At 46.2% G+C, this 523706-nt stretch overlaps 6 protein-coding genes and 1 long non-coding RNA gene across 7 annotated transcripts; 2 read left to right on the top strand and 5 right to left on the bottom strand.

Annotated features, from left to right (window-relative positions):
• Positions 1–27548: 27548 nt before the first annotated feature.
• Positions 27549–34211, top strand: LOC142312334 (oocyte zinc finger protein XlCOF8.4-like). The gene is made up of 6 exons (XM_075351266.1): positions 27549–27774; positions 27904–28083; positions 28165–28288; positions 28372–28469; positions 28667–28757; positions 33298–34211. The coding sequence occupies exons 1-6, from the start codon at positions 27697–27699 to the stop codon at positions 34053–34055; spliced, it is 1329 nt and encodes a 442-aa protein (XP_075207381.1). The 5' UTR covers positions 27549–27696; the 3' UTR covers positions 34056–34211.
• A 31475-nt stretch (positions 34212–65686) lies between these two features.
• LOC142313009 (uncharacterized) lies at positions 65687–354935 on the bottom strand. The gene is made up of 29 exons (XM_075351996.1): positions 354594–354935; positions 348477–348574; positions 348189–348279; positions 337897–338812; positions 316261–316435; positions 296234–296351; positions 296053–296150; positions 292746–292836; positions 270493–271494; positions 254221–254225; positions 241925–242060; positions 241744–241841; positions 241456–241546; positions 237079–237831; positions 202661–202767; positions 198130–198180; positions 196175–196292; positions 195996–196093; positions 195708–195798; positions 190303–190946; positions 185614–185742; positions 151332–151410; positions 147508–148251; positions 85005–85673; positions 84479–84649; positions 77433–77488; positions 70855–70936; positions 69728–69844; positions 65687–66957 (listed from the first exon to the last, which is right to left on the bottom strand). Exons 1-29 carry the CDS (start codon positions 354724–354726, stop codon positions 66296–66298), a joined length of 7623 nt encoding a protein of 2540 aa, XP_075208111.1. The 5' UTR covers positions 354727–354935; the 3' UTR covers positions 65687–66295.
• Positions 101344–106561, bottom strand: LOC142312337 (uncharacterized). The gene is made up of 4 exons (XM_075351269.1): positions 106454–106561; positions 106273–106370; positions 105985–106075; positions 101344–103760 (listed from the first exon to the last, which is right to left on the bottom strand). Exons 1-4 carry the CDS (start codon positions 106536–106538, stop codon positions 102919–102921), a joined length of 1116 nt encoding a protein of 371 aa, XP_075207384.1. The 5' UTR covers positions 106539–106561; the 3' UTR covers positions 101344–102918.
• Positions 201967–202341, bottom strand: LOC142312355 (uncharacterized). Its single transcript, XR_012754363.1, has 3 exons — positions 202286–202341; positions 202123–202200; positions 201967–202040 (listed from the first exon to the last, which is right to left on the bottom strand). It is a non-coding gene; the product is annotated as an uncharacterized LOC142312355 (long non-coding RNA).
• Positions 354936–364781: 9846 nt separating the features above from the next.
• LOC142312336 (uncharacterized) lies at positions 364782–382766 on the bottom strand. The gene is made up of 4 exons (XM_075351268.1): positions 382628–382766; positions 382447–382544; positions 382159–382249; positions 364782–366165 (listed from the first exon to the last, which is right to left on the bottom strand). The coding sequence occupies exons 1-4, from the start codon at positions 382758–382760 to the stop codon at positions 365294–365296; spliced, it is 1194 nt and encodes a 397-aa protein (XP_075207383.1). The 5' UTR covers positions 382761–382766; the 3' UTR covers positions 364782–365293.
• A 26414-nt stretch (positions 382767–409180) lies between these two features.
• On the bottom strand, positions 409181–483749 carry LOC142313008 (uncharacterized). The gene is made up of 11 exons (XM_075351995.1): positions 483195–483749; positions 482990–483113; positions 482809–482906; positions 482521–482611; positions 470173–471024; positions 447368–448737; positions 446321–446731; positions 434047–434185; positions 433866–433963; positions 433578–433668; positions 409181–411700 (listed from the first exon to the last, which is right to left on the bottom strand). The coding sequence occupies exons 1-11, from the start codon at positions 483447–483449 to the stop codon at positions 410787–410789; spliced, it is 4443 nt and encodes a 1480-aa protein (XP_075208110.1). The 5' UTR covers positions 483450–483749; the 3' UTR covers positions 409181–410786.
• A 30588-nt stretch (positions 483750–514337) lies between these two features.
• LOC142313007 (uncharacterized) lies at positions 514338–515894 on the top strand. The gene is made up of 2 exons (XM_075351994.1): positions 514338–514452; positions 514651–515894. Exons 1-2 carry the CDS (start codon positions 514338–514340, stop codon positions 515718–515720), a joined length of 1185 nt encoding a protein of 394 aa, XP_075208109.1. The 3' UTR covers positions 515721–515894.
• The last annotated feature ends 7812 nt before the right edge of the window (positions 515895–523706 follow it).

The following is a 523706-nucleotide window of genomic DNA, read 5'->3' as shown; positions in this document are numbered from 1 at the left end:
GCCTCCCACACACACACACACGTGCGTCACCCCCCTCAAACCCCCCCCAAGCAGGCAGCGTCGCCCCCTGCCCAGTGCGAGCCCCCCCCAAGCATGCATCGCCCCCTGCCAGCCCCACCCCAAACGTGCAGCGTCGCCCCCTGCCCAGTGCCAGCCCCCAAACGTGCAGCTTCACCCCCTGTCCAGTGTGAGTCCCCCCAAACATGCAGAGTCACTCCCTGGCAAGTGGGAGCCGCCCAAAACGTTCCACATTGCCTCCTGCAAGCCCCCCAAACATCCAGCGTCGCCTCCTGCGTAGAGTAAGGCCCCTTACAGATTGCGTTTGCGTTTGTCCACAGGGACCTGTGGACGTAGAGAAAAACGCAATGTGTAAGGGGCCTAACCCCCACATTCTTTATGAAAGCCTCCAAAGCATCACCCCCTGCTTGGTGTTACCCTCCCATAAGCCCACTTCCTTATGTAAGCCTCCACAGCACCGTGCTGCAGCCTCAGTACATTCCCTGTGAGATATACACGAGCTGCAGCCCCCAGCACTGACAGGAGACACTGTCTGAGACCCCACTAATGAGGAAAAGCTGAATATACTCCCACCTCAGGATCAGGATCCGTCCGACTCCGCTCTGCACAGAGGAGCCGGAGCAGTGCACTGCTGCTTCCCGCCCACAGATTTGCAGCACTGAGGAGGCCCCGCCCTTTCCGGTGATGTCATGATTTCATAAAATCACTCCTCCCCCTCCAAAATTCAACTCCATTCTAGACGCTACCATATATCTAGTGTGCGACTCTGGGTGAGCCTAGAATGTACTGGCTGTGGTCCTGCCCAGGAAGGAGCTTGCATATTCTAGCTTCTTCAGTAGTAAAGCAGCTAGTATATACAGGCTGCAGTCATGATCTGGAAGGAGCCCATAGCTGACTCACTACTGAAGACACTAGAACGTACAGGCTCCTTCCAGGTGTGTATTACTAAATTATTTATTCTTTTATATAGCGCTATTAATTCCATAGTGCTTTACATACATTGGCAACACTGTCCCCATTGGGGCTCACAATCTAAATTCCCTATCAGTATGTTTTTGGAGTGTGGGAGGAAACCCACACAAACACAGGGAGAACATACAAACTCCTTGCAGATGTTGTCCTTAGTGGGACTAGAACCCAGGACCCCAGCGCTGCAAGACTGCAGTGCTAACCACTGAGCCACCGTGCCATATTACTGAGGATTTCAGATATACAGGCTCCTTCTGGACCTGACTGCAGACCGTACATTGTAATACACTCTTTACTGAAGAAACTAGAATATACGGGCTCCTTCCAGGTGTATATTATTATTATTTATTATTAGGCCATGTGCCCACGGGACGCTCGTACCTGCGGATATATTCGCAGGTACGGCCGCATGTTTCCCGCAGCTGCCCGCCGGCAGCCGCAGCTATTTTTAGCTGCGAGTTTCCAGCGGAATAGCTGCGGGAAACATGCGGAGATTCACGCGATTTACCTGCGGACGTCCCGGCCTCTATCTCCATAGCGGAGGGCCGGGATCTCCGCAAGTAAATCCGCATGAATAATTGACATGCAGTTAGGTGCGGCTGAGGGATCTCCGCAGGAGATCCCGCAGCCACGCCCCTAGCCACACCCATTTAGCAGTAAGGGTCATTCAGCAGATGCCCCGGACTGTTCATTCATATTTATAGCAGCCAGAATGTTCTTATATTTCTGTGTCACTATATGACATGTTGCTTATTTGTGCCTATCAATCCGTGTTCACACGTTGCATAAATTCTGTTTCTTTTTGTTTCTGTCTGCACCAAACTACACAATAACAATTTTCTCTGTTTTATCCATTTTTGCTGCATTTTCTCCATTATTTAATGTGTTTTTGGTTCAGATGTGAATCTGCGTTTTTAAGTGTTTTTATTGTACAGAGAAGCTTTTTCCTGCATTTTTTTAAGCTCCACATAGAAACCTCCAGAGAAACCCCCCCCCCCCCCGAAAACCGCAGAATTCAGCAGCGTCTTTTCATGGAGTCACATCCACTTTACTTGGACAATTAAACACAGAAGAATAAATGTGCAAAAAAACAGTAGAAAAAAATGCAGCATTTACACTACATGTGAATATGGACTAATTGTCCAAGCAAAGTGGATGAGACGTCCTGAAATCTCCGCCCCCGGTGCGTGGAAAGACGCCGCTGAACTGTGCGGATTTGGTGTTTCTTTCTTTATAAGCTTCAGGATTCACATCAGCAACAAACATGTATCAAATAAGGGGGACAATGTATAAAAAATACCGCAAACACGCAATAATCAGAGAACATTGTTATTGCACTCGTGGCGCGGACACCTGCAGAAAAAATGCAGCATTTACGCTATGTGTGAACACGGCCTCAGTGATCCATTTTTATTACATTTTTTATGGGTTTTAATAAAGAAAAATAATAAATTGCGCCTTTTTTTTCCCGCCATTTACCGATCCCCATAAATAATCTGATCGCTGTGTTGTTCAGGTCATAACGATTACAGGGACACCAAATATGTCCATGTTATTTGCTGATTTGTAATGTTTATTATTTAATAAAAAAAAGTGCAATAAAATTACATTATTCTATTTTTTTTAATTATTTTTAGTAACTTTATTAGAAGAAAAAAAAATCCTCTTTTCCTCCCCCTCTAGAATACAGGACATAGAGATGCTGCTCTGTACAATGGAGCTGTGTCCTGTGTAATCTGCTGTATAAGAGGCTGCATTGTAGGTTCATTTATGTGAAATCCTCCCTCTGACATCATCAATCCTAGTGGCTCAACAGCTAGAGCAGCTAGGAAAGCCAGGAGGTTGCTGGACACAAGTTTTGAACGTTGGTTGAATCCAAGGTGGTGAAGATAAAAAAAAAATAAAAAAATTGTATTTGTATTTTTTTCCTCATTTCTTTATAGTAGTTTTATGGGAACAAATGAATCTGATTCTTTCACCAACATTGAGATACAGTATTTATCTATCTATCTATCTATCTATCTATCTATCCCTCTATCTATCTATCTATCTCTATCCCTCTATCTATCTATCTATGATTCTATCTATCTATGATTCTATCTCTCTATCTATCTATCTATGATTCTATCTATCTATGATTCTATCTAACTATGATTCTATCTCTCTATCTATGATTCTATCTATCCATCTATCTATCTATGATTCTATCTATGATTCTTTATATGATTCTATCTATCTATGATTCTATCTCAATCTATCTATTATCTGTCGTGTATCTATATATCCCTCTATCATCCATCCCTCTATCATCCATCCCTCTATCATCCATCCATCCCTCCATCTCTCCATTCATCCCTCCATTCATCCTCCCATTCATCCCTCCATTCATCCCTCTATCATCCATCCATCCATCCCTCTATCCCTCCATTCATCCCTCTATCATCCATGCATCAATCCCTCCCTCTATCCCTCCATTCATCCCTACATTCATCCCTCTATCATCCATCCATCCCTCCCTCTATCCCTCCATTCATCCCTCAATTCATCCCTCTATCATCCATCCATCCCTGCCTCTATCCCTCCATTCATCCCTCTATCCCTCCATTCATCCCTCAATTCATCCCTCTATCATCCACCCATCCCTGCCTCTATCCCTCCATTCATCCCTCCAGTCATCCCTCCCTCTATCCCTCCATTCATCCCTCCATTCATCCCTCTATCATCCATCCATCCCTCCCTCTATCCCTCCATTCATCCCTCTATCCCTCCATTCATCCCTCTATCATCCATCCATCCCTCCCTCTATCCCTCCCTATATCCCTCCATTCATCCCTCCATTCATCCCTCCATTCATCCCTCCATTCATCCATCCCTCCCTCTATCCCTCCATTCATCCCTCCATTCATCCCTCCATTCATCCCTCCATTCATCCCTCTATCCCTCCATTCATCCCTCCATTCATCCCTCTATCATCCATCCCTCCCTCTATCCCTCCATTCATCCCTCTATCCCTCCATTCATCCCTCCATTCATCCCTCCATTCATCCCTCTATCCCTCCATTCATCCCTCCATTCATCCATCCCTCCCTCTATCCCTCCATTCATCCCTCCATTCATCCCTCTATCCCTCCATTCATCCCTCTATCCCTCCATTCATCCCTCCCTCTATCCCTCCATTCATCCCTCCATTCATCCCTCCATTCATCCCTCCATTCATCCCTCTATCCCTCCATTCATCCCTCCATTCATCCCTCTATCATCCATCCATCCCTCCCTCTATCCCTCCATTCATCCCTCTATCCCTCCATTCATCCCTCCATTCATCCCTCCATTCATCCCTCCATTCATCCCTCTATCCCTCCATTCATCCCTCCATTCATCCATCCCTCCCTCTATCCCTCCATTCATCCCTCCATTCATCCCTCCATTCATCCCTCTATCCCTCCATTCATCCCTCTATCCCTCCATTCATTCCTCCCTCTATCCCTCCATTCATCCCTCCATTCATCCCTCCATTCATCCATCCCTCCCTCTATCCCTCCATTCATCCCTCCATTCATCCCTCCATTCATCCCTCTATCCCTCCATTCATCCCTCCATTCATCCCTCTATCATCCATCCATCCCTCCCTCTATCCCTCCATTCATCCCTCTATCCCTCCATTCATCCCTCCATTCATCCCTCCATTCATCCCTCTATCCCTCCATTCATCCCTCCATTCATCCATCCCTCCCTCTATCCCTCCATTCATCCCTCCATTCATCCCTCCATTCATCCCTCTATCCCTCCATTCATCCCTCTATCCCTCCATTCATCCCTCCCTCTATCCCTCCATTCATCCCTCCATTCATCCCTCTATCATCTATCCCTCCCTCTATCCCTCCATTCATCCCTCCATTCATCCCTCTATCCCTCCATTCATCCCTCCATTCATCCCTCCTTCTATCCCTCCATTCATCCCTCCATCTATCCCTCTATCATCCATCCATCCCTCCCTCTATCCCTCCTTTCATCCCTCCATTCATCCCACAATTATCCATCCATCCCTGCCTCTATCCCTCCATTCATCCCTCCATTCATCCCTCCCTCTATCCCTCCATTCATCCCTCTATCATCCATCCCTCCCTCTATCCTTCCATTCATCCCTCCATTCATCCCTCTATCATCCATCCATTCCTCCCTCTATCCCTCCAGTCATCCCTCCATTCATCCCTCTATTATCCATCCATCCCTGCCTCTATCCCTCCATTCATCCCTCCCTCTATCCCTCCATTCATCCCTCTATCATCCATCCCTCCCTCTATCCCTCCATTCATCCCTCCATTCATCCCTCCATTCATCCCTCCTTCTATCCCTCCATTCATCCCTCCCTCTATCCCTCCATTCATCCCTCTATCATCCATCCATCCCTCCTTCTATCCCTCCTTTCATCCCTCTATCCCTCCATTCATCCCTCCTTCTATCCCTCCATTCATCCCTCTATCATCCATCCATCCCTCCCTCTATCCTTCCATTCATCCCTCCATTCATCCCTCTATCATCCATCCATCCCTGCCTCTATCCCTCCATTCATCCCTCTATCATCCATCCATCCCTCCCTCTATCCCTCCATTCATCCCTCCATCCATCTTTGCAGCTGAATAACCTGCTTCTGGTGTCTCACCTGCCGTATAGAGATCAAGATAACAAAATCTTCCTACTGCTTTCAATACAGGCAGTAGCTCATCGGTAAAGCTGCTGCCTTTGAAACAATGAACTCACAGTCCCAGGAGTTCGAGTCCCGGCCACCCCGAAAATCCAGAGCCGATGATAATTTAATTTAATTTATTCACTCCACTGAGGGGAGGAGCCGGGACATCAGCTGTGAGCCACGGGAGTGCGGGACAGCCCTGATAAATCGTGCAAGTCCCGCAGAATCCGGGACGGTTAGGAGGTATGAGAATGTATGGCCTCCTGTTAGGTATGTTAGTTAGGACTTATAATGAGTGAGTGTGTTGCCCCCGTGCCAGCAGCCGACGCTGCTAGGCTCCAGACCCGCTGCGTAGCTCGAGGGATCCTCCGGACGCGGGGGTCATGCGGACACGCGGAATGAAAAGAGGGACGTAGTTGTACGGCCTTGACCGTATTCAGTTCGTGATGCCACCCACGGTGTGTGTTGAAGTGGGACACTACCGCTGCTGTTGTGGGATACCCGGGGGAGATGTAATGGCAGCCGGATGTTAACCCCTCCGTGGGTAGGGATGGTTGCCCCGGGGCCCAGTGTCTCTGTGCAGGGTATGGCGATGGCAGGGGCTTGCGCGCCCAGATGGACCAGGGGATGCTTGGTTACTCACAAGCAAATGAATCACACAAGTCCTTTGGTAAACCAAGGTGCTGGTGGCCGGCCACCGCAGCCGGTTGTACTCTAGTCCCCCACCCGAGCTGGTGGTCGCCGTCTCTTCCTCTGCACTAGTTGTGGTTGTGTGTTTGGACTTCCCGGTATGGAACATGGGAGTCCGCTCCCGGCTTTCTGTGTGCCTGAGGAGCCGTGCCCGCTGACGCTGACCCGTGGGATCTATGGGCCCTGGCGGTTGCCCTATCCCTCTCTGTTGGTGGTTGTCTGCTTCTAAGACTTTGGTTGGGACAGGACCTATAATCCTGCCCTCAATCGGTTGATTAGCTAGGCCGTTGGTTCCGGTCCTGGCTTCAGGGTCCGAGTACCCCCTCTGTGCACGGTTTCCGGTCTGGTCTCCGGTGTCGTTACCGGCGGGCTCCAACCCTGCTCCGGTCCTCCTCGGATCTGCCGAGCCGTCTTCCCATCTCCTGCTGACAGAGACCACCCACCGTCTGCTACCTAGCCAAGGTACCAGGGCTCCGACCCTGGCACCGTTCAACTTGAACTTCTCCTCTGCTGGAGCTACACCTAGCTCTAGCCCACACTCCTCTCAACTTGAACTACAACTCAATCTGGACTTGAACTGAACTGTTTTCCCACCCCGGGCTGTCTAGACCCCTAGGTGGGCGTTCCCTAACCGCCTGTCTCACCCACTGTTGTGCCTGTCTTGCCCTGAGGGGGGGTGACTAGGGTTTCAGGTCAGCTGTATGTAACCTTGGTGAGGGATAGTGTTATGCGGGGGCCTAATGTGTGACTACCTGGTTTTGCCAGGGCATCACATGAGCATGCTTGCAACTGCTCGATACTTGATTAAGCATCGGGATGCTCGTTTGAGTGTCCGCCCCGCATTTTTGCGGCTTTTAGACAGTCAAACATGTTGATCACTGGCATTGCTGTGATTCGTGGGCCGCAACGCTTCATCAGGTCTTATGTAAGACCTGGTGACGTGATGCTCGGCACACCGTTTTCTGTTCGGCACACTGTTCTCTGCTCGGCCCACCGTTCTCTGCAGTGCTCGGCACACCGGTCTCTGCTCGGCACACCGGTCTCTGCTCGGCACACCGGTCTCTGCTCGGCACACCGGTCCCTGCTCGGCACACCGGTCCCTGCTCGGCACACCGGTCCCTGCTCGGCACACCGGTCCCTGCTCGGCACACCGGTCCCTGCTCGGCACACCGGTCCCTGGAATCAGTTTTGGAAGAGTTGAAGAAGGGAGAGCTGACTTTAGAGCCAGCATATAGGCAGTATTGAATTGGTACAGCAGCAACTGTATACCGCTGCTGCACCATTAAAACAAAAGTTCTTCTGAGGGCTACATACTGTCTTTTCGTTAGTAAAACTGCTGCTACCTGCATTCAGTGTAGGGATAGCTGGTGGAGGAGAGTTAGTTTAGGATTACAGGCATATAGCCAAACAGAAGACTGGAGTATTGGTCCAGCACGCTCACTGCCATTCTTTATAGGACTGCTGGGAGAAGCCTAGCCACACAGAAGAATGGAGTGGAGGTCCAGCACGCTCCCGCTGTCTTTCTAGTAGTATTTCTGAAAACACCACCTCGGAGGTCCTGGACTTCAGGTTCTCTCCTAGTTCCCTATCATTAGGATCAATTTTTCACTGTAAGGAAAATCAATCGTTCCGGCTTGTCCCAAAAGAAGAGAAGAAAATGACAGCTTGATACAGTTTATAGGGACATCTGATGATAGGTGGCCAAAACTGAACTAATCGTATTTCCTCCATCTCACCTAGACTGCCTAACTGGTCTATTACAATAAACAACATCACACTCTCCCTAGTACCCAAAGTTCGGTGCCTCAGAGTGACCCTTGACTCTGCCTTACACATCCAATCCCACACCACCTCCTGCCATCTTCAACTTAAAAATATTTCCAGAATCCGTCCTTTCCTCAATCCTCAATCTACATAAATGCTAGTGCATGCCCTCATAATCTCCCGCCTTGACTACTGCAACATCCTCCTCTGTGGCCTCCCTGCTAACACTCTCGCACCTCTCCAGTCCATCCTTAATTTTGCTGACCGAATGAGCCACCTCTCTCCTCAATACCACCCCACTTCTCCCCTCTGCAAATCTCTCCATTGGCTCCCAATCCTTCACCGAATCTAACTAACACTGACCTATAAAGCTGTCCATACTCTGTCTCCTCCGTATATCTCCGAACTAATCTCCCGCTACACTCTTAACATGTAAACTCTGGTCCTTCCAAGATCTCCTTCTCTCCTCCTCTCTCATTCGCTCCTCATGCAATCGCCTCCAAGACTTCTCCCAAGCATCTACTGTCTTCTGGAGTTCGCTGCCTCAACACATCAGACTATCTGCTACACTTGCAAGCTTCAAACAGAACTTGAAAACACATCTGTTCAGAAATGCCTATAATCTCCAATGAGCCCACTGCGTCACCACCGCCGGAGCTGCCGTCTCACCACCATGTTTGAACTGCCGCCCGACCAACACCCCATCTACTGTCTCCTCCCCAAAATCCTAAAGAATGTAAGTGTAATACTATTGTATGTTTTGAGGATTTCGATAGCGTTAGGGCAATGACAGCCAGGGACGAGTTTGTGGTACAAGATGTTTATGATATGTAACCACGGTAGATACACAACGGAAATACACAGTATAACAAACACATGAAAATACCTTTCCGAAACGGAGCGAAGGGGATTCCCGGGGCCACGCACCGGACTCCCCCAGGGAGACCACCAGAGCGAACCCCTATACAGGGACTGTCCGGCAATCAACCCCGGAAGGCCTAAATGCGCCGCAGCCGGGACACAAGGGGCAAGCGGTAAAGTCCAGAAGTGTCCGTACGGGATGAAAGTCCAGAATGGTTATGAACCGGAAGAAACCGGGCAGACGTGCTGACCAAAGACGGCAGACGGAGTCCGGGCACAGTTTGAAGAAACCGGGTGTGGTCCAGAGTCGGTAGATTTTCAGGAGGATCCAAAGGTAATCAAGTAGCAGCAGCAGCAAAGCAGGAGCACACAGCAAGCAGTATACTCAGGCACTGGACTAGGCTTAGAGGCGGCCTTTTAAGCAGCTGGACAGGAAGTAGGGCAACAGAACATAAAACTCCATGTTAACCGAGGGCAAGCTCTTTCAAAAGAGGACTGGAAAACCCGGAAACCTGACATTACCCCCCCCCCCCCCCCAGAAACGGCCTCAGGACGGGTCAGGGCCCGGCTTGTCCGGGTACCGTCGATGAAACTGAGCGATCTTCCGGGGTGCTCGAATGTTACCCACCGGTTCCCAGGAATCGTCCTCGGGGGGCGTACCCCTGCCAACGTACCAGATACTGAAGCCGACGACGATGGAGCCGGGAGTCAATAATGTCCTCAACCACGAACTGCTCCTCGCCGTCGACCATCACAGGCGGAGGAGGAGGCACGACACGACCACGAAACGTATTGGGAGAGACGGATTTGAGGAGAGAAACATGAAAGACCGGGTGTACCTTTAGATGGTGCGGTAACCGTAGCCGACAGGCCACAGGGCTCACGATCCCGGTGATCTTGAACGGACCGATGAATTTTTGTCCCAGCTTCTGCGAAGGGACACCCAATCTCAGGTTCTTGGTGGATAACCATACAGAGTCCCCTACCTTATACATGGGTGCCGGTTTCCGGTGAGCGTCTGCCGACCTCTTGTAACGCTCCTGAGCTGTAGCCACAGTGTCCTTCAGAACCTCCAGATTTTGTCGTAGCTCTGTCAATCTGTCCTCCACCGCAGGCACTGAGACCGCAACCGGTGACCTAGGCAAAATAGTCGGATGGTAACCCAAGTTAGCAAAGAAGGGCGTTACCTTAGTGGAGCTGCTCTGAGTGTTGTTATACGAGAACTCCGCCAACGGAAGCATCTTCAACCAATCGTCCTGCAGATGGCTGACATAACAGCGAAGGTATTGTTCCAGGGTTTGATTGGTCCGTTCGGTTTGCCCATTTGTCTGAGGATGGTATGCAGAAGACAAACAGACATCAATCTGGAGTGCCGTACAAAACCCCTTCCAGAACCTAGACGTGAACTGCACGCCCCGGTCAGAGATGATCTCGTCTGGTACCCCATGCAATCGGAATACGTTCTGGATAACCAGATCCACTGTCTCTGCGGCTGAGGGAAGACCGGCACACGGAATAAAGTGAGCAGCTTTAGTCAACCGATCCACCACCACTAAAATGGTATTGTGACCGCCTGAGACGGGCAACTCCACAATAAAATCCATTGAGATAGACCCCCAAGGGCGAGATGGCACGGGTAACGGTTGGAGGAGTCCTTTAGGAGCCACACGAGGGACCTTGCACCGGGCACAAACCACACATGAGTGGACATAGTCCTTCACGTCCTTTAAACAGGTAGGCCACCAGAAAAAACGGTTCAGAAACTCCTGCGTCTTCTGTACCCCCCTATGACCAGCCAACACGGAGTCATGGACCAACTTGAGAACCCGAAGTCTTACGGCCTCCGGGACATAAATGCGTCGCTCTCTCAACCACACACCATTCCGAAGAACAAGAGTTACATCATTCGGGGGGGCAGCAAGAAATACGTCACCATCATAGGCCAGCTTGATGTCCTTCCACAAGTCCTGGTCCTGGATTACTCCAACGAAATTGGCATCCGATAACACGGTCTGAGACGGGGTTCCAGGCACGGAGTCCACGGCGTGGATTCGGGACAAGGCATCGGCTTTCCCATTACGTGAACCTGGACGGTAGGCAACGACAAAATTGAACTGGTTAAGGAATAGGCTCCAACGGGCTTGCCGTGGAGACAGGCACCTGGCAGACTTAAGAAATTCCAGATTACGATGATCTGTGAGTACTATCACTTGCTGCGCGGCTCCCTGTAAGTGGTGTCTCCATTCCTTGAAAGCGGAAATAATCGCTAACAATTCCTTGTCCGCAATGTCATAGTTCCTTTCTGCAGGGGACAACCGGCGGGAAAAGAAAGCACACGGATGTAAGAGACTCTTGTCCCCAGTCCTTTGAGAAAGGATGGCCCCTAATGCGTAGTCGGAAGCGTCGACTTCCACGATAAAGGGAAGTGCGGGATTCGGATGTACCAATATAGGCGCTGAGGTAAAACAAACCTTGAGACGATGGAAGGCTTCCTGGGCCTGGGTGGACCACACAAACTTCTGTCCTTTCTTGGTTAACAGAGTGATGGGACGAACGATCTCTGAAAAATTACGGATAAAACGTCGGTAAAAGTTGGCAAAACCGACAAAGCGTTGTACCTCTTTGATGTTTCCCGGTTCCGGCCAGTCTAGAATTGCTTGTATTTTGCCAGACTCCATGTTCAGTCCCTGAGGAGAGATGACATAACCTAAGAATTGTATCTGTGAGCAATGGAATTCGCATTTCTCCAGTTTGATGTACAGGTGGTTTTCCCTCAGCCGGGTAAGTACGGTCTTGACGTGCTCCTGGTGTTCCTGTAGGGAATCAGAAAAGATCAGGATATCATCCAGATAAATCACCATGAATTGGTCCATGATATCCCTAAAAATATCGTTAACTAGATGTTGGAAAGCCGCGGGAGCGTTACAAAGTCCAAAAGGCATCACTAGGTACTCAAAATGTCCATACCGACATCGGAACGCGGTCTTCCACTCGTCTCCGGGACGTATGCGGAGTAGATTGTATGCCCCACGGAGGTCCAATTTGGTGAATATTTTTGCCTGTTGGACCCTCTCCAATAGCTCAGGAATCAATGGTAACGGATACCGGTTCCGGATGGTTATTTTATTCAGTTCCCGGTAGTCAATACAGGGTCTCAGAGTCCCCTCTTTCTTTTTCACAAAAAAGATGGGTGCCCCTGCTGGTGAGGTAGACGGACGAATAAATCCCTTAGCTAGACTTTCATCAATGTAGTTTTTTAGTGCTTCTAGCTCAGGTGCCGCCAACGGGTAGACATGACCAAACGGGATCTCCGCCCCTGGGAGTAAGTCTATGGGGCAATCATACGGTCTATGCGGGGGAAGCCGATCGGCTTTTCTTTTGTCGCATATGTCCGCAAAGTCGTTATACACCGGGGGTAGAACAGGTACCTGTACAGTGCCCTCCGCATTCGGTATTACTGGAACCGGAACAGTTGGACTAATGGTCGGAATACTCTGCGGTGGGAAGGATATTTCCTTAGTTTCCCAATCAATGACCGGATTTGTAGACCGTAGCCACGGAATACCTAAAATAATCGGAAAATGAGGAGAAGAAATTAGCATGAAAACAAGGGTCTCCTGCTGACCTGGCTTCATGACGCATTCTAGCGGTACGGTTTCCCGATCAACTGGTCCAGAGATTAACGGAGATCCGTCTACCGTCTCCATGGTAACCGGTGAGGCTCTTTGCTGAGTCCGGATACCGTGTTTCCTGGCAAAAGAGGAGTCCATGAAATTTCCCCCTGCCCCAGAATCTATCATTGCAGAGGTAGGTATTAGCTGTCCCTCCCACCGGATCTGAATGGGGAGCGAGCAATGGGTATATTTCCCTTCCGAGTCCTTCGGTGAGGTTGACATTACAGTCAAGGGAAATACCGCATCCAAGTGTCCACTTGCCTCAGAGATATCGGACTCTGCGTCCGTGTTGTCACACTCTGCCATGGCTGCCAATACCTTATTTGGGCGATTCGGACGTTTCGGGCAGTCGATCAAGAAATGGTCCGATTGACCGCAATAGAAACACAAACGCTCACGGAGCCGGTGTTCGCGACGTTCAATGGTCTCTCGCTTTTGCAGAGAGTCCACTTGCATAGGAACGTCCTCGGCCTCCCGTGGCGTCCTGAGAGCGGGTTCTCTGGAAGGAAATGCAAAGTTGTTTACACGGTTTACAGCTGCCCATTTTTCCTGTCTACGTTCCGTCAAGCGGGTATCAATACGCACACAGTGCTGGAGAAACAGTTCAAAATCCCCTGGAGATTCAGAACGAGCTAACTCGTCCTTGATGGTACCGGACAACCCCTTTCTGAAGACAGACAATAATGCATTGTTTCCCCAGTCGGTGTCTACCACTAACCTCTTAAATTCAGTGGCGTATTCAACGACAGAACGCTTTCCCTGACGTAAGGAAAGGAGAGCCGATTCAGCGGTAGCACGGCGATTCGGATCATCAAACATCTGCGCCATTGCGGTCAGAAAATCATCTAGGTGATTTAAACGGATGTCCCGGTTCTCTATCATAGGATTAGCCCAAGCCAGTGCTCGTGAGGTTAATAACATAATTATACGTAACACTTTGGACCGGTCAGAACGGTAATAATCGGCATGTACATCAAAAAACAGTATACATTGGTTCACAAATCCACGAAACTGACTACGGTCACCATTGAAACGGAATGGGGGTAACCTAGGCATACTGGCAGCTGATACGGACGTAGTGGGGCCGGCTTCCTGAGCCTCCACTCTGACTTGCAAGTCCTGTATAGCCGGACCCAGTACCTGGTGATCATGGCCCAGCTGTGCCTCCACATCTCTAAGTTTAGTCTGCACCACCTCCATCTCCTGCTGCAAGGAGTTAATCATAGAAAAGAGCTGATCTACTCCTCGTGTCTCAGTCATTGACCCAGCGAAATCCTCTTATGGCCTGAGTATAATGTAATACTATTGTATGTTTTGAGGATTTCGATAGCGTTAGGGCAATGACAGCCAGGGACGAGTTTGTGGTACAAGATGTTTATGATATGTAACCACGGTAGATACACAACGGAAATACACAGTATAACAAACACATGAAAATACCTTTCCGAAACGGAGCGAAGGGGATTCCCGGGGCCACGCACCGGACTCCCCCAGGGAGACCACCAGAGCGAACCCCTATACAGGGACTGTCCGGCAATCAACCCCGGAAGGCCTAAATGCGCCGCAGCCGGGACACAAGGGGCAAGCGGTAAAGTCCAGAAGTGTCCGTACGGGATGAAAGTCCAGAATGGTTAAGAACCGGAAGAAACCGGGCAGACGTGCTGACCAAAGACGGCAGACGGAGTCCGGGCACAGTTTGAAGAAACCGGGTGTGGTCCAGAGTCGGTAGATTTTCAGGAGGATCCAAAGGTAATCAAGTAGCAGCAGCAGCAAAGCAGGAGCACACAGCAAGCAGTATACTCAGGCACTGGACTAGGCTTAGAGGCGGCCTTTTAAGCAGCTGGACAGGAAGTAGGGCAACAGAACATAAAACTCCATGTTAACCGAGGGCAAGCTCTTTCAAAAGAGGACTGGAAAACCCGGAAACCTGACAGTAAGCCCACAAGGGTAAGGCCCTCTTCCCTCTGTACCAGTCTGTCTATTGTAATTTGTATATGTATTCTGTATGTAACGCCTTCCCATGTACAGCACCATGGAATCAATTGTGCTCTATAAATAAATATTAATAATAATTAATAATAGGTGGAGAGCGGCATCAGGATATTACAGAGTCATTGGGATATTCTGTGGCCGGATCCATACCTGGTGGATTTTCTCCCGTCAAGGGCATCTGTCAATTATAGAATGGGCCATAATTTGAAGGACCAGTTAGTCCATAGTCATCTGTCTAAGGCCCCTTTCACACGTCCGTGAAAAACACACACGTGTGTTACGTTATGTTTTTTGGGTCCGTGTTTCGTTTTATGTCCGTTTTTATGGTACGTGTGGCATCCGTGTGAATGGCGTATGCTAGCCGTGTGTGCATGTGGAATGTCCGTGTGTGCATGAGATACGTAAGTGACAAGTCCGTGTGTTGTCCGTGTGGAATGTCCGTGTGTGATGCACAATGACGTTGCTATATGCCGGCTGACAGCAGACAGACAGAGTCGCGCGATTAGAATGAACTCAGTTGAACTTCACCCGACTTTATTGTCATCCCGCGGCTCTGTCTGTGTCGCGAACTGATTAGCGGTCACCCGTTAAGGACTCACCGGTGACCGCTAATCCCTTGAGTGACTGAAGTGAGCAGCTTGATTAGCGATGCCGTCACTCAGGTTACCCGCGGCCATGTGGATCCTCCACCCGAGACCGCAACTCACCTGTGACTTCATCGCTGCCACACAGGCGACTTGCTGTCACAGTTGGAGAATCTAGCGGTGGCTGCGAGTAACCTGAGTGACATCATTGCTGATCACGCTACTCATCTCAGTTGCTGCGTGGAGCTGTCAGGAGCGGCGGTGTTCTACTGCAGCTCCTGTCACCTTCATGTAGCAGAGCTGAGAGCGTTGCGGGACCTCCGTGAATTACGCCAGAGCTGGAGGGGTTTTCGAGGCTTAATAAAGTGGTGAACGAGGGTGGTTTTTTTCTGTATTATTTCAAATAAAGGATTTTCGTTGTATGTGCTTCTTTTCTTTAACTTACAGGTTAATCATGGAAGGTATCTCAGGGAGACACCTGTCATGATTAATCTTGGACTTAGTGGCAGCTATGGGCTGCCATTAACTCCTTATTACCCCGATTGCCAATGCACCAGGGCAAATAAGGAGCCGGGTACAGTCCCGGGACTGTCGCATCTAATGGATGTGGCCATTCCGGGCGGCTGCTGGCTGATATTGTTAGTCTGGGGGGCTCCCCATAACGTGGAGCTCCCCATCCTGAGAATACCAGCCTTCAGCCGTTTGGCTTTACCCTGGCTCGTATCAAAATTGGGGGGAACCGCACGTCGTTTTTTATTAATTAATTATTTTTTTACTTCTCTATATATTCACGCCCACCAGCGGCTGTGATTGGTTGCGGTGAGACAGCTGTCACTCAGCGTGGGGGCGTGTCTCACTGCAACCAATCATAGGCGCCGGTGGGGAAAGCAGGGAATACGAGATTGATTAATGAGCGCTCTGCTCGGCACACCGGTCTCTGCTCGGCACATCGGTCTCTGCTCGGCACACCGGTCTCTGCTTGGCACACCGGTCTCTGCTCGGCACACTGGTCTCTGGAATCAGTTTTGGAAGAGTTGAAGAAGGGAGAGCTGACTTTAGAGCCATCATATAGGCAGTATTGAATTGGTATAGCAGCAACTGTATACCGCTGCTGCACCATTAAAACAAAAGTTCTTCTGAGGGCTACATACTGTCTTTTCGTTAGTAAAACTGCTGCTACCTGCATTCAGTGTAGGGATAGCTGGTGGAGGAGAGTTAGTTTAGGATTACAGGCATATAGCCAAACAGAAGAATGGAGTATTGGTTCAGCACGCTCACTGCCATTCTTTATAGGACTGCTGGGAGAAGCTTAGCCACACAGAAGAATGGAGTGGAGGTCCAGCACGCTCACTGCGATTCTTTATAGGACTGCTGGGAGAAGCCTAGTCACACAGAAGAATGGAGTATTGGTCCAGCACGCTTACTGCCATTCTTTATAGGACTGCTGGGAGAAGCCTAGCCACATAGAAGAATGGAGTATTGGTCCAGCACGCTCACTGCAATTCTTTATAGGACTGCTGGTAGAAGCCTAGCCACATAGAGGAATGGAGTGGAAGTCCAGTACGCTCACTGCGATTCTTTATAGGACTGCTGGGAGAAGCCTAGCCACACAGAAGAATGGAGTATTGGTCCAGCACGCTTACTGCCATTCTTTATAGGACTGCTGGTAGAAGCCTAGCCACACAGAAGAATGGAGTATTGGTCCAGCACGCTCACTGCGATTCTTTATAGGACTGCTGGTAGAAGCCTAGCCACATAGAGGAATGGAGTGGAAGTCCAGTACGCTCACTGCGATTCTTTATAGGACTGCTGGGAGAAGCCTAGCCACACAGAAGAATGGAGTATTGGTCCAGCACGCTTACTGCCATTCTTTATAGGACTGCTGGGAGAAGCTTAGCCACACAGAAGAATGGAGTATTGGTCCAGCACGCTCACTGCAATTCTTTATAGGACTGCTGGTAGAAGCCTAGCCACATAGAGGAATGGAGTGGAAGTCCAGTACGCTCACTGCGATTCTTTATAGGACTGCTGGGAGAAGCCTAGCCACACAGAAGAATGGAGTATTGGTCCAGCACGCTTACTGCCATTCTTTATAGGACTGCTGGGAGAAGCTTAGCCACACAGAAGAATGGAGTATTGGTCCAGCACGCTCACTGCAATTCTTTATAGGGCTGCTGGTAGAAGCCTAGCCACATAGAGGAATGGAGTGGAAGTCCAGTACGCTCACTGCGATTCTTTATAGGACTGCTGGGAGAAGCCTAGCCACACAGAGAAATGGAGTATTGGTCCAGCACACTCACTGCCATTCTTTATAGGACTGCTGGGAGAAGCCTAGCCACAAAGAAGAATGGAGTATTGGTCCAGTACGCTCACTGCGATTCTTTATAGGACTGCTGGGCGAAGCCTAGCCACACAGAAGAATGGAGTATTGGTCCAGCACGCTTACTGCCATTCTTTATAGGACTGCTGGGAGAAGCCTAGCCACACAGAAGAATGGAGTATTGGTCCAGCATGCTTACTGCCATTCTTTATAGGACTGCTGGTAGAAGCCTAGCCACACAGAAGAATGGAGTATTGGTCCAGCACGCTCACTGCGATTCTTTATAGGACTGCTGGTAGAAGCCTAGCCACATAGAGGAATGGAGTGGAAGTCCAGTACGCTCACTGCGATTCTTTATAGGACTGCTGGGAGAAGCCTAGCCACACAGAAGAATGGAGTATTGGTCCAGCACGCTTACTGCCATTCTTTATAGGACTGCTGGGAGAAGCTTAGCCACACAGAAGAATGGAGTATTGGTCCAGCACGCTCACTGCAATTCTTTATAGGGCTGCTGGTAGAAGCCTAGCCACATAGAGGAATGGAGTGGAAGTCCAGTACGCTCACTGCGATTCTTTATAGGACTGCTGGGAGAAGCCTAGCCACACAGAGAAATGGAGTATTGGTCCAGCACACTCACTGCCATTCTTTATAGGACTGCTGGGAGAAGCCTAGCCACAAAGAAGAATGGAGTATTGGTCCAGTACGCTCACTGCGATTCTTTATAGGACTGCTGGGCGAAGCCTAGCCACACAGAAGAATGGAGTATTGGTCCAGCACGCTTACTGCCATTCTTTATAGGACTGCTGGGAGAAGCCTAGCCACACAGAAGAATGGAGTATTGGTCCAGTACGCTCACTGCGATTCTTTATAGGTCTGCTGGGAGAAGCCTAGCCACACAGAAGAATGGAGTATTGGTCCAGCACGCTCACTGCTATTGCAACTAAATAAAAGTTATTCGTTCTGAAAATCACTGGTCTCGGTTGTACCAATGATTATCACATCTCTCAATTATCCTGTAGAAAGATGTGTTACCACCAAAGACCCACTTTAATTTACAGTTGTAAGTGGCTGTTCTATTTTGCACAGCGCCGCTGGTTTAGTAGTGTCTGTTCTATTTTACACAGCGCCGCTGGTTTAGTAGTGTCTGTTCTTGGTATTTCTCCTGGTGTTTCATTCACCTGCATATGACAAAACTACAAGAACAGCTGCTAGATCAGGGGTCTCAAACTCAGCTGGGTATATGGGCCGCATATAGAAAAAAAATAATTTGTGGGGCTACATTCTTTGCAGGGGGCATGTGATGTTTTAGTGGTACCATTTAATTCTCTTTACAACTTTGGATCACTGTTTTTGAACAGAGTTTGTTTGTTTCTTATAATAAACGTGCACCTTTTTGAAAAAAATACTGCTTTATTTTTAATTTTTTTTTTTAGATTTTGTCCCTTTCTTTTAAGTAATATTACAATTAGCACCACGTAGTAATTTTGGCCAATATCTTGTAGTAATTTTGTGCGCGGCGACGGCAAATTGTCTGAAATAAAGCGCTGACTGCTGCGGCCTCTGCACCGGCCGCGATTATCAAGGGGGCCACAAGAAGCAGCCTGATGGGCTGCATGCGACTGACATGTTTGAGAACTCTGCGCTAGTTGTTTAGGACAGTTAAGCAATATGCAATTTACTGGAAGGAGGCAGCCATTTCAAACGGCCCCGCCGCTCAATATGTGTGCTGATAGACCTGCCTAACATGATATTGCTGCATAGATAGGTCAGTAATTTTAACGACAGGGGTCATGAACAATCTGATATGGTTGACTGTCCTGTATCTTGCAGAGTGTGAGGTTGTGTATCATTTTCTACCTTCCAATGGCTTCATGTGATACAAGGCTCTCTGGACTGTACAAGTGAAGGAATAGACTTCAGGAACCTTCTGCTAGATTTATTCAGTAAGGCCCCCTTTACACATCCGTGTCTCTGGTACGTGTGACGTCTGTGTTCACATGTACCGGAGACACGAGCACATGTAGACCCATTAAAATCAATGGGTTTGCACACACGTGCGTGTTTTCCCATGTACCGTGTGGAGTATACGTGTGTCTGTGTGCTCCATACATAGACATGTCCATTGTTCTCCGGCAGCACAGGTGTCCCACGGACCGCACACTGATGTGATCTGTGTGACATCAGTGTGACACATACCGGAGAACCACGTGTCTGTGAAATAAGTTGAATTTCTATGCTCACTTTCTCCAACACTGCTGTCTCTGCCCCCTCTGTCACTTGCTTCTGACACCTGCTCATTATGCAAATCGCTTATTCACTGCACCGAGGACCGGAAGCAGTAGCAGACGGGAGACGTCAGCACCATGGACAGGTAAGTATAGAAATTCATGCTGTTCGTTTGCAATGCAGATGTCACACAGATAGCATACTGACAACACACGCTGAACACACGCACATATGCACCTACACAATGGACCCACGGACGTGTGAAAGAGGCCTTAGATGGAGAAAATGTCAGTGGGTTTTGGGTGCTCATTTTCCATTCCGCTGTACGTTTATGACTTTGAATTACTGAAGAACAGGGTTCATGCTCCACCACCCCCCTCCCTTGATGATCCATAAAGTTGAATGAGACAAAAGGAGTTCAAAGTATGAAACTTCAGCTTCTGTCTGGTTCGCCTTCTCACACACACAGAATATGTACTATACTTGTGTAAAAAAAAAAAAAAAAAAAGCGCAAATCTAGTTCAGTGTTTCATACTTTCCATTATTCACCCATGTGGCTCAAATAGAGGCAGGTCTAAAATACAAACCCTAGATAGAATAACAAAAGCACTACCAAAAATAGTGTGAACGGCCTATTAGTTACGCACATTGCGACCCACTCAAAATGATCACCCCCCCAGGGCGTTACTAAAAAAATAGTGCATGTTTTTAGTGTTGTATGGTGGGTGTGCTCAGATCTGCTGCTGTGATCACATCTTGTTATTGTATGGTGGGTGTGCTCAGATCTGCTGCTGTGATCACATCTTGGTATTATATGGTGGGTGTGCTCAGGTTTGTTGCTGTGGTCACATCTTGGTGTTGTATTGTGGGTGTGCTCAGATCTGCTGCTGTGATCACATCTTAGTATTGTATGGTGGGTGTGCTCAGATCTGCTGCTGGTGTCACATCTTGGTGTTGTATTGTGGGTGTGCACAGCTCTGCTGCTGTGCTCACATCTTTTGCACCAACGCAAGGATGAGTTGAATATTAGGATCAGATGCCACTTATCGGCTAGATATCTTCTTGCTACTTCAGTACTAGAACAATTAAAGCCTGCTTTACATGTTACAATTTCGCATACGATATCATAGGCGATCGTAACCGCCCCCATCGTATGTGCGGCACGTTCAATTTGTTGAATGTGCCGCACAAACGATTAACCACCGTCACACGTACTTACCCGTCCATACGACCTCGCTGTGGGCAGCGAACATCCACTTCCTGGAGTGGGAGGGACGTTCGGCATCACAGCGACGTCACGCGGCAGCCGGCCAATAGAAGCGGAGGGGCGGAGATGTGCGGGACGTAAACATCCCGCCCACCTCCTTCCTTCCGCATTGTCGGTGGGAGCCGCGGACGGAGGTAAGTTGTTCAATGTTCCTGGGGTGTCACACACTGCGATGTGTGCTGCCTTGGGAGCATTGAACAACCGCATGTTCAATTTGTGAGGAATGAACGACGTGCATGCGATGAACGGATTTTCGTTCAATCGCAATTGCACGGAGGTTTTACACACTACAATCATACTTACGATGACGGATGTGCGTCACTTTCGATGTGACCCCGCCGACACATCGTAAGATTTATTGTAAGCTACACTTTAGGCCAGACACTAACAAGTAACAAAACCTATAACTGTATTTGCAGAATTTTGACCAGGCAATTAAAATTGCCAAGAATCACTTTTTAGATACTTCCCTAGCTACTTTTTTAGCCCAGACACTAACAACTAATAAAACCTATAACTGTGTTTGCATACTTTTTACCAGGCAGTAATAGATGGTAATACTTATGTACATGCTTCACTGCAACTCTTTATCAGGTACTACAAGTACCAATCCCTATTTTGATTGTGAAATGTGCCAATATGTGGCGCACACACACACTTTTCCCTACACTGCATGTCACTGTTGTAAACTATTGCTCTCCTACCTATCTCTGCTACCTAGCATTAAACCCCTACCTAAGCTAACTGTGTAGCGGCCCCGGCGGCAGCACCTTCCCTAATATTTTACATTCACAAAATGCGCGACAACGCATCATGACCACACTTTATATGCACATGGACATGTGACTTAGGCAGCCAATCACAGACTCCCTTCTGTCTGAACCTTGTGGATGTTTTCTGCGCTGTGTTTGGCTGCAGCAAAAACCACAAATAAAGTTAAAAAAAAAAATCTAAATTACTCACCGGTAATGTTTTTTTCCAGAGCCCATGACAGCACCACCAGAGAGTCCTGTCCATCTTAGGACAGGAAACCCACTGAAATAAAAGGGCGGTACCTCTCCACCGCATCAGTTAGGTTACAGAGCAAGAGAGGAATACCACAAAATAAACAATATTAATTAAACCAACACCAGAAAAAAATGATCACTAGCACCACTTGGATATACAAGGAAAGTAATAGGAAGGGAAGCAGGGGTGCTGTCATGGGCTCTGGAAAAAAACATTACCGGTGAGTAATTTTTGATTTTTCCCTTCTCCCATGACAGCACCACCAGAGAGATTATGAAAGATCCAAGACTAGGGAGGGAACACCGCCTGCAGAACCCGCCTACCAAATGATAAATCCACCATGGAAGACAAATCCAGTCTGTAGTGTCTATAGAATGTGCAAAGGGATGACCAAGTAGCCGCTTTACAAATTGGATCAATCAGTACCTTAGCCTTTCAGCCCATGAGACTGCTCTGGTGGTATGGGCCGTAACGCCTTCAGGAACCGGAACATCGTGGCTCGTAAAGGCTAGGCTAATTACTTTCGTGACACACCTAGCCAAAGTACTTCTAGAGGCTTCTAACCCTTTCCTAACCCCTTGGAAACAAACAAACAGTGCATGAGTCCTCCTCCACCCCCTCATAGACTCTACTGAATAAGCGTATTCCTTATGTCTAGAGTATGAAGTCTTTCCTCTTTTTTATTCTTGGGGGAGGGAAAAAAGGAAGGGAGGACTATTTCCTGGGATCTATGAAAGGAGCCGGATACTATGGGCAAATAGGGAGGGTCTATTCTCAAGGTTATCCTATCCTCTGAAATGATAGTGAAAGGAGAGTTAATAGCAGCTAGAGCTTGAAGGTCGCTAATTCTCATGGCTGAGGTGACTGCGACTAAAAAGATTGTTTTTAGGGTAAGTATTTTAAGGGATGCCTGAGCTAGGGTCTCAAATGGGGGCCCTATAAGGGAATCTAATACAAAGTTCAGATCCCAAGGAGGAACCTTCAGGGAAGGAACGGGAGCTACCCTCTGGCATGATCTCAAGAACCTTTTCACCAAACGATTCCCCGCTAGATCACAGTCGTATAGGGCCGCCAAAGCCAAAACCTGGACTTTAAGGGTACTAACAGCTAACCCCAGTTCAAGACCTTTCTGTAAAAACTCTAGAATGGGATCGAGAGGCACTTCCCCAACTGGAAGCTCCCCAGAGACGGAGAGGAATTTATTCCTGACCCTACCATAGATTCTTGTGGTAATGGGCTTTTTGCTCCTCAACAGCATATTAATTAGATTCTCAGAGAATCCATGGCTTGCTAACAGGTTCCCCTCAAATTCCAGGCCGTCAAATGTAGACCTGTATGAAATGTAGAACCATTGGGCCCTGGGAGAGAAGGTCCGGGATTTCTGAAAGAACCCAGGGGTCCGAAAGAGACATCCATTTTAGCCAAAAAAAACATAGTCTCCTGGGCCAAAAGGGGTCAATGAGAATAATCTTCGCTCGGTCTTCACTGATCTTCAGGAGAACTGTCAGAATGAGTATGAGATATGAGAGGAGGCAAGGCATACAACAGGCCCGAGCCACAATGAATATGAAACACATCCACTGCCCATGGCAGGGAACAAAACCTGTGGAGTTTTTTTGGCCTGGATATGAAGGATTTTTTCTAACAGGAGACGGCACATCTGGGTCTGAGAGTCCAGAAGCAACCCCAAGAATGGCTGAACTTGTAAGGGCGGTAGCCGGGACTTTTTCAAGTTTATGAGCCATCCCAGATCTTGCAGAATCTCGGTCACCGTCTGGAGTTGGACAAAACGTCTGACTGCATTTACAAAACTGACGTGTGAACAGGTGTATAACTGAGCATGACATAAAATACAAAAAAAGACAGTTTGCACTCTGATAATGCTAAAGTATGGAAACCATGAATGTGTGAACATGGACCTGCTAAGGAAAATCTAAGAAAAATTAGATATTTAGCATATATAAATGTCCATTTGTATATCTTCCCAGTTGCCACGTCACGGCATATCTCGTAAGTGGGTACCTACACTATGCTGAAGCCTCTCTCTGGGTTAAAAACCTCCTGTGTATGGGCAAGTAGGAACTTGCTATATAGGATAAGATTACCGGTGGCAAGATTACCTCCCGCACTTGCCACCAAGTACCATCTGGAGTTGGGCACTGCAATGTTGTTGTGAGTGACCTACTACTAGGTAATTGTCCAGGTAAGGGATGATGAGCACGTCCCGCTCTCTGATGTAAGCCATCACTTCGGGTACCAGCTTGGTGAATATTCGTGGGGCCATCGACAGTCCAAAGGGGAGTGCCCTGAACTGAAAATGCCCTATCCCCCCCTGCCAAGGGAGGGTACTGCTGATGTGGTGGGTGAATGGGAACGTGGTAGTAAGCGTCTTTTATATCTAATACTCCCATGAAACAATGTGGATACAGCATCTTTATCGCTGACTTAATCGACTCCATCTTGAAGTGACGATAGATACAGTGCCTTGCGAAAGTAATTGGCCCCCTTGAATTTTTCAACCTTTTCCCACATTTCGGGCTTCAAACATAAAAATAAAAATTTTAATGTTATAGTGAAGAATCAACAACACGTGGGACACAATTGTAAAGTGGAACGAAATGTATTGCTTATTTGACACTTTTGTAAGAAATAAAACACTGAAAATTGGGTCGTGCAATATTATTCGGCCCCTTTACTTTCAGTGCAGCAAACTCACTCCAGAAGTTCATTGAGGATCTCTGAATAACCCAATGTTGTCCTAAATGACTAATGATGATAAATTTAATCCACCTGTGTGTAATCAAGTTTCCGTATAAATGCACCTGCTTTGTGATAGTCTCAGTGTTCTGTGTAAAGCACAGAGAGCATCATGAAGACCAAGGAACACAACACGCAGGTCCGTGATACTGTTGTGGAGACGTTTAAAGCCAGATTTGGTTACAAAATGATTTCCAAAACTTTAAACATCCCAAGAAGCACTGTGCATGCGATCATATTGAAATGGAAGGAGTATCATACCACTGCAAATCTACCAAGACCCAGCTGTTTCTCAAAAATGGCATCTCAAACAAGGAGAAGACTGATCAGAAATGCAGCCAAGAGGCCCATGATCACTGTGGATGAACAGCAGAGATCTACAGCTGAGGTGGGAGAGTCTGTCCATAGAACAACAATCAGTCGTTCACTGCACAAATCTTGGCTTTATGGTAGAGTGGAAAGAAGAAAGCCATTTCTCAAAGATATCCATAAAAAGTGTTGTTTAAAGTTTCCAAAAAGCCACCTGGGAGACACACCAAACAGGTTGTGGATGGCTTTGTAGGTCATGGTTAGGGTTTTGAACTGGAGTCGTTTGGCAACAGGAAGCCAGTGAAGGGATTGGCAGAGATGAGAGGTCGGGAAGTAGCGGGGGGACAGGTGGATTAGTGGGGCAGCATAGTGTAGAATAGATTGTAGGGGTGCGAGACTATTAGAAGGGAAGCCAGAGAGCAGGAGGTTGCAGTAGTAAGGCGGGAGATAATAAGGGCATGCACTAGGGTTTTTCCAGTTTCTTGGGAAAGGAATGTATGAATCCGGGAAATATTTTTGAGTTGGAGGTGGCAGGAAGTGAAGAGGGCTTGGATGTGTGGCTTGAAAGAGGGAGTAGAGCAATATTTACTGGAATTACACCTGACTGTGGAGAAGCTAACCTTCCACTGTATCCTTCTCTCGTTCTTCTTTTCTTCTCTGTCTTCTATCACCTCCACACCATCCACTCCACTTCATCCGACCCTGCAGGTCCTTTCTTTGTCCCACTCACTGTCTCACGCTTTCCCCATCTCCCATGTACCAGGAAACTGACTCCCTATATCTCCTCCTGTGCTGGGGACCGTCCTCCCCCTTTTAACCACTGCCAGCTTGTCACTCCCTCTGCATTCCCTCACAATAGGGGACCAGGGACCCAGTGACACCTAGTGGCAGCCTGCCAAATTACCCAGGAGAATATGTGGAAAATACAATACAGTAACACACAGGCATGTACAAATACAGTGTATTTCACCATACATATTCGGGGGCAGTAGGGCACTGGACACCTATTACACACACACACACACACACACACACACGGCTCCGCTTCGTACACATTCTACACACACACAACTCAGCTCTACACATGTCGTACACACAAGGCTCTGCAATATCTACACAATGTAAATCCTTCCTGCCCCCACACATAAACTTCCCCTCATCTAGCACCATGACTGTCATGACCTCAGTTGCAGGGTCAGTCTCCCCTGGGCAGAGAGATCGACATTCTCCCTGCACCTCCATTCCTGCCTCTGGGGCACAGTGTGTCACTCACCCTGCCTGCCGTGCTGAGCGTTCCCCTGCCTCCTTCTCCTCCGAGAACCTTCGTTCCCTTATCAGGTCCTCTGGGAGGACACTTAGGCAGTGCGCGCCACACTCTGCTGTAATTTTTTAAGGAACAGTACACCTGTTCCTTGTGCTGTTTCTGATTGCAGGATTGCTTCCTGCTTATAAGGCACCTGTACCCTATGGGTGGTGCCTGGGCAACATGCTCATTCCCATATGACGTTGCTAGGGTTTAGGCACTTTCTGCTGTGCGCTGCACTTACTGACTGTGCTGTGTTCTGCTCTGCAAAGATACTTCTTTCTCTTCACAGAACCTTCAGCAGCTGGTTCATTATACCTGGTCTCATCTTAAGGTCCGGATCCCTACACTACCGTTTGAACCTTTAAGGTGCTTCTGGAACTCTCCTGATTTCTACAACAGCCAGATCCGCTTCCCTAGGAAAGGTGCAGATCATTCCGGATTCCTGCTATTACTGGATCCGCTTCTCTTGGATGGTACAGAGCATTCTGGATTCTACTCTCCCATGGAGCCATCAATCTACTAAATAAGCCAGGACTCTCTATCGGACTGTCTAACCCTCCGAAGCTGTGACTGCGATAATCCCTGTATAGGGGTTCCCTCGCCAGTAGCTGCTCTGGGAGTGCTCAGTGTGAGTCGTCCCTCTGGCAAGCGGCCATTGTACTCTCTGGGGCTGTGCCGGGATAATCCCTGTATAGGGGTTCCCTCGCCAGTAGCTGCTCTGGGAGTGCTCAGTGTGAGTCGTCCCTCTGGCAAGCGGCCATTGTACTCTCTGGGGCTGTGCCGGGATAATCCCTGTATAGGGGTTCCCTTGCCGGTTGCTACTCTGGCGGTGCTCTGCGTTGTGACCTTTTGTGCCCGCTCACCATCTGCTCTGTTAACCAATTCCTCAATAAACCATCTTCTGTTCTCTCCAAGTTCTCTCTGGATCCTTGCTCTATTGGGTAATCTGCTACCACCAGACCCCCTGATGGTCCAGAGAGTCCACAATACATCTCCATGCCTCAGCTGCATAACAATCACAACCAGCACAGCAGAGTCCTGCATACGCTGAGGAGCTGATCATGTGACCCCTGACTCCTCCCCTCCATGTGACATCATCACAGGTCCTGGAAGCACAGAGCAGCCATATATCTAGTGTGCGGCTCTGCAGGAGGAGGTGTGTGGAGATTCCCCATTACTGGGCTCAGGCTCCATACACATTAGATGCTGGGGGAGAACAATCGCTCTATAGAAGAGAATTCTCCTGATTGCCCCGTGAAGGATGGATATGGACAGGGACAAGATGGCGGAGAGGATATTACACCTCACCCTAGAGATCCTCTTCCGGCTTACTGGAGAGGTGAGAGATTCTGATGACGTCACATTACATCATTCTTATCTATGGGAATAACAGATGGACAGAACTGGAGAGGTGAGGACTCTGGAAATGTCTGGAGTGAGATTTCTTACTGTGTCTCTCCATAACCAGGATTACACAGTAGTGAAGAAGACCTCTAGTGAGCGCTGTCAGGCCCCTGTGTCTGAGGGATGGGGAAGACCCCTGAGCCCAATCACGGGGCCTCCACCTCACCCCCCGATACATGAGGACATCAATGACCAGAAGATCCTAGAACTCACCTACAAGATGATTGAGCTGCTGACTGGAGAGGTGACACTGCTGGGAATGCTGGGACATTATACAGTAACGCTATGAAGGGATCGGGGGTGACGGTATCATTGTGTGTGTCAGGTTCCTATAAGGTGTCAGGACGTCTCCGTCTATTTCTCCATGGAGGAGTGGGAGTATTTAGAAGGACACAAAGATCTGTACAAGGACGTCATGATGGAGGATCCCCAGCCCCTCACATCACCAGGTAATAGACAGGACTAAATACACACGGCCTATAATTATCTGTATGTAAGGAATGAATTCAGTCCCTGTATGTGTCTCCTCCAGGTCTATCCAGTAAGAGGACAACACCAGAGAGATGTCCCCGTCCTCTTCTCCCACAGGACTGTAAACAAGAAGATCCCGATGTTCCTCAGGATCATCAGGTAGATGGAGAGAAGGTGCCATGAAATCTCCCTATGATGTGTAGACGGCTGTGAAGGTCTTGTGCTCAGTCTTGTTTTATCCTCCAGTATTATATGTGTTATACTTGTGTAATGAGAGCGGTGGAGATGGCAGGATTAGAGCTGATCATAGATGGGACTTCTCCATCTGTCTGTGACTTTTACAATATTTGTTTCAGGGTGAAGATCTGCCCCATATTAATACTACAGAGACATATGTGAGGGGTGATGAGTGGAGTAAAGAGGAGATTCCTACAGATAACCGCCCAGGTGAGTAGTGACCACTAAATGCAGAGAAGTCACAGATTCTTCTCATTCAGCAGCTGCTACAATGTGGGACTAAGAAGGAACAAAACTTATTACCAGTGATGGGAGAGTAACTAAAATGGTCGTTACTCAGTTTGAGCTGGTCAGACACTCAGACGAGCTAGACACAAGTAATAATCATAAAGGAAAGTCAATGATTGGGCAGTGCAGGTCTCTGTCCACATACAGCCACCAAAAACAGAACATTTCCAGCGGGAGGGCGGAGTTTCTTTTTAAATTTTTTGGGGTCACACTCTGTTTGAGAACGTTGTATGCCTCACACCCCCGCTGGAGTCATTCAGAGACTGTGAATGGGTCTCCCTGAGATGTCTGCACACATGCAGTGAAGCAAGCCTATGCATTGTGGTTGTTGTTTCACTGATGTAGTACCTGAGCACTCGTATGTTTAATGTAGTAACGAGCAGGGCCGAGCATACTCGCAAATCCCTATTTATTATAATAGGTGTGAAAAAATATTGCTGTACACTGGACAGGATAGATACAGAGGTGGCCATACAGCCCCCGACATGTATTCTTATGTACAGAGTATAGCAGCATTTTTCTGCACTTGGTTTTCGGATGGGGCCAGAGTCCGGCTCTGGAGGTGACAATTTACAGATAAATTTAAGAAATTCCTAAATACCACAATTGTTCCCACTACATTACGTTCATCGGCATTGATCAGGAGGCCGGGATGTCATCTATTATTTTACCTTCTATGAACATTCAGTTAGCACAACTTACTTATGGACTTGCTTATGTCTTTTTTTTTAGAAATGAGCATGTGGTCTTTTACAGAGGTCATTAATGTATTACTATGCTTCCAGCTTTGAGTTAATCGGCTATTAGAATAGTTAGACTTTTTATAGAAGTTGGGGGCAGAATTTAGATTCACCACATCCAGAAACTGGGGGGGGAAGTATGTGATTAAGAGAAAAGATAAAAAAAAGAAGCATTAATTGCTACAGATGACTGAACACGAACTTAAAAAAATAAAATCAGTGTCCAAGTTCAGGCACTTTATGTATGCTAACCACTTGGGGGGGTCAGTTACGCTCTGTGCCCTGTCCAATGGGAGCAGATTGCAGTCTCTGAATGTCTCTCACTGGGGTAAAGCATTTTCAGATGTATGTGCAAAAACAAAAACCCTGCCATCCTTGCAAATGCTCCGTTTATGGCTGGTTGTATGTGGGTTAAGAGCTGAACTGCCCAATCGGTGACTTCCAATGGGATCCCGGCTCCTGGATCAAGTTCAGGTCAAGTCCAGGTCCTGAACTGAACTTTATCTAAAGTGAACCCAAACTTCTACGAGTCTGCTCATCTTTATTAATCGTCAGTCACAGCCCCTGCTCTGCTGCTTCAATGCTTATCTCCGGGATTTCTGTACTTGACTGCAGCTCTAGTGTTCCATATACAAAATGTGAGCGCTGCAGCCCATCACTGGCCTCGCAGTATATGAGATACAATGGTCATGAGTATTATCAGGCACAACTAGACCAAGACTGGAGAAGAGTGGCAGCCTTGAAATGGCAATGGATTCAACAGTCGGGTAAGACTTATATTCATTTATCACATTCTCATTTAGACCTTCATTTTTTTTACAACTAGAGGAAATCACTTTTAAAATTTAATTTGAAATTAGAGTTTTACCTTTTCTACAAAGTCAGGGCTTCCTCATACATAATTGTACTGCTCCTCCGTTCTGCAGTAAAATGTATGTGGCTGTCAGGGATTGTGGCGGACAGATCCCCCTAACAGTACTGACTGACATGCTCATTTATAATTCTCCACTGAGGGTCTTACTACGAAATAGTGGTGGCCGATACTCTGAGACATGAACCTAGGAAGATGCTGAATTCACACTAAATTGGAAAACTGCCAGAGCGGATCCTGGTGGCTTGATATCATTATCTAGTGGTCCTTGCTACATGCTCTTTAGTTAGAATGTGAACTCTGGTAATAAAATGTCCAGGAATAAAAAGAAGCCACTATGGATAAATAAGATTGTACAAAGTATAATAAAACAAAGGGCATTTAAAATCTTGAAGGCTGAGAATACAGAAATAGCATTTCAGAAGTATAAAGATATCAATAAGAAATGTAAAAAAGAAATCAAGGAAGCAAAATTAGCTACTGAAACAAAAATTGCCAAGTACATTAAAATAAATCCCAAAATCTTTTATAAATACATTAATGCCAAAAGGAAAGTATAGTATAGGCCCCTTAAAATATAATAACAAGTTAGTTATAGAGGACAAAGAAAAGACTGAGATATTAAACAGGCACTTCTCATACGTGTTCAAAAAAGGAACTGACTGTTCCAGGGATCATTCAACAAGTCAAAAATCAAAGTTCACCACCCGATATAATTAAACACAAGAAAAAGTACGCCTGCGTCTGAGTAAATTAAACATTGACAAATCCCCCGGGCCAGATGGCATTCATCCACGAATATTGAGGGAATTAAGCTCCGTAATCAACAGACCCCTGTATCTCATCTTTTTAGACTCGCTTGTAACAGGATTGGTGTCTCAGGATTGGAGGATTGCTGATGTGCTACCGATATTTAAGAACAGTAAGAGGGTGGATCCAGGCAACTACCCTCCAGTAAGCCAGACATCAGTACTAAGTAAAGTTTTTGAGGGCATTTTAAGGGATGACTTGCAAAAATATATTGCAGAAAATAATATAATAACGGACAGACAGCATGGATTCATGAAAGATAAGTCGTGTCTAACCAACATGTTGGATTTCTATGAGGAGGTAAGCGCAAATCTGGATATTGGTAATGCAGCTGATGTGATTTATTTGGACTTTGCAAAGGCATTTGATACTGTACCACATAATAGCCTTATACCAAAGGTCCAGAAGCAAGGAATAGGGGAAACTATATGCAACTGGGTAAGGAATTGGCTAAAAGATAGGAAACAAAGAGTAGTAATAAATGGTATATTCTCTAAATGGGCTATAGTCAGCTGTGGGGTACCACAGGGATCTGTGCTAGGACCAGTTCTTTTTAATCTCTTTATTAATGACCTTGTGGATGGGATTGATAGTAAAGTGTCAGCCTTTTCTGATGACACCAAACTATGTAAGATATTAGAAACAGGCCTTGATAGTACAATATTCCAAAACGATCTGGATAAGGTGTCGGAATAGGCAGACACTTGGCAAATGAGATTTAATGTTGATAAATGTAAAGTAATACACTTAGGACGGAGTAATCCTATAGCTGGGTATACATTAAATGGAAGAAAACTCCGGACTACAGAACAGGAGAAGGACTTGAGTATTTTCATTACAAATAGGCTGAGCAGCAGCACTCAATGTCAGGCAGCAGCTGCTAAAGAAAACAAGATTTTAGGGTGTATAATAGGAGGGATTAGATCCTGTGATTCCAATGTATTGTTACCCCTCTATAAATCACTTGTAAGGCCAAATCTGGAATATGGGATCTGGTTTTGAGCTCCACATTTTAAAAAGGACATTCAGAAGTTAGTCAGTTCAAAAGCAGCTAACTAGACTACTACAAGGAATGGAAAGCCTCCCATATGATGAGAGGTTGAAAAAGTTAGATTTCTTTAGCTTATAAAAAGATGTCTCAGAGGAGATCTCATTTATATGTATAAATATATGTGTGGTCAATATGAAGTACTAGCGCATGACTTATTCCTTCCAAAAACAATACTAAGGACCAGGGGGCACTCACTGCGAGTGGAAAAAAAGCGATTACGGCAGCTAAATAGGAAAGACTTGTTTACAGTTAAAGCAGCCAGACTGTGTGGAATGCCCTATCACGAGAGGTAGTAATGTCAGATACTATGAGGCTATGTGCGCACACAGCGTTTTTTTGAGGCTGCGTTTTTGGCCGCAAAAAACACACAAAAACACGCGCCCGCGGTAGTAATATCGCACCGGTAAAAACCGCATGTGCTTTTACCGCGTTTCGGTGCATTTTTACCACGTTTCAGTGCATTTTTGGCTGCATTTTTGATCACTGCGTTTTGCTGCGTTTTTCCAATGCATTGCATGGGTGAAAAACGCAGTAAAACGCAGGAAAGAATTGACATGTCCATTTTTTTTTAGCTCAAAAACGCAGTTAAAAAAAAAAGCTGTGTGCGGACAGCAAAAATGAAAAGTCATAGACTTTGCTGGGGAAGCAAAGTCATGCAGTTTTGAGCCCAAAAACGCACTCGAAAAACGCGCAAAAATTCCGCTAAAAAAGCTCAATGCGCACATAGCCTAACAGCTTTTAAAAAAGTTCTGGATGATTTCCTCAGTTCACACAACATTGTTGGGTATAAGTGACTTAGTGACAAAATGTATAATTGGTGGAGGAAGGTTGAACTAGATGGACTATGTAACTTTTGTCACAATATCTTAGTGAATAATCAAATATTGCAATATCACTTAGAAATTTAATGGACATTTTATATAATTAAAAAATAAAACTATTTCCAATACTCTATTATTGAAAAGGTAATAAAAGTGTTATTTTTGGCAGGTGACTGTATTAGGAGATCAGAGGAACTTCTGTCATCTTCATATTTTCAATCCTATGATCTTGGTGTGACACAAGACACATATGAAGAACATTGCTTTATGCCAGCTGTATCCTCAGTGCTTCACAGCAAACATCTATCATCTGATCCTATTATACAGGTCCTATCTCCTGATTCATCACAGACTATTAAAGAAGATGAAAGTCACAGAAAGGATGTTAGCGCTACCATTGGAAATAAGACCTTTTTATGTTTTGAGTGTGGGAAATATTTTAGTTGTCAATCAACCCTTGTTCCACATAAGAGAACTCACACAGGGGAGAAACCATATGCATGTCCAGAATGTGGAAAATGTTTTGCAAAAAAATCAGCTCTTAATATACATCAGAGAACTCACACAGGAGAGAAGCCATTTTTATGTACAGAGTGTGGAAAATGTTTTGCAGAAAAATCAAAACTTATTACACATCAGAGAATTCACACAGGGGAGAAGCCATTTTCATGTTCAGTATGTGGGAAATGTTTTACAGACAAATCAGCTCTTTGTAAACATCATAGAATTCACACAGGGGAGAAGCCATATTCATGTTTGCAGTGTGGGAAAGATTTTAATCAGATATCAAGTCTTCGTTTACATCAGAGAATTCACACAGGGGAGAAGCCATATTCATGTTCAGAATGTGGGAAATGTTTTGTGCGTAAATCAGATTTGGTTAAACATCAAAAAAGTCACATAGGTAAGAAGACCTATCTATGTTGAGATTGTGGAAAAAAGATTTTCTATTAAAAGAACTCTTGTTAAACATCAAAAAGCTCACATAGCTGAAAAGCCATTTTTCATACCCATAATGTGAGAAATTATTTTTTAATTAAATTATATTTATAGAACTTAAAAGGGGACCGAAAGATATTGAAGCAGACAATGAAAAATGCCACTTGCTAGCTTGAAAGTGTGAATAATGAATTGCATTGAGCAATGTAACTGAGCCCCAACATTTTTCTTTTGGGGCTGAGTTACATTGATCAATGTGATTGCTGAATATCTCCTTTTTCCTAATATGGCAGGTATGCATTTCATTATTCACACTTTCATGTTAGCAAGTGGCATTTTTCATTGTATGCTTCAATATTTTTTGGTAAGCTTATTGCATTATACTATTATCTAAGTTTGATGTGCAGCCTTATCCTTATGTATTATGTATTTTTTTGGCTTGCACTCATAATATATATTAGTGCTAACTTCAGTTATCCTATTTAATGTCTGTCACCCTTGACACACCCTTGACACAAACGTTTCGGATTACAATGGTGAATATCACAAAATTCCTCGGAATGGTTTTAAGCTTCTCCATTTCCAGACAATTTAATTTTTAATGTTCATGATGTCTTCTTGAACACTGATATTAAAAGGCTACTGGTCATGTCTATATAAATAAGGCCACAGGGACATGTAGCATGGTATATTATTGCTTCCGTATTGCAGGTAATATGGTGCACAATTTTGTACAGCCTCTGGATTTTACCTCTGGAATTGGAGTTTTAGTTAAATTAGAGAAAATTAGAAATTAGAGAATTAGTTTTAGGAATAAAATTGTATGAGCATTTCCCACAAATCCACAATTTCCATCGTGGACCTTTACTATCAAGAAAAGTACGGTTTTGAAGGGGAACATAATAACTATTTGTTAACATGTCGCCCAAATTACGCAATCTGCGCCATGTAATCAGTGGCCAAGAGTTGAGGTTTTGTTTAAAATCCTTATCTGCCAGCAGGATTGGCCAATGTTTAGCCTAAACATCCCTGACAGAATCCCAGCCCTAGTTGAAGGTAATAATAAAGCGTGGTTTGACATGGGTCACCGTACATTTCATCACCTTACTAGAACAGAAAAACAAGGAGGAAATGAATGCTTTTGAATATAAAGAAGGGAATTTTGTTACTTACCGTAAATTCCTTTTCTTCTAGCTCTTATTGGGAGACCCAGACGATTGGGGTATAGCTACTGCCCTCCGGAGGCCACACAAAGCACTACACTAAAAAGTGCAAGGCCCCTCCCCTTCTGGCTATACCCCCCCGTGGTATCACGGGTACTCCAGTTTTAGTGCCAAAGCAAGAAGGAGGAAGCCAATAACTGGTTTAAACAAATTAACTCCGAGAAACATCGGAGAACCGAAAAAACCGTTCAACATGAACAACATGTGTACCCGCAAACAACAAAAAAATCCCGAAGGACAACAGGGCGGGTGCTGGGTCTCCCAATAAGAGCTAGAAGAAAAGGAATTTACGGTAAGTAACAAAATTCCCTTCTTCTTCAGCGCTCTATTGGGAGACCCAGACGATTGGGACGTCCAAAAGCTGTCCCTGGGTGGGTAAAGAAATACCTCATGTTAGAGCTGCAAAAAAACAGCCCTCCCCTACGGGGATGTCACTGCCGCCTGCAGGACTCTTCTACCTAAGCTGGCATCCGCCGAAGCATAGGTATGCACCTGATAATGCTTGGTGAAAGTGTGCAGACTGGACCAGGTTGCTGCCTGGCACACCTGTTGAGCCGAAGCCTGGTGTCGTAATGCCCAGGACGCACCCACGGCTCTGGTTGAGTGGGCTTTTAGCCCTGAAGGAACCGGGAGCCCCGCAGAGCGGTAGGCCTCTAGAATTGGTTCTTTGATCCATCGAGCCAGGGTGGCTTTAGAAGCCTGCAATCCCTTGCGCGGACCAGCGACAAGGACAAAAAGAGCATCGGAACGGCGCATGGGCGCCGTTCGGGAAATGTAGATTCTGAGTGCTCTCACCAGATCTAGCAAACGTAAGTCCTTTTCATACCGGTGAACCGGATGAGGGTAAAAGGAAGGCAAGGATATATCCTGATTAAGATGAAACGAGGATACGACCTTAGGGAGAAACTCCGGAATGGGGCGCAGCACTACCTTGTCCTGGTGGAACACCAGGAAAGGAGCCTTGGATGACAAAGCTGCCAGCTCAGACACTCGCCGAAGCGATGTGATCGCGACAAGAAACGCCACTTTCTGTGACAGGCGAGAAAAGGAAACGTCCTTTAGAGGCTCGAAGGGCGGCTTTTGCAGAGCAACAAGCACTCTGTTCAGATCCCATGGATCTAACGGCCGCTTGTACGGGGGCACAATATGACAGACCCCCTGTAGGAACGTGCGCACCTTAGGAAGACGTGCTAGACGCTTCTGAAAAAACACCGACAGTGCCGAGACTTGCCCTTTAAGGGAGCTGAGCGACAAGCCCTTTTCCAACCCTGATTGCAGGAAGGAAAGAAAGGTGGGCAATGCAAATGGCCAAGGGGATACTCTCTGTGCAGAGCACCAAGATAAGAAAATCTTCCACGTTCTGTGGTAGATCTTAGCAGACGTTGACTTCCTAGCTTGTCTCATTGTGGCTACGACTCCTTGAGATAATCCTGCAGACGCTAGGATCCAGGACTCAATGGCCACACAGTCAGGTTCAGGGCCGCAGAATTCTGATGGAAAAACGGCCCTTGGGACAGTAAGTCTGGTCGGTCTGGCAGTGACCACGGTCGACCGACCGTGAGATGCCACAGATCCGGATACCACGATCTCCTCGGCCAGTCTGGGGCGACGAGTATGACGCGGCTGCAATCGGATCTGATCTTGCGTAACACTCTGGGCAAGAGTGCCAGAGGTGGAAAGACGTATGGGAGCCGGAACTGCGACCAATCTTGAACCAATGCGTCTGCCGCCAGAGCTCTTTGATCGCGCGACCTCGCCATGAATGCCGGGACCTTGTTGTTGTGCCGGGACGCCATTAGGTCGACGTCCGGCACTCCCCATCGGCGACAGATTTCCTGAAACACGTCCGGGTGAAGGGACCATTCCCCTGCGTCCATGCCCTGGCGACTGAGGAAGTCTGCTTCCCAGTTTTCTACGCCGGGGATGTGAACTGCGGATATGGTGGAGGCCGTGGCTTCCACCCACATCAAAATCCGCCGGACTTCCTGGAAGGCTTGCCGACTGCGTGTCCCCCCTTGGTGGTTGATGTATGCCACCGCTGTGGAGTTGTCCGACTGAATTCGGATCTGCCTTCCTTCCAGCCACTGCTGGAAGGCTAGTAGGGCAAGATACACTGCTCTGATTTCCAGAACATTGATCTGAAGGGTGGACTCCTGCGGAGTCCACGTCCCCTGAGCCCTGTGGTGGAGAAACACTGCTCCCCACCCTGACAGACTCGCATCTGTCGTGACCACTGCCCAGGATGGGGGCAGGAAGGATCTTCCCTGAGACAATGAGGTGGGAAGGAGCCACCATTGTAGAGAGTCCTTGGCCGTCTGGGAAAGAGAGACTTTCCTGTCCAGGGACGTTGACTTCCCGTCCCATTGGCGGAGAATGTCCCATTGAAGTGGACGCAGATGAAACTGCGCAAAGGGAACTGCTTCCATGGCTGCCACCATCTTCCCGAGGAAGTGCATGAGGCGCCGTAAGGGGTGCGACTGGCCCTGAAGGAGGGATTGCACCCCTGTCTGTAGTGACCGCTGCTTGTTCAGCGGAAGCTTCACTCTCGCTGCTCGAGTATGGAACTCCATGCCAAGATACGTTAGTGACTGTGTCGGAGACAGATTCGACTTTGGAAAGTTGATGATCCATCCGAACGTCTGTAGAGTCTCCAGTGTAGCATGTAGACTGAGTTGGCATGCCTCTTGAGAGGGTGCCTTGACAAGTAGATCGTCTAGGTAAGGGATCACCGAGTGTCCCTGAGAGTGCAAGACCGCTACCACTGCCGCCATGACCTTGGTGAAAACCCGTGGGGCTGTCGCCAGACCGAATGGCAGAGCTACGAACTGAAGATGTTCGTTTCCTATCACAAAACGTAGAAAACGTTGATGTTCTGTAGCAATTGGCACGTGGAGATAAGCATCTTTGATGTCTATTGAGGCAAGGAAGTCTCCTTGAGACATTGAGGCCACGACAGAGCGGAGGGTTTCCATCCGGAACCGCCTGGCGTGCACATGTTTGTTGAGCAGCTTTAGATCCAGAACAGGACGGAACGAGCCGTCCTTTTTTGGAACCACAAAGAGATTGGAGTAAAACCCTCTCCCTTGTTCCTGAGGCGGTACAGGAACCACTACTCCTTCCGCTCTTAGGGAGTCCACCGCCTGCAGCAGGGCATCTGCTCGGTCTGGATGTGGGGAGGTTCTGAAGAACCGAGCTGGAGGACGAGAACTGAACTCGATTCTGTACCCGCGAGACAAAATGTCTGTCACCCACCGGTCTTTGACCTGTGACATCCAAATGTCGGAAAAGCGGGAGAGCCTGCCCCCGACCGGAGATGCGGAGGGGGGAGGCTGGAAGTCATGAGGTAGCCGCCTTGGAAGCGGTTCCTCCATTTGCTTTCTTGGGGCGCGCGTGAGCCCGCCAGGAATCTGAGCTTCTTTGCGTCCTCTGAGTCCCTTTGGACGAGGAGAATTGTGTCTTGCCCGAACCTCGAAAGGACTGAAACCTCTGCTGCCATTTTTTCTGCTGAGGTTTGCTTGATCTGGGCTGGGGCAAAGAAGAGTCTTTACCCTTGGACTGTTTAATGATGTCAGCCAATGGCTCGCCAAACAGTCTATCTCTAGATAAAGGCAGGCTGGTTAAACATTTTTTGGAACCAGCATCTGCTTTCCAGTCCTTTAACCACAAGGCTCTGCGCAAAACTACCGAATTGGCGGACGCCATTGAGGTGCGGCTGGTAGATTCTAGGACCGCATTGATAGCGTAAGACGCAAACGCGGACATCTGCGAGGTAAGGGACGCCACTTGCGGCACCGCTGGATGTAAGATAGCATCCACTTTTGCTAACCCTGCTGAAATAGCTTGGAGTGCCCATACGGCTGCGAATGCTGGAGCAAACGACGCGCCGATAGCTTCATAGACAGATTTTAACCAGAGGTCCATCTGTCTGTCATTGGCATCCTTAAGTGAAGCGCCATCCTCCACTGCAACTATGGATCTAGCTGCAAGTTTGGAAATCGGGGGGTCAACTTTTGGACACTGGGTCCAGCGCTTGACCACATCAGGGGGGAAAGGAAAACGTGTATCCTTAGAACGTTTAGAGAAACGCCTTTCTGGATGAGCGTCGTGTTTCTGGATTGACTCTCTGAAGTCAGAGTGATCCAAGAAAGCACTTAATTTACGCTTGGGATAGAGAAAACGAAACTTCTCCTGCTCTGCAGCTGCCTCCTCTGCAGAAGGGGCTGGGGGAGAAATATCCAACAGTCTATTGATGGCTGAGATAAGCTCGTTTACCATGGCGTCCCCATCCGGGGTATCCAGATTGAGAGGGGTTCCAGGATAAGACTCCTGATCACTCTCATCAGACGCATCACAGAGCGACTGATTGCGCTGAGACCCTGAGCAGTGTGATGACGTTGAGGGTCTTTCCCAGCGAGCCCGCTTAGGGTGGCTGGGGCTATCATCTGAGTCATAATACTCAGCCTGTGAAGCCGGGGACCCCCTTGCAGTCTGGATTAAATCCAACTGAGGGGGATTAGAGGACAGAGACCTCGCCGTTTCCATAGACTGAGCCCCAGGCATGGATTGCAAAGTTTCAAGGATTTTTGCCATAGTCACAGACATATTATCAGCAAAAACTGCAAAGTCTGTCCCTGACACCGGGGCAGGACTTACAGGCGTCTCAGCCTGGGTCACTATCTCTCCTGACTCCGGCTGGCGAAGCAGCACCGGATCTGAGCATTGCACACAATGGGGGTCCTTGGAGCCTGCTGGTAGAGCAGCCCCACATGCAGCACACGCAGTGTACACAGCCCTAGCCTTGGCAGCCTTGCGTTTTGTGGATGACATGTTGCTGCCTCCTCAGAGCGATCTGGGTATACAGCCAGGAAGCGACCTCACAGTGCAAGCAATAAGGAAATATATATATATGTCCAGTGACACAGTACACTAATACACACTGAGGCACTAGAGGGGCCAGCTGAAAAGCCGCTTACCGCCCGCTTAAGAGCGGGTGTGTGATCTCCAAAGCCCCCTAGTCCAGGTCTCCCAGAGCCTTGCGTCCTTCCTCCAGCCAGACATGCATGTAATGGCTGCCGGCGTCCTGAGAGAGGAGGGGGGGCGGGCCCTGGGCGTTCCTGACTAAGAGCGGGAAGCCTGCTTCCCTCTGTGCCTAGTGAGAGGGCTGGAGCATGTAAATCAGGCTCCAGCCCTCGTCGCTGCCGTGAAACAGAGTCTCTCCCCTACCCTGATTGACAGGGTGGGGGCGGGAACGAATCGGAGCTGCCGGCGTCCTAGGCCGCAAAAGCCGGGGACTAGATTTATAAACGCCACCGCCGTAAAAGCGCGGTCGGCGTGTCTCCGGCGAACTAAAAGTCACAGCAGCGCCGCCGGTCCAGCGGGGGTCGGCGCTGCGTTCCCACAACACAGAAAAAAATCCCCCAGTTAAACTGTAGGAACACTAGCTCTAGCGTTACGGTCCCCGGCGCACTACAACACCCAGCCAGCCCGGAGTGTGTCCGTGCCTGCCGGGGACACAGAGTACCTGTATGATGCAGGGCCTTGTCCCTGATGGTACTCCTGCTCGGCATCCACCAGGTGCTATGGGTCTGTGGATGGAGCCCGGCGTCAGAGCTTTGAGGCCGGCAGGATCCCACTTCCACAGAGCCCTACAAGGGGATGTGGAAGGAAAACAGCATGTGGGGCTCCAGCCCCTGTACCAGCAATAGGTACCTCAACCTTACAACACCATCTACGGGTGAGAAGGGAGCATGCTGGGAACCCTATATGGGCCCTCTTTTCTTCCATCCGAAATAGTCAGCAGCTACTGCTGACTAAAATCTGTGGAGCTATGCATGGAATGTCTGACCTCCTTCGCACAAAGCTTGAAAACTGGAGTACCCGTGATACCACGGGGGGGTATAGCCAGAAGGGGAGGGGCCTTGCACTTTTTAGTGTAGTGCTTTGTGTGGCCTCCGGAGGGCAGTAGCTATACCCCAATCGTCTGGGTCTCCCAATAGAGCGCTGAAGAAAATCAATTTTATTATTAAATAGTCATGATAATAATAACAATGCTATGCATCCAAAAATTGCATTGAAAGTTACAAAAGTGTACATAAAAAATACATAAGAAATAGAGTCAGGAGAGATGTTGGAAAAATTGTGTGAGGGCACACAAGGCTAGAGTCACCAAAGATCAATTAATATATAACAGGCATGTGTGCATATTGGCCATATAGGGAATCCTGTTCCCAGCTGACAAAAGGCTAAACCGGAGAGGGAGTAAAGCCTGAGTGGCTCAATAAATGCTGCAAATGAGGACTCAAGGCCAGCAATCAAAACTTACCTGTTTAAAGTGCCGAGTGCAATCACATAAAAGGAGGAATCCAAGAAACGACCCCCTATGATCGTTTCGCTATGGCTTAATCATGGGGGAGTGCTGTGTTAATCTGCAAGAACCTTTTTCTCCCCGTTATCTGGGTCACATGATTGTTGAGGCTCAATTGTCATTGGATATATGCGGTGCATGCGCACTCGCGCCGCGCGCCCCACACCTCCCACCACGGCATCAGAACCGGCACATGCTCAGGGCTGGCCATGTGTATACACGGCGTGCTGTGTGCAATGCATGGATTGTAGAGACGCCGCTGAAGGAGCAGGAGGGTGAGCGGCGAGAGAGGCACGCGCACACGAATGACAGAGAGCCAGAGGTATATCAAAAAAACAAACAAATTGACATGACATCATTTATATCAATGGGGTGACACAGAAAGACAGTGACCATATCTAGATATATAATGCCCCACAGTAGGTGATTCTTATCAAAATATGTAAAAGGTAATAACATACAATTATAATGGAAACATTTCCTAATAATAAACCACTCAAAGAAGGGGGAATCCATCTCACTGTAAAACTCATAAAAAAAATCCCACAATATTATTCATGAGCCCAAATGTACATATAGAAGAGCTATGCAGAAGACAGAAAAAGAAGAAACTGTTAAAATATAATAAAAACAAAGAGTAATAATAAAAATCCTTTTTTCCTTAAGTTTGACTAAGGAATCCTACATGATCTTGAATAGTGGCGCAGAGGAGCTACAGAAAAGAGGCAAAACTCAGGCTTTCATTTAGGCCTTTAGGGCTCATTGTACCAAGGGTCACTATCCATCTTGTTTCTCGTTGTGCCAGCATCGTACGTGTGTTCCCTCCTCTGATGCCGCTATGGATTACCTCGATGCCCCAAATATTCAAAGATTTTGCATTGCAGCCGTGGAACTGCCTAAAGTGTCGTGGCAGTGTTTTGAGAGACACCATGTCTTGCACTGTTTTTGCTGCGCCAATGTCTCTCACGTGTTCATGGACTCATGCGGAGCTCTCTTGAGGTGAGTCCAACATAGATTTTTTGGCACCCACAAACAGCATAATAGATGACATTGGAGCTTCCACATGAGATGTATTAGTTGATGTAAAAACGCTGTGTCCCATCAGATGATACAAAATCGGAACTGCGAGAGACATTAGTGCAGGCCAAACAATTGCCACATGGATATGAGCCCTTTATGGGGTGATTATGACCAAATAGACTTGGTGCATAATGACTGTGGACTAGTAGGTCTTTCAAATTTTTAGCTCGTCTTGGGGTCATCAAGGGTCCATTCGAGAGACAAGAGGATAGTGCAGTTTCTGTCATGAGGATAGGCCAGTGTTTGCGTATAATAGTACGCATGGTGTCCCATTCCGAATTAAAGGTTGATATGAACCTGACCGTATTGTTGTCTTCCCCATTGCTCCTAGTGCCAGAAGGCTGGAGTAGTTGACAGCAAGGGGTGATCTTAGCTCTATTATAGCCCTTCTTCAGGCACCTATGGCTATTCCCCTCGACAGAAACCTTGATGTTAAGTCTCCAGCCTGTTCATTAAATCCAGCATCGGTGGAACAGATCCGTCTTCCCCTGAGGTATTGCCCAATCGGTATAGCTCTTATTGCCGACCAATTATGTGCACAGGAGGTGTGTAAGAGGGAATTTACTGCAGTAGGTTTCCTATAAATATTAGTCTTCAGAAATCCCCTCTCATCCACCTCCATATTGATATCAAGAAAATCAATGTTGGTCTTACTGGTTTTGAACGTTAATTTGATATTAAAGGAGTTGTCATTAAGACACTCCATGATTGATCCGAGTTGCTCCACCGTGCCCTGCCTGTCATCGATATAGCATAGCCAGCACTGCACATGGGCAACGGCCTGCGCGTCCCCGCACGCAAACAACTCCCTCTCCTAAAAGCCAAGAAAGAGGTCCGCGCACGCGGGTGCACAAGCCGCACCCATAGTAGTGCCATGCTTCTGCAGGCAGAATTGATCTTTAAAGGTAAAGAAGTTATGGGTCAGGACAAATTGGAGCAACTCAAGGATCAAATCACATAGTTGGGCATCCAGGTTGCTATTCCTCAGGAAAAAATGGACCACCTGCACACCTGCATCATGGTTGATATAGGTGTAGAGGGATTCCACGTCAGCTGTGACTAGTATCGTATGTGTTGTGAATGTCAGTTATGCTTTTCCTGCTGTGAGGCTCCCTCTTGGGGCCAGGAATGGTTTGGTCAGAGACCGGGTGTGTTGAGCAATAGGCGTTTCCATTGCTAACTCTCTGCTTATTTAAACCCTGGTCTGATAGCAGGCTATGCCGGATGTCAGTTGTTCTTTTTACACCAGCCTGCTTCATCCTGCTCCAGACCAGATCTACCCCAGATAAGTGCTTGGCTCTTTATTTGTTGTTTGGTTCTTTTGCTCTTATCTGAGTTTGTCATTTGCTGTGGTTGTTTTCAGTTTATTTGCATGCAGGGATCTTCCCTCTCAGTTGCTTAGCAGGGAAGCTCCCTGCAGCTATGTTTGGAGTATTGCTCCTATTAGTCCATGTGTTTGTTGCTTCTTGAATTTGTAATGATTCCTGCTTTCTGGTCATTGGTATGACAAGAGCGTCTGGTATAGGACGGAGTTCAGATCTAGCGATCTGAGGGCTTTTTGTACTATCAGGTTTTTTGATTTTTGCAGGGTTTTTCTCTGGCCACCATCAGTCCCTTTCCTATCCTGTCCTTTTTAGTCAGTAGGGCCTCACCTTTTGCTAATCCTATCATCTGTCTGTGTATTGTGTTTTTCTATATCACCGTAGTCTTTGAATGTGGGGGGCTTGCTATTCTTTATCTATTTTCTGAGGCAGAGAGTTATTCATCTTTCCTTCCTTTAGGATAGCTAGTTCTCCGGCTGGGTTCGCGGTGCACAGTATGTTAGTTCACCCCTCGGCTACTTCTAGTGTTGATGGTTAGTAAGGGGATGGCGGACAGATTAGTTGCCAATGCTCTTGTCACCTTTTACCAATGATTTATGGTGGTCTTCCATGGTTCCGGATCATAACACATATGATCCACAAAGATTCCGTCAACCTGTTTTAGGACGTCAGTTGTGTCTTTGAAGTATGAGGGCAAAGTTTCAACTAAAGGTTTCAAGTAGAAATCGATAAATCTACACGTTGGATCACATAAACCCTCAATACCGGATACAATTGAACGCCCAGGTGGACAGACGGGATCTTTGTGGACTTTTGGTAGTAAATAAAAAGTTGGAACTTTGGGGAAGACAACCACCTTTTTATTGATAATTCCCTCCTCAAATGCCCTTGTAAGAATGTTCCCCAACTGGGACTGAAACAAAGTGAGAGGATTATAATCTAATTTCGTGTAGTTAACCTTCGTGTTTGTTAACCTTACTAGAACAGTTGGCCAAAAGGGAAGATCTAGCTGATTTAACTGCTCTAAGAAAGCCCTTTCTAATGTCCCTGTGGTTGTGACCTCTGTCTTTGAATCTATCCGAAATATTGTTGGATTGTCTGAAAAGATAGAATCATCAGAATAAATCTTCTTGGCCCACAAGAAATGCCCTATCGGGATTGATCTTTTTAGTTGGGGTAAATGGGAAGAGATAGTGTGCAATAGGGCATTAGTAGTGGTATGCTTGCAAAAAATGTCCATATGCAGAAAAGCAACATTAAATCTAGTGATCAGAATGTCCAAAAAGTCAATGGATAATTGACTATATTTCCAGGTAAGTTTGATGTTTTTATCTTTAATATTCGGATTCTCCAAAAACCTATTTAAGTGCGATGTGGAGCCCTGACAGATGAAAAGAATGTCATCTATATAGCATGACCACGAGATAACAGCTCAATTACAGAGTACCTCTCCTACATCCCCAGGAAAATATTTGGATATGTGGGCGCACAAATGGCCCCCATAGCAGTGCCCCAAAGCTTTAGGAAGGGGCGGTCCTTAAATACAAAAAAGTTATGTGTTAATGCAAAACATAATAACAAGAAAAGAAAAGAAATTCCCCATCAAGATTGGTTATACGTAAAAAGAATTATGCAGCAACTATCCTGTAGTCTTTGGTGTATAGAGGTTTCTTCTCCCTGTACCCTGTGACCTATTGGTGGTTTTCTATCACCTTATCACCCAAGCAACTAGAATCCAATACCCTACTACCTGCACTTTACATGTGAGTCTTGCACCCTCTCACTTGACTATGGTTTGGTAGCAATATACTAATAGTTCTAATTTATACCGATTTTAAACTATTTCATAAAGTTTTTTTAGGGGAATTTTTTCTTTGGTCTATAGTAAGTGTATAGAGGTGCAGAGGGACTCCACGTCGCAAGTGACTAGCCACATATCACAATCTAAATCATGCTAGAATACAAGTAGGAATTCTTGCACATTCATCCAGAAGAATATTTTTGAGGCCATACCAAACTTCTCTTTGTGTGCTGGGGCAAAGTCATGCTGCAACAGAAAACTGCCTTACCCAAACTGTTTCCACAAGTTTGACACCATTAAACTATGGGCACACCTTTTTTTGCATGAATGTTAATCATACATACACCCTATATGACTTTAGGTATTCTTTATTTATACAAATATTATGCTTTTTAATATTGTTTTGGTCAAATAAGGGAGACACTAGTCTACCGTGTCTACGGAATATTCCAACGCCTTGTTTTCTTGCTCATTTTCTCTTTTCTATATCCCACATTGTAAATGTCACTTTTGTTGATGTATTTATTGTAATATTTAATGAAATGACACATATTTATCATATATATGATCTGCGCATTCTCGATAATTTTTTTGGCTAACAATTGTATTCATAGTTCCTTATTATGGCATTATAAAGGGAGGAATTTTTCAATAATTTTCATTATTATTATTATAGTACTGACTGTATGGAGAGGGAAATGTGATGGAATAATTATTCTTTTCAATATAAGTTTTATTTTTCATATTAGTCAATAGTTTATTTCTGTCTTTTCTGTCAACTATGGACTTAGCTCTGTTAGGATCCAATTTTAATAGCCTCATTTTTAAGTTTAACATACACTTTTTGTGATTCGAATATATAATGTAAATTAGAAGGACAATTTGTTTTAGTTCTAATTAGTTCACATATAGGAATGTTGTTTTTAACATAACGGAAATGAAGATTTAGTATGGTATTGCTTGCAGTAGTTTTTTTTATGTTTTATAATGTTCACTGTGCAATTATTACCGTTAAGAGTAAGGTCCAATTAATTACTGGTTTGATTGAAAGCACTAGTGAAAGTAAGATAGTAAGGTTTATTATTAATATAATCCAGAAAATGTACACTTTCTTCTGCGCATTCTCAGACCAGCAATAAATCATCTATATAATGTCCGTACCAATTTTTTTTCCTAAACATTGTCAACATGAAATAAAAATTTCTCCTCCAAAGTTGACATAATATTTGCAAGTAAAATGGAAAATTTAGCTCTCATGCTCACTCCTTGCTTATTGCATAGAACATTAATAAAATTAAGCCCTTCACCATCCAGATGTTTTTTCACCTTCCTGACCAAGTCAATTTTTTTCAATTCAGGCCGGTGTCACTTTGTGAGGTTATAACTCTGGAACGCTTCAACGAATCCTAGTGATTCTGAGAGTTGTTTTTTTTCCATGTTAGTAGTGAATTCAGGACAACATTTTTTGAGTTTATTTGTGGAAAAAAATTAAATTTGGCAAAAAAAATTAAAATTATCATTCCTTTTGTAACGCATTAACCAACTTTGCATTGTAACTTTTGAATGTAATCCTGTGTTTTCTCTCTCTCTTTCTTATCTATATATATATATATATATATATATATATATATATATATATATAATTGCCTTATTCTGACTGTCTGTCTTCTTCCAAAATGACGTCATTACAGTGACAACCGTCGCCACACCGCGCGTGCTAAAGAGCCTGCGACCAACGCCTCAACAAACTGAATAGCCTGAACTACGGGCCGACAGGATGACGCCTGACACTTTTCCCCGCACCCACACGGAACCCCGACTTTCCGGTGAGTGCTGCACCCCCGGGAGCCCACACCGGGAACCCAGCGCTCAACTCCGCCCCCGCACACATTACCACACTCAGCTCCACCCCCCTCGCACTCCGCCCTCCGCATGTATACATTGAACACACACACATGAATAGTCACCTGTCCCCAGCAATGCAGTCCCCAGCACTGACGTCCTCAGCGCCATGGCCCCGCTCGGCTTCACCCCCCCGCACACATTACCCTGCTCGGCTCCGACCCCTCGCACTCTGCCCTCCGTAAATATACACTGAACACACACACACACACCTAGATAGTCACCTGTCCCCAGCCATGTAGTCCCTAGCACTGACGTCCCCAGTGCCATGGCCCCGCTCGGGCCCCCCCCACACACGGCCCCGCTCGGCTCTGCCCCACCCGCAAACATAGCCCCGCTCGGCTCCGCCTCCCGCACACATGGCCCCCGCCCGGCTCTGCCATCGCTGCTTCCGCTGTCTGCCGCCCCCGACTCCTTTCTTCCCATACAAGTGGCAAAAATTATAATATTAACATTTTCATCAATTGTGACACCAGCCATTACATTATTATTCAATCTATTAACACAAGTCCAGTAGTAAACCAAGTTGCCAGTGGGTGGCTGCCATAGGAGGGTGCATTCGGGCCCTGCACTGGCTGCAGTCAGGACCTGGAAGGAGCCCATATATCTTAAATCCTCAGTAATATACACCTGGAAGGAGCCTGTACATTCTAGTGTCTTCAGTAGTAATCAGCTAGAATGTACGGGCTTCAGTCAGGACCTGGAAGAAGCCAGTATATCTTAAATCCTCAGTAATATACACCTGGAAGGAGCCTGTACATTCTAGTGTCTTCAGTAGTGAATCAGCTAAAATACACGAGCAGCAGTCAGGACTTGGAAGAAGCCCGTATATCTTAAATCCTCAGTAAAATACACCTGGAAGGAGCCTGTACATTCTAGTGTCTTCAGTAGTAATCAGCTATAATGTACGGACAGCAGTCAGGACCTGGATGGAGCCCGTATATCTTAAATCCTCAGTAATATACACCTGGAAGGAGCCTGTACATTCTAGTGTTTTCAGTAGTGAATCAGCTAGAATGCACGAGCTGCAGTCAGGACTTGGAAGAAGCCCGGATGTTTGAAATCCTCAGTAATATACATGTGACGCCCTGGACTAGTCAGGTCATCCCAGGTAGTCCCATGCACACACACCCCTCCCCTTAGTAAGGTGACAGCAGCCAAACTACAAACCTTTGTCACCACCCTCTGGGTTTGATGTTCACACCAGGGGGGGCGGAGCCAGGTGGTTGGCTCCGCCCACTGAGGAGTTCACAGAGGCGGGAAAACAGTCTAGATTAGTCTTGACAGTGAAGTGGAGTCAAGTTCAAGGGCAGACCTGTGCTCAGGCCTGCCAAAGTCTACACCAGGTGTCTGGGTTGGAGCCCAGTCACCTCTGGCAAAGAGGCAGACGGTGGTGGCCACCTGCAGGAGCTGGGATTACAGCCGGTGGAACCGTAGGGACCGGGGACGGGCGGTGGCCCGCCGGTACCGAACCGGGGAACCGATTGGAAACCAGAGCACCAGGAGGGGTACTCAGACCCAGTACGAGGCCTAGAAACAACTAGGCTAAGTCAAATCAACTGATTGAGGACTGGACTTTAGGACCTTTCCCACACAAGACCCGACTGAAGACAACAGCCCAACGATTGGGGTAAAGCCACCGCAAAGGCATAGAGACCCAAGGGGCCAGCGTCTGCGGGCACACAGGGCTCTCCCGACACACAGCAAGCCGGGGAGCGGACTACCGTTGCTTAGGCATAAGAGTCATAACTTTCACACAAGAGAGGTGCAGGAGAAAGTGTTACGTCACCGCCGGAGTCTGCTCCAGCGACTTCTGCTCCGAACACCAGGCGACGCCGTGTTCCTGCCGTGGATGGTGCTGGTGATGGGAGAGGAGTCGATGCCAGCGGCACCGGTGGGCGCAGGCTCCGATCATCCACTGGGCTGGGTTATCTTGGAATCTGCAGTACCGCTGGCTGAAGGTGGGTGGCATGTGTCTTCCAGCTAAAGTTGCCAGCATTCAGCTACAGCCAATGGGAAGACACCACACCCTTCTTATTCCCCCTCCTGTCACATGACCACTGCCAGAGATAGTTCTGATTTCCTGGCTCCTGGTCCGCCATATTCTGTTTTGTGATTCCTGTGTACTGACTTCTGCGTGTTTGCTGACTATCCTTCTGCCTGCTGTTTTTGTACCTCGCTGCCCGATCCGGATTTGACCTCTGCTCCGTTTTCTGATTACGTCCTTCTCTGCCGATTCTGTCCCTGTTCTACTATTCCTGGTTTGACCTTGCCTGACGACTACTCTCATCAGACTGCAGCCTTCCACAGGTAGTGATCTCCAGGGCCCTGTGTAATTCCAAATCCCTGTATAGGGGTTAAAGGGTTTCAGGGTTCTGGGGGTCCTGCTTGGTGAGTGGCATCCCTCTAGTCTGTCCATTACATCCACCTTGAGTCTGTTGATCCAGGCAGGCGTTACAGAAAGGCGGAAACCACCAACCTGTTAAGGGGAAACTGCAGCCGGCTGCGGGCACCGTTCACCATCTTGTTTGGTTTACCAGAGACTTCAGCGTGTTTTCTCATAGTGAGTACAACAGTGCCTTCGGGACGCGCACCGCGCCGTTCTGCTCCGACACCCAAGCCTAAGACAAGAGGAAATAAAAAACAGCTCACCCTTTCAGGAGATTAGAATATCAGCCAGAACAGTGCACGGACTTTTGATAGTTAGACCTTGTTACCACGAGGTTCAGGGAGAGGAAGATAATCCAGCATCCAGTTCCAGAAATTTAAAACATCAATTTTTATTCAGAAAAAAGTTAAAATTCCACGCGTCTCCATTTTACACCTCCTATGATGCGTTTTTAATGCAACTATAGAACATGGAATTTTAACTTTTTACTGAATAAAAATTGATGTTTTAAATTTCTGGAACTGGATGCTGGCTTATCTTCCTCTCCTTGAACCTCGTCGTAACAAGACCTGGAAGGAGCCTGTACATTCTAGTGTCTTCAGTAGTAATCAGCTTGCATGTATGGGCTACAGTCAGGACCTGGAAGGAGCCCGTATATCTTAAATCCTCAGTAATATAAACCTGGAAGGAGCCTGTACATTCCAGTGTCTTCAGTAGTGAGTCTGTTACAATGTACAGGCTGCAGTCAGGACCTGGAAGGAGATTGTATATCTGAAATCCTCAGTAATATACACCTCGGAGCCCGCGGGTCGAACTCGGGAGTGATAGCTGCTGGAGGTGGCGCGCCAGACCGGACCGGGGGACAATGGTGTACTCACAGTTCAGTAATTTCACACAAGTCCAGTAGTAAACCAAGTTGCCAGTGAGCGGCTGCCGTGTTTGAAATCCTCAGTAATATACACCTGGTAGGAGCCTGTACATTCTAGTGTCTTCAGTAGGGAGTCTGTTACAATGTACAGGCTGCAGTCAGGACCTGGAAGGAGACCGTATATATGAAATCCTCAGTAATATACACCTGGAAGGAGCCTGTACATTCTAGTGTCTTCAGTAGTGAGTCTCTTACAATGTACGGGCTGCAGTCAGGACCTGGAAGGAGATCGTATATCGGAAATCCTCAGTAGTCTACACCTGGAAGGAGCCTGTACATTCTAGTGTCTTCAGTAGTGAATCAGCTAGAATGCACGAGCAGCAGTCAGGACTTCGAAGAAGCCCGTATATCTTAAATCCTCAGTAATATACACCTGGAAGGAGCCTGTACATTCTAGTATCTTCAGTGGTGAATCAGCTAGACTATACAGGCTGCAGTCAGGACCTGGAAAGATCCCTTATATCTGAAATACTCAGCAATATACACCTGGAAGGATCCTGTACATTCTAGTGTCTTCAGTAGTGAGTCTGTTACAATGTACAGGCTGCAGTCAGGACCTGGAAGGAGACCGTATATCTGAAATCCTCAGTAATATATGCCTGGAAGGACCCTGTACATTCTAGCGTCTTTAGTAGTGAATCAGCTAGGAATGTGTGGGCTACAGTCTGGTCCTGGAAGGAGCCCATATATCTGAAATCCTCAGTATTTAGACTGTGAGCCCTCAGGGGCAGGGTCCTCTCTCCTCCTGTACCAGTCTGTGCCTTGTATTGTTCATTATTGTACTTGTTTTCATGTATACCCTTTTCACTTGTAAAGCGCCATGGAATACATATTGCTCTATAATTATAAATAATAATAAAAATAATATACACGTGAAAGGAGCCCATACATTCTAGTGTCTTTAGTAGCGAGTCTGTTACATTGTATGGGCTGCAGTCAGGTCCTGGAAGGAGCCTGTACACTCTAGTTTCTGAAGTAGTGAATCAGCTAGAATGAACAGGCTGCAGTCAGACCCTGGAAGGAGCCCGTATATCTTAAATCCTCAGTAATATACACCTGGAAGGAACCCGTACATTCTAGTGTCTTCAGTAGTGAGTGTGTTACAATGTATGGGCTGCAGTAAGGACCTGGAAGGAGACCGTATATCTGAAATCCTCAGTGATATACACCTGGAAGGAGCCTGTACATTCTAGTGTCTTCAGTAGTGAGTGTGTTACAATGTATGGGCTGCAGTTGTGTGTACAGTAAGGTGTTAACGGAGATAATGAAGCCAGAATGAACAATGAACAAAGAGGATTCATAACATACTGAGAGAATTTATAATCATGATTTTCTCACCAGCTGGGATGTGAGATGTGGGATGTTCACTCCTGGTTCTTGCTCCAAGGTCAAAGTCGAATGTTGTATTGTTTAATCACAAGATTCTTTAAAACACGGGTCAGAAGTGAACTTCTACTCAAACAGTGAACATGCTTCATTGTCTGATTCATTTATATCTGCGCAGATCGATTTGAACTCCGTCTCTGTGACCCTGAAAAACCCCAGTTGCGGTTTTCCTTAAATTCCCAACCTTGATACAGTCAGGTCCTGGAAGGAGCCTGTACACTCTAGTTCCTTCAGTAGTGAATCAGCTAGAACGTACAGGCTCCTTCTAGATTCTGACTGCAGCCCATACATTGTACAGACTCACTACTGAGGATGCTAGAATGTACGGGCTCCTTCCTGGGCCTGACTGCAGCCCGTACATTCTAGCATCCTTTAGGCTCAACCCCACCTGCAGAGCCGCACACTAGATATATGGTAACATCTAAATCCCAGTGGCCAGAGGGAGCTCTACTGACGTCACGCCCATGTGACCAGAAAGGGGCGGGGCCTCCACCTACATTCCTCATACCAAGAAGATACATTATTCTTTTAAAGGGAACCAATCACCAGAATTTTCGTATAAAGCCTAAAGCCAGTGCTATACTTGTTACACAGGCTGATTCTCTACATACCTGTAGTGGGCAGCTTGGATGTATAGGTTTTGAAATCCAAGAAAGTGAAGTTTATAAAATGAGCAGCTGCTTGAGTGATAATTGCACTGGAGCAGATCATATATTCATAGTTATCCCCTCTCCCTGTTGGAATTAGCATAAGCATTATACAAACTATTCATTTTGTCTAGTGTGGTGAGTTCATACCCTTTAGTGATGTGTCGGTCGGGAACGATCCGACACAAAGATCTGGCTCCCTGTTGTGACTGACAAGAGCCGGATCCCCAGTGAGAGCCACTAAATTTTCTAAACGGCTCTTTTTGCCGCTGAAATCCACCCACCAGCGGATAAACCCCACCCACTCAATCTAATTGGTCCCTTCTAAGTGGGCGGGGTTTCAGCTGCGTTACTATAATCTTAAATATGTGTTCACCTGTGGTGAACACATTTAATAGGGAGCCAAGAAAGATCCGGCTCTTTTTGGTGAGCGGAGCCATGGGAACCGGATCACCAAAAAGAGCCGGACTGGCCATCACTAATACCCATGTGACCTGGTATCCAGCTTTGGTAGCTGAGGCCCCGCCCCTTCTAGTTACATGGGTGTGACCTCACACAGGTCCTGCTAGAAAATGCAAATATTTTGTATAATGCTTATGCTAATTCTAACAGGGGGAAGGGATAACTATGAATATATGATCTGCTCCAGTGCAACTGTCACTCAAGAAGCTGCTCATTTTATAAACTTCACTTTCTTGGATTTTAAAACCTATACATCAGAGTTGCCCACTACAGGTATGTAGAGAATCAGCCTGATAGCGTCAGTATATCACTGGCTTGAGCTTATATACGAAAATCCAGGGGATTGGTTCCCTTTAAGTCCACATGGGCAAAGAGTTGATTATAATAGAAGTGGGGTCTGGGTTTAAGAGCTCCAGATGGGGGGGTGCAGGGTAGGCCAAGTTCCATCTTGAATCAGTATGGTGGACGGGAGGTAACATCGCCACGCCCACCAAACAAGCTGTCACTCCCACTAACGAAGCCGGTCACGCCCACTCCAGACATTTCCAGAGTCCTCACCTCTCCAGTTCTGTCCATCTGTTATTCCCATAGATAAGAATGGTGTAATGTGACGTCATCAGAATCTCTCACCTCTCCAGTAAGCCGGAAGAGGATCTCTAGGGTGAGGTGTAATATCCTCTCCGCCATCTTGTCCCTGTCCATATCCATCCTTCACGGGGCAATCAGGAGAATTCTCTTCTATAGAGCGACTGTTCTCCCCCAGCATCTAATGTGTATGGAGCCTGAGCCCAGTAATGGGGAATCTCCACACACCTCCACCTGCAGAGCCGCACACTAGATATATGGCATTGGCCGCTCTGTGCTTCCAGGACCTGTGATGATGTCACATGGAGGGGAGGAGTCAGGGGTCACATGATCAGCGCCTCAGTGTATGCAGGACTCTGCTGTGCTGGGTGTCATGGTGCTGGATGAGGTGTAGTTTATGTGTGGGGTCAGGAGGGGTTTACAGTGTGGATGTAGCAGCCTTGTGTGTATGGAGCAGAGCCGTGTGTATGTGTGTGTGTGTGCGCGCGGAGCAGAGCCGTATGTGTACGTAGCGGAGCTGTGTGTGTACGATGTGTACGAAGCGGAGCTGTGTGTGTTCCGCAGTTTTTTGCCATCAGTCACAATTCGGCGGCTCGACGGATCCGTCAAAAAAAAGTTAGTTTGTCATCCGTTTCTTCCGTTTTTTGACGGATCACTTTTTTTAAAGGGGGTGGCTCACCAATTGAGAATGACACATGGGTTGCATTCTACATTATATATACAGATATTGGAGCATGCTCAGTTAAAAAAAAAACGGAATCCGTTGCTGGATTCCGTCATTTGACGGATTACGACGGATCCTGCGCCCATAGGCTTCAATTCTACCAAACGACGGATGGTGACGGATACGACATACACAAAAAACGTTGCTGTGGACGTCTCCCGGATCCGTCGAACGACAGATGAAATGTGAGGCCATCCGTCGCAATCCGTTGCTAATACAAGTCAATAAGAAAAAAACGGATCCCGCGGCATCAGTCGCCGGATCCATTTTTTTCAGAATTTGACGGATTGTGACTGGCCTGATAACTGATCTGTGAAAGGGGCCTAAGGGTACCGTCACACTAAACGACGTACCAGCGATTCCGACCACGATATGACCTGGTCAGGATCACTGGTACGTCGCTACAAGGTCGCTAGTGAGCTGTCAAACAGTCAGATCTTCCCAACGGCGCTCCATAACACGATATCGGCGGTCGCTGGGACCCTGTCACATAGCACGAGTCAAAACTTGATTAGTAACATAGGCGTGCATCTACATTGCCTTTTCCGCGCCCCCTTCTACTCCGATTGGTGGTCGTAACTGTGTTGTGACTGGGCAGCCTTGCCTTTAGAGACGGCAACATAATAGGTCTTCCATCCTTCTCCATCCTTGTCCATTCTACAGTCCCGATGCAGAATGGACTGTATTACGAACTGCTACTACACGCGGTCCGGGACAAGTGAATTCAGCCCTCAGAAAATGTACTGTGATCCACAAGCCAGAACAGAGGATGAAAGCGGCCAATCCGAACGCAGTAGCGATCACCAATCGGAACAGAGAGGGCATGGAAAACAACGAAGATGCACGCCTACGTGAGTTGCGAACAAGGTCGTTGGGTAAGGTGTCAAACACACCGACGCAAGCTGCCCTGCGGGAACCCGACGACCAAAAAAGTGAACCAGAACAGTGTGCAACGATCAGCGATCTCACAGCAGGGGCAAGGTCTCTACTCAGTGTCACACACAGCGAGATCACTGATGAGGTCACTGGTACGTCACAACAACCGTGACTCAGCAGCGATCTCTCTATGTGAGAAGTACCCTTAAGGCCTGAAGACTCGATCAGAGACATCCCCCCCCCTCCACTCCCCATGTTCTCATTCTTCCCCCCTCCCCATGTTCTCATTCTTCCCCCCTCCCTCCCCCCATGTTTTCATTCTTCCCCCCCTTCCCACCTTTACTCATTCTTCCCCCCTCCCCATGTTCTCATTCTTCCCCTCTCACCCATGTGCTCATTCTTCCCCCCTCCCTCCCCCCATATTCTCATTCTTCCCCCCTCCCCTCCCACATGTTCTCATTCTTCCCCCCCTCCCAATGTTCTCATTCTTCTCCCCTCCCCATGTTCTCATTCTTCCCCCCTTCCTCCCCCCATGTTCTCATTCTTCCCCCCTCCCTCCCCCCATGTTCTCATTCTTCCCCCCTCCCCTCCCACATGTTCTCATTCTTCCCCCCTCCCAATGTTCTCATTTTTCTCCCCTCCCCATGTGCTCATTCTTCCCCCCTCCCTCACCCCATGTTCTCATTCTTCCCCCTCCCTCCCCCCATGTTCTCATTCTTCCCCCCTCCCTCCCCCATGTTCTCATTCTTCCCCCCTCCCCTCCCCATGTTCTCATTCTTCCCCTCTCACCCATGTGCTCATTCTTCCCCCCTCCCTCCCTCCCTCCCCCCATGTTCTCATTCTTCCCCCCTCCCTCCCCCCATGTTCTCATTCTTCCCCCCTCCCCTCCCACATGTTCTCATTCTTCACTCCTCCTCTCCCCCATGTTGTCATTTTCCCACAGGATACAATCTGGTTTGGGGGTCGCTGTAGAGAGGTTTCATTTCTTTCTCTGTACTTGGAGTTTTTCCCCTTTTTCAGGACATTTTCTGGTACAATGAATGGTGTCATTCTTATCTCCAAGTCTTCCTGTATAATACGAGCCCTCGTACGGTCCTGCTGATGGGAAAATACCTTATTCAGGTACATTGCACCTGGAATCAGGAAACACAAATGTCAGAAAATATCCACAGAAAATGAAGAAACACAAACTCTCCTATGTGGCATCTTTTCAGCTTTATTCTTTCTGCAGCACAGATGACTCTCCTTTCTAAGGGGTACTTTGCACACTACGACATCGCAGGTGCGATGTCGGTGGGGTCAAATCGAAAGTGACGCACATTCGGTGTCGCTGTCGACATCGGCGTATGTGAATCCTTTTTACTACGATTAACGAGCGCAAAAGCGTCGAAATCGTATGATCAGTGTAGCGTCGGTCATTTCCATAATTTCGGAAGGACCGATGTTACGATGTTGTTCCTCGTTCCTGCGGCAGCGCACATCGCTGTGTGTGAAGCCACAGGAGCGAGGAACATCGCCTTACCTGCGTCCCGGCTGCAATGAGGAAGGAAGGAGGTGGGTGGGATGTTTATGTCCCGCTCATCTCCGCCCCCTGCTTCTATTGGCCGCCTGCTGTGTGACGTCACTGTGACGCCGCACGACCCGCCCCCTTAAGAAGGAGGTGGTTCGCCGGCCAGAGGGACGTCGCAGGGCAGGTAAGTGCGTGTGAAGCTGCCGTAGCGATAATGTTCGCTACGGCAGCTATCACAAGATATCGCAGCTGCGACGGGGGCGGGGACTATCGCGCTCGGCATCGCTACCATCGGCTTGCGATGTCGTAGTGTGCAAAGTACCCCTAAGGGTTTAGGATTTTCACCAACCAATAAAAGTAAGTAACATCTTAAAAACCATATTAGATGTCAATAGATTCTGCAGAAATCTTATGATGAAGTGTCTTTTTTATGTGAACATTCCCTTATTGGTGGAGAACTTAGGAATATGGCACAAGACAAATTAAATGTGATTATTTACTTTCATCTCAAGCTCAATTACATATTATGGAACTAAGATCACTAGAATCAGAATTGCTACAATCTAATGCACATGTTTGATTGATAATTTTGTTTCTGGAAATGAATACTTCTATACTTTGCAATCTCGTTCTGTAAAATTGTGTCATAATGTTATCATTAAAGAGGACCAAACTATTATAAACACATCTGCAGGTTTTTCCCTCCGCTCTCTATAAAGACACATCTGCAGGTTTTTCCCTCCGCTCTCTATAAAGACACATCTGCAGGTTTTTCCCTCCGCTCTCTATAAAGACACATCTGCAGGTGTTTTTTTCACTATCTGACATGAAATCAGAATAAATCTTTCTTGTTTTAGGCGATTAGGAACCAAAATTATTTATATTTGCCAAATACCAGAATAATGAGAGAAAATGTTTTAAGGCATTTTTATTACTTTCAGCAAAGTCAAAAGTTTACATACACTAAAGGGGGCTTTACACGCTACGATATCGTTAATGTTTCATCGTCGGGGTCACGCCGTTAGTGACGCACATCCGGCGCCATTAACGATATCGCAGTGTGTGACACTTTTGTGCGACCTAAAACGATCGCAAAAGTGGCAAAAATAGTTTGCAGTGGAGAACTCGTCCTAAAACCAAATATCGTTTATTTCTAATTAGCGATGTTGTTCCTCGTTCCTGCGGCAGCACACATCGCTGTATGTGACACCGCAGGAGCGAGGAACATCTCCTTACCTGCCTCCACCAGCTATGCGGAAGGAAGGAGGTGGGCAGGATGCTACGTCCCGCTCATCTCCACCCCTCCGCTTCTATTGGACGCCTGCCGTGTGACGCCGACCGACCCGCCCCCTTAGAAAGGAGGCGGATCGCCGGCCAGAGCAACGTCGCAGGGCAGGTAAGCCGTGTGACGGGGGAGTGCGATTTTGTGCGCGACGGGCAGCGATATGCCCGTTTTGCACAAACGAGGGGGCGGGTACGCAAGATAACGATATTGTTACCGATATCGCTCCCGTGTAAAGCCCGCTTAAGTGCTATGTCTTTAAACAATATGGAAAAAAAAAAAGCTAGGACTGAATCTGTAATCCAGGACCACCAGAAAATACTTCAGGAGAGAAAAATAGCATAAGTTCCAATGTGACACTGACGATTACATCAATAACAAAGTTGATACATGGAACAAATCCTCAACACCCTCTTCCTGGCGAAAGAACTCTGCTTCAAGGCCGTACACTGCATTGGGCTGAGAAAGCGACAATTCCACTGGGTCCCACAGTCAACCTCATTTTTTATCCCAACGGACCAAAAGAGGAAGTGGACAAGGAGATCCTCATATTACACGAGGCGCACAGATGAACACTCGGTCCCAGGTAAGAGACTCAACCTGGTGATCAACATTTCATAATACACACTGGCACCCACTGAACTGGAAGTCCTACAGAGAGGACTCTCATTTTGCCCCACTCCTCATTGGGATACTTTCCAATTGGAGAAAGACTTGCATCGACTTATCGGTATCTATGGGTTCAAATATGGTACCGGCTTACTCCAACAGTTATATGGACCACTTTGAGCAAACATACATGTACTCCAATACACAATTTTCAAAGGTGCTCGACCAACTGGCACAGGTATATAGATGATATTTTTTTCATCTGGCACGGTTTATTAGACCCCCTTACTACATTCGTTGCTGAGTTAACTGTCATCAGACCCGAATTGCAATTCACACTTTACGTCAACAAATACAAAATTTCCCTTCCTCGAAACATTAGTCATAAAAGATAAGACCAGCACCCTTACAACAGATCTCTATGCAAAACCAACTGACACCAACTCATTACTACATTATGCTTTTTGCCACCCAAGAGCCACCAAAAACAGCCTCCCTAGCTCTTAATATCAAAGGGTCTGTAGAATTGTTTCCAACACAACAATTCTCCCCCCGCGGCTCAAGGAGATGACTAATACATTTAAAAATAGAAATTATCCTCGTGCACTCCTTGAGAAAAAAGTCGAAGCGCTAGCACAGGGACAAACACAACCAGAAATTCTGTGAACAACAGAATCCCTTTTGTACATACCTACCATCCTATCATGCCTATAATTTACACTAGCATACTTAAACATTGGTCCCTCCTCACAAAACCTTACCCCAACATAGAGGCATTCATATTTCCTTCTTTGATCTGTATTAAACGAACATAAAACCTCAGGGACAATCTAGTTAGGTAGCCCCACCAAACAACCAATACAACAATTACTGAATACAAGGAAAATGGGCACTTTACCTTGTCTTGGTTGTGCTGTATGCGCAGTCATCAGATCCCAGGTCTTTCTACACCCCCACACAGTCAAGAGTTTCCCCATAAAAGGACCTGTGATTCTAATCTATCTTTATTAAATCCCCTTGTGGCCTCCTCTATGTGGAAGAGACCACCCAACATATCAGGGATAGAATAGAATTCCTTAAGTCCACAATCAGGTGTAAGAAGATATGGCTACCAGTCCCCCACCATTTTTGTATATCCAATCACACTGTATCACAACTCAGGTTCCAGGTCATTAAACAAATGTCTCAAACATTCCATGGTGGCAATCACATCCAATTATTAAAGCAGGGGTGGACATATCATTGGTGCAGCCTGTGTGGCCGCACAAGGGCCCAAGAGGTAAGTGGGCAATATTTACGTCCAAAACAGGTGGAATTGTGAATTTTAATGAGCTACAAAGTTCCCATATACTGTTCTTGCACACTTGCCCTTTTCTGTATGTGTCCACCAGTGTACTCAAGGATAGAGAATCATACTGGGTTTACACCCTCCATCCCATGGGACTGAATCGTGAGCTCGATTTATCTATGTAACGTTTTGCTTCAATGACTTCTTTCTATTTCTCATAGAATCGTTAAAGATCCAGTGCCAGCAATGGGTAAGTACACCAGCCCTATCTTCCTCACCTTACCCCTTTCCTCCACTCTTTCCCATCTTTTTGCATCTTGCCCCCCCTTTTTCCATATCATACACGCCATAGTCCACAGACACACATACAGGCCTCATTCATTATTAGACCATTCACAGTAGGAACCACTCTGTACATCACACACGTTCACAGACAGATCACCTTCTCTGTCTTGTGTACATGTCTCATATCTTCCACCATATAATCATTATCACAGGCACCATATCATATTACACTATACATCTCCATGACATGTAATTATGCATCATTCTACTTTACTCAATCATATTCATATTGTATTCTATATAACAGTCACCTATTTGATATGGTGTTATTGCATTCGCTGTATATATTGTACATATCATTACTTGTTTGCTTTATAAATGCTTTGTTTTTATGGGTTTTTTTTCTGTCCAGCGACCACATAATTAAGACTTGGGAGGGTCGAAACGTTGGGCGTGTCACACACTACCATATATTTTTTTTTCTGTTAACAAATAAACATACCTATTTTCAGCATGCAATCTTGAGAGTGCAGTGAATTTCTATTTTTTTCTGCTACAAAGGAGCGATATCCCATTTTCACCTTCACGTCATACTAAAACACTGAGTGCAAAACATCTTTTTTTTAATTATCTTTTTAAACAATATGGAACAGCCCATATAATGATGTCATGTCTTTGGAAGCTTCTGATAGGTTTATTGGCAACATCTGAATTAATTACACCTGTGGATGTATTTTAATGCACACCTGAAACACACTGCTTTTCTGTGTAGCATCATGAGAAAGTCAAAAGAAATTAGCCAAGATCTCAGGAAGAGAATTGTGGACTTGCACAAATCTGGTTCATCCTTGGGTGCAATTTCCAGATACCTGAAGGTGCCTCATTCATCTGTACAAACAATTATACGCAAGCACAAACAAGATGGGAATGTCCAGCCATCAGGAAGAAGACGGGTTCTGTATACCAGAGATGAACATTTGGTCAGACATATGCATAGCAACCCAACAACAAAAGCAAAAGACCTTGTGAAGATGCTGGCGGAGCTGGTAAGATTTTCATTATCTACAGTGAAACAGTACTGTATCAACATGGGTTGGAAGGCCACTCTGCCAGGAAAAAACCATTACTCCAAAACAAACATAAAAAAGCCAGTTTAATGTTTGCAAATGCACACAGGAACAAAATACCTTAATTTTGAAAACATGTCCTGTGGTCTGACAAAGCTGAAATTTAACTATTTGGCCATAATGACCATCGTTACATTTCAAGGAAAAAGGGAGAGGCTTTGATGCCTAAGAACACCATCGCAACTGTGGAATATGGGGGTGTCATCATTATGTTGTGGGATTGTGTTGCTGCAGGAGAGACTAGGGCACTTTCCAAAATAGATGGCATGCTGAGTAAAGAAGATTATGGGGGCTTCCATGTTACTGGCAGCACAAAGGCTCTTGAAAAGCGCTACGGCTGCCCCTCAAAAAAGAAATCCAGCAAAATCTGCACTTCCAAATTAAAATCCCCTCCTTCCTGAGCACAATTTTGCCTAAACCACCCTTGACTTCCACAAGTTGGTATTATTATATTGAGAAAGGCCAGCTTATTGTCCATGATGTGTGTTTCCAGAAGCAAGAGCTTGGCTTATCTTATGTGCACTACAATGTACTCATCACTACAAAGCCTTATTTGCAATTTTTAATTCTGAAATATTCACTGTTTGCCTCCACCAGTGTTTTCCAGAGACAAAATTGTCACTACACCAGTAGATGAATTCCAAAAGGGGTGTAATTTTCAAAATGTGGTCACTTGAGGGGGTGTCTGCTTTTCTGGCACTTAGGGGCTCTGCAAATGGAGTCTGCAAACTATTCTAGGAAAATCTGTGCTCCAAAAGTCAAATGGTGCTCCTTCGCTTCAGAGCCCTGCTGTGTGACCAAACAGTACTGTACATATGTGGTATTGTCACATTCAGGAGAAATTGGGAAACACATTATGGGGCTTTTTTTTTTTTTTAACCTTTTCCTCTTATGAAAATTGAAAATCTGGGGCCAAAACAACATTTTAGTGGTAAAAAAAAGTAATTATTTTTTTCATTGCCCAAGTTTATAACATTTTGACACACCTGTGGTGTCAATATGCTCACTGTACCCCTAGATTAATTAATTGAGGGGTGCAGTTTGTAAAATAGGTTAACTTTAGGGGGGAAGTAAGAAGTTGAAGGAAGGATCCGGCACAAAAAAACTCCTTATGGTAAAAACATCGTAGCCTTTATTTTAAACGTTAAAAAACAACATGTAGTGGAGACCCAAGATTGTATCTATAACGTTATAGATACAATCTTGGGTCTCCACTACACGTTGTTTTTTTAACGTTTAAAATAAAGGCTACGATGTTTTTACCATAAGGAGTTTTTTTGTGCCGGATCCTTCCTTCAACTTCTTACCTCTGCATTACCGGCTGGGACCTGCCGGTGGATACCGTGCACTTGCTGGATTCCACAGCCCAGGCTACAGGTGAGCTGAAAATTTCTTTTTCTCTATCCTAATTTTAGGGGGGACTCTGCTTTCCTGGCATGTCAGGGGCTCTGTCAATGTGACATGGCACCCCTAAACCATTCCAACAAAATCTGCACTACAGTATGGTGCTCCTTCCCTTCCAAGCCTTGCACTGCACCTCAAATGTAGTTTTTGACCACATTGGCTTACTCAGGAGAAATTGTGTAACAATGAGTGCAGGGTTCCACTGAATGTCCATGGACCAACGCTGGAACTCAATAATCCTCTGTCGACCGATTCCCCTGGTGCACTGGACAGATTTTAAACTCAACTAAACATATTTTATCGAGTTATCATAGATAAAACCAAGTGCAGAGAAAAATCCGTCCACAGACACAAACACAGATGACTTAGGGGACAGGGAAAAAATCCATGCATGTGGGTCCCCACTCAAGAGCGAGACCACAATTCCCATTTGCTGAGCCTCATTACCAGAGGAGTGGGGATAAACACGGAAATACGATTTGAATGCTTCTCTGAAAGAAACAAACCAGCAGCGCTCCCCAGAAAAACTTTCTAGATGGGGCAGTTTGGGTTTGGCAACCAATGCGTATTGCACTGAAATGGCAGATGGCGCTTGTTACTGTACTTCCCCCTTTATTTTCGCCACCTGGAGGGACAAGGACTGCAACTGCCTTTATAGTACAGCAACGGAGTCAATGCCAAAAATGTAAGTACTGGAAAGACTATAGTGTCATAATGATTGGGTAGAGCTGGGGCCTTTGGCTCTGAGATTAGCCCTCAGACTAGGGGGGCCCTAGCTATCCCTCATCTCAGAGTTACCTCTGAAAGTGAAGATGTCTGAGCCGCCTCCCTGACTCTGCTCTTGACCAGCCCTGATCTTATACCCCTTTCCTCCCTATACCTGGGGTGGTCCTGGACGGTAGTGTGATAAAACCAACAGTAATAGACAAACAAGGGAAACCAAAATTCTATCTCACAGCACGTTCACACAAAGGTATAAGACAATAAGAAGTGAGGAGGAAATTAAGAGCAGGGAGGAAACAAGAAGATAATGAGAGAATTGCACAACTCAAAGCACCAAGCAATATAATCACCAGCATGATTGGTACACAACACACAGACCAATACAGCAATAAACTCTATAGTGTGAAGACAGATTCCACCATCTTAAAAAGGCGAGGAGTAAATGTGATAGGTTTCCAACAACATGTGATCTTGCTAGCCTGACTTAATAAGCACACAGCTGGTTGACGACTGAGCCTGCCTGTGTAACTCAGAACTATCAGAGAAAGCATAGTGTGGAGTGTCAGAATCTGTAGAATGAACAGTGTCTGATGCCGCAATGACAATCAGCGAGTTTGAGCAAAGCTCCGTGTGACAATATGATGACCTATTGTTATCAAATTCTATAAAGAACCTGTGGGTTCAAAATGTTCACTATACCCCTGGATAAAATAGTTGCAGTGTAGTTTCCAAAATGGAGTCACTTGTGGGGGTTTCTGCTGTTTAGGTGCCCTGCAAATACGGCATGGTGCCAGCAATCAATTTCAGCTTTTGCAAACTTCAAATATTGTGCCTTCCATTCTGAGCCCTCCTGTTTGTCCAAACAGAGCTTTTTGAGTACAAGTGGGGTCCACTTTAAGTGTTACCTTTTTTTAAGTGAGAAATTTGGTACTTAAGCAACATTTTTGTGAAGAAAAAAAAAAAATTCTGTGAAGTATCTTGTGGGTTTAAAATGCTCTCTATAGCCCTGAATAAAATCCTTGAGGGGTCTAGTTGACAAAATGGGGTCACTTATGGGGGGGGGTTTCTGCTGTATACATACCTTAGGGGCCCTGCATTACGACATGTTGCCCGCAATCTATTTCACCCAAATTTCAAATAGTGCTCCCTTTTGTTCCGAACCCTTCCATTTGTCCAATCAGAATTTTTCAACTACATATGGGGTATTGCTGTGGTCACAAGAAAGTTGGCAGCAACGTTTTGATTTTACCTCTTGTAAAAGTGAGAAATTCGGTGCTAAATCAACATTTTGTCTGGGGAAAAAAAAAAGAAGAAAATTTTCAATATAATGACCTATTGTTATCAAATTTTGTGAAGTACTTGTGGGTTCAAAATGCTCACTATACCACTGGATAAAATCCTTCAGGGGGTCTAGTTTCCAAAATCGGGTAATATGTGTGGGGTTTCTGCTGTTTAGGGACCTTTAGGGACCCTGCAAATGCAACATGGTGCCCACAATTTCAGACAAATTTGTGTTCCAAAATTTAATTGGTGCCCTTTCCCTTTTGAGCCCAGCCGTTTGTCCAAACAGACTTTTCTGACCACATGTAGGGCATCAGCGCACTCATAATAAACAGGGTAACAAATTTAGGGTCCAATTTGTCATGCTATCTCTTGTAAAAGTGAAAACAATTGAGGCTAATGCAACATTTTTAGGTAAAATGTTAATTTATTTTTTCATTTCACTTTGCATTCATTCCTGTGAAGCACCTGCAGGGTCAATAAACTTCTTGAATGTGGTTTTGAGCACTTTGAGGGGTGCATTTTTTAGAATGGTGTCACTTTTGGATATTTTCTGTCACCTAGGCCTCTCAAAATCACTTCAAATTTGATGTGGTCCCTAAAACAATAGTTTTGTAAATTTTGTTGTAAAAAAACAAGTAATTGCTGATATACATTTAACCCTTCTAACTTCCTGACAAAACAAATATGTTTCAAAAGTTGTGCTGATGTAAAGTAGACATGTGGGAATTTGGGAAATGTAATTTATTAACTATTTTATGTGACATAACTCTGAATTTTTCTGCCTTTAAACCAAAGTTTGAAAAATGTGAAATTTTCGCCAAATTTCAGATTTTTTTTCATAAATAAAACAAAAAATATTGCCCTAAATTTACTCCTATCATGAAGTACAATAGGTCACGAAAAAACAGTCTTGGAAACACTGGAATCCCTGTAAGTGTTCCACAGTTAAAACCTCAAAGTGACTCTGGTCAGAATTGTAAAATTTGCCCCAGTGATTAAAGGTCAAACTTGGCTCCGTCACTAAGGGTTAACATAGATATGGCTTCTTCCCTAAGTGATTTTTTTGATGTTTAACCAAATGTGATTTACACACAAAACGTTTCTCACAGTCTGAACATGAATATGGCTTCTCCCCTGTGTGAATTCTCTGATGTAAACGAAGACTTGATATCTGACTAAAATCTTTCCCACACTGCGAACATGAATATGGCTTCTCTCCTGTGTGAGTTCTATGATGTTTACGAAGAGCTGATTTCTCTATAAAACATTTCCCACATTCTGTACAGGAAAATGGCTTTTCCCCCGTGTGAGTTCTCTGGTGTGCAACAAGTTTTGAATTTTCTGCAAAACATTTCCCACATTCTGGACATGGATATGGCTTCTCCCCTGTGTGAGTTCTCTTATGTACAACAAGGTTTGATTTACAATTAAAATATTTCCCACACTCAGAACATGAAAATGTCTTCTTTCCTGTGGTAGTTTTAACATCCCTTCTGTGACTTTTATTTTCTTCAATAGTCTGTGATAATTCCTGTTTAATAGGACCAAATGGTAGATCTTTGCTGTGAAGCACTGAGAATACAGCAGGGATGACACAATGTTCTTCATATGTGTCTTGTGGCACACCAACATCATATAATTGAGAGTCTGAAGATGATAGAAGTCCCTTTGATCTCCTAATGCAGTCACCTGTCAAGAATAACACATCACTTTCTCAATAATATATATTGACAAGCAAAAGGGTAACAATGTTTTTGACTTTTGACTACCAGGCTCCTTTTTTCCCCATCCACTATAGCTTTGAGCATGAGATGACCTTCCTTTTATAGACAATCATCTTGGCTACCTCATACATAAATTTGCAACTATTCAGCATATGATTATTTATGCAAAATCCTGTCATGTTACTGCATGATTACTGTTTTGCTCTTGGTGTTTTCCAATTTTTTTCTTCCTGTATACTACAAATTACAACCTGGTCTCACATTCCCTAATAGCTCAATGTTTTATTAGGTTGATTCCCAAGTGAAATGTAACTGGTTTGAATCGAGGAGCAGCCATGAAGAAGATTTCTCAAGAAAAGAAAATCGATAGCAGTCTTCTCAGCCAAGAGAACTGCCAAACTGCATCATGTAAGTGCCTTGACAGTTGGAAGAATACGAAATAAAGTCAGTGCTTCCATTCAAAAGATAAGAGGTGACGTTCAGGCAAAATATCGGAGTTAACAAGTCGGCTGATCACAAGATCTATCAGTTCTGGTGAGACAAACCCGGCAGTGGAGGCTGCTCGTATGCTTCATAATAGTGAGATCACAGATGTCCATGCAACCACCCCGCAATGCAAGTTATAATAGTCTGGAATGGTGGCCTGAAAAAAGGCAAAGAAGCCTTGACTTCAATATCGTCATAAGAAGACTCTGCTCGAGTTGGCAAAGAAGTACAATAAGTGGACAGTAGAAGATTGGAAATAGGTGATTTGGAGCGATGAGACGAAATTCAATAGACTAGGCTTTGATGGATGCAAATGGGTCTGGAAGAAAAAGGGGCTAACGGATTGAGAAACTGAAGGAACTGTGAAGTTAAGTGGAGGAAGCTTGATGCTATGGGGTTGTTTCACAGCCAAAGGCATTGAATACTTGACCAGGATCAATGGTGGTCTCAATGCTGAGCTATATGCGAGTATCCTACAACACGAGTTGTTTGAAAAGGACGACATATTGTTTCAGCAAGACAATGACCCGAAGCATACACTGGAGTTAAAAATTAGAGAACAATGTATGATCACTTGCTTTTTTCAGAAATAATGTAATCTACATTGATCAATATTTGAAGTTTTTTGTAAGGGGTACACACACCATGCCACGAGAACACTGTTTTACAAAAGAGCCAAAGTTTTTCAACATAAAACCTTTTATTTTGCCCAAAACGTGAGGATCATAATTAGAGAAAAACAATGACTGTAGCAAAGAGAAAGATTATCAGTAAATTTTCTGAAGGTAACAACAGTCACCAATCAGTAGGACGTGTACAGACCTTTACTTTGAATGACTTCAGCACATCTGCGGCCACAGGACCTCACTAGTCTCTCACACTGCTCTGGTGTGATTTTGGTCCACTCTTCTTCCAGTCTCTTCCACAATTCTTTGACTGTTGTGCGTTTCATGGCCATAACTTTGTCACCAAGAATTTTCCAGAGATTTTCTATTGGGTTTAGATCAGGACTCTGGGCTGTGGCCATTTCATTGTTTCAATGTTTTCTGTTTCAAGGAACTGCTTTAGCTGTTTTTCTGTGTGACAGTGGGCATTGTCCTCCATGAAAATTGCCGGCTGATTGAGTAATGAACGCAAGTAAGGAACCTCGTGTTGTTGAAAAAGGTTCTGATCCACACATGTATTCACTCTGTCATATAGCTATATGAGAGGCCCAACTCCTGCTGCAGAAAACATTCCGAAAACCATGACACTTCCTCCATCCCCTTTAACTGACTTCTTAACACACTTTGGGTTCAGTCTTTCCCCAGTTTGTCAACGAACATAATGTTTTTCATCAGAACCAAATAAATTAAACTTGCAGTCATCACTAAAATGAACTGTGGAGCACTTCTCTTCTGTCCACACAACGTGCTCCTCACTAAAAGTGAGTCTAGCCTTGTGATTCTTTCTGCTAATGAGAGGTTTGGTCACTGCAGAGTGGGCTTTCAATCCAAATGCTCTTAAACATCGTGACACTGTATGACGAGACAGATCTTCCCCTGTTCAGTGCTGAACTGCCGAGCAATTCCAGCCGCAGTGTTGAAACAATTACACATGCAGAGTCTCCGCATTATCCTGTCCTCTCTTGCATTTGTCTTTCGAGGGCGATCAGCCTTCTTAGGGGATTTGAAAGAGTTTGTGATGTTGTATATATGAATATTCTCGATATCACAGACTTGGAACAACCAACTTCTCTTTCTATGGATGATAGGGTCACCCCTATGGCCTTCATCTGGACAACCTGCTGCCGGAACATTTCACTTTGGAACGGCACACCATTTTTGCAAAGTCAGTGCAAACTGGAAAATTAGGCTGCCAGTTACATAGGAAATTAGCACCAGGTGCCAGATTAACACCAATAACTTGCAGGTATCTGAAAGTGTTCTCTAATATTGACCAGTGTTATTTCATTTATCTCATTTAAATTTTTATTATGTGCTTTTGAAAAAATTCAATTTATGAAATAAGCTTAAAATCCTGCGCGTTTCCTCATGCTAGGATCTAATCACATAGGACGACACAATGAGCATAACATTTAGGAAATTGTATGTTGTTTTCTAATTATGATCTCCAGTGTATATGTCGAGATTGGTGAAGAAAAAGCTCAATGACAATGAGGTAGAGGAGCTGAATTGTCCACACAGTCCCCAGACACCAACCTAATCCAACACTTGTTAGTAGAGTTGAAGGAAAAGTTGTATACATACCCAAGTGAGTCGACCAGCATGGACCAACATTGTGAATGTGTAGAAGAGACCTGGGATCAGATCTCGGAGACATCCTTGAATCTGATCGAGAGAATGGCCAGAAGGATTCAGACAGAGCTGAAAGACAGAGGTGGATTTACAATATACTAACAAAATAATAAAGATTTAAATTTAGAATTTTAGGAACAAAATAGTAACAATGCAGTGACATGACAAGAATTTGCATAACTCATCATATGCTAAATAGTTGCACATCAAATTATGTATGAGGTAGCCAAGATGAATGTCTATAAAATGAAGGTCGTATCACGCTCAAAGATGTAGTGGATGGAGAGATATGGAGTCTGAAGGTCAAAAGTACAAAATATTGTTACCCTTTTGCTTGTCACTATAACCTTGGAAATAGTTTTATTTTTAATTATATATATCTCAAATGTCCATTAAAATTGCAAGTTGTGTTGCAAAATTCGATTATTCAGTAAGGTACTGGTGACAAAACAGTTCACATTCTAACTGAAGACCACAGAGCAAGGACAACTAGATGATATCAGACCACCAGGATCGGCTCTAGCAGTTTCCCAATTCAGTGTTGAATTCAGTATCTTCCTAAGTTCATGTCTCAGAGTGTTCGTCACCACTATTTTGTAGTAAGACCCTCAGTTGAGAATCATAAATTAGCCTGTCAGTCAGTACCATTAGGGGGTCTGTCTGGCACAATCCCTGACAACCACATGCATTTTACTGCAGAATGAAGTAGCAGTGCATTTTTTTTATGAAGAAGCCCTGACTTTGTAGAAAGTGTAAAACAGGAAAAGCAAATTAATTTGTACATTTGTAAAGTATACTTTAGAAGAGAAATACGATGAACACGCATCCAATCCAGGAGATGAAAATTAAAATAAAAAGCCTTTATTCATAGTAATGCACTAATATAAAAGGAATAAATGATTGACTAATATAAATAATATGGAACATGGGCACATTCCCCTTGTCTAGGATGTACAGGAAACCTCTTACACCATATTTTTAGGATAATAAGTTTTGTTCCTTCTTCTTAGTCCCACATTGTAGCAGCTGCTGAATGAGAAGAATCTGTGACTTCTCTGCATTTAGTGGTCACTACTCACCTGGGCGATTATCTGTAGGAATCTCCTCCTTACTCCGCTCATCACCCCTCACATATGTCTCTGTAGTATTAATATGGGGCAGATCTTCCCCCTGAAACAAATATTGTAAAAGTCACAGACAGATGGAGAAGTCCCATCTATGATCAGCTCTAATCCTGCCATCTCCACCGCTCTCATTACACAAGTATAACACATATAATACTGGAGGATAAAACAAGACTGAGCACAAGACCTTCACAGCCGACTACACATCATAGGGAGATTTCATGGCACCTTCTCTCCATCTACCTGATGATCCTGAGGAACATCGGGATCTTCTTGTTTACAGTCCTGTGGGAGAAGAGGACGGGGACATCTCTCTGGTGTTGTCCTCTTACTGGATAGACCTGGAGGAGACACATACAGGGACTGAATTCATTCCTTACATACAGATAATTATAGGCCGTGTGTATTTAGTCCTGTCTATTACCTGGTGATGTGAGGGGCCGGGGAACCTCCATCATGACGTCCTTGTACAGATCTTTGTGTCCTTCTAAATACTCCCACTCCTCCATGGAGAAATAGACGGTGACGTCCTGACACCTTATAGGAACCTGACACATACAATGATACTGTCACCCCCGATCCCTTCATAGCGTTACTGTATAATGTCCCAGCATTCCCAGCAGTGTCACCTCTCCAGTCAGCAGCTCAATCATCTTGTAGGTGAGTTCTAGGATCTTCTGGTCATTGATGTCCTCATGTATCGGGGGGTGAGGTGGAGGCCCCGTGATTGGGCTCAGGGGTCTTCCCCATCCCTCAGACACAGGGGCCTGACAGCGCTCACTAGAGGTCTTCTTCACTACTGTGTAATCCTGGTTATGGAGAGACACAGTAAGAAATCTCACTCCAGACATTTCCAGAGCCCTCACCTCTCCAGTTCTGTCCATCTGTTATTCCCATAGATAAGAATGGTGTAATGTGACGTCATCAGAATCTCTCACCTCTCCAGTAAGCCGGAAGAGGATCTCTAGGGTGAGGTGTAATATCCTCTCCGCCATCTTGTCCCTGTCCATATCCATCCTTCACGGGGCAATCAGGAGGATTCTCTTCTATAGAGCGATTGTTCTCCCCCAGCATCTAATGTGTATGGAGCCTGAGCCCAGTATTGGGGAATCTCCACACACCTCCTCCTGCAGAGCCGCACACTAGATATATGGCTGCTCTGTGCTTCCAGGACCTGTGATGATGTCACATGGAGGGGAGGAGTCAGGGGTCACATGGTCAGCTCCTCAGTGTATGGAGGACTCTGCTGTGCTGGGTGTCATGGTGCTGGTTGAGGGGAAGTTTATGTGTGGATGTAGCAGAGCCGTGTGTGTGTGTGTGTGTGTGTAGGAGGTGTACGGAGCCATGTGTGTACGGAGCGGAGCCATGTGTGTACGAGGTGTATGAAGCAGAGCCGAGTGTGTACGAGGTGTACGGAGCGGAGCTGTGTGGGTATGACATGTGCTGATCGGACCCGTGTGTCTAAAATGTGTACGGAGCGGAGCTGTGTGTGTACAATGTACGGAGCAGAGCCGTGTGTGTACGACTGGTAGGGTGCGGAGTCGTGTTTGTATGGCGTGGAGCCAAGTGTGTGCACCGTGTGCCAAGAAGAGCCGTGTGTTTACAATGTGCCAGGCCTTTGTACTCCTGAAGATGAAGGAATGCTCCGCTCTCACCTGCACACGGTGATGTTATACGGAGGCGTCTGGACGCTCTGCACTCACAGCTTATTGTTCCTCTCTGGTGTTTTCCACACTGTAAGGCCTGAGGACTTGATCAGAGACATCACCCCCTCCCCCATGTTCTCATTCTTCACCCCTCCCCCATGCTCTCATTCTCCCCCCCTCCCCTCCCCCATGTTCTCATTCTTCCCCCCTCCCCTCTCCCATGTTCTCATTCTTCCCTCCCCCATATTCTCATTTTCCCCTCCCCCATGTTCTCATTCTCCCCTCCCCCATGTTCTCATTCTCTCCCCTCCCCTCCCCTGCCCCATGTTCTCATTCCCCTCCCCTCCCCCATGTTCTCATTCTCCCCCCCTCCCCTCCCCCATGTTCTCATTCTCCCCCCCTCCCCCATGTTCTCTCCCCTCCCCAATGTTCTCATTCTCCCCCCTCCCCTCCCCAATGTTCTCAATCTCCCCCTCCCCCATGTTCTCATTGTCAACCCCTCCCCTCCCCCATGTTCTCATTGTCAACCCCTCCCCTCCCCCATGTTCTCATTGTCCCCCCTCCCCTCCCCCATGTTCTCATTGTCCCCCCTACCCTCCTCCATGTTCTCATTCTCCCCAACTTCCGTCCCCGATGTTCTTATCCCCCCACCCTCCCCCATGTTCTCATTCTCGCCCAGAATACAATCTGGTTTGGGGGTCAGTGTAATTTCTTTCAACAACAGACGAAGTGGAGGAAAGCTTGACACGCCCAATGGAATAGGTCACCACACATCCATGGAGTGCAATGATATGAAATCCGCCAGGTGGACTATAACTTGAATAAAAGGAAAAAATATCGGCACATCCAACGTAAAATAAATTCTTTCTTTATTTTCACATGGTGTTAAAAAAGTCCATCCATATTCAGAAGACCCTGACGCGTTTCCGACGCAAAAGAGCGTCGTTAATCATAGGATAACATTTTTTAGTGAGCTCTAGACATTTATAGGCAAAGATCAACAATATAGTTAGAGACAATTAGTAACACATGATTAAAAATCACACACTAAAAACAAAAAATAGGATTGGACAAAAAGAAAGGGGAAGGGATTGTGAAACACTGTAGTATAGAGTATCTCATATAAAGTACCATTAATAATATTTCAGCAACGACATGGTGTAAGTCAAAGTATACTTTGGATCCAACCACCGTGTCTTTGTAGAAAAGGTGAACGGATGGACTCTACATGTCTGGTTCCCACCGTGAAGCATGGAGGAGGGGGTGGGATGGTGTGGGGGTGCTTTGCTGGTGACACTGTTGGGGATTTATTCAAAATTGAAGGCATACAGAACTAGCATGCCTACCACAGCATCTTGCAGCGGCGTGCTATTCCATCCGGTTTGTGTTTAGTTGGACCATCATTTATTTTTCAACAGGACAATGACCCCAAACACACCTCCAGGCTGTGTAAGGGCTATTTGACTACGAAGGAGAGTGATGGGGTGCTACGCCAGATGACCTGGTCTCCACAGTCACCAGACCTGAACCCAATCGAGATGGTTTGGGGTGAGCTGGACAGCAGAGTGAAGGCAAAAGGGCCAACAAATGCTAAGCATCTCTGGGAACTCCTTCAAGACTGTTGGAAAGCCATTTCCGGTGACTACCTCTTGAAGCTCATCAAGAGAATGCCAAGAGTGTGCAAAGTAGTAATGAAAGCAAAAGGTGGCTACTTTGAAGAACCTAGAATATAAGAGATATTTTCAGTTGTTTCACAGTTTTTTTAAGTAATTCATTCAACATGTGTTAATTCATAGTTTTGATGCCTTCAATGTGAATCTACAATTTTCAGAGTCCTGAAAATTAAGAAAACTCTTTGAATAAGAAGGTGTGTCCAAACTTTTGGTCTGTACTGTATATATATAATTATATATAATATATATATATACATATATATATATATATATATATATATATATATTATATTTTATATATAGATATTAATATATACTATATATATATTATATATATATATATATATGTATATATTTATATATATATATTTATATATATATAGCAAAATTAACCCTTATCTCTCCTGTACCGGCTGTACGGACCCGAGCCGCGCAGTCTCTTCACCTCCCAGCTCCCGGGTACTTTTCAAATGACACAGGCGCGCGCAGCGTGATGATGACGTCATCAAGGAGTGCGCGCCTGAGTCACACAGAAAAGTGCAGGGCAGGGAGCAGAGGACGGACTCCTGAGTTCCGCTCTCTACACACTGTACAGAGCTGCGGATCGCTCCCTGCCCGGCACGCTGCATGCGATGAGGGCAATCTGGCCAGGAGCCCCCAGAGCCTTGAGCAGCTACAGGTCAGCTTGCCCTCATTCCTGACAGGCCAGGAAGAGTCCCCCTGAACCTCGGGGCTCAGTGCAGCTGCATAAGCGGTATCTCCAGCACATGTGGCTAATTTGCATGCGATGCAAATTAGCCATGTGTATAGCAGCAAAAGCAGCACTGCCGGGCCCCTCTACTGTGATTGTGACTGGGGCCTGGTGAAGAGGGGGGAGGTCCCGGCTGGCCCGTGGCTTAAAAAAACTAAGTAATTGTCCCTGGCTCAGCCGGGCGCCCCCCCTCTTCACCGGGCCCAGTACACTAGGCACAGTAGTAATGCCCTGATGGCGGCTCTGTTAATATGGCTTAACCCCACTAATCCTAGTTTTCTAACCAAATGGTAAATATATAATGGGAGGAAGTACCTAAGTCAAACAATTATATGTATAGACAATGATTGAAGGCCCTTTCTGAAAAAGCGAGACGACGCGAAACGAGCGTCAAGGGGGTCCCTGCGATAATTATACACTTTATTTCTCTTATCCATGAGTGGCAGCATGAGGTCGATGGTGGATATTTTTAGAAATCTCACTTTTTTCTGATTGTATGTTTGGTTCAATCATTGTCTATACATATAATTGTTTGACTTAGGTACTTCCTCCCATTATATATTTACCATTTGGTTAGAAAACTAGGATTAGTGGGGTCAAGCCATATTAATATTAGGATTCGCTTGCTGGAATTACACATGAATAAGCCATTGTGTGGATATTGATCTTTTGTTGTCACCCTGTGGTCGGAATTGGCATTACATTCGGATTTTTATATATTATTGTAATATGATCTATTGATGTAACTGATCACTATAGGGCAGTCATGGCGAACCTTTCATAGGTCGAGTGCCCAAACTGTAGCCCTAAACCCAATTTTTTTTCCAAAGTGCCAACCAATCCTATTGTGTAAACAATTGATTTTAACCTTACCTTTGCACTCTTCTCTTCAGCAGGAGGCATCACTCTCATGCATGCTTACCACACATTGAAGCTGAGCCACTGCCATTGCCCTTTCCATACACAGGAGTTGGATTCTGCCCTTTCCAGACACAGCAGTTGGATTGATCTTTTTGAAAAAAATTGTAGCATATTAGACTGACAGAGATTTTAACATGGAATGCAATCAGATTTCACCCTGTAATCCACATCTACATTTCAAAGTCTGAACATCTTGAAATCCCAGAAAGACGTATGAGTTGCTAAACTCCCCTTTCATTATGTAGTTATGTCCCCCTTCATGGGCCACTTCCTGGTAAACATGTCCGCCATCCAGATATATATTTCCTACATTCTGCTATATTTGTCCCCATCATGGCCCCATCCTGGTAAAAGTTCCTCATCCTGGTAAATGTTCCCCCATCCCGACATGTATCCCATTCCTGGTAAATGTCCTCCATCCTGGTAAATGTACCCCATCCTGGCATGTTCCCCCCCATCCTGGTAAATGTACCCCATTCTGGCATGTTCCCCCATGCTGGTAAATGACCCCCTTCCTGGTAAATCTACCCAAAATCGGGTAAATGTTCTCCCATCCTGGTAAATGTCCCCCTTCCTGGTAAATGTACCCCATCCTGGCATGTTCCCCCATCCTGGTAAATGTACCCCCATCCTGGTAAATGTCACCCTTCTTGGCATGTTCCCCTTCCTGCTAAATGTTTCCCCCATTCTGCCATGTTCATGTACCCCCATCCTGGCATGTTTCCCACATCCTGGCATGTTTCCCCCCATCCTGGTGTAGCACCCCTGAGACTCTCAGGGCACTACAGGGAACTGCATCCTCTTGGGGATGCAGGACCTACCCCCTGGGACCTGGAGTACCAATGCTGATTATACTAAAACACAACCAAAATCTTAGTTCTTCACTCCACACTGGGCATGGAGGGTTAACCATGGAAGGGGATGGTCGCCATGGGAACGAGTCACTGGGTATAGCTAGCCTGGTGGTCAGCAGTCAGTCAGTAGTCAGTTAGAGAAAGTAGCACACAGGAGAGGTGTGCGGACGTGCCTGAGCTGGGTCTATGTAACGGTGACCCCGGGGGCACAGGAGAGAGGTCGCCAGGACGGGTACCGGAGATACCGCTGTGACCGGAGCATGAACGGGACACAGGGCCCTAGGTCAAGCGCAAGTTTTATACTGTTTGGCAGATACCTGCCCAGTGAGGACACCTTCACCGAACCAAATAATCCGGGTGCATCAGCAATAAAATAGGATCGGGGTTCGGACACTTACCTCCCCGCAGGGTCCGCACTGTTCGCCGTACGGAGAAGGAGACTGTACCCCAATAGGGACAGTCAAGGCCCCAAAACACTCCACGCTACAGGGACCCAATCAACAGAGAGTGCCGGGGACAAAGCAACCTGAGTCACTACATTGGCACTGGTCCTCCAAGGGACCTGAACCAGTAACCCCTGGGTCCACAGTGAGTAAAGACTGTTAAAGACAACCTGGTGTGGTCTCCGTTATTACCCCCGTTACATCTCCCAGGCACAATGTTTATTGACTATTACATCGAAACTTACCATATTATGGTCACTGCTGCCCAAGTGCTCCAGGACTCGTACATCTGAAATTATATCTGGTCAATTTGACAGGACAAATCCAGAAAATTATCTCTTCTGGTCAGTTGATCTACCATCTGAGAGATGTAATTGTCTTAAATTGTAGATAATAACTTGCAGCTTTTAGCACAACCCGAAGATTTTATGTCCCAAAGAATGTCTGGATAGTTGAAATCCCCCATAATAAGGATCCGATTATTATTATTATTATTATTAGCTGACTTTTTAATTTGTTGCAGCATTTCACCCTCTACCTGTTCAGGTATGTTAGGAAGCTTATAGCAAACTAATTAGCAGCATTCCATTATTGCCTTTCCCGTGTATTTACCCATATTGACTGTACATTGTTGCAGCTCCTCCCAATGTTGTCATTGAGCACAGGTCTTAAGTTAGATTTGCTAACTGTACACATGCTTCCACCTCTTTTGTCTTTCCTGTCCTTTCTTAATGTGGTGTAACCCTCTACATTTGTTACCCAGTCATGGCTCTCATCCAGTCAGGTTTCCGTAATTTCCACCACATCATAATTCGTGGATGACATAAGAGTCTCCAATTCATTAATTTTGTTCACAAGATTTCTTGCATTTGCCAGCAGATATTTAATACTATTAACACCTTTCTTACTCCTCATATCCCAACTTTCCTTGCCTGTCCCTGTCTCCGTTAAAACTGCCTTGATCCCTACTGTCTCACTCTCTCTGTCTACTATATCTATTATCTTTTTTGCACAACTACCCTCCCTCTCCCTATATGCTAGTTTAAAAGCTCCTCCATCTGTCTGACCATATATTCCCCCAGCACAGCTGCATCCTCTCCATTGAGGTGCAGGTGAGATCCCTACCGTAGAGCCTGTAGCTGACAGAGAAGTCGGTCCAGTTCTCTTTGAAAACCCAAACCCCTCCTTCCTGCACTAATGTTTAAGTCACGTATTTATCTGCGTATGATCCAGCTGTCTATCTAGTGACGCTCGTGGCACCGATAGTGTTTTTGAAAACACCACCTTGGAGGTCCTGGACTTCAGCTTCTCTCCTAATTCCCTGTAAGAATTTTTAAGGACCTTCCACCTCCCTCTAACCTTGTCAGTAGTGCCAATGTGCACCATGACCACTGGGTTTTCCCCAGCCCAACCCAGCAATCCGTCTATCCAATCCACAATATGCCAAACCCGAGCACCCTGCAGACAACACACTGTTCGGTATTCACAGTCTATGCGACAGATGACCCTGTCTGTCCACCTAATTAAAGAGAACCCTATCACCAACATCTGTCTCGCCTTTGCTGCACTCTTACTTCCTTTCTATAGCACCCATTTTCCAGTTGTGAGGAATAACATCCTGCTGTAGTGATTTTAATCCTGGCCCTGCATCCCCAATATCAGCCAAATAGGCATATTTACTAGGTTGTGCAAGGTTAGGACTAGGCTCCCTGACACTTTTCCCTTTATCCCTTCTTCTAAGTGTTATGATTAGAAAGAAAGCTCTGGTGACCTTAGCAGTGCAAAAAGACCTGGACGCCCATCGAAGACAACAGTGGTGGATGATGGCAGAATAATTTCCATGGTGAAGAGAAACCCCTTCACGACATCCAACCAAGTGAACAACACTCTCCAGGATGTTGGCGTATCAATATCCAAATCTACCATAAAGAAAAGACTCCATGTAAGAAAATACAGAGGGTGCAAGCCACTCATAAGCCTCAAGAATAAGACGGCTACATTGAACATTGCTAAAAAAAATCTTAAAAACCCAGCAGAGTTCTGGGAAAACATTCTTTGGACAACTTGTCCTTGATACGGCTGGACGGGCCCTGACCGAAGGTCACTACCAGGACCTCTTCATTCCATGCCAGCCAAGGTACGGAAGCGCAAGGCGTACTGAGCCAGAGTGTGTGTGCTATGCTTCAGAGACAAGAGGGACAAAGTAGTTGAGGTGTGACCTGGAGGGTTGAATACTGTCCAAAACATCTCCAAGAACCTTCCAGCAATGTGAATTTCCGGTCCACCATGCTCCCAAATGGTTTGCCCAGGCCAGAGATAATCCAGACAGTAAAAAAACCATAAACAATACCTTAGATATGTCAGAAAGGGAGAGATGGCATGGTTTGTAAAGTGGATCTGACATTGATTTATGGATCTGCTGCGCTCATTGGGATCCCCATCATAGCGGGATGGAAGTGGAAGCTGGAGCTTAGCCAAACATCCAGAAAGTGAGGCCTTAGGTAGATCCTTCTGGGAGAGTTGGTCAGACATGGAAGTGGATGGCAGGGTGGATATAGGAGCAGACAGACCATGTAGCTGTGTTGCTACCACGTAGATAGCCTACCTTATTGGATGTTGACACTCACTTTGAGAGCATACCTACTCATAAGGAGTTGCACAAGGGTTTTGAAATCTCTGTGTCCAGAATTGCCAATAGGGTCCATAGCCTGATCTTACTGTGATGCTGGTGGGTAATGACCCACTGTGCCACGAGGCCTGGTTTACTTCGAAGGGGCATAACTAAGCGACTACCTTGTTTTTGCTAGAGCCTCTGATGGTGAGGTTAAGCTTGGCAGCAGGTAGTCACCAGGTACCACTTTCTGGGCAGTCACTGTGCCTGCGGCAGCTGGCCAACAGGTCACAACAGTACATGGGGCACAAGCTGAGGCGTGGTCAAGCAATCCAAGGCCTATAACATATATAGCCATAGAATGTCTTTCTTAACATCTCAACAATTTGAGTAAATATATACACCAGAAATTAAAGAATCTTTAGTTCTTGAAGTCACTTTTCTTCTAAACATAATTATTTATTCTTTAACCCCTTCACGACCTATGACGTACTCATACCCCCTGGTTGGTAAGTGGTTTGGGACTATAATAATAATAATAATAATAAAAAATCTTTATTTCTATCGCTCCAACATATTCCGCAGCGCTTTACAATTCAGGAGGTTCATATACAAACAAATAACAGTTATAGAAAATACAATAATTGGAGTAAGGAAAAAAGACAAGCCTGCTCGTGAGAGCTTACAATCTACAATTAAATGGGGGGGGGGGGGGGGGCAAGGTACAAGTGCTTATTTACGATGAGAGTCCAGCCTTCTCAAGGAAATGGGGGATAGATAATGGATGCCTGGACCAGTTGGCCAGAGCCTTGAGATGCATTTAAATGTCATGGAGTTTGACATGGGGTTATGTTCTGAGAAAGCGTGGAGGGACTATGAATTTAGTTCGGCTAGGGAGTGTGATAGGCCTCCCTAAAAAGAAGGATTTTTGTGTAGTCACCGTAAAATCTCTTTCTCTGAGTCTTCATTGGGGGACACAGGACCATGGGGTGTATGCTGCTGTGACTAGGAGGCTGACACTAAGTAGACATAAAAAGAGTTAGCTCCTCCCTAGCAGTGTACACCCTGAGCCGGAGGCGGATGTACGCCAGTTTAGTGTACAAGCAGTAGTAGGAGAAACCTGAACAACCATAACTAATCAAGGTAATAACAAGAAACACGTGTAGAACACATTATCTTATATATATATATATATATATATATATATATATATATATATAAATATATATATATATATATATATATATATATATAAATACGCCGGGTACAAATCAACGTGGTCCCGTGAAGAATCAGTAACAACCGGCAAACTAAGAGCAACCCAATATCCAAACAGAGTGGGTGCTGTGTCCCCCAATGAAGACTCAGAGAAAGAATTTACGGTGAGTACACAAAAATCCTTCTTTCTCTATCGTTTCATTGGGGGACACAGGACCATGGGACGTCCAAAAGCAGTCCCTGGGTGGGTACAGGAGCAATCACACAGATCCATAACAAATCAAAACTCTTTGAGAATGCTCAGTCCAAAAGTGTACCGCTTTTTTATAAGTGTGCGACGGCCGCCTGCAACACCTTTCTCCAAGGCAGGCATCCGCTGACGCCTGGGTGTGCACCTTGTAAAACCTGGTAAAGGTATGAAGGCTGGACCACGTGGCAGCTTTGCAGACTTGTTCGGCTGACGCCTGGTGTCTGATTGCCCAAGATGCCCCAACTGCGCGGATGGAATGGGCTTTTACTCCCCTCGGAGGAGACTTGTCTCTAATCCTGTAGGCCTCTGATATGGCCGACCTGATCCATCTTGCAATGGTAGTCTTGGACGCCGGCATGCCCCTCTTGGGCCCAGTAGGCAGGACGAACAGGCTGTCCGATTTGCGGAAAGGCGCAGTTCTCGAGATGTAAGTCCTGAGAGCTCGCACTAGGTCCAGTGTATGTAGTGACGTTTCCATGGAGCGAGTGGGGGCTGGACAGAAGGATGGAAGCACGATCTCCTCATTCAGATGAAAAGGAGATACTACTTTCGGCAGGAAAGCAGGAGAAGGGCGCAGGACAACCTTGTCCTGGTGGAAAACAAGAAAAAGTGACCGGCATGAGAGACCTGCCAGCTCAGACGTTCTCCTGATTGATGTGACTGCCACCAAAAAAGTCACCTTCCAGAATAGGTGTGACATTGAGGATTCTTTTAGAGGTTCGAATGGAGCTAATTGTAGGGACCCTAGAACCAGATTGAGGTCCCATGGTTCTAGCAGGGAACGATATGGCGGTGCTAGATGGGCGACTCCTTGGATGAACGTCTTGACTTGTGGACAAGATGCTAAATTTCTCTGGAAAAGGACAGACAGAGCCGACATCTGCCCTTTGAGAGTTGCCAGCGAGAGACCCGCCTGTAAGCCTGACTGTAGGAAGGCCAGTAACACTGGGAGTGACAGAGCCAGCGGAGATGAGTTGCCATTGACCTCGCACCATTGAAGGAAGGCCTTCCAAGTGCGGTAATAGATGTTTGAAGACGAAGGCTTTCGAGCCCTGACCATAGTCTGTATCACCTGCGGGGCAAAGCCAGCCTGGGCTAGTAGCCAGGATTCAACGGCCATGCCATCATTGAGAACCCCTGAACCTTGATGGAAGAGAGGACCTTGAGACAGCAGGTCCGGACTATCTGGGAGCCGCCATGGGGTGTCTGCGATGAGCTGCGTGAGTTCTGCGAACCACGCTCACCTGGGCCATTCAGGGGCAATGAGAATCACTGGGATACCCTCTGCTTTGATTTTCTTGAGGACTCTTGGGATCAGTGGAAGTGGTGGGAAGATGAAGGATAGTCTAAACTGATTCCACGGGAGGATGAGAGCGTCGACTCCTAGCGCTCGCTGGTCATGGTAACAGGAGATGAACTGTGGAACTTGATTGTTGAACTGAGAGGCCATCAGGTCCACATCCGGAGTCCCCCATCTGTGGCAGATCTGTTCGAAAACCTCCCTGTTGAGGGACCATTCGCCCGATGCCAGACCTTGCCTGCTGAGGTAGTCAGCTGCCCAATTCTCCACGCCTGGAATATGTACTGTGGAAATCCTGGAGTGGTGAGACTCTCCCCACTGTATGATTTTCTTCACCTCTCTCATCGCCATGACGCTCCTTGTGCCGCCCTGGTGATTGATGTATGCCACTGCTGTGGCGTTGTCCGACTGGATCCTGATTGGCGATCCCTGTATGAAGGGCTGAAAATTCTGTAGGGCTTGGAGAACAGCTCTGATCTCTAAAACGTTGATAGGGAGCCGGCTCTCCTGGGAGGACCACCGACCGTGAGCCGTGTGTTGATGGAACACCGCTCCCCAGCCCAGAAGACTGGCATTGGTGGTGACTGTCTGCCAGTGTACCGGTATGAATGACATTCTTCTGGAGAGATTTGGGCCGTTGGTCCACCATAGAAGCGAGCGGCGGGGTTCCGGAGACAAATGGATTCTGTGATCCAAGGTAAATAGAGATTTGTCCCATTTGTTGAGCAGTGTTAGCTGAAGGGGACGAAGGTGAAAGCGGGCAAACGGAACCGCCTCTATTGCCGCCACCATCCGGCCGAGGACTCTCATGCCAAAACGTATGGACACCACCTTGGAGTGACGGAGGATCTGGAGGTCTCTCTGGAGGGAGACAATCTTTTCTTGCGGGAGGGACACGCGTCCTCGGATGGTATCGAACTCCATGCCTAGGAAGGCAATCCTGCGGGCCGGGGTCAGAGAGGACTTCTTCCGATTAGTGAGCCAGCCGAGTCGGGACAGAGTATCGATGGTGACCTGAACACTTAGGAGACAGTCGTCAAAAGAAGAGCCCTTGATCAACAAGTCATCCAGGTATGGAATCACCAAAACCCCTCTGTAGTGCAGGAGAGACATGGCAGCCGCCATGACCTTTGTAAATACTCGTGGTGCAGACGCGAGGCCGAAGGGTAGAGCAGTAAACTGATAATGATCTTCTGCTATTGCAAAGCGCAGGAATTTCTGGTGCTGTTGGGCAATCGGGATGTGCAGATATGCGTCCTGTATGTCCAGAGAAGTGAGGAATTCGCCGACCTCCATGGAGGCAATCACAGATCGGAGCGATTCCATGCGAAACTTCCGGGGTCTGACATATCTGTTGAGAAGTTTGAGGTCGAGAACAGGACGCACCGTGCCATCTTTCTTGGGGACAATGAAAAGATTTAAGTAGACTCCCCTGAATCGGTCCGAAGTTGGAACTGGAATTACGACCCGTGAATGGAGAAGAGAATCGATGGCGTGAAAAAAGGGGCGAGCTCGCGCGTCTGACTCGGGAGGATGGGAGAGGAAAAAGCGACCTGGTGGAATTGATGAGAACTCTATTTTGTACCCTGAGTCTAGAAGTTCTCTGACCCAGGCGTCCGTGATCAAAAGCAGCCAGACGTGTCGGAAGTGAGACAGGCGGCCCCCCACCTGATCCGCGCTGGCACGCGAAGACCACGACTCATTTAGCGGGGGTAGCGCTGTGATCTGGATGTCGACTTGGCTGGCTGGCATGGCCTAGAACCCCAGGAACGGTTTGTTTTGAAGGACAGATTCTTCCTGTTTCTCTTAGGATGTGTTGGGGAGCTGAAGCTGCGAAAGGACTGGAACCTTGGTGTTGGACGGCGACGTGGGATACGCCTTGGTCTCAGCTGTGGAAGAGAGGTGCTCTTACCTCCTGTGGCCTCGGCGATAATCTGATCCAGTCTGTCCCCAAACAGATGACCTCCTGCAAAGGGGAGGGCGGTAAGTGATTTCTTAGAGGCCGCGTCCGCATTCCAGGCTCTGAGCCAGATCGCCTGACGGATGGCCACCGTGTTGCTAGCTGCTTGCGCTGCGCAGTTGGCTGCTGACAGAGATGCGTTGATTATGTACTCACCCGCTAGAGCAATCTGTGCCGCAATGTTGAAGAACTCAGGATTGCTCGACCCAGAGCGAAGACCCCTGCGGAGAGTATTGGCCCAGGACACCATGGCCTTTGCGACCCAGACGGCGGCGAAAGTGGGTGAAAGGACCGCGCCCGTCGCTTCAAAGGCCGAACGGTCGAAACTCTCGGTGTTCCGATCCGTGGCGTCACAGAGCGATGCCCCGTGCGGGAGAGATAGTACTGTGTGTGACGACAGGAGGGTCGACCACCGGCAAGCCTGCCCATTCCTTCCTGAGTTCCTCAGGGAAGGGATAATGTAAATCAATCAACTTACCATTGTTGATTATCTTGGCCGGTTGTTGCCTGTGCTTGTGTAGAATTTCAGCAAATTCTGGGTGGTCACAGAATTGCCTGTGTGCTCGCTTGATCCGTTTGAAAAAAACATGCGAGGTCTGGGTGGCAACGGAGTCCGTCTGGAGCTTCAGCGTTTGATTTACCGCTTCGACCAGACTATCCACCATACGTCTGATGTCGTCCGTCTGATCTGAATCCATCAGCGAGGCTGCGTTCAACTCTTCTGAAAGGTCGGACGGTCCCGGGGACGAGTAGCACTCGGGCCCTGGAGGTGAGAGGGACCTCTGGAAGGAACTTGAAGAGGAGGTCCTGCGGGTCCGCTTCTGCGCTCCAGTAGTAGGGTCTGGATCAGACTGACTGTCGTCCTGAGCCGGTTGGACCAGGGTGGCATGGTCGGGCGTGGGAAGTAACTGTAACACTTGCGCGATGGTCAGTGACGCCCTTGAAAGAGAGTCCACCGACTGAGACAGAGAGGTCAACCACTCCGGGGGAGGGATCGCATTGGTGCTCGGGGTGTCCTGTACTGCTGCAGTAGCGGCAGCGACGGGGTTGCTGGCGGCGTCTGGGGCAATCTGCGTGGGCTGGGGGTCTGGGACGCAAGCCGAGCAGAGGGACGTAGCCTGGCCTTGGAAGAATTTTTCCTTGCAGGCTGTGCACGCAAAATACATTATAAAGAGGGCCTGTTTGGATCGGGATGACTTAGAATTAGGCATGGTTCTCAGGAGACTCTCACTAGTGACACTAGGGAGGAGACAGGAGATAGGAGAAAAAGAAGAGAAAAGAGAAGTAAGATGTAGACTGGTCCTAAGCAGGAGCAGCACTCACCCTGGTCCTGTGTCCTTCCCAGGTCAGCAGAGGTTTCAGAGCAGTGTGGACGGCACTAGCGGATCAGCAGAAGCTGCTGCCAACAGGCCTGCTTCCCGCCGAGGAGGTGAGCCGTTGCAGGCAAAAACGCGGGCTTTTTCTTTTTTTTTTTTTTATGCTGGGAGGTGTGCAGGGGGGCTGGCCGGCCTGTATCCGGGCAGAACTTGCGGGGGGCATGCCTGGAAGAGCACACGCGCGAACGGGGGGCGGGGCGCTCAGGCCTGAGGTAGGTCCAGACCGGGGACTCAATTAGAGGGCGGGTGCCCGGGAGCGCAGCGCTGCGGAGGGGAAAGGTCTTACCTGCGTCCTGTCGGCTTCGCTACGATTTTCGGTCCCATCCTCTGATGCTGTGCCTGGCGGTGAGTGCTATACGCCCCTGGGTGACACCAGGGGGGTACGCTGGGAAGCTGAAAACACTGCAGAGCGCTCCTGCGCTGCAGTGACCACAATCCTCTGCCTGGGCCCAGGGTGGAAAGAAACGCTGGGGAGGCATGGTGCTGCTGAACACTTCTGCGCTGCCGAGCCTGCGATCCTCTCACCGGGTCCTGGATGGGAAAGCCAGGAAGGTGCAGAGAGCCCTTGCTGCCTCCACCAGAAACACCCCTGGGATGGTACCGTAGGGGAGGACGGGGAGTGTGCCCTTAAAAAAACGCTCGACCCCAAGCAGCCCCAGGGACGGTACCGTAGAGATGGAGGGGGAGAGGGCCTGACTTCTCTAGCCTCAACACCCCTGGGGACAGTACCCGGAGGGATGGAGCAGGCGAGGGGTGCTCTCTGTTGCAGAGACTTGACCCTGCATGCAAGACAAAAATAGAGAATGAGAGGGCTGAGCGACGCCGTGTTCAAACACTAAGCAAAAATCTGGCATAGATCCGCCTCCGGCTCAGGGTGTACACTGCTAGGGAGGAGCTAAATCTTTTTATGTCTACTTAGTGTCAGCCTCCTAGTCACAGTAGCATACACCCCATGGTCCTGTGTCCCTCAATGAAACGATAGAGAAATATGCGTTTTTAGGGAGCGTCTGAAGCTGAGTACGTTGTGATTTGTCCTAGCTTCTTGGGGTAGAGCATTCCAGAGGATTGGTGCAGCTCGGGAGAAGTCTTGGAGTTGGGAGTGGGAGGTTCGAATTAGTGGGGATGTTAGTCTTTTGCAGAGCGTAGAGAACGGGTGGGGTAATAGATAGAGAGGAGGGTGGAGGTTTAGGGGGGTGCCGCACTGTGCAGAGCTTTGTGGGTGAGTACAAGCAGTTTGAGTTGGACATATGACGTATGGTTGCATCATGGCAATTGCGCAGAACACAAGAATTATTGTTGCTGGGAGCTCAGCGTATATGACAGCTGAGCCCCAGCTCTCACAGCCAAGAGTGATGCTTGCAGCACCCTGGGTTGTTGAACCCCATAAATGTTGTGATTAATAGTGATTGTTGCATTTAGGGGTTACAAGAGGGAGTGCACTCCCTCTCCCAAGTATCAGAACCCCCATGAGGGGTGATCGTGGGGGCCCAATCATTGTCATGGCAACCCGAGGTCATCGTAACAAATTCATGATGACTTCTGGGTCATCCAGCTAAAGCAAGCCTCTGAGATAATGCCCTTAGCATGATCTCAGAGGCTTGTGTCAGTGTAGCACTGATAGGTATGATGTATTGCAATGCTGATGCATTACAATACAATATACCAGTGATCAGAGCAATAAAAGTTGAAGTCCTATTTAGGGACTTAAGGCCCCGTCACACACAGAGATAAATCTTTGGCAGATCTGTGGTTGTAGTAAAATCATGGACATATTGTTCCATTTGTACACGGCCACAAACCTGGCACTGATTGTCCACATTTTCACTGCAACCACAGATCTGCCACAGATCTGCCACAGATCTGCCACAGATCTGCCACAGATCTGCCACAGATCTGCCACAGATTTATCTGTGTGTGTGACAGGGCTTTAAGTGAAAAAGTTAAAAACATTAAAAAAATTTGATTAAAAAAATCAGAAATTAACCCCATTACGACAGCCTTACGTAGATAAACGATGGCAAAAGAGGGTACTTATTCTGATCCGCTGTTTATAAACAGCAGGCAGAAAAAAGTAAATAGTGCCTACCAGCGTTGGAAAATCTCCGGGGTTTCAGCTACCGGGGGTAGCCAGGAGCCTGGAGATCTTGATTCAGCCTGTTTTTTTCCGGTCCCCGGTCATGTGATCATCAGTGTACACCGTTATAGCAATGGTCACGTTACAGTAAATGGCGGTGCCGGTAATAAATGATTCGTCTCCCACCTGCCATGATCAAACATGTCACATGGGAGATAAATCTCCTCCCCTGGCCCTCGGTGTCGCCAAAGTGTCCCCCCGACCACCTCTCCATAATCCAAGATAGCAGTGCGCACGACCAGCGCGAAGGCAGCATTCATCCTCCTCCTTTGATTTCTGTCGCATGTGTCACCCCCTATAACTCCCCGATGTTCCCCAGTGTTCTCTGTAACTTGCACAACGTTGATCCCCCGCGATTCCTCCTCCTCCTTCACAATAGATGCTGGCCACATGCACAGAGAGCAGCTCTCAGCCAGCTTTCCGCCTTCAGTAACGCTGAGCTCACGGCCGAGCGGTGGACCCAGGGAGAGTGGGTGCACCCACCACTCCTCACATGGAGGGTCTGATCTTCCAGAAAATGAGAGATACATTCACTGAGCATACCCCATATTTTGGAAGGTCCAGAATCGCCGAGGGACCTCTAAAATGTATTGCGGCAGACTGGATTTTTTCTTTTCTTTTCAATAAATTGTTGAATGAGGGAATGTGTTGGGGAGTGTTTTTTCAAATATAATTTTTTTGTCTATTTTTTTTATTACTAACAGTTAGTGATGTCGGGTATCTGATAGTCGCCATGACGTCACTAACCGCTGGGCTTGATGCCATGTGACATTACACAACTGGTATCAACCTTATATATTACCCTGTTTTTGACTGCACCAGGGCAATGGGAAAATCTGTTGCGAAGCACCAGGATCGGCGCATCTAATGGATGTGCCACTTCTGGGACGGCTGCCGCCTGCTATTTTTAAGATGGGAAGAGTCCAATAACCATGACTCTTCCCACCCTGAGAATAACAGAACCCATCTGTCAGCTTCACGTTGGCTGGCTATCCAATTTGGGGGGGACCTCACGTTTAATTAATTATAAATAATTAAAAAACAGCCAGGGATGACCTCCATTTTGAATTACCAGCCAAGGTGAAGCTGTCAGCTGTGGCCTGCAGTCTACTTTACGCTAGCTGGCTTTCAAAAATGGGGGGGACCCGACGTCCTTTATTTTAATTTATTGTTTTGGCTAATACAAGGCTAAGCACTCTTTAGTGCCACATGAACGTCACTAAAGGGTGCCAGCTTAGAATATGTAGGGGGTTGGGACATTATATATGTGTTTGACATCCATCCTAGCTTTTCAGGCTACGTGCCCACGATCAGGGTTTGCAGTGTTTTGGACGCAGAAGGTTTTCGCTCCATAATGCTGTGTTGTACAGTACAAGCACAGTGGAATGATTTCTTCAAATCCCCTAACCACTGTGATTCTTCTCTCCGCAGCATAAACTGACCTGCGGCACGGCTTCCTGAGCCTCAGCATATCAATTTATGCTGCGAAGACTAGAGTGTGCTCTGCGGGTAAAATAGAGCTGAAGTCCGCAGCACCATGAACCCGGATTGTGGCCACGGGCAGCTGCATTTTCCTGTGGACAACACTCAAATCTCCACAGGAGTGCTGGTACTGTGTACTAGACGAGGTGTCAACAGATCGTGGGTACATAGCCTAAAAGTGAGAAATTTGGCACTACAGCAACATTTTTGTGAAGTACCTGTAGATTCAAAATGTTCCCTATACCCCTGAATACAATCCTTGAGGGGTCTAGTTTCCAAAATGGGGTCACTTGTGGGGGTTTCTGCTGTATAGGTACCTTTAGGGGCCCTGGAAATGCAACATGGTGCCCACAATTTATTTAAATTGTTCCAAAATTCAAATGGTGCTCCTTCCATTCCAAGCCCTCCCAGTTGTCCAAACAGGTTTTTGACCACATATGGAGTATCCCTGCACTCATAAGAAATTGGATAACAAACTGTGGGGTCCACTTTTTGGTGTTGACTCACAAAAGTGAGAAATTTGGCGCGAAAGCAACATTTTTGTGAAAAAACAAAAATTAAAATTTTCAATTTGGCAACCAAAGGTTAAATTCTGTGAAGTACTCGTGGATCCAAAATGCTCACTATACCCCTGAATAAAAGCCTTGAGGTGACTTGTTTCCAGAATGGGGTCACTTGTGGGGGATGCTCCACTGTTTAGGCACCTTAGGGGCTCTTCAAACATGACAATAATAATAATTTCAGGCAATTTTGCAGTCAAATGGCACTCCTTCCCTTCCGAGCCCTGCCGTGTGCCCAAACAGTTGATTTCCACCACATGTAAAGTATCAGCGTACTCAGGAGAAATTGCACAACGTATTTTTTGGTGCGTTAGTTCCTGTTACACTTGTAAAAAAAATAAAAGCTACCTGGTTGAAGTAACAATTTTGTGGTAAAAATGTATTTTTTTTTATTTTCACAGCTCAACATTATAAACTTCTGTAAAGCACACGGGGGTTCAAAGTGCTCACCAAACATCTAGATAAATTCCTTGAGGGGTCTAGTTTCCAAAATGGTGTCACTTGTGGGGGGTTTCTGCTGTTTAGGTATCTTAGGGGCTCTACAAATGTGACATGCTGCCCGCAATCTATTTCTGCCTGATTTGCATTCCAAAATTCACATATTGCTCCTTCTGTTTCTGGCCCTCCCATTTGTCTAAACAGAGGTTTCTGACCACATGTGAGGTATCAGCGCACTCAGAAGAAACTGGGCAACACATTTTGGGGTCCATTTTGTTGTTATTTTCTCTAAAAGTGAATAAATTGGATCTAGAGCAACATTTTTAAGTAAAATGATCATTTTTATTTTTTTCATACCCCATCGCTTTAGTTCCTGTGAAGCACCTGAATAATAAACTTCAAGCATGTGGTTTTGAGTACTCTAAAGGGTGCAGTTTTTAGAATGGTGTCACTTTTGGGTATTTTTTGTCACCTAGGCCAATCAAAGTCACTTCAAATGTGATGTGGTGCCTAAAAATTTGATTTTGCAAATTTTGTTGACAAAATGGGAAATTGCTGATGAACTTTGAACCCTTCTAACTTCCTAACCCCAAAAAATGTAGTTTCAAAAATTGCGCTGATGTAAAGTAGACAAGTGGTAAATCTAATTCTGAGACCTACCATACACTCAAACAATAGTTTCCGACCACATACAGAGTATCCCTATACTCAGAAGACATTGCTCAACAAATTATATGGTACATTTTCTATTGTTAACATTGTAAAAATGAAAACACTTGGGGTTAAAGCAATATTTTTGTGGTAACGTTTTTTTTTCTTTTTCCCAGCTCAACGTTATAAATATCTGTGAAGCACCTGGGGTTTCAAGATACTCACCGAACATCTAGGTAAATTCCTTGAGGGGTGTAGCTTCCAAAATGGGATAATTTATGGGGGGGTTCCACTGTTTAGGTACATAAGGGGCTCTCCAAATGAGACATGGCATTCTCTAACGACTCCAGACAATTTTGCATTCAAAAAGAGAAATGGCGCCCCTTCCCTTCCAAGCCCTGTCATACGTTCAAACAGTAGTTTACCACTACATATGGGGTATCTCCAGGGCTGTATTTTGCCTTCGTGCTGCCCTAGGCACTTTAAGTGGTCGCGCCCCTTATTGACAACGTAAAACTGAGTTTTCGCACACGACATCTGTTTAAGGCAGATCTACTCTGTAAAACACTTTAAAAAGTATCAATGAGAAATGAAGGGCACTAACCCCCCCCAATGGGGATCACCACAGGCACATCAAAACATAGCATGAGTATAAAATATTCCCACCATCCTCACTTATATACTGTGACTGTCACACTGCCCCTAATATACTACACACTGCCCTCCCTTATAAATTATACCCACCACACCTTCCTCAATTATGAAATATGATCTGCACATTGTCCTCACATCATGCTGCTCCCTCCTCACAATGTCCCATGCATGCTGCCTCCTCCTCACAATGTCCCATGCATGCTGCCCCCTCCTCACAGTGTCCCATGCATGCTGCCCCCTCCTCACAGTGTCCCATGCATGCTGCCCCCTCCTCACAATGTCCCATGCATGCTGCCCCCTCCTCACAATGTCCCATGCATGCTGCCCCCTCCTCACAGTGTCCCATGCATGCTGCCCCCTCCTCACAGTGTCCCATGCATGCTGCCCCCTCCTCACAGTGTCCCATGCATGCTGCCCCCTCCTCACAGTGTCCCATGCATGCTGCCCCCTCCTCACAATGTCCCATGCATGCTGCCCCCTCCTCAAAGTGTCCCATGCATGCTGCCCCCTCCTCACAGTGCCCCATGCATGCTGCCCCCTCCTCACAGTGTCCCATGCATGCTGCGCCCTCCTCACAGTGTCCCATGCATGCTGCGCCCTCCTCACAGTGTCCCATGCATGCTGCCCCCTCCTCACAGTGTCCCATGCATGCTGCCCCCTCCTCACAGTGTCCCATGCATGCTGCCCCCTCCTCACAGTGTCCCATGCATGCTGCCCCCTCCTCACAATGTCCCATGCATGCTGCCCCCTCCTCACAATGTCCCATGCATGCTGCCCCCTCCTCACAGTGTCCCATGCATGCTGCCCCCTCCTCACAATGTCCCATGCATGCTGCCCCCTCCTCACAATGTCTCATGCATGCTGCACCCTCCTCAGTGTCCCATGCATGCTGCCCCCTCCTCACAGTGTCCCATGCATGCTGCCCCCTCCTCACAATGTCCCATGCATGCTGCCCCCTCCTCACAATGTCCCATGCATGCTGCCCCCTCCTCACAATGTCCCATGCATGCTTCCCCCTCCTCACAATGTCCCATGCATGCTGCTCCCTCCTCACAGTGTCCCATGCATGCTGCCCCCTCCTCACAGTGTCCCATGCATGCTGCCCCCTCCTCACAATGTCCCATGCATGCTGCCCCCTCCTCACAATGTCCCATGCATGCTGCCCCCTCCTCACAGTGTCCCATGCATGCTGCCCCCTCCTCACAGTGTCCCATGCATGCTGCCCCCTCCTCACAGTGTCCCATGCATGCTGCCCCCTCCTCACAGTGTCCCATGCATGCTGCCCCCTCCTCACAGTGTCCCATGCATGCTGCCCCCTCCTCACAGTGTCCCATGCATGCTTCCCCCTCCTCACAATGTCCCATGCATGCTGCCCCCTCCTCACAATGTCCCATGCATGCTGCCCCCTCCTCACAATGTCCCATGCATGCTTCCCCCTCCTCACAATGTCCCATGCATGCTGCTCCCTCCTCACAGTGTCCCATGCATGCTGCCCCCTCCTCACAATGTCCCATGCATGCTGCTCCCTCTTCACAATATCCCATGCATGCTGCCCCCTCCTCACAATGTCCCATGCATGCTTCCCCCTCCTCACAATGTCCCATGCATGCTGCTCCCTCCTCACAGTGTCCCATGCATGCTGCCCCCTCCTCACAATGTCCCATGCATGCTGCCCCCTCCTCACAATGTCCCATGCATGCTGCCCACTCCTCACAGTGTCCCATGCATGCTGCCCCCTCCTGACAGTGTCCCATGCATGCTGCCCCCTCCTCACAGTGTCCCGTGCATGCGGCCCCTCTCCATGAGCTCCTAATGCTGCCTTCCTCTTTTCCATAATGACACCTGTATGCTGCCCCATTCATCATACTAAGACCACCACACTAGCGCTTATGCTGAGACACACACACACACACACACACACACACTACCCCACTCTTGATATTGACTCCCCTACATTGTTCCACTCCATACTGAGCCCACACATGCTGCCCCTTCTCCATAATGAGCTCCCAATGCTGCCCCCCTCTTATTCTGAGTCCTTACACTCCCTCCCATCGATATTGTCATTGCACTATCCCTCAACCCTTGTCCTCTGTCTCTAGCATTGGCCCCTCTCTCCCATTCCCCTAGCAGCAGCCTCTCTCCCCCCGCCTCCAGCAGCAGCCTCTCCCCCAGCATCAGCCTCTCTCCCCCCAGCCTCCCCCAGCATCAGCCTCTCTCCCTCCAGCCTCCCTCAGCATCAGCCTCCCTGCTCCCAGCTTACCCCAGCATCAGCCTCTCTCCTCCCAGCCTCCCCCAGCATGAGCCTCCTCCACCGTCAGCCTCTCTCCTCCCAGCCTCCCCCAGCATCAGCCTCCCTCCTCCCAGCCTCCCCCAGCATCAGCCTCCCTCCTCCCAGCCTCCCAGCCCTCCTCCTCCAAGCCTCCCCCAGCATCAGCCTCCCAGCCTCCCTGAGCATCAGCCACCCTCCTCCAATATAATAATATAATAATAATATAATATTTATTCATTTATATAGCGCTATTAATTCCACAGCGCTTTACATACATTGGCAACACTGTCCCCATTGGGGCTCACAATCTATCTCAGAATCCCTGTCTGTATGTTTTTGGAGTGTGGGAGGAAACCGGAGCACCCGGAGGAAACCCACGCAAACACGGGGAGAACATACAAACTCCTTGCAGATGTTGTCCTTAGTGGGACTAGAACCCAGGACCCCAGCGCTGCAATGCTGCAGTGCTAACCACTGAGCCACCGTGCTGCCTCCCTCCAAGCCTCCCCCTCCCAGCCTCCCCCAGCATCAGCCTCTCTCCTCCCAGCATCAGCCTCCCTGCTCCCAGCTTCCCCCAGCATCAGCCTCCCTCCTCCCAGCCTCCCCCAGCATCAGCCTCCCTCTTCCCAGCCTCCCCCAGCATCAGCCTCCCTCTTCCCAGCCTCCCCCAGCATCAGCCACCCTCTTCCTAGCCTCCCTCAGCATCAGCCACCCTCCTCCTAGCCTCCCCCAGCATCAGCCTCCCTCAGCATCAGCCTCCCTTTTCCCAGCCTCCCCCAGCATCAGCCTCCCTCTTCCCAGCCTCCCCCAGCATCAGCCTCCCTCTTCCCAGCCTCCCCCAGCATCAGCCACCCTCTTCCCAGCCTCCCTCAGCATCAGCCACCCTCCTCCCAGCCTCCCCCAGCATCAGCCACCCTCCTCCCAGCCTCCCCCAGCATCAGCCACCCTCCTCCCAGCCTCCCCCAGCATCAACCACCCTCCTCACAGCCTCCCCCAGCATCAGCCTCCCGCCTCCCAGCCTCCCCCAGCATCAGCCTCCCGCCTCCCCCAGCATCAGCCTCTCTCCTCCCAGCCTCCCCCAGCATCAGCCTCCCTCCTCCCAGCTTCCCCCAGCATCAGCCTCCCTCCTCCCAGCCTCCCCTCTCCCAGCCTCCCCCAGCATCAGCCTCCCTCAGCATCAGCCTCCCTCAGCATCAGCCTCCCTCCTCATCAGCCTCCCTCCTCCAAGCCTCCCCCTCCCAGCCTCCCCCAGCATCAGTCTCCCTCCTACCAGCCTCCCCTAGCATCAGCCACCCTCCTCCCAGCCTCCCCCAGCATCAGCCACCCTCCTCCCAGCCTCCCCCAGCATCAACCACCCTCCTCACAGCCTCCCCCAGCATCAGCCTCCCAGCCTCCCCCAGCATCAGCCTCCCGCCTCCCAGCCTCCCCCAGCATCAGCCTCCCGCATCAGCCTCTCTCCTCCCAGCCTCCCCCAGCATCAGCCTCTCTCCTCCCAGCCTCCCCCAGCATCAGCCTCTCTCCTCCCAGCCTCCCTCAGCATCAGCCTCCCTCCTCCCAGCCTCCCACAGCATCAGCCTCCCTCCTCCCAGCTTCCCCCAGCATCAGCCTCCCTCCTCCCAGCCTCCCCCAGCATCAGCCTCCCTTCTCCCAGCCTCCCCCAGCATCAGCCTCCCTCAGCATCAGCCTCCCTCAGCATCAGCCTCCCTCCTCATCAGCCTCCCTCCTCCAAGCCTCCCCCTCCCCCTCCCAGCCTCCCCCAGCATCAGCCTCCCTCCTCCCAGCCTCCCTCAGCATCAGCCTCCCTCCTCCAAGCCTCACCTTCCCCCTCCCAGCCTCCCCCAGCATCAGCCTCTCTCCTCCCAGCCTCCCCCAGCCTCAGCCTCACTCCTCCCAGCCTCAGCCTCCCTCCTCCCAGCCTCAGCCTCCCTCCTCCCAACCTCCCCCAGCATCAGCCTCCCTCCTCCCAACCTCCCCCAGCATTAGCCTCCCTCCTCCCAGCCTCCCCCAGCATCAGCCTCCCGCCTCCCCCAGCATCAGCCTCTCTCCTCCCAGCCTCCCCCAGCATCAGCCTCTCTCCTCCCAGCCTCCCCCAGCATCAGCCTCTCTCCTCCCAGCCTCCCCCAGCATCAGCCTCCCTCCTCCCATCCTCCCACAGCATCAGCCTCCCTCCTCCCAGCTTCCCCCAGCATCAGCCTCCCTCCTCCCAGCCTCCCCCAGCATCAGCCTCCCTTCTCCCAGCCTCCCCCAGCATCAGCCTCCCTCAGCATCAGCCTCCCTCCTCATCAGCCTCCCTCCTCCAAGCCTCCTCCTCCCCCTCCCAGCCTCCCCCAGCATCAGCCTCCCTCCTCCCAGCCTCCCTCAGCATCAGCCTCCCTCCTCCAAGCCTCACCTTCCCCCTCCCAGCCTCCCCCAGCATCAGCCTCTCTCCTCCCAGCCTCCCCCAGCCTCAGCCTCACTCCTCCCAGCCTCCCCCAGCCTCAGCCTCAGCCTCCCTCCTCCCAGCCTCCCCCAGCCTCAGCCTCCCTCCTCCCAACCTCCCCCAGCATCAGCCTCCCTCCTCCCAACCTCCCCCAGCATTAGCCTCCCTCCTCCCAGCCTCCCCCAGCATCAGCCTCCCGCCTCCCCCAGCATCAGCCTCTCTCCTCCCAGCCTCCCCCAGCATCAGCCTCTCTCCTCCCAGCCTCCCCCAGCATCAGCCTCTCTCCTCCCAGCCTCCCCCAGCATCAGCCTCCCTCCTCCCAGCCTCCCACAGCATCAGCCTCCCTCCTCCCAGCTTCCCCCAGCATCAGCCTCCCTCCTCCCAGCCTCCCCCAGCATCAGCCTCCCTTCTCCCAGCCTCCCCCAGCATCAGCCTCCCTCAGCATCAGCCTCCCTCAGCATCAGCCTCCCTCCTCATCAGCCTCCCTCCTCATCAGCCTCCCCCAGCATCAGCCTCTCTCCTCCCAGCCTCCCCCAGCCTCAGCCTCACTCCTCCCAGCCTCCCCCAGCCTCAGCCTCCCTCCTCCCAGCCTCCCCCAGCCTCAGCCTCCCTCCTCCCAACCTCCCCCAGCATCAGCCTCCCTCCTCCCAACCTCCCCCAGCATTAGCCTCCCTCCTCCCAGCCTCCCCCAGCATCAGCCTCCCTCCTCCCAGCCTCCCCCAGCATCAGCCTCCCTCCTCCCAGCCTCCCCCAGCATCAGCCTTCCTCATCCCAGCCTCCCCCAGCATCAGCCTCCCTCCTCCCTCAGCATCAGCCTCCCTCAGCATCAGCCTCCCCCAGAATCAGCCTCTCTCCTCCCAGCCTCCCCCAGCATCTGCCTCTCTCCTCCCAGCCTCAGCCTCTCACTCTCCCCCCAGCCTCCCCCCCCAGCATCAGCCTCTCTCCTCTCAGCCTCTCTCTCCCCCCAGCCTCCCCCCCAGCCTTAGCCTCCCTCTCTTCCCAGCCTCCCCCAGCCTCAGCCTCTCACCCCCCAGCCTCCCCTTGCATGATTATAGTGGACAAAAAGAGACATCGCAACGATCATCAACTAACCTGTAAGGTGCCCATACATTTTAGGCTCTGCCTTACCTGCTCCGGTGCCCGCTGCCCTGCTCTGGCTGGCTCCTCTTCTGGCTGGCTCCAGCTTCAGACGCGTCCTCCTCCGCGCCGTGTCGTCTGCAGCATTGGACGCTGCAGCACGAGGCAGTGAGGTGATTGTCGCGCCCCGCGCGCCTCTGGCCCGGGAAGTGTAGGCGATGGAACTTCCGGGGTTAATCAGCTCACTATGCCTGGGGCCCGCCATGTATTTAAATAGACAGAAGTGCGCCTCTCCTCCCTCTCAACCCCCCCCGAACACAGCCGAGTGTAACGGAGGGAGGGACGGGGGGCGGGGATGTAAAAAAAAAAATAAATAAATGTATGGGGTTTTTTGTTTTTTTTTTGCTGCCAGAAAGTGCCGCCCCCCGCAACGTGTCGCCCTAGGCACGGGACCACGGGTGCCTAGTGGCAAATACGGCCCTGGGTATCTCTGTACTAAATCAGAAATTGTACAACAAATTATTTGGTGCAAATAATTTCTCCTTTTAGGCTTGTGAAAATGCAAAATTTTGGCTAAAAGCAACATTTGTGTGGGAAAAAAGTAAAATTTATTTTTTTTCCTCAACATTGCTTAGTTCCTATGAAGCACCTGAAAGGTTAAAAACACACGGACCAGTTTAGCAGAAGCTATAGTAGGCATAGGAAGACAGTCCCATCTTAAAAAGGCGAGGAGTAACTGTGATAGTTCTCCCACAACATGTCATCCCAGAGGTAACCAACAGGCTAGCAGAGATTAACGCTAATGAGCACACAGCTGGTCGACGCCTGAGCCTGTCTGTGCAACTCAGCAGCACCAGAGAAGGCATAGTGTGGAGTGTCAGATTCAGTAGTGTGAACAGCGTTATATCCCACCATGACACTCGGCGAGTTTAGAGACAAACACCATGTCACAGTGATTTACATTTAGAGTATGAAGCCATAAAACATTCTGTAAGTGTAATATGTAGCTGTCCCAATACCTTTGTTGATATGGTGAATATGTATATACTGTACACTGTATATATTAATATAAAATATTCGGTACACACGTGTGATTTATATTTAAAGACAACCAACCATTGGGATTTTGTTATACTGTATATAGTAAAGCCAGTACAGCAAAATACAGAAGAAAAAAAGTCCCGCACCACCAAGCGTTACCTTAAGGGTGTCACACAAGCATGAGAATCGGCTCAGGCACTCCGTGATCCCAGCTCAGAGGTGCACGTCTGGTCAGATGAAGAAATCCATATGTAGTCCATGAGAAGGGATGAGACCGCACTCTGCAAAATATGCCAAAATGATCTTTATTAAATTACAGGTGAATGGTAAAAAGCAGGAGAGGAGCTAGGTGCAGGCCGCCTCCAGGACGACGGCCGTTTCGTGTCTAATTACACTTCGACAGGTCCATATGTGCTATACTGACGCTATGATGCTGAATGTAGTGGTATGGGTGAATCAGATGATATGGATCCCCATCTGTCCCTGTGTCATACATTTTGCCCTGCCATTATTGTGTTTTTTTGAGTAGTCCTGCATTCCTAGATTTATAGTCATTGATCATGGGTGGTCTCCTGTATGCCACATATTATATGATGATTTTGTCTATGTAGATTCCACCATAGTTCTACTTGTATGGCTTTGGCATCTTTGTAATCCTGTTTAAATACTGTTGATATTATTCTCATATTTATCTTCTGCATGACTGCCACTTTATAGGGATGAACTTGGTATCATCTGTTTTAATATACAGGTGTTTGTCTTTATGTGGGTTTTTTATTGTGATTTACTAATAAAATCTGAGTTTTTTTATTACTGCCTGAAGTGAGTGCTATTCTTATATGCCAAGTGCTGTTTTCCTTGTTCTGAATAATTTACTTAACATTTCAGCATCCCCTGATATTAATTACATTGGTATTAGGAGCTGTGCGTTCTTTCCTTGTTTTGTGATATGATGCTGAATGTAAGGATGGACAGTAGAGAATGGAAAAAGGAAAAAAGGATCCAGCACGAATTCCTTCTTAAAATAAAAGTTTCTTTTCCTTTATTGGTGCAACTTAAAACCATGTGAGGACCGAAGCAGATATCAATTCATAGGAAAACTTGACGCGTTTCGGACTTAAAATTAAAACCAACAGAGTCCTTAGTCATAAGTGTCCCATGCTAGACAGAAGGCAACTAATATAGACATACTTTCAACCTGGAAACAGAGATCAAGCGGAAGTGCGGTAATTACCTGCAAAGCGGGTGTGATCACCTTTTCCGTATTAATTGGGAGCGGAGGGGGGTGATGATTACGGCTATACCGAAGGCGGGGTCTCTAATGCATTTACGATTAAATGGGATATATCCAAAAGAAGTTAAGCTATATAAATTTGAATGAATTCATCTGAAAACTATGTAGTTCCTGAAAAGCATGATAAAGGGACATTGTGAAGATGAAGGTAGTGTTTACAAGCAATAGACTCCCCATATAAATAAATATTTATTATATCTTGGGGAAAAATGGAAGTGTAGAATATACCTGTTGTAATAAAAATGTATTAGGGAAATATGTGTATAAACGGATAAACTAATAAATCATGTCATAATAATAATCGAAAATGGAAATTTATGTTGAAATAATGGCATACAAGAAAAGGTAAATAGCGAAACAGAGGATAAATATATGGATAATTTAAAAAAATTGAAAAAATGAAAAAAAATAATTGAAAAAATAATAAAAGAGAATTCACATCTTGAGCTAGTTTTTCAAAAGGAGAGGGGGGAGGGGGGACTGAGGGGGACCCATAATCATCATCATATTAGCGTCTCCAATTTTTTATTATATGAGAAAGATAATAATAATAAAGAGATGATGTGAAAATAATATATCCATATATATGCAAGGAATACATAAATTAAAAAATTAAAGTTGTATATGTCATTTATCTTTTTTCTCTGTATGCATTATTTGTGTGCATATGTCATGGGTAGATCTGTTGTTATTGATAGACACCCCAATTGTTTTCCTGCACTGAGACCCAGCCTCCATTTGCGATATATCCCACCAAGCAACCATCACTACAAACCGGCTCCGCAAAAGCTACTTTTGAAAAGACAGGATCATGTTGGCTATTTTTGTTCTGTGGGTTAATTCAAAGGGATGTAAAAATAAGTGAGTCACAAAAACACATAGACCATGAATATGATAATGACACTCGACCCATTTTCTATATATTCTGTGTATACTGGCATAAAAAAATCCATCTACATGTGCTTAAATAAATGCATAGCTCAATATTACGGTACTAAGTTCATCTATGTCATAGTCTGTCAATATCGATATCTTTGCATTGTGTAAAGTATCATATGTCCGTTATGCCTATCCCTCGCATTGTATATATACCATCTAACAGCCTGTAGAAAACGAGTCAATACCTTCGTCCCTTTTCACCAATGTCATTCCTAACTATATGTAAAAATTGATAAATGTTTGGAGATAGGGTTCAGGACAAGACAGGTGGAAAGAGGGATAAAGAAAAAAGATCCATATGAAAGTAATAGAGTTTAAAAAATGTAACGCAAGTCTGAGCGGTAATTGAGGCCGCCTGGATATCTAGTATCAAGCTTGAGAATCCATTTGGCTTCTGCATGTAACAGTGCCTGGAACCAATCACCGCCCCGGGGGGGTTTAGGGACATGTTCAATGCCTGTGATCGTAAGGGAGGAAAAATCTGCTGAATAACAGTCTATGAAGTGCCTAGTAAGACCTGACAACGAGCGTTATTTTGCTAGAGTACTGCCAAGAGTGATCGTGTCATGAGCCGGTAAAGGGGTCCTAATGTGTTCTGATATTCTGACACAAGGATCTAGAGGTACAGCCGATATAATTTTTATCGCAGTCGGTGCATGTTGCTTTGTACACTACGTGTGTGGAAGAGCAATTAATGAATGAGTTAATCTTGATGTTTTCACTATTAACTCCCATAAATGATTTAGTTTTATGCATAAAATTGCACAGACTGCAACGATGGGAGCCGCATTTGTGGGAACCCACGGTACTCAGCCAGGTTTTTTTGGGGGTATTAGTTATATACATGCTTGGTGCAACCAAATTGCCAATGGTCCGTGCTCTTTTAGCAACCACATTAACCCCCTGTGAAAGAATGGAATTAAGTGTGGTGTCTTGTTGAAGGAGGGGAATGAATCGAAGAACCGTCTCTTTAATGCGGAAAAAATCTGTGCTAAAAGGAGTGGAAAAAGTAATCCGTTCCATGCGTTTGTATTGTAATGTGCTCCGTCTGTCTCTTTCCAGGTCTGTCTCTTTCCCAGTCTGTCTCTTTCCCTGTATGTGTCTTTCCCCGTCTGCCTGTCTCTTTTTTTGTCTGTCTCTATCTCTCTGTTTCTCTCCCCATCTGTGTCTTTCTAGGTTTGTCTCTTTCCCAGGACTGTCTCTTTCCCCGTCTGTCTCTCCGTCCCTTTGTCTGTCTTTTCCTGTCTGTCTCTTTCCCTGTCTGCCTGTCTCTTTCCCCGTCTGTCTCTATCAAGGTCTGTGTCATTCCCCATCTATCTTTGTCTCTCTCCTCCTTCCCTGTCTGCCTGTCTTTGTCCCTGTCTGCATGTCTGTCTGTCTCTTTCCCCATCTATCTCTTTCCCCATCTGTCTCTTTCCAGGTCTGTCTCTTTCCAAGTCTGTCTCTTTCCCCGTTTGTCTCTGTCTGTCTCTCTCTGTCTCTTTCCCTGTCTGTCTCTCTCTATCCATCTCCCCACCAACATCTTAGTACCTCACATATAAGCTTCTTATACTATGTCTTTTTTCCTATAACAACCATTCACAGCTCCTACTAATAACCTGTAGTTCCAGGCTCCATTTACTTTAATAGAGGCATGGTTTTTTGAGAGTAACTTTAAAGCGCGGGGTTAAATTTTCCTGTCAAAACATAGTCTACGACGTTCCCTGGGTCACAAGAGGTGTCTGTGCAAAATTTCGTGATTGTAAATGCGACGGTGCGGATACACTTTTCATTTCACTTTTTCCCCATTATGTAGATAGGGGAAAAATTGATTGGTAAATTGGAATGTGCGGTGTTAAAATTTCACCTCACAACATAACCTATGACGCACTCAGGGTCCAGACGTGTGAGTGTGCAACATTTTGTGGCTGTAGCTGTGACGGTGCAGATGCCAATCCCGGATATATACATATACACACACACACACACACACACACACACACATCTTTATATATTAGATGAGCTCTTTGATGTTTAACAATAGTTGTTTTGAAGGAACAGCATTTTCCACAAATCTCAACATAGATATTGCTTCTTCCCTACATGAGTTTTTTTATGGTAAACCAAATCTGGTTTACGCACAAAACGTTTCCCACAGTCTGAGCATGAATATGGCCTCTCCCCTGTGTGAATTCTCTGATGTATATGAAGACTTGATGTCTGATTAAAATCTTTCCCACAATGCGAACACGAATACGGCTTCTCCCCTGTGTGAATTCTCTGATGTATATGAAGATTTGATGGCTGATTAAAATCTTTCCCACACTGCGAACATGAATAAGGCTTCTCCCCTGTGTGAGTTCTATGATGTTTACGAAGAGCTGCATTCACTGGAAAACATTTCCCACATTCTGAACATGAAAATGGTTTCTCCCCGGTGTGAATTCTCTGATGTATAATAAGTTTTGATTTTTCTGCAAAACATTTCCCACATTCCAAACATGAAAATGGCTTCTCGCCTGTGTGAGTTCTCTGATGTGCAAGAAGAGTTGATTTCTTTGCAAAACATTTTCCACATTCTGGACATGGATATGGCTTCTCCCCTGTGTGAGTTCTCCTATGTGGAACAAGGTTTGATTGATGCTTAAAAGATTTCCCACACTCGGAACATGAAAAGGTCTTCTTTTCTATTATACTTCTAACATCCCTTCTGCGACTTTTATTTTCTGTAATAGCCTGTGATGAATCAATAGATAGGACCTGTTTAATAGGAACAGATGGTAGATCTTTGCTGTGAAGCACCGAGGATACAGCTGAGATGAAGAACATTGCATTATTTGTGTCTTGTGGCCCACAAAGATCAGATGATTGAAAGTCTGAAGATGTCAGAAGTCCCTCTAATCTCCTATTACAGTCATCTGCCAAGAATAACACTTTTATTACTTTTTCAATAATTTAAACTTGGAAATAGTTTTTCTAATTATATAAAATGTCCATTAAAATTGTAAATCATGTTACAAAATTTGATTATTCACTAAGGTACTGGTGACAAAACAGTTCACATTCTAACCGAAGACCACGGAGCAAGAACCAGTAGATAATGATGTCAGGCCACCAGGATCGGCTCTAGCAGTTTTCCAATTCAGTGTTGAATTCAGCATCTTCCTAGGTTCATGTCTCACAGTGTCAGTCACCACTATTTTGTAGTAAGACCCTCAGTGGAGAATCATAAATGAGGCTGTCAGTCAGTATTACTAGGGGGGGCTGTCCGGCACAATCCCTGACAGCCACATGCATTTTAGAGTAGAATGGAGGAGCAGTGAGATTATATATGAGGAAGCTCTGACTTTGTAGAAAGTCTAAAACTTGAATTGCTAATTAATTTGTAAAGCGATTTTCTTGAGTTGTCAAACAAGTGGGTTAAGGGAGAAAGTGATAAATGAATATAAGCATTACTCGCTTGTTGAATCCATTGCCATTTCAAGGCTACCACTTTAGTGCTCTTCTCTGGTGTTAGTCTACTTAGCTCCTGTGATGACGAGCCCGATATTACACATGAGCATTGTAGCACATATACTGTGAGGACAGTGATGGGCTGCAGCGCTCACATGTTGTATATGGCACATTATGACTGCAGTCAAGTACAGAAAGGCCGGAGATAAGCAACAAAGCAGCAGGGGCTGTGAGTGACGATTAATAAAAATGAGCGAACCCATAAATAAAAGTTCGGGTTCGCTGGGTTCAGCCAGACTTTAGATAAAGTTCAGTATCCAGAATTGACCTGAACCTGATCTTGGAGCCCGAATCTTATTAAAAGTTAATGATTGGCCGTATTTGGGCGGAGAGCTGAACTGACCAGTCATAAACAGAACATTTCCAGGGGAGGAGGATGGGGGATCCGAAAATGTTGCTTTTACCTCCTGTCAGAGCCATTCAGAGACTGCAAGCAGCACCCAATGGGCCGAGCAACGAGCGTACCTGACGACCCTGAGTGGTTAGCATACAAACAGCACCCAAACTCGGAATTTTTTTTTTTTTGTTCAGTCATCTCTACAGAGGAATGCTTCTCTTATTTATCTTTATTCTTGATCACATACTCTCCCTCCCCCCCCCCCCCCAGTTTTGGGTGAACCTAAATTCTGCCCAAAACGTCTATGAAAAGTCTAACTATTCTACTGGGTCATTAAGTCAAAGTTGATTACATACATGAATGCATTAAGGATTCCTGTAAAAGACCACAAACCTATTTCTAAAAGAGTCAGAAGTAAATCCACTAAGTACGTCCATAAGTAAGCTCTGGTAACTGAATGATCTTAGAAGTTGAAATAATAGGTGACATACTGGCCTCCTGATCAATGCTGAGGGACGTAATGTAGTGGGGACAATTTTGATATTTAGTAATTTCCTAAATTTATCTGTAAATTATCACCTCCAGAGCTGAACTCTGGCTCAATCTGACAATCAAGTGTAGAAAAATGTTGCCATACTCCGTACAAGAGAGCGAAGCAACCGTCTCATGTAACCAACTGACAGGACACACGCAGGATACCTGTTGGGGACTGGATGACCGCCTCCGTACCTGTCCTGTTCAGTGTATAGCAACATTTTTCCACACCTATTATAATAAATAGTGATGAGCATTCATGCTTGGCACTACGCATCACATGATCGAGCATTGGGGTGCTCGGGTACTCACGAAGCTTGGCCGAGTATCGTGGGTGCTCGGATATTTCATCATTGAAACAACAACCACAATGCACAGGCTTCCTTCACTGCATGATGTGTCCAGACACCTCAGAGAGCCATTTTCAGTCTCTGAATAGCTTTCCCGGAGAATAAAACCATGTTCTCAGATGTTGTGTGACCAAAATAACCCGCCATCCTTCCAGCAGGAACTGCTCCGTTTATGGCACGCTGGCTGTGTGCAGAGACCCGAACTGCCCAATTATTGACTTTTCATAATGCTTGTTACTTGCATCAAACTCTTCTGAGCATCTGATCAGCTAAAATTGAGTAACAGGCATTTTAGTTACTCTCTTATCATTAGTAATAAGTTTTGTTCCTTCTTCTTAGTCCCACATTGTAGCAGCTGCTGAATGAGAGGAATCTGTGACTTCTCTGCATTTAGTGGTCACTACTCACCTGGGCGATTATCTGTAGGAATCTCCTCCTTACTCCGCTCATCACCCCTCACATATGTCTCTGTAGAATTAATATGGGTCAGATCTTCCCCCTGAAACAAATATTGTAAAAGTCACAGACAGATGGAGAAGTCACATCTATGATCAGCTCTAATCCTGCCATCTCCACCGCTCTCATTACACAAGGATAACACATATAATACTGGAGGATAAAACAAGACTGAGCACAAGACCTTCACAGCCGTCTACACATCATAGGGAGATTTCATGGCCCCTTCTCTCCATCTACCTGATGATCCTGAGGAACATCGGGATCTTTTTGTTTACAGTCCTGTGGGAGAAGAGGACGGGGACATCTCTCTGGTGTTGTCCTCTTACTGGATAGACCTGGAGGAGACACATACAGGGACTGAATTCATTCCTTACATACAGATAATTATAGGCCGTGTGTATTTAGTCCTGTCTATTACCTGGTGATGTGAGGGGCCGGGGATCCTCCATCATGACGTCCTTGTACAGATCTTTGTGTCCTTCTAAATACTCCCACTCCTCCATGGAGAAATAGACGGTGACGTCCTGACACCTTATAGGAACCTGACACATACAATGACACCGTCACCCCCGATCCCTTCATAGCGTTACTGTATAATGTCCCAGCATTCCCAGCAGTGTCACCTCTCCAGTCAGCAGCTCAATCATCTTGTAGGTGAGTTCTAGGATCTTCTGGTCATTGATGTCCTCATGTATCGGGGGGTGAGGTGGAGGCCCCGTGATTGGGCTCAGGGGTCTTCCCCATCCCTCAGACACAGGGTCCTGACAGCGCTCACTAGAGGTCTTCTTCACTACTGTGTAATCCTGGTTATGGAGAGACACAGTAAGAAATCTCACTCCAGACATTTCCAGAGTCCTCACCTCTCCAGTTCTGTCCATCTGTTATTCCCATAGATAAGAATGGTGTAATGTGACGTCATCAGAATCTCTCACCTCTCCAGTAAGCCGGAAGAGGATCTCTAGGGTGAGGTGTAATATCCTCTCCGCCATCTTGTCCCTGTCCATATCCATCCTTCACGGGGCAATCAGGAGAATTCTCTTCTATAGAGCGATTGTTCTCCCCCAGCATCTAATGTGTATGGAGCCTGAGCCCAGTAATGGGGAATCTCCACACACCTCCTCCTGCAGAGCCGCACACTAGATATATGGCTGCTCTGTGCTTCCAGGACCTGTGATGATGTCACATGGAGGGGAGGAGTCAGGGGGGTCACATGATCAGCTCCTCAGTGTATGCAGGACTCTGCTGTGCTGGGTGTCATGGTGCTGGATGAGGGGAAGTTTATGTGTGGGGTCAGGAGGGGTTTACAGTGTGAATGTAGCAGAGCCGTGTGTGTACGAGGTGTACGGAGCGGAGCAGTGTGTGTACGAGGTGTACGGAGCGGAGCCGTGTATGTACGAGGTGTACGGAGCGGAGCCGTATGTGTACGAGGTGTACGGAGCGGAGCAGTGTGTGTACGAGGTGTACGGAGCGGAGCCGTGTGTGTACGAGGTGTATGGAGCGGAGCCGTGTGTGTACGAGGTGTATGGAGCGGAGCCGTGTGTGTACGAGGTGTGCGGAGCTTGGCAATGTGTACGACTGGTAGGGAGTAGAGTTGAGCGAGGTTCGTGGTTCTCCAGTTCGCGGCTTGAGTGATTTTGGGGCTGTTCGAGATCGAACTAGAACTCGAGCTTTTTGCTAAAATTCGATAGTTCTAGATACGTTCGAGAACGGTTCTAGCAGCAAAAAGCAGGGCTTTTTACAGCTACAGTGTGCAGGAGCCATCACTGGCAGCCTGCCAGAAGCTGGTAACCAAGATAAACATCGGGTATCCAACCAAAGCGCTTTGGTTAGTAACCCGATGTTTATCCTAGTTACGTGCAGGAAGCCCACACTTCCCCGCTCAGCTCGCTCCGCCCCCTCCTGCCCGCGGCATGTACACATACATACACATACACACACACACACACACATGGTCCCGCTCGGCTTACCTGCGGTGATGAAGTCCCGCCATCCCGACCTCAGCGCTGTCACTGTCCTCCATGGCCGCCGCTTGTCACATCACCTCTCGCTTCCGACCCAAGACTGACTAGCGGTGACGTCACGGGCCTCTCGCGATACTTGGTGTGAAGGCGCCGGTCATTGAACTCAGTGACAGGTGCTGTAAGCAGTGCAGGAGATCAGCGCAGGTAATGTACCTCGCTGACAGCAGCACTTGTCATCCCCTGCAGTGACCTGGGCTGACCCATTGATGTTAGCTCAGGTCACTGCACTGCTCTCCCAGCCAATGGGGAACATCCTGCTCTTCATTGACTGGGACAGTGTGGATCGTCATGGCAACCCCTTGGATTACAGCAGACCTGGATTTGTTTTTCTTTGTAATAAATTGGTTAAAGAGGGAATGTGTTGGGGAGTGTTTTTTCAAATAAAAATGTGTTTGTCGTCTATTTTTTTTTATTACTGACTGGGTTGGTGATGTCGGGTATCTGATAGACACCTGACCTCACCAACCCCAGGGCTTGATGCCAGGTGACATTACACATCTGGTATTAACCCATATATTACCCCGTTTGCCACCGCACCAGGGCGCGGGATGAGCTGGGGCGAAGCACCAGGATTGGCACATCTAATGGATGCGCCACTTCTGGGGCGGCTGCGGCCTGCTATTTTTAGGCTGGGGAGAGTCCAATAACCATGGACCTCCCTAGTCTGAGAATATCAGACCCCAGCTGTCTGCTTGACCTTGGCTGGTGATCCAATTTTGGGGGGACCCCTACGTGTTTTTTTTTTAAAATTATTTATTTAATTTAAAATAACAGCATGGGGTGCCCTCAGTTTTGGATTACCAGCCAAGGTGAGGTTGCCAGCTGTGGTCTGCAGGCTGCAGCCGTCTGCTTTACCCTAGCTGGCTACAAAACTAGGGGGAACCCTACGACATTTTTTTTTTTTCATTTTTTTGGCTAAATACAAAGCTAAGCACCCCTTAGTGCCACATAAAAGCCACCAAAGGGTGCAAAATTACAAAATGCAGGAGAGTGGGACATTATGTGTCTTTCTGCCATTATAATGACAGAAAAGACTGATATGAAGTGCACAAGCACAAGAAAATCACCAGAGCACTCTACGCTGTGAAAAGCAGTAGAAAATGGCACTGGAGTGAACATGTGACCGCCTCATGTAGGATGAAGCTATGGATCCTGGGTAAATTTATGCATTTACCCTCATTCAGTTTTTTTGCAGAACACAAAAAAAACGGAAGGCACACGGATGACAAACAGATGACATACGGACCGTCTACGGAACGGAAACGGATGCCACACGGATGCACCCGTGAAAAAAACGGACTGTTTTTTGCGGACCACAAAAATGGATCGGTCGTGTTAATGTAGCCTTATTCTGATCTGCCGTTTATAAACAGCAGGCAGAAATAAGTGAATAACGCCCCCCGGCGTCAGAAAATCTCCGGGGTTTCAGGGCTAGCTGAGACCCTGGAGATCATGATTCAGGACGGTTTTTCCGGTCCCCGCTTACGTGATCACAGGTATACACCATACACCGATGATCACGTTACAGTAAATGACAGCGCCGGTAAAAAATTATTTATCTCCCATCTGGCATGAACAAACACTTCTCCACTTCTTCTCCACTTCTTCTCCACTTCTCCACTTCTTCTCCACTTCTCCACTTTTTCTCCACTTTTTCTCCACTTTTTCTCCACTTCTCCACTTTTTCTCCACTTTTTCTCCACTTTTTCTCCATTTTTTCTCCACTTTTTCTCCACTTTTTCTCCATTTTTTCTCCACTTTTTCTCCACTTTTTCTCCACTTTTTCTACATTTTTTCTCCACTTTTTCTCCACTTTTTCTCCACTTTTTCTCCACTTTTTCTACATTTTTTCTCCACTTTTTCTCCACTTTTTCTCCACTTTTTCTACATTTTTTCTCCACTTTTTCTCCACTTTTTCTCCACTTTTTCTACATTTTTTCTACATTTTTTCTCCACTTTTTCTCCACTTTTTCTACATTTTTTTCTCCACTTTTTCTCCACTTTTTCTACATTTTTTCTCCACTTTTTCTCCACTTTTTCTCCACTTTTTCTACATTTTTTCTCCACATTTTCTCCACTTTTTCTCCACTTTTTCTCCACTTTTTCTCCATTTTTTCTCCATTTTTTCTCCACTTTTTCTCCACTTTTTCTCCACTTCTTCTCCATTTTTTCTCCATTTTTTCTCCACTTTTTCTCCGTTCTTTTTCTATGGTCGGTCTACCCATTAGCTCTGCCATGCATAGTGTAGCTCTACACCTACTGCACATGTTACTTTATGATTGACATCTCTTTCGTACCAGAGCTTTCTAAGCCTACTCTGACCCCATATTTGTCATTACTATATTGACCTTGTACTGTATTATGACATTTGTATCATGTGTTTCATTTCTTGCTGTGTTGCAATTTTTTTGCTGCATCCCAATTGTACCTCTACATTGTTCGAGTTTATGTTATTGTTCTCTCACTCTTATGTGATACTGATTATTGTCATTTTTCATGATTACATGCAGATAAGTCCAATCTGACGAAGGCTCAGGCCGAAACGTCATTTGTAACTTGTTTTGGACAAAAACATATATGCTTATGAAAAAAAAAATTTCTTAATACGGACCAATAAAGAGTGATTTTGCATTACTATCCGTTGTGACTTACTGACTTAGTCTGGGAGATTTAGAGTGCCGAGGTTACTCACTAATTTTATCTATTATTACCTCTGAGCACCTATATACCAGTGAGCAGAGCTTCCTCTACAGTAGTTCTCCTGATTAGGCATGCCCTTACCTCATGAGCAGAGCATTGCAGCTTTGGTAGCAACCATTACGACATGGACTCTGCTGCTGTGGACCCGGGGAGAGTGAGTGCAGATTCATTGCACCCACACTCCTCACATGAAGGGTCCGCACTCCTAGAAAATGGGGGATATGTTCCCTGAGTGTCTCCCCCCCATATTCTAGACGGTCCAGAGTCGTCGTGGGACCCCTTTATTTTTTTTCTTACAATAAATTGGTGAAAGAGGAAATGTTTTGGGGGCTGTTTTTTCAAATAAATTTCTTTTGTCGATTTTTTGTTTTTGTTAGTACTGACAGTTTATGATGTTGGGTATCTAATAGACGCCATGACATCACAAACTGCTGGGCTTGATCTCAGGTGACTTTACAGCTAGTATCAACCCGATTTATTACCCCGTTTGCCACTGCACCAGGGCACGGGATGAGCTGGGGTGAAGCGCCAGGATTGGCGCATCTAGTGGATGTGCCACGTCTGGGGTGCCTGCGGCCTGCTATTTTTAGGCTGTGAAGGCCCAATAACTATGGACCTTCCCACCCTGAGAATACCAGACCACAGCTGTCCGCTTTACCTTGGCTGGTGATCCAATTTGGAGGGGACCCTACTTTTTTTGTGTAATTATTAATATTTATAAAATAATTATAAAAAAAGAGCCTGGGGGGACCTCCACATTGGATCCCCAACCACGGTAAAGCTGCCAGCTGTGGTTTTCAGGCTACAGACGTCTGCTTTACCCTAGCTGGCTATCAAAAATGGGGGGACCCAACATCATTTTTTTTTTTAACTATTTTTTAAATAGAAAAAATTAATGGGCTTCCCTGTATTTTGATTGCCAACCAAGGTAACGACAGGCAGATGGGGGTGGCAACCCATAGCTGTCTGCTTTATCTGCGCTGAGAATCAAAAATACCGCGGAGCGCTATGTAATTTTTTTAAAGATTTATTTTTACAGCACTGTGATGTCCAGCAATCAAAATACAGGGAAGCCCATTTTGTTTTTAGTTATTTAAATAAATAATTAAAAAAAATATATATGGGCTCCCGCTGCATTTTTTGTATTGCTAGCTAAGGGTAATCCAAGCAGCTACTGGCTGCTAACCCCCACTGCTTGGTGTTACCTTCACTGGCAATGGAAAATCCAGGGAAGCATTTTTTAATTTTTTGGCCAAAAAAACTACAAAAAAAGGACGTGAGCTTCGCCATATTTTTGTATGCTAGCCAGGTATAGCAGGCAGGTGCTGGAAGAGTTGGATACAGCGCCAGAAGATGGCGCTTCTATGAAAGTGCCATTTTCTGAGGCGGCTGAAGACTGCAATTCGCAGCAGTGGGGCCCAGAAAGCTCAGGCCAACCTGTGCTGCGTATTCCAATCCCCAGCTGCCTAGTTGTACCTGGCTGGACACAAAAATGGAGCGAAGACTACGTCATTTGTTTTCTAATTATTTCATGAAATTCATGAAATAATAAAAAAAAAGCTTCCCTTTATTTTTGGTTCCCAGCCGGGTACAAATAGGCAACTGGGGGTTGGGGGCAGCCGTACCTGCCTGCTGTACCTGGCTAGCAAAATATGGCGAAGCCCACATAATTTTTTCAGCAAAAAACTTCTGCATACAGTCTTGGATGGAGTATGCTGAGTATGCTGAGCCTTGTAGTTCTGCAGCTGCTGTGTGTCTGTATGGAGAAGAGCAGACAGCAGCTGCAGAACTACAAGGCTCAGCATACTCCATCCAGGACTGTATGCAGAAGTTTTTTGCCCACCAAAAAAATGACGTGGGCTTCGCCATATTTTTGTATGCTAGCCAGGTACAGCAGGCAGCCACGGGCTGCCTCCAACCCCCAGTTGCCTATTTGTACCCGGCTGGGAACCAAAAATATAGGGAAGCCCTTTTTTTTTTAATTATTTCACTTATTTCATGAAATAATTAAAAAACAAATGACGTGGGCTTCGCCCCATGTTTTTGTCCAGCCGGGTACAACTAGGCAGCTGGGGATTAGAATCCGCAGCACAGGTTAGCCCGAGGTTTCTGGGCGCCTCTGCTGCGAATTTCAGTCCGCAGCCGTCCCAGAAAATGGCGCTCTCATAGAAGCGCCATCATCTGGCGCTGTATCCAACTCTTCCAACAGCCCTGGAGCCGGGTGGCTTGTTGGGTAATCATGAGTTAATACTGGCTTTGTTTTACTAGCCAGTATTAAGCCAGAGATTCTTAATGTCAGGCACGTTTGACCCGGCCATTAAGAATCTCCAATAAAGGGTTAAAAAAAAGACACCACACAGAGAAAAAATACTTTAATAGAAATAAATACACAGACACATTAGAGACTCCATCTTTATTACCCCGTCAGTCCTCCACGATCCATGGTCTTCTGTCTTTCTCGTTCAACAAATGCAGCTCTGCTCCATCACTGCTGCATGGGGGAAGACGCTGCTTCCCGTGGAGCATTCAATCCGTGAAAGCTGGACGAGAAGCAGCGTGCAGCCTTCACTCCGTGAGTGATCAGTGCTGCTGGCTGTCAGCGGTAACGCTGACAGACGCGTTACCATAGCAACGGTGCTCTCGGAGCCGCGGTTAGCGGTGACGTCACCGCTAACTGCGTTGCTATGGCAACGGTGATCTCCGTTAATGACCGGCTGTGTCAGCCGGTCCCTAACGGAACGGGGAGTCGACCGTGTGCTAGAGCATGTCGCCGGTACACGGCGATACACAAATGTGCACCGTGTACCGGAGAGATGCACTCGCAGGTCCTACATGACGCGTCATAGTCATGTGACCAGTCTGTAGCCAATGAGATAATAGACTGGTCACATGGCTATTTTGACGTCATGATAGGTCCTGCATCACTGCTTGCAGTGCCGGTCACCGGGAGGATTCAGCGATCATCGGATGGAATAGCGGCAGGAGACAGAGTGCAGGAGGGATCGCGGGGACCGGTAAGTGTTATGGCAATGTTTATTAACTGTTTGTGTACATTTATCATGCATTTTTATGTGTTTGTGATTGCCTCCCATTATAGCCTATTGGTTCGAGTTCGGTTCGTCGAACGTTCGACGAGCTGAACTCGAACGGGACCCCCGTTCGGCGAACCGACCTCGAGCCGAACCGCGACCGGTTTGCTCATCTCTAGTAGGGAGCGGAGCCGTGTTTGTATGGTGTGGAGTCAAGTGTGTGCAACGTGTGCAGAGTGGAGCCGTGTGTACGATGTGTCGGGCCCTTGACCTCCTGAAGATGAAGGAATGCTCCGCTATGCCCTGCACACGGTGAATGTTATACGGAGCCGTCTGGACGATCTGGCTTATTGTTCCTCTCTGGTGTTTTCTGCACTGTTAGGCCCTGTGCGCACTTGCCGTTTTTTGCCGCGGATTTCCTGCGGTTTTGCTGTATGTTTCGCTGCATGTTATGTTCATAACATCTCTGCAGTGATTCACCAGCAAAACCTATGAGGAAAAAAAATGCTGTGCGCACTAGGCGGATTTTGACAACTGCATGTTTTGCTGCGGGATTCCCGCAGCAAAAACAATTGCATGTTACTTCTTTTCCGCACGTCGCTGTGGCATTTCACTCCATTGACTGCAATGTAATCGTGAAATCCCGCAGGGAATAACGCAGGCAGCAAATTCTGTGCGGTTCATTGCGTTTTCCTGCGTTATTCCCTGTGGTATTTTGCGGTTTACCTGCAGTAATGTACATGTAATGTACTGCCTGCGGTTTGCAGGGAAGTGATGTCATTATGACAGGAAGAGGACGCGGAGCAGAGAGTAAACACACACATCACAGACGTAGAACATACAGATCACACTCACACACAGACACAGACATATAGAATACACATACAAATCAAACGGACATATGAAAAAAAAAACATGTGGGCTCCGCTGTATTTTTACCGTCCAGCCAGGTAAGCACACAGCGGCGGCCCGGTATTCTCAGGCTGGGGAGGGTGGGGAGGGCGAGGGACAGGGTTAATGCCCCCCCCCTCTTGCAGCCGAGAATATCAGCCCGCAGCTGCCCTGGGACTGTCGCATCCATTATGCGGCAGTCCCGGAGGGTCCCTGGCTCTTCCTGTTGCCGTGATGCGGTGGCAATCAGGGTAATAATGAGTTAATGGCAGTGCATCGCCGCCACTAAGTCCAGGCTTTAATCATGCAGCGTCTATGAGACAGCTTTCATGATTAATCTGTAAGTAAAGTGAATAAACACAAACACCGAAAAATCCTTTATTTTAAATAAAACACAAAAAAGCCCCTTCTTTCTCCATTTTATTAACCCCTCCCAAACACACAGCTCCAGCGTAATCCACAGCGACTCCTCATTTCTTTCACTGCACTTCGATTTTTTTTCCGATTTCTTAGTATATTGAACCTGATTATTATAACAGCCATGCAAACCAGACCTGACAGTCGCCCTGAAGAAAAGATGGGGCACAAACATCTCTGGGTCTTCAGAACCAGAGGGGGAGGATAAACCAGGAGATATGTAGGATGCGGAGGAGGAAAACACCAGAGATCTGAGGCACAATATGGAGAATAATAACTACCAGATCAGATGTTGCTCTGTACACGTCCTACACACTTGGCTCCTGGAGTCCTAGAAAAGCGAAAGTTTATACACTGTGCACAATTATTAGGGAAGCCAGTATTTTCACCATCTCATAATTTTTCTGCATTTAAATACTAAACGGTGTGAAACGTATTAGATGATGTATATTTGTGTAATGAGGGGGATCCAGCCTAAGGATATCAATTCCCGTTATCAAGGTATGCAGAGATAATAGGCATCTTGTTTTCCTTTTTTTTTTAATCCAATCAATTTTTATTGTAGGAAGTTACATTACAAAAAAGGAGAAATTCAGGTATCATTGGCAATAATACACAAAGAAAACACCGCTGTAACATGTGGTAGTATCCTCTTTGATTATGATTCACATTTCCTGTCACACCACCACCAATCATGTCTGATGCAAGTTGCAACTTTTTTAGGTTAATCAATACCCAATACGTATAGAGTCAACCTACCAATTTACTCTTTAATCCTCAAAATGAGGGATCCAAACAACCAGAACCAGAGAGTAAGAAAGGAAGATAAGAAAAGGGAGGGGAGAGAGAGGTGGGGGAGATGGGGAGAACCATGGATGGTTGCAAGGAAGCAACCAGGGAGGGGGAGGGGGGAGGGAGGGAATTGGATGGCGTTTCGGGGTAGCCCGAGCAGTAACAACAACAGAGATTTAAACACCTTGAATATTGACATGTGGTATGGGTAAACTCCCTGCGTAACACACTCTTTGACCCTATTTGACCCATTTTTAATTATCAACAGTTTGCTTGACAGGGGATGCATATACAGAGTTTAGCCAAATCTGAAGTATTTTGTTTTTGGCGCGGATGGAGTGAGCCAGACAGAACTCGTATTGGCATTAGAGATTAATTCGGTTATATAGTTCAACTAATGTAGGCGTCTTTGGGGATTTCCAGTGCAAACTTATGCAATATCTGGCAGCTACTAGAATGTGAACTAATAAACCCCTGGATTCCCAAGAGAACTCCTCTATACCCACGTTTAGCACTGCCAGAGCCGGATTCGGATTAATAGGATTGCCTGTCAGCTCACCCATCAGGCCAAACACCTCCAACCAGAACGAGAAAACCTTGGGACAAGCCCACCAGCAGTGACCAAGAGTACCCCTTTGGAGGCAGCCCTTCCAACAATGTGGCGAATAATTTGGGAGGAACTGTGCTAAGTTGGCTGGGGACCGATACCATCGCAGGTGTACTTTTTTCAGTTGCTCCAGATGATTTATACACTTGGAATATTTTTGGATATTTGCTGATGCCGAGTGCCAGTTTGAAGGTGAGGTAGAGACACTCAACTCCACGTCCCATTTATTCATATAAGGAGATTTTTGCTCTTCGGGGGGGTTATTGAACCATTTGTATGTCGAGGAGATACCTTTGGATTTAATTATCTTTTTAAATACCAAAGCTTTTGTTGTAGGTAACAGAGGCTTTGACTTTGGAGGAAATTTAGAGGCCAGAAAATGACTAATTTGGATGTGTTGATAGAAACAGCCCTTTAAAGAGGGGTGTTCCCGTACTATTTCATTAAAGGGGTTAACACCCATATCAGAGTATAGATCCGCCAGCACTGTAATGCCCGATCCCTCCCACCTGGCCAGATTCAAAAAGGGGATTTGAGATTCCAACGACTTGAGGGAAATCTCTGAAAGAGGAATCTGAATCTTATGAATCAAGTCATTTCGCCAGACCTCCAGGCTGACATGGTGGGAACACACGGGGAGAACCGTGAACGGCTCAAATATTCTGCTTCCATCATTCTTCTGACCGAGCCCTGGCGGGACAGGAAATTTTCAATCTGAGCCCATCTATGTGAATTACCTGGACGCCACCATTCCTTTAGTGATTCAATTAGTAAGGCTTTATAATATGCCGTTATGTTTGGGGTGCCCAATCCCCCTAAGTCATATGGGGGGTATAACACTTTACCTGCGACCCTAGCCCTTTTATTACCCCAGACAAATTTGTTAGTCAACGATTGAAGTTTCATCAGGGTTTTGTGAGAAATTTTGATGGGAAGGCATCTGAGCACATACAATATTTTGGGTAAGAAAACCATTTTAAAGGACTGTATCCTGGCCATCCAGGACAATGATATTTTTTCATACCTTCCCAATTCCTTTTCTAAATTTTGGATCAGAGGTTCCAAATTTTCTTTAATTAACATCTGCGATGGTGTCAGCTTAATACCCAAATAAGGTATCCCCCTGTCGCACCATTTGAATTGAAAGGCCCCCTCCAGCGCACTCCTGGCCTCCACCGGTACATTAAACGGCAGTATCAAAGACTTTGCCGCATTAAGCTTATAATACGACACTTTAGAAAAGTTTGATAATGTGTTCACCACTGCTGGAATCGACACTGCAAGGTTAGAACAGGAAATTATCACATCATCTGCGTATAAACCAAGTTTATGTTCAAATTCCCCAACTCTTATACCAGAAATGGCTATGTTTTTTCGTATAGCTTCCGCCAGAGGTTCTACCACTAAAGCAAAAATAGCGGGAGACAATGGACACCCCTGGCGGGTGCCATTACTTATTTGAAATTTAGATGACAGAAACCCCGATGCCAACACTGACGCATTTGGGTAAGAGTAGAGGGCTAGAATGGATGACTTGATTTTCCCCAAGAACCCGAATTTTGTTAGAACTCTCTCCAGGTATCCCCAGTGCACCCTGTCAAAGGCTTTTTCAGCATCAAGAGACAGGAATGCGCTGGGTTCACCCGATATCTCCACCAGTCCAATCAAGTCAAGCATCCGTCTGGTGCCATCCTTAGATTGCCTCCCTGTCACAAACCCAACTTGGTCTGGAGCCACTAAGGTCGGGATCACTTTATGAAGTCTATCTGCCACTAGTTTGGCATAAATTTTAACATCACAATTTAGGAGTGAAATGGGCCTAAAATTACCCGGGGTGTCTGCAGGTTTCCCTGGCTTTGGTAGCGTGATAATTATCGCTTCTAAATTGTCTGGGGAAATTGACCCTTTATTTTGCCAAAAATTTAAGGTTTTTGACATAAAGGGGGACAGAGTGGATGTAAATTGTTTGTAATATTCGTATGGCAGCCCATCGGGGCCCGGGGCAGAGTTAGACTTAGTCATTTTGATGGCACCTAGGATTTCATGTGTAGTAAAGGGAAGATTAAGTTCCTCTAATTGCTCATCTGAGACCCGGGGAAGATCCAGGGTGTCTAGGAAACCCTGTATATCCACTTGAGTCGGCTGTGACGTATTGGAATCATATTTTAGATTATACAGGGCCTCATAGTATTTCGCAAATGCTTCTGCTATTTCAATGGGATGTCTAGTGATTGTTCCGTTCGGGTCCCTCAGGAATTCTATTTTAGATTGGATCTCACGTTTTTTCGTCCTTCTTGCCAATAAGGACCCTGCTCTATCCCCCATAGCATAAAATGTCGATCTATTTTTTTGAAGATTATGTTCGTATTTTTGCAGGAGTAGGGATCTTAATTGGAATCTATGGGTTACAATTTCTTTAGTCAAGTTAGGGGATGCTTTGGCTTTATTCAGGGATTCAAGGTGATGAATACGGGTTAATATATATTTAATATCTGCGTCTTTTTTCCGTTTTTGGATGGAGGCTATTTTTATGAGCTGCCCTCTGACTACTGCTTTATGAGCAGCCCACAGGGTCTCGTCAGAAATTTCCCTATTATTATTAAGTTTAAAATATTCTGTTAACACTGACTCTACTTCATCATGTACCTTCTGCCTACCAAGCAAGCTGGTATTCAGTCTCCACCTAGGGGAATTTTGAACATTAAAGCTACCCTGAACAGACAAAGAGATCGGCGCATGATCTGTCCAAGTAATTAAACCAATATCAGCTGCCACACAATTACTTATAGATTTGCTGTCGACCAAAAAAAAATCAATTCTACTGTATGAGCGATGCCTGGAAGAGAAGAATGTATAGTCTCTTTCAGATGCGTGCAAATATCTCCAGATGTCATGAAAATGGAATTCATTGATGAGATGCTTAAGTTCCTTAGCATGTGGGATGCTGGTGTTGGAGCAATCCATGGAGCGTATTACAGGTATATTAAAGTCTCCACAGATGATTTCCGCCCCTGTGGCAGTATCTTTGAATGCTTGGAAAAATTTCCTAGCAAAGGTCAATTGTGATGAATTTGGGGAGTAGACCGTTGCCAAGGTATAAGGGACGCTGTTGATATAACAAGACAAAATAATATATCTTCCATCCGCTCCATAACTGACATTTATCAATTTAAAGGCCACTGAGTTCTTTATTAAAATGGCCACTCCTCCTCTTTTTTTTGAGTCATTAGCAAAAAAGGTGTGTTGGAACCTTGGATGAAGTAGCCTTTTATTATCTGTGGAAAGAAGGTGGGTCTCCTGAATGCACGCTATATCACAGTTAGATGCCTTCACCTCTCTCCACATCATTGACCTTTTTGCTGGGGAGTTGAGTCCGTTCACATTAATAGACAATATCTTAATTCTCATATTGGAGCCACAGGGGGGTTTGAATTCCTAGGAACGCCATCAGGGATGAGAGGGGCTAGACCAGCAAGGAATTGAGAGAAATTTCCAGAAAAAATTAAGGAACATTTGTGAGAAGAGGAACAAAAACAAAAAAATTCCAACAACACCGGTTTGCCCCGAGTAGGGTGCCCGGTGTATAACCGCTCGCCATAGGCGAGAACATCAGGGGGGCTACGTGACATCCCGTGTCACAGGAGCAGGGACAGCAGGTGCCATAAGCAGGAAGGAGTCCCAGCTAAGCTACTGACCATTCAGGGTTAATCCTGTCTGGAGGGCCTCTATGATTCTCCTGCCCACCAGGGTTTGGTGGGTGGGCTATTCCCCAGTCATCCAGCAATTTGCCCAGCTGAGAAGGAGTATGACATATGTGAGTGCCTCCATCTTTGAAAATTATCATCTTCACCGGAAAACCCCACTTGTACTTGATGTCTTGATCTCTAAGGAGTTTAGAAAGGTGGGCAAATTCTCTTCTTTTATTAAGAGTTGCAGCAGAAAGATCTGGGAAGATTTTTAGTCCCATGAAAGTGTCTGGCAGGGCTGGATTTCCCCTCAGTGTGTGAAGCACAGCTTCTTTTGTTTTATAGAAATGAAGTCTAGCCAGGACATCTTTAGGCAGAGCTGGATCTATGCCTTTGGCTTTAGGGACTCTATGAATCCTGTCCACTATCAGGTCTCTGGTGTCCCATCCAGGGAGTATAAGCTGCAGAAACTTGTGGAAGTATTCCTGGAGGTCTTTATCTGCTACTGATGAGGGGATCCCTCTGATTTTTAGGTTATTTCTTCGGGATCTGTCCTCTATATCACTGATTTTAAGTTTTAGTGCCTCCACCTCCTTTTCCAAAGCTGTGTTAGCATCTATCAGATTGTTATGTGATGTTGCAAATTCAGCCATTTTAGTTTCTACATGCTTTGTGCGATCCCCTAGAGACCTGATCTCTTCCTTCAGCTCTCTTACTATTTCTCTGAGATCAGCCTGCAAGGAAGCCCTCAGCGTTTTCAGCAGAGCTTGCATTGTTTCCTCTGTCAGAGGAATGGCTGTGCAGCCTCTCAAGCAGCCTGTTTCTCCTTGTGAGGAGTGGGAAGAAGCTGAGTGGGAAGCCATCTTGCTTGGTGAGGAGAGATCCCTATCCAGGGGGAAGAAGTCTGTCAGTTTGTCTGGAGTGCCAGTTTTTTTAGGTCTCCCCTTAGGCATAGCTGGGGGCTGGGGTTACTCACACCTCCTGTAGCTGGTAATCCTGTTATCTGTGAGCTGATAAGAGCCGGTTTATCCTGCTTTCAGCACAGAGCTCTCCTTCAAGCAGCCGTCGCCATCAGCGTGCAGGCCACGCCCCCATGTACATCTTGTTTTCCTAAAGTCAAAAAAGAGATTAAATTGACTCTGAAAAGACAGAAATTGTAAAACGAGGATGCATGTACGGCCCTCAATGAGGAGAGACGAGTCTCAGTGAGCTCCACACCCCGGGCGCGATACCGCCCGATTCAAGCACCTTACCTCCGTCAAAACCAGAAAGCCATGAAGCCACAGAGCGTGAGATGCCCCGGTCCAAGAATGGGGCAGCCCAGGTGAAAAGAGCCCGCACACGCGGCAATTTTAGGCCACGCCCCCTAACCACACCCATTTCACAAATAGCCACACCCATATCCACTCCCAATCCACACCTATCCAGCAAACTGAAACTGCAGAAGCTGTCTGTGATCGCTGTGAGCCGCCACAGATCAGCAATGTGCAGAACAGGCAGGGAGTTAACTACGGGGTGTTTAGGCGGCTAAGACCCAGGAGGAGAGCTGAACAGGGTGCGCAGGCGGCTAGGACCCACTAGGAGAGCTGAACAAGGTGCGCAGGCGGCTAGGACCCAGGAGGAGAGCTGAACAGGGTGCGCAGGCAGCTAGGACCCAGGAGGAGAGCTGAACAAGGTGCGCAGGCAGCTAGGACCCAGGAGGAGAGCTGACCAGGGTGCGCAGGCAGCTAGGACCCAGGAGGAGAGCTGAACAGGGTGCGCAGGCAGCTAGGACCCAGGAGGAGAGCTGAACAGGGTGAGCAGCTAATGTTCACACATCAGTTTTTTGCCATCAGGCGCAATCCGGCAGAAACATGAAAAATCACATGTGGCGTCTGTTGCTGCCGGATGCGTTTTTTCCCCCATAGACTTTTATTAGCGCCGGATTGCATCGGATGGCCTTGCGTTCCATCCGGTTTTCGCTGGATCCGGTAAAATTTGCTTGTCCGGCGGCCGGATGGAACGCTGAGGTGAAAGTTTTTTTGTCCGGCAAAAAAACGGATTGTGCCGGATACGGCACCGTACAGCGTGTTTTATAATGGGAGCCTATGGACGCCAGATCCGGGGTCATCCGTCATATGCCGGAAGCCGGTTTCCGTTTTTTGGTTTTGGGCATGCCCAGACGGTGTGTAAATAGTCTCTCTCTTTCTCTGTCGGTCGGTCCGTCGGTCTCTCTCTCTCTCGGTCAGTCTCTCCCTCCTTTATACTCACCGATCACCGTCACGGCACTGCACGGCTGTCACACTTCTCTGGCGGGTTCTCCTCTTTTGAAAATGTCGACCTCTCATTATTCCATCTAGTATTCACTGCTTCCCCCGCCCACTGGCGCCTATGATTGGTTGCAGTCAGACACGCCCCCACGCTGAGTTAAAGTTGTCTCACTGCAACCAATCACAGCCTCCAGTGGGTGGGTCTATATAGTGCAGTAAAATAAATAATTAAAAAAAAACGGCATGCAGTCCCCCCCAATTTTGATATAGCCAAGGTAAAGCCACACAGCTGAAGGCTGATATTCTCATTATGGGGAGCTCCACGTTATGGGGAGCACCCCAACCTAAAAATATCAGCCAGCAGCCGCCCAGAATTGCCGCATCCATTAGATGCGACAGTCCCAGGACTCTACCCGGCTCATCCCGAATTGCCCTGGTGCGGTGGCAATCGAGGTAATAAGGAGTTAAATGGCAGCTTATAGCTGCCACTAAGTCCTAGGTTAATCATGGCAGGCGTCTCCATGAGATACTTTCCATGATTAACCTGTAAGTGAAAGTAAATAAACATATACACCCGAAAAAATACTTTATTTGAAATAAAAGACAAAAAAATACCCTCTTTCACCACTTCATTAAAATCCCCAAATACCCCTCCAGGTCCGACTTAATCCACACGAGGTCCCATGACGCTTTCAGCTCAGCTGACAGGGAGTGCCGTAGAACACGACCGCTCTGAGTCAGCTCCACGCAGCAACTGAAGTGAGCCGTTCTGTCACCGGAGACTTCACTCAGGTAGTGCCGGTGTGTGTGCGGGGATGATGATGAGTGTGGTAGTGCTTGTGTCTGCGGGGATGATAATGGGTGCGGTAGTGCCTGCATGTGTGCGGGGATGATGATGGGTGCGGTAGTCCTTGTTTGTGCAGTGATGATGATGGGTGCGGTAGTGCTTGTGTGTGCGGTGATGATGATGGGTGCGGTAGTGCCTGCGTGTGTGCGAGGATGATGATGGGTGCGGTAGTGCTGGGGTGTGTGCGGTGATGATGATGAGTGAGATAGTGTTGTGTGTGCGGTGATGATGATGGCTGCGGTAATGCCTGTGGGTGTGCGAGGATGATGATGGGTGCGGTAGTACTGGTGTGTGTGCGGTGATGATGATGAGTGCGGTAGTGCCTGCGTGTGTGACTAGGGGGATGACTAGGGTTTCAGGTCAGCTGTATGTAACCCTGTGAGGGAAGGTGTTATGCGAGCCTAAAGCCCGCTACACACGCTTCAATATATCTCACAATCCGTCGTTGGGGTCAAGTTGTAAGTGACGCACATCCGGCATCGTTTGTGAGGTATCTGCGTGTGACAGCTACATGCGATCAGGATTGAACGCAAAACCGTTGATCGCAAACACATCGTATCATTCTCTAGAATTGAGCGTTTTGTTGCACGAACCTAGTGAATTGTAACGTGTGACATCCCTCATACGATTTTGATGTCTGATGCTATGTGCGCAGGTGTGCGCTCTGCACCGCAGCTTAAAAAAGGTCTGCTTCAGAGCGCAGCTGAAAAGCTGCGTTCTGAAGCGCCTCACAATGTCTGTCATGCACTAATCTCTGTCAGTCCGTCACTATCTCTGTCCCTCACTCTCAGTCCATGTCAGTCTATCCCCCTCTCTCATATACTCACCAATCCCCGATCCCCGGCGCTGCACGGCATTCACACTGCTCCGGCGGCTTTTACTGTTTTGAAAAAGCCGGCCGCCCATTAAACAATTTCGTATTCCCTGCTTTCCCCGCCCACCAGCGCCTATGATTGGTTACAGTGAGACACGCCCCCACTCTGAGTGACAGGTGTCACACTGCACCCAATCACAGCAGCCGGTGGGCGTGTCTATACTGTGTAGTGAAATAAATAATTAAATAATTAAAAAAAACGGCGTGCGGTTCCCCCCATTTTTAAAACCAGCCAGATAAAGCCATACGGCTGAAGGCTGGTATTCTCAGGATGGGGAGCTCCACATTATGGGGGGCCCCCCACCCTAACAATATCAGCCAACAGCCGCCCAGAATTGCCGCATACATTATATGCGACAGTTCTGGGGCTGTACCCGGCTCTTCCCGATTTACCCTGGTGAGTTGGCAAATCGGGGTAATAAGGAGTTATTGGCAGCCCATAGCTGCCAATAAGTCCTAGATTAATCATGTCAGGCGTCTATGAGACACCCTCCATGATTAATCTGTAAGTTACAGTAAATAAACACACACCCGAAAAAATCCTTTATTAGAAATAAAAACACACACATATACCCTGGTTCACCACTTTAATCAGCCCCAAAAAGCCCTCCTTGTCCGGCGTAATCCAGGATGATCCAGCGTCGCATCCAGCGCTGCTGCATGGAGGTGACCGGAGCCGCAGCAGACACCGCCGCTCCGGTCACCTCCACACAGCAAATGAAGACAGCTGCGCGATCAGCTGCTGTCACTGAGGTTACCCGCGGCCACCGGTGGATGCAGCGGTGGCCGCGGGTAACCTCAGTGACAGCAGCTGATCGCACGGCTGTGTTCATTTGCTGTGTGGAGGTGACCGGAGCGGCTGTGTCTGCTGCGGCTCCGGTCACCTCCATGCAGCAGCGCTGGATGCGACGCTGGATCATCCTGGATTACGCCGGACAAGGAGGGCTTTTTGGGGCTGATTAAAGTGGTGAACCAGGGTATATGTGTGTGTTTTTATTTCTAATAAAGGATTTTTTTCTGGTGTGTGTTTATTTACTGTAACTTACAGATTAATCATGGAGGGTGTCTCATAGACGCCTGACATGATTAATCTAGGACTTATTGGCAGCTATGGGCTGCCAATAACTCCTTATTACCCCGATTTGCCAACGCACCAGGGCAAATCGGGAAGAGCCGGGTACAGTCCCAGAACTGTCGCATCTAATGTATGCGGCAATTCTGGGCGGCTGTTGGCTGATATTGTTAGGGTGGGGGGCTCCCCATAACGTGGAGCTCCCCATCCTGAGAATACCAGCCTTCAGCCGTATGGCATTATCTGGCTGGTTTTAAAAATGGGGGGAACCGCACGCCGTTTTTTTTAATTATTTAATTATTTATTTCACTACACAGTATAGACACGCCCACCGGCTGCTGTGATTGGGTGCAGTGTGACACCTGTCACTCAGAGTGGAGGCGTGTCTCACTGTAACCAATCATAGGCGCTGGTGGGCGGGGAAAGCAGGGAATACGAAATTGTTTAATGGGCGGCCGGCTTTTTCAAAACAGTAAAAGCCGCCGGAGCAGTGTGAATGCTGTGCAGCGCCGGGGATCGGGGATTGGTGAGTATATGAGAGAGGGCTGCTAACTTCAGTTACTCAGGAGATTAGCGGTCACCGGTGAGTCTTCACTGGTGACCGCTAATCAGGACGCGGCACAGACAGAGCCGCAGCATGACCATGAAGTCGGGTGAAGTTCACCCGAGTTCATTCTGACAGTGCGGCTCTGTCTGTGTCTGCTGTCATCTGCCATTCAGCTCTGCTACATGGCTGTCTGTGTCTGCTGTTAGCGGCCATGTAGCAGAGCCGAATGGCAGATGACATAGTAAAAACGCATCCCACATTACACACGCTTGGCAAGTCAATAAATAAAAAAAAAAAAAAAGGTGCTCAATGCATACGTCACAGAACACATGATCTAAAGGATCGCACACAAAATTGACCAATTTAACATAGACTACTAACGCTCGTGTGACAGCAAATGAACGACCAACGTGAAATCTCATAGATCCCGTATGCAACCTGGGCGTGTCACATCGCAAATGCGATTGTACAACTAATTGCAACGTGTAAAGTGGGCTTAAGTGTGTGACTACCTGGTTTTGCCATGGCGTCACATTCCCCCTTGGTTTAATACAGACCGTCTGCGGGCAGTCCGACCACCAACATTTATTTTAACTGGAACTGAAAAGTAAATCAGGGTACAAGTATACTAACATTTTTACATTTTCTTCCCTTACGGGAGGCACAGATCTTAAACTTTGCAATATTTAAAGTACCGGGCCACCTTCTGTTTGCCCCCGCCACCCAAGCAACCTGTTCCCTGGTGCCAGCACTAAGACAGGTGACACCCCTTTGCCCAAGTCCAGGAACAGTCCCCGGGTAGCACCCACTCGGGCCGGGTAAAAAGTTCCTTACCCGGCAGTCCAGGCTACGGTCCCACGGTCTGGAGGGTAGTCACCGGTTGCAATGGTGACGGGCCTTGGTCGACTCTACCACAGGACTTTCCTCCAATCGACCTCTCCGGAGACCGGGTCGGTGTCACACGAAGGTTGACGGGAATTATTTACAAAACCCAAAAGTTCTTGGTTTGGCCTGCCAGTTCACGGCCGTGGTCCATAATTAAAACACTGAGTAACTGTGGAACGATGCCAACGGGGACACATAACTGGGGTAGCCGGGAACTCGCTACCTATTCATCTTCTGGAACTGTAGATGGTGAAGGGGGGTATGGGCACAGCTTTCCCTCAACATTTACCCATTTCCGGACATTCAGGGCGAACCATCCCCTGTTTCTGCAATGCCTGGTGTACGTGACCAGCTCTCCAGGCTCCAGGTTACGATCCGGGTGTCCTGTGGGCAGGTGTGGCGCTACGTCCCTCCGGGACACCAAAATCTCGGCATCCATGCCTGGCTAGTAGATGAAGCCCAACCTGCGCTCGGAGTTAAAATGGCGGACCTGTCCAAGGTAAGTTGGACCTCGCACCCGGAAAGTGGATTGCCGGAGGTGATCCTTTTCAAGGTAGGTCCGGGACAGCACCTCCGCTTTTCTCTTTTCTCGGGCAACAATCTCCTTTTTCAATTGCCTCTGCTGCCGCTCCCAGTACGGAGCACGGTCTTCGGCTCCTCCCCCTGCTTGGCGAGGTCAGGCTCAGGGTTGGAGGAGACATCTTCCGGGCTTTGGGCTTGCTTGTAGCCAGTGCGAGTGCCGGGATGGTGGTAGACTCTTGGCCCGAGGACCCCTTTTCCGGGTCCTCGCTGACGGGTACGACGGGTACCACTGCCGTTGCTTGGGACAGCGGACCGAGCGGGGCACTAGCCACAGGTGCGGGCAGCGAGGGAGGCGACGTGGCGGACGGGGGCAGACCGAGCTCCTCAGCCTGATGGGCCGGTCCCGGTAGGACATAGGAGCGTGGGTCACTTACCGACTCCTCCAAGGCCATCTCCACTTTGCGGGACCGACCGGCTGCAGCCAGCTTCCTCATTTCGGCTGTCCATTTCTTCATCAGAAAGTTGGCCTGGGCCTGGATCCTATGGCACATCTGTTCCGTTTGGGCTTCCACCCAGTCGGCAGTCCCGGGAGCAGGTTCCTCCAAAGATGGATTGCCGGGCCGGTCAGACATTCTTCCTCTCTGGTGTCCAGGAACAAAAGATGGCAGAGTCCTGGCGTCCCTGGCCTTTATTCCTTCGGCTCACATGCCGCGGCTTCTCCGCCCACCCCCCTTGGTCTTTTGCGAGCACTCTCTTTGCTCCGCTTTTTAGTTTCGTTTTCGGCCTCAGGTCTACTTTCCGGCTGTGCTCCCAGGGGGCGGGGCTTCAACTTTGCGCCCCTTCTCGGGGAAGAAGATGCTGGGTTGTCCTTTTTCGCGCCTAAAAATGGCAGCAAAATGGCGGCTTTTTAGAATTTTTGCAGCGGCGTACCGCTGATAGTCCAGAATAAGGCACACTTCCACCAGATAAGTGGAGTTGTAAGAATCCTGTTCGTGATGCCAATTTTTGGGGTGTGCTGCCCCCACGTCAGTAGCAGCCGGGCTGCTCGGATCCAAAACCGCAGTGTGGCTCGAGGGATTCTCCGGACCCGGGGGTCACGCGGGCACTTCAAATGAAAGGGGGGTGTATTTGTATGGGATTTGCCGTAGACAGTTCGTGACGCCAACCACTGTGTGTGGTGAAGTATGGCACCACCGCTGCTGCTGTGGGACACCCGGGTCGATGGGATGGCAGCCGCCTGTTAATTCCTCCGTGGGTAGGGATGGTTGCCCCGGGACCCGGTGACTTGGTGCAGGGGACGGTGATGGCAGGGGCTGGCGCGCCTAGTCAGACCAGGGAGTTTCAGCTTACTCACAGTTAAAGAAATCAGACAAGTCCAGTGATTAACCAAGACGCTGGTGGGCAGCCGGGTGTACGCTGGACCCCCACCCGGGCTGGTGGTCTGTGTCACTTTCCTCTGCACTGTGTTGTGTTGGACTTCCTGGTGTCCAATCAGGTATTGAAGCCATCCCAGATGCCTCATTACCTCAGAGGCGACGACCAGCCCGGGAATGGCAACAAATGAGACGAGGCCGCAATCGCCATGCTGGGCCATTGGATCCTCCTGTGCAGTGACTCCATTTTAATAAGCACTACTGCATCTTTGCGTAAGATAATTTTACGGCCTCATTACTAGATGCTACAGATGGGCGACAAGCTTGGGGGTGACACGAGCTGCCCACCCAGAGTAGATCTGTCATACAGAACTAATGATGCTTATCTACCACAAATTCATGATAACGATTTCATGTTTTCTATTCTGTTACCTTCGTTGTAATTTCTATGTTAATCAGCCTAATTCCTACCATGTTTTATCCCCATGCTTTAAGGGAGCACCTCTGACGATATGGGCAAAAGTGTATATTGTCATTAGGTCTTTAGAGCATTTGATGTGTTTAAGATTTTCTTATGACTTTTAGAATATTACTAGCTGTACTACCCGGCTTCGCCCGGGTTAATAACTGTTGTTAACAAAATAGAATGTATTAACATTCCCAGGATAGAATGTATAAATAGAATGTATTAACGCCCGGGATAGTAACTGTCTCTCTGTTTCTCTCCCATTCTCTGTCTGTCTCCCCCTCTGTATATATCTCTCTGTCTCTCTCTCTATCTCTTGGTCTGTCTGTCTCTTTCCCTGTCTGTCTCTGACGGTCTCTGTCTCTTTCTCCATCTGTCTCAATCTCTTTCCCTGTCTGTATCTATCTCTTTACCTGTCTATCTATCTCTGTCACTTTCCCTGTCTGTCTTTTTCCCTGGCTGTCTCTTTCCCTCTCTTTCCCTGTTTGCCTCTTTCCCTGTCTGTCTCTTTCCCTCTTTCTCTTTCCCTGTGTCTGTCTCTTTGTCTGTCTCTTTACCTCTCTTTGTCTGTCTCTTACTTTGTCTGTCTCTTTCCCTTTCTTTCCCTGTCTGTCTGTTTCCTTGTGTCTGTCTCTGTCGCTTTGTCTGTGTCTGTCTCTTTGTCTGTGTCTGTCTCTTTGTGTCTGTCTCTTACCCTGTCTATGTCTGTTTCTTACCCTGTCTGTGTCTGCCTCTTTCCCTGTCTTTGTCTGTCTCTTTCCCTGGCTGCATTGTGACATGCCAACATTCCATATAAGGGTGTGGCTGCGCATTCTTCTGAAGTTCTGGCTGCAGTGTGGCTCCCAGCTCCATTCGCTTTAATGGAGGCAGGTTTTTTGACTAATAACTGTAAAGCGCGAGGTTAAAATTTCCCCTCAAAATATAACCTATGACGCTCTTGGGGTCCAGACGTGTGAGTGTGAAACATTTTGTGGCTGTAGCTGCGACGGTGCAGATGCCAATCCCGGACATACACACACAGCTTTATATATTAGATTTCATAATGTAGGAGGCTTTAATTCTCCCCAAAAAAGAAGACGGCCTTTCTAGATTACTTGCGCCATAAGCCTGATATCCTGTTTTTACAGGAGACTCACTTTACAACATGCCCACAACCCAAATATTTTCACCCTCAATACAATAAATTCTTTGTATCGGCCAACAACAGAAAAAATAGAGGGTCCATGATCTGCCTTCATAACTCCTTCCCATTTCAGGTAATAGGATCACATTCAAATGACGAAGGGCGCTTTGTGGCAGTCTGGGGACATTTACATTCTAAGATGGTGTGCCTAATCAGCAGTTATATTCCACCCATGATGCATGTACAAACCCTCAGGGTAATCTCCAGAATATGATGGACTTTAATCTAGTCCTAAACACGTCACTGGATATAGAAAAAAATACTCAGTAATGTGGCCTTATTTATATAGAGTATTGGCTAAACTGGGTTCACTCAAAATTTCATCCGATCTATACACCTTTTATATAATAATCCCACGGCAACCTGAAGCTCATTACCACTGCCCCACAACCAGTTAATATAAGGCTGGGTACCAGACAAGGGTGCCCTTTATCACCGGCTGTATTTGCATTAGCGATGGAACCATAGGCACAGGCCATTAGAGAACACCCAGATATAGGGGGTCATAAGATTGGAACAGACATCTATAAACTAAGCTTATTTGCCGATGATTTGTTTCTAACCATATCTAACCCACATATATCTCTCCCTAATCTCTTTACACTGTTACATAGTTTTGAGTCAATCTCTGGGCTAAGAGTGAATGTTGATAAGACAGAGGCGTTTTTGTTTTTTTTAAAATAACAATATTCAAACTAATATACTTTCAAATTTTAAATTCCAGAGACAGACCCATTATATTTCATATTTGGGAGTCAATCTCACCAGTCACAGGAGCACCCTGTTTAAATGGAACCTGAATCCTCTTATCCAGCAGATTATACAAGACTTTCACAAGTGGTCACAACCCTCCATATCCTTTCTGGGTAGAACTCATGCAATTAAGATGAATACACTTCCACGGTTTTTATATTTATTTCGATCTCTTCCACTACTCTTGCCACAAAGTATGTTTAAGCGAATACAAAAAGAGCAAGGATAGCACAACAAACTCTCTTCTGCCATAGAAGATGGTGCAGCATTTCCCTTCCCAAGTTATTTCTTTATTATAAAGCAGCCCAATTCCCACAAATTTCCATCGTCCTGATGGACAGTCGTGCACCCAGATGGGTTAGACTAGAGGACACGTTACTGGCACCTTATACTATAAGCAGTCTGATCTGGATGACAGGCCCTCTTCCCCCTGGGATGGCAAAGTCAGCTCCCTTCTCCTATAACACTGTGATGTTATGGAGGTCTACCAGCTTTCAATGTCAGTTACAAACAAACCTGTCGCCACAATTTTTTCCACAATACAATGTTCCAGCCAGGTGAAGACACGGGAAGGTTCTCGTGGTGGAAAAGTAGGAGTATCACTCGCTTAAACCATCTCGCTTCTCTCTATAATTTATACTCTAAAGCAGAATTTATATCCCAATTTTTACCACCAGGGGAAGAAACATTCAGGATTAGTGATGAGCGAGTACTAAAAAGCTCGGGTGCTCGAGGCTCGGGCCGAGCATCCCAAGATACTCGTGTACTCGGCCCGAGCACCGAGCCCAATGTTATCCTATGGGAGACCCGAGTATTTTTCTGAAATGACCCCCGGCAGCATGTAGAAACCCTAAAAATGTCACAAAAGTCTCAGAAGAGTGCTCAAATGACATGGCAACAGCATGGGGAAGACCCCTTGAAGCATTTATCACTCAAAAGTCACAGCTGTGAACAATTTTGTCCGCGTTTTACGCCATTTTTACGGACTCACCAGAAAACCTTCAAAAATGACACCAAAATGAATTTTCATGGCGGAAATGTTAAGGGCACATACCCAATAGTGAGATAGAGCTGGTGTATGTTACTTTTTGAGATTAATACATGAAAGATTTTATGTAAAACATTGTGTGGCACTCCGATGTCCAAAACGCACGTTTTGTGCTTTTTACTAGCGATGCCGGTCATTTTTTTTTTCATTCTATCTCCCGTCGGTCGGTCTCGCTCTGTTGGTCTCTCTCTGTCTTGTCTGTCCCCCTCTCACAGTCTGTCGGTCATTCTCCCCCCTCTCTCTTACTTACCGTTCCCCGATCACTGCCGCGGCGCTGCACAGCTGTGTTCACTAAACTCCGGTGGCTTTTCCTCTTTTGAAAAAGCCGGAGATTAAACAATCTCGTATTCCCTGCTTTCCTGCTTTTCGGCGCCTATGATTGGTTGCAGTGAGACACGCCCCCATGCTGAGTGACAGGTGTCTCACTGCACCCAAACACAGCAGCCGGTGTGTGTGTGTATACTGTGCAGTGAAATAAATAATTAAATAATTAAAAAAAAACGCCGTGCGGTCCCCCCAATTTTAATACCAGCCAGATAAAGCCATACGGCTGAAGGTTGGTATTCTCAGGATGGGGAGCTCCACGTTATGGGGAGCCCCCCAGCCTAACAATATCAGTCAGCAGCCGCCCAGAATTGCCGCATACATTAGATGCGACAGTTCTGGGACTGTACCCGGCTCTTCCCAATTTACCCTAGTGCGTTGGCAAATCGGGGTAATAAGGAGTTAATGGCAGCCCATAGCTGCCACTAAATGCTAGATTAATCATGTCATGCGTCTCCCCGAGATTCCTTCCATGATTAATCTGTAAATTACAGTTAAAAAACACACACACACGAAAAATCCTTTATTAGAAATGAAAAACACTAACAAAGTCCCTCATCACCAATTTATTAACCCCGACAAACCCTCCATGTCCGGCGTAATCCACAGACCTCCAGCGTCGCGTCCAGCTGTGCTGCATGAAGGTGACAGGAGCTGCAGAATACACCGCCGCTCCGGTCAGCTTCACACAGCAACTGAGGTGAGTATAGCGATCAGCTGAGCTGTCACTGAGGTTACCTGGATCCAGCGGTGGATGCAGCGGTGGCCGCGGGTAACCTCAGTGACAGCTCAGCTGATCGTGCTACTCACCGCCGCTCCGGTCAGCTCCATGCAGCAATTGAGGTGAGTATAGCGATCAGCTGCTGCCACTGAGGTTAATCGCGGCACCGCTGGATCCAGCGGTGGCCGTGAGTTACCTGACTGACAGCAGCTGATCGCGCTACTCATCTCAGTTGCTGTGTGAAGCTGACCGGAGCGGCGGTGTATTCTGCAGCTCCTGTCACCTGAATGTAGCAGAGCTGGATGCGACGCTGGAGGACTGTGGAGTACGCCGGACATGGAGGGTTTGTCGGGGTTAATAAATTGGTGATGAGGGACTTTGTTAGTGTTTTTTATTTCTAATAAAGGATTTTTCGGGTGTGTGTGTTTTTTAACTGTAATTTACAGATTAATCATGGAAGGAATCTCGGGGAGACGCCTGACATGATTAATCTAGGATTTAGTGGCAGCTATGGGCTGCCATTAACTCCTTATTACCCCGATTTGCCAACACACTAGGGTAAATCGGGAAGAGCCGGGTACAGTCCCAGAACTGTCGCATCTAATGTATGTGGCAATTCTGGGCGGCTGCTGACTGATATTGTTAGGGTTGGGGGCTCCCCATAACGTGGGGCTCCCCATCCTGAGAATACCAGCCTTCAGCTGTATGGCTTTATCTGGCTGGTATTAAAATTGGGGGGACCGCACGCCGGTTTTTTTAATTATTTATTTTACTGCACAGTATAGACACGCCCACCGGCTGCTGTGATTGGGTGCAGTGAGACACCTGTCACTCAGCGTGGGGGCGTGTCTCACTGCAACCAATCATAGGCGCCTGTGGGCGTGGAAAGCATGGAATATGAGATGGCTGTGTGCAGAGCACAGCGCGCCCGCCGGTATAAAGGCTCGGTCACGCTGTGCAGGCCGGCCAATCACTGCAATTCCACAACTAACAGGGCTGTGGCATTGCAGTGGTTTGCCAGCCAATCCCTGCATGAGGGCTGGCTCTCAAAAGAGCGCCAACATGCAGGGATGAAGACCACGAGTACAGCACGAGTATCGCGAAATTACTCGGTACCCGCCGAGTAGCCCGAGTACAGTGATACTCGTGCGAGTACCGAGTAGTAACAAGCATACTCGCTCATCACTATTCAGGATAGAACAGGTATACCATTTTGTGGGCACTTTGATGGGAGAGAGACGAACCCTGAACCCAACAGCCTTTGAAAGAGATTGTATTTTTGACCTTGGGGAAGGAGGTACAATATCAATGGTCTATAATATCTTGAATCACCCTATACCAAACATTAAAATGAAGGTGATGGATCAATGGGAAGGAGATCTGGGGTTCTCTATGACTTTGGAAAGATGGAACAAATGCTATGAAAATGTTACAAGGTGGAGCAATCAGATCTCTCTATCTGAAAAGGTATAAGGCTATGTGCGCACACTGCGTTTTTTTGACGCTGCGTTTTTGTGCGTTTTTGGCCTCTAAAAACGCACAAAAACGCACCTGCGTCGAAAGAACGCGGTAAAAAACGCACGCGTTTTGCCGTGATTTGGTGCGTTTTTTTGCTGCGTTTTTGCTCACTGCGTCCTTATGCGTTTTTTATCAGTGAACAAAAAAAAAAAGGTCTGATGTCATTTCCTTCTTCAATGTGTTCTTCATTCTCCACTAGTGTATGCAGAAGAGCAGACAGCTGCAGAACTACAAGGCTCAGCATCCTCCATCCAATAGTGTATGCAGGAGAGCAGACAGCAGCTGTCGAACTACAAGGCTCAGCATCCTCGTTCCAGGACTGTATGCAGGATTTCTTTGCCCCCCCAAACAAAAAAAATGACGTGGGCTTCGCCATATTTTTGTATGCTAGCCGGGTACAGCAGGCAGGTACGGGCTGCCCCCAACCCCCAGCTGCCTATTTGGACCCGGCTGGGAACCAAAAATATAGGGAAGCCCTTTTTTTTAAATTATTTCATGAATTTCATGAAATAATTTAAAAAAAAAATGACATGAGCTTCGCCCAATTTTTGAGTCCAGCCGGGTACAACTAGGCAGCTGGGGATTGGAATCCACAGTGCAGGGTGCCCATGCTTTCTGGGCACCCCCGCTGTGAATTGCAGTCCCGCAGCCACCCCAGAAAATGGCGCTTTCATAGAAGCGCCATCTTCTGGCGCTGTATCCAACTCTTCCAGCTGCCCTGATGCCGGGTGGCTCGCCGGGTAATAATGGGGTTAGGGCTAGCTGTATAGCTGGCCCTAAGCCCGAAATTCATGGTGTCACGCCAATATTAGACATGGCCACCATGAATTTCTAGTAAAGATAAAAAAAAAAACACAACACACAGAAAAATATTTTTATTAGAAATAAAACACAACACAATTAGTGACTCAATCTTTATTGAAATAAAGAACCCCCCCTCCGCAGTAATCCTGGGTCAGGGTCCCGCGCCGTCCAATCCGGATCCAATATCATCTGATCGGTTTGCTGGAAGGCAAAGCGATCAGATGATGTGTCAGGTTCAAGTGCTTGAATCCCATCACACATCAGCTGATTGTATAAAAGCCGATTATACAATCAGCAGATGCATCGGTGCAAAAAAAAAAAAAATAATACTCACCTATGTGCTGATTACCGGCAGCTCCTGGAGCGATGGGGCGGGAGTCTGATCCTGTGCGATCGCTGCAGCAGCTGCCGGTAATCAGGGATGAAGTCTCCTGACGCATCCGCTGATAGGTTAAACCGGCCGGGCGCACGCGTCACCGCGATACTTACGATCACCTGATGCGTCAGGTGACTGCATCAGGTGATCCATCGCCAGGTCCTGCATCCATCGGAGGTTTCCCGGCCGTCTGCACACAGCCGGAGCGGGGGTGGCGATACCGTGAGAGGAGATGGGAGCGGGCATGGCACCGGGAGGCTGCAGACAGGTGAGTATAACTTTTTTTTTTTTTTTCTACTGTTAACTTTTGTTTTCGCAGCCGCTTCCACCTCCTGCCTGTACATGGCGCCGCACGGCAGCAGACATGCACAGGACGGGAGGTGGACGCGACGGTGACGGTACCGGGAGGATTCACGCTTCTGTATATACTGACAGAAGGAATCCTCTTCCTGTACACGTCACTTTACAACCCACCTCCTGCGTTTATAGCTGCGTTTTTGGTCTTAGAAACGCACCAAAACGCAGCTATTTGCGTTTCTCATTGCGTCTTTCAACATCCCATTGAACTCAATGGATGAAAAGCGCAGTGAAAAACGCGGGAATAATTGACATGCTGCGTTTTTGTGGCACCACAAAAACGCAGCTGAAAAAAAACAGATGTGTGCGGACAGCAAAAATGAAAACTCATAGACTTTGCTGGGGAAGCAAAGTCCTGCAGTTTTGAGGCCAAAAACGCACCCGAAAAATGCGCAAAAACGCCGCGAAAAACGCACTGTGCGCACATAGCCTTAATCTGTTCCACCGTTTCTCATTACGTCCCGACATATCTGAATAACATATACCCGGGGGTCTCAGATCGCTTTTTTCTATGGTGTGATCAAAAGGGTGATATAGCTAATATCTGGTGGACCTGCCCAGTGGCAACAAATCTCTGGAAAGAGGTCACAAAATAGCTAAGTTTAGTGATTGCCCTAATATATACTCACCTGAAGTTCTATTCTTTGGTGATAAACCAGTTGTGATAACTGATAAATGTCATAAGCTAATATCGCTCATTTCATTGGCATAAAAAATTTATATAGCCAGTCAATGGAAGGCGGCAACCCTGTCTGGTAATGCAGAAGGTTAACAATATTATGCTCTACCAAAAAAATAGAAGCAATTAGAAATGATTCCTGCAAATGGTTTCATGCAATCTGGGATTCTTGGATTCAATCCCAACTCCCCAATTCCTTGGAGAACATCATATCATTGTCTATATATTATAGATGCTAAGATCTAAAGATTGTATCTTGCTTATTTTAACGGACGATATGTTGAAATATGTCCTGTAGTTAGAGGTGGCACCATATTTCCCTTCCCCTTTACTCTGTTTTTTCTCTGTTTAATCGGGCTACCAGATGGTTACATACATTTTTAAATTTGAGTAATTCAGTAATCTGGAACTAAAGTAACTAATCATATACGAGAAATGATTGATACCTTTGTTAATTGACTTAATTGTTGGAGACTACTAGATTCAAGGACAATGACATAGTATCAAGAATTGTATTACTGCACTGTATCGATTTGCTTGTTATTATCCTGAATGACTCAATAAAAGATTGTTGAAACTAAAAATTGTAAAACGTCTCACAGAGGGATGCTATTGGGCGAGATCACAGAACCATAGTCAGTGGAATTCTATTAGTCTCTTACTAATTAAGGGATGGCGGACATCTGAAATCCAGAAATACGTATATTTATTTAATTTCTTGCCAGCAAGAGAGACAGTGAGTAAAATATCCTCAAAATGTCCTAGTCAATATAATTTGGTTGGGTGTATATAGACAAGAGGTGGGTTTAGAATTACTTTCTGAGATAAGGTAACTTGTTTGTGCACGCTTAGCAGAACATCCAGACATCTACAATTTCAACAGTTTTCTAACCAACAAGATAATATTAGTTATCTCAAGTAAAAACAAGTTAAATATATTAACTAAAAACAATATATCAGCTATTGTACTAAAAATGTAGTCATAAGCAAACAAGCGTATAAAGATATATGAAATGAATATGCATAGGCATTTACGCGGAGCTTATATTATTACAATGATATTAATGAAAATAGGCATTAACATAGAAGAGAAATATTATTACAATTTATTATGACATTCCCTACTTTTGTAATTTTAACCATCATTTCTCTATGCACATCAAGGTTCTTGTTTTCCTCTTATAGCTTTCGCAGTGTTGATTATATTCGGGAGATTATGTTTGGAATCCTTATCATCAGGTTTCATAGGCTCCATTCCTTCATATATAGTTAGGTCCATATATAGTTATATACAGTATTTGGACACTGACACCAATTTATTTTTTTTACCTGTTTACTGAAACATATTCTAGTTCTATAATGGACATAAAGTCCGGACCTTTCGCTTTCATATGAGGGGATACACATTAAAATGTGATGAAGGGTTTAGGAGTTTCAGCTCCTTAGATGGGCCACCCTGGTTTTATAAGGCCCAAAAGTAATTGGACAATTGACTCTCAGGCTGTTTCATGGGCCGTGTGGTCAATTCCTTTATTTCACTCTCAATTAGGCACATAAAAGGGCTGGAGCTGATTTGAGGTGTAGTGCATTTTGAGGTTTTTGCTAAGAAGTAAATATGCGGTCAAAGCAGCTCTCCATGCAGGTGAAACAAGCCATCCTTCATCTGCGAAAACAGACAAAACCATCTGAGAAATTGCTACAATATTAAAAGTGGCTAAATCTACAGTTTGTAAATCATAATTACATAGTTACATAGTTACAGTATACAGGTTGAAAAATGACCTAGGTCCATCTAGTTCGACCTTCCTTCAGCAATTATATATTTTGTCATTAAATTAATTATAACAAACAATGTTGTGTGTACTGAGGAAATCATCCAGCCCTATTTTAATAGTTATAGTGTCTGCCATTACTACCTCTTCTGGTAGGGCATTCCACAGTCTGACTGCTCTAATTGTAAAGAACCCTTTCCTGTTTAGCTGCCGGAATCCGTTTTCTTTCACCTAAAGTGAGTGCCCTCTGGTTCTTAGTATTGTCTTTGGAAAGAATAGGTCATGTGCCATTCCTATGTATTGACCACACATGTATACATTTAAATAAGATCTCATCTGAGACATTTTTTTCCACCTCGCATCCTATGGGCGGCCTTCATTCCTTGCAATAATCTAGTTGCCCCCCTTTGATCTGACTATCTTCTTAATATCCTTTTTAAAATATGGAATCTAAAACTGGATCCCATATTCCAGATGTGGCCTTACAAGTGACTTAGAGGGGTAACAATACGTTGGGATCTAATCTCTCTTTTTATGCACCCTAAAATCTTGTTTGCTTTTGTGACGCCCCAGCAAAACCAGGTGTCACAAAGGTGTACATTCTTCTTGTTACCACCAACCCCACACTTAGGCATACACACAGCCATTAAATCCTAGACACCCCCTTATGATAATAGGGACACACCAGTGGGCGGGATCAGGTAGATGAGAACGCCCACCTAGGGGTCCTGAGGTGTCAGAGGAACAAGTGAGTTCTAAGTCAGAGTCAGAGTCTAATGGAAGTTGAAGCAGGAGTTCAAGTTTAGAAGTGAAGTGGAGCTGATAGTGCAGTGGTAGTCAGGGGCAGTGGTCCCTGGAGTACTTGGCAGGGTGGCAGACGGTGAACAGAGCCACAGGCGACGGAGATCCGGTTGCGGGAAACCTAAAGTGGACCAGGGCAGGGTTGTAGCCCGCCGGTGCCAACAGCGGGAATCTGGTCCGGAGGCTGTGCACAGTCGGGGTGCCTGGACCCTAGGGTGAGGAAGGTTGCAAGCCCCTCTCCAATTAACCAGCCGGGGACAAGGTTCCAGACATTGTCCCAATTTACTGCCCAGATAGAGTGAAACAGAAGCCCAACGTGGGGAATAGGGTGTCCACAAAAAAACCACTGAAATCCCAAGGGTCAGCGTTCGCGGGCCACAGCTCCCAACACAAATAGAACCGGGAGTGGACTTCTCCGCTCCATGCAAAGTCGTCCAAAAGAGAAGGAAACACAAAGTGCAGGAGGGAGGGATATCTGTTCATCAACCTGGGTGCGGGACCCGAATGCACCCTCCAAAGGCACCCGGCCACTGGCAACTTGGTTTACTACTGGACTTGTGTGAAATTATTGAACTATGAGTACACCACTGTCCCCCGGTCCGGCGCGCCACCTCCAGCAGCCATTACTCCCGTGTTCGACCCGCGGGCCCAGGGACTACACCTCTCCTACCCATGGAGGGGATCCCATCTTGCTGCCCCGCTCCATCAACCCCGGGTGCCCCATCACCAGGCAGCGGCGGTGCCAACATCCCTCACCGCAACCCACGGGTGACGTCACAGACACAAACAAGGTCCCTTGTACATATCCCCTTTCCGGCGGTTGTGAGGACGAGCGGCCGTGGGAGCCCGGGTCCGGTCACCACTCGAGCCGTAGCAGTAACCCGGATCCGAGCAGGGCCCAGGAGAGTGAAGCGGCGGCGGCGGCCCCCGCCCGTAACACTTTTGCAGCTGCTGCTTGACATTGCATTCTGCTGCTCAGCTTACTTGTAACCAGAATCTCCAAGTCTTTATCCTGTTCCGTAGTGCCGAGTTTACTTCCATTGAATGTATATGCAGCTATAGGATTACTCCGTACTAGGTGCATTACTTTACATTTATCAATATTAAATCTTATTTGCCAAGTGTCTGCCAATTCCGACATCTTATCCAGATCATTTTGTAATATTGTACTATCAAGACCTGTTTATAATATTCTACATAGTTTGGTGTCGTCAGCAAAGACTGACAATTTACTCTCAATAACATCCACAAGGTCATTAATAGAGAGATTAAAAAGAATCGTTCCTAGCACACATTTCTGTGGTACCCCACTGCTGACTATAGCCCATTTATAGAATGTACCATTTATGACTACTCTTTGTTTCCTATCTTTTAGCCAATTCCTTACCCAACTGCTTATAGTTTCAGGAAAAAGCAGAGGTATCCCGCTCATCTGTTGGGAGGTCCAGCATGCACAGATCAAAACACTCTGAATGTGCTGCAGTTCAAGAGGAAAAAGGAGAAGGATCCAGATTCTGGTTAGTAGTAAAATTCTTTCAAACTTTATTTCCAACTATAAAAATAGGGTACAGTACAGGTCAGGAAGCCCCAGCGTGGCAACGTGTCTCTAACGCAGCCTGCGTTTGACAAAGTTTGACCTGTACTGTACCCTATTTTTATCATTGGAAATAAAGTTAGTAAAATTCTTTCAATTATCCTGAAGCTGGATCCTCCTCCTTTTTCTGCTTATAGTTTCCCCTAGTCCCTGCTTCTGGAGCTTCAGTATAAGGCTACTATGTGGTACAGTATCAAATCCCTTTGAAAAGTCCAAATAAATCACATCAGCTGCATTACCAATATCCATATTTGCACTTACCTCCTCATAATACGCCACATGTTGGCTAGACACGACTTCTCTTTCATGAATCCATGCTGGTTATCAATTATTATATTATTCTCTCGAATATGTAATTGCATGTCATCTCTTAAAATGCCTTGAAAAACCTTGCACACATCTGATGTCAGACTTACCGGACAGTAGTTACCTTGATCCACCCTCTTACCTTTCTTAAATATCAGTATGACGTCAGTCGTTCTCCATTTCTGAGGTACCAACGGTGTTACAAAAGGGAACGAAAGTTTTCAGCTCACCCAGCAATTGGATCACCGGGTTCTACTTTCAGGGATGTTGCAAGGAGGCCGACTCAGTGTTCATAGAGGCAGGTCAGTAGGGCAGTAGAAAGGATTGCTTCGAGCATCACATCCACAAAAGATAGTTAAAATGTTCTTATTTCAAGGATTATAAACCTAACATTCCGTTAGGTGGATATCCAAGTTTAAAAAAACGTCTTATGCGTTTCGAGCCTGGGTTGGCTCTTAGTCCTAGACATATACTACCAATGTAATCAACATTAAATACAAATGAACAAACGAACATTTGTATTCGTTTGTTCATTTGTATTTAATGTTGATTACATTGGTAGTATATGTATACGGTAGTATAATATAGTTGAAATCCCCCATAATAGGGACCCAATTATTATTATCATTTGCTGCCTTTTCAATTTGTTGCAGCATTTCACCCTCTACCTGTTCAGGTATGTTAGGAGGCTTATAGTAAACTCCAATTAGCAGCTTTCCATTATTGCCCTCCCCGTGTATTTACCCATATTGACTCTACATTGTTACAGCTCCCCCCAATGTGGTCATGAAGCACAGGTCTTAAGTTAGATCATCACCAACATCTGTCTGGCCTTTGCTGCACTCTTACTTTCACTGTTTAAGTACATAAGGGGATCTCCAAACGTGACATGACATCTGCTAACAATTCCAGACAATTTTGCGCTAGAAAAGACAAATGGTGCTCCTTCCCTTCCAACAGTAGTTTTCCACCACATTTGGGGTATCCCTCTACTAAAGGAGAAATTGCACGAATTATTTGGTGCAAATTCTCGTCACCCTTGTGAAAATCCAAAATTTTAGCTAAAGCAACATTTGTGTGGGAAAAAAGTAAACTTTTAATTTTTTACTTCAACATTGCTTTAGTTCTTGTGAAGCACCTGAGAGTTAAAAAACACACAGACCACCTTTGGGATATGTACTGGACTAATAGAGAATAATGGGTCTGTATGGTCTTTATGGAAATCCTATATACTCACCTGCACTCTCTGTACTTCCTTTCCCTTTGTCTTCTTGTCTACTATTGTAATGTTTGTCTTGTTATGGTCCTTGTCTTTCTTATATTAATGAATAATAAGATATTTATCCTGATACATGGTTTTCTACTAATCGCTGACATGCTTGTGGAGCATATCCATGTTATTTTTCTTTGTATGCTTTGGAAAAATGTAATAAACATTTCAGTTATAAAAAAAAAACAAAACAAAACACACGGACCAGTTTAGCAGAAGCTATAGTAGGCATGGGAAGTCAGACTCCATCTTAAAAAGGCGAGAAATAACTGTTATACTTCTCCCACAACATGTGGTCCAAGATGTAACCAGCAGTCTAGCAGAGATTAACTCTTGTAAGCCTGATCACTAATGAGCACACAGTTGGTCAACACCTGAGCATGCCTGTACAACTCAGAAGCACCAGAGAAGGCATTGTACGGAGTGTCAAATTCAGCAGTGTGAATAGAGTTAGATTCTGCCATGACATTCGTCAAACAGTGATTTAGGGTAGGAAACCAGAAAACATTCTGTAAGTGTAATATCTAGATGTCCCAATACTTTTTTCCATATGGTGAATATGTATATTATACACTGTAAATATATTAATATAAAATATTCAGTGCACAGGTGTGTTTTATATTTCAAGAGAACCAACCATCAGGATTTTCATATACTGTATATAGTAAAGCCAGTGCTATGATGCTGAATCTAAGCATACTGTTTGTTCTGATATTCAAGATTTTATTTCAGAAATATGTACGATACGATACCATAATTTCCCACAGGATCAATAAAGTGTATCACAGCAGCACAACTTAAATAATAACATGAATTACTTAATTGACAAGACAGTAGAGTTGACAGAAGAACATTAGAACATTATACATTAGATTAGGACATACACAGTGGGTAAACTGAAAAGTAGAAGAAAAAAAGAAGGAAACATTCACCTTGATGATTTTACTCTAATGTTATTGTTGTACATTCCCATAGCAGTTGGCACAAACGATTTCCTATATTTTTCCTTCTTACACCTCAGAAGGATTAGCCGGTTACTGAAGGTGCTCTTCTGTCTCATGAATAGCTCATATAATGGATGTGCATTATTATTCATAATCGCCATACACTTTTTCAGAGTTCTTCTCTCCACTACCTCCTCAAAAGAGTCAAGATTGCAGCCAACAGCGGAGCTTGCCTTATTGATCAGCTTATTCAGCTTATTAGCATTAGAGACCCGCACACTACTACCCCAGCATATGAGTGCAAAAAAGATGGCACTTGCCACTACAGACTGGTAGAACATTTCTAACATTTTGGTGCACACATTAAAAGCCCTCAGTTTCCTTAGGAAATTGAGTTTGCTCATCCCCTTCTTGTAGGCCATCTCTGAGTGGCATCTCCAGTCCAGTTTGCTATCCAGGTGGACCCCCAAATATTTGTAACTCTCCACCTGCTCCATCTCCTGACCAGCAATAGTGATCGGTAAACATTCCATCTTTATCCTGCTATAGTTGGCCACCAACTCCTTAGTTTTCTTAACATTTAGTTGTAGATAGTTACCATGGCACCAATCCACAAAATTCAACACCACCCTTCTATATTCCTCATCACCCTGGTCCCCCCTAATACATCCAACTACCATGGAGTCATCTGAGAATTTTTGAAGGTGGCAAAAATCAGATTTATACCGAAAGTCTGATGTATACAGTGTGAATAGAAAGGGCGCTAGCACCGTTCCCTGAGGGGCACCTACACTGCTCAATAATCTGCTAGACACAACTGCTCCCATCTGTACAAACTGTGGCCGATCTGATAGGTAGTCAGTTATCCAATTTCTCATCCTCTCCTCCATCTTTATATCAGTCGTCTTTTTGTGTAGTAAGAGTGGCTGCAGGGTGTTAAATGCACTTGAGAAATCAAAAAACATCGCTCACACAGTGGTTCCATCATTCTCCAAAAATGAATGTACAATATGTAACAGAGAAAGAATAGCATCGTCCACCCCCAATCTATGCCGGTAAGCAAACTGTAGGGGATCAATAAAAGCCCTCACCCTCGGACTCAAGTGAGCAAGCACTAATCTTTTCAAGGCCTTCATAGCATGAGATGTTAAGGCTACAGGACGATAGTCATTTAGGGATGCAGGAGAAGTAGTCTTGGGTACCGGAACCAGACAGGAAGTTTTCCATAACACTGGTACCCTCTGTTATTGTAGACTCCCGTTAAATAGGTGTGTAAAGACCGTACACAGCTGGTCTGCACACACTTTAAGGACATGTGGACTGAGTCCATCTGGCCCTGCAGCTTTACCAATGTTAAGTGACTTAAACAGCCTCCTCACATCATTTTCGGAGACTCTGAAATTAGTCTGCTCATCCTCCAATATCAATGTTGCAGAATTTGCACCAGATCCATAACCTCTGTCAGTTGGCGTTACGCATGTATTGCTAAATCTATTGAAATACTCATTCATCTCATTAGCCTTGTCCAGTTCTCCTCCCCCATGCTCAGACCTCACCTTAAACCCAGTCAATAATTTCATTCCTGACCAAACCTCGTTGGAATATTGTGGGACAGTTTCTTTTCAAGTTTTATTCTGAAAACTTCCTGGGCCTCTTATTTTATACTTCAAGTCATGCTGTATCATTTTAATTTCCTCTTTGTCACCTAATTTAAATTCCTTTTATTTCCTGTTGAGCAAATGCTTCAAATCTTTTAGTATCCATGGCTTGTTATTTGCAAAACACCTAATCTTTTTAACAGGCACCAACATATCAATGCAGAAGTTGATGTAATCAGTCACTCTACCAACAACTTCATTAACATTTGTATACTCGTCCATTGTCCCTAGCAAAACATCCCAGTCTGTAAGACGAAAGCAATCCTGTAGAGCCTGTTAATTTGTTGGATTCCACTGTCTAATTGTTTTAATTGTAGCAGGCTGTTTACTAACAACAGGTTGGTAAACTTGTGACAATAGTATAAGATTGTGCTCGGATTTCCCCAAGGGCGGCAGGGCAGACAATGTATAAGCATTCTTGACATCAGCATAAAGTAATTCCAAAATAATTTTGTCACGTGTTGTACATTTAACAAATTGATAGAATTTAGGTAAAGCAGTTGAAGTTTTAGCCCGATTAAAATCCCCAAAGATTACAGTAAGCGAGTTGGGGTGCTTCACCTGAAGCCGAGCAATAACTCCTGACAGCACTTCTCCTGCAGCCTGATGGTTTGCTGATGGTGGTATGTACAACACTATTGCAATTACGAGGGAGAATTCTCTAGGAATATAGTAAGGTCTGAGGCCAACGGCTAGCAGTTCAATGTTCGGACAACAGTGGCGCTCCCTTACTGTCACATGCCCCTGATTACACCATCCGTTGTTTATGTAGAGTATAACTCCTCCACCCTTTTTTTTTGCCACTCTTCATAATGTCTCTATCTGCCCGGACCATGTGAAATCCTGGTACTGAAACACTGAGTCAGGGATCTCTCCATGTAATCAAGTTTTCGTAAAACACATCAAACTGCATTCCTTGTACTCCCTCCGAGCCCGAATTAGTGCCAGCAGTTCATCCGACTTATTTCCCAGTGATTGAACATTCCCCATGATGATGGACGGGACCACAGGTTTAAACCGTCTTTGCCTTGCCTTAAATTTTTTGCCTGCTCTGCAACCTCTGAAAGGTCTACTTACCTCACATGGGACACGTGGTCTACCCACTGCAGGAGAAGACATTAGCCTGCGCAGCACCAGAAGTCGGCCCCTTGAATAAACAACACGTTTAGGAACAGACTCTGAGACATCAATCAAATCCTTGCCCATGTTTGTCGCACAAGCCTGTCCGTAATAGATGGCATATAGTGTTCGCCTCCAGACATAGATGGCTGTACCAATTCCCAGTCATGTAGTGGTCGCCTGACAGTAGGTGCATATAATACCAGTTTTGGGTTACAATGGTGATCTCAGATACATATCTTCAGATAGCGGTGGGTAGCAGCATACATCCAAGGGAAACAGTACAGAGGATCCAAGGTTCAGAAGGAAAAAAGGTACTGGAGAAAATTTCTTAGAAGTTCCAAAACTGAGGTTCAGAAAGAAAAGGTTCACACAAAACAAAAATAATTCCAAATTAAAACTATTGCTTTTGCAATAGGCTGCCACTAGCATGGCGCCTTATAGTCATCATCCAGCAGGAGAGCAGACAGACACATCTGCTCTCTTAGGAAGCTAGCAAACACGCAACAACAAGTAAAGTTACAGAAATACACTGCTTTTTGATTGGCAGCAGTTGCTGAATAGCTACTATGTGGGTAGAGTTTTGCTATCTATTCCTGCCCCTGTCTGCTGCCTAGCCTTGTTAGATGTTAGACTGTATAGGCTGCATTTCAAACACGCCCCTATCACGTGACCGAAATGACTCAGACCTGGAAGGAGCCCATACAGTCTAGCATCTACCAAGGCCAGGCAGCAGATAGGGGCGGGAATAGATAGCTAATATGTGGGTCCAGTTTTGCTATTTAACAGCTGCTGCCAATCAAATAGCAGTGCATTTCTGTAACTTTGGATGATTTATTTCCGAAATATGTACAAGTAATCTTAGAACAAAACGTATGCAGAGATTCAGCATCATAGAGACAGTATAGTACTGGTTTTACTTTATATATGAAAACCCTGATGGTTGGTTCTCTTTAAGCTATTTGGATTCTATTTGCGTTTTTTAAGCATGAGATGTTACTTCTGTAATTCATTTATGTTTTCTTGTACAGGTTAAAAAAAAAAAAAAAAAATGCATAATGCAAGTTTTTTTTTTAAGCTTACATTTTTTTTATGGAGGAAAAATATTCCTTAAATTCAGAACATTAGTATGGCTTCTCCCTTTTTAAGTTCTACTTTTATAATAAATTTCCCACATTCCAGGTACGTAGAATGGCTTTTCACCTATGTGAACTCTTTGATGTTTAACAATAGTTGTTTTAAGAGAACAGCATTTTCCACAAATCTCAACATAGATACGGCTTCATTCCTACGTGATTTTTTTGATGGTTAACCAAATCTGGTTTACGCACAAAACGTTTCCCACAGTCTGAGCATGAATATGGCTTCTCCCCTGTGTGAATTCTCTGATGTAAACGAAGACTTGATGTCTGATTAAAATCTTTCCCACACTGCGAACATGAATATGGCTTCTCCCCTGTGTGAGTTCTATAATGTTTACGAAGAGCTGCATTCACTGGAAAACATTTCCCACATTCTGAACATGAAAATGGTTTCTCCCCTGTGTGAATTCTCAGATGTATAATAAGTTTCGATTTTTCTGCAAAACATTTCCCACATTCCGAACATGAAAATGGCTTCTCCCCTGTGTGAGTTCTTTGATGTGCAAAAAGAGTTGATTTCTTTGCAAAACATTTTCCACATTCTGGACATGGATATGGCTTCTCCCCTGTGTGAGTTCTCTTATGTGGAACAAGGTTTGATTGCCGCTTAAAAGATTTCCCACACTCAGAACATGAAAAGGTCTTCTTTTCTATTGTATAACTAACATTTCTTCTGCGACTTTTATTTTCTGTAATAACCTGAGATGAATCAGGAGATAGGACCTGTTTAATAGGATCAGATCGTAGATCTTTGCTGTGAAGCACCGAGGATACAGCTGAGATAATGCAATGTTCTTCAGGCACACAAAGATCATATGATTGAAAGTCTGAACATGCCAGAAGTCCCTCTAGTCTCCTAATACAGTCACCTGCCAAGAATAACACTTATTACTTTTTCAATAATATTAACTTGGAAATATTTTTTTTAATTATATAAAATGTTCATTAAAATTGTAAATCATGTTACAAAATTTGATTATTCACTAAGGTATTGGTGACAAAACAGTTCACATTCTAACTGAAAACCACAGCGCAAAGACCAGTAGATAATGATATTAAGCCACAAGGATAGTCTCTAGCAGTTTTCCAATTCAGTGTTGAATTCAGAATCTTCCTAGGTTCATGTCTCAAAATGTCGGTCACCACTGTTTTGTAGTAAGACCCTCAGTGGAGAATCATCAATGAGCCTGTCAGTCAGTACTATTAGGGAATCTGTCCGGCACAATCCCTCACAGCCACATGCATTTTACTGCAGAACAGAGGAGCAGTGCGATTAAGTAGGAAAAAGTTCTGACCTTGTAGAAAGTCTAAAACTTGAATTTCTAATTAATTTGTAAAGTGATTTTCTCGAGTTGTCAAACAAGTGGGTTAAGGGAGAAAGTGATAAATGAATATAAGCATTACTCACCTGTTTAATCCATTGCCATTTCAAGGCTACCACTTAAGTGCTCTTCTCCGTTCTTAGGGTACCTTCACACTTAGCGATGCAGCAGCGATCCGACCAGCGATCTGACCTGGTCAGGATCGCTGCTGCATCGCTACATGGTCGCTGGTGAGCTGTCAAACAGGCAGATCTCACCAGCGACCAGTGAACAGCCCCCAGCCAGCAGCGACGTGCAAGCGACGCTGCGCTTGCACGGAGCCGCCGTCTGGAAGCTGCGGAGACTGGTAACTAAGGTAAACATCGGGTATGGTTACCCGATGTTTACATTAGTTACCAGTGTGAGCAGGGAGCAGGGAGCCGCGCACACTGAGCGCTGGCTCCTTGCTCTCCTAGCTACAGTACACATCGGGTTAATTAACCCGATGTGTAATGCAGCTACATGTGCAGAGAGCAGGGAGCCGCGCACACTGCTTAGCGCTGGCTCCTTGCTCTCCTAGCTACAGTACACATCGGGTTAATTAACCCGATGTGTACAGCAGCTACATGTGCAGAGAGCCGGAGCCGGCAGCACAGGCAGCGTGAGAGCTGCAGAGGCTGGTAACTAAGGTAAATATCGGGTAACCACCTTGGTTACCCGATGTTTATCTTGGATACAGCTTACCTCAGCTGTCAGACGCCGGCTCCTGCTCCCTGCTTGCTTCATTTGTCGCTCTCTTGCTGTCACACACAGCGATCTGTGTGTCACAGCAGGAGAGCGGCTTTGAAGAAAACGAACCAGGGCTGTGTGTAACGAGCAGCGATCTCGCAGCAGGGGCCAGATCGCTGCTCAGTGTCACACACAGCGAGATCGCTAATGAGGTCACTGCTGCGTCACAAAAAGCGTGACTCAGCAGCGATCTCGGCAGCGAGCTCGCTGTGTGTGAAGCACCCCTTAGTCTGCTTATCTGCTGTGATGACGAGCCTGATATCCCACATGACCAATGCAGCACATATACTGTAAGGCCATTGATGGGCTAGAGCACTCACATGTTATACATAGCACATTATGACTGCAGTAAAGTACAGAAAGGCCGGAGATAAGCATTGAAGCAGCAGAAGTTGTGACTGACGATTAATAAAGATGAGCGGACTCAAAACTTCGGGTTCCCTGGGTTCAGCCAGACTTTAGATAAAGTTCAGTTCGGGACCCAGAATTGACCTGAACTTGATCTCGGAGCCCGAATCTTATTAAAAGTTAATGATTGGCCGTATTTGGGCGGGGAGCTGAACTGACCAGTCATAAACAGAACATTTCCCGGAAACGGAGGGTGGAGATTTATAATAAATATATATTTATTTTTTTTTTCACACTATATCCGAAAATGTTGCTTTTACCTCCTGTCAGAGCCATTCAGAGACTGCAAGAAGCTCCCACTGGGCCGAGCACTGAGCGTACCTGACCACCATGAGTGGTTAGCATACAAATAGCACCCAAACTAGGAACATGTTTCTCTTTTTTTTTTTTAAGTCCATGTTCAGTCATCTTTACCGAGAAATTTTTCTTTTATTTATCTTTATTCTTAATCACATGCTATCCCCGTTTCGAGAGGTGGTGAACCTAAATTCTGCACCCAACATCTATGAAAAGTCCAACTTTTCTAGTGGCCCATTAAGTCAAAGCTGGAAGCATAGTAAGACATTAGTTATCAGTGTAAAAGATCACAGGTCTATCTCTGAAAATGTAAGAAGTAAATCCACTAAGTACGTCCATAAGGAAGTTCTGGTAACTGAATATGATCTTCGAAGGTGAAATAATATGTGACATACTGGCTTCCTGATCAATGCTGTTATTTAGTCATTTCCTAAATTTATCTGTAAATAGTCACCTCCAGCCAAATCTGACAATCAACTGCAGAAAAACGTTGCCACACTCCGTAGAAGAGAGCGAGGTGACCGTCTCATGTAAGCAACTAATAGGACATATGCAGGATACCTTTTGGGGACTGGATGACTGCCTTAGTACCTGTCCTGTCCAGTGTATAGCAACATTTTTCCACACCTTTTATAATAAATAGTGATGAGTGATCATGCTTGGCACTACGCGTCACTCGATCGAGTAATGGGGTGCTTGAGCACTTGTGGAGTATGGCCAAGAAACGTGGGTGCTCGGATATTTAATCAGTGAAACAACAACCACAATATACAGGCTTGCTTCACTGCATGATGTGTGCAGACACCTTGGAGAGCCATTTGCAGTCTCTGAATAGCTCTCCCGGGGGCTAAAACCATGTTCTCGAATGTTGTGTGACCAAAATAACCCACCATCCTTCCAGCAGGAACTGCTCCGTTTATGGCTCACTGACTGTGTGCATAGACCCGAACTGCCCAATTATTGACTTTTCAGAATGCTTGTTACTCGCATCAAACTCTTCTAAACATCTGGTCAGATCAAATTGAGTAACGGGCATTTTAGTTACTCTCTTATCATTAGTAATAAGTTTTGTTCCTTCTTCTTAGTCCCACATTGTAGCAGCTGCTGAATGAGAAGAATCTGTGACTTCTCTGCATTTAGTGGTCACTACTCACCTGGGCGGTCATCTGTAGGAATCTCCTCTTTACTCCGCTCATCACCCCTCACATATGTCTCTGTAGTATTAATATGGGGCAGATCTTCACCCTGAAACAAGTATTGTAAAAGTCACAGACAGATGGAGAAGTCCCATCTATGATCAGCTCTAATCCTGCCATCTCCACCGCTCTCATTACACAAGTATAACACATATAATACTGGAGGATAAAACAAGACTGAGCACAAGACCTTCACAGCCGTCTACACATCATAGGGAGATTTCATGGCACCTTCTCTCCATCTACCTGATGATCCTGAGGAACATCGGGATCTTCTTGTTTACAGTCCTGTGGGAGAAGAGGACGGGGACATCTCTCTGGTGTTGTCCTCTTACTGGATAGACCTGGAGGAGACACATACAGGGGCTGAATTCATTCCTTACATACAGATAATTATAGGCCGTGTGTATTTAGTCCTGTCTATTACCTGGTGATGTGAGGGGCTGGGGAACCTCCATCATGACGTCCTTGTACAGATCTTTGTGTCCTTCTAAATACTCCCACTCCTCCATGGAGAAATAGACGGAGACGTCCTGACACCTTATAGGAACCTGACACATACAATGATACCGTCACCCCCGATCCCTTCATAGCGTTACTGTATAATGTCCCAGCATTCCCAGCAGTGTCACCTCTCCAGTCAGCAGCTCAATCATCTTGTAGGTGAGTTCTAGGATCTTCTGGTCATTGATGTCCTCATGTATCGGGGGGTGAGGTGGAGGCCCCGTGATTGGGCTCAGGGGTCTTCCCCATCCCTCAGACACAGGGGGCTGACAGCGCTCACTAGAGGTCTTCTTCACTACTGTGTAATCCTGGTTATGGAGAGACACAGTAATAAATCTCACTCCAGACATTTCCAGAGTCCTCACCTCTCCAGTTCTGTCCGTTATTCCCATAGATAAGAATGGTGTAATGTGACGTCATCAGAATCTCTCACCTCTCCAGTAAGCCGGAAGAGGATCTCTAGGGTGAGGTGTAATATCCTCTCCGCCATCTTGTCCCTGTCCATATCCATCCTTCACGGGGCAATCAGGAGAATTCTCTTCTATAGAGCGACTGTTCTCCCCCAGCATCTAATGTGTATGGAGCCTGAGCCCAGTAATGGGGAATCTCCACACACCTCCTCCTGCAGAGCCGCACACTAGATATATGGCTGCTCTGTGCTTCCAGGACCTGTGATGATGTCACATGGAGGGGAGGAGTCAGGGGTCACATGATCAGCTCCTCAGTGTATGCAGGACTCTGCTGTGCTGGGTGTCATGGTGCTGGATGAGGGGAAGGTTATGTGTGGGGTCAGGAGGGGTTTACAGTGTGGATGTAGCAGAGCCGTGTGTGTAAGATGTGTATGGAGCGGAGCCGTGTGTGTATAATGTGTGCAGAGCGGAGCCGTGTGTGTACGAGGTGTACGGAGCGGAGCCGTGTGTGTATAATGTGTGCAGAGCGGAGCCGTGTGTGTACGAGGTGTACGGAGCGGAGCCGTGTGTGTATAATGTGTGCAGAGCAGAGCCGTGTGTGTACGATGTGAGCAGAGCCGAGTGTGTACAATGTGTACGGCAGAGCGGTATATATGAGGTGTACGGAGCGGAGCAGTATGTGTATGACATGCACTTGTACCATACCTCCCAACCGTCCCGGATACAGCGGGACTGTACCGGCTCTCTTCCCGTCTGACTTTCTCCCCCTCCTAATGCACATGAGCAGAGCAGAGCCGAGCGCTGCTTCACTGCTCTAGCTCTGTGCTGCCGCTGTTATGGGTGGGCGGCAGCAGCATTTTCCTGGCTGCCGGCACTTTAAATCGGCACCTGCAGCTCAGCGTGCACTCACTGCTCACTGCTGGGCTGTTTGTGTACGGAAGTGCATCTGTGGACGGAGCTACCGAGCAACATGCTGAGCTCTGTCCACAGATTAATGATGGACAGTCCGGCCCTTTTTGGTGATCTGGTTCCCATGGCTCCGTTCACCAAAAAGAGCCGGATCTTTCAGATCGTTCTTGGCTCCTTATTAAATATGTGTTCACCCCAGGTGAACACATATTTAAGATTATAGTGACGTCGCCAAAGCCCCACCCACCCGCGGCTAAACCCCGCCCACTTACAAGCGGCCAATTAGATTGCGGAGTTTAGCCACGGGTGGGCGGGGTTTGACGGCGAAAAGAGCAGTTTAGATATTTTTAGTGGCTCACACTAGTGATCCGGCTCCTGTCGTTCACAGCAGGGAGCCGGATCTTTGTGTTGGATCGTTCGCGACTGACACATCACTACCACAGATAAAGAGACTGCAGGAAGAGGAGCTGCAGCACCAAGAAATGCTGTATGTGACCCCCCCACCTACCCAAAGCTGTATGTCCCAACCCCCTCCTCACCAGAGCTATATGCCTCCAGTCACCCCCCTCACCACATCTGTATGGCCCCCTCACCAAATTTGTATGCCCCCCCCACCAGATCTATATACCCCCCAGCTCTGTATGCCTCCAGCCCCCTCCCACCAGATATGTATTTCCCAGCCCCCCCTCACCAGATCTGTATGCCCCAGCCCTCTCCTCACCAGAGCTATATGCCTCTAGCCACCCCACCCCCACCAGATCTGTGTGCCCCCAGCGCCCCCATCAGAGCTGTATGTGCCCCCAGAGCTGTATAAGCCCCAACACCAGAGCTATATGCCCCTTAGTAATATCTATGCTACCAGTAATTTGTATGCCCCACAGTAAAGTGTATTTCCCCCAGTAATGTGTGTACCCCTTAGTAACATGTATGCCCCTCAGTGAAAAACACAGACGTTCTTCACTGATGTGTTAAACACGCATATGTCCCTTCATACTCCGTGATTCTCGGCACACAGTGGTTGTCCATGTGTAATCCATGATACGTGATCTGTACTCCGTGATTGCACATGGACATATACTCACCTGCCCCCGCTCCCGCTCTCCGTGGTGCTGAAGAGTTCCGCGATTCAGCATCCAGCCACCGCTGTCTCACCTCTGCAGCTACTTCCGGGTCGGCTCTGGCTGCATAAATGAATATGCATGCCATAATGAGCCAGGCAGGAAGAAGCAGAGAGCAGCTGTCAAACTCAGCATCACTGGAGAAGGTGAGTTGAAAAAGATTTTTATTTTAAATGTCCGTGTTTTTCTGGTACGTGTTTCACGGATCACACCATAGTGTGGTCCGTGGGACATCAGTGATGCCAGAAAAAAACAGACATGTTTCTGTGCGGCAATCACGGATACGCATGTATGCCGCACGGACACACGGTCAGTGAAAAATCACTGATGTGTGTGCAGACCCATTGATTATGATGGGTCTGCATAGGACAGTGATTCTGGTACGTATAAAAACTAGCACATACATACCAGAATCACTGATATCTGAAACAGGCCTAATATGTATGCCCCTCAAGTACTGTCTATGCCCCAAGACCCTCCTTTGCTGTATATACTGTAGCCCCCAGACCCTCCTGTGCTGTATATACTGTAGCCCCCAGCCCCTCCTGTGCTGTATATACTGTAGCCCCCAGCCCCTCCTGTGCTGTATAGACTGTATATATACAGTGTGTGTATATATATATATATATATAGTATAGAAAACCCCCATCCTCCCTTGTGATACATACACAGCGGTGTCAGTGTGCACTGTGCGTGGCTAGGTCTGTTAAAGTGTTGCCAAGTGATCACATGCCGAGGAGGAGCTGGACAGAGACAAGCGGGGTAGGTGAGTGCGGCTTTCCCATGTTATTACCTCCAATGTGTGTATATGTATGATGTATATATCTATGTATGTCAGTGCAGATGACTGTGTATAGATTTGTCTGTTTATATTTATTTTAGGGAATTTGTCTTCAAATATGTACCGTATATGTGCGTATGCCTGTGCTCACGGTCAGGACTCACTGTGTCCTGGAGGCAGCGCGTCCTGACTTGCGGGGCTGCACGTCTCCTCCACAGGAGACCGCAGCTGCCTGTGCCCACGATCAGGACTCACTGTGTCCTGGAGGCAGCGGGTCCTGACTTTCGGGGCTGCACGTCTCCTCCACAGGAGACCGCAGCTGCCTGTGCCCACGATCAGGTCTCACTGTGTCCTGGAGGCAGCGGGTCCTGACCTGCAGGGCTGCACGTCTCCTCCGCAGGAGAATGCAGGAGATCGCAGCTGCCTGTGCCCATGATCAGGACTCGCTGTGTCCTGGAGGCAGCGGGTCCTGATCTGCGGGGCTGCACTTCTCCGCCGCAGGAGACCACAGCTGCCTCTGCCCAAGATCAGGACTCACTGTGTCCTGAAGGCAGCGGGTCCTGACTTGCGGGGCTGCACGTCTCCTCCACAGGAGACTGCAGCTGCCTGTGCCCACAATCAGGACTCACTGTGTCCTGGAGGCAGCGGGTCCTGACCTGCGGTGCTGCACGTCACGCTCATTAAACAATCTCGTATTTCCTGCTTTCCCCGCCCACCAGTGCCTATGATTGGTTGCAGTGAGACACGCCCCCACGCTGAGTGACAGGTGTCTCACTGCACCCAATCACAGCAGCCGGTGGGCGTGTCTATACTGTGCAGTAAAATAAATAAATAATTAAAAAAAACGGCGTGCGGTCCCCCCCCAATTTCAATACCAGCCAGATAAAGCCATACGGCTGAAGGCTGGTATTCTCAGGATGCGGAGCTCCACGTTATGGGGAGCCCCCCACCCTAACAATATCAGTCAGCAGCCGCCCAGAATTGCCGCATACATTAGATGCGACAGTTCTGGGACTGTACCTGGCTCTTCCCGATTTGCCCTGGTGCTTTGGCAAATCGGGGTAATAAGGAGTTAATGGCAGCCCATAGCTGCCACTAAATCCTAGATTAATCATGTCAGGCGTCTCCCCGAGATTCCTTTCATGATTAATCTGTAAGTTACATTAAATAAACACACACACCAGAAAAAAATCCTTTATTAGAAATAAAAAACACAAACATATACCCTGGTTCAACAATTTAATCAGCCCGAAAAAGCCCTCCATGTCCGGCGGAATCCAGGATGGTCCAGCGTCGCATCCAGCTCTGCTGCATGGAGGTGACAGGAGCTGCAGAAGACACCGCCGCTCCTGTCACCTCCACGCGGCAAATGAAGAGTGCCACGCGATCAGCTGAGCTGTCACTGAGTTTACCCGCTGTCACTGGATCCAGCGGTGGCCGCGGGTAACCTCAGTGACAGCTCAGCTGATCGCGCGGCTGTCTTCAGTTGCTGCGTGGAGGTGACAGGAGCGGCGGTGTCTGCTGCAGCTCCTGTCACCTCCATGCAGCAGAGCTGGATGCGACGCTGGACCATCCTGGATTACGCCGGACATGGAGGGCTTTTTCGGGCTGATTAAATTGTTGAACCAGGGTATATGTTTGTGTTTTTTATTTGTAATAAAGGATTTTTTTCTGGTGTGTGTGTTTATTTACTGTAATTTACAGATTAATCATGAAAGGAATCTCGGGGATACGCCTGACATGATTAATCTAGGATTTAGTGGCAGCTATGGGCTGCCAATAACTCCTTATTACCCCGATTTGCCAAAGCACCAGGGCAAATCGGGAAGAGCCGGGTACAGTCCCAGAACTGTCACATCTAATGTATGCGGCAATTCTGGGCGGCTGCTGACTGATATTGTTAGGGTGGGGGGCTCCCCATAACGTGGAGCTCCCCATCCTGAGAATACCAGCCTTCAGCCGTATGGCTTTATCTGGCTGGCATTAAAATTGGGGGGGGACCGCACGCCGGTTTTTTTAATTATTTATTTATTTATTTTACTGCACAGTATAGACACGCCCACCGGCTGCTGTGATTAGGTGCAGTGAGACACCTGTCACTCAGCGTGGGGGCGTGTCTCACTGCAACCAATCATAGGCGCCGGTGGGCGGGGAAAGCAGGGAATACGAGATTGTTTAATGAGCGGCCGGCTTTTTCAAAATAGTAAAAGCCGCCGCAGCAGTGTGAACGCCGTGCAGCGCCGCGCCGGGGATCGGTGAGTATGAGAGAGGGGGGGAAACTTCAGTCACTCGGGGGATTAGCGGTCACCGGTGAATCCTTCACAGGTGACCGCTAATCAGTACTCGACACAGACAGAGCCGCGGTATGAGGATGAAGTCGGGTGAAGTTCACCCGAGTTCATTCTCATCGCGCAACTCTGTCGGCTGTCAGCCGACATTTATAAACGACATTGTGCATCACACACACGGACATTCCACACGGACATTCCACGTACACATACACGTTAATTCCACACGCACACACGGACGTTCTACACACAAACACGGCTAGCATACGCAATTCACACAGATGCCACACGGGCCATAAAAACGGACACAAAAACGGGATATGGACCCGAAAAACGGCCCGTAACACACGTGCTTGTTTTTCACGGAAGTGTGAAGGGGGCCTTAAACAATGTGATCAGCAGTACTGAAAAGGATTGGATGTGGGCGTGACAGATTGCAAAATGGGTGTGGTTAGGGGGCGTGGCTCTTTACCTGCAGCAGTTTTTGGTGCCCAATGTGCCGCCCCCCCCCCAGACACTCACCGTGCTTTGATGAATGGACAGGGAAGGGAAGCAGACGCACTCCTAGTTTAGAGGAGGAAAATAGGAAAAAATAATTATTTAATGTTAAAATGAGGGTCTGTCTTATAAGCCTAGTGCGTCTTATATTAGCTCAGGTGGTGGAGCAGCTTAAAAAGGTCACAGGAGGCAGGGTCAGCGAAGCTGCGGGCCTAGAGGAGAGGGTGTTGCGGCTCAGGAGGGTCAGTGGTCAGAGAGTTGGCGATACTGCAGGGTCGGGGTTGTCGCTGCGGCGGGGGCCATTCATCTGCTGCTGGGCTGCATGGGTGTCACTGCAGTGGAATGGCTCAGGATGGTCAGAGAACGGGGTGTCGCGGTGGTTGATACCAGTGATCTGACTGTGGGCTCCATTGAATCGCCCGTGGTTGACAAGATGGACTTCAAGAAAATGACCATGGAGGTGGCGTATGCGCAGATAAGACTCCATGGCCATTTTCTGTAAGTACATTGCGTCAATCTGCGCACGCGCCGCCTCCACTGTTATTTTCTTGAAGTCCATCGCATCAACTGTAGGCAATTCTATGAAGCCCACAGTCAGATCAATAGCACCCCCCACTGTGACACCCCATCCTCTGTCCCTCCTGTGCCGCTCCACTGCAGTGACACCCCCTCCTCCAAGCCTTCAGTATCGCTGTCCTTGCCTCCTGTGACCTTGCTCCACCACCGCTGCCCCAGTAAGCCATATCCAGATTATAAGATGCAACCCCATTTTATCGCCAGTTTTTGGGGAGAAGAAGTGCGTTTTATAATCCAGAAAATACAGTACATTTCAGGTGCTATGCTGTAGTGGCAAAGCCCCTGAGACAAAGCCCAATACTAAAACAAGATGCAACAATACACTTTCCTTAACCTTTTTCTTCCCTATATAATGCTCTCAAACTCAGCTGGGTGTATGGGTCGCATATAGAAAAAAAATAACTTGGGGGGGGGGGCACATTCTTTGCAGGACAAAGTGACATTTTTAGTGATTCCATGTTTTTTTTCTATACATCTTTTGGATCACTTTTTTTGAACATTGTTTGCTTGTTTATTATTACAAACCTGCACTTTTTTTGGGTTAAGTTTATAGATAAAAAAATATTTTTAATGGCAAAAAAAAACAAACTCATGCTTTATTTTGATATTTTTTTTTACATTGTATCGCCTTGTAATATTGTTTTACAATTAACAGGATCATATAGTAATCTTAGCTAACATCTTATAGTAATGTCCCCATCTGTGTGCCTTGTAGTAATGTCCCCAATCCCAGTAGTATTGTGCCCTCCTTGTGCCCTGTAGTATTGTGTGCAGTAGTAGAAGAAAAAGAAGAATGGCAGCACTCTGCGGTGTAACTTGATTTTTAATAGCGCTTCATGCAGATAGGTGAGACAAATACAGGGATTTAGAGGGAGGAGAGCACGAAGACGAAGGTACCGTTCCGCACCTCTAAGGCTGCTTTCACGGGTCCATACATTGTGTGCAGTAGTATTGTGCCCATCCTTGTGCCCTGTAGTATTGTGACACTGACCATCCTTGCATTATTGTGTCCAGTAGTATTGTATTCATCCTTTTAGTATTGTGCCCATCCTTGTGCCCTGTAGTATGCTTGCCATACTTGTGGTATTGTGCCTATCCCTGTGCCCTGTAGTATTGTGCCCATTTTTGTGGTATTGTGCCGATCCTTGTAGTATTGTGCCCATCCTTGTGCCCTGTAGTATTGTGCCCATCCTTGTAGTATTGTGCCCATCCTTGTGCCCTGTAGTATTGTGCTCATCCTTGTATTATTGTGTCCAGTAGTATTGTATTCATCCTTGTAGTATTGTGCCCATCCTTGTGCCCTGTAGTATTCTTCCCATCCTTGTGGTATTGTGCCCATCCTTGTAGTATTTTTCCCATCCTTGAAGTATTGTGCCCTGTACTATTGTGCCCATCCTTGTAGTATTGTACCCACCCTTGAGCCCTGTAGTATTGTGCTCATCCTTGTAGTATTGTGTCCAGTAGTATTGTGCTCATCCTTGTAGTATTGTGCCCATCCTTGTGCCCTGTAGTATTCTTCCCATCCTTGTGGTATTGTGCCCATCATTGTAGTATTTTGCCCATCCTTGAAGTATTGTGCCCTGTAGTATTGTGCCCATCCTTGTAGTATTGTACCCACCCTTGAGCCCTGTAGTATTGTGCTCATCCTTGTAGTATTGTGTCCAGTAGTATTGTGCTCATACTTGTAGTATTGTGCCCATCCCTGTGCCCTGTAGTATTGTGCCCATTTTTGTGGTATTGTGCCGATCCTTGTAGTATTGTGCCCATCCTTGTGCCCTGTAGTATTGTGCCCATCCTTGTAGTATTGTGCCCATCCTTGTGCCCTGTAGTATTGTGCTCATCCTTGTATTATTGTGTCCAGTAGTATTGTATTCATCCTTGTAGTATTGTGCCCATCCTTGTGCCCTGTAGTATTCTTCCCATCCTTGTGGTATTGTGCCCATCCTTGTAGTATTTTCCCCATCCTTGAAGTATTGTGCCCTGTAGTATTGTGCCCATCCTTGTAGTATTGTACCCACCCTTGAGCCCTGTAGTATTGTGCTCATCCTTGTAGTATTGTGTCCAGTAGTATTGTGCTCATCCTTGTAGTATTGTGCCCATCCTTGTGCCCTGTAGTATTCTTCCCATCCTTGTGGTATTGTGCCCATCCTTGTAGTATTTTGCCCATCCTTGAAGTATTGTGCCCTGTAGTATTGTGCCCATCCTCGTAGTATTGTACCCACCCTTGAGCCCTGTAGTATTGTGCTCATCCTTGTAGTATTGTGTCCAGTAGTATTGTGCTCATACTTGTAGTATTATGCCCATCCCTGTGCCCTGTAGTATTGTGCCGATCCTTGTAGTATTGTGCCCATCCTTGTGCCCTGTAGTATTGTGCCCATCCTTGTAGTATTGTGCCCATCCTTGTGCCCTGTAGTATTGTGCTCATTTTTGTGCCCTGTAGTTTTGGGCTCATCTTTGTGCCCTGTAGTATTGTGCCCCTCCTTATGCCCTGTATTATTGTGCTCATCCTTGTAGTATTGTACCCAGTTGTATTGTGCCTATCCTTGTAGTATTGTGCCCATCCTTGTGCCCTGTAGTAATGTGCTCATCCTTTAGTAATGCACCAAAATAAAAAAAATCTCCTCACCTTTCCTCCATTCCCGCCTATTAGGCTGTGTGCCCATGATCAATGTTTGCAGCGTTTTGGATTCATCATATTTCAGCTGCGTCCAAAACACTGTGGTATACAGTACAGTACAAGCAGAGTGGAGGGGATTTCTGACCTGCGGTGTTGCTTTCGGAGGCCACAGCAGATCAGTTCTTTGCTGTGGAATCGCATGCACCCTCCCTAAGGAGAACACAGCGAGGCGACAGCAGCGGGCCGAACCCTGATCTCGGGCACGAGCATCTGTGGTCTCCTGTGGAGGAGACTCGCGACCCCGCATGTCAGGACCCGCCACGCCCAGAACGCAAGTCCTGATCATAGGCACGTATCTTACCTGCTTGTTGCAGCCCGCAGACCCCGTGACGATCGCGGTCCTATGCCGCGCAGAGGAGCTCTGTGCACTATAGCAATGGCTGCGCCGGCCAATCAGATGCAAGGAGGTGACGTCATACAGCGATGTCACCTCTTTGCATCTGATTGGCGGGTGGCAGTCATTGGTATAGCGCAGACAGCTCCTCTGTGAGGCACCGCAAATGATTCAACTGTAGTAAAGCCCTGCCGGAGCCGACCTGCGGCATAGAGCTACGATCGTCGCAGGGTCTGCGGGCCACAACAAGCAGCCTCAGAGGCCGCATGCGGCCTGCAGGCCTTGTGTTTCAGACCTCTGGTCTATACTATGCATAAGTAGTGACTGGCGTCACATTACGACTGGCCAGCCTTTTTTATTTTTCCTCTCCACCTATGGATCCAGTACGCACGCTCTGTGATTAGGTGGTAAACCTGACTAAGTGCAGGATCTGGCTATGGAGCATTAGAAGTTAGAATCTTCTCACACCCAGTTCCAGGGGCAGTTTTCTACTATGTTAGGAACTTCTCAGAACCCCTCACTAGACTGCAGGTATGTCTTCTGAACTGAATGACGTTCCATTGAGCTTCCCTGAACCTGTGGTGACGCTCCATGATAAGTTTTTGGGGCAGAAAGACCAGTTTTGAATTTTCAGGGAGAGCTGTAAAATATTTTTTTGCTTTACAACCCCGATTGTCCAGAAATGAGTCCCAGCGGGTGGGAATTATGTCCCTTCTAAGGGGGGGTCCTCAGACGTGGGCTTTTCCTTTGTCTCCATTAGCACCAGAACGATCTTCTGTTGATGGGTTTTTTTGTGCTTTGGGGTTGATATATGACGAACCTGACAGAGTCCAGGTGGCAGAGGCTAAGATCATGAATCTGACACAGGGAGGCCGCACCACTAAGCATTATAGTTCTGAGTTCAGACAATGGTCATCTGAAGTTCTGAGGAATGACACAGCCCTCAGGTGTCAGGGCCTGTCGGATACGTTAAAGAACGCTCTGACCCTCCACTCTCCTACTTGTTCACTGGGGGAGGCCATGGCTTAGGCTATAGGAATGGATCGCAAGATACGGGAGAGATGTGAGGTTCGACAGGAGGCTCCCTTTAATTCTTCCAGTCTCAATCATCCACCTGACACATAGCTCATAAAAGTCTGTGCAGCCAGCCCTAGAGAAAAGGAGAGCAGACGATGTCACGATCTGGGACTTTGCTTCTACTCTGGTCACGGTAGGCATTTTCAGGACTGCTTGGCATCCCCCCCCCTGCCCTAGCAGACACAGCATCGGGAAACGCTTAAGTCTGGGTGATTTTCGAGGAGGTCACCCAGACCTCCAGGTACCTCTTAACTTCTCCAGAAAAGTGCTAATAAATGTGGAACTGCTTTCTGAAAACTGGTTTATGTAAGCATTCCCTTTTATTGACTGTGGGTCTGCAGCTAATTTTATTGATTCTGGACTGGTTATGAAACTAGTTTTAGGGACAGTTAGGTTTGGAAGAACCCATTCAGATTGTTTCTATTGACAAGACTCAGTTACTCCAGAACCTGATCCAGTTTGTAACGGTTGAATTCACACTCAAGGTGGGATCTCTCCATACTGAGGTCATCTCCTGTTATGTGATGGATAATTTACCTGCGGGGTTGGTATTGGGAATTCCTTGGCTACATATGTCTAATCCTATGAATGATTGGTGACAAAGGGATATTGTTAAATGGGGATCTTATTGTCATAAAAAATGTCAATTCTGTTCAGGTTTTCTCTGCTAGTCTGGAGGGTCTTCCGGCGTACCTGAAGGATTTCAGTGATGTTTTTTCGGAAAAAGAGGCAGAGATCCTACAGCCCCATCGCCCTTATAATTGTGCTATCAATCTTGTCCCTAATGTCAAATTGCCCAAAGCTCGCCTCTATAATTTGTCTGGCCCTGAATGGGCTGCCATGAAGGCATATATATGTAAGCAAAAGTTTATGGAAGGGGCATATCCGTCTTTCCTCCTCTCCTGTAGCTGCTGGATTTTTCTTTGTTAAAAAGAAGGATGGAGGCCTCCATCCTTGCCTCGATTTCCGTGAATTGAATAAAATAAAGATTACAAATACTCATCGGCTTCCACTTATCCTTGACCTTTTTAATCAGCTTACTGGAGCCAAAGGGTTTTCTAAGCTCGATATTAGAGGGGTGTTACGGTTCCCGTTCTGGGTATCTGCGTGTCTCCTTTCCCTTTGCTGTGGCACTGGAGACTATGTTTGGATTTCTTGCTACTGCACATGTGCGAGCGCTGGAGACTAAGTCCTATCTTGGAGCCATTGCACATGTGCGAGTGACATCATCACTGACACGAGGTCACATGTCTCTGACACCTTCTAAGCCGATTGGTTGCTGGTCATGTGCTTGTGATGCCTTACTCGGTGATAGGCCAGCGTGACGTCATTGCTGTCGTTCTGGCAGCGGATTGGCTCTGGTGTAATCCATCTTGGATGAGGCACAGAGTCTATATAAGACCCTGACGCACGCTGCTCGGCACTCAGTCCTCTTGGTTCCTGCATAGGAGTAGACGCTCTGTGCATGTCCCTTGCGGCACCTATTCTATCTAGGTGAGCGTTATCGGTAGGGTAACGCTCTTGTACCTTGCAGCTTATGCTGTGGTCCGTATCCTCGCACCTTAGTGGAGCGGACATAGGCAGGTGCTTGCTGCACATGGTCTAACTGGGCCTTGTGGTTCTACTCTGAGGTGAGCACTATCGGTAGGGTAGCGCTCCTGTACCTTTCAGCCGTACTGTTGTCCATGTCCTTGCACCTTAGTGGAGCGGACATAGGTAGGTTAGGTGGTCGTTGCCTTCTAGGGTAACGCTCCACTACGCTGCCTCCTGCAGCAGTCCGTATCCTCGCACACTAGGGGAGCGGTCATAGGCAGGAGTTTCAAGCTAGCAGCCTTGCTGCTGTCCGTATCCTTGCACCACAAGTGGAGCGGACATAGGTAGGTGCCATATTGCACACACTACACCTAGTCTCTGTGACTGTTAACTAAGACAGGTGCCTTCACGCTCACAGACTGTGAGAATTCTATGCACTTTTATGTTGTATTCCTCACTCTTTTGCATTTCCACTCTTATGTTATTCTAATAAGGTAGTCGCTGTGACTTAAACAGTATACGCCGCTATTGGTCTTGGTGACACTGTGACGCAACAGTGTCAGTACCGCTTTGGTGGTACAGGTTTCCCCTATCCTCTGCCATACTCTGCAGCAGAGCTCTGCACGGTGGACCCTGACTGTCGGATAGCCTTCCATTCCCTTATTATCCGACAGCCCCCGTAACATTAGGACTGAGCCAAGGGTCTGGCAGAGATGGCAGAGTATTAACAATTACATCAGTATATACAGGTTCTTGAAGCAAGGCTCAAGACTGTAGAGGATAAACCTCAAACTTTGGTGTCTTCGTTACATGACCCACGACTTGCTCTACCCAACAGATACTCTGGCGATGCTAGGTCTTGTCGTGGGTTCATAAGCCAGTGTCAGATTCACGTTGAGGTTAATTCCTCTCACTTCTCTACGGAGAGGTCCAAAGAAGGCTTTATTATATCCCTGCTTCAGGATAAAGCCTTAGAGTGGGCTACTCCCTTATGGGAGCGCTCTGATTTGGTTACTCAGAGACATCAAGACTTCCTTGATGCTCTTAAAGCGGTGTTCATGGGACCGCAGGTTACCCATGATGCGGCTTTGAGACTGCTAGATCTGTCTCAAGGTTCGTTATCTACCAGCTCTTATGCCATTGCTTTTCGTACCTTGGTAGCAGAGTTAGACTGGCCTGGGAAGGTGTTAATACCTATCTTCTGGAGGGCTCTTGCAGGCTATGTCAAAGATGCTCTTGCTATTCGGGAAGTTCCTCCTTCTCTGGAGGACTTAATTACGGTAGCAACTAGGATCGATGTACGCCATAAGGAACGTAGACTCGAGGTTACCTTGTCACATCCCAAGCGTTGAGTTGGTTCAGATGCTGTGGTTCCTTCTCCATCTTCCTCAGCATCTGAGACATCTCCTACTCCTATGGAGTTGGGTTATACTACTTCCCGACCTCGTAAGGCGGGCTCTCCTATCTGTTACATATGTCGTCAGGCTGGGCACTATGCCAACAAGTGTCCTAGCCGTTAGGGAAACTCCCAGGCCTAGTAACCATTAGAGGGGGGTTACTAGAGACGCCTTCTGCACCCTCTAAGTGTAGTGTCCCAGGTCAGCTCTCATTCTCTGAGAATACATGGCCTATTATGGCTTTTGTGGATTCCGGAGCTTACTGGACTTTTGTGTCCTCAGGATTTGTAAAGAGACACAATATTCCCTCTATCATGTTAGAGGCGCCTAGTCCTGTCCGGGTTGTTAATGGGACTATGTTGTCTGACTCCATTACATTGAGGACAGTTCCCTTGCGCCTTTCTTTGTCTCATGGTCACATAGAGGAGATTTCTTTTCTTGTTTTGCCTGAGGGTATAGACGACGTACTTCTGGGTCTCCCATGGCTTCGGACTCATGCTCCTCTAATTGACTGGGAGTCCGACAGCATTATTAGTTGGGGTTCGAAATGTCAGTCTCTATGTCTTCCCTTACCACCTAAGGTCGTTGCGGTTGCATCAACTGATCTCTCTCCCTTACCTACACCCTATGTGGATTTCGCTGATGTGTTTTCCAAGCAGGGTGCTGAGACTCTTCCACCTCATAGGCCTTATGACTGTGCTATAGACCTCTTGCTGGGTTCTGTTCCACCAAAGGGCAGGGTCTATCCCTTGTCTATCCCAGAATCCGAGGCTACGTCGGCCTATATAAAGGATAGTCTGGAGAGGGGCTTCATACGCAAGTCTGTCTCACCTGCAGGGGCTGTTTTTTTCTTTGTGCGGAAAAAAGGTGATCTGCGTCCCTGCATAGACTACAGGGGTCTTAACGCCATTACTGTAAAGAATAGATACCCCTTGCCCCTAATTTCTGAACTGTTTGACAGACTACGGGGAGCTAAGGTATTTACGAAGTTAGATCTGCGAGGTGCTTATAACTTAGTGCGAATTCGAGAGGGTGACGAATGGAAGACCGCTTTTAACACCATAAACGGTCACTATGAATACCTCGTCATGCCTTTCGGTCTGTGTAATGCACCCGCAGTGTTCCAGGACTTCGTAAATGACGTGTTTAGGGATTTACTGTTATCATCGGTGGTGGTATATCTGGATGATATACTAATTTTTTCTCCCGACCTGGAGACACATCGGTTGGATGTGATCAGGGTTCTGTCACGTCTAAGGGAGCACTCTCTGTTTGCCAAACTCGAGAAATATATATTTGAGCAAGCCTCTCTACCCTTCTTAGGCTATATAATTTCTCATGAGGGATTGGCAATGGATCCTGCGAAGCTTTCTGCAGTTATGGAATGGGCTGAACCTCATTCCTTGAAAGCAGTACGCTTCCTGGGATTCATAAATTATTACCGGCAATTTATACCACACTTTTCTACCTTGGTAGCTCCGTTAGTGGCTTTGACTAAAAAGGGCGCCAATCCTAAGGTCTGGTCTACTGAGACATCCCAGGCTTTCAAGGCAGTTAAAGAACACTTTTCATCTGCTCCTGTCCTCCAAAGACCTGACGAGAATAGGCCCTTTCTCATGGAGGTGGACGCATCCTCTGTAGAAGCTGGAGCAGTTCTATATCAAAAGAACAGCTCAGGTAGAAAAAGACCGTGTTTTTTCTTTGCAAAGACGTTCTCTCCTGCTGAGAGGAACTACACTATTGGTGACAGGGAACTACTTTCCCTAAAATTAGCATTGGAAGAGTGGCGTCACTTGCTCGAGGGAGCCAGGCAGCCCTTTCAGGTCTTTACGGACCATAAGAACCTGACATATTTGCAAACTGCACAACGTTTGAATCCTCGGCAAGCTCGCTGGTCCTTGTTTTTCTCTTGGTTTAACTTCTCCATTAATTATCTTACCGGGAGTAAGAATAATAAGGCCGACGCACTCTCTCGCTCTATGGAATCATCTCAGGAAGAGAATGAGGACCCTCGTCTCATTCTTCCATCTAGGGTTTTTCACACACTCTCTCCTGTAACGTTAGACCAAATCCCACTGGGCAAGACATTTGTTCCGCCTAATCGACAAAATGATATATTGTCGTGGGCCCACACCTCAATGGTGGGTGGGCATTTTGGTATTAGACGGACACGAGAGTTACTCGAGAGGTGGTATTGGTGGCCACACTTAGCCAGCCACGTCAAGAGATATGTCGGTTCCTGCTACTCATGTGGCTGGGCTCTTGCATCCTTTGCCAGTGCCAGATAGACCATGGGAGGTGGTAGGCATGGACTTTGTGGGTGATCTTCCGTGTTCACAGGGACATCGATTTGTGTGGGTCATTACGGACCATTTCTCCCGGATGGTTCATCTCGTACCGTTAGCAAGAATCCCATCTTCCAGGGTACTAGCCAAACTATTCCTCAAGCATGTCTTTAGGCTTCACGGGATGCCAGATCGTATCATTTGTGATAGAGGTCCTCAATTTGCTTCCCGTTTCTGGCGAGATCTTTGTAGCCTTCTGCAAATTGAGTTGAATCTCTCTTCGGCATACCATCCAGAGACTAATGGTTTGGTTGAGCGTACCAATCAATCCATGATTATATACCTTCGACACTTTATTGCTGAGAACCACGATAACTGGTCTTCCCTCCTACCCTGGGCAGAGTTTGCCCTTAACAATTCTCTGGCTGAGGCCACTGGGCAGACACCGTTCGTACTCAATAATGGGCAACACCCTAGGGTACCGGTACCGTTTCCCGCTGCTGCACCTCCTCCTCTTGTGGCCGACTAGGCAACTAATGCCAGAGAGGTCTGGGATCGGACTCAAGAGTCGATCCAAGCAGCTAAGGACCGTATGAAGACGGTGTCCGATCGGTTTCGTCGCCCGGCCCCTGTCTTTTCTCCTGGGGACTTTGTATGGCTCTCTGCAAAAAACGTGAAACTTAGAGTGAGCTCTGTCAAATTTGCTCCTCGCTTCCTGGGTCCTTATGAGGTTCTTCGACAGGTAAATCCTGTAGTCTACCAATTGAAGATACCCGTCCATCTTAGGATCCATGACAAATTCCATGTTTCACTGTTAAAGCCGGCTATTTTACCTCACGCTCGTGAAGTGCACTCTCCTGCCTCTGATTCCTCTCGCTCTAGCTATGAGGTACGAGCCATAGTTGGTTCTAAGATGGTTAAAGGCCGCAGGTTCTTCTTGATAGATTGGGAGGGCTACGGCCCGGAACATCACTCTTGGGAGCCTGAGGAGGCTGTCCATGCTCGTGACTTAGTTGCCAATTACCTGCGCCACCGGGAGGGGGGCCCTTGAGGGGGAGGTACTGTTACGGTTCCCGTTCTGGGTATCTGCGTGTCTCCTTTCCCTTTGCTGTGGCACTGGAGACTATGTTCGAATTTCTTGCTACTGCACTGAAGACTGTCCTATCTTGGAGCCATTGCACATGTGCGAGTGACATCATCACTGACACGAGGTCACATGTCTCTGACACCTTCTAAGCCGATTGGTCGCTGGTCATGTGCTTGTGATGCCTTACTCGGTGATAGGCCAGCGTGACGTCATTGCTGTCGTTCTGGCAGCGGATTGGCTCTGGTGTCCTCCATCTTGGATGAGGCACAGAGTCTATATAAGACCCTGACGCACGCTGCTCGGCGCTCAGTCCTTTTGGTTCCTGCATAGGAGTAGACGCTCTGTGCATGTCCCTTGCTTCACCTATTCTATCTAGGTGAGCGTTATCGGTAGGGTAACGCTCTTGTACCTTGCAGCTTATGCTGTGGTCCGTATCCTCGCACCTTAGAGGAGCAGACATAGGTAGGTGCTTGCTGCACATGGTCTGACTGGGCCTTGTGGTTCTACTCTGAGGTGAGCGCTATCGGTAGGGTAGCGCTCCTGTACCTTTCAGCCATACTGTTGTCCGTGTCCTCGCACCTTAGTGGAGCGGACATAGGTAGGTTAGGTGGTTGTTGCCTTCTAGGGTAACGCTCCACTACGCTGCCTCCTGCAGCAGTCCGTATCCTCGCACACTAGGGGAGCGGTCATAGGCAGGAGTTTCAAGCTAGCAGCCTTGCTGCTGTCCGTATCCTTGCACCACAAGTGGAGCGGACATAGGTAGGTGCCATATTGCACACACTACACTTAGTCTCTGTGACTGTTAACTAAGACAGGTGCCTTCACGCTCACAGACTGTGAGACTTCTATGCACTTTTATGTTGTATTCCTCACTCTTTTGCATTTCCACTGTTATGTTATTCTAATAAGGTAGTCGCTGTGACTTAAACAGTATACGCCGCTATTGGTCTTGGTGACACTGTGACGCAACAGTGTCAGTACCGCTTTGGTGGTACAGGTTTCCCCTATCCTCTGCCATACTCTGCAGCAGAGCTCTGCACGGTGGACCTTGACTGTCGGATAGCCTTCCATTCCCTTATTATCCGACAGCCCCCGTAACAAGGGGCTTATAATTGAATACCTATCTGGGAGGGTGATGAGTGGAAGTTGGCATTTCTAAGGTCCGAGGGTATGTTTGAGAATTTTATAATGCCTTTTGGACTGACCAATGCACCTGCTGTTTTCCAAAACTTTATGAATGATATTTTTTTCAGATTACATTGGAAGATTTATTGTTGTTTATCTGGATGATATTTTAATTTTCTCGCCTGATCTGGATTCTCATTATTTCAAAACTGTTTTATTGATGAAACTGTTGTCAACATAAAAACATATTTGTGCAATTACAATACATAAACATCATTTTCTCAATGACGGGATAACATCCAGAAATTGTTACATTACTAAATTTCTTGGAATTCTTCAAATCATCTTTGTGCTATTACTATATAACCATTGATAAATTATAGGTCAGAATTCCCACTTCTTTTGACTTCCCGTATCCTAATAGACTCACTCATTGTATGTCTATTGTCTTATGAATTATTGAAAAATCTTTTCATATAAAAAATGAAACTAGAAAAATGCAGATTAATGTTCAGAAAAGAAAGAAAGAAGAGGAAAGATACAAGCATAAAGAAGAGGAAGAAGAGGAAATTAGAGAGAAGGGGGGAGAAGGGGGAAAGCAAGAAAAGAAAAAAGGGGGGGAACGAGACTCCCCACCATTTCTCAGTTCAAAAAGCTCGCCAAACTCTCCACAAACTCTGGGGACTCCATGAACATAATCCATGGTCCCCAAACTGTAGTAAATTTTTCCCATTTAGTTCTGCTGTCAGCTCCTCCATTCTCTGGAGGTTTGTCATCTCCTCCAACCAATCCAGCACCGTAGGGCATCTAGTCTGTTTCCAAAATCGTGGGATTAACATACGGGCAGCCGCCAGGCAAAATCGCAACATGTCCCTTTTTTGTGTTTTAATAGCTCCTGGGAGCATAGAAAGAAGGGCAACCTGGGGGGACTTTTTTATTTCACCTCCGCTCATCTTTTTGTACAGGTAGAAAACTGAGTGCCAAAAGGGTTGCAGCTTAGTACAGCTCCACCATATGTGTATCATTGTACCTGTGTCTGTGCCACACCTCCAGCACACGTCAGACACAGAGGGAAATATAGCATGTAATTTAGTCGGGTAATGGTACAACCTTGTGAGAAATTTATAACTTTTCTCTTGAGCAGCGCACGCCAAGGAAAGCTTGTGGGTCCACAGGTACGCTCTGCTCTAATCGTCCTCTGGAATATCCTCTCCCAGTTCCTCTCCCCACCTACAGACAAAGTGAGGTTTATCCACCCTATTTCTCTGGTTCAGCATTTTATAAATGAGTGAGATGCCATGTCCAGGTGATGACCCCAGTAAAAATACTTTCTCAAAAGGAGTGGGGGGTGTCCTCATCCTTCTCTCCCTGTCCTGGTACGAGAGGAAAGATTTCAACTGCATATATTCTATCCAGGAAATCTCTCTTCCTGTAGCCTGCATGGAAGTATAAGTTGGTAGGGTGTGTCCCTGGAGTACGTGACCAAAACGAGTATCATCTGCCCGGATAAATCCCCCGAATCTATGGGAGTGGAGTCCCGGGGGGAACTTCTCATTACCGAATACAGGGGTAAGTGGGCCCTGCTACTGAGAGAGAGATCCCTTTTTTATCTCTCCATCCCACATCCCCATCGCTGTCCGCGTGAACTCCATTCCCTTCGCTATCTGGATCCTACTTTCTTTCTCTAACCATGGGAGTAAATGTAAGGGAGTTCCCAGCATATCCTGTTCAATCACCACCCATTGTTTTGATTTCCTATGAAAATACCAGTCCAGTAATCTCGTTAGGATAGCTGCCTTGTAATATAACTGAAAATTTGGGAGCCCCGCCCCCCGTCACTTTTGTGTTTGGTCAGAGTTTTAATTCCTGTTCTGGGTCTCCTGTTCCCCCAAACAAGGTTGTCCGGATCTTGGAGAAGTAACTTAGCGGTAGCTGTATGAGTATTGTCTGAAACAGGAACCTCGTAAAACACACCCAGTTTTATCGCGTTTATACACCCAAACCACGTCAGTCTCTTTTTGTCATATTTCTTTAAGTCCCTGATTGTCCTCTCTAATAAGGGGAAAAAATTGTGATGTACAATTTTTGCTGGGTCCCTAGGTACCACAACTCCCGGATATTTTAAAACTGACGGTTGCCACTTAAAAGGGAAGTTTTGTGATACTCTCGCAAGGTCTTCTGTCGATAAAGTCACGTTCATGGCCTCTGATTTGGAAAAATTTACTTTGAAGTTGCTTAAGTTGCCAAACTGTTTGAACTCCTTGAGTAAGGACGGGAAGGATATGTGTGGTTGAGAAATGAACATGAGAAGGTCATCCACGAATAGAGCCAGCTTACGGTTCTCCCCCTGCCTCTATCCATGGATGCTTGTCTTGTTTCTCAGGGCGACCGCAAGGTGCTCCATGACTGACGTATAACACTGGCGACAATGGACATCCCTGTCTCATTCCATTGTGGACCAGAAAGGATGATGATAGAAACCCATTTGTCCTGACTTTTGCTGAGGGTCTCGTATACAGGGACGCAATTCTACCCAAAAATTTCTGACCCAAACCCACCTGTCTCAAGGCTGCCATCATAAAGCTCCAACTGACCCAGTCGAAGGCCTTCTCCACGTCCACTGAAATTAAACACATGGGGAGAGACTGAGCCTTCGACCGAGCCATCAGGAGGAACAATTTGTTGGTGTTGTCCCGTGCCTCCCAGCCTTTTACGAATCCCACCTGGTCCGTATGTATTATCCCAGGCAGGGACGGGGCAAGTCTGTTGGCAAGTGCTTTAGAGAAAAATTTTAAATCTAAATTAATCAGTGAGATGGGTCTGTAATTTGTAACCAGCAAGTGGTCCTTTCCCGGTTTGGGGATAACACATATGTATGCTTCAAGAGACTGCGCTACCCACTGCAAGTTTTCAGATATGGAGTTAAATACTTTGGTCATGAACGGGCATAACTGAGTCTGAAAAATTTTATAGAACTTAGGGGTAAACCCGTCCGGACCTGGGCTTTTGCCTGAGGGAGAATCCCTGATAATAGATGCCACTTCTGTCTCTGTAAAGTCTGCTTCTAGGTTTTCAACCTCATTATTGGGTATAATCGGCAGGGCTGTTTTATGTAATCATTTATTTTAGTCTCCAAAGCTTCTTGTGGCATATCCCCAAATTTGCCCCTTATGTCGTAAAGGTCACTATAATATTTTTGAAACTGCTCCGCTATGTGGATTAGGTTCTGAGTCAAAAGGCCGTCCGATTTTTTGATCGTAGGGATGTGACTGGGGTCCCCCCTTGGATGTAATAACCTAGCTAGTGGTCTGCCACATTTGTCCGCATATTCATACATAAATCTTTTTAGTCTATTCCTGTGTCGCTCGTATTGTCGGTCCAGAATGGATTTAAGTTCCTCTCTGTTTTTAACTAGCTCTGTCAGTGTCACTGGGGATAATGTCTGCTTATGGATCTTCTCTAGGTCTGAAATATTCTGAAGTAGAGACAGAATGGTTTGGGCTCTCTCCCTCTTAATCCTAGCCCCATGTTTGATCAGAATCCCTCTCAACGGGAGTCCAAAATGGCCGCCGATGCAGGAGGATGTATCTGACAGAGCTCTGAGACATCCAGAGACATCTGAGCCCCTGCCCGACTTAGATCCATCTGAAGCCTCCATATACCGTCCCTGAGAGCCAGCGGACCCCAGGAGACGAGTATTGTGGGACAGGACCCTACCTGAATCCCAGCAGACATCATTCTCCAGGGAGGCCTGGGACCACGCTGCAGACGCTGAGACCAGGAGTGCGGTGAAAACCGCCCAGAGGAAGGAGAGCCGACGGGTGAAGAGGGAGCAGAGGCTTGAAAATCCGGGAAGAACACAAGGGAGGAAGGGATACCCAGAAGTCCCAAAGCAGAGGAGAAGCAGACACTTACCCGGCCTGGAGGAGGGAGAGACACTGAAGCAGAGTGGAGCACAAGCCAGACACAGTGAGGGGGAGCCGCCTGGTGACTGTCGGGCCTGAGAGAGAGCCGGCTGGAAGCAGGCAGTGAAGTGACAGGTGACCGGCAAGAGAGAGGAGGCTGGTGAGTGGAAATCCCCCGTGCATAGGGGCGACAACCAGCCGGGTAACTGGCTGGTCCCAGGACACATACACCCCCTGGCTCTAAAGCCAGTGCCATGCACGAGAGCACCATTATTCACTAGGGCTGTAAATTAACCCTCACCCCCGCAGCACGAGTCGCATTGCTCTGATAAGAAACACAGGGGCTGCATACGGGTGTGGAGGGGGCTGAGGCTGGTTTACCTGGAGGGGGGGAGAAGAGGGAAAGCTAAGACCTCCAGAGAAGAAAGTAAGCCCTGAGATCTGATAACATCCGGTGCCCTTATAACATCTGAAGAGTTAACCCCTGACTCAAGTCTGATCCTGTGGCAGTACAAGGAGAGGGGTGCTACGGTTTCCTCTTCCATGATATAAGTTAAGAAGGGAGAAGGAAGAAAATTCGGGGTAGTGCTGTATAACTGTCTTTTCAGAGCCTGCCTTTTCTCTATATAGAAAAATCCCTCACTTTCTGCACTGTACTCTGCTGCCATCTTGTGGACATTGGAATAATAACTTGCTGCAAAAGAGATTTTCACAGGACGGAGCCATGAAAGAGATGTGCACCCCTGTATAATGTCTGAGTAGAGGGGGGCTTGTCTTACCGCCCAGATAGAGGACATAAGTGAACAACTATAACTTTAACGGTCTTACATCTATAAACAATATTGAAAGGTGACATAATATATTGTGCAGACCAGGTGACGATCTGGCTGGGGTGAGGAGGAGAAGAGGTCCAAGCTGGTCATATAGACTGAAAGGGGGGCAGTCGTTTGTGACCCCTCTAGACAAGTTTCTTACTAAAAGAGACCGTGCAGTGAGTGACCCCATGCCACCAAAGTCACGACAACAATCAACCCATAAAAGCAATCAAGCGAAAAATAAAACTACGCAGTCGGGTTCTGTGAATATGGACCTAGACTCTACGCCTTCGCTGTCTGCTTTGATGTCTCAACAGGAAGACGGAGGAGGGTCACGCGACTCCCCATCAGAATCTGAGCCGGGAGATATGGAACACCATTTTGACCACAGAAAATTCAAAAAGTATCTGGATCTCCTTCCTACCAAGGAAGACTTCAGATCCCTGATCTCGGAAGTAAAAGAAACCTGTAAGTCAGAGATTAACTCAATCCGCCAAGATGTTGGGCTTCTAGCAGATAGAGTGGACTCAGTGGAAAAGGATCACGATACCACTAGACAGTACATCATCAAATTACAAAAGAACGTGACCTCTTATGCTCGGGCTCTGAGTGAAACTAACAAACATCTGGAGGACCTAGACAATAGGGGGCGCCGTAATAATATCCGAGTGAGAGGCGTCCCTGAGGCTACAGGTAGTGAAGACGTCCACGCCATACTTGAAACCATATTCAACACTGTACTGGAGCGCCCTACAACTCAAAGGATAAAATTGGACAGAGCACATAGAGCATTACGCCCCAGGGGGCCTCAAAATTACTCTCGTGACATTATTTGTTGTGTCCATGACTTCCAACTAAAAGAGTCTATCATGGCCAAAGCCCGCACTTCGGAGGGAATTGAATATAAAGGGACTCGGATCCAATTATTCCCTGATCTATCTTGGATCACCTTACAGAAAAGGAGACATCTGCAGCCACTACTTGCATCCCTAAAAGATAAGGGCATCCGATACCGCTGGGGGTTCCCGTTTGCCCTCATAGCCTCAAAAGATGGTCGTACGGCTGTGCTACGCTCTACTCAGGACCTCCCAGCCTTCTGCACTGATCTGGGAATCCCTTCGCCTTCCCTGGTGGACTGGGAATTGGAGATGCCATCCAATCCACCCTGTCCGATCTGGCAACAAGTGGACTCTAAGGGGGGTTCTCCCTCATCACGGCCTAAGGCACGACCGGCTCCGACCTGAGACGACAATTTTATTTTTTCTTTCTTCTAGGAACAGGAGCCCTGAGTTTCAGTCTCTGGTTCCAGGCTGTAGTCCCCCCCTTGGGGGGGTGGCTTCATGCCTTCCCCGATTTATTATAAGGACTTTGGTTGGTCTTTTCTTTCATAACTAGTTGTTCACTTTCTTTTTTCTTTTCTGATATTGATATATCTGGTTACGATTCCTCATATCATTTGCATTGGTTTGCTACTAGGGTGGTGAGATCCGAGTGCTCCCCTCTCTTAGATGTTTAGAATCTAGCTTTAGACACTGACTGTGATAGCAGTGTGTCCATAGCCACAAACTCCCTTTAAGGGTTAGAATTACCCTGGTTCCTCCTACGGAAGAGTGGGTATAGGAGGTTAGGTTTTAGATATTGGTAAAGTTTTAAATTATGCCAATTTTTTCTTCTTTGACCCTGACCGGGGAGGACGGAGGCGGAGGTGAAGGCTTTTGCCTGCGGCTTCACTCCTCACCGGTAACATTTATGACATGTAAATGTTATGCTTTATATGTTATGTGTTTTGTCATTGTCTTTTACCATTCCTTATGTGTTTACCCTGATTGTGGTGAGGGAATCTTTAGTACCCCATTGAGAGACATCCATCATGGGCCGTCAGGCAAGTTTGAGATGGGCAATACCCGGTTAGCCTTTGTATGTAATGCTAATTTTGCTTTATACTACTATAACTTAAAATATGGTTAAAATTTTAACACTAAATGTTAAGGGTTTAAACTCAAACATTAAGAGGCGAATGGCACTAGGTGAGATGCGGACCCAGCGAGCTGATGTGGTTTTCTTGCAGGAAACGCACTTGAATCTCAACGGGAACTGCAATTTCGCCAAACACCTTTACCCTACGATTTTTTTAGCCTCTCAGGAAAGGAAAAAAGCCGGTGTGGCGATCTTGATATCAAGGACCTGTCCCATTCAAGTTACTACTTCCCTGGCAGACCCACAGGGTAGATACCTTATCCTACAAGGGACATATAAGGAAGTTCCAATCCTTTTGTGTAACATTTATGCCCCTAACACCTCCCAGATCCTTTTTTTGAACCGGGTATTGCTCAAATTAACACGCCTTCCCCCCTCAGTGTGGATAGTGGGTGGAGATTTTAACACTATTTTCTCTGACTCTTTAGACAGGTTGACCATTAACAATCAATTGTCGAGCCCGTCTCAACGTAAATTGACAGCTGCCTTTCGAAGACTGATCCGCAGGTTTGCCTTATTTGATTTGTGGCGAGTTAAACATCCCTCAGAAAAAACCTTTACCTTCTACTCTCCCCCTCATGGTACACACACCAGGATCGATTTCTTCTTTGGCAACATTCAGGCCCTTAGATGGACGAGCAAAGTGGATATTGGTGCAATAACGTGGTCAGACCACGCGCCAATGACTCTCACCCTAGATCAGACAACCCAACGTACAAGAGTCTGCCACTGGAGGCTCAATGAGTCCCTCCTCAAGAGAACTTCCTACAGAGACAAACTGGAAGCAGGATTGATGGAATACTTTGAGAACAATGAGGGGTCAGTGCCCAATTTTTCTACTATCTGGGAAGCCCATAAGGCCGTCTTTAGAGGGCAATGCATAGCTTTAAGCTCCCGCATCAAAAAAGATAGACTATATCAGAGAGATCAGCTCCTTAAAAGTCTCAGAGACTTAGAAAATAGGATGACCCTTAACCCATCAATACGTACCCTTAGAGGTATAGTAAAGACTCGTGCCCAACTGAAGGACCTAGAGGTCAATATAACAGAAAAATTACTACTCTATAGCAGGCATAAATACTATGACAAAGGAAATAAATCGCACTCTCTTTTAGCCCGCCAACTTAGGGAGGAGAGGGGGAACTCATCCGTTTATGCCTTGAGAGATTCGGGAGGGAATACGTTATATGACCCCACTAAAGTTGCAAAGATTTTTCAGGATTATTTGTCAAGATTGTATTCTTTGCCCAGCACCCTTCCTACAGACCCAGGAAAACAGAGGGAGCTAATCCACTCCTTTCTTGAGCAGTGTAAGCTGCCTACCCTTACTAAGACTGCCGTAAACACACTAAATAAAGAAATCACGTGTGAAGAGGTAGGGGAGGTGCTTAAACTACTTCCTAATGGAAAATCACCGGGTCCAGACGGCCTGACATACTTCTACTACAAGGCATTTGCGGATCGACTTACCCCCTATTTAGTTAAATTATTTAATAGCTTCCTCACGGGCTCCCCTATACCCACAAGTATGTTACATTCATATATTACGCTTATACCCAAACCTGGGAAGGATGCTCTGGAATGTGCCAACTATAGGCCCATAGCACTCCTTAATGCTGATTTGAAAATCTTCACTAAACTACTAGCTCTACGCCTTTCAGTTCTACTTCCTCACCTAATACATAAAGACCAGGTGGGTTTTGTCCCTTGTAGACAGGGAGGGGACAATACTAGGAAGATCATTGACTTAGTAGAGGTTGTTAATAAGACAGAGAGTGAAGCACTCCTTCTTAGTTTGGATGCGGAGAAGGCGTTTGACCGTCTGGGGTGGCCATTCATGTTCGAAACATTGCATCAATTTGGAATTTCAGGTCCATTTATTACTGCCCTGAAAAGTCTATATTCATGCCCCTCAGCTTCGGTCAAGCTTCCTTATGCCACATCCCAACCCTTTCAAATACACAATGGCACTCGTCAGGGATGCCCTTTGTCCCCCCTTCTCTTTGTCATGTGTATTGAACCATTGGCTGCTGCTATTCGCAATGACCCTAATATACATGGAGTAATGGTACGAGATAAGGAGTTTAAGCTATCTCTATATGCAGATGATGTCCTATTGATCTTGTCCCAACCACATATCACCCTCCCGAATTTGCATTCCTTGTTACTACAATTTGGAAGGTTGTCAGGGTATAAGGTCAATCAGAACAAAACGGAAGCTCTGCCTCTTAATATTCCACAGGTGCGGGTCTCCTCCTTACAGGGAAACTACAATTATAAATGGAGAAATATATCCTTGACATACCTTGGGATACAATTAACATCTAAGTATAAGCTCTTGTATCAGCAGAACTATCCTAGTTTATTTACTGAGATAAAAAGGCTCCTGCTCAATTGGAACAAGCTCCCATTGTCTCTGTTTGGAAGAATCTCTGCAGTCAAAATGTCTGTTCTGCCAAAGCTCCTTTACCTATTTGAGACCCTTCCGGTGTGTGTACCATACAAAGAATTGCGCAACATTCAGTCTAGTATACTTCAATTTATTTGGGCCCACAAGAGACATAGAATCAAGAAAACGACATTATTTGACAGTAAACTGAGAGGAGGCCTGGGGGTCCCTGATATTACTAAGTACTACTGGGCAGCACACTTACGTCACATCCCTGCATGGTCTAATCGCAGTGCCTTCTCTAGATGGATGGAAATAGAGAAGTTATGGCTAGCCCCAATACACCCTAACTCCTACCTTTGGGGCACCTCATCTAATAAGCCTGACCCACATACCCTGGGCCCTATAGCCTTTACGAAGAGGATATGGGACTGCTGTGTCAAGAAGTTTCCACTTAAATCTGAACACTCTCCATTGACTTCTTTTCTTTTTAATCCCAGAATGCCGGACGGTATGCAGGGTACAGCGACTAAAACGTGGTTTGACAGGAAACTCTTTTGCTTTGCTGACATAGTAGACGCACACTCCAGAGTCCTTCTCCCCTACGCCACCATAGCTGCTAAATTTAATCTCCCAGGCAATTCCCAATATCGGTATTTACAAGTTAGACACCTGATGCACTCCCTTTTTGCCTCATTAGAAGTCTCTATCCCTACACTTTTTGAGAGATTGTGCAGAGCTGGGGCCTCTACTAAAGGCCTCATCTCCGATATATATCGTATTTTAATGGCTCCGTGCCCGGAAGACAAGCCAAATCATACATATATGAGGAAATGGGAAGATTTCCTTGGTGAGTCCATTCCCTTGTGTATGTGGAGGCGGATCTGGGATACGGCCTCTAAGACATCTTCATGCTATGTCTATAAGGAAAATCAGTATAAATTACTCATGTATTGGTATCACACCCCATCACTACTACATAAACTAAACCCAGCTATACCTGACAACTGTTGGAGGTGTGGAGCCACAGGAGGAGACATACCGCACATATTCTGGGTATGCCCCAATATCCAGTGTTTCTGGAGGTTGGTGCAATCTCTTATTTATAAAGTAACTAATCTTCGGATTCCCCTGGATCCTAAATTCTATTTATTAAATATACCACTTGCTCAGCTGGGGAAAAGAGTGAAGCGGTTATTGTTACATATAACTACAGCAGCTAGATGTCTGATTGCCCGCAACTGGAAGTTAGCTCATCCACCCTCACTTACCGATCTCCAATCTCGGATCCAAGATGTGAGAAGGATGGAGTATTTATCTGCCCTGTCAAATAACACAGTAGATCTTTTTGAGAGTGTTTGGTCACTTTGGGACACTTATTGGGCCAACAAAGAATAACAGTGAAGTACGGCCTTGATGGAAGCCTGATATGCTCACCCTCCCCAATCCATCCCCCCTCCCTTATGTTTCCCTGTCTAGTATTGTATTGTTCGTCTTGTCATATTCCCTGTTTTCAGTGTATTAGTGGATAATATGGATACTGATTTCTGGTTTACAGTCATTAACAAGTTTGTGAGACATATCCATGCATCAATGTATTTTTTTTTGTATCTGTTTTGAAAATCTTAATAAAATATTCAGTTATAAAAAAAAAAGAATCCCTCTCAACACACACTTGAGTGTCTCCCATTGAACAGGTTCCTGTATACAACGTTTAACCTTCATTAGTTTCCTTATTGAGAGAAAGTTATGTCCCGATGTTGTGTCTACTTTAGGGTCCAAAGTGAAGTTTAAATTGCTGCCCACGATCACGGTCCCTACTGCGAATTCATCCAGAGATGAAAGGAGACAGGAGCAGGTCGTCGCCGGGTCTCTATTCGGTAGATACCAATTGACAATGGTAAAAATGGATGAGTTAACATTAATTTTCAGGAATATAAATCTTCCCTCCGTGTCCACCCATGAATCTAGAACTGTGTGCACCAGGGACTTATGGATGCCTATGGACACTCCCTTGGATTTTGACTCTGGGTTGGAATTGTGGACCCAGTTAGTGTAATATCTGTCTCTAAAGATGGGGAGGTGGCCCGTTTTAAAATGTGTTTCTTGGATCAATAGTATATGGACTCTTTTTTTGTGCATCTCAAAAAGTATCTGGGAGAATTTTAGCGGGACATTAACTCCCCTCACATTTAGTGAACCCCAATTAATCTGCATCATTCCAATGCGGAGGAACGGTGGGGACTCTAGGGATAGGTTCGGGGATTAGGGAGAAAGAGAGAGATGTGCAGGCAAGTAGGATAGGAAGAGCAGGGAAAGAGAAGAGGAAATAAAAGAGAAGAGGTAAGAAGGTTGAGAATACAAAAGAAACTACCAACAATGCAGCAGAACCCACAGGTAAGGAGGTCAGAGTGCCTCCCGCCTGCAAGGTCACAACAAGACCCTAACGTCGGGTCTAAAAAGACTAAAGGTAACTGTATAGGTATAAGAGAATACCAAACTGTCTAACCTAGGGATGGTGAGACTACGCCACTCCTTTATGGCATGTTATCCCAATCAGGGAGTGAACATTCTACAAAAGAGCCCCTTGCCCCGGACTAACAATAAGCAATTATTCAACTTAGTTTGTCAGCCAGAACCCTATATAATGTGGGGACACAGGATCTAGAGAGGATATTGTGTTATACACTGTCAAGGGGTGCCCCCCCGTCCCCCTTCCAGGAAGGTGGGAGGGAACTCCCCTCCCTCATAATCAGAAAGACTTAATCCCCCCTGGCAAAAAATTATGGAAAAACTGGGAGGTACATTCTATTGAGAAACAACCCAATGCATTTTTGTTTATAAACCAATTACTCCTTAAACATCAGACTGGTATTCCTTTTTTTTCTCTTCGAGGGCCACACATCCGATCACCATCTGTGGCAGCACCCCCTCCCCCCATTGGAAACACCGGCCACTCCTCTATAGGCACCAACGGAATGTCCAGGGCTGCAGCAAACGATGGCATATCAGTCGGGTTCCTAAGAACATGCATTTTTCCCGCGTGTCAGACCTGCAGGCGGAAGGTAAATGCCCAGCTGTATTGGAACTCATACGAACGGAGCATGTCCAGGAGAGGTTTCAGTGCTCTCCTCCTTTGTAAAGTGAAACGGGATAAGTCCTGCAGAATCTGGACTTGGCTCCCCTCGTATGCTGGTGAAACTCCACTGCGCAGCTTAAACAGGATGTTCTCTTTAAGGACATAAGAGTGGACCCTGCAAATCATATCTCGAGGTCTGTCATTCTGTGTAGGTCTAGGGCCAAATGCTCTTTGCACTCTGTCTAGCTCCAGGGGTTGGCTTGATGGTTCACCCAGGATCTCATTAAACATCACTTGGAGGGCTCTCTGGAGATCCTTAGGTTCAACAGACTCTGGTAAACCAAGGACCCTTAAATTGTTTCTCCGGCCCCTGTTTTCAGCATCGTCCATTGCTTCCACCATATATTGTATTTGGCGGGAGTGTTGATCCAAAATGGCCCCTTGTGCCTGAGTGGTGTCTTCTATATTCTGTATTTTAGCCGCCTGTATTTGGTTCTGAGTGTCCACTCTTTCCACCTCCCCCTCAGGGCCGACAGCTCTGTGCGGTATGCCTGTTCCAGCCTTGCTATATATGTCTCTATATCTTCTCTGGTGGGCATAGAAGAGATATGTGCCCGAATTTCATTAAGTTCTTTCAGCACTCCTGGTTCATGTGATATTATTGTACTTGTGGCAGGCTCTAACTCTGCTTGCATTTCCATATCATACACTCTTTGACTCAGGCGGTGTCTCACTGAAGATAGGGGATTTCCATTAGCAGAGCCCTGTTCCCCATTTGCAGCATTAATAGCCTCTGCTTGAGATTTATTATTGTCCTCCATCTGTGACAGGGGTAAGGACACTTCTCCCCCCTCCTGACGCCTCCCCACTGCAGGTCTGCAATCAGCAATGGTGGGTTTGTACCCATTCTCCCTGCTCCAGGGCTCCCCTGTACCTGAGACCCTGCACGCTGGCCGTCTGGGGTTATCAGCTGCCTCTCCTCCACTGCCCGGGTGGTTTCCTCCCTCTGTCTCTGCTGCTGCTGGGGCTTCTCCATCTTGGGAGATGTCTGCGGTGCTGTCCTCTGCTTCGGCCCGGTAAGGAAGCCTCTGATTCCCTTCTCCCCTGTCCGTGACGCTCCGCTGCTGGGCCCCTGGGATCTCTCCCTTCTCCTCCGCTGCTTATCCTTTTCTTCCAGGCTCTTGGGCTGGTTTAATCGTCAGTAGTGTAGTCCGGTGGCAGGAGCTGAGACAAACACATCCTGAATCCTCCATAGCCAGGACACGCCCCCTGGATTCTCATTATGAACATATCCACTCTGTGTTACAAAGACTTAAAGAGATTGCCTTGTTTGCTAAGTTGTAAAAATGTACATTGGCTGTTCATGAAATCTCATTCCTAGGGTTCATCATGTCACAGGTTGGGTTTAAGATGGACCCTGAGAAGGTGCAAGCCATAGTTGATTGGATCAAACTTAGCGACCCTAAAGCATTACAACATTTCCTGGGTTTTGCTAACTACTACAGGAAATTTTTATCAAGGGGTTTTCTCAGATTGCTAAACCTTTGACGGATGTCACATGTAAGGGGGTGGATCTGAGGGTCTGGTCGTCAGAGACTGTGGGGGTTTTTCTGGAGTTGAAAAGATGTTTTATGTCTGCGCTGGTTGATATTCAGCCAAATTTCACAAGGCCGTTCATTGTGGAGGTGGACGCCTCTAAGGTAGGGGTGGGAGCGGTATTGTCTTAAGGCCCTAAAACATTAACCAACTAGCAGCCATCTGCCTTTTTCTCAAAGAAATTCTCGCCTGCAGAGAGAAATTATGTCGGTAATCGTGAGCTGCTTGCTGTTAAACTTGCGTTTGAGGAATGGAGGCATTTTTTTTTTTTTTTGGACGCTCATTAACTTCATACTTATGCACTGCTTCCCCCACCCACCAGCAATCCCCCGCATCTTTGATTAGTTGCAGTGAGATGTGCCACCACCCTGTGTGACACCGTCTGACTGATTTCAATCAGAGATGCTGTCTGTGTGTCTGTAAAAATAAATAAATGGCATAGGGTTCCTCCATATTATCATACCCAGCACAGAACGCATACGTCTACAGGCTGCAGCCTCAGCCGTGTGCTTATTGTGAGTTGCGTTTTTTTTTTTACTTATTTAAATAACTTATTTTGTAAAAAACGGCTTGCAGGCCCCCCAGTTTTAATACCCAGCCATGATAAAGACGACAGCAAGGGGCTGTTATTCTCAGGCTGGGAAGGCTCATGTTTATTGGCCTCCCCAGGCTACAATTAGCATCCTGCACCCGCCCAGGATTTTCACATCCATTAGATGTGACCTTCTCGGAACTCTACCCAGCTCATCCAGATTGCCCTGGTGCGGTGGCAGTCCGGGTAATAAGGGGTTAATAACAGCTCACAGCTGCCACTGAGCCCTATATTAGTAATAGGAGGAGTCTGAGACACCTCCATTACTAATGTATAAGTGAAAAGAAATAAATGATTTTTTTAATGTTTGTGTTTATTTGAAATAAAATACAAAAAACCCAACCCTTTTATTAACCCCCAAAGCACCCAGGTCCAATGTAATCCACATGGGGTCCCACAGCAATTCCAACTCTGTTAGATTACTGAAAGCACAGTGTGCAGGCACAGAACATGCTGTAATGTCACTCAGGTTGTTTGCATTCACAAGTGGAGGTTCCCACAGTCCTTCAACTGTGACCGCAGGTAACCTGACCTCAGTGACCTCACCTGAGGTGAGATTACTCAGTTCAATGAGGTCACCTAAGTTCACAGACCTGTATCTCCTGACAGAAAACCGTATTTTTTTAGCTAAGAGAGGCACATTTGGTGCTGAAATATTTACACCATATTCCTGAACCCAATCTACACTTCCTGGCACAAAAACCGCATCAAAATACCATGTGGTTTTGATGCAATAGTGATGCAATTTTTTTTCCAGGAGGTGTAGATTGGGTGCAGGAATATGGTGTAAAAATGTCAGCACCAAATCTGCATCTCTTGGCCTAGAAAATGCACAAAAACAGTTTTGATGCTGTTTCGGTGCAGTTTTCTGCCAGGATGGGCATATTTGGTGCTGAAATCTGGTGCATCCCTCTGATCAGAAGCAATTGGAGTGTGTAGGGATAATGTCAATAAAAACCAATATTATTGATGACCATAATGGGGAATAATAATTATAGGGTAACAAAACAATGCCCATAAAAGTAACAAATGTTATTAAATTACATTAAAACATAACAGTGCGTGCATTAAGATATTGCCAATCTGGCAAGTGAGAAAAGGAGTACATCGTCCCCCTCATAATAATAGTGACATCACACTGGCCCCACCCGATAGGGTTGAAAGAAAAAGTCTGTAGACCTCGAGACCTAAGAAGACGTTGTAGACAATCCGTTCCAAGCAAAGACTGAAGTTTATTCCGAGATAGCAACAAAGCAGATAAGACAGGTTAAGTGGCACGAAGACATACACAGGTGTCCTTTAGAACAGCAGAATTAGCAACAGATGAAGAAGAAATGCCCCCCAAAAGACGTGTGGGGGCTCTTATATGTGTTAGGCAAAGGAAAGCTGGAGATGGAGGTTTCTGAAATGCGTAGACCTGTACAACATTAAAGGAATAATTTACTGATTATTCTCATGGTATATTAGCGCGGTATAGACTAGATTTCTTCTTCATTCCACTACATGTTAGACAAAGGAAAGCTCATACTGCAGAGAAAGACATACACATTAGATAACAAAGAAGATAATGATATATCATGAAATTATTTATGATCATTGCTGTAAAAACTCATTAGAATCCTATAGGCCTCCATGACAGTTTTAACTAATTCAGCAATGTCATCATTGCTGAAATCGCTAATCCCTGAAGGCGCCTATACTTCACATAACTCTTCAAACACTGACAACTCTATCGATAACTGCGTTCCTTTATCATTTCAATATACCTACTATTCATGACTACACATCACCATCTATCAACTGCCACAATTCTACTCTTCTATTCAATTTAACCTTTTTAGACTTTCTGTTATACTTGCTAATAACACTGATTTCATCTCTATCTCCTCTCTGGGGGGAGAACTCTAGCCAATGCACCTCATTAGCTACTAAGTTAGTTTGCTCAAGTCTGCCTAAAATGGCCATTAGATACAACATGGCTGCTCAGCATATTATGGCTGACTATTCTCTAACAAGGGTTTGCTTAGCCACGAGAGGTGGGGGGGGGGGTTGTCCCAACAAAATGTAACACCCCCTTAACACAGTGGCTGTACTTCCCTAGACTCCCAGATGCAAAGTGAGAGGGGGAAGAGGACAGATGAAAGATCACAAACATACGCAGCATGTAAAGGACGGAGAAGGTCCAGATAAAAGATACAAAATTGAATCCTCCAATAGGGATACTTTGCTTCCAATGGCGTAAAATTAATAGTAGAACATATTCACAGAGGAAAATAATCGTAGCAAATAATGTCCAGCAAAACAATTTAATTTTCGGATAATTATGTGGTATGTGAGTCCTCTGATTCCTTTACAGTAGCCTGAGGTAAATCACAGTTGCATGCCTTATGCCTCTCCCCTGCTACATGTTGTGAACAGCATATCTGCAGCATTGTCTGGGCTGTTCTTTATCTGTGACCTGTCAGCAGAGTACTAACGGACTGTTATCTGGATTCCCCATGGATTTTTTTCTCTCTTCTTTGTTACTTCATCAGGCCTCCAGATGACCCGTGCGTAACAGAGAAATGCGTCGAGGCATAAGGCATGCAACTGTTACTTTTATGGTAATTATTTGGTTACCCTGTAGGCATAACAGTCCCTAGGGGGACTAATAAAATCATTTAAAAAAATGTAAAAAAAAAAAAAAAAATTTTAAAAAATATTTTTTTTTATGAAATTTCAAATCTTTTGCTCAATTGAAAGTAAAACAATAAAAAAAACACAAATTTGGTCTCGCTGCATTTAGAAATGCCCGATCTATCAAAATATAAGGTCAATTAATCTGATCAGTAAATGGCATAGCGAGAAAAAAAATCAAAATGCCAGAATTTCGTGTTTTTGGTTGCAGCAACATTGCATTAAAATGCAATAACAGGAGATCAAAATGTCCCATCCATCCAAAAATGGTATGATTAAAAAGGTAAGCTCAAGACACAAAACATAAGCCATCACTGAGCCCCAGATCTTGAAAAAATAGAATGCTACAGGTTTCAGAAAATGGTGACAAAAGCGCAATTTATTTATTTTTTTATCCAAACTTCAGATTTTTTTTTCAACACTTAAAGCTATACATGTTAGGCATGTATAAACGTATACTGACCTGGGGAATCATAATGCTAGGTCAGTTTTACCAAATAGTGAACATGGCAAATAAAAAAACAAAACCCCCAAACAATTGTGCAATTGCACTTTTTTTTTTGCAATTTCACCGTATTTGGATTTTTTCCCCCCATTTTCCAGTACAATATGGGGCAGAATGAATGATGTCGTTCAAAAGTACAACTTGTCTCAGAAAAACTAAGCCTTCATATGGCTATATTGATGGAAAACGCATGTTTCACTGCTAAAACTGCGGTTTTGTCAGGAGTTCAGTGTGGAGGTTAGATATTACTTATTAATAAACCTTTCCTTTTAATATGACATGAAGAATTAATATAATGACCAGCTTCATAATTTGCTATATCCACAATATGAGAGCAGGGCAAAAAGAAAGGGTGGTTATTATTGGAACACACTCTGATTGGGCCAGATTTAACACTTGTAGATTATAGGGGTCAGTATTGGGCCCTCTTTTTAAAATGTTTAATGGTTTTTTTTAGGTTATAGAGAGTACAATTTCAGCATCTTCAAGTGATCCTAAGCTTTGCAATGTAATCAACAGGAAGGAGAATTTAACATTGTTAATGTTAATCTTTACACAGGGTTCTGAGGAGGAGCGAAGCTTGGGATGAGAAAGAGCAAATTAAATGTAATATTATAAATGCAAGGTCATACATCTAGACTGAGGAAATAAAGGGCCTGATTTATTAAGATGTTTTCACCAGAATTTTGACAGAAAACACCTTAGAAATCTTAATTTATTTTTCTTTGCGCAACTCAAACTAGCACAGAAATTGAGACTTTTTCTGTTTTTAATAACACTCCCAGCTAGCTCAGCCAAGCTGGCGTTGATTGGTGCGTGGAGACGCCCAGCCAAAAAATTAACATTTGCACCACGAGTGGCACAAATTGCGCCAGAAATCTATACCGGCTCTACTGACTTAACTGCAGAATCTAAGCCACCTCTAGGATTAACATTCCTGAAAAAAAGGTGTGCCCATAGCTTCTTGGTACCAAACTTGCGGGAACAGTTTAAGTAAGGCAGTTTTCTGTGGCAGCATGACTTTGCCCCAGTACACAAAAGGAAGTTTGGTCTGACCTCACAAATGCTATTCTGGATGAATGTGCAAGTATTCCCACAGACATTCTCCCATTCTTCTGTGATTGTCATGGGGAGTGGGAAGAGCGCAGAGAACAGAGGCTCTTAGACTGGCCCTCAGGCTATAAGTACTTTATCTCAGAGTTATCTCTGAAGAGAAGGGTAGCTGAGCTACAGTCCTAGCCCAGACCAGCCCTGATCTTATACCCCGAACCCCAGGGGAGGGCCGGGACAGGAGTGTGATAACACCAACAGCAATAGACAAACAGGAGAAACTAAAATTCTCACAGCACGCTCACAAAGAGGTATAAGACAATAAGGGCATAGGGAGGAAAATAAGAGCAGGGAGGAAACAACGAGACAATGAGAAAATTCCACAACACCCCAAGCAGCATGCAGTATTAATACCAGCAAGCTGGGACACACAGCACAAGGACCAATTTAGCAGAAGCTATAGTCGGCATGGGAAGACAGTCTCCACCATTTAAAAAAGGTGAAAAGTAACTGTGATAGGTCTCCCACAACACGTGATCCAAGAGGTAACCAGCAGGCTAGCAGAGATTAACTCCTGCAAGCCCAATCACTAATGAGACCAGAGCTGGTCGACGCCCGAGCCTGCCTGTGCAACTCAGAAGCACCAGAAAAGGCAGTGTGGAGTGTCAGATTCAACAGTGTGAATAGTCAGATGCTGCCATGACATTCGGCGAGTTTAGAGCCAAACACCGTGTGACAGTGACTTACAGTAGGAAACATCCTATAAATGTAATGTGTAGCTATCTCAATACTTTTGTCCATATGTTATATATGTATATTATACACTGTATCTATTAATATAAAATATTCAGTGCTGCACAGGTGTGATTTTATATTTAGAGAAAACCAACAATGTTCATATATAAACTAAAGCAAGTGCTATACTGGCACTAGGATGCTGAATTTCAAGAATATGTACAAGTAAAGATATAGAAATGCACTGCTATTTGATTGGCAGGAACTGCTGAATAGCTAATATGTGGGTTGGGTTTTGCTAATTATTCCTGTCTGCCTGCCTGGCCTTGGTAGATGTTATGGGCTGCATTTCAGTCATGCCCATATCACGTGACAAAACTGACTCAGACCTGGAAGGAGCCTATACAGTCTAGCATCTACCAAGGCCAGGCAGCAGACAGGGACGGAATAGATAGCAAAACCGGATCCACATATTAGCTAATCAGCACCTGCTGCCACTCAAATAGCAGGGCATTTCTGTAACTTTCCTTGTACATATTTCTGAAATAAAACATTCAGTCTCAGAAGAAAAGGCATGCTTACAGTCAGCATCATAGACAGTATAGCACTGGCTTTACTTTATATATGAAAACCCTGATGATTGGTTTAAACTATTTGGATTCTATTTGAGTTTTGTACTAATGAGATGTTAATTTTGTAATTCATTTATGCTTTCTTGTTCAGTTTTTAAAAAAAAAAAACTAGAAAAACATTATGCAAGTTTTTTAAAGGTTACATTTTTTATGGAAGGAAAGCATTCCTTAAATGCAGTACAGTATATGAGTATGGCTTCTACCTTTTTGAGTTTTACTATATGTAAAAGGACAATTTCTGATAAACAGAATTTAATTTTAAAATACAAATTCCCACATTTCGGGTATGTAAAATGACTTTTCACTTATGTGAGCTCTTTGATGTTTAACAATATTTGTTTTGAAAGAAAAGCATTTCCTACAAATCTCAAAATAGTTATGGTTTCTTCCCTACGTGATTTTGTTGATGATTAACCAAATCTGATTTACGCACAAAACGTTTCTCACAGTCTGAGCATGAATATGGCTTCTCCCCTGTGTGAATTCTCTGATGATTACGAAGAGCTGCTTTCTCTGCAAAACATTTCCCACATTCTAAACATGAAAATGGTTTCTCCCCTGTGTGAGTTCTCTGATGTGTAATAAGTTTCGATTTTTGTGTAAAACTTTTCCCACATTCTGAACATGAAAATGGCTTTTCGCCTGTGTGAGTTCTCTTATGTGTAAGAAGAGTTGATTTCTTTGCAAAACATTTTCCACATTCTGGACATGGAAATGGTTTCTCCCCTGTGTGAGATCTATTATGTAGAACAAGGTTTGATTGACGCTTAAAATATTTCCCACACTCAGCACATAAAAATGTTTTCTTTGCTCTGGAACCTCTAACATCCCTTCTTTTCTTTTCCTTAATAGTCTTTGATGAATCCTGTTTAAAAGGACCAAATGGTAGATCTTTGCTGTGAAGCACTGATGATACAGCTGGGATGACACAATGTTCTTCATATGTGTCTTGTGGCACACCAAGATCATATGATTGAAAGTCTGTAGGTGTCAGAAGTCCCTCTGATCTGCTAATACAGTCACCTGCCAAGAATAACACTTTGGTTACTTTTTCAATAACTTTAGAAATATTTTTTTTAATTATATTAAATGTCCATTAAAATTGCAAGTCATGTTGAACAATTTGATTATTCACTAATACATTGGTGACTAAACAGTTCACATTCTAAATGAAGACCACAGAGCAAGGACCACTAGATAACGATATCAGCCCACCAGGATCAGCTCTAGCAGTTTCCCAATTCAGTATTGAATTCAGCATCTTCCTAGGTTCATGACTCGAGTGTCGGTCACCACTATTTTGTAGTAGGACGCTCAGTGAAATATCATAAATGAGCCTGTCAGTACTATTAGGGAAGTCTGTCCGGCACAAACCCTGACAGCCACATGCATTTTAGAGTAGAAAGGAGCAGTGCGATTATGTATGAAGAACAGCTGACTTTGTAGAAGGTGTTAAACTTGAATTGCAAATTAATTTGTAAAGTGATTTTCTCGAGCTGCCAAACAAGTGGGAATGCGTATCAAGGGCTTTTAGGCCCCGGTGCTTACTCTATTGCTATTATCTGCAAAATTAATTTACTTAGCATTTTGAAACTCTAGGTATTCCTCAAGTATGTCGTTGTTGGTAATATCCAGTTGCTCATACAACCCCTGGCAAAAATTATGGACTTACCTGGCTCTGAGGATGTTCATTTAGTTGTTTACTTTTGTTTAAAAAAAGCAGATCACAGACATGGCACAAAACTAAAGTCATTTCAAATGACAACTTTCTGGCTTTAAGAAACACTAAATAAAAATCATGAAAACATAAGGTGCTATCCAGTAACTGTTACTTTTCAAGACCAAACAGGAGGAAAAAATTATGGCATAATGAAAAACAAACAAACAAAAGAACACTCCAATACATCATCACTAGTATTTTGTTGCACCACCTCTGGCTTTTATAACAGCTTGCAGTCTCTGAGGCATGGATTTAATGAGTGACAAACCGTACTCTTCATCAATCTGGCTCCAATTTTCTCCTTTTTGCTGTTGCCAGATCAGCTTTGCAGATTGGAGCCTTGTCATGGACCATTTTCTTCAACTTCCACCATACATTTTCAATTGGATTGAGATCCGGACTATATGCAGGCCATGACATTGACCTTATGTGTCTTCTTTCAAGGAATGTTTTCACAGTTTTTGCTCTATGGCAGGATGCATTATCATCGTGATAAATGATTTCATCATCCCCAAACATCCTTTCAAATGATGGGATAAGAAAAGTGTCCAAAATTTCAATGTAAACTTGGGAATTTATTGAAGATGTAATGACAACCATCTCCCTAGTGCCTTTACCTGACATGCAGCCCCATATCCTCAATGACTGTGGAAATTTACATGTTCTCTTCACGCAGTCATTTTTTATTCTTTAGCTTTTCTGTATGTAAATCCCATTTCCTTTAGGCGGTTTCTTACAGTTCGGTCACAGACATTGACTCCAGTTTCCTCCCATTCGTTCCTTATTTGTTTTGTTGTGCATTTCCTGTTTTGGAGACATATTGCTTTACGTTTCCTGTCATGACGCTTTGATGTCTTCTTTGGTCTACCAGTATGTTTGCCTTTAACAACCTTCCCATGTTGTTTGTATTTGGTCCAGATTTTAGACACAGCTGACTCTGAACAACTAACATCTTTTGCAACATTACGTGATGATTACCCTCTTTTAAGAGTTTAATAATCCTCTCCTTTGTGTCAATTGACATCTCTCGTGTTGGAGCCATGATTCATGTCAGTCCACTTGGTGCAACAGCTCTCCAAGGTGTGATCACTCCTTTTTAGATGCAGACTAACGAGCAGGTCTTATTTGATGCAGGTGTTAGTTTTGGGAATGAAAATTTCCAGGGTGATTCCATAATTTTTTCCCCCCTGTTTGGTCTTGAAAAGTAACAGTTACTGGTTACCACATTATGTTTTCATGATTTTTTTTTTTAGCGTTTCTTAAAGCCAGAAAGTTGTCATTTGAAATTACTTTCGTTTTGTGCCATGTCTGTGATCTGCTTTTTGTAAACAACTGAATGAACATCCTCAGAGCCAGGTGATTCCATAATTTTTGCCAGGGGTTGTAAAAATTTTGTGATAGGCATTTTGGTGTAACAATGCTTTTTTGGGGAAAACCACATCTGTACAGAACAGGGCCTTTTAGGCCCCTGCTATTTTTATCATGTACTCTGCAGTGTTTGTGTCTCACTTTACTTTATTTGTAGTCAGGGTTGCTGGTGGAGGGGCCAAAGAGTAGATCATGCTATGTGAGGATGTCATATGATTTTGGGAGGGAGTGATAACACGAGGGCCAGTGGGTGCTCTCGTTTGCTGGCCTGGCTGTCTTTATAAAGACTGCACGGACCAGGACTTATCCCACTGAACGCTCACACCCCTGCCCTGTGGGCAACACACTACTCAGACAACACAGAATGAGTGAACCACACATTGGAAAGATTGTATTGGTTCACCAACAGGTAAAAATATATACATTCCCAGCAAAAACACAAGATGGTACAAGCAACAGAGTCTCACCCCTCCACTGGCCTGCCAGGTATAAAGGGGGCTTTGCACGCTACAATATCGTTAATGTTTTATCGTCGGGGTCACGTTGTTAGTGACGCACATCCGGCGTCATTAACGATATCGCAGCGTGTGACACTGACCAGCGACCTTAAGCGACCTCAAAAATGGTGAAAATCGTTCACCATGGAGAGGTCATCCCAAACTCAAAAATCGGTAAGGGTTGTTTATCCAGGTGGTTCATCGCTCATGTGGCAGCACACATCGCTATGTGTGACACCGCAGGAGCGAGGAACGTCTCCTTACCTGCCGCCGGCCCCAATGCGGAAGTAAGGAGGTGGGCGGGATGTTACGTCCTGCTCATCTCCACCCCTCCGCTTTGATTGGCCGGCCGCTTAGTGACGTTGCGGTGACGTCGCTGTGATGCCGAACGTCCCTCCCCCTTGAAGGAGGGATTGTTCGGCAGTCACAGCGACACCGCCAACCAGGTAAGTACGTGTGACGCTGCCGTAGCGATAATGTTCGCTACGGCAGCGATCACAAGCACGACGGGGGCAGGTACTTACACACTCGATATCGCTAGAAATTGATAGCGATATCCCTACCGTGTAAAGCCCCCTTTAGAGTCTTCGTAACTTCCAGAGCCAATTTTCCCAGTGTCCAGCAGCACCCTGCTTTTGGTGGGAACCAACTTTGAAGAGATAGTGGCAGGCTTAGGAAGCAGTTCTGTTTCCTCAGTCGGAACCAAAGCTCCTCAACTGAGATGATGTAGAATCCTTCTCTAGGTGCAGTTCTGTGATTCCCTAGCTGGGGCCTATGTTTCTCGGCTGGGGCCATGTAGAATAATATACTGGTGACAGAAGCAAGCCCTTTTATACCACTTTGTTCTCTTACAGGATTGGTGGAGATGGCTGCTTCCTCATTGGTCACAAGTTCAATCAGACTGCGTAATTTTCCTCCGAAGTATGCAGTCAGTGGCTGAGTTAATACACATTTATAGACTATACAACTCCAATCAGTCTGGGAAGAGACAATGGTTAACTTCTCTGGATTTAACAAACCAGAGGACCCTTCTGTCTGACCTAATTGAGAACAGTTCACCTTCACATAAGTGGCCAAACGTTGTCATCACAATCTGCACTACTCGTTATTCGATCAAGCATTGGGGTGCTGAGGTACTTGCAGAGCTTGGCCAAGTATCGTGGGTACTTGGATATTCAATCAGTGAAACAACAACCACAATGCACAAACTTGAAGCAAGACACCTCACAGAGAGCCATTTCCAGTCTCTGAATGGCTCTCCTGGGGATACAACCATGTTGTCAGGTTTCCGGGTTTTCCAGTTCTCTGTTGAAAAAGCTTGCCCTCAGTTAACATGGAGTTTACTGTTCTGTTGCCCTACTTCCTGTCCAGCTGCTTAAAAGGCCGCCTCTAAACCTAGTCCAGTGCCTGAGTATACTGCTTGCTGTGTGCTCCTGCTTTGCTGCTGCTAATCCTGTTAGCCTTTGGATCCTCCTAAAGACTACCGACCGACCGACTCTGGACCTTACCCGGTTTCTCAAGTTGTGCCCGGATTCCGTCTGCCATCTTCGGTTAGCACTCTGCCCGGTTCTCTCTGGTTCGTAACCACTCTGGACATTCATCCCGTACGGACACTCCTGGACTTTTACCGTTTGCCCCTTGTGTCCCGGCTGCTGCGCATTTAGGCCTTCCGGGGTGATTGCCGGACAGTCCCTGTATAGGGGTTCGCTCTGGTGGTCTCCCTGGGGGAGTCCGGTGCGTGGCCCCGGGAATTCCCTTCGCTCCGTTTTGGGAAAGTATTGTGTGTATTTGTACTGCTGTGTTTTCCGTTGTGTATCCGTGGTTACATATTATAAAATATCTTGTACCAAGAACTCGTCTCTGATTGTCATTGCCCTACGCTATCGAAATCCTCAGAACATATATAAGTATTACACATGTTCTCGGATATTGTAAAACCAAGAAAACCCCCGTCATTCTTTCCACTGGAAATGCTCTGTGTGCAGAGACTCAAAAAACATAATCAGTGACTTTCTATAATGCTCCTTACTTGCATCGAGCTCATCCGAGCATCTGATCAGTTGGAATCAAGTAACAAGCATTTTAGTTACTCTCCCATCACTAGTAATTAGTTTTGTTCATTCTTTTTAGTCCCACATTGTAGCAGCTGCTGAATGAGAAGAATCTGTGACTTCTCTGCATTTAGTGGTCACTACTCACCTGGGTAGTCATCTGTAAGAATTTCCACTTTAATCCACTCATCATCCCCCACATATGTCTCAGTAGTATTAATATGGGTCAGATCTTCACCCTGAAACAAATATTGTAAAAGTCACAGACAGATGGAGAAGTCACATCTATGATCAGGTCTAATCCTGCCATCTCCACCGCTCTTATTACACAAGTATAACACATATAATACTGGAGGATAAAACAAGACTGAGCACAAGACCTTCACAGCCGTCTACACATCATAGGGAGATTTCATGGCACCTTCTCTCCATCTACCTGATGATCCTGAGGAACATCGGGATCTTCTTGTTTACAGTCCTGTGGGAGAAGAGGACGGGGACATCTCTCTGGTGTTGTCCTCTTACTGGATAGACCTGAAGGAGACACATACAGGGGCTGAATTCATTCCTTACATACAGATAATTATAGGCCGTGTGTATTTAGTCCTGTATTACCTGGTGATGTGAGGGGCTGGGGAACCTCCATCATGACGTCCTTGTACAGATCTTTGTGTCCTTCTAAATACTCCCACTCCTCCATGGAGAAATAGACGGTGACGTCCTGACACCTTATAGGAACCTGACACATACAATGATACCGTCACCCCCGATCCCTTCATAGCGTTACTGTATAATGTCCCAGCATTCCCAGCAGTGTCACCTCTCCAGTCAGCAGCTCAATCATCTTGTAGGTGAGTTCTAGGATCTTCTGGTCATTGATGTCCTCATGTATCGGGGGGTGAGGTGGAGGCCCCGTGATTGGGCTCAGGGGTCTTCCCCATCCCTCAGACACAGGGGCCTGACAGCGCTCACTAGAGGTCTTCTTCACTACTGTGTAATCCTGGTTATGGAGAGACACAGTAAGAAATCTCACTCCAGACATTTCCAGAGTCCTCACCTCTCCAGTTCTGTCCATCTGTTATTCCCATAGATAAGAATGGTGTAATGTGACGTCATCAGAATCTCTCACCTCTCCAGTAAGCCGGAAGAGGATCTCTAGGGTGAGGTGTAATATCCTCTCCGCCATCTTGTCCCTGTCCATATCCATCCTTCACGGGGCAATCAGGAGAATTCTCTTCTATAGAGCGATTGTTCTCCCCCAGCATCTAATGTGTATGGAGCCTGAGCCCAGTAATGGGGAATCTCCACACACCTCCTCCTGCAGAGCCGCACACTAGATATATGGCTGCTCTGTGCTTCCAGGACCTGTGATGATGTCACATGGAGGGGAGGAGTCAGGGGTCACATGATCAGCTCCTCAGTGTATTAGTGATGGGCAGTCCGGCTCATTCGGCTCGGCTCACCAAAAAGAATCGGCTCTTTCGGCTCAAAAAACGGCTCTTTTTTTTAAAAAAAACCCTCTGCTCCACCTTGTGATGATACAGAACCTCCCCTGTACATTGGGAACCTCATTCTACACCCTTGTATGTATCTAGTGAAGCAGTAAAAAACAGTTTTTAGCATTATTGTTTCCGTTTCCTCAGATTGTCAGCTCTTCTGGACAGGGCCCTCGCACCTCTTTTATGTGGTGTTTTTTGTACATGTCTTTTCTACATTAGTCAGTGCTCTGATATGTGTCGCTCCTACAAAAGATTATAATTCCTGAAAATAAAGGCGAGTTGCAATTACTGTGCTGCCTGTCACTATATGTGCAACACACACTGTACATACTGAACACAAAGGACACACATACGGTACATACACACATTGTACACACATACTGTACGCACACCAAAATATGGAAGCATAGGATACTGAATAGCAAAATCAGTTTATTTCAACACAACCTGGAACAGAAATGTTTAAATGCTAACATACCATGGGTCCACCTTCTGCTGGTGGTGCACAGCACTACAAATCCCAGCAAGAGGAACACAATATGGCAATGCAACACTAGTTACATACCAACTTTTTTAACAGTTAAGTGACAATAAATGTCATTGATGTAGTATTGCACATAAAACAAATGTATAGAGGTTGTGTGCAGATGTCAGATCTATTTACATCTAAAAATACCAGGATTTGTTAACAGTAATAGAAAAAAAGTCTTAACTGCGAGAATTGTGACACCACAACGCCACAGACACATGCATATAGAGGCTAATGAATATGTTGTATGTAGTCACCAAACTAGTAAAAAAATATCAATTGTGGTCACAAAAAAAAATAACGCACGCACGCACAGCAGCTTCCACTAAACATTGAAGGAATGGAGACATGGCTTATTATCAATGATTTTCTCTTTTTTATGCCAGAAAGAAAACCTTACAGGGTTAAATGAACATGTCAGGGGTCATCTGTTCTGTGCACACACTGGACACTAAGTACTGACTTCTATTACTAACTCTATACAATGATTGAAGCTGTATACACTTCTTTACATATGTTTGGTCTAAAATGCTATTACTTACCCAACAACTGGTCAGGTCTTTACTGTAGTGGTCCTGAACCCTGACTAATACCTAGAGAAGATGATCATTGTTATCAGCAAACAAGCTGAGCCCCTCTCCTCCTACACATTACCATATGTGCCAGTCGAGGTCAGAAAACTTAACCCTAGCACATCATTCCCTGGTACTCAATTGTGCCCACTGAACTAAGGAAGAACCACTATGTGTGTATAGCTTTAAGTGTCAGCTCCTGCCCAGAGCTTGTGTTAAGGCTACTTTCACACATCAGTTTTCTGTATTCAGGTACAGTCCTTTTTTTTTCCGTATCCAACGTTTCCGGTTTTTTCGTGCAAACCGGACCCACCGGATCCGTTTTATAACGGATCCGTCAAACCGGATCCGATAAAAAACGGATCCGGTGGGTCCGGTTTGCATCCGTTTGGTCCGTTTTTTGACGGATCCGGTTTTAAAACACTAAACAAACAATTAACGTGTTCCGTATTCTGATTGGCTATTGGGAAAATACGGTATATATACAGTATTTTGAAGCATATATGACAGAATGAAGACAGAGACAAGCAGAAACCATGGATGTTATTCTTGAAAAGATCACAAAGATCACTGCTGATTTTACATTTGAGGCAAATCGCTTGGGTATCATCGTCAGAGAAAAGGAGCGACAGCGACTGAGGCGTCAGCGACATCGACGCTTTTGGATCCATCCCCTGACTGCCCAGAGACTGACACGTGGGGTGTTTTCAACCCTATACCTGGAGCTCCGTGGAAACCATGAAAAATTCACAAGCTATGTCCGGATGGCAGTGAATAATTTTGACGTCCTCCTTGGCCTTGTTGTGGACCACATACGTAAAACGGACACCTTCTGCCGTTACTCTATAACACCCGAGGAGCGTTTGCTGGTTACGCTTAGGTAAGCTTTTTTTTTAATTGTATCCTCCTGTTAAATTGACTTTTAACTGTAATGTGTTTGCTATTATTTTTTTTTAATTATTGTCTTTCCTTTACAGATTCCTTGCAACTGGAGAGTCTCTTTCGTCCCTGCACTACCAGTTTCGACTAGGAATTTCCACCATCTCGGGAATCATTAGAGACACTTGCCGAGCCTTGTGGGATTGTCTACAGGAGGATTTCATCCCACAGCCCACCAGGGACAGATGGCTGGCAATTGCCGAACAATACTACAGCATTTGTCAGTTTCCAAATTGCCTTGGCTCAGTGGACGGCAAACATATAAGAATTGTGAAACCGGAAGCTTCGGGGTCTGAATATTACAACTATAACAAGTATTTCTCAATTGTCCTAATGGCAATAACTGATGCGGACTACAAATTTATCTCAGTGGACATTGGCGCATATGGGAGATCAAATGACTCTCAGGTCTTTAAAATGTCCCCAATGGGGCGGCGAATATATGGGAATACTTTTGATTTACCTCCTGCAAGACCTCTTCCTGGCACATGTGAGCCCCCAATGCCCTTTGTTTTTGTGGCCGACGAAGCCTTTCAACTCTCACAACATCTATTAAAGCCATATGCAAGCCGTGGATTGACGCAAACACAAAAAATATATAATTACCGATTATCCAGAGCTAGAAGAATGGTGGAATGCTCCTTTGGGATACTAACCAGCAAATGGCGAGTGTTGTTAACAGCGATTAATTTAAACATTGAAACTGTTAATGAAATAGTCAAAGCATGTGTGGTACTACATAATTTTGATTAACAAAGGAACCTTTGTCCTTGGATGACCAGAGTTTGGAATCCACCTCTTTGACTGACTACACCAGTCCTGGATTTAGGAGTAGTGTTGCCTGTTCAACAATACGTGACAAATATGCTGACTATTTTGTGTCCCCAGAAGGTAGAGTAGATTGGCAAGATCAAATGGTATAAGATTTGTCTTTAGTTTTATAAGAAATAAAAATAGTTAAAAATAAATAAAAAAATATCTTGTTAACCTTGGTAATTTTAATCTTTGTATATCTTTAAAAATTTGTAATTTTTACACCGTCAAATTATAACATGTTATGTTTTTGTATTACCTTATTATTAACTGAACTTGAAAAATAATATTCCCCCCCAAAAAAAACAAGAACAAATAAATAAATTTCAACTAAAATGTTTTATTTTTTATTACATACATAAATAAATTATAAATTAGTATATCTTGGGCTTGGGGTGGAGATAGTACTGGAGGGGCTGTCAGATGGGAACACATGCACAGTGGGAGTATGGAGGGTGGAAAGTGGTGTTGGTGGTGGTGGTGGGGAAGTAACAGAAGGTGAAGGTGTGGTTGAGAAACCAAGAGGGAAAACAGGAGATGGGATGGGATGTGTTAAGGATTGTGGGGTTGAGTGGAGGGATTGGGAGACAGAAGAGGTGGCGGGTGAATTAGAGGCTTGTGTTGGGGTCATGATGGGTGTTGAAGGCGAGAGGTGGTAGTGGGTAGGAAGTGTAGGGGCAGATGTGGTTGGGAGCTGGTACTGGGCAGCAGGCTGGTACTGGGCAGCAGGCTGGTACTGGGCAGCAGGGGGAGTAGGGACAATGGCTGGAGGGGGGGCAGGTGCTGGACGAGGGGTGGGTGGAGGAGGTTGGGAGGAAACCTGCGCCAGAGCCTGCTGTGTGGCTTGCATTACATGCATCTGCTGGTCAGGAGATAGCTTTTCCATGCGCTCGAGTACGGCTTGAAAAAAACAATGATTGGGTGATTTACTTGCATCTAAATGCAGCCTGTCCAGACGCGTGCACAATTCGTGTGTATTTTTATCCATAGAGGCCTTCATGAAGCTAAAACCAGAACTAGATTGTTCTGCTAATAATTTAATGGCGTTCTGGAAGGCTGCATTTAGATGCAAGAACTCTGGCGCATAGCTCCTATCCTGACCCCTATGACGCTGACGCCCAGAACCCAAAGGTGTTCTACTGAGGGCAGCAGTGTCAGAGGGGTGGGGTAGGGGAAAAGCTATCTCGTCACCAGCAGCTTCAGGTAATGAAGTCTCACCGGAAGCTCCAGCGCAGGTGGATGGGACAGATGTAGATGAAAGGGAAGGTTCAGATGGGTGGGGTCTGTGCCTGTGTTCCCCAGTGGCGGACTGTTCTGGGATCGCTCCTGACGGGTTCGATGCAGGCTCCCGAGTGCTGCAGACAGTGCTGTTAAAAAGAGGAAAAACAAAACAATAATTAATTTAATTGCTATACATTGGCACTGACTAAAAAAAAAAAGGCAAAAAAGGTCAGACATAAACTATTATACTTTGTACATATTGTGGGGGAATATTTACCTTCTGCACACCATAGTTGTCCGGAGGAACGACAACGCTCTAAAATAACGGTATTTCGATCTGCGTCCTCCGGATCCACTCGGGGCCTGCATCTCTTGATTCAACTCCTTCTTGAAGCGATCCCTGATAGACCGCCACCGCTTCTGAAGTTTGTCACCTGAAAGTGGAAAGCACAAAGTGGTTAGTATACAACACATTACATCCTGCAGCATAACCTACTGAACTGTGAATACTTACGCGCTTTCTTCTGGGCCCGAGAATTGAGCTCCTCCCAACCTTCTATCGCTGCGTGGCATACCTCGTCCCAGAGTCGACGGGTTACGATGGTATCAGCGTGGCGGCGGTCAGCCATGTTCCACAGCGGCTCCCTCTCTCTAACTTCATCGATGAGGAGGTCCATGTTGATACATCCGGCCTCCTCACCGTCAGAATCGGGAGCACGCTGTGATGCCTGTTCAAAGAAAGAAAAAAGAACAAAAAAAAAATAAAATATTAGACATCAATTCACCCAGACATGAAACAAAAAAAAAAAAAAAAAATGTTATTTTCTTATACTATGACCACCGCCACCTCGACGCCGACCCTGAGACGGTCTTGGAGGAGCTCTATCGTGAGCCCTAGAAGTGGAAGCCTTTAGTGAAGAAAAAAAAAACCAATTATTTGCTTTTATGTGTTTGGTGTGCTGTGGTAATCAATTCCTGTATGAAACTTACACTCTGACCGCCCGCTCCGTGGATTTCTCCACCCCTTTCGTCCACTTCTGGCAGCACCTCCTGTGATGTTTCTGCAACCTGTGGAAATTTTTTTTTTTAAAACTTTTGTTTTTCTTAAAAAAAAAAACACCAAAAAAAAAAAAAAATAAATAAAAAAAAATACCTCAGTTTGTGAACAGGAGGGAGGGCTACCAGAAGACGACATCGCTTGTTTTTTTGACAGGCCTCGCTTCAACACCAACTGCCTGGACTACAAGACTAGCTGACCGCAGCATTGCACCTGTAAAAAAAAAAAAAAAAATATGTCTAAGTACATGTACGCAGCTCAGAACAGTGATCTGTGGACATTACCTCAGCCCAGGAACGCTGTACTCCACCCACCGCACACAGGGACAGGACAGACCTCGCTTCAACACCAACTGCCTGGACCACAAGACTAGCTGACCGCAGCACTGCACCTGTAAAAAAAAAAAAAATATGTCTAAGTACATGTACGCAGCTCAGAACAGTGATCTGTGGACAGTACTGTGGACATTACCTCAGCCCAGGAACGCTGTACTCCACCCACCGCACACAGGGACAGGACAGACCTCGCTTCAACACCAACTGCCTGGACCACAAGACTAGCTGACCGCAGCACTGCACCTGTAAAAAAAAAAAAAATATATGTCTAAGTACATGTACGCAGCTCAGAACAGTGATCTGTGGACAGTACTGTGGACATTACCTCTTCCCTGGAGCACTGGACTGGAGGACAGCACAACTTGAAGGCAGGAAAGAACGGCAGGAAGTGTGTAGAATGTCCAGAAGGCTTTTATATGTTTTGTGAAGAAAAAAAAAAAAAAATTGCGCATGCTCTGTTTACCAAACCGGATGCGGTGGCCGCATCCGGTTTAAACCGCATTGCGCCGGATCCGGCATGCATAGACAATCATTGTAGATAATGCCGCATTGTGCCGGATCCGGTACAATGCGGTTTTTTTAAGGGGCAAAAAAACGTTGCATGGAACGTTCTATCCGGCCGCCGCATTTAATTATTTTGCCGCATCCGGAAAAAAACGGATGCACCGCAAAGCCATCAGGTACAATCCGGTTACAATGCAAGTCTATGGGGGTAAACCGGATGCGATACCGGATCCGGCTCTTTATGGCTCGTTCACTTTGATGATTCGGCTCATATCGTTCACTTCAAAGAGTCGGCTCAAAGAATCGGCTCGTTCGCGAATGACACATCACTAGCATGCAGGACTCTGCTGTGCTGGATGAGGGGAAGTTTATGTGCGGGGTCAGGAGGGGTTTTACAGTGTGGATGTAGCAGAGCCGTGTGTGTACGAGGTGTACGTGTTACGTCCGGGTGGTGGAAGCACTGGACCGTACACCGATGTCCCCTGAGGAGGCAGCCAGGCCGGTCACCCCGCCAGAGGGTCCTGATGCACGGCAGCCGAAGCACTATAGGTAGCTGGACAGTCCGTAGAGGAGCAGGAAAGGTCGATGATGCTGAACCCACGGAGTTCTGGACGGTAGTCCGGGTGACGAGGCTCAGGGTCTGAGGCCGGGTTGTAGGGTCAGGCGGGATCCGGAACCTGCTGAGCGATGGAACGGGTCACCGAACGGAGCCAGGGACTGGAGACTGGCGGAGCTGCAGAGGTGGTGGGGCATCCGCCGAAGTCACCGTCAGGGTCCAGGGATGGACTTGGTTCGGAGCGACTGGCGTGGCAGGACAGGCTCTACGAGACAGGACAGGGTTAATGCAAGGCAAAGCACAAGGCAAAGCAATACGGGGACCTGAACACTAGCTTGCTAAACACGTAGAACAGGCCCCGCCCACCAGGAAAGAGAAACCTTATATACCTTGTACCTGTCTATGCAATATCCTGTTTCTGGGTGCTGGCCCTTTAAGAAAGGGTCAATGACCGCGCGCGCGCCCTAATGCGCATGCGCGAGGCCCGTGTGCCAGAAGCCAGTCCAGGAAGCGGTGAGGAGGAAGCAGGAGCGCCCGGCTGGGAGTCCCACGTCGCAGAGGAGCGCCGGGAGCGGGGAGCTGGACGCATGGGGGCCGCAGGCGGGGACGAGGAGGCCGGGACCGGAGTGGTGAGCAGGGGACGCCGCCGGGGAGCGGGCCACGGGTACCGGAGAACGGGACCAGGGGACCGGGAAGCGTGACAGTACGGATCGGAGCAGTGTGTGTACGAGGTGTACGGATCGGAGCCGTGTGTGTACGAGGTGTACGGATCGGAGCCGTGTGTGTACGAGGTGTACGGAGCGGAGCCGTGTGTGTACGAGGTGTACGGATCGGAGCCGTGTGTGTACGAGGTGTACGGAGCGGAGTCGTGTGTGTACGAGGTGTACAGATCGGAGCCGTGTGTGTACGAGGTGTACGGATCGGAGCCGTGTGTGTACGAGGTGTACGGAGCGGAGCCGTGTGTGTACGAGGTGTACGGATCGGAGCCGTGTGTACGAGGTGTACGGAGCGGGGCCGTATGTGTACGAGGTGTACGGATCGGAGCCGTGTGTGTACGAGGTGTACGGAGCGGAGCCGTGTGTGTACGAGGTGTACGGAGCGGAGCCGTGTGTGTACGAGGTGTACGGAGCGGGGCCGTATGTGTACGAGGTGTACAGAGCAGAGCTGTTTGTATATGATTTGTACGTCTGGAAGCCATGTGTGTATGGAGCAGAGCCGTGTTTGTACGACATGTACTTACCCACAATGGTCACAGAAATAACTTGAATCTGACTAAAGTAATAATAAATAAAAAATCTATGAAAATGAACAAATGAAAGTCAGACATTGCCGCTTTTCTGCTTTCGCAGAATTTAAAAAACAAACAAACAAAACAAAAGACCTCATGAAATTGGCCTGGACAGAAATGATGGCACCCTCCTCCTCCTCCACCTCCCCCTCCCCCTCCACTTATATTTGGTTGCACAACCTTTTGAGGCAATCACTCCAATGAAATGATTCCTGTAACTGTCAATGAGACTTCTGCACCTCTCGACAGGTATTTTGGCCCACTTCTCAAGAGCAAACTGCTCCAGTTGTCTCGTGTTTGAAGGCTGCCTTTTCCAGACGGCATGTTTCATTATCTTTCCAAAGATGCGCTCAATAGGATTTAGGTCGGGGCTCATAGAAGCCACTTCAGAATAGTCCACTGTTTTCCTCTTAGCCATTTTTAGGTGTTTTTAGCTGTGTGTTTTGGGTCATTATCCTATTGCAAGACCCATAGACCTGCGACTGAGACCAAGCTTTCTGACCCTTGGCAGCACATTTCTCTCTAGAATCCCTTGATAGTCTTGATTTCATTGTATCCTGCCCAGATTAAAGACCCCCTGTGCCAGATGCAGCAAAGCAGCCCCAGAACATTACTGAGCCTCCTCCATGTTTCACAGTAGGGACAGTGTTCTTTTCTTGATATGCTTCTTTTTTCCGTCTGTGAACATAGAGCTGATGTGCCCTGCCAAAAAGTTCCATTTTTGTCTCATCTGTCCATAGGACATTCTCCCAGAAGCTTTGTGACTTGTCAACATGTAGTTTGGCAAATTCCAGTCTGGCTTCTCTATGATTTTTTTTCAACAATGGTGTCGACCTTGGTCGTCTCCCATGAAGTCCACTTTGGCTTAAACAATGACGGATAGTGACACTGATGTTCCTTGACCTTGAAGTTCACCTTTAATCTCTTTAGAAGTTTTTCTGGGTTCTTTTGTTAATATTCGTATTATCCATCTCTTTGATTTGTCATCAATTTTTCCTCCTACAGCCGCGTCCAGGGAAGTTGGCTACAATCCCATGGATCTTACATTTCTAAATATGTGCAACTGAGGTCACAGGAACATCAAGCTGCATAGATATGGTCTTTTTACCTTTAACATGCTTGTGTATAATTTTCTTTCTAAGCTCCTGAGACAACTCTTTCCTTTGCTTCTGTAGCACCCAGGGATATGGGGTACTCTGTTACAGGCAGTGTCTCTATGAGGAATGTCACGATGGTGGCCATTACCCGGCTCCATGCCCTGGGCCCTTTTTGTAATGGGTGATATTTACAGGGGATTTGTGAATAAAGTTATTCGTGACACCACTTGTGGTATTGCGGCTAATTGTAGGGAGCCGCCGCTGCAGGTTTTGCTGGGGCTGGTGGAATGTGCAGCTCTCCTGACGTGGGCACTCTGCAAGTAGGGTATTACCCCAGCGGGTGTATGGTGCAGTGAGCGATGGAAGAAGGAGTCCAGACAGGTATTCAGTGCAACTGGTTTACTCACTTTAGAGGTTAACTGGTTGCCCGAGGCCGGCTAGTTTCGCCTCCAGGTCCCCTTCGTCCCAGTGCCAGTCTGGTTCTCTGGTACCTTCTTCCCCTGCACCAGTCTCTGGTAAGTGGGTCCCTGTGGTATGGAACACTGGGGGTCCCCAGTCTGTAGTTTGTCCACCTGAAGGTAGCGTGAACCCTGCGGGGTTGGAGTCTCTGGTCCTGTCCCCGGTTCTCCCTTTGCTACTGAGTCTTCGGATTCTGTAGGGTCAGCAAGGTCCTTGATGGTCCCTTTTGCTGTGCAGGTGTTAACAGGTCGGCTTGAAGTTCTTTCCTGTCCTAGGGTCCTGTACCCCGTCGATGCGTAGTTCCGGGAGTACTCCACCGTAAACCACCTCTCCTGGGTACCAGGTCACCGTTAACCCGAGTCAGGATGCTCCTCAGTCACACCCTCCACCTTCACATGACTTAGACTGACTTCTACTGACTACTTTACACAGTCTGCCCCTCCCACCTGGTCAACTAGTGGACTGGAGTGGCTTCACCTCTAGGCGGCCATCCATTTGTCCCACCCTAGCTGGGTACCATTGTATGGGGGATTTGTTGAGATAACTGGGTTCTTGGTATTACCAGCACTGGGGTTCTGGGTCCCTAAGGGGCTTGGTCCTGCATCCTTGTGGGGATGCAGAACCTTGTAGCACCCTGATGGCTTTAGGGGCGTTATACTTCCTCTGGTCCATGATGAGTGTTTTACACACCATGTCACCAAACAGCACAGTGAGTATCTGTAGCCCTATGTAGAGGCCACTGACTGATTACAAGATTGTAGACACCTGAGATGCTAATTAGTGGAGACACCTTGATTTAACATGTCCCTTTTGTCACATTATTTTCAGGGGTACCATCATTTCTGTCCAGGCCTATTTCATGAGTTTTATTTATTTTTTTTAAATTCTGTGGAAGCAAAAAGTAACCACCAATATCTTTACAACAAAACGTTTAAACTAAGGTCTAATTCTTTAATGGGACTACACATTGATATCTACGGAATGTGAGTGCACTTTGGACTGCTTAAAATGAGAGTTTATTTTAAAGATTTCTTCTCTCAATCATTTTTTAGAAACCATTTTTTAGAATTGTTTGTAGCTCTGCAGGCACGCCTGCGAGTGTGTTAAATACTTGAAACAAACACATAGTTATGTATACCTTTTATTGTGAATTATAGTTGGTAGCAGCCGGCCGGGGCTCCAAGATTATTTCTGAGTTTTTAAAAACATTTTTTTTACAGCTGTATAGTGATCAATATGCTAACACTTATTTATTCAAATATATATAAATTGATTTTATGACTGTCCATCAAAAGGTAAATAAAAATATTTTTTTTAAATCTTTCCTCCGGTCTAGTAATTATATTAATACCTTCTTATCCATTAGTATTAATAACCTGAGGTGGCGCAGATTTTTACAAAATTTTATTAAATATAAAACTTTCATTATATATAAATATCTGACCTTTATTTGTTCATTTTCATTTGTTTTATTTATTATTACTTTTGTCAGATTCAAGTTATTTCTGTGACCATTGTGGGTTTTTCTTTCATTAAACGAGGGGTAGCAACAATTTTGACTACTTGTGTATCTGGGCCACTCATGCACAATGAGTATGGAGCTGCACCGCGCATGTTCGACTCTGATCAGTGCGTGTACGGAGTGGAGCCGCATGTGCACAACGTGTATGGAGCAGAGCCACACATGTGCAACTTGTACAAAGCGGCGCCACACGTGTACAAGATGTATGGAGCAGAAGAGTGTGTGGATGACGTGTGCAAAGTGGAGCCGTGTGCATACGATTTGCACGTAGCGGAGCAACGAGTGTACAGAGCTGAGTCTTTCATGTATGGAACAGAGCAGTGCGTGGATGGAGCGAAGCTGTGTGTCTGACGTGAACACAGCGGAGCTGCAAATGTTCGACGTGCGCGGAGTGGAGACTTGTATGAACGACGTGCATAGAGCTGTATGTGTGCTGAGCGGAGCTATGTGTGTACGATGTCCGCAGAGAGGAGAAACGTGTGAACGTGTTCAGAGCCGTGTGTGCGATGTGACCAGAACTGTGTGTGTGTACGACATGTTAGGGCCTTGACCTCCTGAAACTGAAGGAATGCTCCGCTCTGTCCTGCACATGGTGATGTTATACGGAGCCGTCTCGACGATCTGCACTCACAGCTTATTGTACCGCTCAGTTGTTTTACGCACTGTAAGGCCTGAGGACTCATTAGAAACTCCCTCCCTCTCTCATGTCTCATTCCACCCCCTTCCCCTCCCCCATGTTCTCATTCTTCCCCCCTCATGTTCTCATTCTTCCCTCTATCACCTTCCCTCCTGTGCTGTGCCCGCATCAGCAGGCGGGCTGCTCGGATCCGGATCCGCGGTAACTCGAGGGGCGTCCGGACCCGGGGGTCGTGCGGCCACTCCAATTAAGGGGATATTTACAGGGGATGGTATATTTAAAGTTTGTGACGCCACCCGTGGTGTGTGGTAAGGTGGAGTACCACCGCTGCAGCTGGGGAGTACCCGGTGGCGGTGGAGTGGGCAGCCAGGTGTTTAACCCCTTGTAACAAGGCTACTCACTTGGCTGCGTGCTGAGGTAAAGACAGGAACGGTTTCATTAGAAAAGTCCAGCAGGTTTATTTTAAAAGTCTCATAACCTGCTTCAGCAGAAACATAAAGCAAGCCTTTTCGGCCACAAAGGTATAAAACAACAAAAAAAAAAACCAATAAGTCCGTGTCACTGCGGGCGTGCCTGCTCGGCATAAACAGTCCACTTTCACACAGAGCTCCTCTCTGTTAGAGTCCAGCAATCCCCAAACACAGACACCCTATGAGACTCCTGGTCTCCTTTTATATCCACAAGCAGACCCAGAAGTGGAGGTATGTGAGCAGCCAGACCCACCCATCTCTCCGGCTGCTCGTAATACCCGGCCCTAATATTCTCCTAATATTCTCCCAGCACTACATGTACTGGAGCTTACTCCCGGGCTTACATTACAGAGGATAACCATCTCTGCGACACATACCTCCCATCGACTATAGGACCAGTAACCTTTCCCTTGGCACCTTGTTCTTTTCTTATTGGTCTTTATAGCTTGAAACTAGTCGGGTCCCGCTCCCCAGTGTGGCTAACTGACGGAGCTTGCTCTCAGGGTTCACGCTTGGGACTTCCTGGACCATTTTAGTGGAAAGTCCTATCCCCTTGTTGCGCTAGTACCCCGATTTTAAAGCAGGTGGAGAGCAGATCTTGAAGGCTCCGTTCTCGTCGGGTGAATTGTCAGGTTGCCTGAAGCTACTCCCTGACCTAGAGTCCACGTACCCCGTCGCGCCCTGGTCCCAGCCCGGTGATGCTACAAGGCCGCCGCCTGTCCTCCACGACAATGCCGTGCCCCTTGTCACGATCCCCTGCGACTGGGGGTCCAGCTCCTACCAGGCCCAGACCAACGTCTGCTACATAGTACTTCCAAGGAGCCCAGCTCCTGACCTCCTCTCTCCTTCACTTTCAACTCTACTCTGGCCTACTCCTAACACTCCTGACCTCCCCTTAACTAACCCCCCAAGTGGGCGACCCTATTCCACTCAGGCCGTCCACTGGTGTGTCTGGTGGGTGTGGTGCAGAGTGTTCCTAGGATTTTGATTAGCTGGTTTTGGCAACACCATAGGTTAGGGACCCGTAACCAAGGACGAGGTGGATATTGCACAGAAGGGCAGATTGCACAATACCCTGTGATGACCTGATAGGCCAGGGCATCACATTCCCCTTAATTTCTTTTACTACTGTTGGAATTTTTACCATTTTTAGGACATTCTCTGGTACACTGAATGGTGTTGTTCTTATCTACAAGTCTTCCTGCATAATACAATCCTGTACTGAAGATGGGGAAAATACTTTTTTCAGATATATTGCACCTGGAATGAATCTGAAAATGAATCGCAAAAGCGCATGATAATCTGCACATAATGCACAGCCGTATATATACACAATATGTGCCCATGCCCTGTCTTATCACTTCTGGGTCTCTGAAGCTGTTAATGCCAGTGACCTGCTCATTCTTCAATATCCTACGGGGTTCACAGTACAGCGAAAAAGACACTTGTGGTGGAGACACTTCAGTAAGACGATTGCCGCCATTTTTCCTGCAGCCGGTTTTGGTTCCCAATGTGCCATCCCCGCAGACATACACTGTAGCTTGTCCTGTGGGCCGTGCTCTGATGGACTGACAGGGAAGGGAGGTAACGGTAGTTAGAACACAGATTTTGCGGATATACTTTTCAGTCGCTATGTCGCAGTGGCAAAGCCCCTGAGGTACCAGGACAGTGGAAACCCCTGAGATGTGACAAAAAAAAAAAGAGATTTAATGCTCACCAGTGTAGTTCAAATGCTTTCACGCGTGGTAATATGCAACCGGAGCCTGGTTCCAAGCCGTGGACTGGCGGACAATCAGGAAAAGAAAAAGGGTCCAGGTCTTCCAGGGAAAATTGAATGCTTTATTTAATCCATATTAAAATCCATGTTGGACAAGAAATACACTGTGTGCAGAATTATTAGGCAAATGAGTATTTTGATCACATGATACTTTTTATACATGTTGTCCTACTCCAAGCTGTATAGGCTTGAGAGCCAACTACCAATTAAGTAAATCAGGTGATGTGTATCTCTGTAATGAGGAGGGGCGTGGTGTAATGACATCAACACCCTATATAAGGTGTGCTTAATTATTAGGCAACTGCCTTTCCTTTGGCAAAATGGGTCAGAAGAGATTTGACAAGCTCTGAAAATCCAAAATTGTGAGATGTCTTGCAGAGTCTATGCAGCAGTCTTGAAATTGCCAAATTTTTGAAGCGTGATCACCGAACAATCAAGTGTTTCATGGCAAATAACCAACAGGGTTGTAAGAAGCGTGTTGGGCAAAAAAGGCGCAAAATAACTGCCCATGAATTGAGGAAAATCAAGCGTGAAGCTGCCAAGATGCCATTTGCCACCAGTTTGGCCATATTTCAGAGCTGCAACGTTACTGGAGTTTTAAAAAGCACAAGGTGTACCATACTCAGGGACATGGCCAAGGTAAGGAAGGCTGAAAAACGACTACCTTTGAACAAGAAACATAAGATAAAACGTCAAGACTGGGCCAAGAAATAACTTAAGACTGGTTTTTCAAAGTATTTATGGACTGATGAAATGAGAGTGACTTTTGATGGGTCAGATGGATGGGCCAGAGGCTGGATCAGTAAAGGGCAGAGAGCTCCACTCCGACTCAGACGCCAGCAAGGTGTAGGTGGGGTACTGGTATGGGCTGGTATCATCAAAGATAAACTTGTAGGATCTTTTCGGGTTGAGGATGGAGTGAAGGTAAACTCCCAGACCTACTGCCAGTTTCTGGAAGACAACTTCTTCAAGCAGTGGTACAGGAAGAAGTCGGTATTGTTCAAGAAAAACATGATTTTCATGGACAATGCACCATCACATGCATCCAACTACTCCACAGCGTGGCTGGCCAGTAAAGGTCTAAAAGATGAAAAAATAATGACATGGCCCCCCTGTTGACCTAATCTGAACCCCATAGAAAATCTGTGGTCCCTCATAAAATGTTAGATCTACAGGGAGGGAAAACAGTACACCTCTCGGAACAGTGTCCGGGAGGCTGTGGTGGCTGTTGCACGCAATGTTGATCGTAAACAGATCAAGCAACTGACAGAATCTATGGATGGTAGGCTGTTGAGTGTCATCATAAAGAAAGGTGGCTATATTGGTCACTAATTTTTTGGGGTTTTGTTTCTGCATGTCAGAAATGTTTATTTCTAAATTGTGTGCAGTTATATTAGTTTACCTGGTGAAAATAAACAAGCGAGATGGGAATATATTTGGTTTTTATTAAGTTGCCTAATAATTCTGCACAGTAATAGTTACCTGCACAAACAGATATCCTCCAAACAGCCAAATCTAAAAAAAACCAAAACACGTCAACTTCCAAAAATATTAAGCTTTGAAATTTATGAGTCTTTTTGGTTGATTGAGAACATAGATTTTGATCAGTAATAAAAAAAATCCTCTAAAATACAACTTGCCTAATAATTCTGCACGCAGTGTAAAATATTCAAATGCGTTAAACGCCCTTTTTCACTAAATAACATTTTCAGATGAGAAGACAAACATTTAAAACCACACATGACTGCCCACATGGGAAACTAATTGATACTTAATTGACTACACATGCTATCCCACCAACAGAACTCCCCAGGTCTAAATAAATAGATGGAGATCTCAATGAATATAGAACAATTGGAAAATAGTAGAAAAATGCATAAGAACAATTCTGAGAAATTAATTAAGGTTCTAATATGAGTTTACAAAATTGTGCATATGGCCAAAACGACAGTATCTAACATTAAAATCACAACCAATGAAATTAAAGAAATCACTGCCATGTAACATCCAGTTCAAATGTATGAATATACATACAGTATATATCAGAGAATCATAAGTTTTTTTTTTTTTTTTAAAAAAAAAAGGGACCATGACTGTTTAAGGAAAATTTCCACAAATATTACCTTTATCAGATATAGATATGTTGATCTAAAGACATGTATGGTGACTTGTAAAACTAATATCTCATATAGTCTGGCAACACTATATCATTGATATCTAGTTATCTTTGCTTTTTATTATATATATATATATATATATATATATATATATATATATATATATATATATATATATATATATATATATATATATATATATAATAATAAAAAAACAATAAATTAAATAATTAAAAATCATTTTATATATATATATATATATATATATATATATATATATATATATATATATAAAATGATTTTTAATTATTTAATTTCTTGTTTTTTTATTATTATTATTATTATTATTATTAATATATATATATATATATATATATATATAATAAAAAAACAAGAAATTAAATAATTAAAAATCATTTTATATATATATATATATATATATATATAAAATGATTTTTAATTATTTAATTTCTTGTTTTTTTATTATATATATATATATATATATATATATATATATAATAAAAAAACAAGAAATTAAATAATTAATAATCATTTTATATATATATATATATTATATATACTTATATATATATAAAATGATTTTTAATTATTTAATTTCTTGTTTTTTTATTTTATGTAATTACTTATTTTTTAATTATTTAACTCCCTCACCACACTGTCTTGTGAGATCCACTGATGATCTATAAATAAACACTGTTTCATCTTTATAGTTCATGCCACTGCGGTATTTAGAGTTAAAGGGAACCTGTCATCAGAAATTTGGCTTTCAACCTAAGGCTATGTGCGCACTAGTGCGTTTTACCCGCGGAAATTTCTTGAGAAATGTCTGCAATCTTTGTGCAGACATTTCCCAGCAAATCCTATGTGAAAAAAAAATAGCTGTGCGCACACTGCGGATTTTTCTCAAGAAATTTCCTTGAGAAGAATTTCTTGAGAAAATTTCTTGAGAAAATGAGCATGTCAATTCTTTTCCGCAGGTACCCTGCAGATTTCGGCAGTACAGCCTGCAAAATCCGCAGGGAACAACCTGCGGGAAAATCGCGGCTAATCCGCGGCAAATCCGCATGCGGATTTACCGCGGATTTGGTGCGGATTTTTTCCGGAGGTCCGGAAATCTTCCACTCCCAGAAGTTTCTCAAGAAATTTTCTTGAGAAACTTCACAGTTCTAGTGCGCACAAAGTCTTAATGTTTCCTCCTCTGCAGCTCCTGGGCTGCATTCTAGTAAGGTGTCTATACTTTTTGTGCCCCCTTTTAAACCAAAATAAATACTTTATAAAACTGTACCTTTCGGTTTGAAAATCTTGTAAATTCTCCATGGGGGCGGGCCGTCTGGCGTCCGTTGCTGTATCTTACGCCGTCCCCCATGCTCCAAATCATCCCTCAGGATGCCGCCCACTGCGCCCGAGGTCCCGTGCACGCCAGGACACCTAGTGACGTGGTCGCAGGCACGAAAGTATGGGCGGCGCTGTGATTGCATCGCAAGTGCCCGCCCATACTCTCGTGGGCGCATTCTCCCCTCTGTACGTTGCTCAGATCCTCCGCTTCTCCTGTAGTGGCTGCTCCGCTCCTCCCATCTATTTCCTGCTGCAGGGTACGATGGGAAGGAGATGACGTCGGGCCGGCGCAGAACGCTGGAGGCAGTGGGGAAAGGGCGGGCACGAGAGAAGTTGCACAGGGGACGTACTTGTACATTCCAACATGACAACAATCCAAAACACAAGACCAAGTCGACCTGTCGTTGGCTACAGCAGAACAAAGTGAAGGTTCTGGAGAGGCCATCTTAGTCTCCTGACCTCAATATCATTGAGCCACATTGGGGAGAACTCAAGCGGGCAGGTCATGCAAGAAAGCACAGGAATTTACAGGAACTGGAGGCTTTTTGCCAAGAAGAATGGGCAGCTTTACCATCTGAGAAAATAAAGAGCCTCATCCACAACTACCACAAAAGACTTCAAGCTGTCATTGATGTTAGAGGGGGCAATACACGGTATTAAGAACTGGGATATGTGAACTTTTGATCAGGGTCATTTGGATGTTTTTGGTAGACATGATTTTAAAAGAGAAAACACAGTAGTTTGACAATAAATGGGTTCACCCAACCACTAACCATGAGTGGATTAAAAGATTTTGTGTTATTCATATTCTCTGAAAAAAAGGCAGAGAAAGCAAAAAAAAAATCTTCCGAGCACAAATGTAGATCATATAAATATATTAGGGTATATAAATACAGTATAAGGTATGTACAAGAGTTAATATGTAGAAAAACTATATATAAATAAGAAATATGTAGAAGATTCTATGTTTAAAAATAATAGTACATAGCAACACACCTTGTTGTAAAGGAGGATATCAAGGTAAGTAATTGAAGACACAGGGTCCCGCCTCATTCAACGCGCGTTTCACACCAAAATACTTCGTCCTGAAGAATCCCTGTAGTGACGGCGGCTGTATGCTGAATATTAAATTACAAGAAGTGAAAATATGATTGGATAATTCTGAAAACAACCACATCCCCAATTATAATAGGATGTTCACACTTCTGCAACTACATTAATTTTTATTATTTTTCCCCCTCAAAATGATTTCAGTTTGTTTCTCAATGGATTTTTACAGATTATAGGCGACTTTAAGGGTGAAAAAGTTCTGAAATTAATTTATTGAGTTTTTTTACATGACAAAATCCTGCCATTTTACCAGTGGTGTGTAGAATTTTACGTCCACTGTATTACATACATGCAAGAATGAACTTAAAGGATTATTCCCATCTCCAAGATCCTATCGTAATAATATATTGTCAAATACCTCCAATTAAAAATGCAGTATAGTTCTCCTGATATAGCCATGTCTCTTACTTCATGTTCAGAACATTACAGCTTCGGTATCCATGGTTAGGACCACAAGCAGTGACGTAACTACCGCGGTCGCAGGGGTCGCCCAGGAGGTTAGGGGCCAGCGTTCACCCGATAGATCAACAGCCAGCTCCTTTCACTGTGTGAGGAGCTGTGCTGTTGTCGCAGACCACACGGTCGCTATATGACCCGTTGCCGCCGCCGCCGCTGACACCGGGCCCCGCTGCCTAGTGTCAGCTGCGGCCCGCGCCGCTCTATGCATCATCATTCTTCCCCGGTGCCTGCTCAGTGACGTCATTCCTCTGCTACTGCTGTATGCTGAGAGCACAGAGCGCAGGAAGGGAGGACGCCTACCGGAGCAGTGGGGGAACGAGGACAGAGGTGAGGATGTGGGGGGGCTGGCTGCATGACACATGGAGGCCTTGGGGGGGCCTGGCTGCATGACACATGGAGGCCCTGGGGGGGCTGGCTGCATGACACCTGGGGGGCCTGGCTGCATGACAGCTGGAGGCCTGGGGGTGCTGGCTGCATGACACAGGGAGGCCCTGGGGGGCTGGCTGCATGACACAGGGAGGCCCTGGGGGGGCTGGCTGCATGACACAGGGAGGCCCTGGGGGGGCTGGCTCCATAACATAGAGAGGCCCTGGGGGGGGCTGGCTGCATGACACAGGGAGGCCCTGGGGGGGCTGGCTGCATGACACAGGGAGGCCCTGGGGGGGCTGGCTGCATGACACAGGGAGGCTCTGGGGGGGGCTGGCTGCATGACACAGGGAGGCCCTGGGGGGGGGCTGGCTGCATGATACATGGAGGCCCTGGGGGGGGGGCTGGCTGCATGATACATGGAGGCCCTGGGGGGGCTGGCTGCATGATACATAGAGGCCCTGGGGGGGGCTGGCTGCATGATACATGGAGGCCCTCGGGGGGGGGGGGGGCTGGCTGCATGATACATGGAGGCCCTGGGGGGGGCTGGCTGAATGATACATAGAGGCCCTGGGGGGAGGCTGGCTGCATGATACATGGAGGCCCTGGCAGGGCTGGCTGCATGATACATGTGGAGGCCCTAGGGGGCTGGCTGCATGATACATGGAGGCCCTGGGGGGCCTGGCTGCATGATACATGGAGGTCTATGGGGCTGCATTATTCATGGAGGTCTATGGGGCTGCATAATAAACATGAAGGACACCTTATACATGGACTGTAGGGGTCCTTTATACATGCATGAAGGTCTATGGGGCAGCATTATTCATGGAGGTCTATTGGGATGCATTATACAACATGAAGGACACCTTATACATGAACTATAGGGGTGCATTATATATGGAGGAGTATGGGGCTGCATAATACAATATGAAGGTTTATGGGGCTGCATTATAATACATATAGGACTATAGGAAATTTATTATAATAATTGGAGGGCTACTTTATACATGGGGGACTTTGGGGTGCATTATAATATATGGAGGACTATGGAGCGAATTATAATACATGGAGAACTATGGGAAATGCATTATAATACATGGAGGACTATGGAGGTGCATTCTAATATATGAAGGGTTATGTGGGACCCTTTATACTATATGGAAGGCTATGTGGGGGCCATTATAGTATTTGGAGAACTATATATGAGGGGGTACAAGGATACAAGCATGGGATGGGAATGTTTTGTGCTGAGGGAAAAAGGCTCCTTCCCATGCTCTGCTATACATCTTCTCTCAGCACCCAGCTTTCCCATGCTCTGCTATACATCTTCTCTCAGCACCCAGCTTTCCCATGCTCTGATAGGGGAAAGCTGGGTGCTGAGGGAAAGATGTATAGCAGAGCATGGGAAAGCTGGGTGCCAAGGACAAAATGGATATCAGAACATAGGAAAGCAGGGTGCTAATTGAGGGATTTCAGATCATGGGAAACCTAGGTGCTGTGGGTAAGAGCCAAGTGTCAGTGTCTTTATCCCGTACCCCAAGTGTTGGTGTACGTGGAGGGGGGACCAGGTCCAAACTTTGCACCAGGGCCCATCAAACTCTAGTTACGCCACTGTCCACAAGCAACTAACTGTCACTATCTGTAACTGTGAAGATCTGAAGTTGTATCAATCACCTAGGCAGGTTAACAATGCAATTATTTTTATTCTTCTGTCTACGGCCTTGCAGCAACTCTGGGTAGATGGTCACAACTAGATGCCCTCAGTCCACAAAAATCCCAAACCAGGACCGGTAGATTCACTGCCCCCCGTACCAGGCAATAATCACTCCCAATTGTTGGTTAGTCCACAGCTTTTGTATCTCCCACCCCAGTCACAGCCTATACTCCTCCAGACAACGGTTACCATAACCGTAGCATGTGTATTCAGCTCCAGCTGGCAACAACAACATCCATACCTACGTCAGTGGCCGAAGTACTCCAAGCCATCCCCCAGATTCAAGCCTGGCCTCCAGGAAATACAGCCTTAAAGCTAACAGTGCATTGGTGGAGGTATTTTCCTGAGCCCAAGACCCTCATCTCAATGGGTCTGCTATCACCAAGCATCCACATAATGGGACTTAGGCTTTGTGCCCACGTGTGCGTATTGCATGCAGTTACGCTGTGTTCTGCATCGCAGCGTAACTGCATGCGTCCTGCGTCCCCAGCACAATCTATGAAGATTGTGCATAATCCATGCGCACGTTGCGTTTTAGAACGCAGCGTTTACATGGTGCCAAATCACTACGTTCTAAAAAGCAACATGTCACTTATTTCGTGCGCTTTGGATGCAGCCCCTGCTCTGTCTATGGGAGAGGCTGCATCCAGAGCGCATGAAATCGGCTTTTCATTACGCAGTGTTTCTGCAGCGATTTGAAGTGCACATGTGCTGTTCAAATCACTGCAGAAATTTCTGCAGGGACAACGCAACGTGAGCACATAGCCTAACGGCTGGGAAACCAAAAGCTTAATTGAGGCCCCTGAGATACTATGGAGAGTAATGGAATTACTTTATTTTAATTACCAATCACGTGCCTGGCCTTCTGTGTACCTTTAATGGCCAAGCAATAAAATATCTAATAAAACACAACAATGAGATTGATGTAACCAGCACTCCGTGCTGGAAAAAGTCTGCATCCCTTACAGCTGTGAACTGCGCTCTACGTCCATTAGGCCATTAGTTTTTAGTCTGCAGCCAGCTCTTCACAGTAATAGATGCTTAAGCTGCAATGCACTGCACATGAGGTAAGAGACATGGCTAACCAGGAGAACTTTACTACATTTCTAATTGGAGATATTTGATAAAACAGTGGAACCTCGCTTAACGAGTAACTCAGTTAACGAAAATTTCGCTTAACAAGCAAAGTTTTATGTAAATTTGTAACTCGGTTTACAAGAAAGCTCTGCTGTACGAGCAAAATACTCACCGCACACAGTTCCGGTTCCGTACATCTACCGCGCTCTGACCCGCTCTTTCAGTCTACACAAACAAACACGAACGCACGCACACACATACAGTATTATGCTCACTTTACCTTCCATTCCATCGCCGGCCTCATGGTTCTTGTAGTTCGCCGGTACATCGCGACGAGGGAGGAATCCTCGCAGCGAGCTACAAGACCAAGGAGGCCGGCGATGGAACGGAAGGTAAGGTGAGGATAATATGTGTACCTTCCGTTCCATCGCCGCCCTCCTGGGTCTTGTAGTTTGCCGCTCCAGGATGTGTATCGGCAACCATCGCGACGAGGCAGGAACTTCCCCTGTCAGCCGCTACTCAAAGGCAGCGTGCTGACCAATCAGAGGCAAGCGGCTTCTGCCTTTGATGTCAACGCTCTGGCAGTGGAAGTTCCTCCCTCGTCGTGATGGTTACCCGATACACAGCCCGTACCGGCAAACAGCAAGTCCCAGGAGGCCGGCGATGGAACGAAAGGTAAGGTGAGCATAATATGTGCGCGTGTGTGTGTGTGTGTGTGTGTGTGTGTTTGTGTGTGGAATGGCACAATAGCGGACCAGGATGGGACATTTAACAAGTTGTGGAACGAATTGTCTGCATTGCAATGATTTCCTATGGGAAATCTTGCTTTGCTGAACGAGTAACTTGGTTAACAAGCACAGTCCCAGAACAGATTGTTCTCGTTAACCAAGGTTCCACTGTATTAATATTATTACGCTTACTACATATTTGGAGATGGTCTTGGAGATGTGAATGCCCCTTTAAACAGAGACAAACCAGTATAATTCCCTTTGCATTCCATTATTTAAAATTAACGTTTGAAATCAAGTAATGAACTCCCTGTAAAGTCAATAGAGGTCATCTGTCAAGGGGGTGTGTGACGGATGCCCAGAGAACACAGAGTAACATAAGCAGACCCTAATGCTGGGGTCTCTGAACTCACCCTCACACCCGGGAGGTACCCTTGATGGTAGGGATGTCCAGGCCTCTGACCTGGCCCTGACTCCTGTCCTGGCCCTGATGACAAAGTCCCCGTGACCCAGGGGACTGACTGGGACAGAGATGCCAAAAACCCCACCAACAAAAAACAACGGACAGGGGAAAAACTCATGCACACTTTAAACTACACAAGGCAACAACTGAAGGTGTATGGGTAGGTGTAACAAGGGGAAAGGAGGTAGAAACAAAAATAGACTACAATCAACAAACCACAGCAGACAGCAACAGGATGTCCTCTCTGCTCCAGGCTCGCAGCAAAATGAAGTGAATAACCAGCAAGGTCTCTGAGAAGCAGAGGGCTTAAATCCAGGTTGGAAGTGATTAACAACAAACAGCTGAGCAAGTCTGCTGCAACATCAGAGGAGTTAAACCTTCATGTGTCCAAAGGAAAAAAACGTTTACATGTGCATGGTCTCAGCTGATGAAATAAAGCTAGCCCTGAGCCTGTCCCTTGTCACAAGACGCACAGTGACAATAATGACACCATCTCTCAGGCTACTTTCACACATCCGGTTTGAGCCCTGCGGCTCAATCCGGCTGTGAAAACTATGCAACGGATGCGGCGAAAACACCGCATCCTTTGCATAAGTTTTTACATGCGGCCCGTCCGTTTTTTTCCGGTTGCGGCACGCTACTGAGCATGCGCAGTGGAAAAAACCGCATGCGGCGACCGGATGCGGTTTTTTCCGCATCGCGCCGCATCCGGCCTCCATAGGTATGCATTGAAAAATGCGCCGCAGCGGCCGGATGCGGCGCAATGCGGTGTTTTTTGCCGGAGCAAAAAACGTTGCAGGGGACGTTCGATCCGGCCGCCGCATCGGCTAAATCTGCCGCATGCGGCCAAAACCGGACCGAACGCAAGCCCCTGCGGCACAATACGGCACTAATGTAAGTCTATGCAAAAAAAACCGCAACCGGCGTTATAAAAGCCGGTTGCGGTTTTTCTGCAGAACGCCGTATTGTGCCGCAGAGCAAAAATCCGGATGTGTGAAAGCACCCTTAGCAGTTTAATTTTGAAGATTTTGTTAGAAAAATTTAATAACCACAGCAAGGAGACCATGTACTTCCAATTTGAAAGTGAATGTTTCACAGAAACAGAAAAAGAAATCAACAAATTGAAAAAAAATTAAAGTATTAATGTGTTTCATTTTTTTATGGTGTGAAAACAGAAAAATGATTTAAAAAAAAATCTTAATATTTTCAACTTTTTAAAAGCAGGGAGAGCAGCTACTGAAAATTGTCATGAAAACCGAGTGTACTGCTAACTGGTATTATGACTGCAGTAAATATGAACAGGTCTTCTGACATGTGTCTGACCTCACTACTCCCCTATCCTTTAAAATGTTTTCAAAAGGATAAAAACTACAAAAAAAAAAAAAGTTTAGGATCACAGTACAGAGACATTTTGTTGATGACTGAAATGTGAAATCGAGTTGTGGACAGTGTTACAGAGTTGGCAGTGTTGATTCTTTTAGTAGGTGTTGAGCTGCTCTCTGGTCTGTACAGAGATCTGAGTGGAGCAGTCATATTACTGCTGCTGCAATGCTTAAATCGCAGTAAACAATTCAGCAGCTTCATACATGACAGGATTAGGCTAGTTTCACACTTGCGTTAGACAGCTTCCGTTGCATTGCGTTGTGTGACGGATGCAACGGATGTGTTGCATATAGTGGCACAACGGATGCAACGGATGCTGCAAAACAACGGAATCTGGTTTTTCGTTTTTTTTTGTTTGTTTTATATTACAGTTTTTACCGGCGGCAGACTATTGTGAACGATCAGCTGATCGCTCCCAGCGCCGGGCGATCAGCTGATCGCTCCCAGCGCCGGGAGATCAGCTGATCGCTCCCAGCGCCGGGAGATAAGCTGATCGCTCCCAGCGCCGGGCGATCAGCTGATCACTCGGCCGCCGAGAATGTGTGCGTGGGACGGAGTGCGGAGTGGGTGGAGCTGAGCGGGGCCATGGCGCTGAGAACAGGTGTGTGTGTGTGTGTGTGAGCTGATCGCTCCCAGTAGCCGGCCTCCGGGTGATCAGCTGATCGCTCCCAGCGCCGGGTGATCAGCTGATCGCTCCCAGCGCCGGGTGATCAGCTGATCGCTCCCAGCGCCGGGTGATCAGCTGATCGCTCCCAGCGCCGGGTGATCAGCTGATCGCTCCCAGCGCCGGGTGATCAGCTGATCGCTCGGCCGCCGAGAATGTGTGCGTGGGACTGAGTGCGGAATGGGTGGAGCCGAGCGGGGCCATGGCGCTGAGAACAGGTGAGTGTGTAATATATATATATATATATATATACATATATATATGTTAAGGTGAACTCTTAACCAGAGATCACTAGTTGCCTACTGCCTGGCCGAATTGGTATATACCAAGTGCATGCATAAAAGAATTCACACCAGACACAGTCGGATATGAAGTCTCTTCTTGGTCACAGTAAAGATGGCACCAAACAGACAGAGAAGGAACATGCGTCCTCTTGATATAGTCTAGGGGCGTACACAAGTTCAGATATGCCCATTTAGTGGGACAGTTCATGAGCTAGCCAATGGGGAGATCCGTGTTGCTGTTGATGGGTGCGTCTGACTTCAGTGGATGAAACCATGATGATGGGAGGGACGTCATCTGGTGCATCCATGCTGATGGTTTGGTCTGTGATGTCTTCTAGCTTGACCAGGGGTCTTCTCTTATACGGTATCTTCTTTCATCTGGACATTCCTTGCATTCCAAGCAAGGTGTGGATAACAGGAAATGGCGGCCATCTTTATATCTGTGTCATGTATATGATCTGAAACCTGAATTATGTAAGGCAAATCGACATATTTCCCGCAATCCCTTGTCAAGAGGTTAATTAAGTATTTAATCTTATGGCTCTCCTCAACAGTCCCCCCTAAATACTTTATTAACCTTCTGACCCTACCGTGGTCCTCTAACACATCAGCTCTAATGATTTAACTGCAACTTTTTCATTTTTCTATCCGCTATACAAGCAATGCTAAGCCTTTGCCCCACTGGTACAGACTGCTAATCAGAGAGTTGATCACATCCCGCACACACAGTTCACAGAGGCACAGGTAACGAACCAGTCCTTAGAACAGACTATTTAATACCGAAGATTTTGAGATTAATCGATAAGAAAGAGTAAGGCAATTGTAAGAATAAGCTTCTTACTGTTATGCTGCAGCTTTTAGCGTTAGTGTTTCTGAAAGACTGATTCTCAGTCAATATCCAAGTGCTGTCCGCATCTTCGAGACTTTTCTACCTTAATACACCTAATTGTATCACAACACTAATGGATCTCTTCTTGTCTTGGGTCCCTAATCTACCACCAGGAGGCCTTTAACAAGATTTCCCTTATGCATGGATCAGATTACCTTCAGTAGCACAGAGTAGCACTTTTACGGCTTTAAATACCAACAATACCAGTTACCTGCAAGTGTATGTTACCCTTAAAACGTCACTTACATCCTTAAACTAATGAGCTGGTTCAGGTCAGATAATGTTTTTTTCCACCATGAGTCCTTATTTGTATAATGTTCCTGTACCCATTGTTCCCTTATCATGGTTATTTCCCATGTTTCATTCCCAATCTAGAAATTCTCCATAAGGTTCTATGTGAGATAATCCAGCACTATGTGTGTTGTGACCCTCATTCTGCTGGTACAATGGACTCTTTACAGTGGTTGTTGTCTCCAGCTGGGTTTTCCCTCAAGCTTCATGGAAGTTGCTGTGGTTGGGATAAGCTGGATTGGTCCATCTGATTCTGACTCATGGCTCATTCTGACTTGTCTTTTTAGGATCACCCAGTCTCCTGGCTTGAGACCATGTGCTCCTGACACTGATTTAGGATCTGTAATTGGAGGATACACATGTTTAACACACTATATAGGCAGTTGTATACGGCTCATACATCACTGGTCAGGATATCACACTATATCTGAAGTATCTGTGAGAAATATAATCACGTTCTAGGTACTAAACCAAAAATATCTTATATAAAGATCTAATTATTAAAGGAAAACGAACATTTGTTACATGATTTGCAGCGTTCACCATAATCTTGTGGATCGTTACATGTTTATGTTATGATCATTAAAATTCAAACAAAATTAAAAACAACATCCACCCATGTGACTATAGACACAATTAAATATTCCAATAAAGGAGGGGGCAGGGATTGGGGCAATAGCCCTAAACTCTCCCTACCTCGCAGCGGAGGTCGGCACCCTATAAGGCGAATTGGCGCCCCCGCTCACCGACGGCTCACCCTTCCTATCCCTACACTGCTAATGCTAATACGTGCTGCTAATGTCAGTGAGGGAATATAGAAACCGTGAGATACAGGGGATAAAGAGGCGTCAATATGCAAGTATATATATCCAATTCATTCCCAAAGATTAAATATTCACACACTGTATTTTACATAGCTGTTTGGTAGCTTAAATCAATATGATACAGCAAATTCAAGGACCAAACCCTAAAAGAAATTAAATATCTCACATGTATAACATGTACCCACTGTATAAATACAATAATAAGGCCAGGTAAAGTCATGAGGAGATCTTGTCTGATCACAGACCCTCCACTGTCCAATTCACACTCAGGCTAATAAAATAAACGCATATTTGTCAGACATTTAGCTTGAAAGAAGCCCAACGCGCTTCTCCCTTCTTCACAATGGCAGATGGGTTCATCAGGTACTGATCTCTATAGTGACCTCTACTATAGAATATGTTCTTTTACCGCTTTTTAGGAACTCCATCTTTACATACCACCAGCATCATGAGTTTTTCAGCAGTAATGTTTTCCACACTGGATATGTTTCAGAGCAGACCTGAAAAGAAATTCACACAACACGCACAAAACTCATATAAACCTACTCATGGTAGATGTATATGACTAATCTGCAATCACCGGAGCGGATGAGGGGGGTGTTTCTACGAGGTCTTTACAGTTATTTCTACCTAAATAGGCACACGTCTTACTAGACTGGAGGTGTCTGGCCACCTGGGTACTGAGCAGTGGTGCCGCCCATATCTTGTCCATCCCAACACCTTTGTCACATGGGTTACCTGGGCCATTATTGAGTAGAGCTCTCATGGCAGAGAAAGCTTACCGCCCTTTATCCACAGACCTTCCTCAGTCACTGGCTCCCTGCGTCTCACACTCCGTTCCTTGCTGAATCGCTTGTTACTGTAAGGATTTAAGAACACAAGGAGTGACCAATGTCACGGACGACGTGACAGGAGCCACCGAGGTACTGGTCTGCATTGGACTCTCAACTCTAGGCCCATTCTTCTTTGTTGTGCACCTGTGCGAGCATCTCCTCCGGCTGCTGCCTATATCCACATTTTGACTATCTTACCCCTTTCCGCTCTACAAACCACAGTGATCGCAAATCTTCAACTCGTTCTCCTATGGGAGTGGTTTGATTTTTATTACCTCATGTTGCGTAACCTCAGCATATCCAGTGCAGAATTAACCAGCATCTTGGTATCTGGATCCATCTACGGAAAAACTCAAAATTTGCATTAGCAATGGCCTCATCTGAGACATGTTCAAAACCTGACAATTCTTGTTACATCAGAGCAATCATGAGATATATGTCTGTCTGCTGTATCCTCCTTACAGATAAAAATATAAAGAACACTTAATAGAAAAACCCAATCGATGAACAAATTAAAACCTTAAATAATACGTGATTTTTCCACATCATCTTTCCCCCCTTTTTGAATCTATTATCCAAAGCATAATTAGATTCAAAAACTGTGTGGCCCCGGAGCTCTACATTTAGGCATACAAGTCACATTGTGTAGATTGTACCTAATCGGGAACAAAATAAATATTATGTTATGTATAACCTTATAATAGAAAACTTTCAATGGCTTTTGAACCTTCACTTGAACCACAAAAATCTGCATTACAATCTTTCTTTCTATAAAAAGGAAACAGATGATTCAATACATTATATATAAAACACAGAATGCCATAAATCATCCACATACTTTTAAACCAAATTATTGTAATTATGAATAAATTATTAATAATTATTATTTTTATCATTATTATTAACAACAATAATATTAATAACGTAACACAACCTCTGGCTATAGAGGCGTTCATATTTGCAAAATTGAGGAAATTATCAGGAAATTTTCAGCATCTCTGTGATAATTCTGTCCATAAATACTATTACTTTTTTTATAAAATGCTGATTTACCATAGAAATCCATCTGATTAAACAGCTTCCCATGCTCTTGTATCTACCAATAAATCTAAATATTTACACAATTAAGTTTTATTCCTTTAGGATAAAATTAGTAAAATAAATTATACCCTTTTCCAGTATAGTTTGCAATGAATTAAATGCAGAAAGCTCTTTTTTTTTTTTTTTTTTATTTATTTCCTTGGGCTGCTCTTTAAGGTGTAAACTTAAATAGATAGAACTAACCCCCCCCCTGTAACCTGATACTCTAGTGGAAAAGCCTGTATTTTTCTTCCTCCCCCTGTAGCCAAAAACAGGGTTTCTTTTTTTTTTTCCCTTCTGCAAGACAAGTCAACATTGCGACCTCTCTTCGCATGGATATATTTAATCTTTTTATATATTTATTTATTTATTTATTTTTAAAACATACAACTCTCAGGATCAATCTATCAGATCCATAACTGGAATATTTATTTATTTTCATCAGATCTGTTTTAAGGTACGTTTATTTTAAGGTTTTTCCTCTTATTCTTTTATTGCTTACTAATTAATAAGATATTGCTCCTTGTGACTGTCCTGACTCAATCCAACCTGCACACTGGATCTATATTAAGTGTTTTCCACAACTACCCAATCATTCAATATTCCATCTTTTAGTACTATAAACTTTTACTAACACTTCATGTTAGTCAGTGGCTGCAGTTTTGTCAGCTCCACTGAGGCCTGTAGAAAATGGCCCCACAGCACGTGATTTCCTTCTCTTTGTTGGGATTGCAGCATCATCTGGGGGGAGGGGAAGGTAAACTTTTTTTTTTCTTCTCAACTATTTCCCCCTATATTCCATAGTCTGGATTTTATTCATACACACCACACATACATTTATATATATCATATACACACATTCAGATATCTACAGTCCTGGTCCAACTACAGATAAAAACACTCATGTTTCTGTCTAAGTATATAGTACTCCATCCAATCCATTGCACATCCCCCCCCTCACTTCCTGTCTTTGTCTCAATCATGCCTCAGCCATGTGCTTCATCCACCATTTTAAAATCTGTAGGAACATGTGGCAGAGAAAAAGGAAAACTGACCTCACATCTGCTCAAACTGTCTCCCCATTTTTTATAGTCTGTACTTATACATTATGTGACGTAGCGACCACCAACGTGGTAAATGGTCGCTATATGTCACAGTGGAGAAGGTATCTGTGATATCTAGACGAAAAAGGTTGCTATGGGACTTGTAGTCCACAAAGGCTTCTTGCTACGCATAAGGGTCAGGTTCCCTTTAATAATCCCAAGGTGCTCTGCAGGGCTGAGATTCACAGACCTCCACCTGTGGGTGTGGCTCAAGGGGTTAAAGCAATCCAGTCTCAGAACCTGGGTGGAGTGTGTCTAGGGCAGTCTGGATAGAGACTAGCTCTAGACTTCCAGCGTGTGTGCTGGGAGAGAGTGAGAGCAGAGCCGAGAACTCTGCAGGGAGCAACCTGTGTGGAGGCTGAGCACAGGACTCCGTTATTAAGACTGAGGTGAGTGCAGCCAGACCAGGGCTGTAAGGCCGAGCCTCTCCTGGAGGAGACCCAGACCCAGTGGTCTGCAGAGGGCCCTGGGGCCGCGAGGGAACCTCAGCTAGAGGTGTCTGCTGGCAGGGGCCAGAGAGTAAGGAAAGTGGTTAACTTCCACTATGAACTTGTAATAGAGTCTGCTCTGTAAGCTGCAGAGCCGGAAGCCTGGAAAAGCTCCAGGCCGGCGTGGAGCGCCTATAAGTTTGTGGACCCTCCTGGAACAGCCGAACGGGGCATCGTAAGACCGTCTCCTACGGCAAGGGGTGCCTGTGTGACGGGGACCCGTATGGACGGTGCATAACCCGGCTGTGTTCCGGATGAATTTACATGTACAGCAAGGACAATAAAGCTGTTTGGATCGGACTATTTGAGTCACGGCGTCTTTGTAGTCTTGGGGGACCCCCACCCCACTATATTATGGTGGAGAATGCGGGCATGCAGCCTGGTTGCTAGGGGCAACGGCATAGGACATATTCCTGTGGATACGGACTGCTTGCTGTGGATCGGCGTGTCCACGAAAAAATTTTCAAGCGGTTTGCGGTGGATCGAAGGGTCCACGAAAATTGTCTGCGCACTCAAGCAGCTGGCGGTGGATCGGCGGGTCCACGAACAGGGACAGCGTGCTCCAGCTGCTGGCGGTGAATTAGTGGGTCTGCAGTGGCGTGAGACCAGTGACTGGAGGTTCCAGGCCAGACGGAATTGCGAGGCCCTGCTTGGTGAGCAGTGATACACCACAGGCTGGAGACCCTGGTTGTACGGGCGGTACAACCCGGAAAGGTTAGTGGTTCTCTAACCCCCCCCCCCGTCTTTGTCCACCGGGTATTACCCATTGGAGCGCCCCTCCTGTTCCTCTTCTCATTGCAGCATGGAGGAGCTCCTGAACCAGCTGCTACAGAGTCAGCAGCACCAACAGCATGGGCCAGGAGGTCCAGCGACAGCAGTGGGGGCTGAAAGCCAAAAAGAGGGAATGGTCCCTGCGGACATTGTGGAACAGCAGGAGCTGGCAGAGTGTAGCGATGTCGCAGCCATGAACCAGTTTGAGCATTCCCTTCGGGGGCCAGTATGGACACTGGGTGCCCAGGGAGATAAGGGCGAACAGTGTGAACTGGGGGCTAAGGACATTGCATGGAAACCCCAAAAGGGGCGCAGTCCCAAAAAGGGCTGGTTGCCCAAAAGGGGGCGGAGTCCCAAAAAGGGGTGGTTGCCCAAAAGGGGGCGGAGGCCCGGAACAGGGTAGTTACCCAACAGGGGGCGGGACCCCAGAAAGCGGTGGTGATCCACAAGGGGGTGGAGCATTCAAAATCCGAACAGAGGGACTATAGCAAGGGGCAATGGGATTCGCCTTACCTATGTCCTACCTGCGGTATAGGATATCCATCCGATGTGAGGCCACAGAAGTGCTCCGTGGACTTGAATGGGCTAAGTGTGTCTGGTCTGTTAGACCCGGGTAGCCAGTTGACCTTAGTGAGACCCATGTCCGATCTCCATTTTATGGTGGGTAGGACAATAGAAGGACGTTGTGTGCATGGGACCACTAAGGAATATCCTCTGGCCAGGGTGATGATTCAGACGGCCAAACATATGGGGCGCCCTGATGTGGGTGTAGCTCCGGATCTGCTATATCCGGTTGTCTTAGGACAGGACTTTGAGTTCTTTCGGGACTTATGGAAAACAGAGGCCGGGACCGATTGCACAGGAATAAGTCGGCTCCCGTCTACGGAAGCCTCTTTTCCACAAGAGGTTATACAGGTTCCCGGTGGGACATTGAGGTACCTCCACGGAAGGACAGTCCTGAGTTAGGGGTGACCAAAGATAATGGGGGACATGCCCAACTTAGCGACATGACCATTAAAGTAACCAATGGTAGTGTGACCGTTGAAAACGGGAGAGCTCCAGACAAAGGGTCCGACACCTGGTTAAGTGGGGACGTGGTAGTTCAGAACACCAGGGGGAGTGAAGATGACTCCAGAATAGACACTGACGTTACTAAAGTGACAAATGAGTACAGTGACAGACTGATGAGCAAAGAGGGGAAATCCTCCTCCAGTCGCCGAAGGCGCAACAGGCGCAGAAGGGCGAACCAAGCTACAACCTCAGAAAATAAGGACCAGTTAGAGACAGTGTCGTGTATGTCTGCCCACAGTGCGGATTCCCTTCTAGAATCTGAGTGTACAGAGAAGGTTAAGAAAGGCACGTTGCCGATAGCAACCGCTAATGTAGAGTCGGACAGCAAAATCATGCAAAAGAAAGATGTGTCTGTGCTGGAACTGACACATTGTAACGACGGAATTCAGCAGGGTGAAATTGCAGGAAAAGAACCGACCAAAGGAGTAATGGCGGTGTCTTCTATAATTTCCAAGCATTAATCTGGTGGTCTGTCGGATGAAGGCACTGTAGGAGATGACATACTACAGAGTAATCTAGGAGAAGTAAACCTAGACAGTGTTGACGGAGCACAAATCCATAAAGGTCCTGGTGAGCGGACCGGTAAGCTACCCAGTGGTGAGGTGTTGAATGTTGAAAATGGTGCCAAGATTCTGGGAAGAACAGAGTACCGTACTGAAGGGCGTGATACCCTGGCCGAGGGTGACGCTGCAGAGATCCAAGAGGAAGTTGGAGGGAATGCAGTGAAGTCCCAAGACACGGCTGGTGCTGAAAAAATGGAAAGAGCCTCTGAGGAAGAGGTGAAAATCGGACGTAAGATCTCATCAGGAGCTGAGAACCTGACTGACTCAGTGGGTAAGACCAAGAATATGGAGGAAGACAAGAGACCTCAGGACCAGTCTAGTGTCCTTAACAGTGAAGGAAGCAAACCAGTCTTCAAGTGCTGGATAGACGTGCCGGAAGACTTAAGAGAAGCCTGTGCCAGTGAGAGGGTGCATGAGAGATTCCAGAAGGCAGTAGGGGCCTGTAAAGTGTACTTTGCCACAGAGTCTAATCAGTTGGTGGTGTGCTCTTTTAGCGACGTCACAAAGAGACGAGCGGCCCTCCTAAGTGACTTGCACCTCCGGTGTCTTCGTACGAAGTGGCTCATCACTGCCAGGAAGGATGCAGACGCCAGACGCTTGGCGCAGCTGACCACAGGGTTTCACGAGGTGGTGGTTGTGAAGACAACATTGATCGGGCTGGCATTGAGAGCGCTAAGAAATAACGTTAAGCAAGCCAGGGAGGTTCCAGGGGTTACAGCTGTACACTTCAAAAAAGACAGCGGAACCTTCCGTATCTATGGGAAAACTGCAGAAGCGGTGAAGACAGCTCAACGGTTATTGGAGTTTGTTGAAGAGAGCATTCAAGTGCCCAAAGAGATGGTTATGAGGCTTATTGGACGACATGGAAGAGCCATGCAGGAGATGGTTGATAAGACCGGCGTGACGAGAGTAAGAATTGATATTCATAATGAAGCCAGGATACCCTGTGAAGTCGGTATGGTTCCCGGTGCCATTGCGGGAACGATAGAGTGTGTTGCAGATATGCGAGTCCTCCTAGAATACCGCCTGGGGTACTTGGATGACTTACAACAGTTGAATTTAGAAAGACAGAGAATTGCGAACCAACTCCGCCAAGTTGGTGTGGGATGGCGACCATATAGGGGCTATGGCCCAGAAGAGAAAGGTAGCCCGCCCGATGACCGGTTTACCTCAGAGGGAGAATGAAAGTCTGTTGATAAAATGAGCCAGGGTCACAGAGGACCCGGATATTTGTCAGGCTATAGTACGGACTCTGAAGGGTCTCCGTCCTGCGAGACACAATCCGAAGGACTGAATGGAAGGAGGGCTGCATCATTAGCCAAAGACGCTAACAAGAAAGTACGCTATCCGAGACCCAGACGAAGATGCCCGGGAAGAAGAGCCCACGAGAGATCTATGAACGGCTCATGCGGAGGTCCTAGTTATGGCGTCTCTTCTATCATCTCCCCGCGGAGGCCCCTCGATAGTGAGGCCCCTAGTGGTCAGGTTAGCTCAGGGACTGACAGGACGATGGTGCCAACTAAGGGAGAATCTCCTTCTTGCACTGGCCTTGGGCGACAGCCTTGGTGGGATGGGTCTGGCCGGGGACCGTGTCTGAATAGTGGGTTTCCTGCGCAGGGTTTGGTGACAGACGGTCTGGCGAGACCAGAAGCTCGAGGGGGGCCTGAAGGGCCCTCTTGCCTGTTAGCGCACTGTGGCCCGGATGCCCTGTCTCCGGGCCCCTGTAGGGTATCGAGTGTTCAACCCTACAAGTTTGAACAGAGGGGGGGGATATGTGACGTAGCGACCACCAACGTGGTAAATGGTCGCTATATGTCACAGTGGAGAAGGTATCTGCGATATCTAGACGAAAAAGGTTGCTATGGGACTTGTAGTCCACAAAGGCTTCTTGCTACACATAAGGGTCAGGTTCCCTTTAATAATCCCAAGGTGCTCTGCAGGGCTGAGATTCACAGACCTCCACCTGTGGGTGTGGCTCGAGGGGTTAAAGCAATCCAGTCTCAGAACCTGGGTGGAGTGTGTCTAGGGCAGTCTGGATAGAGACTAGCTCTAGACTTCCAGCGTGTGTGCTGGGAGAGAGTGAGAGCAGAGCCGAGAACTCTGCAGGGAGCAACCTGTGTGGAGGCTGAGCACAGGACTCCGTTATTAAGACTGAGGTGAGTGCAGCCAGACCAGGGCTGTAAGGCCGAGCCTCTCCTGGAGGAGACCCAGACCCAGTGGTCTGCAGAGGGCCCTGGGGCCGCGAGGGAACCTCAGCTAGAGGTGTCTGCTGGCAGGGGCCAGAGAGTAAGGAAAGTGGTTAACTTCCACTATGAACTTGTAATAGAGTCTGCTCTGTAAGCTGCAGAGCCGGAAGCCTGGAAAAGCTCCAGGCCGGCGTGGAGCGCTTATAAGTTTGTGGACCCTCCTGGAACAGCCGAACGGGGCATCGTAAGACCGTCTCCTACGGCAAGGGGTGCCTGTGTGACGGGGACCCGTATGGACGGTGCATAACCCGGCTGTGTTCCGGATGAATTTACATGTACAGCAAGGACAATAAAGCTGTTTGGATCGGACTATTTGAGTCACGGCGTCTTTGTAGTCTTGGGGTACCCCCACCCCGCTACAATATATATATTTACACACACACACACACACACTCACAACTTCATCAATTTCTCCATCTTTCTCTCAAGATAACAAACACCAAACAAGCAATCTTTCTCTATGCATACCAGATAAAAACAGACAAACAAAAAGACGGGGGAGATGACAAATAACTGAAACACTAAAGAAAACCTGCAGTTTGCAGCACACACTTCCAAATCCTTCCTTATACAGCCACGTGGTCCCTGTCTGATTTCTGCGTTCCGTAATATACAAAAAAATACCTAGTATCACCCCTGACTACAAGGTGTCTATACCGGCCGATTCGCCTCTCTTGGAGGACTTATAACTAGCCTAATAAAAAACCACCTAGTATCGCCCCTGACTACAAGGTGTCTATACCGGCCGATTCGCCTCTCTTGGAGGACTTATAACTAGCCTAATAAAAAACCACCTAGTATCACCCCTGACTACAAGGTGTCTGTACCAGCCAATTCACTCCAGGAAAACACTTTAAAAAGGTTAGATTTATGTATAACGTAAGGCTCTGCACTCAGTCTAGCCAAAGCTGGGCCCTTACATATGGCTCTGCACTTAAGTCTAGCTGATCTTGGCACTTACATCTGGCTCTGCACTCATCTGAGCTTGGCACTTACATCTGGCTCTGCACTCATCTGAGCTTGGCACTTCAAAAACCACAAACCGTATCACAGGCAACCACAAACCATATACTTTACACGTTTTACAGACACCACTCACAAACCCACATGCTCTCTTGACAAATACACAACAGGCAGCAGGCAACTGAATATGTGACGGTTCTTCCGAGATTAATATGGCCAATAGCCGTGAGACCCGTCTGCCCGTCAACAGATACCCCAACAAACCGGACACAGTCAGGCAATCAGTGCCACACACCCCATCGAGACCACGGGAAGACTACAGATTATGAAAAATCAGCAGACTTACCATACTCTCGTTAGGAAGTGATCAGTTTCCTGAGGTGTCCAGCATGTCATGCCATTCCAGTTGCCGGTTCATCAGGATTTCAGGTGTCTCCGTCTATTGGCCCCACGTTGGGCACCAATAATGTTAAGGTGAACTCTTAACCAGAGATCACTAGTTGCCTACTGCCTGGCCGAATTGGTATATACCAAGTGCATGCATAAAAGAATTCACACCAGACACAGTCGGATATGAAGTCTCTTCTTGGTCACAGTAAAGATGGCACCAAACAGACAGAGAAGGAACATGCGTCCTCTTGATATAGTCTAGGGGCGTACACAAGTTCAGATATGCCCATTTAGTGGGACAGTTCATGAGCTAGCCAATGGGGAGATCCGTGTTGCTGTTGATGGGTGCGTCGGACTTCAGTGGATGAAACCATGATGATGGAAGGGACGTCATCTGGTGCATCCATGCTGATGGTTTGGTCTGTGATGTCTTCTAGCTTGACCAGTGGTCTTCTCTTATACGGTATCTTCTTTCATCTGGACATTCCTTGCATTCCAAGCAAGGTGTGGATAACAGGAAATGGCGGCCATCTTTATATCTGTGTCATGTATATGATCTGAAACCTGAATTATGTAAGGCAAATCGACATATTTCCCGCAATCCCTTGTCAAGAGGTTAATTAAGTATTTAATCTTATGGCTCTCCTCAACATATATATATATATACACACACACACACACACGGAGTGGAGTGCGGGAGGGGGAGGAGCCGAGCGGGGAAGTGAAGGGCTCCCTGCACACGTGGCCAGGGTAAATATCGGGTAAAGCACTTTGCTTGGTTACCCGATATTTATCTTGGTTACGGGTGCAGGGAGCCAGAGAGAGCATGTGCAGTGAAATCCTAAGGATTCCGCTGCTCAAAAAAACTTTACATGCTGCGTAGCTCAGGCTGGGCAGAAGCAACGCAGCGTCGCCCAGCAGAAGCAATGCAGGTCCTTTTGGCACAATCCGTCATCCATACAAGTCTATGGGAAACAGCGGAATCAGTTAACGGATTCCGCTGTTTTCCAAAAGGGCAAATTGTGAGGGAAGGAAAACAACGCAAGTGTGAAAGTACCCTTAGATACACAATTCAGAGGTCTTTATCTCATATGATGAGATTAAATATATGGACTGAATCTTAGATAAGATTAGATACAGATAGTATCTCAAATTATAGCAGTAGATCCACTGCACAGCAATCACACAATGACAGGATTAGATACATGTCTCTACAAACTATCTCACAATGTAGGATTACATACACAGCATAATGTAGCTCAAATCATAAGGCTAGATATATAGAAATAAAATTGTGTAATTGGAAGGGACCTCAAGGACCATTGGGTCCAACACCCTGCGAGTGCAGGTTTTCCTAAATTATCCCAGCTATATGTTTATCCAGCTTCCGCTTGAAGATTTCCATTGATTGAGAGCTCCCTACCTCCTGTGGTAGCCTGTTCCACTCTATGACTGCACTCACTGCCTCCCACTGTAGCCTGTTCCACCCTCTGACTGCCTTCACTGTCAGAAAGTTTTTCCTAATGTCTAATCTGAATTGCTTTCCAATTAGTTTCATCCTATTGCTTCTTGTACTTCCTTGTGCTAATGAGAAAAGGGTGATTCCTCTGCACTGTGACTTCCTTTCAGATATTTGTTGACCACTATTAAGTCTCCTCTCAGCCTTCTCTTTAGTTCTTAGAAAAAACAAGGGAAAAATTATGAACATATACCCCGCTGTAAACTAAATAAAAGCATAGTGCATATATACATAGGTTACTTAGTAAACACTGTTTTTGATAAAAAAAAAGCATAAAACCATCCCACCAATGACAAGGCGTAACCGGTTGGGACAGTACCTACACTCTCTAATATTAAAACCTTACCATGGGTCTAAAATAGGCCTCAATGTGAATAAGGGCTGAAAGTGACCGGGTCCCAACAGGACACACAGCCATGGGATGCACAGAATGAAATGCTCAGCTCACTGAGAGGGAGGGCCACACCCTATTTGTACTAAATGCAAAAGACTACATAAAAACAAAAACGTGAGCCGGAGTATGAGATGGTATGCATGGAGCTGTGTCCTGTTGGGACATAAGTTTTCCCTTGGTTTTTCTTTGTCTTATGGCCAGTGTGAACATGAGCTTACAAGCTCCATGTATACCATCTCATACTCCAGCTCACTTTTTTTTTTGTTTTATCTTTAGTTCTTGTAGCCGGTCTTCATAGCAGATGGTTTGCAGACCTTCTACCCTCTTGTTTGTTCTTCTCTGAACTTGGTACAATAGATCGATGTCTTTCTTGAATTGGGGCACCCAGAACTGTGCACAGTATTCCAGGTGGGGTCTGACCAGGGCAGAGTATAGGGGAATAATGACCTCTCTTGACCTAGATTCAATGCTTGTCTTGATAAATCCCATAATTTTATTTGGCCTTTTTAGCTGCAGTATCGCACTGTTGGCTCATGTTGACTCTAAGATCTACTATTATGCCCAAGTCCTTTTCCTCAATGCTATCACCTAGTTCTATTCCTCCCATACTATATGTGCTTTTTAAATTTGTTTTACCCACGTAGGATTTTGCATTTGTCCTTGTCAAACCCCATACTGTTTTCCTCAGCCCATTGTTCAAGTGTGTCTAGATTCTTTTCAATACGCTCTCTTTACTCTATAGTGTTGGCTACTCCTCCTATTTTATTATCATCTGCTACTTTTGAGTTCCCCAATAATTTCATTGTCCAGATAATTTATAAAGCTATTAAACAGCACTGGCCCCAGGACAGAGCCTTGCGGCCCACACTTTAACTTTCCTTTTAGTTTGATGTGTAGTCATTTAGTATTACTCGTTATGCACGATCATTAAGCCAGTTTTGAATCCATCGGATTTATTGTTGATTCCAAAATTGATCATTTTTTCATAAAGATGTTATGTTATACTTTATCAAATTATTTCCCACATTCTTGATATGTGAGCTCTTTGATGTTTAACTAGAGTGCTTTTGAAAAACAAACATTTCCCACATTCTTAACATAGATAATGCTTCTTCCCTATGTGACTTTTTTGATGTCTAAGCAAATGTGACTTACATACAAAACATTTCCCACAGTCTAAACATGAATATGGCTTCTCCCCTGTGTGAGATCTCTGATGTATCAGAAGACCTGTTACATGATGAAAAGCTTTCCCATATTCTGAACATGAAAATGGCTTCTCCCTTGTGTGAATTCTGTGATGAACAACAAGATTTGATTTATCTGCAAAACATTTCCCACATTCTGAACATGAAAATGGCTTTTCGCCTGTGTGAATTCTCTGATGTCTAACAAGATCAGATTTCTGGCAAAAACCTTTCCCACATTCGGAACATGCAAATGGCTTTTCTCCTGTGTGACTTCTCTGATGTCTAACAAGTGTTGATTTTACTGCAAAACATTTCCCACATTCTAAACATGAATATGGCTTCTCCCCTGTGTCAGTCTTCTTATGTGAAACAAGGTTAGACTGATGACTAAAATATTTCCCGTACGCTGAACATGAAAATGTCTTTGTTCCTTTGGTAGTTCTAACAACTCTTCTGTGACTTTTATTTTCCTTAATAGTCTGTGATGAATCAGGAGATAGGACCTGTTTAATAAGATGCGATGATACATCTTTGCTGTGAAGTACTGAGGATACAGCTGGGATAATGCAATGTCCTTCATATGTGTCTTGTGGCACACCAAGATCATATGATTGAAAATTTGAAGACGTCAGAAGTCCCTCTGATCTCCTAATACAGTCACCTGCCAAGAGTAATGCTTTTATTACTTTTTCAACAATATAACCTTGAAAAGTTTTATTTATTTTTTTGTAATTATATTAAATGTCCATTAAAATTGCAAGTCATGTTCCAAAATTTGACTAATAACTAAGATATTGGTGATATAATAATATATTTCCTAAACAGAGCTGTAAATTTTCACTCTCTAATAACCTTTAGGCTACGTTCCCATGGAGCAGATTTGCTGCGGACCTATGACAGGGGAGGTCTCACATGCTACCCGAAGTGGCAAATACTGCTGTGGATATTATTGTGAAAACCATGAGGGGGAAGCAGCACAGTTTACTCTTTGCAAGAGAGACGCACACCTATATCAGCAGTATAAATTGACTAGGGATATATTTTAGTAGCAAGTATATGAAATTTCTGAAAATCCATTAAAAAAATGCAGTGGATTTTCAGTAAAAAAAAAATTAAATTTTACATTTCAAAATCAGAATGGATAGAAGGAGGATACATGGAGCATTTACCCAACTGGCAGGAGGGAACCATAAAGCCACAATACAGTGCCACATTATCAACAAAGGAATTTCTTTTGTCAGAGTGGCACAGTTTACGATTAAGAGAGGTAAATGGTCGAACGACTTAAACATTATTCTTACCAGCCTCTCTATATCGTGCACTTTTTAATAAGGACAAAATAAAGATTATTATTTTTATTATTAATAATAAATAATAAAGATAAAAAATAAAATTACCAATTTTTAGCGATAGCTTTGTTTCTTCACTTTACCATTTAATCACATGAATGAGCTAGCAATTTTGCTGTTGCATTGGATATAAAAAGGCAAAATCCATTTAATCATTTGCACACGTTGGTGAGACTTCTCTCTCTTGAGTTGCAATCTATTTCTGTACTGATGGTGGTTCTGATAATTTATTCATGTACTAATGGTGATCCTGGTAGTGTATTTGTGTACTGATAATGGTTCTATTGATGTATATCTGTCCTGATGGTGGTTCTGGTGATGTATTTGTATACTGGTTGCGATTTTGGGACAGGTATTCCTATACTGATGTGCATTCTGGTGATGTGTTTCTGTAAAAAAGTTGTTATCATTAAAAAAAAAAAAAATCCAATCTGGTGATGTACTTATCGGGGTTCTGGTGCTGTATTCGTGTACAGTAATTGGCTCTGATCCTGTACACATGTAGCAATCCATATAGAATATGATACATGGCTAGGTTCATGAAATATAGTGCAGTCTTATGAGGTAATACATCTGTATTTTTGTTAGGGGTATTAATCATACAATTCAGCCCTGTTGCATGCCATTAATATATGCACTGTCAGGATTCGGTTTTGATATCCAGTTCCAGTGGTCATCAAATTACCATTCATAACGATTTTCATACTTAGTCGAGTGTCGGCTAGCTGATCTTTCATCTTCTGTCAGTAAAGCTTAGGCTGTACTTTTTCACTGAACACTGAGAAAAATCAGGAAGACCAGCTAGTCTGCATGTGACTTTACATAAGCAAACTGCATATGAGCGGTCACATGATAACCACTTGAACAGATTAAACTCTGGAAAAAGAGTGTGCGGGGTTCATGACTACAGATGAGCAAACCTTTAGAGGTTCGGTTCCCTGGCACCAAACGAACCCAACCTCCACATGTCCAAACTTGACCTAAGGAGGTTCAGAATCACTGATTGGTAGTTTTAGAATCCACCCACATAGCCAGCCCTAAGCACCTCATTTCTGGGTAAGGTGGTCTGAGGTTTTTCAAATTCTTTTTTTGCTATATACACTACATCTGATTACGCTGTTATTACCCCGAGTGTGTGCGTTCAAACTGCAAGTGGCTTACACAAGACTGAGCACCGAGCGTACCTGAGCACAGCGCTGCTCTAGTTCGCCTCTGCACTGAGGTGACCATCTTATCCTACGAAGTAATAGGACATATGTAGAATATCTGATAGGTGTTGGATGGCTGCATTTGTATCTGTACTGTCTGGTGTATAGCAGCTTTTCTCTACATGTAATGTAGAAAATTTTTTTTTATCTTTTAATGGCCACTCCGCATCTGGAGATTTTGTAATTGTGTCCTCCTGTCTATGAGCATTGTAGTCCACAAATATACAAAGTATAATTTATTGACCAGTATAAATAATATGGAACTTGTATACCTAATATATAAAGCTGAGTGTATGTGTGTATGTCTGCTAAAGGAATCCGCACCGTCACATTTACAATCACAAAATTTTGCACAGACACTCCATGTGACCCAGGGAACGTCATAGACTATGTTTGGGCGGGAAAATTTAACTCCACGCTTTACAATTACTCTCCAAAAATCCTGCCGCTATTTAACTGAATGGAGGTGGAAGCTATAGATTATTAATAGCAACTGTCAGTGGTTGCTATAGGAACAAAATAAACTGTTAGTATAAAAAGCTTATGTGTGAGGTAATAACATGTTGGTGGAGAGACGGATAGAGAGAGACAGCCGGGCAAAGAGAGAGACAGACACAGAGATGGAGACAGATAGAAACAGACAGGCAAGGAAAGAGAGACAGACAGACAGCGACACACAGACAGAGACTGGGAGAGAGACAGTTACTATCCCGGGCAACGCCCGGGTACTACAGATAGTTTCACTATAAACTGCAAATATCCCATTTCATTCTCCACCTGACAAGCACAGTGAACACTACAGTAGATATAGAAAGTCTACACACCCTTAAAAAATAATAATTCAAAAATTATATCAGTTAAGAACTTTTTCCACCTTTTAATGTCGCCCATATTCTGTTCAATTTAATTAAAAAATAAACTGAAAACATTTTGATGAGAAAAAAAAAATAAAATAATGTGGTTGCAAAAGTGTGAACACCCTCTCATAATTAGGGATGTTGTTGTGTTCCGAATTAGCCAATAACATATACATTCATATTACATATTAGTCAGTACACGGCTGCCATCAATAACAAGGATTCTGACTAACCCCATCTAAAATGCTGCTGTTCTTGAAGGATTTTCCTGACACTTTATTTGTTGCACTTTACAGTAAAAGCCACAATGCATAAACAGCTGACAACACAGCAAAGAGATCTCATTGTGGAAAGTTATCAGTCAGGAGAATAGTACAACATATTTCCAAGCCTTTAGTAAGTACAGAGAGAACTTTGTCACCTAGAACAAGACTTCTTCTAAAAATAGATGCATAGAAAATTGGATTGTGAATCTATAAAAAGCCTACAGCAACAATAAAGGGAATCTTTCACCAGGAAAATCCAGTGTCATCTGCAGACACCATGTTATAGAGCCAGGGGGTTAGTAGATTGATAAATAGTTTTGTGCAAAAAGATTCACTATATGTTGTGTTTTAATCAGTTAGACCTTGGCATTTTCTGCGATTTTTGGTCTAGTGGGCGGTCCTATCAGTGATTGACAGCTATCTCTGCAGAAGTGTGCGCCTATTCCACTATAAACTGCAATTCCCCGTGTCTAGGATGTACAGGAAACCTCTTACATCTTATTTTTAGGATAATAAGTTTTGTTCCTTTTTCTTAGTCCCACATTGTAGCAGCTGCTGAATGAGAAGAATCTGTGACTTCTCTGCATTTAGTGGTCACTACTCACCTGGGCGGTTATCTGTAGGAATCTCCTCTTTACTCCGCTCATCACCCCTCACATATGTCTCTGTAGTATTAATATGGAGCAGATCTTCACCCTGAAACAAATATTGTAAAAGTCACAGACAGATGGAGAAGTCCCATCTATGATCAGCTCTAATCCTGCCATCTCCACCGCTCTCATTACACAAGTATAACACATATAATACTGGAGGATAAAACAAGACTGAGCACAAGACCTTCACAGCCGTCTACACATCATAGGGAGATTTCATGGCACCTTCTCTCCATCTACCTGATGATCCTGAGGAACATCGGGCTCTTCTTGTTTACAGTCCTGTGGGAGAAGAGGACGGGGACATCTCTCTGGTGTTGTCCTCTTACTGGATAGACCTGGAGGAGACACATACAGGGACTGAATTCATTCCTTACATACAGATAGTTATAGGCCGTGTGTATTTAGTCCTGTCTATTACCTGGTGATGTGAGGGGCTGGGGAACCTCCATCATGACGTCCTTGTACAGATCTTTGTGTCCTTCTAAATACTCCCACTCCTCCATGGAGAAATAGACGGTGACGTCCTGACACCTTATAGGAACCTGACACATACAATGATACCGTCACCCCCGATCCCTCCATAGCGTTACTGTATAATGTCCCAGCATTCCCAGCAGTGTCACCTCTCCAGTCAGCAGCTCAATCATCTTGTAGGTGAGTTCTAGGATCTTCTGGTCATTGATGTCCTCATGTATCGGGGGGTGAGGTGGAAGCCCCGTGATTGGGCTCAGGGGTCTTCCCCATCCCTCAGACACAGGGTCCTGACAGCGCTCACTAGAGGTCTTCTTCACTACTGTGTAATCCTGGTTATGGAGAGACACAGTAAGAAATCTCACTCCAGACATTTCCAGAGTCCTCACCTCTCCAGTTCTGTCCATCTGTTATTCCCATAGATAAGAATGGTGTAATGTGACGTCATCAGAATCTCTCACCTCTCCAGTAAGCCGGAAGAGGATCTCTAGGGTGAGGTGTAATATCCTCTCCGCCATCTTGTCCCTGTCCATATCCATCCTTCACGGGGCAATCAGGAGAATGCTCTTCTATAGAGCGATTGTTCTCCCCCAGCATCTAATGTGTATGGAGCCTGAGCCCAGTAATGGGGAATCTCCACACACCTCCTCCTGCAGAGCCGCACACTAGATATATGGCTGCTCTGTGCTTCCAGGACCTGTGATGATGTCACATGGAGGGGAGGAGTCAGGGGTCACATGATCAGCTCCTCAGTGTATGCAGGACGAGGGGAAGGTTGTGTGGGGTCAGGAGGGATTTACAGTGTGGATGTAGCGGAGCCGTGTGTGTATGATGTGTGCGGAGCAGAGCCGTGTGTGTATGAGGTGTACGGAGCGTAGCCCATACCTCCCAACTTTTAAAGAAGGGAAAGAGGGACAAAGTTTGCGGCGCGCAACGTGCGGCAATTTTTAGGCCACGCCCCCTAACCACACCCATTTTACAAATGGCCACACCCATATCCACTCCCCAACTACACCCATCCAGCAAACTGAATCTGCAGAAGCTGTCCGTGATCGCTCTGAGCCGCCACAGATCAGCAATGTGCAGAACAGGCAGGGAGTTAACTACAGGGTGTGCAGGCAGCTAGGACCTAGGAGAGCTGAACAGGGTGCGCAGGCGGCTAGGACCTAGGAGAGCTGAACAGGGTGTGCAGGCGGCTAGGACCCAGGGGGAGAGCTGAACAGGGTGTGCAGGCAGCTAGGACCCAGGAGGAGAGCTGAACAGGGTGTGCAGGCGGCTAGGACCCAGGGGGAGAGCTGAACAGGGTGTGCAGGCAGCTAGGACCCAGGAGGAGAGCTGAACAGGGTGTGCAGGCGGCTAGGACCCAGGAGGAGAGCTGAACAGGGTGTGCAGGCGGCTAGGACCCAGGAGGAGAGCTGAACAGGGTGTGCAGGCAGCTAGGACCTAGGAGAGCTGAACAGGGTGCGCAGGCGGCTAGGACCTAGGAGAGCTGAACAGGGTGTGCAGGCGGCTAGGACCCAGGGGGAGAGCTGAACAGGGTGTGCAGGCAGCTAGGACCCAGGAGGAGAGCTGAACAGGGTGTGCAGGCGGCTAGGACCCAGGAGGAGAGCTGAACAGGGTGTGCAGGCAGCTAGGACCTAGGAGGAGAGCTGAACAGGGTGTGCAGGCAGCTAGGACCTAGGAGAGCTGAACAGGGTGCGCAGGCGGCTAGGACCTAGGAGAGCTGAACAGGGTGTGCAGGCGGCTAGGACCCAGGGGGAGAGCTGAACAGGGTGTGCAGGCAGCTAGGACCCAGGAGGAGAGCTGAACAGGGTGTGCAGGCGGCTAGGACCCAGGAGGAGAGCTGAACAGGGTGTGCAGGCGGCTAGGACCCAGGAGGAGAGCTGAACAGGGTGTGCAGGCAGCTAGGACCTAGGAGAGCTGAACAGGGTGCGCAGGCGGCTAGGACCTAGGAGAGCTGAACAGGGTGTGCAGGCGGCTAGGACCCAGGGGGAGAGCTGAACAGGGTGTGCAGGCAGCTAGGACCCAGGAGGAGAGCTGAACAGGGTGTGCAGGCGGCTAGGACCCAGGAGGAGAGCTGAACAGGGTGTGCAGGCAGCTAGGACCTAGGAGGAGAGCTGAACAGGGTGTGCAGGCAGCTAGGACCTAGGAGAGCTGAACAGGGTGCGCAGGCGGCTAGGACCTAGGAGAGCTGAACAGGGTGTGCAGGCGGCTAGGACCCAGGGGGAGAGCTGAACAGGGTGTGCAGGCAGCTAGGACCCAGGAGGAGAGCTGAACAGGGTGTGCAGGCGGCTAGGACCCAGGAGGAGAGCTGAACAGGGTGTGCAGGCAGCTAGGACCTAGGAGAGCTGAACAGGGTGCGCAGGCGGCTAGGACCTAGGAGAGCTGAACAGGGTGTGCAGGCGGCTAGGACCCAGGGGGAGAGCTGAACAGGGTGTGCAGGCAGCTAGGACCCAGGAGGAGAGCTGAACAGGGTGTGCAGGCGGCTAGGACCCAGGAGGAGAGCTGAACAGGGTGTGCAGGCAGCTAGGACCTAGGAGGAGAGCTGAACAGGGTGTGCAGGCAGCTAGGACCTAGGAGAGCTGAACAGGGTGTGTAGGCAGCTAGGACCTAGGAGGAGGACTGAACAGGGTGTGCAGGCAGCTAGGACCCAGGAGGAGAGCTGAACAGGGTGTGCAGGCGGCTAGGACCCAGGAGGAGAGCTGAACAGGGTGTGCAGGCAGCTAGGACCTAGGAGGAGAGCTGAACAGGATGTGCAGGTGGCTAGGACCCAGGAGGAGAGCTGAACAGGGTGTGCAGGCAGCTAGGACCCAGGAGAAGAGCTGAACAGGGTGTGCAGGCAGCTAGGACCTAGGAGAGCTGAACAGGGTGCGCAGGCGGCTAGGACCTAGGAGAGCTGAACAGGGTGTGCAGGCGGCTAGGACCCAGGGGGAGAGCTGAACAGGGTGTGCAGGCAGCTAGGACCCAGGAGGAGAGCTGAACAGGGTGTGCAGGCGGCTAGGACCCAGGAGGAGAGCTGAACAGGGTGCGCAGGCGGCTAGGACCTAGGAGAGCTGAACAGGGTGTGCAGGCGGCTAGGACCCAGGAGGAGAGCTGAACAGGGTGTGCAGGCAGCTAGGACCTAGGAGAGCTGAACAGGGTGTGTAGGCAGCTAGGACCCAGGAGGAGAGCTGAACAGGGTGTGCAGGCAGCTAGGACCTAGGAGGAGAGCTGAACAGGATGTCCAGGTGGCTAGGACCCAGGAGGAGAGCTGAACAGGGTGTGCAGGCAGCTAGGACCCAGGAGGAGAGCTGAACAGGGTGTGTAGGCAGCTAGGACCTAGGAGGAGGGCTGAACAGGGTGTGCAGGCAGCTAGGACCCAGGAGGAGAGCTGAACAGGGTGTGCAGGCAGCTAGGACCCAGGAGGAGAGCTGAACAGAGTGTGCAGGCAGCTAGGACCCAGGAGAAGAGCTGAACAGGGTGTGCAGGCAGCTAGGACCTAGGAGAAGAGCTGAACAGGGTGTGCAGGCAGCTAGGACCCAGGAGGAGAGCTGAACAGGGTGTGCAGGCAGCTAGGACCCAGGAGGAGAGCTGAACAGGGTGTGCAGGCAGCTAGGACCCAGGAGGAGAGCTGAACAGGGTGTGCAGGCAGCTAGGACCCAGGAGGAGAGCTGAACAGGGTGTGCAGGCAGCTAGAATCCAGGAGGAGGGCTGAACAGGGTGTGCAGGCAGCTAGGATCCAGGAGGAGAGCTGAACAGGGTGTGCAGGCAGCTAGGACCCAGGAGGAAGGCTGAACAGGGTGTGCAGGCAGCTAGGACCCAGGAGGAGGGCTGAACAGGGTGTGCAGGCAGCTAGGATCTAGGAGGAGAGCTGAACATGGTGTGCAGCTAAGGGTATGTTCACACATCAGGTTTTTGCTGTGCGGCACAATCCGGCGCTTTGCGGGAAAAACACATCTGGGGGTTTTTTTGCCGCCGGGTGCGGTTTTTCCTCATAGACTTTTATTAGCACCGGATTGTGCCGCATGTACTTACGTTTGATCCGGTTTTGCCGGATGCGGCAAAAATCGTCACTCTGGCAACCGCACAAGACGCAGAGAGGAACGTTTTTTGCCAGCGTCAAAAAAATGCATAGCGCCGGGTGCGGCGCTGTGCGGCATGGTGCATAATAAAAGTTTATGCGAGCCAGATACGGTGTCATGCTTCAAACGCCGGAAGCATGTACCGTATCCGATTTTTACTTCTGAGCATGTGTCGCGGGCGGGGAGGAGGGTGTCAGCACTGCGCTCACCCCTCTGCTCGGGTCCGGCTGCTGCTGCTCAGTGGTGGCTCGAGCGGTGGGCCGGATCCCGGGGGCTCTCGAGCGGCACTCCTCGCCCGTGAGTGAAAGTCGTAAGGGATTTGGGATATGTCTATTGTCCGTGACGCCACCCACGGTTGTGGTGATTGGTTGACACCACCGCTGCTCTGTATGGGGATCCCGGGAGTGATGGTGTGAAGCAGCAAGTTGTTGTGTTGCCCCTCCGTGGGTAGGGGTTGGTGATCCCGGGGCCCAGTGAAGAGTTGGGAGATGCAGGGCTTGGTGGGCGCAGGGACGCGGGGGCAGCGCTGTGCCTTGCGGCACTGTGGTACTCACTCAGCCTGAGACGATGACACAGTTCTCGATAAAACACATGGCTGGAAAGACGGTTCCCACGGACGGCTGCACTTGCTTTCCCCAGTAGGTGACGGTGATGTCCCTTTTGTCCTGCACCTATGTGGTTGATGGTTTCGATGGGTTCCCACCGGTAACCCGCTCCCCGGCTTCAAGCTGGACCGGAGGAGCTCTACTCTTTGCCCGCAGGCGCTGGCCCTCAGAAACTGGTGCCCTGGCGGTGGCGGTGTCTCTGCTTTAATGGTTGGGCTGTTGCCTTCAATTGGGACTTGGTTGTTGGGAGACAGCCGTCCCCTTCACTGAGGGATTTGGCAAATTATGGCAACTCCTAGCCTTGCCGGGGTCCGAGAGGCCCCTGCCCTGGTGCTGACTGTCCCTTGTACACTGCTCCAGACCGCCGGGCCACCACCCGTCCGCGGTCCTTCCAGGAACTTCCGAACAGTCACCCCTCCGGACAATCACCGCCGTTGCTGACCTTGCTGACTCTGTCCTGGACACAGCTGGACCAACTTCAGGCTTTTCTACTCTCACTTTTACTCCTTTTCTCCAGTTTTCTCCTTTGCTCCTCCACCACTTCACTTTCACTTCACTTAGCTCCTCTACCACTTCACTGTTTACTCCTTCTTGTCCAAACCCTATCTGCCTGGTTTCTTCCCGCCTCCAGGGCTGTGAACTCCTCGGTGGGCGGAGCCAACCGCCTGGCCCACCCCCTGGTGTGAACATCAGCCCCTGGAGGAAGGCAACAAGGATTTTGGTTAGCTGTGATGTTCCTAACTGGGGTGTAGGGTGTGGTGGTGTGATGACCTGTGACCCCTGGCTTGCCCAGGGCGTCACATTCCCCCTTAGCAAAATGCAGACCGTCCGCGGGCTGCCCATCCAACACCGGTTTTATTTTTCTGAAAAATATATAACATTGTAAAACGGTAACATATATACATTTTTATTAATTCTTCCCATAACGGGAGGCACTTTTACTTAAACGTTGCAAAACGGTTCACGGTTACGGTTTCCGCTCTCTCCCACCCAAGCAACCTGGCCCTGATGCTGCCCCTAAAGCCCAGGCAGCACCCCTTGTCCCAAGTCCAGCACAAATTACCCGAGCGGGATCTGTCCTTCCCCTCCAGAGGGTAGCCACCGGTTCCTTTGGTGGCTGGGCCCCAGCCTGCTCTGCTGAGGGCCCTCCCTCCAACCTGCCTCTCCGGAGGCGGCAATGCGGAAACGGTAACGGTAAACAACTTATTTACAAGCCACTAACGTTTGTGGTTGCCCTGCAAGTTCTCGGGCTTGTCCATGAGCAGTTCCTCATGCAAAACTTTTTAAACGGTCCCCACGGGGACAACGGTGCCGGCTCCGGCCGGTTCAATCACTGTTAGACAATCAGATGACTTCTTCGGTATGATTTTCAGCTATCATCATTTTTCAACTTTTTCAAACAAAAACACAACTTCACACAGTGGTGGTCCCAACGGGGACTGCTGCAGCGGGCATCCGCTGCCCTACTCCGGACTTTCAGCCTCATCCGAGGGAGGGGGTGCAGAACCCACTCGGCTCTCCTGGCTGCCCCTTAGTTTTACATCCAGGGCAAACCACCCTCTCTCTCCACAGTGCCGGGTATACTGGACAATGTCACCCGGCATTAGGTTGCGGCCGGGATGCTCTTCAGGCAGGTGGGCATTTACATCCCGCCGGGCTACAAACACTTCGGCCTCCAGGCCCGGTTCATAAATAAACCCATAGCCCCGGCGGACATCAAACCGCCTCACCTGCCCCTCGTACAGCGGACCCCGGACACGGAACGTGGCCTGTCGGAGATTCTCCTTCTCCCTTATCGCTCGGGCCACCAGCTCGGCCTTCTTCCTCTCCCGTTCACCGATCTCCAGGCCCAGCGGTACCGGCTCCCTATCCCAATATGGCGCTGCTGCGAGCTCCGGCGCACGGGTCGGGCCCCGCGGGACATTCTGGACGTTGCCCACTGTCAGGAATCTGGGCGGCGGGTCCCGCGGTGTCTTGGCCTTGGGCGCTGGCTTACAGCTACAACCCGGCGCTACCTCAGCCGAGGTGTGGGGGATGGGCACAGGGGCTTTCCGCTGCTGGGCCTTCGGCTCGGAGCGGGTCATCAGCTCCGGCTCGGGGGACTTTTCAGGGGACGCCTCCGGTTCAGTCTTTGGGACCTTCCAGGGCAACACCTCCGGTCGACTACGGGCTCCGGCTACAGGTCGGCCCGCCTGGGCGGGGACGCTGGGTATTGCTACCGGTTGCGGTGGTAGCAGGCCTAGTGGCGGGGTCACAGCCTCCGAGACGGGTGGCGAGGGAGAGGGCTTGGACCAGGTCCCGCAGCCGCGATGACCGGCCCTTCCAGGGCATCGGGGCGTGGGTCACTCGCCCTCCCTTCCTCCGCTCCCTCCTCGCGTCTCCGCACGGCCGCTATAACGTCCGCCATATCGGCCTCCCACTCCTCCATGAGGAGCTGCATCTTGACCTGCAGCCTTAGGTAGAGCTGTGCGGTCCGGATTTCCACCCACGCCGCGGTTCCTGGTGCGGGGGCTACGGTGTCGCGGGAAGGCATCCACATGTTGCTGGCGGCTTTTCCCAGGAACAAGATGTCTGCAGAGTCCTGGCGTCCCTGCTTTTATAGCTGCGTTCACATGCAGCCAGCCGCCATTGCGTCCCCCTTAGCTCTTTCCCGGCCCCTCCTCTCTTGGGGCGGAGTTTTGGCCTTCGCGCCTCCACTACTCGAGAAGACGCTCGAGCGGGAACTTTTCGCGCCAAAGATGGCGACTTCCGAAATTTTTGAGCCGGATTCCTCCGGCGGTAACAAGGCGCACCTCTACCAGACGGCAGAGCGGTAAGATCCTGTTCGTGACGCCAAGTTGTCGCGGGCGGGGAGGAGGGTGTCAGCACTGCGCTCACCCCTCTGCTCGGGTCTGGCTGCTGCTGCTCAGTGGTGGCTCGAGCGGTGGGCCGGATCCCGGGGGCTCTCGAGCGGCACTCCTCGCCCGTGAGTGAAAGGGGTTAGGGATTTGGGATATGTCTATTGTCCGTGACGCCACCCACGGTTGTGGTGATTTGTTGACACCACCGCTGCTCTGTATGGGGATCCCGGGAGTGATGGTGTGAAGCAGCAAGTTGTTGTGTTGCCCCTCCGTGGGTAGGGGTTGGTGATCCCGGGACCCAGTGAAGAGTTGGGAGATGCAGGGCTTGGTGGGCGCAGGGACGCGGGGGCAGCGCTGTGCCTTGCGGCACTGTGGTACTCACTCAGCCTGAGACGATGACACAGTTCTCGGTAAAACACACGGCTGGAAAGACGGTTCCCACGGACGGCTGCACTTGCTTTCCCCAGTAGGTGACGGTGATGTCCCTTTTGTCCTGCACCTATGTGGTTGATGGTTTCGATGGGTTCCCACCGGTAACCCGCTCCCCGGCTTCAAGCTGGACTGGAGGAGCTCTACTCTTTGCCCGCAGGCGCTGGCCCTCAGAAACTGGTGCCCTGGCGGTGGCGGTGTCTCTGCTTTAATGGTTGGGCTGTTGCCTTCAATCGGGACTTGGTTGTTGGGAGACAGCCGTCCCCTTCACTGACGGATTTGGCAAATTATGGCGACTCCTAGCCTTGCCGGGGTCCGAGAGGCCCCTGCCCTGGTGCTGACTGTCCTTTGTACACTGCTCCAGACCGCCGGGCCACCACCCGTCCGCGGTCCTTCCAGGAACTTCCGAACAGTCACCGGACAATCACCGCCGTTGCTGACCTTGCTGACTCTGTCCTGCACACAGCTGGACCAACTTCAGGCTTTTCTACTCTCACTTTTACTCCTTTTCTCCAGTTTTCTCCTTTGCTCCTCCACCACTTCACTTTCACTTCACTTAGCTCCTCTACCACTTCACTGTTTACTCCTTCTTGTCCAAACCCTATCTGCCTGGTTTCTTCCCGCCTCCAGGGCTGTGAACTCCTCGGTGGGCGGAGCCAACCGCCTGGCCCACCCCCTGGTGTGAACATCAGCCCCTGGAGGAAGGCAACAAGGATTTTGGTTAGCTGTGATGTTCCTAACTGGGGTGTAGGGTGTGGTGGTGTGATGACCTGTGACCCCTGGCTTGCCCAGGACGTCACACATGCCCAGAAGTGATATAAATTCATTGCTTGTCAGAAAATCAATCAATCACTCTCTCTCAAACTCTCTCACTCACTGACTGACCCACTGACTCATTCACTCACTCTCACCCACTCACCGATCACCGGCGCGGGGCTGCATGGCTGTCACACTACTCCGGCGGCTTCTCCTGATTTGAAAATGCCGGCCGCCCATTATTCAATCTCGTATTCACACCGGCGCCTATGATTAGTTGCAGTCAGACACACCCCGACGCTGAGTGACAGCTGTCTCACTGCAACCACTCACAGCCGCCGGTGGGCGGGTCTATATTGTGCAGTAAAATAAATAACTAAAAGAAAAACGGCGTGCGGTCCCCCCCAATTTTGATACCAGCCAAGATAAAGCCACACGGCTGAAGGCTGGTATTCTCAGGATGGGGAGCTCTACGTTATGGGGAGCCCCCCAGCCTAAAAATATCAGCCAGCAGCCGCCCGGAATTGCCGCATCCATTAGATGCGACAGTCCCAGGACTCTACTCGGCTCTTCCCGAATTGCCCTGGTGCGGTGGCAATCGGGGTAATAAGGGGTTAATCATGGCAGGCGTCTATGAGACACCCCCAATGATTAACCTGTAAGTGAAAGTAAATAAACATATACACCCAAAAAAATCCTTTATTTGGAATAAAAGACAAAAAAACACCCTCTTTCACCATTTTATTAAAATCCCCAAATACCCCTCCAGGTTCGACGTAATCCACAGAGGTCCCGCGACGCTCTCAGCTCTACTACATGAAGCTGACAGGAACGGCAGTAGAACACCGCCTCTATCAGCTCCACGCAGCAACTGAAGGGAGTCGCGCTGTCAGCGGTGACATCACTGAGGTAATGCCGGGTTGTGTGCGGTGAAGATGCATGCAGGGTAGTGCAGGGGTGCACGGTGATAATGCGTGCTGGGTAGTGCCTGCATGTGCGGTGATGATGCGTGCTGGGTAGTGCCGGCGTGTGCGGTGATGATGCGTGCTGGGTAGTGCCGGCGTGTGCGGTGATGATGCGTGCTGGGTAGTGCCGGCGTGTGCGGTGATGATGCCTGCTGGGTAGTGCCGGCGTGTGCGGTGATGATGCGTGCTGGGTAGTGCCGGCGTGTGCGGTGATGATACGTGCTGGGTAGTGCAGGGGTGTGCGGTGATGATGCGAGCGGTAGTGCCGGTGTGTGCGGTGATGATGCGTGCGAGGTAGTGCAGGGGTGTGCGGTGATGATGCGTGCTGGGTAGTGCCGGCGTGTGCGGTGATGATGCATGCTGGGTAGTGCCGGCGTGTGCGGTCATGATACGTGCTGGGTAGTGCAGGGGCGTGCGGTGATGATGCGTGCGGTAGTCCCGGCGTGTGCGGTGATGATGCGTGCGAGGTAGTGCAGAGGTGTGCGGTGATGATGCGTGCTGGGTAGTGCCGGCGTGTACGGTGATGATGCGTGCTGGGTAGTGCTGGTGTGTGCGGTGATGATGCGTGCTGGGTAGTGCCGGGGTGTGCGGTGATGATGCGTGCGAGGTAGTGCAGGGGTGTGCGGTGATGATGCGTGCTGGGTAGTGCCGGCGTGTGCGGTGATGATGCGTGCGAGGTAGTGCAGGGGTGTGCGGTGATGATGCGTGCTGGGTAGTGCCGGTGTGTGCGGTGATGATACGTGCTGGGTAGTGCAGGGGTGTGCGGTGATGATGCGTGCGGTAGTGCCGGCGTGTGCGGTGATGATGCGTGCGAGGTAGTGCAGGGGTGTGTGGTGATGATGTGTGCTGGGTAGTACCAGCGTGTGCGGTGATGATGCGTGTTGGGTAGTGCCGGCGTGTGCGGTGATGATACGTGCTGGGTAGTGCAGGGGTGTGCGGTGATGATGCGTGCGGTAGTGCCGGCGTGTGCGGTGATGATGCGTGCGAGGTAGTGCAGGGGTGAGCGGTGATGACGCGTGCTGGGTAGTGTAGGGGTGTGCGGTGATGATGCGTGCGGTAGTGCAGGGGTGTGCGGTGATGATGCGTGCTGGGTAGTGCCGGCGTGTGCGGTGATGATGCGTGCTGGGTAGTGCTGGTGTGTGTGGTGATGATGCGTGCTGGGTAGTGCCGGCGTGTGCGGTGATGATGTGTGCGAGGTAGTGCAGGGGTGTGCGGTGATGATGCGTGCTGGGTAGTGCCGGCGTGTGCGGTGATGATGCGTGCGGTGATGATATGTGCTGGGTAGTGCAGGGGTGTGCGGTGATGATGCGTGCTGGGTAGTGCAGGGGTGTGCGGTGATGATGCGTGCTGGGTAGTGCCGGCGTGTGCGGTGATGATGCGTGCGAGGTAGTGCCTGCGTGTTTGCGTGTGGGGTCTCTCTCAGCATTAAAAAAAAAAAAAAAAAAAACGGATCCGGCGCATCAGTTTTTCACAATCTGAGACGGATCCGTTGCATTAGGCACAAACCAGATTGTGCCTGATTGGAAAAAAACTGATGTGTGAACAGCAGCTCTGCCAGGCAGGGGATCATGTGGTCGGTAGCTGATAGAAGCATTTGCAATTCTTCTATCTTTGCATATTACCGGCCAGTGCTGTGCACCTGCAGGAGAGGACACAAGTGGTAAGTACACACTGTCTTCTCCCCAATGTCCTGATCTACCGTGGTGTGCCTGCAGCATTGAGAAGCAAACACTGTTTGCTTCTCAATGCTGCAGGGCAGGCACACACGATAGATAAGGACACAAGGGAGTCAGAGAAACAGCTAGAGGATCTCAAGCTCTGGCCGGGGGCGGGGGGGAGGGGAATCAGCGCTGGGGAGATTCAGTTTTCATACCGTAGCAGCACAAACCACAGAGCAGACAGAGACTAGTTTCGGGTAGCGCGCTCCGCTGTTATGCCACGTCACGTGTTAGGATGGTAGGAGGGAAAAGCAGCGAGGCGGGGAGAGAGTGGGTGGGCGGAGCCACGTGATACGGACCTCCCGCCCGGGGCAACAGGACAAACAATGCAAATCGTGATAGTCCCGCTGTATCCGGGACGGTTGGGAGGTATGGCGTAGCCGTGTGTGTACGAGGTGAACGGAGCGGAGCCGTGTGTGTATGACGTGTACAGAGCGGATCTGTGTGTGTACGAGGTGTGCGGAGCGGAGCTGTGTGCACGGAGCGGAGCCATGTGTGTACAACGTGTTAAGACCTTGACTACTAAAAGTGAAGGAATGCACAGGTCTGTCCTGAATATGGTGATGTTATACGGAGCCGTCTGTACGATCTTCACTGTGTCACGGAGGTGTTGGGGTAACTGAAGTAGGGACCCCTAGACTGGCTCTCAGACTACGAACCCTGTGCAGTCCCTTATCCCAGAGGTAGGCTTGAAGGTAGCCAGGTCTGAACTGCCAGCATGACCCAAACTCCTGTTTGAACCCTGATCCAACACCCCCTCTCCCCCACTCCAGGAGAGGGTAGTGACCGGCGAAGCAAACCCGACAACTGCCAAATATAGCGGAAGAACCAAAACACTTGCACACTGCAGGCACAGGGAAGAGACATACGTGCCCTGGAAGAAATAAAACACAGGGAGGAAATAATCTAACAAGAGGGATATTTCCACACCACACAGGAAAGCACCTGACAGCTCAACAGGCTCTGGATCGTTACAATAGGGACTGATATCACAGGAGCCTCGCTGAGCTATATTTGGCGAGGAGCAACTGGATCCAGAACCTTATAAAGAGTGAAGGCAGCAGTGAATGGTCAAAGCAGACTGAGCTCCTAACAGCAGTTCACAAAGCCATCAGAAATTGACTCCTGCTGGACTGGAGAGCAGTGAAGCTAAAACAGCAGACGCCAGAGCTAAGGCTGCTTTCACACATCAGTTTTTTTTGCATCAGGCACAATCCAGCTCAAAAACCTATGCAACGGATGCGGCGAAAAAAACGGATCGGTTGCATAAGTTTTTTCATGCGGCCCGTCCGTTTTTTGACAGATGCGGCTTGATACTGAGCATGCGCAGTTCAAAAAACCGCATCCGGTGGCTGGATGCGTTTTTTTGCCGCAGGACGCCGCATCCGGCGTCCATAGGCTTGCATTGTAAATCGCGCCGTATCCGGCGTGATGCGGTTTTTTCCCGCACAAAAAAACGTGCCAGGCAACGTTCCATCCGACCGCCGCATGGGCTTCATATGCTGCATCCGGCAAAAAACGGACGCAACGCAAGGCCATGCAGTACAATACTGTGCTAATGCAAGTCTATGCGGAAAAAACGCAACCAGCGGCAAAAAAAAAACGTTTGCGTTTTTTCTGCAAAGCGCCGTATTGTGCCTCTCAGAAAAAACTGGATGTGTGAAAGCAGCCTAAGCACCTAAGAGACCTCAGGTTGTTTGTCAGACCACTGATCCCAGTTTCTCAGGATGGCAGTGATGAAAAGACCTGACCAGAGGCTCTGCATGAATATCTGATGCTGGCACACAAGTTCTCTCCTCCGGACCATAACCCTGCTAGTGCATCAGATACTGCAGAGTATGATGAACCAACCAGGAGTCAATGATTCCAGCCACCTCAAACGCCAAGGAACCATTAACCAAAACAGGAGGTGGAGGGGTGGGAAGATAGGTTCCCAAACCCACAAATCTCTTTAATTGAGATTTTTGGAACACAGTATGAATTTTGTACATTGCAGGTAACGCCAACTGGAAGGCCAGCAGATTGATGATGGCATAAATCTGGAATGGACCGATGAAACACAGTCCCAATTTAAGAGATGCTACCTTTACGTTTCATGTTTTTTTGTGGATAGCCATACCCAATAACCCACACACAGGTCCGGACCATGCACACGTCCACAGCCACACGTTTATATTTAGTTCCCATGCTAAGCAAATGTCGCTGAACATTTCTCCATGTAGACACCAATACAGACCCTACGTGGTCTTCTCCGATACCACGGAAAATATGCAGAGTGAGAAAAAATTCCTAGATAGGAAGAGAGACAGGCGATGCTTTTCTGGGTGCAGTATTTTGTGATCACAAGAAGTGCTTGAATGGTAATCCACTCACCTTGGGGTAAATTAGATTGTGCATGTAATCTGGAGAACCTGTCTATCCAGCGGCGGCTGGTCGGCCCACTGAACTGGAGTCCTTCCCTGGGCTCTGAGCAGAAAACAAAAAGACCAAAGGAAAAGGGCAAAGGAAAACAAAAGTATAAGTGGATCTGGTCATTTTGTACTTACACGTCTAAGAGACTGGATTGTGCGTGGAGTGCCCTTTTCCTTTGATACTTCGGAAGAGTGACTCTTACACAATGTACAAAATTGAGGATACTGACCATAGACACAGAAGAAAGACGATACACCCAAGGATTCATGACAGTGGTTATTAATAGCAAACTGTCAGAGGAAACACTGACCACTCCTCCAAATTGTCAGACACAAAAGAACGCAAATATTGTTCCAAGTTTTGATTCATACGCTCTGTTTGACCATTGGACTGAGGGTGGAAAGCAGGCGAGTGGGACAATTTAATCCTTAGGTGAGAACAGAATGGTGTCCAAAAATTAGCGATACATTGGGTACCTCTATCAGGGACAATGTCAGACGGAAATCCATGGAGTCTGACCACCTCACGTATGAACACCGTTTTGGCATCAGGCAGAGAATGCAAAGCAACAAAGTGGGTAATTTAGAGAACTTGTCAAAATTGGGGCAAGACGAGTATGAAGCTGTCCACCCAACAAATTCATCAACATTTACACAAAATGAGTGGTGAAAATTGCACCAGAAATGGAAAACAGCTCTGCTGACTTAACTGAAGACTTCAATCCACCTCTGGGTTTAACATTTGTACAAAATGACCAGTCCGGTTTTATACTGTGAAGAAGCTCCTCGGCTAATTTGAGGAAAGCTCAGATTGTGTTACAGATTGGGGCGAGGAGAGGGGCAAAGATTGGGCCTTGGCTTCACTAAGAGCAGCCAATACCATTGACTCTAGAATTTCCTGTTTTAATAAAAGTATTACATAAATTTGGCTTTGGTAACAAATTTATTAAATTAATTTCGATAATTTACAAAAGCCCAACAGCAGCTATTCAACTAAATGGTTCAACATCCTTCTTTTCCCAATATAAGGCTAATTGTCAAGACTGTCCCTTATCACCTATATTGTTTGCTCTGGTCATAGAGCCATTAACAATAAATATCAGACCGCACCACATTTATGGAGGTGTAATTCACAAATCTTGGGCGGATCACCTGGTCCTGTATGCAGATGATCTATTATTATTTGTGTCTTTACCAGATAACATTACCTCATACCTAATATTCTGGTTTCTTAATAAACTGGAAGAAGTAATTCCTGCTATATCTTTCTGCTGAAAGATCCAACTTATTGAATTCTGTGGTATAAGGCTTAAAGGGAACCCACCACCAGGTTTTTGGACTATAATCTAGAAGCACTGCCATAATGGCGCTAGGACGCTGATTAAAATGATACCTTTAAGCGGGCTTTACACGCTGCGACATCGCTCAAGCGATCTCGTTGGGGGTCACAAAATTTGTGACGCACATCCGGCCGCTTTAGCGATGTCGTTGCGTGTGACACCTATGCACGATTTTGAATCGTCGCAAAAACGTTCAAAATTGCTCATTGGTGACATGCCCCCCTATTCTTGATTATCGAAATGAGGAAGGAAGGAGGTGGGCGGGATGTTACGTCCTGCTCATCTCCGCCCCTCCGCTTCTATTGGGCGGCGGTTCAGTGACGCTGCTGTGACGTCGGTGTGACGCTGAACGAGCTGCCCCCTTAGAAAGGAGGCGGTTCGCCGGTCACAGCAACCTCGGTAGGCAGGTAAGTAGTGTGGGGGGTCCGCGCAATGTTGTGCGCCATGGGCAGCGATTTGCCCGTGTCGCAAAACCGATGGGGGCGGGTATGCATGCTAGTAATATCGGTCACGATATCGCAGCGTGTAAAGCGGCCTTTAGGCCTTTTGCGCACTAGATGGAATTTCTCGTGGATTACCCGCGGATTTGCTGCTTGTTTCGCTGCAGAAGATGTTCATAACCAGCAAATCCTATGGGGAAAAAAATTCTGTGCGCACTAGGCGGATTTTGACAGCTGCATGTTTTGCTGCGGGATTCCCACAGAAAAAACAATTGCATGTCACTTCTTTTCCACAGGTAGCTGCGGGACTGGCTACCGGAGGAATCTCCAGTAATGCCAAGCCTGGATTCAGTTACCTGCACTGAACTCCGGAGCTGTCACCTGAGCTCCGGAGTGCAGCATAGACTAAACTGCGAGCGCCGAGTGATTGTTTCCCCGGTGATTGCAGTTTAGTTCAGGTTGGGCTGATCTCCGGAGCTCAGGTGACAGCTGTAGCGAGGCCGGGCTGCACTCCGGAGCTGTCACCTGAGCTCCGAAGATCAGCTTGGCCTGAACTAAACGGCAATCGCCGGGGAATCAATTACTCGGCACTTGCAGTTTAGTCTAGGCTGCAATCGCCGGGGAATCAATCACTCGGCGCTCGCAGTTTAGTCTAGGCTGTACTCCGGAGCTCAGGTGGGAGCTCCGGAGGTCAGTGCAGGTAACCGCAGCCAGGCTTGGTATTACTGGAGATTCCTCCAGTAGCCAGTCCGACGCTGGCTGCAGCATTTACGCAACAAATCTGCAACAAATCCGCAGCAAAACACAACAAACAGTATGCGGATTTGGATGCGGATTTCCGTGCGGTATTTTCCCGCAGGTGCGGAAATCTTACTGAGCCTCCGGAATTTTCTTAAGAAAAGAAGGATTTTTGTGTACTCACCGTAAAATCTCTTTCTCTGAGTCTTCATTGGGGTACACAGGACCATGGGGTGTATGCTGCTGTGACTAGGAGGCTGACACTAAGTAGACATAAAAAAAGTTAGCTCCTCCCTAGCAGTGTACACCCTGAGCCGGAGGCGGACCTATGCCAGTTTAGTGTACAAGCAGTAGTAGGAGAAACCTGAACAACCATAACTAATCAAGGTAATAACAAGAAACACACAGTATCTTATCTAAACCTATACTGTGTGTATGTATATATATATATATATATATATATATATATATAAAAAACATAAATAAGCCAGGTACAGAAGAACGTGTTTCCATAAAGAACCAGTAACATCCGGCATCTAAGAGCAACCCAATATCCAAACAGGGTGGGTGCTGTGTCCCCCAATGAAGACTCAGAGAAAGAGATTTTACGGTGAGTACACAAAAATCCTTATTTCTCTATCGCTTTCATTGGGGGACACAGGACCATGGGACGTCCAAAAGCAGTCCCTGGGTGGGTACAGGAGTAATCATACAGATTCAAAACATATCCAAAACTCTGTAAGAATGCTCGGTGCAAAAGTAAACCGGCCTATCATAGGTGTGCGACAGCCCCTTGCTGTATCCTGGAAACCCTGGAAAAAGTAAGAAGAGCTTGACTACGCGGCGGCTCTGTAGACTTGCTTGGCTGACGCCTGGCGGCTGATTGTCCTAGACGCCCCAATTGCACAGGTGGAAAGGTTTTTACACCCCTCGGAGAAAACCTGACTCTAATCCTGTAGGCCTCTGAAATGGTTGGCCTGATCCAATTCGCCGTAGGTAGCCTTGGACGCCAGCAAGCCCCTCCTGGGTCCAGTAGACAGGACGAATAGGCCGTCCAAGATGCAGAAGGGTGCGGATCTCGAAACGTAACTCCTCCGAGCTCGCACTAGATCCGGTGTAAGCCGTGACCTCTCCAAGGATCGAATGGAGGCTGGACCGAAGGATGGAAGCACAATCACCTCATTCAGATACTACTTCCGGTAGGAAAAAACCTGAGACGGGTGCCGAACAATCTCGTCTTGGTGAAAAAAACAAGAAAAAAATGACCCGCATGAGAGGGCTGACAGAGCAGACCTTCCTCCGATTGAAGTGACTGTCCTCAACCAAGCCACCTTACCGGACAGGCGTGAGATTGAGGATAAAACGGAGCTAATTGACGAGACCCTAGAGCCAGCTGGAGGTCCCATGGTTCTAGCAGGGAACAATCTAGTGGTGCCAGATGGACGACTCCTTGAATGGACGTCCTGACTTGCGGCCGAGATGCAAGATTTCTCTGGAAAAGAGAGATAGAGCCGACACCTGCCCTTTGAAGGTTGCTGGCGAGAGACCCGCCTGTAAGCCTGAGTGTAGGAAGGCCAGTAACACTGGGAGTGAGAGATCCAGTGTAGATGAGTTGACGTTGACCTCACCCTCTTGAAAGGAGGCCTTTCCGGTGCGGTAGTAGATGTTTGAAGACGGAGGCTTCTGAGTTCTGACCATGGTCTGTAACCCCTGTGGGGTAAAGCCTGCCTGGGCTAGTAGCCATGGTTCCACAGCCATGTGGTCAAATTGAGAACCCCTGAATATTGATGGCAAAGAGGACTTTGCGACAGGGAGGTTCAGACGATCTGGAAGCCACCATGGGGTGTCTGATGAGCTGCGTGAGTTCTGCGAACAACGCTTGCCTGGGTCAATCCATGGCAATGAGAGTCACTGGGATGCCCTCTGCTCTGAGTTTCTTGAGGACTCTTGTGACTTGATTGTGGAATCGAGAAGCCATCAGGTCCACATTCGGACTATCTCATCTGAGGCAGATCCATTCGAAAGCCTCTCTGTTGAGGGATCATTCGCCTGCCGCCAGACCTTGCTGATATAGTCTGCTGTCCAATTCTCCATGGCGGGGAAAATGATTGCGGACAAAATCTGGAGTGGTGAGGCTATGCCCACTGTAAGATCTTCTTCACCTATGTCATCGCCATGATGCTCCTTGTTCCGCCCAGGTGATGACCGACTGGATTCTGGATGGCTTGAAGAAAAAACTCTGATCCCTAAACAAAAATTGATAGGCAGACGGCTCTCCTGGGAGGACCACCGACCGTGAGCCGTGTGTTTCGGAACACCGCTCTCCAGTCAGAAGACTGGTCTCGGTGGTGACTGCCTGCCAGTGTACTGGTATGAAAGACATTCCACTGAACCGATGAGGGCCGCTGGTCCACCATAAAAGCGAGCGGCGGGTTCCCGGAGTCAATTGGATCCTGCGATTGAAGGTGAATAGAGAATTGCCCATCTGTTCGGCCAAGTCAGCATGAAGGAGACGAAGGTGGAAGCGGCAAACGGAACCGCCTCTATTGCCGCCACCATCCGACTAAGGACTCTCTGGCTTGGAGTGACGGAGGATCTGGAGGTCTCTTTGCAGGGACACGCGTCCTTGGATGGTATCGAACTCCATGCCTAGACAGGTAATCCTGCTGGCCGGGGCCAGAAAGGACTTCTTCCGATTGATGAGCTAGCCGAGTCGGGACAGGATATCGATGGTGATTTGAACACTTAGGAGACAGTCGTCAAAAAGAAGAACCCCTGATCAACCAGGCGACCAGATACGGAATCACCAAAAATGAACGTCTGCTATTGCGAGACGCAGGAACATCTGTGCTGTTGTCAAATTAGGTGCGACCTGTAAGTCCGATGATAGACCTGCTGAAAAACTCTATTATGTACCCTGAGTCCAGCATCTCTCCGACCCAGGCGTCCGAGATCTAAGTCCGCCAGACGTGATTGAGATGAGACAGGCGCCCCCTCCCTCCACCTGGTCTGCGCCCGCGCGCAACGACAAAGAGTCATCTTGCGGGGTAGCACTGTGATCCGGACGTCGTCGTCGATGGCTGGCATGGCTGAGAAACGCCAGAAAAATGCATGCGTTGAGGTACGGAATCTACCAGTTCTTCTGCGGGGACCTGGTTTTCTTGTGCGTGTGGAACCGAAGCTCCCGTGATCTCGTCGATAACCTGATCCAGCCAGTCCCCAAAACAAACGACCTCTTGTACAGGGGAGGGCTGTAAGTGATATCTTAGAAGCCGCGTCCACATACGAGGCTCTGAGCCAGATCGCCCGACAGATGGTCCCCGTGCTGCATGCCGCTTTCACTGGGCGATAAGCTGCTGACACAGATGCGATGAGTATGTACTCACTCGTTAGAGCAAACTGTGTGCCAGGTTGTGAACTCCGGATTGCTCGATCCCGTCCGAAAAACCGTTGTGGAGGTTATCGGACCCGGACATCATGGATGCTGCCAGCTATATGGCGGCGAGGGCAGTAGGAGTACCGTGTCTGCCGTCTGAAGAAAAACTGAACGGGCAACTCTCCCGGTGTTTTGATCTGTGGCGTCTCGGAGCGAAGACCCGTGTGGGAGAGATAGTACTGGAAGATGACCGCTGGAAAAAAACAGCAGGGCGACCATAGGCGAGCCTGCCCATTCCTTCCTGAGAGCCTCAGGAAGGGGGAAAAAGAAAATCAAACGACTTACCCTTGTTGAATATCTTGACCGGTTGTCGTCTGTGCTTGTATAGAATTTCAGCAACGACTGGATGGTCACCGAATTGCCTGTGTGCCCGCTTAACCTGTTTTAAGGAGACATGCAAGCACTGGGTAGCCACAGAGTCCGTCTGGAGCTCTAGCGTATGACTTACCACTTTGGCCGGACTATCCACCCTACCTCTGACATCAGCCCTCTGATCTGGAATCAGCATCGAGGCTGCATCCGACTTTTCCCCTGAAAAAAGGGTCAGCCGGTCTCGGGGCCGAGGAACACTCGGGGCCTGGAGGTGATGGAGATCTCCGGGAGGGCTTGAGAGGAGGCCCAGCAGGTCCTCTTCTGCGCTCCAGTAGTAGTGTCTGGATCAGACCGACTGTTGTCCAGAGCCAGCTGGACCGGGGGAGCATGGCCGAGCGTAGGAAGCGACTGCAACACCTGCGCGATGGTCCTAGACGCCCTTGAGAGAGAGTCCACAGACTGGGATAGAGGGTCTGCCCCTCCGGATAAGGGGGCACAGCGGAGCTCGGGTGCTGGCGGTGACATGGGGTGCAAGCCGAGCGGGGGGCGTAGCCTGGATTGGGAGGATTTTACCTAGCAGGCTGTGCATGCATAAAAAGCTATAAGGTGCTTAGAAAAAAACCACTAGTGACGCTAGGGGGGAGACAGTAGAAAAGGGGAAAAAAGTTAAAGAGATATCGTCTGTTCCTAAGCAGGAGCAGCACTCACCCAGGTCCTGCGTCCCACCCAGGTCCGCAGAGGTCTCAGCACCTGCGGGGGCATCGGCTTGGGACCGAGCAGGACCTGCAGGGGTCATGCTTGGGAAAAAACACACGCGCGCGCGCAACACGGGGAGGCGGAGGCCTGATGGTCTGAGGTAGGCCGAAGCAGGGGACTAGAATAGTGGGCGGCCCGCCGGGAGAGCAGCGCTGAGCGCAGAGAAGTCTTACCTGCGTTCTGCCGGAATCGCTGTGATCCTCGGTCCCATCCTGCCTGCTGGAGAGTTGCCGAACTGCTGAGCGCTCCTGCGCTGTGTAACCACGATCCCCTGTGAACGCTGGGGAGGCTGGTTTTGCTGAGCGCTCCTGCGCTGCAGCTGAGATCCTCTCCCTGGATCCTGCATCGTAGGGGACGCTGGGAGGAATGGGGGCGTGCTGCAGCACTGAGCTGGCTGTCTCCGGGCAGAAGTCAAAGGGGGCGTGGCCGGAAAAACGCACGCGCAAACAGGGGGGCGGAGCGCACCGGCCCGAGGTAGGCCCGAAGCCGGGAGCTAAATTAGTGAGCGGCCGCCGGGAGCGCAGCGCTGCTGGAGAAGATCCTACCTGTGCGTCCTGGCGGCATCGCTCTGATCCACGGCCCCATCCTCTGATGCTGCGGCTGCCGGTGAGTCCAGTCTGCCCCTGGGAGACACCAGGGGGAAGCGCTGGGGAGCTTGGGGAATGCTGCAGAGCGCTCCTGCGCTGCCTGAAGAAATCCACTGCCTGGGCCCAGGGTAGGAGGAAGAACGCTGGGGGAGGCCTGGTGCTGTGAGCGCTCCTGCGCTGCAGCCTGCGATTGACATCGGGTTCTGGTTAGCAGAGATACCTCGTCACCTCCACCAGAAGCACCCCTTGGGACGGTACCATAGGGGTCGACGGGGAGTGTGTGCCCTTAAAAAATTAACCATGTCGGTCCCCAAGCAGCCCCTGGGGTGGTACCATGGGGCAGGAGGGGGATAGGGCCTGGCGTCTTGAGCCCTCAGACAACCCTGGAGACGGTACCCCGTGGGGGAGGAGAAGGCGAGGGTTCTCTCTGATGCAGGGACTTTAACCCTGCAGAAGAGACAAAAAACCTAGAAGAGATGAGAAGGCTGAGCGGCGCCGTATAGCACGAAAAAAACGGAAAAAAGCAATAGCCTAGGCTGAGGTTGGCCCACAGAGATATGGGCCTACTTCAGCCTCCTACGACACTAAGCAAAAAACTGGCATAGGTCCGCCTCCGGCTCAGGGTGTACACTGCTAGGGGGGAGCTAACTTTTTTTTATGTCTACTTAGTGTCAGCCTCCTAGTAACAGCAGCATACACCCCATGGTCCTGTGTCCCCCAATGAAAGCGATAGAGAAATTCATATTTCTAGTGCGCACAAGGCCTTACTTGTAAAATCCTATGTTTGATTGCAGAATAATCTTTGTTCAAACCTTCCGAAATGACATAATTGGTGCAGTGGCTTGAGCATCAGGGAAGCACTTTGGGCGTTTGGTCTGTGGTGACTATTACTCCTCCTGGTTTACCTCCTTTTCTTCATTTAAATTTTGCACTACTGCCACCATTGCTGCTGTTGGTGGTGCGTGCGCATTGCTATTGTGAGGTTGTCTTCAGTAAAATGGTGCTGGAACTAGTGCATACGCGTTCTGCAATCTCCAGTGCCGTTTTACTGAATACACTGTAGAGATGACTATGAACAATGGTGCCTCGTGTGCTGATGAACAAAATGTTCAATCTGCGCATGCGCCGCCACTCAAATTGATCTTCACAGTGTTTTCAGTAAAATGGCGCCGGAGATTGTGGTACAAGCATGGCACATTTCATTTACGGTTCTCTGGTAGACATGTGTTTTTCCTCTTTTTCTGTACCTGGGATTGTCAAATCTCAAGGTCCAAGTAGATTCATTTCTAGGCTTTAGTCCTTGTTCAAACATGCTAAAACGCAGAGTGCTCCACTAGCGGTATTGGATATATTGAAATCCAAGATTCCTAACTTCATGGTATGGGTATTTATACTTGAGTAGCCAGTTCTCAGTGGAGAATCATAAAATGGCTAATGAGTCAGTGTTATTAGATGTGTTAGTCTGGCAAAATCCTTGACACATTGTATCATCAAGCACAATACCAAGCGTTAAAGGGCGTGGTGTATTTGCAAAGTATGCTACCACTTATAGACAAGTCAAGGTTTGATGAAAGGCAGGATAATGATACCTGCCTGACAGCAGTGTTCTAACTGCAAACAAGATTGGCGCAAACTTTCACGAGTTTGCATAAGCCCCATATTTCCAGAGACGAGAAGTCAAAAACAATAAAAAAAAAAGTTTGGGGGTATGTCAAAAGCAAAAGAAAGATGCTATAGTATTTGACAGGTTGAAAAGAGTGAAAACAAATTTCTAAAATATAACTTTTAATAGTGATTATTAAAATGATCTATAATCAATAAAAACGTGAATATAAAATGTGATCCCTGATTTTAGGTCACCAAGATCAAACGGACCAACCAATCAGGTACGACGCACAAAGCACTTCCTCACTCTGGTCCGGCAATTAGCCAATGTACCTTATTATTCTCAACAGACAGTTATTCCAGGGAACCGCCCTCCACAATCTGTCTCAGAGATTTATTATTCATATGAGGAAAAACAAGTGAAAAACACTGCCACTTATTTATACATATGTCATTTCTTCTTATATCATAAATGACTACTATAGAAATGGAGTGATCTCACCACACGGCGGGCTTAGTATTCATCAGTATTTCATATATCATGGAGAAAAAGCTAGTCAGCCTCCTTGGCTCTCCTATTGCTCCATCCAAGTTGTGAACCAGGCAGACATCATATAACTCCCAACGCGTTTCCTTCACTTCAAATTCATCAGGGGAGTCTGTGTTACTTAGACTCTGCACATCCAGAATGCCATTATTCAATTCCATATACTGGCTTCTCTACCATAAGTTAATGCCCACATCGGACTTAACGTGTCCGCTGACATGCATATTCATGCTGCGCCGCATGAATATGATTGTCAGCGGACACGTTAAGTCTCCATGATATATGAAATACTGATGAATACTAAGCCCGCTGTGTGGTGAGATCACTCCATTTCTATAGTAGTCATTTATGATATAAGAAGAAATGACATATGTTTAAATAAGTGGCAGTGTTTTTCACTTGTTTTTCCTCATATGAATAATAAATCTCTGAGACAGATTGTGGAGGGCGGTTCCCTGGAATAACTGTCTGTTGAGAATAATAAGGTACATTGGCTAATTGCCGGACCAGAGTGAGGAAGTGCTTTGTGCGTCGTACCTGATTGGTCGGTCCGTTTGATCTTGGTGACCTAAAATCAGGGATCACATTTTATATTCATGTTTTTATTGATTATAGATCATTTTAATAATCACTATTAAAAGTTATATTTTAGAAATTTGTTTTCATGCTGTTACATGAAGGATCCACTCTAGCTATAATGAACTATTGACCATTTGGAGGGATAATAATAATTTTTTCTCAGTATCATGCTATTTTGAAAAGAGTGAAGTGGTCAAAATGATGTTGAGAAGGCTGAACTTTTAAATTCCTATTTTGCATGTGTTCTTTAATAAAACAAATGTAACATCAACTTATCTTCACTGTACAATCGAAGGAATAAAAGAATCTACACTATCTATAAACATAGAGATAGTGAGGGAAAACTTAGCTAACTTAAATGAGTATAGATCTCCTGGTCCAGATTAATTACATGCTAGGGTACGGAAAGAGATAGCAGAGGAAATGTCAGAACTACTAACAAGAATCTTTAAAAATTCCTGAAGACAGTAGACGTCCCAGAAGATTGGAGACGGGAAAATGTTGTCCCTATCTTCAAAAAAGGAAAGAAGATGGAGGCAGGAGATTACAGACCAGTGAGCCTTACTTCTATACCAGGAAATGAACAAATTATTATTACACAGCATTTATGTACAGTAAGTACTTGGATAAGAATACAGTAATTAATCAGAGCCAGCATGGGTTTGTAGCAAACAAGACATGCCAGACTACTCTAATTTTCTTCTATAATGGAATCACTGTCTGGGTGGATCATGGTAATGTGGTAGATATTGTATATATCAACTTCAGCAAAGCATTTGATAAAGTATCTCGTACTATCCATATTGAAAAAAAGAAATTACCAAGTATGGAATGGACAATGCTACAGTTAGGTGAATTCATAACTGGCTCAGTGATTGTACTCAAAAAGCTGTAATAAATGGCTGCACATGCACTTGGTAGAGTGTTTCAGTGGGGTACCACAAGGCTCTGTCTTGACTCGTGTTGAACAACATTTTTATAAATGATCCAGATAAGAGACCTGCAGGTAAACTAATCAAATTTTCAAATGATGCAAAGCTAGGGAGAAATAGCAAACAACGGAGAAGATAGAGAAAGGATTCAGAAGGATCTACATAAGTAGGAACAATGGGCAGCGACTAATAGAACAGTATTGAACAGGGAAAAATGCAAAATTTTACATCTGGGCATGAAAAACGAAAATAATATCTACAGAATGGGAAGAATACAACTAAGCAACATCACGTGCTCTTTGGTATACTAATACCTTAAAAGACTTGACTTGGGTATACTAAAAGACAGACTGCACAAGTAAAAAAGTGCGATGCAGCAGCTAAAAAGGCAAACACAGTTATGAGATGTATTAACAGAAGCTTAGAGTCTAGATCATGTGAATAATTATCCTCGTCTACTCCTCTTTGGTCAGACCTCATCTGGAATACTGCGTTCAGTTCTGGGCACCACATTTTAAAAAAAGACATTGAAAAACTGAACCAAGTTCAGAGAAGAGCTACCAAGATGGTGAGTGGACAGCAAACTATGTTCTACGAGGAACGGTTACAGGATCTGTGAATGTTTAGCTTGTAAAAATGGAAGACTGAGAGGATCTGCGCGGTTTCAAAAGGTGCCGGACTCGGGCCTGGGATTCCGGGTGTTTGATCCGGCACTCGAGAAATTTAAAAAAAAAAAGGAAAAATAAAGAAAATAACAATGAATAAAGCGCTTCATACTTACCGAGGCTCTGTTGCGGCTGTATGCTGCTCCTGTAGCCTCTCTGGGCCGCTCATCCATATGCACTCAGCATTGCTTTTCTCGCCCACCGGCTGGCCTGGCGTCTGTGATTGGTTGCAGTCAGACATGCCCCCAGCCTGTGTGACAGTGTCTGCCTGCAACAGTCATCGTTCATCGAGGCTCAGTCTCTGCCTGCACTCACAGCAGGCAGTCATGCCCTATGGCCGCTCGCTGTGACTTAGATGTAGAGCTGAAATCGCCGTGGGACCTCGTGTGCATTATGTCGGCTCTGCAGGGGTCTTTATGCGAGGAGGTGCACATTTGGTGCTGAAATGGATTGCACCAGATTTTAGCACCCAATTTGCACCTCCAGGTGGAAAAAATAAAATATTTTTGGGCCAAGGCATGTAAATTTGGTGATGATATTTTTACACTATATTCCTGCACCCAATCTACACCTCCTGGCAAAAAACCCCCACATTTTTTGCGGCTGTTAGTTACCTCGGGTTTTTGCCGCTGCTTTATATAAGGAGGTGCACATTTGGTGCTGAAATGGCCTGCACCAGATTTCTGCACCAAAAATGCCACCTGCTGGCAGAAAAAAAACAAAACTGTTTTTGCATTTTTTAGGCCAAGAGATGTGAATTTGGTGATAACATTTTTACATCATATTCCTGCAGCCAATCTACACCTCCTGGCAAAAAAAACGTGTTGTTTTTTTTTAATTAATTTTTTTGTCGTGGTTTTGATGCAGTTTTCTGCCAGGATGTGTAAATGTGCTTAAATGTCTGCACCAGATTTCAGCACCAAATTTGCACCTCCTTGAAGAAAAAAACATTTTTGGGGGGTTTTTTTTTTTGCATTTTTGGGCCAAGAGATGCAAATTTGGTGATGAAATTTTCCAACTATATGCATGCACCCTATCTACACCTTCTGGCAAACAAAATGCATCAAAACCACATGAGGCATAATGTGGTAGTGATGCGATTTTTTTTTTTTGCCAGGAGGTTTAGAATAGGTGCAGGAATATGGTGTAAAAATTTCAGCACCAAATCTGCATCTTTTGGCAAAAAACCCGGTTTTCTGTCAGGAGATGCAGGTGAGTTCACTGAGTTTAATTAGGTCATCAGAAGTTCTCTGAGGTCAGGTTAACTGCAGTCACAGGTGGAGGATTCCAGCTGTGACTGCAACTAACCTGAGTGACGTCACTGATCAGTGATCGCTGCGGCTCATTCATTCTCTGGAACTCAGATCAGACAGTCATGTTCCATGATCACGCGCTGTGAGGTTCCGATGTAGCAGAGCTGAATTGCCATGGGACCTAGTGTGGATTACGTCAGACCTCAGGGGTATTTTGGGGTTATTGAATGAATGAGTATATATATGGTGAAAGAGAGTGTTTATTTGTCTTTTATTCCAAAATAAAGGATTTTTTGGGCATTTCCGTATGTTTATTTTCACATATAGATTAATGATGGGGGGGTCTCATAGACGCTGCTATTACTAATCCAGGACTTAGTAACTGCTGTGGGCTGCCATTAACTCCTTATTACCCAGATTGCCACCGCACCAGAGCAATCGGGAAAAGCCGGGTAAAGCCCCAATATTGTCGCATCTAATGGATGCAACAATTCGAGGCTGCTGGAGGATGATATTTTTAGGCTGGTCCTCTCCAGCCTGAGAATACCAGCCCCAGCTGACGGGCTTTATTTTGGCTTGGTATCAAAATTGAGAGGGACCACATGTAGGTTTTTTAAATTATTTAATTAAAAAAAAGCCATACGCAGTTCCTCTTAGGTTGGAGTCACACTTGCGAGGAGCTCACACAAGTCTCGATCACATCACAAGGAACGTCCGCCGAGTCTCCTGACAGGAGTGTGTCGGCTGCATGTATTCTAAGCAACTGAGATGCTCTGGTCCGGAGAGCGTCAGGCCATGCCGGGTGACGCGATGCGAGAGTCCCTTCGGCCTTATTTTGTTACACAGCCAAGGTAAAGCCCTACACCTGGGGTCTGCATTTTTAGCGGTCTGCTTTATCTGTGCTGAGCTGACATAATACAGGGGACCCTACGCCAATTTTATTTATTAATTTATTTTTCTACCACCACACTGACCCGCAGACACTTGCACTGCTTTCCCCGCCCACCAGCCGTCCAGGCGCCTGTGATTTGTTGCAGTCAGTTGACACGCTGCCACTCAGGGTGGGAGTGCGTCTAACTGCAACCAATTACACTTGTTGGTGGGGGGGAAAGCAGTGAATATTCAATGAAGCTTGTCAGCTCCGAAAGGGAATGCATGACCTGGGAGCAGCTTGCCGCCATGACGGATCTCCAGTGAGTACACCGCACGCGCTCCGACTCCTGCCCCTTCTACCAACATTTTTAATTTCCAGATTCTGGTTCCCATAGCCTTATATAGCTTATATATTCAGGACTGGATCCAGATTTTTAAAAAAATTTAGCAGGGACCCGTCGGTCGTGGTTGTCTGTGAGTCCACCCATCTCTAGTCTTCTCCCATGTGTAAAAAGACTTTATCAGAAAATAACAGAATTTAATTTTGAAATACAACATTTCCCACATTCTGGGGATGAAAACTGCTTCACAAATGTGTGATTTCTGTGATGTTTAACAAATTTATTTTTTTTACAAAAAAACCCAAAACATTTCTCACATTCTCAACATAGAAATGACTTCTTAGCTATGTGACTTTTTTGATGTCCAACCAAATGTGATTTACATACAAAACATTTCCCACAGTCTGAACATGAAAATGGCTTTTCCCCTGTGTGAGTTCTCTGATGTGTAACAAGAGCTGATATCTGATTAAAATCTTTCCCACAGTCTGAACATGAAAATGGCTTCTCCCCTGTGTGAATTCTGTGATGGGTAAAAAGAGTTGATTTCGTTGTAAAACATTTACCACATTCTGAACATGAAAATGGCTTTTCCCCTGTGTGAGTTCTCTGATGTCTAACAAGAGCTGACTTATCTGCAAAACATTTCCCACATTCTGAACATGAAAATGGCTTTTCCCCTGTGTGTGTTCTCTGATGTATACGAAGAATTGATATCTGATTAAAATCTTTCTCACATTCGGAACATGAAAATGGCTTCTCCCCTGTGTGAGTTCTATGATGTTTAACAAGAGTTGATTTCAATGTAAAACATTTCTCACATTCTGAACATGAAAATGGCTTCTGACCTTTGTGACTTTTCTGATGTTTAACAAGATCAGATTTCTGGTTAAAACACTTTCCACATTTTAAACATGTAAATGGATTTTCTCCTGCATGAAGTCTCTGATGTCTAACAAGTTTTGATTTTTCTGCAAAACTTTTCCCACATTTTGGACATGGATATGACTTCTCCCCTGTGTGAGTTCTCTTATGTACAACAAGCTTCGATTGACCATCAAAATATTTCCCACACTCTGAACATGAAAATGTCTTCTTTCTTCTGGAAGTTCTAACATTCCTTCTGTGACTTTTATTTTCCTTAATGTGTGATGAATCAGGAGATAGGACCAGTTTAATAGGATCAGATGATAGATCTTTGATGTGAAGCACTGAGGTTACAGCTGGGATAGTGCAATGTTCTTCATATGTGTCTTGTGGCACACCAAGATCATATGATTGAAAGTCTGAAGATGTCAGAAGCTCCTCTGATCTGCTAATACAGTCGCCTGCCAAGAATAACAATTTTTTAATAATATAAACTTGGAAATATATATTTTTTAATTATGTGAAATGTTCAATCAAATTGTAAGTCATGTTTCAAAATACCTGAGGGGGAAGCCAGCACTACCTATGAATGGCATGCAACAATAAAAAGTGTAAAATTCACAAATTCATTCCTACTGTAATAAAGCAAATGAGATTTTTTGCAAACGATTGATCAATGATTTGAGCCCCCCTGCCACGTCACAGCAAATCTCTATAGGGAGGTCCCTTATCTATATTATAAATTACTATTGTGCCATGCAGTCTCATATAATGAGCAGAACCATATAAAAACACCACCTACCTGAGACATAGCTGAACCACTCCCATGTTGCAAGGACAGACAACTGCAAATAAAGGCAGTCCAGGTGCAAGCATATGCAGCAAAGCCACACACACCAGCACAATATCAGAACTGGCCCTCACAGTGTCAGACCAGCAGCCATGGATAAAGGCAGAATTGCTTATTTACAGTGGGAATGAATTTGTGAATTTTACACTTCTTTTGTTGCTTGCCATTCATAGGCAGTGCTGGCTCCCCCCTCAGCATGTTGCAAAATAGGTTTATTTACCAAAATGTTGGTGAAAATACAATTCACATTATAACTGAAGACCACAGAGCAAGGGCCACTAGATAATGATATCAGGCCATCAGGATAGGTCTAGCAATTTCCTAATTCAGTGTTGATTCAGCATCTTCCTAGGTTCATGTCTCAGAGTGTCGGTCACCACTATTTTGTAGTAAGACCCTTACTGGAGAAACATAAATGAGCCTGTCAGTCAGTACCATTAGTCTGTCCGACACAATCCCTGACAGAACGAAGGAGCAGTACAATTTTGTATGAAAAAGTTCTGACTTTGTAGAAAGTGTAAAACTTGAATTGCAAATTAATTTTTAAAGAGGTTTTATAAACTTGTGAAAAAAAAGTGGGTTAAGGGAGAATGTAGTAGTAAACTGAAAACAACATTACTCTCTGGTTAAATCCATTACCATTTCAAGGCTACCACTTTAAGCTCGAAACGGCAGCCATCGTTCTTGCCCTCCGCATCCTCTCCTTACCTATTCTCGTTTTTATGAAATAAAGGACCTGGTATTTCATCTTGGTGAGTGCCTTTTTTCATTCTTCTACTTTGTGATTTTGCATTTATGGTTCCTATGATTGGCACCTTCTATTTTTGTGTTCCAGTTATCCATCAAGGGAAGAAAGAAAAACTGACTGCATTCAGCTGCTGTGCCGGAAGATTTATTCAGGATTTTTCTCCATGAGTGCAGGTAAAAAAGCGGGAGGTAACCTGGATGCGAGTCCCTCCAGGAGGACGACGGCCGTTTCGCCTGTCAATCAGGCTTCTACGGGTCCACATGTGGGGGCGATCGTACACTCCTTAAATAGAGGGAGTGCACCCAGGTCACGTCACCGCACATTAAAAACAGAGGAATCACCACAAGTCAATGATTTGCATATATGCAATCAAGTGTTCATCATTAAAAAACGTGTTTACAAAACATTACTGTACAATTTTAAAAACATATCAAAACAGAAAAAGGAACAAAAAGGTTTATATGGGCATAATTCAATAACATATCTTTAATATACAAGATATTATTACTGCAGATGCAAATGTCTGCTTCAAAATGATTTATAAGAACACCGTTAAATCATTGCGGTCATTTAGTCCCAGATTACCCTGTGCTCCAAATTTTATTATTAATTTAGCCTCCTTTTGCAACAATAATTTATGGAGATCGCCCCCCTGGGGGGGCAAAGAGATCTGAAATAAACCCGCAAAGCGCAGGGTATTAGGGTTGCCTTCATGTGCTGTACATATATGTTCTATTAATCTCGGGGAACCCTTCCCAGTGGTGATGGATTTATAATGTTCCCTAAAACGTATGTACATACATCTAATTGTTTTCCCAATGTAGAATCTTCCACATGGGCAATATATAATGTACACAACATATTTCGTTTTGCAAGAAATAAACTGCTTAACCTGGTGTGAATAAGAACCAATCTGGAGAGAGGTGCCGGTTAGGTGTAAGTTACAAAACTTGCATTGACCACAGCGGAAATTCCCTACCGGGGAGCATTTTTCTAACCACGTGGATGAACAAGTTAACCTATTTTTTACCAGCAGGTCTCTCAGATTGCTACATCGTCTGTAAGAAACTAAAGGTCCTGCATCTGTCATTTTTTTTCAAATCGGAATCATTTGCAAGAATGTGCCAATTCTTAGTTATAGCTTTTCTTATTACATTATCTAGAGGGCCGAATTTAAAACTGAACACAAACCTATTTTCAGTATTTTCTCTCTTTTTTATCTTTTTTAATTTCACTTTATCCTGTACTGGAGTACAGCTATGCGCGACTCTGGGTTCCTCCAGCTCTTCAGCTAACGTTCTCTTATAAGCTGAATCAACTACTGTATTAGGGTACCCCCGTATCAATAGCCTTGATTTTAAATCTCTAGCTTGATCCTCAAAAGTTTCCCTATTACTGTTGAACCTTTTTAGTCTCAAAAATTGGGAATAAGGTAAAGCCGCCTTAGTGTGAATAGGGTGGGCACTCTGGTAATGTAAGAGGGAATTGGAGGCTGTCGGTTTTCTGTACACTTTGGTCGATATCGTCCCCTCTATTATCTCCACCTCTATATCCAAAAAAGTAATTGTACTCCCTCCAAACAAAGAAATGAAAGACATGTTCATGGTGTTAACGTTGTTCAAGTGAGTGACAAAATCTGAGAAATCCTTCTCAGTTCCATCCCACACCATGAACACATCGTCCACATATCTTAGATACAATTTAATGTGTTTAAGGAAGGGATTTGTGCTGTTTAAAACGTACACACTTTCAAAAAATCCCAAAAAGATATTAGCCATGGCACAAGATACGGAGGTACCCATAGCGGTACCCCCGCACTGAACGTACCATTTATCAAGGAACATGAAAGCGTTTTTTTGACAGCACAAATTCCAGGGCCTCATTCACAAATTCACAGAATAAACGGCTTTTACCACAACGGGCTACAGTTTCCCTCACTGCCTGCATACCTAAAACCTGTGGGATGCGTGTATACAAACTTTCCACGTCAATGGACGTTAGACTGAAACCCTCCTGCCAATTAAAACCTCTCAACAGTGACACAAAATCACCGCTGTCTTTAACATAAGAGGGAATTTTTTTCAGTAATGGCCTTAAAAGCCAATCCAAATAGTGGGACAGGGGTTCGGTCAGAGATCCGATCCCCGCCACTATTGGACGGCCAGGTGGGTTATTAATGTTTTTATGTATTTTTGGTATGCAATACCAGTGGGGTTTTGTTGGAAAAGCTGGGATCAATTTTTCAGCTTGAGTACGTGAGATAAAATCCAGTGCCACATATCTGTCTAATAGTCGTGTGAGTTGTTTTTTATATTCATTTGTCGGATTTGATTGTAAGGGAGTATAAGTGGAACTGTCCTGTAGTTGTCTTAGACATTCTTGTACATATGCTGCACGTGTCAGTAACACGATACTGCCGCCTTTGTCTGCTTGGCGGAATATCGTGTCCTCCCACGTGCGCATTGTTTTTATTGCAGCCAACTCCCCTTCACTCAAATTCCTGTCCACACTAGGATAAACCAAGGCCTCTACATCTTTTAATACTGCATCCTGAAATAGATCCACCAAATTACCATGAACAACTGGGGGACAAAAATCTGATTTGACACCCTTTGTGAATCTATTATGTTCATTTATAGTTTCATTAGAACCAAAAATTTGATCTTCCCCTGGGGCGTTCAGGCTTAATAACAGTTCAGCCTCCTGGGTTACCGTGGAATCAAAAGCTCCTGTGATATCCCAATCACTACCCACAGTTGTGCATGGTTGTTGACCCTCAGGGGCAGTATTCAACACAGTAGGCATTTGATGGAAAAATTTGTGCAAATGTATTTTTCTTACAGCCTTGTATAAATCAATTTTAAATTCAACAAAATCAAAATCCTCTGGGATACAGAAGTTTAAACCTCTAGACAAAACTGACACCATATCATTTGTCAATTGATGTTCAGACAGATTAACGATATTACCAATGGGGAGAGAGATAGGAACAGAAATATCTTCTTTTTTTAAATCAGGTTCATTTTTATTTAACATCAAAATTATACAACACATAAAATAATTCCCTCCATAGAAATATCACAGAAAGGGAAAAAACCTTTAGTCAATAAGAAAAACCACACAAATAACATAATAAACAATGCACCCGCAGTCCACGTCTCATTTCAATATGGGTCTCAAAGTGCATATTATTTCCCAATATATTCTCCATAGTATAGCTTACCCAGCATCATTATGACATTATATATATATATATATATATATACACATATACATACACGCACGCACGCACGCACGCACACACATATACATGCACACACATATACATGCACACACATATACATGCACACACATATACATGCACACACCTTCCAGCAGTACGCATATCACCCTATTTGAGGAAATTTGTTAACCGGTCAGAAGGAGAAGGACCTGGTCGCTCGCACTGTCCTGCAGTAACGCCGAGGAGGGAAGGCCTGGGGTATCCAACCATGCCCCCCAGATCTTATAGAACTTTTTCAATGCATTTCTTTTAAGGTATACTCCTCTCTCCAGTCGAAGTATAGCGTTTACTCTTTCCCTAAAATCCCCGATGACCGGAGGCGCTGGGTCCAACCAGTGGTAGGCCAACAGTTTCCTAGCCTGGTACAAGAGACGTGTAATACCGACCATTACCGGCGAACTCAAGTCCACCCCCCCCTCCAGTAGACCCAGGATACATATAATAGGTCTTGGCTGTAGACGGATATTGAAAACTTGTCTAACCAAATCTAGTACTGCCCTCCAGTAATCTTCAATGTTCCCACAGGACCACATCATATGCATCAGATTCGCACCTTCCTGTCCGCACCTAGGACACAGATCATCCATCCTAACTCCCATCTTATGCAATAGACTAGGTGTCCTATATACTCTATGTAACAGGAATAGCTGTGACAGTCGTTGGCCTTCAGATACAGCAAGGCTTGGAGTCTGAGACAGGACCTCACCCCACTGTTCCTCTGTCATAGGGCCTAGGTCCCTCTCCCACTTCTCTCTAGCCTGCAAAGGGAATTTGTCGAGGTGTCTAGATAGCATCACTGTATACAACCTAGAAATAATACCATAGGAGCGATCAGATGTCAACAATTCAGTAAGAGTGTGATTCCGCTCTATCCTAATGTCCATATGACGTGTCTGTGTCTCATAGGCATGACGGAGCTGCAGGTATTGGTAAAAGGAACTGTGCGGTATCCCAAACTCAGCTTGAAGCTGGTCAAATCTTTTAAGTATATTATTCTGAAGAATCTGAGACACCTGATGCACCCCCCTGCTCACCCACATTCTCCAACCCGGGAGTCTCTGCAGCTCCGCCAGTCCACGATTATGCCATAAGGGCCAGTACTCAGTCATTCCTGATATTCCCAGCAACTGCTTCCCTCTATCCCACACCTTGTACATCAATGATAATGTTGGATATAATGTTCCTCCTCTGGGTGAGTATCCTGCATCCAAAAAAGCCACTGGGTGTCCCCATTCTGCAAGGCCCCTCACCAATTTGCCCCCAGCGTCATATGCCTCATCCTTTCCCCACCCCCTGAAGTGCTGCATCTGTGCCGCAACATAATAAACCCACGGGTTGGGGACTGCCAGACCCCCATCCTCCTTCCCTCTCTGCAGGGTCTCAAGGCGGATTCTAGCCTGCTGCTTTTGCCACAAGAGTTCCCGAAACAAAGTGTTGATTTTACGGAAAAATTTCCAGTGGATCCATATTGGGGCGTTGTGGAGAAGATACAGAAGTTTGGGCATCAGTACCATTTTTAGTAGATTAGCACGGCCAATAAGGGACAGTGGGAGTCGACACCAGGCATCTATCTTGTTCCTAAACTGAGCCAACACTGGTTCCAGATTTTGAGAGTAGTAATCACGCGGTCGGGCACTAACCACAATCCCCAGGTATTTAAATTTATCCACCGTCGGAATTGGCAGCCCCAGAGTACTAAAATTAGATGGGAGTGGATCTATAGGGAGCAGGGCCGATTTCTTCCAGTTTATTAGGAGTCCCGAGCGCCTACCAAATTCTATAATAATATTTATTGCTGGGCCCACCGATGTCCCCACCTCCCTGAGATACAGCAACAAATCGTCCGCATAGAGGGAAACCTTATGCTCCAGACCGCCTATCTCAAACCCCTTTACGCCAGCGGATGCACGAAGCATAGCCGCCAATGGCTCAATTGCCGCTGCAAATAGTAATGGAGAGAGAGGACAGCCCTGTCTCGTGCCCCTGGCCAAATTAAAAGACGAGGAGGTACAACGATTAACTCGAATCCTGGCCCGCGGAGAGGCATATAACAATTTGACCCAGCCAATAAATCTGGAGCCAAGACCCAATTTCTCCAAAACTACCCATAGGAAATTCCATTCAATACTGTCAAAGGCTTTGGCTGCATCTAATGACAGGACTGCTCTCTCCTTGTTTCTCCCCTCAGAACTTAGCTGTATCCCCAGGAATAAACGTCGCAAATTAATGGAAGTAGATTTATTGGGGATGAATCCAGTCTGATCCTCGTGGATCACTGACGTGATCACCCGGGACAATCTGTTAGCTAGAATTTTAGCAATTAATTTAATATCTAATGTAAGCAGCGAGATTGGGCGATAGGAGTCAGGCGCGGTCGGATCTTTCCCGGGTTTTAAAATCAGAACAATAATAGCCTCCCTCATGGATACAGGGAGGGACCCCTTCTCCTCAGCATCTCTGAACACATCCAAGAGTCTTGGCAGCAGCAGATGGGTATATAATTTGTAGAATTCACCCGGGAGTCCGTCCGCACCTGGGGCCTTTTCATTTTGGATTTGACCGAGCGCCTCCTCCAGCTCCTCCAGGTCTATATCTCTATTCAGGGATTCTCTCTCACTGACAGACTGGGGAGAGTGATCTCCTCCACAAAGTCCCGCAGTTCCTCATCCCCATAATGCGATTTAGAGGAGTATAATTGGGTGTAATACTGTTGCATGACCTCCACAATCCTCCCGCTGTCCCTCACCTCCTCTCCAGTGTCAAGTTTCAATTTGGTGATATAGGTCAATCCCTCCTGCGCCCTAGCAATTGTAGCCAAGAGATGTCCCACACTCTCCCCCTCCGTAAAGTACCGCTGCTTAAGGAAAAAGCGTTTGTTAGTGGCCAAGGAAGTCATATGGTCTCTCAGAGCTCTCTGTGCCCTCTCTAAGTCCCGCTTGGCATCATCTGTAGGGTTAGATATAAGAAGTCGTTCTGCATCACCTAAAGTGTCCGTCAGATACTTAGTGCGCTCTCTTGTTTTCGCCTTTCGGGTGCAAATTTCCCTAATATATGTCCCACGAACATACGCCTTCATTGCGTCCCACACTATATGTTTAGATGCCGTACCGTCATTTGTCACAAAATATTCCCGTATAGTGTCAGTCAGAGTGCCCCCTATCAGTTGTATCCAAAAAGGGTTGAGCCGCCAAGGTATCCCCGCCAGCCGGTCTGGGTCCCCAAGCCTTAGACGGACCTGTAGTGGGGAGTGGTCAGACACCCCCCTGGCCAGGTACGTGACTGAAGCTACACAAGGCAGCAGCTGAGCATTTCCAATGGCCAGGTCAATCCGGGACAGTGAATGATGAGAACTAGAATAGCATGAATACTGCCGGACCTGCGGGTTTCTAATACGCCAAATATCTACATATCCCACCTCCTCCATCAGTCTGGCAAGGGATGTAGCTGCCGCCCCCACTGAGATATTCCCTGTATGTAACTTATCCCAATACGGGTGCAAGTAATTATTATAGTCACCTACTAATAGGGTGGGGACCTCAGGGAGGGAAGCAACAAAATTGAGGATACGTTTCAATGGTTCCCCTGTGTATGGCGGCGGAATATAAATTGCAACTAGAACACAGCGCACATTATGAAGGACACAGTAAAGACATACAAATCTACCCTCCTGATCCACAGAAGCTTTAAGACACTCAAACGGCACTGTCCTGTGTATCAGGACACTCACCCCCCTGGAATGTGTGGTATATACAGAGTGGTACTCATGGGCTATCCATTTTTTGTGGAGCAAGTGGAGCCGCTCCTTCACCAAGTGCGTTTCTGATAAGAATATTATGTCTGGCTTAAGCTGCTGTAGAAACAGAAAAACTGCACATCTTTTAGTGGCTTCACCCAATCCTCGCACATTCCAGGCCACTATATTAACCTCCTTCGCCATAAGGGTGAGTGCACATATGTAACAGCAGGGGGCAGCAAGCGGGGACCCCCGGACCCATCTGCAGCAGTTCCCATAGATGAGCATAGACCAAACAGGTGCATAAAACAAAAAGGTCAAACAACATAAAAACATACACAGTAAACCAGGACATTCCTCTCAAACAGAGGGAAGTGGGGCTAAACATAACCGTAAGAGCACATAACGGTTTAAATTCCTGAACAGTCATCAACTGCATAGTAACCTATCTGGGTGGCTCCTGCCAACCGTCCATAAGTGTTCCAGCTGGGAAACATAGCAAGGTCACCTCAGCAAGTCCAACGGCAAGGAATCCGCAATAATCCTCAGCGGTGATTTCTGCGCAGTCCTTTTTCATTGGTATCGAGCCATGCGGCTGCATCCTTTGGAGTGTCAAAAAACTTTGTCCCACCATCCGCCACCACTCGCAGCCTGGTAGGGTATAGCATTGAGTAAGAGATCTGCAGCTGCCTCAGGCGTTTTTTGACATCAATAAATTGCGCTCTCCTCTGCTGGATTTCAGTGGAAAAATCCGGGTACAGTGAGACCTTATGGCCGTCAATAGCCAGATCCTTAATCTCCCGAGCTCTGCGGAGCGCAGTGTCCCTGTCCCTGAAGTGCAGTAGCTTGAGGAGGATAGGACGAGGGGGTGCCCCTGGTGGTGGGGGTCTAGTGGGGACCCTATGTGCCCGCTCAATAGTGAAGAAAGGAGAAAACAGATCCATACCCAAAGTCTTGGGGAGCCACATTTCAAAAAAAGCTACTGGATTATTGCCTTCTGCCTTTTCTGGGACCCCGACCAGTCGGAGATTGCTTCTGCGGGATCTGTTTTCTAGATCGTCCACCTTAGCCCTAAGCAATGAGATATTGTGGATTGCTCTGCCAAGGTCCCGAGTCAGAGGGGGAAGCTTATCCTCTGTGGCACTGACCCGGTCTTCCAGGGCCCCCACCCGTACATTGACCCCCTGCAACTCGTGCCTGATAGATGAAATGTCCATTTTAATTCCTCCCATCTGTATGTTCAAAGTGGCTAGCATATTGTTGCAGGTGTTTACTGCTGCAAGCACATCACTGAGGGTGGGCTCTGCTCTCCCAGGATCTGTGTTTTCATCTGCAGCTCTAAGGTTGTCCCCCTGCTCCACATTACTGGCAGCAGCCAACATACTCACAGCTCCCTGCTGCTCTTCCTCCTCCATCAGTTCTTGTCCTGGGATCTGTAGCTCCTGCACGCTGAGGTCACACTGCTTAACAGCTCCAGGTATCTCAGGCTGATCTCGTGCAAACTTGCTGAGGCGAGCTATTGCATCAGACGCCCTGCCCCCACCTGAAGCTCCAGCGTCCATGAGTGTGGCCTGTGTCCCGCGCTTCTTATCAGCCCGAGTTCTGGTCATATCACTCAGGTCTTTGAAGCCCCCTCAGTCTAGGAGAGGTCACCACTCCAGGAAAGCAGTAAAACAAACTTTAACCCCAGCTGGACAGGATTATACAGGAGTTTTTTGCAGGAGCTCTGGCTACACAAGTCTTCCTCACATGCTGCTCAGGCCACGCCCCCCAGGAACAGAAATATCTTCTAATTCCTCCATGAAACCGACTTTCTCTTGTGACCTCTTCCCCTTGTGCCTCTTCCTGCCCCCCCGACGGATGCGTTTCCTAAAGGGGCAGGATTCGGCCCAGCCGGGGGAGCCACCATTTTGGAGGGGCCTGGAATTACATCCTCGGAGCCACTAGACTCCGAGTCTGTGGTCCAGTATCCCCTCTCCGGATTCCCAGGTTTTTTATTTTTTATATATGATTTTTTCTTATAATTTTTAGTACGATCTTTTGTCCAACAGAAAACCTGTTTCATGTCGTAATTGTTTTTATCCCTCAGAAATTTTTCTCTTTTCTTAATTTTTATCTCTGTCTGCGTTTCAATTAATTTTTTATCCAATTTTTGAATAAAAGTCAGCCAGACATCCTCAGTTACACGTAAACGAGTGTCTCTTTTTAAAGTGTCCAATTCAATATTCAAAGCGGAGTATTCCTCCTCATTTTTCTTTAATACCAGTTTTTACAGCTTCATAGAACAGTCTAGTTGGATATCTTCCCATTCTTTAGTAAATGTTATATCATCCTGGAAATGGGATAATGTTTTTATGATACGAAGGCCCCTAGGGACTCTATTGCAGTCCACATATGACTAATGACTTTATAGTCCAGAATAACCGCACCTCTTTGTCAGAGAGGGAATATATCTTGTGCTCAAGTGTTTTTATGCCCAGTACCTCAGTGTCCTTTTTCAGGTTACATTCCTCAAAGAAGGAAGCCGCATCCACTCTGCCCGCCTGTACACCTGAGATGTCAGTAGGAGTAGCGCTGTAATTGTCCATATCCTCCATCATATCCACCATGAACGCCGATACGTGATCCGTCTTCCACAGACTATTGTGCCAATCTGGGCAAAAGCGTGCAATAAGGACTCCAGTGGAAAAGAATCCGAATATACAGCAAATAGAGGAAAAGTCCTGAAAAAGGACACTGAGGTACTGGGCATAATAGAGGGGACGATATCGACCAAAGTGTACAGAAAACCGACAGCCTCCAATTCCCTCTTACATTACCAGAGTGCCCACCCTATTCACACTAAGGCGGCTTTACCTTATTCCCAATTTTTGAGACTAAAAAGGTTCAACAGTAATAGGGAAACTTTTGAGGAACAAGCTAGAGATTTAAAATCAAGGCTATTGATACGGGGGTACCCTAATACAGTAGTTGATTCAGCTTATAAGAGAACGTTAGCTGAAGAGCTGGAGGAACCCAGAGTCGTGCATAGCTGTACTCCAGTACAGGATAAAGTGAAATTAAAAAAGATAAAAAAGAGAGAAAATACTGAAAATAGGTTTGTGTTCAGTTTTAAATTCGGCCCTCTAGATAATGTAATAAGAAAAGCTATAACTAAGAATTGGCACATTCTTGCAAATGATTCCGATTTGAAAAAAATGACAGATGCAGGACCTTTAGTTTCTTACAGACGATGTAGCAATCTGAGAGACCTGCTGGTAAAAAAATAGGTTAACTTGTTCATCCACGTGGTTAGAAAAATGCTCCCCGGTAGGGAATTTCCGCTGTGGTCAATGCAAGTTTTGTAACTTACACCTAACCGGCACCTCTCTCCAGATTGGTTCTTATTCACACCAGGTCAAGCAGTTCATATCTTGCAAAACGAAATATGTTGTGTACATTATATATTGCCCATGTGGAAGATTCTACATTGGGAAAACAATTAGATGTATGTACATACGTTTTAGGGAACATTATAAATCCATCACCACTGGGAAGGGTTCCCCGAGATTAATAGAACATATATGTACAGCACATGAAGGCAACCCTAATACCCTGCGCTTTGCGGGTTTATTTCAGATCTCTTTGCCCCCCCAGGGGGGCGATCTCCATAAATTAATGTTGCAAAAGGAGGCTAAATTAATAATAAAATTTGGAGCACAGGGTAATCTGGGACTAAATGACCGCAACGATTTAACGGTGTTCTTATAAATCATTTTGAAGCAGACATTTGCATCTGCAGTAATAATATCTTGTATATTAAAGATATGTTATTGAATTATGCCCATATAAACCTTTTTGTTCCTTTTTCTGTTTTGATATGTTTTTAAAATTGTACAGTAATGTTTTGTAAACACGTTTTTTAATGATGAACACTTGATTGCATATATGCAAATCATTGACTTGTGGTGATTCCTCTGTTTTTAATGTGCGGTGACGTGACCTGGGTGCACTCCCTCTATTTAAGGAGTGTACGATCGCCCCCACACGTGGACCCATAGAAGCCTGATTGACAGGCGAAACGGCCGTCGTCCTCCTGGAGGGACTCGCATCCAGGTTACCTCCCGCTTTTTTACCTGCACTCATGGAGAAAAATCCTGAATAAATCTTCCGGCACAGCAGCTGAATGCAGTCAGTTTTTCTTTCTTCCCTTGATGGATAACTGAGACTGATCTCCTTTTCTGACGTGCACACTGCACCCGGAGCTCACTAAGCACTACAACCCCATCCTCTGCACGTGTGTAACAAACCACAAGGTAATCTGAGGGCCGGCGGTGCAGGACTTTTCCTCTATTTGCTGTATTTTTGTGTTCCAGCTCTCCTCCTTAGGGTACGCTCACACGGGCGTGAAAATCGGACGAGTGCAATGTGAGATAATCTCGCATTGCACTCTGACCAATGTTAGGCAATAAGGGCGAGCAGCTGGGCAGCTTTTATCGCATCCAGATTCTGGATGCGAGAAAAGCGGCAGCATGCTGCGATTTTCTGCTACAGCCGTATCTCTCGCACCCATTCAAGTGAATGGGTGCGAGAGATACATCGGACTGAATTCGGATGTTATTCCAGTGCAGTGCAATATACACACAGGCTGACAATGGAGGAGATGGGGGTATTAACCCCTCCCTCTCCTCTGCAGCGCCCACACTCAGCTTCACAGCTGTGTTACAGTCGCATGACAATCGGCTCACGCTCGCAGCAGAGACTGAGCCGAGGGTCATTAGCATATCACATCCGATGCTCTCGCATCGGATGCCATACGCTCGTGTGAGTCCAACCTTAGCTAGTGATTTTTCTGCTGCTAATTTAACGCTCGGAGTCAGTAGTGCTGGACTGCTTGCTGTGCTTTTGAACCTAAATTCTGCAACCAACTTTTATAAAAAGTCCAACTATTCTAATGGCCCATTAAGTCAAAGCTGGAGGCATAGTAAAACATTAATGACTACTGCAAAGGACCAAAGGTTCATTTCTAAGAAAGTCAGAAGTAAATCCATTAAGAACATCCATAAGTAAGTTTTGCTAAGTGAGTGTTCATAGAAGGTAAAATAATATGTAATGGGAGGCATGGCTAGCAGGGAGACATGAGCAGACGTGCTAAGGAGCTCCTTCAAGACTCCTGCAATTATCTGGATATCATCATTTGTACACTAAAGAGCAGGGCGGGATGCGATGGCAGCCTTTCCAATATGGTGCTTCCTCTTAACACTGGCTGTCCTGCTTCTCTAGAAAATCTGCCTAGCCCCAGCTCAAATGTGCACATAGACTCTGATCTGAGAGATGTGGAAGGTGAGTCTTTGCAAACTGAACCAAGCATAAGAGATGTATTTGCAGCGGTTTCTTTTTAACCCCACTTTGTCTTAAAAATGACATATACGTGATAAAAAGAGATCTAGAAAGAGTTAATCAAAGGATGAAAGAGGTTTTTAATTAGTACTAGCAAGGCATGACACTAGTATAGGGTTCCATCAAAGAAAGGTCACCCTGCTGAAGTTGATGGACATACAAGAATTGCTCAATTTTTTGCACAAAAAGAGTCAGAACTGTCAGCAGTGCAGGCTTCAGAAATGGCGCCCGGAGTCAGCGCGTGCGCAGATTCAGTTATTGGCTCAATGACTAGAACTCATCTGCACACGCGCTACCTCCAGGTGCCATTTCCTTAAGTCAGCTGCTGGGACATCAATGGGTCATAAGTGGCGCATGTGCAAATGAGATCTTGAGCAGAGTGTTCCACTGCTGACGTCTTCAAGATGGCCCCTGCCTCACCACTTGCAGCACAGAGCAGCGCCTTTTGCCGTAGAGAGCAGCGCATGCTGCACAGCCTCAGCAGCACACAGCCCGCAGCATCTCCATCCACCCCCCATAAGCTACATTTAAAGTATAAGATGCACCCCTCATTTTCCTCCCAAACTTTTGGGAAGAGAAGTGCGTCTTATAATCCGAATGAAGGGAATTTTGTTACTTACCGTAAATTCCTTTTCTTCTAGCTCTTATTGGGAGACCCAGACGATTGGGGTATAGCTACTGCCCTCCGGAGGCCACACAAAGCACTACACTAAAAAGTGCAAGGCCCCTCCCCTTCTGGCTATACCCCCCCGTGGTATCACGGGTACTCCAGTTTTAGTGCCAAAGCAAGAAGGAGGAAGCCAATAACTGGTTTAAACAAATTAACTCCGAGAAACATCGGAGAACCGAAAAACCGTTCAACATGAACAACATGTGTACCCGCAAACAACAAAAAAATCCCGAAGGACAACAGGGCGGGTGCTGGGTCTCCCAATAAGAGCTAGAAGAAAAGGAATTTACGGTAAGTAACAAAATTCCCTTCTTCTTCAGCGCTCTATTGGGAGACCCAGACGATTGGGACGTCCAAAAGCTGTCCCTGGGTGGGTAAAGAAATACCTCATGTTAGAGCTGCAAAAACAGCCCTCCCCTACGGGGATGTCACTGCCGCCTGCAGGACTCTTCTACCTAAGCTGGCATCCGCCGAAGCATAGGTATGCACCTGATAATGCTTGGTGAAAGTGTGCAGACTGGACCAGGTTGCTGCCTGGCACACCTGTTGAGCCGAAGCCTGGTGTCGTAATGCCCAGGACGCACCCACGGCTCTGGTTGAGTGGGCTTTTAGCCCTGAAGGAACCGGAAGCCCCGCAGAGCGGTAGGCCTCTAGAATTGGTTCTTTGATCCATCGAGCCAGGGTGGCTTTAGAAGCCTGCAATCCCTTGCGCGGACCAGCGACAAGGACAAAGAGTGCATCGGAACGGCGTATGGGCGCCGTTCGGGAAATGTAGATTCTGAGTGCTCTCACCAGATCTAGCAAACGTAAGTCCTTTTCATACCGGTGAACCGGATGAGGGTAAAAGGAAGGCAAGGATATATCCTGATTAAGATGAAACGAGGATACGACCTTAGGGAGAAACTCCGGAATGGGGCGCAGCACTACCTTGTCCTGGTGGAACACCAGGAAAGGAGCCGTGGATGACAAAGCTGCCAGCTCAGACACTCGCCGAAGCGATGTGATCGCGACAAGAAACGCCACTTTCTGTGACAGGCGAGAAAAGGAAACGTCCTTTAGAGGCTCGAAGGGCGGCTTTTGCAGAGCAACAAGTACTCTGTTCAGATCCCATGGATCTAACGGCCGCTTGTACGGGGGCACAATATGACAGACCCCCTGTAGGAACGTGCGCACCTTAGGAAGACGTGCTAGACGCTTCTGAAAAAACACAGACAGTGCCGAGACTTGCCCTTTAAGGGAACTGAGCGACAAGCCCTTTTCCAACCCCGATTGCAGGAAGGAAAGAAAGGTGGGCAATGCAAATGGCCAAGGGGATACTCTCTGTGCAGAGCACCAAGATAAGAAAATCTTCCACGTTCTGTGGTAGATCTTAGCAGACGTTGACTTCCTAGCTTGTCTCATTGTGGCTACGACTCCTTGAGATAATCCTGCAGACGCTAGGATCCAGGACTCAATGGCCACACAGTCAGGTTCAGGGCCGCAGAATTCTGATGGAAAAACGGCCCTTGGGACAGTAAGTCTGGTCGGTCTGGCAGTGACCACGGTCGACCGACCGTGAGATGCCACAGATCCGGATACCACGATCTCCTCGGCCAGTCTGGGGCGACGAGTATGACGCGGCTGCAATCGGATCTGATCTTGCGTAACACTCTGGGCAAGAGTGCCAGAGGTGGAAAGACGTATGGGAGCCGGAACTGCGACCAATCTTGAACCAATGCGTCTGCCGCCAGAGCTCTTTGATCGCGCGACCTCGCCATGAATGCCGGGACCTTGTTGTTGTGCCGGGACGCCATTAGGTCGACGTCCGGCACTCCCCATCGGCGACAGATTTCCTGAAACACGTCCGGGTGAAGGGACCATTCCCCTGCGTCCATGCCCTGGCGACTGAGGAAGTCTGCTTCCCAGTTTTCTACGCCGGGGATGTGAACTGCGGATATGGTGGAGGCCGTGGCTTCCACCCACATCAGAATCCGCCGGACTTCCTGGAAGGCTTGCCGACTGCATGTCCCCCCTTGGTGGTTGATGTATGCCACCGCTGTGGAGTTGTCCGACTGAATTCGGATCTGCCTTCCTTCCAGCCACTGCTGGAAGGCTAGTAGGGCAAGATACACTGCTCTGATTTCCAGAACATTGATCTGAAGGGTGGACTCCTGCGGAGTCCACGTCCCCTGAGCCCTGTGGTGGAGAAACACTGCTCCCCACCCTGACAGACTCGCATCTGTCGTGACCACTGCCCAGGATGGGGGCAGGAAGGATCTTCCCTGAGACAATGAGGTGGGAAGGAGCCACCATTGTAGAGAGTCCTTGGCCGTCTGGGAAAGAGAGACTTTCCTGTCCAGGGACGTTGACTTCCCGTCCCATTGGCGGAGAATGTCCCATTGAAGTGGACGCAGATGAAACTGCGCAAAGGGAACTGCTTCCATGGCTGCCACCATCTTCCCGAGGAAGTGCATGAGGCGCCGTAAGGGGTGCGACTGGCCCTGAAGGAGGGATTGCACCCCTGTCTGTAGTGACCGCTGCTTGTTCAGCGGAAGCTTCACTCTCGCTGCTCGAGTATGGAACTCCATGCCAAGATACGTTAGTGACTGTGTCGGAGACAGATTCGACTTTGGAAAGTTGATGATCCATCCGAACGTCTGTAGAGTCTCCAGTGTAGCATGTAGACTGAGTTGGCATGCCTCTTGAGAGGGTGCCTTGACAAGTAGATCGTCTAGGTAAGGGATCACCGAGTGTCCCTGAGAGTGCAAGACCGCCACCACTGCCGCCATGACCTTGGTGAAAACCCGTGGGGCTGTCGCCAGACCGAATGGCAGAGCTACGAACTGAAGATGTTCGTTTCCTATCACAAAACGTAGAAAACGTTGATGTTCTGTAGCAATTGGCACGTGGAGATAAGCATCTTTGATGTCTATTGAGGCAAGGAAGTCTCCTTGAGACATTGAGGCCACGACAGAGCGGAGGGTTTCCATCCGGAACCGCCTGGCGTGCACATGTTTGTTGAGCAGCTTTAGATCCAGAACAGGACGGAACGAGCCGTCCTTTTTTGGAACCACAAAGAGATTGGAGTAAAACCCTCGCCCTTGTTCCTGAGGCGGTACAGGAACCACTACTCCTTCCGCTCTTAGGGAGTCCACCGCCTGCAGCAGGGCATCTGCTCGGTCTGGATGTGGGGAGGTTCTGAAGAACCGAGCTGGAGGACGAGAACTGAACTCGATTCTGTACCCGCGAGACAAAATGTCTGTCACCCACCGGTCTTTGACCTGTGACATCCAAATGACGGAAAAGCGGGAGAGCCTGCCCCCGACCGGAGATGCGGAGGGGGGGAGCTGGAAGTCATGAGGTAGCCGCTTTGGAAGCGGTTCCTCCATTTGCTTTCTTGGGGCGCGCGTGAGCCCGCCAGGAATCTGAGCTTCTTTGCGTCCTCTGAGTCCCTTTGGACGAGGAGAATTGTGTCTTGCCCGAACCTCGAAAGGACTGAAACTTCTGCTGCCATCTTTTCTGCTGAGGTTTGCTTGATCTGGGCTGGGGCAAAGAAGAGTCTTTACCCTTGGACTGTTTAATGATGTCAGCCAATGGTTCGCCAAACAGTCTATCTCTAGATAAAGGCAGGCTGGTTAAACATTTTTTGGAACCAGCATCTGCTTTCCAGTCCTTTAACCACAAGGCTCTGCGCAAAACTACCGAATTGGCGGACGCCATTGAGGTGCGGCTGGTAGATTCTAGGACCGCATTGATAGCGTAAGACGCAAACGCGGACATCTGCGAGGTAAGGGACGCCACTTGCGGCACCGCTGGATGTAAGATAGCATCCACTTTTGCTAAACCAGCTGAAATAGCTTGGAGTGCCCATACGGCTGCGAATGCTGGAGCAAACGACGCGCCGATAGCTTCATAGACAGATTTTAACCAGAGGTCCATCTGTCTGTCATTGGCATCCTTAAGTGAAGCGCCATCCTCCACTGCAACTATGGATCTAGCTGCAAGTTTGGAAATCGGGGGGTCAACTTTTGGACACTGGGTCCAGCGCTTGACCACATCAGGGGGGAAAGGAAAACGTGTATCCTTAGAACGTTTAGAGAAACGCCTTTCTGGATGAGCGTCGTGTTTCTGGATTGACTCTCTGAAGTCAGAGTGATCCAAGAAAGCACTTAATTTACGCTTGGGATAGAGAAAACGAAACTTCTCCTGCTCTGCAGCTGCCTCCTCTGCTGAAGGGGCTGGGGGAGAAATATCTAACAGTCTATTGATGGCTGAGATAAGATCGTTTACCATGGCGTCCCCATCCGGGGTATCCAGATTGAGAGGGGTTCCAGGATAAGACTCCTGATCACTCTCATCAGACGCATCACAGGGAGACTGATTGCGCTGAGACCCTGAGCAGTGTGATGACGTTGAGGGTCTTTCCCAGCGAGCTCGCTTAGGGTGGCTGGGGCTATCATCTGAGTCATAATACTCAGCCTGTGAAGCCGGGGACCCCCTTGCAGTCTGGATTAAATCCAACTGAGGGGGATTAGAGGACAGAGACCTCGCCGTGTCCATAGACTGAGCCCCAGGCATGGATTGCAAAGTTTCAAGGATTTTTGCCATAGTCACAGACATATTATCAGCAAAAACTGCAAAGTCTGTCCCTGACACCGGGGCAGGACTTACAGGCGTCTCAGCCTGGGTCACTATCTCTCCTGACTCCGGCTGGCGAAGCAGCACCGGATCAGAGCATTGCACACAATGGGAGTCCTTGGAGCCTGCTGGTAGAGCAGCCCCACACGCAGCACACGCAGTGTACACAGCCCTAGCCTTGGCAGCCTTGCGTTTTGTGGATGACATGTTGCTGCCTCCTCAGAGTGATCTGGGTATACAGCCAGGAAGCGACCTCACAGTGCAAGCAATAAGGAAATATATATATGTCCAGTGACACAGTACACTAATACACACTGAGGCACTAGAGGGGCCAGCTGAAAAGCCGCTTACCGCCCGCTTAAGAGCGGGTGTGTGGTCTCCCAAAGCCCCCTAGTCCAGGTCTCCCAGAGCCTTGCGTCCTTCCTCCAGCCAGACATGCATGTAATGGCTGCCGGCGTCCTGAGAGAGGAGGGGGGGCGGGCCCTGGGCGTTCCTGGCTAAGAGCGGGAAGCCTGCTTCCCTCTGTGCCTAGTGAGAGGGCTGGAGCATGTAAATCAGGCTCCAGCCCTCGTCGCTGCCGTGAAACAGCGTCTCTCCCCTACCCTGATTGACAGGGTGGGGGCGGGAACGAATCGGAGCTGCCGGCGTCCTAGGCCGCAAAAGCCGGGGACTAGATTTATAAACACCACCGCCGTAAAAGCGCGGTCGGCGTGTCCCCGGCGAACTAAAAGTCACAGCAGCGCCGCCGGTCCAGCGGGGGTCGGCGCTGCGTTCCCACAACACAGAAAAAAAGTCCCCCAGTTAAACTGTAGGAACACTAGCTCTAGCGTTACGGTCCCCGGCGCACTACAACACCCAGCCAGCCCGGAGTGTGTCTGTGCCTGCCGGGGACACAGAGTACCTGTATGATGCAGGGCCTTGTCCCTGATGGTACTCCTGCTCGGCATCCACCAGGTGCTATGGGTCTGTGGATGGAGCCCGGCGTCAGAGCTTTGAGGCCGGCAGGATCCCACTTCCACAGAGCCCTACAAGGGGATGTGGAAGGAAAACAGCATGTGGGGCTCCAGCCTCTGTACCAGCAATAGGTACCTCAACCTTACAACACCATCCAGGGGTGAGAAGGGAGCATGCTGGGAGCCCTATATGGGCCCTCTTTTCTTCCATCCGAAATAGTCAGCAGCTACTGCTGACTAAAATCTGTGGAGCTATGCGTGGATGTCTGACCTCCTTCGCACAAAGCTTGAAAACTGGAGTACCCGTGATACCACGGGGGGGTATAGCCAGAAGGGGAGGGGCCTTGCACTTTTTAGTGTAGTGCTTTGTGTGGCCTCCGGAGGGCAGTAGCTATACCCCAATCGTCTGGGTCTCCCAATAGAGCGCTGAAGAAAATACGGTATATGTTATATAGCATTTTTTCAGTTTCAATGTCATATATTCTTTGTTTGCATATGTCATGGTGCTTACAGAGTGCTGCTGTATCTCTGGGTTTCGTGAGGTTTTGGCAGTAAGCACCTGGTCACACTTGCTATATTTAGAGATGCAGTTTTTCAATTTTTACATTCCGATAACATATTGAGGAGCTTTGATCAGTTACATAATGAGCTTCATATACCAAATCGTTTTAAGGATTCTTACAACTTAGGCCACTTTCACACTGCATTCCTCTCCCCGTTCATTGTTTCCATCTGACCCCCCCCCCCAAGCAAAACAGAGAAATCACCTTTTTATTATTAGTTGTGTAATTTATACAGCATTATATTATTATTATTATTATTTTTGTAAGCATTTGGAAACTCTTTCATGAAAAGTATCAGATTTACCAAAGTGAATAATAATAATAATAATAATAATAATAATAATTATGTAACAAACCAGCCTCCTGATAAATGTTGAGGGACGTAATGTAGTGGGAACAATTGTGTTATTTAGGAATTTCCTAAATTTATCTGTAAATTGTCACCTCCAAAGCCGGACTCCGGCCCAATCTCACAATCAAATGATGTTATACTCCGTACAAGAGAGCGAGGCGACCGTCTCATGTAACCAACTAATAGGACACGTTCAGGATACCTGGCAAGAGCTGAATGGTCACCACTGTATCTGGCCTGTGTGCTGTGCAGCAACATATTTCCACACCGATTCTAATAAACCAAACTCCGTATCTGGAGGGTTTCTACATGTGTCCTACTTTAGAATGTCCCTGCACATTAGTGCTATAATCCAGGTCTCAATGATTGACCAGTATAAATAATATGGAACAACATGTGCACATTCCACTATAATCTGCACGTTCCCCGTGTCTAGGATGTACAGGAAACCCCTTACACCTTATTTTTAGGATAAGTTTTGTTCCTTCTTTTTAGTCCCACATTGTAGCAGCTGCTGAATAAGAAGAATCTGTGACTTCTCTGCATTTAGTGGTCACTACTCACCTGGGCGGTTATCTGTAGGAATCTCCTCTTTACTCCGCTCATCACCCCTCACATATGTCTCTGTAGTATTAATATGGGGCAGATCTTCACCCTGAAACAAATATTGTAAAAGTCACAGACAGATGGAGAAGTCCCATCTATGATCAGCTCTAATCCTGCCATCTCCACCGCTCTCACTACACAAGTATAAAACATATACCGTATATGCCGGCGTATAAGACGACCCCCAACTTCTGCCCTAAAAATATAGAATTTGGGATATGCTCACTGTATAAGACTACCCCGCTCCCAAATGAAAAAAAGTCTGCTTTGATTGCAACATGTTAATTTTAATTCCGCGAGAGCCGTACAATATGTTTTTAAAGGGCCATTGACAGATCAATCGCTCCAATGTTCACTTAGTACAGCAAGGAATGCTCCTCCCTGCTGTATAAAGCCACAACTGGACTGAAACAATGGTACTATACTCTGCTACAAACAGACACACACAACTCTGCTACAAACAGACAAACACACACAACTCTGCTACATACAGACAAACACACACAACTCTGCTACAAACAGACAAACACACACAACTCTGCTACAAACAGACAAACACACACAACTCTGCTACATACAGACAAACACACACAACTCTGCTACATACAGACAAACACACACACACACACAACTCTGCTACATACAGACAAACACATACAACTCTGCTACATACAGACAAACACATACAACTCTGCTACATACAGAAAAACACATACAACTCTGCTACATACAGACAAACACACACAACTCTGCTACATACAGACAAACACACACACACACACACATAACTGCGACATACAGACAAACACATACAACTCTGCTACATACAGACAAACACATACAACTCTGCTACATACAGACAAACACACACAACTCTGCTACATACAGACAAACACACACAACTCTGCTACATACAGACAAACACATACAACTCTGCTACATACAGACAAACACACACAACTCTGCTACATACAGACAAACACATACAACTCTGCTACATACAGACAAACACACACAACTCTGCTACATACAGACAAACACACACAACTCTGCTACATACAGACAAACACATACAACTCTGCTACATACAGACAAACACATACAACTCTGCTACATACAGACAAACACACACAACTCTGCTACATACAGACAAACACACACAACTCTGCTACATACAGACAAACACATACAACTCTGCTACATACAGACAAACACATACAACTCTGCTACATACAGACAAACACATACAACTCTGCTACATACAGACAAACACATACAACTCTACTACATACAGACAAACACATACAACTCTGCTACATACAGACAAATACACACAACTCTGCTGCTCTGTGGGGCCTGCACCCGCGGCTCGGCGGGTACAGCACCCGCGGCATCAGCGGTGGGGGGGGGGAATTGGCAGGGCATACATCTGGGGGGTTAGAAGCAGCTCACCGGGGCCCATAATGGGGAGGCGGGGAGGGCATTTACCCGATTAGGTCACGGTGGAGAGGGGGCCCACACAGCGCCGGACAGAAGCTCGCCTCCTTCATCTGTGGGACTGAGAAGGCGGTAGCTCCGCCCACAGATGAAATTCAAAACAGGATGTCTGCGCGCCTTAAAGTGACGGCGCCGCAGATTGCTGCCGAGGACTGCGGTCCCCGGAACTCGGCCGGGGGCAGCAGAACTATAAAGGCGAGTGGGCCCCGGCCAAGGGACAGGAGAACTGACGAGGCCGAGTGGGCCCCCCCGGCTCTCCAGGGCCCCGGCATTTGCCCATAGACAGGTAGGAGCCCTGTCTGCGAGCCAGATACGGCCATCAAAAGAGCCATATCTGGCTCGCGAGCCATAGGTTCCCGACCCCTGCTGTATGATATATACCGTATTTTTCGCTTTATAAGACGCACCTGATTATAAGACGCACCCCCAAATTTGGTGAAGGAAAAGAGATTTTTTTTTTTTTAATGTTAAATGGGGTCCATCTTATAATGCCAGTGTCCCTCTAACAAATCATATAGGGTATATGTCCCTCATAGCCCCCCATCCTAAAATTAGCCCCCTTAATCTGGATATGGCCCCCTTATATTGAATATAGCCCCCTTGTGATGGCACACGTTCCCCTGTGCTGCCTATGGTCCCCTATGGATTGCACACGTTCCCGTGTTAGATAACGCCCCCATGCTGCTGCCCATGGCCCCTATAGATCGCACAAGTCCCCCTGTGTTAGATATTGCCCCCATAGTGCTGCCCATGGCCCCTATAGATCGCACAAGTCCCCCTGTGTTATATATCGCCCCCATAGTGCTGCCCATGGTCCCTATAGATCGCACAAGTCCCCCTGTGTTAGATATTGCCCCCATAGTGCTGCCCATGGCCCCTATAGATCGCACAAGTCCCCCTGTGTTATATATCGCCCCCATAGTGCTGCCCATGGTCCCTATAGATCGCACAAGTCCCCCTGTGTTAGATATCGCCCCCATAGTGCTGCCCATGGCCCCTATATAGATCGCACAAGTCCCCCTGTGTTAGATATCTCCCCCATAGTGCTGCCCATGGCCCCTATATAGATCGCACAAGTCCCCCTGTGTCAGATATGGCCCCTAGGCTGCTGCCCAAAGTAAAATAAAACCCTCTTTCCTTATCTCCTCCAGCGCTGAGCTCCCTCCTGTCTGGCTCCGTGCTTCTGTTCTTCCACTTCCTGGTTGTCAGTGCGGTCATGTGATCGGCACAGCAGACTGAGCTCTCTGCCTGCCTGATCACAGTGGAAGCAGGGACACGGGGAGAAATGCTGCAGGGGTAAGTAAAGCTTTTTTATTTTAGAATGAGCAGCAGCCTGGGAGCCAAATCTAACACAGAGGTGGGCATGTGCGATCACACTGGGACGCAGGCTCATATAATATGCACCGCTGCCCCAGCCCCTCACTGCGTGCGATTTCAGCACCATTGGAGATGGACAGCGGCTGTGCATATTATATGAGCGGGTGCAGGAGATCAAAGGCTGCAGCCCGCAGCGTTCCCCTGTGCTCCAGAGCTGCTGCCCCCACCTCCCCTGGACGCTGCAGTGTACATATATATATACACCCCCCCCCCCCGTATATCCGGCGTATAAGACGACCCCCCACTGTAGCCATTATTTTAAGGGGGTAAAAAGTCGTCTTATACGCCAGTATATACGGTAATACTGGAGGATAAAACAAGACTGAGCACAAGACCTTCACAGCCGTCTACACATCATAGGGAGATTTCATGGCTCCTTCTCTCCATCTACCTGATGATCCTGAGGAACATCGGGATCTTCTTGTTTACAGTCCTGTGGGAGAAGAGGACGGGGACATCTCTCTGGTGTTGTCCTCTTACTGGATAGACCTGGAGGAGACACATACAGGGACTGAATTCATTCCTTACATACAGATAATTATAGGCCGTGTGTATTTAGTCTTGTCTATTACCTGGTGATGTGAGGGGCCGGGGATCCTCCATCATGACGTCCTTGTACAGATCTTTGTGTCCTTCTAAATACTCCCACTCCTCCATGGAGAAATAGACGGTGACGTCCTGACACCTTATAGGAACCTGACACATACAATGATACCGTCACCCCCGATCCCTTCATAGCGTTACTGTATAATGTCCCAGCATTCCCAGCAGTGTCACCTCTCCAGTCAGCAGCTCAATCATCTTGTAGGTGAGTTCTAGGATCTTCTGGTCATTGATGTCCTCATGTATCGGGGGGTGAGGCCCCGTGATTGGGCTCAGGGGTCTTCCCCATCCCTCAGACACAGGGGCCTGACAGCGCTCACTAGAGGTCTTCTTCACTACTGTGTAATCCTGGTTATGGAGAGACACAGTAAGAAATCTCACTCCAGACATTTCCAGAGTCCTCACCTCTCCAGTTCTGTCCATCTGTTATTCCCATAGATAAGAATGGTGTAATGTGACGTCATCAGAATCTCTCACCTCTCCAGTAAGCCGGAAGAGGATCTCTAGGGTGAGGTGTAATATCCTCTCCGCCATCTTGTCCCTGTCCATATCCATCCTTCACGGGGCAATCAGGAGAATTCTCTTCTATAGAGCGATTGTTCTCCCCAGCATCTAATGTGTATGGAGCCTGAGCCCAGTAATGGGGAATCTCCACACACCTCCACCTGCAGAGCCGCACACTAGATATATGGCCGGTCTGTGCTTCCAGGACCTGTGATGATGTCACATGGAGGGGAGGAGTCAGGGGTCACATGATCAGCTCCTCAGTGTATGCAGGACTCTGCTGTGCTGGGTGTCATGGTGCTGGATGAGGGGAAGGTTATGTCACGGGGTCAGGAGAGACCCCACATAGGCTACATGCACACGCTGCGTTTTTGGCTGCAGTTTTGTTGGGCTTTACACGCTACAACATCGCTAATGCGAACTCGTTGGGGTCACGGATTTTGTGACGCACATCCGGCCGCATTAGCGATACCGTTGCGTGTGACACCTATGAGTGATTTTGCATCGTCGCAACAATGTGCAAAATCGCCCATCAGTGACACGGGGGTCCATTCTCAAATATCGTTACTGCAGCAGTAACTAAGTTGTTCCTCGTTCCTGCGGCAGCACACATCGCTCCGTGTGACACCGCAGGAACGAGGAACCTCACCTTACCTGCCTCCCGGCCGCTATGTGGAAGGAAGGAGGTGGGCGGGATGTTACGTCCCGCTCATCTCCGCCCCTCCGCTTCTATTGGGCGGCGGTTCAGTGACGCAGCTGTGACGTCGCTGTGACGCTGAACAAACCGCCCCCTTAGAAAGGAGGCGGTTCGCCAGTCACAGCGACGTCGCCGGACAGGTAAGTAGTGTGACGGGTCTGGGCGATGTTGTGCGGCACGGGCAGCGATTTGCCCATGTCGCACAACAGATGGGGCGGGTACCCACGCTAGCGATATCGGTACCGATATCGCAGTGTGTAAAGCGGCTTTAAGGCTATGTGCCCACGGGAGCTTGCTCCTGCAGATTTTGCCACGGAAAACCTGTGGATTTATCTGGATTTTCCAGATAAATCTGCAGGTTTCAGCAAGTACAGACACTCCACATGTTATCCTATGGGACATAGGGAGTGCTGTGTCCACACTGTGGTTTGTGCGGCTGCGGAATATGTTGTGGATGTCCCGCAGCTGCACATAACTGCATGTCAATTATTCCTGCGGATTGACCTGCGTAAATCCCGGCGCTCCACTACGGAGATAGAGACTTACCTGCCTTGGTCCCATACTTACCTGCCTTAATAGCAGACAGCCGTCACTTTCTTCCGGTGCAGAGGACGTCACGGCAGTGGAGCTAAGAGCAGGAAGCAGGAAGGGGCGGGGCCTGCACGAGCTCCGGTCATGTGACAGCCGGAGCTCGTTCAGGCCCTCCCACCTTCTCCTGCACAGTGCGGACACTGACAGACACTGACAGACGTCGGAAAGTGAAGTGCTGCATGATGGAGGTAAGTATGAACTCCCCGATCACTCAGCATTTGTTCTGCATTGAGGATGCAGTGCCCAAGCCATGGTACTGTATCCTCAATGCAGAATGACCGCACCATATCCGCAGGACATTCCGCAGCATTGAAACAGACAAAGTTGTGCTGCGGTTTTCTGGGAGCTCCTGCGGAAGGACACTTTCCCTGTGGGCACATAGCCTTAACCCCTTCAGCCCCAAGCCTATTTTGACCCTAAAGACCAGGCCATTTTTTGCAATTTTGACCAGTGTCACTTTATGAGGTTATAACTCTGGAACACTTCAACGGATCCCGGTGATTCTGAGACTGTTTTCTCGTGACTTATTGGGCTTGATGTTAGTGGTAAATTTAGGCCGATATTTTTTGCGTTTCTTTGTGAAAAAAAAACGGAAATTTCGCTAAAATTTTGAAAATTTTGTAATTTTTAAACTTTTAATTTTTATGCTCTAAAACCAACGAGACATATGACACAAAATAATTAATAAATAACATTTCCCACATGTCTACTTTACATCAGAACAATTTTGGGGAAAAAAAAAAAATTAAGGAAGTTATAGGGGTTCAAAGTTTATGAGCAATTTCTCATTTTTACAACAAAATTTACAAAGCCACTTTTTTTAGGGACCACATCACATTTGAAGTGATTTTGAAAGGTCTACATGACACAAAACACCCAAAAGTGACACCATTCCAAAAACGGCACCCCTCAGGCTACTCAAAACTACATTCAAGAAGGTTATTAACCCTTCAGGTGCTTCACAGTAACTAAAGCAATGTGGAAGGAAAAAATGAACATTTTACTTTTTGCAACAAAAATGTTAATTTAGCCTCAAATATTGCATATTCACAAGGGTAGCAGGATTAAATGAACCCCCAAAATGTGTTGGTCAATTTCTACTGAGCACGCAGATACCTCATATGTGGCGAAAAACTACTGTTTGGGCGCACGGCAGGACTCGGAAGGGAAGGAGCGCCATTTGACTTTTTTGAACAGAAAATTAGCTGGAATCGTTAGCCGCACCATGTTGCGTTTGGAGAGCCCCTGAGGTGCCGAAACAGTGGAGCTCCCCCACATGTGACCCCATTTTGGAAACTAGACCCCTCATGGAATTTATCTAGATGTTTATTGAGCACTTTGAGCCTCTGGGGGCTTCACAAAAGTTAATAGAGTTGAGCCGTAAAAATAAAAAAAAAATTGTTTACCACAAAATTGTTACTTCAACCAGGTAGCTTTTTTTTCACAAGGGTATCAGGAAAAATTGCACCATAAAATGTATTGTGCAATTTCTCCTGAGTACACAGACACCTCATATGTGGTGGAAATCAAATGTTTGGGTGCACAGCAGGGCTCAGAAGGCAAGGAGCGTCATTTGACGTTTCAAACGCAAAATTGTCTGGGATAATTAGTGTATTCCATGCTGTGTTTGGAGACACCCTGAGGTGCCGAAACAGTGGAGCTCCCCCACATGTGACCCCATTTTGGAAACTAGACCCCCATGGCATAGAAAAAAAAAACAGGGCACACGCACGAATGTTCTGCAAAAAAGGGGGGGGGACTAGGTGGGATGGAAAAAAGAAGTCCTGTCCAAAGTCGAGTACGACTGCAGGACGATTGCTGATCAGGTACCTAATTGTTCAAGTTTTGTTTTGTTTTTTTTTTTTTATTTGGGGTGCACAAAAAAAGCAAAAACTAGAGCCAATAACGTAGCTGATCAGCACTTGGTGGCAAGCAGGTTTGGGGAGGAGGGGGGGAGAGGGAGTGGGAGATGCGATTGGGGATAGTTAGAAAAGAGCCACGAACAATACTTACAGGATGGATCAGAACAGCGGCAGATGGGGGGGCAGCGGCATATAAAGGGAGCATCTGTGATTGTGAGACGGCGGCGGCTGGGATAGGGTGGAGGCGGCTGGGATAGTGGAGGCGGCTGGGATAGGGTGGAGGTGGATGGGAGAGGGCGCAGTGGATGCAGGACCGGCAGAGGATGGGGGGGAAGGGGGGATGGGTGGGAAGGGGAGTGGGAGGTGAGATTGGGGATAGTTACCCTACAGGATGGATCTAGGCAGCTGGATCACAGGAGATGACGGAGGCAGCAGATCGGGGAGGGTGAGAGGTGGGAGAGAGAGCGCAGCGCAGATCACGGAGGAGACAGGTGAGCAGAGCACAGATCACGGGGGTGAGAGGTGAGGGAGAGCGGACAGCAGATCATGGGGGTGACAGGTGAGGGAGCACAGATCACGGGGTTGACAGGGGAGGGAGCACACATCACGGGGGTGACAGGGGAGGGAGCACACATCACGGGGGTGACAGGGGAGGGAGCACACATCACGGGGGTGACAGGGGAGGGAGCGCACATCACAGGGGTGACAGGGGAGGGGGCGGGTAGCCGATCACGGGGGTGAGAGGTGGGGGGGAGCGGGCAGCACATCACGGAGGTGAGGGGGCGTGCAGCACATAACGGAGGAAAGGGGGCGCGCAGCATATAACGGAGGGGAGGGGGCGGGGAGCACATAACGGAGAGGGGGCGCGCAGCACATAACAGAGGAGAGGGGGCGCGCAGCACATAACGGAGGAGAGGGGGCGCGCAGCACATAACGGAGGAGAGGGGGCGGGGCCGGGCAGCACATAACGGAGGAGAGGGGGCGGGGCCGGGCAGCACATAACGGAGGAGGAAGCAGGCAGCCGATCTCGAGTGGAGGGGGCTGGCAGCACATCATGGAGGTTAGGGGACGAGCAGACGATCACGAGGGAAAGGGGCCGGGCAGCAGATCGGGGGGAGCGGTGGCACTGTGGCAGATGGAGGGCGGCGGCGGATCGGGAGGTGTGGGGGTGAGGGTGCGGGCAGCAGATACGAGGGGTGGGGGTGCGGGCAGCAGATCGGGGAGACAGGTAGCAGATCGCGGAGGGCGGCGGCGGATCGGGAGGCCTTTCACCGGTTTCATACAGTGGAATGGCAGCGCGGCAACTTCCGGGTCCCATGCTCCGGTCACGTAACAGCATGGGACCGGATCTTGTCGCCCTGCCATTGCACTGTATACACTCACTGTGCTGGCGTGCTGCAGGGCCGACAAGTGAAGCTGATGGGGCGGTCACCGGCAACAGGTCCACTGTGATTGGAGAGATCGGTCACAAGGCCGATCTCTCCAATCAGAGCTACTGGAGCTGGGGGAGGGAGATCCAGTGAGGTCACCCAGCTCCAGCCAATGGCCAGTGCTATAGTTGCACTGGTCAGGGCTGGATTTCAATGTTTCAATCACTTTAAATGGCTGGAACATTACAGTGGCTGTGATTGGTTGAGCGGCGTTCGTCAGCCAATCACAGCCTCCGTAGGTCCGGGAAGGAGGCACCACCCCTCCTGAGGTCAGGTACAGGTCCCCTCCTCCCCGAATCTGCGGTTTGTGTTATCCGATTGCAATCACCGGAGGCTCCGGTGCCGCGATTCCGCCATGACGGAAAGATCCGTCCTTGGTCTTTAACCCCTTCACGACCGCGGGCAGTAAAATTACGTCCTATTTTAACGTGACTTAACGACCAGGGACGTAATTTTACTGCCTAAACTTCATTTGATTGCCATGGCCATAGCAACGGCTTTAAAATGATGTCCCCTGCTGTTTCTTACAGCAGGGGACCTTTGCTTGACCCCAGGGGGGGCGGCATCGCCACCCCCTATCGACGGTCGATGTGATTGGCTGTTCAAATCTGAACCGCCAACCACAACGTTCGCACTAATTTCGGCAAAAATAATGCCCGAATTAGTGCGATACTGTGAGATGCAGCTATGAGATGCCGCAGCTGCTGCAGCATATCATAGGTGGACCTCAAACATGTCACCCCCAGCCCCTGCAGCACTGATTGGAGCGATCGTGCTATGACGCGCAATCGCTCCAATCAGTGTGCAGTGGGGCGGTCTGATCTGCCGGTGGCCGCCTCCCCAGGCCTGTGCTGGCCTGCAAGCCCTCCCCCAACATGTCTGCAGCGTGCAGTGGCTGGTACTTGTGGTACCACGCCACCGCTGCTGCTGCCGCCGCCGTAGCTGAGGTCACCGCTCCTGCTGCACGTGAGTACTGTGCTCACCTTGCAGCCCGTGCGCGCTCCCGTGGTGCCCCTGCGCACTCCCGTGTTAGCCCCTGCCCGTGCCCCCCTGCGATCTGCCCCCCGACATCCCGATCTGCTCCCCCCCCCGACATCCCGATCTGCTCCCCCCGTGATCTGACTGCCTCCCCCATTATCTCTATTCTGCTTCTGCAGCTCCCTCTCTGGTCTCCCCCTCTGCTCCCCCCCCTCCCCCTCTGCTCCCCCCCCCCTCTGCTCTCCACCCCCCCCTCCCCCTCTGCTCTCCCCCGACGTCCTCTTACCTGTCTTCACCGGCCCGATCACATCTGCCTCCATCGCTGGGTCCTTCCTGGGCATTCTGCTGATCTGCCTGCTGCTCCTGTAAAGCTGTCCATCTCTCTGCCATCTGTTCCTCCTGCAGCTCTTCTGGTCAGTGATCCTCTGGGTACTGTGAGTATAACTTTTTTTTTTTTTCTGTATCCCCTGTCCATTTTTACACCTCATCGTTCCGTGCGTCCCGCTGAGCGCTGATCAGGGATGCAGATAACGGATCTGCATCCCTGCTCAATTTTTGGCGGGACTTTTTTTTCCGTATCTGCAACGCTTTTTGTATCCCATCCGTCCGTGCGTCCCGCCAAGCGCTGATCAGGGATGCACATAACGTATCTGCATCCATGGTCAATTTTTGGCGTGACTTTTTTTTTACGTATCCCCGACGCTTTTTGTATCCCATCCGTCCGTGCGTCCCGCCGAGCGCTAATCAGGGATGCACATAACGGATCTGCATCCATGGTCAATTTTTGGCGTGACTTTTTTTTTACGTATCCCCGACGCTTTTTGTATCGCATCCGACCGTGCGTCCTGCAGCGGCCGATCAGTGCACTGCGTCTGTGCGTTTGAAAAGTCAAATGGCGCTCCTTCTCTTCTGAGCCCCGCCATTTGCCCAAACAATTACTTTCCACCACATGTGAGGTATCTACGTACTCAGGAAAAATTGCACAATACGTTTTATGGTGCATTTTTTCCTGATAGCCTTGTGAAAAAAAAAGCTACCTAGTTGAAGCAACCGTTTTGTGGTAAAAAAAAAAAATTTTCTTTTCACAGCTCAATGTTATAAACTTCTGTGAAGCCCCCAGGTGTTCAAAGTGCTCACCAAACATCTAGAAAAATTATTTGAGGGCTCTAGTTTCCAAAATGGGGTCACTTGTGGGGGAGCTCCACTGTTTAGGCACCATAGGGGGTCTCCAAACGTGACATGGCGTCCGCTAATGATTCCAACCAATTTTGCTGTCAAATGGCGCTCCTTCTATTCTGAGCCCCGCCATGCGCCCAAACAATTACTTTCCACCACATATGAGGTATCTGCGTACTCAGGAGAAAATGCACAATATATTTTATGGTGCATTTTTTCCTGATAGCCTTGTGAAAAAAAAAGCTACCTAGTTGAAGCAACCGTTTTGTGGTAAAAAAACAATTCTTTCTTTTCACGGCTCAACGCTATAAACTTTTGTGAAGCCCCCAGGTGTTCAAAGTGCTCACCAAACATCTAGAAAAATTATTTGAGGGCTCTAGTTTCCAAAATGGGGTCACTTGTGGGGGAGCTCCATTGTTTAGGCACCTCAGGGGTTCTTCAAACCCGACATGGCGTCCGCTAATGAGTGCAGCTAATTTTGCACTCAAAAATTCAAATGGCGCTCCTTGCCTTCCGAGCACTGCCGTGTGTCCAAACATTTGATTTCCACCACATATGGGGTATCTGCGTACTCAGGAGAAAATGCACAATACATTTTATGGTGCATTTTTTCCTGTTACCCTTGTGAAAAAAAAAGCTACCTAGTTGAAGCAACCGTTTTGTGGTAAAAAAAAAAAATTTTCTTTTCACAGCTTAACGTTATAAACTTCTGTGAAGCCCCCAGGTGTTCAAAGTGCTCACCAAACATATAGAAAAATTATTTGAGGGCTCTAGTTTCCAAAATGGGGTCACTTGTGGGGGAGCTCCATTGTTTAGGCACCTCAGGGGGTTTTCAAACCCGACATGGCGTCCGCTAATGAGTGCAGCTAATTTTGCGTTCAAAAATTCAAATGGCGCTCCTTCCCTTCCGAGCTCTGCCGTGCGCCCAAACAATTGATTTTTACCACATATGGGGTATCAGCGTACTCAGGAGAACATGCACAATAAATTGTATTGTGCACTTTCTCTTTTCTCCCTTGTAAAAATGAAAATTTTATAGCTAAAGTAACATTTTTGTGTTAAAAAGTAAAATTTTCATTTTTTCCTTCCACATTGCTTTGGTTCCTGTGAAGCACCTAAAGGGTTAATAAACTTATTGGATGTGGTTTTGAGCAGTGTGAGGGGTGCAGTTTTTAGAATGGGGTCACTTTTGGGTATTTTCTGTCACCTAGGTCTCTCAAAGTCACTTCAAATGTGATGTGGTCCCTAAAAAAAATTATTTTGTAAATTTTGTTGGAAAAATGAGAAATTGCTGATGACCTTTGACCCGTTCTAACTTCCTAACGAAAAAAAAATTTGTTTCGAAAATTGCGCTGATGTAAAGTAGACAAGTGGGAAATATTATTTAGTAACTATTTTGTGTGACATATCTCTCAGATTTATAGGCATAAATTTTCAAAGTTTGAAAATTGCGAAATTTTTAACATTTTCGCAAAATTTCCTACATTTTCACAAATAAACGCAAAAAATATTGGCCTAAATTTACCACTGACATGAAGTACAATATGTCACGAAAAAACAATGTCAGAATCGCCAGGATCCGTTGAAGCGTTCCAGAGTTATAACCTGTCAAAGTGACACTGGTCAGAATTGCAAAAAATGGCCCGGTCATTAGGGTGTTTTAGTGGCCGGGGGTGAAGGGGTTAAGGCCCAGGGCACCATGACGGATCTTTCCGTCCATGGTCGGGAAGGGGTTAAAGTGCTTTACACGCTGCGACATCGCTAGCGATCTCGTTAGAGAAGTGACACGCCAGATCACAGATAAGATTTGCCGAGATCGCACATAGGTCATTTTTGTAGCGCCAGGCACATGTGCTATCTCAGCAGATCGCATCTGCGATCTGGCGTGTTACATCACTAATGGGATGGCTAGCGATGTCACAGCGTGTAAAGCACCCTTAACACTGAAGTCTGACAACCTCGAAAACCGCACCAAACAGAAGGCAGATACGAGACAGAAAATCCAAGGACTCAGGGAACTTTGCGACAGAGACAGGATCCATCTAAAATTAACACAAGCAGAAAAGACCAAGCGAGGGGAAGGTATAGATATAGATAGCCGCTGCGACAGTGTGATTGGGCAGACTAAATTAATAAATGGAAACATCTGCAAGAGGAAAAAGACTGAAACAAGCACAAGTCATGAAACACCAGGACAGAGACTGGACCTGGAAGCCGACCACACCACAGTTTATTTGGGTGGAAATTTAGATTTGTACATTGTAAGTTGTTTGGGGTTATTTTTATTCTCACTGTAATCCCATTACTGTTCCTGAATTGGTTTTGGAGATAATGGACATCCATGAAAATAATGCATTCCCCCAATGCGACTTGTGTGTGATAACAAATACAGTAGCTTTTGGTCTGTTTTTTTTTACTCTTTAAGAGTATATCCCATATAACATTTATTTCAATTTGCAGGCCTGTAATGCAATATAAGCAACTTATTAAAGACAGAAATCTACTGTGAATATGATGTGGAAAGAAGTCGACTACAGTAAAAGTTTTGTCAACTCAGTCTTGCTTTATACCCCAAAAGCTCTGTCTTAATCTAATATATAAAGTTGAGTGTGTGTGTGTGTGTGTGTATGTATGTATCTGTCGCGGGCGGAGGAGGGGACGCTGCGCTCTCCCACTGCTCGGGTCCGGCTGCTGCTGCTGCTGCTCGGTGGTGACTCGAGCGGTGGGCCGGATCCCGGGGACTCGAGCGGCGTTCCTCGCCCGTGAGTGAAAAGGGGAGTTGATTGTGGGGATTTGATATTGTCTGTGACGCCACCCACGGTTGTGGTGAAGTTGTGACACCACCGCTGCGCTGGACGGGGATCCCGGGAGCGGTGACAGGGAGCAGCTTTGATGTTAGTTCTCCCCTCCGTGGGTAGGGGGTTGGTTGTCCCGGGGCCCGGTGATGGGGTAAGGATGGATGGTAGGCGGGTTACGGGGCCTGGTGAGGTGCAGGGTCGCGGGGGCAGCGCTGTGCCGCACGGCACGGTGGTACTCACTCAGCCAATGATGAGGACACAGTTCTCGGTAAAACACACGGCTGGATGGACAGGTCCCACAGACGGCTGCAGTGTTGATTCTCCCGGCAGGTTGATGGTGACTGCCTTTCCCTGTACCTGTGTTGTGTAACGGTTCCAATGGGTTCCCACCGGTAAACCGCTCCCCAGCTTGGATGGGTGCTGGAGGAGCCCCTTTTGCCTGCAGGCTCTGGCCCTGGGAACTTTAGCCTTGGCGGTAACTGTGTTTCCCTCTCTCGGTTGGACGGTTGCCTTCTGTCGGGACTTGGCTGCTGGAAAACCCAGGAGGTTCCCTTCGCTAACGGATTTGGCAAATTCACGGCGACTTCTAGCCTTGCCGGGGTCCGTAAGCCCCTGCCGGATGGTGCTGACTTCTTTGTGTACCGGTCCGGTACCGCCGGGCCACCGCCTGTCCACGGTCCTTACGGTAAACTCCAATAGGCCACTCCTGCAGACGGTCACCACCGTCTGCCAACCTTGCTGATCCGTCCGGGCCACACACCCGGACCAACTTCAGGCTGCTTAACTGCCACTTTACTTCCTCTCTCTTTCAACTCCCAAACTCTATCTCTCTCCACTCCTCAACTCATCTGCCTGCTCTTCCCGCCTCCAGGACTGCGAACACCTCGGTGGGCGGGGCCAACCACCTGACCCACCCCCTGGTGTGGACATCAGCCCCTGGAGGAAGGCAACAAGGGTTTTGTCTGACTTAGGTGTGCCTGACCGGGAGTGTGGGGTGTGTTGGTGTTGTTCTCTGTGGCCCCTGGCTTGTCCAGGGCGCCACATTCCCCCTTAGTTAAATGCAGACCGTCCGCGGGCTGCCCGTCCATCACCGGTTTTATTTTTACAAACTGAAAAATAAGAAAACCGGTAAACATATTACAAATATAATAACATCTTCCCACATCGGGAGGTACTCTTACTTAAACGTTGCAAATGATTACGGCTTCCGCTCTCTCCCACCCAAGCAACCTGGCCCTGATGCTGCTCCTAAGTAAACAGGCAGCACCCCTTGACCCCAGTCCAGCACAAGTTGCCCGAGCGGGTTCTGTCCTTTTCAGGGGACCCATGTCCATGGGGAACCCCTGAAACCCCCAGAGGATCGCCACCGGTTCCGGTAGTGGCTGGGCCCCAGCCTGCTCCACTGCGGGCCCTTCCTCCAATCTGCCTCTCCGGAGGCGGCAACGGTGGAAGCCATAAAACATAATTATTTACATGCTATTAAGTTTGTGGTTGCCTTGCTAGTTCTCAGGCTTGTCCATAAGGAGTCCCTTATGCAAAAACTTGTAAGCAGTCCCCACGGGGACAACGGTGCCGGCAACGACCGGTTTCAATCAGGCTGACAATCAGGTAACATCTCATCAATTATTTACTGATCATTCTTTTAACGGTACTTTTAACACATGTGGTCCCAACGGGGGACAATTGCAACGGTACTCCGCTGCCATCACTCGGATTCTTCGGCATCGGTCGGGGGAGGGGGCGCGGTACACACTCGGGCCTCTTGGCTGCCCCTCAGCTTTGCATCCAACGCAAACCACCCCCTCTCCCCGCAGTGCCAGGTGTATTGCACCAGGTCTCCTGGCATCAGGTTGCGGCCTGGGTGCTCCTCCGGCAGGTGGGCATTAACATCTCGCCGGGCTATAAAGACTTCGGCCTCCAGGCCCGGTTCACAGATGAAACCATAGCCCCGGCGGACATCAAACCGCCTCACCTGCCCTTCATACAGGGGGCCCCGGATACGGAAGGTCGCTTGACGGAGGCTCTCTTTCTCCCGGATCGTACGGGCCACCAACTCCGCCTTCTTTCTCTCTCTGTCCGCGATCTCCGGGCCCAGCGGTGTCGGATCCCTGTCCCAAAACGGAGCTGCTGCGAGCTCCGGCGCACGGGTCGGGCCCCGCGAGACCTTCTGGACACTGCCCACCACAGGCAATCTGGGTGGAAGGTCCCGCGGTGATTTGGCCTGGGGTGCTGCCCTGCAGCGGCAACCCGGCGCAACCTCAGCCGAGGTGTGGGGGATGGGCACAGGGGTCCTCTTCCGCCGGGCCTCCTGCACGGAGCGGCCTGTCGGCTCCGGCTCGGGAAGTTTTTCGGGGGATGCCTCCGGCTCAGGCTTCTGCACCTTCCAGGGTAGCACTTCCGGTCGGTCACGGGCTCTGGCTACAGGTCGATCCGCCGGGGCGGACATGCAGGGTACCGCTACCGGTTGCGGGGGTAGCGGGCCTAGTGGCGGGGCCGCGGCGGCCAGTACGGGTAGCGGGAGAGGTAGCAAGGTGAGCGGGCGTGGACCGGGTCCCTCGGCCTCGATGACCGACCCACTAGGGGTACAGGGGCATGGGTCACTCACCCTCCCTTCCGAAGCTCCCTCTTCCTCGCGTCTCTGCACGGTCGCTACGACCTCCGCCATGTCGGCCTCCCACTCCTCCAGGAGGAGCTGCATCTTGACCTGCAGCCGTTGTTGGAGCTGTGCGGTCCGGATCTCCACCCACGCCGTGGTTCCAGGCGCGGGGGCTACGGTGCTACGGGACGGCATGAACATCTTTCTGGCGGCCTCTTCCAGGAACCAGCACAAGATGGCCGCAGGGTCCTGGCGTCCCTGCTTTTATAGCCGCGGGCTACATGCGGCCAGACGCCATCAGTCCCCCTTAGTCTCTTTCCGGCTCCTCCTCTACAGGGCTGGGGTTTTGGCCTTCGCACCTCCACTGCTCGAGGAGACGCTCGAGCGGGAATCTCTCGCCAAAGATGGCGGCTTCTCAAATTTTCCGGCCGGACACCTCCGGCGGTAACAAGGCGCACCTCTACCAAATGGCAGAGCGGTAAGATCCTGTTCGTGACGCCAAGTTCTCGCGGGCGGAGGAGGGGACGCTGCGCTCTCCCACTGCTCGGGTCCGGCTGCTGCTGCTGCTGCTCGGTGGTGGCTCGAGCGGTGAGCTGGATCCCGGGGACTCGAGCGGCGTTCCTCGCCCGTGAGTGAAAAGGGGAGTTGATTGTGGGGATTTGATATTGTCCATGATGCCATCCACGGTTTTGGTGAAGTTGTGACACCACCGCTGCTCTGGACGGGCATCCCGGGAGCGGTGACAGGGAGCAGCTTTGATGTTAGTTCTCCCCTCTGTGGGTAGGGGGTTGGTAGTCCCGGGGCCCGGTGATGGGGTAAGGATGGATGGCAGGCGGGTTACGGGGCCTGGTGAGGTGCAGGGTCGCGGGGGCAGCGCTGTGCCGCACGGCACGGTGGTACTCACTCAGCCAATGATGAGGACACAGTTCTCGGTAAAACACACGGCTGGATGGACAGGTCCCACAGACGGCTGCGGTGTTGATTCTCCCGGCAGGTTGATGGTGACTGCCTTTCCCTACACCTGTGTTGTGTAACGGTTCCAATGGGATCCCACCGGTAACCCGCTCCCCAGCTTGGATGGGTGCTGGAGGAGCCCCTTTTGCCCGCAGGCTCTGGCCCTGGGAACTTTAGCCTTGGCGGTGACTGTGTTTCCCTCTCTCGGTTGGACGGCTGCCTTCTGTCGGGACTTGACTGCTGGGAAACCCAGGAGGTTCCCTTCGCTAACGGATTTGGCAAATTCACGGCGACTCCTAGCCTTGCCGGGGTCCGTAAGCCCCTGCCGGATGGTGCTGACTTCTCTTTGTGTACCGGTCCGGTACTGCCGGGCCACCGCCCGTCCACGGTCCTTACGGTAAACTCCAATAGGCCACTCCTGCAGACGGTCACCAACTTCCAACCTTGCTGATCCGTCCGGGCCACACACCCGGACCAACTTCAGGCTGCTTAACTGCCACTTCACTTCCTCTCTCTTTAAACTCCCAAACTCTATCTCTCTCCACTCCTCAACTCATCTGCCTGCTCTTCCCGCCTCCAGGACCCAGGACTGCGAACACCTCGGTGGGCAGGGCCAACCGCCTGGCCCACCCCCTGGTGTGGACATCAGCCCCTGGAGGAAGGCAACAAGGGTTTTGTCTGACTTAGGTGTGCCTGACCGGGAGTGTGGGGTGTGTTGGTGTTGTTCTCTGTGGCCCCTGGCTTGTCCAGGGCGCCACATATCTATGTGGGTGTGCATGTGTGTGTGTATGTGTGTGTGTATGTGTGTGTGTATGTGGGTGTATATGTGGGTGTATATGTGGGTGTATATGTGTGTGTGTGTGTGTGTGTGTGTGTGTATGTGGGTATGTATGTCCATGTATGTGTGTATGTATGTGTGTGTATATGTGGATGGGTCTGTGTGTGTGTGTTTGTATATGTGGGTATGTATGTGTGTGTGTGTGTGTGTGTGTGTGTGTGTATATGTGGGTATGTATGTCCATGTATGTGTGTATGTATATGTGTGTATATGTGGATGGGTCTGTGTGTGTGTGTTTGTATATGTGGGTATGTATGTGTGTGTGTGTGTGTGTATGTCCGCTAAAGGAATTCGCACCGTCGCATTTCCAATCAGGAAATTTTGCACAGACGCCTCATGTGACTCAGGGAACATAATAAACTATGATTTGAGGGGAAAATTTAACCCCGCGCTTTATAGTCATTCACCTGCTTACATTAAATTAATATCAATGGAGCTGGGAGCTACATGTCATTAATAGGGGCGGTGATTGGTTGCTATAGGCAAAGAAGTACATTTTTAGTATAAGAAGCTTATGTGAGAGGTAATATGATATCGGTAGAGACAGAGATACACAGAGACAGACACACAGGGACACACATAGACACACACAGCGAGACAGAGACACACAGAGACAGACACACAGAGACACAGACACACAAAGACAGAGACTAAAGCCCGCTACACACGCTTCAATATATCTCACAATCTGTCGTTGGGGTCAAGTTGTAAGTGACGCACATCCGGCATCGTTTGTGAGGTGTCTGCGTGTGACATCTACGTGCGATCTGGATTGAACGCAAAACCGTTGATCGCAAACACATCGTATCTTTCTCTAGAATTGAGCGTTTTGTTGTATGAACCTAGTCAATTGTAACGTGTGACATCCCTCATACGATTTTGGTGTCTGATGCTATGTGCGCAGGTGTGCGCTCTGCACCGCAGCTTAAAAAAGGTCCGCTTCAGAGCGCAGCTGAAAAGCTGCGTTCTGAAGCGCCTCACAATGTCTGTCATTCACTAATCTCTGTCAGTCGGTCACTATCTCTGTCCCTCATTCTCTGTCCATGTCAGTCTATCCCCCTCTCTCATATACTCACCGATCCCCGATCCCCGGCGCTGCACGGCGTTCACACTGCTCCAGCGGCTTTTACTGTTTTGAAAAACCCGGCCGCCCATTAAACAATCTCGTATTCCCTGCTTTCCTTGCCCACCGGCGCCTATGATTGGTTACAGTGAGACACGCCCCCACGCTGAGTGACAGGTGTCACACTGCACCCAATCACAGCAGCCGGTGGGCGTGTCTATACTGTGTAGTGAAATAAATAATTAAATAATTAAAAAAAACGGCGTGCGGTCCCCCCAATTTTAAAACCAGCCAGATAAAGCCATACGGCTGAAGGCTGGTATTCTCAGGATGGGGAGCTCCACGTTATGGGGAGCCCCCCAGCCTAACAATATCAGCCAACAGCCGCCCAGAATTTCCGCATACATTATAAGCGACAGTTCTGGGACAGTACCCGGCTCTTCCCGATTTGCCCTGGTGCGTTGGCAAATCGGGGTAATAAGGAGTTATTGGCAGCCCATAGCTGCCAATAAGTCCTAGATTAATCATGTCAGGCGTCTATGAGACACCTTCCATGATTAATCTGTAAATTACAGTAAATAAACACACACACGCCCGAAAAAATCCTTTATTAGAAATAAAAAACACAAACATATACCCTGGTTAACCACTTTAATCAGCCCCAAAAAGCCCTCCATGTCCGGCGTAATCCAGGATGCTCCAGCGTCGCATCCAGCGCTGCTGCATGGAGGTGACCGGAGCGACAGCAGACACAGCCGCTCCGGTCACCTCCACGCAGGTAATGAAGACAGCCGTGCGATCAGCTGAGCTGTCACTGAGGTTACCCGCGGCCACCGCTGGATCCAGTGACAGCGGGTAACCTCACTGACAGCTCAGCTGATCGCGCTACTCACCTCATTTGCTGTGTGGAGGTGACCGGAGCGGCGGTGTCTTCTGCAGCTCCTGTCACCTCCATGCAGCAGCGCTGGAAGCGACGCTGGAGCATCCTGGATTACGCCGGACATGGAGGGCTTTTTGGGGCTGATTAAAGTGGTTAACCAGGGTATATGTTTGTGTTTTTTATTTCTAATAAAGGATTTTTCGGGTGTGTGTGTTTATTTACTGTCACTTACAGATTAATCATGGAAGGTGTCTCATAGACGCCTGACATGATTAATCTAGGACTTATTGGCAGCTATGGGCTGCCAATAACTCCTTATTACCCCGATTTGCCAACGCACCAGGGCAAATCGGGAAGAACCGGGTACAGTCCCAGAACTGTCGCATATAATGTATGCGGCAATTCTGGGCGGCTGTTGGCTGATATTGTTAGGCTGGGGGCTCCCCATAACGTGGAGCTCCCCATCCTGAGAATACCAGCCTTCAGCCGTATGGCTTTATCTGGCTGGTTTTAAAATTGGGGGGACCGCACGCCGTTTTTTTAAATTATTTAATTATTTATTTCACTACACAGTATAGACACGCCCACCGGCTGCTGTGATTGGGTGCAGTGTGACACCTGTCACTCAGCGTGGGGGCGTGTCTCACTGTAACCAATCATAGGCGCCGGTGGGCGGGGAAAGCAGGGAATACGAGATTGTTTAATGGGCGGCCGGCTTTTTCAAAACAGTAAAAGCCGCCGGAGCAGTGTGAACGCCGTGCAGCGCCGGGGATCGGGGATTGGTGAGTATATGAGAGAGGGCTGCTAACTTCAGTCACTTAGGAGATTAGCGGTCACCGGTGAGCCCTTCACTGGTGACCGCTAATCAGGACGCGACACAGACAGAGCCGCAGCATGACAATGAAGTCGGGGGAAGTTCACCCGAGTTCATTCTGATCGTGCGGCTCTGTCTGTGTCTGCTGTCATATGCCATTCAGCTCTGCTGCATGGCTGTCTGTGTCTGCTGTCAGCGGCCATGTAGCAGAGCTGAATGGCAGATGACATAGTAAAAACGCATCCCTACACATTACACACGCTTGGCAAGTCAATAAATAAAAAAAAAAAAAAAGGTGCCCAATGCATACGTCACAGAACACATGATCTAAAGGATCGCACACAAAATTGATCAATTTAACATAGACTACTAACGCACGTGTGACAGCAAATGAATGACCTACGTGCAATCTCATAAGATCCCGTATGCAACCTGGGCGTGTCACATCGCAAATGCGATTGTACAACTAATTGCAACGTGTAAAGTGGGCTTTAGACAGACACACACACAGACACACAGAAAGAGACACACACAGAGATACAGACACAGAAAGAGAGAGAGTGCAGACAGAGAGGGAGACGGACAGTCAGAGAGGGAGACAGACAGAGAGGGATACAGACAGAGAGGGAGACAGAGAGATAGGGATAGTGAGAGTGAGAAAGAGGGAGAGTGGGAGAGAGACACTTAGTTACTATCCCTAGGAACGCCAGGTACTACAGCTAGTAAGTACATAAATACATGTAAAAATTATGACTTCATCAAGAAGACCCAGCATCAATAATCCTGATGTCTTCTGCTACATCTGTGGAGAGCACATGGCTGAAAAACAAAAAAGAAATATCACAGACTTTATGCATTGAGTATACCTGGCTTATTGTCACACTTTGGGTGTGGACCCATTGCACCATGGGGCCGGGTTTACCTTGGAGAAGCGTAACTAAGTGACTACCTCATCTTCACTAGAGCATCTGATGATGAGGTTAGGCTTCTTATGGAAGTTAGCACGAGGTACAACTCCAGGGCAGTCGCCGATTATGGGGCAGATTTCCCCCCAGAGGTCAGGATTGCAGGTAGGAACTTAGGTATCAGATTGGTCAGTAGGTACAAGCTGGAAAGCAGGTACTGTCACGATGGCTAGAACAAACTGGACGACAGGTACTGGCAAGACGGCTGGTAAAGGCTGGATGGCAGGACGGCTGCTACAGACTAGACAACAGAGCCAGACTTAACAGCAGATATAGGTAGGATGGCTGGTACAGACTGGAACACAGGAGTGGGTACACTGGACAGGTACTGATTACTGTAACCCAGGTTGCCAATACAAAGGACTAGCTAAGGATAATAGGGACCTCATAGGTAGCATACATTGCTCAGGCACCTCACAATAGAAGTTACCTTAAATATCAGGTATCATACAGCCATTCGCTTGGGACCCTCATATAGGCAGGGAGTGCGTGTGCATGTGCCCTTAGCATGCTCCCTGAGATCTGCGTGGCTTACGCAGGGCCTGGGCGCAGAGACATCCTGCAAAGAACGGAGCAGAAGCTGTTGGGCAGATGGGGCGGTGAGAGTGTCAGTGAATTTACCAGGTGGAGAGCAGTAACAGTGGCGGCATTATATTACCACCCTCCTTATGCCCCCTCCTTTCTCATAGATGAAACAACTCCATACAAAATGCACGGCGGGTTGTATTGGGGCCTTGATCTAAATATCATCTCTCTGGTGACTGGTCCTACAGGTAATGTGTAACTTGAGCAATATGACCTTTATGGGTTTTACTATTGAAACCTGAGGTTTTTTGTCCTCTCGTTTCCCACTGCTTTATGACTTTATAGATCATTTAGTTTTCCTTTTCTGCCTTACTTGCTGGTTATACATTTTTACAGGGGGCTTAGTTTTGGAAATTTATAGTTCATTTATTATTAATTCAATAACACGTCTATGCATTCAGCAATCATTGATGTGTTTGTACCCTAATTTACTAATTTTCAGAATAGTCTACTGTCAGATGCCGACTCATCGGTCTTCCTTTATTCAGTGTCCTTGCCTGTATATGTCTCACCATTTCTTGTATATTACTATTATTGATACCAAATAAATATAGATTTTATTTACATTGGGCTTACATTTTTCTTTTTTTGTCCCCTCCTTTCCAGGCCTAAAAGGAATCTCTTCAGAAGAAGAGATGCATCGATGTTCTCCCTGGACTCCCTCGATCTCTCGCCAGGACCAAAACCCTTCCAATCTGTAATGCTGCCACCAGTGGGAGCCAGAGCTCTGTAGCATAATACACTACACAGAGCAATGAGAACCAGGAAGTGAATTCACAGCGTTCTCATGCATTACCTCAAAGCACAGCTGAGAAGCAGAGCTGCAGAGCATGCAAGGAATAGTCACACAGGCTGGGTCGAACACCGTACGGGCAGAAGCAGGACCGGAGGGACGAGCAAAAGCGGGGTCAAAGTCAGGCCAATGTCAGTACCGAGGAAGCAACCGAGTGGGGAAATAGGAGAGGGGACAGAGGACAGGAGGGACGATCAGGGGATGGAACACAGACAAGGGCACGGGGGCACAGGAACAGACAGATCAGGATATCACTCACAGGACCAGCAATCACAGGCAAAGCAGTGCTAAGCTTATAGCCGGCACTGGTTCACTGGAAATGCCAGCTTTTAAGGCATCCAGGGTCTGGAAGTGAGGCTCGAGAGAAGGCTCCGCCCCCTAGCCATGTGGACAGGGAGGCGAACCATGACACAATCAATCAAGAATAAGGTCCTACCTCTAACCTTCTTCATGACCATGAAGTTTTTTTTACCTCAAAGATGTCCCCCGAGCAGACAAATGAGAGAAAACTACTGGGATCCTTGAAGAAGTGTCTCAGAACCATAGGTTTGAGGAGAGACACATGGAAGGAATTGGGAATACAAAGCGAGGCAGGGATCTTCAGCTTGTAGGAGATATCGTTGATGCGACTGATTACTTCAAAGCGTCTGATGTAGAAAGGATCCAACATGTAAGATGCAATCTTCAGACGGATATATTTAGAAGAGAGCCAACCCTTATCTCAAGGATGAAAGCGTGGAGGATCCAAGTGACTCTTGTTTGCTTATTTTTCCATCCACTTGGAAGACCTCTCAAACGGATTTTTGTATTTTCCCAGGTCTTTGAACATTTATTGCAGAGAGTGTCGGACGCAGGGATGCTTGAAGTTGTTGACTCCGGGAGAGGAATTCTAAGTTGCTAACCATAAATAACAAAAAATGGAGATTTCACATTGGCTTCGCTGACATAAATATTGTAGTAAAATTCCATCCAAGGTAATAGCTTGACCCAATCGTTATGGTGCGCATTCGTGAAATACCACAATAACATTGTCAGGATCTGATTAACCTACTCCACCTGATCTTTGGACTGAGGGTGGTAATCCAAAGAGAAATACAACGATACATCCAAATGTTTACACATACCTCTTCAGAACGTGGACGTTAACTGTCAGAAAAAATGTGTTGTGGAAAGCCGTGAAGATGAAAGATGATAAATTCTCTTGCAAGTTCAGCAGCAGAGGAAAGACCAGGCAGAGGAGCAAAGTAAGCCATCTTGGTAAAACGATTCACCACCACCCAAATGACAGAACATCTGAATTACACAGGAAGATTCATGATGAAATCCATAGTTATGTGCTTCCATAGAGTGGAAGGTACAGGAAGTGGTAGTAATAGACCATGCAGAAGCTGCTTTGGAGTTTTATTTCAAACATGACATACAGGCAGAAATTAAGTCCATGACGTCTTTGTGCAGGGATGACCAAGAATAATGCCACAAGATGAGAAGAGCTTTTATCTTCTGCCTGGCATGACAAGCGAACTTAGACAAGTGACCCTACAGTAAAGCTATCTTCCTGTCAGCCTCTACGACGAGGGTCTTTCTGGGTGAAATCAAAGGTAAACTTACCGGAGGAACAGTAAGCAACATGGAGGGCTCAATAATGTGTTGAGGCTCCTCATCTTACAAAAAGTACCTAAAAAGCGCATCCGTTTTGACGGTCTTGTCCAAAGGCCGAAAATGGAGGAAGAAGTCAAAACTGGCAAAGAACAATGAGCACCAAGCTCGTGAGGACTGCAGGTAGGCCATGTTCTTATGTTCGGTGTACAGTTAGGTCCAGAAATATTTGGACAGTGACACAATTTTTGCGAGTTGGGCTCTGCATGCCACCACATTGGATTTGAAATGAAACCTATACAACAGAATTCAAGTGCAGATTGTAACGTTTAATTTGAAGGTTTGAACAAAAATATCTGATAGAAATTGTAGGAATTGTACACATTTCTTTACAAACACTCCACATTTTAGGAGGTCAAAAGTAATTGGACAAATAAACCAAACCCAAACAAAATATTTTTATTTTCAATATTTTATTGCGAATCCTTTGGAGGCAATCACTGCCTTAAGTCTGGAACCCATGGACATCACCAAACGCTGGGTTTCCTCCTTCTTAATGCTTTGCCAGGCCTTTACAGCCGCAGCCTTCAGGTCTTGCTTGTTTGTGGGTCTTTCCGTCTTAAGTATGGATTTGAGCAAGTGAAATGCATGCTCAATTGGGTTAAGATCTGGTGATTGACTTGGCCATTGCAGAATGTTCCACTTTTTTGCACTCATGAACTCCTGGGTAGCTTTGGCTGTATGCTTGGGGTCATTGTCCATCTGTACTATGAAGCGCCGTCCGATCAACTTTGCGGCATTTGGCTGAATCTGGGCTGAAAGTATATCCCGGTACACTTCAGAATTCATCCGGCTACTCTTGTCTGCTGTTATGTCATCAATAAACACAAGTGACCCAGTGCCATTGAAAGCCATGCATGCCCATGCCATCACGTTGCCTCCACCATGTTTTACAGAGGATGTGGTGTGCCTTGGATCATGTGCCGTTCCCTTTCTTCTCCAAACTTTTTTCTTCCCATCATTCTGGTACAGGTTGATCTTTGTCTCATCTGTCCATAGAATACTTTTCCAGAACTGAGCTGGCTTCATGAGGTGTTTTTCAGCAAATTTAACTCTGGCCTGTCTATTTTTGGAATTGATGAATGGTTTGCATCTAGATGTGAACCCTTTGTATTTACTTTCATGGAGTCTTCTCTTTACTGTTGACTTAGAGACAGATACACCTACTTCACTGAGAGTGTTCTGGACTTCAGTTGATGTTGTGAACGGGTTCTTCTTCACCAAAGAAAGTATGCGGCGATCATCCACCACTGTTGTCATCCGTGGACGCCCAGGCCTTTTTGAGTTCCCAAGCTCACCAGTCAATTCCTTTTTTCTCAGAATGTACCCGACTGTTGATTTTGCTACTCCAAGCATGTGTGCTATCTCTCTGATGGATTTTTTCTTTTTTTTCAGCCTCAGGATGTTCTACTTCACCTCAATTGAGAGTTCCTTAGACCGCATGTTGTCTGGTCACAGCAACAGCTTCCAAATGCAAAACCACACACCTGTAATCAACCCCAGACCTTTTAACTACTTCATTGATTACAGGTTAACGAGGGAGACGCCTTCAGAGTTAATTGCAGCCCTTAGAGTCCCTTGTCCAATTACTTTTGGTCCCTTGAAAAAGAGGAGGCTATGCATTACAGAGCTATGATTCCTAAACCCTTTCTCCGATTTGGATGTGAAAACTCTCATATTGCAGCTGGGAGTGTGCACTTTCAGCCCATATTATATATATAATTGTATTTCTGAACATGTTTTTGTAAACAGCTAAAATAACAAAACTTGTGTCACTGTCCAAATATTTCTGGCCCTGACTGTATATGAGAACTAGATGGACTGTCCCTTCTAGTCTAGTTGGTATCGACACTCTTCCAAAGCCATCTTAATCACTAACACCTCACGGTCGCCATTCAAGTTGTTGCGTTCAGGAGCAGAGAAAGCCTTGATAAAAGAAACTGAAGATTACCATTCACCCAGTAGGAGACTTTTGCGTGAGAACTGCCCCGGCCTCAGAGTAAGAAGCATTCATTATCGTGAAGAACTTTTTTTTAGTCTCTGGCATGTGAAGTGCAGGAAACGATGAAAAGGCCTGCTTCAGGGAGATGAAGGCGCTCTTGGATTCCGGAGTCCACATCTTTGGATTAGCACCCTTGCAGATCATGGCAAAAATTGGGGTGGTTTGGGACGAAAAATGCAGTATAAATGACAATAGTAATTAGCAAATCCCAGAAACCGTTGGATAGCCTTCACACTGTCAGGAGGCAACTTCAGAACTGCCAACACCGTCTTTGGAGCCATACTCACGCAGGAATCAGAGAAAATGTAACCCAGGAAGGAAAAGAGAGGTCTTCTCGAACACACACTTCTCAAACTTGTTGTAAAAATGGTCCCCCCTAAGCCTCTGCAGGACCTGGCGAACATTCCTCCTGTGAGTGGGCAGATTGGAAGAGAACACCAGGATGTCGCTCAGGTATACCACCACGCATAAGTAAAGAAGATCACAGAAGGTGTCATTTACGAATTCTTGGCAGACTGCAGGGGCATTGCTGAGCCCAAATTGCGTTACTCAATACTTGTAATGACTATCCCTGGTATTTAAAAGTTAAAACTTCTTATGTTGAGGATACGAACTGAGTAACCTGAAATACTTAATTCAGCCATTTCACAGACCGAAATATGTAATTTAGTTGATGTAGCCTAACAAATATATTTATGAATGCTTTTGTTTCTTACTAACACACACATATCTATATATGTATATATATGTTCAGTGATTTTCCTCAATACAATATGTACATCCTGGACAACACCCAAGATGATGAGCACAAGGATGAATATCCAAAGACATTTGAATGGACTATATTTTGTCTACACCCTTTTCTTATCTAGAACTATAAAAGTTACTGTGAATAATAAACGAGAGAATTCCTTTGGCGTCTGTCATGGAAGAAAGCTCATAACCAATCTAGAGTCTGCTATCCATTCTCGTGTGCACACATGAAATTATAATCTGAAAATGGCAGTCAGACCTTAAGAGACACTTTGTAGTCTCACCTCAACAGCTGGCGCCAAACGTGGGGCATCAAAAGGGTATGCCAAGGCTATTCATTTTCGGACAAAGGAGGCTGCTCTCGAAGTAACCAAGGGTTGCCTGATGGTAGAGGCCTGATCACACTCGTTTTTTGGACCACGGTAAGCATCATATACATTGTATGTGTTGTTTTGCCTGTAGTTCGAGAAACCCTTGGAGAAAGGTGGGCAGTCGCTAGTCTGGAGAAGTAGTAGTACACTGGAGACATAACAGTGTGGCGATCACCCGCCGATGACTTAGAGAAGGACCCACACCACTGGGTGCTGGGTGTAGTTCATTAGGATCTGACTGCTCGTGTGTTATGGGGCTGCTAGAAGGAACCGGAGAAGGAGGGGGCCAGTGAGCAGAAGAAAGAAGGAGGGAGATAGAGGGGGCAGCTGCCCGCAGCCGCAGCGATGTGTAGGAATGACAGCAGTGAGTAATTAGGAATAGAGATAAGGGAACCAGCATTTTCCCCTTTTTTTATGTATCACATCCATTGCCCCATCTATATCCAGAGAAAAAGAGACACATGGAGAAGGGAAGTATAGTATCTATGTTCTGGACGCTGGAAGTGTGTCCTCTTTACACGACAAGGAGGGGGAGGAGTTCAGGTGAAGGATAGTGTTAGAATCAGCGTATTCCCCTGTGTATTAACACATGCACTGCTGTGTAGGAAGCCGGAGATAGGGAAGTGTTAAGGTATATAGTATTCGTACGTCGGACGCCAGAAGTGTGTCCTCATTACACAGCAGGGGAGGTGGGAAAAGGATTCAGATTGAAGCTGGCCAGTCCAATTAGAGCACTATGCATACTCTGTTCAAGAAGAAATTATTTTTTTTTCCTGCAGTAGCTGAAGGATTGCAAGAGGTTGTATAAATTGGTGGGTTTCATGATGAAATCCATAGTTATGTGCTTCCATAGAGTGGAAGGTACAGGGTAACTGCCCACATAAAACAATTGGTATTTTAGAAGTCCTGCAGCATTATATCTTAAAATAGAATAGAGGCAAGTAAATACATATCTTTGTACCGTGTTAGCTGATCTAAAAATCTTAAAGAACTTACCCCAATGATCTTAGAAGGTATTATATCCATTTGTGAAAGAATTAAAAAATAGATCCAACAGAGATGTGTATTATACAAAGCAAAAGTTCCAAAGCTGTTTGTCTCGGATTTCCTAGGTAGTATCCCCCTTCTGTACTGATAAGGATGGAATGTGGCCGCTCCCAAATGGTGAAGCAGGAAATTTTACAGTTAAAGATTTGAGAAATTATTAATTTGTTTTTTTATTTTTCCTGCTCATACCTAAATGATTAAATTAACTTAGCAGGGAAAATTAGATTTCTTGAGATATGCGAATTAGTGGGTTTCTTTTGTTTTTTATGGTGATTTATTTGGACGATATATTTTTATTTTTATTTTGTGTCTCTGCATACAGATTGACAGTATTTTATTAATATTTTGTTTTTTGTTTCTTTCATGGATATTGGTGTATAGTATATACAAACTATGTTATGTATCGTAAGGTCTCAAAATTCCCCAGCAATGTATATTGTTGCAGACATGGGTTATATCTAGTGTTTTGTCTTGTGTGAGTTTTATAGTAAATTATAGTAAATTATTGCCTGCTGTCTTATTTGCCTTTTAGAGAGTAGCAGCATAAAACTGAACTTTGCTAGATTGGTACACAAAAAAAAGAAAGAAAGAAAGGGGGGGTGGGGGAAGAAGTCATCTATTATATTATATTTTCCAGCAGTAGAGGGCGCAGCAGACATATTATACAAGCTCTGAAGCTGGCCCTTCCCTCGCAACAGTCATATTTACTGGATTACTATGAAACATATCTGCTAACTGAAGCAGGAAAATCTTGTCCTATATATTATTTATTTAGTATTTTCAATCATGTGAAGTATAGATGACCACTAACTGTATCATGGTCAGAGTTAAAGTTATAAGAATGATCTAATGCATATGATGTTGGTCGATTCTACACTGGATATGCAACAGTTTACACAACATTAGGTAATCAAAATTTGAACCACTCCCTACCCTCGTATCAGTACAGGAGGCAGTGATGTATTGATGCCATCTCTGGATGGGTAGAACAGAAGAGGGTAAGATGGTTAAATGTTTATGTAGGTTGTAGATCTTTCCTGTTGTCAAATGAGCTAGGTATACTAAAAATAAAGTCTAGACCTGAGCTGACGGTGATGGAGCCAGAGGAGATCATCGCACAGGTGCAGCCAACAAAGAAGCAGTGAACGGGCCTAGAGTTGAGAGTCCTTTACCAATGCACACCAGTACCATACCTCGGTGGCATCTGTCACGTCCGTGACATTTGTCACTCCTTGTGTTCTTAAGTCCCTACAGGAACAAGTGATTCAATAAGGAATGGAGTGTGAGACGCAGGGAGTCCAGCTGACTGAGGAAGGTCTGTGGATAAAGGGTGGTAAGCTTTCTCTGTCATGAGATCTCATCTCATTGATGGACCAGGTAACCTATGGACTAACATCTGTGAAAGACAGTTATCAGTGTGTGCTTTGGTGACACCAGGGTTCAGTACCCAGGTGGGTAGACTGACCCAGTGTTATAAGACACGTGCCTAAAACAATGTAAGGAAAACTGTAAAGAGTCCGCAGAAACACACCCTGCATCTTCTCTACCCATTTCAGAGACTGCAGATTGATTATAGATGTATATCATGAGCAGGTTTTATGCAAGTTTGTTGTTAAATTTCTTTCCAGGTTTGGTTAGAGGCATTCCAGTGCAGAAAACAACGTTATTGCTGAAAAACACATGATGGAGGTGGTATGTAAAAATAAATGGGTTTACAGAAGTAAAAAAGTGTATATTTTATAGAAAGGTGGAAACTGGCAAGTCGTGAACCAAATGTATGTTTTAGGAAAATAAGTGAAAATTCAGCTCACCGAGTTGCTGTGGTCCGCTGTATGTCTGGATCCGCGCACAGAAGGTTAGGCTGCCAGTCTCATATAAATCAGCCCCCTGAGTGAAGACCTTATGCTACCAGCTCTGATTTAAAATCTGGAATTGGAGAATACACCTGTTTATCACACTATTTAATCAATCATATAAAAATTGTACATGCCTGTGCTAAACCAAAAAATATCTTACATAAAGACCTGTTTAATGCGAAAAGAAAACAAAACATACATTTAAAGAATGAAAGAAAATCCAGCACAGTCCTCAAAGTGCAATTAAAATGTTTTCATTTATTTGATAAATCCGTTAAAAATGAAAGGTATACAAAGCGGTCAGCTGGGAAAATATAGGGGACATAGAGAGAGAACCCCACAGAACTACGCGTTTCGACACATAGTCTTAATCATGTTCTGAAAAGGAAGGAATGTCGGTTTCCTATAAGGTGTAACACACCCACCTTAATTACATGCACATGTCAACATTTGGAAATCCATCACACCAGACGGTCACATCGGTAAGTGCATGAAATGCGGTTTTCAGAAAAGTTAAATGGAAAACAGAAGTTGTGGAAAGTGAGAAAGGAAAAAAAGTAAAGGGAAGAAGAATCAGAGAAAGAGGAAAGAATGGAAACTGCATGTATGAAATAAAGGGAGTGATGAGTTAAGACTAAAGAATACTGTTAAAATATATCATATACAGATAAATATTTCAGGAACTGGCAGATGCATATAGTAAAAGTTAAATTTTTCTACTCAAAAAGATCTACTTTATGTGAGTGATTTATAAGAGTAATATATTACTCATAAATATTAATTGCAACTGCCAGTCTGATCCCAATCCACATATACAATATTAGTCAATAGAAAAGTATGTCCGATAAATGATAATCTTTTATCATACATATTGTAGATTGCACAATATTCCATATTTATTCCCAAATTGAACATATGTGTACAATAATGTGTACTATATTATTGTACATATATGTTCAATTTGGGAACCGAAAATTTTCCACATAGTATGTGTACAGTGAAATAGTATATATAAAAAATACAACATATATAAAAAATAAAATAACAATAAATAAACAAATAAAAAAATATAAATACAGTAACAAAAAATCTAAGATCCTGCTCAGAACCCTCAAACTCCCAGGCCTCTGGTAGAGGACCCAAGAATGAAGAAGGACAAATAACCACCCACAGGGGGTGAGAAGGAATTTTTATTTTATTTTTCAGTGATTTTCCTTAATACAAAATGTTAGCATATCTAACTTAAAGATGGCTCCTACATCCTGGACAACATCCAAGATCATGAGCACAAGGCAGAATATTCAAAGTTTGGAACAACCAGAACAACCAATCCAGTAAAGACTATGCAAATTGCTACATGCCCCTAGCCCGACCTGCGATATTTGATTGGACTATATCTTGTCTACACCCTTTTCTTATCTAGAACTATAAAAGTTACTGTGAACAATAAACGATAGAATTCCCTTGTCGTCTGTCATCGAAGAAAGCTCATAGCCGATCTAGAGTCTGTTATCTTTTCTCGTGTGCATACATGACATTAGAATCTGAAAACGGCAGTCAGACATTAAGAGACCCTTTGTAGTCTCACCTCAACACTTACATTCGTCATAAGGGCATATGCAAATCAGTATATACGCTCCTTGAAGATCACGTTTAGTGAACATTCTGGAGACTCTGAAAAGATCAAACAATTTCGGAAAGAGGGGCCTCGGATATTTATTATTGATCGTGATTTGATTGAGACCCCTGTAGTCAGTACAGGGATGGAGAGAGACATCCTTTTTCTTTATAAAGAAGAAACCAGCTCCAACCGTGGAGGAAGATTCCAGGATAACTCTCCTAGCCAGATTCTCTTTGATGTACTCGGACATGGCTTAGGTCTCTGCTTGGAACAGTGGGTGGATATGGCCTTGAGGAGGAGTGAAACCAGGAAGTAGGTCTATAGAAAAATGACACGGTCTTTGTGGAAGTGTCGCGGGTGGAGAAGGGGACGCCGCGCTCTCCCTCCGCTCGGGTCTGGCCGCTACTCTCTGTGGTGGCTCGAGCGGTGGGCCAGATCCCGGGGCCTCTAGCGGCGCTCCTCGCCTGTGAGTGAAAGGGGGTTGATTTTTTGGTGGGGGAGTTAGTGTTTGTCTGTGACACCACCCACGGTTGTGGTGATAGGGTTGACACCACCGCTGCTCTTTACGGGGATCCCGGGAGTTGTAACAGTGAGCAGCCACGTTGTTAGTTCTCCCATCCGTGGGTAGGGGGTTTGGTTGTCCCGGGGCCCGATGATTGGGTAGTGATAGACGGTAGCAGGCGGGTTGCGGGGCCTGGCGAGGTGCAGGGACGCGGGGGCAGCGCTGTGCCTCACGGCACGGTGGTACTCACTCAGCCTGAGACCTTGACACAGTTCACGGTAAAACACACGGCTGGAAAGACGGTTCCCACGGACGGCTGCTATTGCTCTTCCCCGGTAGTTAACGGTGACTGTCTCTTTTCCTGCACCTAGCACTGTTGTTGGTTCCAATGGGTTCCCACCGGTAACCCGCTCCCCGGCTTGGATATGGGCCGGAGGAGCCCCTCTTTGCCCGCAGGCGCTGGCCCTGAGAAACTGGTGCCTTGGCGGTGGCGGTGTCTCTCTCATACGGTTGGACTGTTGCCTTCACTCGGGACTTAGTTGTTTGGAAACCCAGGAGGTCCCCTTCACTGACGGATTTGGAAAATTGTACGGTGACTCCAAGCCTTGCCGGGGTCCGAAAGGCCCCTGCCAATGGTGCTGACTTCTCTTCGTGTACCGGTCCGGTACCGCCGGGCCACCGCCCGTCCACGGTCCTTTCGGCAACTCCGATAAGCCACTCCTGCAGACGGTCACCGCCGTCTGCTAACCTTGCTGTCTCGCCCGGGGCACACACCCGGACGCTGTCAGTTAGTTGCTCTTTTACTACTTCCCTTCCTCTCACTTTCACCTCCAAAACTAATCTGCTCTCTTTTCCCGCCTCCAGGACTGTGAACTCCTCGGTGGGTGGGACCAACCGCCTGGCCCACCCCCCTGGTGTGAACACCAGCCCCTGGAGGAAGGCAACAAGGGTTTCTGGTCTAGCTTTGATGTACCTAACCGGGGTGTAGGGTGTGGTGATGTAATTACCTGTGACCCCTGGCTTGCCCAGGGCGTCACAGAAGTAGCGTCTCTGCTTACTTCTTATTGAAGATGTCCGCAAAGACCAATAAGCAGGTGGCAAAACAAGTCATTTCTCGTGACAGGACTGACCCTAATGAAGCACTTCTCCAGACCTCCAGTGCAAGACAGGCTCTTGCACTCGTAACCATGGCAGACCAGAACCAGGAGCAAAGAATGAGACACACCTGGTAGCATATAGAAGGTGATCTTCTATAAATGCAACATTCCTACCCAAAGCCCAGTAACTAATTGGATGGTCTCGGACAGAGTTCTCCCCTCAACGGACGATAACATCAAGGGACTATGTAGACATTGAACGTCAACTTAATACTGGTCCAGAATGGCCTGTTGCACAAAGTTTTTTGCGGAACCCGAATCCAGATAGGCTGACTCAGTGAACCGTGTGTTGCCACAGGAAACGGACACTAACAGATTCAGAAGCAGAGAGGAGTTGCTCTCGCCCAGGGAACATTGTGCAAAAGATCCTAAGCTTGGGAGTTTCCCTGCTTCTTGTGACAAAAGTAGCTTACACTTTCAGGACTGCCACAGTAGAATCACTTTCCTTTCGTGTGATGAAGTTCCTGGCAAAGTTTATCTTGTTTCATGTAGTCCCCCTGTATAGTTCGGGATAACTAACGGAAGATGAAAACTTCAGAACAATCAGATTCTGGAAGGTCGAAGCCAGAGGCATATTTCTCTTCTCTCGGATCACCTCTCTGGTGCGTTCCTGAAAGTTAAGGTCGATCTGGATTGCCATGGAAATTAGATCATCCAAGGAGGTGGGAATATCATGACTAGCTAGCTCATGATATTCCCACCTCCTTGGATGATCTAATTTCCATGGCAATCTGGTCAGACCTTCCCAGAAGGCTGCTACCATCGCCTTGTTATTTGTCACACTCCCAGTCCGACTGCGCCACTCACCACCCGTTGCTCCAAGCCCTGGGGTTCCCGCTCCCCGCCGAGCCCGCTCTCCTGCTACTCCGTCCATACCTTTTCCCAGTCGGTCCCGGCCCCACGCCGCTCACTCACTGCAGCCACCTGCGCCCCAGCGTCCTGCCTCTCCTCCTGTGGTCTCGGCTCTGACTTCCGGGTTGTGGCCCTCACACATGCACACTAGGGGGCATGCACGTGCACTCTCCTTGACTTAAAGGGCCAGCACAGCTGTCCGGAATATTACTAATAAGTAACCTTGGGTATTTAAGACTTGCTACTCCCCATGGCCAGTGCTTTTTCAATGTGTCCCTGTAGCTTGTCTCTTGTGCTAGTTGTTCAGGTCCCTCCATGCCTGTGCTTGGTGTTACTCTGTCTCTGCTTGCAGATCCTGAGTACCGATCTGAGCATACACTCCATCCTGATCCCAGTAACCTGAACCACTCTCCAGTTCTGGACTTCAGCCTGATCCTGTTAGCTTGCACTAGTATCTGGCTCCGAACCTCAGCCTGATCCTGGTTAACCTGGTTAACCTGGACCAGTCACCAATTTTGGACTTCAGCCTAATCCCTGTGACCTGCACCAGTCTCAGTTCTGGACTTCTGCCCGATTACGTTAACCTGTACCTGGTCCAGATCGGATCCTGCATTCAGTGACTCTTGCTGATCCCAGCTTCTGTGCATCTAGGCCCTCTGCGGTTAGGCCCAACAGTCCCTGTATAGGGGTTCGCTTGAGGCGTCGTTGCAGAGGACTCCAGTGCATGGTCCAGTGGGTCCATTCCCAGGACTATCCTTACATTATTCCAATCAAGTGCTGAGGCTGGGGTAAGGAAACAGACAGCATACTGGCCTTCTGTAAGACTACCCTGGCGCAATTAGGGATAGAGGATTTTGCAGAGGTGATGTGGCCCAACTGGTCAAAAACTTTGCGGAATGCCTCCAGAAAAGATCGCAGGTTAGAGACTTTAAGAGCCCCTCTCTCCCATGAAAGATTGAGCCATGCGAGAGCATCAAATCCCAAATGGGACTTTATATCCAAGGGGAATTGGTGAGCCAACAATTCAAAGTGCAGTGAGGACATAGCTTAGCCTCACCATCAAATCTTGGTAAAGCAGACAGACGCGGTCTAACACCTGGAGTTTGGTAGAAGGCTGTATATTTATGTGCCACCCCCGTGCCAGCAGCCGGCGCTGCTTGGATCTGGGCCTCCAGGGGTAGTGGCTCGAGGGTCTCCGGACCCGGGGGTCTTGCGGACACACCGAATAAAAGGGGGGACGTAGATGTACGGGCTAGGCCGTATTAAGTTTGTGACGCCACCCATGGTGTGTGGTGAGGTGGGACACCACTGCTGCAGTTGTGGGGCACCCAGGGGAGATATTGTGGCAGCTAGTTGTTAACCCCTCCGTGAGTAGGGATGGTGGCCCCGGGACCCGATGTCTCAGTGCAGGGTATAGCGACCGCAGGGAGTGTTTGTGTACTCACTGTTAATAAACCACACAAGTCTCTGGTAAACCAAGATGATGGTGGCTGGTGCCGTGGCCGGTTGCATTCGGGTCCCCCACCTGGCTGGTAGTCTTTATCCTCTTCTCTGCACTGCTTTGTGTAAGGTGGACTTCCTAGCGTTCAACTCAGGAGTCCGCTCCCGGCTGGATGTGGCCTAAGGAGCCGTGCTCGCAGACGCTGGTCCGTGGGATCTATGGGCCCTGGCAGTGACCTCCTATCCCTTTCGGTGGGCTGTTGACTTCTATGAGGGACTTTGGGTGGGACAGGACCTCTAGTCCTGGCTTTAATCAGTAAATTAACCAGTCCGCTTGGTTCCGGTTCTGGATTCAGGGTCCGAGTACCCCCCTTTGTGATACGGTTTCCGTGTCGGTCCCCCGTGTCGGTAACGGCGGGCTACAACCCTGTCCCGGTCCACCTCGGTTCTGCCTGTCTCCTGCCGACGGAGACCACCGTCTGCCTCCTAGCCAGTGGCACCAGGGCTCCTACCCTGGTACCGTTCAACTTGGGTTTTCCTGCTGGAGCTACACTTAACTCTAGCCCACACTTCTCTCCAAACTGAACTCTACCACAGATCTGACTTAACTGAACTTACTGTTTTCCCGCCCCGGGCTGTCTAGACCCCTGAGTGGGCACATCCCAACCGCCTGGTCATGTCCACTGGTGTGTCTGTTTGTCCCTAAGGGGGGGTGACTAGGGTTTGTGGTTGGCTGTGTGTTTCCTAGTGAGGGAAGGTGTTATGCGGGGGCCTAACTATGACTACCTGGTTTTGCCAGGGCGTCACATTTACAGCAGGCTGGAGAGGAGCAGGTGGAAGAGCATTCAGACGGATGTTTACTAACCGCAAGAAGGTCAAAATCTGATCTTGTTGCTCATTGGCAGGTCATTTCTACATCTCTATGCACACAGCGCTGTGAGCGAAGGGGAACTCGAGCCAGCAGGCTCCATGGCCTGAGCAGTCTGTCACTCTGGTGAGTGTGGACCCACTGTGCCACAGGGCTGGGCTTACCCTGGAGGGGCTTAGCTAAGTGACTACCTTATCTTCACTAGAGTCTATGATGATGAGGTTCGGCTTGTGCTGGAAACTAGCCACCCGGTACCACTCCAGGGTGAAGCCCCCGATTCTGCGGCAGCTGTCCCCAGGGGCCAGGAATTCAGGTACCAACTTAGGTGTCTGACTGAAGGGCAGGTACTGGTAGGACGGCTTTTATAGGCTGGATGGCAGATACAGGCAGGATGGCTAGTACAGGCTGGAACACAGGAGTAGGTCCACCGGACAGGTTCTGGAGCATAGGTTAAACAATACTGGGCTGATACTGCGAGGAGTGCATTCACTCACCCTGTTAACATGCTCCCAGGAGACCTGCGTGGTGTGTGCAGGGTCTGGTTGCAGAGAGACCTGGCAGGTGCCCGGAGCAGAAGCCGGAGGGCGGTTGGGGTGGTTAGAGTGTTAAGGCTGCTTTACACGGTACGACCGATTGTGCAATTTCACAATCGATCGTACCCGCCCCCGTCCTTTTTGCGGCACGGGCAAATCGCTGCCCGTGTCGCACAAAGTCAGTAACCCCCGTCACACATACTTACCTCTCGTGCGACCACGCTGTGGGCGGCGAAAGTCCACTTCCTGGAGTGGGAGGGACGTTCGGCGTCACAGCGACGTCACACGGCCGCCGGCCAATGGAAGTGGAGGGGTGGAGATGAGCGGGACGTATACATCCCGCCCACCTCCTTCCTTCACATAGCCGGCGGCGGCCGCGTGACGCAGGTGAGCTGCTGTTCATCGTTCCCGGGGTGTCACACGGAGCGACGTGTGCTACCCCGGAAACGATGAACAACTAAATTAAACTATATTATGGAACCTAGCGACCAGTACACGACTCACGATTTGTGAGCGATACTGCGTCGCTTGGAGGTGTCACACAGGCCGGCATCGCCAGCGATGCCGGATGTGCGTCACAAAAACCGTGACCCCCGACGATCTATCGCACGATAGATTGTCTGGTGTAAAGCAGCCTTTAGCGTCATTACACTTATTTTAGAGTACAGGATAAGTCTTGGGCTCCACATGTGATTTGCAAAACACGTGTGAAGCACCTACAACAGTGGGCAAATGGTGAAAGAAAAAGTTTAAACTTTGGTGTGCCAATATCATGGACAGACCCGTAAAACCACCATGATGATTGTTATTTTTGTGTTGTAAAGATTAAAGACTGTAATCGTTACAATAAAGCACATTGGGATTAGGAGGGATCTCCTCCTATACCAATCTGTTTTGTACTGTTAATGATTGTTGTTCGTATACCCTCTTTCACTTGTAAAGCGTCATGGAATAAATGGCGCTATAATAATAAATAATAATAATAATAATTAATTATCCTGATTTGGAATCAGCAAGACGACCTATTCCACATGGCAATGACATTCCCATACCAGTGTTTACCAGATGACAAGACCATCCACTGTCATACTCTGAAGAGAGGCAGGGATTGGAATTTGAGGCAGGTAGTAGCAGTGGAATTGAATTTGTAGGACGTTCTTCAAAGCCTCAACCATTAAGCGAAAAAGAACTCAATGACCTGATTTGAGACTTAAATTTGTCCAAGCAAGCATCCGACAATTATGAACAATTGGCGCAAGGTATACTCGGTAACTTCAGAAATTTGGAAGTTAATATATGCATAAAGATGCATTATCTCCATAGCTATTTAAATTTATGTCCAGATAACCTTGGAAACTTCAGCGAGGAACAAAACAAGAGGAGTACTGATGCGGAGTCTGAAATAGCTAAGGCTCAAGGTGATGCACCGTCTGGGGTTACAGTGAAGAAGTCATTTGATTCCCTGATTCTTCTTCTAAAGGTTCTGGGAAAGCATCATGATTCTGTTCTGACCGGTCACCCTATGGTTAAGGGTACTATTGATCTCATTGCATTGCTTTTGGTGGCCCAGAAGCGGGAGGGATGTGGTAACCTATGTATATACGTGTGCCACTTGTGCGTGCGCGAAGACATCTCACTCCTGTCCATCAGGATGTTTGCAGCCTTTGAGTGTTCCTAGCGACCCTTGGACAGACATTTCTATGGATTTTATAATGGATTTTCCCTCCTCTGCAAGTAATATTTTGGTGGCGGTTGCTTCTGATAATCAGGAAGAGTGGTCCTTGTTCCTTCCTCTCGCTGAATTTGCCATTAATAATCATCACCATGAATCTTCTGGGGTATCTCTTTTTTTGCTTGTTTATGATCGACATCCCTGGTTATGCAAGTTTCAGGAGCAGCACTCTTCAGGGGTACCTGACGGGGACCGATTTCGCTCATCATTATCATCTACATGGCAGAAAGTTCAGCAGCATTTGCGTGACATGGGTTCTAAGTATACTCTTGCGGCTGACTGTAGACATGTGCCTGGTCTGAACCTGTGTGGGTGATCTGGTGTGATTATTTACTAAAAACATTATGCTTAAAAGGAATTTGTCACCAGGTTTTTACCACCCCATCTGACAGCACAATGTAGAGACAGATACCCCGATTCCATTGTTGTATCACTTACTGGGCTGCTTGTTGTCATTTTGATAAAATCACTGTTTTCTTTTCTGAACATTTAGTAGTTATGTGCATGTGGAGTTGTATAACCCACTCATACTAATGATTTGAAGCTTTCTGCTCATATACAGTGTACACAGAAAGTTGCCATTCAGTGGTGGGGCGGGTTATACAGACCTCATGAATATGCTGGACTGCCTGGCAGCAGGCCTAGTAGTCCTCTAATGATAATTTCCTGCTGATTAAATCAGTAATTTTATCAAAACAACATGAAACAGCCCAGTAAAGGACACCGCTGAAAACAGGATCTTCGTCTCTACATTATGCTGCTCTCAGATTACGTGTCACAAACCTGGTGACAGATTCCCTTTAAGGTACCTTCATTAAAGTTAGGACCTTAATTACACCGGTCATTAATCCTGCTGTTTTCCGTCTGGCATTACCGGCATTTTAAATAATCCATAATGTATTCCAAAGATCTTGTTAAAGAGATATGTGGGTTCAGGAAGCCCTCTTCCCTTACTTCCACCTCCAGTCTTAGTCAATGGGTCTTTAGAACTTCAGGAGTCCAAGATTTTTAATTCTTGTTTTGTTTGCCGTTCATTACAGTATTTGGTTCATAGGTGGGCTTATGATCCTGAGGAGAGGATTTGGATATCAGCCTCAGATATCCATGCTGAGCTCCTGGTTCATAGGTAGCCTGGCTAGCAAGAGGTAATGTCTGCTAGTCTGCCTGTTAGGCTCCTTTGATCACATGTAGGGAATAGAATCACATCTTCTCTCCTACTATTTATGCTGGCTGAATCCTTACACCCATGCCAGCTATAGTTTCCTAGTTGGTTTAGTGAGATGTGGAATTCTAGACTATCTGGTGGACATTATACTTATTGCTTTGTGCGGTAATGGAGTTTACCCCTGTTGTCTTTTGTAGCTTCATTACTGCTCGTTTTCCTCCTGAATTTCTTATTGTTTAATCCTGTGTGTGCGCAGAGTGTCAGAGTTTTGATTTACCCAGTCTATCTTTATCTGTGCTTAACATCAAGCTCCTGTCCTGTCCTTCCCTAGTGGAAGGTGGAGTAACAGATTAGATTCGGTTAGGAGCAGGGCCATTAGGAGTATCACTGAGATTATAGATAACAGAGAAGAGTGGAGAGGGGTGATTAATTGCCGCACCAAAAATTGGCTCGGCAATTAATCACCCCTCTCCACTCTTCTCTGTTATCTGCCGTTTGGGTGGCTGCAGCCGTGATCAAGTTGTATACGCGAGTAAAGTAGTTGTGACTGTCACAACTATATCTGGTGAGTAAGATTACTCCCCCCTCCTCACCCCGCATATATTGGGGTAATACCCTATCTGCGCTTTCTTTCCACAGTTTTTTTCCTGACTGAGATTATAGATAGCATAGGGCCCCCTAGTGTGAGGGACAGCCTAGGGTCTCCTATCCCTCAGTATCCATCAGTCACTTTTTATTTAATTAATAAACTATTAAATATCTCAAAAATCTGAGCTAGTCTGGCAAAATCAAAGTCATATTCGTAATCAGCACCAGAAACGTAATATAAAACCTTTCAGACATTGTTGGCACCAAATTCATTGTATACCAGTGTTATGGGTGACATTAAAGGTGGCAAAAATTCTGAAATGAACTTGATAATTTTTTTTTTACATGAGAAAAACTTGGGGTGTGTAGTAGAGATGAGCGAAACTGACTTTACAAAACATAGTTTGGAGTTCGAGTGTTTTACGTATGTAGACCAGTAGCGCGAGCATCGCTGTGGTCGGGTATGCTAGGTGCTCATCCCAGTTCGAGCTGCTACCAGTGTTTGAACGGCACACACTGGGGGTAACAACAGCGTAGTCGGATGTAGTGTGCAACAACAAAAAAATGGAAAAACCCTGCCAACTATCTCCCGAAAGAGTTCTGTTTATGGCTGGCTGCATGTGAGCAGAGATTCGAACTTCCGCTGGGGTTCTGTTATGAGGATACATTGACGGAGAGTGGTCCCTCTTATTTCTGGTGTCAGGATCTCACAATGCAGGGCTTCATACAAACTTGCTCAGGTTAATACTGCTAGCTGTGCAGATTCTCCTTTATCCAGCGCTGCTAGGGTTAATTACATCCTCTGGTCTCCTGAACTCTGAATGAAAGCTATAGCCATATGTTCTCTATTGCTAATTAGCTCTGCTATAAAGACTTCCTTTTTAGCTCGGGTAATTGCTGGTGATAGTTTCTGCTTTGCTTGCCTCTAGAAGGAACCTGTGAGCTGTGGACCAGGAAGCCATTCAGAGAAAGTTTGCTGTGTGAAATCTCTGGTCCATTCCTCATTATTACCTCTTGTTTTTTGGAGTGATTTGTATGATTACTGTTTATTTTACCCTTGTCTGTTTAATCCTCTCTGTGTCTTTAACCTAGAGCAGGACTAGTGTTCCCACTGCCCTGTGCACTATATAGGGCTGAGACCAGGTAAAGACAGGGATAGGCACATGATCGGTGATGGGGTAAAAGAACCCGTATAGGGACTGCTTGGATCAATCTCAGGTGAGTTTAGGAGGTGGCTCTGCTCCCCTTTCCCTAGCGCCAGAGCCCACCGTTGTATCATGTACCCTGTGTGTTGCGGCGCATGCCGGGGGTTCCCGTGTACCTGGCGGAATCCCGGTAGTCAATGCATGACAGGCGCACATCAAGTCCGAATCCTTGGAAGTTTGGTTCGGCTGCACCTGCCGAACCGAAGTTCCACGGGTTTACTCATCTCTAGTGTGTAGACTTTTATATCCACTTCTCACATTATATATATAATGTGAGAAGTAACTTAAACAGAGACCCTCCTGTATATTTCTCTTCACGTTCCATTATTGAAAATTAATGTTTAGAGTCGAGTAATGAACTCACTGGGAAGTCACGCGAAAGGAAAAAAACCTATATTTCAAAACAAAATCCAATCTTTAACAGTTTGTAGTTTAGTATTGCAGATTTTGTTAGAAAAAAAAGTTACAACCACATCAAGAACATGTATTTGCAATCTGAAAGTGAAGATCCTATTTCTGTCATTTAATCAACCACCTTGAGAAGAAAATGCTGTTCAATGGTCTTTAGAGATCTGAGTTGAGCAGTCATATCACTGTGGCTGCAGTGCTCAAATCGCAGTAATTATACAGTTCAGCGTTTTCATACATGATAGGATTAGATACAGCGAACTGTATCACATTTTATAGGATTCAATATATGGACTGAATCTCACATAAGATTAGATACACAGATTGTATCTCATATGATAGTTGTAAATTCACAGCACAGGAATCACACGATAGGCTTAGACACATGGCTCTACAATCTGTATCTCACAATATAGGATTAGATACATGGTTCAGCGAAATGTACTAGACGCATGGACTGTGAGTTGATGTTCAGTTTTTTCCTCTTTCTTTTTCCTGCACTCTGCAAACTGAGCTCTTCTATGTCAGTGTAAAGCCTTATTCAGATGTTTGTAATAAATACATGGATGTCTGAATGAGGCTTTACACTAACATAGCAGGGTTCAGTCACTGCTCAGAGCACAGAAACAAGGCTGTTGTATTTAGCAACAATATGAAATGCACTGTAAGATTCAGCAACCCCATCATAAAGGTGGAGGCAGCAGAGGTGCAAAATAATAACCCACCAGCCATTCTTTGAGTGGGCTATTGCCCAGTATTATAAATGCACATGGATAAGTCCTGTGTAAGGTGCCATTCATACAGATAAGTGTAGTGCACAGTGACTGGCCTACAGCCTTTTTAGCGACCTCTACTGTTACAAGGGCATCTCAATAAATTAGAATATCCTCAAAAAGTTAATTTATTTCAGTAATTCAATAAAAAAAAGGTGAAACACATATATTACATAGAGTCATTACACACAGAGTGATTTTTTTCAAGTGTTTATTTCTATTAATGTTGATGATTATGGCTTACAGCCAATGAAAACCAAAAAGTCATTATCTCAGAAAATGAGAATAATTACTACAAAACACATGCAAAGGTTTCCTAAGCGTTTAAAATGGTCTCTTAGTCTGGTTCTGTAGGCTACACAATCATGGGGAAGACTGCTGACTTCACAAATGTTCAGAAGGCAGTCATTTACACACTCCACAAGGAGGGTAAGCCAGAAAATTTATTGAGATGCACTTATATATCAGGCGGGCTGACCAGCCCTATATAACTGCACCCCAAGCTATGGCTAGAGGTAAGAAATCTTCAGACTCGAGGCTTGGAAACTGACGTAAAAATCCTCGTGGTATTGCATCGCGCTGTGCTTGTGTCTGAGTGATTACCTGCTTTGTGTGCGCTGCTTGAAATGTTTTTTCGTCGCAAATTAGGCTTTAATTTAGCGTTCTGAGATGTTTTTTTCACGGAGAATTAATAAAAAAAAAACAAAACACCACCCACCTCTGGAAATGTTTTGCTTTAGGCCCATAGCAACACACTTCCGGAGGTGGGCAGTGGTTTTTTTTTATATTTTTATGGCTTCTCCCCTGTGTGAATTCTCTGATGTATATACAAGTAAAATATATCTTTGTACCGTGTTAGCCAGTAGAGATAAAAACATTGTTTAAAAGAACTGAGAGTCCTCAGTGGTTGATACCTTTTAATGGCTAACTGAAAAGATGGTAATAATTGCAAGCTTTCGAGACTACTCAGGTCTCTTCATCAGGCATGGTATAACACAAAATCTGAAGAGTCACATATTTATACACAACAGGACTTAGAATAGTGCAGTAAAAAAAAACAAAAAACAAGTTATATAAAACAGAAAAAAACAAACCAAAAAACAAGTTATATAAAACAGAAAATTCTGTTTTATATAACTTGTTTTTTGGTTTTTTTTTACTGCACTATTCTAAGTCCTGTTGTGTATAAATATGTGACTCTTCAGATTTTGTGTTATACCATGCCTGATGAAGAGACCTGAGTAGTCTCGAAAGCTTGCAATTATTACCATCTTTTCAGTTAGCCATTAAAAGGTATCAACCACTGAGGACTCTCAGTTCTTTTAAACAATGTTTTTATCTGATGTATATAAAGATTTGATTTAAATGCAAAACTTTTCCCGCAGTCTGAACATGAATATGGCTTTTCCCCTGTATGAGTTCTCTGATGTGCAGCAAGATTTGATTTATTTGCAAAACATCTACCACATTCTGAACATGAATATGGCTTTTCCCCTGTGTGAGTTCTCTGATGTGTAAAAAGATTTGATTTACTTGGAAAACTTTTCCCACATTCTGGACATGAAAATGAATTTTTCAGTGTGTGACTTCTTTCATCACTATCAACAGTTGATTTAGTGGTAAAAAATGTGACTTTTCTTTTGAGTGAGTTTTCTCATGGCTATTACATGATGATTTAGTATTAAATTTTTTCCCACACTCTGAACATGAAAATGGCTTCTCCCCTGTGTGAATTCTCTGATGTTGAACAAGACCTGATTTCTGTGAAAAACATTTCCCACATTCTGAACATGAAAACTCCCCTGTGTGAATTCTCTGATGTTTAACAAGAGCTGATTTCACTGCATAACATTTCCCACATTCTGAACATGAAAATGGCTTCTCCCCAGTGTGAATTCTCTGATGATATACAAGACCTGATTTATCTGCAAAATATTTCCCACATGCTGAACATGAAAATGGCTTCTCCCCAGTGTGAATTCTCTGATGTTTTACAAGACCTGATTTATCTGCAAAATATTTCCCACATGCTGAACATGAAAATGGCTTCTCCCCAGTGTGAATTCTCTGATGTTTTACAAGACCTGATTTCTGTGAAAAACATTTCCCACATCCTGAACATGAAAATGGCTTCTCCCCTGTGTGAATTCTCTGATGGGTTACAAAAGCTGATTTACCTACACAACATTTCCCACATTCTGAACATGAAAATGGCTTTTTCCCTCTGTGAATTCTGTGATGGTTTACAAGAGCGGATTTCTTCATAAAACATTTCCCACATTCTGAACATGAAAATGTCTTCTTTCTAGCCTGTGACGAATCAGAAGATAGGACCTGTTTAATAGAATCAGATGATAGATCTTTGCTGTGAAGTACCGAGGATACAGCTGGGATAATGCACTGTTCTTCATATGTGTCTTCTGTCACACAAAGATCATATGATTGAAAGTCTGAAGATGCCATAAGTCCATCTGATCTCCTAATACATTGGTCTGCTAAAAAAAAAATATAATTTTTTTTAATAACATAACCTCGGAAATATTTTTTTAACTACAGGGTGGGCCATTTATATGGATACACCTAAATAAAATGGGAATGGTTGGTGATCTAAACTTCCTGTTTGTGGCTCATTAATATATGGGAGGAGGGAAACTTTTCAAGATGGGTGGTGACCATGGTGGCCATTTTGAAGTCGGCCATTTTGGATCCAACTTTATTTTTTCAATGGGAAGAGGGTCATGTACCACATCAAACTTATTGAGAATTTCACAAACAATGGTGTGCTTGGTTTTAACATAACTTTATTCATTCATTAGTTATTTACAAGTTTCTCTTTGTTTACAGCCATTGACATGTCGCAGAGGCTAACATTTCAGAAGCGGATAGAAATTGTTTTGATGTCTCTTGAATGCAGTACCCGGGTCATTGCAGCATACCACCATCAGCAAACCATGAGGCTGCAGGAGAAGTGCTGTCAGGAGTCATTGCTCGACTCCAGATGAAACACCCTCACTCGCTTACTGTAATCTCTGGGGATTTTAATCGGGCTAAAATTTCAACTGCTTTACCTAAATTCTATCAATTTGTTAAATGTACAACACGTGACAAAATTATTTTGGATTTACTTTATGCTAATGTCAAGAATGCTTATTCATCGTCTGCCCTGCTGCCCTTGGGGAAATCCGATCACAATCTTATACTATTTTCACCAGTCTACCAACCTGTTGTTAGTAAACAGCCTGCTACAATTAAAACAATTAGAATGTGGAATCCAACAAATGAACAGGTTTTACAGGATTGCTTTCATCTTACAGACTGGGATGTGTTGCTTGGGACAATGGACGAGTATACAAATGTTAATGAAGTGGTTGGTAGAGTGACTGACTACATTAACTTCTGCTTTGATATGTTGGTGCCTGTTAAAAAGATTAGGTGTTTTGCAAATAACAAGCAATTGATAACAAAAGAATTGAAGCATTTGCTCAACAGGAAAAAAAGGCATTTAAATTAGGCGACAAAGAGGAAATTAAAATGATACAGCATGAATTGAAGTATAAAATAAAGAAGGCCCAGGAAGTCTTCAGAATTAAACTTGAAAAGAAACTGTCCCACAATAATTCCAGGGAGGTTTGGTCAGGAATGAAATTACTGACTGGGCTTAAGGTGAGGTCTGAGCATGGGGGAGGAGAACTGGACAAGGCTAATGAGATGAATGAGTATTTCAATAGATTTAGCAATACATGTGTAACGCCAACTGACAGAGGATGTGAATCTGGTGCAAATTCTGTAACATTGATATTGGAGGATGAGCAGACTAATTTCAGAGTCTCCGAAAATGATGTGAGGAGGCAGTTTAAGTCACTTAACATTGGTAAAGCTGCAGGGCCAGATGGACTCAGTCCACGTGTCCTTAAAGTGTGTGCAGACCAGCTGTGTACGGTCTTTACACACCTATTTAATGGAAGTCTACAAACACAGAGGGTACCAGTGATATGGAAAACCTCCTGTTTGGTTCCGGTACCCAAGACTACTTCTCCCCTGCAACCCTAAATGACTATCGTCCTGTAGCCTTAACATCTCATGCTATGAAGGCCTTGGAAAGATTAGTGCTTGCTCACTTGAGTCCGAGGGTGAGGGCTTTTATTGATCCCCTACAGTTTACTTACCGGCATAGATTGGGGGTGGACAATGCTATTCTTTCTCTGTTACATACTGTACATTCATTTTTGGAGAATGACGGAACCACTGTGCAAGCGATGTTCTTCGATTTCTCGAGTGCATGTAACACCCTGCAGCCACTTTTACTACACAAAAAGATGACTGATATGAAGATAAAGGAGGGGATGAGTAATTGGATAACTGACTACCTATCAGATCGGCCACAGTTTGTACAGATGGGAGCAGTTGTGTCTAGCAGATTATTGAGCAGTGTAGATGCCCCTCAGGGAACTGTGCTAGCACCCTTTCTATTCACACTTTATACATCAGACTTTCAGTATAAATCTGATTTTTACCACCTTCAAAAATTCTCGGATGACTCCGTGGTTGTGGGATGTATTAGGGGGGACCAGGGGGATGAGGAATATAGAAGGGTGGTGTCGAATTTTGTGGATTGGTGCCATGGTAGCTATCTACAACTAAATGTTAAGAAAACTAAGGAGTTGGTGGCCAACTATAGTAGGAGAAAGATGGAATATTTACCGATCACTATTGCTGGTAAGGAGGTAGAGCAGGTGGATAGTTACAAATATTTGGGGGTCCACCTGGATAGCAAACTGGACTGGAGATGCCACTCAGAGATGGTCTACAAGAAGGGGATGAGCAGATTGTATTTCCTAAGGAAACTGAGGTCTTTTAATGTGTGCAGCAAAATGTTAGAAATGTTCTACCAGTCTGTAGTGGCAAGTGCCATCTTTTTTGCACTCATATGCTGGCGTAGTAGTGTGCGGGTCTCTGATGCTAATAAGCTGAATAAGCTTATCAAGAAGGCAAGCTTTGCTGTTGGCTGCAATCTGGACTCTTTTGAGGAGGTAGTGGAGAGAAGAACTCTGAAAAAGTGTATGGCTATTATGAGTAATAATGCACATCCATTATATGAGCTATTCATGAGACAGAAGAGCACCTTCAGTAACCGGCTAATCCTTCTGAGGTGTAAGAAGGAAAAATATAGGAAATCATTTGTGCCAACTGCTATGGGAGTGTACAACAATAACATTAGTGTTAAATCATCAAGGTGAATGTCTACTTTATTTCTTCTACTTTCAGTTCACCCGCTGTGTATGACCTAATCTAATGTATAATGTTCTTCTGTCAACTCTACTGTCTTGTCAATTAAGTAATTCATGTTATGATTTAAATTGTGCTGCTGTGATACCATAATTTCAAACGGGATCAATAAAGTGTATCGTATCGTATTTCAATGCAAGACACCCTTCGAGACCACTAATCTCCTATACTACAGTTAGCAAACTGCTTGTCAAATATTGTGAAACAGGTTCAGTGTTGGATTTGCCACAATGTACATGCAAGAAAACTGTCACTAAGGCCCTATACGCACTAGAAAATGGAATTTGCTTAAGAAAATTCCGCACCCTCTGAAAGATTACCGCACCTGCGACAAAAAAAACGCAGCAAACCGCAGTTGAAAACCGCATGCGGTTTTACCACGGTAGTGCCGCGGTTTTTCCACGGGTTGGTACATGTGTTTTTATGCATTCAATGCAATAAAGCACATTGAAAAAAAAATGTGTTGTCATTTCCTTCTGATAGATAGATAATAGAGGGATAGATAGATAGATATTATAGCTTTATTTATGATGTTTGTGTTTTTCCTCCCACGGTATTTCTCATACAGCATTGACCCTGCGGGACCTTGGGTGAGAAAGGGGGCTTTTTTGTGTTTTATTTCAAATAAAGGATTTTTTGGTGTGTGTGTTTATTTACTTTACTTACAGGTTAATCATGGGGGGTGTCTCATAGATGCCTGCCATGATTAACCTGAAACTTAGTGGCAGCTATGGGCTGCCATTAACGTCTTATTACCCCGATTGCCACCGCATTACGGAAATCGGGAAGAGCCGGCAACACGCCTAGACTGTCTCATAATTGATGCGACATTCTCGAGCAGCTGCAGGCTGATATTTTTGGCTGCGGGAGGGGGGGCAATAATGTCCCTCACCCTCCCCAACCTAAGAATACTGGGCCGCCGCTGTGTGCTTACCTTTGCTGGACGGGAAAAGTATGGTGGAGCCCACGTTTTTTATTTTTAATATGTACAGCCAGACCAAAAGTTTGGACACACCTTCTCATCTCTAGAACAACAATTAAGAGGAGACTTTGTGCAGCAGGCCTTCATGGTAAAATAGCTGCTACGAAACCACTGCTAAGGACAGACAACAAGCAGAAGAGACTTGTTTGGGCTAAAGAACACAAGGAATGGACATTAGACCAGTGCAAATCTGTGCTTTGGTCTGATGTGTCCAAATTTGAGATCTTTGGATCCGACCACCATGTCTTTGTAAAAAAGGTGAACGGATGGACTCTACATGCCTGGTTTCCACCGTGAAGCATGGAGGAGGAGGTGTGATGGTGTGGGGGTACTTTGCTGGTGACACTGTTGAGGATTTATTCAAAATTGAAGGCATACAGAACCAGCATGCCTACCACAGCATCTTGCAGCGGCATGCTATTCCATCCGATTTACATTTAGTTGGACCATCATTTATTTTTTAACAGGACATTGACCCCAAACACACCTCCAGGCTGTGTAAGGGCTATTTGACTAAGGAGAGTGATGGGGTGCTACGCCAGATAACCTGGTCTCCACAGTCACTAGACCTGAACCCATTCGAGATGGTTTGGGGTGAGCTGGACCGCAGAGTGAAGGCAAAAGGGCCAACAAGTGCTAAGTATCTCTGGGAACTCCTTCAAGACTGTTGAAAAACCATTTCCGGTGACTACCTCTTGAAGCTCATCAAGAGAATGCCAAGAGTGTGCAAAGCAGTAATCAAAGCAAAAGGTGGCTACTTTGAAGAACCTAGAATATTATAAAGACATATTTTCAGTTGTTTCACACTTTAAGTATTTCATTCCACATGTTTTAATTGATAGTTTTGATGCCTTCAATGTGAATCTACAATTTTTAGAATCATGAAAATAAAGAAAAATCTTTGAATGAGGAGGTGTGTTCAAACTTTTGGTCTGTACTGTACGTTTATTTTCTATGTGCATTCTATATGCATGTGTCTGTGTGTGAGTGTGATATGTGTGTTTACTCTCTGCTCAATTTCCTCTTCCTGTCATAATGACATCACTTCTTTGCAAAACACAGGGTAGTGAGGAACATTATGTCCCGAAAAATGTGAAATACCGCAGGAAAACGCAATGAAACATACATAATTTGCTACCTGCGTTATTCCCTGCGGTATTTCATGATTACATTACAGTCAATGGAGTGAAATACCGCAGGTACCTGCGGAAAAGAAGTGACATGCACATTCTTTTTCTCAAGAAATTCTGCAGAAAGAATGTTCTTGAGAAAAAAATGCAGTGTGCGCACAGCTATTTTTTTTTTTATCCATAGGTTTTGCTGGGGAATGTCTGCAGAAAAGTTACAACCATTTTCTTGAGAAATTTCTGCAGCAACACTGCAAAAGAAAACGTAGGTAAAACCGCAGTGTGTGAAGAAGGCATTATGAAGAAATATCAGTGGCTGTCCTAGCTTCATTCAGCAAGACCCCACAGCGTAGCATTCGCCATTTGTCACTGGAGAGTGGCATCAGTAGAAAATCCCTTCGGCGGATATTAGCTACTCACAAATGGCATCCTTACAAAATCCAGCTGCTACAGCATCTCAATGAGAATGACCTGAAATTGCTACATGATGACGTGTTGCCCTCTTTATGCACTGATGATGGCACGTTCCCTGAGTTTTTACAGCAAGATGGTACACCACCACATTGATGTGTTACATGACCCTCTTCCCATTGGAAAAAATCCAAAATGGCCGACATGGTCACCACCCATCTTGAAAAGTTTCCCCCCTCCCATATACTAATGAGCCACAAACAGGAAGTTGTTATCACCAACCATTCCAATTTTATTTATGTGTATCCATATAAATGGCCCACCCTGTATATCAAATGTCCATTAAAATCACATGTTGCAAAATTTGATTGTTCACTATGGTATTGGTGACAAAACCGTTCACATCTTAACTGAAGACCACAGAGCAAGGACCACTAGATAATGATATCAGGCCACCAGGATCGACTCTAGCAGATTCCCAATTCAGTGCAGAATTCAGCATCTTCCTAGGTTCATGTCTCTAAGTGTCGGTCACCAATATTTTGTAGTAAGACCCTCAATGGAGAATCATAAATGAGCCGGTCAGTCAGTACTATTGGGAAGGAAGGGGGTGTCTGTCCGCCACAATCCCTGATAGCCACATGCATTTTCCTGTACAACGGAGGAGCAGTGCGAATATGTACGAAGAAGCCCTGACTTTGTAGAAAAGGTAAAACTTCGAATGCAAATTAATTTGTACAGGGGATTTGTTTAGTAGTAAAAAAAAAGAAGGGAGAATGTGATAAATTAAAAAATGCATTGCTCTCCTGTTGAATCCATTGCCATTTCAAACCACTCTTCTCTGGCCTTGGGCTACTTGGCTGCTGAAATGACGAGCCCGATGTTACCCATGAGTGTTGCATCACATATACTGGAGATCATGAAGGAGAGGACAACACACAATTTCCTAAATGTTACGGTTATTGTGTAGTACTATGTGATTATATCCTAACATGAGGAAACGTGCAGGATTTTAAGCTTATTTCATAAATTGAATTCATTGTAAAGCAAATAATAAAAGTGTAAATGAGATAAATGAAAAAGAACATGGATCAGTATTAGAGAACACTGTCAGAGAGATACCTGCAAGTTCTTGGTGTTAATCTGGCACTTGGTGCTAATTTCCTGAACTATCTGTCAAACCCTATGTAACTGGGAGCCAAACTTTCCAATTTGCACCAGCAATCTAAAAAATGTAAAGTTTCGACCCCTATAGTTGGGTTTTCCTCAGACACAATAGCTTCTTGTGTAGGAATATGGCTTTTAGATGGTGACACTGTCAAAAATCACCATCTGTAAATAAATCAGATTGCTGTTCTGTATAGATATAATGGCACAGTGTAGCAGAGCGTCTTACACTGTCTAAAGGCCGCTTTACACGCTGCAACATCGCTAGCCGATGCTAGCGATGTCGAGCGTGATAGCACCGGCCCCCATGGTACGGCCGATATGTCGTGATCGCTGCCGTAGCGAACACTATCGCTACAGCAGCGTCACACGCACATACCTGCTCTGCGACGTCGCTGTGACCGGTGAACCGCCTCCTTTCTAAGGGGGCGGTTCATTCAGCGTCACAGCAACGTCACTAAGCGGCCGCCCAATCAAAGCGGAGATGAGCGGGACGAACATCCCGCCCACCTCCTTCCTTCCTCATTGCTGGCGGGACGCAGGTACGGTAAGGTTCCTAGTTCCTGCGGTGTCACACGTAGCGACATGTGCTGCCGCAGGAACAAGGAACAACATTGTTACTGCAGCAGCAACGATATTTGGGAAGAGGGGGGGCATGTCACCGATTAGCGATTTTGAACGTTTTTGCAATGATTCAAAATCGCAAATAGGTGTCACACGCAACAACATCGCTAAAGCGGCCGGATGTGCGTCACAAATTCCGTGACCCCAACGAGATCGCTTTAGCGGTCGCGTAGCGTGTAAAGCAACCTTTACTCTCCTCCCTGCGTGTAAGAAAGTCTGCTACACTGTGCCATTATATCCATACAGAACAGCAATCTGATTTATCTATAGATCTCTGGGTGATTTTTGACAGTGTCACCATCTAAAAGGCATATTCCTACACAAGCTTCTGTGTCTGATGAAGACCCAAATTTAGGGGTCGAAATGTTACATTTTTTGGATTGCCTGTTTAATAAAGTTCTTATATTCATTTTGGTTTGCCAAGTTTTTCTGTATCTAATGACGGGTTTTAAACCCTGCTTGAGCTCCCATAGTTCCAAGTGCGTCATAAACCTCATTCTACTATTTCCAGTTTGCACTGACTTTGCAAAAATGGTGTGCTGTTCCAAAGTGACTGAAACCCTCCTGCAGCAGGTTGTATGGATGAAGGCTAAAAGGGTGACTCTTATCAGCCATAGCAAGAGAAGTTAGTCATTTCAAGTCTATGATTTTGAAAATATTGCATCTTTACAACATCACAAACAATCTCAAGTTCCCCAAGAAGGCTGGTTGCCCTGGAAAGACAAATGCAAGAGGACAGGATAATGCGTAGAATCTCCACGGGTAATCGTTTCAACACTGCAGCTGGAATTGCTCGCCAGTGCAATACTAAACAGGGTAAGGATTTGTCTCGTTAAACAGTCTCACAACGTATAAGAGCATTTGGACTGAAAGCCCACTCTGCAGTGACCAAACCTCTCATTAGCAGAAAGAATCACAAGGCTAGTCTCACCTTTGGTGAGGAGCATGTTGTGTGGACAGAGTAGAAGTGGTCCACAGTTCATTTTAGTGATGAAAGCAAGTTTAATTTATTTGGGTCTGATGGGAAACATTTTTTCTCCAATTTATCAATGAACATACTGAACCCAAAGTGTGTTAAGAAGTCAGTGAAAGGTGGTGGCGAAAGTGTCATGTTTGGGGAATGGTTTCTGCAGGAGTTGGACCTCTCATACAGCTACATGGCAGAGTGAATACAAGTGTGGATATGAGCCTTATTCACAACACGTGGTTCCTTACTTGTGCTCATCACTCAATCAGCCAGCAACTTTCATGCAGAACAATGCTCCCTGTCACACAGCAAAACGGGTAGAGCAGTTCCTTGAAACAGAAAACATTGAAACAATGAAATGGCCACAGCCCAGACTCCTGATCTAAACCCAATAGAAAACCTCTGGAAAGTGAAAGACTAGTGATATCTAGTCAAAGACTATTTATATCCTGTGGCTGCAGATGTGCTGAAGTCATTCAAAGCAATGGCCTGTACACATCTTACTGATTGGTGACTGTTGCTACTGTCAGAATATTTAGTTATAATAACATTTCTCTGTGCTACAGTCATTGCTGTGCTCTAATTATCATCATCATGTTTTGGGCAAAATAAAGGTTTTATGGTGATAAACTTTGGATCTTTTATAAAACCCTGTTCTAGTGGCATGGTGCACCCCGTACAAAAAACCTTCACATGTTGATCAATGTAGATTACATTATTTCTGAAAAAAGCAAGTGATCATAGATTGTTCTTTAATTTTCATCTCCAGTGTATACTGTGAGGACAGTGATGGGCTGCAGCGCTCACATGTTGTATACAGCACATCAAGTAAGTTAAGGCCGGAGACAAGCACTGAAGCAGCAGGGAATGTGACTGGCGAGTAATGCTTCTCTTACTCATTTTTTTCTTAATCACATACTTCCTCCAGCCCCAGGAGGTGGTGACCCTAAATTTTGCCCCCAACTTCTATAAAAAGCTTAATTATTCTAATGGCCCATTATGTTCAAGCTGGAAGCATAGTAATACATTAATAACCACTATAAGAGAACACAGGCCCATCTCTAAAAAAAACTGCAGCGGAGGTCTGGCATGATACTTGGATTGGTAAATACTGCTGCAGATAACCTTGTTAAAAATATGCGGAGAAGCTGCACATTTCACCCTTTGAGAGTCTAGGATGTACGGGAAACCTCTTACACCTTATTTTTAGGATAATAAGTTTTGTTCCTTCTTCTTAGTCCCACATTGTAGCAGCTGCTGAATGAGAAGAATCTGTGACTTCTCTGCATTTAGTGGTCACTACTCACCTGGGCGGTCATCTGTAGGAATCTCCTCTTTAATCCACTCATCATCCCCCACATATGTCTCTGTAGTATTAATATGGGGCAGATCTTCACCCTGAAACAAATATTGTAAAAGTCACAGACAGATGGAGAAGTCCCATCTATGATCAGCTCTAATCCTGCCATCTCCACCGCTCTCATTACACAAGTATAACACATATAACACTGGAGGATAAAACAAGACTGAGCACAAGACCTTCACAGCCGTCTACACATCATAGGGAGATTTCATGGCACTTTCTCTCCATCTACCTGATGATCCTGAGGAACATCGGGATCTTCTTGTTTACAGTCCTGTGGGAGAAGAGGACGGGGACATCTCTCTGGTGTTGTCCTCTTACTGGATAGACCTGGAGGAGACACATACAGGGACTGAATTCATTCCTTACATACTGTTATGGTTAATATTTTATATTAAGTTAGATTATCATTTAAGCAATTTATATATCTATATATCTTTGATAATTTTGTACTTTTATATTAGCTTCATAAGTGTTATTCATAAAAGCAATAACACAGGGTGTACTCTTTGTTATAAAGATGCTTTTGTCTCAAATGTCTTTGTTAATGAATGTCCAGAAAACTGGACAGAACTAGACTTTTAGGAATGCAGCAGGATCCATAATTTACGATCTTGTTATTGTCAACCTATATACCCATTTAAGGTAATCTATTAGGTCATGCCCCTTTCTTTGTGACAGTAATAAAACTAGTGTCTTGGGCATCTGAGATTTCAGACAAAGCCTGGTACACGGACATTGACTGTGTTCTTGTGTTTGTCTCCGATGCATCGCTATTAATTGGACCAACACTGGCAGATCTGGAGATCACTTTGTATCTCACCCTAAATTAGCTCTCCCAAGAAAGTGGTTTCCACGACAGAACATGGTGCAGAAACCTGGGATGGTTAACTGGACCTCTCTGTGACCCGACTACAAAGACCTTCCCAGGAACCACTGAACAAAATCCGCGGTGAGTAACCCATTGTGTTACAAATGTTTCAGTGCTTTCTGGAGGTCCGAGATGGGTACGTAGTGGTCCAACAAGACCATTCTTATCAAACCTCTGCCAGTGTTTGGATTTTGTGTGTATGATTGAAATAATAGAGATATGCCATCTGTGATCTGTTATATGTATCAATGTGTTTTTAAATGTGCGAATGATTGTTGAAGGAAATTGAATGAAGACTATATCATCTCAGCAGTTGAAAGATTATATGTTGTCCTGTGTTTTCTATATGACTGTTATGTCTGGAATTATATTTTAAGCTATGAGGATCCTTTAATGTGGGACTGATTGATCTTTGAGTGACGGATGTATTGTAAAAATCTGATAAACCATTGTGCTGCTGTTTATGTTCTCTTCAATTTGCATTTAAGATGGGAATTGGCTTAATAGGAGTTGTAGTTTGTAATCATCCAGTTTATCCAGACAAAGAAACATATAGCCATTAGCCAGAGAGGGAAAACTTATTGAAGATTTTATTTTTGGAGCTGCGCCCTCTACAGGACAAGAAAGGGAACTTGTTTGAGTAGTTGAAATCTGATATGCTCTGGTCTGGATACACTGTCTCTTTTGTGTTTGATGTAATCTGTTTGAGTCAGAGGTAGATGGAGATTTTGTAGGAAATTAGCTTAGTCTCCCATGATATATTATATTGAGAAGTAGAAGTAATCCCAATAACTGTTGGTAGTAGAGTTTATGAATTGTTATTTGTTTGGTTCTGTATCAGAATTGTACGGGTACAAAGGGCTGGTAACCTGATGCTTCCTAGAAATTCTTCTCTTGCGAGAACAGTGGTTCTGGGAGTAGAAATCCTTCTCTTGCGAGCAAATTGGTGCTGGGAGAAGAGTAGAGTCTTCTGCGGTTAAGACTCTATGGCCCATTTCAGTTCTACGGTTAACTGCGGGCATTGAAGTTGCAGTCAGAGGACAGGCAGCTATAGGAAGTAATCAGCCTCAGAGGTACCACCCATGTCCCTACAAAGGATATAGAAGAAAGACGAAAAGGGAATGAAGCAATGGATTGATGCAAAATGTTATTGGAATTTTTTTGTTTTGGGAGATGTTTTTTTTTTTTTTCTGCAAATGTGAAGACTGTTTGAAAGATAAAAACAAACAGGTTAGAATGTGAATAGACCCGTATTGACCTATAATGATACAAAAAAAACAGTATGCGTTATAAAAAGTAACATGCTGCGTGTGTATGTAAGGCAATGAGTTTATAGAACAGAATGGAATGATGGTGAAGTATATTACAGCAGCAATGTATGAAGAACCATACAAAAGTAAATGGTGTAAATGTAAGGTGCTAAAAAAAAAAAAAAAAATGAGAAAATGTGCAAGCAGTAGCAATGGTAAATGTGTCAGCTAAAAAGACTGAAGGTATGTCATCCATGCTGCATAGGAAGATAGCACAATGTGTGAGAGGATGGTACCTCACTACAGACATCTTGTTGGTGTGTGATGTCCAGAACCAATGTGTGGTTTTGTGATTAGTGTCACCTTCATCAGGGTGTGGAGTTGTCACAGCCGTAGAGGCTTTAAGGGCTTAGACTACAGCAATGTAAAAGGTTGGGCTTGTGGACAAAAAGGTTTTTTTTTGTTTTTTTTTGTTTTTTTGAGGGGACAAATGTCCCAAAAAGGCAACAACTACTATCGTGACCCCCACCACCATAGGAAACTGACAATTCAGACGTCTCCCACAACCCCATTGTCATCCCCCGGGGACTATATTCATTGTTCCTATTTTGTGACCCAGGTTTTAGTTTTCTCATATTCACTTATTAATTTAAGGACAGACGTGTTGCAGAAAATTGGGACCTGCATAGAATTTACCCTAATTGGGCCCAAGGTGACCACCCCCCTTAAAAGAAGGCGCCCTGTGTAGTCTCCGAATCCTGACTGACAATTCCCAAAGCTAGTTGTTTGACTCGAGAATAAATCCAGACAGTTGTGGTCACATAAGCAAAATAGACGTGGGAAAAACCTTTAACCCTTTACCGCCACAAGCAGGTTGGACATATAGCCGGCGTCCTCACCCAAGAACACGGTGGCAGACAGCACCCTCCAGAGTATTACTCTGGGATGCTACATTCAGTTATTACAGTGACCCCTGCTTGTGTAAGAGCTGGGCAGCTGTTTCAGGACTCTATTAGAAGGACAGAGGACATAGTGTTAAGCTGCCCCCTCACTCCAAGCTCCTCATGCTGTATCTGAAAGACTCCAACAGGCTCAGACCCACCATCTTTCAGTATAAAGGCCGGACAAATATTAAGTTTTTCCCTCTTTACATTCCCCCCATAATGCTCTCAAACTGTAATGGTCTAAATCCAGCTGCATGATTAACAGTGGATTGTAGAAAAGGGAGGAGAATATTTGGATGGGGAAGTGGGAGGGACCGTGAGCCAAGACCTGCCCCTGAGGGAGGGACGTGAGACAAGACTTGCCCCTGTTTTTCAAACTAGCAGATGAAGTTCAGTTTGATATGACACATGACTGTCAGGCATTGGTGGAGGCAGAAACAAAGGACTTGGCAAATATCACTGTACCACTCACTAACCCCTCTGCTGAGTATTTTATAGATGGTTCCAGAGCTTTGGACAATGATCAAGGACTGTTCATCACCGGGTATGCAGTAGTCCACAATGGTAAGGCAGTAAGAACCATTCCCTTCGAGCTACTCTGCGCAAGAGGTTTGAGTTGAAGGCATTCGCTGTAATGTGCAGTCTGGGAAAAGGTAAGAAGAGCAATGTATTTTCTGACTCACAATATGCCTTTGGGGTAGCACACGACTTTGGCGCCATTTGGCGAAGCCGTAATTTCCTGACCTCTGCTGGCAAACCCATAAAGAATGCGCAGGCGGTAGAGCAGTTACTGACAGCACTCACCCTTCCCCGAAGGGCAGCCATAGTCAAAGTATCGGCACACACACGGGAACAAACTCCCCTTGCAGTAGGGAATGCACTGGCCGACAAGGCGGCTAAAGAAGCAGCAAGACTACCTCTGACAGACATACTGGCCATAACAGACATAGCCCTCTCAGGGAGCTTAGTGACCGATAGTGCGGGGTGCCCCCTTACAGCAAAGGAGGCTGGCACCGTACCGGCCCCAGTGGCTGTTGATCGTGAACTATTGCAGGTCTTCCAGACCCAGGCCCCCTCAAACGAACAGAATGCGTGGGTCAAAGTGGGCGCTGTACGGTCAGAGTCAGGGGTATGGCAGGTAAACACCCGGATTTGCCTCCCACGCTGCCTGTTCCCCATGATGGCTGCCCTGGCACATTCTCCGGTGCAAAGGTGTGACGTGTGCGGTAGTGCTGCAAAACTGATGTGCCCCAGGGTTCCCGAATATGGCTGCAAAGTATGTCTTGTTTGTGCAAAACACAGCCCCGGTAGGCCTATTTGAGTTCCGCAGAAATTCAGCACCAAAACCAGATTACTCATTTCAGAGACTGCAGGTGGACTACATACTGCTGCCTAAGGTGGGTACTTATGAATATGTCCTGGTATGTCTGAAGCTTAGACCGTGATGAAAGATAACACAAAGACCACAATTACCATCAAGAAAGTAATAAGCAAGGTGGTTTGCAGATATGGGTTTCCCAAAACTATAGAAAGTAACAGAGGTGCTTACTTCAATGGAGAATTAAATGAAACAGATCATGGCTACTTTGGGATTAGAACATGCTTTCCACGTTCCCTATGACCCACAAAGTAGTGGGAAGGTGGAACGCTTTAACGGTACTCTTAAATTAAAGTGCATGGAGGAAACACACTTGTCCTGGGTAGATTGCTTGCCCACCACATTGCTTTCAGTGAGAACTGCCAGAGGAGGTATAAAGAAGCTGTCCCCATATGAATTAATGTTTGGTAGTGTTCCTGAGACAGATATATATTTCCTACAGCAATTGCAGGCCTCGTATGCTTTTCTCACTGAATATGTCGCTGAGTTGCACAAACGTCTGACTGTTACTCATAACTGTGTTCTTTCCTCCATCCCAGACCTCAAGTTTATAAGCGGCACACACACACCGGCACCAGGCGACTGGGTCGTGGTCAAGAGACACATAAGGAGACCATTGGAGCCTAGATTCAGGGAACCATTCTAAGTGATGCTAACCACTGCCACTTCTGTCAAGATCCAAGGCAAAGATACAAAGATAACCACTCTGCCTTTTGGATTATGCTGATGGCAACTGTACCTCTTGTCCTATCAATGAGGCACTAAAAGAGGACTGTGATAAGAAACTGATAAAGCATCACCAAGTTCTGTTCCAAGATATGGACTCTAAAGCACTAAGAACTGTTGGATATGCACTCCGAGCCCAATATCTTCTAATTCTACGCCATATCTTGCAGATCCCCTGACCCTATACCAGGCCTATAAATGACTTCCCCGGGGCGCAGAGGGGATCGACACCTCTGCACGCCTTATACCGTTACCTTTATATTTCCTCATGGTGTTCTAGATATAAGTGCTTTACCCAAACATTCCCTATATAACCGAGCTGCAGACAAATGTATCCGACAATTTGGTTCTCAGGTATCACTGGGTGGCTGATGGGCATTCTACACATGGGAGTGTTGGTACAATTAGTGTATGTAGCTGCTAGAATTGGTATATTTGTAATGACAACACTATGAAAAGAGACATGTAAGATCAAGTATCACAGGCCGTCAGTTACCACATCTGCAAAACATCAAAGTGCTCCCTTGGTAAACATATATGATGAAGTTTACAAACAAGATATCTATCGGTGAACGGGGTTGGCCCCTCCATGCTGTCACAGCATGGGGATATAGCTGGTGGATAAATTGTCTGTAAATAATAAAAAGGGAGGAATTGTTATGGTTAATATTTTATATTAAGTTAGATTATCATTTAAGCAATTTATATATCTTTGATAATTTTGTACTTTTATATTAGCTTCATAAGTGTTATTCATAAAAGCAATAACACAGGGTGTACTCTTTGTTATAAAGATGCTTTTGTCTCAAATGTCTTTGTTAATGAATGTCCAGAAAACTGGACAGAACTAGACTTTTAGGAATGCAGCAGGATCCATAATTTACGATCTTGTTATTGTCAACCTATATACCCATTTAAGGTAATCTATTAGGTCATGCCCCTTTCTTTGTGACAGTAATAAAACTAGTGTCTTGGGCATCTGAGATTTCAGACAAAGCCTGGTACACGGACATTGACTGTGTGTTCTTGTGTTTGTCTCCGATGCATCGCTATTAATTGGACCGACATTGGCAGATCTGGAGATCACTTGCATCTCACCCTAAATTAGCTCTCCCAGGACAGTGGTTTCCACGACAGAACAGATAATTATAGGCCGTGTGTATTTAGTCCTGTCTATTACCTGGTGATGTGAGGGGCCGGGGATCCTCCATCATGACGTCCTTGTACAGATCTTTGTGTCCTTCTAAATACTCCCACTCCTCCATGGAGAAATAGACGGAGACGTCCTGACACCTTATAGGAACCTGACACATACAATGATACCGTCACCCCCGATCCCTTCATAGCGTTACTGTATAATGTCCCAGCATTCCCAGCAGTGTCACCTCTCCAGTCAGCAGCTCAATCATCTTGTAGGTGAGGTCTAGGATCTTCTGGTCATTGATGTCCTCATGTATCGGGGGGTGAGGTGGAGGCCCCGTGATTGGGCTCAGGGGTCTTCCCCATCCCTCAGACACAGGGGCCTGACAGCGCTCACTAGAGGTCTTCTTCACTACTGTGTAATCCTGGTTATGGAGAGACACAGTAAGAAATCTCACTCCAGACATTTCCAGAGTCCTCACCTCTCCAGTTCTGTGCATCTGTTATTCCCATAGATAAGAATGGTGTAATGTGACGTCATCAGAATCTCTCACCTCTCCAGTAAGCCGGAAGAGGATCTCTAGGGTGAGGTGTAATATCCTCTCCGCCATCTTGTCCCTGTCCATATCCATCCTTCACGGGGCAATCAGGAGAATTCTCTTCTATAGAGCGATTGTTCTCCCCCAGCATCTAATGTGTATGGAGCCTGAGCCCAGTAATGGGGAATCTCCACACACCTCCACCTGCAGAGCCGCACACTAGATATATGGCTGCTCTGTGCTTCCAGGACCTGTGATGATGTCACATGGAGGGGAGGAGTCACGGGTAACATGAACCGTGTGTGTACGTGTGTGTACGTGTGTGTACGTGGTGTATGGATCAAAGCCCAGGGCCAGGACAAGGTATTTTGATGCTCTAGACAAAGCCAATGGTCCCCTGCACCGATGAACCCTCAGCCCCCAAGAAATAGAGACAAAGCATAAATAACCCCCCCCCCCTTCAGTGGGTAAGAAGCTCTGATGACACTTCCAGTAACATTATTGATGTAACACTGATGTACATTGGGTGGGGCTCAGAAGGAGGAGCAATTTCAATGTTATATATAGAATCATTTATTATTTAGGAATCACTTACACAATACAGGGGACAAATAGTGACATCCATCCCTGACATCCTATAATATAATGTCACACCTTAGGTCAGTCATGTAAACTAATATAACTTAACAATAGGGCTGAGCGGATCCGAACTGTAAAAGTCCGGATCCGCACGATTTCAAAGATTTCCAGATGCACGATCCGGATCTGGCTCTAGGGAAAATAATTGAAAAATAAAGAAAAACAGAAATAAAACAGCGTTTCATACTTTCCGAGACTCGGTGTCATGGCGGCACACTGCTTCTGTCATTGTCTGCACAGCTCGCGGTCGTGCTCTTTGGCCACTGGCTGTGTTATATAGCAGAGCTGAAGCGGCGTGGGACCGTGTGTGGATTACGCCAGAGCTGCAGGGTGTTGGGGGTTAATAAAGAGGTGAAGGATGGTGTGTGTTTTGTACTTTATTCCAAATAAAGGATTTTTCTCTGTGTCTGTGTTTATTTAGGCTGGTTTCAGACGTCCGTGTTTAATCAGGTACCAGTCACACGCATGGTTATGGTCATACGTGTGTCATACGTGTGTTACACTTGTGTCACACGTGTGACATCCGTGTTTGCATACGTGTGACACGTACCGGGTAAAACACGTGTCTCTGTAATGAAAAGATGTTCTATATTTACCTGTATCCAGCAATGCTGTCTCCGGCTCTGCTGCGTCCCGCTCCTGATCCCCGCTCATTATTTTCATTGATTATTCACTGCCTGAGGATCTGGAAGCCGGAACATCGCGGGGACAGGCTGGGTACAGTACAGCCGAGGACAGCATCGCTGGGGACATCGCCGGTGACAGGTGAGTATACAACAGTTTGTGCAGTGACATCCAGGGACTCATCAGGGTTCCCAATAAACTCTCATGAACCCCTGGAAGTCACCATCGTGACACTAGCTGTAACGCAGTTGTCACAGGGGTGTCATCAGAGTTCACTGGGAAATCCGATGTCCTCCTGTACGTCCCTGCACACACACTGCGGGCAGGATACTCACCTGTCACTAGCAATGTCCCCAGCGATGCTGTCTCCGGCGGTGCTGTCTCCTTCGCTGTCACCGCAATGCCCCTGCTCTCAGCAGTGAATAATAAATGAAAATAATGAGCGGGGGTCAGGAGTGGGAGGCAGCAGAGCCGGAGACAGAATCGCTGGATACAGGTAACTATAGAAAATCTTTTTATTTAAAAACCCGTGTTTTCTCCGGTACGTGTCACACTGATCCTCTCCCCATATAGCTCCCATCTATGCTGCCTCCTCTCCCAATATAGCTCCCATCTATGCGGCCTCCTCTCCCCATATAGCTCCCATCTTGTGTTGCCTACTCTTCTCCCCATATAGCTCCCATCTTGTGTGGCCTCCTCTTCTCCCCATATAGTTCCCATCTTGTGTGGCCTCCTCTTCTCCCCATATAGTTCCCATCTTGTGTGGCCTCCTCTTCTCCCCATATAGCTCCCATCTTGTGTGGCCTCCTCTTCTCCCCATATAGCTCCCATCTTGTGTGGCCTCCTCTTCTCTCCATATAGCTCCCATCTTTATGCTTCCCGTCTCCCTGCCTCTTCGGCTCACTGAGCGCTTACCTGCTCCAAGCACCGGTGGCCTCTCCTCTGTCTTCCGTCCTCTGCGGCTTGTCTCTGCACGCTGACACTGAGAGACGGCAGGAGGAGGAGCTACCTACTCACACTGCCATGACCTCTGCAGCGTCAGCGCATCGCTGCACGCCGGGTCAGGGAGATTCATTTATGCTAGTGTCTTAAAGAGACACTAACACAAATGAATACAGGGAACCGGATCGCCAGAGCTGTTTCTTGCCGGTTCTGGGAACCGGCTGCTATTTTAACAACCGGTTCCCCAGAACCAGACAGAACGGGCTGAATCCCACCCCTGTCAGTACCAACAAACACATAACATCCCCAGTTTCCCACTCCTTATTAGGGATGACTGACTAGTCCGGGACGCAAAGGATGACCACCCAGAGTCGGAGCCAGTCCAGTCCACTAGCCGACAGCCCGGTGGGAGGGGACAAACAGACACAAACAGACACTCAGACGGGAGAGTCCGGTAGTGACAGTTGAAGGGGATGGACTTGTCTCTAGACGGGGTCGTGTAACAGTGACCTAGGTGGCAAGGAGAGCCCCAAGTATATGTCCCCACAGCCAGCCCCTCATATGTCCCCACAGCCAGCTACACATATATCCCACAGCCAGCCCCTCCTATGTCCCATAGCCAGCCCCAAGTATATGTCCCCACAGCCAGCCCCTAATATATACCACAGCCTGCCCCTCATAGGTCTAACAGCAAGCCCCTCATGTCCCCATAGCCAACCACTCATATGTCCCACAGCCAGCCACTCATATATCCCCACAGCCAGGTCCTCCTATGTCCCACAGCCAGCCCATCATACATCCCACAGCCAGCCCATCATATGTCCTTACAGCCAGCCCCTCTTATATTACACAGCCTGCCCCTTTTATGTATGTCCCACAGCCAGTCCCTCATTTGTCTCACAATCAACCCCTCTAATGCCCCACAGCCAGCCCCTCTTGTATCACAGTCTGTCATTCTTGTAATGTCCCCATTTATTGGTGAACTGATATGAGAGAGAAAAAAAAATCTTATACTCCCCTAATCCAGGCTCCCCATTCAGCACAGCCTCCATCTCCTCTTCAATCTTGTACAGCAGTAGGCCATGGGTAGCACGATAGCGTCACTGCATCATTTCATCATCCGTTGTCCCCTGCATGCGTTGTGTCCAGCAAGGCTCAGGCTGGAAGTAGCTTGTGTCCTGCTGGAGTTCCAAGTTGGAACAGTAATTGTATGTGCATCTTATAGACGTGAATATAACTGATTGCAGGGAGGGAGCGACAACCGTGAAGCGCAGAAACAGAGATGGTTGTGCAGGGTCAATGTGCTGAATGCCTGCTGCTGCAGGAGGGTGCCGGGTGGCCGCAGTGATTCAGCAACGTCTTTTTTTATTTTTTTCTCCGCCAACGTGCGCCACCTCCAGGAAGTAGCACCGTAGGCAGGTGCCTACCTTGCCTACCCTTTGTCCTGCCCCTGGTAAAGCCATGTGTACAAGTTGCATGGAGCGGAGCCACGTGTATGACTTGTTAGGACCTTGACCTCCTGAAGCTGAAGGAATGCTCCGCTCTATTCTGCACACGGTGGTATTATACAGCACCATCTGGACGATCTGCACTCACAGCTTATTGTACCTCTCTGGTGTTTTCCACGCTGTAAGGCCTGAGGACTTGATTAGAGACATCACCTCCTTCCCCTCCCCCATGTTCTACCCGAGGATGGCATCTGGTTTGGATGTCTGTGTAGAGGTTGCTTTATGCATAGGCACTTTACGTATAGATATAAATCACCTCTTTCACCCATTGAATTCTATACCTAGAATTAAAAAACATTGAATAAGTATCTTATATTTTATAACCAAGTAATTATTGAACATTAAGTCACCCTGTGTTGTTATGTACTGTATATAGTTTATATAGTACATCTATAATATTGTTGGTCAACTCACTGAGTCTAATAAGTAATATAAAATTGTATGAAAATTTAACTGTAGATATGTTTAGTTGACCCATTATAAACATTCTCCAACAACATAGGATTGTATAAATATAACTACATGTCCCAATTCTGAGACAACCTTCCTACCTGCACCAGTGGCCGTTTTCCCTCACATCTCCTTCAGTCTCTCACCCCGGCTGTCGCCACTCACCTAACTAAAATATTAAACCTCTCTCATCTGGTGTCTTTCCCTCCTCCTTCAAACACATCAACATACACCCATTACTAAAAAAAATATCCCTCAACCAAAACTGCATTGCTAACTACAGACCTGTCTCTAATCTCTCCTTCATCTCTAAACTTCTGGAATGTTTAGTTCCTTCTAATCTGCTATTTTGAAGAGAACTCTCTTCTTGACCCTTTACAATCCGGTTTCTGCTCCTTACACTCTTCTGAAACTGCTGAGTGGGTGAGGCTCCAATTTAAGTGCTGACTGTAAGGTAAGTGTATAGCATAGTTGGGCATAATATCATAGTTGTGATAACTATGTAGCTATTTAGATTGTTTAGGGTATTATCTATGTGTGCGATCTCAGCTACTGGGGGAAAAAAAGAGAAAGGGGGGGGGTCTTGTGATTTGTGTCAAGTGATTCATCGTGTTTACTTTGCCAGCTGGGTAGTGAACTATAAATTCCAGTCACACCAAGCAAAGCTGTAATTTAAGAGCTAGCTGCAAGGTAACTGTATAGCATAGTTGGACATAATATCATAGTTTAACACAAGAGCAATTCCAGCAAGCTTTATATGAGCTGCACTTAAATGTACCAACTACCTGACTTTTATTGTGCTAAGTGGTTTTACCCACTGGCTTAGACAGATGACTATGGACTAGCCAGTCCTTCAAATTATGGCCCCTTCTATAAGTGACAGAGGCTCTTGACGGGAGAAAATCCACCAGCTCAGGGCCCAACCGCAGTATGTCCCAGTGAGTCTGTAAAATCCTTGATGCCTCTCTCCACCTGTCATCATGTGTTCCTATAAACCCTCTATCATTATAAATCACTCTCTCATTTTCTTCTATTTTTTTGGGACAAGCAGAGACGATCGATTTTCCTTACAATGAAAAATTGATCCTAATGATTACAGGGAACTAGGAGTGAAGTTGAAGTCCATGATCTTCAAGGTGTTTTCAGAAATACTACCGGTGCCACGAGTGTCACTAGAAAGACAGAGGGAGCTTAGGGAGATAAATCTGTGGCTTAGAAATTGGTGCAGGAAGGCAGGGCTGTGGAGTCGATAAGCCAAACCTTCGACTCCTCAATTTCCCTTGCACCGACTCTGACTCTCACTCCACGCCTCCGACATATATTGCTTATAGTTAAGTGAAAAATTTATTGTAGTACAATGTGAACATCAGACATTTAATCATTTTTATGATACAATAATCAAGATATTTAGATTATTATATTTATTGGAATACAACTTTAGAACACAAACTGTAATAAATTGTAAATATATAATACTATGTAATATACAGTAGATTGTAATATATATATACACACAAGATATATATACATATATTACATAATTACAATTTATTACAGTTTTTTGTGTTCTAAAGTTGTATTCCAATAAATATATTTTATGTTCTATCTAAATATCATTATTGTATTGTAAAAATGATTAAATGTCTGATGTTCACATTGCACTACAATAAATTTTTCACTTAAATAAGCAATATACGAAATGTTATTATTTAGCATGTTTTTTTTGAAAACTGTTTTTTGCCACTTACATAGTGTATTACATAGTGTTATATATAGCATTTGTGCAGTCTAAGAATTTGTTCTAAGAAATAGAATTGCTTCCATCAGATCCTCCTGCGCAGATGACCTCAAATCCGATCTAATAATTTTAAGTCTAGAAAACAACCTCTCTATAGTAACTTGGGTTGGAGGCAAAGCCGTAACCACATGGGCAACATCTCTAACAATGTCCGGGTAGAAAGGAATTGCCTCATGCACAGTCAGTTTTGATGAACGGTTGAATTTTTCTATTTCTTTGAGAGCAAGTGAAATTTTTTACTGAAATCTGGTCAATCTGCTTGCTATAGGAGATGGAGTGAAATCTTTTTTCCTTGCGGCAACGCTTTGCCTGCTCCATGTCATCCAAATACTTGTCAAAGTTAAACTCCTCATCTGATGAGGATGAAGATATGGCAGCAGTAGCACTGTCAGGCCCCAAGTCCTCTTCTGCCTGGCAGTCCTGTAGCCGCTCATCCTAACTGCTACCTCACTCAAAGCTTCTTTTCCTTTAATAAGCTGTTGATCATCAAACAGTATACGATGACTTGGGTCCACATAAACAGCTGCCAGAGGAATTTTATTTTCCAATAGCTGTGTCTCTCTACGTTTTATTGAAGCAGAAATGCCATCTGGGATTAAACCTCCTCTTTGGGAGTGGCAAAATAGCAAGTTCTTCCACTCCCTTATGAAAATGCCAGGAGTTGAATCCTCAGCTTGTAATTTTTTAGTCACGGTAAATGGGTGATTAAGCAGTTCCTTCAATTCAGCCGCCTGTGTCCATTGACATTCATTTAAGGTTACTTGAGGGTTCACCATATCTATAAGAAATTATTTTAGTTAAAGCTACCGCTCAGTCATTAAATATGTGCTGCCTCACCAAGTGGCTTGATCAACAATTGCCCCTTTCCCAGCACGTCTCTTCAAGATAGAATCAATTTTAGGGGTTCTGGCGGCAATAACCAATTTCCTCACTTTTCCAATCAGATTTCCAGCATGTCCGCCCAGTTTCACACATCCGGCTTTTCGCCGGTTTGGCGGATGTGGCGCACGCCAGTACAGTACGATACAGTACAATGGCAGCACTGCAACTTCCGGGTCACATGACAGCATGTGACCGGCGTTTGTCGCGCTGCCACCGTACTGTATACACTGGAGTGCGCCGCATCCGCCAAACCGTCGAAAAACCGGATGTGTGAAATCGGGGTCCCTCTTGCAGACTCTCTTATTGCCAGCTGCAGCATGTGCACAACACAGCCCATGCGATGAATATGAAAGTGCTTTGAAGCAGCTTCAACAAGATCATCTAATCCTATAGCATCATTTTGCTGTTCTTCTGTTGTAATATCTGTTTGTTCCTCAGTTACATGAACAGCACTGTGGCCTTCCATCTCAAACATACTGAATCCTAAATTTTCTTCTAGATGTTGTTCATTACTCACATTCATCAGTTTAATTGTACTTATCATGTTTGAAGCATTGTCCGCTACAATAGCAAGAACCTGTTCTTTTTTTAGTTTAAATCTTGCAGAACTTTTTCCACTAAAGGCCGCTTTACATGCTGCGACATCGCTCAAGCGATCTCGTTGGGGTTACGGAATTTGTGACGCACATCCGGTCGCTTTAGCGATGCCGTTGCGTGTAACACCTTTGAGCGATTTTGCATTGTTGCAAAAACGTGCAAAATCGCTCATCGGTGACATGGGGGTCCATTCTCTAATATCGTTGCTGCAGCAGTAACGAAGTTGTTCCTTGTTCCTGCGGCAGCACACATCGGTACGTGTGACACCGCAGGAACGAGGAACCTCTCCTTACCTGCCACACGCCCGCAATGCGGAAGGAAGGAGGTGGGCAGGATGTTCGTCCTGCTCATCTCCGCCCCTCCGCTTCTATTGGGCGGCGGTTCATTGACGCAGCTGTGACGTCGCTGTGACGCTGAACGAACTGCCCCCTTAGAAAGGAGGCGGTTTGCCGGTCACAGCGACGTCGCAGGGCAGGTAAGTAGTGTGACGGGTCTGAGCGATGTTGAGCGCCACGGGCAGAGATTTGCCCATGTCGCACAACCGATGGGGTTGGTACCCACGCTAGCGATATCAGTCACGATATCGCAGCGTGTAAAGCGGCCTTAAGGCCTGGAGAAACTGGCTGGTGTGATGAGCTTTAGTATCTTTTACTGCCAGTGTCTTGCTAACAATTTCTTTCTTGTCACAAACATATCGAACATTGATGGCAAAATAATTCAGTGAAATGCAGTGACTCTGGGCATCCCAGCAAAGGCAATGCGTTTCAAGACATGACATTCAGACACATCGTTTTGCGAGGATATGCTCAAAAACAGATCCTCAAAAAGAGTGACCATGTCTGAGGTGGTTTTCTAATCTCATTTTGCTATTGAAAGCATTATTTATGAGCTCAAAAACCTTTCAGGTGATGCGGTTTTTTAAAAAGCTGATCTGCTCTTGCAGCTGACAAACGTATCCTCAAAAAATGCAGCAAAAATGCTGTGTGAATGTAGCCTTAGATCAGGAATAGAACAGCCATTTATAGGACATTTCATAACTTTCCCAAATTCCTATGAAAAAATATTCAGCACATTCTGCATTGCACTACTGTCCCCAATTTATTATATATTTTCGGAGTCGGAGTCGGTGCATTTTATACCGACTCCGACTCCACCAAAATGAGCTCCGACTCCACAGCCCTGCGGGAAGGAGGGGTTTGGGTTCATGGAGAACTGGGCCGACTTCTCTGTCGGCTACAGGTTCTACAGTAGGGACGGGCTGCACCTAAATGGGGAGGGTACAACTGCTTGTGGAAAAAATGGTCATACGGATGAAGGAGCTTTAAAAATAGGATCTGAGGTATGGAGGGTAGTTGTGCAAAAAAGAGAATACATAGAGTATACAGAGAGAATGAGACAGTAGGGGTCAAGGCAGGTATAGGAGAGGCAGGGACATGCATGGAAAGTAGGGAGATGAGGAGTAAGAAATGTGTTAATAGTATTAAATGTCTGCAGGCAAATGCAAGAAGTCTTGTAAACAAAATGAATGAGTTGGAGACTCTTATGTCAACCACAGATTACAATGTGGTGGGCATTACGGAAACCTGGCCGGATGAGAGTCATGACTGGTTGACAAACGTAAAGGGTTATACTACATTCAGGAAGGACAGGAAAGACAAAAAGGGTGGAGGGGTGTGTATATTTGTCACATTAACTTAAGACCTGTGTGAATGACCACATTGGGGAGAACAATGTAGAGACAGTATGAGTAAATATAGAAGCGCAGAGCAATAATGGAAAGCTGCTAATTGGAGTTTGCTCTAAGCCTCCTAACATAGCTGAACAGGTAGAGGATGAAATGCTGCAATAAACTGAAAAAAAATAATCGGGTCCTTATTATGTACGTGTCTCTCTGAGGCTTCTGCTCTATTTTCAAAAGTTATTAACTAGTACGTCATAAGGTGACTTAAAATTGCACATAAAACAATGCAGAAAACTTCCTAAATATGCCTGGAGTAACAGAGAGGAGGTATCATGAAAGAAAAGATCATTCCAAGAACCATCAGGGGACGTGCTATACAACAACAACAAGAGCTCCCATGGACAGAGACAAGGTGACGTCATCGGAATTAAAGCAGGAGGGGGCACCCGACTCACAAAGATGCCTCTTGTGCCTGCCTTAAAAGACAAAAGAAGAAAAATCTAGGAGGTTTTTAAGGAAAAAGCAACATTTTATGGAATTTTATACAGAATAAAGACATTAACCTTGGACTATCATGGACAAGCATTGGATTTATCGCGGCCTAAAGAATAAGTAGTAAGCAACAATATAAGTATAATTGTAAGTGTATATAGTGCGCATGTCATAATCTCCCTTTTTGTTAAGAGTAATTTTTTCCTGTACTTTCTCTCCCCTCCCTCCTTCCTATCCCAATTAAACTTGCTATTACTTTTTCCCATCCCTCTTTCGCTCCCCGCTCCCCCACACTATTATATTTTCTATTTTGTTTTTTTACTTTATTCTTTCCTGTTAAATACTTATAAAAATCTTAATAATTATTGTAAAACAAAAAAGTGCTATTTTGTAAGTTTTTTGGCTCTTGCATTTTTATGGGGGAAAAATTTTACTTGAATTCAAAACAAGAATATAGCTTCACCCGTTTGTGTAACAAGTCTTAATTTATGATAAAAATAATAAAGATTTAATAAGTAAAACATATTCCACTTTCTGGGTATGAAAATAGCATCTCACGTATGTGAGTTCTTTAATATTTAACATGAGTTATTTTGACAGAAAAGAATTTCTTGCAATCTCAACATAGATATGGTTTCTTCCAATGGGATTTTTTTGATGTTTAACCAAATGTGATTTACACACAAAACTTTTCCCGCGCTTTGAACATGAATATGGCTTCTTGCCTGTGTGACTTCTCTGATGTTTAAACAGATTTGATATGTGATTAAAATCTTTCCCACACTCCGAACATGTATATGGCTTCGCGTCTGTGTGAATTCTCTGATGGAAACGAAGACTTGATAGCTGATTAAAATCTTTCCCACACTCTGAACATGTATATGGCTTCTCCCCTGTGTGAATTCTCTGATGTGTAACAAGAGTTGATTTATTTGCAAAACATTTCCCACATTCTGGACATGAAAATGGCTTCTCCCCTGTGTGAATTCTCTGATGTGTAACAAGAGTTGATTTATCTGCAAAACATTTCCGACATTCTGAACATGAAAATGGCTTATTGCCTGTGTGAGTTATCTGATGTCTAACAAGTATTGATTTTTTTCCAAAACATTTCTCACATTCTGGACATGGATATGGCTTCTCCCCTGTATGAGTTCTCTTATGTACAACAAGGTTTGATTGACAATTAAAAAGCATCCCACACTGTGAACATGAAAATGTCTTCGTTCCTATGGAAGCTCTAACATCCCTTCTTTGACTTTGATTTTCCTTAATAGCCTGTGATGAATCCGAAGATAGGACCTGTTTAATAGGATCATATGGTAGATCTTTGCACTGAAGCACCGACGATACAGCTGGGATGATGCAATGTTCTCCATATATGTCTTGTAGCACACCAATATCATGTGATTGAAAATCTGAAGATGTCATAAGTTTCTCTGATCTCCTAATACAGTCACCTGTCAAGAATAACACTTTCATTACTTTTTCAATAATGTACACTTGGAAATTGTTTATTTTAACTATTTCAAATGTCCATTAAAATTGAAGCTCATGTTGCACAATTTGTTAATTCACTAAGCTATTGATGACAAAACAGTTCACATTCTAACTGAAGACCACAGAGCAAGGACCACTAGATAATGATATCAGGTTACCAGGATCGGCTCTAGCAGTTTCATAATTCAGTGTTGCATTCAGTATCTTCCTAGGTTCATGTCTCAGAGTGTCAGTCACTATTTTATGATTCTCCACTGAGAGTCTTACTATAAAGAGCCTGTCAGTCAGTACTATTAGGGGGGCCTGTCCGGCACAATCCCTGACAGCCACATGCATTTTTAGCAGAACAGAGGAGCAGTACGATTATGTGTGAAGAAGCTCCGACCTTGTAGAAAGTGTAAAACGTGAATTGCAAATTTATTTGTAAAGTGGTTTTCTTGAGCTCTCAAGAAAAAAAGAAAGGTTAAGGGAGAATGTGAGAAATAATAGAAATATGCATTACTTCTCATCAAGTCATTGGGTATGGTGGCTGCGTGGAGTGGCCTCCATGCTCACCTGACCTGACCCCATTGGACTTCTTTCTGTGAGGTCACATCAAACAGCAGGTGTATGCGACCCCTCCACCAACATTACAAGACCTACGACGACGTATCACAGATGCTTGTGCAAACGTGTCATCTACCATACTGCACAACGTGCAGCACGATACAGTGTGCTGTCCAGAGTCCAGATGTGCATTTCAGCTGACGGCGGCCACTTTGAGCATCAAAGTTAAATGAGCGCCATATGCATGCCCAGCATTCAATGTTTTGGGGGGGTCATGGGTTTCATATCATAGCATTTCTGTATGCAATGTGTCGATTCGTATTGAATTGATGATGCCCTACAATTTTTTTATTCACTTTTTTTCTCTATCTCGTTCCGTTTTTAAGATAAAAATGCTAACTCCGTTGTTTTCCACCAGGTGGCGCTATAGGTGGTTTCATTGCGTAGCGCATGGCTACTTTACTATACCTAGACACCACTTCTATGCCTATAGCTGCCGCCGTTCTCAAATTAATGGTGGTGGACAGGGTATGGGTGGACACACTGTATACTTCCCCCAGTCGCGGGAGCTGAAGAACCTAAATTCTGCAACCAACTTGTATAAAAAGTCTAACTATTCTAATAGCCCATTTACACTAGAACTACTGAGGTAGTCATTTTGACTACTTTGCACTATATATTTCTATATAGGTGTCACGAGTCCAATAGTTCTAGTGTTAAGTCAAAGCTGGAAGCATTATAAAAGTCATGAATGACCCCTGTAAAAGACCACAAACCTATTTCTAAAAAAGTCAGAAGTAAATCCATTAAGTACTTCCATAAGTAAGTTCTGGTAACTGAATGTTGACAGAAGGTAAAATAATAATAGGTGACATACCGGCCTCCTGATCAATGCTGAGGGACATAATATAGTGGGAACTAAATTTATTTGTAAATTGTCTTTTTCCAATAAATTTTAGACATTTCCTTGGAGAAAATTTACTGTGGTCCTCCGGCAGTGGAGGAACGGCATGATATCTAGATTGATAAATCACACTGCAGTAATCAATGTGAAAAATGTGCGAGGAAGTTGCACATTTCACCTTTTAAGAGTGAGAATCTCATCGATACCAACAAAATAAAAATCACATACTAGGCGTAAAACCGGCGCTAGCATCCCTGCACGGTCCAGCTTCCTCCAAAGACGCTGGCACACTTATCCCGGCCGCCCTGTGGTTCTTGTCGCTGCTTCCTTTTACCTGGTCCTGCGCACACCGCAGAGATCTCCCAGGAGAGCGCTCACTCTCTCCCCTCTTGTTAAAAGACTTGACAGATGTCCAGAAGGCATTCACTGACGTACTCCACAAGGAGGGTAAGCCACAAAAGGTCATTGCTAAAGAAACTGGCTGTTAATAGAGTGCTGTATCATAAGCATATTAATGGAAAGTTGAGTGGAAACGAAAAGTGTGGTAGAAAAAGGTGCACATGCAACCAGGATAACCACAGCCTTGAAAGGATTGTTAAGAAAAGGCCATTCAAAAATTTGGGGGAGATTCACAAGAAGTGGACTGCCCCTGGAGTCAGTGCTTTAAAAGTCACCACGCACAGATGTATCCAGGACATGGGCTACAAGTGTCACATTTCTTGTGCCAAGCCACTCATGACCAATAAACACCACGCGAAGCGTCTTACCTGGGCCAAGGAAAAAAGAACTGGACTGTTCTTCAGTGGTCCAAGGTGTTGTTTTCAGATGTAAGTAAATTTTGCATTTCATTTGGAAATCAAGGTCCCAGAGTCTGGATGAAGAGTGAAGAGGCCACAATCCATGCTGCTTGAGGTCTAGTGTGAAGTTTCCACAATCAGTGATGGTTTGGGGAGCCATGTCATCTGCTGGTGTAGATCCACTGTGTTTTAGCAAGACCAAAGACAGCACAGCCATCTACCAGGAAATTTTAGAGCACTTCATGCTTCCCTCTGCTGACAAGCTTTTTGGAGATGGAAATTTCATTTTCCAGCAGGACTTGGCACCTGTCCACACTGCCAAAAGTACCAATACCTGGTTTACTAACCACAGTATCACTGTGCTTGATTGGTCAGGAAACTTGCCTGACCTAAACCCCATAGAGAATCTATGAGGTATTGTCAAGAGAAAGATGAGATACACCAGACCCAACAATGCAGACGAGATGAAGGCTGCTATCAAAGCAACCTGGGCTTCCATAACACCTCAGCAGTGCCACAGGCTGATCGCCTGCATGCCATATTGCCACATTGATGCAGGAATTCATGCAAAAGGAGCCCCAACCAAGTATTGAGGCATTTACTGTACAGACTTTTCAGTAGGCGCCAACATTTCTGAGTTTAAAATCATTTTTTATGTTCAATCTATTTTTATTGGAAGTTATCAGAATTACAAAAAAACCAAAATAGAGTCATATAACAAGTTATGCAAAGAAAGCAACCTGCAGAGAGCAGCCTGCCGGTGTCCCGTACAAGCAGCATATCGATTCTTAGGCATTTTCAAAACCTTTGAAACGTGTGTAATGATGAACACAACAAGTTCGTGGATTTGCAGTACCAAAATTGAAATTCAGAGAATATATGCAAAGAACGTATTCTTATTCAAAACTTCAAAAATTTAAAGATTATGCCGATGTTCAGACTGCTAGTATTAAGAGAAGCAAGCTCAGGAGTAGAAATGTCAAATTTCAAATTTAGAAGCGGGGATCAAGCAAGCCTAGTAAGTTAATACTTTAGTATTCCCTCGCTCAATGGAAAAAACTTGCTGACCGGAGCCATTAAAATTGTGAATGAAACAACAAAAATATATATAAAATAATATATACATATCTCTCATTATTCCAATATAAGATCAGCAGAAAATACCATAGGCATAAAGAGTTTGAAAGAATAAGAAAGGAAAAGGATATGGAGGAGAAAGCAGAAGGAGAGAAGAGGAAAGTGGGGAAGAGATGGGGAGAAAGAGAGGAGATGGAGAGGGGGAGGAAGGGGGGGGAGGGGGTTCCTCTGAGGTCTACTTCTTCAAAACAATTTATGGAAGTCAGGTGAATCCCTAAACATTATCCAATCGTTTCAGGTCCTGTAAAATTTATCTCTGGTGTCCACGCCCTCGGCTGCAAGCTCCTCCATCCTACAAATATTTGCCATCTCCATGTCCTGTGTGGCGCACGTAGCTGATAATTTATGTGTGAATAAAAAGCATTTTTCCCATTCAGCTGGTGAGATATGTTGTTTCAGCTCACTTTCCCAAGCCAACTGGTAGCCTCGTTTGCCTGAGGTCCCAATTTCATTGAGAATGCTGTACAGCTGAGAAAGCGGGCGTTCAGGCTGATCTTTTTTCGTAAAGTTCTTCAATGGCGTTGTATGTGTCTCGAACTCGGCCACTGGACCCCAGCGCGGATACAAAGGCCTGCAGCTGGAAAAATTCCAACCACTTCCTTCCCCCGCCCAGATGCTGAGCTTGAAAAAATTGGAGGGACGGAACCTTGCCATCAATCAGGATGCTCCCCAACCGGGTGTCCTCCTCTGCCCTCCAGCCGAGAAAGCTTCTTTGTTGATATCCTGGGCGGAACGATGGAGTGGAGAATAAAGGTGTGAGAGGACCAATATGTTGTGTAGGGGATAACTTATTGGATATTGTATGCCAGACCCTAAGAGTGTCTTTGGTGAAGTCTGAGTATGAACCCACCTCAGAGAGGTCAGTGATGGGCAGCCATGGAAGGTGACTAAGTGGTATCTCCAGCCCCTCCTGCTCCACCTGTATCCACTGCTTGGAGACCTTGTTAAAATGCCAGTCCACCAGGCGGGACATGGCCGCAGCCTGCATGTAGCCCCTAAAATTGGGGAGACCGGCCCCACCCAGTGCCCTAGGGAGGGTCAGGGTGCGGAGATTAATTCTAGGCTTCAACCTACCCCACACGAAACGAATGATGGCTGATTGAAGGCTACAAAAGAAGCTGGAGGGGGGGGAAATGGGGATAGTCTGAAAATAATATAAAAAACGTGGCAGAATGTCCATTTTCACCACATTCATTCTACCCATCCATGATAATTTTAGACCCCCGTAAGATTTAAAGTTTTTGATTGTGCTCTCTAGCAGTGGTAGGTAATTGAGTGTGTAGAGCTTCGAGATGTCTGTCGGTATGTGGATGCCCAAGTATTTGATGGTGGAAGGTCGCCATTTAAATGGGAAGTTGTCCCTTGCCCTTGTAACGTCCTCCTGAGACAGCGAAATATTTAAGGCTTCTGACTTTGTGAGGTTAACTTTAAAGTTACTAAGGAGGCTGAATCTTTCGAACTCTTTCATTATGGCTGGGCACGAAATATGGGGTTGGGAGACATATACTAGTAGGTCATCCGCATACAATGCAATTTTATGGTGTTTATCCCCGACCTGAATCCCCTTAATGTTTATGTTTCCCCTAAGTGCGTTGGCTAAGTGTTCCATGACCACTACGTATAAGAGAGGGGACAAGGGGCACCCCTGTCTAGTCCCATTTCTCACCGCAATGGAAGAAGATAATGTCCCGTTAATTCTCACTCTGGCTGATGGATTATCATATAGAGCATTAATTCTCTGTAAGAACCGGGGTCCCAAACCCAATTGCTCCACAGCTGCCTTCAGAAAGCTCCAATGGACCCTGTCGAAGGCCTTCTCTGCATCAATACTCAGAAGACCCAATGGGATTGATTTTTTCTTGGCCTTAGCAATAAGGGATAGAGTTTTGATCGTATTATCTCTTGCCTCCCGACCCTTAATGAACCCAACTTGGTCCAAGTTAATAACGGAGGGCAGGAGTGGTGCCAGCTTGTCGGCTAATAACTTGGAATAAAGTTTAAGGTCTATATTCAAAATAGATATGGGTCTATAGTTTGAAGCTAGAGATGGATCCTTCCCTGGTTTGGGGATCACGCTAATGTGGGCTTCTAAGGATTGTGGTGTTAACCGTGACTCTCCATCGATTGAGTTGAACGTTTTGGTCATAATCGGTGTTAATTGATCTTTGAGTATTTTATAAAAGGCCGGGGTAAACCCGTCTGGGCCTGGAGATTTTCCTGAGGGTGTGTTTTGAATTGCATTACAGATATCAGATTCTAAGGGGGGTAGGGCCGTCTCCTGCACATATCTCTCAATTTTCCCTATCAGAGCCGCTGGCTGTATTTCCGAGTATTGCCCTTTGATATTATAAAGGTCCTCGTAATAAGAACGGAAGGTTTCCAGTATTACTGTCGGGTCATGAGATTTTTTATTGCCTCTAGTGGTAATACAAGGAATATAAGAGGTGTTGGCCCGGGGGTGTAAGAGTCGCGCTAGGGGGCGGCCGCATTTATCGGAGGATGTATAATAATAACCTCGGAGTCTCTCTCTGTGTCGTGAGTATTTCTGATCCAGTAGGTCTCTAAGCGTAACCCTCTTAAGGACCAGTTCGGCCAGAACCGTAGAAGTGCGTGTTAATTTATGTAAATTTTCTAGTTCGTGGATTTGTGTCAGCAACTCCTCTACCTCCTTCGTCTTTTCCCTTTTAATCCTGGAGCCATGTTTGATTAGTACTCCACAAAGGACACATTTCAATGCTTCCCATTGGGTAGGCAAAGAAGTCGGATCAGAGCCATGTATTTGTGTAAAGGAGTCAATTGAGGATTTCAATTCTTCTAGGCAAAGAGTGTCTTTAAGTAGATTGTTATTCAATCGCCATGTCCATGAGCGTTGGGGAAAGGATGGGACCTGAAGGGATACGTAAATTGGGGCGTGATCGGACCAGAGAATTTCCCCTATATCCGCCTTTGGGTTCCAAGCCAAGGCCCCATGGCTCACCAAGAAGAGATCTATTCTACTGTATGTATTGTGTGGTGGGGAATAATATGTGTAGTCTCTACCTTGGGGGTTTAGAGTTCTCCACACATCTATCAGCCGGAGGGCATGGAGGGTCCGATTCAAGGCACGAAATTCTCTGATACGAGTGGTGTTCCGTCCAGATGAGGAGTCCAAGGCCGAGTTCATTGTGAAGTTGAAGTCACCTCCAATTACTGTTGTTCCTTCTGCAAAATCAGCGAGTAATGCTAAAAGGGTTCTGCAATGAGAGATCTGATTAGTGTTAGGAAGGTACCAGTTTGCCAGTGTGAACAGAGAGTTTGCTATTTTCAATTTAAGGAAAATATATCGACCCTGTTCGTCAATGTTTGAGTCTACTATAGTGTGTACCAGTTGTTTATGGAGTGTAATCGAGACCCCTTTTGATCTGGATTCGGGGTTGGTACTATGAAACCACACAGGGAAAAATCTGTCTCGAAATGTGGGTACATGATCTTTTTTAAAATGTGTCTCCTGTAACATAAGGACGTGGACTTGTTTCTTATGCATAGAGTACAGGACCTGTGAACGCTTTTGAGGGGTGTTAAAGCCTCGTATGTTAATTGAACAACAGTTAAGTGTAGTCATGTTGCTCTGGGGACCTCAGAGGTCTAAGGAGGGGAGTCAAGTGTAGGCAAAGGTATGTGTAGGACGCCAAGAAATGGAAAAGGGGGAGAGGTCTAGAGAGTTGAGTTCAGGTAGGAAAGTAGGAAAGTAGGACTGACAATATGGGGGATCGAGAAAAGAAGAGAAGAGGAGAAGAGAGAGAGAGAGAGAGAGAGAGAAAAAAAAAAAAAGGGGGAGGGGGGGAAGAGAAGAGGAAAGGAAAAGCGAGGGAGTGAAGAGGAAGAGGAGACTGTGTGAAGATATATAAGAATATATCTAAGTATAGTACTCAACAGATGGGTCGGTATGGGGGAAGAAAAGAAATGTAGGGGATAGAGAATATGAGATATATTAAGGATGTTTGACTATAGGTCAAGAAATCAAGAAATTAAGAAATTAAGAAGGGGGGGGTCACTAATTTCTACTCCTGCCTGCAGTGAGTAGAGACCCAAAAGGGGGGACTGTCTTTCCACTAGGGATTAGTTCCCTGCCGAACCAGCCCCAGGCCCAAGTGCTTAATACGGTGACCCTCAAGCTTTAACCGGTCACCCAGGAACATCCACAACCAGGAAGTAAGCAAATGCATAAACATAGACATAAACATGAAATATGAAATATCAGGCCAAGCGGCCTGTTCTGATAATATTCATATACGTGTATGGTAACATTTTAAATTTTACAAAAACATATTACGTAAGCCAAAAGGAAGTGTAGGAATCATGTAGATACCACCATCATATCGATATTCCGTCGCTCAATGCTAATGATCAGAAGCTTGTCCACAGAAGCAAAGAGCAAGGGAGGCCCATAAGAAGACCCTCCTCCGGATCTTACTGCGTGGAAAGTTCCTCAGAGGAAACTCAGCGGGGTTCAAAGTGGTGTAGTTCAATTCTAGGGTGAAGATGAGGCTTTAGGCCTTCTGGTTTCTCCCCTCTGGAAGGTATCTCTGTTTCTCTGGATACGAGATCGTTGTGGGAGTGAAAGTATCCGGGCAGGTAAACTCTCCCCCTTCTGTGTACCCTAGGCCAGTCCGCTGGAGGGATGTGGATCAAGGGAATCTGTAGAGCCGAGCAGAATTCCGGGAGATCATCCAGGTTACGGAGCACTCGCAGGGAGCCTGCCTGGCGTACCTGTAGTCTGAAGGGGAATCCCCATGAGTAGAGAAAATTTTCTTGTCTTAAGACATCAAGAAGAGGTTTCAATGCTCGTCGTTTTTGTAGAGTATGGCGAGAAAGATCTTGCAAGAGCAGAATAGGAGTGCCCCTGAGTATAATTTGGCCCTTCTGACGTGCTTTAAATAAGATATCTTCTTTTTTTTTAAATTTATGGACTTTGCATATGACATCTCGCGGGTTAGCACCTTGCATTGGTTTTGGGCCTAGCGACCTGTGAGCTCTGTCCAATTCTAGTTTAGCATCTGGAGGAAGATCTAATATCGAGTTGAACAGATGGCGCAGTGTTCCGTCTAGGTCTTGTGGGCTCACCGATTCAGGGATACCCCTTACTCTGATATTGTTACGCCTTCCTCTATTTTCTAAATCGTCAAGGAGATCTGTCAGGTATTCAATTTGTGAGGCCTGTTCCGATAGCGCCTGCTCCTGCGTGGTGATTTGTTGTGAAACCGTTTCTGTGCGGTGTTCAGATTTCTCCACTCTTTTTGTCAATTGTTGCATGTCTCCTCTTATTGCGGACGACTTCGCCTTGTATGTAGCTTCCATTTTTGCAATATAATTCTCCATCTCTTCCCTGGTAGGGATGGTCCGTATCCGTGCCTTTAAATCTTCCCAGACACCATCAACTTGTTGAGAACCACTTTGTGAGGCTTCTCCTGTTAGACTGGTGGCAGCAGTGGGCCTGAGTAAATGAGGGAGCAGTCCTCTTTCAGGGGAGGGTGGCAGAGATATTATGGATGTTATGGATGTTATTATATTCTGCTCATTTGACATGGTGGGGGTGGTGGTATTCATATCAGCATCTGGGGCCAAGAGGGTCTTATCACCATTCTCCTGCTGTGAATTCCAAGTGATATTATTTTCAGAAGGGCAGCAGTGTCTCTCATTATCTGAGCTGTGTGATATGGTCACAGCTCCAGATGCCTGTCCTCCTGTGTTCCCTTGCAGGCCCGAGGATATATGCCTGGAATCCGTCTGTGGTATGCTGGCTATGTCAGCCTCTACTGCGGTTGGACCCTGAGGACCCCTGCCTGTGTTCACCTCCCCCCCGCCGGGGCATCGCTGCCTTCCCCCTACCTCCGGCTGTTTCATGCCTCGTGGCTCCGGTCCCTCCTGCCCCCCTGCTGCTGTCTTGCCTGAGTTATCTGTGTGCCGTTCAGTCTGGAGCGACTCTCCCCCTCCCTGCTCCTGCTCCGACCTGGATGGTGTTGGGATTGCAGCTGCATGTTCAGTGCTGTGAGCTCCGGCGTCCTGCCCTGCACCCGCTTTGTCCCTCCACGCTGGAAGATTTGCAGGGGAAGCTGCCGCCGCCATCTTAGAGTAAGTTTGCTGTTGCCTTGGGCCGGACGCGCTTCTCAAAAATCGCGTGATTCCAGGGCTGCAGGGCACCGGGAGGTCTGAAGCTCGTCTGCTTTTGTTCCCCCTCCTTTTGGCCGACATTGAGGGTGTTTCTGGCTGTGTACTGTGGGGTTTTGTGAGCCTGGGGCCGATTTCAGCACAGGAGCAAAGTTACCCGTGTCTTCTCTCCTCCATGGCCAGACCACGCCCCCCCTTAAAATCATTTTTTCAGTTGGTCTTATATAATATTCTAATTCTCTGAGATAATGACTTTTGGGTTTTCATTGGCTGTAGGCCATAATCATCAACATTAACAAAAATAAACACGTGAAATAGTTTACTTTGTGTGTAATGACTCTATATAATATGTTTCCCTTTTTGTATTAAATTAGTGAAATAAATTAACTTTTTGATCATATTCTAATTTATTGAAATGCAGTTGTATAGTCTTCACATTCACATAATGTATTTGCTGCAGAATTTCTACAATGGAAATCCTACAGCAAATTAACAGTGGTGATATCCAGACCAATATTGTGCACATATTGCTGCATTTACTAGTACAAATGTTTCAATCACCTTTACCTCTGACTAGAGATGAGCTGTAATACCGTAAAGTACCGTAATATTCGTAATCGCTATACTCGTAACGAGTACTTTGTAATACTCTCGTATTCGCTCCGAATAGCGAGTACAATGAAAGTCAATGGGAAATGCAAGTAATTTTCCACTGGACCCAACAAAGAGGTCTGGAGGCCTGAGGAAAAGGCTGAAATGGATGCGAAAATGATAAAACAGAATGGGGAGAGCCTGGAGAATATGCCTGCTTGTATTTCTGACTCACATATGGTTTCTGGGAATAAGGATGCCACAATATTACGCCACTTTTACAGATGCACAAGAACACCTACCAAACCTAACCTAAATTGTATTTTACAGGCCAAAGAGGTAAAGAAACAGTTTTTCCTGCATAATCACTTGCATATAAAGCGAATTAAACCGCAGAAAAAAAAGAAATCCTTTTTAGCATTTCTTTACACGTACTGTTTTGGCTTTTTTTTTTATTACTTTTAAAATTGGGAGGGCGCTGAAATGCATTTTATAGGTCCCTCCGTTATACATTTCTAGTTAGCTATTCCCCAGCACTTTACAAGGCCAGCTAGAACATGCCTGTTGGTATGTTGATCTTTGACCTGAGGGCCTCAAGTGGTCCTGTAACATACGTTTTGGAGGGGCTACTGTTACTTATACATTTGGGAGGTCCCTCCCTCACTGAGACTTTGATATTGGAATACATATTCCATAGCAGTTTACAATGCGCCCATTGTAACATTGGGCTTTACCCTCCTCCTCCATGTCATTCTGTGGCCTTAAATTCAAGTTTTCAGAGGGCCTGCAATAGTCAGGAAACCTGTGTTTGCTGAAGGCCCTGAGATGGCCCAGTAACATACGTTTGGGAGGCAACAACTGTAGAAAAAAACATAAATCGCACATCCCAAAATCACTCTTTGATCTAAAGCCGCTAGGCAAAAATTAAATACCTGAACATGAAGTTCTTGGTTTAACATTCTGATCAGACTGTGTGAAGTCCACTGCCACATTACGGCGAACCTCTGAATGAGTCACTAATCTACGCCTTGAAGGTGTGATGCCGTGCGCCAACCACTGCAGCAGTGGCAATGCATTAGACGGCCAGGTGACCTGGTGCCTCACAACACCATGCTGCAAAGCAGAGCCCCCATGGCTCCAGGCCCCACCACCCCAAACCACCACAACAATAGCCACCACACAGCACCAGCACACTGTGGAAGGAGCTGTACTCCCCTTCCTCAAGCTCTCAGTGTGTGAACTGAGAGCAGAAAAAGTAGAACCCATCTTTCCAGTCTCCTGCTAATTAAAAACGCCTGTGCCAAATAGGAGGAGTGCTGATTCAAGTATAAAAAGAGGGGGCAGACAATGAGGAGGTGGAGGAATAAGAGGATAAAGCCCATCACCACAATGGGCGCATTGTAAACTGCTATGGAATATGTATTCCACTATATCAGTCTCAATGAGGGAGGGACCACCCACATGTATCAGTAAGAGCAGTCCCTCCCAAACGTATGCAACAACTGTAGAAAAAGACAACACAGACTCAGTGCCTTATCGCCCACCACTGACAACACCACGCCCACATCCCTTAACAAGTGGATTTTTTTGTCATTTTGAGTTTTGGTGACATATTTGCAGAACAAGTGAGAACTTTGTACCAGGCAGCACAAAAATGGTAGAGTCCTGCTTTGTATTTGCAAAATCCACAAGCAATGTATTAATGTGGCTGACGGGCATAGACGGCACAAGTCAGGATCTGAACCCCTAAATATTGTGGAAACCAAACCGGTGCATTTAGTGTATCAGGCAGCACAAAATGCTACAGTCCTGCTTTGTATTTGCAAATTTCACTAGCAACGTATTAATGTGGCTGATCTGGACACCACAAGGCAGGCTGTGAACCCTTAAATATTGAGGAAACAGGTCCCGCTTCCCTACCTAATCCACAATCTCTCCCTCCCTGCTGTGACCTTGTTCATTGGTTTCAGCTCTTAAAAGAGCTATTGTATTCTGGACGAACTACGAAGGTAGTGACCCGCTCTATTAAACTCTGTCCTTGCTCGAAAATCTGTTCTTCTGTACGCTACACTGACCTATACACTGCAGGTAGTCCTGAAAAGTGTTTTTTTTGTGTTATTAATAGGCCTACATTCTCCCTAGCAACTGCTCACTCTATCCCTATACTCATGCAACGATGGCTCTCGATGCAATTTGAGCAAAATGGCGACGGAAAGGCTTTTATACACCCTATGATGCTGTACGGTCGGCCAATCATAGTAATGCTATAACCAAGATAGCTGCAGCATTACTATGATTGGTTAAGAAGCCCAGCATGTTCAGTGGCTGCAAATCAGGCGCCAAACCTGCTGAGCGGGACATATATATAGCGAGGTGAATACACAAAAACTCGCAATATAACGAGTACCCTGAATAATACCGTACTATCCATGCGAGTAGCGAATAGTAACAGTTACACTTGCTCACCACTACCATTGACCTCTTTCTTTCTGTTGCAAAGGATGAAATCAGCGGTGAATATCCACAGCATAAATTCACACATGTGAAATCTGCAGCACTAGTCAATTTGTTTAGTGGTTAATACACAACACGTGACATTTATCATTGAGTTTTCACCAAAATGTGGGCGCCAATTCTTTCTAGAACATTAATGCACCACTCCAGCATTTTGGTATTTTTTCACCATTGGAGTGCAGCTTTTAACCCAAGGTCTCAGCCACTGTCTTATACGCACTCTCTGGCATTTTCGCCTTTTTTTCTTTCATGTGGCGTCATTTTGTGAGCACAACTTCAGACTGTCCGTAAGTCATAAGTTACTTTACAAGTGCTCAATATAAAGGCCCCGTCACACTAAGCAACATCGCTAGCAACATCGCTGCTAACGAACAACTTTTGTGACGTTGCTAGCGATGTTGCTGTGTGTGACATCCAGCAACAACCTGGCCCCTGCTGTGAGGTCGTTGGTTGTTGCTGAATGTCCTGGGCCATTTTTTAGTTGTTGCTGTCCTGCTGTGAAGCACAGATCGCTGTGTGTGACAGCGAGACAGCAACAACTAAATGTGCAAGCAGCAGGAGCCGGCTTCTGCAGAGGCTGGTAACCAATGTAAACATCGGGTAACCAAGAAGCCCTGTCCTTGGTTACCCGATATTTACCTTTGATACCAGCCTCAGCCGCTCTCACTGTCAGTGCCGGCTCCTGCTCTGTAAACATGTAGCTGCAGGACACATCGGGTTAATTAACCCGATGTGTGCTGTAGCTAGGAGAGCAGGGAGCCAGCGCTAAGCAGTGTGCGCTGCTCCCTGCTCTGTGCACATTAGCTGCAGCACACATCAGGTAATTAACCCGATGTGTGCTGTAACTAGGAGAGCAGGGAGCCAGCGCTCAGTGTGCGCTGCTCCCTGCTCTCTGCACGTGTGGCTGGACACTGGTTGCTGGTGAGCTCACCAGCAACTCGTGGAGCCACGCTCCAGCGATCCCTGCCAGGTCAGGTTGCTGGTGGGATCGCTGGAGCGTCGCAGTGTGACAGCTCACCAGCAACCTCCTAGCAACTTACCAGCGATCCCTATCGTTGTTGGGATCGCTGGTAAGTTGCTTAGTGTGACTGGACCTTAAGTCTATGAGAGCCAAAACGAGGCTCTAATTGACTTTTATTGAGGTGTGACCTCTGGCTGCATGAAACACTGGAGCAACCGACAGGTCACAAACTGCAGTAGACCGACAAGCTCATTGGCACAAGAAGGTGAAGATGCCAGAAGGGGAGTATGCAAAATGCAAAAATATGTTGCAGAAAATAATATAATAACTGACAGACAGCATGGATTCATGAAAGATAAATCGTGTCTTACCAACCTGTTGGGGTTCTATGAGGGGTAAGTGCAAACCTGGATATTGGTAATGCAGCTGATGTGATTTATTTGGACTTTGCAAAGGCATTTGATACTGTACCACATAATAGCCTTATACTAAAGCTCCAGAAGCAAGGACTAGGGGAAACTATATGCAACTGGGTAAGGAATTGGCTAAAAGATAGGAAACAAAGTGTAGTCATAAATGGAACATTCTCTAAATGGGCTATAGTCAGTAGTGGGGTGCCGCAGGGATCTGTGCTAGGACCAATTCTTTTTACTCTCTTTATTAATGACCTTGTGGATGGGATTGATAGTAAAGTGTCAGTCTTTGCTGATGGCACCAAACTATGTAGGATATTAAAAACTGACCTTTATAGTATAATATTACAAAAAGATCTGGATAAGATGTCAGAATGGGAAGATACTTGGTAAATGAGATTTAATGTTGATAAATGTAAAGTAATGCACCTAGGACGGAGTAATCCTATAACTGCGTATACATTAAATGGAAGTAAACTCGGGACTACAGAACAGGAGAAGGACTTGGGTATTCTCATTACAAATAAGCTGAGCAGCAGCACTCAATGTCAAGCAGCAGCTGCAAAAGCAAACAAGATTCTAGGGTGTATAAAAAGAGAGATTAGATCCCGTGATCCCAACGTCTTGTTACCCCTCTATAAATCACTTGTAAGGCCACATCTGGAATATGGGATTCAGTTTTGGGCTCCACATTTTAAAAAGGACATTCAGAAGTTAGAGTCAGTTTAAAGGCAGGCAACTAGACTACTACAAGGAATGGAAGGCCTCCCATATGATGACAGGTTGAAAAAGTTAAGATATGTTTAGCTTAGAAAAAAAGACGTCTGTGTGGTCAATATAAAGGACTGGCACATGACTTATTTCTTCCGAAGACAATACTAAGGACCAGGGGGCATTCACTGCGAGTGGAAGAAAAGCGATTCCGACAGCTAAATAGGAAAGGGTTCTTTACAGTTAGAGCAGTCAGACTGTGGAATGCCCTACCACAAGAGGCAGTAATGACAGATACTATAACAGCTTTCAAAAAAGGGCTGGATGATTTCCTCAGTACACACAACATAGTTGGTTATAAATGACTTTGTGACCAAATGTAGAACTGGTGGAGGAAGGTTGAACTAGCTGGACCTGGGTCTTTTTTCAACCTTAGTAACTATGTAACTATGTAAGTATAAGGCCGGGGCCACACGGGGACTACTGCGATCCCCTTGCATGAGACTCGGCTCGTGCTGGCAGTACAGCAGAGCCGAGTCTCATGCTTGTGTCCTTGCAACTGAGGTCCGTTCGTGCGAGCAGACCTCAGCTGCGGGGGGCGGGCCGGCACTCAGGAGGGGAGGGAGGGATTTCTCTCCCTCTCGCCTGTGTAGCCGGCTATAGACATTCTCGCTCTGCACGCACGGTACACCGGTGTACCGCGAGTGCAGTGCGATTTTTCTCTCGCCCCATTCACTTGAATGGGTGCGAGAGAAAGAGTCTCGGATTACAATCGCAGCATGCTGCGATTGTTTTCTCGGTCCGATTAGGGCTGAGAAAATAATCGCTCATGTGTGCTGTCACACAGGCTAGAATTGGTCCGAGGGGAATGCGATGTTTTATCGCACTCCACTCGCACCGATTTTCTCGCCGTGTGGCTTAGGCCTAAGAGTCAAGAACCTTAGATGAGAACCCCAACTCCAGCGATAAAAGAAAATAAATCCTGGAGAGAAGCTGTAAGAAGTGTTGTACCTCGTATTATACCCTGATATTAGCAAATTTTACCACACAATTGGTGGTCTTATATTTATTTCTATGTAGCTACATAGTGTGCCCCAAGAATGGTTCTCTCTGCTGGGCTCAGGGGGCTCCAGTCCAGCGCTGGTTATGTTCCTTCTTTTTAGTCCCACATTGTAGCAGCTGCTGAATGAGAAGAATCTGTGACTTCTCTGCATTTAGTGGTCACTACTCACCTGGGCGGTCATCTGTAGGAATTTCCACTTTAATCCACTCATCACCCCTCACATATGTCTCTGTAGTATTAATATGGGTCAGATCTTCCCCCTGAAACAAATATTGTAAAGGTCACAGACAGATGGAGAAGTCCCATCTATGATCAGCTCTAATCCTGCCATCTCCACCGCTCTCATTACACAAGTATAACACATATAATACTGGAGGATAAAACAAGACTGAGCACAAGACCTTCACAGCCGTCTACACATCATAGGGAGATTTCATGGCCCCTTCTCTCCATCTACCTGATCATCCTGAGGAACATCGGGAGCTTCTTGTTTACAGTCCTGTGGGAGAAGAGGACGGGGACATCTCTCTGGGGTTGTCCTCTTACTGGATAGACCTGGAGGAGACACATACAGGGACTGAATTCATTCCTTACATACAGATAATTATAGGCCGTGTGTATTTAGTCCTGTCTATTACCTGGTGATGTGAGGGGCTGGGGAACCTCCATCATGACGTCCTTGTACAGATCTTTGTGTCCTTCTAAATACTCCCACTCCTCCATGGAGAAATAGACGGTGACGTCCTGACACCTTATAGGAACCTGACACATACAATGATACCGTCACCCCCGATCCCTTCATAGCGTTACTGTATAATATCCCAGCATTCCCAGCAGTGTCACCTCTCCAGTCAGCAGCTCAATCATCTTGTAGGTGAGTTCTAGGATCCTCTGGTCATTGATGTCCTCATGTATCGGGGGGTGAGGTGGAGGCCCCGTGATTGGGCTCAGGGGTCTTCCCCATCCCTCAGACACAGGGGCCTGACAGCGCTCACTAGAGGTCTTCTTCACTACTGTGTAATCCTGGTTATGGAGAGACACAGTAAGAAATCTCACTCCAGACATTTCCAGAGTCCTCACCTCTCCAGTTCTGTCCATCTGTTATTCCCATAGATAAGAATGGTGTAATGTGACGTCATCAGAATCTCACCTCTCCAGTAAGCCGGAAGAGGATCTCTAGGGTGAGGTGTAATATCCTCTCCGCCATCTTGTCCCTGTCCATATCCATCCTTCACGGGGCAATCAGGAGAATTCTCTTCTATAGAGCGATTGTTCTCCCCCAGCATCTAATGTGTATGGAGCCTGAGCCCAGTAATGGGGAATCTCCACACACCTCCACCTGCAGAGCCGCACACTAGATATATGGCTGCTCTGTGCTTCCAGGACCTGTGATGATGTCACATGGAGGGGAGGAGTCAGGGGTCACATGATCAGCTCCTCAGTGTATGCAGGACTCTGCTGTGCTGGTTCACTTCACATGCTGCTGGATGAGGTGTACGGAGCAGCGGACCCCAGGGCCAGGACAAGGTATTTTGGTGCTCTAGGCAGACAAAGCCTATCATCTCCCCCCCCCTCGCACTGATGAACTCTCAGCCCTCAAGTAATAGAATGAGTTAGAGACTAAGCACAAATACCCCCTCCCGCTTTAATGGGTAAGAAGCTCGAATGACACTTCCAGTAACATTATTGATGTACATTAGGGTGGGGCTCAGAAGGAGGAGCATTTTCACCATTATATATAAAATCATTAATTGGTTGGGAATAATTTACACAATACAGGGCACAAATAGTGATATCCATCCCTGACAGTCACATAGTTACATAGGTTGAATAAACACCCCGAAGCGTCTAGTTCAACCTTCCTCCACCAATAATACATTTTATCATGAAGTCACTTATAACCAACAATGTTGTGTGTAGTGAGGAAATCATCCAGCCCTGATATAAAAGCTGTTATAGTATCAGCCATTACTACCTCTTGTGGTAGGGCATTCCACAGTCTGACTGCTCTAACTGTAAAGAACCCTTTCCTAGTTAGCTGCTGGAATCGCTTTTCTTCCACTCGCAGTGAGTGCCCCCTGGTCCTTAGTACTGCCTTTGGAAGGAATAAGTCATGTGCCAGTCCTTTATATTGACCACACATGTATTTAGACATATAAATGAGGTCTTTTTTCTGAGCAAAACATATCTAACTTTTTCAACTTCTCATCATATGGGAGGCCTTCCATTCCTTGTAGTAGTCTAGTTGCCCGCCTTTTGAACTGACTCTAACTTCTGAATGTCCTTTTTAAAATGTGGAGCCCAAAAGTGGATCCCATATTCCAGATGTGGCCTTACAAGTGATTTATAGAGGGGTAACAATACGTTGGGATCACGGGATCTAATCTCTCTTTTTATACACCCTAGAATCTTGTTTGCTTTAGCAGCTGCTGCCTGACATTGAGTGCTGCTGCTCAGCTTATTTGTAATGAGAATACCCAAGTCCGTCTCCTGTTCTGTAGTCCCGAGTTTACTTCCATTTAATGTATACGCAGTTATAGGATTACTCCATTCTAGGTGCATTACTTTACATTTATCAACATTAAATCTCATTTGCCAAGTGTCTGCCCATTCTGACTTCTTATCCAGATCTTTTTGTAATATTGTACTATCAAGGTCAGTTTTTAATATCCTACATAGTTTGGCGTCATCAGCAAAGACTGACACTTTACTATCAATCCCATCCACAAGGTCATTAATAAAGAGATTAAAAAGAATCGGTCCTAGCACAGATCCCTGCGGCACCCCACTGCTGACTATAGCCCATTTAGAGAATATACCATTTATGACTACTCTTTGATTCCTAGCTTTTAGCCAATTCCTTACCCAGTTGCATATAGTTGCCCCTAGTCCTTGCTTCTGGAGCTTTAGTATAAGGCTTTTATGTGGTACAGTAGCAAATGCCTTTGTAAAGTCCAAATAAATCACATCACCTGCATTACCAATATCTAGATTTGCACTTACCGCCTCATAAAGAGTCAACATATTGGTTAGTCAACACTTATCTTTCATGAATCCATGCTGTCTGTGAGTTATTATATCATTTTCTGCAATACATTTTTGCATGTCATCCCTTAAAATGCCCTCAAAAACTTTGCACACTAGTGATGTCAGACTAACTGGACGGTAGTTGCCTGGATTCACCCTCTTACCTTTCTTAAATATCGGTAACACATCAGCAATTCTCCAATCCTGTGGCACCAACCCTGTTACAAGCGAGTCTAAGAAGATGAGATACAGTGGTCTGTCAATTACTGAGCTCAATTCCCTCAATATTCATGGATGAATGCCATCTGGCCCAGGGGATTTGTCAATATTTAATTTACTCAGACACAGGCGTACTTCTTCTTGTATTAAATTAATTATATCAGGTGGGGAATGTTTGACTTGCTGAATGATCCCTAGAACAGTCTGCTCCTTGGTGAACACTGATGAGAAGTGCCTGTTTAATATCTCAGTCTTTGCTTTGTCCCCTATAACTAATATGTTAATATATTTTAAGGGGCCGATACTATCCTTTGTTTTCTTTTTGGCATTAATGTTTTTATAAAAAAATTTGGTATTTATTTTTAATGTCCTTGGCGATTTTTGTTTCAGTAGCTAATTTTGCTTGCTTGAATTCTTTTTTACATTTCCTATTTATACTTCTGAAATGCTATTTCTTTATTCTCAGCCTTCAAGATTTTGAATGCCATTTGTTTTTGTTTTATTATACTTTGCACAATCTTATTTATCCATAGTGGGGTTTTTTTTTATTCCTGGAGATTTTATTATCAGAAAGTAAAAGGGTTTTTATAAGACTCTAGTACTATATCCTTAAACTTACCCCATTTATCTTTGGTATCCCCAGTTACCATGACATTGTCTCAATCTACACAATTAAGCTTTTCCCTTAATTTGTTGAAATCAGCTTTCCTAAAATTCCAGGTTTTAGCATTTCCTTTTCAAATGTTCTATTGAATATTACTTTGAAGCTTACCATACTATGAACACTGCTGCCCAAGTGCTTCCGCACCTGTAGATCTGAAACTAAATCTGGTGTGTTTGACAGGACCAAATTCAGCAAATTATCTCCCCTCATCGGTTCATTTACCATCTGAGAGAGGTACAACCCGAATATTCTATGTTATAGTTGAATTCCCCATAATAGGGACCCCATTATTATTATTTGCTGCCTTTTCAATTTGTTGCAGCATTTCACCTTCTACTTGTTCAGGTATGTTAGGAGGCTTATAGCAAAGTAAAAATTAGCATTTTTCCATTATTCCCCTCCCCATCTACATTTACTCATACTGACTCTACATTGTTGCAGCTCCCCCCAATGTCGTCATTGAGCACAGGTCTTAGGTTAGATTTGATAAGTATACACACCTCTCCACCTCTTTTTGTCTTTCCTGTCCTTCCTGAATGTAGTATAACCCTCTACGTTTGTCACCCAGTCATGGCTCTCATCCAGCCAGGTTTCCGTAATGCCCACCACATCATAATCCATGGTTGACATAAGAGTCTCCAATTCATTGATTTTGTTTACAAGACTTCTTGCATTTGCCAGTAGACATTTACCGTATTTTTTCGCTTTATAAGACGCACCCCCAAATTTGGGGAAGGAAAAGAGAATTTTTTTTTTTAAATGTTAAATGGGGTCCATCTCTAATGCCAGTGTCCGTCTAAAAAATCATATAGGGTATATGTCCCTCATAGCCCCCCATCCTAAAATTAGCCCCCCTTAATCTGGATATGGCCCCCTTATATTGAATATAGCCCCCTTGTGCTGGGACACGTCTCCCTGTGCTGCCCATGGCCCCTATAGATGGCACATCTTCACTGTGTTAGATATCGCCTCCATGCTGCTGCCCATAATAAAATAAAACACTCTTTCCTTACCTTCTCAGTGCTGTCCCTCCTCGTGTCTCCCTCCTTGCAGTTGAGCTCCGGCTTCCTCCACTTCCTGGTTCTTGCTGCCGGTCATGTGATCGGCACGGCAAGCAGAGTGATATCATCTCTGCGTGCCTTATCACAGACAGCAGCAGCAGGAGACCGGAGATCAGCGTTGGAGGCAAGTAAAGCTTTTTTATTTTACTATGGGCAGCAGCACGGGGGCCATATCTAACACAGGGGGGGATCATGTGCGATCAAAGGGAGCACAGGCAGATATAATATGCCCCGCTGCCCCAGAGCCTCAGCGCGATGCGATTTCAGCACCACGCTGCTGATGGACAGCGGCTATGCATATTATATGAGCGGGAGCAGGAGATCAAAGGCTGCCGCCTGCAGCACCGCTCCAGAGCGGACCCTGCAGTAATATATATATATATAATATATATATATATATATACACCCCCCGTATATTCGGATTATACGACGCACACCCTACTTTCCCCCAAAATTTGGTGGGAACAAAAGTGTGTCTTATAAAGCGAAAAATACGGTAATAAAATTAACACCTTTCTTACTCCTCATCTCCCTTCTTTCCTTGCATGTCCTTTCCCCTTAACCTGCCTTAACCCCTACTGTCTTAGTCTCTCAATATATTATCTTTTTTACACAACTAAACTACCCTCCCTCCCCCAGATCCTAGTTTAAAAGCTCCTCCATCCGTCTCCCCATTGAGGTGCAGCCCGTCCCTACCATAGAGCCTGTAGCTGATAGAGAAGTTGTCCCAGTTCTCCATGAACCCAAACCCTTCCTTCCTGCACCAATTTCTAAGCCACATATTTATATCCCTAAGCTCCCGCTGTTTTTCTAGTGATGCACCACCTTGGAGGCCCTGGACTTCAGCTTCTCTCCTAGTACCCTGTAATAATTTTTAAAGGACCTTCCACCTGCCTCTAACTTTGTCATTAGCACCAATGTGCACCATGACCACTGAGTTTTCCCCAGACCCCCCCCCCCCAGCAATCTATCCGATTCGCAATATGACGAACCCAAGCACCCCAAATATCAAAAAAACTGACCCGCACGTCCAACAAGTGTGAACAGGTGCTAGCTGAAAAAACATAGTAACTATAAAATGCATACAGCTGCACACTGAAAAGCCAAAAATGTACAAGGGAAAATGTGGCACTGCATTACTGCAAAAGAGAGATATTTAGTTTATGTATTGGCCAATGCATGTAAACCCGGAAACCAACGGCAAGGTATATCTCTGTAATCTGGGAACCTAACTTACATGCCACTATCTAGGTTAAAAACATCCGTGTCTGGGCAAAATGCCACTCTTTGGACTACAAACCTCCATGTATGGTCAGAGACTCACTACAAATATCAGTTTTTTTGATATTTGTAGTGAGTCTCTTTCTGACTGAGCACTCCGCCCTAAGACCTGGCTGTGTTCATAACCATTATAGCAGGAGCCTAGCTGCCCATACATGGAGGTTTGTATTCCAAAGAGTGGCATTTTGCCCAGACACGGATGTTTTTAACCTAGATAGTGGCATTTAAGTTAGGTTCCCGGATTACAGAGATATACCTTGCCGTTGGTTTCCGGACTTACATGCATTGGCCAATACATAAACTAAATATCTCTCTTTTGCAGTAATGCAGTGCCATATTTTCTCTTGTACATTTTTGGCTTTTCAGTGTGCAGCTGTATGCATTTTATAGAACCAAAGCACCCGGCAGACAACACACTTTTCGGCAATAACGGTCTCGGCGACAGATGACCCTGTCTGTCCGCCTACTTATAGAGTCCCCTACCACCAACATCTATCTGGCCTTTGCTGAACTCCTATTTTCCTCCTTCTTACAGCAGTCATTTTCCTGGTCGCTAGGAGGAACGTCCTGCTATAGTAATCCTAGGTCTGGCCCTGTATCCCCAATATCAGCCAAACAGGCATATTTATTATTTTGTGCCAGGTCAGGATTAGGCTCCCTGACACTTTTCCCTTTACCCCTTCTTCTGTTACCCAGCAACCTACTTCTGGGTCTTTCCCACCTTCTCTATATCGCTGGCCAAACCAGAGCATGCTCAGTGAGCTCTAAACTCCTGTCCAGGTTTGCAATGCTCCTGAGTGTTATAAGCTGCATTTTAATGTTACACCTTAGGTCAGTCATGTAAACTAATATATCTTAACAATAATGAGCACCAATTGGTTTCAAATCAGGTGTCCAGCATATGGCGGATACCCTAATAAAAACTAAACAGATCCCGAGAGTCCAAAATGGCCGCCGATGCAGGAGGATGTATCTGACAGAGCTCTGAGACATCCAGAGACATCTGAGCCCCTGCCCGACTTAGATCCATCTGAAGCCTCCATATACCGTCCCTGAGAGCCAGCGGACCCCAGGAGACGAGTATTGTGGGACAGGACCCTACCTGAATCCCAGCAGACATCATTCTCAAGGGAGGCCTGGGACCACGCTGCAGACGCTGAGACCAGGAGACTGGTGGAGGGAGAGACGCTGGAGTGGAGTGGAGCACGAGCCGGACACAGGGAAGGGGAGCCGCCTGGTGACTGTCGGGCCTGAGAGAGAGCCGGCTGGAGGCAGGCAGTGAAGTGACAGGCGAACGGCAAGAGAGAGGAGGCTGGTGAGTGGAAATCCCCCGTGCATAGGGGCGACAACCAGCCGGGTAACTGGCTGGTCCTAGGACGCATACACCCCCTGGCTCTAAAGCCAGTGCTATGCACTAGAGCACCATTACCCACTAGGGCTGTAAATTAACCCTCACCCCCGCAACACGAGTCGCATTGCTCTGATAAGAAGCACAGGGGTGACACACGGGTGTGGAGGAGTCTGAGACTGGTTTCCCTGGAGGGGAGGGGGAAGAGGGAAAGCTAAGACCTCCAGAGAAGAAAGTAAGCCCTGAGATCTGATAACATCCAGTGCTCTTATAACATCTGAAGAGTTAACCCCTGACTCAAGTCTGATCCTGTGGCAGTACAGGGAGAGGGGTGCTACGGTTCCCTCTTCCATGATATAAGTAAAGAAGGGAGAAGGAAGAAAATTCGGGGCAGTGCTGCAGAATTGTCTTTTCAGAGCCCGCCTTTTCTCTATATAGAAAAATCCCTCACTTTCTGCACTGTACTCTGCTGCCATCTTGTGGACATTGGAATAAAAGCTTGCTGCAAAGAGATTTTCTTGGAACGGAGCCATGAAAGAGATGTACACCCCTGTATAATGTCTGAGTAGAGGGGGGCTTGTCTTACCGCCCAGATAGAGGACATAAGTGAACAACTATAACTTTAACGGTCTTGCCTCTTTAAACAATATTGAAAGGCGACATAATATATTGTACAGACCAGGTGACGATCTGGCTGGGGTGAGGAGGAGAAGAGGTTCAAGCTGGTCATATAGATTGAAAGGGGGGCAGTCGTTTGTGACCCCTCTAGACAAGTTTCTTACTAAAAGAGACTGTGCTGTGAGTGACCCCATGCCACCAAAGTCACGACAACAATCAACCCATAAAAGCAATCAAGCGAAAAATAAAAGTACGCGGTCGGGTTCCGTGGATATGGACCTAGACTCTACGCCTTCGCTGTCTGCTTTGGTGTCTCAACAGGAAGACGGAGGAGGGTCACGCGACTCCCCATCAGAATCTGAGCCGGGAGACATGGAACACCATTTTGACCACAGAAAATTAAAAAAGTACCTGGATCTCCTTCCTACCAAGGAAGACTTCAGATCCCTGATCTCGGAAGTAAAAGAAACCTGTAAGTCAGAGATTAACTCAATCCGCCAAGATGTTGGGCTACTAGCAGATCGAGTGGACTCGGTGGAAAGGGATCACGATAACACTAGACAGTACATCATCAAATTACAAAAGAACGTGACCTCTTATGCTCGGGCTCTGAGTGAAACTAACAAACATCTGGAGGACCTAGACAACAGAGGGCGCCGTAATAATATCCGAGTGAGAGGCGTCCCTGAGGCTACAGGTAATGAAGACGTCCATGCCATACTTGAAACCATATTCAACACTGTACTGGAGCGCCCTACAACTCAAAGGATAAAATTGGACAGAGCACATAGAGCATTACGCCCCAGGGGGCCTCAAAATTACTCTCGTGACATTATTTGCTGTGTCCATGACTTCCAACTAAAAGAGTCTATCATGGCCAAAGCCCGCACTTCGGAGGGAATTGAATATAAAGGTACTCGGATCCAATTATTCCCTGATCTATCTTGGATCACCCTACAGAAAAGGAGATATCTGCAGCCACTACTTGCATCCCTAAAAGATAAGGGCATCCGATACCGCTGGGGGTTCCCGTTTGCCCTCATAGCCTCAAAAGATGGTCGTACGGCTGTGCTACGCTCTACTCAGGACCTCCCAGCCTTCTGCACTGACCTGGGAATCCCTTCGCCCTCCCTGGTAGACTGGGAATTAGAGATGCCATCCAATCCACCCCGTCCGATCTGGCAACAAGTGGACTCTAAGGGGGGTTCTCCCTCATCACGGCCTAAGGCACGACCGGCTCCGACCTGAGACGACAATTTTATTTTTTCTTTCTTCTAGGAACAGGAGCCTTGAGTTTGAGTCTCTGGTTTCAGGCTGTAGTCCCCCCCTTGGGGGTGGCTTCATGCCCTCCCTGATTTATTATAAGGACTTTGGTTGGTCTTTTCTTTCATAACTAGTTGTTCACTTTCTTTTTTCTTTTCTGATATTGATATATCTGGTTACGATTCCTCATATCATTTGCATTGGTTTGCTACTAGGGCGGTGAGAACCGAATGCTCCCCTCTCTTAGATGTTTAGAATCTAGCTTTAGACACTGACTGTGATAGCAGTGTGTCCATGGCTACAAACTCCCTTTAAGGCTTAGAGTTACCCTGGTTCCTCCTACGGAAGAGTTGGTATAGGAGGTTAGGGTTTAGATATTGGTAAAGTTTTAAATTATGCCAATTTTTTCTTCTTTGACCCTGACCGGGGAGGACGGAAGCGGAGGTGAAGGCTTTTGCCTGCGGCTTCACTCCTCACCGGTAACATTTATGACATGTAAATGTTATGCTTTATATGTTATGTGTTTTGTCATTGTCTTTTACCATTCCTTATGTGTTTACCCTGATTGTGGTGAGGGAATCTTTTGTACCCCATTGAGAGCCATCCATCATGGGCCGTCAGGCAAGTTTGAGATGGGCAATACCCGGTTAGCCTTTGTATGTAATGCTAATTTTGCTTTATACCACTATAACTTAAAATATGGTTAAAATTTTAACACTAAATGTTAAGGGTTTAAACTCAAACATTAAGAGGCGAATGGCATTATGTGAGATGCGGACCAAGCGAGCTGATGTGGTTTTCTTGCAGGAAACGCACTTGAATCTCAACGGGAACTGCAATTTCGCCAAACACCTTTACCCTACGATTTTTTTTAGCCTCTCAGGAAAGGAAAAAAGCCGGTGTGGCGATCTTGATATCAAGGACCTGTCCCATTCAAGTTACTACCTCCCTGGCAGACCCACAGGGTAGATACCTTATCCTACAAGGGACATATAAGGAAGTTCCAATCCTTTTGTGTAACATTTATGCCCCTAACACCTCCCAGATCCTTTTTTTGAACCGGGTATTCCTCAAATTAACACGCCTTCCCCCCTCAGTGTGGATAGTGGGTGGAGATTTTAACACTATTTTCTCTGACTCTTTAGACAGGTTGACCATTAACAATCAATTGTCGAGCCCGTCTCAACGTAAATTGACAGCTGCCTTTCGAAGACTGATCCGCAGGTTTGCCTTATTTGATTTGTGGCGAGTTAAACATCCCTCAGAAAAAACCTTTACCTTCTACTCTCCCCCTCATGGTACACACACCAGGATTGATTTCTTCTTTGGCAACATTCAGGCCCTTAGATGGACGAGCAAAGTAGATATTGGTGCAATAACGTGGTCAGACCACGTGCCAATGACTCTCACCCTAGATCAGACAACCCAACGTACAAGAGTCTGCCACTGGAGGCTCAATGAGTCCCTTCTCAAGAGAACTTCCTACAGAGACAAACTGGAAGCAGGATTGATGGAATACTTTGAGAACAATGAGGGGTCAGTGCCTAATTTTTCTACTGTTTGGGAAGCCCATAAGGCCGTCTTTAGAGGGCAATGCATAGCTTTAAGCTCCCGCATCAAAAAAGATAGACTATATCAGAGAGATCAGCTCCTTAAAAGTCTCAGAGACTTAGAAAATAGGATGACCCTTAACCCATCAATACGTACCCTTAGAGGTATAGTAAAGACTCGTGCCCAACTGAAGGACCTAGAGGTCAATATAACAGAAAAATTACTACTCTATAGCAGGCATAAATACTATGACAAAGGAAATAAATCTCACTCTCTTTTAGCCCGCCAACTTAGGGAGGAGAGGGGGAACTCATCCGTTTATGCCTTGAGAGATTCGGGAGGGAATACATTATATGACCCCACTAAAGTTGCAAAGATTTTTCAGGATTATTTGTCAAGATTGTATTCTTTGCCCAGCACCCTTCCTGCAGACCCAGGAAAACAGAGGGAGCTAATCCACTCCTTTCTTGAGCAGTGTAAGCTGCCTACCCTTACTAAGAATACTGTAAACACACTGAATAAAGAAATCACGTGTGAAGAGGTAGGAGAGGTGCTTAAATTACTTCCTAATGGAAAATCACCGGGTCCAGACGGCCTGACATACTTCTACTACAAGGCATTTGCGGATCGACTTACCCCCTATTTAGTTAAATTATTTAATAGCTTCCTCACGGGCTCCCCTATACCCACAAGTATGTTACATTCATATTTTACGCTTATACCCAAACCTGGGAAGGATGCTATGGAATGTGCCAACTATAGGCCCATAGCACTCCTTAATGCTGATTTGAAAATCTTCACTAAACTACTAGCTCTACGCCTTTCAGTTCTACTTCCTCACCTAATACATAAAGACCAGGTGGGTTTTGTCCCATGTAGACAGGGAGGGGACAATACCAGGAAGATCATTGACTTAGTAGAGGTTGTTAATAAGACAGAGAGTGAAGCACTCCTTCTTAGTTTGGATGCGGAGAAGGCGTTTGACCGTCTGGGGTGGCCATTCATGTTCGAAACATTGCATCAATTTGGAATTTCAGGTCCATTTATTACTGCCCTGAAAAGTCTATATTCATGCCCCTCAGCTTCGGTCAAGCTTCCTTATGCCACATCTCAACCCTTTCAAATACACAACGGCACTCGTCAGGGATGCCCTTTGTCCCCCCTTCTCTTTGTCATGTGTATTGAACCATTGGCTGCTGCTATTCGCAATGACCCTAATATACATGGAGTAATGGTACGAGATAAGGAATTTAAGCTATCTCTATATGCGGATGATGTCCTATTGATCTTGTCCCAACCACATATCACCCTCCCGAATTTGCATTCCTTGTTACTACAATTTGGAAGGTTGTCAGGGTATAAGGTCAATCAGAACAAAACGGAAGCTCTGCCTCTTAATATTCCACAGGTGCGGGTCTCCTCCTTACAGGGAAACTACAACTATAAATGGAAAAACATATCCTTGACATACCTTGGGATACAATTAACATCTAAGTATAAGCTCTTGTACCAGCAGAACTATCCTAGTTTATTTACTGAGATAAAAAGGCTCCTGCTCAATTGGAATAAGCTCCCATTGTCTCTGTTTGGAAGAATCTCTGCAGTCAAAATGTCTGTTCTGCCAAAGCTCCTTTACCTGTTTGAGACCCTTCCGCTGTGTGTACCATACAAAGAATTGCGCAACATTCAGTCTAGTATACTTCAATTTGTTTGGGCCCATAAGAGACATAGAATCAAGAAAACAACATTATTTGACAGTAAACTGAGAGGAGGCCTGGGAGTCCCTGATATTACTAGGTACTATTGGGCAGCACACTTACGTCACATCCCTGCATGGTCTAATCGCTGTGCCTTCTCTAGATGGATGGAAATAGAGAAGTTATGGCTTGCCCCAATACACCCTAACTCCTACCTTTGGGGCACCTCATCTAATAAGCCTGACCCAAATACTCTGGGCCCGATAGCCTTCACGAAGAGGATATGGGACTGTTGTGTCAAGAAGTTTCCACTTAAATCTGAACACTCTCCATTGACTTCTTTTCTTTTTAATCCCAGAATGACGGACGGTATGCAGGGTACAGCGACTAAAACGTGGTTTGACAGGAAACTCTTTTGCTTTGCTGACATAGTAGACGCACGTTCCAGAGTCCTTCTCCCATACGCCACCATAGCTGATAAATTTAATCTCCCAGGCAATTCCCAATATCGGTATTTACAAGTTAGACACCTGATGCATTCCCTTTTTACCTCATTAGAAGTCTCTATCCCTACACTTTTTGAGAGATTGTGTAGAGCTGGGGCCTCTACTAAAGCCCTCATCTCCGATATATATCGTATTTTAATGGCTCCGTGCCCAGAAGACAAGCCAAAGCATACATATATGAGGAAATGGGAAGATTTCCTTGGTGAGTCCATTCCCTTGTGTATGTGGAAGCGGATCTGGGATACGGCCTCTAAGACATCGTCATGCTATGTCTATAAGGAAAATCAGTATAAATTACTTATGTATTGGTATCACACCCCATCACTACTACATAAACTAAACCCAGCTATACCTGACAATTGTTGGAGGTGTGGAGCCACAGGAGGAGACATACCGCACATATTCTGGGTATGCCCCAATATCCAGTGTTTCTGGAGGTTGGTGCAATCTCTTATTTATAAAGTAACTAACCTTCAGATTCCCCTGGATCCTAAATTCTATTTATTAAATATACCACTTGCTCAGCTGGGGAAAAGAGTGAAGCGGTTACTATTACACATGACCACAGCAGCTAGATGTCTAATTGCCCGTAACTGGAGGTTGGCCCATCCATCCTCACTTACAGATCTCCAATCTCGGATCCAAGATGTGAGAAGGGTGGAGTATTTATCTGCCCTGTCAAATAACACAGTAGATCTTTTTGAGAGTGTTTGGTCACTTTGGGATACTTATTGGGCCAACAAAGAATAACAGTGAAGTACGGCCTTGATGGAAGCCTGATATGCTCACCCTCCCCAATCCATCCCCCCTCCCTTATGTTTCCCTGTCTAGTATTGTATTGTTCGTCTTGTCATATTCCCTGTTTTCAGTGTATTAGTGGATAATATGGATACGGATTTCTGGTTTACAGTTATTAACAAGCTTGTGAGACATATCTATGCATGCATGTATTTTTTTGTATCTGTTCTAAAAACTTAATAAAACATTCAGTTATAAAAAAAAAAAACTAAACAGATCCCATTATAAAGAAATACATATTTTGGTTTTCATGTCCGTAATGCCATAAATACAGTTTGCAACAAAACTGATGGTGGTTCAGGTGCTATATTCCTGTACTGATGGTGGTTCTGATGACGTTTTTATGTACTAATAGTAGTTTTTGTGTCATATTATTGTACTAATAGTGGTTATGATATATTCATGTAGTGATGATGGCTCTGGTGATGTATTCAACTGCTGAACTATCATCCTTACATGAATACAAAACCAAAATTCTCAGTACATAAAAATAATTTAAGAATCATCCATAGTACATAAATACAGCAGCAGATCCACAATCAGTAAATAAATAGTCCACTAGTCCCACTATCAGGACATGACTACAGCACCAGAATCACCAACAGTATAGTAATACATCACAAGAGCCACCATCAGTAAATAAATACAACAGTACCATCATCAGTACATGAACACGTCACCGGAACCACCATCAGTACACGATTACATCACCATAGTCCCTATCAGTACATTAATGCATCACAAGAATCTCAATCAGTACATGAAAAGATCACAAGAACCACAATCAGTAAATAAATACAACAGTACCATCATCAGTACATGTACATCTCACCAAAACCACTATCAGTACATTAATCCATTAACAAACTTAGTACAGCAATCAATTGTAATGTCAAGCCAAACCCATATATATTTATACCTCATGAACCTACAGTATAAAACCCAGTATGTCCTTATCAATGGTAAGGAGATGCTGGAAGTTGTTATCAGTAATTATCACACTGCAGACCATGCAGTACTGATAAGACATAGTCAGTATCAACAAGTAAACTTTTACATCCAGGTACCTTATAGAGGATATCTTCTCTGATTGAGTTGTTTCTTGCTTTTCGTCTCCATCTTGTCCAGATTCCCTCTTTTTTTTTTAACTTCGTTTATTAACAATTTCAAACATGGTACAACTGACATTTGCCATATTAAAATAGCTCACTACATAGATAGTAATATTTTAATCTAACAATGAACAGTCATATAAAGTCCATAATATCTTTAGCACTTAAGATAGAACAATGTTATCATCCATACTTCTTATCATTTGCATATATATATAATTTTATATTGAGCATAAGAACAGCTCTAACTATCAGCATGACCATATTTTGAAAACAAGATAGAAAGAGGAAAAGAAAAAGGAAGAAAGAAAGAACAACAACAGCCACATTGCATTATTATATCTCAATATACCATTGGACAGTGTTTCACGTCCCAACATCTAACGGGAACCAGCATTATCCGCATAATCTCCCTCAAACCTCCGCAAGTGTGTCTGGAGAAAAATTCCACAAACCCCAGATTTTGTAAAATTTTCCCGGGCACCCCCTATTATAATATACCACCCGCTCATAGATTATGGTTGAATTGACTAGTTTAACCCAGGACCGCACAGTTGGATTCGAATCTCCCATCCACCTCAGAGCTATTAATTTCCTAGCCAGAAACAATGCCTCTCTGAGGAATATTGTCATGTAATGATCCCAGGACTCTTCATCCACCACCCCAAACAGGCATATCAAAGGGTCACACAAAACAGGAATCAACACAATTGATGTCAGCAGAGATATCACTCCCCACCAGTACGAAGATATATTGGGACAGCTCCAAATCATATGTATGAAATTTGCCCCTGAGAGATGACACCTCGGGCACTCCGATGTACGAGAACGGCCCATACTAAATAATCGAGTTGGAGTAAGGTATGCCTGGTGGACAATGTAGCATTGAATAAACTTATTATTAACTGACGGGGATACCGCAGTCAGAGATTCCAATATCTCTTCCAATTCCTCTCCCCGTAGAGAGGGAATTAGAGATTTCCATCTATCCTGGGCTGGCAAGGTTTCGGACTCCACCCCCACCGACAACAGGTAAGTATATATAGCTGAGATGAGGCCTCGAGGTCCTTGTGATTTTAGAATACCTATCATAGGAAGTGATGATATCAATTTCCTCACTCCAATTTTCTGTATGTGGGATTGAATCGCTGTGCGAATCTGCAGGTATCTAACAAAGTGTGATCTTGGAACATTATATTCAATCTGGACTTGTTCAAAGGATTTGAAGGTTGTGGTTCCCGGGACAAAAAGATCACCTTATGCATTGACGCTGTGAGTGGCCCAGAATTGCGCCGAGGGGTGATCTCTCAGAGTATGGAAGTGTCTATTCCCCCATAATGGGAGTTCCGCCACCACCCCTTCGAAGTGTACCACCCTCTTGGCTTGTCGCCAGTCTAATCTTGCCAACCTGAGGAGGGGTAATTGCCGTGGTGTTCTCAGTCCATCTGATTCCAGAAAACCCACTAAACAATCAGTCCCAGCCGTGTGTGCCAAGTGACTCTCAGAGTTTGGCAGCTGACATCCAGGCATCCAAGTCTCTAGTGCCCTAAGCTGTCCCGCGAGGTAGTAGAGGAAGAACTCCGGTAAAGCCATCCCTCCCAGTCTTTTGGATCTCTGTAAAATGGATAACCGAAGTTTGGGTCTGGATTTCCCCCATAGGAAAGAGGTAGTAAGCGAGTTCAACATTGAGAAGAAGGATTTGGGTACTGATACTGCACTATGTTGTAGTGTATAGTTGAGCTTTGGAAGTAATATCATTTTAATTAAATTTATTCTGCCAACCACTGACAGGGGTAGCTTGCTCCACAAGTTATATTTAAGTTTAACGTGCTCCAGAAGTGGTGTTACACTCGTCTGCAGGTCTAGTGTATGGTCTTTCTGTATGTGTATTCCCAGGTATTTAAAGCTAGTTACAAAAAAAACAACTGACTGCACTTCTCGAACCCCACGTGTGAACAGGTGCATAACTGAACATGACATAAAATACAAAAAGACAGTTTGCACTTGGATAATGCTAAAGTATGGAAACCATGAATATGTGAACATGGACCTGCATTACTGCTAAGGAAAATCTGAGAAAAATTAGTTATTTAGCATATATAAATGGCCATTTGTATATCTGCCCAGTTGCCCCTTCACGGCATATCTCGTAACTGGGTCCCTAACGCTATGCTGAAGCCTCTCTCTAGGTTAAAAACCTCCTGTGTATGGGCAAGTAGGAACCTGCTATATAGGATAAGATTACCTGTGGCAACTGGGGGAAGGGTGCACAGTCAGAATATATATGAAGAGGGTCATACCTTCTGACCGTGCACCCTTCCCCCAGTTGCCACAGGTAATCTTATCCTATATAGCAGGTTCCTACTTGCCCATACACAGGAGGTTTTTAACCTAGAGAGAGGCTTCAGTATAGCGTTAGGGACCCAGTTACGAGATATGCCGTGAAGGGGCAACTGGGCAGATATACAAATGGCCATTTATATATGCTAAATATCTCATTCTTCTCAGATTTTCCTTAGCAGTAATGCAGGTCCATGTTCATATATTCATGGTTTCCATACTTTAGCATTATCCGAGTGCAAACTGTCTTTTTGTATTTTAAAGCTAGTTACCACTTGCAAAGGTGACCTACCCTCCATTGAAATTCCAGACCCATGCATTAATGGCATCAAAGCCGACTTATCCCAGTTGATGCATAGTCCCGAAAGCTCCCCAAATTTTATCTATAGTGTCTATAACCACCGGTAGAGTCTCTTGCACTCGATCTAAGAAGACAACCATGTCATCCGCATACAATCCTATTTGATCTGTGCGGTCGGCTATAGTGATTCCAGTGATCTGTGAATGAGAGCGGATTCTAATTGCCAAAGCTTCAATAACTAGTGCAAACAATGCTGGAGACAGAGGGCATCCCTGTCTTGTGCCCCGATTCAATGAGAAGGGTGTAGACATAGCACCATTGACTAGTATCCTGGCTGTCGGGGACCTATACAACATATGAATCCAATTACTGAATTTAGGCCCAAAAAGAATCTCTGGAGGCAGGCAAATAAAAATGGCCATTCTACGGAGTCAAATGCCTTGGCCGTGTCCAGCGAGGCCAAGGCCCACTCGTTCTCCTGGACCAGTGTGCTATATTGCACTATGGACTGGACCCGTCTTATATTTATAGAGGTGTTTTTCCCAGGCATAAATCCGGTTTGATCTGGGTGAACTATACTCAATATGACTGAATTAAGCCTGGACGCTAGTATTTTGGTAAAGATCATGTAATCCACGTTAACTAGGGATATAGGACGGTATGAACCGCAGTCTAGTGGGTCTTTACCCTCTTTCCTCAGCACGACTATATGTGCTTCGTATAAGGAGGCAGGTAGAGAGTCGCCGGCTGAAAAATGTGAGAAGACCTCTAAAAGAATCGGGGCCAATACGTCACAATATTTACTATAGAATTCTATGGGAAGGCCATCTGGACCCGGATATTTCCCCCTAGCTATATCCGAGATGGCAGTAATCACTTCATCCAGTGTGATGTCCGCCTCCAGAGACTCCCGTTGTGATCTACCAAACGTGGGAAACTCCAAATATGTCACGCAACTTTGAACTCCATGAGGATTTCTAGAAGTGTAGAGTTTTATAGTATTCACAAAAGCACTCTAAAATATCTTCAGGGGATGTAGCTATTGAGCCGTCCAGCCTCCGTATACCCAATATTGTATTTGAAGTATTGTGGTACCTAACCATATATGCCAAGAATTTACTGGATTGATTTCCAAGCTCAAAATATGATTGTCAGGTAAAGAACAATTTGCATTTGGACTTGGTCTCAGAGTGCTGCATATATAAACTATATGATTGCATCCAGGCCGTCCTATTTCCATCGGTTGGGGCCAGATTCCCTCTTCTTTGGTCTTCTGCAGCACATCCCCACACAGTGCCCTTAAAAAGTAAGAGTGTTATTAGAATGCCCTCAACATAATAATAGCTATTCATATTGAAACTTTAATAAGCCTTCTATGGTATATGGCCTCTAAACACCACTTAATGATCTATATCCACCACACTGACTGATACTATCAGTTATAACAGCCACACTACCCTCCCTTAGGAACCACAGCCTATACCATAGCTGTCCCCTCTCCACTGTTTTCCCTTACAATATATCTTCACACTGTCTGCTTGCTATGCTAACCTCTCTCCATACCATGCGCCTATTTCATACTGCCCCCTTTTCACACTACGCCCTCATACTATGCCACCATGTTGTCCACAGTATGATGGTCACAACAACTTGCCCTTACAGTATGATATCCACAACAGCCCCCCATTATACAGTATAATGTCCACTACAGCCCTCTATGCAGTATTATGTCCACCACAGCCCCTCAATATACAGTATGTATACCAAATCCTCCTATACATTATGCTGTCTGCACACCCATGGTATAAAGCCCCCATGGCCCAGTTATAATGTCCAGTCCCCAGTATAATCACCACCACAGTCCCCAATACAATATGATGTCCCTCACATAAGACCCTTATACAGTATGTTGTTCCCTACAGATCACACTATAATGTTACCCACAGTTTCCCATGTAATATGTCCCCACAGCATGCCCCAAGTATATGTCCCTACAACCAGCCCCACATAAGTGCCCGCACTCAGCTCTTTTTATGTCACCACAGACAGCTCCGCTGATGTCCCCACAGCTCGACCCGCATATATTCCCACAGCAAACTTCACATATATTCCACAGTCAGTCCCTCCTATGTCCCATGGCCAGCCCCCCTTATATCCCACAGCCAGACCATCATATGTCTCCGCAGACAACCCCTCATGTCCCACAGCCAGCGCCTCTTATTTCCTAGTCAGCTCCTCATATGTCCCCATAGCCAGCCCCAAGTATATGTCCCCACAGCCAGCCCCCTAATATATCCCCACTACCAGCCCCACATATATCCCCCAGCCAGCCCCTCATGTGTCCCCCAGCCAGCCCCTCATATGCCCCCATTGCCAGCCCCTCATATGTGCCACAGCCAGCCTCAAGTATATGTGCCCATAGCCAGCCCCTCATATACCCCCACAACCAGCTCTATATATATCCCACAGCCATCCCCTCCTATGTCCCACAGCCATCCCCTCCTATGTCCCACAGCCAGCCCCTCATGTCCCATGGCCATCCACTCTTCTGTCCCACAGCCAGCCCATCATATGTCCCTGCAGCTAGCCCCTATTATATATGTCCCACAGGGAGCCCCTTATTTGTCTCACAGCTAGCCCCTCATACTGTATGCCCCACAGCAAGACCCTCTTGTAATATCCCCATTCATTAGTAAACTGATATAAGAAAAAAAATGATTACATGTTATACTCCCCTAATCCAGGCTCCCAGTACAGCACAGCCTCCGTCTCCTCTTCAATCCTGGACAGCAGTGGACCATGGATGGCGCAATAACATCACTGCATAGCGTCATCCACTGTCCCCTGTGTGCGCTGTGTCCAGTAGGGCTCAGGCTGGAAGTAGCCTATGTCCTGCTGGAGTTCTTGGATGGGCAGTGAGCTAATTGCGGCTCCTGTGCCAGGGGCACTCACTGCAATTGTATGCACATCTTATAGACACGAATATAACTGATTTCAGAGAGGGAGCAGAATGAGAGAGGGTTGAACAGGGTCATGTGCTGAATGCCTGCTGCTGCAGGAGGGTGCCGGGTGGCCGCAGGCATTCAGCAATGTGTTTTTTTTAATTTTTTTTCTCTCCCAAAGTACGCCCCTCCAGGAGGTAGCGCCCTAGGCAGGTGTCCACCTTGCCTACCCTTTGTCCTGGCCCTGGTGTAGCCATGTGTGCACAAGGTGCACAGAGCGGAGCCACGTGTATGACTTGTTAGGACCTTGACCTCCTGAAGTTGAAGGAATGCCCCGCTTTGACCTGAACACGATGGTGTTATAGGGAGCCGTCTGGATGATCTGCACTCACAGCTTATTGGAAACCTAAAACAAAAACCTCTGGGAGTTTTTCTGACCCATACATATACATAGAGAAATTATCAAAAGTGCTCAAACCGTTTTATAAATAAATTTATTTTATTGTCACAATAGTACAAAAAACGGTTTATAACCTTACAATTAATCCTGAACAAAAATTCAGCAAGATGTATTAGTGTATAAATCCAAAAGAGAAAACGGGGCAAGAAGTGTGGACACGAATAAAAAGCCCAGGAATGGGAGGGGACACGGGACGGTAGAGCAATCACTGACCCAGTCAAATAATGGGCAGAAAAATATCCACGTTACTGGAGTGCAAGCTAAGGTGACTATGTGCATATAAAGAAAAAAATCAGAGCTATTCAGCGAGTGGACACTAGATGGCGCTCAAGCATAAATAACACGTTAATGTGCCCCGACGCTAAATATTTTATTCCAGCAAAGTACTCCAGGCTTACCCATGTCAGTAAGTTGTGAGGCTCACGTACCGGATCCCCTCCCTCGCCCAACGTAACGTCCGTTTCGAGATGAATCTTCTCGGGGGCCCCCGATGGTCGACGTTACGGACGTTACAGTGGGCGAGGGAGGGGATCCGGTATGTGAGCCTCACAACTTACTGACATGGGTAAGCCTGGAGTACTTTGCTGCAATAAAATATTTAGTGTTGGGGTACATTAACGTGTTATTTATGCTTGAGCGCCATCTAGTGTCCACTCGCTGAATAGCTCTGATTTTTTTCTTTATATGCACAGTCACCTTAGCTTGCACTCCAGTAAAGGTATTATATACGTGGATATTTCTCTGCCCATTATTTGACTGGGTCAGTGATTGCTCTACCGTTCCGTGTCCCCTCCCATTCCTGGGCTTTTTATTCATGTCCACACTTCTTGCCCCGTTTTCTTTTTTTATACACTAATATGTCTTGCTGAATTTTTGTTCAGGATTAATTGTAAGGTTATAAACCGTTTTTTGTACTATTGTGACAATAAAATAAATTTATTTATAAAACGGTTTGAGCACTTTTGATTTCTCTATGTATATGTATGTGTCAGAAAAACTCCCAGAGGTTTTTGTTTTAGGTTTCCAGTGTTTATTGGGGAGTGACCCGATGAATAAATAATGAGGTCCAGTTTTTCCCCTTTTTTTGTGACTACTCACAGCTTATTGTACCTCTATGGTGTTTTCCGCACTGTAAGGCCTGAGGACTCGATCAGAGACATCATCCCCCTCCCTTCACTTCCCCCATGTTCTCATTCTACCCCAAAATACAATCTGGTTTGGAGGTCTGTGTAGAGGTTGCTTTATGCATAGGCACGTTACGTATAGATATAAATCACCTAATCCACCCATATGCCTAGAATTCAAAAAAGTTGAGTAAGTATCTTATATTTAGAACTAAGCAATTATTGAACATTACGTCACCCTGTGTTATGTATATATGTCACGCCCTGGCAAAACCAGGTAGTCACAAATGGGCCCCCACACTACACCTTCCCTTACAAGGCAACATTCAGCAAACCAGTAAACCCTAGTCACCCCCCCTTAGGGACAGACAAACACACCAGTGGGCGTGACCAGGCGGTTGGTGCACGCTCACCCAGGGGTCTAGACAGCCGGGGGCGGGAAAACAAGCAGATTAGCTTTGAGTTCAGTTTGGAGAGGAGTGTGGGCTGGAGCTAGGGGTAGCTCCAGCGGTGAAAGTCCAAGTTGAACGGCACCAGGGTAGGAGCCCTGGTGCTACTGGCTAGGAGGCAGACGGTGGTCTCCGTCAGCAGGAGACGGGAAGACGGCTCGGCAGAACCGAGGTGGACCGGGACAGGGTTGTAGCCCGCCGGAACCGACATGGGGAACCGACCCGGAAACCGTAGCACAAAAGGGGGGTACTCGGACCCTGAAGCCGGTTCAGAATCAACTGGAACCAGCTAATTAACTGATTGAGGCCAGGACTAGAGGTCCTGTCCCACCCAAAGTCCCTCATAGAAGACAACAGCCCACCGATTAGGGATAAGAGGTCACCGCCAAGGCCCATAGATCCCACGGGCCAGCGTCTGCGGGCACGGCTCCTTAGGCCACATCCAGCCGGGAGCAGACTCCTGAGTTTTATACAAGGACAGTCCACCATACACAAACAGTGCAGGAAGAGGATAGAGACCACCAGCCGGGTGGGGGACCAGAACGCAACCAGCCGCAGCACCGGCCACCACCACCTTGGTTTACCAGAGACTTGTGTGTTTACTAAAAGTGAGTACAACCACACTCCCTACGGTTACCATTCCCTGAACTGTGCCACTGGGCCCCGGGGGCCACCATCCCTACCCACGGAGGGGTTAACAACTTGCTGAACAACATCACCCCCGGGTGCCCCACAACAGCAGCGGTGGTGTCCCACCTCACCACACACCATGGGTGGCGTCACGAACTCACTACGGCCTAGCCCGTATAACTACGTCCCCCTATTCATTTGTCGTGTCCGCGAGACCCCCGGGTCCGGAGACCCTCGAGCCACCGCCCAAGGAGAAGGTCCGGATCCGAGCAGTGTCGGCTGCTGTGCACGGGGGCGGCACATATAGTTTATATGGTACATCTATAATATTATTGGTTAACTCATTGAATCTAATAAATAATATAAAATTGTATTAGAATTTATCTGTAGATACGTTTAGTTGACCAATTATAAATATTCTCCAACAACATAGGATTGTATAAATATACATACATGTCCCAGTTCTGAGACAACCTTCCTACCTGCACCAGTGACCATATTCCCTCACATCTCCTTTAGTCCCTTTCCCCGGCTGTCACCATTCACCTAACTAAAATATTAAACCTCTCTCTCTCATCTGGTGCATTCCCCTCCTCCTTCTGACACATCAACATACACCCATTATTCAAAAAACTATCCCTCAACCCAAAACTGTGCTGCTAACTACAGACCTGTCTCTAATCTCTCCTTCATCTCTAAACGTATGGAACGCTTAGGGTGCCTTCACACTTTAGCAATGCAGCAGCGATCCGACCAGTGATCTGACCTGGTCGCTACATGGTCGCTGGTGAGCTGTCAAACAGGCAGATCTCACCAGCGACCAGTGACCAGCCCCCAGCCAGCAGCGACGTGCAAGCGACGCTGCGCTTGCACGGAGCCGGCTGCGGACACTGGTAACTAAGGTAAACATTGGGTATGGTTACCCGATGTTTACATTAGTTACCAGCGCACACCGCTTAACTTTGCTCTCCTAGCTACAGTACACATCGGGTTAATTAACCCAATGTGTAATGCAGCTACATGTGCAGAGAGCAGGGAGCCGCGCACACTGTTTAGCGCTGGCTCCTTGCTCTCCTAGCTACAGTACACATCGGGTTAATTAACCCGATGTGTAATGCAGCTACATGTGCAGAGAGCCGGAGCCGGCAGCACAGGCAGCGTGAGAGCTGCGGAGGCTGGTAACTAAGGTAAATATCGGGTAACCACCTTGGTTACCCGATGTTTATCTAGGATACAGCTTACTGCAGCTGTCAGACGCCGGCTCCTGCTCCCTGCTCGCTTCATTTGTCGCTCTCTCGCTGTCACACACAGCGATCTGTGTGTCACAGTGGGAGAGCGCCTTTGAAGAAAACGAACCAGGGCTGTGTGTAACGAGCAGCGATCTCGCAGCAGGGGCCAGATCGCTGCTCAGTGTCACACACAGCGAGATCGCTAATGAGGTCACTGCTGCGTCACAAAAAGCGTGACTCAGCAGCGATCTCGGCAGCGAGCTCGCTGTGTGTGAAGCACCCCTTAGTCCCTTTTAATCTGCTATTTTGAAGATAACTCTCTTCTTGACCCTTTACAATCTGGTTTCTGCTCCTTACACTCTACTGAAACTTTGGAGTGGGTGAGGCTGAAATTTAAGTGCTGACTGTAAGGTAAGTGTATAGCATTGTTGGACATAATCTAGTTGTGATAACTTTGTATCTGTTTAGATTGTTTAGGGTATTATCTATGTGTGCTATCTCTGTTACTGGGAGAAAAAAAAAAGAGGGGAGGTATTGTGATTTGTGACAGGTGATTCATTGTGTTTGCTTTACTAGCTGGGCAGTGAACTATAAATTCCAGTCATACCAAGCGAAGCTGTAATTTAAGAGCTGGCTACAAGGTAAGTGTATAGCATAGTTGGACATAATATCATAGTTTAAACACAAGAGCAATTCCAGCAAGCTTTATATGAGCTGCACTTAAATGTACCAACTACCTGACTTTTATTGAGCTAAGTGGTTTTACCCACTGCCTTAGACAGATGACTATGGACTAGCTGGTCCTTTAGTGACAGAGGCTCTTGACGGGAGAAAATCCACCAGCTCCAACCGCAGAATATCCCAGTGAGTGTGTAAAATCTTGGATGCCTCTCTCCGCATGATCATATGTCCATATAAACCTTATCACTCGCTCTCATTTTCTTGTATTTTTTTTGGGACTAGCAGGGACTATCGATTTTCCTTAAGGTGAAAAATTCATCCTAATGATTACAGGGAACTAGAAGAGAAGTTGAAGTCCAGGATCTCCAAGGAGGTGTTTTCAGAAATACTACCGGTGCCCCACGAGCGTCACTAGAAAAACAGAGGGAGCTTAGGGAGATAAATCTGTGGCTTATAATCTGATGCAGGAAGGAGGGGTTTGGGTTCATGGAGAACTAGGCCAACGTCTCTGTTGGCTACAGGCTCTACGGTAGGGGCGTGCTGCGCCTCAATGGGGAGGGTGCAGCTGTGCTGGGGGAAAAAAATGGTCTAACGGGTGGAGGAGCTTTTAAACTAGGATTAGGGGGGAGGAAGGGTTGTTGTGCAAAAAAAAAAAAAAAAAAAAGAATACCGTGTTTCCCTGAAAATAAGACTTCCTCCGAAAATAAGACCTAGCACTTTTTCAGGACAAAAAGAAATAAAAGACAGTGTCTTATTTTCAGGGAAACAGGGTACAGAGAGTATAAAGAGAGAGTGAGACAGTAGGGGGTCAAGGCAGGTTTAGGGGGGCTGGGACATGCAAAGAAAGTAGGGAGATGAGGAGTAAGAAATGTATTAATAGTATTAAATGACTGCAGGCAAATGCAAAAAGTCTTGTAAACAAAATGAATGAGTTGGACACTTATGTCAACCATGGATTATGATGTGGTGGGCATTACAGAAACCTGGCTGGATGAAAGCAATGACTGGGTGACAAACGGAGAGAGTTACACCACATTCAGAAAGGACAGGAAAGACAAAAAAGGTGGAGGGGTGTGTATATTTATGAGGGCAGTAATAGAAAGCTGCTAATTGAAGTTTGCTATAAGCTCAACAGGTAGAGGATAAAATGCTGCAACAAATTAGTGTAGGTACTATCCCAACTGGGTACACCTTGGCGTTGGTGGGATAGCTTTATGCTTTTTTTGATCAAAAAACAGTGTTTACTAAGTACCCTATGTTTATATGCACTATGCTTTTATTTAGTTACAGCAGGGTATGTTTTCACCATTTTTTTTCCTTGGTTTCTCTTTGTCTTATGGCCAGTGTGAACATGAGCTCACAAGCTCCATGTGTATCATCTCATACTCCAGCTCACTTTTTTGTTTTTTTGTTTTTAAACAAATTGAAAAGGCAGCAAATATTATTATTATTATTATTATTAATAATTGGATCCTTATTATGGGGGATTTCAACATAAAGTGACACTGGTCAGAATTGAAAAGTTTGTCCAGGTCAGGACAGTGAACACATGCTTTGTGGTGAATGGACGTTCTGAAGATTGGAATAAATGTCTCTCTGAGGCTTCTGCTCGATCTTCAAAAGTCAGCAACTAGTGCGTCATAAGGTGACTTTAAATTGCACATAACCATGCAGAAGACTTTCTAAATATCCCTGGAGTATCATGAAAGAAAAGATAATTCCTAAAACCATCAGGTGAAGCACTGTACAACAACAAGAGCTCCCTTTTGATAGAGACAAGGTGACGTCATCGAAATTGAAGCAGGAGTGGGGCACCCGACTCACAAAGATGCCACTTTTGCCTGCCTTAAAAGACGAAAAAGAAAAATCCAGGAGGTTTTTAAAGGACAAAGCAACATTTTATGTAATTTTATTTAATTTTGGAACATACAAATTAAAAACAACGTTAATCTTGGACTATCATGGACAAAGCATTGGATTTATCGCAGCGGAAATAATAATAAGCGACAATGAAAATTTAAATGTAAGTATATATAGTGCTTGTCATAACCTCTCTTTTCTTCTTAACCTCTTTACTGATACGTCTTTGGTCGATTCCTCCCGGTTACAGCTGGCTTCGGCAGAGAGCCCGCGGTAATCCTCACACATCTCTGCTGATCTGATCAGCAGACATGTATAGCTAACAGGCACAGGTGGATCGGAGATCCAAGCGCGCCTGTTACAACTGTACATGATGACCCCTGATGCCGCCATGACTCACTTCTTGTGAGAGCTGACAGAGCGCCGAAACTCACAGGAAAGCCGCATTTCTGCGGATCAGAGCAATGCTGTTCTGATCAGCAGAAATTAACAAGCGATCGCAGTTTTCAGTGATAAATTTCCTCTAGGGGGACTAGTAAAATAGATAAAAAATATTAACAAAGAAAAGTTATTAAAAATGAGAAAAAAACAAAAAACCTAAAAGTTCAAATCACCCCCATTCGACCCATTGAATATAAAAGTTAAAAAAAAAATAAAAAATATACACATATTTGGTATCGCCGAGTTCATAAATGCTCAATTAAAATATAAAATCAATTAATTAATCTGATCATTACACGGCGTAGCAAGAAAAAGTTACAAACTCCAAAATTTTGGTTTTTTTTGGTCGCCCCAAAATTGTTTAAAAATGCAATAACAAGTGATGAAAACAGCGCATGTATACAACAATGTTAGAATTAAAAATGTCAACTCAAGACACAAAAAAATAAGCCATCACTGACCCCAGATACCGAAAAATGATAACGCTACGGGTCTCAGAAAATGGTGCCAATAGCACTATTCTTTTTTTGAATAAAATTCTGAATTTTTGTTAACCCCTTTGATAAAAGTAAAATTATACATGTTCGGTATCTAAGAATTCATAACGATGTGAGGCATCATATGAACACATCAGTTTTACCATATAGTGAACACTGTGAATAAAAGAACCGAAATACAATCTTGTAATTGCACTTTTTTTTTGGCAATTTCACCGTACTTGGAATTTTTTCCATGTTTTCCACTACACTATATAGTAACATTAATGATTTAATTCAAAAAGTACAACTCATCCCGCTATAAATAATCCCTCACATGGCAAAATTGACAGAAAAATAAAAAGGTTAGGGCCCTCAGAAGGACGGGAGGAAAAAACTAAAATGAAAAATGGGAAGTTACCCCAGGGGTGAAGGGGTTGAAGGCTTTTCGCCTACATGAGCTCTTTAATGTTTAGCACAAGTTGTTTTGAAAGAAAAGAATTTCTCACATTCCTAACATAGATTTGGCTTCTTTCCTATGTGACTTTTTTGATGTTTAACCAAATATGATATACAAACAAAACTTTTTCCACATTTTGAACATGAAAATGGCTTCTCCTCTTTGTGAGTTCTCTGATGTTTAACAAGATTTGATATGTTGTTATTAAAACATTTCCCACAACAAAGGTTGAACTAAATTGACCTAGTACTTTTTCAACCTATGTAACTGTAACTATGTAACATGAATATGGCTTCTTGTCTGTGTGAATTCTCTGATGGAAATGAAGACTTGATTTCCGAGTAAAATCTTTCCCACACTCTGAACATGAATATGGCTTGTTGTCTGTATGAATTCTTTGATGGAAATGAAGACTTGATTTCCGAGTAAAATCTCTCCCACAATCTGAACATGAATATGGCTTCTCTCCTGTGTGAATTCTCTGATGTGTTACAAGAGTGGATTTATTTGCAAAACAATTCCCACAGTCTGAACATGAATATGGCTTCATGTCTGTGTGAATTCTCTGATGGAAACGAAGACTTGTTATCCGAGTAAAATCTTTCCCACACTCTGAACATGAATATGGCTTCTCCCCTGTGTGAATTCTCTGATGTGTAACAAGAGTTGATTTATTTGTAAAACATTTCCCACATTCTGAACATGAAAATGGCTTCTCCCCTGTGTGAATTCTCTGATGTATAACAACAGTTGATTTATCTGTAAAACATTTCCCACATTCTGAACATGAAAATGGCTTCTCCCCTGTATGAGTTCTCTGATGTCTAACAAGTTTTGATTTTTTTAGAAAACATTTTCCACAATCTGAACATGGATATAGCTTCGACCCTGTGAGAGCTCTTTTCTTTACAAGGTTTGATTGATAATTAAAACAATTTTCATACTCTGAACATGAAAGTGTATTCTTTCCTTTGATAGTGCTATCATCCCATTGGTGACATTTATTTTCCATACTAGCCTGTGATGAATCAGGAGATAGGACCTGTTTAATAGGATCAGATGATAGATTTTTGCTGTGAAGCATCGAGGATACAGCTGAGATAACATAACGATCTTCGTATGTTTGAAAGTCTGAAGATGTCAGAAGTCCCTCTGATCTTCTATTACAGTCACCTGCCAAGAAAAACACTTTTATTACTTTTCAATAATATAACCTTAGAAATAGGTTTTTTAACTATATCAAATGTCCATTAAAATTGCAACTCATGTCGCAAAATTTGCTATTCACTAAGGTATTAGGGACAAAACAGTTCACATTCTAATCAAAGACCTAGGACCAAGGTCCACTAGATAATGATGTCAGGCCACCAGGATCGGCTTTAGCAGTTTACCAATTCAGTGCTGAATTCAGCATCTTCCTAGGTTCATGTCTCAAAGTGTCGGTCACCACTACTTTGTAGTAAGACACTCAGTGGAGAATCATAAATGAGCCTGTCCGTCAGTACTATTGGAGGGGGGGGGGGGGTCTGTTAGGCACAATCCCTCACAGCCACATGAATTTTACTACAGAACAGAGAAGCAGTGCAATTATGTATGAAGAAGCTCTGACTTTGTAAAAGTGTAAAACTTGGATTGCAAATTAATATGTAAAGTGGTTTTCTCATTGTAACATCTGCCTGGAACCACAGTCTCAGGATAGCTGTCACGGACAGACTAGAGGCTAGCTGCCCAATAAGCAGGACCCCAAGAACCCCAAAACACTTTAACCCCTATACAGGGATTTGGAATCACTACAGGGCCCCGGAGATCGCTACCTGTGGAAGGCTGTAATCCCAAGAAGAGTAGCTGTCAGGCAGAGTCAAACCAGGAGATACAGAAAAGAGAAAAATCGGCAGACAAAAGCGTAGTCAGGAAATCAGGCTAAGGTCAAAACCGGAGATGGCAGGAAGGTACAAAAATGGCAGGCAGGAGAGTAGTCATAGAGCAGGCAGGGGTCAAACACAGGGATCAATATACAGAACAGGGCAGGAACCAGAGACAAGCAGTATTACAAGACTATATCTGGCGGCGACCCACAGAAAGGAGGGGAGAATAAGAAGGGTGTGGTGCCTTCCCATTGGCTGTAGCTGAAAAGATGATAATTTCAGTTGGAAGACACATGCCACCACAGTCAGCCAGTGATACTGTAGGTCCCAGGGAAATCCAGCTTAGTGGATGGGTGGAGCCTGTGCCCACCAGAGCCACGGGCACCGACTCCTCCCCTAGCACCAGCATCGCGGACAGAGGAAATACGGCAGTGCCTGGTGATCGAAGCAGAAGTCGCAGGAGCGGACTCCGGTGGGGACATGACACACGAGCTGACAAAAAAAAAGTGTTAAGGGAGAATGTGATAATTGAAATAAGTAGTACTCACCTGTTGAATCAATTGTTTCTTCAGAGCTACCACTTTAGTGCTCTTCTCCGGTCTTAGCCTACTTGGCTGCTGTGATGATAAGCCCGATATCATACATGATCGTTGCATCACTTATACTGTGAAACCAGTGATGGGCTGCAGCGCACATGTTATGTGTGGCACAGTATGGCTGCAGTCGAGTACAGAAAGGCTGGAGATAAGCACCGAAGCAGCAGGGGCTGTGACTGGCAAGTAATGCTTCCCTTATATATTTTTTCTTAATCACATACTTCCCCCAGTCTCGGTAGGTGGTGAAACTAAATTCTGCCCCCAACTTCTATAAAAAGTCTAACTATTCTAATGGCCCATTAAGTCAAAACTTGAAGCATAATAAGACATTTATGACCAATGTAAAAGACCACAAACCCCTTTTTAAAAAAGTGAGAAGTAAATCCACTAAGTACATCCATAATTAAGTTCTGGTAACTGAATGTTGATATAAGGTAAAATAATAATAGGTGACATACCGGCCTCCTGATCAATGCTGACAGATGTAGTGGAACAACTGTGGTATTTAGGCATTTCCTAAATTTGTAAAATTGTCTTTTTCCAATAATTTTTATACAACGTTCCCTGGGAGCAGATTTGCTGTGGACCTCCAGCAGTGGAGGACCGGCATGATATCCAGAATAATAAAACACACTGCAGCAATCAATGTGAAAAATGTGTAGGGAAGTTGTACATTTCACCCTTTGAGGCCCTGTGCGCACACTGAATTTTTTGCTGCGGATGTGCAGCAGTTTGTGTGGCAGAATTGGTGCGGTTTTTGTTCATAAGCTTCATGAGTTCCTGATCTGGCCGCATGGGGGGGCGGGATCCCGTTCGTGACCAGCGTCCTCGGCAATTCCCGGAAATGACGGTTGTAATGTAGTTGTAATTTAGTGGGAACATTTGTGTTATTTAGGCATTTCCTAAATTTATTTGTAAATTGTTTTTTTTTAATAATCTTTATACAACGTTGCCTTGGAGCAGATTTGCTGTGGACCTCAGTCAGTGGAGGGCCCACATGATATCTGGAGTGATAAATCACACTGCAGAAGTCAAATTGAAAAATGTGCGGGGAAGCTGCACATTTCACCCTCTATACCAACAGAATAAAATGACATCCTGAGTGTAAAACCGGCGCTATCATTCCTGCACGGTGCAGCTTCCTCCACCAGAGACACTGGACACTTACCATCCCGGCCACCCTGTGGAGTCTCCGGTTCTTGTCACTGCTTCCTGTTACTAAAGCCTGCACAGAGATCTCCCAGGAGCACACTCTTTCCTCTCTTCTTAAAAGGGACAGTGCATTTAATCTGGAAATGCTGAGAGCTAGTGGGTAAATAAGGCATTTTACCCTTTAGGGATGTGCCTGAGCAACGTTTCCTGTCAGTTTGTCTACACGTTAGCTAGTTGTCAGGTTCCTTGCATTTGTTCCAGTCCTGTGTTCCTATACCCATGTTCTAGAATCTGTTCTATCCCTGTGTTCCTGCACACGTGTGCCAGAATCCATTCCAGTCCTGCATACCCGTACACGTGTTCCAGCTGTCCTGCCAGTACAAGTCTGCCAAGTCTGTACCAGCCATCGTGCCTGTTCCTTAGTCCAGACCTGCATTCCTGACCTCTGGGGTGAACTGCCACGAAACAGGGGGAAGGTCTGGAGTGGTACCTTGCAGCTACCTTCCAGCACAAGCCTAATTTCCCCATCAGAGGCTCTAGTGAAGAATAGGTAGTTACTTAATATCGCTCCTCCAAAGAAAGTCCATATCCGTGGTGTAGTGGGTCCATACCCTACTGCATGACAGTTTACTCAAGCCATGGATCCCACTGACCCCAGCTCCCCTACGCCTGTGGTGTTGTATCAAGAGATGATCCACCAGTGGGAACAGCAGGATCAGATCATGACTAGGGATCAGCGAATGTATTTGCCACTATTCGGTATCTGACGGATAACAGGCTATTCGCACCATTCGGTATCTGACGAATAAAACAGCATCCGCTCCGATACTTTCATTTTAATTTCTGACTTCCTGGCGTCTGTTTTCCAGCCAATGAACACATCTGATGTTGCTTGCCCTCACAATAACGCCGCAGCCATCTTTGTTGTGTTGTTACTGTTATTGGCTTTGCTGCACAGAGTCATAGGGGCTATATAAGCCAGCGGCCATTTTGTGAACATGTAGTCATTGGGGAGCTGGTGGTGTAGATAGACTACGGTGTGTGGGAGAGCATTCATAGATCCAACTAATAAATAGTCCTTCTAAGGTCTGAAGACAGTGTCCAGTAGCTGCTAGCAGCTGCATATATCGCCAGACCGCAAATCTGTGAATGCGGACCCAGCTATAAGGCCAGTGACAGTGCAGTGCCTTGTAAGTGATAGCGTTCGTGCTGCAAACTCCTAAATAGTACTTCTAAGGGCTGAAGCCAGTAGTCAGCAGCTGCTAGCAGCTCCATAAATCACCAGGCTCCAAAACAGTGAATGCGGACCCAGCTATAGGGCCAGTGCTAGTGCAGTGCTTTGTTAGCTGAGACCGATCCATCTTTAAAAAAAAAAAAGGTAAAAAATCCTCTTAATAGTGCTGCATATGGTATGTTAGTGCAGTGCCTGATATAGGGAGATCTTTTTCAGAGGCAGGGAGAGATTGAAAGCTGTCCTGACATCTGCTGCTAATTAATCAACAATCCGAGCACTGCTACATCCCTTGGGTCTCTTATACTAGGGATACGTATTGCAAATTCCTAAAAAAAGGTCCCAAATTCTCCAAAACAACGGGTTCAGGTGTAGTGTAGTGTCTGTCAGCCACCATCTCAATTCATACCAGCACATTTGCGTCCTTGTGTTGGCTTCATAGCGTACATAAACTACATAGTACCCTACTGCTAAAAAAACCCCTAGTGTAAGTGTAAAAAAAAACCACAAACAAAAAATTGCTGTCACGGCCTGTAGTTCGGCCTGAAGCCAAATACCATTATAGAACCAACCTAGCATCCTGGTGTTTCATTCATATCGTAGAGAACCTAGATAATGGCCTGCTGCTACTAAAATACAGTGTCAGTGTTACAAAATTTAAATTAATAGTCGGTGTCAGTTGGTCTACTTCTCTTAAGCCAAATACCGTTATAGTACCAACCTAGCATCCTGGCGTTTGCTTCATATCATACAGAATTTAGATAGTGGCCTGCTGCTACTAAAACAGTACGAGTGCCAAAAACCAATACTAAAATAAAAGTGGTGTCAAACCCTGTTTTCTTTTAGGGATGAAAGACATTCACAACATCTTTGTCGACTCCTCCAAGTGGTACTTTGTCCAATAAAGGTACCTTGCGTTTTTTAAACTTACAGAAACAGCTATCGTGGGAAACTATTAACACAAGTTTACCAACCCGACATCAGTGTTGTTCCACTGCCTGTACAAAAGGTCACATTACACTGTGCATCTTCAAATAATCAAGCCCAAAAAAAATGGGAAAAAGAGGCGGTAAGGGCCGTGGACGAGGTGGTAGTGACAGTGGTTGTCGTCCTGCTTTATTTACCTCTGCCTTCCTATCCCAATTTTCTGTTCCACATGGCAAACCATTTTTGGGCCCTGCACAGTGCGAACAGGTAACGAGTTGGCTAGCAGAAAATGCCTCCAGTTACTTGTCGAGTAGCAAATCCCAAGGATCCACACAGATAGACTTGAGTAGCCCAGAGACTGGGCCATCAAATCCTCAGCCTGGTCCTCCTTCCTCACAACATCAGTATTCTAAGGAAACATATGACCCCAACGCAGGTTACTCTGAGGAACTGTTTACGGGACCCTTTGACCTTTCTTGCCTCTCACCGCGCAACACCACCAACGCACGTGAGGCCGTGGTGTATAGTGATGCACAGATCTTTGTGCACCCAAGGCCAGAAGAAAGCCATGTTGTTGGCCGTGACATGCTGGGCAAACAAGTTGAAGTGTTTGAGGATGATGAGACACAGTTGCCCTCAGGTCAGCCTGAAACCTCCATTACCGAAGATGTTGACCTTCAGGAAGGTGAAGGCGACCTGGTCGATGATGAGGTGACTGATCCAACATGGACGGGTGGCATGGATTGCGAGAGCAGCAGCGCAGAAGAACATGTCCGCAAAAAGAATGTAAGAGATAGTGATTCGAACACTGCCAGAGGTCAACCAACTGTGCACATGACACCACCACCTGTGTCATCTCAGAGTCCAAGGGTTCGTGCTGCGATTGTGTGGGAGTTTTTTTCCAAAAGTCCTTCAGACCAAACAGTTGCCATTTGTCAAATACGTCAGACCAAGCTTAGCAGAGGCAGAAATACTTCCAGCTTGGTCACCTCCAGCATGAGAAACCATATGTTAGCCAAGCACACCACTAGGTGGTTGAAAGCTCTAGGTAAAAACACGATTCCCAGACTCAAAACACTGCCACTTCTCCTGGGCTGCCTGCTTCCCAAACTCGTGTGCAAAAACGTGGTGCTGATGCCTCCTTCTCCCAACCTGATGTTGGCGACACTCAATCATCATCGACCACATCCGCTTCGGTGTCCCAGCGTTCCGTTCAGTTGTCCATACCACAGACCTTCGAAAAGCGAAAATACCTCGTTACGCACCCAAGTGCACAAACCATAAATGCACACATTGCACGATTGATAGCCCTTGAGATGTTGCCGTATCGGCTTGTGGGAACAGAGGCTTTCCGCGACCTTTAGGAGCTGGCAAAACGTCGGTACTCTGTGCCTAGCTGCCACTATTTTGCTCGTTGTGCAGTCCACGAGCTCCACAATCATGTGTCCGTAAACATCAAACGGGCTCTCACCAACGCCATAACAGAGAAGGTCCACTTAACCACAGACACGTAGACAGGGACGCTACATCTCACTGACGACATACTGGGTGAACCTGGTGGCGGCTGGTACAGACTCTGATCCGGCAACATCCCATATAATTTCCACACCCAGAATAGCGGGACCCACTTCAATCATAGTTTCAGTTGCCTCCGACACAGCAACTCCCTCCTCCTCCTCCTCCTACTCTTCATCTGGCTCCTGTGCATCCTCCACAACATCTGCCGGTGTCCAACCGTCGACATCCTTCCCCAGCTGGGATCTCGGCAGCACTGCCTCGGCTAAGCAGCAACACACTCTACTGAAGCTCATCTGTATTGGTGACAAATCGCACACAGCACCTTAGCTTTTGAAAGCAATAACTGAGCAGACAAATGAGTGGCTTGAGCCGTTGGACCTCCGTCCAGGGATGGTAGTGTGCGATAATGGTCGTAATCTGGTGGCGGCTCTAAATCTTGGAAAGCTTGTACACGTTCCTTGTATGGCCCACGTTGTAAATTTAGTAGTTCAGCACTTTCTCAGAAAATACCAGGAGATACTAGACCTACTTACCAAGGTACGACGTATTAGCGCCCATTTCCGCAAGTCATCTCCCTCTTTTGCTGGCCTGGCAGTGCTGCAGCAGAGCTTACACTTGCCTCATCACAGACTAATATGTGACCTCCCTACGAGATGGAATTCAACCTATCATATGTTGGCCAGGATCCATGAGCAGCGGAGGGGAGTATCCCAATTCCAGCTGGAACATGCACGTCAGACGCAGATGCCAAACATAAGTAGTGCAGAAGAGTGGGTGTGGATTGCAGACATTTGTCAGGTCCTAGAAAATTTTGATTACTGTACCAACATTGTGAGCCATGATGATGCTCTAATCAGTTTTACCATTCCACTGATTTTTTTATTGAAACGCTCTCTGGATGGTCTGACTGACCAAAGTGTTAATGCACCCGAGGTGTCTGTGGATCCAAACTTCACAATTGTTACTAGTAATACGCACACCCTCGGCCAACAGGCTCAGGCCACCTTTGGTCAGCATTATGAGGATGAGGAGGATGATGAAGAACAGGAATGGTTTGAAGTTGGTAACCAAGGGATTGACAACCCAAGCTTCAGGGCTGTCCAGCATGGATGGCCTGAGGAGGAGCAGGAGGAGGAGAGACTGAGGAGGAGAGGAGGTTTAGGGAGACAGAATGTATTCTTAGCAGTGACACACAAAGGTTTCCAGTTCGGAGTATGGCACACACGGCACAGTTTATGCCATACTGCCTTTCTCGTGACTGTCGGATAGTCCACATTTTGTCAGACAACAAATACTGGTTATGTACCTTCCTTGACCCACACGACAAAGACAAATTTGCTTTGCTACTTGTCGAGACAAATAAGGATTGCACTACGGAAACATTCAAGAGGGCTGTAGTGGACCAGTTGATGAAACGATTACCCTCAAATAATGCTGGCGTCAGAGGTAACGTGTCATCTCACGCAACAGGATTACATGAGAGGGCTACGCATAGTAGGAGCAACACAGGCGGGGGACTAATGTGCCAAAACTGGTCCATTTTCCACAAACCGTCAACTTCAAATCATATACCAGTTGGGGGAACTATGAAAAGGAGGGAAAACTTAAGTAAGATGGTGAGGGACTATGTAGGTGACAATATCAGCGTGCTTTCAGAGTCTAGAGTTCCCTTTAACTATTGGGTTTTTAAGCTCAACTCTTGGCCAGACTTCGCCTTATACGCTTTGGAAGTGCTAGCTTGCCCTGCTGTGAGTGTTTTGTCTGAGCGTGTTTTCAGCTCAGCAGGGTCAATAGCAGATACTCGCACACGACTATCCACAGAAAGTGCAGACAGTTTGACGATGATCAAAATGAACCATAGATGGATTGCCCCAGAGAATCTCAGGACACCTGTTAACAAGACCCAATAACTTTAGCCCCAAAATTTGTATTTCTTAAGTTCAAATAAGTTCCATTGTTTCTCATTCAAGACTATTTTGTCTTCTATCATCTGACCGCATGACTAATCTAACTGCTGCGATTTAATTGTTCGGCCCAATCACCAAGGGCAATATTTTTCAAGCCTTTGTACATTATGCACTGGCACAACCACTGTCGAGGCTACACTGTCTATAACAATTGGTCAGGCAGTCTCTAATTGTGCTCTTTATTGATACTGTGCTCCACGGTGTGTTACACATGGCCCCCTGCGGAATCAGAATCAGTGTTAGTGCAATTAAGCCAGAGTTCCAGAGTGAAACAACTGCCACTTCCACGGTGCTGCCTACTTCACAAACTGCAGTCTAGGAAGCAGGCGATGATGCCTCTTGCTCCAAACCTGGTTTTGGCCAGATGCAATCATCATCAAACGACATCAGCTTCGATGTCCCAGCGTTCATTTGTCCATAAAACAGACATTACTGAATAATTTGAATAGAATTTGAATAAAGGGCCACTGGAGCTGGTGGTGTTGGTGGAGGAGGACAAGGCCAACACCCAAATGGCCACATTGGCAATAGCACTGTAAAGTGTTATGGAGTACATATTCCAACTTTCACACTAATGACATAGGGGACGCAAAAAACTATAAAATGACTGCTGTCACTCCCCAATGTACGTTATTGGGCCCACCTGAGGACCCTAAGAAGTCTGAGATTTGAGGACAGCCAGTGGCCCTTTCTACATTTGAATAGAGGGCCACTGGAGCCGGTGATGTTGGTGGAGGAGGAGGGCAAGGCCAACTTCCCAACAGGCACATTGTAGCTGACCTTTTAAAGTGCTGTCAAATACCATGTTTTTCCAAAAATAAGACACTGTCTTCTGTCTACTTTTTTTGCCCTCCAAAAAGCACTAGGGCTTATTTTTGGAGGAGGTCTTATTCTTGGAGAAACATGGTTGGGGGTAAGTTTACCCCCCCAAAAAAAGCAGACCCCCCACTTCTCAGGAGACTCATACTTACCAGACCCGGATGTCTGCGTGGTTCCCAGGTCCTCCCTATGATCTCCAGTGGGTGCTGCACACCGTCCTCCCCTGCTTTTGGCCGTCACACTCACACACAGCAGATCTCACACACAGCAGATCACACACACATCAGATCACTGACTGACTCACTCACTCACTCATCACATCCAGCGTTAAAGAATGCTTCCGGCTGCAGGGAATGACGGGAGGAAGTCACGTGTCTGCAGGTCCTGTAAGCTAGCATTGCGGCAGGTCCTTGAACTCCATTGTACTGCCTCTCAGGATTCTGCCGGCGAGACGAAATTTGGTGGCGCTGGATGTGGTGTGTGTGATCCGATGTGTGTGTGATCTGATGTTTGTGTGTGTGATCTGATTGTGTGTGGGGGTGCGATGGCTACAGGTCCTCTGCTCGGCGACTGGTGAGTGTGATTATGGGGTGCCCGCTGTCTATAATGAAGTGTCCTGCAGTATTTAACTTTTTTAGCTGCACAGACTTAATTATTGAACCGCGACTATGGCTTATTTTCGGGGGAGGGCTTATATTTAAGCCTTGCTCCGAAAATGCAGAAAATACCTGCTATACCTACTAGGGCTTATTTTTGGAGGAAGTCTTATTTTTGGAAAAACTGTGTATGTCCCAAAAAAGAAGGTGCGTGCGAGACAGACACCAATATAAAAAGGTATAAAAGTTAGAGCCCTTTCTAATCGAAAAAGGGAGAAAAATCTAAAAAAACGAAACGTTTGAACATATGCTAAAGTGTTTTTTTTAGGTCAGGGCTTGATTTTACGTTTTATTAAAGTGATTAGCCACTACTAACTGTTTATCAATTTCCCCTCTTTTACTTTGGTTTGAGAGCTGTTCTGGCAACTACGTAAAAGCCGCATGCTGCTCTGAGCATGTTATTCCAAGACAAGAGAAATGCAGTCAGGCACCTTCTACAGGCGGTGCCCATACTGTTTCTGCCTTTTCCCATCTATTTTAGCCTTATCCCCGGTTACCACAGCTCGCCGTTAGGTCCAACATGAAATTATTCGGGTTTCCCAAAGACTTACATTGCGCATTGAATAGTTGCGAATAGTGGCGACCTATTCGTCAGATATTCGCGAAGTCGAATATTTTAGTATTCGATCATCCCTAATCATGACCTGTGATCTGTGAACACCTGCTTGAATGCTCTTTCGCCGGCAGCCTCATCTGCACCAGTCCAGCTTGCGGTTTCAGCACAGCCAGTTATTCCTGTTCCTAGCTCTGGACCTAATTTGTCTGCTTCTCCATGGTCCTCAGACTCGGCCAAGGTGGCATTCACAATGTCCCACCTGGAAAGAGAGGCCCTTGCGTGGCTAATCCCCTTATAGGAGTGAGGGATCTCGCAATCTCGAACCTGTAGATCTTTCTGGAGCGATACTACAAGGTTTTCGACGAGCTGGGGTGTGTCAACTCCCGCCATCTCTTCTCAGACTGTGCAAGAAAAGTCTTTCAGTAGGTCAGTATGCCATTTGTTTCTGCACCAAACCAGCTATAATGAGGCGCAACCTTCTGGGAGGGTCTGACCTGCAGAATTAAGGATGAGTTTTGATGGTTGTGATATTCCCACTTCCTTAGACAACCTGGTTTCCCTGGCTTTCAAGAATGACCTCAGGTTTCAGGAACGCTCTAGAGAGGTGAACCAAGATAGGAGGTCGATGCATCTGGCTTTGTCATTCCAAAGGGCAATCGTCTTCAGTCTTCATCTACTGCAGACACTACTAAACCTATGCAAGTTGTCTGAGGGAAGTTGGCTAAACCGCCAGCCAGGAGGTCCATAGCATCAAAGGAAAGTGCTTCTACTGTCACTTTGGGTCTGTTAGAGAGGCTTCCCTGGGCAAGAGCAACTCCTCTCCGCGTGTAACTTTGTTGGTGACCGTTTCCTGTGGTAACACCCGGCTCAGCAAGTCGAATGATCTGGATTCCGGAGCCACAGGAAATTTCATGCAACAGGCAGTGGGGGACAGGTATCAGATTCTTGTTCAATATCGTCAAAGTCCCTTGATGTCATTCGTTGACGAGAGAGCTCTGTCCGAAACCGTTTAATTTGTTACTGAGCCAGTGGAACGTCTGGTTGCATTCAGAGAAAATCACCTATTTGCTATCAGGCTTATCCAATTCTTTGCTTCTGGGGCACGGGCCAGTCTTGGATTGGAGGTCCAGAGAAGTGCTTTGTTAGGATCAATCTTGTCATGAGAAATGTTTTGTCTCCATTTATCCTGCTTGACCTCTGGCGACTCCATCCAATCTACTGGATTTAACACCTGATTATTGGTAGTACGCGAACGTCTTTGATAAGATGGAAGCATAGACTCTACCTACTCACAGGCCATATGATTGTCTTATAGACCTACTTCCTGGTATCACTCCTCCTTGAGGCTGTATTTAACCTCTGTCCCAGGCAGAGACCCAAGCCATGTCCGAATACATCAAAAGGGAATCTGGCAAGAGGATTTATCCAGAAATCTTCATCCCTGGCTGGAGCTGGCTTCTTCTTTGAAAAGAAAAAGGATGGCTCTCCAGCCGTGTATTAACTACATGGGTTTCAATCAAATCACGATCAAAAATAAGTATCCGATGCTCCTCATTCCAGAATTGTTTCATCATCTTAGAGGCTCCAGAACCTTCACTAAACTCGATCTTTGAGATGCATATAACCTAATCCCCATATGATGCGCCCACAGGGTTGGGTTGGGGGGGTTACTCGTTACAGGGCCGCGTTACATCTCCTGGGTCGCCGCGGTGGCCTTGCCCGGTTTCATGACTCCGGTGGTGTCAATAAAGCAGGGGATGGGGAATGATGGCAGTAGTTGTTTGTGACGCCACCTGTGGTGTGCGCCCAATATTAGCTGCCGCTGCGGGACTTCTCTGGTGGGGCGGATGACAATGCAGTTTGGATGGTTCAGCTCTCCACAGGCAGAGCTATGCCCCAGGGAGGATGATGGTGGTAGTAGTCGCCTATGACACATGGGCGCGACGCTGGAAGCACTAGGAGTGATGAGACGACACAGATGGTGCAGTTCAAGTTCTTTTACTCATGGGAAGCACACTGTCGCTGGAGTACCAGGCTACACTGTGATGGGCTTCAGCCGATCCGGATACTTTGGAGGTCAACGCCGGTGTTTCCTTCTGTGCTGACCATCCTCATTCCCTCCCTGTAACGCCGAAGCATGTATCCTCCGACCATGAAATAAACCTGAATACTTCACAGCAATTACCGGTGAGTGCTGTTCCTTTTTTCTCCCTTTGCTCGGTGTTTCCTTCTGTGCCTTGCCTTTTGATGGTTTCCCTCTACCCCAGCTCCTGGGCCGTGGAACGAGTCACGGGTGTCTTCTGCACTCCCCGCAAACCCTGGGTTCACCATTCTTTCCTCAGATGCCAGATTCCCTCCTGATGCCTGATGCATTTTTGCACCAGCTCACTTCCAACTGCTTGCCGGTGCCAAAAGCACCTCCTGGAAAACTCTGACTATTGTGTGAGTGATGGCTCCTAACTCCCTTGTTGGTGCCGCTCCTCCGGGGTTCCTGCACTAGTGGGCATGAGGTCCCATACCTCGTGATGGCCACCCCAGCATTTACCCTAGCCCAGTCCCAGTTGAAGAGCTCCCATGTTTATGTGTTGGTTGAGTGAGTTTGTGGTTGTTTCCGGCAATGACCTCCTCCATATTCAAGATGAATACTGCACCTCGGGTGAGGTGCAGTACGCTGTGGCCACTGAAGCCTCAGGGGCGCCACACATACACCAGGAGAACGAATGGAAGACCGCTTTTAACACAAGGGACAGTCATTAAGAGCATTGAGTAATGCTTTTTGAGCGCAGCAATGCCCCTGCAGTCTTCCAAGAATTCGTACATGACATTTTCCGTCCTCTATCCTCTTGTACCAGTCTGTTTTTGTATTGTTCATGATTGTTGTACTTGTTTTTTATGTGTACCTTTTTCACTTGTAAAGCTCCATGGAATAAATGGCGCAATAATAATTAATAATAATAATAAAAAAAAAATATTCTCTACTCTTGAGTGGTTGTATACCTGAACGACATCCTGGTGTTCTTCCCCAATCCGCCCACTCACAGGAGGAATGTCCACCAGATCCTCCAGAGGCTTAAAGAGAACCATATGTAAGGCATGTTTGAGAAGTGTGTGTTTGAGCAGACGTCTCTTCCCTTCCTGGGTTACATAATCTCTGTGTGACAGCTGTCCAGGGCCACAGGCACAGAACTGTTATCACAAATAGACTAGGCACAAGCCGCCCACTAACCAGGATCCCAAAAAACCCTGAAACCCTATAACTCCTATACATGGATCTGGATTTACTATGGGGTCTATGAGGTTGCTGCCTATGGAAAGGCTGCAGTCCAGAGAGGAATATTCCCTAGGCAGGGTAAAACCAGGAGGCACAAAAAGGACAAAAACAGCAGAAAGATTTATCAATAAATCAGGCCAAGGTTAAAACGGAGAACAATGGTACAAGAGCAGCAAGGAGTCTGAACCAGAAAAGCAGCACTATAAGGCTACGTGCACACCCTGCATCTTTGTGGTGACCACAAAGATGCACGTTGTTGCTGGTCCCAAAATAACACTTCCTCGGCATGCGTTTTTTTTCTGCAGTTTACTGCATTTTTTTTCCGTGTTCTTGCCCACTGAGTTTTTTAATCAAATCTATTGACTGGAAGGGGTCAAACACTGGCAAAAACGCAGAAAAAAATTGACATGCAGCATCTTTGTGGTCACTACGACGCAGCAAAAAAAAAAAAAAAAAGCTACAACGTGCAGACAGAAAAACTGAAATCTCATAGATTTTGCTGGGGAAGGAAATGCATGCAGTTTTTGGACCAAAACTGCACCCTAAAAATATCACTCTAATGTCACACACAACTGATTTCGGGCCCCCACCACTTTTAATAAATATAGTCTGAACATTCACATAATGTATTCCCTGCAGAATTTCTACAAAAGAAATCCCACAGCAAATTAACAGTGGTGATATCCAGGCAAAAATTGTGCAGATATTGCTGCGTTTACTAGTACATATGGTTCCTATATCTTTACTACTGACCTCTTCCTTTGAGTGGTGAATATCCGCAGCATAAAGTGACACATTGTTCATGTCAAATCTACAGCACAAGTCAATTCATTTAGTGGTTAATACACATCAGTGGACATTTATAATTGAGTTTTCCCCAAAATGTGGGCGCCAGTTCTTTCTAGAACATTAATGCATGTGATACCAAAGTGATATGACTGAAAAATGAGTGTGATTAGATAGGAATCCTAATCAAAAGATAGTGATCACAGGTATTATTTGATCCATACAAAATTCAGTATCAGAGAGATGTCCTCTGGTTTAGCCTATTTCACCATGACCAAGTGTACGTGTTAGCAGGTCTTGAACAAACCCCTATTATGAAGCAGGAACCTTACAGTTCCACATATGCAGGAAATCGTGGTTAGTTAAAAACATGTGCAGGAAACTAGCGATGTAAAATTCACGGCTCATTGCCATATATGCAGGAAATTAGTGGTCAGCCAGTGGTCAGCTGGCAAAATATGCAGGAAGCTACTGGTGCCCACAGCAGAGTGTGGTCAGGTTACATGACCATGACTCAGCTGTCACATGCTGGTGACCAATTGCAATACTTGGTGCACACGACGTACAAAGTTTCCTTTAAAAATACAGGGCTCGCTTAGTGAGATTAGGGACATTTTTCCAGGATGCTCAAAGTGGACTCACTGTTCCTGTGATGCAGAGGCCGGGTTGTTTTCCTTCTCACTAATCGAGTCTCTCCGATGAGAAAGGCGTGCTACAACATACGGTAATGTTGATGCATATTTCTGTTATTGTATAAGATTCTATGACTATAAAGTAGTTCTAATGCCTATGTGCCATTGATTATACATGTGCTATTAAAATAAATAATATCTTGCTATAAAGAATCTTAGTATTCGTGCCTGATTAGGATATCAGTGAGCGCTTCATAAGTAAGGGCTTTCATCCCCTTTTTAGGAGAATTTAGCAAGACAATGCACCACTCCAACATTTTGATTTTTTTCACCATTGGAGTGCTGCTTTTAATCCAAGGTCTCGGACACTGTCTTTTACTCACTTTCTGGTATTTTCTCCTTTTTTTTTTCTCCTGTGGCGTCATTTTGTGAGCGCAACTTCAGACTGTTTGTAAATCATAAGTTACTTCACAAGTGCCCAATACATGAGAACGAGGCCCTCATAGACTTTTAGCAAGGTGTGACCTCTGGCTCCATGAAACACTGGAGCTGCAGCAGGTCACAAACTGCCGGAGACCGACAAGCTCATCGACACAAGAAGGTGAAGATGCCAGAAGGGGAGTATAAGAGTCAGGGACCTTAGATGAGAATCTCCACTCCAGCTGTAAGGGAAAATAACCTGGAGAGAAGCTGTAAGAAGCGTATTACCTCGTATTATAACCTGTTATTAGCAAGTTTTACCACACAATTGGTGGTCTTATATTTATTTCTATGTAATTACATAGTGGGCCCCAAGAATGGTTATCTCTGCTGGGCTCAGGGTACTCTAGTCCAGCGCTGGTTATATTCATTCCTTTTACTCCCACATTGTAGCAGCTGCTGAATGAGAAGAATCTGTGACTTCTCTGCATTTAGTGGTCACTACTAGAGATGAGCGAACCGGTCGCGGTTCGGCTCGAGGTCGGTTCGCCGAACGGAGCTCCCGTTCGAGTTCGGTTCGTCGAACGTTCGACGAACCGAACTCGAACTGCATAGGAAACAATGGCAGGCAATCACAAACACATAAAAACACCTAGAAAACACCCTCAAAGGTGTCCAAAAGGTGACAAACAACTCACAACACAACACAAACACATGGGAAAGTGACAAGGACATATACTCATGTGAAAACAAAACAGCGTTACGAGGAAAAAAGAGGACAAGACACAGATATAGGCATGGCATGCCCTTCTAAAATCATGTAAAACACCGCAAGGTGACTCCAAGCGCAGTCTCCCTTTTTTCCAAAAATTGGCCCACTCAGACACCCCTTCAGTGGCAGCACTTGTGCCCCAGTTGTACACTTCACAGCTAGATTTGCATCAAGCACATTCTAAAATACGCCATACTTAACCGTCCCCAGGATGACACCGGGGTAGGTAGCAAAGTCTTTCCTGATCCCAGCTCTGTTCATCTTGGATCATTTTTAAAAAACACAGCAAGCAAGGGTTACTCCAAGCGGAGTCTCCCTTTTTTTTCCAAAAATTGTGCCCCACACACACCCACCCATTCAGTGGCAGCACTTGTGCCATAGTTGTACCCTTCACATCTAGATTTGCATCAAGCACATTCCAAATCCACAAGCATTTACTCTCCCCAGGATGACACAGGGGTAGTAAAGTCCTGGCGGATCCATGACTTGTTCATTTTGATGAACGTTAGTCTGTCCACATTGTCACTGGACAGACGCGTGCGCTTATCTGTCAGCACACACCCAGCAGCACTGAAGACACGTTCAGAGACAACGCTGGCAGCTGGACACGACAAAATCTCCAAGGCGTAACTGGAGAGCTCTGGCCATTTTTCTAGATTTGAAGCCCAAAATGAGCAAGGCTCCATTTGCAAAGTCATGGCATCGATGTTCATTTGGAGATACTCCTGTATCATCCTCTCCAGCCGTTGACTAAGTGTCAGACTTGTTGTCTCTGGTGGCCTTGCAAAGGAGGGTCTAAAAAAATTATGAAAAGATTCCATAAAATTGCTGTTACCAGCACCAGATACAGTCCTACTGGTACGGGTAGACTGTTGAAGATGACGAGACCGTCCCATGTTTGTCAAGTTACAACTGGGAAATTCACTCCTTGCACCTGCACGGTTGTTTGGTGGAAAAGCCGAGCTAAGATCGAGTAACAGCTTCTGCTGATACTCCTGCATACGTGCGTCCCTTTCTATGGCTGGAATTATGTCACAAAATTTGGACTTGTACCGGGGATCTAATAGTGTGGCAAGCCAGTAGTCATCATCACTTCTAATTTTGACAATACGAGGGTCATGTTGGAGGTAATGCAACAAGAAGGCACTCATGTGTCTTGCGCAGCCATGCGGACCAAGTCCACGCTGTGTTTGTGGCATAGAGGTGCTACCCGTTCTTTATTCCTCTGACATCTCCCTCCAACCTCTTTCAACTGAAATTTGACCAAGGTCTCCCTCATCCGCTGAGTCTTCCATGTCCATGGACAGTTCGTCCTCCATTTCTTCATGTTCTCCTGCACCTTCCTCAACATTTCGCCTGCTACCATGCGCCCTTGTTGATTCCTGTCCCCCATGGTCCCATGCCTGCCGCGTTGGTGATGATGAACGTCTGGACCTTGGTGATGTTGTTGTCCCTTGTGCATATGAATCCTCCTGTAGTTCCTCCCCTTCCTGTTGTCCCACACCCTGACTCCGAATAGTGTTTAGCGTGTGCTCCAGCATGTAAATGACTGGAATTGTCATGCTGATAATGGCATTGTCAGCGCTAAACATATTCGTCGCCATGTCGAAACTGTGCAGAAGGGTGCATAGGTCCTTGATCTGAGACCACTCCATCAGGGTGATCTGCCCCACCTCTGCATCTCGTTGGCCCAGGCTATACGTCATGACGTATTGCACCAGGGCTCGGCGGTGCTGCCACAGTCGCTGTAACATGTGGAGAGTCGAATTCCAGCGTGTCGGCACATCGCATTTCAGGCGATGAACCGGCAGGCCGAAAGACTTCTGGAGCGATGCAAGTCGCTCAGCTGCGGCGGTTGAACGGCGGAAGTGAGCAGACAGTTTTCGTGCCCTGGTCAGAAGGCCATCTAGGCCGGGATAGTGTGTTAAAAATTGCTGGACAACAAGGTTCAACACGTGAGCCATACAAGGCACGTGTGTCACCTTGCCCAGGCGAAGGGCCGCACCCAGGTTTGCAGCATTGTCGCACACGGCTTTACCAGGCTGCAGGTTGAGTGGAGACAACCATTTATTAAACTCGGACCGCAGAGCTGACCACAACTCCTCAGTTGTGTGACTCCTATTACCAAGACATGTCAAGCTAAAGACCGCCTGATGCCGTTGCGCTCTGCTGCCAGCATAGTAATGAGGGGTGCGTGATTCCTTCTGCGCAGTGAGAACGCTGGTGGCCTGACCAGGCAGGCTTGGGGCGGAGGTGGAGGACCCAGATGAGGTGGAGGAGGCAGAAGCAGTGGCGGAACTTGGACAGACAGAGGATTGACACACAAGTCGTGGGGACGGCAAGACTTGTGCAGCAGACCCTTCACCATCTATCACCATAGTTACCCAGTGCCCAGTCAGCGACATGTAACGTCCCTGTCCATGCTTACTGGTCCAATTATCGGTGGTGAAATGCACCCGTTCACACACAGAGTTTCTCAAGGGAGGGATGATGTTGTGTGCGACATGCTGGTGTAGCGCGGGCACACCTTTCTTAGAGAAGTAGTGGCGACTAGGCATCTGGTACTGGGGCACATCGACAGACATAAGGTCTCTAAAATCCTGTGTGTCCACTAGGCGGAAAGGCAGCATTTCGGTAGCCAAGAGCTTACAGAGGGATAGAGTCAACCTCTTAGCTTTGTCATGTGTCGCAGGAAATGGCCTTTTATTTGACCACATCTGAGGGACAGAGATCTGGCTGCTGTGTGTAGACGGTGTTGAGTAGGGTGTCCCTGGAAAAATGCAGGTTTGTGGGGAAAGTGCAGGCGGAGACATGATGTTGCCTTCATCCAACGTTGGTGCTATCGATGTCTGAGAGAGCTGTACACACTCACTTGTTTCCCCTTCCAAACCAACTGACGACCTACCAAGCAAACTGCCTGTTGCGGTTACAGTGGTGGAAGTTGTGCGTGGAAAACCAGGTGTGACAGCTGTCCCCACAGTCCTAGAAGATGAAGAGCGCGCGGATGCACTGGAAGGGGCAGGCCGTGGATGGTTCGCTCCGCTAGGCCGCATTGCAGCACGGTGAACTTCCCACTGGGACCTATGATATTTTTTCATGTGACGATTCATGGAAGAAGTTGTCAAACTGCTGAGGTTTTGACCTCTACTAACAGAATCACGACAAATTTTACACATCACATAATTTGGGCGATCTTTTTCTATGTCAAAAAAGGACCAGGCTAGGCAAGGGTTAGAGGGCATGCGACCTGCTGAGCCCCCCCGACTAGTGCTCAGAGGCAGAGTGGTGGCTGATGATGCAGTTGTAGACGTGCTACCAGTGCTCCGACTCTGTCCAGGAAGGCGCAAGGTAACTTCGTCGTTGGTTGCATCCTCCTCCACCGCCTCTGTTGACCTCCTCGAGTGCCTGACTGGGGGTTGACAGTAGGTGGGATCTAGAACTTCATCATCAATTGTTGTGTTTGCACTCCCCTCACCCTCAGACCGAGCCTCTTCTTGCCCTGACCGAATATTTAAGTTGTCATCCCAATCTGGTATCTGCGTCTCATCGTCATCAGTATGTTCCTCATTGTCTATAACCACAGGTGTTACAGTTTGTGACAAAGGGTCAACATTATGCTCAGAAACGTGGTCCTCACGGCCTGAATCAGAGTCACAAAGGTTCTGGGCATCACTGCAGACCATTTCCTGGTCTGTACTCACTGTAGCTTGGGAGCAGACCTCTGATTCCCAGGCTATAGTGTGACTGAACAGCTCTGCAGACTCAGCCATCTCAGTTCCACCATACTGTGCAGGGCTGATGGAGACTTCAGAGCTGGGAGAAAGCAAGTTTGATTGGGATGACAACTCAGAGGACTGGTGTTTTTTGGATGCGGTACTTGAAGTGGCTGAGAGGGCACTTGTTGGACCACTTGAGATCCATTCAAGCATTTTCATTTTTTGGCCATCATCTACCTTTGTTCCTGTTGTTCGTGTCCGTAAAAAAGGGAGCACATCGGATTGTCCACGGTAAGTAGTAGACATCTTACTTTTGCTGGTAGATGGTCTATCTTCAGCAGATGATAATGGAGCTTTGCCACCTTCCCCACGGACAAACCCTTTTTTTCCTTTTCCACCACGCCTCTTCCCCTTTCCACCAGCATCTGTCATTTTGCCACTCATGTTGATTGCGACAAGATTGTGCACTGAAAATGTGGTAGTAAAGATTGAGAGGTGGTGTAGATTGCAGCGGTGGTCTAGCTTTATTAACAGCAGAATAATAGAATAAATATCCCTGACAATGCAACTCCGGCCCTTAAACTGGCAGCATAAATTGCTAGTATAATGGCTTAGTTATAATGAGTTTGAGTGTGCAATGCAGGCAGACGTGCTGCAAATATCTTTGCACTACTGGGACTATACAGAAGTCCAATAGCCACGTTTAGGATGCCACTAAGTTCACTCAGTGTTTGCTAGTATAATGGATAAAAATTAAACAAGGGAGCGCATGTGAAGGTTCTGGGAGATAGCGGTGAGGAGGAGAAAAGGAATCTTCTCACCTGATGTGGTTGTGCAGCCCTCGCACAACCACGGTATAAGGCAGGAGTGTGGTGTCAGTAATCTTCTAACCTGTTAGCCCACGATGTCCATCCAGGGAAGCAAATTCCTGAAGAGCTGGTCACATGACAGATCACTGGGCGTCTCTGGAAATCTGACCTCCGTATCAAGCAGCTCTTGCCGTGAACCCACAGGGGGGAAGATCAGCAGTAAAGTATAGAAGCATGGTCTGATAGAGCGCTAAGGAGGCCACAGTATTAGATTAATTTTTTTTAGAATTTATTATTTTCTATCAGCCACAACGCGTTTCGATATACACAATATCTTCATCAGGTGGATAACTGTGTTTGTGATCACTCAGTGTTTGCTAGTATAATGGCTTAGTTATAATGAGTTTGAGTGTGCAATGCAGCCAGACGTGCTGCAAATATCTGTGCACTACTGGGACTATACAGAAGTCCAATAGCCACGTTTAGGATGCCACTAAGTTCACTCAGTGTTTGCTAGTATAATGGCTTAGTTATAATGAGTTGGAGTGTGCAAAGGGCAGGAGGGTACAGTGGCAGGGTTGTGGGTCTCTGGGTAGAGGAAAGGAAGCCTGCCTTTCTATCCCTCCTAATGGGGAAATGCAGCGAGGAAATCCCTGACCTTAGCTACACAGACGCTGTCATCTTGTGTAGCTGTTAAACTCTGTTTTCAGGACCTGTCACCTATGGCTCTGACCCTGCCGGTATGAGCCCTTAAAAGGACTGATAGAAAGTGCTATCCCTAAGCTGTCCAGCGCTGTGTATGGAGCGTATACAGGTGTATCGGCAATAGGAGCTGCGCCAGTGATGTCTGACACCAAGGACGCAGAAGAGATAATGGCGTCCGGACGGGCAGATACTCGTTTTTATAATGCAGGGACATGTGACATGGACATCCTATCACACATGCCGTTGCTTCTCTGGCTAAAAGTCCACTTAGCTGTGTGTGTGTCTGGGATTGGCTGACATGCTGGCCCTCCCCACTACACGCGCGCTTAGGGAAGGAAAACAAAGAAAAAAAAAAAAAAAAATGGCGATCGCCATTATCCAAACAGCAGTGATCTGAATGTGCTGTTCCCGCACACTATACACTGAAATGTCATAATAGTGTGAGTCACAGAGTGACTTACACTATTACAGCGGAAAGCCAGCTAGGAATTAGCTTGGTTTTTTGCTGCTAGAACCGTTCTCGAACGTATCTAGAACTATCGAGCTTTTGCAAAAAAGCTCGAGTTCTAGTTCGATCTAGAACAGCCCCCAAAATCACTCGAGCCGCGAACTGGAGAACCACGAACCGCGCTCAACTCTAGTCACTCCTCACCTGGGTAGTCATCTGTAGGAATTTCCACTTTAATCCACTCATCATCCCCCACATATGTCTCTGTACTATTAATATTGGGCAGATCTTCACCCTGAAACAAATATTGTAAAAGTCACAGACAGATGGAGAAGTCACATCTATGATCAACACTAATCCTGCCATCTCCACCGCTCTCATTACACAAGTATAAAACATATAATACTGGTGGATAAAACAAGACTGAGCACAAGACCTTCACAGCCGTCTACACATCATAGGGAGATTTCATGGCACCTTCTCTCCATCTACCTGATCATCCTGAGGAACATCGGGGTCTTCTTGTTTACAGTCCTGTGGGAGAAGAGGATGGGGACATCTCTCTGGTGTTGTCCTCTTACTGGATAGACCTGGAGGAGACACATACAGGGACTGAATTCATTCCTTACATACAGATAATTATAGGCCGTGTGTATTTAGTCCTGTCTATTACCTGGTGATGTGAGGGGCTGGGGATCCTCCATCATGACGTCCTTGTACAGATCTTTGTGTCCTTCTAAATACTCCCACTCCTCCATGGAGAAATAGACGGTGACGTCCTGACACCTTATAGGAACCTGACACATACAATGATACCGTCACCCCCGATCCCTTCATAGCGTTACTGTATAATGTCCCAGCATTCCCAGCAGTGTCACCTCTCCAGTCAGCAGCTCAATCATCTTGTAGGTAAGTTCTAGGATCTTCTGGTCATTGATGTCCTCATGTATCGGGGGGTAAAGTGGAGGCCCCGTGATTGGGCTCAGGGGTCTTCCCCATCCCTCAGACACAGGGGCCTGACAGCGCTCACTAGAGGTCTTCTTCACTACTGTGTAATCCTGGTTATGGAGAGACACAGTAAGAAATCTCACTCCAGACATTTCCAGAGTCCTCACCTCTCCAGTTCTGTCCATCTGTTATTCCCATAGATAAGAATGATGTAATGTGACGTCATCAGAATCTCTCACCTCTCCAGTAAGCCGGGAGAGGATCTCTAGGGTGAGGTGTAATATCCTCTCCGCCATCTTGTCCCTGTCCATATCCATCCTTCACGGGGCAATCAGGAGAATTCTCTTCTATAGAAGATCTCCACTGAGAGGATCCGATATTGTAGGGACCTGAATGGGGAGAAGATGACGATGTAACATCATAAAGAATCTGCTGTAATAATACAATTACTGGAGATAATAAGGGGAAACATATGAGACAGAACGTGTAGATTGTGTGTGGAGGGAAATATAAGTTTAATATTCAGTCAGGATGGATCCTCGGTGATTGAGGTCACAGTGATGTCACCGTCACATGACTTACAGCCAATCGAGAGCCACAGTGATCATGTATCATACATAGTGACATCACCGCTGTGACCAATGACGTAGCTGCAGTGATGTCATCAGAGACTGAAGGAAACACAGGAGCATCAGCCCGAGAACAACACACCTGCACTTATATAATCGTACTGCTGCGCCCCCTGTGCACTCTCCACAGCAGAGGATGTCGGGAGAAGGGTCCGGTCTGTCGGATTCTCCACAGTCAGATCTTTTACTTCCAGCAGATAAACAGCGGCCGGATGATTCTGTCAGCAGCGAATAGAGAACACAGGAGCCGACAACCGAGCATTCCTGTATACAGGGAAAAAGCCACCAAGCAACCAACTGTTCTCCCCCAGCATCTAATGTGTATGGAGCCTGAGCCCAGTAATGGGGAATCTCCACACACCTCCTCCTGCAGAGCCGCACACTAGATATATGGTAACGTCAAGATCCCAGTGGCCAGAGAGACCCCTGCTGACATCATGCGCATGTGACCAGAAGGGGTGGGGCCTCCACCAACTGATACCAGGAAGCAACATTCTTTTTTCACGTACGCATGGAGTTTATTAAAAGAGAGGGTCTGGGGGTAAGATCCCCAGACAGGGTTGGGGGGGAAATCCCCCTTGCATCAGTATAGTAGAGCATCACCATGCCCACCAACTAAGCCGACCACTCCCACTACCCAAGCCAGCCACACTCGAGGTCCTTCTAGCCACTGGGATTTAGCCATAACCGTTACCCTCACTGTATGTGCGTTTCTATGTTTTTTTGTGAATTTGTCTTCAAATATGTATATATATGTAGAGTGGAGTACAGTCAATAGAGGTAGACCCCGCCAGTGCTGTGGGGCCCGTGAGCTGGAGGGGCTCTGGGCAGCTGCCCGCAGTGTGTACGTTTTAACTTTTATGCATCATGCCTCCGGGCCCGTCACCAAGCAGCTGATGAAGACCGCTGAACGGTCCACTGTTTGTATAGCTGCAAGCTGGCCAACGTAGAGATGCAGCCCTCGCCCACACTGCACATTGTGCCTGGCGTGTGCTGAAGAGGAGGGAGTGGCAAGGCAGCAGCTTCTTTCAGTCACAGAGCTGTGAGAGGTGCCAGGAGGAGAACAGCCAATCAGGAAAGGGGGCGGAGCTTGTTCTGTACATCGCGGGAGAAATTAAAATATGGAAAGGAAAACAGTGCAGAAGGAGCAGAGACCATAGAAAAGAGAGAAAAGCAAACAGAGAGCAGAAAAAACAGTGGGAAGCGGAGAACAGAAGGAATAGAAAGAAAAAGCAGAGAGCAGGAGGAGCAGCCAGGAGAACTCACAGGAATTGCAGCACTGAGGCCGGGACCACTATCATCATCTCTCACATTACAGGAGCGAGTGAGTATTATAATGTCCAAATGTGTCTGTATCAGAAACTCCTGTGCTGTGTTGTGTGTGTGTGTGTGTGTGTGTGTGTGTGTGTGTGTGTGTGTGTGTGTGTGTGTGTGTGTGTGTGTGTGTGTGTGTGTGTGTGTGTGTGTGTGTGTGTGTGTGTGTGTGTGTGTGTGTTATACCCCTGTACAGTGACACCACTGTGTGTATTATACCCCTGTACTGTGACATCACTGTGTATTATCCCCCTGTACTGTGACATCACTGTGTGTATTATCCCCCTGTACTGTGACATCACTGTGTGTATTATCCCCCTGTACTGTGACATCACTATGTGTATTATCCCCCTGTACTGTGACATCACTGTGTGTATTATCCCCCTGTACTGTGACATCACTGTGTGTATTATCCCCCTGTACTGTGACATCACTGTGTGTATTATACCCCTGTACTGTGACATCACTGTGTGTATTACCCCTGTAATGTGACATCACTGTGTGTATTACCCCTGTACTGTGACATCACTGTGTGTATTATCCCTGTACTGTGACATCACTGTGTGTATTATCCCTGTACTGTGACATCACTGTGTGTATTATCCCTGTACTGTGACATCACTGTGTGTATTATCCCTGTACTGTGACATCATTGTGTGTATTATCCCTGTACTGTGACATCATTGTGTGTATTATCCCTGTACTGTGACATCACTGTGTGTATTATCCCTGTACTGTGACATCACTGTGTGTATTATCCCTGTACTGTGACATCACTGTGTGTATTATCCCCCTGTACTGTGACATCACTGTGTGTATTATCCCCCTGTACTGTGACATCACTGTGTGTATTATCCCTGTACTGTGACATCACTGTGTGTATTATCCCTGTACTGTGACATCACTGTGTGTATTATCCCTGTACTGTGACATCACTGTGTGTATTATCCCTGTACTGTGACATCACTGTGTGTATTATCCCTGTACTGTGACATCATTGTGTGTATTATCCCTGTACTGTGACATCATTGTGTGTATTATCCCTGTACTGTGACATCACTGTGTGTATTATCCCTGTACTGTGACATCACTGTGTGTATTATCCCTGTACTGTGACATCACTGTGTGTATTATCCCTGTACTGTGACATCACTGTGTGTATTATCCCTGTACTGTGACATCACTGTGTGTATTATCCCTGTACTGTGACATCACTGTGTGTATTATCCCTGTACTGTGACATCACTGTGTGTATTATCCCTGTACTGTGACATCATTGTGTGTATTATCCCTGTACTGTGACATCACTGTGTGTATTATCCCTGTACTGTGACATCACTGTGTGTATTATCCCTGTACTGTGACATCACTGTGTGTATTAGTGTATTATCCCTGTACTGTGACATCACTGTGTGTATTATCCCTGTACTGTGACATCACTGTGTGTATTATCCCTGTACTGTGACATCACTGTGTGTATTATCCCTGTACTGTGACATCACTGTGTGTATTATCCCTGTACTGTGACATCACTGTGTGTATTATCCCTATACTGTGACATCACTGTGTGTATTATCCCTATACTGTGACATCACTGTGTGTATTATCCCTGTACTGTGACATCACTGTGTACATTATCCCTGTACTGTGACATCACTGTGTGTATTATCCCTGTACTGTGACATCACTGTGTGTATTATCCCTGTACTGTGACATCACTGTGTGTATTATCCCTGTACTGTGACATCACTGTGTGTATTATCCCTATACTGTGACATCACTGTGTGTATTATCCCCCTGTACTGTGACATCACTGTGTGTATTATCCCCCTGTACTGTGACATCACTGTGTGTATTATCCCCCTGTACTGTGACATCACTGTGTGTATTATCCCCCTGTACTGTGACATCACTGTGTGTATTACCCCTGTAATGTGACATCACTGTGTGTATTACCCCTGTACTGTGACATCACTGTGTGTATTATCCCTATACTGTGACATCACTGTGTGTATTATCCCTGTACTGTGACATCACTGTGTGTATTATCCCTGTACTGTGACATCACTGTGTGTATTATCCCTATACTGTGACATCACTGTGTGTATTATCCCCCTGTACTGTGACATCACTGTGTGTATTATCCCCCTGTACTGTGACATCACTGTGTGTATTATCCCCCTGTACTGTGACATCACTGTGTGTATTATCCCCCTGTACTGTGACATCACTGTGTGTATTATCCCCCTGTACTGTGACATCACTGTGTGTATTATCCCCCTGTACTGTGACATCACTGTGTGTATTATCCCCCTGTACTGTGACATCACTGTGTGTGTATTATCTCTATACTTTACAGAATTTTATTGAAAATGTAGAAGACATTTCGAAGAAGGACATCGCTACTTTAGGCCAAGTTCCCAGTTTTTGGGGGATTTGCGGTGTGACCTCACTGGTCCTTGTGCAGTGGGCTTTGCTCAGTAACAGGATGATGCTTATATTCAGACTCTATGTGGTGATATTTGGTCATGGTGTGGTGGCGTTATTTGCAATGTATTATTGGCCTTGGTATGGTGGGTGTTGTTCTGTAACACTATGTAGTATGTGTTATTTCTGACTATAAGCTGCCCCCAGTAACATGTATGATGATTATTATGTTAATATTTTATTGTGGGTTTTTTTTATCAGGGGGGCCCCTTGATTTCTATGTACGCCCCTGCGTATGTCTGTATGTGCGTGTCTGTGTGTGCATGGGGCCCACTGAGACTCTATCACCCAGGGCCCAAGAAAGCCTGGAGCCGCTCCCCACCTACCTCCACCTACAGGACCACACGGCACACACTAGATATATGGCTGCTCTGTGCTTCCAGGACCTGTGATGATGTCACATGGAGGGGAGGAGTCAGGGGTCACATGATCAGCTCCTCAGTGTATGCAGGGCTCTGCTGTGCTGGGTGTCATGGTGCTGGATGAGGGGAAGGTTATGTGTGGGGTCAGGAGGGGTTTACAGTGTGGATGTAGCAGAGCTGTGTGTGTACGAGGTGTACGGAGCAGAGCCGTGTGTGTACGAGGTGTACGGAGCGGAGCCGCGTGTGTACGAGGTGTATGGAGCGGAGCTGTGTGTGTACGAGGTGTACAAAGCGGAGCCGTGTGTGTACGAGGTGTACAAAGCGGAGCCGTGTGTGTACGAGGTGTATGGAGCGGAGCTGTGTGTGTACGAGGTGTACAAAGCGGAGCCGTGTGTGTACGAGGTGTACGGAGCAGAGCCGTGTGTGTACGAGGTGTACGGAGCGGAGCCGCGTGTGTACGAGGTGTATGGAGCGGAGCCGCGTGTGTACAAGGTGTACGGAGAGGAGCCGTGTGTGTACAAGGTGTACGGAGAGGAGCCGTGTGTGTACAAGGTGTACGGAGCGGAGCCGTGTGTGTACAAGGTGTACGGAGCGGAGCCGTGTGGGTACAAGGTGTACGGAGCGGAGCCGTGTGTGTACAAGGTGTACGGAGCAGAGCCGTGTGTACGAGGTGTTTGGAGCGGAGCCGTGTGTGTACGAGGTGTACGGAGCTGAGCCGTGTGTGTACGAGGTGTACGGAGCGGAGCTGTGTGTGTACGAGGTGTACAAAGCGGAGCCGTGTGTGTACGAGGTGTACAAAGCGGAGCCGTGTGTGTACGAGGTGTATGGAGCGGAGCTGTGTGTGTACGAGGTGTACAAAGCGGAGCCGTGTGTGTACGAGGTGTACGGAGCAGAGCCGTGTGTGTACGAGGTGTACGGAGCGGAGCCGCGTGTGTACGAGGTGTATGGAGCGGAGCCGCGTGTGTACAAGGTGTACGGAGAGGAGCCGTGTGTGTACAAGGTGTACGGAGAGGAGCCGTGTGTGTACAAGGTGTACGGAGCGGAGCCGTGTGTGTACAAGGTGTACGGAGCGGAGCCGTGTGGGTACAAGGTGTACGGAGCGGAGCCGTGTGTGTACAAGGTGTACGGAGCAGAGCCGTGTGTACGAGGTGTTTGGAGCGGAGCCGTGTGTGTACGAGGTGTACGGAGCTGAGCCGTGTGTGTATGAAGTGTACGGAGCTGAGCCGTATGTGTACGATGTGTATGGAGCCGTAGTCGTGTGTGTACGAGGTGTACGGAGCGGAGCCGTGTGTGTACGAGCTGTATGGAGTGGAGCCGTGTGTGTACGAGGTGTGCAGAGTGGAGCCGTGTGTGTACGAGGCGTAAGGAGCGGAGTAGTGTGTGTACGAGGTGTAAGGAGCGGAGCCGTGTGTGTACGAGGTGTAGGGAGCAGAGCCGTGTGTGTACGAGGTGTAGGGAGCAGAGCCGTGTGTGTACGAGGTGTACGGAGCGGAGCCGTGTGTGTACGAGCTGTATGGAGTGGAGCCGTGTGTGTACGAGGTGTGCAGAGTGGAGCCGTGTGTGTACGAGGCGTAAGGAGCGGAGTAGTGTGTGTACGAGGTGTAAGGAGCGGAGCCGTGTGTGTACGAGGTGTAGGGAGCAGAGCCGTGTGTCTACGACATGTGGGGAGCGGAGCCGTGTGTATACGATGTGTATGGAGTGGAGCCATCCATATGTCTACAACATGTACACAGAGGAGAAGAGTGTTGAATGATGTGTTCGGAGAGGAACCGTGTGTGTGTACAACGTGTGGAATGGAGCTGTGTATGTTCAATGTGTGCAGAGTCGTCTGTGTAAGACGTGTTCGGAGCAGAGCAGTGTGTATTCACAACGGAGTCCAAGTTCGGGGCTGCTAAATTCTTGTAATAAGGGTTAGGGGGCTGCAAAAGGTCCCTAGAATGGGAATAAGACCATGCCAATTGCCCTGCAAACATATGTGGATAGGTAAATGACTTAGGCTGCTTTCACACCTCCGGTTTCTGCAATGCGGCACACTCCGGCACTTTGCAGGAAAATCGCAACCGTTTTTTTTTTTGCTGCCGGTTGCGATTTTCCTGCATAGACTTTAATTAGTGCCGCATTGTGCCGCATGGCCTTGCGTTCCGTCCGGTTTTTGCCGCATGCGGCAGATTTAGCCGATGCGGCGGCCGGATGGAACGTTGCCTGGCACGTTTTTTCGTGCGGCAAAAAAAAACTGCATCGCGCCGCATTCGGCCGATGCGGCGCATTTCAATGCATGCCTATGGCGGCCGGATGCGGCGCGATGCGGCAATAACCGCATCCGGCCGCCACATGCGGTTTTTGCCACTGCGCATGCTCAGTGGCAAAAACCGGACTGGCCGCAAAGGAAAAACTTATGCAAAGGATGCGGTGTGTTCACCGCATCCGTTGCATAGCTTGCACAGCCGGATTGAGCCGAAGAGCTCAAGCCGGATGTGTGAAAGCAGCCTTAAAGGGCTTCTGTCACGTTGTAATTATGGTTACCTAGCAACTAAAAATTTTAACAGTGACCCTACAGAGATGGATTTCAGAGATTCTCCACAGACCAACAATGTAATAAAGGTCCCTAAGGCTAGTTTCACACTTGCATTGAACGGTATCCGTTGCATTGCGTTGTGTAACGGATGCAACGGATGTGTTGCATATAGTGGCACAACGGATGCAACGGATGCTGCAAAACAACGCAATTCGTTTTTATTTTTTTTTTATTTTTTTTATAGTTTTACCAGCGGCAGACTATTGTGAGCGATCAGCTGACTGCTCCCTGCAGCCGGCCGCCGGGTGATCAGCTGATTGCTCCCAGTAGCCGGCCGCCGGGTGATCAGCTGATCGCTCCCTGCAGCCGACCGCCGGTGATTAGCTGAGCGCTGTCACTTGCCGGCGGCCGGGCATGCCAGCAGGTGGGCTCTCAGCTGAGCGCTGTCACTTGCCGGCGCCCGGGCATGCTGGCGGGCGGGCGCTCAGCTGAGCGCTGTGACTTGCCGGCGGCCGGGCATGCTGGCGGCCGGTCGCTCAGCTGAGCGCTGTCGCTTGCCGGCGCCCGGGCGCTCAGCTGAACGTTCGGCCACCGCGAGCCAAAATAAAGTTTGATTAAAAAAAAAAAAAGAGCATGTGCAGTGAAATCCAGAAGATTCCGCTGCTCAAAACAACGTTACCTGCTGCGTTTCTTCCGCCCGACGCAGTGTCAAAATAACGATGCTGCGTCGTCCAGCGGATGTAACGCTGACACTTGCGTTACAGTGCGTTGTCCATACAAGTCTATGGTCAATAGCGCAGCGCGTTAACGGACTGCGCTATTCTCCATAGTGACGGACTCCGCTGAACGTAAGTGTGAAAGTACCCTTACAGAGCCTGTATACCGACTTCACCCACACAGTCAAGATTTCCAGACGTCCCCCAAAGAGCAACAAGTTTAACAAATTTCCCCCATGTAGTCTATATTCTTGGTTCACCCACACAGTCAAGATAGGAAACGTTGCCCCACAGAGCAACAATTTTACAAAAGACCCCCACGGAGTCCATCCATAGCTCCAGCTCAGGGGGGGGATTTCAACCCCAAACAGCTGAGTCTCAGAGCAGCCTGCTGCTGTTTCCCCATGGCTGTGCTGAGCTGAGGTTGGTCGTGCAGGTGTTATGCTGACCGGATGAGGAGGAGGTGGACGAAGTGGAGTAGTAGTAGGAGGAAACATGAACAGGGAACAGTGCACCAATCCTTGGTGATATTAAGGCCATGTGCGAACGTTGCGTTGAGTAATTTGCAGAAATGAACGCATCCTCTGGCAGAATTTGTCATTGTTAAATGTGCTTATGACCACATAAACGCATGAAATACGCAAGCGTTTTTATAGCGTTTTTGCCGCGTTTTGACCGCATTTTACATGCATTTTCAGTGCTTCAATTGAGATGCGTTTTCACTACAAATACACAACTAAATAAAGTTTGAACATTCAAACAGTAAGAAAAAAATGAAAAAAATAAATAAAAAATAATAACCTTTAAGTCATACACTATAATGATAATTTACCAAAAATGATTAATGAGATTTAATACTTATATATTCAAAATAAAGTAAAAGTATTGTTTGACTCATTTTTTAAAGTTGGAATGGATGTGAGGGCAAATCGAAACCTCTTGACCTCACTATAATGGCAAAAGCGCATGCTTTCATTTTGACAAAAAAGCATGCGTTCATCAAAAAAGCATGGAAAACGCTAGAAATTTCTTTTAGGATGCGTTTTGATAATTCTCATTGACTTCAATGTTACCAAAACGCTGCCAAAACACTCAAAACAATTGACATATTGCTTCTTCAAATGCAGAGATTTTGACAAATTTTTTTCACAAAAAACGCAGCATTTTTGGACGCATAGTGCCCACACAATATTAGATACATATATTCCAACAGTGTATTTCATCCACAATGCACAAGTCCCTCAATTGGGACTCCGCATCGTGGAACTGAGCTACTCAGAATATGAATAAAAAACAGGAGGAGATGAGTAAAGATGCTTCAAACAGTATGTATTTTTCATGCATATTTATTAATAAATTTCCCAGAATATGAACATGGTGAAAAAATACATATACAAATTTTGTTTACAAAATATGGACTAGATGAGGCTAAGAGGAGAGATATTAAAAGGTACATACATAACCTGCAAGAACTCATGCAGAGAGTCCTCAAAATCCGAGTATCATATCATAAAGTTCCAAATATGCCCAAAAATATGCACCATATGTCGATTGCTGACATGAATGTCCAGTAGTTTACACAATGAATGATTATGCTCAAAATCTACTTATGCCTGCTATGTGGAGCCACAAGGTCCATCTTAATCAAAGGGACCAAAATTTATTGGGTTAGTGTGGGAATATCAGACAACCACAACTGTGTGAAAAAAACCAAAAATTAACACAGCAATTGACTATGCCCGGGGACTGCTTGATCATGCCAGTATGAGAAAATAACTGTATATTAAATTATAGATTTATGTATCAAATAACCTCAGCAGGATCTCAGATACCAGGGCACAGTGATCAGTCTAGTCAGTCTCAGGCCAACCGCAATTGTATGCATCCGACCAAAATCCATAACCACAAAGCTTACATAAATCATTATGCATCACATAGCAGGCACATTGAGTGTCTTAGGATAATTGAAAATGGGCCCTGCTCCTGCACAGCCAAATATTGCTAGGCATTATACTTTATGTTCCAGAAAAATCCACTACATAGGAGGAATGAAGTCAAGGCAATCAAGGCATATGCATAGCAGGGAACCCAAGCACATTGCATTCAACAGGAGAAACGCGCTAATAAGTGAAAGGAGAGTATATCTGGGCATTATCTGCGCACAAAGAGCCCATGTGAAAGATTGTGTGCTTCACAAACACTGGTCGCATAAAAGGAACTACATGAATCCCAATGTTAATGATGGCTGTAAGGGGGTCCTGTCCCCACACTGCACAGTACCGCTGAAATACTCTGTATTGCACTTTAAATCACTTATATAAAAGTTAAATCACAGCAGTAACGGCAAATGCGCACAGGAACCCCGTACGTACCATCCTCTGCAGGGAAGAAACTGGCAGGTTAGTCAGATGAGAAGGGGTTAATCCCCAAGAGAACCTCCAACGTACGTTTCACAAAACCACTTGTGTATTGTTGCTTCGTCAGGGAGTGACTGATCATAAAAACCGGCATGTTTAAATAGCCGTCCGTCCCGTGGAATCAGCTGTATCCTGTCAGGAAATTCAAGCGGCGCATGCGCACATGGCGCCACCGAGATCCGGAAACCCCACCAGGCCGTCATAGCATCAGCGCGTGCGCGGGAGCAGAGACGCGTCTCCATGGCCCCCGCGCACGCGCACACGCCACCCAAGACGGCCGGGGGGAGGCGGACCCGAGGCACAATGCGCGCACGCGCACATCCATGACAGTGAACGCGACATGTATCAGATGTGGACATACTGCATTCGCATATAGTGTAAGTGCAAGCCTTCAATGCATATTAAGAGCCCATGGTGTTTATAGCAAGATGGAAACACATTATTACGCACAGCACAATACGCATTGTACATCTATGACAAATTCCATGAGAAACACATAACATATGTCAGACGTAAACATGCTGTGACCATATATAATCCAAATGTAGTGTATGATACTTATAAGGATATTGCCAAAACACTACAGCAGAAGAGTTGAGCATGTTTTCATTCCAACATGACAGATTTGTAGTCCAATGTCCATGTCGTTCATTAATAGAGGATAGACCTCCAAATCTCATATGTCGCTTTTCCACTCAGAAAGTTTTTATTTAAAAAACGATACAGGATCAAATGCTGTTATTATCCAGGGGACATATAAAGAGAAAAGGGAGAGAAATAAATAACTCACATAAATTACATAAAAACACACCCCCAACTCCCATAGATCAGAAAGGGGATAAACCCACAAGGATGGGGCGATGTCACAAAAAGGAAGCAAAACTTAAAGCCTCGTTGAGACCCGATGGGGCGACTGTACCCAATGTCACCATCCATCTTGTCTCACGTTGGGCTAACCTTCTCTTGATATTGCCACCTCTAATGCCACCATGGACTACTTCAATCCCACGTATAAGTAGGGATTTCGGATCACATCCATGGTGGGCCTTAAAGTGGCGTGGAATGGTTTTTAAGGAGGCAATATCAATCACGGTCTTAGCCGCAACAATGTCTCGTACATGTTCTCGGACGCGAACACGCAGTTCGCGTGATGTTAGGCCGATATAAATCAATGGACACCCACAAACCGCATAATAAATAACGTTTGAGGTGCCACATGAAATATAATCCCTAATATGATATTCACGCGTCCCATCGGCTGAAGAAAATACCGAACTGCGCAAGACATTGTTGCAGGACAGGCAATGGCCACAAGGAAAGCAACCAACCCGAGGATTCGTAAGGCCTAAAAAACTCGAAGCTGGCGGGATATAATGGCTTCGGACCAAGACGTCACGTAAATTAGCCGATCTCCTAGCCGTCATTAAAGGAGCAGCCGAAAGGGAGTCCCTCAAGAGGGGATCAGATGTTAGAATCGACCAATGGCGATTCAAAATAGCACGAATGTTATGCCATTCGTGGTTAAAGGTGGTAATAAATCTGACCGCAGGGTACTCTACCTTGTCTTTGTGTCTCGTCAGGAGGAGTTGGGATCTCGAAGTGTTTTTAGCCCTAAGGTAACCCTTCTTAATACTGCGGTTACTATACCCTCTTTCTTGAAATCGAAGTTTGAGGTCGGCAGCCTGTTCCTCAAATCTCTGGTCAGATGAACAGATTCTCTTCATCCTCAGGAACTGTCCAGTGGGGACAGCGCGAATAGTAGATAGGTTGTGAGCAGACGACGCATGAAGTAACGCATTAACAGATGTACTCTTTCGGAAAACATCAGTCTGGATGACATTGTCGTCATCAACTGTGATCAAAACGTCCAAGAAATCAATACATCTGCTATGGTACTTGTGTGTTAATTTGATGTTAAAAGGGTTCATGTCAAGTCTGCCCACAAACTGCTCAAGCTGCTCCGCCGTACCCTGCCACAAAATCAACAAATCATCAATATACCTGAGCCAGCACTGCACATGGGATACGGCCTGGTCGCCCTCGTCGCCAAAAATGGATCTCTCCCAGAAACCTAGGAAGAGATTGGCGTACGAGGGCGCACAGGCCGCACCCATCGCAGTGCCGCGCTGCTGCAGGTAAAACGAATCCTTAAACGTAAAAAAATTGTGGGTAAGGATAAAGCGGAGCAGCTGGAGAATCAAATCACACATCGCGCTGTCCCGACCGGAGGTCCCAAGAAAGAATTGAACGGCTGCCAAACCATCGTCATGGCGGATGCAGGTATACAAAGATTCTACATCCGCCGTGACCAACATCATATCAGATTCCATGTGGATGCCGTTGACCCTATTGAGCACGTCCGTCGTGTCTCTTAGATAGGAGGGAAGTGTTTCAACCAGGGGTTTAAGGTAGAAATCAATAAATTTGCACACTGGGTCACACATTCCCTCCAATCCAGAAACGATCGGACGGCCCGGCGGGTCAAGGGCATCTTTATGAATTTTGGGGAGCAAGTATAAGGTGGGCACCTTAGGGTATTTAACCATCAAGCCATCCACAACTTTCCTCGTGACAAGGCCCAAGTCCAACGCCCGCTCCAGAATTACTGACAGCTCTCTAGAGAAGGAGTCAGTAGGGTTAAAGTGTAGTTTCTTATATGTGCCCTTCTCTCTCAGCTGACGAAACACTTCCCTCTCGTACTTAATTATTGGCCATATCACTACATTTCCCCCCTTGTCAGCGGGTTTTATCACTACGTCCTTCCAGCTCTCCAGTTGTTTTAGGGCTGTCCTCTGCCGAGATGTAAGATTATCATTATGGCGCCTAGAGGACAGATGAGCAAATTCATCTAGTACCAATCTTGTAAATATCTCGACAGAGGGGCAAAGTGACAAGGGGGGAAATCTAGTAGACCTGGGTAAAATGCATGATGGAAACACACCTGTGCCGTCGGGGAGTTGTTGTTCCGACTGAAGCTCCTCCAAAATTGCTAAAGCCTCTCTCTCCTCACGACTATCCAAACCAAAAGTTGGTGAAATGTGATTATGTAACTTCTTTAGCACCAGCTTTCTGGAAAAGAGATGGAGATCCTTCATAGCTGTAAAGAAGTTAAATGCATTAGTTGGAGAGAAAGATAGCCCTTTGGATAAAACCTCAGTCTGTGCCACCGACAGCTCATGGGTGGAAAGATTGATTACCTGAAGGGTACGATTATCTTTTTTAGATGTTTTTTGTGGGACTTGTTTAGTTGCTTTGAGTCGTGTCATTACACCTGACGTCATTGGATTAGGTCCCGAAGTTGTCCTATCCATGTTACTGGGAATTGTCATTTCGTCAGACGAGACACCAGAGGCTTGTGATGTAGAGCGCGATCGTGATCCCGATTTAGATCTAAATTTGGGTCTAGACCTGTATGAGGGCTGCTGCCATCTATACATCTGGTTTAATTGTTGATCACGAAGATCGCGTTGAAACTTTTTTATCTTAAAAGCCTGTAACTCCTTCTCCATCTTACCAAGTTCAAGGTCATTTTCACCATTGAACTTGGAGAGAGCCTCCGTGGACAATGAGGACTTAATTACATGAAGGAGTTGTTCCATTTCCTTCTCCATTTCTCCAATAGAGGAGCTATTCAGCTCACTTAGGAGTTGTAGATATCCTCTGGAACACGTACTGGATAATTCTTCCCAGCTGTTCCTAAAGGATTCACTCTCCACTGGAAATGACGGGAAGACCTGAATCCGTAAGCCACGGGGTATTAGTTGTTTCTGTATATATTTCTCAAGGAAGGCCCTGTTCCACCAGGTTCGAGTTCTCCTCCTTAGAAGGTCTTTATATCGTGTAATTGCCTCCTTTATTGCGACATCACCAACCACCTCCTCACCATTAGTACCGGTCGCCTCCAGCGCCAAATTTAATTGGGTGAGCCATGCGTCATCACGGGCTCTAAAATCCATCATAGGTAATAGAAGGGAAACTGTGGAAACCACAGAAAAAAATGTTAGATACATATATTCCAACAGTGTATTTCATCCACAATGCACAAGTCCCTCAATTGGGACTCCGCATCGTGGAACTGAGCTACTCAGAATATGAATAAAAAACAGGAGGAGATGAGTAAAGATGCTTCAAACAGTATGTATTTTTCATGCATATTTATTAATAAATTTCCCAGAATATGAACATGGTGAAAAAATACATATACAAATTTTGTTTACAAAATATGGACTAGATGAGGCTAAGAGGAGAGATATTAAAAGGTACATACATAACCTGCAAGAACTCATGCAGAGAGTCCTCAAAATCCGAGTATCATATCATAAAGTTCCAAATATGCCCAAAAATATGCACCATATGTCGATTGCTGACATGAATGTCCAGTAGTTTACACAATGAATGATTATGCTCAAAATCTACTTATGCCTGCTATGTGGAGCCACAAGGTCCATCTTAATCAAAGGGACCAAAATTTATTGGGTTAGTGTGGGAATATCAGACAACCACAACTGTGTGAAAAAAACCAAAAATTAACACAGCAATTGACTATGCCCGGGGACTGCTTGATCATGCCAGTATGAGAAAATAACTGTATTAAATTATAGATTTATGTATCAAATAACCTCAGCAGGATCTCAGATACCAGGGCACAGTGATCAGTCTAGTCAGTCTCAGGCCAACCGCAATTGTATGCATCCGACCAAAATCCATAACCACAAAGCTTACATAAATCATTATGCATCACATAGCAGGCACATTGAGTGTCTTAGGATAATTGAAAATGGGCCCTGCTCCTGCACAGCCAAATATTGCTAGGCATTATACTTTATGTTCCAGAAAAATCCACTACATAGGAGGAATGAAGTCAAGGCAATCAAGGCATATGCATAGCAGGGAACCCAAGCACATTGCATTCAACAGGAGAAACGCGCTAATAAGTGAAAGGAGAGTATATCTGGGCATTATCTGCGCACAAAGAGCCCATGTGAAAGATTGTGTGCTTCACAAACACTGGTCGCATAAAAGGAACTACATGAATCCCAATGTTAATGATGGCTGTAAGGGGGTCCTGTCCCCACACTGCACAGTACCGCTGAAATACTCTGTATTGCACTTTAAATCACTTATATAAAAGTTAAATCACAGCAGTAACGGCAAATGCGCACAGGAACCCCGTACGTACCATCCTCTGCAGGGAAGAAACTGGCAGGTTAGTCAGATGAGAAGGGGTTAATCCCCAAGAGAACCTCCAACGTACGTTTCACAAAACCACTTGTGTATTGTTGCTTCGTCAGGGAGTGACTGATCATAAAAACCGGCATGTTTAAATAGCCGTCCGTCCCGTGGAATTTTTGCCCACACAATATGCCTATTTCCCAAAGACTTTGCTTGGAAATCAAAACGTATGCAGTTTTGCATTAAAACGCTGCAGTTCAAAACGCTGCGGAAATGCATGAATAAAATGCAACGTGCGCACATAGCCTAAAGGGTACTTGTCACCAGATTTGACGACTTTAAAGGAAACCTGTCACCAGTTTTTTCACTATTAAATTCAAAGTCTCACCTTCTGCAGCTCCTGGGCTGCATTCTATGAAGGTGCACCTTGTTCCCTGACTCCCCTTCCAGACCCCAAAAATAACTTTATAAAACTTGGCCGTTAGGTATGCTAATTATCTGTGTTGGCCAGAAGGCGGGCTCATTTTCGACTCCTGTCCGCCCTCCTGCCGCTGTTCATCATCCTCCTTTCTTGATTGATGGGATGACGCTGCCGTCATCATCCTTGTTGCATTTTCAAATCTCGTGCCTGTGCAGTTAGGTCTGCTGGCACAGGCGCAGTTCACTCTGCCATATCGCGGGCAGAGCAGAAAACATAGCTGCCCTCGCGCCGGTGAGCTAAATGTGCAGGCGCGAGATTATGGTCGGCACTGTGCATGACCTCACCAGCGCCATGCTCGTCCCCGCCCATAATCTCGCGTATATAGGAGCCCAGGCCACTGTGTAGAACGTAAAAATCACTTTATAATACTCACCTAAGGGGCGGTGCAGTGCAGACTGGTCGAATGGGTGTCTTCGTTCTCCTGTACCGGCGCCTCCTCCTTCGGCTATCTTTGTCCTTCTTCTGAAGCCTGGGTGCATGATGCATCCTACGTCATCCACGATAGCTGCCATTGAGGTCCTGCGCAGATGAACTTTTATCTTTCCTGGTCAGGGCAGATCAAAGTATTGTGGAGTTGTGAATGTGCGGGACCTCAATGGCAGCAAGTGTGGATGACTTAGACGTGTCATGCACGCAGGCTTCAGAAGTAGGAGGACAAAGATGGCCGAAAGAGGAGGCGCCGATAACGGAGAATGGAGACATCATCCGACCAGTCTGAACCGCATCGCCCCTTAGGTAAGTATTATAAAGTGATTTTTACGTTCTACCCAGCAGCCTGGGCTCTTATATACAGCATTCTAGAATACTGCATATAAGAGCCCACTGGTGGTGGCCGTAGCTTATAGTCACCAAATCTGGTGGGTGACAGGTTCCCTTTAAGATTCAAAAAGACCTAGTTTTGGAATCCATGAGTATGATGGGGGATACAAGGGGAGTATATACTTTGTATAATGATTTGATATTCACATTCCTGAATTGGTTTCCTATAGCTGTAGGAGGTGGTTGATTCGCTCCCCCTCCAACTATACAGTGTTTTCCCTAATGTACAGTGCTGTGCTTCAAATGTGATTTATATATTAGTGTGACTGCTGGCAATGTAGCAGAGCTGGAGCAGCACAGCAATCGGTGCCATCTAGCAACTGATATGTTATAGTGTTCATATAAATGTAACTGTACTTTTCAGAGTATTTTATCGTAGTGCTCTGCTATAAACCCTATCCTGACTGGTGTTTTAGTATATAAAATATAAAGTATAGAAATGTTAAGTAGGATGATATGGAGTAGACTGTGCTAATCACAGGCATAGGAGCGTTAAGATAGAATGTTTAAGATAACCTTTAGTGCAAAGTAGGGACAAGCAGCAGGAGGAAGATGAGAGGAGTAGATAGCTGTAAGGGTACTTTCACACTTGAGTTGGGGTTTTTTTGGCGCAATCCGCCGTCTTGGGAAACAGCGGAATCCGTTAACGGATTCCGTTGTTTCCCATAGACTTGCATTGATGACGGATTGTGCCAAAAGTACCTGCGTTGCTTCCGTTGGCCGATGCTCCGTTGCTTCCGCCGAGCGGAAGCAACGCAGAATGTAACGTTAAATGCTGGCGTCAAAATGACGCCAACCAACGGATTCCGTTGGTTCCGTTAAAATTTATAATTGTTCCCTATGATAGCGGATTCCGTTGCTAAGTGCTTAACAACGGAATCCGCTGCTGGATTCCGCTAAATTTCTACTGAGCATGCCCAGAATGAAAAAAAATGAAAAAAGAAATAAAACAGAGCCGACGGATTCCGTTAGACGGACGCCTAACGGACGCCAAACGGATGCAACGGTCCGTTATTTCACAGGAATCAGCTGATTCCTGTGAAATAACGGACCCGTTGCATCCCTTGACACCACAAAAATAACGGATGCGTCAAAACGACGCAGCAACGGACCCAGCGGATTCAACCCAACGCAAGTGTGAAACTAGCCTTATAAGGTTGAGCAGGAATACATTGAGTGTTAGCAATAGGATGTGCAGAATATTAGCAGACCAGCTGGATATCGATACATTGGTAATCAGGGAGACCAGCACAGTTGGTGGAGTAAAGTTTGTAATTGCACACAGAGCAAGGAAAGCAGCTCAGTTCAGTTTAGTGAAGATGGAACAGTGAGCTGAACAGGAGGTCCTGGGATCATGAGCTCTGTTTCAGAGTTTGCCCAGGCCCTCAGGAAGAATCCTCTATTGTGTCCTACGGGCAAGGCTGCAAGAGACAGGCACCATAACAGTCAGACTCAGCTGCTGGAGGAATATTGCCCAGGGCAAGTGCTGGACAGGTCAGTCCGTAGAGCAGTAAATGAAGGATAAGTTGTGCTCAACCGCTATGGTCCTGGAGCTCGGGAGAAAAAAGTCCAAATATCAAAAGGTTACCCGTTAGGTTGACCAATAGATCACAACAGTTGGCAGCGATGACCTAATGCAGAGGGAGTCCCGGTAACCCCCCCTGCTTCCTCAGCCCCGGTAAGATACAGGCACGCGCTGATATCTACACAGAAGCAAGAGATGTGCACTCCAAAAAGAACTGATTTATTTTCACACAGACGGGGTTTATCAAACTAATAGGGGCGTAACTGTGTCGTGTACAGAGACATTGGTTTTGTTTCTCATCATAAACATAAGTTTCCATTTCTCAGTAAAAGCATAGATGAGTTTCGATTCCGGGCGTAAGCGTAAAACACAACTTCCATTGTCTTAAACCAGACTGCAGGTCTTATCGCTCTGTCCTTGGGTCTCAGCGGTTAGAGTCCGGTTACGTAAGCAAGTCTGGTCATGCTCTTTGCAAAGGAGAAGGAATTTTCTATGATTTTTCTAACCATTGAAAAAGTTAACTCTTTCCTCACAATCCCTTTTGGCGTGAGTGATGGACGGGGCCCATCGAGAAGCTGTGTAGCAGGCTAGCCACCAGATACTATCCAAGCCGCGGGTTGCTCAGGGACGTGTCGTCCACATCCATCCTCCAGAAACTGCCTGCATACCTCCCGACAAGAGTCACATCATGATACGCCAAGGTGATTTCTATAGGAAAAAGCAGAAAAAAAAAAAAGCATATTAGTGATTTCATATTGGTGCTGAATAATCACTATATCTACATTTCTTCAAGCAGCAGGAAAACAGAGCCATTAGCAACTTAAACACTACATAGGCAACTAATAAACATAATAGCACTTGGAAAACTGATTGCAGTATCCCCATTAACCATCCTCCTATTCCCTTAAACCAGTTTGCGAGCTTAAATATTGAGAAGGTATTGCTCCACCATGCATCTGAGCTTCTGAGTACCTCCTCATCATGTTTTTTCCTCAGCTTTTGTATCTCAGTTAAACTGGCTTGGGCTTTTAAGGTTCCTTTTGGATCTATGTAGTGACAACAGCTGGGGCCTATTATTTGGCACATCCCCTCTTGGGCTGCTGTGAGGTAATCCAGTACCAAAGTATGTTGGTTGGTTACAATGATCAATTGTCTCTGTATGGCAATGGTACTATTTACTGCTTGGAGAACCTCGAAAAGTTGATAATCAAGATAGTCAGTGCTTTCCACCAACTTATCATACATCTGCATTACCATAGAATAGATGAAAAGGGTGCTGAAAAATTTGTTGACATGGCTCATTTAAATTACATGGGGTCGGCCACTAGGCCTGTCTTTGTTATCTGCCACTCGCTTTACCAGTAGGTGGAGGGGCATTTTTCCTGCCAGTATATCTGTAGTATTAATAATGAAGGTGGCAGGCGTCAAACGGGCTAGGGTGCAAGTGCCATTTACTCCCACTGGTAGCCATTTGTAGGCATTGTAGCCACAGATCCAGTAAATTTGCAGCGGGAGATCCCAGATGGCAGAATGTTGTAATATTAGTCTATGCGCTTTATCTATAAAAGCTGATGCGTTTTTCAGCATGCACCATCCGGGAAGTTGGCCTAGGGGACTACAATACCCTGCAGACTGTTCACCACAGGTTTCTCGGCCAGGCACATACGGGTCAGAATCATTGCACCATAAATTTCCGGGTGTAGAGTAACAAGTATCATTTGTGCCTTCTGGAAACAATGAATTGTATGCCCACCCATGGTCATGTCATGCAGATGTCTCTCTAACAGCAAGGGTTTAAATGCATCTGTACTGTTAGAGATTCGCCCAAAACTTATTTTGATTCCTTCCATTGGAATATTGCCCATAATAGGTGTTTTTGTGTAATAACGGGGTACCCAGCTGTTTCCTTCAAAGGCTAAATATTGTTGGGTTCCGGGAAGGCCGGTAGTAAGGTTGCCTTGCCACCAGGGGAAATCTACCCACCCTACTATTGGTGTGGGTACACTAGTGTTCCACAATTTTTGGTACTTTGTGTCATTGACTGATAGTCTATTGTAACAGCCTCCCCATTGGAACAGTTCGTTTGTAGGCAGTGGTATAGCCAAGTAAGGCATGGAGGAGGCTGTCACAGGTGCGTGTGTACATATCCAGCAGTCTGTGATCTCAAGTTTTTCTGCTAACACTTCATGGTGGGTCTCAAATGAATTCTGCCGTTGTGTAGAAGGCCCCAGAAAGGAAATGCACATAGAAATAATTATCAGCAGTATTAGGCCTTCTTGCAGTGGCTGGCATGGACCCATGTCGATCTCCCCTCAAATTTGACTGAGGTCGGTGTGGTCAGCTGGATAGTCAAAGGTCCTTCAAATTGTGGCTTGAGGGTCTTTCTCATGTGCTTCTTTAGGTAGACCCGGTCACCAGGCTTTAGGGAGTGTGTTCCTGGAACGGCATCAGGATCAGGTAGAGAAGAATAGACCCTTTGGTGGGTTTCAGTTAGTCTCTGCTGCAGGGAGACAACATAAGATGTTAGGCTATCACATTGCAGGTGTAATTCCTGTGGGAAGTAGCATCCTAATCTGGGTGCACTACCAAATAGTATTTCAAAAGGGTGAGAGCCTGTGCTTTCCCTGCGGGGTGGTCCTTATGGAGTAAAGAGCTATGGGGAGACATTCTGTCCATGGTCTACCAGTCTCCTCCACTGCCTTGGCTAATTTGAGCTTTAGAGTTCCATTTAACCTTTCCACTTTCCCTGATGACTGTGGATGGTAAGGTGTGTGTAAGGCTGACTGAATGCCTAACAGGGAACAGGTATTCTGGAAAACTTGTCCAGTGAAATGGGTACCTCGGTCTGACTATGACTTCGGGGAGTCCAAACCAGGGTACCAGCTCACAGGCCAATTTTTTTTGCTATGATTTTGGCCGTGGCTGAGCTTACAGGATAGGCCTCGGGCCATCCTGAGAAGAGGTCTACACAGACAAGTACAAACTCATAGATGCCATGTCTTGGCAACTGGATATAGTCTATTTGTACTCTTTCAAATGGGGCAAACGTCTTTGGCATGTGTCTTTGCAGGGTTTTTGTTAGCTGGCCTGGATTATGCTGTTGACAGATGTGACAAGCTTTTATTCTCTGGGAGGCGTATTGTCTGAACCCAGGGGCTACACAATGAGATTGCATCTGGTTCATGATTGAATTTGTGCTACCGTGCGTAGGGTAGTGGAGTATTTGGAAAATGGCAGGGAACCAACTGCGTGGCAGGACGGAAAGTCCGTTTAGGCGCCAAATCCCCTCCACTTTTTGTGCCCCCTTGGCCCGCCATTCGGCCTTCTCTTCCTCAGAGGCGTTTTCCTGTGTCTCAGAGAGGTTCTGCGTCTTTTCCTCCGTCGTTGACACTGTTTCCGTCTCCTTCAAAGGGAGTAAAGGTCCAGTCACACTAAGCAACTTACCAGCGATCCCAACAACGATAGGGATCGCTGGTAAGTTGCTAGGAGGTTGCTGGTGAGCTGTCACACTGCGACGCTCCAGCGATCCCACCAGCAACCTGACCTGGCAGGGATCGCTGGAGCGTGGCTACACGAGTTGCTGGTGAGCTCACCAGCAACCAGTGACCAGCCCCCAGTCTCCTAGTTACAGCACACATCAGGTTAATTAACCCGATGTGTGCTGCAGCTAAATGTGCACAGAGCAGGGAGCAGCGCACACTGAGCGCTGGCTCCTTGCTCTCCTAGTTACAGCACACATCGGGTTAATTGCCTGATGTGTGCTGCAGCTAAATGTGCACAGAGCAGGGAGCAGCGCACACTGAGCGCTGGCTCCTTGCTCTCCTAGTTACAGCACACATCGGGTTAATTACCTGATGTGTGCTGCAGCTACATGTGCACAGAGCAGGAGCCGGCAGCACAGGCAGTGAGAGCGGAGGAGGCTGGTATCAAAGGTAAATATCGGGTAACCAAGGACAGGGCTTCTTGGTTACCCGATGTTTACATTGGTTACCAGCCTCAGCAGAAGCTGGCTCCCTGCTCACTGCACATTAGTTGTTGCTGTCTCGCTGTCACACACAGCGATCTGTGCTTCACAGCAGGACAGCAACAACTAAAAAATGGCCCAGGACATTCAGCAACAACCAACGACCTCACAGCAGGGGCCAGGTTGTTGCTGGATGTCACACACAGCAACATCGCTAGCAACGTCACAAAAGTTGTTCGTTACCAGCGATGTTGCTAGCGATGTTGCTTAGTGTGACGGGGCCTTAAGGCTGCTTGTTTTGCTGCTTGGTCGGCCAAGTGATTTCCCCTAGCCTCAGGTGTTTGGGCCTTGGTGTGGGCAGCAACCTTTATGATTGCCAGCAGCTTTGGCTTGAAGGCTACTTCCATTAGTTTCTTCACTGAGGCTCCATGCCTGATGGGATTTCCTGTCGCTGTGAGGAATCCTCTAGCCTGCCAGATAGTGACAAAATCGTGCACAATGCCGTGTGCATAGGCTGAGTTCGTGTAGATGTTCGCTGTTCGTTCTTCCAGAAACTCAATTGCCCAGATGAGGGCGAGAAGTTCTGCTTCTTGGGCAGATATGCGCGGAGGTAGCGGTTGTTTGGCAAAGACTTCATGTAAAGTCACTACCGCAAATCCGGTGTGGAATTTGCCCGTGTCATCGGCATATCTGCTACCATCCACAAAAAGTTCAAAGTCTGGATTTTTAAGCGGTGTTGCCTGAATATCGTGCAGGGGCTTTGCCTCATTTTGGATGAGTTCTTGACAATCGTGGTCAAATGGTGCGCTGGTACGTTTGTCACTCTCTTCCTCTGCCCCCCCTTCTAAACTTGTGAAGATTAGCAGATCAGCAACGTTTAGACTGGTTACTAGAGCGAATGAGATGTTTGGGGGTAGCAGCAGCGCACATTGAAGCCTTGTCTTGCCATGGAGAGGTGTTTCAGTTGCACTTGGTTGAGAACTGCATAGATGTCATGGCTGGTAAGGATGGTGGTCGGGAAATCAAGTGAGATTTCAGATGCTTTTTGCAGTATGTTTGAAACTGCTGTGACAGCACGGACACAGGTTGGTGCTGCTTTGGTGACGTTGTCGAGTTGAGAGTAGTAGTACACGATTATATGATGTTTGTCCGTCTTCTGGGTGAGTACTCCTACGGCAAATACTTGAAGCTCTGCTACGAAAGATAGAAGGTGAGATCATAGTTTGGTAGTGCCAAAGCCGGAGCATCAATCACTAGTTCCTTGAGACGCTGGAAGTTTTCTTGGGCTTTTTCTGTGAGGGAGAATGGAACATTCTTCGTGCAATCATACAATGGTTGCATGAGTAGTGACACATTGGGAATCCATTGTCTGCAGACTGATATTAGTCCCAAACATCCTCTGAGCTGCTTGAGGTTTCTAGGAATGCTTGCTTTCCTGATGATCTTGGAAGATAAGAAGACTTATTGAAGCCGTTTTACATTTTTCTTCGCTTGGGCAGCACAGTAGTAAATTATCCATGTACTGGAGGAGGACACAGCTGTCAGGGGGCTGCCAGCCTTGAAGGACACTACATTTTAACTCTAAATAAAGCCTCCATGTCCAACCAGGTGCTCCGGTAAGAGACCTGTATTTGGTTTAAGTAACGTGAAAAACTGACGGGGTTTCGAGTCGGGTCAGGGGTATTTTGCAGGAAAGCCATCTGTTCGTCAGGAGTCCAAGGCACATATACATCATATGCACGTGGAACTGGATCTCTGGGAGCATCTGGGTTTTGTGGGTCAACAGGTGGTGCTATGAGGACTCTTCTTTCTATTACGGGATAGAGAGGCGCTGGTGCTGTGGCTTGTTTATAACGTTGGGCTCCACAGACCAGGCATGTTTCTCCCCAATCCGGCTTTTGTTGGCCACAATTAGTGCAGGTCCATCCCTGGGGTCCTGCTGTTTGTGGGGTCGTTACAGGAGTAGTTGACAGGTACGGGGGAGGTTCAGAATCCTTATTAACTCTCTTCTCAGTTTCTTCCCATGTGTCTGATTCTGCATGGTATATCTAACCTTGATCGTGGGCTGTCTTTGCCATGTCAGAAAGAGTTCTGACCACTTCAGTCCATGATTTATCTGCTATTACTCCTGCTCTGGTAGTTCTTATTTTGTCCCATTTGTTGGGGTCTAGTTGATCCTTCCCCTTCAATCCAAATGTCTTAAAAACTTTTTTGGACTGACTGGCTGTTCTTTATCCATGGTAACACGTAATGAGATGCTGCAAGGTGCATCCAGCTCTATCCTTTGATATGCCATGTCCCATTCTTCGTCTATTTTCTTCAGCTTTTAGACCCTTGAACGTCCCTTGGACTAGCCCTACCTATCCTGGAAGTTCCCTGGAGGCTGACTCCTTATCTGTATTCCTACTTTAAGGTGGTGTCCTAACTTTGTTCAGAGGGGGCTGAATACGTTGAATGGTGGTGGGTTACCCTTCTTGTAAAAGAGGTACACTCTAGATCAGATAGCAATGGCAAACAGGGCTCCTCCAACTAACACTAGGGCAGTGAATATCACATCCATTTAGACAGGACAGAGCACAGAGGCAAAATGCAGAAGAGCAGACACACAGAGACAAAGCACAGAGAAGCAGACAAACAGACAAGGACACAGAAAACATCTTCTGGCAAAAGTTCTCTCAGAGTTGAGTATCGACCCGCCAATTACCCAGTTTCTACTCACAGTGTCCCTCTTGCACGTTGAGGAGAGAAGAGAACAGAGATGGGGAGCAGAGAAAAGAGTAGAAAAAGGTTCAGCTCTTACTTGGCCAGGTGTTTTTTGTCCCCACGTCTGGTCCCCTCCTTCTCGGGATGGCAAGATGGTCCACTTGATCCTGGATTAGACACGCGGGTCCCTGCTTTTGGGCGCCAGAAATGTTAGGTTGACCAATAGGTCACAACAGTTGCCAGCGATGACCTAATGCAGAGGGAGTCCCGGTAACCCCCCCTGCTTCCTCATCCCCGGTAAGATACAGGCACTCGCTGATATCTACACAGAAGCAAGAGATGTGCACTCCAAAAAGAACTGATTTATTTTCACACAGATGGGGTTTATCAAACTAATAGGGGCGTAACTGTGTTGTGTACAGAGACATTGGTTTTGTTTCTCATCATAAATATAAGTTTCCATTTCTCAGTAAAAGCATAGACAAGTTTCGATTCCGGGCATAAGCGTAAAACACAACTCCCATGGTCTTAAACCAGACTGCAGGTCTTATCGCTCTGTCCTTGGGTCTCAGCGGTTAGAGTCCGGTTACGTAAGCAAGTCTCGTCATGCTCTTTGCAAAGGAGAATTCATTTTCTATGATTTTTCTAACCATTGAAAAAGTTAACTCTTTCCTCACACCCCGGCACACAGTAAAGATAAATATATAAACGGTTCTGTCCGACGTTGCGGCTCGTGCAAGAGCCTTCATCAGGGAAGGGTGAGTGCGAGGACATACATGATATATAAAAGAGAGTACAAAAATGGTTTTACAATTACATCATGACATGGCATCAATAGACAAAATCAAATACCAACATATAGCCTGCGCGGGAACGTGTAAAAAGGGGGGAGGGGGATGTGTCAATTGTGCAGTGTGAGGAGTGTGGAACATGAGGGTATATGACCGCTCTACCGGTGAAAGAAAGGAAAAAAGGAAAAATCAAGGGAAGAGAGATGGAAAAAGAGGTGGAGGGGCCAAGGTCTGAGGGGTATAGTGAAAAATTAAAAAACGGGTTGGAAAAACAAAGAAAAGGAAAGAAAAAAAAGGAGGAAAGAGAAAAAGGGAGAGGAGGAGAGGAAGAGGGAAGAAGGGAAAGAATTGAAGAAAAAAGGACAAGAATGGGAAAGGGGAATAAGAAAGACATACCTGTATAATAAGATGTGGGAACAAGGTCCTAATAACACATATGAAGCAAAAGAAGAAGAGAAGTCTGGAATGGAAATATGATGTACAATAAGCTGTATGTGGAGAATGGCCAAAGAATATAGATGAACATGAAAAAATGTAACTTACATCTAGATACTCAAGGAGGGCACTTGATATTGAAGAAAAAATGGAAAAAATAGAGAAAAGGGACTTTTTTCTCCCGAGCACCAGGACCATAGCGGTTGAGCACAACTTATCCTTCATTTATTGCTGATTTCTTTAGTCTGTGCTCCTGCGTAATTTTCCCTCTTTTTTGTCATGTGTTTTCTATATTTTTATATAACGACGAGGATACATCCGCCATACTATCCAAGGTCAATGTGTCCAATCAATTCCTTGTGACTCCTACCGAGGAGATAAGAAGTAAGGATTACGAGAAGGAATAACGTAGACACACTGCCCTCGAGCTACAATACATCTCCTTGGCAGAGTACCACAAGGCCAAGAGGATCCCCCGTGGGACTACGCATCCCTCTACGACCAACTCTGTTTTCAGAAAATACCTCATATTGTGACAAATATGAGAGCATTTTAAACAAGTGCTCCATGGACCTCATATTATTGACCATTGAGTTCCTTGAGAAGGAGATTAGTGCTATTAGTGCTAACATTTCTACCATAGAACAACAGTTTCAAAATACCTTATCATCCACGGAGTTTAATAACATCAACACCAAGACCAAGTCTACAATTTCAGAATTCAGGAGGACCTTACAAATACGTAAATGGTCAAAATTCCAGCGAGACCAAGAGGATTACCAAAAGAACCAAGTGTATACATGGCGTTCACCTGGCCACACTCAACCAAGACGTACTGCATACTCAGGACATTATGCTTCGTCCAACAGTTCCGACAGCAAGCAAAACTTAGCTCACTCTTCCCATTTTTTAGGTCCACGATGACCACCAAAAGGAAAACGAGGCGGAGCAAGGGATTTCGTTCCGAGAACCATCATGACCCGCTCACAGGTAGGACCAACTTGGTCTACAACATCTCCTCTTATAACCTGTCCCCCAGTGAGTCGGCAATTCTACAAAAAGGATTATCATTTTGTCCCACTCCAGCCTTCGACTCCTTTAAGTTACATCAGGAGACTAGGAGATTCTTTAAGAACCTCCGTCTCAAGGTACATTTCGACAACCCACAATATGCACAGGTTGAGACTAGTATCCCTGGGTCCACTGATACATTTCAACTTAAGAGCTTAGGTCTACGCATTCCCAGCAATTTTTCTCCCCCTAAAAACTATCATCCAGTGGAGACATACATCTCCCTTCTCACGAAAGACATTAACCACACCTTGGATGACATATATAGGGGAAAATTTCATTTAAAGCACAATTGCACACCTGAGTCGCGTGCCATTATCCACATATAGTAATCAAACCAGCTGAAAAAGGTGGGGCTATTGTGGTATTACACCAAACTTATTACCTTACTGAGATTCATAATCAACATAAGGATGTCACCACCTATACTCCCATCAGTAAGATCCAACTTCGACCATTCGTAATATTATCACCACCACTGTGGATTATCATTTACAGATTGGCAGTATTGACAAAAAATTAGCTGAGTACCTCCACAAAACCAACCCCATCACACCAGTTTTCTATATCTTACCAAAGATTCACAAAAACCTGACCCGACCACCAGGGCGTCCAATTGTAGCATCCACTGATTCCATCCTCTCTCCTTTGGCCGTTACTCTTGACAAAATTCTGTCTCCTCTGGTCCCCTCCATCACTTCATACCTTAAAGATACTACTTAGGTAAGGATGGTTGACCTTAGGGAGATCAACATCCAGCACCGCGGAGCACCATCACGTGTTTTCTCAACACAGTGATTCTAGAGCAATGCCCCCTGGGAAATATGCAAAACAAGGAAGCTGCGGAGACACCATCACATGTTTCTCAACGCTGGCAGGTAACTAGCCAGGTCTTTCACCGGGAAGGAAAAACCACGGGAAGGGCAGTCTCTGGTCAAGGAAACCACCTATGCCAAAACATGGTATCCATCCACAGACAGCTGTTTCGGGGTATTTGCTCCTCATCAGTGTGGAGTAGGAAACTAGCTAGTGGGAGCAATGCCTAGTAGAAAACTATATAGGTAAGGATGGTTGACCTTAGGGAGATCAACATCCAGCACCGCGGAACACCATCTCGGGATTGGCATATTGCGGGTTGGATAGACAGACGGCTGGGTGGGGCTGGGGAAAACCCAGCGGTCATGGTGCACATTGATACTAATGACAAAGTTAGAAAGAGGTGGAAGGTCCTTAAAAATGATTACAGGGAACTAAGAGATAAGATGAAATTCAGAAACTCCAAGGTGGTGTTTTCAGAAATACTACTGGTGCCACGAGCGTCACTAGAAAGACAGTGGAAGCTTAGGGAGATAAATATGTGGCTTAGAAATTGGTGCAGCAAGGAGGGGTTTGGGTTCACGGACAACTTCTATGTCAGCTACAGGCTCTACGATAAAAGAGGGCTGCACCTCAATGGGGAGGATGCAGCTGTGCTGGGGAAAAAAAAAATATAGTCAGACGAATGGAGGAGCTTTTAAACTAGGATCTGGGAGAAGGGTAGTTATGCAAAAAGTAGAATACATAGAGTAGACAGAGAGGGAGGGAGAATAGGGGGTCAAGGCAGGTTTAGGGGGGCAGGGACATGTAAGGAAAGTAGGGAGACAAGGAGTAAAAAATGTGTTAATAGTATTAAATGTCTACTGGCAAATACAAGAAGTCTTGTAAACAAAATGAATGAGTTGGTACTCTTATGTCAACCACGGGTTACGATGTGGTGGGCATTACGGAAACCTGGCTGGACGAGAGCCATGATTAGGCGACATACATAGGAGGGTTATACTACATTCAGGAAGGGCAGGTAATACAAAAAAAAAAAAAAAAAAAAAAAAAGGTGGAAGGGTGTGTATATTTATCAAATCTACCATAATACCTGTGCTCCATGATGACAGTGGGGGGAGCTGCAACAATGTAGAGACAGTATGGGTAAATACATGGGGAGGGCAATATTGGAAAGCTGCTAATTGGAGTTTGCTGTCAGCCTCCTAACATAACTGAACAGGTAAAGGATGAAATGCTGCAAGGAATGGAAAAGGCAGCAAATAAAAATCGGGTCTTATTTTGTACGTGTCTCTCTGAAGCTACTGCTCTATCTTCAAAAGTCAGAAACTAGTACGTTATAAGGGGACTTTAAATTGCACATAAACCATGCAGAAAACTTCCTAAATATGCCTGGAGTAACAGAGAGGAGGTATCATGAAAGAAAAGATCATTCCAAGAACCATCAAAGGAAGCGCTATACAACAACAAGAGCTCCCATGGACAGAGACAAGGTGACGTCATCGGAATTAAAGCAGGAGCGCGGCACCCAACTCACAAAGATGCATCTTGTGCCTGCTTTAAAAGACGAAAAAAGAAAAATCCAGGTGTTTAACGAATAAGCAACATTTTATGGAATTTTATGTTCACTTAGGAACATACAGACTAACAACAACGTTAACCTTGGACTGTTATGGACAAAGCATTGGATTTATCTCGGCCTAAAGAATAATATGTGACAATGTAAGTATAATAAGTGTATATAGTGCTTGTCCTACCCTCCTTTTTTTCTTAACTCCTTCACGATCAAGGACGTACATACTAGTCGCCCTCCCCCTGGTTACTGCGGGCTCTGGAAGCATGCCTGCAGTAATCCCCGTACATCTCTGCTGATCTGATCAGCAGACATGTGTAACTAACAGGTGCAGGTGGATCAGAGATCCACCTGCACATCTTAACTTTTTAGGTTGCGCTGTGAAAATACTGACAGCACAAATTAAATGGCCGCAGCGAGCATCGCGCCGTTCCCTGCCACCATTGGCACTCCGTGACATGGTTACAGAGTGCCTTAGTATTGCCATCGTAGTGCAAAGTCAGCTGATGAGCCGACACAGCCATGACTCACTTGGTGTGACAGAGTGCTGGTAGTCACAGGAACGCTGCATTTCTTTTGATCATAACAATGCTGCTCTGATAAGAAATGAACAATGTCATGTAAAACTCTTGAAGGGTCCTCACTCCCCTCTTTGCCATCAGCCACAGATCGTCATGACGATTATCTGATCAGCCTGAAAGTTTAGGTATTTATGACTTTGGGTGATGGTAGAGCTACAGCCAAAGGATCCATAGAAAAGACAATCCTTTGTGCTGTTGGAGGGAAAAACTTTTAAAACAGTTTTTAAGCGCTACGTTAATGCTAGAAAAATTAAAAGCATATTGCCAAAATCCCTCTGGAGCGCTGAACCCAGCGCACCGTTTCGCTTGACGGGGAGATAACCGGTATCATAACAAATTAGTATTGGCCAGTAAAATCATGCTAGATGCGTTGTGTTTGGTATTTATGTAAATGTAAAATCGAGATATAAAATATGACACTAATATCTTTCCCCTGTGTGGCCCAGGGGCAAAGATATGTAAAAAGCTAGAATTAAGGAACTTTGTGACAATCTCGGCACAGCCCACAAGAGACTGTAAAATGAGGTCACAGAGAAGGGGGAGTTACCTGAAGGCATAAGAGAGACTAGCTCCTTGATGGGGGCAGTCAGTAGTGGAAGGCATCAATAAGTGTTGATGCTGGCCGTCTCTCTATAATCTTCTTCTCTTGGAGACCTTCCCTCCCTAAATTCAGACGTCACCTCTATGGCACGAGTTTAGTAAGTTTCACGGTTATACCTTTTATTTTTATGTAACTGTCTATACTGTATTCGTATTGTTCCCTTTTGTAAATTCTTGTATATTTTTTAAACACTGCCTATTTTCGGATTAAATATATAAAATGTAATAGTTTTTTTCCTCATGCTTTATATACGAATCCAGAAACCCGAAGGGCCTTATGCTATCTGAAACGGGTCCCCAGCTATCCCGAAAAGCTGGGTGGTGGCAGCGTAATTATTATTGCATAGAATTATTGGATTGCTATCATTAAGGGTACCAAGGTATATTATATATTTAGTTAGCGGGAATCGATGATATACATTTACCCTTGCTGTGAGACTTCCAATATATTATCAGCTCAGCAGCCTCATCTTATGCATTGTCCTGCAGTACCAAAAGTGGCCTGCAGACAAGGGTTTGAGCAATCATCCCTTTCAGTAAAAACTTGCAAAAGTTTTGAGGATCGAACTCAGTGTTTAAATATACCTGGAACAATACTGAACGTGTAGCAGTTACCCCCTCCCTTCTCTCTTGTTTTTCTATCCTATCTTTTATTTGGCAACTATGGCTGCGCTGACCGAAGCCTGGTACAGCCAGCTGACGAAGGAGACTCTGATTGCCATTTGCAAGACCAGAGAGATTGATATCAATGACAAAAACAAGCCAGACCTCATTAAAGAACTGTTACAATGGGACGCAAAGCAAGTTCTTTCCCCCAGTGCTGATGACGGGGAGACAAGCCAAGCACTGGATGATACTGCGACCAGGGCCTCTTCGGCAGCTTCAAACCAGAGCAGCGACCGAGGCAGCATGGACTCCTACCTGCAGATGGCCCTACAACAACTCGCTGCAGATGACCGGGAGGGACGGCTGAAGCTCATTCAGCAATTTCAGAAGAGAGCTGAGCGCCAGGACCAGGCTGAGAGACCGAGCGAGAGGCTGAGAGAGACGATCGTCAGGCCCAAAGAGACCACGAATTGAAGGTCCTCCAAGCACAGCAGCAGACATCTTCCTCACTGAAAGGTGAGTCCAATAATGCTAGCAGCTTTAAGCCCTGACTGGAGAACTTTCCTGTGATGGAAAAGGACGGGGACTTGGACACCTTTCTGAGGGGATTTGAAAAGACTTGCTTGCAGTACCAGTTGCCGCCAGCACAATGGGCATGATACTTAACCCCAGGGCTGTGAGGCAGGACCCTGAATGCGTTTGCCAGTCTCCCTCAGGAGCAGAGTGGAGACTATGAGGCCATATAGCAGGCCCTAATACGGAAGTATCAGCTGACTCCAGAGATGTACCGCAAAAAGTTCCAGACCCTCCAGCGTGGACCACACGACAGTAACACAGACTTTGTGGATGGGCTCCGGACCAACTTTAACCAATGGGCCAAGGACTGTCCCCCACCACTGGTGACCAGATAACAGATCTGATGGTAAAGGACCAATTCCTATACGCGTGTCCTGCGGACGTGCGACAGTTCGTGATGGACCGGGAACCAAAAGATGCAAATACAGCAGCACAGATTGCTGACACCTATGAGGCCAACCGTGCATCGAGGGTGCGGAAGCCGTCCACCGCCAGCTGGAAAGTGGGTAAGATGACAACTACGACCACCCCTGCCCCTACCAGCTGACCTCCCGTAGGTCCTGTGTCATCCACCAGTGCCCGGCCCACCTCTGACACTCGCAGGTGTTTTTTCCTGCAACCATCTTGGACACCTCAGCTCCGCTTGCCCAGAGAGGCAGAAGAGAAACCCCACATCCAAGGCCCAAGGGCCTAGTGCAGCTGTCTTTTTGGTGGGGGAGGCGAGTGGTAGGGCCTGCGAAAACCTACACTCAGTCACCGTGGGCAGAACCCCCACTGTGGGGCTCAAGGACACTGGAGCTGACTGAACCCTGATCCGCCCCAAACTGGTACCTCCCGAAATCTTTATCCCGGGAAAACTCCTGACCATCACTGGGGTTGGGGGTGTTCGCCAATCCATCCCAATGGCCCGGGTTTCCCTCGACTGGGGTGCTGGGAGAGTGTGGAGGGAAGTGGGGGTGTCCGAACATCTACCAACCAATGTTTTATTGGCGACTGATCTGGGATGATTGGTTGCACAATTTCTCCCTGATGATCCTCTCCAATCCAATAAGTCATGTGATGCAAATGTTGTTGATAAGTCATGTGATGCAAATGTTGTTGATAAGTCATGTGATGCAAATGTTGTTGATAAGTCATGTGATGCAAGCGCTGTTAAGTCATGTGACCCGAATGCGGATATCCAGAACGTGATTATAAATGTTGTGCATGGTAATAAAGTGGAGGTTTGTACAGGGGAACTCAGCCATGCCACGCTGCAGAGTGGCGTGGCTGAGGACGACCCCAAGGTAGTAAGTGTCTGTGCTGACAGAGATGGAGGCAGACCTGAGAACCACGAGGAAAGTGGTCAAATGCAGCTGACCAGTGTCACAGCGGACAGTGACACAGCCGGTGGTAGCTGCCCCAGGATTGGCACTGCTCCTAAGGTACTACGGGATGAGGAGCAAGTAGCACCCAGAGCCGGTCAGGCTGATGGGGAAGAGTTGTTATCCCCCGGGGAGACAGCCTTCATCGGTGCCGTCATCCACAGTCAGAGTGCCCAGAACGCAAATGAAACCTTGCCTTCTGACACCTCTTCACCCAGAGGGATAACGGAACTGGTGACGGACCCAGAGCAGGTCCCATATATAAAATTTAATAGTTTCTTTCCTCATGCTTTATATACGAATCCAGAAACCCGAAGGGCCTTATGCTATCTGAAACGGGTCCCCAGCTATCCCGAAAAGCTGGCTGGTGGCAGCGTAAATATTATTGCATAGAATTATTTGAGTGCTATCATTAAGGGTACCAAGCTGTGTATAATTATATATATATATATATATATATATAAAATCACGTTAGCGGGAATCGATATACATTTACCCTTGCTGTGAGACTTCCAATATTTGGCATTGTCAGCTCAGCAGCCTCATCTTATGCGTTGTCCTGCAGAAGCAAAAGTGGCCTGCAGACAAGGGGGACGCTAGAGAGTAGTGTTTGTGACAAATCAGCAAACAGCTGCGGGATATCTGAGCGACTCCCCCGGCTGTTCATGACAAACAAGCAATCGTAATGTGCACTGATTACTTCCCCAAGGGAACTAGTAAAAAAAAAAAAAAAAAAAAAAAAAGGACTAAATGATAACTTAAAATATCAAATCACCCCCATTTGCCCCATTGAAAATAAAAGCTAAAAAAAAAATACACATATTTGGTAATGCCGTGTTCAGAAATGGCCGAACTATCAAAATATAAAATAAATTAATCTGATCAGTACACAGCGTGGAGAGAAAAAAATTCCAAACGCCAAAATTTTGGTTTTTTAGTCACTACAAAAATTGTTTAAAAATGCAACAACAGGCGATCAAAACATAGTATCTATACAAAAATACTATGCCGTAATTTTCGTTTTATAAGACGCACCGGATTATAAGACGCACTTCAAATTTAAAGATTAAAAAAAAAATAAAAATTGAGTCAGTCTTATACTCCAGTGTTGTCTTACCAGAGGGGGGCAGCAATGGTGGTGAGGCAGGGTCACTGGAGGCAGAGGTTGTGCTGGTAGCGGCGCCGGGTCAGTGGCGTCTGTAGCGGCAGCAGCGGCGGCGGGTCAGTGGTGGAGTAGACCAGTGCGGTGTGTGTCCCAGTCTGTCTGCGGTCCCGGTTCAAATGATGGCACCTGGAGCTGCGCATACGCAGATTGACCTCTCATCCAAGAGCTCCATCTGCGCACGTGCTGACTCCTGGCGCCATCATTTGAAACTGGGACCACTGACACACTGGGACACTTGCCGCACAGCCACCCGCCCGCACGTACGTACGTACAGAGTGGCAGCCAGCAGGCCGGCCGCCCACCCGCACAGAGAGGCATTTGGCTTCCAGGACAGAGAGGCAGCCGGCACAGACAGGCACCCAGGCGCCCGCACGCAGCCACAGTCACCCTGCAACCTGCACGCAGCCACAGGCACCCGGCCGCCCGCACGCACGCGGTCGCTGCACAGACAGCCTCCCCAGTACGCTAGATTTGGATTTTAAGACTCACCCCTCATTTTCCTCCCAGATTTTTGGGAGGAAAAGTGAGTCTTCTAATCCAAAAAATACGGTAATTAAAAACAGGAGCTCAAGCCGAAGAAAATAAGCTGTCACCGAGACCCAGATCCTGAAAAATGAGAACGCTCCAGGTCTCAGAAAATGGAGTCAAAAGCGCTACTCTTTTTTGACAAATTTTTGCTAACCCTTAGATAAAAGCATACATGTTTGGTATCTACGAATTCGTAATGACGTGAGGCATCATATTGACACATTATTTTTACCATATAGTGAACACTGCGAATAAAAGTCCTCAAAAACAATCGAAAAATTGCACTTTTTTGTTATTTCACCGCAATTGGAATTTTGTTCACCATTTTTCACTACACTATATGGTAAAACTAATGATTTCATTCAAAAGTACAACTCGTCCTGCAAAAATAATAAATAAGCCCTCACATGGCAAAATTGACTGAAAAATAAATAAGTTAAGGCTCTCGGACGAAAGAGAGGAAAAATCGAAAATGGAAAAAATAAAATAAATGAATAAAAATCGCCCGGAGATATAGGGGTTGAAAGCTTTCCACTTTTGCAAGCTCTTTAATGTTTAACATGAGTTGTTTTTAAAGAACACAATTTCTCGCATTCTCAACATTGATATGGTCTCTTCTCTATGTGACTTTTTTGATGCCTAAACAAAATGTGATGAACACACAAAATGTTTTCCACATTCAGAACATGAATATGGCTTCTCCCCTGTGTGAATTCTTTGATGTACATGAAGACCTGATACTTGATTAAATGCTTTTCCACATTCTGAACATGAATATGGCTTCTCCCCTGTGGGAGTTCTTTGATGTACACGAAGACCTGTTACCTGATTAAAATCTTTCCCACATTCTGAACATGAATATGGCTTCTCCCCTGTGTGAATTCTGTGATGTCCAACAAGAGTTGATTTATTTGTAAAACATTTCCCACATTCTGGACATGAAAATGGCTTCTCCCCTGTGTGAATTCTGTGATGTCCAACAAGAGTTGATTTATTTGTAAAACATTTCCCACATTCTGGACATGAAAATGGCTTCTCCCCTGTGTGAATTCTCTGATGTGTAGCAAGAGTTGATTTATCTGCAAAACATTTCCCACATTCTGAACATGAAACTGGCTTATTGCCTGTGTGAGTTATCTGATGTCTAACAAGTATTGATTTTTCTCCAAAACATTTCCCACATTCTGTACATGGATATGGTTTCTCCAATGTGTGAGTTCTCTTTTGTACAACAAGGTTTGATTGATAATTAAAACACTTTCCATACTCTGAACATGAAAGTGTCTTCTTTCCTCTGGTAGTTCTAACATCCCTTCTGTGACCTTTATTTTCCTTAATAGCATGTGATGAATCAGAAGACAGGACCTGTTTAATAGGATCAGATGATAGATCTTTGCTGTGAAGCACTGAGGATACAACTGGGATAACGCAATGTTCTTCGTATGATTGAAAGTCTGAAGATGCCAGAAGTCCCTCTGATCTAATACAGTCACCTGCAAAGAATAACATTTTATTATTTTTTCAATAATATAATCTTATACTTTCAGTAAAGATGGGCAGAAGTTGTTGGAGGATTTTCATTCCTCTTTATGTTGATATTTTTCAATAATATAATCTTAGAAATATTTTTTTTAACTATATCAAATGTCCATTAAAATTGTTGCAAAATTTTACTATTCACTAAGGTACTGGTAACAAAACAATCCTAGGTTCATGTCTCAGAGTGTCGGTCACCACGATTTTGTAGTAAGACCCTCAGTAGGGAATCATAAATGAGCCTGTCAGTCAGTACTATTAGGGGATCTGACCAGCACAGTCTCTGACAGCTATATGTATTTTACTTCAGAATAGGGGAACAGTACGATTATGTATGAAGAAGCCCTTACTTTGGAGAAAGTGGATTGCAAATTAATTTGTAAAGTGATTTTCTCGAGCTGACAAAAATAAAATAAAAGAAGGGTTAAGGGAAAACGTGATAAATAATTGAAATAAGCATTACTCACCTGTTGAATCCATTGGCATTTCAAGGCAACCACTTTAGTACTCTTCTGCAGTCTTGGTCTACTTGGCTGCTGTGATGATGAGCTCAATATTACACATGACCGTTGCATCACCTATACTGTGAGGACAATGATGGGCTGCAGCGCTAACATGTTGTATATGTATTATGGCTGCAGTCAAGTACAGAACGACCGAAGATAAGCACCCAGGCAGCAGGGGCTGTGACTGGTGAGTAATGCTTCTCTTATATACTTTTTTTCTTACTTACATACTTCCTCGGTCTCAGGAGGTGGTGAACCTAAATTCTGCAACCAACTGCTATAAAACGTCTAAACTATTCTAATGGCCCATTAAGTCAAAGCTGGAAGTAGTGGAGGACCCGCATGATATCCGGAGTGATAAACCACACTGCAGTAATCAATGTGAAAAATGTGCGAGGAAGTTGCACATTTCACCCTTTGAAGGCCCCCTTCACACGTCCGTGAAAACCATGCACGTTTTTCACGGACGTGTCAAAAGGTGTGTATTGCCCTTCGTGAGCCATTTTTTATGGCACGTGTGTTCTCCATAACACACGGAGAACGGGAACTTTCTACTCACCTGTCCCTGGCATCTCAGTCCGTGGTGCTGATCTTTGGTCTCCAGCCCTGCCGACTCCCCGCTGCTGCAGCTTCCGGCCGCAGTGAAGTGAATATTCAATTAGCATAATGAGCGGCGGTCGGCAGCAAGTGACAGCAGCGGCAGAGACAGGAGGGCTGGAGAAGGTGAGTAAAGATTTGTTTTTATTTTCTCACACACACGTCTTCTCTCCGGTGCATGTCACACAGAACACATCCGTGTGGTATGTTTGCGTTCCGTGTGACACCCGTGATGCCGGAGAGAAAACGGACATGTCGGTGTGATAAACACACGGACACACGTAAGTACGGAACGGACAGACGTTCCGTGTGCAAATACTTACGTGTGTCCAAAACCATAAGAATACCTAGATCTACGTGTCTCCGGTATGTGAAAAAACTGCCAAACACGTACCGGAGGCACATACGTGTGAAGGGGGCCTAAGAGTGAGACTCACACCTATACCAACAGAATAAAATCACATACTGAGTGTAAAACCGACGCTAGGATTCCTGCACGGTCCAGCTTTCTCCACCAGAGATGCCAGCTCACTTACCATCCCAGCCACCCTGTGGCGTCTCAGATTCTTGTCGCTGCTTCCTTTGACCAAGTTCTGAGCACACTGCAGAGATCTCCCAGGAGCGCGTTCTCTCCCCTCTTTTTAAAAAGGGACAGTGCGTTTAATTTGGAAATGCCTCTCAGCCAATGGCTGAGAGCTAGTGGATAAATAAGGGATTTTACCCTTTAGGGATGTGCCTGAGCAACATGTCCTGTTAGTATTTCTATACGTTAGCTAGTTGTCAGGTCCCTTGTATTTGTTCCAGTCTAGTATTCCTGTCCATAAGTTAGAGTCCATTCCAGTCCTGTGTTCCTGTACCCATGTTCTAGAATATGTTCTAGTCTTTTGTTCCTGCACACTTGTTCCAGAATCTATTCCAGTCCTCCATACCCGTACTCGTGTTCCAGATGTCATGCCAGCACAAACCTGCCAGTCTGTATCAGCCGTCCTGCCTGTTCCTTAGTACGGACCTGCATTCCTGTCCTCTGGGGTCAGCTGCCGCGAAACAGAGAAATGCCCTGGAGTGGTACCTGGTGGCTACCTTCCAGCACAAATATAACCTCCCCATCAGAGACTCTAATGAAGACTAGGTAGTCACTTAGTATTGCCCCTCTAAGGTAAACCCAGATCTGTGGTGCAGTGGGTCTATACCCACCAGTGTGACAGTTTGCTCAGGCCATGGATCCCGTTGAGCCCAGCTATCCTATGCGTCCGGTGTCGTATCAAGAAATGACCAACCAGTGGAAACAGCAGGATCAGATCATGACCTAGCTGCGATCTGTGAACACCCGCTTGAATACTCTGGTGCCAGAAGCCTCATCTGCACCAGTCCAGCCTGCAGTTTCAGCACAGCCAGTTATTCCTGTTCCTAGCTCTGAAATCCGTTTACTCCTCCATGGTTTGATTGGGACCCCAAAGACCTCAAATAATGCCATGGGTTCATCAACCACTGCAAGCTGCACTTTGAACATTTAGCTCATCAATTTCCCTCGGACTCGGCCAGGGTTGCTTTCATTATACAGTATCCTACCTGCGAGGAGAGGCCCCTTGTGTGGCTCATCCACTTATGGGAGTGAGAGGATCTCGCAATGTCGAACCTGCAGACCTTCCTGGAGGTGTTCCACAAGGTTTTTGATGAGCTGGGCTGTGTCAACTCTGTAGCATTATCTCTTCTCAGACTGCTAAAAGGAAGTCTTTCAGTAGGTCAGTATGTCATTTGTTTCTGCACCAAAGCGGCAATAATGAAGCGCAGATAACAACGTTCTGGGAGGGTCTGACTGGGAGAATTCAGGATGAGTTTTCTAGTAGTGATATTCCCTCCTCCTTAGACAACCTGGTTTCCCTGGCTATCTGGAATTACCTCAGATTTCAGGAACGCTCTAGAGAGGTGAACTGAGAGAGGAGGTCAATGCATCTGGCTTTGTCATTCCAAAGGCCAATCGTTCCGCAGTCTTCATCTACAGCAGTTACTCCTAAACCTATGCAATTAGATCGAGTGAATCTGGCTAAACATCGCCAGCCAGGAGGTCCATAGTACCAAAGGAAAGTGCTTCTACTGTAGCAGTCGAGGACATCTAATCCGCTACAGAAGCCTGGAAACTCCCACGCCTAGGGTCTGTTAAAGAGTGGCTTCCCTGGGAAAGAGCAACTCCTCTCCTCCTGTAACTCTGTCAGTGACCATTTCATGTGGCAACACCTGCTTCAGCAAGACGAATGATCTAGATCAGGGGTCAGGAACCTTTTTGGCTAAGAGAGCCGTAAACGCCACATATTTTGAAATATAATTCCGCGAGAGCCGTACAATATGTTTAAAGGGCCATTGACAGATCAATCGCTCCAATGTTCACTTAGTACAGCAAGGAATGCTCCTCCCTGCTGTATAAAGCCACAACTGGACTGAAACAATGGTAATTAGCAGTAAAAAAATCAAATAAATAACTTACATTGTGAACTTGCGATGCATGACATCAGTCCAGCAGTCTGGCTTCTTCTTTTTCCTGCGCATGACTGGAAGCTGGCATTCTTCCCACCTGATGTTGAGAGAATGCCAGCTTTGAGGCATTCGCAGAAGAAAGAAGCTGGAATATTGGACATGTCACACAACGCATTGTCAGTTATGTCAATTATCTATTTTATTATTTTACAGCGAATTATTGTTTAGGTCCAGCGGTGGCTTAGTGCAGCAGAGAGGAACACTCCTTTGTGTACTAAGTGACCGCTGGAGCAATTGTATCTGTCAGTGGCCCAGACACCCTGCTCCCCATACAGCCTGCACCCCCCATATCACACACACACACTGCTCCCCATACAGCCTGCACCCCCCATATCACACACACACATTGCTCCCCATACAGCCTGCACCCCCCATATCACACACACACACTGCTCCCCATACAGCCTGCACCCCCCATATCCCACACACACACACTGCTTCCCATACAGCCTGCACCCCCCAGATCTCACACACACACTGCTCCCCATACAGCCTGCACCCCCCATATCCCACACACACACACTGCTCCCCATACAGCCTGCACCCCCCATATCACACACACACACTGCTCCCCATACAGCCTGCACCCCCCATATCCCCCACACACACACACACTGCTTCCCATACAGCCTGCACCCCCCAGATCTCACACTACACCCCCATATGTCACATACCCTGCTTCCCATACAGCCTGCACCCCTCATATCCCACACACACACTGCTCCCCATACAGCCTGCACCCCCCATATCCCACACACACACTGCTCCCCATACAGCCTGCACCCCCCATATCCCCCACACACACACACACACACTGCTTCCCATACAGCCTGCACCCCCCAGATCTCACACTACACCCCCATATGTCACATACCCTGCTTCCCATACAGCCTGCACCCCTCATATCCCACACACACACACTGCTCCCCATACAGCCTGCACCCCCCATATCCCACACACACACACTGCTCCCCATACAGCCTGCACCCCCCATATCCCACACACACACACTGCTCCCCATACAGCCTGCACCCCCCATATCACACACACACACTGCTCCACATACACCCTGCTTCCCATACAGCCTGCACCCCCCATATCACACACACACACACACACACACACACACACACACACACACACACACTGCTTCCCATACAGCCTGCACCCCCCATATCACACACACACACACTGCTCCACATACAGCCTGCACCCCCCATATCCCACACACACACACACACACTGCTTCCCATACAGCCTGCACCCCCCATATCACACACACACACACACACACACACTGCTTCCCATACAGCCTGCACCCCCCATATCACACACACACACACACTGCTCCCCATACGGCCTGCACCCCCCATATCCCACACACACACACACACACACACACACTGCTTCCCATACAGCCTGCACCCCCCAGATCTCACACACTACACCCCCATATGTCACATACCCTGCTTCCCATACAGCCTGCACCCCCCATATCACACACAATACACCCCCATATCTCACACACCCTGCTCACATATCTCACCCTGCCTGTACCCCAACTTACCCCTCTCAAACACTCTGCACCCCTTCACATCCTTCTGTCAGTCTGCAGCCCTCATATGCCCCTCACCCTGCAGCCCCCTCACCCTCATGTCCCCTCTTTTCTTATTACCAGTCATGTGTCCAAATCTCCTTCAGGATTCAGTATCTTGCTTTCTGCCCGGCCTCCTGTGTCTCCTCCCACACAGTCACATGGGCGTGACATCATCGCAGGTCCTGCAGGATGGAGATTCCGTCTGCTGTGCAGGTCAGGACTAGCACTCCTGCAGCTCAGACACGGCTGGTGGCCTCTCCAGGTCAGGGGCCCCTCTACTGACACTGGGCTCCCCTGACTCACAGTTCGGCCACTACACAGCAGCACTACACATAGACGCAGAGCGGCTGCCGGGCCCCTATGTGTACTAGTGCCGCTGTGTAGTGGCCGGCCTGTGAGTCAGGGGAGCCCAGTGTCAGTAGAGGGGCGGCTCACTCGTTCCCCCGCTGATCCGGTCTCCTCGGCGCATCGTCCATTGCTGTCGCTCGCTGACCTCTCAGCAGGCGCGCAGTGATGACGTCACCGCGGTCCTCTGCAGAGCTGTCAGAAGAACGCCGACAGTCACAGCGGGGAGAATGATAAGAGAGGGAGCGCCGCTCACTCATCATTGCTCTCAATTGTGCTGGCGCCGGCCCTGATCCTTCCCATAGACAGGTAGGAGCCCTGTCTGCGAGCCAGATACGGCCATCAAAAGAGCCATATCTGGCTCGCGAGCCATAGGTTCCCGACCCCTGATCTAGATTCCAGATCTGCAGGAAATTTCATGCAACAGGCAGTGGAGGACAGGTATCAGATTCCCGTTCAAAGTCTCTTGGTGATATCGTCCGTTGACGCAAGAGCTCTGTCCGAGACCGATTAATTTGCTACTGAGCCAGTGGAACTTTGAATGGGAACTTTGCATTCAGAGAAGATCGCCTTGTCTATCAGGCCTATCCCATTTTTTGTTCCTGGGTCTGTTGTAGCACGGGCCAGTCTTAGATTGGAGGTACAGAGAAGTGCCTTGTTGGGGTCAGTCTAGCCATTAGAAGTGTCTTGTTCCCATTTGTCTTACTCGACCTCCGGTGACTCCATCTAACGTACTGGGCTTAACACCTGTTTATTGATCTTACACGAACGTCTTTGATAAAGAAGGATGCATAGACTACCTACTCACAGGCCGTATGATTGTTCTATAGATCTACTTCTTGGTTTTACTCCTCCTCAAGGCTGTATCTATCCTCTGTCCCAAGCGGAAACAGAAGCCATGTCCGAGTATATCAAAGAGAATCTGGCTAGCTGGTTTACCCAGAAATCTTCCTCTCCAGCTGGAGCTGGTTTCTTCTTTGTAAAGAAAAAGGATAGAAATTGTTTTTTGCCATTTGCGTTTTGAACTGCAAAGCAGAGTTTTTGTCCAAATTTCTGCCAGAAAAAGGCTGCAGTTTGAACAGCATAGTGGGCACAAGAAACCCAAATTCCCATAGACTTTGCTTGAAAAGCAGAACACATCCATTTTGGCATTAAACGCTGCAGTTGAAAAAGCAGCAAAAAAGCAGGTAAAAAGCAACGTGGACACATAGCCTAAAGCAGGTAGACCCTGAAACTGCAGGAGAGGAAGATAAAATGTTAATTGAGCAGTTTCTTGAGGGGCTACATTCACCAATCCATCAAACACAGCTGCCTCTATGGGTCATGGAGCATCCGAGTCTAGACTTTGTAACTCTGAAGAAACGGGCCATTAGAGCGCTGTGAGTTCCTGTGACTACAGACCCCGCACCTCAGCCACAGCAAGCCATCACCTCTCCCTCAGAGGTGGTGCCCCTTTCCTTAACTCCAGCAGAAATAAATGGACAGACTGTAATACCTGGTGCCTCTGATGACTTGAGTTCCCAGGTACAGCAGCTCACCAGAAGTGAGGCAAAAGAGGAGTGACCGGGGAGGTGGAACCAGATCGGTTCATCCCCAAGGAACAGCGCTGATTACTGGATACCGGCGTCCGAGATTAGATCTCTCACAATCTTCCCAGCAATAAAGACCGGAGGCCAGGGAGACTCCAGATCTCCTGGCCGCAGCAGCACCTGAAGGCAAAGCCGCTACACATAGTTAGGGACCGCAGTGAGTTCAGCAGTGCCCCTTAGAGAAGCTCCCACCGCCTGCCATACAGGTGAAGGCAGTGATAGAGGGACAAGGTATAGCTACAGGCAGCCTAGGGCCAAGGAGAGACATAGCGCAGCAGGGAGGCCACACAACTGACCTGGCGTAGAGATCCTGAAACTGTTCCCAGATTACCCAAAAACTGTAACATCAGAAACTGAACCCCTTTTTAAAGAACTCCTGCAAGTAAAATCGGGTCAGAGTTAATGAATTGGTGTGACATACTTTATTTCTTTCATCTGAGGAAGGCTGCAGTTCAGATAGGAATAGCCCCCAGGCAGGGTTAAAACCAGAAGGCACAAAAAGGACAAAAACAGCAGGAAGAGATTTATCAGTAAATCAGACCGAGGTCAAAACGGGGAACATTGATACAAGGACAGCAAGGAGTCTGAACCAGAAAAGCAGCAGTATGTGGCTCTTTTCACTCGCGATTTCCTGGTGCAAGTGCAATCCACGAAAACAAAGCAAAAAAAAAAAAAAAAAAAAAAAAAAAAAAAAAACGGATTGCACTCGCACCAGTGTTAATCAATGAAACAGTTTCTTCTTTCCTTTTTTTTTTCTCTCCACACGACTCGTGCTCTTGGCGTAGTCGCAGCATGCTTGCTGTGTTGTGCACAGAGTCTCGGCTCACACGTGTGTAAAATCGCATTGCACTCACATGTTATTCGACCACAGTACGGTGCACGCAGAGACAGACAACGGAGGAGATGGGGAGAAAGTGCTTCCTCCATTTTCTCCGCTCCTGTGATGCGGTCGCAAGATCGCTCACTGTCGCATGACCCTTGGCTGACATTGCAGCAGAGGGTCATTAACATATCGCTTCTGATGCTCTCGCATCGGAAGCGGTACACAAGTGGAAAAGAGCCATAAAGGCTGCTTTACAAGCAACGACATCACTAACGAGATGTCGTTGGGGGGGTCACTAAATATGTGACGCACATCTGGCCTCGTTAGCGACGTCGTTGCGTGTGAAACGTACGAACGACCGCCAACGATCAAAAATACTCACCTAATTGTTGATCGTTGACAAGTCGTTATAATCTCAAATATCGTTGCTGCTTTTGGACGCAGGTTGTTAGTCGTTCCTGAGGCAGCACACATCGCTATGTGTGACACCCCAGGAACGACGAACAGCACCGTACCTGCGTCCTCCGGCAACGAGGTGGGCGTGTCTTTCCTTCGGCTGCTCTCCGCCCCTCCGCTTCTATTGGCCGCCTGCCGTGTGACGTCGCTGTGACGCCGCACGAACCACCCCCTTAGAAAGGAGGCTGTTCGCCGGCCACAGCGACGTCGTAGGGAAGGTAAGTCCGTGTGACGGAGCCTAGCAATATTGTGCGCCACGAGCAGCGATTTGCCTGTGACGCACAACCGACGGGGGCGATCGGCAGCGACATTGCTAGCGATGTCGCTGCATGTAAAGTGGCCTTAAGACTAACATAAGGCTGTATGTCGCAAGGAACAGAAAAAGACTTAAGGCTAAAAAAGGGTGTTGTGCTCTCTGATAGGCTGAGGCAGGGACTGATGACTTCAGCTGGAAAGCACATACAACCAAGTCAGACAGAAGCATCATAGGAACAACAAAGAGGCAGCACCAGTGTGCACTAAGGCATCAAATATTCCAAACTGCATTATAAAAATTTTTTTTTTTGAGATTTTTGGCAAAAAATTGCAATTTCTTGAGCTGCTTCGCCACGTCACGGCAAATCTCATTTGAAGCAGTCCTACACTAAAATATTTTTATAAAATGTGCCATGCGGCCTCACATATAAATAGCAGAACTGCTCTCAGCAGCACTCACCTGGTCTATTGCAGTCCCGTACCCATGACTGAGTCATGGCTGTGGACGGGACAGGTCCAAGCAAATGCTGCATGAAGTATATATATAGCCTGTGGACAAAGCCTGATGACCCAATGTGAACAGTCACCAAACGCCAAAATCTATACAGATGGAATACATCCCAAATTGGGGTGCATAGCAAGGTGGAGGTCAACCACCGACCAATTCAACAAAGAAACAACAAAGAGGCAGCACCAGTGTGCACTAAGGCATCAAATATTCCAAACTGCATTATAAAAATTTTTTTTTTTTGAGATTTTTGGCAAAAAATTGCAATTTCTTGAGCTGCTTCGCCACGTCACGGCAAATCTCATTTGAAGCAGTCCTACACTAAAATATTTTTATAAAATGTGCCATGCGGCCTCACATATAAATAGCAGAACTGCTCTCAGCAGCACTCACCTGGTCTATTGCAGTCCCGTACCCATGACTGAGTCATGGCTGTGGGCGGGACAGGTCCAAGCAAATGCTGCATGAAGTAAAAAATTGCAATAACTTGTGGCCTTAAGACTAACATAAGGCTGTATGTCGCAAGGAACAGAAAAAGACTTAAGGCTAAAAAAGGGTGTTGTGCTCTCTGATAGGCTGAGGCAGGGACTGATGACTTCAGCTGGAAAGCACATACAACCAAGTCAGACAGAAGCATCATAGGTCCCAGCCACACCAGCCCTAGTAGGTTAGCAGTGCCTGCGCACTCCAGAGTCACTGGCACTGACTTCTTGTCCATCACCAGCACCGCCTGCAAAATTAATACGGCGGTTTCTGGTGATAGAAACCGAAGTCGCAAAAGCAAGCTCTGGTAAAGAAATGACACTCTGATTCTGGGCTGACAATGGATCCTGAGGAGTCAGCGATTCTGAAGTGGCCTTGTCTTAACGGTGCAAAGGCTATGCAACGATTTTTGGGTTTTGCTAATTCATACTGTATTTTTCATCCCAAACCACCCAGATTTCTGCCTTGATCTGCAAGGGTGCTAGTCCAAAAGGTGAGAACTCCGAAGGTTGAGAGCACCTTTATCTCCGTGAAGTAGGGCTTTTCATCGTCTCCCACGCTGCATAGACCTGAAACTAAAACAGTTTTTCTTGGAAGTGGATGCTTCTTCCTCTGGGGCCGGGGCTGTCCTCACACAGAAATCACCATCTGGGCAAATGGTAACCTGCGGGGTGTTTTCATTCTGTATCACTCTGGACTGATTGAGCCCCTTCTCCCCTGTATGACCTCTGCATCACCCATGCTTGACTGCACCCCCTTAGCTTGTATAACCTCTGACAGTCTGCACCCCCTCCCCTTGTATCACTTCTGACTGGGCCCCTTCTCCCCTTGAATCACCCCTGACTGACTTTGGTTTTCTTCCCTCACAACTACCAAAACAAGGCTTTTCATAAAAAAGTTATGGCCTTATAGGTGACAATGAGATTTCTGTAACGTGTATGTGGGATGTGAGGAAAACTCACTTTTGATATCACTCCAATATGACACATAACTGATTTCAGGCAACCACCACTTTTAGTACCATATAGTTTGCACATTCACATCATGTATTTGCTGCAGAATTTCTCTACAATGGATATCCTACATCAAATCAAGAGTGGTACTATACAGGCAAATATTGTGCAGATATTGCTGCATTTACTACAAATGGTTCCTCCACCTTTACCACTGACCTCTTCCTTACTGTTGCAAAGGATGAAATCAGCGGTGAATATTTGCAGCATAAACTAACACATGATACATGTCAAATCTGCAGCGTTGGTCAATTCATTTAGTGGTTAATACACAACATGTGACATCTATCATTGAGTTTTCACTAAAATGTGGGCGCCAGTTCTTTCTAGAACATTAATGCACCACTCTGGCTCCATGAAACACTGGAGCAGCTGACAGATAACCAACTGCCGGAGACCGACAAGCTCATCGGCACAAGAAGGTGAAGATGCCAGAAAGGGAGTATAAGAGTCAAGGACCCTAGATGAGAACCCCAACTACAGCTGTAAAGGAAAAAAACCTGGAGAGAAGCTGTAAGAAGTGTATTACTTGTATTATACCCTGATATTAGCACGTTTTACCACACAATTGGTGGTCTTATATTTATTTCTATGTAGCTACATAGTGGGCCCCAAGAATGGTTCTCTCTGCTGGGCTCAGGGTACTCCAGTCCAGCGCTGGTTATATTCCTTCTTTTTAGTCCCACATTGTAGCAGCTGCTGAATGAGAAGAATCTGTGACTTCTCTGCATTTAGTGGTCACTACTCACCTGGGCGGTTATCTGTAGGAATCTCCTCTTTACTCTGCTCATCACCCCTCACATATGTCTCTGTAGTATTAATATGGGGCAGATCTTCACCCTGAAACAAATATTGTAAAAGTCACAGACAGATGGAGAAGTCCCATCTATGATCAGCTCTAATCCTGCCATCTCCACCGCTCTCATTACACAAGTATAACACATATAATACTGGAGGATAAAACAAGACTGAGCACAAGACCTTCACAGCCGTCTACACATCATAGGGAGATTTCATGGCACCTTCTCTCCATCTACCTGATGATCCTGAGGAACATCGGGATCTTCTTGTTTACAGTCCTGTGGGAGAAGAGGACGGGGACATCTCTCTGGTGTTGTCCTCTTACTGGATAGACCTGGAGGAGACACATACAGGGACTGAATTCATTCCTTACATACAGATAATTATAGGCCGTGTGTATTTAGTCCTGTCTATTACCTGGTGATGTGAGGGGCTGGGGAACCTCCATCATGACGTCCTTGTACAGATCTTTGTGTCCTTCTAAATACTCCCACTCCTCCATGGAGAAATAGACGGTGACGTCCTGACACCTTATAGGAACCTGACACATACAATGATACCGTCACCCCCGATCCCTTCATAGCGTTACTGTATAATGTCCCAGCATTCCCAGCAGTGTCACCTCTCCAGTCAGCAGCTCAATCATCTTGTAGGTGAGTTCTAGGATCTTCTGGTCATTGGTGTCCTCATGTATCGGGGGGTGAGGTGGAGGCCCCGTGATTGGGCTCAGGGGTCTTCCCCATCCCTCAGACACAGGGGCCTGACAGCGCTCACTAGAGGTCTTCTTCACTACTGTGTAATCCTGGTTATGGAGAGACACAGTAAGAAATCTCACTCCAGACATTTCCAGAGTCCTCACCTCTCCAGTTCTGTCCATCTGTTATTCCCAGAGATAAGAATGGTGTAATGTGACGTCATCAGAATCTCTCACCTCTCCAGTAAGCCGGAAGAGGATCTCTAGGGTGAGGTGTAATATCCTCTCCGCCATCTTGTCCCTGTCCATATCCATCCTTCACGGGGCAATCAGGAGAATTCTCTTCTATAGAGCGATTGTTCTCCCCCAGCATCTAATGTGTATGGAGCCTGAGCCCAGTAATGGGGAATCTCCACACACCTCCTCCTGCAGAGCCGCACACTAGATATATGGCTGCTCTGTGCTTCCAGGACCTGTGATGATGTCACATGGAGGGGAGGAGTCAGGGGTCACATGATCAGCTCCTCAGTGTATGCAGGACTCTGCTGTGCTGGGTGTCATGGTGCTGGATGAGGGGAAGGTTATGTGTGGGGTCAGGAGGGATTTACAGTGTGAATGTAGCGGAGCCGTGTGTGTACGAGGTGTACGGAGCGGAGCCGTGTGTGTACGAGGTGTACGGAGCGGAGCCGTGTGTGTACGAGGTGTACGGAGCGGAGCCGTGTGTGTACGAGGTGTACGGAGCGGAGCCGTGTGTGTACGAGGTGTACGGAGCGGAGCCGTGTGTGTACGAGGTGTACGGAGCGGAGCCGTGTGTGTACGAGGTGTACGGAGCGGAGCCGTGTGTGTACGAGGTGTACGGAGCGGAGCCGTGTGTGTACGAGGTGTACGGAGCGGAGCCGTGTGTGTACGAGGTGTACGGAGCGGAGCCGTGTGTGTACGAGGTGTACGGAGCGGAGCCGTGTGTGTACGAGGTGTACGGAGCGGAGCCGTGTGTGTACGAGGTGTACGAAGCGGAGCCGTGTGTGTATGAGGTGTAGGGAGTGGAGACGTGTGTGTATGAGGTGTACGGAGAGGAGCCGTGTGTGTATGAGGTGTACAGAGCAGAGCCGAGTGTGTACGAGGTGTACGGAGCGGAGCCGTGTGTGTACGAGGTGTACGGAGCGGAGCCGTGTGTGTACGAGGTGTACGGAGCGGAGCCATGTGTGTACGAGGTGTACGGAGCGGAGCCGTGTGTGTACGAGGTGTACGGAGCGGAGCCGTGTGTGTACGAGGTGTACGGAGCGGAGCCGTGTGTGTACGAGGTGTACGGAGCGGAGCCGTGTGTGTACGAGGTGTACGAAGCGGAGCCGTGTGTGTATGAGGTGTACGAAGCGGAGCCGTGTGTGTATGAGGTGTAGGGAGTGGAGACGTGTGTGTATGAGGTGTACGGAGCGGAGCCGTGTGTGTATGAGGTGTACGGAGAGGAGCCGTGTGTGTATGAGGTGTAGGGAGCGGAGACGTGTGTGTATGAGGTGTACGGAGCGGAGCCGTGTGTGTATGAGGTGTAGGGAGCGGAGACGTGTGTGTATGAGGTGTACGGAGCGGAGCCGTGTGTGTATGAGGTGTACGGAGCGGAGCCTGTGTGTGTACGAGGTGTACGGAGCGGAGCCGTGTGTGTATGAGGTGTACGGAGCGGAGCCGTGTGTGTACGAGGTGTACGGAGCGGAGCCGTGTGTGTACGAGGTGTACGAAGCGGAGCCGTGTGTGTATGAGGTGTACGAAGCGGAGCCGTGTGTGTATGAGGTGTACGGAGCGGAGCCGTGTGTGTATGAGGTGTACGGAGAGGAGCCGTGTGTGTATGAGGTGTAGGGAGCGGAGCCGTGTGTGTATGAGGTGTACGGAGAGGAGCCGTGTGTGTATGAGGTGTACGGAGCGGAGCCGTGTGTGTATGAGGTGTAGGGAGCGGAGACGTGTGTGTATGAGGTGTACGGAGCTGAGCCGTGTGTGTATGAGGTGTACGGGGCGGAGCCGTGTGTGTATGAGGTGTGCGGGGCGGAGCCGTGTGTGTATGAGGTGTAGGGAGCGGAGACGTGTGTGTATGAGGTGTACGGAGCGGAGCCCAGGGCCAGGACAAGGTGTTTTGATGCTCTAGGGGCTAGGCAGACAAAGCCAATGGTTCCCAGCACTGATGAACTCTCAGCCCCCAAGTAATAGAATGAGTTAGAGACTAAGCACAAATACCCCCTCCCGCTTTAATGGGTAAGAAGCCCGAATGACACTTCCAGTAACATTATTGATGTACATTAGGGTTGGGCTCAGCAGGAGGAGCATTTTCACCGTTATATATATAAAATCATTAATTGTTTGGGAATCACTTACACAATACAGGGGACAAATAGTGACATCCATCCCTGACATCCTGTATTGTAACGTCACACCTTAGGTCAGTCATGGAAACTAATATAACTTAAAGGGAACCTGTCACCAGATTTGGGGCCTATAAGCTGCGGCCACCACCACTAGGCTCTTATATACAGTATTCTAACATGCTGTATATAAGAGCCCAGGCCGCTGTGTAAAAAAAACTAAAACACTTTATAATACTCACCTAAACCAGTTGCTGTGGTGGATGTGGCTCAGATAGGCGTCTTCATTTTCTGGTAACGGCGCCTCCTATTTCGACCATCTTCGTCCTCTTTCTGAAGCCTGTGTGTATGACGCGTCTACGTCATACACACTTGCCGGTCCCGCGCATGTACACTACAATACTTTGATCTGCCCTGCTCAGGACCTGAATGATAGCGAGTGTGTATGACGTCAGATGTGTCATGCACCGCGGCTTCAAAAGATGGAGGACGAAGATGACCGAAAGAGGTGGCGCTGGCACCGGAGAACGGAGACCCCCATCTGAGCCACATCGACCGCAGTGACCGGTTTAGGTGAGTGTTATAAAGTGTTTTTTATATTCTACACAGTGGCCTGAGCTCTTATATACTGCATGTTAGAATGCTGTATATAAGAGTCCAGTGGTGTTCCAGCATTTGGTGGATACCCTAATGGAAACTAAACATCCCATTATAGATAAAGGAATACAATAAAGGAAATAAGTATTTGATCCCTTGTAAGTTTGTAAGTTTGCACACTGACAAAGACATGAACAGTCTATAATTTTAAGGGTAGCTTAATTTTAACAGTGATAAATAGAATATCCAGAATAAAATCCAGAAAATCACATTGTATCAATTATATCATTTTATGTGCATTTTGCAGAGAGAAATAAGTATTTGATCCCCTACCAACCATTAAGGCTATGTGTCCACGGGAGAATGTATCTGCGGATTTTTCTGCATCAAAATCCGCAGCTTTCCCGCAAAATCCGTTACCGCGGAATTGCCGCGGATTTGATGCGGATTTTGGTGCGGATTTTTTTTTTTTTTTCCCAATTTTAAAGCCAAAATCCGGAAGAAAATCCGCAACAATAATTGACATGTTGCAAATTTTTCCGGACGAAAATCCACACGATTTCCGCTGCGAAAAAATCCGCAGCGTGGACACAGCATTTCCCAAATGCCATAGAAATGGCTGGGGAGTAGCTGTGCTGCAGATTTTCGGGAAATCTGCGGCTTTTCCGCGAGAAATCCGCGGCAAAATCCGCGCATTTTCCGCAGCATGGGCACATAACCTAAGACTTCTGGCTCCTACAGACCACTTAGACCCTACTAATCAGCTCTTCACATGCATTACAGACAGCTGTCTTACATTGTCACCTGTATAAAAGACTCCTGTCCACAGACTCCATTAATCAGTCAGACTCTAACCTCTACAAGATGCGCAAGACCAAAGAACTTTCTAAGGATGTCAGGGACAAGATCATAGACCTGCACAAGGCTGGAATGGGCTACTAAACCATAAGTAAAACGCTGGGTGAGAAGCCATAGGAAAATGGAAGAAATACAAAATGACTGCCAATCGAAATCGATCTGGGGCACGATGCAAAATCTCACCTCATGGGGTATCCAGGATCATGAGGAAGGTGAGAGATCAGCCTAAAACTACATGGGGGGAACTTGTTAATGATCTCAAGGCAGCTGGGACCACTGTCACCAAGAAAACCATTGGTAACACATTACACCGTAATGGCTTAAAATCCTGCAGTGTCTGCAAAGTCGTACTGCTCAAGAAGGCCCATGTGAAGTCGGCCATCTGAAGAAGGCCCATATGTAGCTGGCTTGTCTGAAGAAGGCCCATGTGTAGCTGGCTTGTCTGAAGAAGGCCCATGAGCAGCCGGCTTGTCTGAAGAAGGCCTATGTGCAGCCAGCTCATCTGAAGAAGGCCAATGTGCAGCCGGCCTGTCTGAAGAAGGCCCATGTGTAGCCGGCCCATCTGAAGAAGGCCCATGTGCAGCCGGCCCATCTGAAGAAGGCCCATGTGCAGCCGGCCCATCTGAAGTTTGCCTATGAACAGCTGGATGATTCTGAGAGTGACTGTGAGAAGGTGCTGTGGTCAGATGAGACAAAAATTGAGCTCTTTGGCATTAACGCAACTCACAGTGTTTGGAGGAAGAGAAATGCTGCCTATGACCCAAAGAACACCGTCCCCACTGTCAAGCATGGAGGTGGAAACATTATGTTTTGGGAGTGTTTCCCTGCTAAGGGCACAGGACTACTTCACCATATCAATAGGACAATGGATGGAGCCATGTACCATAAAATCCTGAGTGATAACCTCCTTCCCTCCTCCAGGACATTCAAAATGGTTTGTGGCTGGGACTTCCCGCATGACAATGACCCAAAACATGCAACCAAGGCAACAAAGGAGTGGCTCAAAAAGAAGCATATTAACCCCTTCACGACCGGCCGATTTTTTCCCTTTCCATTTTTTTTTTCTCCATTCTTTTTCTAAGAGACGTAACTTTTTTATTTTTCAGTCAATATAGTCATGTGAGGGCTCATTTTTTGCGGAACGAGCTGTAATTTTAAATGAAACCATCAGTTTTACCATATAGTGTACTGGAAAACGGCAAAAAAATTCCAAATGCAGAAAAATTGCAAAAAAAGTGCGATAGCACTATGGTTTTTGAGATACTTTATTCACTGTGTTCACTATATGGTAAAACTGCTGTGTGGGTGTAATGCCTCAGGTCAGTGCGAGTTCGTAGACACCAAACATGTATAGGTTTACTTTTATATAAGGGGTTCAAAAAAATCGGAAGTTTGTCCGAAAAAGTGGCGCACATTTTACACCATATTCCGTGACCCGTAGCGTTCTCATTTTTTGGGATCTATGGCTCAGTGATGGCTTATTTTTTGCGTCTCGAGCTGACGTTTTTAACGGTACCATTTTTGCGCAGATGCTACGTTTTGATCGCCTCTTATTGCATTTTGCGCAAAAGTTGTGGCAACAAAAAAACGTCGTTTTGGCGTTTGGAATTTTTTTGCCGCTACGCCGTATACTGATCAGATTAATTGATTTTATATTTTGATAGATCGGGCGTTTCTGAACGCGGCGATACCAAATATGTGTATATTTTTTATGTTTTTAACCCTTTAAGTTTCAATGGGGCGAACGGGGGGTGATTTGAACTTTTAGGGGTTTTTTTAACTTTTTTTTTATTTTTATTTTACTAGTCCCCCTAGGGGGCTATTGCGATCAGCAATCCGATCGCTCTGCAGTATCTGCTGATCACAGCTACAAGGCTGTAAACAGCAGATACGCTCTCTTTCTCTTTTGCTGTGCCGCTGGCACAGCGAAAGTGAAAGCAAGTCAGGTGTAGTACAGGAGTCATCACATGACCCTGTGCTACCATGACAACTATCGGAAGTCACGTGATCGCGTCACGTGACTTCCAGTATCGGGCGGTAAGTAAAAGTTTACCGCGATCGCGCTTATAATGGCGCTGTCACATATTGACAGCACCATATAAGGGGTTAAACGGCACGAGCAGATAACGATTCTGCTCGTGCCTAGCAGGCACACATCTCAGCTGTGAAAATCAGCTGAGATGTGTGCCGATCGCAGCATGATGCTGCCGGCAGAACGCGGGCAGTATCGTTTTGACCGCTAGGACGTAATTTTAGGGCCCGTGGTCGTTAAGGGATTAAGGTCATGGAGTGGCCTAGCTAGTCTCCAGACCTTAATCCCATAGAAAACTTATGGAGGGAGCTGAAGCTTCGAGTTGCCAAGCGACAGCCTCAAAATCTTAATGCTTTAAAGATGATCTGCAGAGAGGAGTGGAGCAAAAATTCTTCCTGACATGTGCACAAACCTCATCTTCAACTGCAAAAAACGCCTGACTGGTGTGCCTGCCAACATGGGTTTTGCCACCAAGTATTAAGTCTTGTTTGCCAGAGGGATCAATTATTTATTTCTCTCTGCAAAATGCAAATAAATGGATATAATTTATACAATGTGATTTTCTGGATACTATTTTTGATATTCAATCCCTCACTGTTAAAATTAACCTACCCTTACAATTATAGACTGTTCATGTCTTTTTCAGTGGGCAAACTTACAAAATCAGCAAGGGATGATCAAATACTTATTTCTCCCACTGTACATATTTTGATTTTTATGTCCGTCATGCCACAAATACAGTTTGCAACAAAACTGATGACAGTTCTGGTGCCATATTCCTGTACTGATGGTGGTCCTGGTGATGTTTTCATTTACTAATTGTAGATTTTGTGTCATATTCTTGTACTAATAGTGGTTCTCATGGTTATTCATGTAGTAATGGTTGTTCTGGTGCTGTATTCATGTAGTGTTGATGGTTCTGGTGATGTATTCTTCTCTAGAACTATCATCAGTACATGAATACAAAACCAAAATCAGTACAGAAAAAGAAATCAAGAGCTATCAATAATACATAAAAACAGCACCAGAACCACAATCTTTAAATTAATAGTCCACTACAACCACCATCAGGACATTACTGCAGCACCAGAATCACCACCAGTACAGTAATTCATCACAAGAGTCACCATCAGTAAATAAATACTACAGTACCATCATCAGTACATGAATGTCACCAGAACCACCATCAGTACATGAATAAGTCACCATAACCACTCTCAGTACATTAATACATCACCAGAATCTCAATCAGTATATGAAAATATCACAAGAACCACAGTCAGTAAATATGGGATAACACTGCAGACACTCTAACGTCTCTCGGCATCGCATCTTAAACAACCTCAGTGAGGTAAGATATGCCAGGTGTATTATATAGATTTGGATCATTTTATAATTAATTGACGGGGAGACCTTAGTAGGTGATTCCAAGACTTCCTCCCAGTCATCCTCCTTGATATTCGGAACCAACAGCCCCCACTTTTCTTTAAAGCTATGTGCGCACGTTGCGTATTTGCATGCAGTTACGCTGCGATCTGCACCGCAGCGTAACTGCATGCGGCCTGCGTACCCAGCATAATCTATGAAGATTATGCAGGAGACGTGCACACGTGGCGTATTAGAGCGCAGCGCTTCGGCTGCTGCCCGAAGCGCGCGTTCTAAGAAGTGACATGTCACTTCTTTCCTGCGCTCTGCATGCATCCCCCGCTCTGTCTATGGGAGGGGCTGCACTCAGAGCGCATGGAATCGGCTTTTTTTTTTTTCATTACGGACTCTTTCTGCAGCGATTTGAAGCGCACGTGTGCTGTTCAAATCGCTGCAGACATTTCTGCAGGGATAAACGCTACGTGCGCACATAGCCTAACTGCCAAAGGTTAGGACTCATTCCCCACAGACAGTAGGTATATATACAAAGATGAGACCAATCCTTTTGGGCCCTGGACCGAAGTATCCTTATCAAGGGAAAGAGAATATTAGAACGGTCCCAGGAGTCTCCCTCATGTAATGAGGGATCGCAGTTCTAAGTTGCAAGTACCTTAAAAAATGACATCTAGTAACATTGAACTTGGATTGGGTCTGGTCAAAGGATAACAGTACATTTTGCTCGTAAATCTCACCAAGGTAGAAAACACGGTGTGCACTCCAGAATGTGGAAGACGGGTGATCCTATAGCATGGCGAAATACATATTTTGCCATAGGGGCATTTCAGCTATATCATCGCAAAAATGTAAGACCTTCTTCGTCTGCATCCACACCTGCCATGCCAGCCTATGAAGGGCAAAAACGATCGCAATCCCGATCATCCCACCTTCTCAAGAAAACAAAGTAGACAATTCGTCCCTGCCGCAAGAGCAAAATGACTCTCAGAATTAGGTAGGACCGAGCCGGCATCCATGAGATTATCACTTTTAACTGACCGCTAAATAATAATAAAGGAAATTTGGCAATGCTGTCCCTCCCAGTTGTTTGGACCTATGGAGGGTAGTTAGTTTTAGCTTTAGTCTTGCATTGCCCCATACAAAGTCAGTTATTAGCATATTTAAGGATGAAAAGAATGACTTGGGGACTAACACTGAGCTATGTTTTAGAAAACAGTTAAATTTGGGTAGCAATATCATCTTTATCAAATTAATACGCCCCGGTACTGATAAAGGAAGTTTACCCCGTAACAGGAATTTCCGTTTAGCCAGTTCTAGAAGGGGGTATATATTAGATGAGAGGTCGCGTTTGCTATCTTTTTATATAATGACGCCTAAATATTTAAAGTCGGAGACTAAGCGCTAGGCTGCCAAGGAAATGCATGGTAAAAATTAAGTAGCAAGTTTTTGAGGGTCTTACCCCCTAATTTTGTTCTCTTTTGGTCATAGATATTTTATAATTTTCTTTGTCTAAGATTAGTTATCATTTACTGGTTGCTCAATGGCACATCATATTGCAGTTTCTGTTTCTATTTGGAATGATTAAGATGATATTTGTAAATGCAGCAATGCCACTTATGCCGGCATCACACGGTACGATATATCGTGTGATATGTCGGCGGGGTCACGCAATTCATGACGCACATCCGGCATCGTTCGAGATGTCGTACCGTGTGACACCTCCGAACGAGCAAAAATACTCACCTTATCGTTGCTCGTTGACACGTCGTTCATTTTCATAAAGTCGTCCCTCCTTCTGTGCTGCGGTTGTTCATCGTTCCCGAGGCAGCATACATCGCTCCGTGTGACACCCCGGGAACAACAAACACAGCTTACCTGCGTCTCGCCGGCAATACGGAAGGAAGGAGGTGGGCGGGATGTTACGTCCCGCTCATCTCCGCCCCTCCGCTACTGTTGGCCGGCGCCTGTGTGACGTCGCTGTGACGCCGAAGTCCCTCCCCTTCAGGAAGAGGATGTTCGCCGCGCACAGCGACGTCGTCCGGGAGGTAAGTGCGTGTGACAGGGAGTTAACGACTTTGTGCGCCACGGGCAACTAATTGCCCGTGACGCTCAAACAACGGGGGCGGGTGCGATAGCACGATAGATCGTCCCGTGTGACGCCGGCCTTAGATTCAGTCAGTAGACTACTGTATATGCATCATCCCCACTACTGGCTTATCATTGCTATTGAATAACGAAGGAAGTATTATACCTGTATTAAAGGTATTTTGAATATTCACTATGTAATCACATCTATATTTTGTTTCATGTAGATGATGACTACTGGTACTGGAACGTCACAAGTAAGCAAAGGCAAAGCTTGTGGTATATGGCTACTTGGAGGGACAGCAAGTTCGATAACAGGATGCAAACACTGCCTTCAAACAGACAAGTATTATCCAGAATCTTTCACCTGCACACTGTTGAACGTCAAACTATTCAAGACAGCGCTACGGCAACAGCAAGAGAAGTGATACAATTTGGGGCGAAAGCACGAATTTCTACACGTCAGGAATACAACATAGTTGTGAAACTTAAAGACCTACATGATAAATGGCAAGGATTAAAGAAAAATTCTGGAAGAAAAACTGACTCACAAAAACACAAAGAAGAGTTTACAGATATTTTAGACGATTTGTTTGGCATAGCTCATGCCGACGCCATGAACATGATAAACATTGAGGAGGATAGAATGTTTCTGGAGGCGCAAAGGGAGAAAGGAAGAAGAGGAAGTATGGGTCCTGTTCATACAAAGCTGGTTAACAAAGAGGAACGGCGCAGACAGCGAGACTCGCTGCAAGAGTTGAGAAAACTGAAAGAAAAGCACAGAAAGCAGGACCTATTGGTCACTTGTAAAACACAGATGTGAGTTTCCAGATCCGAATAAGTCAACACTGGTATGCAGCCAAGCTGCCACAAGTTCCGCGAAAAACTGAACTGACTGCTACACTGCTACTAAGTACTGATACATGTACAATGTACATAATTGTGTAATGCATATTTTACAGTAATAGAATGCCTACTACCATTCTGTTTTTTGAATTATAAATAGTATATCCAGTTAAAGATATGATGACAAACTGAGTGGTTATTGTACAATATTGTGGAAAATGAGAAACATGGAATAATTCACATGCCTTGAGCAAGTGGTAAATATAAATTTAATGTCAACATATTTTAGATGGTTAATCCTTATGCGAAAAGAAACAAATTTGAAAGGTAAAACTTAACAATTTGCAAAGTTCATTTTTCCTTGGCACCCTACTAAGCGCAGAGGAGACCAGGCCTCTAAATGTGGCATAGGACAGCGGGAGAGGGACATCAGATTAGATTTATCCCAATTGATGCCCAATCCAAAATATTTAGTAAAGTCATCTATAATTTCAACAACCCGAGGCAGTGACTGCTCCACATCGACGAGATCTCATTGACCACCATTCTGGTCTTAGGGGTCTGATCTAACATCTGGATCCAGGCGCAGAATCGGGGACTAAAACTGAAGTTCTGGAGGCAGGCCAGCAGGAAGTTTTATTCCAGGGAGTCGAATGCCTTGGCCGCGACCAAGGAGGCCAAGGCCCATTCGTTGTCCGCCACCATAGTACTATATTGGACAACCGACTAAACTCTTCTGATATTAATGGAAGTATTCTACCCTTGCATAAAGCCCGTTTGATCTAGTCTAATAACATCTCAAATTACCGAGTTCAGCCTAGTCACCAATATTTTGGTAAAGATTTTGAAGTCCACATTGACTAAGGAGATAGGACAATATGATCCGCATTCCAATGGGTCCTTCCCCTCCTTAACAAGTACTATTATGTTGGCTTCATAAAAGGAGTCTGGAAGGGAAGCACAAGAACCTCTAGCAGGGGCGGTAATGAAAGCTCCTGATACCTGCCATATAATTCTACAGGAAAACCCATACAGCCCCGGGGCCTTTGTGGCGCCCCTGACCTGGTCAGGCTCCACTGAGTATTGCACCCACGCCTGGGTCAGTACAAATAGGTAATCCCAAAGACTGACTAGGGTGTGGACACACACAGACACATAGTAACTAGGACATACACATAGCTTAGAGGGGACTCCTGGGCAGACCCAGGAAGGGGGCGTAGCCCTCGCATCCCAGCTAGTGGTGGGTAGTGGGACTGGAAGCTAGAGAGTGTGCAGTGGCAGTCAAAGGAGAAGGAGTGGAGCAGCCACGTCTGAGGTATAGAGCAGAAGAGCAGGACACTGTCAGACCCTGCACCTGTAGTGACTGCTGGTGGGGGAGAGCGGCTACCCAGTGGTGCCGCCTGAAAAACACCTAGTGAAGAGGTGGCTGAGTAAGGGGACTACCGGTAGATCAGGCCTGCACGGGGAAACAGGTCCCTAGAGCAGGAATCCATTTACTCGGCCTGGTAAACCTGCTGGTGAGGGTGCTGGATGTACCTCACCGAACCACACAGAGTCCTCAGCATCAACAGCAACGAGGGGGCCCATAAGTAAAAGAAGGCAAGCAGCCAGTATTACTTGGTCCACGCTGTCAGCAAACAGGCCAGAAAGGGGAGAATGGCAGTTGCGACTTCCCTGGGTGATTCCCACAGTACTACAAGTAAGGAGTCACCCCAAACAAGAAGGGCTAGGAAGGCAAGTCAGCAGTCACTCCTAGATCAGCCTGAAGGATACCTGGTTCCACATGGTCCATCATAGCATCGCCTGGGTTGTCTCACGATACCATCAGAAAAGTGAGTAAAAACCCTGAAAGACATTGCTGCCTGTGTGTGAGTTCTTCTGCGACCTGTGGTACTACACACTTACACCGCGCCCCTGGGGCCAGCCTCACTCTCGGGAGGCCATAACACCAGACTGCATTACCATCAGCCCTAGAAGCTCTCTAAACTGCAGTGGCGGTCACCCCTTGACCGCAATTACCGAGAGTGGCGTCACGATTCCCATTGAAGTTAACCCGATGTACCTGTGGCCAGAAGATTCCCAACACATGAAGACCCTGAAGCGACCTGCAGGTGAGAGGGGCTTCACACCTTACCCACAGCCAGGGCCGTATTTGCCACTAGGCACCCGTGGTCCCATGTCTAGGGCGGCACGTTGCGGGGGGCGGCACTTTCTGGCAGCAAAGAAAAAAAAAAAATAATATATATCAATTTTATTTTTTTTTTTTTTTTTTTTACATCCCCTCCCCCCGTCCCTCCCTCCGTTACACTCGGCTGTGTTCCGGGGGGGGGGGGGTTGGGAGGGAGGACAGGCGCACTTCTGCTGTCTATTTAAATACATGGCGGGCGCCAGGCATAGTGAGCTGACTAACCCCGGAAGTTCCATGGCCTGCACTTCCGGGGTCAGAGGCGCGCGGGCGCGACAGTCAGCTCACTGCCCCGTGCTGCAGCGTCCAATCCTGCAGATGACACACGCCGCGGAGGAGGACGCGTCTGCAGCTGGAGCCAGCCAGAGCAGGGCGGCGGGCACCGGAGCAGGTAAGGCAGAGCCTAGAATGTATGGGCACCTTACAGGTTAGTTGATGATCGTTGCAAATTGCGACGCCTCTTTTTGTCCACTGTAATCATGCAAGGGGAGGCTGGGGGGAGAGAGGCTGAGGCTGGGGGAGGCTGGGAAGAGAGAGAGGCTGGGGGGAGGCTGGGAAGAGAGAGAGGCTGGGGGGAGGCTGGGAAGAGAGAGAGAGGCTGAGGCTGGGAAGAGAGAGAGGCTGGGAAGAGAGAGGCTGAGGGGAGGCTGGGAAGAGAGAGAGAGGCTGAGGCTGGGAAGAGAGAGAGACTGAGACTGGGGGGAGGCTGGGAAGAGAGAGGCTGAGGCTGGGGGGAGGCTGGGAAGAGAGAGAGGCTGAGGCTGGGGGGAGGCTGGGAAGAGAGAGAGGCTGGGAAGAGAAAGAGGCTGAGGCTGGGGGGAGTCTGGGGAGAGAGAGAGGCTGAGGCTGGGGGGAGTCTGGGAAGAGAGAGAGGCTGAGGCTGGGGGGAGAGAGGCTGAGGCTGGGGGGAGAGAGGCTGAGGCTGGGGGGGAGGCTGGGGGGAGAGAGAGGCTGAGCCTGGGGGGAGAGAGAGGCTGAAGCTGGGGGGGAGGCTGGGAGAAGAGAGGCTGATTCTGGGGGAGGCTGGGAGGGGGAGGCTGATGCTGAGGGAGGCTGATGCTGGGGGAGGCTGGGAGGGGGAGGGGGAGGCTTGGAGGAGGGAAGCTGATGCTGAGGGAGACTTGGAGGAGGGAGGCTGAGGGAGGCTGAGGCTGGGGGAGGCTGATGCTGGGGGAGGCTGGGAGGAGAGAGGCTGATGCTGGGGGAGGTTGGGAGGGTGAGGCTTGGAGGAGGGAAGCTGATGCTGAGGGAGGCTTGGAGGAGGGAGGCTGATGCTGAGGGAGCAGGGAGGCTGATGCTGGGGGAGGCTGGAAGGAGAGAGGCTGATGCTGGGGGAAGCTGGGAGGGTGAGGCTTGCAGGAGGGAAGCTGATGCTGAGGGAGGCTTGGAGGAGGGAGGCTGATGCTGAGGGAGGAGGGAGGCTGATGCTGGGGGAGGCTGGGAGGAGGAAGGCTGATGCTGGGGGAGGCTGGGAGGAGGGAGGCTGATGCTGGGGGAGGCTGGGAGGAGGGAGGCTGAGGCTGGGGGAGGCTGGGAGGAGAGAGGCTGATGCTGGGGGAGGCTGGGAGGGGGAAGGTGAGGCTTGGAGGAGAGAGGCTGATGCTGTGGGAGGCTGGGAGGAGAGAGGCTGATGCTGTGGGAGGCTGGGAGGAGAGAGGCTGATGCTGGGGGAGGCTGGGAGGAGACAGGCTGATGCTGGGGGAGGCGAGAGGCTGATGCTGGGGGAGGCTGGGAGGAGAGAGGCTGATGCTGGGGGAGGAGGGAGGCTGATGCTGGGGGAGGCGGGAGGCTGATGCTGGGGGAGGCTGGAAGGAGAGAGGCTGATGCTGGGGGAGGCTGATGCTGGGGGAGGCTGGGAGGCGGGAGGCTGATGCTGGGGGAGGCTGATGCTGGGGGAGGCTGATGCTGAGGGAGGCTGATGCTGGGGGAGGCTGGGAGAAGGGAGGCTGATGCTGGGGGAGGCTGGGAGGAGGGAGCTGATGCTGGGGGAGGCTGGGAGGAGGGAGGCTGATGCTGGGGGAGGCTGGGGGAGAGAGGCTGATGCTGGGGGAGGCAGGGAGGGGGAGGCTTGGAGGAGGGAGGCTGATGCTCAGGGAGGCTGGGAGGCTGATGCTGGGGGAGGCTTGGAGGAGGGGGGCTGGGAGGAGGGAGGCTGATGCTGGGGGAGGCTGGGAGGAGGGAGGCTGATGCTGGGAGCAGGGAGGCTGATGCTGGGGGAGGCTGGGAGGAGAGAGGCTGATGCTGGAGGAGGCTCATGCTGGGGGAGGCTGGGAGGAGAGAGGCTGATGCTGGAGGAGGCTCATGCTGGGGGAGGCTGGGAGGAGAGAGGCTGATGCTGGAGGAGGCTCATGCTGGGGGAGGCTGGGAGGAGAGAGGCTGATGCTGGAGGAGGCTCATGCTGGGGGAGGCTGGGAGGAGAGAGGCTGATGCTGGGGTAAGCTGGGAGCATGGAGGCTGATGCTGAGGGAGGCTGGAGGGAGAGAGGCTGATGCTGGGGGAGGCTGGGGGGAGAGAGGCTGATGCTGGGGGAGAGGCTGCTGCTGGAGGCGGGGGGAGAGAGGCTGCTGCTGGGGGAATGGGAGAGAGGGGCCAATGCTAGAGACAGAGGACAAGGGTTGAGGGATAGAGCAATGACAATATCGATGGGGGGAGTGTAAGGACTCAGAATAAGAGGGGGGCAGCATTGTGAGCTCAAGAAAACCAGAGTCAAATAGCTGCTGGAGGAAAATAAAGGCTGTTTGAGACCACTACCTGTAGAACCACACTGCCCAGCACCTCTACGCGCGTTTCACACTCGCTTCGTCAGGAGGTGCTGTGACAGGGAGATGGTCATCTCTTTATGGTGCTCCTCAGTGCAAAATCTTCTCATCCTCCACAAGTCATCAACTCCATACCGACAGGTCAGTTTTTGAGAGCCCGTAGGGTCTGTTCGGACGATGTGTTATTTGAGGACCAGGCGGCGGACCTTAGGAGGCGTTTTAAGTCCCGCCATTATAGTGATGGGTCGATTGAGTCTGGCTATGAGAGGGCAAGACATGTGGGACTCTGGTTTTCTTTCCCCCCCTCTCTTTCCCTCCTCCCTTTACAGGTGGTATGAGGGCATGACATGTGTCTGGGGGTTATGCACTGATGTGAAAACTGGCAAACCACTATTTGGGAAAATGGCTCTAAATCCAATGCAGAGTTGTGTGCTTTGACTCATGTAACACAAAGCGGTTCTATAATATTTATGTATTTGCATGGCGTGGTAATCTATATACCATCTAATCACGCCTGTCGGAGTATCTGGTTTGTGACTTATTTATGTACCTCTTTTGGGTTTGCCACAGTACATCATACTGTTGGCTTTATGAATTAACCCTTGATTTTGGGGTGCATATAAAGTACTGATATAATAATTTAAGTGCATAAATGTATGCTCTGACTTTTGTAAATCCGAGGTGGTTCCTTATGTGTACAACTTATACGCATCTGCATGGTGTGTTAAATTAATTATCAGCATTTTTTCAGGTCTGCTGGAGTGCCAAATTTTGCATGATTATCTCTGACGTTCTTGGGAAAATATTCATACGTCTCTTTATTACTGCCACAGTATATTATACTGTTGGCCTTATGACATCATCTCTGTTGCAAACTTTGGTGTATGCATACATTTAACTTTTTTGACCACTATAATATACTAACCTTAATACCACACTGTCCCAGATTTTTTTCTGTGTTTTTAAGGGGTAATGATTTTATACTGTGTTTTTTTATATCCGTCTCTAATCATGTGATATATGTTGTTGATATCATGTTAATAAAATTTATACACTTGTTTGAACTCTTGTGTAAGTGTTTCTCTGATGTACTACGTGATTATGCAGGTCTGATGTAGGTTTATATAGTCATCTACCAATGCTCCACTCCTAGACTACAGGGAGCTATAGAACGTAGCACCCTCTGTGGCATGTATCACAGCTTGTAAATGCTTTTTGTAGTAGCCAATAGTATTTCAATTTTGAGGGATTTTCAAATCTACTTTGCGCTACTTTGTAAGAGAACTGTTGCGGGAACTGAACTGCAGGGAACTCATGACGTCATCTCTCGTCCCTGCCTGCAGAGAAGAGCCACATACTGTGATCTGCGGTCACCTCATAAGGTCAGCACAGTTCACTGCTGTGGTTTTCACACAGCACAGTTTTAAAGCCAGCAGTGGCTGCTGTTCCAGCCAATGGGGAATGTTCTGTTCTCCATAGGCTGGGACTGTGAGACTGGGAATGTCGTGGGACCTCCTTATTGGATTACTGCGGACCTGGATTAGGGAGTGAAAGGGTAAGAAATTGGTGAAAGACGGTGTCTCTTGTCATTTTTCTTTAATATTTCTCACTTTTTATGGCTTTCAGGTTCGCTTTGGAGGAACGTCGTGGGACTTACTTGTGGATTGCGGTGGACTTGAAAGGATTTTTTCTTTCTAACAAATTGGTAAATGAGGACTGGTGTCGGGGGTGGTGGTTATTATGAATAAAAAAATCTTATTGATTTTCTTTTTGCCATTTACAAATACAGGATTTGTAATGGGTGTGTCTGTTAGATGAGAACCCATTACTTATACTAGGGCTTGATGCCAGCTGGAAATTCACAGCTGGAAACAACCCCATATCTTACCGCGTATACCATTGCACCAGGGCAACAGGATAAGCAGAAGCGAAGCGCCAGGATTGCACACCTAGTGGATGTGCCACTTCTGGGGCAGCGTTGGCCTGCTATTTTTAGGCTGGGGAGGGCTCAATAACCATGGGCTTCCCGAGCCCCAGAATACCAGACCTCAGCTGTCTGCTTTACCTTGGCTGGTGATGCAATTTAGGGGGGACTTCAAGTTTTTTATATTTAATTATTTAATTTTAAATAAATTAACCCCTTCACGACCGCGGGCAGTAAAATTACGTCCTATTTTAACGTGACTTAACGACCAGGGACGTAATTTTACGGCCTAAACTTCATTTGATTGCCATGGCCATAGCAACGGCTTTCAAATGATGTCCCCTGCTGTTTCTTACAGCAGGGGACCTTTGCTTGACCCCAGGGGGGGTGGCATTGCCACCCCCCATAGGCGATCGATGTGATTGGCTGTTCAAATCTGAACCGCCAACCACATAGTTCGCACTAATTTCGGCAAAAATAATGCCCGAATTAGTGCGATACTGTGAGATCCTGCTATGATCTATTGTAGCAGCTACAGCAGATCATAGCCGGATCTCTAACATGTCGCCCCCAGCCCCTGCAGCACTGATTGGAGCGATCGTGCTATGACGCGCAATCGCTCCAATCAGTGTGCAGTGGGGCGGTCTGATCTGCGGGTGGCCGCCCTCCCTAGGCCTGTCCTGGTCTGGGGACCCTCCCCCAACATGTCTGCAGCGTGGAGTGGCTGGTACCACGCCACCGCTGCTGCTGCCGCCGCCTCTGATGTCACCGCCGCTCCTGCTCCAATGGTAAGTATTCCGCTCCCTACGTGCTCCTGTGAAGGCCCCTGCGCGCTCCCGTGAAGGCCCCTGCGCACTCCCGTGAAGGCCCCTGCCCGTGCCCCCCCCGATCTGCCCCCCTACGCCCTGATCTGCCCCCCGGCATCCCGATCTGCTACCCACGCGATCTGCCTGCCTCCTCTGTCATCTTTATTCTGCTTCCAAGGTTCCTTCCTTCTGCCTTTGCTTCTCCGCCCCCTCTGCCCCCCCCCTCTGCCCCCCCTCTCCCCATCCCCCTCTGCCACCCCCCGACGTCCTCTTACCTGCCTTCACGGGTCGTCCGAGGTCTTCACTGGCCCGATCACATCTGCCTCCATCGCTGGGTCCTTCTGCTGATCTGTCCAACGTCCTGCCTGCTGCTGGTGTAAAGCTGTCTATCTCACTGCCTTCTTGTTCCTCTGCAGCTCTTCTGGTCAGTGATCCTCTTGGTACTGTGAGTATAACTTTTTTTTTTTCTTGTATCCTGTCCATTTTTACACTTCATCCGTCCGCGTGCGTCCCGCCAAGCGCTGATCAGGAATGCAGATAACGGATCGGCATCCCTGCTCAATTTTTGGCATGACTTTTTTCCGTATTCGCGACGCTTTTTGTATCACATCCGTCCGTGCGTCCCGCCGAGCGCTGATCAGGGATGCACATAATGGATCGGCATCCCTGCTCAATTTTTGGCGTGACTTTTTTCCGTATTTGCGATGCTTTTTGTATCGTATCCGTCCGTGCGTCCCGCCAAGCGCTGATCAGGGATGCACATAACGGATCGGCATCCCTGCTCAATTTTTGGCGTGACTTTTTTCCGTATTTGCGATGCTTTTTGTATCGCATCCGTCCGTGCGTCCTGCAGTGGCCGATCAGTGCACCGCGTCTGTGCGTTTGAAAAGTTAAATGGCGTTCCTTCTCTTCTGAACCCCACCATGTGCCCAAACAATTACTTTCCACCACATATGAGGTATCTGCGTACTCAGGAAAAATTGCACAATATGTTTTATGGTACATTTTTTCCTGGTACCGTTGTAAAAAAAAAAAGCTACCTGGTTGATACAAAAATTTTGTGGTTAAAAAAAAATAATAATTTTCACGGTTCAACATTATCAACTTCTGTGGAGCCCCTGGGGGTACAAGGGGCTCACCAAACATCTAGATAAATTCCTTGAGGGGTCTAGTTCCGAAATGGGGTAATTTGTGGGGGAGCTCCACTGTTTAGGCACCATAGGGGGTCTCCAAACGTGACATGGCGTCCGCTAATGATTCCAACCAATTTTGCTATCAAATTGCGCTCCTTCTCTTCTGAGCCCCGCCATGCGCCCAAACAATTACTTTCCACCACATATGAGGTATCTGCGTACTCAGGAGAAATTGCACAATACGTTTTATGGTGCATTTTTTCCAGATACCCTTGTGGAAAAAAAAGCTACCTGGTTCAAGTGACAGTTTTGTGGTGAAAAAAAACATTGTATTCATGGCTCAACATTATCAACTTCTGTGGAGCCCCTTGGTGCTCGCTAAACATCTAGATAAACTCTTTGAGGGGTCTAGTTTCCAAAATGGGGTCACTTGTGGGGGAGCTCCACTGTTTAGGCACCATAGTGGGTCTCCAAAACGTGACATGGCGTCCGCTAATGATTCCAACCAATTTTGCTGTCAAATGGCGCTCCTTCTCTTCTGAGCCCCGCCATGCGCCCAAACAATTACTTTCCACCACATACAGTTAGGTCCAGAAATATTTGGACAGTGACACAATTTTCGCGAGTTGGGCTCTGCATGCCACCACATTGGATTTGAAATGAAACCTCTACAACAGAATTCAAGTGCAGATTGTAACGTTTAATTTGAAGGTTTGAACAAAAATATCTGATAGAAATTGTAGGAATTGTACACATTTCTTTACAAACACTCCACATTTTAGGAGGTCAAAAGTAATTGGACAAATAAACCAAACCCAAACAAAATATTTTTATTTTCAATATTTTGTTGCGAATCCTTTGGAGGCAATCACTGCCTTAAGTCTGGAACCCATGGACATCACCAAACACTGGGTTTCCTCCTTCTTAATGCTTTGCCAGGCCTTTACAGCCGCAGCCTTCAGGTCTTGCTTGTTTGTGGGTCTTTCCGTCTTAAGTCTGGATTTGAGCAAGTGAAATGCATGCTCAATTGGGTTAAGATCTGGTGATTGACTTGTCCATTGCAGAATGTTCCACTTTTTTGCACTCATGAACTCCTGGGTAGCTTTGGCTGTATGCTTGGGGTCATTGTCCATCTGTACTATGAAGCGCCGTCCGATCAACTTTGCGGCATTTGGCTGAATCTGGGCTGAAAGTATATCCCGGTACACTTCAGAATTCATCCGGCTACTCTTGTCTGCTGTTATGTCATCAATAAACACAAGTGACCCAGTGCCATTGAAAGCCATGCATGCCCATGCCATCACGTTGCCTCCACCATGTTTTACAGAGGATGTGGTGTGCCTTGGATCATGTGCCGTTCCCTTTCTTCTCCAAACTTTTTTCTTCCCATCATTCTGGTACAGGTTGATCTTTGTCTCATCTGTCCATAGAATACTTTTCCAGAACTGAGCTGGCTTCATGAGGTGTTTTTCAGCAAATTTAACTCTGGCCTGTCTATTTTTGGAATTGATGAATGGTTTGCATCTAGATGTGAACCCTTTGTATTTACTTTCATGGAGTCTTCTCTTTACTGTTGACTTAGAGACAGATACACCTACTTCACTAAGAGTGTTCTGGACTTCAGTTGATGTTGTGAACGGGTTCTTCTTCACCAAAGATAGTATGCGGCGATCATCCACCACTGTTGTCATCCGTGGACGCCCAGGCCTTTTTGAGTTCCCAAGCTCACCAGTCAATTCCTTTTTTCTCAGAATGTACCCGACTGTTGATTTTGCTACTCCAAGCATGTCTGCTATCTATCTGATGGATTTTTTCTTTTTTTTCAGCCTCAGGATGTTCTGCTTCACCTCAATTGAGAGTTCCTTAGACCGCATGTTGTCTGGTCACAGCAACAGCTTCCAAATGCAAAACCACACACCTGTAATCAACCCCAGACCTTTTAACTACTTCATTGATTACAGGTTAACGAGGGAGACGTCTTCAGAGTTAATTGCAGCCCTTAGAGTCCCTTGTCCAATTACTTTTGGTCCCTTTAAAAAGAGGAGGCTATGCATTACAGAGCTATGATTCCTAAACCCTTTCTCCGATTTGGATGTGAAAACTCTCATATTGCAGCTGGGAGTGTGCACTTTCAGCCCATATTATATATATATTTGTATTTCTGAACATGTTTTTGTAAACAGCTAAACTAACAAAACTTGTGTCACTGTCCAAATATTTCTGGACCTAACTGTATGAGGTATCTGCGTACTCAGGAAAAAATGCACTATAAATTTTATGGTGAAGTTTTTGCTGATACCCTTGTGAAAAAAAGCTACCTAGTTACCTACTAGTTGAAGCATCAGTTTTGTGGTAAAAAAAAAATTTTTCTTTTCATAGCTCAACCTTATAAACTTCTGTGAAGCCCCCAGGTGTTCAAAGTGCTCACCAAACATGTAGAAAAAATATTTGAGGGCTCTAGTTTCCAAAATGGGATCATTTGTGGGGGAGCTCCATTGTTTAGGCACCTCAGGGGGTCTTCAAACCCGACATGGCGCCCGCTAATGAGTGCAGCTAATTTTGCACTCAAAAATTCAAATGGCGCTCCTTGCCTTCCGAGCACTGCCGTGTGTCCAAACATTTGATTTCCACCACATATGAGGTATCTGCGTACTCAGGAGAAAATGCAAAATACATTTTATGGTGCATTTTTTCCTGATACCCTTGTGGGAAAAAAAGCTACCTAGTTGAAGCAACCGTTTTGTGGTAAAAAAAAAAATTTTTTCTTTTCACGGCTCAACGTTATAAACTTCTGTGAAGCCCCCAGGTGTTCAAAGTGCTCACCAAACATCTCGAAAAATTATTTGAGGGTTCTAGTTTCCAAAATGGGGTCACTTGTGGGGGAGCTCCATTGTTTAGGCACCTCAGGGGGTCTTCAAACCCGACATGGCGTCTGCTAATGAGTGCAGCTAATTTTGCACTCAAAAATTCAAATGGCGCTCCTTGCCTTCCGAGCACTGCCGTGTGTCCAAACATTTGATTTCCACCACATATGAGGTATCAGCGTACTCAGGAGAAAATGCACAATAAATTGTAGGGTGCACGTTCTCTTTTCTCCCTTGTGAAAATGAAAATTTTATGGCTAAAGTAACATTTTTGTGTTAAAAAGTAAAATTTTCATTTTTTCCTTCCACATTGCTTTGGTTCCTGTGAGGCACCTAAAGGGTTAATAAACTTCTTGGATGTGGTTTTGAGCAGAGTGAGGGGTGCAGTTTTTAGAATGGGGTCACTTTTGGGTATTTTCTGTCACCTCGGTCTCTCAAAGTCACTTCAAATGTGATGTGGTCCCTAAAAAAAATTATTTTCTAAATTTTGTTGGAAAAATGAGAAATCGCTGATGACCTTTGACCCCTTCTAATTTCCTAACGAAAAAAAATTTTGTTTCGAAAATTGCGCTGATGTAAAGTAGACAAGTGGGAAATGTTATTTAGTAACTATTTTGTGTGACATATCTCTCAGATTTATGGGCATAAATTTTCAAAGTTTGAAAATTGCGAAATGTTTGCAAAATTTCCTAAATTTTCACAAATAAACGCAAAAATTATCAATTTAAATTTACCACTGACATGAAGTACAATATGTCACGAAAAAACAGTGTCAGAATCGCCAGGATCCGTTGAAGCGTTCCAGAGTTATAACCTGTCAAAGTGACACTGGTCAGAATTGCAAAAAATGGCCCGGTCATTAGGGTGTTTTAGTGGCCGTGGGTGAAGGGGTTAAATACATCTAATTTAAAACAACAGTGACAGTGTGACGTGACCTCTGCTTTGGATTACCAATGAAGGTAAAGCTGCCAACTCCAGCAGTCTGCTGTACCTTAGCTTGCTACCGAAATTAAGGGGGGCACCACATAATTTTTTTTAATTATTGTATTTGGCTCTAAAGACCAGACTGAACACCCCTTAGTGACAAATGTAAGGCAACAAAGGGTGCAGCTTACAATCTGCAGGGGGTGGAATATTATGTGTTTCACCTCTATCTATATCTAGCTTGTGGCAGTATGTAAAACTCCATGGTAAAAAACGTATGTCTGCGTGCCGCGCAGTTTTCTCGCACCCATTGACTTGTATTGGTGAGGTACTCAGCCACTCGTAGCATGCTGCGATTTGCCCTGTACGCTAAAGTTTGCAGAGTGAAAACTAGCAGATGTTCTCTATTTTTTAACATTGGTGAGAAAGCAATGCGATTTTTTTTTTCCCCCCACATTGCACTCGCAGATTTTATATGCAGATGTGACTGAAGCCTTATGGTGAGGACTCAGGAGAGGTTTACTTCTCATGACTCTTCCATGAAGCACATATTTGTGCAGGTGTCTCTGAACAGCAGAACAATGTAATAATAATTTTTATTTCTACAGCGCCAACATATTCCGCAGCTCTTTACAATTCAGAGGGGACGTGTACAGACAATATGAGACAATACAAAGTAACAGAATTCACTAGAAAACAAGAAGAGTGAGGTTCCTGCTCACAAGCAACAATCTGTGAGGAAATAGGGGAGACAAAAAAAATACTTGTCCTATGTGGTCCAGCGCATGTCGTACGCAAACGGCTCTGCTCCATACACCTCGTACACACACGGCTCCGCTGTGTATAAGTCGCACACACACGGCTCCGCTCTGTACACGTCGTACACACACGGCTCCGCTTCCGCACACATCGTATACACATGGCTCCGCTCTGTATAAGTCGCACACACACGGCTCTGCTCCGTACACCTCGTATACACATGGCTCCGCTCTGTATAAGTCGCACACACACGGCTCTGCTCCGTACACGTCGTACACACACGGCTCTGCTCCATACACCTCGTACACACACGGCTCCGCTCTGTATAAGTCGCACACACACGGCTCCGCTCCGTACACGTCGTACACACACGGCTCTGCTCCGCACACATCGTGTACACACGGTCCCGCTCTGCACACGTCGTACACACACGGCTCCGCACACATCGTACACACACGACTCCGCTCCGCACACCTCGTAGACAAACGTCTCCCGCCCCGTACACCTCGTACACACACGGCTCCGCTCCGTACACACATGTCTCCGCTCCCCACATGTTGTACACACGGCTCTGCTCCGTATACGTCGTACACACACGGCTTCGCTCTGTACACCTCGTACACACACGTCTCCACTTCAAACACATCGTACACACACGTCTCCGCTCCATACACCTCGTACACACAAGTCTCCGCTCCGCACACGTCATACACACACGGCTCCGCTTTGTACACATACGTCTCTGCTCGGCACACATCGTACACACACAGCTTTGCTCCGTACACCTTGTACACACACAACTCCGCTCTGTACACCTTGAAGACACACGTCTCCGCTCCGTACACCTCGTACACACACGGCTCCGCTCCGTACACGTCGTGCACACACGGCTCCGCTCCGTACACGTCGTACACACAAGGCATCGCTCCGTACACGTCGTACACACACGGCTCTGCTCCGTACACCTCGTACACACAAGGCATCGCTCCGTACACGTCGTACACACACGGCTCCGCTCCATACACGTCGTACATACAAGGCTCCGCTCCGTACACGTCGTACACACAAGGCATCGCTCCGTACACGTCGTACACACACGGCTCCGCTCCATACACGTCGTACATACAAGGCTCCGCTCCGTACACGTTGTACACACACGGCTCCGCTTCGTACACCTCGTACACACACGGCTCCACTAGAACACGTCGTACACACATGGCTCCGCTCCGTACACCACGTACACATATGGCTCTGCTACATCCACACTGTAAGGCTGTGTGCGCACTTTGCGTTTTTTTCATGCATTTCTGCAGCATTTTAATGTAATGATGTCTCCCTTTACACACACATATAGTCCAACAATTAAATAAATGAAAAACAATATTTTAATGTTATTTTAGCCATAAATATTAGATCACAGTTATCATTTGAATAAAAATAAGCTATTTTTTGTATGATTTTAATCATGATATTTTTATTTATTTTTTTACATTTTTTTCATAGTGTTTGAATGTTAAAACTTTATTTAGTCATGTATTTGTAATGAAAACGCATCTGACTTTAAACAATGAAAAAGCATGTAAATCGCGGTAAACACATTGTCAAAACACATGCGTATTTTTAGCGTTTTTGTGGTCCAAACCAAATTTGACAAAGACAATTTCTGCCAGAGGATGCAGAACTGCAACAACCGCAACGCAAAGTGCGCACATAGCCTTAACCCCTCCTGACTCCACACATAACCTTCCCCTCATCCAGCACCATGACACCCAGCACAGCAGAGCCCTGCATACACTGAGGAGCTGATCATGTGACCCCTGACTCCTCCCCTCCATGTGACATCATCACAGGTCCTGGCAGCACAGAGCAGCCATATATCTAGTGTGCGGCTCTGCAGGTGGAGGTGTGTGGAGATTCCCCATTACTGGGCTCAGGCTCCATACACATTAGATGCTGGGGGAGAACAATCGCTCTATAGAAGAGAATTCTCCTGATTGCCCCGTGAAGGATGGATATGGACAGGGACAAGATGGCGGAGAGGATATTACACCTCACCCTAGAGATCCTCTTCCGGCTTACTGGAGAGGTGAGAGATTCTGATGACGTCACATTACATCATTCTTATCTACTAGAAGGTGGCCCGATTCTAATGTATCGGGTATTCTAGAATGTGTATGTAGGTTAGCAGATTGAATAATAAGGTAATGAATGGACTGGATGGGTTAGGTTTAATTTAGTATTCTTATAATTGTTTATTGAATCCACCAAGGTGTCTAATGATTGTCTATGGTGGCGGATTCCGCTGACAAATTCCGTCACCTTCTATTGAGTATGCTCAGCATGTCCAGCAGAACGATCTAAATCATTTAAAATCACTCCTGGTCTCTCCACCCCTCTCTCATACTCACCGATCACCGGCGCGGCGCTGCACGGCTGTCACAAAGCTCCGGCGGCTTTTCCTCTTTTGAAAATGCCGGCCGCTCATTATTCAATCTCATATTCCCTATAGACTGTGAGCCCTCGCGGGCAGGGTCCTCTCTCCTATACCAGTCTGTTATGTACTGTTAATGATTGTTGTATGTATACCCTCTTTCACTGTAAAACGCCATGGAATAAATGGCGCTATAATAATAATATTCCCTGGTTCATTCACCCACCGGCGCCTATGATTGGTTGCAGTCACGCTGAATGACAGCTGTCTCACTGCAACCAATCACAGCCGGTGGGCAGGTCTATATCGTGTAGTAAAATAAATGAATAATTAAAAAAAACGACGTGCGGTCCCCCCAATTTTTTTTATATTAGCCAAGATAAAGCCACACGGCTGAAGGCTGGTATTCTCAGGAAGGGGAGCCCCACGTTCTGGGGAGCCCCCCAGCCTAACAATATCAACCAGCAGCCACCTGGAATTGCTGCATCCATTAGATGCGACAATCCCGGGACTCTACCCAACTCATCCCGAATTGCCCTGGTGCGGTGGCAATCGAGGTAATAAGGAGTTAATGGCAGCAGCCCATAGCTGCCACTAAGTCCTAGGTTAATCATGGCAGGCGTCTCCCCGAGATACCTTCCATGATTAACCTGTAAGTTAAAGAAAATAAACACACCCGAAAAAATCCTTTATTTGGAATAAAAGACAAAAAAAAAACCCCTTTCACCACTTTATTAAACCCCCAAATACCCCTCCAGGTCCGACGTAATCCACAGAGGTCCCACGACGCTTTCAGCTCTGCTACATAAAGCTGACAGGAGCGGCAGTAGAACACGACCGCTCTCTGTCAGCTCCACGCAGCAACTGAAGTGAGCCGCACAATCAGCTGTGCCCTCATTCAGGTGACCCGCGGACACGGCTCTCGGGTGGAGGACTGCAGCTGTGGCCGCGGGTCACCTGAGTGACGGCACAGCTGATCTCGCGTCTCACTGCGGTCACTCAGGGGATTTGCGGTTACCTCTCTCTCTTCTCCCGACCGCAAATCTCTTTTTCCCGGCGAAACATTTCCTATCCAGGTGTGTGTGTTTGTGTGTTCAGTGCATACATGCGGGGGTGGGGAGTGGGGAAGTGTCGGGTGTCGTCCTGTCGGCCCGTAGTTCAGGCTGTTCAGTTAGGCTCCCTGTACACGTAGCCAGGGTAAATATCGGGTAACTAAGCAAAGTGCTTTGCTTAGTAACGCGATGTGTACCCTGGTTACGTGTGCAGGGAGACTTAGCGGAGCCGTTGGTCGCAGGCTCTTTAGCGCACGCACTGTGGCGACGGTTGTCACTGTAATGACGTCATTTTGGAGGAAGACAGGCAGAATAAGGCAAAAAGGCAAATATATATATATATATATATATATATATATATATATATATATATATATATATATATATATATATATATATATATATATATATATATATATATATATATATATATATATATATAATATGAATAACAGATGGACAGAACTGGAGAGGTGAGGACTCTGGAAATGTCTGTAGTGAGATTTATTACTGTGTCTCTCCATAACCAGAATTACACAGTAGTGAAGAAGACCTCTAGTGAGCGCTGTCAGGCCCCTGTGTCTGAGGGATGGGGAAGACCCCTGAGCCCAATCACGGGGCCTCCACCTCACCCCCCGATACATGAGGACATCAATGACCATAAGATCCTAGAACTCACCTACAAGATGATTGAGCTGCTGACTGGAGAGGTGACACTGCTGGGAATGCTGGGACATTATACAGTAACACTATGAAGGGATCGGGGGTGACGGTATCATTGTATGTGTCAGGTTCCTATAAGGTGTCAGGACGTCACCGTCTATTTCTCCATGGAGGAGTGGGAGTATTTAGAAGGACACAAAGATCTGTACAAGGACGTCATGATGGAGGTTCCCCAGCCCCTCACATCACCAGGTAATAGACAGGACTAAATACACACGGCCTATAACTATCTGTATGTAAGGAATGAATTCAGTCCCTGTATGTGTCTCCTCCAGGTCTATCCAGTAAGAGGACAACACCAGAGAGATGTCCCCGTCCTCTTCTCCCACAGGACTGTAAACAAGAAGATCCCGATGTTCCTCAGGATCATCAGGTAGATGGAGAGAAGGTGCCATGAAATCCCCCTATGATGTGTAGACGGCTGTGAAGGTCTTGTGCTCAGTCTTGTTTTATCCTCCAGTATTATATGTGTTATACTTGTGTAATGAGAGCGGTGGAGATGGCAGGATTAGAGCTGATCATAGATGGGACTTCTCCATCTGTCTGTGACTTTTACAATATTTGTTTCAGGGGGAAGATCTGCCCCATATTAATACTACAGAGACATATGTGAGGGGTGATGAGCGGAGTAAAGAGGAGATTCCCACAGATAACCGCCCAGGTGAGTAGTGACCACTAAATGCAGAGAAGTCACAGATTCTTCTCATTCAGCAGCTGCTACAATGTGGGACTAAGAAGGAACAAAAGTTATTATCCTAAAAATAAGGTGTAAGAGGTTTCCCGTACATCCTAGACTCGGGGAATGTGCAGTTTATAGTGGAATGAACTCGTCACATATAAAATGATGCATGAGTTTCCATATCCTGATATGGAATGAACATGGAAAGGTACAAACTATGACAAAATTCAACACATTTCGTATAAATAGTGGTTCTAAAAAGTCTACACACCCCTAATAAAATGCCAGGTTTTTGTCATGTAAGAAATCCTACAAAAAAGAATAATTCCAGAACTTTTCCAGCTGTAATGTCGCCCATAATATGTATAACTGCTGGGGAAACAAACTGAAATCTGTTTGAATGGAAAAATAAAAAATGTGGTTGCATAAATTTGCACACCCTTGGGCGGGCTTTGCACGTTGCGACATCGCAAGCCGATGCTGCGATGTCGCACGCGATAGTCCCCGCTCCCATCGCAGGTACGATATTGTGTGATAGCTGGCATAGCGAAAATTATCGCTACGCCAGCTTCACATGCACTCACCTGCCCTGCGACCGTCGCTCTGGCCGGCGACCCGCCTCCTTCCTAAGGGGTGGGTCGTGCGGCGTCATAGCGACGTCACACGGCAGGCGGCGGATGGGCGGAGATGAGCAGAATGTAAACATCCCGCCCACCTCCTTCCTTCCGCATAGCCGTCGGCGGCAGGTAGGAGATGTTCCTCGCTCCTGCGGCTTCATACACAGCGATGTATGCTGCCTCAGGAACGAGGAACAACATCGTACCTGTCGCGGCACCGGCATTATGGAAATGTCGGAGAATGCAACGATGATACGATAACGACGTTTTTGCGCTCGTTCATCGTATCATCTAGCATTTACACAGTACGATGTCGAAAGTGACGCCGGATGTGCATCACTTTCGATTTGACCCCACCGACATCGCACGTAAGATGTCGCAACGTGCAAAGCCGCCCTTACACTAATACTTTGTTAAAATAACCTTTTGATTGTATGACAAAATTCAGTCTTTTTTTGCTGGAGTCTATCACATGGCACATCTAGAATTAGCGATCTTTGCCTTCTTTTCCTTGCAGTAGCTCCACATCTGTCACCTTCTGAGGCATCTCCTACATGGTCAATGTAGTGCAGAAAAGTGAAAATCCTCTTCAGCTTTTTAGCAGAAACCTGAATGTTTTGTTGTAAAGCTGGCTGATATTTGGAAATGTTCATACTTCCCTCTACCTTGACTAAAGTCCCAGTTTCAGTGTGAAACAGAAAACTGCCCCAAAGCATAATTCTGCCTTTACCATGTTTCACTGTGGGTATGGTTTTCTTATGGTGATGTGCAGTGTTGGCTTTGCACACGCATGGATTTTACAGACTTCATGTAGATTTGGCATAATATACGCAATCTTGGATGTTTTTCTTTGTAAAAAATGGCTTTTGTCCTGCCACCCTCCCATAGAAACTACACATATGCAGAATATGGTAGATTGCTGTCACATGCAGTATACATCCAGTAGTGACCAGAAATTCCTGCAGGCCTCTTGGTAGCCAGACCATTTTTTTTCTTTTGTTATCTGCACATCAAATTTTTCAAGGAATCAAGTTCTCGGTAATATCACTGTTGTGCCAAATTTATGCTACATTTTGATGACCTACTTCACAGTGATCCATGGTTTATGTCCCATGGTTTATCTAGCTATGGAAATTGTTTGACACTCTTCACTTGACTGATAACTTTCAACCATGAGATCCCTTTTGTCATGCCTCAGATTTGATCCATCAGTCTCATGTGCTGTTGTTTGTTTCCCTCTCCACTGAGCCACAGTGAGGTTCGGTCTCTGTACTGGTTCTGAACACTTTGTGTATTCATTACTTTCCTGCTAAGACTGAGGAAATCTTCAGGGTCCTAAAGGGAAAGGGCTGAAAACCAAGCAGGAATAATAGAATGTCAGGGATCAGTTTGTGCAGCCAAATCCTGTCACCTTCTATAGCCGGATACCACAGTACTGTCTGTCACCCGTGACACACACGCGACAGTTTCTGCTTGCAGATTATTACTTTTGGTTTGACTTGTTTTTACTTGGATTCTTAAGGAAGTACGTGGAACCTTCAATGGTTCTTTAGGAAACAAAGGACTGAGTGGCCATCTGAGTCATCCAGTAAGGGTTGTTTCAGTCTGCACAGGGGCCTTTAGGGACTGCTCCTGCTTATCTCCGGAATATTTTTACTTGATTGCAGCCATAATGTTCCATATTCAACATGTGAGCACTGCAACCCATCACTGTCCTCACATCATACATGATGCAACAGTCATGTGTGATATCGGGTTCATCATGACAGCAGCCAAGTAGACCAAGATCGGAGGGAAGCACTAAAGTGGTAGCACTGAAATGGCAATGGTTTCAACAGGAGAGTAATGCTTATTTCAATTTATTATCACTCTCTCTGTTAACCCACTTTTTTAACAACTTAATAAAACCATATTACAAATTAATTTGCTTTTAAAGTTTTATACTTTCTACAAAGTCAGAGCTTCTTCATACATAATCATACTGCTCCTCCATTCTGCAGTAAAATGCATGTGGCTGTCAGGGATTGTACCGGACAGACCCCACCTAATAGTACTGACTGGCAGGATCATTAATGATTCTCCAGTTAGGGTCTTACCACAAAATAGTGGTCACCGATACTCTGAGACATGAACCTAGGAACATGCTGAATTCAACCCTGAATTGGGAAACTGCAAGAGCCAAACCTGGTGGGCTGATATCATTATATAATGATCCTTGCTCTGAGGTCTTCAGTTAGAATGTGAACTGTTTTGACTCCAATACCCTAGTGAATAATCAAATTTTGCAGCATGATTTGCAATTTTAATGGACATTTGATATAGTTTAAAAAAATATTTATTTCCAAGGTATATTATTGAAAAAATAATAAGTGTATTTCTTGGCAGGTGACTGTATTAGGAGATCAGAGGGACTTCTGGCATCTTCAGACTTTCAATCATATAGTGGTGTGCTACAAGACACATATGAAGAACATTGCATTATCCCAGCTGTATCCTCAGTGCTTCACAGCAAAGAACTATCTTCTGATCCTATTAAACAGGTCCTATCTTCTGATTCATCACAGGCTATTACAGAAAATAAAAGTCACAGAAGGGATGATAGAACTACCAAAGGAACTAAGACATTTTCATGTTCAGAATGTGGGAAATGTTTTGCAGTTAAATCAGCTCTTGTTAAACATCAGAGAATTCACACAGAGGAGAAGGCATTTTCATGTTTAGAGTGTGGGAAAAAGTTTGCAGAAAGATCAGTTCTTCTTACACATCAGAGAACTCACACAGGGGAGAAGCCATTTTTCTGTTCAGCATGTGGGAAATGTTTTGCAGAGAAATCAAAACTTGTTAGACATCAGAGATCTCACACAGGGGACAAGCCATATTCATGTTCAGAATGTGGGAAATGTTTTTCAGCTAAATCAACTCTTGTTACACATCAGAGTATTCACACAGGGGAAAAGCGATTTTCATGTTCAGAGTGTGGGAAAAAATTTAATCACATGTCAAACCTTGTTCAACATCAGAGAATCCACACAGGGGAGAAGCCATTTTCATGTTCAGAGTGTGGGAAAAAATTTACTCGGAAATCGCCACTTGATTACCATGAGAAAACTCACATAAAGGAAAAGTCACATTTTTGTATAGCTAAATCACCTGTCAATAGTGATGAAAGAATTCACATACTGAAAACTTCATTTTCATGTCCAGAATGTGGAAAAAGTTTTCCAAGTAAATCAAATCTTCTTACACATCAGAGAACTCACACAGGGGAAAAGCCATATCCGTGTCCAGAATGTGGGAAATGTTTTGCAAACAAATCAAATCTTGTTAAACATCAGAGAACTCACACAGGGGAGAAGCCATATTCATGTTCAGACTGTGGGAAAAGTTTTGTATCTAAATCAGATATGCTTAATCATCAAAAAAGCCACATGAGGAAGAAGCCATATCTGTGTTGAGAATTTGGGAAATGCTTTTCTTTCAAAATAACTCTTGTTAAATATCAAAGTGCTCACATAGATGAAAAGCCTTTTGCATACCCAGAATGTGGGAAATGATTTAGTTTAAAATTAAATTCTGTTTATTATAAATTGTCTTTTTACATATGGGAGAATTCCTAATAAATTGCTAAATGAGGGCTGGTGTCAGAAGGGATGGAGTGGGTTGGAGGGGTTTATGAGAAATAAAAAAAAAATGATTGTATTTTTTTTTCCTATTTACTAATACGGAATTAGTACTGGGGTTGTCTGTTAGAGGCCCACTCATTACTAATACCAGGGCTTTATGCCCTCTGGAAATTCACAGCTGGTATCAACCCCATATATTACACCATTTGCCACCACACCAGGGCAACGGGATGAGTCGAGGCAAAGCGCCAGGATTGGTGCATCTAATGGATGCACCACTTCTGGGGCGGCTGTGGCCTGCTATTTTTAGGGTGGGGAGGGCTCAATAACCATGGGGCTCCCAAGCCTAAGAATACTAGACCCCCAGCTGTCTGCTTTACCTTGGCTGGTGGTTTAATTTGGGGGGGACCCCACATTTTTTTTAATTTTATTTTTTTATTTATTTTACATTATTAATTTAAAACCAATTAGGGTGACCTATGCATTGGATTACCAGCCAAGGTGAATCTGCCAGGTGCAGGCTGCAGCTGTCTGCTTTACTTTAGCTACCAAAAATAAAGTGGACCCAACATAGTTTTTTTTTTGTTTTCTTTTATTATTTAATTTGAGGTAAAGACCAGACTGAACACCCTTTAGTGCCACATGAAAGGCACTAAAGGGTGCCATCTTACAATTTGTAAGGGATAGGATATTATTTATGTTTCACCTCTATTTATCTATATCTAGCTTTTAACAGTATGTTAAACTCCATGTTAAAAACGCATGTCCGCCTGCTGTCCGAGTGCCACGCGTTTTTCTTGCACCCATTGACTTGTATTGGTGAGGCACGCAGCCACTCGCAGCATTCTGCGATTTTTCCTTGTATGTTGAATTTTGCAGAGGGAAAACTTGCAGATGTGTTCTGCTCTGTTGTTTAACATTGGTGCGAGTGCAATACAATTTTTTTTTTCTCCTCGCATGGCACTCGCAAATTTTATACTCAGATGTGACTAGAGCCTTATGGTGAGGATAAAGGTGACGTTTTCTTCTGATGACTCTTCCATGAAGACCATATTTGTACAGGTGTCACTAAACAGTAGAACAATGTAATAATATTTTTTTATTTTTATAGCGCCAACATATTACGCAGCTTTTAACAATTCAGAGGGGACATGAATAGACAATATGAGACAATACAGATTAACAAAATTCACCAGAAACCCAGAGGAGTGAGGTTCCTGCTCACAAGCTACAATCTATGAGGAAACAGGGGATGCACAAAAGGTGAATGGTAAAAAGAATGCATGTCCTACATGGTCCAGCCATCAATATAATAGGAGATTCAATTACAGCTGCATGAACCAGTCAAAAGTTATGCAAGTACAGATACAGTGTGTAAAAAAAAAAAAAAAAAGTACAGGTAGGGTGCGACCAGCTGATACATGGGACCAGAATTGGAAGAAAATTTTGTAAAGGGCAGAAAGTGAATAGTTAGATGAGTGAGGTTATAAGCTAGTCTAAAGAAATGTGTTTGTAGGTTGCATTTAAAAGTGTGGATGTTGGGAATTATTCTTGGTAGTGTGTTCCAGAGAATTGGAGCAGATCGTAAGAAATCTTGGAAACGGGAGTGGGAGGTTTGGATTGAGGATGCCAGTCTTAGGTCATTAGCAGAACAGAGGGCACAGGTAGGGTGATAGACAGAGATGAGGAAGGAGATGTAGGGCGGGGCAGATATTTTGGGCACTTTGTGGGGAAGAGAGTCAAAAGGTTATATTCTACTCTGTGTTGTATGAGCAACCAGTGCAATGACTGGCACAGGGAGGAGGCATCGGTGAAACAGTTGGAGAGGAAAATGATCTTGGCTGTGGCATTCTGAATGGATTGGAGAGGGAACAGTTTAATAATAGGGAGACTGATTAGTAGAAAATTGCAGTAATCTAGACAAGAATGAATAAGACCGACAGTAAGGAGTTTTGCAGAGTTAATGTTAAGAAAAAGTTGAATTCTAGAGATGTTTTTCAGGTGGAGGTGACATGAGCGAGCAAGTGACCCGATGTGGGGAGTGAAGAAGAGATTGAAGTCAAATATAACCCCATTATTGAAAGAAAGACCTCGCGTCTCCTCACGCAGGTGCTCAGGAGAAAAAAATATAGATAAGAGTATGAAGGAACTCCGGCACACTAGCTAATACCCATAGAGACTGAAGAAAACACAAAATTGATGTCAAATTCCTTTTCTTTTATTTTGTAAGTGAAAAAAAACGTGCAGAATGTGCTGTACAAAGGTCCGCCAAGTAAACAATTCAGCCTATTGGCCTTCTTCAGGTCGGACAGACTAGATACAATATTTACAAAAATGAAAAACAAAACAAAAGGACATACATCAGTATGAATAATTGAAGCATATTCAAGTATGACAAGACACATATCAGTTTACAAGGTAAATACTGAAGACAATGGTAGAGAATCTTAGGTCCAGAATCTTAAGGAGAGTCCCCGTGCGGGGATTTAGGGAAGGTCAGGAAAAATGATACCATAGATGGGTGCCGTGTGCGGATGTTTGAGTAAAATATATTAGTATAGATCCATATGTAGATAATTACATCTGTGTATATTCATACGTGTGTCACCAGCACAGTGTGGCATATATGGTAAAGCAGCTCACCTTAAGAACAACAGGATATGGAGTGGCTCAGTATGTAAAGGACCTGTCATGTGAGAGAGTAGGTGGTTATGCTGCTGCTACATCACTATCTTGGGAGTTTTTCCAAGTAAGTCTTATACATGTAAAGGCCTTTTTTGGAGATTGATATCAAAGTAATTTCTATATTGAACTACACCATTTGTCTTTCTCATTCTTTCAGGTGTTGTTGGCAATTTACCCCTGATGAACCCCCGACCACTTAGTTAGGAGGGGGGGAAACGCGTCGGGAGAAGCCCAGGGTACCGGCCTGCTTGGTGGACCCAGGGGCTTGATCCTAACTGCTGCTGATACAGTATTTGACTGGAACATAGGATTCAGTCCAGCTCAGGAACCAACAAATCTAATTGTTTATGTTTGTTTCTGTTTTGCACACAATTCACCTGGTTGGTGGTGGGCATAGGCCAGGGAAGAGCAGGGACAGCCAGGGATAGCCACCCGGAGCGGGGGTGTTCTGTACATTATAACACTCTCCGCAGGTAGGAAGGATAAGTGAAGGATCTACCTAGTCCCTCCTAGATTGCCTAGAATTCATCTAGCTATCCATTATTAGTATATTCCTGCACGCTTTTTTTCTACCTACCTCTATCTGGCCCTTCACGAGCACATTGTCTTTTGTCCTTTATGTTTGTCAGACACATGGTGTCTCATTTTTAATATTTAATATCAATTAAGACTTATGTTTTAGAGGTTTGTCTCAGGTAACGAGTAGGGATGTGGCAGGAACTTGATGTACGTCTGTGAGTATCTCTAAGAAATGAGATGTGTCCTTGAGGTAGGAGGGAGTCAGAGGGACAAATGGTGATAGGATTTTTTCGATTATTTGGGCCAATGGTGAGAAGACTGAATCAGTGGAAACCACTATGGGCCTACCAGGGGGATGGGTAAGATGTTTATGAATTTTGGGAAGGGTGTAGAAGACGGGAGTGATGGGGTGTGGGTTATTGAGGAAGTCTCTTAGTTTCTGATCTATCGTACCGCTTTCAAAATAGTGTTGGGTCTTGGTTCTGATTAGGGAGGCAATTCCATTGGTGGGATCATGGGGAACCGGTTCATAGGTTAATCTGTCAGACAGTTGACCCATGATTTCAGAGATGTAATACTGTTGGTCTAGGATGACAATGGCTCCACCCTTATCAGCTGGTTTAATTATAATAGCTTGGTTCTCCCTGAGACTCCGTAAAGCTCTGGACTCATCAATTGACAAATTATTTTTAATGTGGAATTCACCCGCGTGAATCCATCTATTCAATACCTCAATGTCATGGGAAACCAATGAAACAAAGGTTTCAACTGGATGGTAAGTCCTGGGGGGCATGTAGGTACTGTGTGTTCTGAGTTGTAGAGCCTTAAGTGAGAAACAGGGGGAAGAAGTAGGTTGGTTAGTACTCTCAAGGTTCACATTGTCAGTATTATTGAAGTGTGTTTTTAGTCGTACTGACCTATAAAACCGGTCAAGTTCTTGTTGAACTGTGAATGTATCGTACTGCGGAGTGGGGCTAAATGATAGACCTTTCTGAAGGACTGAGTGCTCAGTAGGGGACAGGCTATATGAAGAAATATTATATATTAGATTATCGTTACCTGCGACCTCGTCCACACTCTGTCTTCCCGGTACTAACGATTGCCGCCTGTTGCCCCCTCCTCGTCTTCTTGTGGGAGGACAGCGCTGACCTAAAAAATTCGATTGTTGGCGTTGTGGTCGGGAGTCCACATCTGAGCTTCCAGAAGAAGAGTAGCCTGTGTATCGTTGGGTACGTCGTGAGAAAATGGAGGATTCCCCTGAGCGCCATCTATAGACAGTTCCCTGGGCGTAATCCTCCTGGTCTCGTAAGAACTTGTTGCGTTTCTTTGCCTCCAAAGTCTTCCTAAAATCTGAAATGTATTCGTCAGTTGTTTTCTTGAGTTTCTCAAGATCTGACGTGGATAGAACCTGTTTCAGTTGGGTTTCAGTCGTTTGGATGTTGGCAGAGAGTTGATCGACCTCCTTTTGTAGGAAATCAATTGTCAGGGTTATGATGTCCATTGAACATTTATTAATGATAGCCTCGAATTTGTCACAGAAATCGTTGTTGTCAGCAAAGATTGTGGGTCGGAGTGAGACCCGCAGGCCCCTCGGAATTCTCTTTGTCCAATGATATTCCGCAAGGGTGGTCAAATGAAGATCCAAAGCAGCGTGTCTCTGCAATACCCTCTCGAAGTCCCTCTTTCTGATTTCTTCTGACGGTATGCTGAGAAAAGTACTGGATGTAGTGACCTTTGAGACTATATCATTTGTCTCAGCTTCGTTATAGGAAAACGTTGAAAAATTGGATTGCGACATGGGCAAGTCAGGAAACAATAGTGTCTAGGGAAATGAGGGAGCTAGGTCAAAATAGTGTCCAAATTAATGAAAGAAAGACCTCGCGTCTCCTCACGCAGGTGCTCAGGAGAAAAAAATATAGATAAGAGTATGAAGGAACTCCGGCACACTAGCTATTACCCATAGAGACTGAAGAAAACACAAAATTGATGTCAAATTCCTTTTCTTTTACTTTGTAAGTGAAAAAAAACGTGCAGAATGTGCTGTACAAAGGTCCGCCAAGTAAACGTTTCGGCCTATTGGCTTCTTGCCTTCTTTAGGTCGGACAGACTAGATACAATATTTACAAAAATGAAAAACAAAACAAAAGGACATACATCAGTATGAATAATTGAAGCATATTCAAGTATGACAAGACACATATCAGTTTACAAGGTAAATACTGAAGACAATGGTAGAGAATCTTAGGTCCAGAATCTTAAGGAGAGTCCCAGTGCGGGGATTTAGGGAAGGTCAGGAAAAATCATACCATAGATGGGTGCCGTGTGCGGATGTTTATGAGTAAAATATATTAGTATAGATCCATATGTAGATAATTACATCTGTGTATATTCATACGTGTGTCACCAGCACAGTGTGGCATATATGGTAAAGCAGCTCACCTTAAGAACAACAGGAGATGGAGTGGGTCAGTATGTAAAGGATGCTAATACTCGACCTGTCATGTGAGAGAGTAGGTGGTTATGAAAGAAAGGAGGACCTAGACATCACAGTTGAATAACTGGTTGCTATAAAAACATACCATATGCTGAGTTACTGGGATGGGATACCACACCTCTAGCTGAAATGCAGTACCTCTGTGACGACCGAGGCCTCAGGGGTGCCACATGACCTTCTAGGGCAAATCCAGGTGCCGGAGATGTAGTGCTGCCCGGGTGGTGGCCATTCCCTGGTGGATACCTAACAAACCCCCTCAGTCAGCAGAAGGTCAGTGAGCCTTTGAGAAAACAGTAGGTCCTGACTGACCAGAAAGACTGTTTCTGCTGTGAACAATGAAGCTGAAGGAGAGGTTGAGGAGCCGGAGTACCAGGGAAGTGGTTGACCGGCAAAATGTATGAATTCTTTGTTGCTAATGGTAAGAATGTGTCCGCCTCAGGAGAGATAAGACTGTTTTTGAAGTCGACATGTAAAAAAGTTTGGTTGAAAGAATCTGTGACCTTGTCAGTGCTTTTGACGCATGAAGATAAGCATACTTTATTATTGTATTACACAGTGGCGGTTGGGGTGCAGAGGAAGAACACTGGGCTGCGCTGCAGTCAAACAGCAGTCTGTGTCACAACTACAATGGCCCAAACCGCCCCTTTAACATTTGTACATGTACAAAGCTAAGCCGTGTGCGTACGTCGTGTTCAAAGCAGAGCTGCGTGTGTACGAGGTATATGGAGCAGATCTGCGTGTGTACGAGGTGTGCAGAGTGAAGCTGTGTGCGGAGCAAAGCTGTCTGTGTATGGAGCGAAACTGTGTGTGTACGAGGTGTGTGGAGCAGAGTCATGTGTGTATGAGGTGTGTGGCACAAGGAAGCTGTGTGTGTACGAGATGTATGGAGCGGAGCCGTGTGTGGATGAGGTCTGGACCATAGATGACAAGCATTTTTTTTTTTTTACCACTAACCTTTTGTGCCCCCTATTTCATCAGATTGTCGATGGTGAGCAGGAACCTCACTCCTCTTAGTTTCTGGTGAATTTTGTTATTCTGTAATGTCTCCTATTGCCTGTACATTAAGTGGCTATGCACCCCCTACTTCTCTATTAAGTGGCTGTGCACCCCCTACTTCTCTATTGTCTGTACATGTGACGCCCCTGACTATCAGGGTGTCCCAGGGAACTGCACCCCTGTCTCTCATGGTGCAGAACTCACCCTCCATGGTTCTGGGTTCCTAAACACTGGTATTGCTTCCATCAGCATGCAAATCCTAACCACACCTCACACAACACCCTGTCAGGCACACCAGTGGCTAGTCTAGCTGGAAAAGGGCCACCCGCCTAGGGGTCAGGCAGACTGGTGGGAGGGAGGAAGTCAGTTGAGTAGTAGCCCTCAGAGAGTGAGGAGGTGAGGGAGTTGTAGCTCCCTGTGTGACCTTGGTTGGGTCGCAGACGGTGGTCTGGGACCAGAGGAGTTGGAGACCCGGTCGCAGAGTATTGGAGTAGGGTGCACCGACTTAGTTTTGGAGAACGGTCAGCACCAGAAAGTCCAGTAACCGGACCAGTACTGAGCATGGCAGGGTACAGGACCCTAGATTAGGGAGTAGCTTCACACAAACTGGTAATTCACCTGTGGAGGTTAGTCTCTTTATGAACTTTCCCCAAGAGCTTGGAGATTGAAGGCACCAACACAACGAGGGGGATAGGGATTTCCAGCTTTTGCGGCCTGCCAGGACATTTTTCCCTGGTGTGCTCAGGGAATGTCCGACGCTAAGGAGCCGGAAACGGTTCTCGGGAGCAGCAGTGGTAGCTGAACTTGCTACCTGCAAGTTTGTTCAAAAGTTTGAAAAATGGCTGTTTGGACTTGTCACCTCTGTTGAACGTTCTCCAGTGTTATGTTTGAGTGGAGAAGGCTGTCGGGGACCGGTCACAGGGTCCTCGGTGGAGGGTGACAGGAGAGTTAATGCATTTAGTATAGATTGTGTCATCCTTGTTGAACCTTTTTCCCATGCTCCATTGAAGGTAAAAAGGCAATCAGGGTCTTGGACGGTGCGGCGCTGGTAAACGGCACCAGAGGCCCTTGATGGAGGTTGGCGCAAAGGGTAACGGCTACCAGGTTACTCAGGACGGTTACCA

The sequence above is a fragment of the Anomaloglossus baeobatrachus genome, chromosome 5 (genome assembly GCF_048569485.1).
Source record: "Anomaloglossus baeobatrachus isolate aAnoBae1 chromosome 5, aAnoBae1.hap1, whole genome shotgun sequence".
Classification (NCBI taxonomy): domain Eukaryota; kingdom Metazoa; phylum Chordata; class Amphibia; order Anura; family Aromobatidae; genus Anomaloglossus; species Anomaloglossus baeobatrachus.
The sequence above is the reverse complement of the archived record's forward strand: the minus strand, read 5'-3'. Positions and strand labels throughout refer to the sequence as shown.

What these genes read in the sequence shown, in the direction of transcription:
- LOC142312334 (XM_075351266.1), top strand. Translation starts at nt 27,697, where the DNA reads ATGGATATGGACAGGGACAAGATGGCGGAGAGGATATTACACCTCACC. An exon ending in TCTTCCGGCTTACTGGAGAG is followed by an intron (nt 27,775 to 27,903) that starts GTGAGAGATTCT and finishes CTCCATAACCAG; the next exon opens with GATTACACAGTAGTGAAGAA. An exon ending in CCAGCCCCTCACATCACCAG is followed by an intron (nt 28,289 to 28,371) that starts GTAATAGACAGG and finishes TGTCTCCTCCAG; the next exon opens with GTCTATCCAGTAAGAGGACA.
- LOC142312337 (XM_075351269.1), bottom strand. Translation starts at nt 106,538, where the DNA reads ATGGAGGAGTGGGAGTATTTAGAAGGACACAAAGATCTGTACAAGGAC. An exon ending in ATGTTCCTCAGGATCATCAG is followed by an intron (nt 106,076 to 106,272) that starts GTAGATGGAGAG and finishes TATTTGTTTCAG; the next exon opens with GGGGAAGATCTGACCCATAT. An exon ending in TCCTACAGATAATCGCCCAG is followed by an intron (nt 103,761 to 105,984) that starts GTGAGTAGTGAC and finishes TATTCTTGGCAG; the next exon opens with ATGACTGTAATAGGAGATTA.
- LOC142313009 (XM_075351996.1), bottom strand. Translation starts at nt 354,726, where the DNA reads ATGTGTCAGGTTCCTATAAGGTGTCAGGACGTCTCCGTCTATTTCTCC. An exon ending in CCGGCCCCTCACATCACCAG is followed by an intron (nt 296,151 to 296,233) that starts GTAATAGACAAG and finishes TGTCTCCTCCAG; the next exon opens with GTCTATCCAGTAAGAGGACA. An exon ending in ATCACGTAGGGAAGAAACCA is followed by an intron (nt 185,743 to 190,302) that starts TAACTATTTTGA and finishes AATGTTGTACAG; the next exon opens with GTCTACGCATTTCAGAAACC.
- LOC142312336 (XM_075351268.1), bottom strand. Translation starts at nt 382,760, where the DNA reads ATGTGTCAGGTTCCTATAAGGTGTCAGGACGTCACCGTCTATTTCTCC. An exon ending in ATGTTCCTCAGGATGATCAG is followed by an intron (nt 382,250 to 382,446) that starts GTAGATGGAGAG and finishes TATTTGTTTCAG; the next exon opens with GGGGAAGATCTGACCCATAT. An exon ending in TCCTACAGATGACCGCCCAG is followed by an intron (nt 366,166 to 382,158) that starts GTGAGTAGTGAC and finishes TATTCTTGACAG; the next exon opens with GTGACTGTATTAGGAGATCA.
- LOC142313008 (XM_075351995.1), bottom strand. Translation starts at nt 483,449, where the DNA reads ATGGACAGAACTGGAGAGGTGAGGACTCTGGAAATGTCTGGAGTGAGA. An exon ending in ATGTTCCTCAGGATCATCAG is followed by an intron (nt 482,612 to 482,808) that starts GTAGATGGAGAG and finishes TATTTGTTTCAG; the next exon opens with GGTGAAGATCTGCCCCATAT. An exon ending in CCTTCTCTAGAGAGCTGTCA is followed by an intron (nt 446,732 to 447,367) that starts GTAATTCTGGAG and finishes ATTTTGTGGCAG; the next exon opens with GGTACGGCGGAGCAGCTTGA.
- LOC142313007 (XM_075351994.1), top strand. Translation starts at nt 514,338, where the DNA reads ATGATTCTCCAGTTAGGGTCTTACCACAAAATAGTGGTCACCGATACT. An exon ending in AACTGCAAGAGCCAAACCTG is followed by an intron (nt 514,453 to 514,650) that starts GTGGGCTGATAT and finishes ATTTCTTGGCAG; the next exon opens with GTGACTGTATTAGGAGATCA.